Source organism: Pantherophis guttatus, chromosome 8 (assembly GCF_059756535.1).
Source record: "Pantherophis guttatus breed Tessera chromosome 8, ASM5975653v1, whole genome shotgun sequence".
Taxonomy (NCBI): domain Eukaryota; kingdom Metazoa; phylum Chordata; class Lepidosauria; order Squamata; family Colubridae; genus Pantherophis; species Pantherophis guttatus.
This window is the reverse complement of record NC_142070.1, coordinates 8963901-9540616: the sequence shown is the minus strand read 5'-3', so window position 1 is coordinate 9540616 and position 576716 is coordinate 8963901. Positions and strand designations below refer to the sequence as shown.

The 576716-nt window shown below is 44.8% G+C and overlaps 2 protein-coding genes across 2 annotated transcripts; both read right to left on the bottom strand.

The window, feature by feature from the left end:
* Positions 1-62353: 62353 nt before the first annotated feature.
* ANXA3 (annexin A3) lies at positions 62354-101910 on the bottom strand. The gene is made up of 13 exons (XM_060687009.2): positions 101788-101910; positions 97216-97253; positions 89855-89942; positions 88413-88507; positions 87292-87405; positions 85691-85781; positions 79694-79773; positions 78176-78232; positions 77576-77669; positions 75272-75367; positions 73203-73261; positions 70012-70134; positions 62354-67601 (listed from the first exon to the last, which is right to left on the bottom strand). The coding sequence occupies exons 2-13, from the start codon at positions 97228-97230 to the stop codon at positions 67542-67544; spliced, it is 972 nt and encodes a 323-aa protein (XP_060542992.1). The 5' UTR covers positions 97231-97253; positions 101788-101910; the 3' UTR covers positions 62354-67541.
* An 11559-nt stretch (positions 101911-113469) lies between these two features.
* FRAS1 (Fraser extracellular matrix complex subunit 1) lies at positions 113470-560889 on the bottom strand. The gene is made up of 73 exons (XM_060687010.2): positions 560280-560889; positions 530287-530318; positions 404518-404625; positions 401282-401374; positions 399017-399176; positions 391329-391462; positions 384940-385023; positions 382783-382884; positions 382505-382696; positions 376339-376428; positions 372318-372465; positions 369453-369596; positions 366890-367024; positions 351024-351167; positions 348316-348456; positions 341805-341945; positions 339306-339479; positions 333621-333761; positions 320476-320619; positions 308922-309077; positions 302201-302347; positions 295849-295995; positions 289692-289832; positions 287338-287481; positions 286164-286304; positions 283547-283808; positions 282269-282353; positions 278492-278818; positions 255963-256113; positions 241315-241493; positions 235967-236083; positions 235123-235237; positions 233026-233163; positions 228335-228367; positions 225534-225665; positions 220321-220446; positions 217028-217275; positions 212801-212952; positions 208699-208864; positions 206551-206683; positions 205589-205779; positions 203634-203787; positions 202010-202273; positions 199035-199223; positions 196894-197013; positions 194559-194738; positions 192630-192754; positions 192380-192520; positions 188295-188522; positions 186183-186296; positions 180283-180433; positions 177522-177681; positions 173114-173276; positions 171549-171795; positions 168606-168950; positions 166152-166312; positions 162750-162897; positions 161703-161908; positions 159488-159644; positions 157537-157737; positions 151699-151886; positions 149457-149732; positions 146121-146353; positions 139881-140041; positions 138227-138441; positions 133764-133914; positions 133409-133516; positions 132405-132564; positions 130343-130459; positions 124707-124873; positions 119522-119727; positions 117823-117969; positions 113470-114185 (listed from the first exon to the last, which is right to left on the bottom strand). The coding sequence occupies exons 1-73, from the start codon at positions 560335-560337 to the stop codon at positions 113583-113585; spliced, it is 11982 nt and encodes a 3993-aa protein (XP_060542993.2). The 5' UTR covers positions 560338-560889; the 3' UTR covers positions 113470-113582.
* Positions 560890-576716: the final 15827 nt, after the last annotated feature.

Sequence of the window (576716 nt, the reverse complement as noted above, 5' to 3'; positions counted from 1 at the left end):
TTCACTTAACTGTGGCAAGAAAGGGCGTAAAATGGGACAAAATTCACTTAACAAATTCTCCCTTGGGAACAGAAATTTTAGGCTCAATTGTGGTCGTAAGTCAAGGACTACCTGTATAGTAATTAATAGCGTCCTGTAGCATCGTCCAACCATTGTCGTTTCAACAGAGTTTTAAGAAGGACAGAGTTTATATGGCTTCCAAGATGACTAGATGATGCCAGAAGATGCTATATGATGCTATAAAGGAGGGATATCAAACTCAAGGCCCGGAGGCCAGATCCGGACCCGGACTGCAGGGTGCTTAGATCTGGCCCGTGAGGCCGCCCTGGAAACAGTGAAGGACTGGCCCGTGGTACCTCTGCCAACGAAAACAGAGCTCGCGGCCCTCTCAAGCTCTGTTTTCTCTGGCAGAGGGTTGCAGGAGGCTGTCCCAACCGAAAATGGAACTTGGGAACCAGTGGTGGGCATGGCAGGGGAAGGATACTGTAAAATCTCCATTCCCACCCCACTCCAGGGGAAGGTTACTGCAAAATCCCCATTTCCTCCCGATCAGCTGGGACTTGGGAGGCAGAGAATAGATGGGGGTGGGGCCAGTCAGAATTTTTACTACCGGTTCTCCCAACTACTCAAAATTTCCGCTACCAGTTCTTCAGAACTGGTCAGAACCTGCTGAAACCCACCTCTGTTGGGAGCCCATTTTCTCTGGCAGAGTGCCCGGGCCACCATAGGCGCCCCTGACACAAGTGGCATCGAGCTGGCCACGCCCACCCTGGCCACGCCAACTCCAGGTCCCCGAGTTCAAACACAACCCCAATGCGGCCCTCAATGAAATCGAGTTTGACACCCCTGCTATAAAGCATAATTAAGGAAATGGGCAGAAAGATAATGTCCTCTCTTTGTTTTAACTGTATTTACCATACAGCCCCCAACAGATCAACCTTGAGGGCCCTCAACAGCTGAAAGGTTGCCCTGCTTCTGCCGTGCACAGAGAGGACTGAACTGTACCCATAAACTGATTTAACTTGCAATTTTCACACGATTTCTAGCTTTACACAGCAGCCTTGGCCAAAGGCCACCTGAGAATTTCTTCTTACTTAGCCCATTAACTTCCTGATTGTCTCCTTAGAAACAATAAACAGAATAGGTGAATTGTGTAAACACCTGGGCATTCCAGGTCCCCGTACATCTTGCTAAAACAGGTCTCTGCCAATTAGTGAGAGCGTGTGAACCGAGAGTTTTGTGCAATTGCTGTGGGGCTTTTTAAAATCAGAACGAAGAGTCAGAACTGGGAGAGTTGCATTATTATTATTAATCTGTGGGAACTCAAAATGTTGGAAAGTGATAACATCAAGAATGCTGGTTACTTAATGCGGAAACTAAACCTTTGGAAAGAACCTTCCTTCCTTCCTTCCTTCCTTCCTTCCTTCCTTCCTTCCTTCCTTCCTTCCTTCTTGAAGTTACAGTTACAGTAACAGAGTTGTAAGGGACCTTGGAGGTCATCTAGTCCAACCCCCTGCCCACGCACCTTCATGCTCCTTCCACCTAAAGGCATTAACAAGAAAAGCAATATCATTGGAGAGTGGGGAAAAAAGGACAGGAGTTTGCCAGATACCTGTATGCTGTACTTGAGGTCAAAATGTTTTAGCTAAATAATTCAACCTATTTCCAATTCAGCAGATAGAGTGGCTTAACTAAATTACACATAGACATTTATAGCTGCCCAGAGTCACCCTGTAGGGGAGATGGGTGGCATAAATTAATTAATAAAGAAAAATAAAATATACAGACAACTCCAAACACAGCTTTTTGGCATCTCTTATCTGTTTCATTTCTTCCATCCTTGACTCATGCAAGTACTTTCATTTTTGGAGTCACTCAGAGTTGTATTTTATGCCTAAAATGGAACTAGAACTCTCAGCCTTCTGGTGATGTGTCCAATGTCAGCCAACCAGCTTTCATATCTAAAATGGAACTAGAACTGTCAGTCTCTTGGTGATTGGCCCAACATCAACTAATCAATTTTCATGGCTAAAATAGGACTAGAACTCTCAGTCTCCTGGTGATTGGCCCAACATTAACCAACCAACTTTCATGACTAAGTGGGACTAGAACTCATGGTCTCCCAGTTTCTAGCCTGGTGCCTTACCCACTAGACCCAGCTGGCTCTCAAGTCTATGATTTACCATATTTTTCGGACTATAAGATGCACATTTTTGTATCCCAAAAGAGGGTGAAAATGTCTGTGCGTCTTACAGACCGAATATTGCCAAAGCCCCACCCACCTGCCAGTGGTTTTTTGGCTTCCGTTTTTGGGCCTTTTTCATCCCGTTTTTGAGGCTTTTTTGGGTCCATTTTTTAGGCTTTTTTTGGCCCGTTTTGGGGCTTTTTCAGCCAGTTTTTAAGGCTATTTTTGGCCAGTTTTTGAGGCTTTTTTCAGCCCACTTTCTAGGCTTTTTTTGGCCCATTTTGTAGGCTTTTTGGCCCCATTTTTAAGGTTTTTATTCAGCCCCATTCTCAAGGCTTTTTTTGGCCCATTTTCCAGGATTTTTTCAGCCTGTTTTTGAGGCTTTTTGCCCCCATTTTTGAGGGGTTCTTTTGGCCTGTTTTTGAGGGGGTTTTTTGGCCCATTTTCAAGGCTTTTTCAGAAAAACAGGCCAAAAAAAGCCTCGAAAATGGGCTGAAAAAAGCCTCGAAAATAGACCAATAATTGGTTTAGTGGGGGCCAAAAGCCCTGCTAAGCAGGTGTATACAAAAGTATGAAGGCTATTGCTTAAAAGTATTGTAAGCCGCCCTGAGTCTCCAGAGAAGGGCGGCATATAAATCAAACTAATAAATAAATAAATAAATAATAAATAAATAAATAAATAGCCCCAAAAATGGGACAAAAAAGGCTCAAAAACAGGCCAAAAAAGGGCCAAAAAAGGGGCTGGAAAAAGGGCTGAAAATGGGGCGCATAGAGGCCAAAACCTTTTGTTGTTGTTGTTGCTTTCCTCTTCTAAATTTTGGTGCGTCTTATAGTCAAAGAAATATGGTATATACATTCAGAATGTGGCATTCCACTTCTAAAGTCATTTTGGAACCAATACATTGCTGGTATGCTGGAACATATTACTGACTAAACTGCAGGATTCAAATGATGAGAAAAACATTCAGGCTAAAGCAAAGAGGCCAATAAATCATTTTTGCTGCTTCTGATAAGTTGGGAAGGAAGAGACAGGGAGATAAAACAAAAGAACGACGAGTCTTATTGGCAGGCCCCTGCAATTAACAGTAAGTGTTAGAATCTGTTGTATAACAAGTCTTAATGAGCTTCCTAATGATACGGTCTTAATAACTAAGCAAAGAAGTTATATTTATTTTAGCAGTTGCTACTTAAGGCTTTGTTAAATACAACTCTGAGAATTTATCCTTAGGCAAATTGAAGTGGGTAAAAACTACAATAGCATCTATTCTAGGCTCTACCATTAGAACCCCATCTCTCTGGTTAGTGATGTCTGACCATAAAAACAGAGACATTAATAAATATAAATAGTTGTTGAGTTATGGAAACTGGGGGAACATGAATTCTAATCCCATTTAGTCATAAAAGCAGGTTGGTTGATGTTGAGCCAATCACCAGGAGACTGAGAGTTCTAATCCCACCTTACGCATGAAAGCCAGTTGGTTGACATTGGGCCAATCACCAGGTGATTGAGAGTTCTAATCCCACTTTAGGCATGAAAGCCAGTTGGTTGACGGTGGGCCAATCACCAGGAGATTGAGAATTCTAATCCCACTTTAGGCATGAAAGCCAGTTGGTTGACATTGGGCCAATCACCAGGAGACTGAGAGTTCTAATCCCACTTTAGGCATGAAAACTGGCTGTGTGACTTTGGGCCAGTCACTCTCCCTCTCAGCCCAACTCCCCTCACAGGGTAGTTGTTATGGGAAAACTAGGAGGAAAATGTCTTCACCGCCTTGAGTTATTTGTAAAAATAACAATGGTTGGATAAAATAAATAAAACCGTCACATTATCTTATTCTGTTTCCTCTTTTGACAGGCCAAGCAATCCCTTGAGTTCATTGCCTTCCCTGGTTATCTTCTCTTGGGACAGCCTCTCAGATGTTTGGCGTCTTTCTGTCAGGGAATAGTGTAGCAACTGTCCAAATGAATTGAAAAACACTGACACAAAGTTGTAGTTTTATATAAATAAATATATTTTACATTTACATTTACAGCAGACAAGATAGTCAGGGACACAGGAATATCATGAGGTAAATTCAAACAGCATAACACAAAAGAAAAAAGGCGGGAAAAGAGGGATACAGACAAATCTCCAAGTGCCTCAACAACTCTCTAAACAAATGCAAACGACCAGCTGTCTGCAAGAAGTATAAATCCTTCCATTCCCCACCATCCAGTCAGAGCTGAAAAACCTCTTGGATGAGAAGTGAAACATCTTCAACGAAAAACCAAAAAAAGTCCAGTTGCCTCCTGAAAAAGCACCTTTGGGACAACCATGATCCCGATGACTGAGAATCTCCATAGACTTTGTGTTGCTTCTCCTGTGGGAGAAGCACTGGCTGCCAACCTGCTTCTGGATATTATTCAGATATGATTCATCACAGAGTCAGCCAAATGTTCAGACTGGATTTGGCATTTTTGTCTACCTATCAAGTCCTTCCTAAGAATTGGGGATAGGCAGACGTGGATGTTTGATGGTGTCGCAGATATCGTCGCAGGATGTCAGCAGTTCTGAGTTGTTGTTATTTATGAAATGTATTTGCTGCCCATCTCATTTCAAAGCAACAATTCAAGGTGCTGGTTATCACTTTACATGGCTTGGAGCAGGGGTGGGTGAAATCCAGCAGGTTCTGACAGGTTCTGGAGAACTGGTAGCGGAAATTTTGAGTAGTTCAGAGATCGGGAAGAAATGGGGATTTTGCAGTATCCTTCCCCTGCCACACCCACCAAGCCACACCCACCAAGCAATGCCATGCCACGCCCACCAAGCCACACCCACAGAACCGGTAGTAAAAAAATTTGAAACCCACCACTGGTGTATACACTTACAACGACAATAAGTTGTTGTTATTGTTGTTGTTGTTGTTGTTGTTGTTGTTGTTGTTGTTGTTATTATTATTATTATTATTATTATTATTATTATTATTATTATTATTATTATTATTAAAAAGGGCCTTTTCAGTGGTGGCACCTTCTTTATAGAACATCATTCAACTCGAGGTACGGCTGGCCCAAAGACTGTTGTTCTTCTGAACGGCCCTAAAACATGGTTTGTCAGCGGGCCTGGGGACCTCAAATGGAGATGGAATCAATCAAGTGGCTGATTTGATTATAATGTTACTGCCCCGGGTGGGAGGAGGAGTGGGGTTCTTATAGGTTTTTATTACATGATGGATTTTTAAAACATTGTAAGCCGCCTGGAGTCACCTACGTGTAAGTTGGGTGGCTGTACAAATTGGTTTAATAAATAAATAAATGTCCAGGCCTCAACCCAGATACCAGGCCTATGATCTGAAACATTTTTTAAAAGTCAGATAATCTATGTGTGAAGAGAGAAACAAGCTCACACGGCTGTGAACATCAATGTTTTTGATCTGATGAGCATGAAGTGAGCACATCATGGACAGGGCCAGTGACAAAATTCTCACTCGCCAATTAATTTTTTTTTTTTTGCAGGAGGCGCGTTTCCAAATAAAGTATTGCGCGGCAGCTATCCGCTCTTTCTCGTTTTCTAAGAGCTACCCATTAAGGCATTATCAGAAATAAATATACCGTTGGAGGTTAGCACTTTATTTTGCAGTACTTCAAAAAAAAAAAAAAAAAGGAGAAGCACTCCTTAAAAGCTGAAAGCTGGCAACTGATGGATGCCAAGGGAAATATTTATATACTCTGTTCAGATCTTCATACTAATGGATCTAATTTGAGAGCAGAAGCCACTTGCATCCTCTTCTTGTGTCGTCTAATCTATAGTTTTTAATCACTTGAAAAGGCCCTTGAACTACTCCATAGCAATAGCAAACTACTATACAGGGAGGGAGTCCTCGACTTACGACCACGATGGAGCCCAAAATTTCTGATGCTACGCAAGACAGTTGTTAAGTGGGTTTTGCTCCGTTTTACAACCTTTCTTGCCACAGTTGTTAAGTGTATCCCTGCAGTTGTTAATCTAGCAATATGTTTCTTTTTAAGTGAATCCGTCTTCCCCATTGAGTTTGCTTGTCAGAGGATCACCAAAGGAGATCACGTGATCCCTGGACACAGCAGCTGTCATAAATACATGCCAGTTGCCAAGCATCTGGATTTTAAACATGCGACCACAGGGTTGCTGCAATGGCCATTAAGTGTGAAAAATGGCTATAAGTCACTTTTTTCAATGCTGTTGTAACTTGGAACAGTCACGAAACAAATGGTTAGAATAGAATAGAATAGAGTAGAGTAGAGTAGAGTAGAGTAGAGTAGAGTAGAGTAGAGTAGAGTAGAATAGAATAGAATAGAATAGAATAGAATAGAATAGAATAGAATAGAATAGAATAGAATAGAATAGAATAGAATAGAATAGAATAGAATAGAACAGAACAGAACAGAACAGAACAACAGAACAGAACAGAATAGAATTCTTTATTGGGCAAGTGTGATTGGCCACACAAGGAATTTGTCCTTGGTGCATACACTCTTAGTGTACATAATAGTAGTTAATTTGACAGTGTTGTGGGAATTAGTTGTGTAGCACAGTGATGGCATTCGAGAAAAAACTGTTGTGTTCTTGTGTGCAGTGTCCTATAGCCTCGTTTTGAGGGTAGGAGTTGAAACAACTTATGTTCAGGATGCAAGGGGTCTGTAGATATTTTCACAGCCCTCTTTTTGACTCGCAGTATACAGGTCCTCAATGGAAGGCAGGTTGGTAGCCATTATTTTTTTTCAGTTCTAATTATCCTCTGAAGTCTGTGTCTGTCTTGTTGGGTTGCAGAACCAAACTCTGTAACAATCTAGATTTCAGTTTTGACTGGGAATAGACTTCGAGAGTAAATGTAGCTTTCTAAACTCTTTTGACGGTAACACCCGAGTTAAACATTTTTTCAAAAACTCATTTACTCTTAAGATGTGACCTTGAAGTTGAACAATTTCATGTAACCAAAATTTAAAAAAAATATTATATGTACATATGTTTCATTTTTAGCTTGCTCATGTGCAAATCTTTGACCTTGACTTCTGTTTGGTTTAATTCATTATCTGGAATTAGCATTGAATGTTGTTTACACCCCAATAAATATCCATCAGATAGCAAATACCAAGAAAAATCCTTGAATATTTACTCAAAATATCTCAACCGCATTCAATCAGATTTACTTTCTAGTAAGTGAAAACTGCAGTTTTCCCTGGCCATTGACCTATTCCTTTAAAAAAATAACCTTACATCATGAAAAGATTCTCCGATATCTTGTTCCCATAGCAGGGTATTAATAGCATGCAAAAATTAATTTCTCTTTCCTTTCTAAATGCTGGTTGGGGTGACCTTTTCACCTAAATCATTTGGATTCTTCTTGAATTCTTAATCTCCAATTTCTATTCGTAGCCTACATTTATTTATTAAATTTATATTATGCCTGTCTCATTGTTACAGCAACATTACCGGAATACGGGTATCCTTAACTTACAACAGTTCGTTTAGTGACCAAAGTTACAACGGCATTGAAAAAAAGTTAATTATAACCATTTTTCACACCAACATCTGTTGCGGCATCCCCATGCTCACATGCAGTGGTGGGATTCAAATAATTTAACAACCGGTTCTCTGCCCTAATGACCAGCTGGGTGGGCGTGGCCAGGGGGTGTGACAGGCAGCACTCGGCCTCCTGCACCCCCCTGGGAGCTAAAATGGGCCACGGGAGAGGGGGGGTGCAGCGCCACCCCCGCGCCCTATTTTGGGACTAGTAGGCCCCCCTGCAATCTCCTGGGAGCAAAAACAGGCTGCGGGGGGACTCCTGGAAGGGGCGGGGTGGGGAGGGGCAAAGCCAGCCTACAATTTAACAACCGGTTCGCCCAAACTGGCCCAAACCGGCTGAATCCCACCACTGGTTGCATGATCAAAATTCAGACACTTGGCAACTGGTTCGTATTTATGATGGTTGCAGTGTCCCAGGGTTGTGTGATTAACTTTTGCAAACCTTTGACAAGCAAAGTCAGTGAGGAAGCCAGATTCACTTAACCACCGTATTACTTTAGGGGGGGGGGTTCCCATGGCAGGAACGGCCGAATACAGCCAAAAAGCTTACTTTCGGAATTTTATATCTAGCCACAGAATCTACAAAATTCATCCACAAGGAAAACATCATCTGAATTCAATTTTGTATTGATAAAGTTGCTTTTTAACTTCTTAGAGCCCACCAATATTCACAAATCAATATGCCAATTTTAAAGACTACTCTGAATCAGCGGTAGAATGCACTTATCTTCACTACTGGTTCAGGAGTGTGAGCGCATGTGCCTCTTCTGCGCATGCGCAGAGGGTCAAAAACAGGATGTAATGACATCCTGGCGGGTGGGCAGAGCCTCCCACCACTGGTGCTACCACTTCGCGTAAGCCGGATAGAACCGGTCAGATTTCACCACTGCTCTGAACGTTGCATACAATTTTGTAAGCATTAGATGCCCTTCATAAACGACTTATTTTCCTGACTCAGCTAAGGCTCCAGATTTCACAGACCCAAAAAAATCATCGTCTCTTGATCTGTAATTTAGGGATGGAGATCCAAATTTAAAAGGACTATGTATTTCATAGAATGATGAATTAGTGATATTTAAATGCTGTACGTAAGCACATCAGCAAGTGTCCAGTTCTGGTCATCATTATGCAAGAAAGATGTTGAGACCCTGTAAACAGTGCGGTTGTGGTCCACTAGCAGCCTGCAGAGCTGGCAATGGAGTCGGACAGTGAGGAGGCTGGGGAGGACAATGGGCCAGTCTTGGAGTCAGGGAAAGGCCCGGATGAGGGTTCTGCGTCAGAGGCAGAGATGGGGCCAGGGCCATCTGGGAGCGATGCGCAGACTCCGGAGCCTCCAGAGGCAGATAGCAGAGAGGTAGAGGAACAGGAGGAGCCTGTTCCTAGTGCACGCATGCGAAGAGCTGCCAGAAGCCAAGAGCAGCTAAAGCAAAAAGGACGACTCGGGAGTAAGGCCAGGAGATGATTGGCCCCTCCCATAAGGCTTAAAAGAGCAGCAACAGCTCTTGGGCTCTTTGTAGGAAAGCAATGTTGCTACATTTATTTCTTGTTGGCACCTCTTGTTTCTGAATTTTGTGGGGCTTTGCCAAGAAAATCCTTTGGCAGGGTGCCAAAGAAGACGGTTTGTGATAAGGCCGAAGTACTTTTTCTGAAACACTTTGTTTTGGAATTAATTTGGACTAAGCTGAGAATGAAGTAATTCTCAGCTGTTCTAATCAGTTTAGGACTGATTGTGTCTGGTAATAACTACTTGGGCCTAGGTCACAACAAGTGCAGAGAAGAGCAACAAAGATGGTAAGAGTTCTGGAGGCTAAACCATAGCATAAGGGACCTAGTTATGTTTAGCCTAATGAAGAGAAGGCTCAGGGGACACATGATAGCCATCTTCCAATATTTGAAGGTCTGCCACAGAGAAGAGGGGGTCAACCTATTCTCTAAAGTACCTAAAGACAGGACAAGTAATAGCAGAGGGAAGCTTACCAAGGAGAGAATCAACCTAGAATCAAAGAGAAATTTCCCGACAATGAGAACAATTAACCAATGGACTGGCTTGCCTTCAGAAGTTGTGGGTGCTCTATCACTGGGAGTTTTCAAGAAAAGATTGGACAACCATTTGTCTGGGATGGTATAAGGAACCTTGGTTAGGAGGTTGGACTAGAAGACCTCCAAGGTCCCTTATAGCCCTATGATTCTAAATAATTCTTTGTGCATTCTTATGAAAGCATCAGCTGGCCTGTGGTTGTGGCTTAAGCAATACCCTTTCATTAGCCACAAAGAAAGTGCAAAAGCAGAAGTCCTTTTTCCTCTTTCCCGACCAGCATCTTGCAGTCAGCTAAGTGGTTTCAAATATTATTATTCTTCTGTACTGGAACCCAACCCTTTCCAGGCCTCATAATCTGGGGTATCTGTCAGTTGTCACCATGACATGGCGAGAGGGGGAATACCCATGGTCTGAAAATAGCACCCTGAAAAATTTAAATTGTGGCCAAGGAGAGCTGTTAATCAGAAAGCGGGAAGAAACAGTTCCACTTTAAGAGGCATGAAACTTTCCAAAATATGAGTCTCGGTTTACTTTTACAGCTAAAATTACATTTTACGGCTGCTATGTTCCATAACCCTCTAACCCCCACCTACACTTTGAGTTCAGCTTTTTAACACATGCTGGGCGAGGAACAAAATGCAAAAGGTCATGATATTTTCACTTAAGGATTGCAAAGGATTCACAATTGTGAGGACATCGGTAGAAAGTTTGGTCAGTTGCATGTCTTTGTAGTGCCCACCCGAGCTGGTTCACACATATTAAGCAGTGGTGGGTTGCTCCCGGCTCAGTCCGGTTCTATAGAACCGGTAGTAAAACTGGCAGGAGGCTCCGCCCACCCGCCACGACTTCATCATCGTTGATCTGTGCATTTGTAGAACCTTTTGCACATGTGCACGCATGCTCCCACTACAAACTGGTAGTAAAGGTAAGTAGAACCTACCCCCTATGTCAGTGTTTCCCAAACTTGGCTATTTTAAGATGCATGGACTTCAATTCCCAGAATTCCCCAACCAGTATGCCTGATTGAGGAATTCTGGGAGTTGAAGTCCATACATCTTCAAAGGGTCAAGTTTGGGAAACACTGCCCTATGTTAAATGTGAATTTGTGTAAGAAATGGGCCATTTAAAGCCTGTTGAAGGGCTGACAACATGTCTCCAGATGACTATGGAATTACTGGCTGACTTGGGCAGTCACTGTAGAAGAAGAATAGGTAGAGATGGAGAATGGGGTTAAATGTGTTATTAGCTTAGAGTTCTTACATTGCTACAAATGATCTAAATCCAATCCCCCCTTGAATCTATTGACCCTTATCTAGTGACAATTTAGTGATAACCATTAGTTGATTAGATTCTTATAAAGTAAAGGTAAAGGTTCCTCTCGCACATATGTGGTAGTCGTTCCCGACTCTAGGGGACGGTGCTCATCTCTGTTTCAAAGCCAAAGAGCCAGTGCTGTCCAAAGACATCTCCATGGTCATGTGGCTGGCATGACTAAGTTACCTTCCCACCAAAGGTGGTCCCTATTTTTCTACTTGCATTATATACACGCTTTCGAACTGCTAGGTTGACAGAAGCTGGGACAAGCTCACCCCGTTATGAGGCACTAGGGTTTCGAACTGCTGAACTGCTGACCTTTCGATCGACAAGCTCAGCGTCTTAGCCACTGAGTCACCGTGTCCCTTTAGATTCTTATATATAGGCTTAAATAAATTTTCTGTGCTGCAATTTAATGTATGGTCCTGACCCTTTGTGCCTGACAGTCACCCTTTCTCAGTTCAACAGATCCCAGAATTGTTTTGGGGAAACGAAAATGTAAACAAATAATAAAATATGAAATGATACAATGACAATTTCTTGGCTATTTCTTTGTTGTCAGAGACTCTCCCCTCTCAATGTTATTGTCAACACTGAAGCTGTCCTGACTGAAGCCATTTTGTCAGTTTCAGTGTTGCCACACTGGAGCTGAAAGTCAAGGAAGGGGGATTTGAGATAGAGGGATTTTTGTAGCCAAAACAAAATACTTTCTCTTGGGAACCAAGGACATTCTCACACCTGGTCAGAAGAAGGCAGAGTGATGCCACTCAGGTGTCAGACTGCACAGTGATTGGACCAGGTGACTGATTGTTTTGAGAAAGTAGAAAAACTTTTACTTTTAACATGGTGAAAACCACAGGAGTTTTCAGAGTCGGTTTTCCCCAGATATGTGCCAATATGATATTTCTAATAGAAGTAATCTTTGAAGAATTCAATTGCCTCGGAGACTTGCTCGCAATGGATTAATTACTTGGAACCCTGACAGTTATATGAATAAGCAAAAGTATAAACAATATGGAGATGAAACAGCGTACGGGGCGGGGGGGGGTTCAAAAACTTTCTGTCAAGTTTCCGAAAGATGCCCTAATTAATTCATGAGCCATGATCCAAACTTCAAAGGAAATACAGTCATTTATTAGGAGCAACATTCCGGCAATACTCGGATGCAGTTAGGACTGATCCCACGTAGATTTACGTTCCTGTATGACCCTGTCTCTCCCCTCCTCTCTGGCCATGTCATAAATCACATTCTCCAATTAACCACTTTGGCTGGCTGTGAAACCTAACACCCTCCTTCTGATTGCAGTCAGGAAGAATGTATGGAATTCACTTCAGTTCTCCCTCCCTCCTGCTCATGGCAACTTGAAAGCTTTGCAAGTTGACACTTTCCACATGGTGCTTAAAAAACAAACTGAACCTGAACATCAGCAAGACCAAGGAGATGGTATTGAACTTCCAGAGGAAGAGAGAGGAACTTGCCCCACTTTACATTGAGGGGGGCTGTATAGAGACAGTTTCCTCCTTTAAATTCCTGGGAGTCCATCTCAGCGAAGACCTCACCTGGAAAAACAACTCGATCCAGGTGGCCAGAAAGGCTCAACAGAGACTCCATTTCCTTAGGGTCTGGCGTAAAAACAGGGTGGAATAATAACTGATGACCTTCTTTTACCGGTCCACAATAGAAAGCGTCCTCATTTATTGCATCACGGTATGGCATGGTCACCTCCTGTCTTGACTACTGCAACGCTCTTTACCTAGGGCTGCCCTTGAAAACCACTCGAAGACTTCAGCTGGTGCAGAATGCGGCCGCGCAGGTTGTGATGGGAGCGTCCCGACACTTCCATGTTACACCCCTCCTGCGCGACTTGCATTGGTTACCGGTTGCCCTTCGGGTGAGGTTCAAGGTGCTGGTTATTACCTACAAAGTTCTGCATGGCCTAGGCCCGGGATATTTGTTGGACCCCCTGCAGCCAGCAACAATTCCCAATTGCCCGGTGCATTCCCACAGACAGGGCCTCCTCAGGGTGCCTTCGGCCAGACAGTGTCGGCTGGCGACCCCCAGGGGGAGAGCTTTCTCTGTGGGCGCACCCACCCTCTGGAACCAGCTCCCTTTGGAGCTCCGGATGGCCCCTGACCTTCGCTCGTTCCGCCGTGAGTTGAAGACCTGGTTGTTCCGCAGCCTGGACTGATGGGGGGGGGGTTTAATGAATTTTAAATCGTTTAAATTGGGATTTTAATTTTATATTGGCTTTTATGAGGAATTGTGCATTTTACCGTTGTGAGCTGCCCTGAGTCCTCGGAGATAGGGCGGCATATTTTATTTTATTTTTTATTGTTTTATTGTTTGGCTGTGCACCGCCCTGAGTCCTTCGGGAGTAGGGCAGTATAGAAATCAAATAAAATAAATACAATAAAATAAAATATTAATTGCAATAAATAAATAAATAAATAAATAAATAAATAAATAAATAAATAAATAAATAAATAAATAAATAAATAAATAAATAAATAAATGGCATATTGGTCTGACAGCCGCGGATAGAAAAACATTACAGAGGGTGGTGAGTACAGCACAAAACATTGTGGGTTGTCCACTGATATCACTAGATGAGATTGCTAGGGCTCGTTGCCTTAGAAGAGTGAGGAAATTTCTCAGGGACGACTCTCACCCTGGTCACCACTCCTTTACCCTCCTACCATCAGGAAGGAGATATAGAAGTATAGCCAGCCGTATAAACAGGCTGAAGATCAGTTTTTACCCGTGGGCTGTCAGACTCCTGAATGAGAAATAACATCCTAACTACGTAGTATGATGGACTTGCAGGGCCGGTGCAATGTGTAACATGTTCACACTGGTGCAATAGGACTGAGTTGTTTTGTTAATATGATTTATTGGGTTAGGGATTTTCTGTCTTCACTGTGAGTTGTATTGTGTTTGTGGGAGTGGAGTGCACTGAAGGAGCCCAACCAATCTCGTTGTACATATGTTGTGCACTGACAATAAAGATTTGAACTGGATTTGAACTGAATTGAATTAAGCAAAAGTATAAAAACAGACCAATATCCAACATTGTCAAATCTAGTTTTTTTGTGTGTGAGAAGACAAGCAAAGCTAGGGGGTAGAATTAAACGAGATATTTGGTCAGAGTACTTTCATTGCCACAAGAGATCCAAGTTCAATCTCCCTTGAATTCTGTTGACCCTTATCTAGCACCAATTTAGTGGTGGCCGTTGGTTCAGCAGATTCTTGTGTAAAGGTTTGAATAAATCTTCCATGCTACAACTTTACGAATGACCCTGATTCTTTGCATCTAACAATTTTGCTCCTTCCAAATGGTCTACTGACCATTAAGTACAGTAAAAATTGCAAAGAGCCTGAGCATTGCAGATCTCCACAGTTGAAGGAGAAAAGAAAATTTCTATGGTATCTGTCAAATTGCGTAGTGTATAGAGTTATCCTTTATGTAATCATTACTCAAATGAAACTTCAGTGGCTTTGAGGGGTTTCTCCTCTCCTGCCCCATTTCTTTCACTTCATCCTATTTTCTGGCCTGCATCCCGTTCAGGCCCCCAAATTTTCTATCTTATTCCGAACAGTTCTTGACTCACAGTTACCACCTAATTGTCTCCCACTGTGGTGGTGAAACCAGAATATGCAGCGCTTACTGGAAACGGTGCTCAGAAAACCGAAATCCACATGAAAAAAAAAAAGGTTTGGTTTTGGAATCAAATGTCTTGACAGTAACTACTTAGAAGCCTAGCTGAACACAGAGGAGTAGGATAAACTATGGAATTCCACTTACTTAAACCATAGTAGTCCAGATGGATCTTTCACTGAGGAAATATCAAAATAATCCTTAGGGGGGGGAAAAGCAAATTTCCTTTATAAAAGGAGAAACACTGCTTGGGTTGCATTCTACCCAGTGGTGGGATTGAAATGATTTAACAACCGGTTCTCTGCCCTAATGACTGGCTGGGTGGGTGTGGGCATGGGCGTGGCCATGGTGGGCGTGGCCAGGGGGTGTGACAGGCAGCACTCGGCCCCCTGCACCCCCCTGGGAGCAAAAACGGGCCGTGGGGGGGATACACAGCCGCCTGATGCCCCTTTTTAGGCCTAGTAGGCCTAAAAAGGCCTAGGAGGCCCTGCAACCTCCTGGGAGCGAAAATGGGCCGCAGGGGGCCGCGCTGCTCCGCCGCTCCCCCGTGCCCCATTTTGGATCTAGGAGGGCTCCCTGCACTTACCTGGGAGCCAAAATGGGGCGCATTGGAACTCCTGGAAGGGATGGGGAAGGGTGGGGCCAGCCAGCAATTTAACTACCGGTTCGCCTGAACTGGTCCGAACCGGATGAATCCCACCACTGATTCTACCAAAGAAAAAAAAGAGAGAAGTCCAAATTTTACTTCCCTACAAGTCTCTGGACTTGTTTCAGGTGGTCAGTGATGAAGGGGGGACATCTTTAGGATTCTCTACCTATCTTCCATCCTGGAAACCGAAAGGTAAACTAAAAAACTCTAGTCCTTGGTTCAGTAAGAGCAGGGTTTCCCAACCTTGTCAACTTTAAGACAGAATTCTGGGAGTTGAAGTCCATGTGTCTTAAAGTTGTCAAGTTTGGGAAACACCGAGTTAGAGGAACAAGCCTTTTTATTGGCCCGTTCAATCTCAAAGTTCTGGACATGCTTGTTATGGACCATATCATCTTTTGCCCCCTGCAAAATGTTATTGAATTTCAAAAGAATATAAAGTACAGGTAGTCCTCCACTTACAACCACAATTGAGCCAAAAATGTATGTTGTTAAGCGAGAAATTTGTTAAGTGAGTTTGCCCCATTTTGCGAATTTTCTCCCTACATTTGTTAAGTGAATCACAGCAGTCCTTAGTAACATGGTTGTTAAGTGAATCTGGTTCCCCCACTGAGTTTGCTTGTCAGAAGGTCTCAAAATCACCTGAACCCCCCCCAAGACACTGCAACCGTCACAAATGTGAGTCAGTTGTCAAGCATCTGAATGCAAATCACATGACCATAGGGATGCCACAACAGTCATAAGTGTGAAAAATGGTTATCGGTCCGTCACAAAATGGGAGGTGCAGACAAGAAGGGGAAAATAAACTATAGAAGAGAGTAACTTCTGACTTTCTCCAGCACAAATGCAAGTATGCAACACAATGATCTTTTGAACCAGAGTAAAACATAAAACACAGCACTTCTGTAGTCATAAACACTCCTAGTGCGTGAACATTCGCTTCACTCGCATCCGCAGAAGCTTCTGCGCATGCGCAAATCGCCAATGACAACATCCAGGCAGTGGGCAGGGCCTCCCGCCAGTTTTCCTACCAGTTCTTGCGAACCGGTCTGAACCGGGGGCAACCGACCACTGCGGCACACTCATGCACGGATGGTGCGCACACTCTCACATTTCTGATGCTGGGCGAACCGGTTGCTACAGTATGTGAATCCCACCCCTGGCCTTAATTCCTGCAAAGTTTGAAAGCCAGGGCCAGAAGATATTTCAACTAGAACTAGAGAACTAGGACTAGAAGGGACTAGAACAGGGATGGCTAACCTTTTTGCCATCATGTGCCAAAAGCGTGGGGGGTGGGGTTCACACGTGCACGTGCTCATACCCATAAATGTGCCCCCCTCTTTTGGCACGCAATGACATGATGAGCCCAGTAGGCCTGTTTTTTGCTCTCCCCAGGTTCCAGAGGCTTTCTAGGAGCCTGGGGAGGGCGAAAACTGCCTTCCCCACCCCACCCACCGGAGGCCCTCCAGAGGCCAGAAACAGCCTGTTTCCTGACCTTCGGTGGGCCCAGAAGGCCTGAAAATCAGCTGGCTGGTGCATGCATGCGCACTGCAGCTGAGGTAGGGCAACGCTCGTGTGCCCACCAATATGGCTCCACGTGCCACCTGTGGCACACGTGCCATAGGTTCGCCATCACGGGACTAGAAGATATTTCAATGAAGCCTTCCTGATTTCCCTCCAACAACGTGAGCAGCCTGCAATTGTTGGGGTATGCTCCTATTTCACATTTCTGTGGGGCCACGACTACTTTACACCCATTTTGCTTTTATCACTTTGGATTCAACCCAAAAAGACTCGAAGCAAGCATTATTACGGTAATAAGCCCGGTAGATTTGCAGCAAAGGTATCACAAGTATCTCCTTCCCACCCGCCCCCCCTTGGAATGGACACGGGCTTTTTTCTTCCAAGCAAGTTCCTTTGTGCTTTTTTTTTTTTTTTTTGGCACACTTGTGAGAGGTTGCTAGGAAACAATGACAGCCCATTTGCCATTGAGTCCAAATCCTGCTTTCCTCCCCTAATCTCCCCCTCGCCCCTCCCCCTGGCACCTCTTTCTCTTCTGCTGTCCATTCTACTTTTTTCTCATGAAATCCTTCATTTCTTTACCGTGCCTTAATGCAAAAAGGCCTTGACTAACTGCTGGAGGAAGAAACAAACTAGCAAACATAAAAATCCCCAGATTATCCCTCCTCTTTTTGGAACTTGCAACATAAACATTCACTGCAATGTAGAAAGTTAGCGCCAGAGATGGTATTCAGCCGTTTCAGCCTGGTTCGAAACGGTAGCAGAAATTGCGGGTGGGCCTGCCCCTCCCCGGCCCCCACCGCCCCCTCCCTCTCTGCCCCAGCTCTATGCTGTCCCAGTTAGGCACATTTTTGAGGCTGGGCGCATGTGCCGAAGGCGCACTCGCGAGCAAAGCGCATGCACTGAGGTGGCATGGAAGGCCAGACACATGCTCGGAGGTGGCGTATGCAAGCAAACCGAAAAATATGGTGCGCACACTCACATTTTCGGTGCTAGATGAACCGGTAGGTAAATTATGTGAATCCCACTTCTGGTTAGCACCCACCCCTCTCCTAGAAGAATGAAATATTTTAAGAAATATTTCAAAAGCAGAATATTATATTTCCCTGGATGAGAAATGGAGAAACACGCTCTTGGAAATCAGCCCCCACCTTTCTTAATAGCCCTCAGCAGATGTCAGCACTTAAGAGATAAAGAGATAAATAGCTCTGTTCATAAGCAAATTCCCCACAGCAAGGTCTGAACAAAGGTAGGATTAGCCCTCAGCCACAATAGGAATTGCCCAACAAGCCCCTTCATTGCATCAGCCAAACTTCAACCAAGCTTAGCTCAGACAAGCTCTTAGGATTTGTACATGGCACCATGAGAGTTTGAAAACAACCAATAGAATACACGTTCCTGCACAGGAACAGCAAGTTCAAGTGCAAAGCCCAGAGAAGGTATAAAAACCCCTCACTCTCAACTCCATGTGGCCCGAATTGCATGTGCTTGATAGTTCTGCTTCATCAATAAATGGACCCTCTTTCCAATGAGCTTCCAGCCTCCATTTTGTCTCCAGTGCCTTTCTCCTGGCTTGGAACTGAACCAGATGGATATTTCTTCCAACAGTAGCATTCAATCCAGATGTGTAAAAAGATATGAAGAGGAAAAAAAAAAACCAAGAGTCAGAGAAATTACAGTTGGGTGGGAAAATCCTCTCCAGAACTGGTTTGTGTTTATCAATAATCTCCGATCCTTAAATCGGTGTTTTTTCAAACTTGGCAATGTCAGCATCCGTGGACTTCAATTCCCAGAATTTCCCAGCCTGACCGTAAAGAATTCTGGGAATTGAAGTCCACGGATCCTGACATTGCCAAGTTTGAAAGACACTGCACTAAATAAAACTGACCTGATATCAGTTCTGAAAGGCAGTTTATGTGTTGGTCGTGATTGCACAGCATTTCTAGGCTGTAGATTTATGTTTGTTTCCTCTATATCCGTTTATGTGTCACATCAATCACAAATTTGGCTTTCTCCAATAAATTCTCACTGGAGGTGAAGCAAACCTATTTGTTTTACAGTTCAGGAAGAGGTGGAAAACATATTGATTTTTGTCAGGCCTTTTACAGTAATGGTACTTTTTGTCCTTCTTGTATTTATGGTTGTTTTTACAGATACAATTACGGTACGTTGTAGGGTATGCAGAGTTGTTAAGGACATTCCAAATAAATGAATATGCACTTATAACCTGTTTCTCCGAAAATAAGACCCAACTGGAAAATAAGCCCTAGCATGATTTTCCAGGATGCTTGTAATATAATCCCTACCCCCAAAATAATATAATTATATTTAAAAATTTGATAGGCAGAATTTTGTTTTAGTAAGGAGATATTAAAATGGTTTGTATAAAGATCAAGAGCCTTGGTAGTACAGTGGTCTAAGGCACCCTGTTATTAAGACCAGCTGCCTGCAATTACTGCAGGTTCGAATCTCGCCAAGGCTCAAGGTTGACTCAGCCTTCCATCCTTTCTAAGGTAGGTAAATTGAGGACCCAGTTTGTGGGGGCAATAAGCTGACTATACAAAGTTGTATATTTATACAAATATACAAAAGAATGAAGGCTACTGCTTAGCGCATTGTAAGCCGCCCTGAGTCTCTGGAGAAGGGCGGCATATAAATCAAATTTTAAAAAAAAAGAAAAAAAAGATCAAGATAGAAGAAAGTTCCTTTTTTGGAGGAAGAAGAAGAAGAAGAAGAAGAAGAAGAAGAAGAAGAAGAAGAAGAAGAAGAAGAAGAAGAAGAAGAAGAAGAAGAAGAAGAAGAAGAAGAAGAAGAAGAAGAAGAAGAAGAAGAAGAAGAAGAAGAAGAAGAAGAACTGAAAATAACACCGAGATGTCACAGGGATGGGCGACAGATGTACTAAATGTTTGTTTGTTTTTATAAAAAATAATAATAAGTTATATATACAAAAAAAAAAAAGGCTCGGAGGCCAGATCCAGCCAGCAGGATACTTAGATCTGTCTCGCGGGCAGTGCTGACATTCAAAAATTTTCCCTACCGTGGGCGTGGCTTGGTGGGAGATCATCTCAATGTCACTCATGGCCATGGCCACTCAGTCACATGATTCCCCCCTCACCAAGCCACACCCACAGAACCCAGAAAAAATGGGTGTATGAGCACCAGAAGAGCTCATAGTGAATGCTGTGGCAGAGAGAATCGGAACTTTTCTCCCTCCATTCACAGCGGAGCGGCTGCTCCCTTTATGGTCCCCCACTGCCCCCCTCCCTCCCGGGGGATCAAAGTACCTTAAAGGGACAGCCTGCAGCAGCTTCGCTATGAATGGAGGGAGAAAAGTTCAGATTCTCTCTGTTGCAGCATTTAATGTTGAATGGGTCAAGCGGCCAGAAGGGGTGAGTGGCGACTGGGTGGGCATGGGAGGGGCCAACCAGGGGTGGTTTTTACCAGTTCAGTGAACCAATTCAAATCATCCCTACCGGTTCGCCTGAACCGGTCTTAACCAAATTTCACCCCTGCCTGCGAGCCCACCCTGGAAACAGCGAAGGACTGGCTGTGGTGTTTCTGCCAGCGAAAACAGAGCTCGCAAGGGCCATACATGTATTCACTGGCAGGGGGTTGCAGGAGGCCGTCGTAGCCGAAAACGGAGCTTGGGAGCCCGTTTTTGCCGGCAGAGTGCTCAGGCCGCCACAGGCGCCCCCGACATGAGGGACGTCAAGCTGGCCACCCCCCAACTTGGCCACGCCCACCCCCAGTCCCTCGAGGTCAAACACAACCCTGATGAGGCCCTCAATGAAATCGAGTTTGTCACCCCTGGCCTAAAGGGATCTCTTTCCTAAAGAAAATTCTCTCCCTTGCGAATCTAAAAGCGTGCAGCAAAACAGCTGCCAACATGAAAATGTTCTCTCTGGGTCTACAAATAACTGAGTCCTCTTCTCCACCCACACCAAGTTCATCGTGCCCCTTGGGGTCAGGACACAGCGTTCCCGTGACTAGCCCAGAACCAGCAATGGCTCAAAATTGCACTGAGCATTTGTCCATGCCTGTCAATGCTTTGAGTGGCAAATTCTCTCTTCTACTACATGCTTGTGAGGTTGTTATCCTCTCACCTCTCAACCCATTAGTTTTTCTTGAAGCTATATTGAAGTTTAAATAGTACAGGTAGTCCTTGGCTTATGACCACAACTGAGTCCAAAATATCTGTTGTTAAGCAAGGCAGTTGTCAGCTTAGCTTTGTCCCATTTGCCAGAGTTGTTAAGCGAATCAATCAGCTGTTAAGTGAATCATGTGATTGGTCAATGAAAAGAAAGACGAGGGGGTGAGATAATAGCAGTCTTCCAATTTCTCAGGGGCTGCCGCAAAGAAGAGGGAGTCAAGCTATTCTCCAAAGCACCTAAAGGCAGGACAAGAAGCAATGGGTGGAAACTAATCAAGGAGAGAAGCAACCTAGAATAGAATAACAGAGTTGGAAAGGACCTTGGAGGTCTTCTAGACTAACCCCTGATTAGGCAGGAAACCCTACACCACTTCAGACAAATGGTTGTCCAATCTCTTTTTAAAAACTTCCAGTGTTGGAGCATTTACAACTTCTGGAGGCAAGTCGTTCCACTGATTAATTGTTCTAACTGTGAGGAAATTTCTCCTTATTTCCAGGTTGAATCTCTTATTGTTCCTTTTCCATCCATTATTCCTTGTCTGACCTTTGGGTGCCTTGGAAAATAGCTTGACTCTCTCTTCTCTGTGGCAGCCCCTCAAATATTGGAAGACTGCTATCATGTCTCCCCTGGTCCTTCTCTTCACTAGACTAGCCATGCCCAGTTCCTGTAACCGTTCTTCATATGTTTTAACCTCCAGTCCCCTAAAAATCATCTTTGTTGCTCTTCTCTGCACTCTTTCTAGAGTCTCCACATCTTTCTTACATCGTGGCGACCAAAACTGGATGCGGTATTCCAAGTGTGGCCTTAGCAAGGCATCTTAAAGTGGTATTAACACTTCACGTGATCTATTAGTTATCTATAGTGGAATTAAGGTTTCAGGGGGGGAGTTAGTAGTCTGAGGATAAGTAGGTTAATCTAGTTTATGATTGTTAAATGAAACACCTTGTATTTTGCTCTGGGAAGTCTGGGGGGAGAGGGGGGATGAGGGGAGGGAAAGGTTGGGGGGAATAGGGGAGGGAAGAAAATTTTTGTTTTTTGTAAAACTTTTTAATTAAAAAAAAAACCACTTCACGTGATCTTGATTCTGTTTATCAGGAGTGAAATCTACTTACCTTCCCTACCGGTTTGGAAGTGAGCATCACATGCGCGCTTGGACCCTCTACGCAAGCGCAAAGCCTTTTGCACATGCACAGGGGGTCAAAAACAGGTTAGTTCCTGGTTAAAACCAGGAAGTAACAATGTCCAGGTGGGTGGGTGGAGTCTTGTGCTGTTGCCGCTACCGGTTCTCCAAATCACACGCCGCCGCAGCCAAACCTATCCGAACCGGTAGCATTTCACCCCTGCTGTTTATGCCACCTAGAACTGTGTTGGCTTTTTTGGCAGCTGCAGCACACTTCTGGCTCATATTTAAATGATTCTCCACCAGGACTCCAAGATCCCTCTCACAATTACTACTATTGAGCAAGGTACCACTTATACTGTACCTGTGCATTTGGTTTTTCTTGCCTGAATGCAGAACCTTTTTACTAGAAATAAGGAGTGATTTCCTGACAGTGAGAACAATGAATCAGTGGAATAGCCTGCCTTCAGAAGTTGTGAATGCTCCAACACGGGAAGTTTTTGTTGTCTGAAATGGTATAGGGCAGGGGTGGGTTCTAAATTTTTTTACTACCGGTTCTGTGGGCGTGGCTTATTTTGTGGGTGTGGCTTGGAGGTCATGTGACTAGGTGGGCGTGGCTAGCTGGTCAGAGTCATTTCTGGAAGGTCCTCGCACTTACGACCAGTCCGCGCACTTACGACCCGACTCATTTGTTTGCTTTTAACACTGATCAGCTGTAGGACGGCCCTTTGAAGCCCCGTGGCAAGAGTTTAAACAGTTTTTTTCCCTCTAGTCATCAGCTGGGACTCAGGAGGCAGCAATAGATTGGGGGTGGGACCAAATAAAAGGTAAGAATAACATGGGTGGGTGGGAGGGTGGGAGGGCGGGGGGGAGAACCGGTTCGGTGATGTCATATCGTCACCACTACCGGCTCGGCCGAACCGGACCGAACCGGGAGGAACCCACCATTGGTATAGGGCCATGATGGTGACCCTACGGCACGTATGCCAGAGGTGGCACCCAGAGCCCTCTCTGCTGGCACGCGCGCCATCACCCCAAGTCAGATCTCCGTGGCGTTTCTTTCATGAGCTTCTGTTTCCCTGCAAACAACGAAACAGAAGCTCATGAAAGAAAAAGATCTTACCTCTTGCCGCGCTGCCGGTGTTGGGATGCCCCACCTCCTGCCGGCCAGCTGGCCAAAGGGGACAAGAAAGTTTCTGCAGGCTCTAATATTGGAGGTTACAGAGGTTAACTGGGGTGGGAGAGACATCTATATTCCATTAGGAATATAATTCAAGAGCCGTACAGAAATAACAGTTTCCATGAATAGTGCTACTCCATGAATTAACATCCTCCAAAAATATTCATTCTGTAAAGTTGCTTTTGCTGGTGGGAATAGCTCTGTGAATGTTCTCCTCCTAGACCATAAGACCGGCTCAATTTTGCTGCTAGGATTCCAGGAGGTCATTTCACCATTTTTTCATGCAGTGTGGACAGAAGGAAAAACCAAGTTTGTTACACTAAGCAAAATTGCCATTAGGCATAACTATTTCCATTTTGATGTTTTGCCCTCTCAATTCCCGGCAAATCGATGGAGAAGAAATGAAGGTAGTGACAGATTTTATTTTCCTGGGCTCCAAGATCACCGCAGATGGGGACTGCAGGCAAGAAATTAAAAGACGCTTGCTCCTGGGGAGGAAAGCTATGGCAAATCTAGACAGCATTCTAAAAAGCAGAGACATCACCCTGCCAACAAAAGTGAGTATAGTTAAGGCTATGGTGTTCCCAGTTGCAATGTATGGCTGTGAAAGTTGGACCGTAAGGAAGGCTGAGCGCCAAAGAATGGAGGCCTTTGAACTCTGGTGCTGGAGAAGACTCCTGTGAGTCCCTTGGACTGCAAGGCGATCAAACCGGTCGGTCCTAGAGGAGATCAACCCTGACTGCTCTTTAGAAGGCCAGATCCTGAAGATGAAACTCAAATACTTTGGCCACCCAATGAGAAGGAAGGACTCACTGGAGAAGAGCCTAATGCTGAGAAAGATTGAGGGCAAAAGAAGAAGGGGACAGCAGAGGACAAGGTGACTGGATGGAGTCACTGAGGCAGTCGGCGTGAGATTAAGTGGTCTCCGGGGGATGGCAGAGGACAGGAAGGCCTGGAGAAATACTGTCCATGGGCGTGTGGAGACTCCTGTGAGGGGCGGGATGGGGTGGGCAGGGCCAGCCAGTCCTTGCAACTATCGGTTCGGTGAACAAGATGTAAAATTAGCATCCGGTTCACCCAAACTGGTCCGAACCAGCTGAATCCTACACCTGGACCCATCCAAACCATCGATCAACAGCAGAATCGACCCTCATCTCACCAGCTGAATTCCGCTCCTCATGGCAACCAGGCAGAAGTCACAAAGTCAGTTCACAAAGCACCGGTGTACGTTAACTGAAAATGTATATATAAACTGTGGGTTTTTTTTTAAAAAAAAGTCACAAAGTCACAAGACCAGAGTCAGTCTTGTGATTCAACCAGCCTTGTGACTCAGTCAGTCTGGTGATTCGACGAGTCACGAGACCAAACGAGCAGCCAGGACCTATAAAAACAAGACTTTTCCCTCCAAACTCCACTGAAGATGTTGCCTAGTTTCAGGGGTGGGTTCTAATTTTTTTTACTACCGGTTCTGTGGGCGTGGCTTATTTTGTGGACGTGGCTTGGAGGTCATGTGACTGGGTGGGCATGGCTATGTGTGTAGGGACTACTCAGAGGGCTGAAAAAAGTCATTTCTGACAGGTCCTCGCACTTTTGACTGGTCCTCACATTTATGACCATCCTCACATTTATGCCCGTGCAGCATTCTTAACAACCATGTCACTCATTTCACAACTGCTTCTCTTCACCATGGTGATAAGATAGGGCAAAAAACGTAAAATGTGAGGACAGTCATAAGTTCGAGGACTGGTCAAAAGTGCGAGGACCAGTCAAAAATAACTTGTTCAGCCCTCTGAGTAGTCCATATGCACGAAAGGACTACCCAGAGGGCTGAAAAAAGTCATTTCTGACAGGTCCTCGCACTTTTGACCGGTCTTCGCACTTATGACTAGTCATCATTTATGCCCATTGCAGCATTCTTAACAACCATGTCACTCATTTCACAACTGCTTCTCTTCACCATGGTGATAAGATAGGGCAAAAACGTAAAATGTGAGGACAGTCGTAAGTTCGAGGACTGGTCAAAGTGCGAGGACCAGTCAAAAATAACTTTTTCAGCCCTCTGAGTAGTCCATATGCATAAAAGGGTACAGCAATAGAGAGAGGTGAAGGAAGGGAAGGGAAATTAGAGTAGGACTAGGAGTGAGGGTAAGAGAGGGAGGAAGAGAGGAGGAGAAGGAGAAAGGAAGAGGAAGTAGGAAGGAGAAGAAGAGGGGGGGAAGAGAAAGTAAGAAGGAAAGGAAAGAGAGAGGTGATAGGTTTGAGGAGAAAGATTGCTGTACAATAAAAAAGATGAAAGGGAAGAAAGCCAACCCCAAACAAATATAAAGATATTAAGATAAAGAATGAATTGTTAAACTTTAAAGAATAAAAGAGAACAAATATGAATAAATAGCAATAATTAGAAACACACATACAAACATACAATGTATTTTCTTTGAACAGAGTATTTGGCCGGTTCACAAATTTAAACAGTGTTTAGTCATTTCAATTAAATTTACAATTTCTATATTTCCTTTTTGCCATATTTATTCCTCATCTATTTTTTTAAAAAAATCAATATTACCCTTCATCCTCATCTCTAATCTTAATCAAATTCAATTTTTTCCTTCTATTCTATATTATACCCCTTCCCATTGTCATCTATTTTTATATCCATCCTCACATATTATGTAATATTACAGTTGTTTAATACAAATTCAACATTTTAATATAAATCAATTAGTTATATAACTATCTTTTTTGTATATTAATCAATATGAACATGAATACTCCAATTATTTCCATGCAATCCAATTTCTTACAAATCAATTAATTATATTTACCAATAATAATAAACCAAATAATTTCCCCCATATATTCCTCCAAACCACAAGTTAACCATTTCTGCTTTCAACACAATATACAATTAATAGTATCTCAATTATTACAATTCCCTAGTTAAATAGAGCTTTTTTTCTTTCTTTTGTTCTTTTGTTTCTTGAACTCTCCTCTTTTGCCCTAAATTTCCCATTGTTTGCAGTTTTGCACCTACCTTTTTTGGTGAGGAAAAAGAAAAATAAATCTCTCTCTGCCTCATTTTGTCACGTTGCAGCAAAGACCCTGCTTTACTTTCAGTTTCGTTTTTTCAGCATAGCTAGGGGGAAAAAAATATGCTCCAGCACTCTTTGCTGAGCCCTGCGCAAAACAGCTGAGAGCAAATCAGCTGAGAGTCAGGAGGCCGATCTAATCAACTTGTGCTAATTAACCTATGGTGAAGCTGAAAGGGGCTGTTTTTTCTATTTTTGCAGGCACCGGTCTACTCATTTGTTTTCTTTTAACACTGAACAGCCGTAGGGCGGCCCTTTGAAGCCGCGCGGCAAGAGTTTAAACAGTTTTTTTCCCCTCTAGCTATCAGCTGGGATGCAGGAGGCAGCATAGATTGGGAGTGGGTGGGATAAGCGAACTGAGACAGGGCCGGAACCGGTTCGGGGGCGTGGCCAGCCAATCTTATTACCGGTTCTCCGAACTATTTAAATTCTTTACTACCGGTTCTTGAGAACCGGTGTGAACCGTAACGAAACGTCCGGGAGCCGAGGAGATCTCTGCCCAGGCCTGTTTTTGGGTTTTTCTTCTTCTTTCATCGACCGTACAAAGATGCCGTAAGTACACCAAGTTTAGGGCTGCTGGAAAATAAACACACATACACGCACATCAGCAGAGTCTTTGTTCGCCTTGTGTTTACTTCAAAAGCAACAATTACACTTTGTTCCTGGGTTGTAAAGGCACATTGTAACTGTCCACCCACCAAAGAGCTCTGAGGCTGCTAATCCTCCGAGTGTGAACATAACACCGTGGGAGTGGAAATGGAAAGCAGACCGAAAGATACAGAAAGGAGTACGTAAAAGACACAGGTGCAGGTAAATCGTCTGTATTCTTTCATTAGCAACTGTTTGCTAATTAGAGCTGAAAACTGGCTCAACAAGAAGCACAAAAGGGATTTTTACGGTACAAGTAATTCTCGACTTACACTTCATTTAGTGACCATTCAAAGTTACCACAGCAATGAAAAAAAGGGAGTTGTGTACATTTTTCACACAACGACTGTTGCAGCATCCCCACAGTCATGTGATCAAAATTCAGATGCTTGGCAACCGACTCATATTTACGACGGTTGCAATGTGTCAGGGTCATGTGATCCCCTTTTGCGACCTTCTGATATGTAAATTCCATGGAAAAACCAGATTCATTTAACAACCGGGTTAGTTACTTAACAACTGCAGTGATTCGCTTAACAACGGTGGCAGGAAAGGTCGTAAAATGGGGCAAAACTCACTTAACAAATGACTCATTTAGTAACAGAAGTGTTGGGCTCGATGGCGGTCGTACCTGCCCCAGATCCCTCCTGGCATTTGTCTCCATAGGACGTGGCTCTCTGTGGTAGAATGTAGTCTGGATTCCCAGGAGAGCCAAGAGACAGCAAAGTTTAGGTCAGGGCGATCAACCGTGGCAATTTTAAAACTTGTGGACTTCAACTCCCAGAATTCCTCAGCCAGCATGGCAGCATGGCTGGCTGAGGAATTCTGGGAGTTGAAGTCGATAGGTCTTAAAGTTACCAAGGTTGGATATTCCTGGTTAAGATAGTTTCGTTGGGAGGAAGAGAGTAAAGGCAACTACTCCTCCCTAAAAGATTTTTGTTACCACTTTTCCCCGAAAATAAGACCCTGTCTTATATTTTTTTGAACCCCATAATAAGCACTTGGCCTTATTTTCGGGCAGGTCTTATTATTTTGGGGCGCATGGAGCAAGACGGGGATCCTCTTGCCGTCTTACCTGATTTCCAGTTCTGTCTCCCTAACCCTAACCAGACGAAATGGCGGGGACCAGCTGCACATACATTTAAATATTTTCCAGAGGGCTTGTTTTCGGGGGAGGTCTTATTTTTCAGGGGAGGGCTTATTCCGGGGAGATTTTATTTTCGGGAAAACACGGTATCACACTACAAAAAAAGATGTTGAGACCTTGGAAAAAGTTCAGAGAAGAGCAACTAAGATGATCAGAGGCCTGGAGCAGTGGTGGGTTCCTCCCGGTTCGGTCTGGTTCAGCCGAGCTGGTAGCAGTGACGATATGACGTCACCGAACCGGTTCTCCCCCCCGCCCTCCCACCTCCCCACCCACCCACGTTCTTCTTACCTTTTATTTGGTCCCAGCCCCAATCTATTGCTGCCTCCTGAGTCCCAGCTGATGACTAGAGGGAAAAAAACTGTTTAAACTCTTGCCGCGGGGCTTCAAAGGGCCGTCCTACAGCTGATCAGTGTTAAAAGCAAACAAATGAGTCGGGTGGTAAGTGCGAGGACTGGTCGTAAGTGCAAGGACCTTCCAGAAATGACTCTGACCAGCTAGCCACGCCCACCTAGTCACATGACCTCCAAGCCACACCCACAAAATAAGCCACGCCCACAGAACCGGTAGTAAAAACATTTAGAACCCACCCCTGGCCTGGAGATTAAAACATATGAAGAACGGCTGCAGGATCTGGGTTTGGCTAGTCTAAAGAAAAGAAGAATTAGGGGTGACATAATAGCAGTATTCCAGTATTTGAAGGGGCTGCCACAAAGAAGAGGGGGTCAAATTATTCTCCAAAGCACCAGAGGGCAGGACAAGAAACAATGGATGGAAACTAATCAAGGAGAGAAGCAACCTGGAATGAAGGAGAAACTTCCTAACAGGGAGGACAATTAACCAGTGGAACAGCTTGCCACCAGAAATTGTAGACGCTCCATCACTGGAGGTTTTTAAGAAGAGACTAGACAGTCGCTTATCTGAAATGGTATTGGTTCTCCTGCTTCAGCAGTGGGCTGGACTAGAAGACCTCCAAGGTCCCTTCCAGCTCTATTCTATTGCAAGAGTATATCTTTCACGATGCAAGTAGTTCATTTGGCAAGATTTCCGCCTGTAGATGAGGAACAATAAAGGAAACTGCTGAGCTTAGTAATTCTACGTGTCTTTCTTGGGTTTTAGAGCCTGACACGCTCTTCCTACAACGCCCCACTCTGAATGTCCCTGCTTACCACAGCTCTGATTTCACCAGCCTTGAATTCACCCCTGCACCAAATACATTTTCCACCCTGCTCTTTCTGCGTGAAGATTCCCACCTCTGCATTTCGCAAAGCCCTTCCTCATCGACGACACGCGGGGAGCAACTTACTTCACCCATCCCTGGCTTCCTCTTTCGAGCTGCCCTTACCAAGAGGAGCCCATGCCAATCGCCAAGATTTAATTATCCAGAGGCAGCTAGCCAGAAACTTTCATAATTGGAAAAACAATTGCAGAGCGGGAACCATCCACTCCAAGTAGATTGACTTTGCCTGCTGAGTCAGCAAAAGGCGGTGTCAAAAGATGACGCAATGTTTTTTTTTCCCCGCTGTTTTCCCTTTTTGCACAAGCAGGGATTTGGGTAGTAAGTTTCTTCTGCTTTCTGGAACAGAACTTGTTCCGAAATCATCGGGGTGGCTTTCTGAGCCAAGAGTCCTAAAGGATTCGGAAAAAAATAAGAGAAACAAAAGGCTTAAAGAGATCGGTTGCAACCGGTTCTCTGCCTGCTTGCTGGGTGGGTGTGGCCATGGTTGGTGTGGCCTACTCGGCCTCCTGCACCATGGAGGGGGGGTTTAGCCCTCCCCAGGCTCCGGAGGCTTTCCTCGAACCTCTGGGAGGGCGAAAACGGCCTCCCCCAGGCTCCAGAGGCCCTCCGGAGGTCGGAAATGGGCCCATTTCTGGACTTCTGGAATTTACGTACGCCCATTTTTTGCCCTCCCAGAGCCTCCACACAGGCCCTGCATTTACCTGGCATCCAAAATGGGCTGTGTGGAGAGTCCTGGGACGGGAGGGGCAGGGAGCGGGGTCAGCCAGTCCTTGCAACTACTGGTTCAGCGAACCAGATTAAAATTAAAATCCGGTTTGCCTGAATTGGTCCAAACCAGCTGAATCCCAGCCCTGGTTGCTTCTCTGTTGTAACCCCACATGTGAATTCTCTACATCGGTGTACAACCACCTAGCAACCGTTCACACAGACAGAGACACATTTCTTGGGTTTTTTTTAGCAAAGAATAAATCTCCAGAGTGTTATAGAAAGCTTTCCTCCAATGACCAATTACTGAGAAGCAATGGCAACATTCTCCTTTGTTCTCTGCATGTTGCGTGGACTCTTTGAGCCATCTGGGCAAGTCATTGCAAAACAAGGAATTCCCTTTACAGGGGGAAAGGAATGGGGTGGTGGAAAGCAGGACAAGAAGCAATGGATGGAAACTAATCTGGGAGAGAAGCAACCTAGGAGGAATTTTCTGACAGTTAGAACAATTAACTAGTGGAACAATTGGCCTCCAGAAGTTGTGAATGCTCCAACACTGGACGTTTTTAGGAAGAGATTGGACAACCATTTGTCTGAAATGGGATAGGGTCTTCTGTCTGAGGAGGGGGGTTGGATTGGAGGGCCTCCAAGCAGGGGTGCTATCCAGCAGATTCTGACAGGTTCTGGAGAACCAATAGCAGAAATTTTGAGTAGAACCGGCAAATGCCACCTCTGGCTGGCCCCAGAATGGGGTGGGAATGGAGATTTTGCAATATCCTTCCCCCAGGAGTGGGGAGGGAATGGGGATTTTGCACTATCCTTCCCCTGGAGTGGGGTGGGAATGGAGATTTTGCAGAATCCTTCCCCAGGTATGGGATGGGAATGGAGATTTTGCAGAATCCTTCCCCTGGAGTGGGGTGGGAATGGAGACTTTGCAGAATCCTTCCCCTGGCGTGGGGTGGGAATGGAGACTTTGCAGAATCCTTCCCCTGGAGTGGGGTGGGAATGGAGATTTTGCAGTATCCTTCTCCTACCATGCCCACCAAGCCACACCCACCAAGCCGCACCAAGCCCACCAAGTCACGCCCACAGAACCAGTAGTAAAAAAAAATTGAATTCCACCACTGCTTCCAAGGTCCCTTCAAACTCTGTTATTCTGAAGTGTGCAAAAGAAGCCAAAAAATCAGCTTTTTGTGCAGGTACTAATGCTATTCAGTAGGTCCCTGTAAGGTCTTCTAGTCCAAACTAAGGAGAAATTTCCTAATGGTGAGAACAATCAACCAATGCAATAGCTTGCCTTCAGAAGTTGTGGTTGCTCCATCACTGGAAGCTGTTAAGAAGAGACTGCACAGCCACTTGTCCAGAACGATATAGGGCCTTCACTTGAGCAGGGGGTTGGAGCAGAGGACATCCTAGGTCCAGAGGTGGGTTTCACATAATTTTGCCACCGGTTCGCCACACACTGAAAATGTGAGCGGGCATGTGTGCACGCTGACTTTGCTTGCACATGCGCCTTCCACACATCCGTGCAGAATTCTGTGCATGGGCTTTGCTCACATGCGTGGCTTGCACTCATGCACACGGCCTAGAAAATGTGGCTAAATAAGACAGGGTGAGTCGGCAGGGGCATAGCGCTATGGTGGGTCGGCAGGTCGCCTCTACCAGTTCTCCTGAACCAGTCTGAACCGGCTGAATACCACCGTTGCCTAGGTCCCTTCCAACACATTCATTCATTCATTCATTCATTCATTCATTCATTCATTCATTCATTCATTCGGCTTAACATATGTTTTAACATATTTTTAATTTTTAATTGGTCTGTTATCTTAAACTGGGGCCAAATTAATATACATCCTTTTAATTGTTTTTTAATGTTTGTATTGTATGTTTTTATCTGGCTGTACACCGCCCTGAGTCCCTCGGGAGAAGGTGCGGTATATAAATTCGAAATAAAATAAAATAAAAATAAAAAAATTATTTATTTATTTATTTATTTTATTTATTTATTTATTTATTTATTTATTTATTTATTTATTTGTTCGATTTATATGCCGCCCTTTTCCAGAGACTCAGGGCGGCTTACAATGCGTTAAGCAATAGCCTTCATACTTTTGCATATACCTGCTTAGTAGGGCTTTCGCCCCACCCCACCAAGCGGTGTTCTTTTATTTTTTATACAAAGTCAGCTTATTGCCCCCACAATCCGGGTCCTCATTTTACCTACCTCGAAAGGATGGAAGGCTGAGTCAACCTTGAGCCTGGTGAGATATGAACTTGCAGTAATTGCAGGCAGCTGGTGTTACTTAGTGCTTTAGTCTGCTGCGCCACCAAGGCTCTATATTATTCAGTGTTTTGTTTTGTTTTTAATTAATTTATTTGCCGCCCTTCTCTGGGGACTCAGGGCGGCTTACAATGCGTTAAGCAATAGCCTTCATACTTTTGTATATTTATACAAAGTCAGCTTATTGCCCCCACAAACTGGGTCCTCAATTTACCTCCCTTAGAAAGGATGGAAGGCTGAGTCAACCTTGAGCCTGGTGAGCCTTTGTTCTTTCACAGGAAGTAAGGATTGCTGATTGCAAAAGTTCCAGCATCTTTCTCATAGGTCATTTATGTCCAGCTTTGGGTGTAGGTTTCCCGTGGGTAGCCATTCATTTGGAGTGAATGCAATAATTTACCTAATGGTTATATCTTTTAATAGGTTCATCGATAGTATGAACATTGTATGTCCATTGCTTGCAGCTAAGTCATTCTAACAATTTCCTTGCATGTATCAACCTGTATTCAAATATCTACTGCGGAAGTTATAGCCCAGGTTTCTGCATGAGAGGTTAGTGATTCATGTCTTGATTAGTTGTTGGTGTTTGTGGATACATTCTGTTTGTCTTCCATCTCTTGGTCTTATATGGTGTGGGTCCGATTGATGTGCTTCCTGCCCCCTTTGGAGACCCTTGAGCAGTGTGCATTGTAGCAATGCAGTTATGACAGGGGTGTCAAACTCAATTTCATTGAGGGCCAGATCAGGGTTGTGTTTGACCTCAGATGGGCATGAGGGTGTAGCTAGCGGGCATGACCAGCTCAAGGTCACTCGTGTCAGGGGTGACTGTGGTGGCCCGAGCAGTCTGCCAGCAAAAACGGGCTCCCGAACTCCATTTTGGGCTGCGACGGCCTCCTGCAACCCTCTGTCAGTGAAAACAGAGCTGAGGAAGGCTGCCTGCGGTCCTCGCAAGCTCCATTTTCAGCTGCGACGGCCTCTTGAAACCTTCCGCCAGCAAAAACTGAGCTCTCTTGGAACCCTCTGCCAGCAAAAATAGGTTGCAGGAGACTGTTGCAGCTGAAAATGGAGCTTGCAAATTCCATTTTCACTTTCCAGGGCAGCCCCATGGGCCAAATCTAAGAATCCTGCGGGCCTTGAGTTTGACACCCCTGAGCTAAATTACTAAATCATGATCAATATAATAAGTGTCAGAGCTTCCCCAACTTGATCCTTTAGATAAGAAAGACCCCGGAGTCCATTTGGATTGAAAGGTATACTTTACTAAAAGCCAAGTGGAATACAATATAGCAAAGCCGGAACTGACGTTCGCGCGCCAAAGTTTCCCAATTAACTTTCCCCATCCAGTTCCTCTCTTCTGCCGGTCCCTTATTGTCCAATTATATTTGAATAAATTGTGAACGGTCTCTTCAATAGCGGGCTGGTTGTTGAGCCATTACATTCCTTTCCCAGGGTTTTGACCTTAAGATGGTGTCTCTGGAAGGTAGGATAAAACTGTAGCTTTCCCCTCCCCCGCCCAGTTCATCTCCCGTATGATGGCAGTTCTGACAATATGATTCTTTTCAGGCTGGAAATATTACAGAAATGTTAGAAGACAACATTTTGAATGGGGTTGGGTGCTTATTGTTTTCATACAATAGGATGCCAAAATAGTGCCAGTCACAAGGATTTTCCTTGTTGCACGACTATCTTCTGTCAAGCAGGTTATATAGGATTTTGAAAGCCTGATGAAACTTGATGATCTAATTCGTCCAACTGTCAGACCACAACGTCATGAGTGACTGAGGCCACAAAAACCTCAGGATCAAAACTTTTTCAACCCTCTTTCAAATAAAAACAACAAGATAATCTCCAAGTCCTAACTGTAAATTGAAACATGGGTGATTTCTTGTAAAGGAGGAAGGAAATTGCCAGAGTAGGAAATGGTGTTGTCAGCTTGACAGATCTGAAAGTGTCATGAAATAACGACGAAATTTTCACATACTTCTTCAGTGATTCTGAGCACGCTTGTTGCCAAGAATTTAAACCCCTGGAGCAGCGCTGACAAATGAGATTGGCTCAGTCAGTCTACTATTAGTGGACAAGGTTCAGTGGAGTTGTAAAATCCCCAAGAAGCGCAGAGACTATAAATTCTGATGTCTGTCCATTTTGGTCTACTGGTGAAGACACCAGGCTAGAAAGTAGGAGACCGTGAGTTCAAGTTCCACCTTACCCATGAAAGCCAGTTGGTTGACATTGGGCCAATCACCAGGATACAGAGAGTTCTCATCCCACCTTAGCCATGAAAGTTGGTTGGCTGACACTGGGGCAATCCCCAGGCGATGGAGAGTTCTAGAAGCCTTGGTGGTGCAGCGGGCTAAAGTGCTGTTAAGTAGCACTTAGCTGCCAGCTGCCTGCAATTACTGCGAGTTCAACTATCACCAGGCTCAAGGTTGACTCAGCCTTCCATCCTTTCGAGGTAGGTAAAATGAGGACCCGGATTGTGGGGGCAATAAGCTGACTTTGTATAAAAAAGAACACCGCCCTACTAAGCAGGTATATACAAAAGTATGAAGGCTATTGCTTAATGCATTGTAAGCTGCCCTGAGTCTCCGGAGAAGGGCGGCATATAAATCGAACCAATAAATAAATAAATAAATAAATAAATAAATAAATAAATAAATACTCCCACCTTAGTCATGAAAGTTGGTTGGTTGACATTGGGCCAATCACCAGGCGATTGAGAGTTCTAGTCCCACCTTAGTCATGAAAGCCGATTGGTTAACACTGGGCCAATCACCAGGAGATGGAGAGTTCTAGTCCCACCTTAGTCATGAAAGCCAGTTGGTTGACACTGGGCCAATCACCAGGAGATGGAGAGTTCTAGTCCCACCTTAGCCATGATTTTATACCAATTCTGAGAGAAATCTAAATTCTCTCACTCTACATTATTTCCCCTCATATTCTGGCTTCCCTCCTGCTATTTACCCCTCCACCCTTTTTAAATGCTGCATTTAATTTTTTTATGTTTTCAAGTAGACTTAATTCAGTTTATTCACTTAAGTACAAACTAGCCAATGGATCTACCATTAAATATTCAGGATTAGAAAACTCTGTAATTTTAATTCAGAGGAAGGGAGGGAGGGAGGGAAGGAGGGGAGGGGAGGGGAGGGGAGGGGAGGGAGGGGAGGGGAGGGAGGAAGGAAGGAAGGAAGGAAGGAAGGAAGGAAGGAAGGAAGGAAGGAAGGAAGGAAGGAAGGAAGGAAGGAAGGAAGGAATTTCCCTAACTGTGAAGGTAGTATGGCTTCACTTAACAACTGCAGCTTTGCTTTACAACTGTGGTGTTCACTTTAGAACCATGGCATTCATTTAATGACCACTGCAGAAAGGTTCATTAAATTGGTAACTTGATGATCCGCTTAACGACCGGCATGACTTATGGTTGTAATTCCAGGCTCAATTACGGCCATAAACTGAGGCCACCTGCATTTTCCTGGGCCTGCTACTAAAGCATCGTCTTATTCCTCATAAATGTTGACTAAACCGCAGATGATAGCACTTCAAATAAAACCCACTGTGATTAGCCACGTTTGGCTAGCCACAATGACGGGGATCGTGTGACACGCCAAGCAACGAACCAATCACACACCGTGGCACGATGAGTAAAACCTATCTTTTGTGTTCTGCAGCTGCAACGAAACCTCTACTATTCTTGAAGTTACTTTAAGGAGAACAAGATCATTTTTTTTAAAAAAAAATCCTTTTAAAGCCCCCCCCCCCGGGTTTCCTCTCTGCCCTTTTAATGAGGCGACTCGAGACCCATTTTTGCAAAAGTCTTTAAGAACCTTCTATTTTGTTCTTCTGCTGCTGCTGCTTGTGGTGGATTTCTCTGGAGCACAAAAGGAGAAAAACAGCTTTGGAGTTTGCTATGAAACCGGTCGTGCTTTGCCAGCTAATTTTGAGCTAGGTTGCCGACGAATGCTGATTCTTTTTTTTTCTTTCTTTCTTTCTCTCTCTCTTTTTTTGACAACGCAAACTCCCTCCCGGAGCATCTTCCAGAGAAGGGAGTTAGTTGGTCCCTCAATTCCCAGCTCAGATCAGTAATAAGCTCTAAATCCTGAGCCTCTGGAGAGAACATTACAGAAGCTCAAAATGGTAGTTTAGAGCAGTAACTTAGCAGCCAAAGAGTCCTTCTAGAGATGTTTTTGAGGGAGGGATAATGGAATGCTTAGAAAAAAAACTGGAGGAATTGAGGATTTTGTCGTTGTTATTCACTCACTAAGTTGTGTCCGACTCTTTGCAACTCCATGGACCATAGTATGCTATGTCCCCCTTTATCCTCCACTCAGCGGTGGGTTTCACATTATGTTACTACCAGTTTGCATACGTGCTTCGTGCACACACATGCCCGGTTCGCGAATGCGCCTTCCTTCCACACATGCGCCTAGCCTTCCACGCATGTGCTTTGCTCGTGCACGCGCCTTCCCTGCATGCACCCGCCCTAAAAAACAGGCCTAAATAGGATGGCATAGTGCCGGGGCGGGGGAGGGGCGGGGGGGCTGGGGGCGGGCCCACCTGCGATTTCCACTACCGGTTCGGGCGAACCTGTCTGAACCAGCTGAATATCACCTCTGCCTCCACCTCTGTCTCCCCAGGTTTGCCCATTTGTCAGAAATGGTGTAGGGTCTCCTGCTTGGGTGGGGGGTTGGACTAGATGACCTACAAGGTCCCTTCCAACTCTAATCTAATCTTCATTGCATCAATGAGCCTATTTAACCCTCTCATCCTCTGCCGTCCCCTTCTCCTTTTTTTTTTGCTTTCAATCTTTCCTCATTTGGTGGCCAAAGGACAGGTAGTCCTCGACTTATGAGCGCAATTGAGCCCAACATTTCTGTTGCTAAGTGAGACATTTGTTTAGTGCCCCATGTTATGACCTTCCTGTTAAGTGAACCACTGCAGTTGATAAGTTAGTAACCTGGCCCTGGGAATGGACATTAACGACTGGGAAACCTTGACCTCCAATCGTTTTAGCTTGGAGGCTAAAGACGCAGCATGGCCTTCTCCAATTCGAAGAGACATTTGTTCGGCAGGCAGAGGAAAAGAGGCAGTCCCGGAACCAGCAAAATCCGGGGGCTGGGCAGGGGACAGAATGTATCTGCCCTCAGTGTGGAAGGGATTGCCACTCTCGAATTGGCCTGTTTAGTCACACCAGATGCTGTTTTAGGACCTCTTTCCAGGGCACGATACCATAGCCTTTCGAGACTGAAGGATGCCAATGGTTCTTAAATGAATCTGGCTTCCCCATTGACTTTGCGAGTCAGAAGGTCGCAAAAGGGGATCACATGACCTTGGGACACAGCAACGTCATAAGTACGAACCAGTTGCCCACAGTCTGAATTTTGATCACGTGGTCATGGGAAGACTTCAATGTTCACAACTGTGAAAATCGGTCAAAAACCACTTTTTTCATTGTAACTTTGAGCGGTCACTAAATGAACTGCTGTAAAGTGAGGACTACCTGCGTTTGAGCTTCAGCTTCAGTATCTGTCCTTCCAAAGAACATTAGACCTCTTCAGCAGCAATCCAGGTTATAGCCCCTCTGCGGGCATGCCAGCTATCGCTCCAGCCCAGCTCCACCGTGCATGCACGCCCACCTTCCGCCGGCCAATTGGTCTTCGGGTCTCTGCTGTGCATATGCAGGGGGAGGGATGCATGCACAGGGGCGGGTCACATGTATGGGGGCGGGGCGCATGCATGGGGGTGCAGGTTGGTGCAGGAGGCTTTCCAGGCCCAAAATGAGGCACGGGGGCCTCACTGTTATAGCCCAATCACCGCCTTCCCCACATTGTGAAAGAAAAAAATATACATAAGTAGCTCTTGACCTATGTCTGCAATTGGGACCAGAACTTCTGTTGCTAAGCAACGATTTTACGACCTTTGTTGTCATGATGGTTAAGTGAACCATCATGTACCATCACAAACCACACTGAAGGGCACAATGGAATGTATCCAAGTTAAGGAAAGTTGCTATCAACTGTGGTTAACAAGCCACCATGGCTAGATTCGCATGACACTCTATGTACCCAACCCAAACGAATTATATGATAGTTAGGGCAGTGTTTCCCAACTTTAGGCATAGGAAACCATGCTGGCTGGAGTATTCTGGGAGTTGAAGTCCAGGCATCCTAAAATGGCTAAGATTGGGAAACAGTGGCTTAAAGTCATATACAAAATTGGTTTATGGATTTATTGCCCTCAGGTGATGATAATAATAGAGTAGAGTAGAGTAGAGTAGAGTAGAGTAGAGTAGAGTAGAGTAGAGTAGAGTAGAGTAGAGTAGAGTTGAGTTGACTGGAGTGGAGTGGAGTGGAGTGGAGTGGAGTGGAGTGGAGTGGAATGAAATGGAATATAGGGAATGGAGAATAGAATAGAATAGAACAGAATAGAACAGAACACAACACAACACAACACAACACAACACAACACAATACAATACAATACAATACAATACAATACAATTTTTTATCGGCCAAGTGTGATTGGACACACAAGGAATTTATCACCGGTGCATAAACTCTCAGTGTACATACAAACAACAAAGTGATGGGTCATATAGCATAGATCATAGTTACAAACATTAATCATAAGATACAACAAGTGATAAATCGTAGATACCAATTGTCAGATTAGTCATGAACTGGCAGAGACATAGGAACAAGGTCAGCCAATGAATAGGCATAGCAACTAAGTCAGCCAATTGGGAGCTGAGGCAGACTGGAGCCAGGGCGTCTTTTAGTCTGCAGCTTCTGATTCTCTGCAGAGAATGGAAACTGAAACTAAGCAGTATGTGCATGCTGATCTGTTCTGCTGAAATGAAACTAACTGTTCTCTCCTGCCTTGTGTTGTAACTGCTACTACATTGAAGAAGAATCTATATTGATATTGTAAATACTTCATCTGTTATTATGTATATAAAGAAGTGAATGAATCCAGCTGAATCAGTTATCTGTGCGTGCTTCTGGATTTGATTTTTGCAACAAACTCTGACATCAATAGGAAAGATGAGAAAATGAGAAAGAAGCAGAAAGGATTGTAAAACAAGAGCAGTCAATCTTTCTCACAGTCATGCTGTAATTTGTCTTCCATTTCAATCCAGCTTTTTTCTTTTCCGATTGTAGCTTTTCAAAACCACGAGTTTTGGCACTTGAAGCTTGGGCTGGGGAGATCAGGTGTCTCCTTCTAAGCCCTCCTTTTATGGTGTGGCTGTTTTGATCTGCAGCGAGTTAACAAAATAACACCGCAGGAAATGAACACGAAGGCCTGTTTTTCACATTCTATTAAACTGGACATGATTGTCTCCCAAAGCCGTTTTGATGAATTTCCTTTCTTTCTTTCTTTCTTTCTTTTTTCTATCTCCCACGATACTTTCCATCGACTGAACACAAACGGATCCGAGAGCTTTCCTGTTATCTGTGGGCTAAGCTGGAAAGGTTACTGATGTGGCCTTATCACAGGGATGCCAAACCTAGGAAAAAAGCAGAACGCAGAGGACTTAATGGACCGGCTTTGTTTTTCTCCAACCTTTTGTGAATTCTGGCAGTCTGGATTTCTTCTGGCCTCCCGAGAGCTCAGTGGCTTTGAAACATCAAACCAGAAAGTGGGTCTGAGTTAATACAGCCCAGGGAAGAGTTTTTTGAGTGATCTCCAAAGGCTGCAGAATATTGCATTTTCGTGCCAACCTTCAAGGCTTCGGGCCATCTGCGTAAATCATTTTGAAATATGCTGTGAATGAAAAAAATCTTCTTCGCCTTTTTAAGTCTAATGAAGAGAAAGACGAGGGGTGACATGATAGCGGACTCCCAATATTTGAGAGGCTGTCAAAGAGAAGAGGCGGCGGGTGGGAGGTCAACCTATTCTCCAAAAGCCTGAGGGCAAGACAAGAAATAACAGATGTAAAACGTATCAAAGACAGAGAGCCAATCTAGAAAAAAGGGAGAAATGTTCTGACAATGAAAACAATTAACCAGTGGAATGGCATCACTGGAGGTTTTTAAGAAGAGACTGGTCAGCCATTTTGTCCCGAATGGTATAAGGTCTTGTGGGAAGCCGTCTCCCCCCAAGAGAATAAAATATTTTGCGGAATATTAATAGAGGCAGAATATTATATTTCCCCAAAGGAGAAATGGAGAAAAATCTTAACAAAAGCAGAAAGCAGCCCCAGTCTTCCCCCCCATGGCCTCAAGCAGAAGCCTCAATTCTGGAGAGATGGATATTTTGTACCGATTAAGAAATACTGGGCCAATCTATTCATAAACAAAACGCCTTCAGCCAACAGCTCCCACAGAAGGCTGGAGCTGATGGGATTAAGAATTTACATTCCCCCACCCAAATTCTAAGGCCAGGGCATGACCTTTTAGGACATAATAAGATTTACCCACCATCATTAGAATAGCAAAAGACATAAGACTCACTACATTGCACAACCCCCCTGGAGCATCTCAATCACCAAACCCCAGAACTCTATAAAAATCCATCCACTCACTCAGCCATTTTGTCAGCCACCCCAGAAACATTGCTGCTGTCACTGAAGTTTCTGGAAACCAAAGAAACTTTCTTTCCTTGCAGTTATCCTCCATTTTATTTCCAGCACCTTTCTCCTGGTTTGGAACCGGACCGGATTTTTCTTCCCACAGTCACCTGCTTGAACAGGGGGTTGACTGGAAGACCTCTAAGGTTCCTTCCAACTCTGTTATTCTGTTATCAAAAAGTCACTGGGGAGGCCTGAACTTCATAAAATCCCAAAGTGTACAAATCTCAAGTAAGGGAAATTATCTTTTCTTCCACTTTCCATTTCTTTTATCCTTTATTTTATGCTCTTTAAAAAATAGCAGTTCTGCTTAAGATCACAGGACAGTTCGGCCTTCGACATCTAGTGGTTTTCAGTTGTTTTGGGCTTCATCTTACTAAGTATACTGTCTGAACTTTTAGAAACTATGTAAAAGACACTGTATCTGCCTCCCTGCCTTCTTTTTTAGATTTTTAAAAACCAGCTTTTATTATTTTTATTTTTTAGTAAAGTGGATAGTGTAGATAATAAGATTTACCCACCACCATTAGAATAGCAAAAGACACAAGGCTCACTACATTGCACAACGCCCCTGGAGCATCTCAATCACCGGGGCAAAAAAAAATGTTGAGACTCTGGAAAGAATGCAGGGAAGAGCAACAAAGATGATTAGGGGTCTGAAGGCTGAAACATATGAAGAACGGTTGCAGGAACTGGGTATGTCTAGTCTAGTGAAAAGAAGGGCTACCAGTGGTCCAATATTTGAGGGGCTACCACAAAGGAGAGGAAGTCATTTTCCAAAAAGCACCATAAGGCAAAACAAGAAACAATGGATGGAAACTAACCAAGGAGAGAAGCAACCTACAACTAAGGAGCAATTTCCTAACAGTAAGAACAACCCACCAGTAGAATGACTTGTCTCCAGAAGTTATGGGTGCTCCAACACTGGAGGTTTCCAAGAAGATACTGTATAGCCATTTATCTAGAATTGTACAGGGTCTCCTGCTTGGGCAGGGTATTGGACCAGAAGACCTCCAAGACCCCAATCAATGATCATGTTAGCTGATGGTCCCAAAGGTGCTTTTTCAAGAGGCAACTGGACTTTCTGTTTTTTCTTTGAAGACGTTTCGCTTCTCACCCAAGAGAAGCTTCTTCAACTCTCAAGAAGCTTCTTGGATGAGAAGCGAAACGTCTTCCAAAAAAACCCCCCCAGAAAGCCCAGTTGCCTCTTGGGACAACCATGACCTAGATGACTGAGAATCTCCACAGACATGTTGGCTGTGTCAGCACTTCAACCTGCATTTACTCTAGTGCTGACATAAGAAGGAGAAGCGAAGGCATCTGGAAAGGGACATTTGACTTTTCACCTACTTATTTTCTCTGGAGATAATATCCCCTAGGAGATGGGATGGGAGGGGGGAAATTCCTTTGAGCTGGAGTAGATTAGGGGTAGAATGACTTGGAAGATGGCCAATGAGTGCAGGGGAGTGGGAAACAGAAAGGGAGGGTTTTGGGGCTGGATGTCAGTGTTCGCTTCATTTGGAGTCGGGTTAGAATGTCGTCCTTAATAAATAGGAGTTTTTCTTCAAAGACTTTGTTTGAAATGCAATTTATTTGAGACGACCTCGAAACTTGACAGGCTGATTGTTGGAGACATTAACGCTGACCCATTTGTGATGGAGCAAAAAGCAGCCCTTCCATCAGAAGGAATCGGCTAGAAAGAAAAGCGTCCCTAAAGAAGAATGTCAGGAGATTCTTCTGGGGGCGGGAGTGGGGGAGCACTAGAAAACAGGGCAGCAGTTGGAGATTCAGTGCGAATTCAGAAAATTCTGCAGTGGCATCTTAAGTGCTCTCTAAAAGACAACGCAAGGGGATAATGGTTGTGTGGGCATCCTTGACGTGGCCCAGATTCTTAGATGACTGCAAGAGGGATGGAAGGAGGGAGGAAAGCAGCAGGCAACACAAACAATTATTTTCCTCCCTGCTTGCAAAGATGGCAATTCTCAAGCGGAGTGTCGTTGTTCAGCCTCAAATGCACAAGTGGTTTTTTGGGGGGGGAATCAGAAATGGCTAGTTATCTTCTAACTCCGCCTACAGAACTAAGATGTAACATGTAACACCTCTTCTACGCGAGCTGCATTGGCTTCCGGTGGCCTTCCGAGTGTGCTTCAATGTGTTGGTTCTTACCTTTAAAGTGCTCCATGGCTTAGGACCTGAGTACTACGAGACCACCTGCTGCAACCAATAACCTCCCACCAACCAACACGCTCTCACAGAGTAGGCCTACTTATAGTTCCATCATTAAAACAACGTCGTCTAGTAGTTCCAAGGGAGAGAGCCTTCTCGGTGGGGGCACCTACTCTTTGGAACAAAATACCCCCTGGAATACGAATAATCCCAGATCTTCGTACTTTCTGATGTGCCCTGAAGACCTTTCTGTTTCAACAAGCAGAGCTAGCGTAAACATCTAAATTCTATGCCAAGGTCTTAGCAGATACACCAAGTTGACTCAATTTATTATTTACTGTTTATTTAAAAAAAAATTATTATATGTATATGAAATCTTATTCTGTTCACCGCCCTGAGTCCTTCGGGAGAAGGGCGGTATAGAAATTCAATAAATAAATAAATAAATAAGATCATCATTCATGCATACAGAACAAGATCACCATTCATGCATACATAGTGTGAATATTTTTAATCAAGTTCTCTACTCTATCCTATGCTGGCCTACCTTACCCTCTATTAAAGAGGTGGGTTTCATATAATTTTACCACCGGTTCGCCATGCACTGAAAATGTGAGCGCGAAAATGTGAGCTTTGCTCGTGCATGCAGCTTGCACGCATATGTGCGGCTTAGAAAACGTGGCTAAATAAGACAGCATAGCGCCAGGGCGGATGAGCGGGCCCACCCATAGGTCACCACTACTGGTTCGCTTGAACCAGTCCGAACCGGCTGAATACCACCTCTGCCTCTATTCCTTCTGCTCCTCTTTCCTACATTCCTCGACTTACGACCACGAGCCCAACATTTCTGTTGCTAAACGAGACAATTGCTCAGTGAGTTTTTGCTCCATTTTACAGCCTTTTTTTTTTGGGCCACAAGTGTTAAGGGAATCACTGCAGCTGTTAAGTTAGCAACACTGGCTTCCCCATCGACGAGGCGTGTCAGAAAGTCGCAAAAAAGGGATCACGTGACCCCAAGACACTGCGATTATTATAAGTACATGCTGGGTGTGCCAAGCGTGCTAATTTTTATCATGTGACCCTGGGGGTGCTGCAACAGTCGTAAATGTGAACAACTAAATGAACGGTTGTAAGTCGAGGACTAGCTGAACTTTTAAAAAAATAAGCCGAGTCCATTCCACCTTGCTTTTTTCTTCTCCTTCCTACTTTCTTTCCTTCCAATTTGAACTGTGTACACTGTTGCGCTTTCCTCTCGTTCTGACATGATCCAAGATATATAAAAGCTGTTCGACTTTGTCCCCTATTATTTTGAATGGAAGTCAGGTGACTGGCAGGGTCTGGAAACACAAACAATAGAGACAGGATAAGAATCAGCAGTAAGGGCAGCCAATATTATAATGGTATAGTTTTCAGATTTTCTTCCAATCCAGTTAGAAGGGGAAAGGAGCAAATGAGAAAAGACTGAAGTATAATTTCCTTACCTATAACCGTGATGGCGCACCTATGACAGCTGCTCTTCTGGTTTCCGGCATGCATATGCGCAGTGGTCAGCTGGTCGTCATGGGTGCCAGAGCTCCAGAAAACAGCCTGAAAAATGGCCTGAAAAATGGCCCCAAAATAGGCTGTTTTCCAGGTCATTTTCAGGCCTTTTTTGGGGCCGTTTTTCAGGTCGTTTTCAGGACATTTTGGGGCTGTTTTTTGCCTGAAAAATGGCCTGAAAACAGCCCAAAAAAATGACCCGGAAAACGGCCTGAAAACAGCCTGAAAAATGGCCTGAAAAATGGCCCCAAAACAGGCTGTTTTCCAGGTCATTTTCAACCTTTTTTTGGGCCGTTTTTCAGGTCTTTTTCAGGACATTTTTGGGCTGTTTTTTGCCTGAAAAATGGCCTGAAAACAGCCCAAAAAATGACCTGGAAAACGGCCTGAAAACAGCCTGAAAAATGGCCCCAAAACAGGCTGTTTTCCACGTCATTTTCAGGCCTTTTTTGGGCTGTTTTTCAGGTCGTTTTCAGGACATTTTTGAACTGTTTTTTGCCTGAAAAATGGCCTGAAAACAGCCCCAAAAATGACCTGGAAAACGGCCTGAAAACAGCCTGAAAAATGGCCTGAAAGTGCCCAAAAAGTGGCCCAAAACTAGGTATGAAAAATGGTCTGAAAACAGCCCCAAAAATGACTTGGAAAACAGCCTGAAAACAGCCTGAAAAATGGCCTGAAAACGGCCAAAAAATGGCCCAAAATCAGGCATGCATGCACTGTCCAGCTGGTCTTCGGGTTTCCTGTGCTTCGGCACGCACACATGCACACACATGTATGCACGTTCTGGTTTGGGCAATCGGTGCTGAAAAGGTTCGCCATCACTGACCTATAAGAAACTGAAAGGAGAATTCATATAGATGGGGAAGACCTTGAGATTGTGAAAAGTGTGGCGATCAGAGGAGCAATCTACAGGGATGTTCGTAAGGCAGGTGAATAGCAATAGCATTTAGACTTATATACCGCTTTACAGTGCTCTCTCTAAGCAGTTTACAGAGTCAGCCTCTTGCCCCCAACAATCTGGGTCCTCATTTTATCGACCTTGGAAGGATGGAAGGCTGAATCAACCTTGAGCCGGAGAGACCTGAATTGCCAAACTCCTGGCAGTCAGCAGTCAGCAGAAGCAGCCTGCAGTACTGCATTCTAACCACTGCGCCACTGTGGCTCTGAAGGTCCAAAAAAGACAAGATTTCACGGCATTGGCAAAACTGACCGTTTTAATTAAAGAGAAGAACCTATTTAGTGTTGTGTCTACTTGAAAAACCCGTTTCAGATTGTTTGTTGTTTATTCAATGTGTATGTCCTTATCTCATTGTTATAGAAACTCAGTTTGGGGTCAAAATTGAAAAAAAAATGAAACTTTGATTTTAGGTTTGGATGATGGGGAGATCAGCAGTTAAAGACACTGAGTTTGTCCACTGGAAAGCGGGCACCCCAAGTTCGAGACCCGAGCACCCCATGACAGGGTGAGCTCCCGTTATTTGCTCCAGCTCCTGCCCACTGAGCAGTTCGAAAGCATGCAAATGCAAGTAGATATATAGGTACCACTTTGGTGGGAAAGTAACAGCGTTCTGTGTGCCTTTGGCACATAGACATGCTGGCCACATGACCACGGAAGCTCCTTCAGACAATGCTGGCTCCCTCGGACAAGAAACAGTGATGAGCAACATGCCCTAGAGTCAAATATGACTGGACAGGAGAAATATTATCTTTACATTTACTTTTACCTTTTGGGTGTCTAGAATGAAATTGTTGTTATATGAATTGGCTTGAAACAGTGTCCCTACCAGAAGTGGTATTCAGCCGGTTCGGACCGGTTCATCCGAACCGGTAGCGTAAATCACAGGTGGGTCCGCCCATTTGCCCTTCCGCCCTGGCGCTATTTAGGCACATTTTGAAGCCGTGCACATGGGTGCAAGTACATGTGTAGAAGGCCGCGTGCATGCGCAGAGGTGGCCTGTGTGAGTGAAGTGTGCGCGCGTGTGCTCACATTTGCAAACTGGTAAGGAAAGTAACTGAATACCACCTCTGGTCCCTACCCTCCTATCCTTCAGCAGAAGTCTGAAGACCTGCCTCTGCTTGTTGGCCTGGGGTCCAAATATGGGAGTTCCATGCTGAAGATGGCTGCCAGATTTACGGCAGGCCCCACCTCTTCCTCCAATGCTCTCTGCTCTCCACCCATCCATCTTTTGTTATCATACCGGTGTCTTCCCGTTGTTTTCTTTTTCATTGTTTGTTTTATTGTTCTGTTATCTTACTTCTTTTCTGTTTACACTCTTTTCAGTTCTTCCATTTTATTGTTATAAGCCGTCCAGTGTAGCCTCATGGAGAGATAGGCAGAAAATGAGCCACGGTGGCGCAGTGGTTAGAGTGCAGTACTGCAGACTACTTCTGCTACCTGCCGGCTGCCTGCAATTTGGCAGTTCGAATCTCACCAGGCTCAAGGTTGACTCAGCCTTCCATCCTTCTGAGCAGGGATGAAATGCTTCCAGCTCTATCTGGCTCACGGGAGCCAGTAACACCAGCAGTGGGCAGTTCGGAGAGCCGGTAGCACTGGCGGCGGGAGGCTCTGCTCCCCCTCAAACCAGGACATCGTCACATCCCGGTTTTGACCATCTGCGCATGCACAGATGACGTTGCACACACATCAGCAAGCCGGTAGGAAAGGTAAGTACATTTCACCCCTGCTTCTGAGGTCGGTAAAAATGAGGACCCAGATTGTTGGGGGCAGTATGCTGACTCTGTAAACCGCTTAGAGAGAGCTGTAAAAGCACTATGAAGCGGTATATAAGTCTAAGTGCTATTGCTAATATTGGACCAGTGTGATAGATCCTAACTCATCCATTTTTTTAAACTGCATCACCCACGCACCCCATATTTAAAGGATCAGGGTCTTTGATTGCACGGAAATGGGTATCATTCTGACTTGTTTGAAAATTGCCCCCCCCTCCCATCTCTGGTTTGTAAAGCATTTGAAGGAGAATGAATTTTCTGTTTCAACGTTGATCCATAATTCCATTTTTTTCCGTAACCCTGTGCTCATCACAAACCAGTGAAAGAGATTAGAGAACAAAGACCCAAAGAAGAACAAAACACACACACACACACACACACACACACATCGAGGATGTGCTAAGTCAAGAGAGCAAGATGATTTTCGATGAGACGCAAAGACAAAATTGTGCTTTAGGGTGGAATCTGTGGTGAGGTTTGTGCTAAAATGTGCATTAGTTCCAGCTCATTTTCTTTGCCAAAAAAACCCTCCCAGTTTCATCATGTTTTTTTTTTCCTTTTCCTTTTCCTTTAAATATTCCTACTCTGATGGGCTATTTGGAGAACTCTTGTTTAGTTTTATGATCCCATGCTGTTTTTTTTTTCCTTTGCTGCGTAATCTTTTGGACAGGAACGGTATTGTTTTCCTGATTCTCTGAAAGTTGCTCTAGGAAAACATTTGGCTGAAGAGCAGGATTTTAAACAGTTGAAAATACCAATCGATGTGCAGGAAGCCAAGGGATCAGACACTAAGCTAAATACAGTAGTGGCCAAAATTGTGGGAACTTTATGGGGAAAGTGTATTTTCTAAAACTAGCTAATAACACCACTTTTTTTGTAGTAGTAGTAGTACCATAAAATTATATACCAATGGAGAGAAAATTTAATCAAGAATGTAATGCAATAACTTTTACGAAGGATTTGCTATTGGAATAGCAGTTACAGTATAAAGAAGACAAGTGAATCACGTAGAAAAAATGAGATATACAAAAATGATCACCATAGAAAAGACGAGATATACAAAAATTATCACCATGTCAGTTAATACTTAGTTGGGTAATCTTTAGCCAATCTTTCGCCTACTGGTTCTCCAGAACTGGTCAGAACCTGCTGAAACCCACCTCTGAAATGTCCCCATTCTCGTTCCTCGCTCCTCCTTCCTCCTTTGTCCTCCTTCCGCCTTCCTCTCTCTCTTCTCCCTTCTCCCTTCTTCTCCCCTTTTCTCCCTTCTCCCTTTTCTTCCTCCTTCTCCTTCTCCTCGTTCCTCGCTTCTCCTTCCTCCTTTCTCCTCCTTCCTCTCTCCCTTCTCCCTTCTCCCCTTTTCTCCCTTCTCCCTTTTCTGCCTCCTTTTCCTCCTCCTCCTTCTCACTCCTCGCTCCTCACTCCTCCTTTCTCCTCCTTCCTCCTTCCTCTCTCTCTTCTCCCTTCTCCCTTCTTCTCCCCTTTTCTCCTTTCTCCCTTTTCTTCCTCCTTCTCCTTCTCCTCGTTCCTCGCTTCTCCTTCCTCCTTTCTCCTCCTTCCTCTCTCCCTTCTCCCTTCTCCCCTTTTCTCCCTTCTCCCTTTTCTGCCTCCTTTTCCTCCTCCTCCTTCTCGCTCCTCGCTCCTCACTCCTCCTTTCTCCTCCTTCCTCCTTCCTCTCTCTCTTCTCCCTTCTCCCTTCTTCTCCCCTTTTCTCCTTTCTCCCTTTTCTTCCTCCTTCTCCTTCTCCTCGTTCCTCGCTTCTCCTTCCTCCTTTCTCCTCCTTCCTCTCTCCCTTCTCCCTTCTCCCCTTTTCTCCCTTCTCCCTTTTCTGCCTCCTTTTCCTCCTCCTCCTTCTCACTCCTCGCTCCTCACTCCTCCTTTCTCCTCCTTCCTCCTTCCTCTCTCTCTTCTCCCTTCTCCCTTCTTCTCCCCTTTTCTCCTTTCTCCCTTTTCTTCCTCCTTCTCCTTCTCCTCGTTCCTCGCTTCTCCTTCCTCCTTTCTCCTCCTTCCTCTCTCCCTTCTCCCTTCTCCCCTTTTCTCCCTTCTCCCTTTTCTGCCTCCTTTTCCTCCTCCTCCTTCTCGCTCCTCGCTCCTCACTCCTCCTTTCTCCTCCTTCCTCCTTCCTCTCTCTCTTCTCCCTTCTTCTCCCCTTTTCTCCTTTCTCCCTTTTCTTCCTCCTTCTCCTTCTCCTCGTTCCTCGCTTCTCCTTCCTCCTTTCTCCTCCTTCCTCTCTCCCTTCTCCCTTCTCCCCTTTTCTCCCTTCTCCCTTTTCTGCCTCCTTTTCCTCCTCCTCCTTCTCGCTCCTCGCTCCTCACTCCTCCTTTCTCCTCCTTCCTCCTTCCTCTCTCTCTTCTCCCTTCTCCCTTCTTCTCCCCTTTTCTCCTTTCTCCCTTTTCTTCCTCCTTCTCCTTCTCCTCGTTCCTCGCTTCTCCTTCCTCCTTTCTCCTCCTTCCTCTCTCCCTTCTCCCCTCTCCCCTTTTCTCCCTTCTCCCTTTTCTGCCTCCTTTTCCTCCTTCTCCTCCTTCTCACTCCTCACTCCTCCTTTCTCCTCCTTCCTCCTTCCTCTCTCCCTTCTCCTTTTTCTTCCTCCTCCAACTCCTCCTCCTTCTCCTCCAACTATGAAACTGAAAAAAACACTTGAAGAGTTAAATTTGCTGTGTCCTCAAGATTATTGTTTTTTCCCTTCTGTCTTTTGGAAGTTCGCAGAAAAAGTGCCCCAACCACCCATTGGCAGATGAATAATGGGAACTGAGAGCAAAAACAGGCAAAAGCGAGAGCTAGGCAGACCACAGAAAGGAAAAACACAGGAAGCTGAGATGTGACGGGCCAATAAGATCAAGAAACCCACAGTTGTTTGCCTCAAAAGTTTGTAAATGGCCCTGAGTCATTTCAGCGTGAGGTTCCTTTCCTTGGAACCACCTCTGCCTCCTGAACCCGGGTAGTAGAGAAGGAAAAAAAACAACAACATTCCCTAACAGAAAATTATGGGGAAATCCTTGGGAAAAACACAAGGGGAGGGCTGATCATTTGAAACCGAGTGTGAGAGTGTTGAAACTGTAATGGCTCCGGCTGCAATGTTTCATTTTTTAAAAAAAAAATAATGAAAATTTATCTCTCCATTTAAAATTATTTTTAAAAACAATGAAAATGTGAAATATCAGTTGCATACGTTTCAAAGGTGTCTATTGGGGAAGGGGGGTGTTAGGTTTATGCACATTCACAGACACACATAGATATGTATAAATATAATGTTGCTAGTGTGTGTGTATACATATATAAATATACACATATATATGTATATGGAGAGAGAGAGAGATGCTAGATATAGATTAAATAGCTACATAGCTAGATAGATTATAGATAGATGATAGATAGATAGATAGATAGATAGATAGATAGATAGATAGATAGATAGATAGATAGATGATAGGTAGATAGGTAGGTAGGTAGGTAGGTAGGTAGAGATAGATGAGAGATAGATAGATAGATAGATAGATAGATAGATAGATAGATAGATAGATAGATAGATAGATAGATAGATATAGATGAGAGAGAGCAACAGAGAGAGAGAGACAGAGAGAGCAGAGAGGAAGAGAGAGAGAGACACACAGAGACAGAGAGACAGACAGAGAGACAGAGAGAGAGAGAGACAGAGACACAGAGAGACACAGAGAGACACACAGAGAGAGAGAGACAGAGAGACAGAGACAGAGAGAGGGAGACAGAGACAGAGAGAGACAGAGAGAGAGAGAGAGAGAGAGACAGAGGCAGAGAGAGGGAGACACAGACAGATAGAGAGACAGACAGACAAAGAGAGAGACAGACAGAAAGAAAGAGAGGCAGAGAGAGAGATAGAGAGATAGAGAGACAGAGAGAGGGAGATAGAGACAGAGACAGAGAGAGAGAGAGACAGAGAGAGAGACAGAGAAAGAGAGACAGAGAGACAGAGAGAGGGAGACAGAGAAAGAGAGACAGAGAGAGAGGGAGAGAGAGACATATAGAGAGAGAGACAGAGAGAGAGGGAGAGAGAGAGAGACAGAGAGACAGAGACAGAGAGAGAGGGAGACAGAGACAGAGAGAGACAGAGAGAGAGAGAGACAGAGACAGAGGCAGAGAGAGGGAGACACAGACAGATAGAGAGACAGACAGACAAAGAGAGAGACAGACAGAAAGAAAGAGAGGCAGAGAGAGAGATAGAGAGATAGAGCGACAGAGAGAGGGAGATAGAGACAGAGACAGAGAGAGAGAGAGACAGAGAGAGAGACAGAGAGAGAGACAGAGAAAGAGAGACAGAGAGACAGAGAGAGGGAGACAGAGAAAGAGAGACAGAGAGAGAGGGAGAGAGAAAGAGACAGAGAGAGAGGGAGAGAGAAAGAGACACAGAGAGAGAGACAGAGAGAGAGGGAGAGACAGAAAGATACAGAGAGAGAGAGAGAGAGAGATACAGAGAGAGAGAGAGAGAGAGAGAGAGAGAGAGAGAGAGAGAGAGAGAGAGAGAGAGAGAGAGAGAGAGAAGGAAAGTGTCCCAAGGTTATGTGATCACCTTTTGCGACCAGGTCTAAGCACCCTGTGGGCCAGATTTGGCCCACGGGCCTTGATTTTGACACCCCTGCTGCAGATGTTTCCAGGTGTATTTATCCATATGCTGGAGAAGGAAATTGCTGACAATCTGCAGCGCCTAAGACTGTGTTTCTGCTGGCACAGCAATTGATCAATGTAATTCTCATCAATCACTCTAACTAAAGAGCTTTCTGAAAGATTTTATGAAATCCATTTTTAGGGCAAGAGGGGGGAAGGAAGCGCCCACATCCCGGCCTGTGTTCAAAAATCCATAAAATGATGTTTTCTGCAGATTGAGTTAAGAATTATGGCTCTACCAGGAATCTCAACAGTCATGAAAACAAAAGATACATGGGTCTTCCGTCCACTTAAGCCAACAATGGTTAGTTGTGGAGTTGCTCTTCCTGTTTACGATGGCCTGATTCAAAGAAGAAAACTCAGCATTGCTGGACGAGGGTCAGGAGTGGGGGAGTTCCTGTGATGCCATCTGACCAGCATTTTCACTCAACCTGGGTAAGGTAAAGGTAAAGGTTCCCCTCACACACATGTGCTAGTCGTTCCCGACTCTAGGGGGCGGTGCTCATCTCTGTTTCAAAGCCGAAGAGCCAGTGCTGTCCAAAGACGTCTCCGTGGTCATGTGGCCGGCATGACTCAACGCCTACTGGCATTTTTTACGTGCTTTCGAACTGCTAGGTTGGCAGAAGTTGGGACAAGTCACGGGAGCTCACCCCGTTACGCGGCACTAGGGATTTGAACTGCTGAACTGCTGGCCTTTCTATCTAGGGCCTGGATAGCTCTGCAGACAAAGGCACTGTAATTTAACACCAGCTGTCTGCAATTAAAGTAAGTTCAAATCCCACCAGGCTCAAGGTTGACTCAGCCTTCCATCCTTTCAAAGGTAGGTAAAATGAGGACCCAGTTTGTGGGGGCAATAAGCTGACTTTGTAAAAATATACAAAAGGATGAAGGCTATTGCTTAACGTATTGTAAGCCGCCCTGAGTCTCCGGAGAAGGGCGGCATATAAATCAAATTAAAAAAACAACAACAACAAGTTCAGTGTCTTAGCCACTGAGCCACCACATCCCCGTAATGTAACCCCTTAACGTGGGTAGAGCAGTCCTAATGGAAATAGCACCGTCCCTGAGATGGGCAAAGCTGCGGTGCTTCTGCCAGCAAAAACGGAGCTCACAATGGCCGTGCGTGGCCCTCCTGACCACGGAGAGAGATAGAGATAGAGATAAAGACAGATGATGATGATAGATGATAGATAGATGATAGATAGATAGATAGATAGACAGATAGATGATAGATAGATAGATAGATAGATGATAGAGATGAGATAGAGATAGATAGATGAGAGATAGAGATGAGATAGAGATAGATAGATGAGAGATAGAGATGAGAGATAGAGATGAGAGATAGATGATAGAGATGAGATAGAGATAGATAGATGAGAGATAGAGATGAGATAGAGATAGATAGATGATAGATAGAGATGAGAGATAGATGATAGATAGATAGATAGATGATAGATAGATAGATAGATAGATAGATTGATAGATGATAGACAGATAGACAAATAGAGATGAGATATAGATAGATAGATGATAGAGATGAGATAGAGATAGATAGATGATAGAGATGAGATAGAGATTGTTAGATGATAGATAGATAGATGATAGATAGATAGATGATAGATAGATGATAGATAGATAGAGATGAGATAGAGATAGATAGATGAGAGATAGAGATGAGAGATAGATGATAGATAGATAGATAGATAGATAGATAGATAGATAGAGATGATAGATAGATGATAGATAGATAGATAGATAGATGAGACAGATAGAGATGAGATATAGATAGATAGATGATAGAGATGAGATAGAGATAGATGATAGAGATGAGATAGAGATTGTTAGATAATAGATAGATAGATGATCGATAGATAGATGATAGATAGATAGATAGATAGATAGATAGATAGATAGATAGATAGATAGATAGAAGAGAGAGAGACAAATTCAGCATCTGCCCCCCATTCCAGCATATATGCATGAACATGTCTTACATTCACTTTTTAAAAACTTTAAAATAGAAAGTTGGTTAAGGACATTTGTTTTAAATAAGCCAAGCTTCTGGATTTTACATGCACACACGTTTTTCTTTTTGAACAAAGAAAAGAAATACCAATTGTTTTTTTGGGGGGGGGCAGAGGATTGTTTTTATTTTTTATTTAAAGTGACAAGGCTCCGTGGCTTCCTTTTTCCCATTTCACTTCAGGATTAAAAGCCAGGAGAAGGGCAATTCATCCTCTCTACTGGAAAGCAAAGAGCCACGTGGACTCTCCATCTCCCCTTCTCCCCCCGCAACCCCCACAAGACCCTAAAAGTAGAAACCCAGCTTGTTGCAGCTGGAAGCCGGAAGAAACCGTGGAATTTCTGGCTGGCGGAGTGAGTGTCTGGAACAGTTGAGCAAACTCAGTAGCTAGAGGATAAATTTTGGAAAGAATAGAGCAGTGTTTGTCTGTGTTTCTTAACCTTGAAGATGTAACAGTAACAGTAACAGAGTTGGAAGGGACCTTGGAGGTCATCTAGTCCAACCCCCTGCTCGGTGCTCACGCAGGAGACCTGTACTAGGGATTTGAACCGCCGAACTGCCGACCTTTCTGATCGACAAGCTCCATGCCTTAGCCACTTGAGCCACCTATTTGGTTCAACTCCCAGAATTCCCCAGCCAACCTTGTTTACAGAAACTTTACACAACTACCCCAGGCCATCACTATATTGTATGTATTTTATCCTCGTAGGTGTTCCAGGAGAACCACTGAACACTGAGCGCTGAAAAGAGCCTTGGTGGCGCAGCAGAATAAAGCGCTGTTAAGTAGCACTAGCTGCCTGCAATTACTGTGAGTTCAAATCTCACCAGGCTCAAGGTTGACTCAGCCTTCCATCCTTCCGAGGTAGGTAAAATGAGGACCTGGATTGTGGGGGCAATAAACTGACTTTGTATAAAATAGAACACCGCTTAGGGGGCCCCGAAAGCCTTACTAAGCAGGTTTATACAAAAGTATGAAGGCTGTTGCTTAACGCATTGTAAGCCGCCCTGAGTCTCCGGAGAAAGGCGGCATAGAAATCGAACCAATAAATAAATAAATAAATAAATATTCAATCTGATGTACATCCTGTGTGGAAGATCATATCAGATTAGACAGATTAACAGAGTTCGTCTAATCCAACCCCCTTCCCACCCAAGCAGGAGACCCTACACCATTTCTGACAGATGGCCGTCCAGTCTCTTCTTGAAAGCCTCCAGTGATGAAGCTCCCACAACTTCTGAAGGCAACTTCTGTTCCGTGGGTTGATTGTTCTCCCTGTCAGAAAATGTCTCCTTATTTCCAGGTTGAATCTCTCCTTGATCAGTTTCCACCCATTATTGCTTGTCTGGCCTTCAGGTGTCTTGGAAAATAGCTTGACCCCTCTCCTCCTCTCTGTGGCAGCTCCCCAAATATTGGAATACTGCTTATCCTCTCTCCCCTGGTCTTCTCTTCACTAGACTAGCCCAGTTCCTGCAACCATTCATCGTATGTTTTAGCCTCCAGTCCCCTCATCATCCTGGTTGCTCTTCTCTGCATTCTTTCTAGAGTCTCAACATCTTTTTTTATAGTGTGGTGACCAAAACTGGATGCAGTATTCTATATATCAGAAAGCATGCTGGGAATTCTGGGAGTTGAAGTCCGGACATCTTAAAGTTGCCAAGGTTGAAAAACACTCTTATTAGAATATGCTTATTATATCCTCCTCTTTCCCAGATCTTAAACAGCTAAGAAAAATCATTCAACTTTCATGCACATCTGCTGGTGCATTCCAGTCATTTCAGCTTTGCGTAGCTGCGACCAGACCAGGCTGCCACAGTGCAGAATGGGAACAAATGTATTGACGCCAGGCCTCTCGGTAACCCTGAGTGGGTGGAACGGCAAATGTAGATTCTCTACCCCTGGCATGAAAAAAACCTCTTCTTTGTGTGTCAATTGCATCAGCTAATTTTGAAGAAAGCCAAGGGACTTTGGAGAGAAAAAGAAAGATGAAGAAAGAGAAAGAAAGAAAGAAAGAAAGAAAGAAAGAAAGAAAGAAAGAAAGAAAGAAAGAAAGAAAGAAAGAAAGAAAGAAAGAAAGAGAGAAAGCGAGAAAGAAAGGAAAAAGAAAAGGAAAGAAAGAAGAAAGAAAGAGAAAGAGAAAGAAAGAAAAAAAGAGAAAGAAAGAAAAAGAAAGGAAGGAAGGAAAGAAAGAAGGAAGGAAGGAAAGAAAGAAAAAGAAAGAAAGAAAGAAGAAAGAAGAAAGAAAGAAAAGAGAAGAGGAGGAGGAGAATGGAAAGAGAGAGAAACAAAGGAAGAAATGAAAGAAGGAAGGAAGGAAAGAAAGAAAAAGAAAGAAAGAAAGAAAGAAAGAAAGAAAGAAAGAAAGAAAGGAGGAGGAGATGGAAAAGGAGGAGGAGAATGGAAAGAGTGAGAAACAAAGGAAGGAAGGAAGGAAGGAAAGAGCTAGAAAGAGAATGAGGAAGAAAGAAAGAGAAAGGAAGAAAGAGAAAGAAAAAGGAAGGAAGAAAAGAAAGAAAGAAAAAAGGAAGGAAGGAAAGAAAAAGAAAGAAAGAAAGAAAAGAAAAGAAAGAAAAGAGGAGAAGAGGAGGAGAATGGAAAGAGAGAGAAACAAAGGAAGGAATGAAAGAAGGAAGGAAGGAAAGAGAAAGAAAGAAAGAAAGAAAGAAAGAAAGAAAGAAAGAAAGAAAGAAAGAAAGAAAGAAAGAAAGGAGGAGGAGATGGAAAAGGAGGAGGAGGAGAATGGAAAGAGAGAGAAACAAAGAAAGGAAGGAAGGAAGGGAAAGAAAGCTAGAAAGTGAATAAGGAAGAAAGAAAGAAGAAAGAGAGAGAGAGAGAGATACTGTAGGAGAGATGAAGGAAGGAAGGAAGGAAGGAAGGAAGGAAGGAAGGAAGGAAGGAAGGAAGGAAGGAGAAAGCTTCTCCCCTTTCTTCCTATTGGCCAGTTTTGGTGGACTGAAGGGCTGTATTTTCAGGGACACACACACACACAGAGCACAATCAGTCCGTCAGTTCTTCCTGTCCCTGCTGTGGTTGCTGGCACAGCACATAGAAGCCGAGCGGTCCTTTTCTCTTCTTCTGTGGCCGGCGGAGGCTTTCGGAGGCCTTTCTCGGGCGGGGGCTGCTGGCACGAGGTTGCCCAGGCCACAGATGAAGCTACATTCTCCCAGCCCTAAACTACGACCGAGACTCTGCTAACCTTTCCCGTCCTCGACCACAACACCCTTGGCCTCTCTTTGTGACCAGAGGCCTGCACTCCATCGTTGGGGCTTCGATTCCTCGTACTCAGCTGACTCTTCCCTTTCCTGGCCTTTGGCATTTTGCTGCAGTGCCTTGCAAAGGTCACAGTGATGACTGAACAATTTGCAAACGATCAAGTTCCACGCAAATTAGGGCAGATTTTTTTTTTTTCCGGCTTTCCTAAATTGAGCAGAGAACAGGAATCCTTTGTGGGAAAACCAGGGAGGATCCGGCTGTCAACAGGAGAACAGCTGGCTTACTTGCCGATGCAAAGAACTTAGGATCTGGAGCAGTGGTGAAATCCAAATTTTTTTTACTACCGGTTCTGTGGGCGTGGCTTGGTGGACGTGGTATAGCTTGGTGGGTGTGGCAAGGGAAGGATACTGCAAAATCTCCATTCCCACCCCACGCCTGGGGGAAGGATACTGCAAAATCTCCATTCCCACCTCACGCTTGGGGGAAGGATACTGCAAAATCCCCATTCCCACCCCATTCCTGGGGGAAGGATACTGCAAAATCTCCATTCCTACCCCACTCCAGGGGAAGGATACTGCAAAATCCCCATTCCCTCTCCACTCCTGGGGGAAGGATATTGCAAAAAGTCCATTCCCACCCCACTGTGGAGCCAGCCAGAGGTGGTATTTGCCGGTTCTCCGAACCACTCAAAATTTCCGCTACCGGTTCTCCAGAACCTGTCAGAACCTGCTTTGATTTCACCCCTGATCTGGAGGATGTTATCATGCAATGGCAGGTTTGCGTTCCCCGGGCAGACACCATCAGTTTTTAATCTGACAAACAGGCCATGACTTCGGGCATGGATATAATCCCAACTGTTACGTTGCACCAACTGGTGAGATGTTGGTTCCGTCAAATCTGTCAAACGTCAGAGAAATCAGGAGATTCGGGCAGTTCAAATGAGTGTAAAGATGTATTGCAAGTTTAAGTTCTCTACAAGAATCTGACCAACTAACGGGAAAAGCAAATTGGCGGGAGAGAAGAATCAAATAAATTCAAGGTGGGCTGGACTTAGATCTCCTGTGGGCACACAGGGATTCATGACTGATGACGCATTTGACCCCTCTCTCAGAGCTCAGCCTGGTCAACTCCTCCAAAATCCTCTTGGGTGATTCTATGGGCCAGGTTGTCTCCCCACATCTTCCGATCTCGCGCTGCTTCTTTGAGTTTTTCTATGCTCTGGCTGGTGTCAGCTTTGATGGTATCCAGCCTCCGTGTTCTTCGGTGGCCTGGTTTCCTTTAACCGCCAACTCTTCCAAACATAATTTGTCAGCTGCCACCTCACGCTTGCATTTCACTAGCGCTCGGTGCCAGAACTCTAGGGAGGGAGACTGGTTGGGAGGTGGGGAGGTCTCAAGGGAAACGAAAAGTATCTCCCTGAGAAGCCGCTTCAAGGTCAACCATCTGGGAACGGAACACAGCTGCACAGCAACCTACACCTGAAGTGACCATTCTCAAAACATCTTCTTTGAATTTGATTGGACATGAGGGGAAGCACCTAAGAGAAGGGAAAGTTAGACTTGGGGATTTTGGCGTACGATTTTCAGTTCCGGCTTTGCATTATTGTAATTCACTTGACTTCTAGCAAACTATACCTTTCTCAACAAATGGAGCCAAGGATCATTTTTTTTACTTAAGAGATTCAAGCTGAGGCAGGTCTGACATAATTGCTTTTTCCAGTGAAAATTCTCCCTCATGACATAGCCAAAGTGATCCTATCTTTCTTGCACATTAATAAAAGTTGGGATCTTTACATAAGACGCAGTAACCCTAGAATATTTGTGGCTCAGGATTGAACTGTGGGCGTTCCTGGTATTCTCCAAGCTTGGTTTTTTTTTCTTGTAGACCTTTCATTGCCAAACTAGGTTACATCATCAGTGCTAATAGATGCAGTCAATGCCATGCTGCCACTGAACAGAACTTTTAAGAGTTGGAAGGGACCTGGTAGGTCATCTAGTCCAACCCCCCATGGCCCAAGCAGGAGACCCTACCCCATTTCTGACAAATGGCAGTCCAATCTCTCCTTGAAAGCTTCCAGTGATGAAGCTCCCACAACCTCCGAAGGCAACTTCTGTTCCATGGGTTGATTGCTCTCATTGTCAGAAAATTAGGTTGAATCTCTTCTTGATCAGTTTCCAGCCATTATTCCTTGTCTGGCCTTCGGGTGCTTTGGAAAATAGCTTGACCCCCCCACCCTCCTCTCTGTGGCAGCCCCTCAAATATTGGAAGACTGCTATCATGTCTGCCCTGGTCCTTCTCTTCACTAGACTAGCCATGCCCAGTTCCCTGCAACCGTTCTTCATATGTTTTAGTCTCCAGTCCCCTCATCATCCTGGTTGCTCTCCTCTGCACTCTTTCTAGAGCAGTGAACACCCTCCTGGACGCCCTGCACATGCGAGCATGACCCCCTGTGCTCCCCCCACCCGCCACGCATGCGCACATGATGCTACCCACTTCCCCCCCCCATTTTGGGCCTAGTAGGCCTTCCTGCAGCCTCCTGGGACCAAAAACGGGCCACGGGGGGGGGGCACGCCTCACCCCCGTGCTCCCCTCCAACCCCACGTATGTGACCCCCACCCCCCCACAAGTGTGCACAACCCTCCGTGCATGCATGCGCGTCTCCCGCATGCGCCCCGCCACCCGCACATGCGCAGCAGAGACCCAAAAATTAGCTGGCTGGTGGGAGGCGTATGTGCATGCATGGTGGAGCTGAGCTGGGCTAATGTGGATAAAAGAAAGGAAGCATACAGAGTCGGATATATGAGCTCTAAAGGACCCTCTCTATTCACTTATTATAAGGGGAAGACGTGCTTAGATACATGAACTTTGAGAGAACCTCTCTATTCACATTATTATAAGATAGAAAAGTGCTTGTTGGAAATTACATTAACAAACAGTTAAACCTCATTAAGTGGTAATATATCTTCTGATGAGACCTAGATGTCACGAAAGGACAGCCATATGGAAAACATCTGAGTGACCTCACTGTGAATGACACAAAGACCTATATGTTACAAAGAGTTACTTAATCCAATAAATTTACCCAAGGACAGCAGTAACTCTCCCATTAACAACTACAAGCACTTAAGGAAAGTTGTGTGGCTAATATAATTTTATAAACTAAAATTAATGGTTTAAGTAATTAGATGAACATATTATCCAATGTATGTAACCATACTGGGAAAATCGGATGTATGATCTCATGTTAACCATATATGGAAAATGTATGAGCTCACTGAATCCTTTGTCTTAGAAATGTATAAAACCAGTTGTATCAGAGTTCTCTCCTTGTTCAAAGCATCAGGTACAAAACTGGCTCTGAACCCTGCGCAATAAAACTGTCTCTGGCTGACCCAGGAATGTTGTTTGGTCTCATCATTCCACAACAGGGCGATGGCTTGCATGCCCGCAGAGAGGGCTCTGCATACCAGCTGTGGCATAGGTTTGCCATCACGGTTCTAGAGTCTCAACATCTTTTCTTTAGTGTGGTGACCAAAACCGGATGCTGTACTCTAGGTGTGGTCTTACTAAGGCTTTATAGAGTGGTATTAGTACCTCCCTTGATCTTGATTGTATCCCTCCGTTAACGCAGTTTAGGATTGCATTGGCTTTTTTGGCTGCTGCCACACATTCCTGGCTCATATTTAACTGGCTGTCCACTAAGACTCCAAGATCCCTCTCTGACAGTGGTGGGATTCAACCAGTTCGCACCTATTCGGGAGAACCGGTTGTTAACTTTCTAAGCAGTTTGGAGAAGAGATCTTATTTTGTTTTTTTCCCCACTTTACAGGGCTAATCCTGTAAGGAAGGCAGGAAGGAAACATTCTGGTGGTGTTTCTAGCCTAATCTTTATTGCCCTGCTTACAGAAACTGCCTCTCCGGTTAACCCTTATTACATTGTAACAGCTAAGGCGAAGCGCCCATTGACATGAGTGACGTTGAGTTGGCTACGCCCACACGGTCACATGACCACCGAGCCACGCCTACCCAGCTGGTCATTAGGGCAGAGAACCGGTTGTTAAAATTATTTGAATCCCACCACTGCTCTCAGAGTTATGGTTTAAAAAAAACAGGCACAAGGGTGGCCATGGTGCTGCAATGGAAGCTCTGCAGTTTTATTAGCATCACATCCAAAAACAAGGAGTTCCTATTGTATGATTGTGGTTGTCGTGTTGATTTTTTTTTGACTTTGCAGAAACCTCTATGACTTTATCCATATATTTACCTTGGCATCGTCGTTTTTCTGTCCTGTTACTTTTGCATGTTTTTCCCCCCTAATGTTTTAGTTATTGCAAGCCACCCAGAGTTGGTGGGAGCTGGGCAGCATCTAGCCTTGGTGGTGCAGCAGACTAAAGCACTGTTAAGTAACACCAGCTGCCTGCAATTACTGCGAGTTCAAATCTCACCAGGCTCAAGGTTGACTCAGCCTTCCATCCTTTCGAAGTAGGTAAAATGAGGACCCGGTTTGTGGGGGCAATAAGCTGACTTTGTATAAAAAAGAACACCGCTTGGGGGGTCCGAAAGTCCTACTAAGCAGGTATATACAAAAGTATGAAGGCTGTTGCTTAACGCATTGTAAGCCGCCCTGAGTCTCTGGAGAAAGGGCAGCATATAAATCGAACCAATAAATAAATAAATAAATCTAAATTAATAAATTACTATTATTTTCAGACACCGGGTGAGGGGAGCATGTTTCTCAAACGAAAGCACCCCTTCTGAACCAAAAATCAAAATAATCCTTGGGATCCTTAGGGCAGAGCACTTGATGATGTTACCTAGTTGGGTAATGAAATGCTCAGAGAACACTAAGGCCCCCACGTCAGCCTTGAGCTGCAAATATTCTATCAAAATAAGCCTGGTGGTGTTTTTTTTTTTTTTAAGACCACATTTGATCCAAAGCTGAATCCCAAAACCAGATTTCTTTCTGGTTTTTGGCTACCGCGAACTAACACAAGCTCCCCTCCCAAACCAGAAATAACGGAAACAAAACAACTTTGATCCTCTACTTTATGTATGCATGCTGCCACCTTCTGGTATTATACAGAAAAAGAAGAAATTCCCTCCCAAAATAAATTCATTTTATATTAGCAGCAAGTGGGACGGGGGGGGGGGGGGAGGAATCCCTTTGCTGCCGAAGTGACCCATTTCAGGGAAGTCGGAAAGCAAGAAAAAACAAACAAACCAACAACTATATATTTAAAAAGGTAAAACAGGACTTTGTGAAATTGTAAGAAAAGACCTTCTTACGTCTGTGCTTGGCATTCACAATTCTAACCCAGCTGCTGCAACTACAAGAAGCAAGAAAATGCAAATTTTTTTTAATCCAGGGGGAGAAAAAAAGAGAAGTTTAGCTGAACCAGCTGCAATTTCTTCTCTTTTCACGTTTCCGGGAGAGGATGAGGAAGAAGAATTTAGCGGTGGTGCTTTCCAGAAGGAGGCGGAGAGGCAGGAATTACCAGAAACCTGTCCAGGAAGCCCTCGACTTAGGAACACAACCGAGCCCCGAATTTCCATTGCTAAACAAAGCAGTTGTAAAGTCCACTTTATGACCTGCCACGGTTATTAAGCGAACCACGAGGTCGTTAAGCCAATCTGGCATCCTTCCGTTGACTTTGCTTTTCAGAAGCTCCCTAAGGAAGTTTGCGAATGATAATTTCAGGACCTCAGGATGTGGCAACCATTACGAAGGCCTGCAGGTTGCCGAGCCCCCCCAATTTTGATCACGTGACTCTGAGGATGCTGCCACAGTCGTAAGTATGAGAACTGGGCATAAGTCACTTTTTTTCCAGTGCCGTAGTAACTTTGAACAGTCATTAAACGAATGGGTGTAAGTGGAAGACTCCCTGTATAAGATTTATCTAATGAACAGACTGTCTGCCCCAAATTCTTCAAAATGAGTAGGTATAAGTAATAAGCTTCTGCAAAACTCTAAATTTGTGGTCCTGAAACTTTTGGTTGGGCTTCGTTTATGACAAAAGCAATTGCAAACCGGGAGTTTTATGGAGAGTAAGGAACCTTCCACATGACCTTGGTGAACCTGAAGGCCAGACAAGGAATAAAGGATGGAAAGTGATCAAGGAGAGATTCAACCTAGAAATAAGGAGGAATTTTCTGACAGTGGGAACAATCAAACAATGGAACAGAAGTTGCCTTCAGGAGTTGTGGGAGCTTCATCACTGGAGGCTTTCAAGAAGAAATTAGACTGCCATTTGTCAGAAATGGTGTGTAGGGTCTCTTTCTTGGGTGGGGGGTTGGACTAGATGACCTGCAAGGTCCCTTCCAACTCTGTTATTCTGTTAACCTTATAGGTAGTCTTCAGTTAGAAACCCTTTAGAGTTGCAATGGACCTCCCCATAGCTACAGTACATACAACCCTTTTCCTAAGTTAGGTCCCTTCCAGTTGTATTCTGATTAAGGTTGTAAATCAAGGACTACCTGTACTTCCCATATATGCCATAGATGTGAAGCACAGGAATTAGCGGTGTTCTCCTGCCTGAGAAGCTGCTCCATTTATGACCGTGGATCTTCTGCTAGTCATTATTAAGATTGGAAGGAATGAGCAACAGACCTTGTTCCTCTGTGGAGGGATGCACAGATCTGTGCACAATCATGCAAAGAAGGCAGCCCCCTCATTTCTTCATCTTTCTTTGACCTGACCATACCTGCCCACATTTTCCAAGTAAGAGTCTCTATACAGGTAGTCCTATACCATTCATTTAGTGACCGTTCAAAGTTACAACGGCACTGAAAAAAGTGACTTACGATGGTTTTTCACACGACCGTTGCAGCCTCCCCATGGTCACGTGATCAAAATTTGGGGGATTGGCAACTGGTTTGTATTTATCACGGTTGCAGTGTCCCGAGATCATGTGATCATTTTTTGTGACCTTTTGACAAGCCACGTCAATGGGGAAGCCAGATTTACTTAACAACTGTGTTATTAAGAATGACAGCAATTCACTTAATAACTGTGGCAAGAAGTTCACAAAATGGGACAAAACTCACTTAAGAAACAGAATAACAGAGTTGGAAGGGACCTTGGAGGTCAACCCCCTGCATAAGCAGGAGACCCTATACCAGTGATGGCTAACCTTTTTGCCATCGCGTGCCAAAAGCTGGGGGAGTGCGGGGTGGTCACACGGGCACATGCCCGCACCCATAATTCTATATGCCCTACCTCCACCACGCATGGGTGTGCAACCCCCACATGCTCCCCCCGCTTTTGGCATGTGATGGCACAGTGGGCCCGGTAGGCCCGTTTTTTGCCTTCCCCAGGCTCCAGAGGCTTTCTAGGAGTCTGGGGAGGGCAAAAACAGCCTTCCCCACCACTCCGGAGGCCGGAAAACACTTCCGGTGGGCCCAGAAGACCCAAAGCGCATGCGTGCTGGAGCTGAGCTAAGGCAATGCTCGTGTGCCCACCAATATGGCTTGGCGTGCCACCTGTGGCATGCGTGCCATAGGTTCGCCATCACGGCCCTATACCATTCTGGACAAATGGCTGCCCAATCTCTTCTTAAAAACTTCCAGTGTTGGAGCACCCACAATTTCTGGAGGCAAGTCGTTCCACTGATTAATTGTCCTCGCTATCAAGAAATTTCCCCTTAGTTCTAGATTGGTCCTTTTCTCGATTAGTTTCCATCCAATGAAATGTCTCGCTTAGCAACAGAAATTTTGGGTCAGCTGTGGTTGTAAGCCGAGGATCGAAAAATACGTTCTCCTGCGCTTGCTTCTACTAGTTTTTATTCCATTCCAGGCCACAAGATTTGCTTTCACATTTCATTTCAAAGAAGAATCCGAGAGGCCTTTCCCGTGGTCAGCAGATTGTGCTCGTTTTGATGATCAAAGGGAGGCGTGGGCTGTCTCCATTGCAGCTTTTATCTTCCCTGCAGTCTGCAGCCAAGCTGACTCCTCACTCTCTTGTTCAATCCCAGGAAAGGATGTCATGAGAAAAACCCCATCGGCTGGCCTGCCCCAGTAGAAAGGACAGCTTGCCAAGGGAATTGTCAGAGTGATAAAAAGATGAGTCAGTGAAAGCCACATCAGCCGCAGCCCATCGTTTGCCTCTTCCCACAACCGAGTCAGTTCAAAGCAACCAAGAGAAATCCTCAAACGTTCCGAGAATAAGATAGCAATTAACAGACACCTCTAAAAGGGAAGAACAATTCAACCCAAGCAACTTTCAACACCGCATTAATTTAACCCAGAGATCCCATAGACCAGGGGCGCCAAGACAAACTCAAGACCTGGGGGCTGGATCCGGCCCATGGGGCCGCCCTGGAAACCAGGACTGGCTCGCAGTGTCTCTGCTAGAGAACGGATCTCAGGAGGGCTGCTTGCAGCCCTCCCGAGCTCCGTTTTCGCAGTCAGAGGGTTGCAGGAGGCCATCGCAGCCTAAAACGGAGCTTGCAAGGGCCGCGGGAGGCACTCCCGAGCTCCGTTTTCACTGGCATAGGGTTGCAGGAGGCCATCACAGCCTAAAACGGAGCTTGCAAGGGCCGCAGGAGGCACTCCCGAGCTCCGTTTTCGCTGGCAGAGGGTTGCAGGAAGCTGCCACAGCTGAAAACAGAGCTTGGGAGACCTTTTTCATTGGGCAAGTCCTCGGGCAACCACAGGCGCCCCCAACGCGAGAGGCATGCCCAAAATCCGTGTTCGCTGGCAGAGGGTTGCAGGAGGCCATCACAGCCTAAAACGGAGCTTGCAAGGGCCGCGGGAGGCACTCCCGAGCTCCGTTTTCACTGGCAGAGGGTTGCAGGAGGCCATCACAGCTGAAAACAGAGCTTGCAAGGGCCGCAGGAGGCACTCCCGAGCTCCGTTTTCGCTGGCAGAGGGTTGCAGGAAGCTGCCACAGCTGAAAACAGAGCTTGGGAGACCGTTTTCATTGGGCGAGCCCTCGGGCAACCACAGGCGCCCCTGACATCGAACTGGTCATGCCCATCCTGGCCTCGCCCACTCCAGCCCCCCAAGGCGAAACATAATCCTGATGTGGCCCTCAATGAAATCGAGTTTGACATCCCTGCCATAGACCAAAACTAGGACCTCCTCTATACAGCCAAAACGAGGGCATCAATGGCTTATCTTCAGCATGAACATGTGCTTTGTGTTCATATCAAGTGTATCATGGGTTAGTGTCTTTTTCAAGTGTTGGCCATCATCACAACTTCTTTACGTTATGGTTTCAATAAAATAACATGGCAAACATGGCTGAAATTTGGCAATATTAGCACTGATATCATGCCTATTCTACCGTCTTTGGAAAGGTTTTGGCTATTCTTATTATTTGTTTTACAAGGCAAATTTTTAAGAGTTTAATTTTGGGTCCTCTAAGGCTGGGGGTTCCAACCATAGCAACTTTTAAGACTTGTGGACTTCAACTCCCAGAATTCCTCAGTTAGACATGCTGGCTGAGGAATGTTGGGAGTTGAAGTCCACAAGGTTAGAGACCCCTGTTCTAAGAGTAAGAGAAATGGGCTGTTGATGCTATTTTAGCAAGTCTCTTTTGAGATTTGATTCCACAAAAGGTCTTTCCAGAGATTGCAGAGAAGACAAACCTAGAACTGGACTGCAGCTTTAAAGCAGCTACATCAATGCAGCTGCTTTAAAGAGTTGTTGGCAGGTTCTAGATTCATGTTCCTGTGTGGTCCATAGCACTTTTCCAAGTTATTTCTTAAACAACCGTGTGTGCTTTACATCTCCGTTCCTAAGGCACTTCAGGTCTGGAATACAAATAAATCATTTGAGGTAGCTGTGCGTTGCATGCAAGATACAGGAACCCCTTTTGTAAAGCTGGACAGCAAAAACAACGCAAGAGCAGTTCAAGAGTAGCACAAGAAAAGCCAAGTTGAAGACACAATTGTTCCTAGACAGTCGCTGGACATGCACAAAACACTGTGTTGTATCTTAACTGCATCCAGATTCCAATTTTGCAGGATCGGTTAACTTCTGGCAGACTATTGGCCTGTGAGTACAGATTTCACCCCAAATCCACAGTGTATGATGAAATCAGTGTCATCCAGTACCTGAAGATACTGTGTGTGATAAACATCTGTCTATTATGATACCTAATTAAAAAATAATTGAAAGGAGGAGTGGCAAGTCGCACCCTTGCTTAAATATATCTAAAAAGCTCTATAAACTGGTGAAAGCAACGGGGAAACTAGAGCTGTCATCCAGAGTCGGCGTCCTCAGTCGTCCCCACCGCAAATCTTGAGCAAGGTGCGTCGATAATCCCCAGAACTATCTGACTGTAATAAAAAGAGGAAGAGTAATATTATTTTCAAATCGCTTACAGCCCACTTCCACAATTACACAGACAAGCCTCATTTTCCTCGCCTTTGAGATGGGGATTTATTGCAGACTTCTTAAAAGCACTCCGGTTTTTATTTTAGTAGTTTTAGGTTGCTTGTTTCCACCACCACCTCGCCTCCCTCTGGTTATTTAAAATTTGATTTCCAATTTGGAACAAGCACCGATCCATGGAGCACCTGTCCAATTTCAATGAAATTTTCAAACCTACCGAGGGTTGAACCTGTTTCCTAAGAATACCAGTCACAGGGGTGAAAACAGAAGCCGCCTGAAATTACATCGGTGGCTAACCCAAATCAATATTTCAGAAGTGCTCCCAAATGTTTTTGTGCTCTCTCTGTCCCTACTGTTGTGGCCTGTCAGCGGCCTGTGCAGCTGGTAGCTGATTCCGACAGCGAGGAGGCTGGTGTGGTGCTGCGCCAGCAGCCTGTGCAGCTGGCACTCCAGTCAGACAATGAGGAGGCTGGAGAAGATGTGGTGCCAGAGGCGGGGATTTAGCCAGGGCCTTCAGAACCTCCAGAAGCTTCCATAAGTGAAGAGGAAGAAGAGGAGAAGTCTCTTCTCGATGCACGGGCGCGCAGGCAAAAGGCAGGAATGGCTCCTCAGGAGGAGGTCTCCTCGAGAGTAAGGCTTGGGGCTAATTGGCCACTCCCTTAGCCTATTTAAGGAAGGACAACGACTGAGGCAATTTGCAGGGAACAACTTCGTTCACTCTCCTTCGCGACCTGATCTTAGTTCTCTTTTCAGTTTCCTGCAAATTGCTACTGGGCTTTCTGCCAACCATAGTAAGATTACGATTATTTATTCTTTGGATTCTTGTAGGCTGTTAAGAAAGTTAATTAACAGCCTTTGTTTAAAAAGGACTGATTTAATTTAGTAAACTAAGGTTTGTACAGACTTTGTGTGTGCTGCGTTCTTTGGGATCGTAGCTGGGGCAGAACACCTACTGACACTAACTTTCTCTGTCCCTACTGACACTAACTTTGTGTCTGCCTTACGCAACTCCATAGCACACAGCATTGTGGAAAAGCTATCACAAAATCCTTCTGTGTAACAGGAATTCTGAAATCTGTAGCAGTTTGTTTGTTTTATCATTCTCCGAACATTCACCCATGCAGTGAAGGGAGAAAGAGAGAGAGACAGAGACGGAGAGAGAATTTATCATTTGTCAACCGATATCACAAAATCTCTCCGTGCAGAACTCAGAAAATCCTTTTTCATTTTGAGAGACATCCGCAATGATCAGTTCCAACTAGGCCCGCTGAACACATTTGCAGCCCTCCTATCGCGTTAAGCCCTAATGCAGTTTGCTTCGTCGCGGCTTCGTTTGCCGCGTGAGCTTTGTTCCCTGGGATTTTTAAACACGGGAGCAAACCAGAGCTTAGCGAAATAAACCTGCTTTCACAGCATGTGAACGAGCTTCATTGGCGCTAACACACAAAGCTAGTCTCCCCGGTAACGTGGATTAACAAATCAGGGGGTGCAGGCCACATTAGGGAAGCAGAAGGGAGTGGTTTGTCCCTGTGCTACACGGAAGCAGCCATCATTTCGGTGCGACTGCACGGAATTATCGGCGTGCTGAAAATGGTGGCCACTTCTGGGAGGACAGCCACATGGGTGGGGAGTAGGCCCAAGCCTGCGTGGACCCTGTGGAACAGGATGGGGGGGTGGATGTAGAAAGACAGGGTGCTACAGCACCCCTGTGGTCACTCATAAGGGTGAATGTTGGCGGGCGGGCAGCACCAGTTGTAAATTCGAAACGGGGTCATATTTGGCTTTGGGTGTGTGTGTCTGTCATAACTTTGAAGCAGTGGTGAAATCCACATTTTTTTACTACCGGTTCTGTGGGTGTGGCTTGGTGGGCGTGGCAGGGAAAGGATACTGCAAAATCTCCATTCCCACCAGGGGTGGGTTCTAAAATTTTTTACTACCGGTTCTGTGGGCGTGGCTTATTTTGTGGGCGTGGCTTGATGGTCATGTGACAATTATTTAGGATTTAGCAGAGGTACTGGTCTACCAGGCTTTTAACTGCTTGCAGAGCTGTACCAATCTACCCATTTATTTTTGCAGGCACTGATCTACTCATTTGTTTTCTTTTAACACTGATCAGCTGTAGGACGGCCCTTTGAAGCCCCACGGCAAGAGTTTAAACAGTTTTTTCAGTCTAGCCATCAGCTGGGACTCAGGAGGCAGCAATAGATTGTGGGTGGGGCCAAATAAAAGGTAAGAATAACACCCGCCACCATCGCTACCAGATCGGGCGATCCGGTCTGAACTGGGAGCATTTCACCCCTGACCTACGCCTAGGAATTTAGAGAGTCCCTGAAAACATGAACTGAAAGTACTCACACTAATAGCAGAATGCAGAGACTCTCCGAAGAGGTTCTTGTATTCCTGTCGAATATCCAGAAGATCGATTTCTGATCTGGATACTAGAATTCTGCTCAATGTGATTTCATCAGTTCCAGGTCCCTGTAAACAAAGGAGGGGGGGGGGAAAAAGCCTCATTAACGAGGAGTTTTTAAACTCTGTTTTCAGAAACGCAAAAGCGCACATATTTTTATACCAGAGACCCAAACCGCTTTAAATATTCAAAACATGAGCAGGTCATTTTTTAAAACTCAAAAGATTTATGGCATTTGATCTTGATCCCTAATAAGCGATCAAGAAAATGTGGTTTAGATCAGGAGTCTCCAACCTTAGCAACTTTAAGCCTGGCGGACTTCAACTCCCAGAATTCCCCAGCCAGCAAAGCAAAGCTGGCTGGGGAATTCTGGGAGTTGAAGTCCGCCAGGCTTAAAGTTGCCAAGACCCCTGGTTTAGATAATATCTAAGTATTTATGCCTGGTTTTATCTACAATGATCCAAAGCTGCTTACCGTAGCTGCTGGACTACAACTTGGTCATTAAGCGAAGCGGTTGCTGAGTAAAATCCTGACTGTGCTTACAAACTCTTACTTCAGCTTTCCTTCGCTTTACAGACTCGCAAAGATCATAAATCTGAGATGGGCTGCAAAGTTATTTTTTTCATGACTGTTGTAATTGCAAAGGTCACTGTACAAAACAGTCACTAAATGAGGACTAGCTGTATTAACATATGATAGACACATAAGCTGACCGGGGCTCTATTTATATGCTGAGCTGACCCTGATGATTGAATAAAATTATTTTCTGGATTTGTACAATCCATTCGATCCAGTGATCTAAAAAACTATGATTTAATGGTGACCAAGTTAACATATTGTCCAAATGTATTGATTAACAGATCAGGTTAAATACAGGGTCTAATCCCATGATGGCGAACCTATGGCATGCATGCCACAGGTGGCACGTGGAGCCATATCTGTGGGCACACGAGCGTTGCCCTAGCTCAGCTCTAGGTGCATGCGCGCGCCGGCCAGCTGATTTTTAGGCCTTCCAGGCCCACCGGAAGTCGGGAAATGGGCCGTTTCTGGCCTCCAGAGGGCCTCCGGGGGGGGAGGTTGTTTTTGCCCTCCCCAGGCTCCTAGAAAGATTCTGGAGCCTAGGGAGGGCGAAAAATGGGCCTACCGGTCCCACCATGCCATCGCGTGCCAAAAGTGGGGGGAATACAGGGTAGGTCATGTGCGCATGCATGGGGGGCTGGGCGCATTGAATTATGGGTGTGGGCACGCAGACATTTGACCTCCCCTGCGCTCCCCCCGCTTTTGGCACGTGACGGCAAAAAGGTTAGCCATCACTGATCTAATCCATCCATTCTCATTTTCTTCATTCTTATTATTGTCCTCTTACATCAACAGGAATGGAGGCTAAAGTAACTTCACGAACCTAACGATGCTCTACTAATGGTGCAAAACACATATTTTTGCACCATTTGTGAAAGAACACCATGATATGTGTGACATTATTGTGGCTTCTACCAAATGCTGAAGCATTCAAGCAGGCTTTTTCCCAGGAATCCTACACTTCGCTTGGCTTTGCGTACCAACCTTGTCCTCCTGCCTGCCTAATCCTGAGAAGGTCTCCGGAAATATGGACATGTAACGTACATAAAAGGTTTGGAAGGGACCTTGGAGATCTTCTAATCCAACCCTCTGCTCAAGCAGAAGACCTTATATCCGTGATAGTGAACCTCTGGCACGCATGCCACAGGTGGCACACAAAGCCATATTGGTGGGCACGTGAGCGAGCGTTGGCCTAGCTCAGCTCCAGCGTGCGCATTTTTGGCCTTCCGGAAGTTGGGAAACAGGCCATTTCTGGCCTCCAGAGGACTTCCGGTGGGGGGAGGCTGTTTTCACCCTCCCCAGGCTCCAAGAAAAACCCTGGAGCCTGGGGAGGGCGAAAAACAGACCTACTGGGCCCATCATGCAATCGCATGCCAAAAGTGGGGGGTTCACGTGCTCATGCACAGGGGGGGCAGGGCACATTGAATTATGGGTGTGGGCACGCACGCACGCAACCACACACCCCCACGCTCCCCCTGCTTTTGACACGCAACAACAAAAAGTTTAGCCATCACTGCCCTATATTATTCTAGAAACAAAAGGCTATCAGGTCTCTTTCTGAAAACCTCCAGAGATGACGCACCACAACTTCTGGAAGCAAGTCGTTCCACTGATCAATTGTTCTCACTATCAAGAAAGTTCTCCTTAGTTCTAGGTTGCTCTAGTTCTAGTTCTAGTTCTAGTTCTAGTTCTAGGTGTCTCTTTAACAAGCTTCCATCCATTATTTCTGCCTTCAGGGGCTCTGGAGAATAAGAGGATGCCCTCTTCTTTGTGGCAGCCCCTCAAGTACTAGAAGACTGCCATCATATCACCCCCTAGTTCTTCTCTTCGTTAAACTAGGCATACCTAGTACCCTTCACTGTTCATCATATGGCTTAGCCTCCAGACTCCTTATCGTCTTCGTTGCTCTTCTCTGCACTCTTTCGAGAACACCTCATGATCCCCAGTCAAAGCAACAACCCTCTGCATTTACATGGTGATTTATCCAGCGGTGAAATCCGAACCGGTTTGTTACTGGTTCGCTGGCCACACATGCGTGCTATGTGCGCACGCATGTGCAGTACGTGCCAAAAGGAAGCTTGGTAATTAGAACAGCGAGGGGCGGGGGGAAGGAATCAGCTGTGCCGCGCGATTTAGCTTCGCTAGAAAGCAGGATTTCCTGCTTTCTAGCAAAGCTAAACCGCGCGGCACAGCTGATTGTCGGAAATACCGGTTCGGAGGAGTTAGAAAAAACTACCAGTTCAAACGAACTGGTAGCTAACTACCAGTTAGCTCGAACCGGTAGCTTTTTCTAGTTTTTATCATTACCGGTTCGCCCAACCTGGAGCAAACCGGTAGCATTTCACTCCTGGATTTCAGGGTTTAGTGAAGCAGATGGCTGTAGTTTGTTGGGAGAACAGCCAATTTGCAGAACAATCCTCCATCACCCTTACCTAGATAGAAACCTTTCTTGAAATTGTAAATAATTGCCAGCTAATAATGCAGGCACCAACCAGCAACGTGGTTGGTGGTTCTGAATGACCTCACTTTGGGCAAAACAACCTTATAACAGTCTTACCTTTATGGCTCTGTTCAGTTTTTCAGCAAAGAAGGCAGGTGTATTATTTACACACTTCACTATAAAAAGAGAGGAAAAACATAATTGAACATAAGCCTTTTATACTGTCTGGCTATATATTTTGCACAGGATTGGAATACAAAGCAGAAAAATATCCTGTTAAATTATTGAAGCGTTTGCAAATCATCTCACGGATTAAATGCATGAACAAGAAGTGGGAAGTACATTAACAATTAAATCCGTAAATAAATAAAATAGTAACCTGAGGGCTCGTACTTGATTACCATCATTTACACGGTTTCCTTATTACAACCCTCTTGTGCATCATTTTTATATTTACATTTGGGCAGATGTGGTTTGGGCAGATTGTCATCCCATAAAGAGCAAACGCATCGATCAAAACGTAATCGACTGTCCCCTTTTTGGAAATTACATTTTGGAGCGGGGCGAGGGTAGAAATGTATCCTTCTCTTTGGCTGCTGTACATGGTTTAAGATTAAATCTGCAGTCTGCTTTTCCACCATAAACCGTTCAAAATAAGAGCTAGCAAGGGCAAAATGTTTCTAAAGAGACCTCAAGAGGAAGGTTGGAAATCTATTTTGTGTTACGAAATTCCCAATTTTGGGGGCAAACCAAGGGCTTTGCAGGAATAGGGAAAGTAGCATTCACCTTTTCCATGGTATTTACTGTGTTTCCCCAAAAATAAGACCGGGTCTTATATTAATTTTTGCTCCAAAAGATGCATTAGGGCTTATTTTCTGGTTAGGTCTTATTTGGGGGGAAATACGGTACTAAATGCATCCATTTGGCTGACAATCTTAACTGGGATTTATTTTGGGGGTAGGGCTTATATTACGAGCATCGTGAAAAAACATGCTAGGGCTTATTTTCTGGTTGGGTCTTATTTTTGGGGAAATACAGTACTAAATGCATCCATCTGGCTGACAATCTTAACTGGGACTTATTTTGGGGGTAGGGCTTATATTACGAGCATCGTGAAAAAACATGCTAGGGCTTATTTTCTGGTTGGGTCTTATTTTTGGGGAAATACGGTACTAAATGCATCCATCTGGCTGACAATCTTAACTGGGACTTATTTTGGGGGTAGGGCTTATATTACGAGCATCGTGAAAAAACATGCTAGGGCTTATTTTCTGGTTGGGTCTTATTTTTGGGGAAATATGGTACTAAATGCATCCATCTGGCTGACAATCTTAACTGGGATTTATTTTGGGGGTAGGGCTTATATTACGAGCATCGTGAAAAAACATGCTAGGGCTTATTTTCTGGTTGGGTCTTATTTTTGGGGAAATACGGTACTAAATGCATCCATCTGGCTGACAATCTTAACTGGGACTTATTTTGGAGGTAGGGCTTATATTACGAGCATCGTGAAAAAACATGCTAGGGCTTATTTTCTGGTCGGGTCTTATTTTCAGAGAAACAGATTATATACAGCCCCAGATGCCTAAACATCCCAAAACCAAGACTTTTTAAAAGGAGTCTAAATTCAAAATGTCCTAATGAATTTCAGGCTTGTAACTGCATCATTTCCTACACTTTGCCGTTCTTTAAAAGCGAATTAAAGCAGAGTTCCCAACTTTTCCGGCTTTGTGGGCTGGCGGGTATGTGTGTGTGTGGAATGCTTCCATGTGAATAGTGAGCCAGTGTGTACGTGCATACTGCTCCATTTGCACGAGCAGTGATCACACACGCCCGCTGCTCGTGCAAATGGAGCATGTGCACACTTGCACGCCCATTACTTCCATAAGTGGGGATGTGAGCGCTCACTCGCAGCCTACTTCTGTGGCCCGGTTCTGAAAGGCTTAAGACCCAGTATATGGCGCCACGGCCAGGAAGTTGAGTATCCCTGAATTAGGGAACCAACTTATCCTCCTAAGCCAGGGCTGACAAACATACAGCCCACCGGCCGGATGTGTCACATGCTGGCCACACCCATGCCCAGTTTAGCGAAGAGGGGAAAAGTCCCAATACATCACATGATGCTGCCGTGACGACATGAGTTTGACACCGCACACACTCGCGAGATCATCGCCCGTTTCCCTTACCTACGGCCAAAAGCAGTTCGGCAAAATCGCCCGATGTTTCGTTAAGCACAGTCTCCTCCATCTGGTGTCCACTAAGTTTTTTGTACTCCTGAAATGCTTTAAGAAAGGACAAAGGAGAACAATGTCAAGGAGGCGTAAACTGCACGTACTTTAAGATGCCTGAACAAAAAGCCTGGAGCACTTTTACTTCTCCGTCTACAAACCATCGCTCTTTTACAATATATAATCTGTAACAGCCCGAAATCCTATTTTCTATGCTTTTTTTTTTTTAGAGTTTCTAGTCTGTCTTGCTTAGGATTTTTTAAAAAAGCAAACATCCCTAACAAAAAAAAACCTTCCTGCACTCAAATACAGGCAGCCCTTGACTTACAACCCATTCATTTAGTGACTGTTCGAATGAGATGCTTTTTCAGCCTCATTCCTCATCTGGGCTCAGAGGTCTCTTATCTGACCTGTCACTCTTTCTCCTCTTCCTCCAAGTTTTTCTCACAGCCCATTACAGCAACTGGGATTGTGCTCTCACCTCTATCAGTATATCTAATAACAATTGCACTTAGACTTATATACCGCTTCACAGTGCTTCACAGCCCTCTCTAAGGGGTTTTACTGAGTCAGCCTATTGCTCCCAACAATCTGGGTCCTCATTTTACCCACCTCAGATGGATGGAAGGCTGAGTCGACCTTGAGCTGGTCAGGATCGAACTCCTGGCAGTGGGCAGAGTCAACCTGCAATATTGCATTCTAACCACTGCGCCACCACGGCTCGTCCGATGTTTGATAGTGTTAACCAACCAGCATGACTATAATTCTAGCCTCAGGTTTTTTTTTTTTCTAATTTTATTTATATGCCGCCCTTCTCCGGAGACTCAGGGTGGCTTACAATGCGTTAAGCAATAGCCTTCATACTTTTGTATATTTATACAAAGTCAGCTTATTGCCCCCACAAACTGGGTCCTCAATTTACCTACCTTAGAAAGGATGGAAGGCTGAGTCAACCTTGAGCCTGGTGAGATTCGAACTTACAGTAATTGCAGACAGCTGGTGTTAATCACAATGCTATCAGTCTACTGAGCCACCAGGCCCAGTTATGGTCATAAGTTGAGGACTACCTATATTAATCAACCATGGTTAATTTTCATGCAGCTGTTGATAAAAATAGGATTGCCAACATGTTTGCCATCGTCCAATGACGAATATGGCACAAGAAGAAAAAGAAGAAGAAGGTTAATTTGAGCCACGGTGGCGCAGTGGTTAGAATGCAGTACTGCAGGCTACTTCTGCTGACTGCCAGCTGCCAGCAGTTTGGCAGTTCGAGTCTCACCAGCTCAAGGTTGACTCAGCCTTCCATCCTACTGAAGTGGGTAAAATGAGGACCCAGATTGTTGGGGTCAAAAGGCTGACTCTCTAAACCACTTAGAGTGGGCTATAAAACACTGTGAAGCGGTATATAAATCTAAGTGCTATTGCTATTGCTATTCCAGCCTCCCTGTATTGGGCTTCCTAATCCATGATCCTCAGTCAATATAATACATCTGAAGAAAATTGCACAAGAAAAAGTTAATAATATAAGGTAAAAGTTCCCCTCGCACATATGTGCTAGTCATTCCTGACTCTAGGGGGTGGTGCTCATCTCCATTTCAAAGCCAAAAAGCCAGCCCTGTCTTAAGACGTCTCCGTGGTCATGTGGCCGGCATGACTCAATGCCAAAGGTGCACGGAACGCTGTTACCTTCCCACCAAAGGTGGTCCCTATTTTTCTACTTGCATTTTTTACATGCTTTCGAACTGCTAGGTTGACAGAAGCTGGGACAAGTAATGGGAGCTCACTCCATTACGGAGTACTAGGGATTCAAATCCCTGAACTGCCGACCTTTCGATCGACAAGCTCAGCGTCTTAGCCACTGAGCCACCGCATCCCTTTTGTTAATAATATATATGGCCTAAATACCTAGCTTGATTCATTTGAGCAAACCTGGCCATATATCCAAACTGAAAATATTATGGTTTTTTTTTTCCTGGCATAACAAATAAGGCAATAGCAATAGCACTTAAGACTTATATACTGCTTCACAACCCTCTCTTAAGCGGCTTACGGAGTCAGCACATTAACCCCAACAATCTGGGTCCTCCGTTTTACCGACCTCGGAAAGATGGAAGGCTGAGTCCATCTTGAGTCGGTCAGGATCGAACTGCTGGCAGTGGAATGCAGAGTCATACTGCATTCTAATCACTGCGTCACCCTGGCTAATTATGCGAGAACAGCTAATCGGTTTTATTTTACTGTATAAGACAATCCGTTTCTTACTGAGTTTGAGTTGAGCGACGCTGCTGGAGCTCAGAATCTCGATGAATTTGGTCTCATCCGTTCCCAATCTCTTTTCACCGGCACCGTACAGGAGCTAGAAAACAGGAATTGAAGGAGCATAAGACGGCTGATCTTTTGCTATCCCCCTGTTATATTTCAAATAAGGTACTCTGGGCAATTATTACACCGATTATTTACACTAGGCTTTTTCGAGATAGTCAGATTAAATCCCGCTGCTAAAACTCTTCGTTTGGTAGACAAGCCAACTTGTGTTTTTTGGGGGGAAAACGGTCGGAAGTCGCAAGCATCAATTTTGCTTCTATTTCAGTTCACACCAGATTCCTTCACGATTTAGAGAGGCACAATTTAGAGAGGCACAAACAAACCTCATCCAAAATTTAAAAGCCTAAGTAGGTAAAATTTTTGAGGGACTTATCCATGATCTAAAAATAAAGAAGGTTATTCTAATCCTGACCAAAAAAAAGGTAACATTTTATGCAAGTTTTAAATACAGGAAGTCCTCTATTTATGACCACAATTCAACCCAAAATTCCTGTTGCTAAGTGAGACATACGTTAAGTAAATTTTGTCTGTGATTACCTGTGCATCTCTCTTTGCTACCTCTTCATGGGCCTCCGGATTTTCATCTCTTTTGGCCTGTGATAGTATTGAAAAGAAGAAGAAAAACATGAGCCCAAAATGAGTACACAAATTAGAATAGAATAGAATAGAATAACAGAGTTGGAAGGGACCTTGGAGGTCTTCTAGTCCAACCCCCTGCTTAGGCAGGAAACCCTACACCACTTCAGACAAATGGTTAAAATAGAATAGAATAGAATAGAATTCTTTATTGGCCAAGTGTGATTGGACACACAAGGAATTTGTCTTGGTGCATACGCTCTCGGTGTACATAAAAGAAAAGATACATTTGTCAAGAATAGTAAGGTACAACACTTAATGATAGTCATAGGGAAACAGTCAATATAAACCGTAAGGATACCAGCAACAAGATTACAGTCATACAGTCATAAATGGGAGGAGATGGGTGATAGGAACAATGAGAAGATTAGTAGTAATGCAGACTTAGTAACTAGTTTGACAGTGTTGAGGGAATTATTTGTTAGCAGAGTGACGGCATTCGGGAAAAAAACGGTTCTTGTGTCTAGTTGTTCTGGTGTGCAGTGCTCTATAGTGTCGTTTTAAGGGGACTCCTAGGAGTGGCGGGGTGGGGTGGACGGGGCCAGACAGGAGCGGGATTTGGAGGTTCTCCGAACTGCACAGAATCTTAGCTAGAGGTTTTCCCGAACCCCTGCGAACCCCCAGCAGCCCACCCCCTGGTTCAATTAATTCATTTGTGAATAGCTGCACCACACATCAGGGCCTTTGTTAGGATACGGTTTGAGCCTAACAAGTTGTCCAGGCAATATATGTGTTCTGTGACTTTAATATGAATATGTATTGAGTGACTTTAAAGTTTTACTGCTGATTCATTGTAATGCTGAGTCATGCTGTAATTAGATAATCACTGGTTGTGAATGTATTTAAGAAAGTACTGTAACGTATTCAGTTGATGATATGTTACCATTGTGTGAGGAGTTGCTATCATTGTGCTATCATCGGTTGGATGGATCTGCTACCATCGTGGTTTGTGAACCAGAGTGAACTTGTTATTCTAACCAACTACTGTTTGTGTGGTAAGATGATTTTTGTATCACTGGACTGATTTAACTGGCAAAGACTTGGATTGATTTAAAGACTATGAGATTGTTTTTTTCCCTATAAAGTAAATTTTTGATAAACCAGTTTGCACATCTCTTATTCATTGCTCTCAGCAACGTTTCTCTGTGCTCTACACTCTGCTGGTTGGTAACACAACAACAATATCCTTAACATTGGTTATGGGCCCAGAGCGAACAAGAACTAACTAGGATTGTTAAGAGCTAAACTGAGAGTTAATGTGAATATATCACAAACTGTGTTTGTGATATACAATCCAAGTAAAGATGGCACTAGAAAAAGCAGCAAATTTTTCCATGATCCTTAACAGCCTTCCAATAACATACGTCACACAAGGCAACCATGAGGTCATTTACACAAATCTGGTAAAATTTTCCTTACATCCAGCAAGGCCAAGAGGGTTCTTTTGAAGTCCCCTGACGTGTCCCAGCCGACATCCTCACTCATAATGGACCTATAAACTGGAACCAAAACCAACAGAGTTAGTGACGCTCGTCCAGATGGGAAAAAGGTAACAAACACTCCATCTGAATGCCTAAATCAGAGGTGGGCAAATATGGCCCCTTTACGACCTGTGGACTTCAACTCCCAGAATTCCTGAGCCAGCTTGGCTGTCTCAGGAATTCTGGGAGTTGAAGTCCACAGGTTGTAAAAGGGCCACAGTTGCCCACCCCTGGCCTAAGTAGATTATATACAGTCAATACAGATAGTCCTCGACTTACAACAGTTCATGCCGTCGAAGATACAACAGTACTGAAAGAAGGAAAGAGGAGAATGGAAAAAAAAAGAAAGGTTTTTCGTCCTCTTTTCTTTTCTTTCTTTCAGTAAGGCCAAAGAATTTGACATAATACAATAAATTTTGTAAATAAAAATGGCGACCGTTCACAAAAATTACTCAGCACAAATAGAAACACACATCATTTCCATAGCAAGGAAGATAAAGCAGGAATGGTTAAATTGATTATTTTATTTAAAGAGGAATATATGTTCTTATTTGAGTATCACTTCTGGAATTTGTGCTTGTGAAGAAAAATGTTGATCTTGGTTTTGTTGATTAGAAAGATTTGGTGTTATAGAAATGGCTATATTATATATTAATGTGCAAAAGCAAGAAGTTGAGGCTGGGGTGTGTTTATTTTGTATTGTGTTAAGAAGAGTTGGACGTCAATGCCCCCTTTTCTTTCTTTTTTCTCTTCCCCCTTGTATCTCACACACCCTTTCTCCCATTCCCTTTCGCTCCCTTAATTTCCCATTTTCTTTTCTTCTTTATATTTGACACAATTAAAATAAAAATGATAAAGTGAAAAAAGTGACTGGTGACCGTTTTTCATACTTACAACCAGCATCCCCATGGACGCATGATCAAAATCCAGACGCTTGGCAACTGACTCATATTTATGACGGTTGCAGAGTCCCTGTTGTGGCCCGTCAGTGGCCTGTGCGGCTGGTGGCTGATTCGGACAGCGAGGAGGCTGGTGTGGTGCTGCGCCAGCAGCCTGTGCAGCTGGCACTGGAGTCGGACAATGAGGAGGCTGGAGAAGATGTGGTGCCAGAGGCAGAGATTCAGCCAGGGCCTTCAGAACCTCCAGAAGTTCCCTTAAGTGAAGAGGACGAAGAGGAGGAGCCTCTTCTCAATGCACGGGCGTGCAGAGCTGCCAAAAGGCAGGAGTGGCTCCCCAGGAGGAGGTCTCCTCAAGAGTAAGGCTTGGGGCTAATTGGCCACTCCCCTAGCCTATTTAAGGAGGAACGCCGACTGAAGCAATTTGCAGGGAACAACTTCGTTCACTCTCCTTTGTGCCTTGATCTTAGTTCTCTGCAAATTGCTTCTGGACTTTCTGCCAACAATAGTACGATTAAGATTATTTATTCTTTGGATTCTTGCAGGCTGTTAAGAAAGTTAATTAACAACCTTTGTTTGAAAAACTGATTTTATTTTAGTAAACTAAGGTTTGTACAGACTTTGTGTGTGCCGCGTTCTTTGGGGTCCGTAGCTGGGGCAGAACAGTCCCAGAGTAACGTGATCACTTTTTTGGGGGAGCGAACTTCTGACAAGCAAAATCAGTGGGGAATCCGGATTCACTCAACAACATGCTAATAACTTAACAAAAGCAGAGATTCACTTAACAGCTGTGGCTTGAAAGGTCGTAAAATGGGGCGCAACTCACTGAACAGCCGCCTCGCTTAGCCACAGGAAATTTGGGGTTCAATTGTGGTCATAAGTCAAAGTCTATCTGCAAACATTATCCATAACCTTTATCTGAATAACGCCAAAGAAACCCAGGTACACAATTTCTGAGACAGCCCTCTTGCGATGAAAGTTGTACATCCATTACAACGAAGAAACTGACTCTTATCTGCAAAGCTTATATAAGCACAGATTGCAGGGAATAATCCTGTCGGTTATCTTGTTCCGTTGCTAAAGAGCTGATAGAAGGTTTATCTGTGGTTTATTTTGCGTAGCCTCTACAGGGCAAGTCTTTTTTTTTTAAAAAAAAATGCTGTTTAAGCCGGAGGAGAAATTGATAAGCTAGATAAATAAGGTCTCATCCGAATGCATGATTTTCATTTGTTCTAGCCAACCTATGGGAAAAAGCAGTGGAGCGGTAATCCAAATTACGTGTCACGCTTAGGGGCACCATAAGGTTTTTCTGATCCAACTAGTCCTTGATTTACGACCACCACTGAACCCAAATATGTTGGACTCCAACTTCTGTCATTCCCAGCAAACACAACCAATAACAATGAAAGAGCTTTGGGGGAGGACATCTTTAAATTACAACAGAAACTCAAAAGAATGATCAAGGTTGGCATCCCATGAAAATATGAGAAGCAACTAAGAAGGCCTCAGAACTTTTGAAAGATAGCAATAGTCTCACAATTTCTGTGTCAGCCATTTGGTTGTCTGGATATGGGGGGGGGGTCCTGACTTCGCCTAATAGCTTCTTTTCTTAGAGCATACCAAGTTTTTACAGGATAACGAAGTTGGAAGGGACTTTGGAGGGCTTCTAATCTAACCCCCTGCTCAACCAGGAGACCCTATTATTATTTCAGCCTTCCATCTGTCCGAGGTTGCAGTATTGCAGGCTGACTCTGCCCACTGCCAGCAGTTCGATTCTCCCCGGTTCAAGGTTGACTCAGCCTTCCATCCTTCCGAGGTGGGTAAAATGAGGACCCAGATTGTTGGGGGCAAGAGGCTGACTCTGTAAAACCGCTTAGAGAGGGCTGTAAAAGCACTGTCAAGCGGTATGTAAGTCTAAGCGCTATTGCTATTTGACGAACTTTCTGGGTGCAGTCGTTAAGCGAACCACTGCAGTTAAGTTAGTAACATGGTTGTAAAGTGAATATGGCTTCCCCGTTGACTTTGCGTGTTAGAAGGTCGCAAAAGGGGATCACATGACTGAAACTGTCATAAATATGAACCACTTGCCAAGCGTCTGAATTTTGATCATGTGACCATGGAGATGCTGCAAAGGCCGTAAGATGCTTTGGAAGAATAGGTTGACCCCCCCCCCTTCCTTGTGGTAGCCCCTCCAAGATCCCTCTGTTATTGAGCCAAATTTCACCTAGTTTTACCCATTTGGTGTTTCATAAGCCTTTCCTTACGTGGTGACTTCTAAACATGTTTAGAACTCTGAGCCAGCATATTTATGAGCTAAAACTCTGAGCCAGCATATTTATGAGCTAAACATGTTTAGAACTCTGAGCCAGCAGTGTGCAACGGCAGCCAAAAAAAGCCAATGCAATCCTAAACTGCATTAACAAAGTGATATAATCAAGATCAAGGGAGATACTAATACCACTCTATAAAGCCTTAGTAAAACCACACCTAGAATACTGCATCCAGTTTTGGTCACCACACTATAAAAAAAGATGTTGAGACTCTAGAAAGTGCAGAGAAGAGCAACAAAGATGATTAGGGGACTGGAGGCTAAAACATATGAAGAACGGTTGCAGGAGCTGGGCATGGCTAGTCTAGTGAAGAGAAGGACCAGGGGAGACATGATAACAGTCTTCCAGTATTTGAGGGGCTGCCACAGAGAGGAGGGGGTCAAGCTATTTTCCAAAGCACCCGAAGGCCAGACAAGGAATAATGGATGGAAACTGATCAAGGAGAGATTCAACCTAGAAATAAGGAGAAATTTTCTAACAGTGAGAACAATCAACCCATGAGACAGAAGTTGCCTTCGGAAGTTGTGGGAGCTTCATCACTGGAGGCTTTCAAGAAGAGACTGGACTGCCATCTGTCAGAAATGGTGTAGGGTCTCCTGCTTGGGGTGGGGGGGGGTGAGGTTGGACTAGATGACGTACAAGGTCCCTTCCAACTCTGTTAATCTAATCTAACTATAATTCTCAGAATTGTCAGGCTGCCCTTGACCATAGAGTCCATCCCTCCATCCATCCCTCCATCCATCTATCCATCCATCCATTTTTGATAGCTGTCCATCTCAATCAACGACCGTGGGCAGCTTGCAGTTCCGAAATTCTGGAATTCTGGGAACTGACGTCTCAAGACCCCCGAAGAGCAGCCAATTGCTAGGACCTCATCAAACTGTGAACCTGCCTTCCTTCTCTCGCAATATCAGCAAATTTACTGACCACCAGTCCATTGTGACTCAATCAATTTGTTCTCTGGTCCAGGTTTATTTGCTTGGCTCAGTTTAGGCTACAATGCAGCGAAGCAGGACCGTCTGATTTTAATTCCCACCGGTGGGCTTTCTACACCCTCACCAAGAGAAGAGACATCCATCTTCCAGATATTAATCAATGCCACGGCTCTGAAAGAATGACACCAGCTCCAGCTATAGGCTTGGCTGCATTCAATTTTCAATCCATCTTGGTCAGCCTCTCTGCAGTTCAGCAATTCATCAAGCGGCAGGTTCTTTGGCTAGTGCCACTTATCAAACTAAAAGCTAGAAGGGACACGGGCCATGATCTTCTAGCTAATACTAACTCAATAGGGTCTGTCTTAATGATGGGGAGGCCCTCCTCCCAGTGTGGCCTTCTGCGCAAAACCTTTTAGACCAGAAAGGCACGAATTTCTTCAGGCACAGACATGGGACGCCAAGACAGGAATTACGATTCCAAATGTAAAAAAAGGTTTCTAAAACTTCTAAAGGGTAAGAGGGTGCTTTAGGTAAAGGTAAAGGTTCCCCTTGCACATATGTGCTAGTCGTTCCCGACTCTAGGGGGCGGTGCTCATCTCCGTTTCAAAGCCGAAGAGCCAGCGCTGTCTGAAGACGTCTCCGTGGTCATGTGACCGGCATGACTCAACGCCAAAAGCGCACGGAACGCTGTTACCTTCCCACCAAAGGTGGTCCCTATTTTTCTACTTGCATTTTTTTACGTGCTTTCGAACTGCTAGGTTGGCAGAAGCTGGGACAAGTCACGGGAGCTCACCCCGTTACGCGGCAATAGGGATTCGAACTGCTGAACTGCCGACCTTTCGATCGACAAGCTCAGCGTCTTAGCCACTGAGCCACCGCATCCCTAAGAGGGTACTTTAAAGCTCAACAAAATGAACATACCCATTTTGTCCCCGAAGAGTTGGTTTGGTGTAGAGATTAAGGCACCAGGCTAGAAAGGGGGTCAATTTATTTTCCAAAGCACCAGAAGGCAGGACAAGAAGCAATGGGTGGAAACTAATCAAGGAGAAAAGCAACCTAGAACTAAGGAGAAATTTCCTGACAGTGAGAACAATTCATCAGTGGAACAACTTGCCTGCAGAAATTGTGAATGCTCCAACACTGGAAGTTTTTAAGAAGTTGTTGGATAACCATTTGTCTGAAGTGGTGTAGGGTTTCCTGCCTAAGCAGGGGGTTGGATTAGAAGACCTCCAAGTCCTTTCCAACTAACAGTGAGGACAATTAACCAATGGAATAGCTTGCCTTCAGACGTTCTAGGTGCTCCATCACTAGAAGGTTTTAAGAAGAAATTGGAAAGCCACCTATCTGAAATGGTATATGGTCTCCTGCCCAAGCAGGGGGGTGGACTAGAAGACCTCCAAGGTCCCTTCCAGCTCTATTGTGATTGAAAATTCCCCCACTGACTTTGCTTGTCAGAAGCCGTCTGGGAAGATCCAAAATGGTGGATCACATGACCTTGGGACAGTGCAAACATGCCAATTGCCAAGCGGCTTATATGTTGATCGTATGACCCTAAGGATGCTGGTACCATCATGAGTGTGAAAACTGGTCATAAGTCACTTTTTCCAGCGCCGTTGTAACTTTGAACGGTCACAAACAAATAGTTGCAAATAGAGGACTATCTGTAATACAGGATCCCTCCGTGAGCCATTTTCCATTCCAGACAGGGTAGCCTACAGAGAAATGATAAGGCAAATACCTGGCAGGTATCTTATTCAGCCAAGGTAGTTCTTACTTGTATAATACACCTGAGATGTCTCTCTGATTTGCTTGGTGGTTCGGGACGCCACGATCTCAATCAACGCCGTCTCATTCGTTCCCACGCCCTGGCAAGAATCGCAACAAAAAAGATGCTCAATTTTTCCATTCAAGATTTATCTAGGTTTAATTGCCTCCGGACATCGGGGAAGGTGCCACAAGACGATTAGACATCTCCCCACGAGATAAATGACCCCAAAGAGATCATTTCAACGCTAAAACATTCGTTCCGGCAGAAGAAAAAACCGGCTGACCTCATCTCAAGGCCAGTGTTTTGTAAACAGATTTCAGCACGATGGCGCTCCATGAGTGAACGGTTTTTTATTGAAATCGCTGAAAGTCAACCGTGCCTGGGTGATTAATGTAGGCGCCCGACAAATTGTTGGTTAATGGTGTGAACTAACAAGAGTTGGGGTAGATGAAAGAGCATCGATCAATTCATTCATCAATGCGTAACTGCTGGCTAAAAGTAAGGGGTTTTAAAATGGAGCTGCCCTCGGGAGGAATGAGATGGGGACACTGATGGCCCTGCAAGGAGACAGCTACATTATCAAAAACATGGGCAGTGTGTATGTGTATGTGTATATTATTTATTTATTTATTATATTTCTATACCGCCTTTCTCCCGTAGGACTCAAGGCGGTGTACAGTCAAGAAAAATATAGACACACAAACATTATAAAATTGCTAATTAAAATTATTACTTAGTTTGGTCAATTAAATAAAACCCAGAATTAGATCACATTTAAAAAATCATTCACATGTTCATATGTTTAGCCCCGTCTGTTGGAACATCAGGGTCTTGAGGGCACGGCGGAAAACACGGAGATCAGGGATATTCCGTATCTCTGGGGGCAGTTCATTCCAAAGGGTTGGAGCCCTCACAGAGAAGGCCCTCCCCCTGGGAGTCGCCAGTCGACATAATATTAGGGCTGAAGCACTCTATAATGCCTTGGTAAGGCCACACTTGGACTACTGCATCCAGTTTTGGTCACCACGATGTAAAAAAGATGTGGAGACTCTAGAAAGAGTGCAGGGAAGAGCAACAAAGATGATGAGGGGAGTGGAGGCTAAAACATATGAAGAACGGTTGCAGGAATCGGGTATGTCTAGTTTAATGGAAGAAGGAGTAGGAGGTGACATGTCTATGGAGATTCTCGGTCATCCAAATCATGATTGTCCCAACGGTGCTTTGTGTTTTTTTCAAGAGGCAAATGGACTTTCTGGTTTTTCTTGGAAGATGTTTCGCTTCTCTTCCAAGAAGCTTTTTCAGCTCTAAAGAGAAGCTCTGAAGATGCTTCATCCAAGAGCTGAAGAAGTTGCTTGGATGAGAAGCAAAACGTCTTCGAAGAAAAACCAGAAAGTCTGGGGGGGGGAGGACTTTAGGGGTGACATGATACCTTTTTTCCTCTTCCAGAAAATTTTATTAAAGTGCAATTATATTAAAGCGCATTCACAGAAGGGTAGAGAGCGACGGAAAATCGTATTTTCCTCAAAGCAGAATCAAATAAAACATGTGTCAGGATGAGTTAGGTTTAGGGGTTAGCATTAAGAGGAAGGCCACCCTTTCTGACTTACTCTGACGGTTCGGTTAATTTGTTCCGCGTCAAATTCTGCTGGGGGAGTGACCAGGTTAACCAGGACGCGCCCAAAATCACCTGAGGTATCTTCCTTCAAAGCATCTTTCAGCTCCTGTAAAAAGAAAATAAAACAGGGCCACGAATAATTCTCATGGTCAAAAATCCTGAGCAGCTTCAGCAATAATTTCTAATCCAGCAGTTTCTCCAGCTAATCACGATTGGGGGGGTGGGTGGTCGTAAATATTTTAGCCCATCACGTATGGAGGGCATCCGTTTAAGGAATGTCGTAGGGCAAGTCCTGGTAGAATCTCAGTTTTACTGCTTTGAGGAAGTGTATCTTGTCAAAACTATTTCCTTTAATTTAGTTCTCAGTGAGAAATTGAAAGCCTTGGCTGGGCTGTTGTCAAAGGATTTGAACATTCATTTTGACTGGATTTTTCTTCCTTTTCTTCCCTTCTTTAGAGTGGAGCGGGAAATCCCTTCTCCAAGAGAACTCCACTAATTACTCCTTCAGAAATACAATATTTTTATCCTGTTTTTAATGACTTTATAAGTAACTCAAGATAGAGAACATATATCATACTCTTTTCTCCTCATCTTTTTCCCACAACAACAACAACAACCCTGTGAGGGGAATTGGGCTGAGAGATAGTTACAGTCACCCAGCCAGCTTTCATGACTAAGGAGGAACTAGAACTCACAGCTACCTGATGATTGAGCCAAAGTCACCCAGCTAGCTGTCATGCCAAAGGCGGGACTAGAATTCACCATCGCCTGGTGATTGGGCCAAAGTCACTCAGCTAGCTGACATTCCAAAGGCGGGACTAGAATTCACCATCGCCTGGTGATTGGGCCAAAATCACCCAGCTAGTTTTCGTGCCAAAGGTCAGGACTAGAATTCACCATCATTGATGACTGGCCCAAAGCCACCCAGCCAGCTTTCATGCCTAAGACGGTACTACAACTCACAGTGCCTAATTTCCAGGCCAGCATCTCAACCACTGCATCAAACTGGCTCTTCCATGCTATTTGCCATGAAGAATCAGTAGCTGGAGATAGTGGAGCCTCTCACCTCCTAACGCTCCCCCCCCCTTCACAATATTTCCCAAGGATGCATACCTTTCCAGTGTAAGATTTATACTCTGCAGCTATCAGCTGCCGTTGAGCGTTTGATCTTCCTGTCAGGATCTCAATCACTGTTGTTTCATCCGTGCCTAAAAGCAAAATTAAGAAGGGAGTCATCAGCTCAGAAAGAGGAAGGATCTTGACTCTTGGAGTAAAACGTGTTAAAACTTTAGTGATGGGCAACCTCTATCCCAGTGATGTCTAACCTTTTTGCCTTTTGCGTGCCAGGAGGGGGGGTGGGGGGGGCATGCCCACACCCATAATTCTATGCGGCCCACTCCCACTCATGCACGTGTAAACCCTGCCCCACTCCCCCCGCTCCTAGCACGCGATGGCCCAGTAGGCCCGTTTTTCTCTCTCACCTGGCTCCAGAGCCTTTCTAGGAGTCTGGGGAGGGCGAAAACGACCTTCCCCAACACACACCCTGGGGGCCAGTAACAGCCCATTTGCCAGCTTCCGGTGGGACCGGAAGGCCCATTTTTTGCTGTCCCCAGCCTCCAGAGCCTCTCTAGGAGTATGGGGAGGGCGAAAACGGCCTTCCCCACCACCTCCCGAGGCCCTCCGGAGGCAGGAAACAGCCTGTTTCCCCACTTCTGGTGAGCCCAGAAGCCCCAAAAATCAGGAGCAGAGCTCGCATGCCCACCGATATGGCTACAGCTCTGTCCCATTCTCAAGTGTTATTTATAATAAAGGTTTCATTGACTACTGTGGGGAAGGGTCTCAGTCTTAAAAACAGAGGACTCACATCATTTGCATAACCTTACTACCCAACCTCGTTCTACAGGGTAAAAAAGAGGATATAAATTCATCTTGTGCCTTTAACTTTGGATTTTACGGTTAAGCAATTTTGGTTTTGTTGACAGATAGTCGTTGACTTATGACCACAATCGAGCCCAAATTTTCTGTTGCTAAGCGAGATCGTTGTTAAGCGAGTTTCGCCCCATTTTACGACTTTTCTTGCCACATTTGTTAAGTGAATCGCTACAGTTGTTAAATTACTAACCCGGTTGTTAAGTGAATCTGGCTTCCCCATTGACTTAATTAATCAGAAGATTGCAAAAGGGGATCACATGACCCTGGAATACTGCAAAAGTCATAAATGTGAATCAGCTATCAAGCTTCCGTCCTGGAAATAGCGAAGAACTGGTCCACGGTGTCTCTGCCAGGAAAACGCGGCCCTCCCAAGCTCTGTTTTTGCTGGCAGTGGGTTGCAGGAGGCCGTCGCAGCCAAAAATGGAGCCTGTTTTCTCTAGCAGAGCGCTTGGGCCACAGGCGCCCCCGACATGAGTGATGTCAAGCTGGCCACGCCTACCCTGGCCCCGCCCCCGCCCTCCGAGGTCAAACGCACCCCTGATGCGGCCCTCAATGAAATTGAGTTTGACACCCCGGCTCTAAGGAAACTGTCTGCCTTTCCCCAGAGAAAACAGGATGCTTACCAAGTCCTTCCATTGCTTTTTTAAGTGCCTCTGCATCTTTGGAAGCATTGAATCCTGGGAAATCCTGAATCGTTCCTCTAGAACCAACCTGGAAGAAAAACGATGCTGCTCAATGACACAGGTATCAACTCTGAAGCTAACCGGACTGAGGCCATCTTGGAGTCATCAGTGCTGCCACAGTGGTGCTGAGGGTTAGGGAGGGGGGAATAGAGGTAGCTGGGGTTTTGTAGCCAAAACAAAATAGTTTCTCCTGAGAACCAAGGACATTCCCACAGGTGGCTGAAGAGAGGAGGAGTGAAATCTCCAAGCAACCGGAAAGCACTTTGATTGGACCATGTGACTAATTGTTTGGGAAAGGGGGAAAAGCTTTTAATTAGATGAAAACCACGGGAACCTTTAGAGCCGGTTTTCACCAGTCTGTGCCAATTGGATAGATCCAATAAACTTGTTCTTTGAGGAAACTGCTTGCCTCAGAGTTCTGTTTGCTATGGGTGTATTACTCAGAACCCTAGCCCTAGCCCTTTTGTGGTTCTGCGGTGATTCCAGGCTACTTCCACACTTGATCCTTCCACCCTATTAACTTTTTCCCGACAGGTATAGTGATAAAGGTGTTGGACCAGGAATGATGAAATCTAGGTTCAGACTTGACCCTAAGCCATGGACAGACTTAGGTTTGTCCCCCTCTCTCAGCCCACAGAGACAAGCCAGGAAAAGAGGTTAAAAAAAATAAATAAACTGTATTCTTGAGTGAAGTGCTGCTTTGTTGACAACTTGAGAATCAAAGTAAGAATGAGAAAACGGTAAATCAGATCCATTCTCGTCTATATGTTTCTTTTTTTTTTTTTACATCAAGGTAACCTTTATGAAAAGATACCAGTGCAATCGAATCAGTGGTGGGATTCAATTTTTTTTACTACCGGTTCTGTGGGTGTGGCTTGGTGGGCGTGGCATGGCTTGGTGGGCGTGGCTTGGCGGGCGTGGCAGGGGAAGGTAAAATCTCCATTCCCTCCCCACTCCGGGGGAAGGATACTGCAAAATCCCCATTTCCTCCCGATCAGCTGGGACTCGGGAGGCAGAGAATAGATGGGGGTGAGGCCAGTCAGAATTTTTACTACCGGTTCTCCGAACTACTCAAAATTTCCGCTCCCGGTTCTCCAGAACTGGTCAGAACCTGCTGAAACCCACCTCTGAATCAAATACATAAAAGCATGTCACCTTTAAAAAATGTGTAGGAAAATTGACATAGGACGCTAAGACAAGAGGCACTCAAATGTTGCAATATAAAGTCATTTTTCAGAGTCATCGCAAAGCTGATTTATTCATGCCAAGGAAAAGAAATGTGCTAACAAAAGAAAATGCTTGGGTTTTCGCTGATAGCATCTGTTGATAGCACATAAGAGGATGTAATTCAGGTAGGTGTGGAGAAAGAATGAAAGAAACAGCAAGCATTTGATATGATCTCAGCCTTTCAGGAATGCTGACTTGATTCTTCTATTCAAATAAATTAAAATGAACCTACATGACACACACTAAAGAAACCACAACTCGGAAGAATAAAAGTTATAAATACAAGTAGTCCTCGATGTACGGCCACAATTGAGGCCCAACCTGTCTGTTGCCAAGCGAGGCAGTTGTTAAATGAATTTTTGCCTCATTTTATGACCTTTCTTGCTCCGTTGTTAAGTGAATCACTGCAGCGATTAAATTAGCCACACAGTTGTTAAATGAATCTGGCTTCCCCGTTGACTTTGCTCATCAAGAAGGTCACCAAAAGGGGATCAGGTGATCCCCGGGGACGCTGCAACCGTCATAAGTGTAAGTCAAGTTTCCCAGGCACCCGAATTTTGATCACGTGACCATCGGGGACGTTGCAATGGTCGTAAGTGTGAGAAATGGTCATAAGTCCCTTTTTTCAACGCTGTTGTGACTTCACTGTGAACTGTTGTAAACCGAAGACTACCTGTACAGGTAAACTTCAATTTACCCCGTTTTGAAGCTTGGACTGTGGCGACTCGCTTTACGTCCATCATAACTTATGGTCATAACTCAAGGACTACGTGTATTCACGAAATGAACGAACTCCCCCCCCTCCTCGCTCTGCACTGCAGTGTGGATTTTGCAAACGGAGACAAAACCAACCAGCGTAACAGCAAATTCTATTTATTTATTTTTTTAAATCAGGGGAGGAATTCAGCTGAAGGTCCACTCACTTGTGAATCAAGGAAGTTCAGCAATAATTAGATTTTCCTCCAATAAGCCGAGAGCCTCTCTCAACAAACTGCATTTTTCACATTTTGTGGAGTTTTTGTTTTTTCGGTTTTGTTTTTTTTTTGCAACGGAGCAAAATTGTCTCGGCTTCTCAGTTCCCCCCCGAGGTCTGTATTTAGGACGTGCGGGACAAGTTGTTGGCGTGAGAAATTGCATCCCACTGCAGAACACGTTTCCTGGCTTCTGCAATTTTTTTTGCTACAACCTGCTTACATAAAATGAAGGGCTTTGAGCATGAATGCAACTGGGGCAGATCAGGGAGAATGGGTCTCCCCAATTCGAGACTCCCCCCCCCCTTGATATTATAAGACCCCCCCCTCTTGATATTATACGAATTTCTTACCTGGTAAATGTGAATTTATCCAGGGGGTGGGCTTCAAAATTTTTAGCAAGGTGTTCTCTGCCTGGTTGCTGGGTGGGCATGGCCATGGTGGGCGTGGCCTAGTCAGCCTCCTGCACCATGGGGGGGTGGTTTTGCCTCCCCGGGCTCCGGAGACTTTTCTCGAGCCTCCGGGAGGGTGAAAATGGCCTCCCCAGGCTCTGGAGGCCCTCTGGAGGCCAGAAACAGAACTTCCAGTTGGCCCGTTTTTCACCCTCCCCGAGCCTCCATGCGCGCCCTGCACCCAAAACGGGCCGCGTGGTGGGGGCTCCTGGGAGGGGAGGAGAGGGGTGGATTGGTCCATCCAGGAGTGATTTGGGGGTTCTCCGAACTGCACAGAATCTTAGCTAGAGGTTCTCCCGAACCCCCGCAAATCCCCATCAGCCCATCCCTGAATTTATCCCCTTTTTCAGTGTAAATGAAAAGTTTTTTTAAAATAAATGAAAGATGGGCTAAAATTCCTTTGAGTATTTCTTGTAAGATAAATATAATTAAGATGAACTTGGCTTCAAGGTTATTTCCTATTTTGACAGGCCTTACTCTCTGCTCGTTGTGTTATTTTCATGAGCTTTACGGGATATTGGAAACATTTTGGAGGCCTCTCCCCTGAGTTTACATAAATGCCATCTTTAATCTTTTATTGCTTTTATGTTTAGGGCTGGAGATGGGGGGGGGATTGCTGCGCGTATCGTTGGTGACGGTTAGTTTCGATCTGCTTTCAGATGGCACCGTAATTGTTATAAATTCTATATTCTACGTAAGCCGCCGAGAGTCATTCTGACTGCGTGGGGCAGAACTGAGATGAATAAATCATTCAATGCATTTTAGCAAGGGTATCCTGCAACCTTCCAATACGAGCATTGTAATTATCCGCTGGGAAAGATGGATTTCACAGTCTACACTTTTCAGGCTTATTTCTGGCATTTATCATATTTATAACTTACCTGGAATCAGCCCTAAACCTTTGTAGAACAGAACGGAACGGAACAGAACGGTGGGAAGGGCAGTAACAAGGACAGGATAGGGGAGGGGAGAGAGGGAGGGGGAGGGGAGGGAAGGGGAGGGAAGGAAGAGGAGAGGAGAATAAAGAGGGGAGGGGAGAGAGGGAGGGAGGGGAAGAGGAGAGGAAGCGAATAGAGAGGAGAGGAGAGGAGAATAGAGTGGAGTGGAGTGGGGAGAGGAGAAGAGAAGAGAAGAGAAGAGAAGAGAAGAGAAGAGAAGAGAAGAGAAGAGAAGAGAAGAGAAGAGAAGAGAAGAGAAGAGAAGAGAAGAGAAGAGAAGAGAAGAGAAGTTAAGTTTAACCTTGGGAATTTTAAGAGGGGTAGACTTCTACTCCCATGGCTGGGGAGTTCTGGGAGTTGAAGTCCACCCCTCTTAAAGTTCCCAAGGTTGAGGAACATTAAAGTAGGGGATGATTAAGGAGGCAAGAATTCCACAGACTTAAATAAGGAGTTTCAGCCCAAGAATTAGGGGTAAAATGCAAAATCTTGCAAACTTCAATAAGCACCCCACCCAGTCTGGACTGAGTTCATCAAGGTGGAATCTCTTTCGAAACTTTTGAATCGCTTCTTTTTTGGGCGTTGTGCAACTCGGGACTGAGCTGGTGCTCATTAAATAAGGAAGTAGTAAACGCCACCATCCCAGTAGCTTTTGACGTCTAGAGCATCTTAAGGTGGTTTGCCACAAAAAGAGCAATAAATACAGGCAGTCCTTTTTAAAGCTACAATTGCAACCACGATTTCCACTGCTAAGCAAGGGATTTGTTAAGTGAGGCATCCCTGATTTTATGACCTTTTTGGCCACCGTTGTTAAGTGAATCATCTGATTTCCTCCATCTATTCCCCCATCGATTTTGCTTGTCAGTAGCCAGCCGGGAAAAATCACAAGTGGCAATCACATGACTCTGGGACTTTACAACTGTTGTAAATGATTGCTAAGCTCCTGAATTTTGATCATGCATCAGTTGTAAGTGCGAGGACTGGTTCTCAGTCACTTTCTTCAGAGCCCTTGTAACCAGAGGTGGGTTTCAGCAGGTTCTAACCCAGTGTTTCTCAACCTTGGTAGCTTGAAGATGGACGGACTTCAACTCCCAGAATCCCCCAGCCAGCAGCGCTGGCTGGGGGATTCTGGGAGTTGAAGTCCACCCATCTTCAAGCTTCCAAGGTTGAGAAACACTGTTCTAACCAGTTCTGGCGAACCGGTAGAAGAAATTTTGAATAGTTCAAAGAACCGGTAAATACCACCTTTGACTGGCCCCGCCCCCATCTATTCTCTGCCTCCCGAGTCCCAGCTGATTGGGAGGAAGTGGGGATTTTGCAGTAACCTTCCCCTGGAGTGGGGAGGAAATAGAGATTTTACAGTATCCTTCCCTTGCCATCCCATCAAGCCACGCCCACACAGCCATGCCACGCCCACCAAGTCACACCCACGGAACTGGTAGTAAAAATTTTTGAAACCCACCACTGCTTCTAACTTTGAATGGCCACTAAATGAATATCATGTCTCCCCGAAAATAAGACCGGGTCTTATATTAATTTTTGCTCCAAAAGACGCATTAGGGTTTATTTTCTGGTTAGGTCTTATTTTGGGGAAGATATGGTACTAAATGTTTCCATCTGGCTGACAATCTTAACTGGGGTTTATTTTGGGGGTAGGGCTTATATTACGAGCATCCTGAAAAATCAGGATGCTAGGGTTTATTTTCCGGTTGGGTCTTATTTTTGGGGAAACAGGGTAGTTGTAAGTCGAGAACTACCGTGTTTCCCTGAAAATAAGACCCTGTCTTATATTTTTTGAACCCCGAAATAAGCGCTTGGCCTTATTTTTGGGGAGGTCTTATTATTTTGGGGTGCATGGAGGAAACCAGAGGAAATGGCGGGGACTGGTTGTGCATGCATTTAAATATTTTCAGGGAGGGCTTATTTTTAGAGCATACACTCAAAAGCCCGATTGGACTTATTTTGGGGGAAACAGTGTATGCGTACATCACAAGAGATATAAAACAGTGGAAAGCTACAATAGTGCAACTATGTTCAGTCATTTATCAGTCAGGAATAAAGCAGATACCTGGGACGGACGATTTTTGGTTATCCCAGAAAGAGAAACAAAGGTAGCTAATGCAACTGTAATTATTCTGCTTTTGCTGAATTTATGCTTCTGGGTGCCAGGATAATTTGGCCGATTTTGTAATTAATCTCAGCCAATTTTGTAATTAATATGCATCTTGACTTGGGGATTTTTTTAAAAAATAATCCATTTATATTCAGTCCCAGGCTGCAAAATGTCTACATTTGCTCTCTCAGTCCTACATTTCAGTTTGTCAATATTTACTTAGCAAGAGTTTGAACCGGAATTTGCCATAAAGTCAAGACTGTTGTGACTCTGAACCATACACTAGGCACACCCTCCGTGGTTTTTTTTTTTTTTTAAAGCTTATTTTGTTTCTTCATCATCCTGAAGCAAAAATGCTAGTTTGGCAGCTTCGTGGACTGATCTGCATTTCCCCCACCGCCTCACACTGTGGGAAACGATTCATTTGCACAATTATTTGAAACTGCAGAGTAGAAGAAAGTGGATCCACAGCAATATGGATGAAAAAAATAAAGGTGTTATTTCAGCAAAAATCATGTATCTAATGCAGGGGTCTCCGACTTTAAGACTTGTGGACTTCAACTCCCAGAATTCCTCAGCCAGCCACCTCTCTAAGAGAGACATTCCTCTCCCAACATATAGTTTTAATGCTGGGTTTTTTTTTTCTACACAAGGCTAAGGAGAGAATAGAATAGAATAGAATAGAATAGAATAGAATAGAATAGAATAGAATAGAATAGAATAGAATAGAATAGAATAGAATAGAAAATATGGAATGGAATGGAATTTATTTTATTTATTTTATTTATTTATTTTATTTCTATACCGCCCTTCTCCCGAAGGACTCAGGGCGGTGTACAGCCTGATTAAAAACACAAAGACAGAAAAAATTTAAAAATAATTAAAATTATTAAATAATTGGCTCAATTATGAAACCCCCAAATTTAAAATTCCATATTTAAAACCAATTAAAATCTTTACATTGATAGCCCGACCTGGCGGAACAACAAGGTTTTGAGGGCACAGCGAAATACACGGAAAATGGAATGGAGTGGAGTGGAGTGGAGTGGAGTGGATAGAATAGAATAGAATAGAATAGAATAGAATAGAATAGAATAGAATAGAATAGAATAGAATAGAATAGAATAGAATAGAATTCTTTATTGGCCAAGTGTGATTGGACACACAAGGAATTTGTCTTTGGTGCATACGCTCTCAGTGTACATAAAAGAAAAGATACGTTCATCAAGAATCATAAGGTACAACACTTAATGATAGTCATAGGGTACAAATAAGTAATCAGGAAACAATATCAATATACATTTTAAGTAAAGAAGCAGCAAAATTACAGTCATACAGTCATAAATGGAATGGAATGGAATGGAATGGAATAGAATAGAATAGAATAGAATAGAATAGAATAGAATAGAATAGAATAGAATAGAATAGAATAGAATAGAATAGAATAGAATAGAATAGAATAGAATAGAATAGAATAGGTCTTCTGGTCCAACCCCCTGCTCAAGCAGATACATTAGATTAAGGATGTCTCCAAACTTGGCAACTTTAAGACTTGATCCGTTTAGCCTAAAGAAATAAATCTGAAAAAAATAATTTGACTTACCCAAGTAGAAATCATGATTATCTGTTTTCACGAAGGTGCTGCAAAAAAACAATAAATCGGGTTATTAAACAAGGATGAATTCAATTGTGTGCCATGCAGGGAACAAAGGGACACTAACCCCCACCATCAAATGGCTGTTTATCCTCTGATTGAACATATTTTTTAAAAGAAAAAAGTTGGTGGCTATTTCTCGGGATCATTGATCCCACTGAAAACCTATTCCTATTATTATTAGTATTAGTATTAGTATTTTATTATTATCTCTTTTATCACCAGGGCCTGGTGGCTCAGCAGACTGATAGCATTGTGATTAACACCAGCTGTCTGCAATTACTGTAAGTTCGAATCTCCCCAGGCTCAAGGTTGACTCAGCCTTCCATCCTTTCTAAGGTAGGTAAATTGAGGACCCAGTTTGTGGGGGCAATAAGCTGACTTTGTATAAATATACAAAGGGATGAAGGCTATTGCTTAACGCATTGTAAGACACCCTGAGTCTCCGGAGAAGGGCGGCATATAAATCATTTAAAAAAAAAAAAATTCATTAAACATGAAACTTAGTCAACTGAACATTCAGAAATGCATCACAAATACCATTGACTGGTGCTAATGGTCGATACGGGTTGCTGCCAGCATCCTAGGTATCAACCAAATACCTTCTTAAGATATACGATGTTCCAAGTAGCAGAGTTTTTTGCAGTTCCGCTGGTGTTATTGCAGGAAGCTGCAATTTGTTGAGCTATCTTATAAAATTCCTATTCTTATTATTTCCCCCAAAATTCACTTGGAGCCTTCCTTGACATGACATCAGCTAATGATATGAGTTCTGATTCTGTAATAAAATGTTTACTATTGTTAAAAAAAAAAAAAAAAAAGAGGGAAGTTTTATGTGGCTGTTCTCTGTTGCCTCTAAGTCTAGCAATCCTTTCCTCTCCAAATTTGTTATTTTATTGCTTCCTATCTGAGGTGTAACTGCAAAACATATCCAAGATTAAAGAACAGCAGTTTTCATTTGCATTTGGATCAGCAGACACTGGAAAACAACTTTAGCAGCCTCTGAAAATAGTGTTGTGATTGTTTTTCTCTGCAAATCCTCCTTTTGCAGATCCTGTTACACACAGCAAACTCCATTCATAAGTTTACCCCTTGAACAGAGTGAGTCTGTTCTACTCTTCCTTTGGCAGATAGTAAGCCTTGGGAATGGAGTTCCTCAGTTCCCACTTAAAGGAAATTTCTTACTCAGAAGAAACTATGCTTTGAGGAGTTGTCTGAACTCACCCAGGAAAGCAGGAAGGGAATTTTGACTCGAAAAAAGGTTGTCCGATTGGACCAAGCAGACAAAAGAGTCCAGTTCAGAGTTGGTCTCCATCTTCCTAATTTGTTGGATTTTAATCACCAGGAATGCAAATGGGAGTAAAGCAATTTCATCGAATGGTGATTCTGCCTGCTTTGGATCATGTATAGAAATAAGGAAGACCGGCAAGCAGAATTCTTTTTCCTTAGCCCTTCTTTTCCTCCGAGATGGAATTTATTTTCTATCTTCATGGATTTCTTAATAAACGTTCTTCTCAGGTTTTGTATTTGAAAAGAGGAAGGCCAGGTTTAAGGAGTATATGCAAGGGAGGCAGTAAAGAGCTCAACTCAGGATTTACTCCTAAATTGGATTGAGCATCCTTCAACCGGTTCTCTCTGTTTTGAAATTCAAGGGTCCAAGAATTGGGGAACCCATAAAAGTCTCTGTTGGTTCAGATTAGCACTATCTACTGGGAAATGGGGGAGGGAAGTTGTGGATTTTAAAATTTGTTTGTTTGTTTATATCCTGCCTTTATTTTTTATAAATAACTCAAGGGGGAGAATATACCCAATACTGGTTCCTCCTCCTATTTTACCCCCCAACACCGTGATGTGGGTTTGACTCAGAGAGGAATTGGCCCTTAGGCTTTCATGCCTAAGGCAGGACTAGAACTCCCAGTCACACGGTGATCGGCTGAGAGTCACCCAGTTGGCTTTCATGCCTAAGGCGGGACTAGAATTCCCAGTCTCCCGGTGATTGGCCCAGAGTCACCCACTTGGCTTTCATGCCTAAGGCGGGACTAGAACTCCCAGTCTCCCGGTGATTGGCCCAGAGTCACCCACTTGGCTTTCATGCCTAAGGCGGGACTAGAACTCCCAGTATCCCGGTGATTGGCCCAGAGTCACCCACTTGGCTTTCATGCCTAAGGCGGGACTAGAATTCCCAGTCTCCCGGTGATTGGCCCAGAGTCACCCACTTGGCTTTCATGCCTAAGGCGGGACTAGAATTCCCAGTCTCCCGGTGATTGGCCCAGAGTCACCCACTTGGCTTTCATGCCTAAGGCGGACGTAAAACTCATCATCACTTTGTTTCTAGTCTGGTGCCTTAACCATTAGACCAAACTGTCCCTAAATGCTGTAGAACTATATTTCCCATCTTCCTGCACTAGAAAAGATAGTTTATCAATCAATTTCTGGAGACCAGAAATTTTTCAGCCCTGTTCTGTAGAGGGCCACGTCTCCTTGGTCTCATCCAGATGGCCTGCACCCTTGTCACCCCACCATGGCATTTGACTTTTTAAAATAACAGTTGTTGTTGTTGTTGTTGTTGTTGTTGTAGTTGTTGTTGTTGTTGTTGTTATTATTGTTATTGTTATTATTATTATTATTATTATTTCAAAAACTAGCTTCAGAAGTTGGCCGGAGTAAAAGATTGCTGCATCCGCTGAAACTTAAGAGGATCATGAATAGCTGCATCAGGTGAGTCTCGGCTGATGAGACGTGGAAAGGGGACCTCCCAGATTAAGAATTTGAAAAGTAAATAGATTCAGAAGAAAGCAAAAACAAACCACATTCATAGTTGCCAAAGAAAACTTAATGTGCCAACAAAGTCTGACTCACATAAAGAAAACTTTGGTTAGTAATTCGATCATGGGAAAAACGAGCAGGCAAGGAAAGCGACCAGGTTGTGAGAGTAACAGTTCGATCCCGATTTTGTTTGTTTGTTTCTGTTTTAAAGAAACATTTTAACTGAAACATAAATTGCTTGATGGGAAGATGGGGAGCCTACGTGCTATTCTCTAAAGAACCTAATTGCACATCCCTATCAAGGACTACAGACACAAACATTCTAGCAACATGGGATGAGATCCGGTCAGTGCTTGAAAAGGACACCACCAGGAAATCACATCCCAGAAGAAACGGTACCAAATCATTAGTAGACTGTTGCAGAAAGAAAAAAACAAACTTCTCATAGACTTTGCAGATAGATTGAGTCAAAATCTGAAAGAGAGAGAGAGAAGGAGGGAGTAAGAGAGAGGGAGAGAGGAAGGGAGGGAGGGGGAGAGAGAGAGAGACCCATGCATTTAGCTGGCAGATGTTCAGGGCCAGTTGGAGACAGGCGGTGACTCTATTTAATTGAGAGACAAAAAGGGAAGGAAGGAAGGAAGGAAGGAAGGAAGGAAGGAAGGAAGGAAGGAAGGAAGGAAGGAAGGACAGACAGACCCATGCACTCAGCTGGCAGCTATCCAGGTCCAATTGGAGACAGGCGGTGACTCTATTTAATTGAGAGACAAAAAGGGAAGGAAGGAAGGAAGGAAGGAAGGAAGGAAGGAAGGAAGGAAGGAAGGAAGGAAGGACGGACAGATCCATGCACTCAGCTGGAAGCTATCCAGGTCCAATTGGAGACAGGCGGTGACTCTATTTAATTGAGAGACAAAAAGGGAAGGAAGGAAGGAAGGAGGGAGGGAGGGACAGAGGGAGAGACAGGGAGGAAGACCCATGCACTCAGCTGGCAGCTGTCCAGGGCCAGTTGGAGACAGGTGGTGACACTATTTGAGAGAGAGAAAAAGGGAAGGAAGGAAGGAAAAAAAAAAGAGAGAGAGAGACAGACAGACAGAGAGGGAGTGAGACCCATGCACTCAGCTGGCAGCTACCCAGGTCCAATTGGAGACAGGCGGTGACTCTAATTAATTGAGAAAGAGAAAGTGAAGGAAAGAGAGAGAGAGACAGAGAGAGAAGAAGAAGAAAGAAGGGGGAAAGAAAAGAGAAAAGAAAGAAAAGAAAGAATTTCGGTTTCTTTTCTTCCTCTTTGTAAGGGGGTGGGGTGGGGGAGAGATGTCCAGGAAAGGAGCAGGGCAGCGCGCAACAGAGAAGGCGCAATCGGGGCAGGGCGCGCGTTCTCTGTTGCGCAAAGAAGAAGCTGGAACGAGGCGCTCCGTCCTCCACCTTGGACAGATCCTCCCCCTCTCTCCCTGGGGGTGGTGGGACCCCATCTAGCTACCCTCTCGGATCTCCCAAGAGATTGGGGAGAAGCTGCAGGCGCCGAGGCCACCGGAGACGGGAGTCCTCCTGATCCCAGGCTGGGCGCAAAGAGCAAGGGGTGAGTTGGGTCTGGGGTGGGAAGGTTAGGAGGAGGAGAGGGGTGGGAAGCTTGCAAGAGCGGATGGCCAGGAAAGCGACCCCCATCCCTCCCGTCCGACTCCCGGGCTTTGCAGGCGTCCTACCCCCCCCCCCCCATCCAAGTCTCGGGGTGCAGGGAAGAAATCGAGGGGAGAAACTTACCCGAAGCAACAGTCCCGTACTGTGAACTTGCGAAGGGGAAGAGTAGCTACGCCTGGCGCAGCGCTTGGGAAAAGTAGTGGTGCTTCGTTCCCGCCCTGCGCTGGCTCCACCTGCCCGGAGGTGAGGAGGAGGAGGAGGAAGAGAAGGAGGAGGAAAGGGGGGGCTGGACAACCTTGACCAGCAGCAGGACTGCACTTCTTCCGATAGGGGGCGCCTTTTTGGCTTTTCTTTCCTTGTCCGGCATCGGCCCACTAACAGGCACCCAGTCTGATGGCAGGAGAGGAGTAATTTTTTTTTATAAAAACTTTATTAAACTTTTATGACATTAAAAACATAAAAAATTATTTCACTCAACAACAGCTAATTGTGGTGTTTTTCTTGGGACAATAATTCATGCATTAGTTACCAAAATTAAATTGTGCGTATTTACATTCTTATTTTATCTATGACTTGGACTTAATAATGATCTATCTTCAATCTAGCTCTGTTCTATCCAGTTATACCACTGTTCCCACATTTTGTAAAATATCGATGTCTCTTCATCTTTTAAACTCAGCGTTAATTTATTTATTTATTTTATTTATTAATTTTATTTCTATACCGCCCTTCTTCCGAAGGACTCAGGGCGGTGTACAGCCTGATTAAAAGCACAAAGACAGACAAAATTTTAAAAAATTAAAATTATTAAATAATAGGCCCAATTTATAAAACCCCAAATTTAAAATCCCATTTAAAACCAATTAAAATCTTTACAATGATAGCCCAGCCTGGAGGAACAACAAGGTTTTGAGGGCACAACGAAATACACAGCGAAAATTTGTCCATTTCTGCACAATTCATGATCTTTTGTATGACCAGTTTCTCTGCGGGTGTACATGTGAGTGTTGGCAATCCTGGCAGCGGTTAATATGTGTAGTACTAGATATTTTGTGCCCTTCACATACATATACATACATACATACATACATACATACATACATACATACATACATACATATCTATATATATATCTTTGAAGATCCCCAATAGGGGATCCCCAATCATTAATAATTTCCTGTAGCCAATCTTTAATTTTTGGCCGGAGAGTTTTTGAAGGACCACCAAGCAGGTTGCATCTTCTTTAGAAGCAAGATGGGGGAGTTTTAACAGCATAACAGAGTCGGGAAGGGTCCTTGGAGGTTCTCTAGTCCAACCCTCTGGTCAAGCAGGAAATCCTATACCATTTCAGACCAATGGCCGTCCAATCTCTTCTTTCAAAACTTTCAGTGTTGGATCAGCCACAACTTCTGGAGGCCAAGTCTGTTCCGGGGGGTCTTTGTGAGAAAGGGGAAGGAAACGGGTGCCTTTGTCCCAAGCATGGTGATTCGAAAGAGCTTGGAAGCTAGTTGTTAATATTTGGATGGGAGACCACAAGGAAGTCCACGAATTACAGGCTAATCGGTACACTACGAATTGTAGGATTTATATACATCAATTCGGTAAATTTCTTTCAAACCTCTTGAGATCATAATTCTTCCCTGGAAAAAATGCTTTGGAGCTCTGTAAAACTCAAGAGCCTGGGAAAACTATCCAAACAATTTTGGGCCTTGTGGGGGATTTTTTTTGGTGTTTATTTTTAAAAATAAAGTTGCATTTGAGCAATTGGAAAAAAAAAAACTATATGGCGTTTGACAAACCGTTCGTGTTAACTGTTGCTGCTTCGCAAGAGTGACACCGGGACAGTGTAAATGCAAATAGATGCAGAGATCCTTTTCCAGTGGGGTTTTGAGCAAGCAACTGTCTGAGAGGGAGTTAAATAGTCAGGAGATCATGTAATTTACAGCAGTGGTGAAATCCAAAATTTTTATACTACCGGTTCTGTGGGTGTGGCTTGGTGGGCGTGGTATGGCTTGGTGAGCGTGGCAGGGGAAGGATACTACAAAATCTCCATTCCCTTCCCACTCCTGGGGGAAGGATATTGCAAAATCCCCATTCCTTCCCCACGCCTGGGGAAAGGATATTGCAAAATCCCCATTCCTTCCCCACGCCTGGGGAAAGGATATTGCAAAATCTCCATTCCCACCCCACTCCAGGGGAAGGATAATGCAAAATCTCCATTCCCTCCCCACTCCTGGGGGAAGGATATTGCAAAATCTCCATTCCCACCCCACTCTGGGGCCAGTCAGAGGTGGTATTTGCCGAACTGCTCAAAATTTCCGCTACCGGTTCTCCAGTACTTGTCAGAACCTGCTGGATTTCACCCCTGATTAACACCCTAGAAAAGCTATGTTGATTTGTGGGCCGTCCAATCAAATGGAGAACGAACCATGGGACCCCAAAGGGGTTTCAGGAAATCCTTACCTTGCAGGCTCATCATGGCCTTTGAAGGGGACAATGGTCCACGGACAACTATATGGATGGATCAAATAATGAAGATGGATCAAATAACGAAGAGATAACAGTCTACCTCAATGCGAGGTCTAGACTACTACAATGAGCTCTATGTGGGACTGCCCTTGCAAAGGATCCAAGAGCTTCAGTAGGTTCAAAATTCAATGGCTCCACATGGTTTTGTGCAAGTCTAGATTTGCACACACGTTCCCACTCTCTTGCGCGAGCTGCATTGATTGCCAATTTACTTCCAGGTAAATTCCAATTCAAGGGATCACCTTTAAAACCCTTTCATGACTTTAGGCCAAGTTATTTGAAGGACCATCTTACCTGACCTGCCAGATTCGGGAGACGGGGGATGTTACGGGTCATCCCCATGAAAGAAGTCTATCTAGATCAGGGGTCTCCAACCTTGGCAACTTTAAGCCTGCAGGACTTCAACTTCCAGAATCCAAAGCTGGCTGGGGGTTCTGGGAGTTGAAGTCCTACAGGCTTAAAGTTGCCAAGGTTGGAGACCCCTGATCTAGAGGGATCAAGAAGGGCCTTCTCGGTGGTGGCTTTCACCCAATGGGACATCATCCCAGCAGAGGTAAGATTGGGCCCCACCTCAATACTGTTCCAAAAGGCCCTGAAGATACGTTGTTTTGCCTGCAGACCTGCAGATCCCAGATTGATACGCAGCCCATCAAATGACTTGATTGAATGTTGTCACCAAGGAAGAGGGTGTATTGGGTTTTATATTCGGGGTTTACTTTCTGTAAGCTGTTCAGTGTCACTGTGAGTTGGCCTATAAATGTAGTAAGCTGGTAAGTAAGTAACCCTCTTTATATTAAGTGTGTTAAGTATAATCTTAACATGATCGTTTTTCTCACGTGTATTCCTAAAAGGCATGGGACAGTCTCACACCAATTTAGATTCCCTTCTCTTATCATAGTCAATGGGCAGGCGAGCTCCTATCACACATTTCCCTCTCCATCTAGATAAACCCCGTTTAAGGTAACTAAGGCACGGATTGGGATTGTGCAGAAAAGTGCTTTTTCAAAAGGCAACTGGAGGTCGTTATATGAAACGACGCTATAGAGCACTTCACACAGAACAACTAGACACAAGGACAGTTTTTCCCCGAACGCCATCACTCTGCTAACAAATAATTCCCTCAACACTGTCAAACTATTTACTAAGTCTGCATTACTATTAATCTTCACATCGTTCCTATCACTCATCTCCTCCCACTTATGTCTGTATGACTGTAAACTTGTTGCTGGTATCCTTAAGATTTATATTGACTGTTTCTCTATGACTATCATTAAGTGTTGTACCTTATGATTCTTGACAAATGTATTTTTTCTTTTATGTATACTGAGAGCGTATACACCAAGACAAATTCACACTTGGCCAATAAAGAATTCTATTCTATTCTATTCTATTCTATTCTATTCTATTCTATTCTATTCTATTCTATTCTATTCTATTCTATTCTATTCTATTCTATTCTATTCTATTCTATTCTATTCTTTTTTCCTTGAAGACGTTTCACTTCTCATCCAAGAAGTGAAGAAACTTCTTGGATGAGAAGAGAGACGTCTTCAAGGAAAAAATCTACCTCTAGTTCAGGGGTGAAATCCAGCAGGTTCTATCAGGTTCTGGAGAACCGGTAGCGGAAATTTTGAGTAGTTCTGAGAACCGGCAAATACCACCTCTGTCTGGCCCCCGAGTGGGGTGGGAATGGAGATTTTGCAAGATCCTTCCCCCAGGAGGAGAGGGAATGGAGATTTTGCAGTATCCTTCCCGTGGAGTGGGATGGGAATGGAGATTTTGCAATATCCTTCTCCTGCCACGCCCACAGAACCAGTAGGGAAAAATTTTGGATTTCACGCCTGCTCCAGTTGCCTTTTGAAAAAGCACCTTTGGGACAACCATGACTTGGATCACGGAGTATCTCCATAGATATGTAAGCAGGGAAAGGATCAGAAGATCACACAACACAGTTAGGCAACCGCAACCTTTCTCACAAAGGGGAAGCCATGCCACTAAACCTTAGACTGGTCAGGATGGTGTGAAGCCAACTCAAGGATCTTCTTAATGTCCCCTGCCCTATTAGCAAAACCAATTCCGGACGCAACCTACCATTTCCACCCTCCACCCCCCATTAACAGCATTCAAAATTGTTAATGTCTTCTTCTACATTTTGTTAAAGCAGGGGTGTCAAACTCGATTTCATTGAGGGCCACATCAGGGTTGTTTGACCTCGGGGGCTGGGGGCGTGGCCAGCTCGACGTCACTCATCAAGGCTCCGTTTTTGGCCCGACGGCCTCCTCTGCCAGTGAAAACAGAACTCGGGGCTGTAAGCCGCCCACCCAGGTTCCATTTTTGCTGGCAGAGGGCTGCAGGAGGCCGTCGTGGCTGAAAATGGAGTCCGGGTGAGCCGCGCATGGCCCTCCCAAGCTCCGTTTTCACTGGCAGAGGTACCATGGGACAGTCCTTTTTTTTTTTTTTTTTAAATTTGACTTATATGCCGCCCTTCTCCGGAGACTCAGGGTGGCTTACAATGTGCTCAGCAATAGCCTTCATCCTTTTGTATATTTATACAAAGTCAGCTTATTGCCCCCACAAACTGGGTCCTCAATTTACCTACCTTAGAAAGGATGGAAGGCTGAGTCAACCTTGAGCCTTGGCGAGATTCAAACCTGCAGTAATTGCAGGCAGCTGGTGTTAATAACCAGCTTAATAACAGGGTGCCTTAGACCACTGTACTACCAAGGCTGTTTGCTGTTTCCAGGGTGGGCCTGTGGGCTGGATCCAGTGCCTGGGCCTTGAATTTGACACGTCTGTGTTAAAGGGTACCAAGGTTCAACCTTTAGAACAGCTTTTTGAAAAGGAATATATAAAAAAAGAAAGAAATCCTGCAGGCTGAAGGCAGCTTTTATTAAAAAGTTAACGAAAGGTGGTTTATTAGCAAAGACAACAACAGAAAGGCATCATGGGAATAACAAGTAGACTGATGCTCTGAAATACAGAACATTACTGAGGTTCGAGGAAACATGGTGGACAGCACCAGATGAAGTCACTTTGGGGCACCAGAAGAGCTTTCTGGAAGGACAGTGTGCCATGAAAAACAAGAGGACAATTAAAATCTATCCAGAGAAGGCAGATTTCCTTGTCTGCCGTGTCAGCAGTAACATTTATAATAAATGCCTTCAGGCAGCATAGGAGACAGCGGAGGTGCTCCCGTGTCTTGCTGTTACAACACTGTCATATTTATTTATTTATTTTTTTACAAATGCCAACCTACGTGACACTAATGTTGTACCTTTCAGGTAGGCTCCTCAAAATTTCCCAGTGACCAGGCAGGCCAATCTCATTCATGGAGCGCGTTGGCCGTTTGGGGATAATATTTTGGCACAAACAATTGTCCAGAATGACAACAACGCAATGCCTCTGTGTACATTGTATTTTCATCCTGCAATATTACCACGGAGAACGGCAGGGGCATCTCCTAACCTCAGGAAGCTCCTGTGGAGAGACTGTGACTTCTTCAAGATCATCCATGGGCTTCGTGGAGAAGCAAGATCTCCAGTGGTGGGCTTCACATTTTGTTGCTACCCGGCCTTCCACGCATGTGCCCATCCTCAAAACCGGGCCTAAATAGGACGGCATAGAGCCGGGGCGGGGAGGGGGGCAGGCCCACCCATGATCTCTACTGCCGGTTTCCCCAAACCGGCTGAATACCACCTCTGAAGATCTCCAAAGCTGGTCCCATCAGCGTTTGGATTTTCCAGAGCCAAATCTAGGCATTTAATGTGGGCACAACAACTTTTGATACCCACCGAGCTTTGGCACCCAAAGGGGTCATTCTCATATATCACAAGGACGGATGGATTCCCTGAGCTGAACAACAGCACTCTGCGAACACAAACCAGGGTAAATATTCATATTCCGTAGGAAACTCTGGTTTGTGGTTTATTATCCCAGATTTTTCTTTCCTGTCACAGAAAGCTTGGGTGGGGGTGGGGGGGTTTCTATGAAGATTCACACCAGGTCAATTGTTTTCCAATTCATTTCCGTGGAGGTCCCACACCACCGTTAAGTTCCCACCTACACCACATCATACTTACATGCCTCTGTGTGTGCTATCTTACAAAAAAGTCTTTGAAAATGAAGATGTGGGCTTATTCAGTTTCAGTTGTGCACAGACCAACAAAAACTTCTGAAGTGGAGGAATATTCTAAACAAACGGGTGGGCAACTAATTTTCCCAAGAGGCTACTGGAACTGTTGTGGAAGATTGAACTGATAGGGCCGGGAAGGAGCATGGGCTTGCACTCATATCTGTTAGATTTGGGGGAATAAAAAAGAAATAGCAGTTTCCTTTAAAATAAAAGCAATCCACGCGGACCAGAAAAGGACAAGAATAATCATAGGACTGCATGTGGCTTGGAAACCATAAAATGCTCAGCTCTGTTCTACTAGTAGAAATTCCAGTTGTTGGATTTAACACTTAGTGACTGTAGGGAAGAAATTCCTGCTTCTACTCAAATTACCAGCACCCACTTAGATAGTCCTCGACTTAACAACAGTTCGCTTCAAAGTTATGCCACCATTGAAAAAAGTGACTTAGCACCGTTTTTTTCACACTTAACGACCATTGCAGCATTCCCATGGTCGTGTGATCAAAATTCAGACCCTTGGCCACTGGCTCTTATTTATGATGGTTGCAGTTTCCCACTGGGATCATGGGATCCCCTTCTGAGAAGCCAAGTCAACAGGGAAGCCGGATTTGCATAACCACCGGGTCGCTAACTTGACAAACTGGAGTGGCTCGCCTAACGACCGTGGCGAGGAAGCTCACAAAATGGAGCACACAATTCTCTTAACGAATGTCTCACTCAGCGGCAGAAAGGTTGGGCTCAATTGTGATCGCAAGTCGAGGACTGCCTGTAATAAGGTGGTGAAGAAGAAGGAAAAGGAGGAGGAGGAGGAGAGGAAGAAGAAGAAGAGGAAGAAGAAGAAAGGGAGGGGGAGGAGAAGAAGAAGGAGGAGGAGGAGGAGGAGGAGGAGAAGAAGAAGAAGAAAAGAAAGGGAGGGGAGGGGAGGAGGAGGAGGAGAAGGAGAAGAAGAAAAGAAAGGGAGGGGAGAAGGAGAAGGAGGAGAAGAAGAAGAAAAGAAAGGGAGGGGAGGGGAGGAGGAGGAGGAGAAGAAGAAGAAGAAGAAGAAAAGAAAGGGAGAGGAGGGGAGGGGAGGAGGAGGAGAAGGAGAAGGAGAAGGAGAAAAGAAAGGGAGGAGAAGGAGAAGGAGAAGAAGGAGAAGGAGAAGGAGAAGGAGAAGGAGAAGGAGAAGGAGAAGGAGAAGGAGAAGAAGAAGAAGTTGAGTTCTGTCCCTTTAGGTCCTAAAGTTTAGGATGTTTTCCTCTTATGATACAATGGCTTGTCATGTCAGTGTAGGCCCAGGAAGAAATTTAACATGATTCTCCTCCACTTGGTGTCCTGCATTAATAAACATGTATGCAAGCCGCACGGGGCAGCTCAAGAGACACCATTAGTGTTATGAGAAAGCAAGTCAAATGAACCTTAATCTTGTTTTGATGTACATGGTGAGTCGGTTGTTTTTCCATCAGGTGATTGCAAAGTTCCTGCTGCCTTCTCCAGTTTGGTACCTAATAAATTCAAATTCGCTGGTAAACAGAACGCAAGGTAAAAAAAAATCTCGCACTCTGAGAAGACATTAAATTATAAGGAAAACCAGTTTATCGCATGTCAGGCTGTTTTTGGCATGTGGAACCAGGTTTACAAGTATCTCCACATGCTTTCAAAATTAAGATTCATTTTACCCTGAACCAGCTTTGGTAAGTAATTTGGAGAATGTGGCTTTTGGGAGTTAGGAGCTTGTGAATTATTCAGACATTTGCATAATCAACGTGATGTACCAAAATCCAGGACCAACTGGCTTAAATCAAGTGTTTATGCTAGGGAACTTGGCAACTTTAAGTCCTGTGGACTTCAGCTCCCAGAATTCCCTAGCCAATTCCCCATGCTGGCTGGGGAATTCTGGTAATTGAAGTCCAGAGGTCTTAAAGTTGCCAAGGTTGGACATTCTTGCTTTATGAAGTCTACTGAATTAGATTTCTACACAGAACATGAGTTACTTGCTGCTTTACACCACACTACAGTGTTTCCCCGAAAATAAGACCCTGTCTTATATTTTTTTGAACCCTGAAATAAGCGCTTGGCCTTATTGCCATGCAACTCAAAAGCCCAATTGGGCTTACTATCAGAATATGTCTTATGTTGGGGGAAGGTTTCTGAATTAAATTATGCTGATACACAGAAGGATTCCTAGTTAGCATTAGAAACTAACTTTAGCAACAATTTTGGCACAGGTGATTTTCTGTTCCAAAGTACTGCCTATTTTCTAAAAGAATATTTTTTTTAAAAAAATCTGCATTTAGGACAAAAAAAAAGGGGGGGGGAATCATTATAGCAGATATTTCAAAATAAGGTGGAACAACAATGGACAATGTGAGAAAAATAATGGCGCTCTTATTTCTTAGGTTAGGTTGCCCCTTTATAGAGATTTAAGGTGTGCCCTTGAAAACTGAACTACAAAAAGTTTCTTACAACCCAAAAAAATGGCTCATTCTCAATTATTCCTGCTTGGCAGAATGAGCTGGCGGTTTGTCACCTGGAGATAAGAACATTATAAAAACTTCTTCAAGGTACTTTGCTGAAGAAATGCCAATGGCATGGGGATAGAGAGTCATGTTCAGCTTTTCAGATTGCCAAATTACTTCAAATTAACTCTTTGTCCAATTTGTAAGAAATATCCAAGAACATTATGATCCTATATCCGTGATGGTGAACCTATGGCACGCGTGCCACAGGTGACATGTGGAGCCGTATCAGTGGGCACGCGAGCATTGCCCTAGCTCAGCTGCAGCGCACATAAGCACGCAGGCCAACTGATTTTTTGGGCCTTCCGGGCACACCGGAAGTTGGCAAACGGGCCGTTTCCAGCCTTCAGAGGGCCTTCAGGGGGGTGGGGAAGGCCGTTTTCACTCCTAGAAAGCCTCTGGAGCCTGGGGAGGGCGGAAAATAGGCCTACTGGGCTCACCGGGCCATCGCGTGCCAAAAACAGGGGGAGCATCGGGGGGGGGTCACGTGTGCATGCGCGGGGGTGGGGGAGCTCATTGAATTGTGGGTGTGGGCACGCACGCAACTCCCCCATGCTCCCCCCACTTTTGGCACGCGGCAGCAAAAAGGTTAGCCATCACTGCGCTATATCACTATGGTGGGGAACCTATGGCATGCGTGACGGAAGTGGCACACAGAACCATCTCTGTCGGCACGCGCACCGTCGCTAGCTGCTCTTCCAGGTTCCATCGTGTGCATGCGTACCGGACAGCTGCTCTCTTCTGGGTTCCCGCGAAGACCAGCTGTCCGCCGCGCATGCATGCACTGGAACCTGGAAGAGAACAGCTGGCTGGGGCACATGGCGCTCTGGGGCGCGCGCTCCAATTTCGGCACTTGGTGCCCAAAAGGCTAGCCATCACTGCTATATCAGAATTTCCTAAGCTTTATGGCAGGGGTCCCCATCCCCTGGTCCATGGCCCACTCCCGGGCTGCAACCGTTTCGAAACTGGGCCATAGGAGAAATGGGCAAGTGTGTGCGTGAAGCTTCGCTCCCGTGAAGGAGCTCCATGCAGCTGTGCGTGCGTGTCTGCCACTCACACAAACACACCCTGCACCAGGCTGCCAAGTTAGAAAGGTTGGGGACCGCTGCTTTAGGGGGTAACTTAGGAGATCTCAATGGATCTACTTGGAAAAAGTTTGGGGCACCCCAGCTGCTCTACGGCCAATTTGGTGTCCATGCAAAGGTGACTTCTGTAGGGACCAGATCATCTGTGACAAGTGATGCATCAGCATCACTCAACATCCAGGGATAATTAATACACTTTTTTGAGCTGCCATGGCTGTTATCCGATAGTAAACCAAGCCAATATCCAATAGTAATACATATTACAGTTGCACTTCCTAGCAGGGTTGGTAGTGAAACCTCTGCAGGAACACAGACAAGCTTGGAGAACATCAAGAACCCATATTGGTATCATCTCAACAACTGCTTCTAGGGATCTGTTGGTCCACCGAAATTACATGAGTCTGATAGAGAGACCCTCTGTTGTCCTCAAGGCATCTGGGTTTCAAAGGGAAGCCATTATTTCATCCTTCCATCTGGAGAAACCGGTGTGAAAGTCTTCCCACAGAAGTAAGTTAATACAAAACGGTCAAACCAAGGCATCATTGGAAGTGCCAATCCTTCATCCGTCAGCTGAATTGGGGGAAATCCAGGGGCATCTTGCTGTCCCATACATAATTTCCATATTGTGCTTCTTCTACCTCCGAAGTAGACACGAGCAAGGCATCTTTGTTTTTCGTTTTTTGTTTTGTTTTGATTCAACCAGTTCTGCAAAGAGAAGTCAACAGGCCAACAAGAGAAGAGGTCTTGTGGGAACCGTAGCGAGATTGGAGGTGCGTGGCCGTGGCCGTGGCCCCCTCCAAGGTGGCTTTTATAGGAGATGAGTTACGGTCCTTCTTCTCCTTGGGTGGTTTGGCTTTCCTTGAGGTAGCTCCTTGGTAGAGTGGAAGCATGCAAAGATACCTTGCTTGATCATTGCTTAAGCCAGGGGGGGCTCCAACCTTGGCAACTTGGTGGACTTCAATTCCCAGAATTCCTCAGCCATGGAAGTTGAAGGAGGGGTGGGCTGCTGGGGGTTCGCAGGGGTTCAGGAGAACCTCTAGCTAAGATTCTGTGCAGTTCGGAGAACCTCCAAATCCCATTCCTGGCTGCCCCCTCCCCGGAGTCCCCACGCGACCCGTTTTGGATGCAGGTAAGTGCAGGGCGCACGGAGGCTCGGGGAGGGTGAAAAATGGGCCTACTGGAAGTTCTTGAAGGCCAGAGATGGGCCCTTTTCCGGCCTCCAGAGGGCCTCTGGAGCCTGGGGAGGCCATTTTCGCCCTCCCAGAAGCTCGAGGAAGGCTTCCGGAGCCCGGGGAGGGCAAAAACGCACCCCCGCCATGGTGCAGGAGGCCAACTAGGCCACGCCCACCATGGGCACGACTACCCAGCAACCGGGCAGAGAACCCCTTGCTAAATTTTTTGAAGCACACCCCTGAGTTGAAGTCCACAAATTTTAAAGCCGTCACGTTTGGAGACCTCTGGCTTAAGCAAACAAAATGCAAAGATTTTGTTCTTCCCTTTTCCTCACATGACTACTATAAAAATACCAGAACGAGGTGGGGGTGGGGGGAAGAATTTTTTAGAAAAAATTATAGAAGGTTTCTCCTCTTCCCCTCATTTTTTTTTTTTTTTACAATTTATATATATATATATATATAAAGACATTTCTTCCCCCTTTCCCAAAGGCGCAGGCCATTAAACTTCGGTCCCGTCGTGTAAATTGTTATGAACTTTCACTTCCAGGTTCATCTGCTTGACCCTCGTTCCCCTAACCTTATAGGCACCTTCGTTTTCACAGAGGAGGTTGAGGTTCTTCACCGTGCAGTATTGTCCGCTGACGTTCTTCTCCAGGCCCTCGGCGTACCGCTTGGCTGCCTCGACTTTCGTGTTGAGAGGGTACTGCTCTGCGATCTCTTTGGCCGCTTTCTTCTTCTTCTTCTTCCGGTGCTTCCGACACTTCCTGGTGACAAAGCAGATGGACAAGAGGACGAGGACGAGAAGCAGGACGGCCGCAAAGCCGCTGCCAATGGAAGCTCCGGTCTGAGAGAGAGAGGCCACGGTGACGGCTTCCTGTTGCTCCAGGCTGAGAGACTTCATGTTAGTGCCATTCTTCATTTGGTCTCCCTCGTTGTCGTAAATCAAGGAGTCATCCAGAACAGGGACACCTTTGTGGTCCACAAGGTCTCGGCGGCCGCGCTTCGGATGATGTACCACAGAACGTGGCATCCGGGACCCCCCAATCATCTCGGGACCGATGACGTAGATCACTTGAAGATACCACTGGTGCCCGGCTTCCACCTGACCAAAAAGAAAGAACAAGCGTCACATTCAGAAGATGTGATTTCAATATCTCTTTTAAGGTACAGAGGGAGATTTCGGCTTACAGTAGTGGCCAAAATTGTGGAAACCTTTTGGGAAAAGTGTATTTTCTAAAACTAGCTAATAACACCACTTTTTTTTTGAGTAGTACCATAAAATTAGATATCAATGGAAAGATAATTGAATCAAGAATGTAATGCAATAACTTTTAGGAAGGATTTGCTATTAGAATAGCAGTTACCGTATAAAGAAGAAAAGTGAAACACGTAGAAAAAAACGAGATATACAAAAATTATCACCATAGAAAAAACAAGATACATAAAAATTATCACCATGTCAGTTAATACTTAGTTGGGTAACCTTTAGCATGAATGAAGGCCTTACAACGTCTTCCCATGGAGTGAACCAAGTCTTTGAGTTCTGCAACTGTTATCATGTGAAACCAAGATTGAAAGATGGCTTCAATTAACTGGGTTTTATTGCTGGGTCGCTTCTGACTAACAAGTTTCTTTAGTCGGCTCCATAGATTTTCAATTGGGTGAAGGTCTGGGCTATTCCCAGGCCATTCCAGCAGTGGAATAGGATTATCTTGAAACTCCAAAAAAAGTGGTGTTATTAGCCATCAAACCTCAAAAATACACTTTTCCCAAAAGGTTTCCATAATTTTGGCCACTACTGTACAACACTTCATTTAGCGAGCATTCAAAGTTACAACGGCACTGAAAAAAGTGATATGACCATTTTTCACCCTTATGACCATCCCGCTTGGCAATTGACTTGTGTTTATGACGGTTGCGGCATCCCGGGGTCATGTGATCACATTTTACGATCTTCTGACAAGCAAAGTCAATGGGGAAGCCAGATTCACTTAACAACCGGGTTAACTCGCTTATCAACTGCCGTGATGCACTTAACAACGGTGGCAAGAAAGGTCGTAAGAAACGGGGGCAGAACTCACTTCACAACCGCCTCACTTAACAACAGAAATTTGGGGCTCAATTGTGATCGTTAAGTAGAGGACTCCCTGTATGAGGTAAGATGGGCAGCAAATAAGTCTAAATAAATAAATGAAACGAAAGAACAATAACCGTCTTCTCCTTGAAAATAAGACTTGTACTTTCTCAGAAAGTTCCACCTTTGGAGTGTCTGTGGAGATTCTCAGTCATCCAGTCACGGTTGTTTCAAAGGTGCTTTTTTTTCAAAAGACAGCTGGGCTTTTGTTTTTTCTGTGAGGGAAACATTTTGCTTCTCATCAGGGGTGAAATCTACTTACCTTCCCTACCGGTTTGGGAGTGCGCGTGCTGAGTGTGCCATTTTGGGCCCTGTGCACATGTACAAAGCCTTCTGGAGGGTAAAAAATAGGTCACTAACGATGTTCGGGCGGGCGGGTGGGCGGAGCCTGATGCTGCCGCCGCTACCAGTTCTCCGAACCACCCGCCGCTACAGGTTCGCCCGAACCAATAGCATTTCACCCCTGCTTCTCATCCAAGAAGTTTCTTCAGTTCTGACCGAATGAAACCAATCACTCAGAACTGAGGAAGCTTCTTGGATGAGAAGCGAAACGCCTTCCTCAAGGGAAAAAACAAAAGTCCAGCTGCCTTTTGAAAAAAAGCACTTTTGAGACCCCATTTGGGGTGCTGTAGCAAAAGAAAGACCCTGTTTCTGGGCCCCACTCTATGTGCTACCACAGTGGAGCCCACAGATCTGTGGCATCTCCTGCTCATGTTAGTGCCGGATGGTACTGAGGCGGCCATATTTTAAGAGCTTTAAGTTCCAGCTTTAAGAGTTGGAACTAAGCCAACTATTTCCATTAAAACCTTTTTTGTTACTGTGCAAATCTAATTTCACAGTTATGGTTCTTCTCACTCCTGAACTGGATAAATTATTAATATTTATTACAGATATTATAGGCATCATCATTCTCCAATCCATATTTCCAAGGGGGTTTACAAAAAAAAAGAGAACAGAATGATTAAAGAATCATTAAAGAAACAAGAAATCAAAAACGACCACAGCTTCATATGAGATTACATTCCTAAAGGTTTGGGAAAAGGAAGCCTTTGATGAAACGATAACAAGGAAACCTCACGTGAGAGATTTTAAGATATAGGGAATTACAGTAGTGGCCAAAATTGTGGAAACCTTTTGGGAAAAGTGTATTTTCTAAAACTAGCTAATAACCCCACTTTTTTTTTTTTTTTGGAGTAGTACCATATATAAAATTATATATCAATGGAAAGATAATTTAATCAAGAATGTGAAGCCTCTGGGTGAGATCATCCGTGGTTTTGGGGTGCAGTGCCATCTGTACGCTGACGACACCCAGCTGTACATCTCCACCCCAGACCACCCCAATGATGCCCTTGAAGTGATGTCCCAGTGTGTGGAGGCCGTGCAGTCTGGATGGGGAGGAACAGGCTCCGACTCAACCCCTCCAAGACTGAATGGCTGTGGTTGCCGGCGTCCCGATATAGCCAGCTGGTGCCATCGCTGGCTATTGGGGGCGAGACATTGGCCCCCACGGAGAGGGCGCGTAACTTGGCTGTCCTCCTGGATGCACGGCTGTCTTTAGAAGAGCATATGACGGCCGTGGCCAGGGGGGCTTTCTATTAGGTTCGCCTGATACGCCTGATAAACCAAACATCTTGGTTTACGTAGGTAGAACCTGGCTAAAGAGAAAGACACATAAAACCTACGAAAAAGAAAGAAAAACAAATATATATATATATATATATATATATATATACACATATGTAGGTCTTTGGTTATTCGGGTTTTCTCCCGCGTAAAATTGGAAGTGCTCCTAGAAGCACGAAGCCGAAAACACCAGCCTGAAGATGACGAATGAGACTTCGTCGAAACGTCGCCAAGATACTTCCAATTTTACGCGGGAGAAAACCCGAATAACCAAAGACCTACATACAAACACCCGCGAAAACCTCAGAAAACATATGTTCACTATGATTGTAGTTATCAACCATCTTTATTTTTAATACATACATTCGTAGTCTTTCTACCTCTTTGTCTCTAACCACTCATAAAATCTATTCCATATCTGGTAATATTCTGTGTCTTCTTTATCTTTTATTTTTAAGGTTAGACCGTCCATTTCATCACAATCTAAATTTTTTTGAACTACATCCTCATCTGGTGGGGTGCTCTCATTTTTCCAGTATTTTGCAAATATAACATTTGCTGCTGTCAATATGGGCAAAACTAAATATGTGGTAGAGCTGAAGAAGCTTCTTGGATGAGAAGCGAAACGTCTTCAAAGAAACACCAGAAAGTTCAGTTGCCTCTTTAAAAACCTACCTTTGGGACAACTGTGACCTGGGTGACTGAGAATCTTCACAGACATCCAACTGTGAATTTATGCAAAGGGACATCAACATTTTCTCCAAGATAGGATGAACACCATTCTCCCTCAGCCGAAAAGCCACCTCATCAGCCTGTCTCATTCCATAAAGATGAGAGCTCAGGGCAACACCCCAAATATTTCTCTTTCCCCCTTAGGTCAGCGATGAAGAAGACAGCATTCCACCGTTCTCCTGAGACAACAACCCCGAGAATTTCAATCAGGCTTTCCAACGCATGAATTAATTTGTATGCCACGTACCTTATACAGGGCGTCCACTTTCATGACGAAACCATCCACTCCTGGCAAGTTGCTGACCTGGTGGAAATCGGCCAACTCGGATGCAAAATAGGCATCGAAAGGGACGTCGTGAAAGTATTTGTCAGTCACTTCTGGTTGACTCCGGTCCTGCGGGTTAAAAGAATTGAGGACAAGGTGAGGATGATGACAAAGCTATCAGGATACCGATGCACTCGACAAACGCTTTCAAACCAATGATGTCCAGAGAGATGTTAGAACTGGAACTCGCAGAATTCCCGGGAATTCTGAGATTTGCAATCCTAACACATCACCGCAGATGGGGACTGCAGCCAAGGAATTAAAAGATGCTTGCTCCTGGGGAGGAAAGCTATGGCAAAGCTAGACAGCGCACTAAAAAGCAGAAACATCACCCTGCCAACAAAAGTGCGTATAGTCAAGGCTATGGTTTTCCCAGTTGCACTGTAGGACTGTGAAAGTTGGACCATAAGGAAGGCAGAGCGCCAAAGAATTGAGACCTTTGAACTATGGTGATGGAGAAGACTCCTGCGAGTCCCTTGGACTGCTTTCATTAGGGCATCGGTCGGAACCCTGACATAACTAGACATTAGATAGATTCACTGTATGAATGGGTGTTTTAAATTAATTAATTGATTTCATTAATTAGCACATACCGTATATTACATTCTGGTAAGTTATCAAGTTATTAACTATTACAGGAAAACAGTTCCTTACTCCCATCATGTACAGGTAGTGCTCGACTTAACGACCACAATTGGGACCAGAATTTCTGTTGCTAAGCAAGCTGGCTGCTAAGTGAGTCACTCCCAATTTTAAAAACTTTCGTTGCCACGGTTGTTTTCCCGTGGACTTTGCTTTTTTTTTTTTAATTATTATTATTTATTTAGTTTTATATGCCGCCCTTCTCCGGAGACTCAGGGCGGCTTACAATGCGTTATTGGAAGCTGTCTGGGAAAGTCTCCAATGGCAAACCCATGATGCTGAATTCATCGTAAACCCATGCCCCTTGTCAAACACCTGAATATCGATCACGTGTTTTTTATTTTTATTTTATTTTATTTTATTTTGAATTTGTATACCGCCCTTCTCCCTGAGGACTCAGGGCGGTGAACAGCCAAGTAAAAACATCAAATACAAATATTAAAATACAGTTAAAATATATATATATAAATTTGGCCCCATTAATTAAAACGATAAATAAAACAATTAAAAACACTTAAAAAGAATTAGGCCAGCCCGGCTTGTTGGAAAAGGAAGGTTTTACGGGCACGGCGGAAGGCACTGAGGTCTTGGATTCTCCTTATCTCTGGGGGCAACTGATTCCAGAGGGAAGGTGCACCCACAGAGAAGGCCCTCCCCCTGGGGGTCACCAGCCTGCACTGTTTGGCTGATGGCACCCCGAGGAGGCCCTCTCTGTGGGAGTGCACGGGTTGATGGGAGGTCGTCGGTGGCAGCAGGCGGTCTCGAAGATAGCTAGGCCCTATGCCATGGAGCGCTTTAAAGGTGATAACCAACACCTTGAAGCGCACCCGGAAGACCACCGGGAGCCAGTGCAGCTCACGCAGGAGAGGTGTTACATGGGAGCGTATTTTCTTGAACGGCCCCTAAATGGATGGCTATACGTTGAAATTCCCCCCCAGTCAAAGTTTTATCTTATGGAGACAGGAGTTGTGCTATGTACCAGCAGCAGGAATCTGTGCTTCAGGTGCTTGCTAGGCTGGATGCAGCCGTACTGGGGCCCTTCGTTATATATTGTGCCCGTTGGGTCGAAGAACGGGACGTAGCCATCCTTCCCTGTGCAGAGGTAGACTTTTTCCAGCTGCAGTTTGTAGGCGGAATTGAGGTTTTGCTCCGGGTTCCACATCACTCGGCCGTACAGGATTTGACCTGAGTTAAAAACAAAAAAAAAAACAACATTTGAGATCAGGCAGATGCAACAAATGTCCAACAGAATCACAAGAGTTGGAAGGGGCATTGGAGGTCTTCTAGTCCAACCCTCTGCTCAAGCAGAAGACTCTATACTAGTTTTGGGGAACGTATGGAATGTGTGCTGGAAGTGGCACGTGAAACCATCCCGCGAGGAATGCGTGGCCTCACTGGCTCCTCTTCCGCATTCCTGTGCGCACATATGTGCATCAGTCAGCTGGCCGTCACGTGCGCAGTGAAACCCAGAAGAGTGGCATTCCATCGCGCATGTGCAGGCCGGCACCCGAACTTCCGGGTTTATGTCGCGCGCATGCATGATGGCCAGCTGTTCGTCGGGCGCGTGGCTGTGTTGGAAACGAACATTCAGGTGCCGGCTCGTGCATGCGCGATGGACTGCTGCTCTTCTGGGTATCGCCGCTCCCACACACATGAAGGCCAGGGGGCTGCGCATTCCTTGTGGGATGGCTTCACGTGCCATTTCCAGCACACAGGCCGGCACGCGGTGACATAAAAGGTTAGCCATCACTGCCCTACACTATTTTAGACAAATGGTTGTTCAATCTCTTCTTTAAAAACCTCCAGTATTGGAGCACAATTTCTGGAGTCAAGTTGTTCCACTGATTAATTGTTTTCACTGTCAGGAAATTTCTCCTCAGTTCTAGGTTGCTTCTCTCCGTGACTAGTTTCCACCTGTTGCTTCTTGTCCTGCCTTCAGGTGCTTTGGAGAATAGCTTGATCCCCTCTTTTCTTTTATGGCAGTCCCTCAAATATTGGAACATTGCTGTCATGTCATCCCTGGTCCTTCTTTTCATTAAACTAGACATACCCAATTCCTGCAACTGTGCAATTCCTGCACCAAAAGGACAAATATCCAGAGAAGGGCGTTGTCAGGCTTGGAAGCCATCTTTTTCATTGGGCCTTCAGGCCTGCCACATTTCCTACAGTGGGAAACTGGGAGGGGGGATTGTATGGAGCATGGATGATATATAGTCATAATAACATTCTTTTCTCAGAGAGTCAAGGACATCTTGCCCTGCATCTGGAGGATTGGAACTAGGAGGCCTCTCCAGTTGGGACGGTGCTTTGATTGGGCCATGTGGATGCTGGGCAAGGACTAGGACTTTCTGTTGGGTGGGGAAAACCTGGAAGCTTTCAGATTCGGGTTTTCCCAAATGTGCCAATATGACATCTCTAATAAAATGGAACTTTGAGGAACTTCAAGCCTCGGAGTCTTCTTTCATTGGGGGTGTTACTTGGAACCATGACAGGCATTTGAGTCCCGATTCTAGCAAGAAAATGGCTGCATTGCTCAAAGGAAGAGGAGAGCTGAATTCAAAATTTGGCATTATGATAGAAGATGTTGGACAACGAGAAGATGCCTCGAACCTGTGCCGTGCCAAACTTTCCCAGCTGACTCCCTCATCTTATGTTGCCAATCTCCCAGTTCAGCTTGGAATCCTGGGACTTCTATGATAATATCAACTTAACTTCCTGAACATTTAATGAGTTATTGAAGCAAGGTTTGAATGAAAAGAGGCAGAGTGGAAGCTCAGCTGAAGCATTCCTGGGCATAATCACAACCCAACGTTTAATACAGACATATTTTTACCCCATCCTGCTTTATAGCGCATATATACATACATTAAGCATACATTAATATATTAAGCATGCATTAAATATCACCCTGTCCTGCTTCATGGGATATATATGCATATGATTAACATATATACATATATTAACATAAATACATATATTCCAATATTAAATATCTATTACACATTACCCTCGTGCATTGCAGGGAGTTTACTTATACAGCTTCCTGCAAAACAGACGGCTAAGCAAGAAATTCTAGGAACCAGCCAGTGAGATGGGTGGCATACAAATTTAATAATATATAAAAAAAAACCCTATAGTTTAATAAAATGAACACCATATAAATAGGGTCCTTCTAAAATCTCCTGGTATACTTCTCATGTTTGAAGAGGAACAGGACACCATGTTCTAAAAATGCCAACTATACAGTAGTGGCCAAAATTGTGGAAACTTTTTGGGAAAAGGTGTTTTTGGAGTAATACAATAAAATTATATATCAATGGAAAGATAATTGAATCAAGAATGTAATGCAATAACTTTTATGAAGGATTTGCTATTAGAATAGCAGTTACAGTACAAAGAAGAAAAGTAAAACATGTAGAAAAAACGAGATATACAAAAATTATCACCATAAAAAAACGAGAGATACAAAAATTATCACCATGTCAGTTAATACTTAGTTGGGTAACCTTTAGCATGAATTAGGGCCTTACAACGTCTTCCCATGGAGTGAACCAAGTCTTTTAGTTCTGTAGCTGTTATCATGTGAAACCAAGATTGAAGGACTGCTTCTATTAACTGGGTTTTATTGCTGGGTCGCTTCTGACTAACAAGTTTCTTTAGTCGGCTCCATAGATTTTCAACTGGGTTAAGGTCTGGACTATTCCCAGGCCATTTCAGCAGTGGAATAGGATTATCTTGAAACTCCAAAAAAAGTGGTGTTATTATCCATCAAACCTCAAAAATACACTTTTCCCAAATGGTTTCTACAATTTTGACCACTACTGTATACAAGCTGGGGACTGCGAATGCTGGGAGCTCCCATGCATTCTGTTAAGATTTTAAATGAGCCCAGTGGACTGCTAGCTATATACAGGTAAATCCTTGACTTACAACCATTCATTTAGTGATCGTTTGAAGTTACAAGAGCCCAAAATAAAAGTGATGTCAGGTTTCGATGTCATCTCAAATAAATCGCACTCCCAAACAATTAATCTTTGCTGAAATATTCCATTTATTGAGTACGACAGATCTGGCCCCGACTTCGTTGTAGCCGATACTAACCCTCTGACCCCCCAAACCCTTCCCTTTCCGTTCCCCAATTCTCATCTTCTCATTGGCCATCTTCCAAGTCAGTCTCCCCAGCTTCTGACCTCACCCCACAGGAATGTTCCCCCCTCCCATCCCATCTCCTAGGGGATATTATCTACAGAGAAAATAAGTAGGTGAAAAGTCAAGCCTCGTCTCCTCCTTTTTATGGCAGCATCAGAATGCTGACAAGTGACTTATGACTGTCCCAAAGGTGCTTTTTTCAAGAGGCAACTGGACTTTCTGCTTTTTCTTTGAAGATGTTTCGCTTCTCATCCAAGAAGCTTCCTCAGCTCTGACTGGATGGCGGGGAACCAAAGGATTTATATTCAGGGGACTCCGAGGACACAGACAAACCTCCAAGTGGCCTCAATGACTCTCTAAAAAGGATGCAAATGACCAGCTGTCTGGAAGGAGTATAAATCCTTCCATTCCCCACCATTCAGTCAGAGCTGAAGAAGCTTCTCGGATGAGAAGCGAAACGTCTTCAAAGGAAAAAAAAAAACCCCAGAAAGTCCAGTGGCCTCTTGAAAAAGCACCTTTGGGACAACCATGACCTGGTTGACTTGAGAATCTCCATAGGACTTGTGACTAGTTTTCACACATAACAACTGCTTGCAGCATCTCCATGGTCACGTGACCAAAATTTGAAGGTTTGGCAGTTGCAATGACAGTTGCATAGTCCCAGGGTCATGTGATCACCTTCTGTAACCTTCCCAGTGGCTTCCGACAAACAAAGTCAATGGGGAAGGGGAGGGAAGAGCTGTACAACCTCATAATTCACTTAACAACGGCAGTGATTCGCTTAACAACTGGGCCAAAAAGATCATAAAAGGGGGCCAAGCTCACGTTATCAACTGTCTCGCTTAGCAAAAGAAATTTTGGGCTCAGTTGTGATCGTAAGTCGAGGACTACCTGCGTATCTTCGATCTTTTGGTGAACTAACTGGGCCCAGAGAAATATCCTCTTGTTTACCTTTCTTGGCTTTTCAAATGCCACTGAAGGGGAACAGCCTTGCTGACTTCTCCATTACGTCAGGATTACGCCACACCTTCCTGATGTCTGTTTTGCTATAGCAATAGCGCTTAGACTTATTTACCGCTTCACAGCTCTCTCTAAGCGGTTTTACAGTGTCAGCCTATCGCCCTCAACAATCTGGCTCCTCAAGGACAGAAGGCAGAGTCAACCTTGAGCCGGTCAGGATCGAACTGCCGGCAGTCGGCAGAGTTAGTCTGCAATATTGCCTTTTAAGCACTGTGCAACCCCGGCTCTTCAGAAATTGAAGAGTTATGCCCGTCCAATCAGCTGCCGTTTCACTTATTCTGCAATTCAATCTAGTTTATTTTCCCACAGAACGTTTCTGTGACCTTCCCTGACGTTTTCCTTGCCGTTGTTGTGGTCCGCCAGCAGCCTACGGAGCTGGCAGCAGAGTCGGACAGTGAGGAGGCTGGGGAGGACCATGGGCCAGTTCTGGAGTCTGGGGAAGGCTCGGATGAGGGCTCTGTGTCGGAGGCAGAGAAACGGCCATCTGGAAGTTATGTGCGGACTCCGGAGCCTCAGCGAGGCAGAGGAACAGGGGGAGCCTGTTCCCACTGTGTGTGTGCGCAGAACTGCCAGAAGGCAAGAACAGTTAAAACAAAAGGGACGACTCGGGAGTAAGGCCTGGAGATGATTGGCCCCTCCCATAAGACTTAAAAGAGGAGCAAAGGCACGTGGCCCTTTGCAGGAAGCAACGTTGTTAATTCTGTGCAGTTTACAGTCGGAAGCTCTGTTTGATTCTGGACTCCCTGTGGCTTTGCCAATTAGGTCTTTGGCAGCGTGTCAAGGGAGGTAAAGGTGGGTGATTATCAGCCTTATCGCGAAGGACTCTTTACAACTATTTGGGACTCATCTGTGAATGAACAGAATTCACAGCTGTTGAAATAAAAGAGGTTTTTGGGACTACTTGTGTGTTTTACTGACTCAGGAAGCCTAGGTCAGAACAGCCGTTCCCTTGAAGAGCTCTATGCCCCGTCCAAATCTCAAAACACAAATCATACCTTTGGAAAAAGCTCCCTTGTAGTCCATCTCGGCCATCGACATCTCAGTTTTAGTTGGGTCCATGAGAAAAACTTTTTCATTATTGCAGAGCTGAAACTCCGTGTTCAGGGAATACACGACGGGAACCGGGCGGTTAGTCTGCTGAAAGGCAATTGGGATCAAAAATCTATATGGGGAAGAAAGGGAATAGAGAAATAAGGTCACAGGAAGTAATAATGCCAGGAATATTTGTTTATTTCCTAACTTTTTCTTTGAGATATATATATATAGGGACGCAGTGGCTCAGTGGCTAAGATGCTGAGGTTGTCACTCGAAAGGTCAGCAGTTCGACCTTTCGGTCAAAAGGTCGGCGGTTCGAATCCCTAGTGCCACGTAACGGGGTGAGCTCCTGTTACTTGCTCCAGCTTCTGCCCACCTAGCAGTTCGAAAGCACGTAAAAAATGCAAGTAGAAAAATAGGGTCCACCTTTGGTGGGAAGGGAACAGCGTTCCGTGCGCCTTTGGCATTTAGACATGACCACGGAGATGTCTTCGGACAGCGCTAGCTCTTCAGCTTTGAAACGGAGATGAGCACCTCCCGTTAGAGTGGGGAATGACTAGCACATATGTGCGAGGGAAACCTTTACCTTTACCTTATATATATTGCATTATCTAAATCAGAGGTGTCAAACTGGATTTCTTCAAGGGTTGGATCAGCATTGTAGTTCTCCAGCAGGGGGCGGGGAGCTGAGATGGGACAGGCGCCTTCTTGTAGCAACCTGCTGGCCAAAATGGAGTACATGGAGGCCCCTGTATGGCCCGTTTTCAGCCTGAACGGCCTCCAACAGCACTTTGCTGGCCAAATTAGGGCACGCGGAGGCCTTCTAGGCCGATCCTTTGATATTTTGGCTGGCAGAGGCATTGCGGACCGGTCCTTTGATATTTCCATGCCGGCCCAATGGGCCAGATTTAAGCACCCTGTGGGCCGCATCCAGCCTGCGGGACTTGAGTTTGACATCCCTGATCCAAATGTTATCCTCTCTGGGTTTTTCCCTCCAGGAACAGCCCCGGGGGTGGGGGGAAATCAGCTGTTCAGCCAAGTTCTCAACAATTAAGAAAACCTTAGCTGTCAAGAGAAGTCAAATCTTATATCTCCTAGCAAACCAACCATTGTCTCATTTGAGAAGGATTGAGAAGAGGGTGATCGGTCCAGAATTATCATCAAGTAGGGTTCATGTCTAACCTGGTTATTAAATGGTTATCTAGGTTCGCAAAATACAGTAGACCACAATCTAAGCAAAATGGCTTGAGTTTGTACAACGACAACACCATCCTCATCATCTTTATTATTTATTATTCCCGCTGCTGCAGGTTCTGCTTTTCGGATCGACGAATGACGTCTTGCACGATCAAACGTGTAGCCCGACACATTGAGTTTTGCACAACGCACCATCCCAGAAACCTTCCAGGTCTTCTCCTAACCTAGTTATTAGCTAGGACAAAGATAACTAAGCAGCAGTGCAGTGAAGCTCATGGGTGGATCTCAAAGCATTTTGTTTCTATTCAAGTAATGCTGACATTTCAAAATACCTTCAGGAATGACCGGAGGACATCTAGAAGTGTTGGTTGTTTTTTTTTAATCAGTGCAGATTATCTTTTGTCCTACTGGGACAAAACTTTGGACTTGCTAATACATTAAATCAGATTAATCTAGAAGGAGATTAACGCTTCAAAGCCAAGGAAACAGGGTTCCAGTTTCCCAACCTAGCTCCTTTCAGCTCCTCCAGGGTAGGCGACTAGCATCCTCGTCACTTTGAAGGTTGTCATGTAAGCACATACCAGGTAGTCCTCGACTTATAACCAAAACTGAGCTCAAAAATGCTGTTGTTAAGCGAGGCAGTTAAGGGCCCCATTTTACAACCGTTCTCGGCACAGTCGTTCAGTGAATCACTGCAGTTGTTAAATCAGTAACACGGCTGTGATAATGAATCTGGCTTCCCCAATGACTCAATTGTGGTTCTAAGTCGAGGATTAGCTATACCAAGGGTATCAAACTCAAGGCCCGGGGGCCCTACGGGGTGCTTAGATCTGGCCCATGGGGCCGCCCTGGAAACAGCAAAGAACCGGCCCGTGGTGCCTCTGCCAGCAAAAACGCAGGGGATAGGCGTGGCTACCTTGACATCACTCCAGGGGTGGGTTCTACTTACGTTTACTACCGGTTTGCAACAGGACCGCATGCGCAGAAGCTTTCTGGTCAGTGGGCGGAGGTCCAGGTCAGTGGGCGGAGTCTCCCGCCGGTTTTACTACCGGTTCTTGCGAACCGGTCTCAACCGAGGGCAACCCACCACTGCATCACTCATGTTGGGGGCGCCTGTGGCGGCCCGAGCGCTCTGCCAGCGAAAACGGACTCCCAAGCTCTGTTTTCACTGGCAGAGGGTTGCAGGAGGCCATCGCAGCCGAAAACAGAGCTTGGGAACCCGTTTTCGCTGGCAGAATGCTTGGGCCGCCACAGGCGCCCCCGACATGAGTGATGTCAAGGTGGCCACGCCCCCCCCAAGCTCCCCCCTCCGAGGTCGAACACAACCCTGATGCGGCCCTCAGTGAAATCAAGTCTCAGAATCCTCAGGCGCAACAAAGACAAACCACCAAGAACAACGTTGGAATGTAATGCTGGTTTAATCTTGTCCGTCCCGAAAACGCTGCAGTCGTAACGATGTAAAATTGGCGCTCCATGCATACGGCATGTAGCGCTTAAATCCATCCCGCGCCCGCCAGCTGTGAGGCGGAGCCCGGAACAACGCCCCGCCAGTGGTGAATCAGCAGGCTGGAAACGGGCGGGGCGGTGATAGGAGCCAGCTGCTGCATGTCAGAAACTTCCCAAGCAAAAGCTACCCGACCCTGTGAAACCCTAGCCCCGACGCTTCCACCCCCCCCCCCCACCGAAGCGCCTCTGTACATCCCCCCCACGTGTAAATGTGCGCGTGTCCCGGCCGAAACTAGGAAGCGTGTCGGAGGGGCGGGCGCAGCCCCATGCTATCCCACGCCCGTGTTGCCGCGCGGACGAGCAGAGCCAGGTGAGTTGTCGAGTGGTTCGGCGCCCAGCGGGAGGATAGGGCATCAAGTTTGACACCCCTGAGCTGTACTCTTTTGCCTGGTTGAAGACGAAGCATCACTTTGTCCTCGTGATAAAGATTCCACGAGGTGGCACAGTGGTTAGAGTGCAGTACTGCAGCTACTTCAGCTGACTGCTAGTTCAGCAGGTCAGCAGATCAAATCTCACCGGCTCAAGGTTGACTCAGCCTTCCATCCTTCTGAGGTGGGTAAAATGAGGACCCAGATTGTTGGGGGCAATATGCTAATGCTAATGCAATATGCTAATATGCAATATGCTATATGCTAACTTTGTAAACCGCTTAGAGAGGGCTGTAAAGCAGTATAAAGCGGTATAGAAGACTAAACAATAATAATAATAATAAAAGGTAGGAGTGAAGGAACAACCGCTACTCTTTGATCCTTACGCCTTCAAAGCATTAACACAGGGGCCGGGGGGGGGGGAGAATCTGTGTTGGTGACAGAAGAAAGAATGTGGGAAGGGAACGTGAAGACATGTGGTGGCTGAACTAATCACAACTTGGCCCAGGGACCAGCTATCAAGATTGGAATGTTTAGCTTTTAGCTTCAGGAACAGTAGCTTAACCTCCCTTGGTGAACTGCCCTTAGGGTCTGGGCTATTCCCAGGCCATTCCAGCAGTGGAATATGATTATCTTGGAACTCCAAAAAAAATAAGTGGTGTTATTAGCCATCAAACCTCAAAAATACACTTTTCCCACAAGGTTTCCACAATTTTGGCTGCTGCTGTATTCGGCTTCTGTGAGACACTGTTGGCATCTCAAGGACACACCGAGCAGATGTCCCGGCGTGGCTGGCTGGTTCCCATAACAAAATGAACAGAAGTGATTGGTGGACATAATGGACTGTGAGTGGCCCATAGGGAAAAGGGGGAATGAACTATGCTTGCTTTTGCGCAGGAAACCCAGAGCTGGTTTTGCTTCTTCCGTGCCAACGTGGTTTATTCAGTAAAGTTTTGTACTCTTGGTGTACCTGGGGTTCCTTTTTCTGGATTCCCCAACTGGGCAGTTGACATGAGCCCAAGGGAGGGGTCAAGCACATCATGAGTTTGGAGTCCCTTCCCTAAGTCCAGCTTTCCTTGAATTCCTTTGAATCTTATCTACTGCCAATTAGCCTTAACCGTTAGTAGTTCAGATTCTTGTTTAGAGGTGGCATGGAATAAACCAGTACTTATTTGAACAACCCTGGTTCCTGATTTCTTACCGTTCGATATATTTGCATCCTATTTGAAGCCCAGCACAAAAGAAAGAGATGGCATAGGAGCAAATTATCTGAAGAAACATCTTACCCGAATGGGATTGGCCTGATCTGACAGAAGTAACATGCTGGGGACCCTGTCAGTCAAGGAGTTTTGGTTGGCAGGGTCTAGAACAGAGGTGTCAAACTCAATTTCATTGAGGGCCGCATCAGGGTTGTGTTTGACTGTGGGGGGCTGGGGTGGGCGTGGCAGAGGTGGGTGTGGCCATGGTGGGCATGGCCAGCTCGACGTCACTCGTGTCGGGGGCACCTGTGGTGGCCAAAAGCTAAGGCAGGACTTCCCTCAGACCCTCCCTCCTTCTCATTATAATCTCCCTCCCTCCTTCCTTCCTTCCTTCCTTCCCTCCCTCCCTCCCTCTTCATTCTCCTTTCTTCTTCCTTCCTTCCTTCCTTCCTTCCTTCCTTCCTTCCTTCCTTCCCTCCCTCTTCATTCTCCTTTCTTCTTCTTTCCCCTCCTTCCTTCTTTTTCCTTCCTTGCTCTCTTCCCATCTTTGTCTTTGTCCTTCCTCTTTCCCCTTTGCCTTTCCTGTCCCTTCTTGAATGCTCAAATTTCTCCTTTTGTTTTGTGTTTAGTTTGTTTCGCTGGTCCTCTGCCAGAGGAAAACAGAGCCCAGGGGAAGAGGGGCTTCACACAGTCCTCCCAAGCTCCGTTTTCGCCGTCAGAGGCACAGTGGGCCGATCCTTCTCTGTTTCCAGGACAGCCCCAAGGGCCAGATTTAAGTACCCCGTGGGCAGGATCCAGCCCGCGGGCCTTAGAAGATCTTTACAGGATCACAAGCATGTATTGTTTTGTGCCTTAGAAGACCTTTACAGGATCACAAGCATGTATTGTTTTAAATTCTTCCTGCTTACATTCCATCAGTCATGTATAATTGTCTGGACATCGATGTCTTCTCTCACGCACATCCTCTTACAATTCCTCCGGAAAATAGCCCTCCACCTGATGATTGTTAATATTTCAACCTCCTCATCACGTAAACTCCTCAGATGTTCCCCTACTATTGTGTCTCTAATTGTCCCCATCTGTATTCTCCTTGTTGACTTTAAGCTTACTTATGCGCAAGAAATGCACGCAAACCTGTACCGAGATACCGTAGGGGAAGACGATGTAGCAAGCTGCTAAACTTCTCCCAATTGCAGAATTTCAAGCAAAGTATTATAGCCTTTGGCCCTTTCTGCGTGTGCTGAAAATTTCCTCTCCTTTTTTTTTGGTGGTTTTTAAATAGTGACGCTTATCTTCAGGCATGAAACTACGTAAGCATTTACTTACTTTTCTGGAGCATGAGCCGTACAGGGTAAGGGCTTATCTCCTGGGTCAACCCAAGATTGTGTGGGTTGGACCGTACATGGTATTAAGGAGATGGTGTATTCTCCGGAATAATCTTTCCTGAAAGCAGAGATAAAGTACCGCCGTTAGTGCATTGAACTGCAAGCGTTTCCCCAATTGTGGATATTTTTTCAAAAGGCAAGTGGGTTTTTTTTTTCCCTTGAAGAGGTTTCGCTTCTTATCCAAGAAGCTTCTTCGGATTCTGACTGAATGGTGAGGAACTTCAGTCAGAACTGAAGAAGCCTCTTGGATGAGAAGCGAAACCTCTTCAAGGAAAAACAAAGAAAGTCCAGTTGCCTTTTGAAAAAGCACCTTTGGGACAACCACAACTCGGATGACTGAGAATCTCCATAGACATTGATGAGCCGAGGTGGCGCAGTGGTTAGAGTGCTGTACTGCAGCTACTTCAGCTGACTGCTAGTTCAGCAGATCAGCGGATCAAATCTCACCGGCTCAAGGTTGACTCAGCCTTCCATCCTTCCGAGGTGGGCAAAATGAGGACCCAGATTGTTGGGGGCAATATGCTATTTAGTATACTGTCTTTGGTGTAAGCCGCCCAGAGTCCTCGGAGAGTGGGCAGCATAGAAATATGACGAATAAATTTAGTTCCTTGTGGTTAGTTGATCACGAGATGTGTGGAAGATGAACCAAAAAAAAAAAACACCACAACACACAGACAGAAAGTAGGCTTATGAATTAAAGACGGAGATATAGATAGTCCTTCACTTATAATACAGTTCATTTAGTGACCGTTCGAAGTTACAACGGCACTGCAAAGAGTGACTTTATGAGCCTTTTTCACACTTACGATCAATGCAGCCTCCCTAGAATTACATGATGCGCTTGATAATTTATTCTTGCGCTTCCTGCTCCCACCTCCGCCCATCTTTTTAATTTCATATTATTATGTTAATTCTTTAAAAATAATATTTTAAATTTAATGTAATATTATTTGAATTATTATTATAAAGCAATGTTTATTGCTTTACTGTAGGTAGTCCGCGATTTACGACCACAATTGAGCCCGAAATTTCTGTTGTTAAGTGAGACATTTGTTAAATAAATAAATAAATAACTTTATTGTCATTGTACGTATATACACAGTATACCCATACAACGAAATTCACTTAACACCCAAAGACCAGGTCCAACACACATAACAATCCCCAAACACACAAGTGAATGTGACCTCCTTTTACGACTTTTCTTGCCGGAGTTGTTAAGTGAATCGCTGCAGTTGTTAACATGAGTAACACAGTTGTTAAGTGAATCTGGCTTCCCCCATTGACTTAGCTTGTCAGAAGGTTGCAAAAGTTGATCACGTGACCCTGGGACACGGCAAACCGTCATAAATATGAGTCAGAATGCCAAGCATCTGACTTTTGATCATTATGACCATGGAGAGGCCACAACGGTCTTAAGTATGAAAAACAGTGATAAGTCACATTTTTCACTGCTGTTGTAACTTCCAACAGTCACTAAGTGAACTGTCGTAAGTCGAGGACTACCTGTATCTAAAGCTACCAGCATCATGGATCCCACCAACTGCCCTAATTCCATAACTGTCCACTCTGTCTCAGCAATAAGAGGGAGTTTAAGTCTTGCGTCTTCTTTGAAGAGACTGGTCCATGCAGTGATTCATTTAACAACTGTGGCAAGAAAGGACATAAAATGGGGCAAAATTCACTGAACGAATATTTGACTTAGCAACAGAGGTTTGGGGCTCAATTATGGTCGTATGTCAAGGACTCTATCTATCTATCTACCTATCTATCTATCTATCTTCTATCTGCCTGTCCATCCATCCATCCACTCATCCATCCATCTTTCTATCCACCCACCCACCCATCTTTCCATCCATCCATCTCTCCATCTTTCCATCCATCCATCTTTCCATCTCTCCATCTTTCCATCCACCCATCCATCCATCCAGTCTCCTTGGACCATGATAGCAACTTTGGTAGCAACTTCAAAACCAATGCATCTCAAAAGTTCTCCTTCATACCTGCTGTAGGAGCTGGTTGCTCTCCAGAGTTGATAAGGAGAGTCAAAGGTCTGTCCACTCCACAAGAGCTGTAGGTCAAATTCCATCCCTCCCAGGTGGTCAGGGGTCATGATAAAAGACTTGGCGTTTGGCAGAGTGTGGTGTTCCATCACAAAATGCCCTGTGCGGACGGGAATAAGCAGATTCACTACCATAATATTTCTTCTTTTTTTTTTAATTTATAAACTTTATTAAAACAGATATAAAACACATAAAACACATATGACAAAAACATAAAAATACATTATACAATAAACAATTATAAGTAATCAATCATTTGAAGCATTTGTTTCGTAATGGTCTTTCAAGTAATACAGTTAATTGCTGTACAGGGAATACAGGGAAAAAAGGCAATAAGAAACTATTAAGTTAAGATGTAAGAGAATAAGCATAACCATAATATTTCTTTGTGGGGGAAGAGCAAATGGCGTTGAAGAAGGGGAGGGAGAGCTGCCACTAAGGCAACAATCAGATAAAAGTGGCCTGAGCCCTGGCCAAGAAATTAAGTTTCTTGTTTTGGGGAGAAGGGCAGCTATACAAATTTGAGAAATAAATAGATAAAATTCATCTGAGTAAATGTCTTAGGCAAGCCCTCTATAGTTCACACAAAGGGAGGGAGGCAGGAAGCACATTCAGACTTGCAAAATTATGTTACTAAAGGTTTACAATTAAACTAACACCGACCAACAATGGCATTGGTTTCTTAATCTGCCTTCCAGGCCTGATAGTGCAGAGAATCTCCATTCCCTCCCCACTCCAGGGGAAGGTTACTGCAAAATCCCCATTTCCTCCCAATCAGCTGGGACTCGGGAGGCAGAGAATAGATGGGGACAGGGCCAGTCAGAGTCGGTGTTTACTGGTTCTCCAAACTACTCAAAATTTCCGCTACCGGTTCTCCAGAACTGGTCAGAACCTGCTGAAACCCACCTCTGCTTGGTTAGTTGCAGAATGCAAGAATGACTCACCTCTGAACTTGGCGTGAGTTTTGAACTCAATGACCAGCCGACCATCATCTCGGATGTAAATCCTGATTATCTGCAGTTTGGCCGAAAGGACGCTGTCCGTCTGTATACCTGAAGGAGAGAGAGAGAGAGAGAGAGAGAGTGCCAACAGTCTGGGCTTCCTCAACGAAGTATCAATCAATGTGGATAAGTCATCACATCGCCCCGTTCCCTCGGTTGGAGTCCACTTCCAGTAGGAGGCAACCAAAGAAGTTCTCAAGAAGCCACTTGGCCAAGCTGAGGGAAACTTAGCATCTCAGGGGTGCTACAGTTCACCCTTTCACCCCGTGTCATGGAAAAAATAAAACTAACCCCCTACCTGTTCTCCAGAGAATGGTGTCATAGAAGAAGGAAAACTCCATCTCCGTGTGATGCTCCAGAGAGGCCCAGCCTCTGGGTGCGGTTACGTAAACGTAGGAGACGTAAAGTGGGACATGGACTGTCAAGAACGATTGAGCAGAATCCCGAACCTGTCATCACAGAAGGAAAAAGTACTGTACGATGTTTACATACCATCTGGCCTTTTTGTATAACAGAGGGACTAATCTGGTCATGCCCCTCCATCCAGCCCATAAGGGCCCCTGCTTTAAAATTTAGGCTTTACTATCTCTAGCCTTCAATTCCATAATTTGCTTTTAAATCTTGGACACGGAGATGCCTTGGACACAGAGATGGATGACGTATAAATAATAATAACAATAGCAATAACATAAAATGATAAGAAAGAAAAAAAGAAAGAGGAGAGAGAGAGAGAGAGAGAGAGAGAGAGAGAGAAAGAAAGAAAGAAAAGAGAAAGAAAAGAGAAAGAAAGAAAGAAAGAAAAGAGAAAGAAAGAAAGAAAGAAGGGAGGAGAGAGGGAAGGAAGGAAAGAAAGGGGGAGGGAGGGGGGAGGACAGAAGGAAGAAAGGAAGGAAAGAAAGAAAGAGAGAGAGAGAAAGGAAGGGAGGGAGGGAGGAAGGAAGGAAAGAAAGAAAGAAAGAAAAAAGAAAGAAAGAAAGAAAGAAAGGAGGGAGGAGGGAGGAGAGAGGAGAGAGGGAGGGAAGGAAAGTAAGAAAGGGGGAGGGAGGGGGAGGACAGAAGGAAGGAAGAAAGGAAGGAAAGAGAGAAAGAGAGAAAGAGAGAAAGGAAGGGAGGGAGGGAGGAAGGAAGGAAGGAAAGAAAGGGGAGGGAGGGGGAGGACAGAAGGAAGGAAGAAAGGAAGGAAGGAAAGAAAGAGAGAGAGAGAGAAAGGGAGGGAGGGAGGGAGGAAGGAAGGAAGGAAGGAAGGAAAGAAAGAAAGAAAGAAAGAAAGAAAGAAAGAAAGAAGAAAGAAAGAAAGAAAGAAAGAAGAAAGAAAGGAGGGAGGAGAGAGGGAGGGAAGGAAGGAAAGAAAGAAAGAAAGAAAGGGGAGGGTGGGGGAGGACAGAAGGAAGGAAGAAAGGAAAGAAAGAAAGAAAGAGAGAGAGAGAAAGGAAGGAAGGAAGGAAGGCAGACAGACTTTATTTTTTTTCTCATTCACACAATCGCCAAACTATTTCTTTCCCTGTTCAGGAGAGGGAAATTTAGAAGCAATAAAAGAAGATGAAAATCTTATCGTTTTACTTAATTGCTGATTAATAATAAGTATGCATGACCAGGCCCTCTTATCTTTCCCTGGTAGCAGATGATAATGATTATGATCATAATTAGGGCGCTGCGTAAAGAGGTTTTTTCAGAGCTATTAATATTTCAGGGAAATCTGGGTCCTTCATCCCCTGAATAACACAGAAGCCTTTTTCTGCATTCTGCTAAAATTGGAGCCATGCTTGGGGGCTGCACACATATATCCCAGATCTCCGTACTTTCCGTCGGGCACTGAAGACCTTCCTGTTTCACCAAGCCGGGCTGGCATAAATTTTCAAATTGTCTAAATTTTACACTGATGATCTTAACTGATGAGCCAAATTGGTTTAATTATTTTAAATTGTTTTTATTTCACATTATATGTATGTTATTCTGACTGTTCACCGCCCTGAGTCCTTCGGGAGAAGGGCGGTATAAAAATTAAATAAATAATAATAATAATAATATAGTACTAGCACTTAGACTTATATACTGCTTCACAGTGCTTTCCAGCCCTCTCTGAGCAGTTTACAGAGTCAGTTTATTGCCCCCAACAATCTGGGTCCTCATTTTACCGACCTTGGAAGGATGGAAGGCTGGGTCAACCTTGAGCCGGTCGGGATCGAACTGCTGGCGGTCGGCAGAGTCAGCCTGCAACACTGCATTCTAACCCCTGTGCCACCACAGCTCTTACCCCTGAATGCCCCCCTGAACAGAAAGGGAGGTCAACCTCCATTCAATTAAGGCCAGATTCTTCACACACAGGGCAGCCTCTGATCATGCACAGACTTCTAATGGGTGAACCAGACAGTGGAGTCAGGGAAGGCCTGGTGCAGATGGACTTCGAGATGACGGCCATCCTTTGGCCACTTCCTCCCCTGTTTTATTTATTTAGTTATAAAATTTCATGGCTGCCCGTCTTACCATAAGGTAACTCCTGGCCTGCTTACAGAAATTTTAAAAAAACAACCATCTACATTAAAACCTGGATAAATTAAAACCAGAAATTAAAATCAAGGACATGTGAGGAGGGCGGGAGCGCAGTGAGGGGGAGATGGCATCTGTTCATTGGTGGGATCCTTCCGGTTTAACAACCGATTCGGTGATCGTGTGCTTTGCGCAAGTGCGCAGTTCAACAACAAATCACCTTCCGCGTTAGTGCTAGGGAATTAAAACAGCTGAGGCATGGCAATCCGCTCTGCCCCGCTAATCAGCTGCGAAGATAAATGTAAGTGAAGTGCAGGGATGGGCTGGTGGGCAGAGCTGATCGTCGGAGCTACCTATTCGCCCGAACCGGTAGAATCCCACCCCTGGATCTGTTATTACTCAATCAGCCACCTCCATTGCGCTGTTCCCCCACTGGGGTGGACTGATGGAGCTAGGTCTTTAAGCCCGTAGGAAAAGAGAGGAGGGTTGGGGCCGACCTCATAATGTGCAGGTGGGGGCCAAGATGTTCCAGAGGGAAGAAGCAACAGCAGAGAAGGTTCTCTTCCTGGACCCCGCCAACCAGAATCGTCAGGTTGATGGGGCCCGTAGTATGCCTCCTCTGACAGCACGGGTGGGAATGGGTCAATCCCAGTGGGGTGGGACGGTCCCTCAAATAACCTGGACCGGGGCCATGAAGGGTTTTCAAGGCGATCACCAATGCCTTTAGCTGTGGTTTTAGCAGGGGTGTCAAACTCAAGGCCTGCGGGGTGCTTAGATCTGGCCCGTGGGGCCGCCCTGGAAACAGCGAAGGACCGGCCCACAGTGCCTCTGCCAGCGAAAATGGAGCTTGGGAGGGCTGCATGTGGCCCTCCCAGATTCCGTTTTCAGCTGCGGCGGCCTCCTGCAGCTCCGTTTTCACTGGCAGAGGGTTGCAGGAGGCTGTCGCAGCTGAAAACGGAGCTCGGGAGCCCATTTTCATTGGCAGAGCACTCAGACCACCGCAGGCGCCCCTGACACGAGTGATGTCGAGCTGGCCACGTCCACCTTGGCCACGTCAACCCCAGCCCCCCAAGGTCAAACACAACCCTGATGCAGCCCTCAATGAAATTGAGTTTGACACCCCTGCTCTTACGCATTTAGGAGAATCCATGGTCTTTAATCCCTTGATTAGAGTTGGGATGATGGAGGTGATGGAGCTCTATTCCCTAGAGAAAGGGTAGTCAATGAGCGATTTCTAAATTTTGTGCAATTCCCTCCCTGGATGGCAATCTCGACCTGCCTTTGCCATTATTAAAGAGGGCATCTCCAGCTGTAGGGAGTATAGAGCAGGGGTTCTCAACTCCCAACTCCGTCGCACGTTAGGAACCGGGCCACATAAGCCACGGACAAGTGAACAAAGTTCCATTTGCCTGTGTGAAACCATCTCTCCCCACCCCTTCTGCCACCTGCAGCGCCTGCCAGTCTGTGGAGCCAGAAAGGTATAGAGGAATTGCTTTGAAAGAGAGGGAAGATTCATTGCGAAGGCCATGATCAGATAAGGCTTGAGTCCAGACAGCTCCACCCTTCCAAAATGACATGAAGATGAACGAGAAAGGAAGGGAATTACAATCAGACTTGCAAGATTCCGTTACTAGGGCTGTTCTAGTTAAAGTAGCTTTAGGTCTACATGGTGTCTGTTTCTTGGTCTGATCTGATTTCTAAGGCTCCAATGAAGTTTTTCAGGGACAGCAATGGCTTCATGGACAGGAATGGGATAATTTTACTGTTTGCAAAGTTGCTTCTGTTTCTAATATGCTAGAGTTATAGAATATATAGAATAACAGAGTTGAAAGGGGCCTTGGAAATCTTCTAGTTGAACCCCCTGCTTAGGCATTTCAGACAATCTCTTCTTAACAACTTCCAGTGTTGGAGCATTCACAACTTTTGGAGGTAAGTTGTTCCACTGATTAATTGTTCTAACTGTTAGCAAATTTCTCCTTAGTTCTAGGTTGCTTCTCTCCTTGATTAGTTTCCACCCATTGCTTCTTGTCCTGCCCTCAGGTGCTTTGGAGAACAGTTTGACTCCCTCCTCTTTGTGGCAGCCCCTGAGATATTGGAACACTGCTATCATGTCACCCCTAGTCCTTACTTTCATTAAAGTAGACCTACCCAATTCCAGCGACCGTCCTTTATATGTTTTAACCTCCAGTCACGTTCTATGATACTTCAGGTGAATTTACAATAGGAACCAACATGCCAGTGTCATTTCTGTGTATCCCGTATAAAAAGCATTACCTGGAAGTCTGCAGTGACGGATCCTCCACAGACATCAATTAACTCTGTCATGTCATAGTATGCGTCAAATGTCCAAATGCAGCTCTTCAGGTTCAAGTGTTTGTAGAACTGGATAGTCTTTGGTTCTCTCACGCTGGGATCAAACTGGTACGGCCGGTCATATCCAGGGCCCAGAACGATATTATTGTACGTCACTTCATCTAGAAATCCAGCTTCTGGGTTGGAAGTAAAGAAATGCAGAGCAAAATTTCAATAATACTTTAGCTACGCTGAACCTAGAATTCCTGGGATATATAACAGAACTTGGAGGTTCTCTAGTCCAACCTTCAGCTCAAGCAGGAAACCCTATACCAGCGATCTCCAACCTTGGCAACTTTATGACTTGTGGACTTCAACTCCCAAAATTCCTCAGCCAGTGCATGCTGGATGAGGAATTCTGGGACTTGAAGTCCACAGGTCGTAAGGTTGCCAAGGTTGGAGACCCCTGCCCTATACCATTCCTGACAAATGGTTATCCAACATCCTCTTTAAAACTTCCAGTGTTGGAGCATTCACAACTTCTGGAGGCAAGTTGTTCCACTGATTCATTGTCCTCACTGTCAAGAAATTTCTCCTTAGTTCTACATTGATTTTCTCCTTGATTAGTTTCCATCCATTGCTTCTTGTCCTGCCTTCACATGCTTTGGAGAATAGGTTGACTCCCTTTTCACTGTGGTAACCCTTAGATATTGGAACACTTCTATCATGTCACCCCTAGTCCTTCTTTTCACTAGACATACATATGTTTTAACCTCCAGTACCCTAATCATGGGGACGCAGTGGCTCAGCAGCTAAGACGCTGAGCTTGTCGATCGAAAGGTTGGCAGGTCAGCGGTTCAAATCCCTAGTGCCGCATAACGGGGTGAGGTCCTGTTACTTGTCCCAGCTTCTGCCAACCTAGCAGTTTGAAAGCACGTAAAAAAAGCAAGTAGAAAAATAGAGACCACCTTTGGTGGGAAAGTAACAGCGTTCCGTGTACCTTTGGCGTTTAGTCATGCCGGCCACATGACCACGGAGACGTCTTCGGACAGCGCTGGCTCTTCGGCTTTGAAACGGAGATGAGCACCGCCCCCTAGAGTCGAGAACGACTAGCACATATGTGCGAGGGGAACCTTTACCTTTTATCCTAATTGTCTTTGTTGCTCTTCTCTGCACTCTTTCTAGAGTCTCAACATCTTTTTTATTATGGTGACCAAAATTGGATGCAATATTCCAAGCGTGGTCTTACTAAGGCATTATATAAAGTGATGGTAACAGCAAAGTAACAAAATATTGAGGATTTTGACAGCTCTGTGACAAATAAACAAGCGAGCAGCAGCTGTTTCCAGACCCAGATCTAAACTGATCATTGGACACACAGAATATTAGAGCATCTAATTTTACAGAACGTTGCAGCTGTTGATTGACTAACTGCTATTTCTCTTTTATTGCTCTTGGTGTATTATTACCAAGCTCCAAGTAATTAGATAGGCTATCTTACAGTCATTTAACAATGACAGGTGGGACAAGGAAGAACACTGCAGGGTTTTTAAAATAAAAATAAAAATGCACTCAAATGTACCAGTTTCTTCTGCAAGACCAGGATTATACACTGTTTTGAAGACGAACGTCTTACCCGAGATGCCTTTAAGATCTTGGATGCTGACTATATTGGAACAGACGTGTTGGTGCCTATAAATGGATTCTGACAATAGGAAATGCAAGTTGTGCAGAGGTCTGGTGGAAATCAGGGGGAGCATCCCATCCTGGTGTGGAATTTGCACCGAGATGTGGATTCTGGAACAACACAGGAAGGCAGAAATGTGACGGTTATGCTGGATAAGGTCCACACACTGAAAGAATATTGAGGTTACAATAGTGGCCAAAATTGTGGCAACCTTTTGGGAAAAGTGTATTTTCTAAAACTAGCTAATAACGCCACTTTTGGGGGGCAGTAGTACCATAAAATTATATATCAATGGAAAGGTAATAAAGAATGTAATGCAATAACTTTTATGAAGGATTTGCTATTAGAATAGCAGTTACAATATAAAGAAGAAAATTGAAACATGTAGAAAAAAATGAGATATAAAAAAATTATCCCCATGTCAGGTAATACTTAGTTGGGTAACCTTTAGCATGAATTATGGCCTTACAACGTCTTCCCATGGAGTGGACCAAGCCTTTTAGTTCTGCTGCTGTTATCATGTGAAAGCAAGATGGAATGATGGCTTTGATTAACTGGGTTTTATTGCTGGGTCGCTTCTGACTAACAAGTTTCTTTAGTCGGCTCCATAGATTTTCAATTAGGTTAAAGTCTGGGCTGTTCCCAGGCCATTCCAGCAGTGGAATATGAAACTCTCCCCTCCCAAATAAAGTGGAGTTATTAGCCATCAAACCTCAAAAATACACTTTTCCCACAAGGTTTGCACAATTTTGGCCACTCCTGTAGACATATTAAACTCTAATCAATGGTGCTATTCAACAGGTAACTTTTATTTATTTATTATTTATTAATTTTATTTCTATACCGCCCTTCTCCCGAAGGACTCAGGGCGGTGTACAGCCTAATTAAAAACACAAAGACAGACAGTATTTAAAATTGATTAAAATTATTAAATAGTAGGCCTAATTTATAAAACCCCAAATTTAAAACCCCAATTTAAAACCAATTAAAATCATTATATTGATAGCCCAGCCTGGCGGAATAACATGGTTTTGAGGGCACAGCGAAATACACGGAGATCAGAGATTTTGCGAATTTCTGGGGGGAGTTCATTCCAAAGGCTGGGTGTCACCAGCCGACGTAATTTGGCTGATGGCACCCTGAGGAGACCCTCTCTGTGGGAGCGGACTGGCCGGTGGGAGGCTACTGGTGGCAGAAGATGGTCTCGAAGGTACCCAGGTCCAATGCCATGGAGCGCTTTAAAGGTGGTAACCAACACCTTGAATTGCACCTGGAAGACCACTGGGAGCCAGTGCAGCTCGCGCAGGAGGGGTGTTATGTGGGCGCAACGAGTTGCGTCCATAACCACCCGCACAGCTGCATTCTGGACCAGCTGGACCCTCCGGGTGCTTTTCAAGGGGAGCCCCATGTAGAGAGCATTGCAGTAGTCCAGTCGGGAGGTGAACTTTTGAAGTGGGCTTTCTTGTTTTTTTTTTTTCCTTGAAGACGTTTCGCTTCTCATCCAAGAGGCTTCTTCAGTTCTGGCTGAATGGTGCGGGATGGAATGATTTATATCCTTTGCAGTCATTAGCACTCTGAAGTTTGGTAGTTAGCTGCAATTGAGGCCACTTAACAGAGTGCAAATGGGTCTGGGGTCTTCTAGGTATTGCTAAAAGGAGTGTGTTATATACAGGAGATAGGTGGTGTTGTATATAGGTAGTCCTCAACTTACGACCACAAGTGAGCCCCAAATTTATGTTGCTAAGTGAGAAATTTGTTAAGTGTGTTTTGCCCCATTTTTCTTCACGTAATATTTGTTAAGTGAATCGCTGCAGTTGTTAACTTAGTAACACAGTTGTTCAATGAATTTGGTTTCCTCCATTGACTTTGCTTGTCAGAAGGTCGCAAAAGGGGATCGTAGGACCCCAGGACACTGCAACCGTCATAAATATGAGTTGGTTGCCAAGCATCCGAATATAAATCACGTGACCCTGGGGATGCTGAAACAGTCATAAAGTGAAAAATGGTCGTCAGTCACTTTTTTCGGTCCCGTTGTAACTTCGAATGGTCACTAAGCAAACTGTTGTAAGCTGTAATAGGTGATCATGGACAACCAACAGGCTGACTGAGAATCCCAAAGAACTAAGGCAGTGACGGCTAACCTTTTCGGCACTGAGTGCCAAAACTGGAGCGTGCATGCATAATAGAATAGAATAGAATAGAATAGAGTAGGGTAGGGTAGGGTAGGGTAGGTAGGGTGGGGAAGGGTAGGGTAGAGTAGGGTAGGGTTGGTAGGGTAGGGTAGGGTTGGGTTGGATAGGGTAGGGTAGGGTAGAGTAGAATAGGTTAGGGTAGGGTAGGGTAGGGTAGGGTAGAGTAGAAAAGGGTAGGGTAGGGTAGGGTAGGGTAGAGTAGAATAGGGTAGGGTAGGGTAGGGTAGAGTAGAATAGGGTAGGGTAGGGTAGGGTAGGGTAGAGTAGAGTAGAGTAGAGTAGAGTAGAGTAGAGTAGAGTAGAGTAGAGTAGAGTAGAGTAGAATAGAATAGAATAGAATAGAATAGAATAGAATAGAATAGAATAGAATAGAATAGAACAGAACAGAACAGAATATCTGAGTTGGAAGGGACCTTGGAGGTCATCTAGTCCAACCCCCTGCTTAGGCAGGAAACCCTACACCACTTCAGACAAATGGTTATCCAACATCTTCCTAAAAACTTCCAGTGTTGGGGCATTCACAACTTCTGGAGGCAAGTTGTTCCACTGATGAATTGTTCTAACTGTCAGGAAATTTCTCCTTAGTTCCAAGTTGCTTCTCTCCTTGATTAGTTTCCACCCGTTGTTTCTTGTCCTGCCCTCTGTGGGCACGAGCACCATTGCCAGCTGCTCTTCCAGGTCCTTTCGCGCGTATGTGCGCCAGACAGCTGGTCCAGTGTGCATGTGCACCAGCAAACTGCTTTCTTCCGGGTTCCAGCGGCCGCATGAGAGAAGCTGGCCTGTGCGCTGGACCAGCTTTCCGCTGCGCACACGCACGATGGAACCTGGAGAAGCAGCTGGCAACAGCACACATGCCCACAGAGAGGGCTCTTCTGGCACACGAACAAAAGGCAACTGAATTTAAGAGTGAACTGAATCTGTTTCATCCCCATTCAAATCATTGCAGATTGTGTTTTCCTCCTTTACACAATTTGGAACAACACATACATTCTTCAAGATGCCGGTAAAAGAAACCCCATATTTAGATAAATATTTCCTCTGCATTTTTCCCCCTATAAAATGAGAGAGAACTGGAGAAGAAGGGAGACCTGAGGAAATTTTTAATACAGCAAACTTAAGGAAGGGAAGATTGAAAATAATATCTAGAGGGATTTTCGATTTGCCGTTTTATGATCCTTGGAAAAAAAAAAATCTGACAGGTTAAGTGTGTTTAATGTAACACATTAATCAAATCTTTTTTTTTTCCTCTGACATTTGTTTCAACATTTTATCACCTCAGATATTCTGCTTTCCCTCTCTTTTTTTTCTCCCTTAGCTAAAACGATTTAAGCAGCATCGTTCCATTATTGGACTGATTGGTTAATGCTAAGAAGAAGAAAAAAGAGGAAACAATTGGAAACGGATAACATATTTCTTATTTTGATCTTTCCTGCATTAATATATTTGCAAAAAAAAAAAAAATGTAGAAGTGTCACTTCTGTAATAAATAGTAATTTGTTATTGGTTCAGTGTCTTTCCCCATAATTGTCTACAATACAAAGTCGGGGTTTATTCCTGACTAACGAAAGTTATAAACACAGGTAGTTCTTGACTTAGAATCATTAGTTTAGTAACCATTTGAAGTTACAATGGCACTGAAACAATAGACTTACAACCAGTCTTTGCGCTTACAACTCAGTGGTGAGTTTCAACATTTTTTACTATCGGTTCTGTGGGTGTGGCTTGGTGGGCCTGGCATGGCTTGGTGGGCATGGCAGGGGAAGGATACTGCAAAATCCCCATTTCCTCCCCATCAGCTGGGACTTGGGAGGCAGAGAATGGATGGGGGTGGGGCCAGTCAGAGTTTTTACTACCGGTTCTCTGAACTACTCAAAATTTCCGCTACCGGTTCTCCAGAACTGGTCAGAACCTGCTGAAACCCACCTCTGTTACAACTGTTGGCCTACACCTTTAATTGCCTTGCTTAGCCACCAAGATTCTAGCCCCAATTGTGGTTCTAAATTGAGAATTATCTGTAAGGAAGGCCTGTGTAAACTTTTATCAAAACAAGGACCTCTGATTCTCATAACTTATATCATAACAGCTCCCACCTATAAATCAAAGTTTGTTCTTGGCTTGTGATCCTGGCTTGTTAGAGAGATATCTAAGTAAGGAACTTGGTCTGAATAAAATGTTAAAGGATCTACAAATAGCCCCATGAGTCTGCTACTACCGTGTTTCCCCGAAAATACGACCTAACCTGAAAGTACATCCTGGCTTGATTTTTACATGTGTGTTGTGGCTCCGATCACCGAGCCTGTGTTATCAGCAGGAGAGGACTCCGGGAGTGAAGGAGAGGAATTGGCAAGGCTTCCTTCTCCAGGACCCTCCTCTCTGGCAATGCCTCTGGTGTCCTCCGAAGGCCAAGAGATAGGCCCGGGGCCAAGCACTTCCATGCAGCCGCAGATGGACAGTAATGATGATGATGATGATGATGAGTCTTGGCTGGACCCTCGACAGCGTCACAGAGATAAGCGCGCGCAGCAGAGGAAGAGGCGTGCCAGGGATTAGACTGAGTCACCGGACCACACCCCACAAGGTATAAAAGGGGGTGTGGTGGCCATTCAAGCTCTGTGACGAGCAAAAACTGATATTGAACAAACCTCTCTGCATTGCTGGACTTTTTGATATTCTCTTATCTCTTGTGTGTTGGCTTTGAAAAACACTCCCTTCGTAAGTAAAAGACTCTTGGCAGCCAGCCACTGGGTTGCTGCCAATTCTGCTCTTAGAGAAACCTTTGTCGGCTGGTTTATTTCACTATTGACTGTCTGTGGGGGTGCGTGTGTGAGACGGGGACAGAACAATGTGTGCCCAATATAAGCCCTACCCCCAAAGTAAGCCCTAATGAAGACTCCGCCCACTCCAGGTTGCACGGGTAAAAATTAAGCTAGGATGGGGAGGGGGTGTGTGGAGCTGCAGTACTACTTACCTTCGGACAGTTGCAACCAGGCCTTGCACACCCCAACTCCTGCCTTGCCGCCCCATTTCTTCTGCAGCTGACAAGGCTTTCCTGAAGGTCTCTGCAGCCGGCTGCAGAGGCCTTCAGGAAAACCTTGCCGGCCGCAAAAGTTCCTGAAGGCCGCTGACAGCGAAAAGGAGGCCGGGGGTGACGCCCACAAGTGAAGTGAGTCAGTGGATGACATCCCCCCCCTGAAAATAAGACCTGTTGTGGCTCCGTTATCTGAGCCTGTGTCATCGGCAGGAGAGGACTCCGAGAGTGAAGGAGAGGAGTTGGCAAGGCCTCCCTCTCTAGGACCCTCCTCTCTGGCAATGCCTTCGGTGTCCGCCGAAGGGCAAGAGATAGGGCCGGGGCCAAGCATGTCCACGCAGCCACAGATGAACAGTGATGAGGGTAATGAGTCTTGGCTGGATCCACGCCAGAGTCGCAGAGATAAGCGCGCGCAACAGAAGAAAAGGCATGTCCGAGATTAGGCTGAGTCACTGGACCACACCCCACAGGCTATAAAAGGGAGCATGGTGGCCAGTCAAACCTTGTGATGAACAAAGCTGAAAGCTTCCACACCATTCTGCATTGCCGGACTTTTGGCTATAGACTTTGCTGGATTATCTCTGACTTGATTGACTCCGTAATTATTGAGCTGTTTCTTTTGATGTATCAGAAGTGGGGAGAAGTTATCTCTCCTCTTTGTAAATAATAAACTCTTGGCAGGCAGCCACTAGGTTGTTGCCAAGTTCCGTTATCATAAGGAAAAGGATTTTGCCGGCTGATTTGATCTTTAACTCTTGAACGTCTGTTGGTGTGTGTGCGTGTGGTTGGGGACAGAACAAGACCTGGTGCCTTTTTTGGTGGGAAAAATATAAGACAGGGTCTTATTTTCAGGGAAACATGGTATCGAACAAATAATTAAGTTATGCAGGATAACGGAGCTAACCAACCCTTTATCCCTGAAAAGCCAGATTTTACGAGAATAGTAGCTCTGTGTTTCTTGCTTTTTACCTGTTAGGATGTTCCTTATGTTTTACATCCAGGTATTTCAAAGTGGCAATGAAAGATTGAGCCTGGAACCCCCGGGCTGTGCCAGCCACCACAGGGGTATGGCAGATGGCGCTGTCGGTCCCAATGGTGACTATATTACTCCGTAGGGGAGTGCCCACGTGGCCGACTTTATCCACGGCTTTGGTCACGCACCGTACGTGGAATCTCCGGCTGAAGTAAATGCTGTCCAGCACCTGAGAGGAAGAGGAGGAAGAAAAGAGAGAGGGGGGAAAGGAAGATGGAGGATGCTGAATCCTGACTAGGTGGCACAGTGGCTAAGACACTGAGCTTGTCGATCAGAAAGGTCGGCAGTTCGGCGGTTCAAATCCCTAATACAGGTCTCCTGCGTGAGCAGGGGGTTGGACTAGATGACCTCCAAGGTCCCTTCCAACTCTGTTACTGTGATTACTGTGAATGGGTATGAGCCAGACAATAGCCCTCAGGAATCTTTCCTGTTATGATTATCGTACATTGTCTTTTTGTTTGCTGACATTAAATGAATCACAGCCTTACCACCTTTTTTTGGGGGGGGGGGGCGAGGTCATTAAGTGAATCACCGCAGTCATTCAGCAAACCCAGCTTTCCCCCATTGACTTTACTTGTCAGAAGCCAGCTGGGAAGTTCATAAATGGTGAGGTCACTTTGGGATGTTGCATAATATCTGCCTGACACTCCTTATTATTATTTTCCCACAACCACAATCCTGTGAGGTGGGTTGGATTGAGAAAGCGTGACTGGCCTAAAGTCACCCAGCTGCCTTTCATGTCTAAGGGAGACTAGAACTCACAGTCTCCTGAAGATTGGCCCAAAGATCAAGGAGAGAAGCAACTTAGAACTAAGGAGAAATTTCCTGACAGTGAGAACAATCAACCAGTAGAACCACTTGCCTCCAGAAGTTGTGAATGCTCCAACATTGGAAGTTTTTTATTTTTATTATTATTATTATTATTAATTTAATTTGTATCCCGCCCTGCTCCCAGAAGGGACTCAGGGCGGTGAACAGCCAAAATTAAAATACATACAATACAAAAGTTAAGATAATTAAAAGAGATTAAATCAATTGGCCTCCCAATTTAAAACCCCAAGTCTATAAAACTTAAAAATCCCATTAAAAACCATTTAGGCTAGGCCGGCTTGCTGGAATAAATAAGTCTTCAGGGCCTTACGGAAGGTCCGGAGGTCCGGGATCAGTCGTATTCCGTGAGGAAGCTCATTCCAGAGGGTGGGTGCCCCCACAGAGAAAGCTCTCCCCCCTGGGGGCCGCCAGCCGACATTGCTTGACCGATGGCACCCTGAGGAGGCCTTCTCTGTGAGAGCGTATTGGCCGGTGGGAGGTTATCGGTAGCAGCAGGCGGTCTTGTAGGTACCCTGGCCCTAAGACATGGAGCACTTTAAAGGTGAGAACCAACACCTTAAAGCGCACCCGGAAGACCACCGGGAGCCAATGCAGCTCGCGCAGGAGAGGTGTTACATGGGAGCGCCACGTCGCTCCCATAATCACCCGCGCGGCCGCATTCTGGACCAGTTGGAGCCTCCAGGTGCTCCTCAAGGGGAGCCTTAAAGTTTTAAAGAAGATGTTGGATAACCACTTGTCTGAAGTGGTGTAGGGTTTCCTGCCTAAGCAGGGGGTTGGACTAGAAGACCTCCAAGGTCCCTTCCAGTTCTATTCTATTCTATTCTATTCTATTCTATTCTGTTCTGTTCTGTTCTGTTCTGTTCTGTTCTGTTCTGTTCTGTTCTGTTCTGTTTCTACATAGAGCAAGTCAGTTAATATGATAGACTAGAAGGAGTTGCTGTTTTTGTTTTTTTTAGATCACTCTGTAATTGGACATTGGCAATTTGAAAGGGGCATGAAAGCAGAACCTGCCCAGGACAGGTTACAAAATAAAATTGGAAAACAACAGAAAAAAAAGGGAAGTGGCAAAATAGATGCACAGGAAGGAAGTGGCATTGGCAAAACTGACAAAGAATTTGCAATTATTTCAATGATGTGCCCTTGGGATTACTGATTAGAAAGAGAATGGATTGTTTCTCACCGGAGAAGGCATGCAGAATTTCATTCATTTCTTGATGTTTAGCTACTTCTAATTCACCGTATAACTCCTAATTTATTTGGTGGCATTTAAACTTGCAGAATGTCATCGTAACCTGTATTCAAAAGTGAACCAACCAAATTCAAGCCCCCTTATCAGGGGTGAGCTGCTGGAGGTTCACAGGGGTTCGGGAGAACCTCTAGCTAAGATTTTGTGCAGTTCTGAGAACCCCCAAATCACACTCCTGGCTGGCCCCGCCCATCCTGCCCCGCCTTCCCAGGAATCCCTATGCGGCCCGTTTTGGATGCAGGTAAATGCAGGACGTGTGTGGAGGCTCGGAGAGGGTGAAAAAAGGGCCAACTGGAAGTTTGGGAAGGCCTTCCAGAGGGCCTTCGGAGCCTGGGGAGGCCGTTTTCGCCTTTCCAGAGGCTTGAGGAAAGCTTCCGGAGCCCGGGGAGGGCAAAAACGCCACCCCCACCATGGTGCAGGAAACCAACTAGGCCACACCCACCATGGCCACACCCACTCAGCAACTGGGCAGAGAACCCCTTGCTAAAATTTTTGAAGCCCACCCCTGCCCCTTATCCTTCTGATGATATTGATTTTAATTGATATGTTTTAAATTATGGGCCAAATTCTATTTAATTAGTTTTAAATAATTATTTTAACTTTTGTACAAATGTTTTTATTTTGGCTGTTCACCGCCCTGAGTCCGAAAGGAGAAGGGTGGTATACAAATTTAATAAATAAAATAAAAAATAAAAAATAAATAAATAAATAAATAAATAAATAAATAAATAAATAAATAAATGATAAGTGCTCAGCACAATTCTCTATACCAGGAATGTCAAACTCAATTTTATTGAGGGCCGCATCAGGATTGTGTTTGACCTCGGGGGGCCAAGTGGGCGAGGCAGGGGTGGGCATGGGCAGGATGGGTGTGGCCTGCTCGACATCCTGAGCCCTCTGCCAGCAAAAACAGAGCCTGTGCATGGCTCGTCTGGGCTCCGTTTTCGGCTACAACGTCCTCCTGCAGCCCTCCCGAGCTCCCTTTTCACTGGCAGAGGGCTGCAGGAGGCCGTCACAGCTGAAAACGGAGCCCGGGAGGGCCGCACACAGCCCTCCCAAGCTCTGTTTTTACTGGCAGAGGCACCATGAGGCAGTCCTTCACTGTTTCCGGGGCAGCCCCGGGGGCCAGATTAAGCACTCCGCGGGCCAGATCTTACCACAGGCCTTGAGTTTGACACCCCTGCTCTATACCTACCATGTGATTGACACTGGTGAAGGGGGTATTGTCCGTAATGGTTTCAAAAGGGGATCTGGCTCCGTTTCCATCGGTGGGGGTAGCCACTTCCCAGCTGAACTGTATGGAGGACTGGTTGATCCCAGCCTCACCGCATCGCTCCTTCATCACCGAGTACTTGGGGAAGTGAGAATCGCAAGGGGTAACACAGACCAAGGGGTAGCCTGGAGATGGCGACTTCTTAGCTCCCGTTGTGGTTTCTTCTTCAACGTGGTCGTACTCCGACAGCGTAACCACCTGCAGGGACAACGAAGGCAGAGCAACAAAGATGATTAGGGGCCTGGAGGCTAAAACACATAAAGAACAGTTGCAGGAACTGGGTATGTCTAGTTTAATGAAAAGAAGGACTAGGGGAGACATGCTAGCAGTCTTCCAATATCTCAGGGGCTGCCACAAAGAAGAGGGAGTCAAGCTATTCTCCAAAGCACCTGAGGGCAGGACAAGAAGCAACGGGTGGAAACTAATAAAGGAGAGAAGCAACCTAGAACTAAGGAGACATTTCCTCACAGTGAGAACAATCAGTCAGTGGAACAACTTGCCTCCAGACGTTGTAGGTGCTCCAACACTGGAAATTTTAAGAAGAGATTGGACAACCATTTGTCTGAAATGGTGTAGGGCAGTGATGATTAACCTTTTTGGTGCCGAGTGCCCAAAGCGCGCGAGCATACGCGCAAATGCATATTCGCATGCCTGAACCCCCAAGATGCAATGTGAGCAGCCCCCCCACCTGTGCATGCGCCCTGCCCTCCCACACCCCGTTTTGGCTTCCAAGTTGGTGCAGAAGGCTTTCCAGGCCTAAAACAGGGTGCAGGGGGGCCCCCGTGCTTTGTTTTGGGCCTGGAAAACCTCCTGCACCAACCTGCACCCCCCCATGCATGCGCCCCACCCCACTGTGCATGCACACCTGCATCCCGTAATTTACATCCCCAATCATGCCCCTGTTTCCCCCCTCCCTCCAGGGTGTGTCATCAATCACATTCGCCAATGGGGCAATTTCACGGGTTGTAGAGATCACTCGCCTCCAGCCGCTGTAAGTACCCCTAGGATACAGCCTTGAGAAAGATAAGTGTGGAATGTGCATCTGTGATTGGCTGCTGTGCCATTTCATCAGTTTCCTATCCCCCCCCTTCCCTATAGCAACTCAAGAGCAGGGCCAGGGATGTTTTGCGAGTTAGCAGAAGTGCAGTAAGGTGGGGACTACCTGTGGTGTTTTGATACCTCCGTGGTGGGTGCATCGAAATGTGGAAATGGACACAGACTTTCCACAGAATAGTAATTCCCACAGTTCAATTCCCACATTTTAGCTTGGGTCAATACGGGCAGTACAAATAGAGAGCAGTGACTCTCAACCTTAAGTCCATACTTCTTAAAGTTGTCAAGGCTGTGAAAGACTAGTACGGGGCCTTGAGAGATGCCACCATTTTAGAAGATGTGAAGGATTATAATTCTCAGCCTTCCACCCCACCGCTGTCTGGCACTTCAGGAGAATTATGGTTCAATAATATCTGAACGCCACCTGTCCTCACTCCTGATTTAAGGTTTTAGAGGTGAATTCAGATCATTCTAAATTAACGTTGTGTAAAACAAATGGAATTAAACAACCTAACGCCAAGGACCAAGGCCTAGTTACCAGCCCATTGCCTGTATACCAGGGGTGTTTTACTTACAGAGATTTTTTTCTTGATTTACAGAGCAAAAATTATGACAAATCCTTACAAACTGCTGGATGAAACCCTATTTATCATCTGCATGCACAGGCCGGTCTTTATTTATTTAATTTGGTGCCTTTAAATCAATCCTGGTGACGGCTTGGATGAGTCCCTGCAGTTTTCATGGCAAGATTTTTCAGAAGTGCCATTGCTTCCTTCCCAGGCTGAAGAGAGGGACTGGCTCAAAATCACCCAGCTGGGTTTCATGGCTAAGGCAGAGCTAGAACTCACGGTCTCCTGGTGATTGGCTCAGAGTCACCCAGCCGGCTTTCATGCCTAAAGCAGGATTAGAGGATTAGGGTTCACCGTCTCTTTTAGATTAGTCCAAAGTCAACAAGGTTGTTTCACGCCTAATGCTAGAACTCACAGGCACCTTGTTTCTAGTCTGCTGCCATGACCATTATATCACATATCTATGACAGATTTGGGTCACTCCATAAAAAAAGCACCTTAGAATCAACTCTTAGCTCATAATTCGAGTTAATGTTTCTTACTATAGGAGGAGCTGGTAAAATGAGGCTTCCGGCTGCTTCTTGGTCCAAAATGGTCACAATTGTGGTGGTGAGGTCCCCCAAAACAGCTTCAATGGGATCATCTGGACCCAAGACCAGAGAAAAGGATTCGTGCCACTCCCGGTCTTCATTGGACATGATCTCCACTTTAAAGAAAACGTGATCCACACCTGCAGGAAAGAACATAAATGTAAGCAAGTTACCGTTCGACAGGACTTTAAATGCACCCATGGGGAATCATTCTATCTATCTATCTATCTATCTATCTATCTATCTATCTATCTATCCATCCATCCATCCATCCATCCATCCATCATCCATCCAATCTATCTATCCATCTATTCTCTATCCATCCATCCAATCTATCTATCCATCTATCTATCCATCTATCATCCATCCATCCAATCTATCTATTCTCTATCCATCCATCCATCGAATCTATCTATCTATCCATCTATCATCCATCCATCCATCCATCCATCCATCCATCCATCGAATCTATTTATCCATCTATTCTCTATCCATCCATCGAATCTATCTATCCGTCTATCTATCCATCTATCATCCATCCATCCATCCAATCTATCTATTCTCTATCCATCCATCCATCCAATCTATCTATCTATCTATCCATCTATCTATCCATCTTCATCCATCCATCCATCCATCCATCCATCCATCCATCCAATCTATCTATCTTTCTTTCTATCTTTCAAATTTATATGGCTGTCCACTCACTCTCAGTGTCTCTGGGCAGTTTCCAAAAATAAAATAAAATAAAAACCCAGTATACAACAATGAAAACAATAATCCCTCACCCCATCCCTCTGGCAAAAGCAATCAGTCAAAGAAGCCACTTGATGGGCTCCATCCCACTCAGGGTTCCCTTTGCCATGGTTCCTTGGCAAAACCTGGGGCTTTGCGAAAGAGTGTCAAAGTGGGGGCCGGTCTAATATCGGGGGAGGGAGGGAGCCACCATGGAGAAGGCCCGTCTTCTGGGTCTCACCAAATATACCTCCTTAGAAGAGGGAACCTGAAATATTCCCTGCCTCCCTGCTCTGGTGGGTTGGGTGGATGCAACCAGGGAAAGATGCTGCTTCAGATAAGCTGGTCAGAAAACCATATAACAGAATAACAGAGTTGGAAGGACGTTGGAGATCTTATAGTCTGATCGCCAGTACAAGCAGGAAATCCTATACCATTCCAGACAAATGCAAATGCTTGTCCAACATCTTCTTAAAAACTTCCAATGTTGGAGCATTCACAACTTCTGGAGGCAAGTTGTTCCACTGGTTAATTATTCTGACTGTCAGGAAATTTCTCCTTAGTTCTAAGTTGCTTCTCTCCTTGATTAGTTTTCATCCATTGCTTCTCATCCTGCCTTCAGGTGCTTTGGAGAATAGCTTGACTCCCTCTTCTTTGTGGTAGCCTCTCAAATATTGGCACACTGCTGTCATGTCTCCCCTAGTCCTTTTTTTCATTCTAGATATTCCCAATTTCTGCAACCGTTCTTCATATATTTTAACCTCCAGTCCCCTAATCACCTTTGTTGCTCTTCTCTGCACTCTTTCTAGAGTCTCAACATCTTTTTTACATCGTGGCGACCAAAACTGGATGCAGTATTTCAAGTGTGGTCTTAGCAAGGCATTATAAAGTGGTATTAACACTTCACGTGATTTTGATTCTATCCCTCTATTAACGCAGCCATGTACGGCTTTAAAGGTGACAACCAGCATCTTGAATTGGACCCAGAAGCAAATTGGCAGCCAGTTCAGCTCCCGCAAGAGAGGTAACACATGTGCACACCTGGGCAAGCACAAAACCATGTGGACTGCAGCATTCTGCACCAACTGGAGCCTCTGAATATTTTTCAAGGGCAGCCCCATGTACAGTGCATTGCAATAGTCAAGACAGGAGGTAATTAGGGTTAAGGCTGTTCCCACTAAAACATTCCTCCTTAAACTTGGCATTATCCCGATGAATTCTAGGGATTCAAGATCCCAGAGTCCCAATACATCTGGAGATGCTTGGTTGGGGAAGACTCCACTAACCCCTTGTGATAAAAGCAAACACAGTTTTATTATTATATTATTATATTATATATTTCTATACTGCCTTTCTCCCTATACCGGACTCAAGGCGGTGTACAGTCAAGAAAAATATAGACACACAAACATCATAAAATTGCTAATTAAAATTATTACTTAGTTTGGTCAATTAAATAAAACCCAGAATTAGATAACATTTTAAAAAATCATTCACATGTTCGTATGTTTAGCCCCGCCTGTTGGAACATCAGAGTTTTGAGGGCATGGCGGAAAGCACGGAGATCAGGGATATTCCGTATCTCCGGGGGCAGTTCATTCCAAAGGGTTGGAGCCCTCACAGAGAAGGCCCTCCCCCTGGGAGTCGCCAGTCGACATAATTTGACTGACGGTACCCTGAGGAGACCCTCCCTGTGAGAACGAACTGGTCGGTGGGAGGCTATTGGTGGCAAAAGACGGTCTCGTAGGTACCCAGGTCCTAAGCCATGGAGCGCTTTAAAGGTGATAACTAACACCTTGAATCGCACCCGGAAGACCACCGGGATCCAGTGCAGCTTGCGTAGGAGAGGTGTTACATGGGCACAACGAGCTGCGCCCATAATCACCCGCGCGGCTACGTTCTGGACCAGTTGGAGCCTCCGGGTGCTTTTCAAGGGGAGCCCCATGTAGAGAGCATTACAGTAGTCCATACGGGAGGTAACTAGGGCATGAGTGACTGTGCGCACTCATCATTTATCCCCACATCATCATTTCTCCTTTTTTTAATATACCACGCAACCTGACTGACTGCCTGGCAGGTTTACTAACTGATGCCATTAAAGGATTAATGGTGCCTGTCCGACTTTAATAAAAACCCACGATCCAAATATACTGCTGGTGTTCCTGCTTTGCAGGCATGATTTTTTTTGGGGGGGGGGTTCTTCCTCGTGAGAGCAGAGTCGCTGATCTTGCTGGATTTTGGGTAGGACCTACCAGGATTGTGATGGACAGCTAGTTCAGAAAAAGAGATAGCAAAACTTGCTCCCTGGAAAAAAAAAAACATAGGAGAACAGAAGTTGTAGGTAGCCGGAAAGCTGGAAGGAGAGGAACCGTGGAGGAAGTGAACCAAGGAACTAAGAAACAGGTAATGAGGGGCCTGCATGGATAAATGATGAGCTGGAGAGCAGATATCCTTTCTATCAATTGCTGTAGGGGTGGGATTCAGCCGGTTCGGACCAGTTCGGGCGAACCAGATGCTAATTTTATACCTGGTTCGCCGAACCGGTAGTTGAAAGGACTGGCTGGCTCTGCCCACCCTGCCCCACCCCTCCCAGGAGTCTCCACGCGGCCTGTTCTGGATGCCAAGTAAGTGCAGGGCCCACTTGGAGGCTCTGGGAGGATGAAAAACGGGCCTACCGGAAGTCCGGAAACAGGCCCGTTTCTGGCCTCCAGAGGGCCTCCGGAGCCCAGGGGAGGCCGGTTTTGGCCTTCCAGAGGCTCAAGGAAAGCCTCCAGAGCCTGGGGAGGGCGAAAACGACCTCCCCGCTGTGATGCAGGAGGCTGAGTAGGCCATGCTCACCATGGCCACGCCCACCCAGCAACCAGGCAGAGAACCGGTTGCTAAAATTTTTGAATCCCACCCCTGAACTGCTGGAAAGAACATTCATCCAGACTTCCTTGAATGAGCTTGAGTGCCAAGAATTAGGGGACAAAAATACAGAACCCTGAGGTCCTCTTTTCTTATGAGGGAGTCCCTGAAAAGGTTTTGAACAAGAGTGTCCAACCTGGAGTAACTTTAAGACTTAACAAAGTAACAGAGATGGAAGGGACCTTGGATGTCTTCTAGTCCAATTCTCTGCTCAAGCAGGAGACTCTATATAATTCCTGACAAATGGCTGTCCAATCTCTTCTTAAACAGTGTTGGAGCATCCACAACTTCTGGAGGCCAGTTGTTCCACTGATTCATTGTTCTAACTGTCAGAAAATTTCTCCTTAGTTCTAAGTTGCTTCTCTCCTTGATTAGTTTCCATCCATGGCTTCTTGTCCTGCCCTCAGGTGCTTTGGAGAATAGTTTGACTCCCTCTTCTTTGTGGCAATCCCTGAGATATCGGAACACTGCTATCATGTCACCCCTGGTCCTTCTTTTCATCTAGACAACGTGATGTCTGTTTGTTTGGAGATATAAAAGACAAGTTTAAATTTTGCAGACAGCTATTAGGGTCTCTTATCTGTGTCTTAAAGGAACTCCGGGGTTATTCTAGTTGCGGTGAAGACTTAGTGGAAGTCCCGCTGATTTCCCCAAGCGAGAGGTCGGCATCCCATTAATTTTTTCATTGAAATGAATGGGAATTTACTGCACTTCTTCTCTTCTCTTCTTGCTCCCGTGCGTTCTGCAGGGATTTCAGGAAAGATGTGGAAAGCCAAACCTTTGTACCAAGGAAACAGATGGGGAAGATTTAGAAGCCGTAAGATTGCTACGGTCTTAAGGGGCAGCGAGAAGGATTAGCTTCACGTATTGGCACAAAGCAATCGGCTAAATTTCTGTGCCTTTGCTTAAAAGGGCAGAAGGATTTTTAATTCTTTTTCTGGATTTAGGAGTTTGATTGTTGCATCGACAGATCCACCAGGGGGCAGAGGCGATAAACACCACAGGCAAACCAACATCTTCATAGTCCTCGACTTACAACCATTCGTTTAGTGTCCGTCAAAGTTACAACAGCACTGAAAAAATGTAACCGAGCACCGTTTTTCGCATTGATGACCGTCGCGGCATCCTCATGGTCAGGTGATCAAAATTCGGTTGCTCGGCAACTGTCGTGTATTTATGACTGTTGCAAAGTCCCAGGGTCATGTGATCATTTGTAAACTTCCCAGCTGGCTTCTGTTGAGCAAAGCCAACAGGGGAAGCCGGATTCACTTAACAACCACATGATTCACTTAACAACTGCAGCGCTTCGCTTAGTGACACAGCGAAAAGGTTATAAAATGAGGCACGACTCACTGAATACCCGCCTCGCTTAGCAACGGAAATTTGAGGCTCCTTTTTGGTTGCAGGTTGAGAACTTTCCTGTATTATAAATCTGACAGAGTCCAATTCATATCCAATCCATATATAAGAAAACTAAGATCATGGCATCCGGCCCTCTCAATTCCTGGCAAATAGATGGAGGAAAAATGGAGGTAGTGACAGATTTTATTTTCCTGGGCTCCAAGATCACCGCAGATGGGGACTGCAGCCAAGAAATGAAAAGATGCTTCCTCCTGGGGAGGAGAGCTATGGCAAAGCTAGACAGCATTCTAAAAAGCAGAGACATCACCCTGCCATCAAAAGTGTGTATAGTCAAGGCTGTGGTTTTCCCAGTTGCAATGTATGGCTGTGAAAGTTGGACCATAAGGAAGGCTGAGGGCCAAAGAATGGAGGCCTTTGAACGATGGTGCTGGAGCAGTCTCCTGCGAGTCCCTTGGACTGCAAGGTGATCAAACCGGTCAGTCCTAGAGGAGATCAACGCTGACTGCTCTTTAGAAGGCCAGATCCTGAAGAGGAAACTCAAATACTTTGGCTACCCAATGAGAAGGAAGGACTCACCGGAGAAGATCCTAATGCTGGGAAAGATTGAGGGCAAAAGAAGAAGGGGACGGCAGAGAATGAGGTGGCTGGATGGAGTCACTGAAACAGTCGGAGTGAGCTTAAATGGACTCCGAGGGATGGTAGAGGACAGGAAGGCCTGGAGGAACGTTATCCTTGGGGTCGCGATGGATCGGACACGATTTCGCAACTAACAACAACAAATATTACCAGGGCTAAACTTGAGAACTCGGCTCTTTGGGTAATAATCGATTCCAGATTGAGCTGAGCCATCCCGGGTGCTGCAGCGAACTTTCGAGGTCCTGTTTTGATCTCCTCTCCGGATGACTTTGACATTTAAGAAGCCAACGCCTTCTGGCCCAGGAGGTTCACGAACCTGGTACCCGGCTTCTTCAAACTCGATGGTGGGAGCTGGAATTAGGGAGGAAGCCGAAGGGGGAAAAAAAAAAAGACCTTGGTCAGGTTTCAGACATGAGGAACATTTTAGCTCAGGGGTCCCCAACTCATGGGCCGTGGCCAAGTACCAGGACGTGGCCCGTTTGAAACCAGGCTGCACAAGCAGCGTGCAAATGTGCACAGCTCCACTTGTGTGAGGGCAGGGACGAGGGGAGCTGTGTGCACTGTGTGTGCAGAACCATCCCCTCTCCCCCCGCCCCCCCACCACCGGTCCGTGAAGCCAGAAAGGATGGGGACCACTGTTTTCGAGCCTCGGTGGCGCAGTGGTTAGAGTGCAGTACTGCAGGCTACTTCTCTGCTGATCACCCACTGCCAGTAGTTTGGAGGATCGAATCTCAGCAGGCTCAAGGTTGACTCAGCCTTCCATCCTTCCGAGGTGGGTCAAATGAGGAGCCAGATTGTTGGGCGGGGGGGCAATAGGCTGACTCTGTAAAACTGCTTAGAGAGGGCTGGAAAGCACCGTGAAGCGGTATATAAGTCTAAGTGCTATTGCTATTGCTAACTCATCTTGCAGTCCAACAAGATGGTATCTGAAATAACTCAGATTTATTTATTTATTTATTTTTATTAGTGCCAATGATCAATGCCAAGAAACAAAGCACTACCCTAAACTTTTGAGACTACTCGCTTCAGCAGAAACTTTTTAAAGACCCTTAACTAAAATTTAACAGACTCTGCCAAGTAAGGAGGAGTTTATTGACTGATCCTTTTCCTGATGATTATTTTTTTAAAAAAAATTGTACTCCAAGTGGCTCAAGGCCCAAGATTTTTTATTTTTTTTTATTTTTTTTGCTTTAATTTATATGCCGCCCTTCTCCGGAGACTCAGGGCGGCTTACAATGCGTTAAGCAATAGCCTTCATCCTTTTTGTCTATTTATACAAAGTCAGCTTATTGCCCCCACAATCTGGGTCCTCATTTTACCTACCTTTGAAAGGATGGAAGGCTGAGTCAACCTTGAGCCTGGTGAGATTTGAACTTGCAATAATTGCAAGCAGCAGATGTTAATAACGGTGCTTTAGTCCACTGTACTACAGGCTCTTTCAGATTATTGGAGATGTTTTAAAAATAAATCAGTTAAGCACAGACAGGACACAAAGACTAACGCAGGTATGGAGAAAAGTTAGCTGAGCAATTGTACGGAGTGACGGAGATTCAGGAGAGGAGGGAAAAAAAGTTGTTCTTTATGTAATGTTAACAACAATTTATTCAGTTATGGAATTTGAATGAGTGAGTGAGTGAGCGGATGGATGGATGGATGAATGTGCTGGAAGGGACTTTGGAGGTCTTCTAGTCCAGCTCCCTGCTCAAGCAGGAGAACCTCTGCTATTTCAGATAAGTGACTGTCTAGACTGATTTGATTCTGATTTGAATCTATTTGATTCTGTAAGACGAGGTGATGACTTCAAAAGGCAATTAGGCAAAGGATAAGGCATCAACAGGTATTGGGCGTAACTGGGCATAATAACTAAATAGATGCCCATATTCAACTACCTTTTCAATATCACATATGGGTAGTCCTCGACTTATGACTGGCCACTTAATGGCCATTCAAAGTTACAACAGGCTCTCCAGGGCTGATATTCACTTACGTTCGCTACCGGTTCGCAAATGTGAGCGCGCACACCACCGAGACTCATAATAATCAACCGATTGTAATAAAACTCAGATGAATACGTATTTGAATACAAGCCCATCCTTCTTACCATCTTCGTCGTTGGAAATAACTACAGTAGCCATATTGCTTTTCCCAATGGTAGCCCCACTCCAGTGGCTGCCTTGGGGTTCACTCAGATATACCCGGAATCTCTCCTCCGGTTCAAAGGCAGAGTCGTCGTTTATAATAATAGTGCAATTCTTTACCTAAAGTCAAAGATATCATCAGTAAGGATTGGGAGGCAATCCGCACAATTCATTCATTTATAAAGCAATTTATAAAGCAAGATATGCAATTCTATGCAGGTAGTTCTCGAATTACGACCACAATTGAGCCCACAATTTATGTTGCTTCAGTGCGAAATTTGTTAAGTGAATTTTGCCCCATTTTACGACGTCCCTTCTCATGTTTGTCAAGTGAATCGCCGCAGTTGTTAAATTAGTAACGCCGTTGTTAACTGAATCTGGTTTCCCCATCGTCGTTGCTTGTCAGAAAGTCGCAAAAGGGGATCACAGGACCCCGCCGGGACACTGCAACCGTCATAAATATGAGTCAGTTGCCAAGCCATCCAAATATAAAGCATGTGCAATGGTCGTAAGTGTGAACAATTGCCATACGTCGCTTTTTTTCAAAGTTGTAAACTTTGAATGGTCGCTAAATGAACTATTGTAAGTCGAGGATTATCTGTATATTTAATTAAAGTTCCTTTCCACTTTGAGATAGGAAACATGTACCCTAAACTCTAGAACAGTGATGGCTAACCTTTTCCGGACCGAATGCCCAAAGTGCACGCGCGAGTGAAGGCACACACACGCCCAAATCCCCAAAATGCAATGTGTGCGTGCACCTGAGCCCCCCCAAATGCAATGCACACGAGGGCCCCGTGCATGCACCCCACGCCCCATGCGTGTGTGCATGGCTACCCGCATGGCCCCCGTCCCCCACACATGCTTGCATGCCCCCTGCATGCCCCCTGCGCATGTGTGGTAGACACCCAAAGACCAGCTGGCTGGCAGGAGGTGCAGACGCATGCACAGCAGAGCTGAACTGGGGCGACTGCTCGCGTGCCATCAGAGAGGGCGCTGCATGCCACCTCTGGCACACATGCCATAGGTTCGCCATCACGGCTCTAGAACATCCTTTAGATCAGAGGTCCCCAACCTTTCGGACCTCAGGGACCCCTAAATTCATACTTTTAAATCCCGTGGACCACTAATACGATCTGCCTAATGACCGGCTGGGTGGGCATGGCTAGGTGGTCATGGGACTGGGCGGGCATTGTCAACTCGATGTCACTCACGTCAAGGGACGCCTTGCCGGCCTCTACTCACCCCTCTCCTGTCAGCCACTCCTCACCTGGGGCTCCTTAGGGCCCCAACAGGAAGCAGTTGTTGAAGTTAAGCAGCCACCACAAGAAAGAGTTGGCAAAACAGCTCAGTTCAATTTGGATCTGGCCGAGAAGGAGGCTCAGCAGAAGCACCTCACTGAGGACTAGGAGCTTAGGCTTTCCAAGCAGAGGGAAGACTGGCAGGAGTGCAAGACCAGGGACTGGCGCCTGGAGGCTCACCGGGCTGAGATGGTCAGTCAGTTCTAGGCCATGATGCAGTCCCACTGGAACGAGGCTCTCTGGCTCTTCGCCACCAGCGGTACTTCCCTCCAGCCCAAAGCCCTGCACCAGGAGGCTGAAGCAGACCCCGAGTCGGAATTTTTGCCCCCCTCCATCCCACACAAAAAGACCCCGAAGGGGGAGACTCTCTGCAGCCACACAAATGTTCATTGCAGGTATCCGGCCCAGGGGCCGTAGCTTGAGGACCCCTGATTTAGTGCAATATAAAAAAATGCAAATAATAATTTTTCTGTGGACCACCCAAGTTTTCTCACGGACCACCAGTTGGTGACCGCTGCTTTAGAGGATAAAACTGCAAATAAATCTTCCAACCATCTCTCCCCCCCACCAGGGAACTAACCCCCAGCTCTGCCAATGTTCATGACTCAGCCCTGCATACCTTCCCAAATTGTGCTTCAGCCCCCAGTCCATCTGCCTTAGACCAAGAAAATAAAATAGCATTTAAGTTGAGTCATAACCCACGTTCTGGCAGTCTTTCCATTTCGTATGTTTCTTCGTCCAAAAATGTTTTCCTCGCCACAAGTGACAAATTGCAGCAGTTTTGAAACTGGGCCAAGGGCTTTGAGTTGATGGGCTCTCTCTCTCTCTCTCCCCGTCATGTTAAGTCCTCAGTTCTCTGCCAGCTGTATTCACTCACCTTCTCCCCTTTCAAAAATGTGATCCGTGATTCTTCAGCATTTCTCCTTTCCTCAAAATCCTCCATGACTCTTGCGGTCTGACTCTGGGTATGGCACCTGACTGAAGATTCGTAGCTTAAGTCTCCAGAACGGATAACAGGAATGTGTAGGACATGGTCCTTCTCTTTCACGGAGTAGACATCTTTACTGAACTTCATGTTTGGAACTGTAAAGGAGGAGGAGGAGGAGGAAGACAGAGGAAAGGTAGAGAAGGGGAAAGAGAAAGGGAGGAGAAGGAGAAAGAAGAAGAGGAGGAGGAGGAAGAAGAAGATGATGGAGGGGGAGGAGAAAAGAAGAAGAAGAAGAAGAAGAAGAAGAAGAAGAAGAAGAAGAAGAAGAAGAAGAAGAAGAAGAAGAAGAAGAAGAAGAAGAAGAAGAAGAAGAAGAAGGAGGAGGAGGAACAAGGAGGAGGAGGAGGAGGAGGAGGAGGAGGAGGAGGAGCAGAAGGAGAAGAAGATGAAACAAGGAGGAAGAGAAGAAGGACAATTTAGTGATAGTCAAGGTTACTAATATGCTATCAAATCGTACTAGGAAACAAATAAAAACAATATAAATTGAAAGATACAAGCGACATGATTATAATAATAAGTGGGAAGAGATAGATACTAGTAAGGAAGAGAAGAATATTAATACAGTCTTAGTAAATCATTTGACAGGGTTGAGGGAATTAGTTTTTTAGTAGAGTGATGGTGTTTGGGAGAAAACTGTCCTTGTGTCTAGTTGTTCTGGTGTGCAGTGCTCTATAGCGTCATTTTGAGGGTAGGAGTTGAAACAATTTATGTCCAGGATGCGAGGGGTCTGTAGATATTGTCACAGCCCTCTTTTTGACTCGTGCAGTATACAGGTCCTCAATGGAAGGCAGGTTGGTAGCCATTGTTTTTTCCTGCAGTCCTAATGATCCTCTGAAGTCTGTGTCTGTCTTGTTGGGTTGCAGAGCCAAACCAGACAGTTATGGAGGTGCAGATGACAGACTCAATAATTAGTTTGGCATTTGCTCATCTACTTACCATCCTGGAAGGTGTCATTAATGGCCACCACTGCTTGGAAAGGTTTGGCCAGCTCTGCTCCTTGAGGGGAACTCAAATAGACCACAAAGGTCTCCACCCCTTCAATCACTGGGGACTGCGCATCATCCAGAATAGTCAAGGTGCAATACTAATGGGGGAAATAAGAGAAATAAAACAGCCCATTCTGTAAACATATATATGATATTTCTTTGATTTATATAGCCTGGTTTTGTTCTGTACAATTCAAGGCGGCGTACGTAAAGCTTCTTTCTTCTATTTCTGAAAAACGACAGCCCTGCGAGGCGGGTTGGACTGATAGAGAGTCATCTACCCTGCTTCTGGGTCTAAGGGAGGATTAGAACTCAGGATGACTATTTTCAATCTATCTCTACACCAAATTGGTTCTCCATAATAAAGTCAGGCTTAACCCCTAGTCCCGTAATGGGGAACCTATGGCACGCGGCCAACTGATTTTCGGGCCTTCCGGACCCACCGGAAGTCAGGAAACGGGCTGTTTCCGGCCTCCGGGAGGTGGGGAAGGCCATTTTTGCCCTCCCCAGGCTCCTAGAAAGCTTCTGGAGCCTGGGGAGGGTGAAAAATGGGCCTATTGGACCCACCGTGCCATCATGTGCCAAAAGTGGGGGGAGCGTGGGCGGGTCGCGTGCACATGCACGGGGGAGCGGGGCGCACAGAATTATGGGTGTGGGCATGCACGCGCGTGACCCCCCCGCGCTCCCCCCGCTTTTGGCACGCAACAGCAAAAAGGTTAGCCATGGCTACCCTAGTCCCTTCCAGGATATATTCACATTGTTTCCTTTGCAGTCATTATGCTTTCATAATACCATAGAATAACAGAGTTGGGAGGGACCTGGGAGGTCTTCTAGTCCAACGCTCTGCTTGACCAGGTGGCGCAGTGGTTAGAGTGCAGTACTGCAGGATACTTCTGATGACTGTTGGCTGCCTGCAATTTGGCAGTTCGAATCTCACCAGGCTCACGGTTGACTCAGCCGTCCATCCTTCCGAGGTGGGTAAAATGAGGACCCAGATTGTTGGGGGCAATAGGCTGACTCTGTAAACTGCTTAGAGAGGGCTGCAAAGCATTGTATTGCTATTGCTATACCATTCCAGACAAATGGTTGTCCAATCTCTTCTTAAAAACCTCCAGTGTTGGAGCACCCACAACTTCTGGAGGTATCTTTAAGTCTACAGCTGCTGGATTTGTGGCTGGTTTCTCATCCAAGGCCCAACATGAACCTTGGTAGTACAGTGGTCTAAGGCATACTGTTATTAAGACCAGCTGCCTGCAATTACTGCAGGTTCGAATCTCGCCAAGGCTCAAGGTTGACTCAGCCTTCCATCCTTTCTAAGGTAGGTGAAATGAGGACCCAGTTTGTGGGGGCAATAAGCTGACTTTGTATAAATATACAAAAGTATGAAGGTTATTGCTTAACGCATTGTAAGCTGCCCTGAGTCTCCGGAGAAGGGCGGCATATAATTCAAAAAAAAAAAAAAAAAAAAACAAACTCTGCCTAATTTTGAGATCAGGGGTGAAATTCAGCCGGTTCGATCGAAATCCAGATCGCACGATCCGGTAGGGCCGATTGTGCGAAACCCCGCCCACCCGTGAGGACATCATGCCGTCCCTTTTTTGCGATGATTTTCAGCCTTTGCGCATGTGCAGAAGGCTTTCTGCATACGTGGACAATGGCGCGAGTGAGCGAAGTGAGCGTGCGCCCGGCGCACACACATTTGCAAACCGGTAGGGAAGGTAAGTTAATTTCACCCCTCTTTGAGATCCTCCAATGACACCCAGTTGCCACCAACTCTAATGGCCCCACTAATAAAAAAAAAACAAAAAACCCTACCCACTCTGTATTAAAATATATGCGAGACAGTGAGGAAGAGAAAGAGAGAGAAAGGAAGACAAAGCATTTTTAGAATACAGCGGCTGAATTTTGATGACATGACTCTGGGGATGCTGCAATGGTCGTTAGTGTGAAAAGCCGTTGTAAATCACTTTTTTCAATGCCGTTGTAACTTCGGTCACTAAACGAATTGCTGTAAGTAGAGGAGCCACCTGCATCTTTGTTTTATTAACCGGTGTCAGCTTTCATTTATAAATCCCTGCTTTCCTTAGAGGCAGAGGTGGGTTTCGGCAGGTTCTGACCAGTTCTGGAGAACTGGTAGTGGAAATTTTGAGTCGTTTGGAGAACCGGTAAATACCACCTCTGACTGGCCCCGCCCCCATCTATTCTCTGCCTCCCGAGTCCCAGCTGATCGGAAGGAAATGGGGATTTTGCAGTAACCTTCCCCTGGATTGGGGAGGGAATGGAGATTTTACAGTATCCTTCCCCTGCCACGCCCACCAAGCCATGCCACGCCCACCAAGCCACACCCACAGAACCGGTAGTAAAAAAATTTGAAACCCACCACTGCTCAGAGAGTGAAGGAACAGCCAACGCCATTAGATTTTGTGTTTCTCAACCTTGACAGCTAAGTGTGGACTTCAACTCCCAGAATTCCCCTGCGGAGGGGGAAGGGATTAAACTTGCCAAGATCGAAAAACATTGCATGAATTGGATTGCAGCATCCATTTGTATGCATTTCTTAACGAAATACCTCTGTATTTGGCCCTTAGCTTTTTAATTCTGATCTACATAATAACTGCTGAGCTGATAGGTCTCAAGAGGGGGTTCATTGGAGGAGGGGGATGCGAAACTAGTCCATTTCACTATCATCGTCTTGGACAGCTCCCAACAACTATTGGCTGATGGTTACCATTTCCTTTCCCAAGTAAGGTTTACCAGAATAATTTGGAATGGTATCAGAGTACATCAAAACACATTTCAAGAGGTCTAATAAAACAAAGAGGTTTATTTGACAGTCCTAAATTTGTCCAGGTTTTTGCCATGTGATCTAGGCTTGTGCAAAAATGTTCAACCTTAAAGGTAAAGATAAAAGTTCCCCTCGTACATATGTGCTATTCGTTCCCGACTCTAGGGGGCGGTGTTCATCTCCGTTTCAAAGCCGAAGAGCCAGTGCTGTCCGAAGATGTCTCCGTGGTCATGTGGCCGGCATGACTCAACGCCAAAGGCACACGGAACACTGTTACCTTCCCACCAAAGGTGGTCCCTATTTTTCTACTTGCATTGTTTTTACGTGCTTTCGAACTGCTAGGTTGGCAGAAGCTGGGACAAGTAACGGGAGCTCAACCCGTTACGCCGCACTAGGGATTCGAACCGCTGAACTGCCGACCTTTCGATCGACAAGCTCAGCATCTTAGCCACTGAATCACCGCATCCCTCATGTTCAACCTAGGAACAGGCTATTCTGAAGAATGATGTGCTCTGAAGACTAATCCTTCCATTATGATTACGGGAGGGAGAAAAAAAATAGCCATACCTCTTCAGTTCTCCCTGGATGAAATTCAACCTTCTTGGAACTGGGAATGTAATCAAATCCCGGAGTAGCAGATGGCGGATCTGATGTCCGAGTGGCGCACCAGACCGAAGTAGGAATGGAGAGATCAGACCCGTGCCTCGTAATTGGGATTTCGATAATCCCTATAGCAGGGAGGGAAGGGAGGATTTGAAAGCAATTAATTTCAAATGGAAACACAGACGATTACCGCTGCGCGTACCCCATTTCCAAAAGACACTGCAGTCCTCACGTCTATGTGGTTTAAGGAAAACGATTCTGAAGAACATCGTTATGGAAGGGAACCAAACTGAATAGCTATTGTAAATTGCCCAGAGTCACTTAGGTGAGATAGATGGATGGTGTAAAAATAGAGGCCCCTTTGTTGAACTGGAAATATACAAATGGATGTTTCTGTGCACGGAATTCACTGGTCTTTCTTGTAGATGCAATAGTTGCCAAATATATCGCTCTAAGGCAGGGGTGAAATGCTCCCGGTTTGGACCGGATCGCCCGATCCGGTAGCGATGGCAGCAGGTGGTTCGGAGAACCGATAGCAAAAATCCCTGCGCCCCCCCCCACCATGCTCAGCTGAGTCACAGGATCATCAGAGGCTTTTTTTTTTTTACTTTTAAAAGCATTTTTTCTACAACCTCTTCCGACCAAAAAATGCTTTTAAAAGTAAAAAAAAAAAAAGCCTCTGATGATCGCGCGGCTCAGCTGGGATCGTCAGAGGCTTTTCAAAGCATTTTTTTCTGCAATCTCTTGGCTGAAGAGGTAGTAAAAAAAAATGCTTTGAAAAGTCTCTGACGATCCCAGCTGAGTTGCCTGATCGCCAGAGGCTTTTCAAAGCATTAGAAAAAATGCTTTGAAAAGATAAAAAAAAAAGAGCTGGCCACGCCCACCCAGTCACATTACCCCACCACCACCAAGCCACACCCACAGAACCGGTAGTAACACATTTTACATTTCACCCCTGCTCTAAGGGTAATACAGATAGTCCTCGACTTATAACCAGTCATTTAGAGACCATTCCAATGAACCTACAACCTGGGTTTAAAGTTCCGATGGTCTCACACCCAACACACATACATACACACACACACAAGATCATGTGACTGCACTTCGAGTGCTTGGCAACCCTGCAGCATTTACGGCCATTTGCAGCATCCCATAGTCACATGACCCCACATTTTTGCCAAAAACCGGCATTGATTTCTGTTTTAAGTAAGTGGCTTAAGTGGTTTTTGTCAAGGGAATCAGGAGCTAAGGCGATTCAAATGAATACAGGTTCATTGCATGCTAACAGTCTCTACAAGAAACTGAACTACTAACCGTCAAAAGAAAATTGGCGGTAGATAAGATTCAACGGAATTCAAGGTGAGTTGGATTTAGATCTTTTGTGAGTGCAAATGGACTCAAGACTGATAACTTGTTTGACCCCTCCCTCAGGTTCAGCCTGGCCATCTCCTACATGGCCAATTTTGCCCCTTTTTCCACAGTTGTTAAGCGTATCAGTGGAGCTGTTAAATAAATCATGTGGTTGTTAAGCAAATCCGGTTTCCTTTGCTTGTCGGAAGCCATCAGAGAAGGTTACAAATAGTGGCTGCTCAACCCCAGGACAAGGCAACTGTCAGAAGTACATGCCAGTTGTCAAGCGCCCAAATTTTGATCACATGACCTCTGGGATGCAGCAATGGTCATAAGTGTGAAAACTGGTCGTGTCACTTTTTTCAGAGGCGTTCTAACTTCGAACAGATGGTTGGAAGCTAAGGACTTTGTGTATGCCTATTTTGTGCATTAAACATAAAGGGGATGAGGGAAGACCCCACCCCCCACCTCTCCTAGGATAATGAAATAATTTAGGAAATATTAAAAAGAACATTTCCCTGGGTGATAAAAGAAGAAACATGTTTTAAAGACAGAAAGCAGCTCCCTGCCCCCAGCAGATATTTGGTGCCCATTAAGAAAGACTGGGCCAGCCTATCTACAAGACAAAAGACCTCCAGCTCCAGGGTGATGGGATTAAGACATGACCCTCCAGGACATAATAGGATTAACCTATCTAGCAGCAGAGCACAATCACCTGGGGACATTGCATCACCCAGCAAACTTCAACCAAACCTGGGACTCAGACAACCTACGAAGTTAGCTATGACTCCTACAGCAGCCAATAGAATACATGTTCTTGCACAGGAACAGGAAACTCATGTTCAAAGCCCCCAAAAAAGGTATAAAAACCCCTCACTCTCAACTCCATGTGGTCAGCTGCCCAGGACCACCCATGTGCTTCTGCTTCACCATTAAACCATCTTTCCAATCAGCCTCCATGTTTCCAGTGTCTTTCTCATGGCGTGGAACTGAACCAGGTGGATCGTTCTTCCAACAGGGATAATAATACAGCATGCGGCAAGAGAGAAATAATTCCCATAATTATACCTGCTTCTTCGCTAACACTAAAAGCCGCACTTCCGAGCGATACAGTAGAAGCATCGTTGGGACCGTCGATCGTAACTTTAGCGGACGTGATGCTCCCAAGCCGAGCGTTCTCGGATACATCGGTCAGAGCAATTTCAAATTCTTCCTCCTCTTCGTACTCGCTGTCATCAACCAGCTTCACGTCGCAAGTTGTCATTGTGACACCGGGCCCCAAGATGACTCGGTTCTCGTTGGACATTCCCCGGGATTTAAAGTCTGAACCGGACTCCAGGGCATACATGCTGCTGCCTTGGGCACTTTGAGAGACGGTGTAGCAAATGGCAGAAACAATGCTGCTAGAATCTCCTACAATATATTGCAGAGAAAAAGATTATTTTCCAGAATTCAAAATGATTGTTATCAACAAACATACTGTATTTTTCGGAGTATAAAATGCACTTTTTCCATCCTTAAAAGAGGGTGAAAATTTGGGTGTGTCTTATATACCAAATGTAGCCCACCCACCCTCCGGCTCCCACCCTTTGGCCTCTGCCTCTCAGCAATTTGCTTCCTTGCAACAAACAGCAAACAGCCTGTTTCAGTTTCAGCACAGCCTGATTATTTATTTATTTATTTGTTCAACTTGTATGCCGCCTTTCTCCGAAGATTCAAGGCGGTTTGAGATTAGCACAAACAGCTGATTGTCGGTTGGATCGGCCTCCTGACCATCAGCTGTTTCAGGCTGCAGGGATTGCCATTGCCTATTGCCGCCTATGCACGTCCCATTTTCAGCCTCCGCTGTTTGCTGCAAGGAGGCAAATTGCTGGGAGGCAGAGGCAGATTTTTTTTTTCTTGTTTTCCTCCCCCAAAAAAGTAGGTGTGTCTTATAGTCCGGAGCGTCTTATACTCTGAAAAATATGGTACTTCTTGCAGGGATTCTTTTGCTAAAATGCAATGTTTTTATTTTGAAAGGGATAGTTATTTTATCCGGATCATGGGTATGTTGACAGGAAGCAGATAATTTGGCCTAAAATCAGTTTTTAATGAATTTTCTTTCTACTTTTTATTTGCGTATTGCTATTTAGCTGGGTTTGATATAATACAGGTAGTCCTCAACTTACAACAGTTCCTTTAGTGACTATTCAAAGTCACAATGCCACTGCAAAAAGTGACTTTTGACTGTTGCAGCAACCTCATAGTCATATGACCAAAATTCAGACGTTTGGCAACTGACTCATATTTATGTGTAAGTCTTCTTTCCATTGGGTGATTATGGAATGTCCATGGGCTACTTTCGATAAAGACGCCACCCGTTGGTGCATTCAGTAAGATAAGCAGTTGAGTTAGAAAAGCACTGAAAAAAAGTGACCAATGACCGTTTTTCGTACAGCATCCCCCAGGGTTACGTGATTAAAATTTGGATGCTTGGCAACCGATTTATATTTATGACGGTTGCAGCATAAAGTGGCTACATAGAAAGTGAGTACAATCTTGTGCTATCTTAATGGAAAAACAGTGTTAGGAAATAATTGCTTGATCCTGTATTAGGTGCATTTATTTACTTCTGTTAAGGACAGCGAATGCTGGGTGCTTTCCTATGTAAGATCAAGGTAGAGGAAAGGATTCAGGAACCAAAATAACTACCATATTTTTCGGACTATAAAACGCACCTAAATTTAGAAGAGGAAAACAACAAAAAAAAGTTTTTGGCCTACCTTTTTTCGGGCCTTTTCCAGACTTTTTTCGGCCTGCTTCCGGGGCTTTTTTTTTTTTGGCCCATTTTTGAGGCTTTTTTGGGCTTGTTTTGGGGGCTTTTTTTGGCCCATTTTTGAGGCTTTTTTGGCCTGTTTTGGAGGCTTTTTTCGGTCAGTTTTCGAGGCTTTTGGGGGTGTTTTTGCGGCTTTTTGCGGCCCATTTTTGCGGCTTTTTGGAACCCATTTTCAAGGGTTTTTTGGCCCATTTTCGAGGCTTTTTTCAGCCCGTTTTTTAGCCTTTTTTCAGAAAAAATGAACCGAAAAAAGACTTAAAAATGGGCTGAAAAATGCCCCGAGAACAGGCCAAAAAAAGCCTCCAAAACGGGCCCCAGCAATATTCGGTCTATAAGACGCACAGACCTTTTCGCCCCCTTTTGGGAGACATAAAAGTGTGTCTTATAGTCCGAAAAATACGATAAGCATGTTGAGTCTGTACAGGTAGTCCTTGACTTACAACAGTTTTGTTTGGTGACCGTTCAAAATTACAACAGTACTGGAAAAAGCGACCTCACCATTTTTTACACTTACGACCACTTGCAGCATCCCCATGGTCATGTGATCAAAATTCAGACACTTGGCAAATGACCCATGTTTATGACCCTGGCAGTGTCCCGGGGGTCATGTGATCACCTTTTGCGACGTTCTGATAAATTTCTGCAAAGTTCTGATAAGAGCCTTGGTGGCACAGCAGACTAAAGTCCTGTTAAGTAGCAGCATCTGCCTGCAATTACTGCAAGTTCAAATCTCACCAGGCTCAAGGTTGACTCAGCCTTCCATCCTTTCGAGGTAGGTAAAATGAGGAGCCGGTTTGTGGGGGCAATAAGATGACTTTGTATAAAAAAGAACACCGGTTAGGTATATACAAAAGTATGAAGGCTATTGCTTAATGCATTGTAAGCCACCCTGAGTCTCCGGAGAAGGGCGGCATATAAATCGAACCAATAAATAAATAAATAAATAAATAAAGTCAATGGGGAAGCCAGATTCACTTAACAACCAAGTTTCTAGCTTAACAACTGCCGCGCTTCATTTAACAACCACGACAAGCAAAGTCATAAAATGGGGCTAAAACTCACTTAACCTCGCTTAACAGTGGAAATTTTGGGCTCAACTGGGGTCGTAAGTCGAGGACTACCTGTAGCCTGAATTAAACGCGATTGCATTCTATGGGTGGAGTTAAAAGCTAACTTGTTCCTGTATGTCAACCAACCTTTCCTTTCGATGGGGACAGAGAGGATGCCGGCACTCTCACTGGTATGGTAGACCTTCTTGTCAAACTGCAGGGTGGGCTCATCTTCTACATCATTAATGAAGACTTGGGTCACAGTGATGTTGCCCAGCAAGGCATACGCTGGCATACTCAACTCAACGGTGAAGCTCTCTACGCCCTCAAAGATGCCGTCATCATGGATAACAATGGTGCAAGTTTTGAGGTCTTCCCATTCATCGAACTGCACCTACATGGGTTGACAAGTAACAGCAGGTGGAAACAGTCAACGAATACTCCGTCTTTACTAGGACTGGCAGATTTGATCTGGATTCACCACTATTCATGATGAGCTTCAGGTTAGAGTCTGTGGAGATTCTCAGTCATCCAAGGTCATGGTTGTCCCAAAGGTGCTTTTTCAAGAGGCCACTGGACTTTCTGGTTTTTTTTTTGAAGACGTTTCGCTTCTCATCCAAGAAGCTTCTTCAGCTCTGACTGGATGGCAGGGAATGGAAGGGTTTCAACAATTTCAACAGTTCCAAGAAGGCTTCACACCCATTTGCACTGCTCAGGTGACCTTGAGGACACAGATAAACCTCCAGGTGGCCTCAAAGACTTGCTAAAGAGATGCAAATGACCAGCTGCCTGCAAGGAGTATAAATCCATTCCATTTCCCACCATCCAGTCAGAGCTGAAGAACCGTGACCTGGATGACTGAGACTTCAACTCCCAGAATTCCATGGCTGGCTGAAGAGTCTTAAAGTTGCCAAGTTTGGAGACCCCTGCCCTAAACAATCAGAATCTTCATCAATGATCTTTAGTGATGGTTGTTGCCTTCACATCACTTCCTGACCATGCTAGGAGGTAGTTTGGCTCATTCTTCCTTAAAGTGAAACAGTCTTTCAAGTCCTTTGGTTCTAGAACTTCTACTGGGCTATACACAGGGGTGGGGCTGCTGGGGGTTCGCAAGGGTTTGGGAGAACCTCTAGATAAGATTCTGTGCAGTTCGGAGAACCCCCAAATCCCACTCCTGGCTGGCTCTGCCCAGGGGTGGGTTCTACTTACCTTTACTACTGGTTCGCAGTGGGGCCGTGTGCGTGTGCTTGCTTCGCTTGTGCGCGCTCTCTCTCTTCTGCGCATGCGGGGTCGGTGGGCGGGGCCTCCCGCCGGTTTTACTACCGATTCTATAGAACCGGTGCTAACAGGGGGCAACCCACCACTGGCCCTGCCCCCCCCCTCCCATGAGTCCCCACGCAGCCCATTTTGGATGCAGATAAATGCAGGGTGCGTGTGGAAGCTTGGGGAGGGCAAAAACAGGCCTATTGGAAGTTCAGGAAGGCCAGAAATGGGACCGTTTCCAGCCTCCAGAAGGCCTCCGGAGCCTGGGGAGGCCATTTTTACCCTCCTGGAGGCTCAAGAAAAGCCTCTGGAGCCTGGGGAGGGCAAAAATGCACACACACCCCGCTGTGGTATAGGAGACCAACTAGGCCATGCCCACCCAGCAACCAGGCAGAGAATTTTTGAAGCCCACCCCTGGCTATATAGTATAATGAATTTCCTGCACTCACCTGGCTAGCGTATTCAAGATAATCCTGTTCCCCTGGTTGAGAACTTGAACTAGAGGTGGCCGTTCCTTGTTCTGTACGGCACAGGACAATAGCGTATTGTTTGAGGTTTCCTGTCCTCCTCACAGTCACACTGATGGAACCGGCCTTTTCACTGATGTTGTAGCTGGAAAGAAAGACGGACAGAATGGGTTTCCTTCAGATCACAGAGTGGGAGCAACCCAGAGTTTGTGAATCAGGGAAGAATGCATTGAAATGAGTCCTCCTCAGTTCAGTATTTATGTTTGACTTACAGTAGTGGCCAAAATTGTGGAAACCTTTTGGGAAAGTGTATTTTTGAAGTCTGATGGCTAATAACACCACTTTTTTTTTTTATTTTCAAGATAATCCTATTCCACTGCTGGAATGGCCTGGGAATAGCCCAGACCTTAACCCAATTAAAAATCTATGGAGTCGACTAAAGAAACTTGTTAGCAACCCAGCAATGAAACCCAGTTAATAGAAGCAATCCTTCAATCTTGATTTCACATTATAACAGCGGCAGAATAAAAGACTTGGTTCACGCCATGGAGAGATGTTGTAAGGCTATAATTCAGCTAAAGGTTACCCAACTAAGTATTAACTGACGTAATATTTTTTGTATATCTTGTTTTTTCTATGGTGATAATTTTTGTATATCTCATTTTTTCTACATGTTTTTTTCTTCTTTATACTGTAACTGCTATTCTAATAGCAAATCCTTCATAAAAGTTATTGCATTACATTCTTCATTAAATTATCTTTTCATTGATATATAATGTTATGGCATTACTCCAAAAAAAAAGTGGTGTTATCAGCTAGTTTTAGAAAATACACTTTTCCCAAAAGGTTTCCACAATTTTGGCCACTACTGTATATTAGGAGGTTTATATCATGTGTTCTTTCAGTCTATCGTTCCCAGTAGCAAATTAAAAAGTTAACTTGCAATTTATAACGACTTAATTAACTTCAATGTGCTTACTTTCTCTTCTTTTATTGAAAATGTGAAATCTCCCTTCATTGGGGACAATTCAGTCTAATCAAATTCGTTTAATTCAACTCCAGAAGAAGAAAGAAAAGGAAAGAAACAAGAGCAACAAATACAACTTGGCAAAAGCCCAGATATACCAAGCAGGTTAAATAAAGCCTCTTGGAGTAGATTATCAACAAATCACACATAAATATACCAGCTGAAGTAAAAACGAATGGAAAAAATGCTTCATTCAACATATGAATGTCCAACCCTCTTCTTCATCCATGGTCCGCTTGCATGGTCCCACTCGTTGTGCCCACGTGACACCCCTCCTGCGCGAGCTGCACTGGCTCCCAGTGGTCTTCCGGGTGCGATTCAAGGTGTTGGTTACCACCTTTAAAGCGCTCCATGGCATAGGACCCGGGTACCTTCGAGACCGACTTCTGCCACCAATAGCCTCCCACCGGCCAGTTCGCTCCCACAGAGAGGGTCTCCTCTGGGTGCCATCGGCCAAGTTATGTCGGCTGGCGACACCCAGGGGGAGGGCCTTCTCTGTGGGAGCCCCAACCCTGTGGAATGAACTGCCCCTGGAAATACGTAAGATCTCCGACCTCTGGGTGTTTCGCTGCGCATTGAAGACCCTGTTGTTCCGCCAGGCCGGGCTATCAACATAATAATTTTAATTTGGGGTATTTTAAATTTCTGGGATTTTAATTGGAGCCTAATCATTTAATGATTTTAAATTCTAATCACTGTTTTGTTTTGTGTTTTTAAATAGGCTGTACACCGCCCTGAGTCCTTCGGGAGAAGGGCGGTATAGAAATAAAATAATAATAATAATAATAATAATAATAATAATAATAATAATAATAATTATTATTATTATTATTATTATTATTATTATTATTATTATTATTATTATTATTATTATTATTATTTATTGGTTAATCTTTAGTGAGATTCACAGCCTTTGAGGCTGGTTAATAGCTCAGCAGCTCGAGTCCTAACCAAGGACCTAGGAACTGTTAAGGTAACGTCGGAGGATGTAAGCTGTTCCGAGTAAGGTGGTTTTTTGTAGAGTCAAAATGTTCAAGTCCGGCAAATTTAGAATTTCTAAATAGCGGGGTAACCCTTTGGGTATTGCTCCGAGGGCTCCAATTACAATCGGGACAACACACGATTTCTTTTTCCACAGTCGCTCAACTTCAATTTGTAAGTCCCGGTACTTTGTGATTTTTTCTTGCTGCTTATCTTCAATTCGTGAATTATTATTATTATTATTATTATTATTATTATTATTATTATTATTATTATTATTATTATTATTATTATTATTATTATTATTATTATTATTATTATTATTATTATTTCTCTTGTCCTGCATAAGATGTTTGCAGTTCCTTGTCACTTTCTTGTCTAATTTAATGAAAAGAAGGACTAGGGGTGACATTATAGTAATATTCCAATATCTAAGGATCTGCCACAAAGAAGAGGGGGTCAACCTATTCTCCTGAAGGTAGGACAAGAAGCAATGGATGGAAAGTAATCAAGGAGAGAAGCAACCTCGAACTAAGGAGAAATTTCCTGACAGAAAAGAGAACAATTAATCAGTGGAACGGCTTGCCTTCAGAAGTTATGGGTGCTCCAACAGTGGAAATTTTTAAGAAGAGATTGGACAGCCATTTATCTGAAATGGTGTAGGGTCTCCTGCTTGAGAAGGGGGTTGGGCTATAAGACCTCCAAGGTCCCTTCCAACTATGTTATTCTGTTATTTCCAGCATCTTTGCCTTCTAGCAACAGCATAAAACATATTCTGTCACATGATATTCCAGAATTTTTTATTTCACTTCAAGGTGATTTTTTTTCATATGTGTTTATTTAACGCTCCCACAGAGAGGGGCTCCTCGGGGTGCCATCGGTCAAACAATGTCAACTGGCGGCCCCCAGAGGAAGAGCTTTCTCTGTGGGAGCACCTGCCCTGTGGAATGAGCTCCCCCGGAGATACGGATGATTCCGGATTTACGTACTTTCTGCCGGGCCCTCAAGACTTTTTTATTTCAACAAGCCGGGCTGGCCTAACTTTTCCAATTGGTTAATTTTAATCTGAATTTTAATGGGGTATTTAAATTGTTGGGCCAAATTGTTTAATATTTTTTAAATTGCTTTTAAATTTTTGTATTTTATGTTTTTTACCTTTGGCTGTTCACCGCCCTGAATCCTTCGGGAGAAGGGCGGTATATAAACTTAAATTAAAAAAATATATATTAGTTTTTCTGAAATAAGGTACATTAAAGCCACCATCCGTTAAGAAAGAAGGAACTTGCTAGCTGCTGACAGTAAACATGCTATGCAGTGGTGGGATTCAAATAATTTAACAACCGGTTCGGCCAGGGTCAGGTTGGCTGTTGTGGGAGGTGTGGCCCATCCCCATCCTCCATGTGGGGACAAACATGTGGGACAAACCTCTCGTGATGGCCAATCTGACCCTGGGTGAACCAGTTGTTAAATTACCCTTCCCCCCGCCTGCTATCAAAGTGGATCCTGGGTGCTGAGCTGCAATGCAGAAATGAGCAATGGAGCAGACAGCGTGAGGGAAGGAGGAGGAGCAGGGAGAAGAAAGAGAGAAACGGCCTCCTCCTTCCCTCGCGCCGGCCGCTCCGTTGCCCATTTCTCCATTGCACCGCAGCGCAGCGCCCAGGATACACTTTGATAGCGGGGTAGGGGCAGAGGTGAAATCTAAAATTTGTTACTACCAGTTCTGTGGGCATGGCTTGGTGGTGGTGGGGGTAATGTGACTGGGTGGGCGTGGCCAACATTTTTTTTTTAACTTTTAAAAGCATTTTTTCTACAACTTTAAGAGGTTGCAGAAAAAAATGCTTTTAGATGCCTCTGACAATCAGGCAACTCAACTGGGATTGCCAGAGGCTTTTAAAGGCATTTTTTTTTTCTACAACCTCTTCGGCCGAAAAGGTTGCAGAAAAAAATGCTTTTAGAAGCCTCTGACGATTTCAGCTGAGCCGCGCGATCATCAGAGGGTTTTTTTTTTTTTACTTTTAAAAGCATTTATTCGGCTGAAGAGGTTGTAGAAAAAAATGCTTTTAAAAGTTAAAGAAAACCAGCCTCTGATGATTGCACGGCTCAGCTGGGCATGGGAGTGGGCGCAGGAATTTTTGCTACCGGTTCTCCGAACCACCCGCCACCATCACTACCGGATCAGGCGATCCGGTCTGAACCGGGAACATTTCACCCCTGTGTGTGTGTGTGGGGGGGGGGTAATTTAACAACCGGTTCAGTTGAACCGGTGTGAACCAGCTGAATCCCACCACTGTTGCTATGCCATGGTAACAGTAACAATTCCGTCAAATGGCTGAATAATTACATTCCTGCATTGTATTAAGAAAAAGCTGGTAAGTGGGGTACCTCGTATGTTGAAAGCTGATAACGGACCACTGAATATGGAAGATATTATCAGCGACAATGCTGGGTTTGCTGTCCTTCACCAGAAACTGAAAACTATCCTCTGTCCTTTGAATATTCTCTTCATGTAGCACATACTGGATCAATCCCAAATTCACGTCCTCTGTTAGATAAAGACTTCAACAAATTAATCCAGGAATTAAAGACCTTTTTTTATTTTTTTTACATTCCTTTGCAAACCACGATAATAGCCTCCGTGCTAATCTAATTTCTGGATGCGGAACAATCCCTGTTGCTCAAAAACGATTTCGCCGTATCTCAGCCTATCAGTGCAACATTTTATAAAATGATCCATGCTGGGAAACACTATTCATTTCAGCTAGAGCCCAATGGAGCCTCAACTGAAGATGACCAAATAAATAAGGTTCTTGGGGGTTGCAGCATTCAATGAAATTGCTTATGACTTAAGCAATCAACCCATAAAAACAAACTTTATTTTGTGCATCATTAGGAAAGGGAATATCAAACTGACCATATTGTAATTATTTTCTAAGGATCTATCTGGCTACCCTCAGAATACTGGTCATTCAAAAAAGATACTTTAGAACTTTAGAAGAAGAAAGAAAAAAAAAACAGGTAGAGAGCATCAGACTGGAATGCAATCAGCTAGAAAAGCAAGTACTGGGATTAGAGAAGAATTGTGTAAACTAAACCTTGATATGGAAAGGAAATGTTTCTTATTTTCTCTGAATCTGGGATTCAGAGCCTTGGTAGTACAGCCTTGGTAGTACAGGGGTTTAAGGCACCCTGTTATTAAGCTGGTTATTAAGACCAGCTGCCTGCAATTACTGCAGGGTTCGAATCTCGCCAAGGCTCAAGGTTGACTCAGCCTTCCATCCTTTCTAAGGTAGGTGAAATGAGGACCCAGTTTGTGGGGGCAATAAGCTGACTTTGTATAAATATACAAAAGGATGAAGGCTATTGCTGAGCACATTGTAAGCCGCCCTGAGTCTTCGGAGAAGGGCGGCATATAAATCAAAATTAAAAAAAAAAAAAATTATAGATTTATAGTTAATCTCATGGGATCGAATGGTTAGCATTAAGCCATAGTCTCTGCATGCCAGGTCAATCCAAAAATCCGGGCAGACGGGGTGGGGGTGAGTGACAGGTGGGCGGGGGAAGGGCCAGCCAGAGGTGGTATTTGCCGGTTCGGCGAACCAGTTAATGTTTCCGTTACCGTTTCGCCCGAACCGGTCCAAACCGGCGTAATACCACCTCTGTACAAGATCCCCTCCAACTGTGGCTTGGTCCAGCCATTATGGTTAAATAAACCATGGCTCACTGATGGAGTGGGAATACAATCAGTGATAGCAACCAACTTGAGCGCAAAACACCAAGATGGCTCTTCGGATGTCTTCCCTGATCGTTTATGTCCTCGAAGAGGTTTCGCTTCTCATCCAAGAAGCTTCTTCAGTTCTGAATCTTCTCGGAAGAAGCTTCTTGGCGGAGAAGCGAAGCACTTTCAAAGGAAAAACCAAGAAAGTCCAGTTGCCTTTTGGGAAAAAAAGCACCTTTGGGACAACCGCAACCTGGATGAGTGAGAATCTCCATAGACGTTTTCCCTGATTGTCAGATTCAGAGTTCTGCTTTGCTATTTTTCCCCAGGTGGGTTTGTTGCCAACAAAATTGGTGGGTCACGTTCAATCTTCTCTGTATTATCCAGGTTCATTCAGCATCTCCTTCCATTCCTCCAAGAGAAAAGGACTACACTCCGAGGTAGGCTGCTGCCGGTTCGGACTGGTTCAGGTGAACCGGTAGTTCCGACCACCGGCTGGGCCCGCCCACCCACCCCTGTTGTGACCTAAGCTTACTGAGTCATTACAAGACACAATTAGTCCCAAACAAACCTATTTTATTGTAACAGCTGAGAATTACGTTCATTTCCAGCTGAGTCCCAATTAGTTGCAAAACAAATCCTTCGGAAGAAGTCCTTTGGGATAATCACCAACCTTTATCTTTTTTGACACCCTGCCAAAGGCCTTACTTGGCAAAGCCCCACGAAGTTCAGAAACAAACAAGAGATGCCGACTGGAAACAGAGTTAGCAACGTGGCTTTCCTGCAAAAAGGCCCAAGTGCCTTTGTTTCTCTTTTAAGTCTTATGGGAAGGCCCAATTATCTCCTGGCCTTACTCCCGAGTCGTCCCTTTTGCTTTAGCTGCTCTTGCCTTCTGGCAGCTCTGCGCATGCGTGCACTAGGAACAGGTTTCTCCTGTTACTCTGCCTCTCTGCTGTCTAACTCTGGAGGCTCCGGAGTCTGCACATAACTCCCAGATGGCCCTGGCCCCATCTCTGCCTCCGACACAGAGCCCTCATCTGGGCCTTCCCCAAAATTCCAGGACTGGCCCATTGTCCTCCCCAGCCTCCTCACTGTCCGACTCTGCTGCCAGCTCTGCAGGCTGCTGGCGGACCACACCAGCCCCAGCGCTATCCTATCCTATATATCTCACTCTCTGGTTCACTTGCTCTGCCCACGCAGCCCAGCTGATTTCCACGCCTTGCCCGCTCTACTCACCACGGCTGCCTGAGAAGGTATGCTGAAAGCTGCACGCAGGAAATTGCCATGTGTTTGTAGCCACACGCAAGCACTTTTTCGGTTCTGCACTAGGCGAACCGGTTGTTAAATTATGTGAAGGCCACCTCTGACTACACTCAGTAAGAGTAAGAAAATACGACACCAAAGAGCAAATGCCAACATGGCTTATACCTTGCGTAAAGGTAGTCACCATCGTTCCTGGCTGCAATTTCTTCTCCACGTAACCATATTTGGGGCCCGTTGTTATTTCATAGATCAGGAGGTTGTCTTCTGTATCAGGGTCCATAGTCAACAGCTCCTTCTTAGTGATGAGGTTTTTTGGCTAGATGGAAGACCAGAAACAGTGAAGAAGAGTTTGTAAACCCTGAGATTTAAAAATGAAATCCTACTAACATATTTCTTCCCCATCTGGTACCTCATACATGTTTTGGATTACAAGTACCATAATCCCTAGTCGAGTGATGGCTAACCTTTTTGCCGTCATGTGCCAAAAGCGGGGGGAGCGCCAGGGAGGATCGAGCGTGCATGTGCCCACACCTATAATGCACACCACGCCCCCCGTACATGCGCGCATGACCCCCCCCACACGCTTCCCCTGCGCATGCACATGCGACACCCCGCAGCCCGTTTTGGGCCTGGCAGGCCTCCCTGAAGCTTCCTGGGACCAAAAATGGGCTGGGGGGGCGCATGCACACAAAGCCCCCGCCCGCCCTCGTGCGTGCGTATGAGATCCCACGCATGCGCGCATGTCTCCCACATGCGTCCTGCCCCGGAGCCAGAGATGTGAAAATCAGCTGTCCGGCAGGAGGCACGCACACATGCACGGTGGAGTTGAGCTGGGCGATGGCTCGCGTGCCCGCAGAGAGGGCTCTGCGTACCACCTGTGGCATGCGTGACATAGGTTCGCCATCACGGCCCTAGCCCATGTAAACTCTGGAAACTCAAACACAAGGGGCTTGCTCTGTACAGGTAGTTCTCAACTCTTACAACAGTTTGTTTAGTGATCATTTGAAGTTACAACGGCACTGAAAAAACTGACTTCACACTTGTTCACACTTATGACCATTGCAGCATCCCCATGGTCATGTGATCAAAATTCAAATGCTTGGCAACTGTTCATAGTTATAATGACTGCGGTGTCCCGGGGTCATGTGATCCCCTTTTGCAACCTTCTGACAAGCGAAGTCACTGGGGAACCAGATTCACTTAACAACTGTGTTACTAAGTTAACAACTGTAATAATTCATTCATTCATTCATTCATTCATTCATTCATTTATTTATTTATTTATTTATTTATTTATTTATTTGTTTGTTTATTATTCAAACTTCTATACCGCCCTTCTCCTTTCGGACTCAGGGCGGTGAACAGCCAAAATAAAAACATTTATACATAACATGACAATTAAAAATAGATTTAAAATAATTAATAAATTTGGCCCATAATTTAAAACTTGTCAATTTAAAATCAGTATCAAAATTTTAAAACCAACCCTAAAATCAAGACAGACCGGCTAACTGAAAAAAGTAAGTTTTTAGGGCCCGACAAAAAATGCAGAGGTCGGAGATCACTCGTATCTCTGGGGGTAGATTGTTCCAAAGGGTAGGTGCCACCACAGAGAAGGCTCTCCTCCTGGGGGTCGCCAGCCGGCATTGTCTGGCTGACAGCACCCTGAGGAGGCCCTCTCTGTGGGAGCGAACCGGCCGGTGGGAGGCTATTGGTGGCAGAAGGCGGTCCCGTAAGTACTTAACAACACAAGGAATTTGTCTCCGGTGCATAAGGTCTCAGTGTACGCACAAGCAATAAGTGATCAATCGCGATCATAGTCATCGTAAAAATACATTCAGCATCAATCATAAGATACAACATTGAGTGATAGCCATAGGATGCTAAATAAGCAATCAACATAAATCATACTGGAATACTAAGTACCCAATATAAATCGTAAGATACAAGCAACAAAGTTATAGTCATAAGAACATAAGGAGATAAGTAATAGGAAAGATGAGAATAATCATAGAATACAGCCTTACTAGATATTGTAGTTTGACAGTGTTGTGGGAATTAGTTGTTTAGCAGAGAGATGGAATGAGGGGGAAAAGATTTCACCTTTTAAACACTATATATCATCTTCTTTTAAGGACGCCATAATCCCTTGCGGGGTGGAGTCTGGGCAACTGAATGGAGCTAGCAGAGTGTTTAATGGCCGGATGCCCTTCCTGTCACCAATGCGGAGTTTTGTTCAGCAGACATATTCTCAGTGTGCCCAGAGAGAGAAATATCTGCCTCTACCTGGGATCGAAGTCACGACCTCCTGATTGTGAGGCGAGAGCTCCACCTCTAGGCCACAGCACCACTCTTTTAAACACTATATATCTGAATAGAATAGAGTAGAACAAAACGGAACAAAACAGAACAGAATAACAGAGTTGGAAGGGAGCTTGGAGGTCTTCTAGTCCAACCCCCTGCTTAGGAAGGAAGCACTATACCAGTGATGGCGAACCTTTTTGGCAACGAGTGCCGAAAAGGGAACGCTTCACGCGCACCGGGCCAGCAAGTCTTCCGGTTACTGCTGCACATGTGCATGTGCCGATCAGCTGGCTGGCACGCATGCTCACGCCAGGAAACGGAAGACCAGCTCTTCCGGTTTCTGGCACTGCCATATGCAGAAAAGTCAGCTGAGTGTTGCATGTGCATGCGCGCCAGAAACCCGGAAGAGGAACGGGCGATGCCGCGCGTGCCAGGCGATATGGCTCTCTGTGCCACTTTGGCTACGCGTGCCATAGGTACGCCATCACGGCACTATACCATTTCAGACAAATGGTTGTCCAACCTCTTCTTAAAAATTTCCAGTGTTGCAGCATTTGCAACTTCTGGAGGCAAGTCGTTCCACTGTTTTCTCCAAGACATCAGGATTACGTCTTTCATGGTATCCTCACAACAACCTGGTGGGGTAGGTTGGCCTAAGAGAGAATAACTGGGTGAAGGCCACCCATGAGCTTCCCTGGCCTAGGCTGGGTTTGAACCTCAATCACCCTTGTTCTACAATAACCCCTTCATCCTTGAACCACCCTGGCTCTCTTCAACTTTTTCAGATCTTCTGGCGTTATGCTATTGCCTATATCCGTGATGGTGAACCTATGGCATGTGTGTCACAGGTGGCATGCGTAGCCATATCAGTGGGCACGCGAGCTCAGCTCTTGCGAGCATGTTGCGTGCCGGCCAGCTGATTTTCAGGCCTTCTGGGCCCACCAGAAGTAGGGAAACAGGCTTTTTCCTGCCTCCGGAGGGCCTGGTTGGGGGGGCAGGAGAGGCCCGTTTTTCTTTCTCACCTGGCTCCAGGGTCTCTCTAGGAATCTCTGGAGACTGGGGACAGCAAAAAACGTCACTTCCTGTCCAATTGGAAGTTGGGAAATGGGCTGTTTCTGGCCGCCGGAGGGCCTCTATGGGGGTGGGGAAGGCTGTTTTTGCCCTCCCCAGACTCATAGAAAGGATCTTGAGCCAGGTGAGACAGAAAAAAGGCCTACTGGACCATCGCGTGCCAGGAGCGGGGGGGGAGCGTGGTCGCGTGCGCATGTGCGGGGGCGGGGCGCATAGAATTATGGGTGTGGCACACACGCGTGCGAACCCCCCGCCCCCCACTCCTGGCACGCGATGGCAAAAAGGTTAGCCATCACTGGCCTATATTCTCCTAAATCTGGGTCCTTGATGCAAAACCTTTTGATAGATGAGCCAAGTCATGAGCCACAGTGGCGCAGTGGTTAGAGTGCGGTACTGCAGGCTACTTCTGCTGCCTGCCGGCTGCCTGCAATTTGGCAGTTCGAATCTCACCGGCTCAAAGTTGACTCAGCCTTCCATCCTTCCGAGGTCGCTCAAATGAGGACCCAGATTGTTGGGGGCAATAGGCTGACTCTGTCAACCTGCTTAGAGAAGGCTAGTATAAAGCACTGTGAAGCGGTATAGAAGTCTTCAGTGCTATTGCTATTTGCTAGATACCGAAGCAGCGGTTCCCAAGGCAGGCTTCAGACCTTCCCGAATGCAATCTGTGCAAAAGTCTTTAAAAGTCACTTGCATCCTCATTTGTCACTCTTCCCGCTGTTGAAATGTGTGTTGTGTCTGAGCACCCTACTCAGCTGGCAATTAAAATCTGTTTCCATTTCTCGGCCTCTTCACTGGGTGATGGAAGCACCACTTGATTAATCACAGCAATTAATCCATCAGAGCTCCCCACTTAAGGAATGCAAATGCTATTAGCCAGGAATAAGACATCACGGGCCCGCAGCCTATGGAACGAGAGCATCGGGTGAGGAAGAACAGCAGTGTTATTAGGAACTTTGGCCTTACAGCTTAAAATGGATTGCTTAGCTTCGCCACAACTGCTGATGTAACAAACAGCCAAGGTCTATTCCATTCATCACAGCAGCTGGCAGCAGTGAGAGGGAGGGGCACTCTCCCAAAACATACACCATTCAGTCTTTTGCTTGGAGAACTTCACTCAATCTTTTTTTTTATGTGTGTGGTCAATTGTAGCCAGGAATATTTAGCTATGCTGTTGTCCCAGAGCAGTGATGACAAAACCTTCAACCTTTGCACGTCAAATATTCAGAAAATGCTTAAATTGACTTTGGAGGGGTCCCTGGTGCTCTCTGAGCTTGCTTCTTTTTGTTTTATTACCCAACCTAGGTAATATCTAGATGTTACCTACCGTATTTTTTGGAGTATAAGATGCACCTTAGTTTTTGGGGAGGAAAATAAGAAAAAAGCTGATTGGCGGGTGGATCGGCCTCCCGGAATACCCCCAATCAGCTGTTCCCAGAGGTGAATTTTAGCAACAGGTTCGTTGGTTGTGAGCTCTGTGCCTTGCTTTTTTTTTTTCTGCCTCTGAAACTCCTGAAACTCTGTTTCAGAAAAAACTTTTTTTCCTGCCTCTGAAAGCCTCCGAAACAGAGCTTCAGAAAAAAAAGCCTCTGAAGCTCTGTTTGGGGGCTTTTTTTCTGAAGGACTATCTGTACTCCGTTCAATCTCCTTTCTTTGGTATTGGTATATAGATTAACCTCTTCCGATCTGTTGATTAGTGTGTCGTTCTCCAGATTTGTTAGCATAGCTTGGTTAGAACCTTTACTGATTCTTCTTTTGTTGCTTGCCATATTATTTTAGATAAAAGCCTTTCAGAGGCTTTTTTTCTGAAGCTTCTTTCAGAGGCTTTTTTTAGCCTCTGAAATCTCCGTTTGCGAGGCTGGGTGGGACTACATTCAGAGTATAAGATGCGGCCAGATTTTCACCCTCTTTTTTGGGGGAAAAAGGTGCATCTTATACTCTGAAAAATACGGTAGTTGGGTAATGAAACGTCTGCAAGAATACGAGCATGTCCCGTTTTCGCCAAAATTTGCTTTTGCTGAAAATGGGACACATGAAGGGTTTGGGAGGCCTGCAGAGTGTTCCTGGGGGCTGGGCTGGACAAAAACAGGATGCGTGGGGGGTTTGGGAGGCCGAAAACGGGCCCATTTTTCACAAAAATGGACCTGGTTTTTTGCAAAAATAGGACGTGCAGAGGGTTTGGGAGGCCTGCAGAGTGCTCCTGGGGACCAGGGAAGGCAAAAACAGGACGTGTGGGGGTTTGGGGAGGCCAAAAACAGGCCCGCTTTTCACAAAAACAGGCAGCACAGAGAGTTTGGGAGGCCTGCAGAGTGCTCCTGGGGGCCGGGAAGGGCAAAAACCGGACGCACGGAGGCCAAAAACTTTTTTTTTCTTGTTTTCCTCTTCGAAATCTAGGTGCGTCTTATACTCCGGTGCGTCTGATAGTCTGAAAAATACGGTAATTCATGTGTAAATCATGTCTTACGATAGAATGCATTGTGTAAAACTCACCATTGTGGTTTAATGATAAAACCATAATTTAAACAATTCATGCTTTAGATGAGTAAGGGGTCTGCCAGAAACATCCACAGTTGCACAGAATCAAAAATGGTATTTCTTTCTGGTTCTTCATCTTCCTATTTTATTTTATTTTTTTGCAAGTTAAAAAGGACAGAGTTGCCTAATTTTGAAACAAATCAGACATAAAAGCTCACCTTGCCATTCATATATTCCAACCACTGAAGTCCTAAATTAGTGACAACTCTTGGAGTCCCGTCATCCACAGGGAGAATTTCTATTCTAAACCACTGGGGTACAGCAGTCACAATCTGAAAAAAATATATATATATTCAGAACATTTGTTTCTGCAACGGTACGGAATCTAACATACTGGACAAATTGCCCTTCTGTTCTTTTGTGTCCCTATGTCAAGTCACTCAAAACAATATTTCAAAATATACAAAATGGGTTTTCACTTCTCTTAAGCTATTTAACATGTCAGGCAGCTCCTTAAAGAAAATACGAATCCTATGTGCAATTTTATCAGGCCCAAAACCCAAGAGAAACATGCCGTGATTCTTTCAAACAGATTTCCTTTTTTAAAAAAATATTTTTAAATTGAGTATTTTACATTTTAAAACCAAACACATAAAAAAGAGACAAACAAAAAACAAAAACACACACACATCAGACGTTAAAATACAATACTAACAACAGAGATATACAATTTTACAACTTTCCTACAATGTCAGTTTGGTCTAATGGTTAATGGCATAAGGTTAGAAGCCAGGAGATGGTGAGTTCTAATCTTGTTTTAGGCATGAAAGCTGGCTTGGATGTCTTTGGGCCAGTTACTCTCTCTCAGTCCAACCCACCTCATAGGATTGTTGTGGGAAAAATAGGAGAAGGAGGAAGGAGTATTAGCTATGTTCGTCATCTTGAGTTCTTTATAAAAGTAATAAAGGCAAGAAAATAGGGTAGGGTAGTATACAGCAGAGCAGAACAGAAGAATGGATAGATGTGAGAAGAAAAGAGAATAATAGATATATGTACAGCAGAGCAGAACAAAATAGAACAGAACAAAACAGAACAGGAGAATATTGCCAGACTAAAATTTTAAATTTCTGGGCATTTATATCTCGAAGGACCTCTCATGGACTATGAATGCCAACATGCTTGTGAAGAAGGCACAGAAGAGGCTGTACTTCCTGAGAATGCTCAGGAAGATAAATCTATCTCAGCATCTACTTCTGTCCTACACACCATTGAGAGTGTCCGGACATATGGCATTCTTGCATGGTATGGGAGCAGCTCTGTAGCGGACAAAAAATGCTCTACAGAGAATAATTAAAACTGCCCAGAATATCATCGGACTCCAGCTACCAGCCCTGGATGACATCTTTGAATCTCGCTGTTTGAGGAAGTTGCACAACATTCTCAGAGACTCTCCGCATCCTGCTTACAATCTTTTTGGACTGTTGCCTTCTGGCAGAACAATTAAAACTCGGACCTCACGTTTTCTGAATAGTTTTTATCCCAGAGCTATAGTTGCACTCAACGATGAACTAAAGGGCCACCATCAGTGAGCTGTTGGACAGCATTACTTGGTCTGTTGTGTGGATGTTTGGGTGGTTTAGAGGTGGGGAATTTGTGGTGAGTGGGGTGGGGGTGTGTTTGGGGATTGTTATGTGTGTTGGACCTGGTCTTTGGGTGTTAAGTGAATTTTGTAGTATGGTTATACTGTGTATACACGTACAATGACAATAAAGTTATTATTTTTATTAAAGCACTCTGCCATCTACACAAGCATATTCTCAGAAAACTATTAGGGAAGGGGCTGTCTTCACTCTTTCTCTCACCCAAACTAATTGAACTGAGCTGCCTTTTATTCCTCTAGAATTCCACCTCCACTTTCTCTCCTGGGAACCCAGATTAGTAAATCCCATCACATATTTACAGCTATAAAAGACTGAGCCACAGTAATTTACTACAAGAGCTGGCTATGACCTCTCCTTGGTCTCTTTTCCACTGCTCTTCCATGTCAGGGAGCAAAAGCCTTAATTGACTTGTTAGCTTTCTGCACCCAAGGGCTAGATAGAGAAAACTGAGGTTGGATTTCTTGGCCTACTATCCGAACGGCCATCACAAGCGGTGAGAAATTGTACCATGTATGTGAAAGTCAAATTCTGAGGTGGAGACCTTTGGCTATCCCACTGTTTCTAACTTTTGTATTTATGTATTTTATTTTGTGCCTGTTCACCGCCCTGAGCCCTTCGGGAGTAGGGTGGTATATAAATTTAATAAAACAAACAAACAAACAAACTGACCTCTTTCCCCTCCTTTGCCACCACAAAAAAGGGATTGGTTCCATCGGACACCGTGAACGTGAAACGGTCTTCTAAAAAATTGCTCCCGTCGTGACTGTAACTGATTCGGTTCTGGAAGACGTCCTCCATGGAGAAGGCATGGGCCTGTTGGTAATGATGGCCATCATGGGTGCGCTCCAGCTGGCCATGGCGTGGGGACTGCACAATGCTAAAGGTAACAGACTTGGCCTGCATACAGAACAAAATGTGTGAGGAGAATAGCAATAGCAATAGCACTTAGACTTATATACCGCATCATATTGCTTTTACAGCCCTAAGCGGTTTACAGAGTCAGCATATTGCCTCCAACCATCTGGGTCCTCATTTTACTCACCTCGGAAGGATGGAAGACTGAGTCAACCTTGAGCCGGTGAGATTTGAACTGCTGAACTGCAGCTAGCAGTTAGCTGAAGTAACCTGCAGTACTGCACTCTAACCACTGCGCCACCTCGGCTCCCATCGCATTATGATCAGTGGTGGGATTCAGCAAGTTAGGGCGAACCGGTAGTTAAATTGCTGGGTAGACCCTCCCCTCCACACCCCACCCCTTCCAGGAGTCTCCACGTGTCCCATTTTGGTGCCCAGGTAAGTGCAGGGAGGCCTACTAGGCCCAAAATGGGGCGGCACGTTTCCCCCCCCAGGTCCGTTTTTGCTCCCAGGGGGGTGCAGAAGGCCGAGTGCTGCCTGTCACATCCCCTGGCCACGCCCACCATGGCCATGCCTACCCAGCCGGTCATTAGGGCAGAGAATTGATTGTTAAATTATTTGAATCCCACCACTGATTATGATGGTTAGTTCACAGATGGATAAAGATTCAGGAGATGGTCTAGTAAACTGACAGCTCTAAGGTTCTCCACAGTCTGCAAAGAGGCCCACCTGACCATTTCACTGGAAAGCAATTCTTCTAGAAACTTCTACACCAGGGGTGTCAAACTCGCAGCCCATGGGCCAGATATGTCATGTGATGACTCCATGACGACATGAGTTTAATACCCCTGTTCTACACTACGATGATTCAGGGCATCAATTCATTCTGTCTGAGAAATAATACAGTTGCTGAATTAATTCTGTGACTGTAACTGCATCCTTTCTGGCTCAATAAATCTTGTTAATGAAGACTCTGCGAGAAACTTATTCTGCAAAACTGTATGTAATGGGATAGGCTAGCCTTTAGCTCAACGTAATATGTAAATGTGACCATCAAGGGACGGTTAAAACAAACTCGACTTACAACCATTCGTTTAGTGATCGTTCAAAGTTACAAAGGCATTCAAAACGGTGACTTATGATCAATTTTTACACTTATGACTGTTGCAGCATCCCCGTGGTCACGTGATCAAAATTTGGATGCTTGGCAGTTGGCATATATTTAGGACGGTTGCAGTGTCCTAGGGTTGTGTAATCACTTTTTGTGATTGTACGACAAGCAAAGTCTATGGGGAAGCCAGATTCACTTAACAACCATGTTACTAACTTAACAATTGCAGCGATTCATTAAACAACGGTGGCAAGAAAGGAGGTCAAATGGGGCAAAACTCACTTAACTGTCTCGCTTAGCAACAGGTGGTCATAAGTTGAAGACTACCTATAATTCCTGCCAAAGAATCAGAACAAAGAGATCTAATCCTTAAATCCGTCTCAAGAAACCATATACAGTAGTGGCCAAAATTGTGGAAACCTTTTGGGAAAGGTGTATTTTTGAGGTTTGATGGCTAATAACACCACTTTTTTTTGGAGTTTCAAGATAATCCTATTCCACTGCTGGAATGGCCTGGGAATAGCCCAGACTTTAACCCAATTGAAAATCTATGGAGCCGACTAAAGAAACTTCTTAGTCAGAAGCGACCCAGAAATAAAACCCAGTTAATAGAAGCCATCCTTCAATCTTGGTTTCACATTAGAACAGCTGCAGAACTGAAAGACTTGGTTCACTCCATGGGAAGACGTTGTAAGGCCGTCATTCATGCTAAAGGTTACCCAACGAAGTATTAACTGACATGGTGATGATTTTTGTATATCTCATTTTTTCTACGTGTTTCACTTTTTACACAATGTTGTAACCGCTATTCTAATAGCAAATCCTTCGTAAAAGTTATTGCATTACATTTTTGATTAAATTATCTTTCCGTTGGTATATAATTTTATGGTACTACTCAAAAAAAAAAAGTGGTGTTATTAGCTAGTTTTAGAAAATACACTTTTCCCAAAAGGTTTCCACAATTTTGGCCACTGCTGTAATCTTAAGATGTCACGGAATCACTGCTGTCACTGCTTCTCTGCAGACAAAACCTAGATCTCATCGCATCCAGTTCTCCGTAGCCTCCAGTAAGCCTTTCGTTTTTCATGCACGAGGAATTTATGAAACTCAACACTTGAGGAAGGGCAGTTGCTGCCTCAGATGTCTCCGAATAAGAATTTGATAATTTCATGGAAGGTCTATTAGTTCTGCCAACTAAACAGAACCTCCTTGCCCAGAGGTAGCATATCTCAGAATATTAGATCAGCAGAGAGAAAGTGTTCATTTATTCATCAATGTATCTTGTTTATCCTGATTTTCAAGACGGTTTACGACGATAACAAAATTGCAGAAAAACAATATAGCCACAGCGTAGTGATGAGCATTGGGATGGCCTGGGTTGTAGTCCACCCTCAGCCATGGAAGGACCACGGGTGTTCTGTCCCAGCTACGGACCCCAAAGAACACAGCATACACAAAGTTTGTACAAAACTTAATTTACTAAAATAATTCAGTCTTTTTCAAAACAAAGGCTGTTAATAAACTTTCTTAACAGCCTACAAGAAACCAAAGATAAAGTAATCACAATCTTACTAAGGTTGGCAGGAAGCCCAGAAGCAATTTGCAGAGAATCCAGACGCGAAGGAGAGTGAACTAAAGTTGTTCCTTACAAATTGCTTCAGTCTGCATTCCTTCTTAAATAGGCTAAGGGCCAATTAGGCCCAAGCCTTACTCTCGAAGAGACCTCCTCCTGAGGAGCCACTCCTGCCTTTTGGCTGCTCTGCGCGCCCGTGAATCAAGAAGAGGCTCCTCCTCTTCGTCCTCTTCACTTAAAGGAGCTTCTGGAGGTTCTGAAGGCCCTGGCTGAATCCCTGCCTCTGGCACCACATCTTCTCCAACCTCCTCACTGTCTGACTCGAGTGCCAGCTGCACAGGCTGCTGGCGCAACACCACACCAGCCTCCTCACTGTCAGAATCAGCTACAATCCACACAGGCTGCTGACGGGCCACAACAATGGGTGACTTTGGGTCAACCCAAAGTATCTCATATTTTTCTTGGTGCCAAAAATAGAAAGGTGGACATGGAGGGCCCAACCCTCCCCCATGAACTTTGCCTCATGTTCCTGACCAAAAAAGCAGAATACAGGTAGTCCTCAACTTACAACAGTTCATTTAGTGACCGTTCAAAGTTACAACGGCCCCAAAAAGAGTGACTTTGTGACCCTTTTTCATGCTTACGACCACTGCAGCTTCCCTATGGTCACGTGATCAAAATTCAGATGCTTGGCCGATATATTGGTTGATATTTATGATGTTGCCGTGTCCTGGGGTCATGTGATCCCCTTTTGCGACCTTTTGACAAGCAAAATCAATGGGAAAGCCAGATTCACTTCACAACTGGGTTACTAATTTATCATCTGCAGGGATTCCCGTAACAAGTGTGGCAAAAAAGGTCATAAAGTGGGGCAAAACTCACTTAACACATGTCTCACTTAACGACATAAATTCTGGGCTCAGTTGTGGTCGTAAGACGAGCACTACTTATACAGAGCATGTACACAGGGCTCCATATGATTGTCTACTTCTTGAGCAAGGGTGGACAATTATGGCCCCTTTATCACTTGTGGACTTCAACTCCCAGAATTCCTGAGCCAAGCATGATTGACTCAGGAATTCTGGGAGTTGAAGTCCATAAAGGCCTCATAGTTGCCCATCCCTGTTCTAGAGGAACATACCATTGGATGGAAACTATAATTTCCTTCTAAAGTCCTTCACGGAAGAAGAACCCAAAGAGAACTCCTTCCTTCACCTCTGTGTCAGCGTCGGTGGCTTTGAGATCAAATTCCGTGATGGTTTTCCTCACTCCTTCCTGCACAGTCGTGCCCGCGGCCTGCACCACCGGCAAAGAATCGTCAACCGGGTTAATGGTGATTTCGAAATTCTGGGTCACCTATGGGCAGAAAGAAAGGGACCCTGAACAAAGCTATTCTTGTGGGATGTTGCCTTTCCACAGACAAAAAAGAACCATTTTGGGGGGAAACCAACGGAAATGGACTGACCTCCTGACGGCCATCTGAAACGGTGAACGTGAATGCATCAGCGTGTTCTTCAGCCTCGCTTGTATGGATGTACTGGAGGCTGTGGGAGATAAGGTCTTCTTGTTGGAAGGAACTAATCCTTCTGCCTAGAAAACAGTAGCAGAAGAATCCACGTTTGTGCTCTCAAATTTCAAGCGTTTCTTCCAGCTCAAAGAATTCCGTCCCCGGAACCTTCAAAACTTGCTTTCAGAAATTCTCCCCTTGCAACACAAACACCTTTCGGATGCTTTCAAATGTATCTGGCAGCCTTTTTCAGGGTTACTCCTGGTTCGGACCGGATCGCCCGATCCGGGTAGCGATGGAGGCAGATGGTTCGGAGAACCGGTAGTAAAAATCCCTGCTTCCCCCCATGCCCAGCTGAGCCGCACAATCATCAGAGGCTTTTCTTTTTACTTTTAAAAGTAAAAAAAAGCCTCTGATGATTGCGGGGCTTAGCTGGGATTGTCAAAGGCTTTTAAAAGCATTTTTTCTACAACCTCTTCAGAGGCATTTAAAAGGAAAAAAAGCCTTTTTTTTTCTTTTAAATGCCTCTGACGATCCAAGCGGAGTTGCCTGATCGGCAGAGACATTTAAAAGAAAAAAAAAGCCTCTGCCGATCAGGCAACTCAGCTGGGATTGTCAGAGCCTTTTGAAAGCATTTTATTACAACCTCTTCGCTGAAGAGATTGTAGAAAAAATAGTTTTAAAAGTAAGTAAAAATTAAAAAATTGGCCACGCCCAACCAGTCACATACCCCCCCCACACACACACACCAAGCCATGCCCACAGAACTGGTAGTAACGAATTTTAGATTTCACCACTGGCCTTATTTATCCCTTCCTTTATTAATACCGCCAGACTTTAAAAAGGGACACGCCAGGCATCCTAACGTCTTCTTCTTCTTTTTTTTTTGATATTTATTTTATTGAAAAGACAGTGCCATGTCAGGATAACAATGCAAATAAAGTACAAGCAGAGAGAGATCAATGATAAATAACATGCATGCTAATAACTATAACTGTACTATGTTAACAGTAATTGCAACAATACAACCAAAAAAAAAAATCCAAAAAGAAAATAAAACTTCAACTACGTTTCTACTTACATTAGCTCATTTACAAATTTCTCCATATCATATCCATAGTTTTATATATCTTTGTTGTCCTGACATTCATAAACTTCCCTCTCATTTCTGCCTCTTGTCTCTATCCAGTCATAAAATGTATTCCATCTCCTGTAATATTTCGAGTCTTCTTTATCTTTAATTTTTAAAGTTAATCTGTCCATTTCTGCACAATCCCGAATTTTCCTAATTATATCATCATCCGGTGGGATATTCACATTTTTCCAATATTTAGCATATGTAATTCTAGTTGCGGTCAATATATGTAACACTAAGTAGATGGTTGAACTCTGGTGCTGGAGAAGACTCCTGGGAGTCCCTTGGACTGCAAGGCGATCCAACCGGTCAGTCCTAGAGGAGATCAACCCTGACTGCTCTTTAGAAGGCCAGATCCTGAAGATGAAACTCAAATACTTTGGCCACCTAATGAGAAGGAAGGACTCCCTGGAGAAGAGCCTAATGCTGGGAAAGATTAAGGGCAAAAGAAGAATGGGACGACAGAGAAGGAGGTGGCTGGATGGAGTCACTGAGGCAGTCGGCGTGAGCTTAAATGGACTCCAGAGGATGGTAGAGGACAGGAAGGCCTGGAGGAACATTGTCCATGGGGTTGCGATGGGTTAGACAACTTCGCAACTAACAACAACAAAGTAGATGGTTGCTTTGTACAGTGGGACCTAACTTCTATCGCTAAATAAATCAGCACGATTCCCTGGGTAATTCCCCACGGATTCCACAAAATAGGAGTCTTTGTTCTCACTTCGCTCCTAAACTAGTAAATATTTGCAAACCTGGTAATGTTGCGTGTTCCAAGTGTCCCAGCTGGGGCTGTTTAATAATCCTGTAGAGGAGATCGCTGGATTCTCCACCCTCCTTCTTGGCTGACAGCTCCAAAGGGGTGATTTTCCTCACCGAGTTTTCGTCCAGGGTTAGCCCGGTGTTGACAGTGATGGACAAAGGAAATTGATCCCCTGGGGGGAAAGTGGAAATAAGAGGAAACATACAGAGTCAGATCCTAGATCCATCTTCTTTGTCACATGGTGGACAAGTGGACGGATTCAGGAACTTCACAAGTGTCAACAGGAGGATCAAAACCCATTTCAATATTTGCTGTCTATGATTCAGGAAGTAGTATTTATAACAGGAAAAACAGAGTTGGAAAGGAGGTCTCCTACCCAACATCCTGCTCAATCAGGAGATGCTATGCCATTTCAGACCAATAGTTGTCCAATCTCTTCTTGAAAACCTCCAGTGATGGAGCACCTACAACTTCTGGACGCAAGTTGTTCTACTGGTTAATTGTTCTCACTGTTAGTTCTAGGCTGCTTCTCTCCTTGATTCGTTTCCATCCATTGCTTCTTGTCCTGCTTTCGGGTGTTTTGGAGACTAGGTTGACCCCCTCTTCTTTTGGTAGCCACTGATGGCCCAACCCTCTGTGAACTTTGGAGAATATTTTAAAACCATCCACCTGGCTACCGCTCCTACAACAATTAGCAGTGAATTTCATAGTTTAGAATAGAATAAGAGAGTTGGAAGGGACCTTGGAGGTCTTCTAGTCCAACCCCCTGCTCAGGCAGGAATCCCTTTATACCATTTCAGACAAATGGTCCACTTAATGACCATAGTGTTTGTTTAACAACCTTGGGTGTTATTTTATGATTGCAGCAGTTGCTTAACAATGAAATGGGGTCGTTCATGTGTTTGACTCAATTTGTGACCATCATGACCTACGACTGTGAAGGTCAGGAAGGATCAGTGGTGGGTTCCTCCCGGTTCGGCCTGCTTCCACTGAGCCAGTAGCGGTGACGATTGAAGGAGAAAGGGGAACATGTAAAGAGACAACACTTTCAAACCCCCCCACCCGCCCAGCAAACATTTATTAAACCTGGTTTAAGTACTCTTGACTATGTCCAGGGGCGGGATCGAAAAATTTTAGCAACCGCTTCTCTGCCTGGTTGCTGGGTGAGCGTGACCATGGGGCCCTGGCCTACTCAGCCTCTTGCACCATGGCGGAGGGGGGGGGGCATTTTCACCCTCCCCAGGCTCCGGAGGCTTTTCTTGAGCCTCCAGGAGGGTGAAAACGGCCTCCCCCGGGCTCTGGAGGCCGGAAACGGGCCCATTTCCAGACTTCCAGAACTTCCGGAAGGCCCATTTTTCGTCCTCCCAGAGCCTCCACGCGGGCCCTGCACTTACCTGGCATCCAAAACAGGCTGGGTTGGGACTCCTGGGAGAGGCGGGGCAGGGTGGGCCAGGGTCAGCCAGTCCTTGCAACTACCAGTTTGGCGAACCAGGTGTAAAATTAGCATCCAAACTGGCTGAATCCCACCCCTGACTGTGTACAATGTTGCATTTTTAACCAGTGCCAATTACAGGACAGTCCTGATTACATTGCTTAACGCATTGTAAGCTGCCCTGAGTCTCCAGAGAAGGGCAGAATATAGATCAAATTTTAAAAAAAGAAAGAAAGAAAAAAAGAAAAGAAAAGAAAAAAAAAACAGTTTCTCTCTGCTGCTACAAAGCTAAACTCAATGTTTTACTTTACAAGCATAATTTAAAGAGACCTTTTTCAGGTGAAAAATAATCAAGAGAGCAAACGTAATTGTGTACCAATGTTTGTATTAAAAGCATTTTTCAAAAAAATAATTGGGACACATTTTTTTTGCTAGAGAATCGATTTTAGGTGACTAATTTAACCACTTAATTAAGTTCTAATTTTCAAATAACATAGTTTCTAAATGTGATCCATTTTTCAGGAAAGCCAGAACAAGGGTGGACTTCTAGTGACTCCTCATTTAACACCTCAGAGGAAATTCCCCTGAAATATAAACCTAATCAGTAGAATTCTATGACAAATTATGTTGTGGTGAACCGTGAATTGTAATATCGGAATATCAATCTGTACCGTTCAGGACGCAGAAGCGAAGATTCTCAACAGTAATTCTCATTCTCAAACCTCTATTATTCCAGTGCTAATAATGTGCAGCCCCTAAATTGTTTTCCTAATTGATTCTAACCACCCTACTTCACAGCTGCAGGCTTTTCCAGAATTTCCTTGATTCTAGCTAATTAAAGCCCTCCACTGTCTTGCTAAAGAAAGGCAAATCTGTGACAAGATTGTTGGCTTACCTGTTACGTTAATTGAAAATGCCAAGTCTGCCATTCTGTTTCCCTCTCCATCTGTCACATCAAAAACAAAAAAGAATGTCCCAACTGGTTCTTCTTTCTCGTGGCTGTATTCGACTTGTCCTGTTAATAGGAAGTCAGAAGGGGGGAAAAAATAGAATACTTAGAACATCTGCAAGGGTTCCGACAGATGCCCTAATTAAACCATGAGCCTTGAGCCAAGCTTCAAAAGAAATCCAGTCATTTATTGGGAGCTTCATGTCGCCACGTTCCAAGTGAAGCCAACTCTGACCCCACGTAGTTTACGACCCAATCTTGACCCTGTTTCCCCGCTTCCTCCAGGGTGTGTCATCAGTCACATTCAGCAACAGAGCCATTTCGCGAGTTGTAGAGATCACTCCTCTCCGGCCGCTGTGGGTAACCCTGGGAGACAGCCTTAAGAGAGAGATATCTGGAATGTGCTTTTGTTTTTGGCTGCCGTGCTGCTTTGCTGTTTTCCCATCCCCCTTGCCTATGGCAACTCAAGAGCAGGCCAGGGATGCTTTGTGAGTTGACATTCGGCTCCCCGCATTTCCTAAAGGCGACCTGTACATCAAGCTATCAAAATGGGAATTTCACTGCGCACGGCTAGACTACCGGGCTACCGAATGTCAAATGAGGGCATAGAGATGGATCAAGCCAAAGTACAAGCTGTCCTAGGCTGGCAGCCCCCTCGCACCCGCAGACAGCTACAAAGCTTCCTAGGGTTCGCAAATTTCTACAGGCAATTCATCCTCTCCTTCGCGAAAATTGTCAAACCCATGACAGAACTCCTAAAGACAGGGGGCCCAGGGATGAAACCCCGCCCGGGACAACCCCTACAGTGGGACCTAACCTGCCAAAAAGCATTTGAAACACTAAAAAAACTGTTTGCAAAGGAACTGGAGGGCAGCCCTTCCTGACCATCAGAGACCGAAGCAAAGAGGGATGAGTATTGCAACAATGATGCAACAATTGTGCTAATTGTGTTTTGCTGAAGTATGTAACCAAGTTCTCTGTGAGATGATAAACTTATCCAGAGATGCTGACACTGATTGTTCTGCCCCAGCTACGGGTCCCAAGAAGTGTAGCACACACACACACAGCTCAAAAACTCCGTTTAATACAAACAGACCCCTTTCAAAATGCAGGCTTTAACCACAAATGTCCTTATCAGCCTGCTATGAATTACAGAGATTAAACAAAGTCCGATAAGGGTTGGCAATCAGCCCAGAAATCAAGTTGTAACAAAAAAACTCACTCTCAAAATGCTCTGCGTAGGACCAAGCGTTGTTTCCAGCAACATTTGCCAGCTGTGTGCGAACTTAAATAGGCTAAGGGAGTGGCCAATTAGCTCCAAGCCTTACTCTCGAGGAGACCTCCTCCTGAGTAGCCACTCCTGCCTTTTGGCAGCCCTGCGTGCTCGAGCATTGAGAAGAGGCTCCTCCACTTCATTCTCTTCATTTGAAGGAGCCTCTGTAGGTTCTGAAGGCCCTGGCTGAGTCTCTGCCTCTGGCACCACATCCTCTTCAGCCTCCTCGCTGTCCGACGCGAGTGCCGGCTGCACAGGCTGCTGGCGCGACACCATACCAGCCTCCTCATCGTCGGGATCAGCCACAATCTGCGCAGGCCGCTGGCGGGCCACAACACTGATGGGCTCTGGAGCTCCGCTGAACTTTTCTTTTGATGCTATCTTTCTACAAATCTATTTGGCTATTTAACGCATTCCTATCTTGCAGATAATTCAACCTATTCTTTCTTTGTCCCATGGACTGTTGTCCTCATGGGAATGATCAACAAACAGGGGATAGTTGAGTGAAACATTAATTCTGTTAGTTTTGAGATCCCTGCTTATCATTTCTCAAAACCTCCAGTATTGGATCACCCACAACTTCTAGAGCCAAGCCATTCCACACTGATTAATAATTCTATTAGGAAATTTCTCCTTAGTTCTAGGTTGCTTCTCTCCTAGATTAGTTTCCATCCATTGCTTTGTGTCGTGCCTTCAGGTGCCTTGGTTGACCCCCTCTTCTTTGTGGCAACCCCCTAGATATTGGAACATTGCTATCAAGTCACCCCTTCTTTTCATTGAACTAGACATACCCAATTTCTGAAAAGCATCTTACCTTTGTTTATATCTGCCTGGGTGAAGCTTTTGGCTGGTCCCCGTGCAGAGATTTGCATCAAAGAATCTCTTCTATGCAGGTGTAACAACCCATAAATTGGGTCCTTCTTCATGATGTATTTGATAGACAGGTCATCTGAATCAGGATCGGTGGCTCTTAAATGCTGGTTTGTAATGACTGCCACGGACCCTATAGAGTGGAAACGAACAGACGCAAACAACATTAAATGTCTTGCTTAATTATTCTGGGAATGACAGCTTGCTTGCTTGCTTGCTTGCTGATTGATTGATTAATTAATTGATTTCCTTCAAGTCAGTGTCAACTCCTGGGGTTTGCCTGGATTAATCCCTGTAATTACCTTGACAATATTTTAGAAGTAGATACCATATGGTGGGACCTAGGGGTGAAATCTACTTACCTTCCCAACCGGTTCGGAAGTGCACACACCACGCGTGCTTGCTTTGCTTGCGCACATCGTGTGCTCACGCAGAACCCTCTGTGCATGCGCAAACCCTTCTGCGCATGCACAGAGGGTAAAAAAACAGGTTACTTCCTGGTTAAAACCAGGGTGGGCGGAGCCTCGCGCTGCCATCACTACCTGTTCTCCGAACCACCGGCCACCATGGCTACAACAGGGAGCATTTCACCCCTAGTGGGACCAGACTTTGTTATTTCCCTCCCACAAAATCAGAGATAAATGAGAACTCCATTCTCACACACGTTTGGGAATATTTGTTCTCCAAACCAGAGAGATTGTCTGATATGACCCCCATCTCGGCCCCCATTAAAAGAGCCGAGGTGGCGCAGTGGTTAGAGTGCTGTACTGCAGCTACTTCAGCTGACTGCTAGTTCAGCAGATCAGCGGATCAAATCTCACGAGGCTCAAGGTTGACTCAGCCTTCCATCCTTCCGAGGTGGGTAAAATGAGGTCCCAGATTGTTAGGGGGCAATATGCTATTTAGTATACTGTCTTTGGTGTAAGCCACCCAGAGTCCTCGGAGAGTGGGAGGCTTAGAAATATGATGAATAAAAATAAAAATAAAATAAAATCTACCAACTTCTAGCCAGGTTTTTGTTCAACTCGGTTAGAGGAAAGGCTTCCAATTCAATTTTGCTTGCCTGTTGTTGTTTTTTCCTCACGGGGTCTTCTGAAATCACAGCCTCACTAAGCTTCTCTGTAACACTTATTTGACACTTAGTTGAAGGAAGACTTCTTTTGAGGCTTCTCAGTGCAAATGTTAATACCGAAGCTTAGAAAAAAATCAATACCCCCCTCCAATTTGGATAGCCTGTGCAAAATGATCTTTTGCAAGCAACCAGATAGATTCCCTCTCCCCCCCCCCCCGAAATACAATTCAATAAATATGTGGATCAGATGCCTGTGGACAAAGGAAAGACACTAGAAATGCATTTGCTTCTTTCTGGAGACGAAAAGGATAAAAGCTGATTTTTAAATCACATACGTTGGATGCTCTAAGGCTGTGATGGTGAACTTATGGCACGCGTGCCCGAAGTGGCATGTGGAGCCATGTCGCCTGGCATGCCAGCTGTCACCCCAGCCCAGCTCAGCTCCACCGCGCATGCGTACACGCCTCCCACTGGCCAGCTGGTCTTCGGGTCTCTGTTGGGTATGCGCGGGGGGGGGCAAGGCGCATGAGGGAGATGCGTGCGTGCATGTGCGGGGCGCATAAGTGGGGGGATGCTTGCATTGCATTTTTGGGGTTTGCACGAATACCCCCTCCCTGCACCCCGTTTTGGGCCTGGAAAGCACCAACTTGGAAGCCAAAACGGGGTGTGGGGGCACCGCACAAGGCTCCCCGTGCCTGGAAAGCCTCCTGCACCAACCTGGAAGCCAAAATAGGGCGCGGAGAGGCCGGGGCCCATGTGCAGGGGACGCATGCACACGGGCGGGGGGGCATGCACATGGGGTGGGGTGCTCACATTGCATTTTGTGGGTCCGGCCAAATGTGCATGTGGGCACTCAGCCCCAAAAAGGTTAACCATTACTGCTCTAAGGCCATGTGGCTAGGGAATTCTGGGAGTTGAAGTTCACAAATCTTAAAATTGCCAAGGTTGAGCAACATTGCTCCAGGAACAGTATTCAGTGACAAGGCAGTCTTAATTAGAAATAATGTATATCAATTGGTTGAAGTCCTCTATCCTCGACTATCGATTAATTTCAATTATTTATAGTCTCTGAGAGTTCCCTGATGACTGTTCTGACCTCGGCTGCCTTAAAATGCAGGAAGCAGAGTCTTGGTCCCGGCAAAAACCTCTTTTATTTACACGACTGTGAATTCCTTTCACAGCAAGGCCTGTCCAAACAGTTTTTCAAAGGAATATTTATCAACACAAACCTTATCTTGCTTGGCAAGCTGCCACGTAACTAGTTTCCAAACGCAGTACAAGGCAAAATTTGGCACAGAGTCTCTCAGAGTCACGGAACGAATGAACTGTTTCCTGCAAAAGCCACTCCCCGTTCGCTCCTCTTTTGTTTCTTATGGGAGGGGCCAATCACCTCCAAGCTTTACTCCTAAGTCGACCCTGCTTTCTTAGTTGTTCTTGTCTTCTGGCAGCTCTGAACATTGCGCACACTGGGAACAGGCTCCAGCTGTTCTTCTGCCTCACTGCTGCCTAGCGCCCTCTCTGCCTCCGACATAGATCCCTCGTCCGAGCTTTCCCCAGCCCCCAGGACTGGCCCATGTTCCTCCCCAACCTCCTCACTTTCCGACTGTGCTGCCAGCTCTGCTGGCCGCCAGCGGGCCACAACACTGACTTCCATAGAAACAATACCACACTGAATGCATCTGAGATCTCCAGATGGTGGGGACAATTTAGAACGATATGGGTGGGCTTCCAAATGTGTTGACCAAGAAATATAAAAGCTGAAGGCCTGGCAGGAATCTTCAGGAAATTTGGCTACACAGGAATTTTAATAAGGGGACTTCAGAAAATCATATTCAGAATGGATTTACCAGCAGGGAGTTGTAGGCCTCTGTTCACGACCAATGTGGGAAGGTCCATCCTTGGTGAGGCTACCGCAAACTCCACTTTCCCTGTCTCAATGTGGAGGCCGTCTGAGAGTGAAAATTGGAACTCGTCCCTTTGGGCTACCAAACTGTTCAATTTATAAACAATCAGTTCCTCCAGGACATCCTGGTAGGTGAAAGTGGATCCCTCCGAGAGAGCTTGTCCATTCTCCAGAGAATGCTGAGGAGATTCCCTTCTGTACAGGTATCCTGAGAGTAAGCCAAGAATTATGAGTTAGTTTCTCACAGATCGTTTTCTCTCTATTGCATTAATATCTTGATTCGACTTCTAACATACTTATTCTTCACGGTATCTTTTACGAGCGTTTAGAACCCTTCGCCACAAAATAAGGACAATATCAGTATGCACAACTGTAGGTAGTCCTTGACTTACAACAGTTCATTTAGTGACCGTTCAAAATTACAACAGCATTGAAAAAAAGTGACTTAAGAGCATTTTTCACACTGATGACCGTTGTAGCATCTCCCTGGTCATGTGATCAAAATTCAAAATGCTTGGCAACTCGTTTATTATTTATGATGGTTGCATGTCCCGGGGTCATGGGATCCCCCTTTGTGATCTTCTGGCAATCAAAGTCAATGGGGAAGCCAGTTTCACAATAATCACGTTATGAGCTCTGGTGGCGCAGTGGTTAGAATGCAGTACTGCAGGCTACTTCTGCTGCCTGCCATTTGGCAGTTCGAATCTCACCAGGCTCAAGGTTGACTCAGCCTTCCATTCCTTCCGAGGTCGGTAAAATGAGGATCCAGATTGTTAGGGGGCAACATGCTGACTCTGTAAACCGCTTAAGAGAGAGCTAAGTAAAGCACTGTGAAGCAGACTTATATAAAGTCTAAGTGCTATTGCTACCATGTTTCCCTGAAAATAAGCCCTCCCTCGAAAATAATAATAATAATAATAATAATAATAATAATAATAATAATAATAATAATAATAATTTTATATACCGCCCATTCTCCCTAAGGACTCAGGGCGGTGTACAGCCAGAATTAAAATACAAATATACAAACATACCATATCTAGTTAAAATTAATTAAAATCATTAAATAGTTTGGCCGAATTTTAAAACCCAAAATTAAAACCCAATTTAAAATCATAAACCCTCCACGAAAATATTTAACCGCCATGCACAGCCGGTCCCCGCCATTTCCTCTGGTTAGGGTTAGGGAGACAGAGCTGGAAATCAGGTAAGACGGCAAGAGGAACCCCATCTTGCTCCACGCGCCCCAAAATAATAAGACCTCCTCGAAAATAAGGCCAAGCGCTTATTTTGGGGTTCAAAAAAATATAAAACGAGGTCTTATTTTCGGGGAAACACGGTATTAACTTAACGACTGTAAGAAAGGTCATAAAATGAGGCAAAACTCATTGAAGAAATGTCTCACTTAGCAACATAAATTTTGGACTCAATTTTGGTCGTAAGTCAAGGGCTGTCTGGATCTTTTGCTATAATACATACTGTATAAAAAAACCCACAAATGGGAGATTTCTATATAAATCTAATTGCTAATGCTATTTCTTCAACATTACTACAATAATATGTCTCACCGTGAATGGGTACCTTGGTTACCATGAAAACCAGAAGGTCATTCGGAGTATCCAAGTCCCTCAGCCTCAAGGAGGAATTCCGAATCACTACTGCCGTGTTTTCACGCACGCTGATAGGGCTCACCTTTACCTGAGGTGGCTCATCATTCAGGCGCTACAAGGACAGAAGGGAAATCACGGGGAGAAAAATTAAGTTCAACAACCGGCTCTTGAAATGGGAAAGGAAAGGCCACGAGAAGCTACGAAATCTAGAAATAAGATGATGGAAATATAAGAGTCATATGGCTTTAGAGCAACATTCATAATCATTTTAAATACATTTTGAATGGAAATCTAACTGAAAGCATTTCAAACATCAAGGTATTTCATGAAATAACCAGAAACCTGAATGTGTATTTTATTGTTTATTATTATTGTTTATTGGCCGCCCTTTTCCGGAGACTCAGGGCAGCTTACAATGCATTAAGCAATAGCCTTCATACTTTTGTATATACCTGCTTAGTAGAGCTTTCGCCCCCCCCCCCCAAGCGGTGTTCTTTTTTTATACAAAGTCAGCTTATTGCCCCCACAAACTGGGTCCTCATTTTACCTCCCTCGAAAGGATGGAAGGCTGAGTCAACCTTGAGCCTGGTGAGATTTGAACTTGCAGTAATTGCAGGCAGCTGGTGTTACTTATCAGTGCTTTAGTCTGCTGTGCCACCAAGGCTCATTTTCCTGGTAGACATTGTGTATTTGCATTAATCAGGGGTGGGCTTCAAAAATTTTAGCAAGGGGTTCTCTGCCCGTTGCTGGGTGGGTGTGGCCATGGTGGGTGTGGCCTAGTCAGCTTCTTGCACCATGCCGGGAGGCAGCGTTTTTGCCCTCCCTGGGCTCCGGAGGCTTTCCTCGAGCCTCCAGGAGGGTGAAAACGGCCTCCCAGGCTAAGGAGGCCCTCATTTCTGGCCTTCCCAAACTTCCGGTAGGCCCATTTTTTCCCCTCCCTGAGCCTCCGCACATGCCCTGCGCTTACCTGCATCCAAAATGGGCTGCGTGGGGACTCCTGGGAGGGGAAGGGAGGGATGGGCGGGGCCAGCCAGGAGTGGGATTTGGGGGTTCTCTGAACTGCACAGAATCTTAGCTAGAGGGTCTCCCGAATCCCTGTGAACCCCCAGCAGCCCATCCCTGGCATTAATGTGTACAAAAACTATGACTACTACGGGTTAATGTGGTTGTGTATGGTATGTATGTATAGGTGCGTGCGTGCATATGTGTATAGATAGACAGACAGAAAGACAGACAGACAGTATGTGCGTGAGAGAGAGAGGGAGGGAGAGAGAGAAAGAGGGAGAGAGAGGGAGGGAATGTTTGTGTGAGAGAGAGTGGGAGGGAGGGAAAGAGAGAGGGAGGGAGGGAGTGTGTATGTGAGAGAGAGGGGGGAGACAGGGAAAGAGAGAGTGAGAGAATGTGTGTGTGACAGAGAGAGGGGGGGAGGGAGGGAAAGAGAGAAAGAGTGAGAGAATGTGTATGTGTGAGAGGGGGGGAGGGAGGAAAAGAGAAAGAGTGAGAGAATGTGTATGTGAGAGAGAGAGGGGGAGAGGGAGGGAAAGAGAGAAAGAGTGAGAGAATTTGTGTGTGTGAGAGAGAGAGAGAGGGAAGGAAAGAGAGAAAGAAAGAGTGAGAGTGAGAAAATGTGGGGGGGAGGGGGGAGAGGGAGAGGGAGGGACACTTGATTCACATTGAGTCGTGATGTGATTTGCTGAGTTTAACTTACTGACTTCTTGACAATTAATCAACCTCAATAACAATTGTGGTTTGTGCTTTGAACTGACCTTGAAATTGTGGTTTGTGCTTTGAACTGAGTCCTTTTTGCCTTGCTCAACAAACAAAGCATAGTTTAGCAATTTGCTTGAACCCAGAGACTATTTCTGCTATCACAACAGTTTTACAAACAAAAACGACACGGTGAATTCAATTACCTTAATGGTAATGTTGACACTGCTGATTTCTGATTGGCTGAAGCCATCACTGATATAAAAACCAAAGCTGTCCATCGATGGCTCAATACTTTCATGGACATTCTGAAAATAATAAATACGGTTCTCCAACACATCTTGAAGTGAGAAAGAAAAATCAGAACTTTCGGCGTTTCCAAAACCGAGGCGTCTGCCTGCAAGGAGAGTGGTATTTATATGGAAAGCGTGTTTTTTTTCCCCCTCTTTTAAAAATTAATTTTGATTTTTTTTCTTAAAGCAGGAAATATAACTTGATTCTTTGTTGAGTTTTTGCACATATAGCAAATCAAGAATTTTATGATTTATCACATTTGTTTGCCGCCCATCTCACTTTGATTTTATTAAGCTTATCATGATGTCGAACACAAATAAAAATAATAGGAAAAGGGGGAAGGGATAGAAATGGGAAAGAAAAGTGTAGCGCCGTGATGGGCAATCTGTCAAGTTTCCGAAAGATGCCCTAATTAATTCATCAGCCATGATCCAAACTTCAAAGGAAATATATTCACTTATTAGGAGCAACATTCCGGCAATACTGGGATGCAGTTAGGACTGATCCCATGTAGATTTACATTCCCCTATGACCCTGTCTCTCCCCTCCTCTCTGGCCATGTCATAAATCACATTCTCCAATTAACCATTTTGGCTGGCTGTGAAACCTGACACCCTCCTTCTAATTGCGGTCAGAAAGAATGTATGGAATTCACTTCAGTTCTCCCTCCCTCCTGCTCATGGCAACTTGAAAGCTTTGCAAGTTGACACAATCTATGGCACGCGTGCCAGAAGTGACACACAGAGCCTTCTCTGTGGGCATGCATGCTGTTGCCAGCTGCACTTCCGGGTTCCGTCCTGCGCATGTGACCAGTCACTCTCTTCCGGGTTCTGTCGCGTGCATGCATGCTGGCCAGCTGATCTTCACACCTTACCTGTCCTGGTGTTTTCAATGTACCCATATTTTGGAGGACTTGTGATTTTTACAACCAAGCCTTCTTCAGCAAGGCCACCTTCCAGGCGAAGGGTGTTGTGAGGGTGGAGTGGTGTCCGTCCCCCTTCTTCTACCTGGACACAAAAACAACTTTCTGCTCTATCTGGAAATTTGATTTTGAGCATTACTTACCAAAAAACCCTTCTATTTTACCCCCACCCCCACCCCCCACATCGCTTAATATTTGTGATTTGAAATACTTTGTATGGGGTCATCCCTGTAATATATAATAACAATAGCACTTAAGATTTATATAATGCTTCACAGTGCTTTATAGCCCTCTCTAAGCAGTCAGCCTATTGCCCCCAACAATCTGGGTCCTCATTTTACTGACCTCAGAAGGACGGAAGGCTGAGTCAACCTTGAGCCCGGTGAGATTTGAACTGGCAAATTGCAGGCAGCCGGCAGGCAGCAGAAGTAGCCTGCAGTACCGCACTCTAACCACTGCGCCACCGTGGTGCATAAAGTGTGGTAAATAATAATTTCTATCCCCCAAACTTCATCATGATTCTAAAACCAAAGAAGTTATTTCATTTGACCTCGTGCATGGCTCTAGTTAAGAGGCAGATTCTATTGGCATGAAGCGTGTCTGACGTTATCCTACTGGTATCTATTATTACCTGAAGAAGTATGGACTTCAACTCCCAGAATCCCCCAACCAGCACTGAGGTACAAACAGTACAACAAACCACAACTGACATATTAAACATGAAGTTTCCCTTGTATGACACAGCCAATCTAAACACTCCTGACAGCCATAAGATTCCTAATCAGGGTTGGGATTCAGCCAGTTCAGACCAGTTTAGGCGAACCGGATGCTAGTTTTACATCTGGTTTGCCGAACCGGTACTTGCAAGGACTGGCTGGCCCTGCCCACCCCCATCCCACCCATCCCAGGTGGGGCGTGGTCCATTTTGGATGTCAGGTAAGTGCAGTGCCTGCGCAGAGGCTCCGGGAGGGTGAAAAATGGGCCTCCTGGAACTTCTAGAAGTCTGGAAACAGGTCCATTTCAGGCCTCCAGAGCCTGGGAGAGGCCGTTTTTGCCCTCCCAGAGGCTCGAAGAAAGCTTCCAGAGCTTGGGGAGGCAGGAGGCTGAGTAGGCCACGCCCACCATGTCCATGCCCCCCCCCCGCAACCAGGCAGAGAACCGGTTGCTAAAATTTTTAAATCCCATCCCTGTCCCTAACCGATATTTTTCCAACATGAGGACTATTTAAAACAAAAGAATACGAGTAGTGTTTTAATTATTTCTTTTCTGGGGGAGAAAAAATGTGTCTTGGTGACTAAATGCATGGTTTAATGAAAAAAATATTCCAGGCTTTTCTGGAATGAAAAGTTTCCAGGGATGAAAACTTGTGGCCCTGAAGAACTACAACTCTTAGTAATCCAATATCAGTCATCTGGCTGGCACCAGATGGGAATTAATAGTTTTCTCTGCTCTGAGTTCAGGAGTATCTGTGGGGCAGGGTCAAAAAATAAGATGGTACTCACAAACCCTGCCTATTTTTACATGAATCATGTAAGACAAGTAGAAAAAGGGCCTATTTCAGTCCCTTGGGCATGGCTGCCATATTGACTTTTTTGCCTTTCCCTTTCCCAATTTTTTTTTTTTTAAATAGATATGATTTCCTTAATGACTGTGGCAAGAATGGTCATAAAATGGGGCAAAACCTTTTATTTCAGCAAGCCGGCCTGGCCTGAATAGGTTTTATGGGTTAGTTTTTTAATTGTATAGCTAGGGGTTTTAAATTGGGAGGCCGATTAATTTAATTTATTTTTAATTATCTTAACTTTTATATTGTATGTTATTTTAATTCTCCGCTGTTCACCGCCCTGAGTCCCTTCGGGGAGAAGGGCGGGATATAAATTCAATAAATAATAATAATAATAATAATAATAATAATAATAATAATAATAATAATAATAATAATAATAATAATAATAATAATAATAATAATAATAATAATAAAACCCACTTAACAACTGCCTTGCTTAGCAATGGAAATTCTGGGCTCCATTGTGGGCCGTAAATCAAGGACTACAATGTTCCACATAATTCAACATTGAATCTCACGGGTTGCTGACATACCGTAATTTGGTCAGAAAAAGTAACAACCGGAGGCACACTTTGGGCTGCTGTGATAGTAACGGTGAACATCTGGCTATCGAGCTGGTTGTTGTCCGCATCGAACACAGAGAAGTAGAAGACATCGGTGATTGGCTGATCGAAAACAGTTTCAAGCTCGGTGAAATATCTGCAGGATAAAAAAAAAAAAAGGAAGATATTGAGCTGGGGCGGTAGGTAGGTAGGGACACCAAAGTGTGCCATCGACAAACAATTTAATCTCCTCTAATTGCATCTTGTTTGCCTTGGGGAATAAACTCACCTGCTTGCATTTTCGTGTTACTGGGAGGAATGTTAATAGCTATGGGGGGAAAAAATAGTTAACAAGGGAGGCTACATTTTATTTCTAACTTTTTTAATCAATCCGCTGCCCTTTCAATCTGCCAGATGGAAGTTGTTGACAATGCAGGATGGGGAACGTTAATAGCAACGCAACCGGGGGGGGGGGGGGAAAGGGAGCCACGTGGAGAAAGCTGATTCATGCATTGACACGAAATTAAAAGTCGGGGCGAGATGAAAGAAATGTCACTGGGATGGATCCAAACAGTGAAGCAGAGATTTGCAGAGTGTTGTGGGCCGCCAGCAGAGCTGGCGGCAGACTCGGACAATGAAAAGGTTGGGGAAGAACATGGGCCAGTCCTGTAGTCTGGGGAAGGCTCTGATGAGTGCTCTGCTTCAGAGGCAGAGATGGAGCCACAACCATCTGACAGTTAACAGCTACCTTCGGAATCAGAGATAAGTGGGACAGAAGAACAGCTGGAGCCTGTTCCTGAAATCTGAACTGATTTACTACCGGTTTGCTGGCTGCAGACAGCATCCAAACAGAGAACCGATAGTAAAAAAATGCTTAAAAAGTAAAAAAAAAAAAAAAAAAAGTTCCGACGATCGCGTGCCACAGCTGTGATCATTGGAACCTTTTTTTTAAAACCTTTTTAAAGCATTTTTTACTACCGGTTCCAATGATCATGTGTCGCTCAGCTGATCTTCAGAACTTTTTTTTTTTTTACTTTTTTTACTACCGGTTCGGCAAACCAATAGCATTTTTTACTACCAGTTCAGGCGAACCAGACCGAACTGTTAGCATTTCACCCCTGGACTAAAGGCACAAAGGGATGCTGAATGGCCCCTCCCATAGGAAATAAATAGGAGCAAAAGGGGAGTTGTGTTCGCAGGAGACAATTAGTTTGTTTGTTAGTGTGAAGATCTGCTTATCTGAGTTCGTGCCTCACAGAGACTCCTTGCAAAGTATTTCATTGTACAGCATTGCTATCGGCCTGGCAACTATCCAAGGACTGATAAGGTCTGTGGTTGCAATTCACCCTTGAAAGACTGTTTGCCGGGACTTTGCTGGATGTTGAATGCTAGAAATTCACCTTAGCCAAATAAAAAGGGTTTTTTTTCGGGACAAGGAGTCTGTTTTGTGATTTGGCGAAGCCTAGGTCAGAACACAGAAAATGAAGAAAAAGCCATAATGGAGGTTCTGAGAGATATATTCAACTGCAGGAAAAATGGATTCCTGGCTCATTTCCTGAAGGTCAGCCACATTACTAGGTCTGGATGAAAACTCATTGTTCTTGCTAAACACACATCCCTCGGATAAAAACAAATAAAAATGTCCCAATCACAAACGGTCCTTTCTTTGTGCCCCCAAAGACACCCAATATAACGGTGTCATTGCTGTGTATTCACGGAGAAACGGTACCTGAGCAAATAGGATCTACCTTGTTTCCCCGAAAATACGTCCTACCCCGAAAATAAGCCCTAGCTTGATTTTTACACGCATGCCCAATATAAACCCTACTCCCAAAATAAGCCCTAATTAAGACCCTGCCCACTCCAGGGTATACGGGTAAAAATTAAGCTAGGATGGGAATGTGGGGGTGGAGGTACCCTACTACTTACCTTCGGACAATTGCAATCAGGCCTTGCACACCCCGATACCTGCCTTGTCAGCCTATTTCTTCTGCAGCCAGCAATGCCGGCAATACTTTCCTGAAGGCCTCTGCAGCTGATAACAGCGCTCCACATCTGGAGCTCTGTTATCGTCTGCAGAGCCCTTCAGGAAAACCTTGCTGGCCGCAGAAGAAGTTCCTGAAGGCCTCTGACAAAGAAAAGGAGGCTGGGGGCGATGCACGCAAGTGAGGTGAGTCAGTGGATGGCATCCCCCAAAATAAGACCTGGTGCTTTTTTTTTGGTGGCAAAAAAATATATAAGACAGGGTCTTATTTTCAGGGAAACACGGGTAGTAGGCGATGGGGCCTTGAGGATTGATGGAGAATCTCATGGCCACCAAACAGGAAAGCCCCCATTCCTTCTTATAACATAAATCATAGGTGTTACATCCGGACGGCAAGCACGACGGCCAATAGAGCAGCCGATTGGTCCGTGTGCCAGCAGGCAGCCAGCGGGAAATTGGTGGCTCCTGATTGGCCCAGCTTCTGACAGCTGAGTATAAAAGAGCTGTCAGTGCCTCAAACGCTGCTCGCTCTCCATGGTAGTTAGCTAACTAGAGCGAGTCACTGTTAGTTGTTATTGTTAGCCAATAAACATGTTGTGAAGTGTTTATCCTGCCTCGCCTCCCTTCTTTAGCCTTTGTTCCGTGAATAGAACAATAGTGTTCTGTATTTAGTGTTCAGCTGTATTTGTTCAGGCTAGAACCCAGAAGAGTGTAAGTTCTAGTTTTCCTTAGGTATTGAAAGGCCGTTGGGTTACTTTTAGTCAATCTCCAGAAGACTGTGAGCTCTAGTCTTGCCTTAGGCGTGAAAGTCAGCAAGGCCAATCACCAGGAGACTGTGGGTTCTAGTCCCTTCCTGAGGCATGAAAACCAAATGGGTAATTTTGGGCTAATCTCCAGGAGACCAAATTCTAGTTCTGCCTGAGGCATGAAAGCTGGCTGGGTGACTTTGGGCCAACCACCAGGCGTCTGTGAATTCTAGTCCCCTCTTAAGCATGAAAAGACGGCTGGATGACTTTGGGCCAGTCGTTCTCTCTCAGACCCATTCCACCTCACAGGGGTGTTGTTGTGGGGAAAATAGGAAGAAGATGGAGCATTAGGTCTGCTCGCTGCCTTGAGTTATTTATAAAAGTAATAAAGGCAGGCTAAAAAAAAAAATATTGAATCACTCACATTGGAAGTCCATGCCTTTCATGTAGATCCGTGCTTTCCTGTTCTTTATGAAGGTCACTGATTTCAATTATTTTTTGGGGGGTGGAAAAAAACCTACATTTGCCTCTAGCATTAAATGATACATCAGAGAATCTCAGAAGAAGAATAGCTTGGGGGAAAACTGGAACCTTTTCATATCTCTGCCTAATCTTTTTTTTTTTCCAGTCCTTAAGGTCAGGACTCTTAAGAAAAAATTTCTTAAGAACTGATGTCTTTTCTTTCAGGAAAATATTTTTTTCCCCCATTTCTATAGTTGTTGCTTCTCAGTTTCATTCGTTCCAACCTTCACACACACCCTGGCAGAATATCCAATAAAACCCTGGTTTGAGACCTGCATATTTTAATTGCCAACTCACAAACTATTCAAGAGAAAGTGCTAGGCAGGGGTGGGCTGCTACGGGTTCGGGAGAACCTGTAGCTAACGTTATGGCCAGTTCAGAGAACCTCCAAATCCCACCCCTGGCTGGCCCCGCTCACCCTGCCCCTCCCCTCTCAGGAGTCTCCTCGCGGACTATTTTGGATGCGAGATAAGTGCAGGGCCCGCGTTGAGGTTCAGGGAGGGGGGGGAAAGGGCCTCCCGGAAGTTCCTGGCCTCTGGAGCCCGGGGAAGGCAGTTTTTGCCCTCCCAGAGGCTCGAGGAAAGCCTTCGGAGCCTTCGGAAGGCAAAAATGCACATACACCCCGCCACCGTGGTGCAGGAGGCCGACTAGGCCACGCCCACCAAGGCCATGCCCACCCAGCAACCGGCCAGAGAACCCGTTGCTGAAATTTTTGAAGCCCACCCCTGGTGCTAGGGCTGTTTCTGAAGAAGTCTACACATCATACACAGGGAAACAAGCCTTGTGACGTTCATAACAAGAAAACTGGAGAAAATTCTTGGGCGCAGCTGCAAACATTTACCTGATTGTTTGATGGTTAATGTCTTCCATTGTGAAATTATAAACCTCCGAAGACTCATCCGATTGCCGTCCAAAGGCTGTCCGCATAAGACTGCCATACATCGGAAGAGAAATTAGCTGAATCCTTATCTCAGAATCTGGGGAATTGTTATCCTAAGGGCAGAAGTGAGATTAAGAAAAAAAAACAGTTATATCCATTAAGATAATCATTGAACAAAATATGAAGGATGCAGAGGGTTTTTTTTGGTCACCACATTACAAAAAAAGATGTTGAGACTCTGGAAAAAATGCAAAGAAGAGCAACTAAGATGATTAAAGGCCTGGAGACTAGAACATATGAAGAACGGTTGCAGGATTTGGGTCTGGCTAGTCTAAAGAAAAGAAGGACTAGGGGGGACAGGATAGCAGTATTCCAGTATTTGAGGGGCTGCCACAAAGAAGAGGGGGTCAACTTAGAAAGCAGGACAAGAAACAATGGATGGAAACTAATTAAGGAGAGAAGCAACCTGGAATTAAGGAAAAAATTCCTAACAGTGAGGAAAATTAACCAGTGAAACAGCTTACCACCAGAAGTTGTGCGTGCTTCATCACTGGAGGTTTTTAAGAAGGGACTGGACAGTTACTTGTCCATAATGGTATAGGGCCGTGATGGCGAACCTATGGCACGCGTACCACAGGTGGCACATGGAGCCATATTGGTGGGCACGCAAGCGTTGCCCTGGCTCAGCTCCAGCATATATGTGTGCACTGGCCAGCTGATTTTTGGGCCTTTTGAGCCCACCGGAAGTCGGCGAAGGGCTGTTTCCGGCTTCTGGAGGGCCTGCAGGGAGGTGGGGAAGGCTGTTTTCACCCTCCCCAGGCTCCTAGAAAGTCTCTGGAGCCTGGGGAGGACAAAAAACGGGCCTACCAGGCTCATGCCATCACATGCCAAAAGCAGGGGGGAGCATGGGGGGGGTCACACACACACATACGTGCGGGGGGCAGAACCAGTTCGGTAACATCATATCGTCACCGTTACCGGCTCAGGAGAACCAGGCCGAACCGGGAGAAACCCACCACTGGTGGTTACCCCTTAACAGCTACTACTAGCATGATTTATAACCATAATTTTTTGCTCAGTTATGGTTATAAGGACCTGCAAGGTACATAAATTGAAAACAAACTTGTTTCTATGATGTTATTCTGTACTATTCTTTTTAAATTCTGTTGCACTGATTTTAAAGTTAAAGAAGAAGAAAAATATGCAAAGTATGATATATTGCAATTCTAATTCAATAAAACGCTTTTTAATCAGTTGAGTCAATGGATTAATTGGCCTGGTGAGTCAATTGATTGACTCAATCAATCAATCAATTTTTTTTTGCCAATTAATACATTGATTTAAAAAGCATTCAATTAATTAAGAGAGGTACATCCAATTAGTTAAGATTTTTTTAAAAAAACTGCTGATTATTTTGATTTCAGCAATGTGTTTATTGGCCGCCTTTAATTGAGTACAAATATATCGAATCATTTAAAAAAAGGTATCAATTAAGCAAAAAGGTTCTTCAAAACTGCTGATGACTCCAGTATGAAAACATTACAAAATAAAACAAACCTACGGTGGTAGCTCATTCATCAATAATCATTCAAGCATAAATATCACAAAATCAATTGTAGCAGTAAAGGTTACGCTTATACAAGATGTTATTCGAAATCAAGTCAACCCTTAAGAAACGCTCAAGTCTCCATTTACGCTAATATGGCTGCGATCTTTAGAAGGGGAAAAAATATACATAAATAATGTCAGGCGTTTAAGAATCAGGACCAAATCTGAAGTTCCAGTCAAGCTGATTTATTGCTCGTGCCTATAAACACGAATCTAGTCAACTAACCGTCAGTATTACATTGGTGCTAGATAGGAGTTAATAGAATTCAAAAGAAATTGGATTTAGACCGCTTGTGAGACCATAGTGACTCTAAACAGGTAATTCTGTTGTGTCCTGTCAGCCGCAAGCCCCTCCAGCAGCCAAATCAGAAGAGGAGGAGGCATGGGAGTCAGAGTCAACATCAAGGCAACCTGGGAGCTCCGAGGGGAAAGAGGGAATGGAGCTGGCAGAGAGAGAGAGAGACAGAGGCGGAGTCTGGGCCGTCCGTCAGCCCTCAGATGGAGAGTCAACAGCCCCCAGGTCTGGAGGTGGCTGATGAGGAAGGGGAGGAACAGCTGGGTCCAGTGCCTGATGTGCGGAAGCGCAAAAGGCAGAGGAGAGGAGAGCAGTGGAAATCTATGGGCCAGTCCTTGGGATGGAAGAGCCACCGCTGCAGTGGTGGGTTGCCCCTGGTTCGCACCGGTTCTATAGAACTGGTAGTAAAACCGGCGGGAGGCTCCGCCCACCAATCCCGACATCATCAAAATGCTTCTGCGCATGTGCAGAAGCTTCTGCGCTTGTGCAGAAGAGCACGGGCACACGCGAGCACAACTGAGTGCGTGCGCGCGGCCCCACTGCGAACCAGTAGTAAAGCAGTGGTGGATTCCTCCCGGTTCCGCCCAGTTCCGCCGAACCGGTAGCGTTGATGATATGACGTCACCGAACCGGTTCTGCCCCCCCACGCCCACAGAACCGGTAGTAAAAATTTTTAGAACCCACCCCTGTAGTAAAGGTAAGTAGAACCCACCCCTGCACCGCTGATAGCGAAACCCCACCCTAGGTCTGAAGATAAAAGGCAGGGGGCGGAGATGAATAGATGTGGAAGACAACTACTCATCTCCCTGCCGGACAGACTTGTTAGACTGCGTTGAGAGAGAAGCTTTTTGCCTGGGCTGCTGGCGCTCCTACTAAAGGAATTGTTAATTGTACAGAGGGGTTTGTCGTGTTTGGGGAGCTGGGTCAGAACAAGTTCTCAACATACAACGATTCTTTTAGTAACTGTTCAAATAGACAACAGTACTGAAAAAAACTGACTTATGACAGTTTTTCACACTTACAACCACTGTAGCATCCCCATGGTCATGTGATCAAAGTTTAGATGCTTGGCCAACTGGGATGTATTTACGACGGTTGCAATGTCCCGGGTTTTGCGACCTTCTCACAAGCGAATGGGGAAGCCAGATTCCCTTAAGAACCGTGTTACTAACTTAACAACTGGAGCGATCCACTTATTTATTTATTTGTTGAATTTATATCACCGCCTATTCGCCCATAGCGACTCAAGGTGGCTTACAGAATATAAAACCTCATTTAAAACAATAAAACTAATTAAAAAAAATCAAATAAGTTAATATAATAAAATCAAATCAACCCCCACCATACCCCCCCCAGCTCCATTTTTGCTGGCAGAGGGCTGCAGGAGGCCATTGCAGCCAAAAACTGGGAGGGCTGTCATGTCTGTCATGTGTTGTGTGATTAAGGAGTTTTTAGTATATGCTGACTTCTGTTTTATGGATGTACTCTGTTACTCTCCTGCCTGTCTGACTTACAGAGTAGCTGTTACAATCCTTACGCTGTATGTTGTAGATAACACTTGTTTTTACTTCTTGAGCTATCGGGCAGGGGTGAAATCTACTTGCTTTCCCTACCGGTTCAGAAGTGCACGCACCGCCCGCATCACGTGAGCGCACAGATCCTCTGTGCATGCGCAGAGGGTAAAAAACAGGTTACTTCCTGATTAAAACCAGGAAGTAACAACAACCGGGCGGGTAGGCGGAGCCTCGCACTGCCATCGCTACTGGTTCTCTGAACCACCACCCGCCATTGCTACCAGTTCGGCCGAACCGGTCCGAACCGGTAGCATCTCACCCTTGCTATCGGTTCTTTTAGTTAATTTATAAAGTTTCAGAGTGCTTTAGTTGGTTTGTGTGCTACGGTGATGCTGTGTGATTCAAATAGTCTGTTGGTTCTTTCTGAGATATTTTTGATGTATGGTAGTATCTTTTTCATAGCTCTGTTGGTTGTGCTATAGTGCGTTGTGACGTCAGGCACTTTTTGATAATGATTATTTTGGAGTAGTACCATATAATTATATACCAATGGAAAGATAATTTAATCAAGAATGTAATGTAACAAAGTTTGTTCAACTATCTGTATTCTATGAAAAGTTATAGCCAAATAACCAGAAAAAGGAAGCACAACTTGCTTAGGTTGATATCAGGTAGCTTTCCTTCATCTGATTGGATTTCACCCCTGCCATATACTATACTTGAGGGATATATATACTTGAGGGATATATAAAAAAAAGATTAAATGCTTACAATATAAGCGAAGTGGGATCGAGTGATGATCACAGAGTTTTTACCAGCCACAGTGATACTCAGCGAGCAGCTAGGATCCAACCTTGGCCCGTTAATGTCCACTGGAGTTATTTTCACTTTGAGCAAAACGACGTCTTTGGTACTGCCATCAGTGACTGAAATTTCCATGCTGTCTTCTCCCGAGGATGAGCCATCGTGAAGATAATGCAAGACGTTCCTGGTGATTTCCTCATAGGTGAAGCTATCACCTTCCCAGAAAGACATGGTAAAAATCAGAATTTTCTCCTTAACATAACAATGAAGATTTCTCTTACTCCTCTACGTAAATCCAGAAACGTGCTTTGGTCTAACTACAGACCTCTCTGTGAATTTACCATATTGACTCTGAATGAAATAAGGAAGCACCAATTTTGTTCAAAGTTGGAATAATACAGTAGCTACAGAAAAGATTTTCCTTGGTTATCCAGAAGTTCGGCTTTAATGGCTAACAATTGAGAAGATTCTCGCTTCATTCATGAAAGCCAGCTGGGTGATTTTGGGTCAATCACCAGGAGACCATGAATTCTAGTCCCACCTTAAGCATGAAAGCCGGCTGGGTGATTTTGGGGCAATCATCAGGAGACTGTGAATTCTAGCCTGCCTTACGCACGAAAGCTGGCTGGGTGATTTTGGGGCAATCACCAGGAGACTGTGAATTCTAGTCCTGTCTTAAACATGAAAGGCAGCTAGGTGATTTTGGGACAATCACCAGGAGATTGTGAATTCTAGTCCCGCCTTAAACATGAAAGGCAGCTAGGTGACTTTGGGTCAATCAGCAGGAGACTGTGAATTCTAGTCCCGCCTTAAGCACGAAAGCCGGCTGGGTGATTTTGGAGCAATCACCAGGAGACTGTGAATTCTAGTCCCGCCTTAAGCACGAAAGCCGGCTGGGAGATTTTGGGGCAATCACCAGGAGACTGTGAATTCTAGTCCCACCTTAAGCATGAAAGCCGGCTGGGAGATTTTGGAGCAATCACCAGGAGACTGTGAATTCTAGTCCCACCTTAAGCACGAAAGCCGGCTGGGAGATTTTGGAGCAATCACCAGGAGACTGTGAATTCTAGTCCCGCCTTAAGCAGGAAAGCCGGCTGGGAGATTTTGGGGCAATCATCAGGAGACTGTGAATTCTAGTCCCGCCTTAAGCACGAAAGCCGGCTGGGAGATTTTGGGGCAATCATCAGGAGACTGTGAATTCTAGTCCCACCTTAAGCGCGAAAGCCGGCTGGGAGATTTTGGAGCAATCATCAGGAGACTGTGAATTCTAGTCCCGCCTTAAGCGCGAAAGCCGGCTGGGAGATTTTGGAGCAATCATCAGGAGACTGTGAATTCTAGTCCCGCCTTAAGCATGAAAGCCGGCTGGGTGATTTTGGAGCAATCACCAGGAGACTGTGAATTCTAGTCCCGCCTTAAGCACGAAAGCCGGCTGGGTGACTTTGGGTCAATCACCAGGAGACTGTGAATTCTAGTCCCACCTTAAGCACGAAAGCCGGCTGGGTGACTTTGGGTCAATCACCAGGAGACTGTGAATTCTAGTTACTAAGACGGGACTAGAAAAGCTAGCTGGCTGGCCTTGGTTTAGTCACTCTCTCTCAGCCCAACCCACCTCACAAGATTGTTATTATAAGGAAAATAGGAGGAAGGAGTATGCAAATTCAAATTGCTGGTTGTTATCTTTAAAGCCACATCAATCAGATGGCTCAACCCACGTTTCACCATTCTTTTCTTACATCAACCCAGTACCTCAGGATTGGAAGAGTTTTAATATTCTTGAGTGAAGGAATGGAATGGAATGATCCAGTGGTGAAATTCAATTTTTTTTACTACTAGTTCTGTGGGCGTGGCTTGGTGGGCGTGGCAGGGGAAGGATACTGCAAAATCCCCATTCCCACCCCACTCTGGGACTAGCCAGAGGTGGTATTTGCCGGTTCTCCAATCTACTCAAAATTTCTGTTACCGGTTCTCCAGAACCTGTCAGAACCTGCTGGATTTTACCCCTGGAATGATAATAGGTTTTACCCATGTCAGTTGGAAATTATGGAAGCTGAAATCTAGGTTTTAGATTTTAAATCTAAATTCGATCCTCTAAGTACCATATATCTGGAGATCTTCAAGTTGGGGAAAGTTGAGTGATTTTTAACACCATTCCATCACTCACTACATAAATAAAACATTTGCAAGTAAGTACAAGTAGGACTTACTTAATGGACACTCTGTTTAGCAACCATTACAACAGTGCTGGAAAAGTAACTTTACAACTAGTCCCCACATTTATGGTGGCTGCAGAATCCTACCGTCCTGTGATTGCCCTTTGCATGCTTTGCAACAGCCTTCTGATAAACAGAATCCATGGAAAAGCCAACATTAAAATCACAAGTCATGGTCACGTGATGTCTCACTTAATGACCTGTGGTGACTCACTTAAGGTCAAGACGGACTGGCACTTTTATCTATACTCTGCTTCGCTCGCAGCTTGACAAAATGAGGGAGGGGATGAAATGGAATGCAAGGGTGGGAGGAATAGCATCCGAGCATGGTCGGTTCCTGGGAGACACTGCTCTCCCCCTCAAGGACACCCCGAACAGATGTACCAGAGTGGCCGGCTGGTTCCCATAACAAAATGAACAGAAGTGATTGATGGATGTAATGGTCTGTGGGTGGCCCATAGGGAAATGGGGGGTGGGGGGTGAACTATGCTTGCTTTTGCGCGGGGAGGCCCAGAGCTGGTTTCACTTCTTCTGTGCCAATGTGGTTTATTCAGTAAAGTTTATACTCTTACTAAAATAATGTCCCAGGAGTTTCTTTTTCTGGATTCTCCAACTGGACAGCTGACACTTAACAGAAATAAACCTATTACGGTCAGCTGATGCTTACGACCATGGCACTTTGTGACAGAACTTGCTGTTCCTCATTGTGGTCATTAAGCAAGGACTACCAGCAGAGGTGGTATTCAGCCGGTTCGTACCGGTTCGGGAGAACTGGTAGCGGAGATTGCGGGTGGGCCCACCTACCTGCCCCGGCTCTATGCCATTCTATTTAGGGACGTTTTCGAGGCTGGGCGCATGTGTGGAAGGCGCGCACTAAGTGAGCATGTGCGTGCAGAGCAAACTGATGGTAAGTATAATGGAAACCCACTGCTGACTACTGGTAAGCATTCGTGTTGCACTTCAGTGGATTTTTGCTTCTTCTTAACGGGCGTGTCTTTTGACCTAAAAGGTCACAGACAAAACAGTACGAGAAACTTCCCCCAAACTTACCTGTTGCCATGTAGACTGGGAATCCGGAACCGTGTCTGAGAAGAGCTCCGTGGTGAGGAGGTTCTACCACTTCAAAGAAGAGATCCTCAGCAGCAATGGGCCCGTCACTCAGTGTCAGCTTTATTCCTTAACCATCCAAATATAGAGGAGGAGGAAGCAAAATATATTTAGATGTTTATCCTCTGATCTCCAAGGGAACTGCAATTTGTAAGCAGGTGAGGAGAGCGTGGGTAGGGGAGTCGGTGATATTTCGGGTATTTAAAAACACATTTAAAAACTTGGGTCATAACGTTGATCAAAACGTCTGGTATGCTTTTGAGCAATAACAGTACAGGTAGTCCTCAATTTACGACCAATCATTTAGTGACTTTGGAGTTATGACAGATCCCCCAAAAGGTGTTAAGCCCCGGGGAAATCAGGAGATTCAGGCAGTTCAAATGAGAATAATGATTTATTGTAACCTTAAGCTCTCTGCAAGAATCTGAACTACTGACAGTCAAGGGGAATGAGCGGGAGATAAGAAAGGCATAAAAGGTGGGCTGGACTTAGATCACTTGCAGGCACGTAGGGAATCGTGACTGATGATGCATTTGACTCTTCCCTCAGGCTCAGCCTGGTCATCTCCTATCATACATACCACCTGCTTCCAAAATCCAACAGCTGCCTACCCACTGCCCACAATCATGTGACATTTCAGGTACTTAGAAACTAGCTCATATGTTGTGACTCCGACTCGGGAGTCTGTCCTCATGGAGGAAGAGGACTCAGAAGATGAGGGGGAGGAACTGACAAGGCCTCCCTCTCCAGGACCCTCCTCTCTGGCAATGCCTCAGGTTCCATCCGAAGGCCAGGAGGAATAGCCTGAGATGGGCCAGGAGGAAGGCATTTCGGAGCACCCATTGATAGAGAGTGATAATGATGAATCCTGGCTTGATCCCAGGCAGCGTCGGAGAGAGAAGCGTGCGCAGCAAAGGAAGAGGCGTGGGAGGGCCAGGGATTGAGCTGAGTCACTGAGCCACACCCCACAAGGGATAAAAGGGGGCGTGATTGCTCGGCAGGCTTTGTGACGGACAAAAGTTTAAACTCTCAAGAGTCACATCGTGAATCCTGCACTTCGGCTCAGATATATTTTGGACTAAACTCTTGTGGATAATTTGTCGCTCTGGAAACGGACTGCAGATAAGGCCTCTCCTGCTTTTTGGGAGTACCAATTGGACTGGGCAGGCATTTTACAGTTAGCTGCCAGAACTCTCGTCTGCCAGGAATTCTGGTCTGCTTATACAATAAATTATTGGCAGGCGTGTTTGATATTGCATTTGTCTGTGTGAGGACGGGGGACAGAACATCATATTTCTGGCTCTTTGTAACCTCCCACAGTCACCTGACTGCCATTCATGATGGTTTTTACGACTGGCATTTACTTCTGGTTTTAGCAAATCAGGGGTTTATTTAACAACCGCAATGTTTGCTTAAAGACTACCACCAAAAACAACAGGTTGCAAAATTGGATCAGTCATGGGGGTAGTCCACTTTGCAATCATCTTGACTTAAGACCATAATGGGAATGTATCATTACGGTCATTAAGTGGAGGACTACCTGTAGAAGGGCGGATTTCCTAATAATAGAGTAACAGAGTTGGAAGGGACCTTGGAGGACTTCTAGTCCAACCCCCTGCTCAAGCAGGAGAGCCTATACCCGTGATGGCGAACCTATGGCACGCGTGCCACAGGTGGCATGCAGAGCCAAATCTACGGGCACGCAAGCATTGCCCTAGCTGAACTCCAGCGTGCATGCACGCGCTAGCCAGCTGATTTTCGGGCCTTCTGGGCCCACTGGAAGTCGGGAAAGGGGCTGTTTCCAGCCACCGGAGGGGCTCCGGGGGTGGGGAGGTGGGGAAGGTCGTTTTCACCCTTCCCAGGCTCCTAGAAAGCCTCTGGAGCCTGGGGAGGGCTAAAAACAGGCCTACCGGGCCCACCATGCCATCGTATGCCAAAAGCGGGGGGAGTGCGGAGGGGTCACATGCGCATGTGCAGGGTGCATTGAATTATGGGTATGGGCACATGCGCGCACAACCCACCCACCCCCCACTCTCCCCCTGCTTTTGGCACGCGACGGCAAAAAGGCTAGCCATCACTGGCCTATACATTCCAGACAAATGGTTGTCCAATCCCTTCTTAAAAACCTCCAGAGCCCCCACAACTTCTGGACTCGTTCCACTGATTAATTGTTCTAACTGTCAGGAAATTTCTCCTTATTTTTAGGTTGGTCTTATCCTTGGTTTGTTTCCATCCACTGTTTTTTGTCCTGCCTTCAGATGCTTTGGAGAACAGTTGGCCCTATCTTCTTTGTGGCAGCCCCTTACATATTGGAACACTGCTCTCATGTCACCCCTAGTCCTTCTTTACATTAAACTAAACAAACCCAATTCCTGCAACCATTCTTTGTATGTTTTAGCCTCCAGTCCCCTCATCATCCTTGTTGCTCTTCTCTGCACTCTTTCTAGAGTCTGAACATCTCAGAGGAAAAACCTCTTAGCACAGTGATGGCTAACCTTTTTGCCATCGCATTCCAGGAGAGGGGGGGCGGAGGAGGGTCGCGCGCACATGTGCCCACGTGCATGCGCATGCAACCCACCCCACCCCCACCCACTCCTGACACATGATGGCCTGGTAGGCCCATTTTTCTTTCTTACCTGGTTCCAGATCCTCTCTATTTATCTGGGAAGGGCGAAAACAGCCTTTCTCATTCTCTCGGAGGCTCTCCAAAGGCCTGAAATGGCCCATTTCCCAACTCCCAGTGCAACAGGCAGTGACATTTTTTGCTGTCCCCAGCTTCCAGAGCCTCTTCAGGAGTCTCTGGAGGCTGGGGACAGCAAAAAACATCACTTCCTGTCCCACCGGGAGTTGGGAAATGGGCCCTTTCAGCCTCCGTAGGACCTCCAAGGGAGTGGGAAAGGCTGTTTTCACCCTTCCCAGATAAATAGAGAGGATCTGGAACCAGGTAAGAAAGAAAAACGGGCCTTCCCCACCCACCCACCCCGGCCCTCCAGAGGCAGAAAACAGCCTGTTTCCCTACTTCTGGTGGGCCCAGAAGGCCCGAAAATCAGCTGGCCGGCGCACGCATGCGCCCCAGAGCTGAGCTGGCGTGCCCACTAATATGGCTCCGCGTGCCACCTGTGGCACACGTGCCATAGGTTCGCCATCACGGCCTTAGCATATTGCTGCAATTAATTGATTGGTTGGTTTTGAACAGTCTGAATGAACCAATCAGAGCACAGCTTCCTGGCTCTGAGTTTCCCGCACTTTCCAACGGTCAGTTGAGGAGCATATAAGTAGCAGCAGCAGATCACTTGCTTAGATGCTGACCAGATGATGAAGCAGAGATGCCGAGCAGATGAGGAAGAGACCACTTCACTCACACACGCAGCAGATTGCTGAGAGCTGATTACTTCTCCTCCCTCTCCTCACTCCGAGACCAGATGGGACTTTTTTTTTTAATTTGATTTATATGCCGCCCTTCTCCGGAGACTCAGGGCGGCTTACAGTGCGTTAAGCAATAGCCTTCATACTTTTGTATATTTTATACAAAGTCAGCTTATTGCCCCCACAAACTGGGTCCTCATTTCACCTACCTTAGAAAGGATGGAAGGCTGAGTCAACCTTGAGCCTTGGCGAGATTCGAACCAGCAGAAATTGCAGGCAGCTGTGTTAATAACAGGGTGCATTAAACCACTGTACTATCAAGGCTCCAGGACTTTGATGAGAACATGCTGAAGTCACTACAAAGAGCTGAGTCACTGCCTTGCTCCTGAGAAGACTGACAAAGAACCGAGAGCCTCCCATGCTTGGGAAGAAGATAAGAGCTAATGGACTTTGCTGAGAGGAGAATCTTGTAGGCCGTTGATGCCTTCTTGTAGGTTTTGTTTTTATGTGTTTTTATTAAAGTAATTTTTCAAGACTTCTCTGTCAACTTTCATGCTTCAGTGCGTTTGTGTGCGTATTGGGCCATGGTCCATTCGAACCCAGAACCCCTCCTTCACAGAACATTTATATATATATAAAGTAAAGGTAAAGGTTCCCCTTGCACATATGTGCTAGTCGTTCCCGACTCTAGGGGGGCGGTGTTCATCTCCGTTTCAAAGCCGAAGACCCAGCGCTGTCCGAAGATGTCTCTGTGGTCATATGGCTGGCATAGTCATATGACTAAACACCAAAGGCGCACGGAACGCTGTTACCTTCCCATCAAAAGTGGTCCCTATTTTTCTACTTGCATTTTTTACGTGCTTTCAAACTGCTAAGCTGGCAGAAGCTGGGACAAGTATAAGGGATAAGGAGCCTTGGTAGTGCAGTGGTCTAAAGCACCCTGTCATTAAGACCAGCTGCCTGCAATTACTGCAGGTTCAAATCTCGCCAGGCTCAAGGTTGACTCAGCCTTCCATCCTTTTTAAGGTAGGTAAATTGAGGACCCAGTTGTGGGGGCAATAAGCTGACTTTGTATAAATATATAAAAGGATGAAGGCTATTGCTTAGCACATTGTAAGCCGCCCTGAGTCTCCGGAGAAGGGCGGCATATAAATCAAATTAAATAAATAAATAAATAAATAAAAAAGTAACAGGAGCTCACCCCATTATGCAGCATTAGGGATTCGAACCGCTGAACTGCCAACTTTTAAATTGGCAAGCTCAGCGTCTTAGCCACTAAGCTACCGCGTCCCTTTATATATAGTGGTGCCCAAACCGGATGATAATGAACATCACTATTCAAAATCATTATATAAACATGTGAAGTTGGATTCATTGATCGAATATTCCCTTGGGAAACCAAAGAGGGTTGCATTGGTTGATATATTTCTGTTTAAATATGACCTTCCTGTGTCAGCCTAAAATAAAAACTACCTTAGGTAAGAACTAGATCACCCATTATACTTCCACATGATTCAAATTCACAAAGATCCCATGCAGAGTTATGTCTCCAGGTGGATTTCTTCAATTACGTTTCATGTCTTCCTCTCTTCGCCGATGTCCACAGCAAAGTGGGTTCCCAGACCCTTTTTTATCAATGTTTAATTCCTCTACTGAACATTCGGTTCCTGGACTGGTGCCAAGTAATTTATGGGAAGTCCCCTAATTGAACTGCTACCGTTTATGAATTATAAATATAGCGTAGTGGGTACCTGAAGCCCATTGATGAACTAGTCTTTTTTTCCCCTTACCAATAGCAGCTCTGCCTCCTTGGCTGACCTCGAGCACCGGAGCAGTAATCTGGAACAATGGAGGCTCTACATCAGTGGAAAGTAAGTGGATGGTAAACGCCATCTCGGGACTTATATGCTCTCCATCCGACACTGAAAGAAATGACTGGAGTGAGTATGTTGCATAAAAGAATCAGGCTTAAAGTTATTCCTTCCTTATATGGATGGGAAAGATTGGCTGAACTCTAAAAAGTTGCTGTTGTGGCCTGTCGGCTGCCGGCCCCTGTGGCAACCGAATCAGAGGAGGCGGCGGAGTGGGAGTCGGGGACAGCATCAAGGTAATCTGACAGCTCCGAGGGGGAAGAGGGAATGGAGCTGTCAGAGATAGAGACAGAGGCGGAGCCTGGGCCATCCATTGGCCCCCAAGTGGAGAGTCAACAGCCCCCAGGTCCAGAGGTGGCTGATGCGGAAGAGGAGGAACAGCTGGGTCCCGTGTCTGACCCACGGATGCGCAGAAGGAAGAGGAGAGGAGAACAGCGGGACTCTATGGGCCGGTTCTCGGGACGGAAGAGCCACTGCTGCTAGCTAAGCCCCACTCTAGCTCTGGGAATAAAAGGCAGGGGACAAAGACGAATAGGTGTGGCAGACAACTATTCGTCTCCCTGTCGGTCAGCCACTGATAGTCTGAACTTCTGAATCCTGTCTGGAACTGTATCAGAAGTCTTTCTTGGAATCTGCAGCTCTGAGAGCCGAGTGCGCCTTCGGAGTGTGTGTATGCATGTCTCCGCTGCTGGAAAAAGAGCGGGCGCACCTTCCATAACTTCCGTTACGTGTGTGGTGAGTGAGAGAGACTCCTGGTGTGTTAGAGCCATTTGAGGGGGAAAGGGAGCGAGCTTTGCTTTCCACAGACACTTAAAGAGACTTCGTTAGCCTGCTGAGAGAGACTTTTTGCTGGGGTTGCTGACGCTCCTAATAAAGGGAACGTTTAGTTAAAAAACCACCATGCTTGTCATGTTTGGGAACCTGGAAAGAACAGTTGGGCTTCACTGATAAAGCCTCAGTGTCAGCCTTCCCAGGTAAACCAGACAGGAAACACGGTAAGGTGAACTAATTCTACTTTATTGTTAAGGCTATATCCAGAGGTGGTATTCAGCCGGTTCGCTCCAGTTCTGGTGAACTAGCAGCGGTGATCGCGGGTGGGCCTGCCCACTCCCCCGGCTCCAAGTCATGCTATTTAGGAACATTTTGGAGGCCGGGTGCATGCACGGAAGGTGCACGAGCGAGAAAATCGTATGCGCGGACGGCTGGGTGCATATGCAGGCAGTGGGCGCGCGCAAAGCGAGCAGGCGTGCACGGGGAGAACCAGTGGTAAGGGTAAGTGAAACCCACCCCCGGCTATATGAACAAAATCTTGCAAGTCTGAAAGTACAGATCTCCCACCGTCACTTTTTACCGCCTGATAAGTTAAGATGGGTCTTTTCTAAGTTTCTTTCTCTGCCTCTTATTCAGTTGCAAGCTCCTTCCCTATGTAGCTGATCCTTCTTCTACTTCCTTCTTGCAAGGCCATTCTCATATTTCATTATACCCAATAACATTAAAGGAGTTCTAGGCAAGACCACCCATAGCAAAATTTCCAGGTTTAGCGACTAGGTTGTAGTCCTGCCTTAGTATGAAAGGTGACTTTAGGCCAATCACCAGGAGATAGTGAGTTCTAGTTCCACTTTAGGCATGAAAGGCAGCTAAGTGACTTTGGGTTATTCACCAGGAGATGGTGAGTTCTAGTTCCACTTTAGGCATGAAAGGCAGCTGAGTGACTTTGGGCCAATCACCAGGAAATGGTGAGTTCTAGTTCCACTTTAGGCATAAAAGGCAGCTGGGTGACTTTGGGTTAATCACCAGGAGATGGTGAGTTCTAGTTCCACTTTAGGCATGAAAGGCAGCTGAGTGACTTTGGGCCAATCACCAGGAAATGGTGAGTTCTAGTTCCACTTTAGGCATAAAAGGCAGCTGGGTGACTTTGGGTTAATCACCAGGAGATGGTGAGTTCTAGTTCCACTTTAGGCATGAAAGGCAGCTAGGTGACTTTGGGTTAATCACCAGAAGATGGTGAGTTCTAGTTCCACTTTAGGCATGAAAGGCAGCTGAGTGACTTTAGGCCAATCACCAGGAAATGGTGAGTTCTAGTTCCACTTTAGGCATAAAAGGCAGCTGGGTGACTTTGGGTTAATCACCAGGAGATGGTGAGTTCTAATTCCACTTTAGGCATGAAAGGCAGCTAGGTGACTTTGGGTTAATCACCAGAAGATGGTGAGTTCTAGTTCCACTTTAGGCATGAAAGGCAGCTGAGTGACTTTGGGCCAATCACCAGGACATGGTGAGTTCTAGTTCCACTTTAGGCATAAAAGGCAGCTGGGTGACTTTGGGTTATTCACCAGGAGATGGTGAGTTCTAGTCCCGCCTTAGGCACAACTGGGTAACTTTGGGCCATTCACTCTCTTTCAGCAAAATTCACCCCTCTTATTTTATGGGGAAAATAAAAAGAGGAAAGAACACTGGGTATGTTAGTGGCCTTGAATAATTTATAAAAATAATAAAGGTGGGATAAAAAATAAATTTAATGTTATCTAGTTGGGTAATGAGGTATCTGCGAGCAAATAACCAAGCTTAGAGAGCATCAAGGACTTCGCAGTGTTTGATCTATCACCAAGCCTCCTATTTCAACACTACATTTTATGTTTATTAGGTGGTCCCGGAGTCTTCAAAATAAATAAAACGAAGTATAAATACACACTTTGAGTGATGTGCAACCAATATCCACATACCTGTAAAACGAAAGTTAATCGATTCTGGAAGACCTAGAGGAGATAAAAAGATTAGGAAAACACAATTGTTTGCAGCATGGAGAATCATACAAAATAAAACGAAATTGATTCACTACACAGGTATGATGTCACAAAGAATTTTTGGAAGGGAAAAGACACAAGCCCAATTTCCAGTATTTGGAAATGCTGACTTCATTCTCAGTGGATGTGAGACCACCGTTTTTTAAGATATTGTATTTATCGGAGTATAAGATGCACCTTTTTCCCCCAAAAAAGAGGGTGAAAATCTGGGTGCGTTTTATACTCCGAATCAGTGGTGAAATGTAAAATTTGTTACTACTGGTTCTGTGGGCGTGGTTTGGGGTGGGTAATATGACTGAATGGGTGTGGCCAATTTTTTTTTTTTTAACTTTTAAAACCATTTTTTCTACAACCTCTTCGGCTGAAGAGGTTGTAAAAAAATGCTTTTAAAGCCTCTGACGATCCCAGCTGACAGGGAATTCTGGGACTTGAAATCCACAAGCTTTAAAGGTCCCAAGTTTGGAGACGCCTGTATTAGAGGAAGGTGAAACATTTGGATTGTCATAAAAAGGCAGTCAATTAACACAGGTAGTCCTCGACTTACAACAGTTCATTTAGCGACCGTTCAAAGTTACAACGGAAACTGAAAAATGCGACTTACAACCATTTTTCACACTGCCATTGCGGCATCCCCGTGGCCACGTGATCAAAATTCGGATACTTGGCATCCGACTCATATATAACCTGTTTCCCTGAAAATAAGACCCAACCGGAAAATAAGCCCTAGCATGATTTTGCAGGATGCTCGTAATACCCCCAAAATAAGCCCCAGTTAAGATCGTCAGCAGACGGAGGTGTTTAGTACTGTATTTCCCCCCAAATAAGACCTAACCGGAAAATAAGCCATAATGTGTCTTTTGGAGCAAAAATTAATATAAGACCCGGTCTTATTTTGGGGAAAACATGGTATATATGACCATTACAGTGTCCCCGGGGTCATGTGATCCCATTTTGCGATCTTCTGACGAACAAAGTCAATGGGGAAGCCAGATTCTCTTAACAACCATGTTACTAATGCGCAGTGATGCGCTTAACAACAGTGGGAAGAAAGATGGTAAAAGGGGGCAAACTTCACTTCACAAATGTCTCACTTAACAACATAAAAATTGGGACTCAATTGTTGTAACTCGAGGACTACCTGTAGTTCTCGAAATGAGTTTTGTACTGGAGAATGCGGCTTATTGGATGCTTCTGATGAAATAAACCTGACTACAAGTTCCTCAACTTATGACCGCAATGAATTTCCACCTTAAGCAAGGCGGTTGTTGAGCTCATCCTATTTCCATGACTTTTTTTTTTTTTGCCACCATTGATAAACTGCAGTTTGATTCACTGCAGTTGTTAAGCAAATCAGGCAGTCATTAAGCAAATCTGGCTTCCCCCATTGACTTTGCTTGCCAGAAGATGGCTGGGTTGGATCACGAATGGTGATCACACAAGACTCTGCGACACTGCAACTGTTGTGACTATATGCTGGTTGCCAAGTGCCCAAATATGATCATGTGGCCGAAGAGGTGGTAAAAAAAATGCTTTGAAAAGTCTCTGACGATCCCAGCTGAGTTCCTTGATCGGCAGAGAGGCTTTTCAAAGCATTAGAAAAAAATGCTTTGAAAAGTTTTTTTAAAAAAAGTTGGCCACGCCCACCCAGTCACATTACCACCACCACCACCAAGCCACGCCCACAAAACCAGTAGTAACAGATTTTACATTTCACCCCTGCCCTATAGCCATGTTGGCGAGCGAGCTATGCAGCGCCCTCTCTGATGGCAAACGAGCCCTCACCCCAGTTCAGCTCTGCTGCTTATGCCTCCCACTGGCCAGCTGGTCTTCAGGTCTCTGCCGTACATGTGGGGGATGCATGTAGGGGGCGCATGTAGGGGACACGCACACATACACAGGGCGCCATGCACGGGGGCGGGGCACCCGCGCATTGCATTTTGGGGGTTTGGGCACACACTTTGGGCACTTGGTCCGGAAAAGGTTAACCATTACTGCCCTATACCATTTCAGAAAAATGGTTGTCCAATCTCTTCTTAAAAACTTCCAGTGTTGGAGCATTTACAACTTCTGAAAGCAAGTTATTTCACTGGTTGATTGCTCTCACAGTTAAAAAAAACTTCTCCTGAGTTCTAGGTTGCTTCCCTCCTTGGTTAGTTTTCATCCATTGTTTCCTATCTCGCCTTTTGGTGCAAGAAGTGTTACGGCATTTAGTCTTAAGTTATAGAATGCTAAAAATGTTAGCCTTAGGGTAGAAACGTCATTTAGATTCATTTTTCAGGGATGCTTGGTGAATGCAGATCACGATGCTTCTGTTGACCCCCTCTGTTTGGTAGCAAAGGTAATGCCAAGTCCAATATCCTGAAATTTAGGACTCCACAAAAGGAAAGAATGAAGAATAGTTAAAACACCAGCATCTTCGTGACGTGGCAATCCATTCTAGTTTGTTAGGGGACTATTAATTCCATCTTGCAGTGCAACCCACTCATAATTTTCCTGTTCTGTCTAATATATGGCCCTCAGTGATTTGTGGGGCCCAGTGTGTTTCATAACGAAATTTTACAGCAATTATACCACTAATCATCAGATTAGTATCAGTTCATGAATTAACATCAGCTCATGAAATTCCCCGGGCTCCTATCAAATTGCTTGCACCATTAGGCATTGCTTAGATGTTACACCTTATATGCGTTACAACAGTGGTGGGTTCCTCCCGGTTTGGTCCGGTTCGGCCGAGCCGGTAGCGGTGACCATATGACGTCACCGAACCGATTCTCCCCCCCTGCCCCCCCACCCCCCCCACCCACGTTATTCTTACCTTTTATTTGGTCCCACCCCCAATCTATTGCTGCCTCCTGAGTCCCAGCTGATGACTAGAGGGAAAAAAAACTGTTTAAACTCTTGCCACGGGGCTTCAAAGGGCCGCCCTACAGCTGATCAGTGTTAAAAGCAAACAAATGAGTCAGGTCGTAAGTGCGAGGACTGGTCGTAAGTGCGAGGACCTTCCAGAAATGACTCTGACCAGCTAGCCACGCCCACCTAGTCACACGACCTCCAAGCCACACCCACAAAATAAGCCACGCCCACAGAACCGGTAGTAAAAAAAATTAGAACCCACCCCTGCCTTACAGTCCAAGAAGCTGCTATTTCTACATCTGCAAAAGGAAGAAACATACAAAGCCAACTTCCAATAGGAACTTGCGTGTCTTACCTGCTGTGTTTAGCCTGCCAGCGCCGAAACACAGGGCGCTTAATCCATCAAAATGAATGAGAACTGTACTGAAACGAGCTGCCAAAAAGCTGAAAGCCGGGCATTTTTCAAAAGTACTCCTTTTTTTTTCTTTCATATTTTAAAGAAGTATTTTATGTCAGCCTTTGCTATAAACAGGCCTAAGGTACTTAAAAAGAGTTTTTTTCCCCGTTGTTAAAATTGTTTTTAAATAAGATCCCCAAAGATCCTGAAGCTTGGACCAGAGCTGCATTTTATCTCCCGTCTTCCTGTTGTGACCTAGGCTTAATGATTTTTAAGACGTCATAGATCCTTACTAGGCATTTGACCTAGCATTCTTCCATGTGCTTCATTGGTTTTCTTATGGCTGGGATCTTAGACCCTTCAAATATTGTTAAAATCTATTGCTCAACCTTCCCACCATTGTCTAGATCAGGGATGTCAAACTCAATTTCATTGAGGGCCTCATCAGGGCTGTGGTTGACCTTGGGGGGCCGGGTGGGTGTGGCCACTTGACGCCACTCACTGGGTGTAGCTGACTGGGTGGGTGTGGCCACCTTGATACCACTCCCCAAACTGCTGGCATGTTTCCTCTTTGCACTGGGTAGACCGGGCCGAAGCCACGCTTCTTTGCATGCGCACCTGCCAGGAGGGGATAGACCGGGATGAAATCCAACAGGTTCTGACAAGTCCTGGACAACCGGTAGCAGAAATTTTGAGTAGTTTGGAGAACCGGCAAATACCACCTCTGGCTGGCCCCAGAGTGGGGTGGGAATGGAGATTTTGCAATATTCTCCCCCCAGGAGTGGGGAGGGAATGGGGATTTTGCTGTATCCTTCCCCTGGAGTGGGAGAGAATGGTGATTTTGCAATATCCTTCCCCCAGGAGTGGAGAGGGAATGGAGATTTTGCAGTATCCTTCCCCTGGGGTGAGATGGGAATGGAGATTTTGCAATATCCTTCCCCCAGTAATGGGGAAGGAATGGAGATTTTGCAGTATCCTGCCCCTGCCATGCCACCAAGCCACACCTTACAAGCCATGCCCACAGAACCGGTAGTAAAAAAATTTGGATTTCACCACTGGGGTAGGCTGGGACAAAGCGATGTGGGATGGCCCCTTACATTTTTCAGGACGGCCCCATGGGTCAGATCCGACCACATCGCAGGCCGAATCTGCCCCACGGGCCTAGTGTTTGAGACCCCTGGTCTAGATCCATGTTTCTCAACCTCAAAAGATGTGTGGCTTTCAACTCCCAGAATTCCCCAACCAGCCTGTTGACCTCCACTCATCTTCAAGTTGCCGAGAAACACTTTTTAAAGAGAAAGTTAGGGAGTTATGGAAGGGAATCTATGAATGAGTGCTAGTCAGCAGGTTAAATTCTTACCAGCAAAGGAGAATTCCATGAGCTCCTTAATATGGGATGCAGCACTAGGTGGATGATAGACAATTTTGCCATTGTTGATGTCCGTTTGGGTAAAAGCGGCTACCGGGAAGAATGGTTTGTCCCTGTGTTCCACCATGCCTGTTACAATGGAAAGAGAGTTTATTTATTTCTTACCTAATCTCTGTTCTGACCTAGGCTTCCTTAGAAATTAAACAGCACAAACTTAGTCCCAGCAAACCTCTTTAATTCATACAGAGGAAGGTTATCAACACCCACCTATCTCACGTGGAACGCTGCCAAAGAGCTAATTTTCAGATGCAAGGCAAGGCCAAACTTGGCACAGAGTCACAAACAGAAGTTTCAAATCTTGAATCGTTTGAACTAATTGCTTCCTGCAAAAACACACGTCCCATTCACTTCTCTTTTATGTCTTATGGGAGGGGCCAATCGTCTCCAAGCCTTACTCCCAAGTCGACCCTGTTTCCTTAATTGTTTCTGTCTCCTGGCAGCTCTGCGCATGCGCGGACTGGGAACAGGCGCACACTGTTCTTCTGCCTCGCTCATGTCAGACTCTGGAGGCAGCAAAGAACTAGCAGATGGCCTTGGCTTCCTCTCTGCCTCCGACTCAGAGCCTTCGTCTGAGCCTTCCCCAGACTCCAGGACTGGCCCATGTTCCTCCCCAACTTCCTCACTGTCCGAATCTACTGCCAGCTCTGCTGGCCACTGGTGGGCCACAACTATTTCAATAGACTATAAACAATTTACAATTGTTAGGTAAGTAAATACAGTAATCAAATATTATATATGAATTCTAACAAATGTGCTTTCTGTAAGACTGCAGTTATGTTCTTCCAATGTGCTGCTGATGTGTCCACAACTTCACAGTGGCTTTGTCCAGAATACTTAAAACTACATTTGCTTAATAATTGTTGAACCTTCAACCAGCCATTCCATCTCGCTTAACATTTGTTGATAAATGAGGCTGGCTAGTTTCTGATTAACCAGTCAAATTTCTATGGACTTCATATGAGGCTAATCAAAACTCAAGGCTTGCGGTGCTCATGGTCACTGAAATCTCTATTACGGAGCTTGTAAATATGAGTCTTTGGAACTTGTAAAGTTTGCTTCAAATACGATGCGATTAATATGCCCTGCCATTCTTTCCCAATTCAGATTTTAATCCCAGCCATAGCATTCTCTTCCATTCATCATCTGACATTCAATAGTTCTGCAGAACCCACCTATAGTCCTCCATTCACCATTCTGAGAAGTGCAAAAAGGAGGTATGTGAATTCAAATTTGTGCTCTATTTCCCAGTTTTGAAGGGTAACCATTTTGCTTAATCCGAGCCTCTCTGATTAAGATGGAGGCAGACGTTTAGCAATAGCAATAATACTTACATACCGCTTCATCGTGCTTTACAGCCCTCTCTACGAAGTTTACAAAATCAGCATATTGCCTCCAACAATCCGGGTCCTCATTTTACTGGCCTCGGAAGGATGGAAGGCTGAGTCAACCTTGAGCCGGTCAGAATCGAACTGCTGGTAGCGGCAGAGTTAGCCTGCAATGCTGCATTCTAACCTAGCAATAGCACTTAGACTTATATTTTGTATTGGTATGTTTTTTATCCTTGGCTGTGCACCGCCCTGAGTCCAATAGGAGAAGGGCGGTATATAAATTGAATAAATAATAATAATAATAATATATACCACTTCATAGTGCTTTACAGCACTCTCTGAGTTGTTTACAGAGGCACCATATTGCTCCCAACAATTTCGGGCCTCATTTTACTGACCTCGGAAGGATGGAAGGCTGAGTCAACCTTGAGCCGGTCAAAATCGAACTGCTGGCAATCGGCAGAGTCAGCCTGCCATACTGCATTCTAACCACTGCGCCACCCCACCTCCTTCGACACTTCAGCTTTGACCAAGGAAAATTCAATGATTTCCCAAGAACATGTTAATTTATAAATACTTAATTTATAAATACTTTCAGTATCCTTCAACCGATCCTCCCAGCTGCCTGATTGCCAGCCTACCAGTTTCAGTTATAAAAAGAATCACATAAGAAAAAAAATTATATATGAAATGATCTTGCCTTGATTTGGAGGCAAGGGGACAGTCACGTTGTACGTGATTTCTTCACTTGGAGTTTGTGAGTTGACGAAGGACAGTTGATGGGGTTGAATAGGTGTCACACGATCTTCTAGTGCCTGAAAGATAGATATTTAGATAAGATAAATATGTACTTATACACCATCTTGACTTTTTTGACTATCTTCGCCCTATAGATGACGCTGGTCCATTTCAATCGCACTTGTGTCGGAAGCACCGAGGCCCTTACAGCAGGGGTGAAATGCTCCCGGTTCGACTGAACTGGTAGCGATGGTTCTCCGGTGGTTCTGAGAACCGGTAGCGAAGGCAGAGCAAGGCTCTGACCACCCGCCCGGTCTTCGTTACATCCTGGTTTTAACCAGGAAGTAACCTGTTTTTACCCTCTGCGCAGGCACAGAAGGGTTTGCGCATATGCAGAGGGTCCCCACGCACGTACGTGGCTTGTGCACTTCCGAACCGGTTGGGAAGGTAAGTAGATTTCACCCTTGCCTTCCAGGTTGAAAGGGTCAGAAGGTGAGATCACTGTTGCCTGGGGGATGCACAGTAGGGCCCATCTTTCATGTCCCTGGCAGGAACTGGAGCGAAGGATGGGAGCTCACCCCTCCCTACAGCAGTACTTGGGTCTCAAACGTGAGTTTGCTGCTTGTCAACCCAGCGTCCAAACCACGCGAGCTACGATGCTCCTCAGCTGGTCCATTAAATATACAAAGCTTGTATATACACGAAGTTTGTATAATTCTCTAATAAAAGCATATAGTGCAGCTCTGTTATCAGTGACCCCCAATAAAGAAACATGCATTCTTGGAGAAATATAATTCTGGACTTACCGTCATGTGAAAAGAAGACCTGGAGGAGGACACAGGTGACGCCAGGTGTGGTGGTAAGATGGCAATGTTGAACAGGTGGGTCTCAAGATGGGTCTGTGGAAAGCCTGCACCAGAGACCTGCAAATATGACATTACACAAAGGAAACAGAGGCAGTGAGAATGTATGCATCATGACAGTGCATGTTCCTAGTGCAGTTATGCAGATTATTATGCCACGGTGGCCCAGATCTAAGTACCCCATGGGCCAGATCCACACTCTGGGCCTCGAGTTTGATACCGCTGTGTTAGACCAATAAAATTATAACATCTATGACAGGAACTATTTTATTATAGAGGTGAGATGAAAATTTGATGTTCTGCTGCTCCAAATAAATACATAGATAACAAGACAAAAATAATGTTGGCCCTGTCTTTTTTGATATAATTCTTTAAATAATTCGCTTTCTTCTGAAATGTGTGCAATTGATTAAATCAACTCCGCAATATCAGATATCTTAATATGCCGGAGGAGTTGTGACTTCAATTAGGATTAATTTGGAAGTATTTTTAGAACTGAAGCAAAAGGAAAATATTTCCCTTCCCCCCCCCTCCTCGAAACAAAGATTTCGTTTTAAAAGCGCTTAAAAAAAGAAAAACCACAGTGAGAAATATAGCTGGGGAAACCTTATTGTGTAGATTGCTGGCATAATGATATTATGAATCAGAATTAGATGCAAATAAATTATACAAGACAATAATTATGGAATCAATCTTTATATATATCCAATTTTGAAGCTGTAAACTATAAAAATTTCCCACAGAAATCAGAAATATTAAGAAAAAACGCTGCCTATTTATATGATCTTTTATTTTATTTTATTTTTTTAATTTGATTTATATGCCGCCCTTCTCCGGAGACTCAGGGCGGCTTACAATGCGTTAAGCAATAGCCTTCATACTTTTGTATATTTATACAAAGTCAGCTTATTGCCCCCACAAACTGGGTCCTCAATTTACCTACCTTAGAAAGGATGGAAGGCTGAGTCAACCTTGAGCCTGGTAAGATTCGAACCTGCAGTAATTGCAGGCAGCTGTGTTAATAACAGGGTGCTTTAAACTACTGTACCACCAAGGCTCTGTTTATTGTACATTTGTACACAAAAAGAACAGAACTGAAAAGTAAATAAATAAAATTTCCTTCAAATTACACATTGTGTCAAACAAACTTGCTAGAATCATCCCGTGTACATTTGACTGAGATTTTAAGGTATTTCTAAAGCTCTTTTAATCTAGCACGTAAACTACTAAAACATATACATATTTTCATCCCCGTTTTTCCTTCTTGGACATTGCCAAAAATCAGAAAACTAAGGTAAACCTCAGCATTACTGATTCATTACTAATTACTTGACATTACTAATTTATGACTATTACTAATTATGATTGGTTTTATAATATTGTGGTATTGGTTTTTAGAAGATTTATTTCTGATAGCATATCGGAATTCAAGAATTATCGTGCCTGTGGCGGCCCGAGAGCTCTGCCAGCAAAAACAGGCTCCTGAGTTCCGTTTTCGGCTGTGACAGCCTCCTGCAACCCTCTGCCAGTGAAAACAAGAGGCAGACCAGTCCTTCACTGTTTCCAGGGTAGCCCCATGGGCCAAATCTAAGAACCCCGCGGGCCGGCTCCAGCACCCGGCCCTTGAGTTTGAAACCCCTGGTATAAACCACCCATAAACCATCCTCTGGAGTATGTGGCTACAATAAATGTAATACATGACCAATAAATAAATAAACACCACCGTAATGCCTTATCAGAATGCATCCTACAACCCACACACGTCCCACAGCAGATACGCGGCTATGCCGATAGAAGAATTGGTAGAAGATTTCAGAAGGGCTTCCCCAAGGGACAACAGAGAAATCAATAAATGGCAACACGGAGACACCATCCTCTTACGCGATGTGAAAGAAATGTAGCACGGAATATTTCCTCCCTCAAAAAAGAAGCAAGAGATCTCAACCTATAGAGTTTCCTAGACCGTTGTCAAGATTCGGTCAAGAGGACCCTTGGGGGAAAGGGAAAGTAAAGTAAATGACAGATCTGTAACTGAGCTTGGGGAAGATCTATTCTGCGAGCGGTCGCTGGAAACGCAGTTCCCAGAATATTAATTTTTAAAAAATCATCCATCTGCATTTTCTCAGCAGTCACTAGCTATTCATCTGCGGCCTGACAGATAGGTTATTGTTTTGTGATACACACAGCTTCACTCTAACTCCCTACACACACACACATACATACACACCAAGAGCCTTGATAGTACAGTGGTCTAAGCACCCTGTTATTAACACAGCTGCCTGCAATTACTGCTGGTTCGACTCTCTCCAAGGCTCAAGGTTGACTCAGCCTTCCATCCTTTCTAAGGTAGGTAAATTGAGGACCCAGTTGTGGGGGCAATAAGATGACTTTGTATAAATATACAAAAGTATGAAGGCTATTGCTTAACGCATTGTAAGCCGCCCTGAGTCTCCGGAGAAGGGCGGCATATAAATCAAATTAAAAAAAAAAAAAAAAAAGAACACACACAAAAGTTTAACTGCATAATTATTTCCACAGTCGCAATATGGTTCTTCAGAAAAGCCCAAACTTGCAACCTTCTCTTCCATCGTGCTACAAACTGAAAAATGCATACAGGACAATCACAAGTCCAAGATCTTAAGAGTAGCCCAGAATTGGGATTCTTTATCTGAGGAACAAAATGAGGAAACTGAGGAACAAAAATGTCACAAGAATATTGTAAAGTATAAGGCTATATCCCGCTCCTTTTATTAATTGACTGTAGAAATTACAGGTAGTCCTCGACTTACAACAGTTCGTTTAATGACCGTTCAAAGTTACAACGGCACTGGGGGGGGGAAAGACATAGGATCGGGTCTTTTTACAACCATTTGCAGCATGCCTGTGGTCATGTGTCCAACATTTGGGGGCTTGGTAACTGGCAATGGTTGCAAGATCCCGGGGTCATGTGATCTCCTTTTGTAACCTGTCACCGTTGTTAAGCGAATCACTGCAATTGTTAAATTAGTAAACACGGCTGTTTAGTGAATCTGGCTTCCCCACTGAAGCCAGATTCACTAAACAGTCGTGTTTACTAATTTAACAACTGCAGTGATTCGCTTAACAACGGTGACAATCCTAAAATGGGGCAAAACTCACTTAACAACTGCCTTGCTTAACAGCAATATATTTGGGCTCAGTTGCGGTTGTAAGTTGAGGATTACCTGTACAGCTGCGCACAGCTTTTCTCCAACTCTCTACACAGACACGCATAAACAAAAGTTTAAGTATGTAATTATTTTCCCAGTCGCAAGATAGTTCTTCAGGAAAGCCCAAACTGCAACCTTCCCTTCCATCATGCTGCGAACTGAAAAAAAATGCACACCGCAACGCAGCTATTAATTTTAAAAGGATCTGGCTCAACATCTAGCTCTTCTATATTAGCTCTTTATTATCTATGCTAATTACCTCAGAAATTACCTTAATTGCCCCCTCAGTGCCAGAATGACAGGGAAAGCAAACATACAACATGCTGGAGGTACAAGCCAGATTAAACTTTCTGAGAAAAGAGGATGTTTCTGAGGAGACAAACCCAATTTTTGCACTTTTATGGGTTCCTGTCATGTTGTGCTGTTTCTGAGGGCGACTTCTACACAAAAAAGAAATCTCAGCAGTTCTGCAGTTAACAGAGCAACAGAATAACAGAGTTGGAAGGGATCTTGGAGGTCTTCTAGTCCAACCCCCTGCTCAAGAAGGAAACCCTACATCACTTCAGACAAATGGTTGTCCAAACTCTTATTAAAAATCTCCAGTGATGGAGCGAGCACCCACAACTTCTGGAGGCAAGTCTGAGTAATTGTTCTGCAGTAACTGTCAGGAAAGTTCTCCTTAGTTCTAGGTTGCTTCTCTCCTTGATTAGTTTCCACCCATTGCTTCTTGCTCTACCCTCAGATGCTTTGGAAAATAGGTTGACCTATTTCTTCTTTATAGCAGCCCTTCAAATATTGAAATATTGCTGTCATGTCACCCCTGGTCCTTTTCATTAAACTAGACCAGGGGTGTCAAACTCAATTTCATTGAGGGCTGGATCAGGGTTGTCTTTGACCTGGGGGGGCATGGCCAGGGTAGGCATGGCCAGCTCGACATCACTTAATGTTGGGGACGCCTATGGTGGCCTGAGCGCCCTGCCAGAGAAAACAGGCTCCTGAGCTCCATTTTTGGCTGCGACTGCCTCCTGCAACCCTCTGCCAGTGAAAACGGAGCTTGGGAGGGCCGGGAGGGCTCTGTTTCCACTGGCAGAGGCACCACAGGCCAGTCCTTCACTGTTTTCAGGGTGGCCCTGAGGGTCTGATCCAGGGGTGAAATCCAGCAGGCTCTGACAGGTTCTGAAGAACCGGTAGCGGAAATTTTGAGCAGTTCGGAAAACCAGCAAATACCACCTCTGGCTGGCCCCAGAGTGGGGCGGGAATGGAGATTTTGCAATATCCTTCCCCCAGGAGTGGGGAGGGAATGGAGATTTTGCAATATCCTTCCCCCAGGAGCGGGGTGGGAATAGAGAATTTGCCGTATCCTTCCCCTGCTACGTCACCAAGCCATACCCACCAACCCACACCATGCCCACCAAGCCACGCTCATAGAACCAGTAGTAAAAAAAATTGGATTTCACCACTGGTCAGATCTAAGCACCCTAGGAGAGGAAGTAGAAAAGGGAAGGAGAGGAGGAACGAGGAAAGTAGAAAGAAACAGAAGAGGAGAGAGAAGGGAAGAAAAGGAAAGGTTGTATTAAAATAAAGGAAGGAGATGGTAGAAGAGCAGACCCGAACAACTAAATAGCCAATGGAAGTTAAAAAAGAAGATGAATGAATAATGATTAATGATGGACAAAAGACTGTACATTTGAATACGTTGATAAAAAATAAAAAACTTTTTTAAAAAAAGATCTAAGCACCCTGAGGGCCACATCTGGCCCCGGGGCCTTGGGTTTGACACCCCTGAAGTAGACATACCCAATTCCTGGGCTGAGCTCCAAACTTCGCAATTTGGTTGCAAATGTTTCATCACCATTCAAGGAGACATCATCAGTGTGCATTGAATTGTACCCAATTTCTGCAACCGTTCTTCCTATGTTTTAGCCTCCAATCCCCTCATCATCTTTGTTGCTCTTCTCTGCGCTCTCTTTCTAGAGTCTCAACGTCTTTTTAACATCGTGGCGATCAGAACTGGATGCAGTACTCTCGGTGTGGTCTTACTAAGGCATTATAAAATAAGACCAAATTAAAGCACTTGTTACACTTAACGATGGTGTAACGTACCTGGAAGCGGAATGAGTCACTCTCCGTCTCGGCTCCAGAGTGCCTGTACCAAATGACACCTTCGTTGATGTCCTGTTGGGTGAACGTGGTTGTTGGGGTGGCTCTACCTCCATTGGCCAAAGGCTGCCATCCTAATCCAGAATCATCGGCGGGCATGGGAACCAGAAACACCACTTCACCTAGGAAAGCGCAGAGCAAAAGTCAGGAGGACACTTTGAGGAGGTGAAAGTTAGGAGTTTTCAAAATGTTGATACTTTGACGGACCGCTAAAATTATGACTTTGTGATGTGAAGGATCCTAATAGCAATAGCAATAGCACTTAGACTTATAGTAGTGGCCAAAATTGTGGAAACCTTTTGGGAAAAGTGTATTTTTGAGGTTTGATGGCTAATAACACTTTTTTTTAGAGTTTCAAGATAATCCTATTCCACTGCTGGAATGGCCTGGGAATAGCCCATACCTTAATTGAAAATCTATGGAGCCGACTAAACAAACTTGTTAGTCAGAAGCGACCCAGCAATAAAACCCAGTTAATAGAAGCTATCATTCAATCTTGGTTTCACATAACAGCTGCAGAACTAAAAGACTTGGTTCACTCTATGGGAAGAGGTTGTAAGGCCGTAATTCATGCTAAAGTTTACCCAACTAAGTATTAACTGACATGGTGATAATTTTTGTATATCTCGTTTTTTTTCTATGGTGACCATTTTTATATATCTCATTTTTTTCTATGTGTTTCCCTTTTCTTCTTTATGCTGTAACTGCTATTCTAATAGCAAATCCTTCATAAAAGCTATTGCATTACATTCTTGATTAAATTATCTTTCCATTGATATATAGTTGTGAATCTTCAACCCCAGATTTTCCAAAATAAGAAGAATGTCCTGTTTCAAAGAAGTCACCTTTCCCTGGTAGCATCTACCATGAGTAAGGTGGCTGTCAGCCTCCATGGGTCATTTTTTGTTTCCTTATTTAGTTTTTTCTCTCAATATCTTCCACTGCAAATCTCCCAGAAGAAGAATCCGATGCATCTTAGAAGCTTTATAAAACCCGAACGTTTTTAAGAGACATTTGGACCGCTCTCCACAGTCATTCGGATCAAAATAGCAGTCATAGTGAGCTTCAGTATTCATGTCGCGAGGGGGGTGGGGGGGAAGAGGAAAGGGGGGGGAATGTTTGTATTTTTTATAAAACTTTTCAATAAAAAAAAAAAAAGTATTCATGTTGCTGCCTCCAGAAATCCTCTGGGCTAAAATGGGATTCCTGCTTTTAATCTGTTTTGACACCGGAGTTACAGATTCTATTACCCTGACAGTCTGGATATGACTGTTTTGTCTCTATGATTTGTGCTCTTGACAAATCAGTTCCCGGAGGGGGCTTAATACCGAACGCCTGAATTATGTAAAACGCATACATCTCAATTAAATAACCTCACACACCAAAGTTTTCTGGCAGATAACGGATAACTCTTCTTCCTCTTTATGTTTCTCTCCAACTCTCATTCATGCAGCAGCCACTAAACTGCGCTTTGAGAGTATCAAGAAACATCGAGTCTGAGCAATAAATATTTAGAGGGTTGGTTCCAGGCAATTACGAACCCCAACAGGAGAACCTCAAGTTATAGTCAAGACATCTTGGAAACTGATGAAGGAGCTTCAATTATTCCTAGCTTCAATTATTGATTCAATTATTGGAGGTGGACCCTTTGAGAGCTGCATGCAATGAAATTTCATTTTAATGTACAGGTATGCCGATTACTGTACATCAGGGGTGAAATCCACTTACCTTCGCTACCGATTTGCAAATATGAGCACGCGCACCTCCTCCACGGATGCACAGACCCTTCTGCGAATGCGCTGAGGGTCAGAAACGGGACGTGATGACGTCCGGGCGGGTAGGCGGAACCTCCCACCGCCGGCGCTACCAGTTCGCCCGAGCCAGATAGAACTGGCTGCATTTCACCTCTGGTGTACATTCAAAGTGACAATAAAGTTATTGTTCTGTTCTGTTTTGTTCTGTTGTTCTGTTCTATTATTAACATTATTATTATTATTATTATTATTATTTACATATTATGAATTACATTCATTAAGATGGAATTTCTTGGACTTGTTTGAACCTCTTTTTCCCACAACGATTCCAGATAAGTCTAGTATTGCAATAGATGTAGTCCTTACAACCATTCATTAAATGACCATTCAAAGTTCTCGAACGGTTATTCTCTTATGCAAAGGACTGAGTGGCATACAATTTTACAGCGACAGTTCATTGTAATTCATTTATTTAATGATCTATCTCTTCATTTTTTTACCTATTAAGAATATGTGTATCTATCACCAGACCTTCAAAAAATTTAATATAGAAGCATAATTCTCTTCCTCTTCATGGCATTCTTAGAACAGGCATGGGAGGTAAAATGGGTGAAATTTATTGACTAGTTCATATTTACCTACTGAGCATTTGCTATATAACGCTAGGTTTCATGTAGATAACAGGCAAAGTTGCTGGAGTTAGGTATGTCTAGTTTAATGAAAAGAAGGACCAGGGGAGACATGATAGCAGTGTTCCAATATCTCAGGGGTTGCCACAAAGAAGAGGGAGTCAAGCTATTTTCCAAAGCACCTGAGGGCAGGACAAGAAGCAATGAATGGGAACTATTGTATTTTTCAGACTATTAGAGGCACTTGACTATAAGACGCACCTAAATTTAGAAGAGAAAAACAACAAATAAAGTTTTTGGCCTCCCTTTTTTCGGGCCTTTTTTCAGCCCTTTTCCAGGTTCTTTTTCGGCCTGTTTCTGTAGCTTTTTTTGGCCCATTTGGGGAGCTTTTTGCAGCCCATTTTTGTGGCTTTTTTCGGCCTGTTTTTTCAGCTTTTTTCAGACCATTTTCGAGGCTTTTTGGGGCCATTTTTGAGGCTTTTTGGGGGGCCTGTTTTTTAGGCTTTTTGGCCCTTTTAAAGACTCTTTTGGCCCATTTTTGAGGTTTTTTTCGGCATGAAAAAAGCCTAAAAAATGACCCAGGAAAGGCCTCAAAATGGGCCAAAAAAAGCCCCCCAAAACGGGCCAAGAAAAGCCTTAAAAGTGGGCCAAAAAAGGTCTGAAAAAGGCCGAAAGAAGGCCCAAAAACAGGACATGCGGAGGCCAAAAAATGACTGGCAGGTGGGCAAGGCTTTGGCAATATTCGGTCTATAAGACACACAGACATTTTTGCCCCCTTTTGGGAGACAAAAAAGTGTGTCTTATAGTCTGAAAAATACGGTAATCAAGGAGAGAAGCAACCTAGAACTAAGGAGAAATTCCCTGACAGTTAGAACAATTAATCAGTGGAACTGCTTGCCTCCAGAAATTGTGACGGTTTTATAAGATGAGATTGGACAACCACTTGTCTGAAATGGTACAAGGTCTCCTGCTTGAGACAGGGATGGAATAGAAGACCTCCAAGAGCCTTTCCAATTTTGTTATTCTCTTAAAAAGTAAGTAGAAGGCAATTAAAAGCACACGAGCTAAAACATGGCAGCCCAACTAATCAAGGAGAGACGCAACCTAAAACTAAGGAGAAATTTCCTGACAATTAGAACAATTCATCAGTTGAACGACTTTCCTCCAACATTGGAAGTTTTCAAGAAGAGATTGGACAACCATTTGTCTGAAATAGTATAGTTTTTCCTGCCTGAGCAGGAGTTGGACTAGAAGACCTCTAAAGTCCCTTCCAACTCTCTTATTCATTGATTCAATGAATCAGCACTGATCATAAATAATAACCCAATCATAAATAATAACCCAAGCAAGCTCACTATTGGGCCTGGCTATTAAAAAGGACTTGCTGAGGGACGCCTGACATAGCAATTCAGAGTTGTCCTATCTCTTCTTTGTGTTTCTGGAACGTGTGAAGAAAGTAACTAGGGACAAGAAGTTACTTTTCCACAGAAATTCTTGTAGAAAATATGAAACAGAAGTAAGGAACTTCTCCTCTGCCCAGGCCACACAGCTGATGCTGTAGTTGTCAGAGTTCCAAATAATACACCCATAGCAAACAGAACTGCTGCACTGGCTCCCGGTGGTCTTCCGGGTGCGCTTCAAGGTTTTGGTTACCACCTTTAGAGCGCTCCATGGCATCGGACTGGGGTATTTACGAGACTGCCTTCTGCTACCAATAGCCTCTCACTGACCAGTACGCTCCCATAGAGAGGGGCTTCTCAGGGTGCCGTCGGCCCCCAGGGGGAGAGCCTTCTCTGTGGGGGCACCTACCATCTGGAACGAGCTCCCCCCGGAGATACGGAGGATCCCGGATCTGTGCACGTTTCGTCGTGCTCTCAAAACATTTTTATTTCAGCAGGCTGGCCTGGCCTAACTCTCCCTTTTAAATTTTAAATTGTTTAATTTGTTTTACAAATTGGGTGTTTTAAATTTGTTTTCGGCCAAAATATTTAATAATTTTAATGGACTTTTAATGTTTGTATTATCTGTATTTTATCTTGGCTGTTCACCGCCCTGAGTCCTCCGGGAGTAGGGCGGTATAGAAATTTGATAGATAGATAGATAGATAGATAAATAAATAAATAAATAAATAAATAAATAAATAAATAAATAAACAAACAAACAAACAAACAAACAAACAAACAAACAAACAAACAAACAAACAAACTCAGAGGCAAGCAGTTTCCTCAAAGAACAGTTTTATTGGATGTACCATATTGGCACAGACTGGTGAAAACCGACTCTAAAGCTTCCCGTGGTTTTCACCTAATTAAAAGTAAAGTTTTTTCCCCCTTTCCCAAACAATCAGTCACATGGTCCAATCAAAGTGCTTTCCGATTGCTTGGAAACTTTCAGCCACCTGTGGGAACGTCCTTGGTTCTCAGAGGAAACTATTTTGTTTTGGCTACAAAACCCCAGCTATCTCTATTCCCCCCTCCCTATCCCTCAGGACCACTGTGGCAGCTCTGAAGCCTCCAAGATGGCCTCAGCCAGGCCAGCTTCAGAGTTGACAGTCGTAGTATCTGTACTTAAATCACAATCCCCTTTTACACACTGCAGCAACTGTACAGCTCAGCTTCCCGCGGTCTTCCTAGCTTTTTTATAAGCCTAGAATGGATCTCCTGGGAATGGCCCAGTCATTCAGTCTTCATTCTCTTCCTTGACTGAGGCTGTTAAAACAGTCTGGAGCCTGATCTTAGCATTAAGTGGGATCCTGGATGCAATTGTTTCCCTTCTGGCAATGCTTTATGAGAATCTGCCGGTGCTATTTCCAATGATCTGCCCAACTTCTGTGCTTTAAAGCTGATTTGAGACTGACAATCTGTAAGCTGCTTCGAAGCAATCTTTGGTTTATGTGGATCATTCCATCATCTGCCTTACAGAAGAGCAAGAGGCAATTCTTTCTCTCTATGGGAAGGATTCCGGTGCACAGAGAACTACAGCCACCCATGCATCTATTTTTAAGATTACCTATTAACATCAGACCAACAATCAGTGGTGGGTTTCAAAAATTTTTACTACCGGTTCTGTGGGTGTGGCTTGGTGGGTGTGGCATGGCCTGGTGGGCGTGGCAGGGGAAGGATATTGTAAAATCTCCATTTCCTCCTGATCATGGCTTAGGGCCGGGGTATTTACGAGACCGCCTTCTGCCACCAATAGCCTCCCACTGGCCAGCACGCTTGCACAGAGTGGGCCTCCTCAGGGTGCCGTCCGCCAAACAATGTCGGCTGGCGACCCCCAGGGGGAGAGCCTTCTCTGTGGCGGCGCCCACCCTCTGGAACAACCTCCCCCCAGAGATACGTACAATAACAGACCTCCGGATTTTTTGTCGGGCCCTGAAAACCTATTTATTTCAACTAGCTGGGCTGGCTTGAGTTAAATTTTAAATTGATTTTAAATTGGGTTGTTTTAATTTACGGCCAAAATATTTAATTATTTTAAACTGCTTTTAAATTTTGTATGTTCTGTTTTTTACTTTGTCTGTTCACCGCCCTGAGTCCTATTGGAGAAGGGCGGTATAGAAATGGAAACAAATAAATAAATAAATAAAAAATAAATCAGCTGGGACTTGGGAGGCAGAGAATAGATGGGGGCGGGGCCAGTCAGAATTTTTGCTACCGGTTCTCCGAACTACTCAAAATTTCCGCTACCGGTTCTCCAGAACTGGTCAGAACCTGCTGAAACCCACCTCCGCCAACAATCAAGAAGTAAACAATACCCCAATCAAGGAACTGTCAAACAAGTTAACAGTAAACAGTCCAATCAAAGACCCACACCAATAGGACAAGCCTCTAGAACAGGGGTGTTAAACTTGCGGCCCGTGGGCCAGATGCGTCAGGTGCTGGCTCCGCCCCTGCCCAGTTTAGCGAAGGGAGGAAAAGTCCCGATACGTCACATGACCTCGCCATGACGACGCAACTTTGACACTCCTGCTCTAGTACAAGGGTGTCAAACTCAAGGTCCAGGGGACAGATCCGACCCGTGGGATACTTAAATCTGGCTTGTGGGGCTGCCCTAGAAACAGCGAAGGACCAGCCCACAGTGCCTTTGCAAGTAAAAATGGAACTCGGGAGGGCCACCCGCGGCTCTCCTGAGCTCCGTTTTCGCTGGCAGAGGGTTGCAGGAGGCCGTCACAGCCAAAAACGGAGCTCAGGAGCCCGTTTTCACTGGCAGAGTGCTCGGGCCATCATAGGCACCCCCGACAGGAGTGATGTCGAGCTGGCCACACCCACCCTGGCCCCCAGAGGTCAAACACAACCCTGATGTGGCCCTTAATGAAATTGAGTTTGAAACCCCTGCTCTAGAATATAAATAGAGAACAAAACCCACTCCCTACTACCACTGATGACGTTACCTAGTTTGGTTATGAAATGTCTGCAAGAAAACAACCAAGCTCAGAGAGCACCAAGGATGCCTCAGAATACTATTTCATGAGTGTGCACGCTCTGAGGCGGGCTTAAAAAATTGTACTGTGCATTGTAGATCATTTCCAGGGTTGCAAAAATGAGCAGGATATCCTCATGTTTCCCTCCTCTTTATTTTTGTTTTATTCTACTTTATTTTTTAAATTTTTTTAATGGAGTTTAGTCATAACAAAATTTCCCTCAAATAAACTGCAGCTCTTTTTGTCATCAGTAGGGGGAGCAAGAGCACTAAAGTAGTGTATAGCTCCCTCTATATGGTTTGGTTCTGCAACCCAACAATACAGACACAGACTTCAGAGGATAATTAGAACTGCAGAAAAAACAATGGCTACCAACCTGCCTTCCATTGAGGACCTGTATACTGCACGAGTCAAAAAGAGGGCTGTGAAAATATCTACAGACCCCTCGCATCCTGGACATAAACTATTTTAACTCCTACCCTCAAAACGACGCTATAGGGCACTGCACACCAGAACTACTAGATACAGGAAGTTTTTTCCCGAATGCCATCACTCTGCTAAACAAATAATTCCCTCAACACTGTTAAACCATTTACTAAGTCTGCACTACTATTAATCTTCTCATTGTTCCCATCACCCATCTCCTTCCCCTTATGACTGTAACTTTGTTGCTTGTATCCTTACGATTTATATTGATATTGTTTCCTGATTGCTTATTTGTACCCTATGACTATCATTAAGTGTTGTACCTTACAATTCTTGATGAACGTATCTTTTCTTTTTATGTACACTGAGAGCATATGCACCAAAGACAAATTCCTTGTGTGTCCAATCACACTTGGCCAATAAAGAATTCTATTCTGTTCTGTTCTGTTCTGTTCTGTTCTATTCTATTCTATTCTATTCTATTCTATTCTATTCTATTCTATTCTATTCTATTCTAATCCTATTTTCTATTCTAATCCTATTTTCTATTCTATTTTCTATTTTCTATTTTCTATTTTCTATTTTCTATTCTATTCTATTCTATTCTATTCTATTCTATTCTATTCTATTCTATTCTATTCTATTCTATTCTCTAGTGATAAAGAAAAGCACCGCTTTTTAAAAAAAACAAAACAAGAAAAGGTTAAGAAATAAGTCACCAGACCAAGAGGTTGAGAATTTAAGACATTTTTTGGTTCCTTTAGCTCATCTTCCTAAACAAGCAAGTAAACAAACAAGATCCAGAAATGTCTCACCCATCTAAAAGATTCTGGGGCATACAGAAAAGGAAGTTAAGCGCCATAATCTGTAGTTTTTCACACCCTTGCTTTACTGAGTTTGTGTAGGTCCAAGGATATTCTCGTTAATAAAAATCATCGAGGAGGGTTACGCTGTGCTTTCTTGCATGCCAACTTCAATTTTCCTTTAATTGGATTCCTTTAATTAAAGGACTCTTTTAGATAAGATAAGCTAGCTTGCCAAAAAGGTATCCATTGACAACCATCAGCCTAGTCTTAGCATCTAAAAAAAGGCAAATTAAACAACCCTAGGAGATGTCACATTTCTAGGATTCCCTCCAGGTACATGTTTGATTCCTTTAAATGAGGTTAATTTTGGTTCTCCCACAGAGACTTTCTGTCTCTAACTGCTGGGGATGATGAAGGTTGTGTGGCCACTATATAAACAATACTGGTTCGGAAAGGTTACCCTGTTCAGTCGTAACGTTTCCAGACTGATCTTGGGCAAATCTTACTTTACAAAATTCTTAAAAAGACTATGATGTCCATATATGTATATATATGAATGGGTGTGTAGCAGAGGTGGGTTGCCTTCGGTTCGGACTGGTTCACAAGAACCGGTAGTAAAACCAGTGGGAGGCCCCACCCACCGGCCTGGATGTCATCATCAATGATCTGTGCATGGGTAGAAGCAAGGTGTGTGATCATGCATGCGATCCCGTTGTAAACCGGTAGTAAAGGTAAGTAGAACCCACCCCTGGTGTATTGGTATTAATTAGTAACACAGCTGTTAATTGAATCTGGTTTCTCCTTTGACATGACATGAGATGAGATATAAGATGAGATATGAGATATATTTGAGATGAGAGGAGATATAAGATGAGATGAGATGAGATGAGATGAGATAAGATGAGGTAAAGTAAGGTATGTTCTAGTCGGGAGAATGAAGTAGGAACTGAGGCGAGACGGCGTTAAAAGGAAACCCTTTTATTGGGAACAATAGCTAACAGGCAACTAGAACAAACTAGAATGGCAACACAACAACTTTCAGTCACGGCTGCTATTTATATAGCAGCTGTCGAAAGGAGCAGCCAATAGCGCCTGCTTATTTCTCCCGCCGGCTGAGCTGTCAAGTCTCAGCCAATGGGAGGCGCTTCCATGTTGCCAGCTAGTGACACGTCTGCGTCTGCAACAAGGTAAGATAGCCTTTATTGTCATGTTTTACTGTGAGCACACTGGCACAGATTAAAAATGAAATTCCGTTGCCTGCTCTCAAAAAGAAAATATATATCTACCCATACACAAAGATAACAGACATACAGTATACACATGCTATATATATACAGTACACATGCTATATACATATACTTGCATACATACACCTTCTGCCAACCTAGCAGTTCGAAAGCACGTAAAAAATGCAAGTAAAAAAATAGGGACCACCTTTGGCTTTTCAGTTTTGAAATGGAGATGAGCATACATACATACATGTACCTGTGTGTGTACATACATACATACATACATACATATATGCAAGTTTTGGTGTATTCGGGTCTTTTCCCGTGTAAGACTGAGAGTATCTTGGCGACCTTTCGACGAGGTCTCACTCGTCATCTTCAGGCTGGTGTCTTCGGCTTCGTGCTTGTGCTTGTGTGAGGAAAAAGCATGAAGCCGAAGACACCAGCCTGAAGATGACGAGTGAGACCTCGTCGAAACGTCGCCAAGATACTCTCAACCTTACACGGGAAAAGACCCAAATACACCAAAACTTGCATACCTCCCATATTGGGTGCTTCGACAGAAAAACACTTAATCTCTCCCCTGGCTCATCTGATAAAGGGAGGAGAACTTGTGTCTCAGAGGTTAATACAACTGCCTAATATGCAGGCAGCCCAAGTTCGAATCCTAGTAAGGAAATGGCTAGCTGATGAGAGCTAAATAGCTTGAAATAGATCTATACTAGTCTCCCTTTATTTCTTTATCAGCAAATATAAATTTGATACACACACACACACTTATGCACGCCCCTTACAGACCTCTTAGGAAGGGGGTGAGGTCACCAGTAGACAGGTTAAGGTTAAACCTTTGGGGGTTTGGGGAAGAAACCACAGAGTCAGGTAGTGCATTTCAGTTTGGAACGGTTTACCTTGAGTTTGTATCTATTATTTGCTCGGGTATTGTTGTGGTTGAAGCTGAAGTAGTCATTGACAGGAAGGACATTGTGGCAGACAATTTTATGAGCTACGCTTAGGTCAGACCGAATTCTGGGAGTTAAAAGTCCCCAGATCTCAAAGTTGCCAAGATTGAGAAATGACTGCTATAGGTCATTAAAATCAGAATTCACTCAGAAAATATTTGGAGTATGAAGTATCACCAAACCTTTTATTGATTCTGTTATATTTTTTTTGATGCGTTAACTGGTGATGGCTCATCTTTATTTTGTTTGATTTGCGTATTAAGGAATGTTTTATTGTGCTGCTTTGCACCGTGAGTTTGATTTTTATTTATTACATCCTCAAACTCTTTATTGGATGGTTTACGGAGGTATCAAAAAATGCTAAAAGTCTGCTCTATTGCAGTGGCTATAAATAGGGCCAATTAATAAAGAAGTTGGGGCATTTTACTTTAGCACCCAACATCTACCACTCTCAACTCAAATGAGGTAGGCAAAGATACAAAAAAGAAAAAACTATTGATGGATTTAATTGCCCTTGTCTAAAGACTTCGAAATATCTTCTGGGTATTGAGCGAGCCTGAAAATGAGAGAAATAGATACGGAAGATTACCCAGAAACATTTCGGCTTTCTGTGCTTCCCTAATGTTGATTTAATTTTAGGTCTAGAGAGACCGTATTATACAAATATCAATTTCTGGTAATTTCTAAGATGAGGGGAGTGAGGTGACTTATTTTCTCCCATCCTGAAGGAATAATTTCTGGTTTTTGTCATCAGTTTGGTGCTGAATAGATCTTTGAGAAGATACCACCAGAGAAATTATACCTTCAGAAAGAAGAAAAGGTACGAGTAATCCCTGCAGATTTTACTATACGGGGTAGTACTCATCTCCGTTTCAAGGCCACTAAGCTGTCCAAAGACATTTCTGTGGTCATGGCCAGCATGATGTAATGGAGCACTTTTACCGTCCCATCCTGAAGTGGTACCTATTTATCGACTTGCATTTGCGGGCTTTCAAACTGCTAGGTTGGCAGGAGCTGAGGCGAGGAAGGGAGCTCACCCCATCACACGGAGCTCGGGTCTCTAACCCGAGCTTCTGACTTTAAGCCCAATATCTTAACCACTGAGCCACCAAGCTCCCCCTGCAAGTAATGAGAATTCTCTGAAAATAAAATACAGGTATTCCTTGACTGATAACCATTCGATAAGTTACAGTGGCACTGAAAAAAAAATGACTTACAACCAGTCTTTCCACTTACAACCGCTGCAACCTCCTCAGAGGCACATGATCAAAATTTGGGTGCTTGGCAACCAGCAGGTATTTAAGACAATCACAGCACCCTGGGTGTCATGTGATCATCGTTTGGGACCTTCCCAGCGAGTTTCAAACAAGCAAAATCAACAGGGAAAGCCAGATTCGCTGAACAACTTAAATGATTCACTTAACAACTGCAGTGATCTGCAGTAAAAAAAAAATAGGTTGTAAAATGAGGCACAGCTCACTTATCTTGTTTCAGCATAGAAATTTCTGGTTCCAACTATGGTCTTAAGTCAAGGATAACCTGTGTCTTGTCATCTACATCAGGGGTGTCAAACTCAAGGCCCAGGGGCCAGATCCGGCCCACGGGGTGCTTAGATCTGGCCCACAGGGCTACCCTGGAAACAGCTCGCAGCTCGGGACTCCATTTTCGCTGGTAGAGCGCTCGGGCCACCAAAGGTGCCCCTGACACGAGTGACGTCGAACTGGCCACACCCACCCCAGCCACACCCATCCTAGCCCCCTGAGGCCAAACACAACCTTGATGCGGCCCTCAATGAAATCGAGTTTGACACCCCTGGTCTGCATTAATCTCTCTAACGCAAATTAATAAGCAGAGCGACCGCCGTCATCACCCCCTCTTGACAATACCAAAGATGTTTTCAATAACACCCTTTTTAAAGCACCCTTCCCTGCACACTCTGCATTCAAAAAGTATTTTATCAGCTACAAACAAATATACATCAAACACCGAAGTGCTTAGCTTGTATGGAATACCATTACGTCTAATGCTTGTTTTTCTAGGCCATTTCCTTGGAACTGTAAACTCTGGTCACGTAAGGTTCGTTTGTTTTTCTTAAATCTGGAAGAGTTCTTTGCGACTTAAGTGAAAAACGTGCAGAAGAAATGTTCCTTTCCAAGGCACATAGCGATACAAGGGCACGCATACGTTTGTATATAGGGAGGGACTTTCTATCATTATAATTATAGGCAATATAGTCTTTCCAGATTACCTTTCTATAAACTGCTATGGACTCTCAGCAGCTCACAGAATGGTGACCTATTCTCAAATCCAGCTTGAGGCCGTCATTAAGCTGGGCTTGTGAAAAGCTTTCAAAATCCTCTACCAAATTTTAAGGAAATTTGGCTTGGACGATTTCTCTGATTCTATGAAACCTTCCCCCAGAGATTCATGTAATTTCAACCCTAATGACGTTCAGAAAAATCTTGGGAAACTTGTTGGTTCTGCCAGTGCTTGGGACAGGATGGTTGCAGAGTTCCCATTGTTTTGTTTTGTTTTAATTGTTAGTATGCTGTCTTCTATCAGTTGTCCCTCTATTCTTTCTTTCAGCTATAAATTGTCCAGAGGAGACAATTATTAAGGAGCTGGGCAACCTTGAAACTGAATTAAATAAATACATGTAAGTCAGCGGTGGGTTTCTAATATTCTTACCACCAGTTTGCCACGTGCACGCTCGCTGCGTGCGCCTTCCGCGCATGTGCCCGCCTTCCGTGCATGCGCTTTGCTCGCTTGCGCGCCTTCCGCACATTCACCCATCCTAGAAAACGTGCCGAAATAGGATGAAATAAAGCCAAGGCGGGTGGGCGCCCCCCCCGCAATCTCCGCTACCAGTTCGCACGAACTGGCACGAACCGGCTGAATACCGCCTCTGATGTAATTTCCTTCTTCAAGCTCAGTAAAAACAGGAAGAACAATGGGAGGATTTTTCTGCTCAATCGCAGCATCAAAAGGCAAATCTTGAACTGGACCCATGAACTCCAAATTCCATAATTGGAATTTAAAAACCTTCCGCCGCGCCTTAAAGACCTTACTATTTCACCAGGCCGGCCTGGCCTAATTTTCCCCCTCTTTTATAAAAGATTTTTAAAATTTTAAATATCTTTTAGTATTTATATATTCAATTTTAAATTGGTTTTAAAAGTGTGGGGTTTTAAATTTGTTGGGGCCAAAATTATTTAATTTGATTTTATTCTATTTTTTAAATTTTGTATTGTATGTGTTTTTATTGTTTGGCTGTGCACCGCCCTGAGTCCTTCGGGAGTAGGGCGGTATAGAAATCTAATAAATAAATAAATAAATAAATAAATAATTCCTTTCCAAAAATTATACAATTGAAACACTGCAATTGGTGAGATTTTGACATGTTACACAAGGTCTCAAGATGATGCCACCAGAATTGAGTTTGAACAACCTAGTCAGAGTTTAGAATCTGGGAGTGGGGGATCTGTAAATTAGGCTGACAGCGTCTGATCACATAAGAGGCAATGAGATGGAAAAGTTATGGCATATAGCAGGGGTGTCAAACACAAGGCCCACGGGCCGAATCCGGCCTGTGAGGTGCTTAGATCTGGCCTGCGGGACCTCCCTGGGTCCGTTTTCACTGGCAGAGGGCTAGCAAAACAAGCTAAAAACAAAACAAAAGGAGAAATGTTTCCCCTTTTGCATATGAGCATGCAAGAAGAGACAGGAAAGGAGAAAGGGAAAGAGGGAAGATAAAGAAAAAGAAGGGAAGATTGGAATAGAGCAAGGAAGGAAAAATAAGGAAAGAGGGGAAGGAAGAAGAAAGGAGAATGAAGAGGGAAGGGAAGGGAAGGGAAGGGAGGGAGGGAGGGAGGGAGGGAGGGAGGGAGGGAGGGAGGAAGGAAGGAAGGAAGGATGGATGGATATAATGAGAGTGAGGGAGGGTCTGAGGGAAGTCCTCCCTTAGCACTTGGCCACCACAGGTGCCCCCAACACAAGTGACATTGAGGTGGCCATGCCCACCCCAGCCACATCCACCACGGCCCCCCGAGGTCAAACACAACCCTGATGTGGCCCTCAATGAAATCGAGTTTGACACCCCTGGCATATAGCATCTTTCTCTTATGCAAAGGATTGAGTGGCATACAATTTTAGAGGGATGGTTCAATGTAACTCATTACTTTAATTATCTATCGCTTTTTTTTTAACCTATTAAGGGTATATGTATATATCCAGAGGTGGGATTCACTTACCTTCCCTAACGATTCGCTAATGTGACCAAATTTACTCAAAATTTCCGCTACCAGTTCTCCAGAACTGGTCAGAACCTGCTGAACACAACCTCTGGTTCCATACCTCCCAACTTACCATACTGCGGCTTGTCCCTGATTGTATAGATGATCGCAGAATCACTGGCCCCGAACATCTCGGCTTGCAGATTTCTTTTGGTGATTTGCAACATGCCTCCCTCTGGGACCCAGACGGTAGAGCTGATAACCAGGCGGGGAATGCCGTTGCTCTGCAAAGATCGAAAATGAATAAAGTCGTTAAATTGAAGCGATGAATGAGAGGCGAGGTTGGAAGATAAGAATAGCCCGAGTCTTTTGAGTATTTGTGGAACAGACCTTAAGGTGACATCTTGAAACAAGGCACAGGCTGAATTTCCAAAGGGATGGCAATTTATACCATCACCCAGAGACCAATTGAATGCTCTACGGTGGCATTGGTTTCTACGAACTTGTCAGGCGCAAGAAATCAGAAGGCAGGATAAAACAAGCACTATAATTTTATTTTACGTTACGCTCTGTGGGAACTCTCCCCCCCCTCCCCCGGAGAATGAAACATTTTGGGGAATATTAAAAGAGACAGAATCTTATATTTCCCCAAAGGAGAACAAAGGCAGAAAGCAGCCCCAACAGCCTCCAGCAGATGCCTGAAGTCTTTAGAGATGGATATTTTGTGCCCATTAAGAAATCCGGGGCCAATTATATTCATGAACAAAACATCTTCCGCTCCAGATGATGGGATTAAGAAGGACAAGACATGGCCTTTAGGACATAATACGACCATGATGGCGAACCTATGCCACGCATGGTGTGTGTGTATTTGCGCGCGCATTGCATTATGGGTGCGCTCATGCGCGCACTTTCGGCACTCGGTGATGAAACGGTTAGCCATCACTGTAATAGGATTAACCCACCACCAATCAAATAATAAAAGCACACAAAGCAAACCTCAAAATTACAAAATGCTTTTAAAGCAGGGTTGTCAAACTCGATTTCACTGAGGGCCGCATCAGAGTTGTGTTTGACCTTCGGGAGCACTTGTGTCGGGGGCACCTGTGGTGGCCCGAGCACTCTGCCAGTGAAAACGGTGCTCCATTTTCACTGGCAGAGGCACCATGGGCTGGTCTTTCGCTGTTTCCAGGGCGGCGCCGTAAGTCAGATCTAAGCACCCTGAGGGTCAGATCAGGCCCCTAGGCCTTGAGTTTAGACACCCCTGCTGTAAACTGTATAAAAATCCTTGCACTCATCAAGCTAATTTGTCAGCTGTCCCAGAACTGCATGCTTTTGTTGGTTCCGCTCATCAATAAACCTTCTTTCCAATCAGCCTCCCATTTTATTTCCAGCGTCTTTCTCTCGGTTTGGAACTGGACCTGATTTTTGTTACTACAACCCATTCCCCACGGAATGGGACAACTTGCCACAACCAACTGCGGCCAACTCACCACGGTCAACTCGCCACAGGACAATTCGCCATGCCCAACTCGCTGGGGGGCAACTTGCTGCAGGGCTATTTAATTTAATTAAATTTAATTTAATTATTTAAAAAAATATTAAAAAATTAAAAATTAAAAAAAATATTTTAATTTTTGCAATTCACATTTCATTCTGTCCCTCTTTTTGCATCCTTTCTTTCCACTATTTCTTTGATATTAGTATAAATCTTGTCTTGCAATGAGTTGTCCTCTGGCAAGTTGGTTTGGAGAGGTGCCCTGCAGTGAATTGGCCAAGGCATGTTGGCCGTGGAGAGTTGGCTGTGGCGAATTGTCATAGATCCCATTCCCAAGGCACCTTTGTCAGCACTCCAAACTACATTCGTTCCAGTGCTGACATAAGGAGGAGAAGAGGGGGCAGCTGGCAAGAGGACGCTTGACTTTTCACCCACTTATTTTCCCTGAAGATAATATCCCCTAGGAGATGGGATGGGAGGGGGGACATTCCTGGGAGCTGAAGTAGTAGATATGGGGAGTGTGATTTTGAAGATGGCCAATGAGACCGAGAGAATTGGGGAATGGAAAGGGAAGGTTTGGGGTCAGGAAGTCAGTGTTGGCTACGACAAAGTCGGGGGACAGATTGTCGTGCTTAATAAATGAAAGATTTCATCAAAGACTATTTGTTTGGAAATGCAATTTATTTGAGACGACACCGAAACCTGACAGCACCATTATTCTTCAAAGATCTAACTCAAATGAATGCAGGAGGAGACGCCCACCTTCTCTGTCACCTTCTATTGCTGGTCAGCTCTTGATCTTCTGAGGATCCAGTTCAAGTAATAAAAAGGCCATTTTGGGTCTCTTAGAGTCCAGCAATCTTTGAAAATATCCCAAAGATGTTTTTTCAAAAGACAACTGGACTTTCTTTTCTTTTTTTCTTTTCTTTTCATTTCTTTCTTTTTTTTTTTTTGCTTGAAGATGTTTTGCTTCTCATCCAGAAGCTTCTTCAGTTCTCCAGAAGGGAAAAACAAAAAAAGTCCAGTTGCCTTTTGAAAAAGCATCTTTGGGACAACCATGACCTGGATGACGGAGACTCTCCAGATACTTTGAAAACATCTATATTCCATCATTACGTTGTCAAAGATGGACAGCTAGTGGTTCAGAGTTGAACTCTGTACTTTTGTGACTTATTCAATCAAATTAAGCAAACTGGCTTAGCTGTGGACTCAGTTAAGCTGTCCATGAGATTTTCCAATAGCTCCTTGTGAAAGGTAACCAGAGCAAAGAGGCTATTTTAAGTTACAACTCAGTGGAAATCTGCAAAAAACACGGATGCAGATTAAATCCATTAAACCCCTGTCCTTGATCATTATTATTATAATTAATTTTGCTGTGCTTCTAATTGCTAAGGAATCCTAACGAGCTCATCGGGAACATTTCTGGATGCTCTTTAAGGCTTGGGATGGTAGGTCAATGAGCTCATTAAAGTAGATTGTTTTACTCAGTAGAAAATAGGGAACCTATTCAGAAATCCATCGTGCTTAAAAGCAACCTTGTACAATAGAGTTACCTTATTGTATTAAGGGAGAAATCAGAGAGAGTTGAAATATTTTGAACAATCAAGGAAACTTTTATAGGAGAAGACCAGGCAGATCCGGGGTGATGGTGGGATTAAATGTGTCACCAGTTTAGAGTCCTTACATTGCCACAAACAATTCAAGTCCAGCCCCCCTTAAATTCCATTGACTTATCTGGTGCCAATTCAGATTTGAATGTTAGTTGACTAACATTCAAATCTAATTCATAGTTAGTTGACTATATATAGATCCTTATATATAGGGTTGAGCGATAAATCCTTCTGAATTGCAACGTAATGCTGGACATTAATCTCGTTTAACCCTACCTCCTAGCTCTTCCTGCTCTTTTTTTTTACATATTCCTAAGTATATGCATTTTTTTAAAAAGGGGAATGCCTTAGACTTCACAATGTTTTTCTTCTAGACTTATCTACACCTCATTGCTTGAAAAGGTCACAGTCTATGTTTTTTCAGTACCTGTCTGTAATCAAATATATATCCTGTTATTTCTTTTACAATATATTTTCGGGGTGTTTGGAAACAAAATTGCTAGAGGGGTTCCATTTCAAGGTTAAGCTGAGCTACTTCCCCAGTTCTTACGAGCTAAAATTCCCCTAAAACAGGGGTGAAATGCTCCCGGTTCAGACCGGCTCGGGCGAGTAGGTAGCGATGGCAGCAGGCAGTTTGGAGAACCGGTAGCAAAAATCCCTGCCCCCGCCTCTCATGCCCAGCTGAGCCGCGTGATCATCAAAGGCTTTTTTTCTTTTAAATGGCTCTGACGATCCCAGCTGAGTTGCCTGATTGGCAGAGGGTTTTTTAAAAACCCTCTGACGATCAGACAACTCAGCTAGGATCGTCAGAGCCTTTTGAAAGCATCTTTTTACATGGTTTTACATGTAAAAAATGGTTTTAAAAGTAAAAAAAAAAAAAAATGGCCACGCCCACCCAGTCACATTACCCCACCACCACCATCGCCCACAGAACCGGTAGTAACAAATTTTAGATTTCAGCACTGCCCTAAAAGCATAATTTTTCCATAGTTCAAAAAACAACAATAACCTTTTCTGCAATTTTTTTAAATTTATTTATTTTTATATGCCGCCCTTCTCCGGAGACTCAGGGTGGCTTATTTTATACAAAGTCAGCTTATTGCCCCCACAAACTGGGTCCTCATTTTACCCACCTTAGAAAGGATGGAAGGTTGAGTCGACCTTGAGCCTGGTGAGAATTGAACTCGCAGTAATTGCAGGCAGCTGGATGTTAAATGCTGCCTTAGTAGGAGGCATTAGCCTCCTACGCCACTCAGGCTCCTAACATGTGAGATCAACAGCAATTAAAAAACGATGAAATAAAAAGGAATAGGCTGCTTAAATCAGTTGCCCAGCAATCTGGGAATAATGGACGAGTTTGCTTTTCAGAAACAACTGAGTAACATAACATACAGAGCATGGTGGAAGAGAAAATGTTGCGAGAAAACCACACGCAGATATGTTGCTTAAATAATATTTATTCGGAGAGAATAGGAAATACAGGTAGTCCTGGATTTATGACCACAATTGAGCCCCCAAATTTCCATTGCTTAGCAAGACAATAGTTAACAGCAATAGCAATTAAAATTACATATCACCCCATAGTGTTTTTACAGTACTCTCTCAGCAGTTTACAAATGTGAGTATATTGCCCCCAACTATCCGGGTCCTCATTTTACTGACCTCGGAAGCAGTGGTGAAATTTAAAATTTGTTACTACTGGTACTGTGGGCGTGGCTTGGTAGGGGGGGTAATGTGACAATGTGGCATGGCCAACATTTTTTTTTACTTTTAAAAGCATTTTTTCTACAATCTTAAGAGGTTGCAGAAAAAAATGCTTTTAAAAGCCTCTGACGATCCCAGCTGAGCTTGTCAGAGGCTTTTTTTTTTTACTTTTAAAAGCATTTTTTTTGGCCGAAGAGGTTGTAGAAAAAATGCTTTTAAAAGTAAAGAAAAAGCCTTTGCTGATTGCGCGGCTCAGCTGGGCATGGGGTGTGGGCAGGGATTTTTGCTACCGGTTTTCCAAACCACCCGCTGCTACCGCTACTGGATCGGGCGATCCGGTCCGAACCAGGAGCATTTCACCCCTGCTCGGAAGGATGCAAAACTGAGTCAACTTTGAGCATGTCAGGATCGAATTCCAGGCTGTGGACCGATTTTGCCTGCAATACTGCATTCTAAGCACTGTGCTAGTAGGGCTCTTAAGTGAGTTTTGCCCCATTTTACAACTGTTCTTGCCACAGTTGTTAAGTGAATCACTACAGTTGTTAAGATTGAAATTTTTTTACTACCGGTTCTGTGGACGTGGCTTATTTTGTGGGTGTGGCTTGGAGGTCATGTGACTAGGTGGGCGTGGCTAGCTGGTCAGAGTCATTTCTGGAAGGTTCTCACACTTACGACCAGTCCTCGCACTTACCACCCGACTCATTTGTTTGCTTTTAACACTGATCAGCTGTAGGACGGCCCTTTGAAGCCCCGCGGCAAGAGTTTAAACAGTTTTTTTCCCTCTAGTCATCAGCTGGGACTCAGGAGGCAACAATAGATTGGGGGTGGGACCAAATAAAAGGTAAGAATAACGTAGGTGGGGGAGGGGGTGGGAGGGCGGGGGGGGGAGAACCAGTTCGGTGACGTCATATCGTCACCGCTACCGGCTCGGCTGAACCGGACTGAACCGGGAGGAACGTACCACTGAATAGGACTGGGTGTTTTGTTAATATGATTTATTGGGTTAGGGATTTCTTTTGTCTTCACTGTGAGTTGTATTGTGTTGGTGAGGGTGTACTGAGGGAGTTCAACCACTCTCATTGTACATATGTTGTGCATTGACAATAAAGATTTGAATTTGAATTTCCAGTTAGGTCTTATTTTCGGGAAAACATGATATGCTTTTATTACCCATGTAATGGAATCTTTAGTGAAGGACAGGAGTTCTCTGAATAAATGCTCACAAATCTATTGGAAGAATCTCTATTCAGATCGTAAAAAAAAATAAAATAAAATCAAGAACCCTCGATTCACCCAGGAAAAACAAAGCCACATTAATCAAAAATTAAATGCTAAGACAAGAGTTTTTCTAATGACAAATTTAATAGAATTCCCATTGTTTTAAATGAGATGGGAAATCTTGATGTATCAAAATGGGGACTGACCTGAAGGAAAGATTGTTTATTTCCTCAATGAATATCTGTAAAAAGCTTGGATTAATTCAGATGGATGCTGGATTTCACCAGTGCAATCTTTTTTTAAAAAAATGGTTTTATGGTGACGCAGAGGGAACACCAGGAGTCTCATTAAACCATCGTCATACTGTATGAGAAAAACCCAATTTAGAAGTCAATGGGACCTATAGCTGACATTCTTGCACAGTGTGAAGAAAAAAAAATAACAAGGGAGTGAATTATTCTCTTTCTGCTTCTTAACACTCGATAGTCCAAAATTTGGGGACAACCAAATACAGACAAAAAGAAAAGGTTTGTAAATGACACGTCCATTTGAAGAACTAGTTAGAGAAAGGGAGTTTTTTTTTCAAAATTTAGGCTCAATAAATCAGTGGCTCTCGGAACTGAAAAGAGTATTTTTGAAATGCTAAGCCAGTGATGGTGAACCTATGGCACGTGTGCCAGAGATGGCATGCAGTCAGTGGTGGGATTCAGCCAGTTCGCACCACTTCGGGAGAACTGGCTGTTACCTTTCTGAACAGTTTGGCAAACTGGTTGTTGGAAGAAATCATTAGGATTGTTAAATTACTTGAATCCCACCACTGCATGCAGTGTCCTCTCTGTGGGCACACAAGCCGTCGCCCCAGCTCAGCTCCGCCACACATGTGCCTGCCTCCCACGGTGAGACACTTTGCTACTTAATTACACGATAGTCTTTCTGCAGTTTGCTTATGTACAGGGGCACATCCTCTAAGTAAGGCCCAATTCAAATCCAATTTCCAATTGAAATAGTTTGGTTCTCCTCAGTGCTGATATTCAGCTGGGTATATCCGGTTTGGGCAAACTGGTAGCAGCGGCTGCAGGAGGCTCTGCCCACCTGCTCGGACATCATCACGTCCCATTTATTGACGTTTTTGATGCTCTGTGTATGTGCAGAAGGCCCGTGCATGCGTGGAGGTGGCACGCACTCACATTTGCGAACCAATAGCGAAGGTAAGTGAATATCACCCCTGGTTCTCCTGCTTGAGTAGGGCGCTGGAGTAGAAGATCTCCAAAGTCACTTCCAGCTCTATTCTATTCTATTCTATTCTATTCTATTCTATTCTATTCTATTCTATTCTATTCTATTCTATTCTATTCTATTCTATTCTATTCTATTCTATTCTATTCTATTCTATTCTATTCTATTTCTATTTCTATTTCTATTTCTATTTCTTTTTCTATTCTACCGTGTTTTCCCGAAAATAAGAGCCTGTCTTATATTTTTTTTGAACCTCAAAATAAGTGCTTGGCCTTATTTTTGGGGATGTCTTATTATTTTGGGGCGCTCCTCTTGCCGTCTTATCTAATTTCCAGCTCTGTCTCCCTAACCCTAACCAGAGGAAATGGGGGGGAACGGCTGTGCATGCGTTTAAATATTTTCGGGGAGGTCTTATTTTTGGGGGGAGGCTTATTTTTGGGGGGAGGCTTATTTTAGCGCATGCACTCAAAAGCCAGATTGGGCTTATTATCAGGGGATGTCTTATTTTAGGGGAATCAGGGTATATTCTATATTCTATACTACACTACTCTATTTTCTATTCTATCCTATCCTATCCTATCCTATCCTATCCTATCCTATCCTATCCTATCCTATCCTATCCTATCCCATCCTATCCTATCCCACCGTGTTCCCCATCCCATTTCAAGCCCCAAAGGCCTTGGTGGTTTACAGAACAAAATTTTATTAATGCTATTCTATCTACAACAGGCTTAAGCAGAGCAATACAAGTATGAGTTAAAGGATGTCCCACTTTTCAAGCAAGGATACATTTACTTCACACTAGAGTGTCCTCAGAAAAATTCCAAGCTGGTAGTTGCCTAACTCCAACTAAAAGTGAAAGCTGCAGGGGGGTATCTGTCAATTTAAAGAGTAATATCCCTACCACAGCATCAGTTTTCAGCTGAGAATAATAATATTCATGCAGCTCAGTTAAAGCGACCATCACTGAACTGTAAAAGAACCAAGTGACCACTAGATGGCCACAGAGAGAGACAAAAAAAAATGCTAGTTCTTTTCCGCCACCTAGGGGTTGTTCAGAATGTCACAGGTCAGATAGGACAACCTTATCTAAAAAACCCACATTTTTTGATGACAGTCCTATCTAAAAATGCTAGAGAATTCCTGGAAGCCTGGCACTCTGACAAATTGGCTAACAATAGACACAAACAACATTTACATACTGGGCAAAAGAGACAATCAGCAAAAGGGAAGAAAAAGGGAAGAAAAAGACCAAAACATCCTCTTACCAATAATCAACACTAAGATGAACATAAATTAACACCAAGAATAACATCAGGCCAACAATCAAGAAGTAAACCATCTCCCAATCAAGGAATTGCCAAACAAGCCAACAATAAACAGCCCCACCAAAGAACCTCCAAGACCATTCTCACCAACATTGACAGGGCAACAGAGGTGGTATTCAGCCGGTTCGCACGAGTTCAGGTGAACTGGTAGCGGCGATCACGGGACCCGTCCACCCACCCCAGCTCCAAGTCGTGCTATTTAGGCACGTTTTTGAGGCCAGGAGCATGCGCGGAAGGCCGGGCACATGTATGGACAGCATGCGCATGGCGAACCAGTAGTAAAAGTAAGTGAAACCCACCCCTACAGGGCAAGCCACTGGAATATAAACTGAGAGCAAATCCCACTTCCTACTAACACTGATGATGTTATCTAGTTTGGTAATGAAATGTCTGCAAGAAAACAACCAAGCTCAGAGAGCACCAAGGAACTCTCAAAAACCACTTTATCAAATGTGCAAAATGGACTCTAGTTCACAGTCATTTACACGGGCATTTAAAACAAGGGTTGGCCATCCACATGTACAACTCAGCTACATATCTGGAGCTCTTCGTGTAACCAAGATCACACTGCCACAACTTGACAGCCCTGTACGATTTTCACCAGAACAATTTGGATCTGGTTGTTGTGGGCCGCCAGCAGCCTGCAGAGCTGGGGAGGAACATGGGCCACTCCTGGAGTCTGGGGAACACCCGGATGAGGGCTCTGTGTCAGAGGCAGAGATGAGGCCACGGCCATCTGGGAGTGATGTGCGGACTCCGGAGCCTCCAGAGTCGGACAGCAGACAGGCAGAGGAACAGGAGGAGCCTGTTCCTAATGCACGCATGCGCAGAGCTGCCAGAAGGCAAGAGCAGCTAAAGCAAAAGGGACGACTCAGGAGTAAGGCCAGGAGATGATTGGCCCCTCCCATAAGGCTTAAAAGAGAAACAAAGGCACTTGGGCTTTTTGCAGGAAAGCAATGTTGCTAATTCTGTTTCTAGTCAGCATCTCTTGTTTGTTTCTGAACTCCGTGGGGCTTTGCCAAGTAAGACCTTTGGCAGGGTGTCAAAGAAGATAAAGGTTGGTGATTATCCTGAAGGACTTGTTTTGCAACTAATTGGGACTCAGTTGGGAATGAACGTAATTCTCAGCTGTTACAATAAAATAGGTTTGTTTGGGACTAATTGTGTATTGTAATGACTCAGTAAGCCTAGATCACAACACTGTTTTTTTATTAAATAAACCCTAAATGTGGTGTTTTGAGTCTCATAGAAGCAAAGAGAGAAAATCTGGGAATGGAAGAGAGCTTCCAACTTGGATCTTTTTCCCAAGAAACTGAGCAGACGGTTGGACTAGAACAGAAAAGAAAACAAATTATTTTTTTCAATTGTTTTTTTGAATTGCAAAATTTATTTTATTTATTTATTTTATTTTTATTTTTATTTGATTTATATGCCGCCCTTCTCCGGAGACTCAGGGCCGCGTACAGTGCGTTAAGCAATAGCCTTCATACTTTTGTATATTTATACAAAGTCAGCTTATTGCCCCCACAAACTGGGTCCTCATTTAACCTACCTTAGAAAGGATGGAAGGCTGAGTCAACCTTGAGCCTTGGAGAGATTCGAACCAGCAGTAAATTGCAGGCAGCTGTGTTAATAACAGGGTGCTTTAAACCACTGTAGTACCAAGGCTCTTGGTATGAGATTTTTGATCCCTAGCATACATGAATGGGTGCCCCCCCCCAAAAAAATCTGGATAAATCTACTTCGTGCAATAGCAGGGGTGGGATTCAGCCAGTTCAGACCGGTTTGGGCGTACCGGTAGCTCCAACAATCAGCTGGGAGCGAACCAGTTCGCTCTGATGATCAGGTGGCCCCCTCCCACCCTCCCCTGCATGCTTTACTTACCTTTATCATCTTAGCTGATTCGCGCAGCAAAGTGTATTGCTGCGTCTCAGCTGTGTTAGTCCCCAGAAGTAACGCGGAAGTTTAGTTTTGTCAATGCACATCAGGCGCAGGTGTGCACGAAGTGCAGCGCACAGGTGAAACACACAATCACCAAACTGGTTGTTAAACCAGCAGGATTCCACCACTGTGCAATAGGAATAGGATGCACCACAATGCTGCCAATTACTTCGCATGTCTTTATTTGAGTTATTTGAGGATTAATCTTGAAGTTAATCAATGCTGGTTATCGATGGCTGGATGGGACGTGTTTTGGTTCTTTTTTGTTCCCTTTTTGGCTTGTCGATTGTCTCTTTTGAATGGTATGTACATATTGCTTATGTCTTTATTTCTCTCAGGCGTATGAGGACTTAAAAGAACACTCTTATTTTTCCTCCTTTCGCATACAACATTTTGAACAGTAGATATACCCCAGACATTTACACTTTAAAAAAACCACACCGTTCATTTTAACACAGATTTATAATCCAATCTAAAAGTGCACTCAGGAATGGCTCAGAAAAAGGTTCATTTGAACACTTTTATTATTAGTTCAAGGAGATATCAAAGTGAAGTGCCAATTTGAATTAAAGTACTTCTACCAAATTAATTCAACTTCTGTTTTTCTTTATTTGCAACAAAAAGCAGAAAGTTTATATTTATCTATGTATCTATTTATGAAGTAGATTTATCCAGATTTTGGGGGTGGGGGTGGGGAGAAACCATTCAGATTTGCCAAGGATCAAAAATCTCATTCTGCAATTCGAAGAAACAATTGAAAAAATAATTTGTTCCTTTTTGGTCAACCCCCTAGGATATTTTCTTAAAACGGTAGAGAAATCATTTTTTTAAAAAAAAAAATCTTTCTAGAGGGAAATCTTTCAAATAACATTCAGAAGAACAAAAGAACAAAGTTGAACCAGCTGGAATCAAGATTCAAACAGAATCTACTGCTGGATAAAGAAACAAAAATGAAGACAATTCATTATCAAGTATATCATTTGGAAGTGAATGAATCTTAGAAGAAGATGGATTTTCTTAAGCAGAAGTATTTCGAGAAAAATAATGAGCCACACAAATTGTTGGCCTATCAACTATGCGTTTGTTTTTTTAAAAAAAAATTAAACCACCCAATATTCAAAGCTTTCACAATAGTTCACAATAAAACACATTAAAATGCCAAAAAAATAAATAAATACAACTATCACTTCAGATTGGGACAGAAAGAATTATATTTCAGCTTCGGAAGAGATGATAAATCAGTTTGTTAAATAGTATTCTCAACTGGAAAACAGATGCCAAGTTTGTAAAAGATTATAGAGTATTTGGATACAACACTAAATTTACAGCTCAGCAAAAGGAATTGCTTAACGAGCCAATTACAGAAGATGAAATGAAGGAAACAAAATTGCATAAATTCCCAGAACCAGTATTTTGCAAAAGACTGTTAAGATTTTCCAAGAAATTTCCATGGGACTATTAATTCAAGAGAGCCTTGGTAGTACAGGGGTTTAAGGCACCCTGTTATTAAGCTGGTTATTAAGACCAGCTGCCTGCAATTACTGAAGGGTTCGAATCTCGCCAAGGCTCAAGGTTGACTCAGCCTTCCATCCTTTCTAAGGTAGGTAAATTGAGGACCCAGTTTGTGGGGGCAATAAGCTGACTTTGTATAAATATACAAAAGGATGAAGGCTATTGCTGAGCACATTGTAAGCCGCCCTGAGTCTTCGGAGAAGGGCAGCATATAAATCAAATAAAATAAAAAAAAATCAGGTAATGAATAAGATACAATGATGGCAAATAGTTCCTTCCTGGTGGCATAGTGCTTTCAAAATTTGACTTTATAAGGAAAATAATTCAACCTGTTCGGAGTCTTATAAGCCTATCATCTTCTTGAACACCCAGTAAATCACAGATAGTCCTCAATTTACAACCACAATCTGTTGCTAAGCGAGACAGTTGTGAAGTTGCGTTTTGCCCCATCTGTATGACTTTTCTTGCCACAGTTGTTAAGCGAATCACTCTAATTGCCAAATTAGTAACACGACTGTTCAGTGAATCTGGCTTCCCCCATTGACTTTGCTTGTCAGAAGGTTGCAAAAGGGGATTGCACGACCCCGGGACATTGCAACTGTCATAAATATGACTCAGTTGCCAAGTGTCTGAATTTTGATCATGTGATAATGGGGAAATGCTACAACGGCCGTCTGGAAAATGGTCGTCCAGTCAGGTTTTTCAGTGCTGTTATAACTTTGAACGGCTGCTAAACGAACTGTTGTAAGTCGTGGTACAAGTTTTTCATGGCTACTCTTGCGGAGGTTAAACATAGATAGTCCTCGGCTTATGTCCATTTGGTCAGCGACCACTCAACACTATGGCAGTGCTGGAAAAGTGAACGTAAGAACAGTCCCTTGAAGTTCCAGCCATCATGGCAATCCTGTGGTCACTTGATCATATCTGGTCTGTTGTAGCACCGCCTACCCACACATGCTCCTCCCCACACGCCCACCCAGAGCATCCCTGACCACTTGCTCTCTATATCACATGCTGGGGGATCCTGCTGACCTGTCAACACACTCACAGCCCCCATCAACATGCCTGCACTCCATAGCACCCCCAGTGGTGGATTCCTCCCGGTTCGGCCGAGCCGGTAGCGGTGATGATATGACATCACCGAACCGGTTCTGCCCCCCCCCGCCCCCCCCCCCGCGTTATTCTTACCTTTTATTTGGCCCCTACCCCCAATCTAGTGCTGCCTCCTGAGTCCCAGCTGATAGGCTAGAAGGAAAAAAACTGTTTAAACTCTTGCCGCAGGGCTTCAAAGGGCCGCCCTACAGCTGATCAGTGTTAAAAGGCAGTGTGCTGGTAGACCGGTGCCTCCAAAAATAAATGAGTAGACTGTACACCTCTGCAAGTAGTTAAAAGCCTGGTAGACCAGTACCTCTGCTAAATCCTAAAGAATTGTCACATGACCATCAAGCCACACCCACAAAGTAAGCCATGCCCACAGAACCGGTAGTAAAAAAATTTAGAACCCACCCCTGAGCACCCCTCTATTTCCTCGGTGGTATCCCCCCCTTTTCCTGACCCCTTCTCCACACACTCATTCGCTGACCTGCTTCCCTGGGATTCCCGCCTCTTCCCACTTAACCACAGACAGGGGTTAGAGCAGGACCGCAAGGATTGCTATCGCTAAAAGATGTGGTCGCGTGAGTCTCACTTTACGACTACCCTGCTTAGTGACAGAAATGCTAATTCCAATTGTTGTTGGAAGCTGAGAACTCTCTGTCATTTAGCGTACTGAATTTTTTTTAGCTAACGTTCAGCTGACCTAATTGCTAAATACCACTTTATAATGTCTTGGTTAAGATCACAATTGGAATATTGCATCCAGTTTGGTCATCACATTATAAGAAAAAGATGTGGAGACTCTGGAAAGAGTGCAGAGAAGAGCAACAAAGATGATTAGGAGGATGGAGGCTGAAACATATAAAGAACGGTTGCAGGAACTGGGCATGGCTAGTCTAGTGAAGAGAAGGACTATATGATAGCAGCCTTCCAATATCTCAGCGGGTGCCGCCAAGAAGAGGGAGTCAAGCTATTCTCCAAAGCACCTGAGGGCAGGACAAGAAGCGATGGGTGGAAACTAATCAAGGAGAGAAGCAACCTAGAACTGAGGAGAAATTTCCTGACAGTGAGAACAATTAATCAGTGGAACAACTTGCCACCAGAAGTTGTGAATGCTCCAACACTGGAAGTTTTTAAGAATATGTTGGATAACCATTTGTCTGAAGTGGTGTAGGGTTTCCTGCCTAAGCAGGGGGTTGGACTAGATGACCTCCAAGGTCCCTTCCAACTCTGATATTCTGTTAGGAGTTTCAAAAGACCTATAAATAGCTTATTAAAACTGTGGGATAAATGTAAAAGAAATATAAGCCCAAGTTTCAATGTCTCTTGCTCAAACATTATTTTCATGAAAGGTAACGTGGTAAAGATTGATTGGCAGGGATAATGATTCCTATAGACTGCAAGATTTAACGTTTAATCAAACAAAGATGAAATCTTTTGAGACTCCCCGCTAGGGATGGTCTGAAACACCTCATTACTTTCAATATCTTCAAATAAGTAGCTGAGTAGTTCAAAAGGAGCTAAAAAACGTTAAGATGGCAAATGGAGAGGTTTTATCATATTTTAAAACCTTATAAAACAAAACTCAGAACATCTGCTAGGGCTCTTACCTAATTGCTATTAAAATCCAATTCAAAAACCGAAGGAGAGAAGGGCTGCAGGATTAAAGGAATGCAGAATCGAAATAGGATAATTAATGTGTAAGTATGACACTATCAATGACAGATAAATAACTAATTCTCCACAAGGTGATGCGAAGGTCTTGTCAATGTTGACTATGCTACACTATTATGCGTATGATTAAGAATCATGGCTATCATTTATGAATAACAGCTCCCATTGTTATAGTACAGATTTAAAGTCTAAACTTGGCGACTTTAAGACTTGTGGACTTCAACTCCCAGAATTCACGTTGTCAGGATTCGGTGTCGTCTCAAATAAACTGCATTTCAAACAAATAGTCCTTGATCAAAATCTTTCATTTATTAGGCACAACAATCGAAACTCCGACTCAGTTGCAGCCAACACTGACTTCCTGGTCCAAACCCTCCCTTTCCTTTCCCCACTGCTTTGCGCCTCATTGGCCATCTTCCAAGTCACTCTGTTGTTATCTACTACTTCAGCTCAAAGGAATTTCCACCCTCCCAACCCATCTCCTAGGGGATAGAATCTCCAGGGAAAATAAGTCGGTGAAAAGTCAAGCGTCCTCTTGCCAGATGCCCCCCACCTTCTCCTTCTTATGTCAGCACTGGAGTGAATGCAGCTTGGAGTGCTGACACACATAGTTGAAGTCCAAAAGTCTTAAAGGTGTGAGGTTTGGAGACCCTTGCTCTAGCAAATTCACAAATTCGCCTGTTGTACAAATCCAGCCACCTTAGCAGATGTGTTAAACCAAGATAAATTCAACAGTAATCCTCCCACAAGCCCCACAAGAAAACAAAGCAGGGAAGATGGGAGATTTGAGCCCATGTGGACCCATGGAAGTTCGTGCATAAAATGCCAAATCCAAATTAGTGTTTTCTAATCATGGCATCCAGGCCAAGATGAGATTTCCAGAGTTCAATCAATCAATCAGAATAGAGCTGGAAGAGACCTTGGAGGTCTTCTAGTCCAGCCCCCTGCTCAAGCAGGAGACCCTACCATTTTAGACAAGTGGCTGTCCAGTCTCTTCTTAAAAACCTCCAGTGATGAAGCAGCCACAATTTCTGAAGACAAGCCATTTTACTGGTTAATTGTTCTAACTCTTAGGAAAGTTCTCCTTAGTTCTAGGTTGCGTCTCTTGATTAGTTTCCATCCACTGTTTCTTGTCTTGCCTTCTGGTGCTTTGGAAAATAAATTGAGCCCCTCCTCTTTGTGGCAGCCTCTCAAATACTGGAATAATGCTATCAGCGCTGTCCGAAGACATCTCCGTGGTCATGTGGTCAGCATGACTAAACGCCAAAGGCGCACGGAACGCTGTTACCTTCCCACCAAAGGTGGTCTCTATTTTTCTAGTTGCATTTTTTACGTGCTTTTGAACTGCTAGGTTGGCAGAAGTAACGGGAGCTCACCCCGTTACGCCGCACTAGGGATTCGAACCGTTGAACTGCCGACCTTTCGATCGACAAGCTCAGCGTCTTAGCCGCTGAGCCACCGCGTCCCTAGATGCATTCTCTAGACTAGCCAAACCCAAATCCTGCAGCTGTTCTTCGTATGTTTTAGTCTCTGGGCCTTTAATTATCTTAGTTGCTCTTTTCTGCACTTTTTCCAAAGTTTGTCCTATGAGTGACTCACACTTCTATAGACGCATAGACACATCCGTTGCAAGACAATATATCTGTGTCATAAAATTCTGGGATGCATCTGCTCCTCTTAATGGACGTCTTAATCAAAGCCCTCAATTGTTTATACCCCTTTGTGTTAATTTTATCACTCTGCGCATTCATCACTCAACTGTGGTAGCTGAAAAGTATGTGCTTCACTCATCTCCCATTCACGTGTAATAACACTATTATTTCCAGGAAGCCTGATAGAATTAACATCTTTTTCTGTTGACATTATTATTTTCCAGGTCACCTCTGTTTCTCTCCCCCTCCCCCTCATTTTTTAGGAGAAGGATAACTCATTCTTGTTCTACAGGTAGTCCTCAACTTACGACCACAATTGAGCTCAAAATTGATGTTGCTAAGTGAAAAATCTGCTAACTGAATTTTGCTCCATTTTCTTTTTAATTTTTAAAAAGTTTTTTATTAATCATTCAAAATTAAAAACATCGGACCTAGATATGACATCACTGGTTCTAAATATCTTCCAACACTTTAAACTACTGTATTTTTCGGAGTATAAGACGCACCGGACTATAAGACGCACCTATCTTTTTTGGTGAGGAAAAGAAGAAAAAGAAATCTCCCTCTGCCTCTGAGCAATTTTGCCTCTTTGCAGCAAACAGCAAACAGCCTGCTTTACTTTCATTTTCGTTTTCAGCATAGCTTGATTAGCACAACGGGGAAAAAAGAATCTGCTCCAGCAATTTACCTCTTTACAGCAAGCAGCAGAGTCCTGGCAAAACAGCTGAGAGCAAAGAGAGGCCGATCCAATCAACTTGTGCTAATTAGGCTGTGCTGAAGCTGAAAGGAGCTGTTTTTCCTTGCTGTTTGCTTGGAAGGAGGTAACTGTTGGGAGGCAGAGGCCAAAAGGTGGGGGCCAGTGGGTGGGCGGAGCTACATTCGGTGTATAAGACGCACCTAAATTTTCACCCCCTTTTAGGGGGAAAAAAGGTGCGTCTTATACTCCGAAAAATACGGTAATACAAATTATGTTAAAGTTAATATTATAATACAATTCTTTAACCTTATACAATTTTGCTCCATTTTATTGCCATAATTGTTAAGCGAATCACTGCAGTTATAAAGTTAGTAGCACGGTTGTTAAGTGAATCTGGCTTCCCCACTGGCTTTGCTCGCAATAAAGTCACAAAAGGGGATCACGGGGCCCCGGGACAATGCAACCGTCATAAATACGAGTCCGTTGCCAAGCATCCGAATTTGGAGCACGCGACCATGGGGATGCTGCAATGGTCACAAGTGCGAAAAACGGTCAAAAGTGCCGTTGTAACTTCAAACGGTCACTAAATGAACTGCTGTAAGTCGAGGACTACCTGTATTCTGCCATTAATACTACTACATATATTTATACTTTTCATTGGCTAATTAGGTTAATGTAGCTGTTGAGGAATTAGCAGAGCAACCCTAGAGTAGCAAGGGTGTGCACATGAAAGCGACTGAGAGCAGTTGCAAATAATCACAGTCAACACACAGATACCCTGAGTTGTGTTTACTTTTAGGAAATAGTAATAAGGCACAGTCCAATAAACAGTCCAGGTCATACACAGATAAAGCAGTAGATAGTAAAACAATAGTCCAGGGATATTCCAATTACTAAGTCTTCTTACCAGTCGTTGTAGTCATACACAATAAACAGTTGCAAACAGTAGCAAACACAGCAAAAAGCAGTAACGATTAGTAACGTTCAGCAAAGAGTAGCAGAGAGCAGTAAAAAGAAACTAACCATGTTTCAAGCTCTCTCTTAAGGACATTGGCTACAGAGCTAACCAATCAGGAAACAGTATGATGCAATACAGCAGTGTTTCCCAAACTTTTGACATATGTGTACCCCTTCTATAATTTTCGTAACTCTGAGTACCCCTCATAAAAAATATATGCTTTAACTCTAACCGTTAGATAACACTGCAATTCTCCGGCGTTTAAACAGCTCCGCGGCTCAACATCAACTGTTAATGTTCCCGCAGTTTAAGAATGGATGAACCCGAGCTGCGTGAAGGATGCGCAGAAGTTCCCGCCATAATGAGTTGCGATACGATGTACGATGGTCCCAGTTCCCGTGTAAAAACTGCGATACGCGCCTATTTCTTTCCTTGTTCTGTGGGCGCAGCTAAGAACGGTGCAGTGGATATTCTCACGTGATCCCCACCAAACTCCGGTGCAACGCGTACCCCCACCAAACTCTTCCCGTACCCCTGGGGGTACGGGTACCACACTTTGGGAAACACTGCAATTCAGCAATACAGCCTTAAAGCTATATTGAGGTTTTATATATTGCCAACCCAACAAGTTAGGTAACTATCATTTCCTAACAGTAACATTCTTAAAATTAAAAGGAGGAAGCCAGAATGGGTCGTCCTGATAGGATATTTTCTGAGTGCATGGACATTTTTGTCGCTTTTAATTCACATGATTTTCTCACTTCCATCTCCCTACAAATTACAGTCTGGTGAAAAAACGAAAAACACTTTGAGGGAGAAACCCCTGGAGGCAGAATGATTGTAGCCAGCAAATTTCTGGAAAGGGAAGATGGTTTAAAGCCGCATGAACATTTCCTTTGAAGTGAGTCCTTTAAATGACTTCTAAGTAAGTAAGTATAACACTGTGTACAAGGTCTATGATGTGGATTGGAATGTACAACTGTTACATTATTTTTATTTATCTGTATGTAACCCACCTTTATCGTTTTTACAAATAACTCAAGGTGGCAACCATATCCAATACTCCTTCAACCTATTTTCCCCAGAGCAACAGCTGTGTGAGGTAAACTGGGCTGAGAGAAAGTCACCCAGCTGGCTTTCATGGCTAAGGCGGGACTAGAACTCACAGTCTCCTAGTGATTGGTCCAAAGTCACTCAGCTGGCTTTCATGGCTAAGGCGGGACTAGAACTCACCGTCTCCTAGTGATTGGCCCAAAGTCACCCAACTGACTTTCATGGCCAAGGTGGGACTAGAACTCACAGTCTCCTGGTGATTGGCCCAAAGTCACCCAATTGACTTTCATGCTCAAGGCAGGACTAGAACTCATCGTCTCCTGGTGATTGGTTCAAAGTCACCCAACTGACTTTCATGGCCAAGGTGGGACTAGAACTCACAGTCTCCTAGTGATTGACCCAAAGTCACCCAGCTGGCTTTCATGGCTAAGGCGGGACTAGAACTCACCGTCTCCTAGTGATTGACCCAAAGTCACCCAGCTGGCTTTCATGGCCAAGGTGGGACTAGAACTCACTGTCTCCTAGTGATTGGCCCAAAGTCACCCAGTTGGCTTTCATGGCCAAGGCGGGACTAGAACTAACCGTCTCCTAGTGATTGGCCCAAAGTCACCCAGCTGGCTTTAATGGCTAAGGCAGGACTAGAACTCACAGTCTCCGAGTGATTGGTCCAAAGTCACCCAGTTGGCTTTCATCGCTAAGGCGGGACTAGAACTCACCATCTCCTAGTGATTGGTCCAAAGTCACCCAGCTGGCTTTCATGGCTAAGGCGGGACTAGAACTCACCGTCTCCTAGTGATTGGCCCAAAGTCACCCAGTTGGCTTTCATGGCTAAGGCGGGACTAGAACTCACCATCTCCTAGTGATTGGCCCAAAGTCACCCAGTTGGCTTTCATGGCTAAGGCAGGACTAGAACTCACCGTCTCCTAGTGATTGGTCCAAAGTCACCCAGCTGGCTTTCATGGCTAAGGCAGGACTAGAACTCACCATCTCCTAGTGATTGGTCCAAAGTCACCCAGCTGGCTTTCATGGCTAAGGCGGGACTAGAACTCACCGTCTCCTAGTGATTGGCCCAAAGTCACCCAGTTGGCTTTCATGGCTAAGGCAGGACTAGAACTCACCATCTCCTAGTGATTGGTCCAAAGTCACCCAGCTGGCTTTCATGGCCAAGGCGGGACTAGAACTAACCGTCTCCTAGTGATTGGCCCAAAGTCACCCAGTTGGCTTTAATGGCTAAGGCAGGACTAGAACTCACAGTCTCCGAGTGATTGGTCCAAAGTCACCCAGTTGGCTTTCATGGCTAAGGCGGGACTAGAACTCACCATCTCCTAGTGATTGGTCCAAAGTCACCCAGCTGGCTTTCATGGCTAAGGCGGGACTAGAACTCACCGTCTCCTAGTGATTGGCCCAAAGTCACCCAGTTGGCTTTCATGGCTAAGGCGGGACTAGAACTCACCATCTCCTAGTGATTGGCCCAAAGTCACCCAGTTGGCTTTCATGGCTAAGGCAGGACTAGAACTCACCGTCTCCTAGTGATTGGTCCAAAGTCACCCAGCTGGCTTTCATGGCTAAGGCAGGACTAGAACTCACCATCTCCTAGTGATTGGTCCAAAGTCACCCAGCTGGCTTTCATGGCTAAGGCGGGACTAGAACTCACCATCTCCTAGTGATTGGTCCAAAGTCACCCAGCTGGCTTTCATGGCTAAGGCGGGACTAGAACTCACAGTCTCCTAGTGATTAGTGATGGTTGTAGCCTGGTGCTTAACCACTAGACCAAATTGATCCCAAGCCATGTAAGTTTCTAGACTTATAACCAGTACCTTGACACACGAGAAGAAACAGCAGCCTACGTAGCCCTTATTATACAAAGATAACATGGCAGTAACAGTTCTGCCCATGAACATATGAGCAACCACAACTTAACTTATTTATTTCCCACCCTCATTATTTTTATACACAACTTAAGGTAGCAAACGTATCCAATATTCCTTCTTTCTCCTACTTTCCCGACGGCAACAACTCTGTGAGGAGAGTTGGGCTGAGTGTAACCAGTTCAAAGTCACCCAGCTGGTTTTCATGGCTAAGGCGGGACTAGAACTCTCAGTCTCCTGGTGATTGGCCCGAAGTGACTCAGCTGGCTTTCATGTCTAAGGCGGGACTAGAACTCAGGGTCTTCGGGTGATTGGCCCAAAGTCACCCAATTGGTTTTCATGTCTAGAATTCACGTCTTCCGTTTTCTAGCTTGGTGCCTCAATCACTAGACCAGTGATAGCTAATCTTTTTGGTGCTGAGTGCCCAAAGCGCAAGCATGCGCAAATGCGTACGTGAAACTCCAAAATTCAATGTGAGCGCCCCCACGCATGCTCCCCACTCCCCCTCACCCATTTTTCGCTTCCAGGTTGGTGCAGGAGGCTTTCCAGGCCAAAATGGAGCGCAAATGCATGTGTGAAACCCCAAAATGCAATGGAAGCAACCCCGTGCATGCGCCCCACCCCCCTCGCCCTGTTTTGGCTTCTAGGTTGGTGCAGGAGGCCTTCCAGGCCCAAAACGCGGACCCACAAAATGCAATGTGAGCGCTCCCCGTGCATTCACCACCCCCCGCATGCATGTGCACATCTCTGCATGCGCCCCGCCCCTAGCAAGGAAGAGACCCAAAGACCAGCTGGCCGTCAGGAGGTGCGCACGCATCCGCGATGGAGCTGGGCTGGGGCAACGGCTGGCATGTCTGCAGAGAGGGCTTGTTCTGTCCCCGTCTCACACACGCACACAAACAGACAGCCGGGGGTTAAATAAACTGGCAGACAACCAATTCTTCCGATAAGAAGCTTGGCAGCAACCCAGTAGCTGCTTGCCAAGAACTTTACTCATAAACAAGATACACACAGTTCAAGAATTGTCCAGTTCGTAAAATAAATCCAAGGCCGATAATGTTGTTTCCAAAGATGCAATGTGACTCGATAGTAGTTAGTTTTGTCCGTCACAGAGTCTGAATGGCCACCTCACCCCCTTTTATACCCTGTGGGGTGTGGTCCAGTGACTCAGCTTAATCTCTGTCACGCCTTTTCTTCTGTTGCACGCGCTTATCTCTGCGACGCTGCCGAGGATCCAACCAAGACTCATTTCCCTCATCACTGTCCACCTGTGGCTGCGTGGACGTGCTTGGCCCCAGCCCTACCTCTTGTCCTTCGGCGGACACCGAAGGCATTGCCAGAGAGGAGGGTCCTGGAGAGGGAGGCCTTGCCAACTCCTCTCCTTCACTCTTGGAGTCCTCTCCTGCCGATGACACAGGCTCAGGTAATGGAGCCACAACAGGGCTCTGCGTGCCACCTGTGGCACGCATGCCATAGGTTCACCATCATGGCACTAGACCAAACTGCCTCTATTAGCTCCAGCATGACCAACAGTCAAGGATTATGGCCATTACCCTCCCAACGCTGTTGGGCACCAAATTATTATTAACTATTGCTGGCACAACTTCAGAGGTCTTACCTTTAGATCAATCTTGATGCGGAAGAGTATATTCTGAAAGTGGTACCCATCGCTGACTTGCAGAACCGCCGTGTCTTCCAAACTGTTGGATCCGTCATGAATATAATGCACGAATCCTCCTGAAAGTTCACCGAGGCTGAACACATGCAGAGTCAAAGGGCCGTTTCCTGAAAGCTTGACCAATTGCCCATGTTTTGGAGGGTCTAAAATGGTCACCGTCACATCTTGAGGATTATCCCTATCCTGGATATCAAGCAAGTGGCTGGTGATGGTTCCAGCATCCCCTTTGCTAACCAAGAGGACTTCGTTCTTGAAGACATAAGGAGCCTGAAATAGAATAACAACAACAACAAAAATCAACTCCTGAGTGGCTGGTACAGGTAGTCCTCAATTTACAGTAAATCACTTAGTGACCGTTAAAAGTTATAATGGATCCCCCCAAAAATCAGTATTTAAGACCTGGTTTCAAAATTCCGCTGGCATTTTGGGCACTTGGAAATGTGTGATGGCATCTATTGTGATTTGCAGCACCCCGCAATCACATGACTGTGATTTATGGGGGTTTTTTTTGTGGCAAACCAGTTTTCAGTAACAAAAAGGCTCTTACTGCCAAAGAGTTTGCTTAACGAATGCAGCGTCCACTTAACCACCATGGTTTTAGTTTAATGACCACCTCGTTCGCTTAATGACTGCCATATTAGCTGAAGGACGCTGCAAAAAAAAAACATTGTAAAATCGAGTCAGTCACATGGATGACTCAACTTACAACCATCATGACATATAGTGGAAATTCTGGAATCTATTAGGGTCGTACGTCGAGGATCATCTGTATTCTCTGTTTCAGAACACAGAGTTTTTAATTTTTTTAAAAAAAGATGCTCTAGAATTGACTACTTGGGCACAACGATGCAATTTTTCTTGAGAGCGGTACAGAAGTCATTTTTTTTCAGGAATGTTTTTCAATTCTGTATTTTCGCCTACATAAAATATCAAATCCCGGTTGTTCAGATATGACTTCCTCAGCTTGGTAAAATGGAACACATGTATGTGCACCTGGGTGTTTCCTCCGGTGAGACCAGTCTATCGGGGTAACCTGGTCTATCCAAATATGGGATGGAACATACTGCTTCTGCTTTCGCCTTTCAGCCCCAATCCAGGAGCCTTTGCAGGTCATCGCTTTGGCGACAAACTATTTTTGTGTTGAATTTATATTTTACCAACAAAGAAATAAAGGGAGACTAGTATAGATCTATTTCAAGCTACAGTAGTGGCCAAAATTGTGGAAACATTTGGGGAAAAGTGTGTTGTAGTCTGCCAGCAGCCTGTGGAGCTGGCAGTGGAGTCGGACAGTGAGGAGTCTGGGGAGGAACATGGGTCACTCCTGGAGTCTGGGGAAGGCCCGGATAAGAGATGGGGCCAGGGCCATCGGAATGATGTGCGGACTCCGGAGACCCCAGAGTCGGACAGCAGAGAGGCAGAGGAACAGGAGGAGCCTGTTCCTAGTGCACGCATGCGCAGAGCTGCCAGAAGGCAAGAACAGCTAAAGCAAAAGGGACGACTCGGGAGTAAGGCCAGGATATGATTGGCCCCTCCCATAAGGCTTAAAAGAGAAACAAAGGCACTTGGGCCTTTTGCAAGAAAACAAGGTTGCTAACTTTGTTTCCAGTCGGCATCTCTTGTTTGTTTCTGAACTTTGTGGGGCTTTGCCAAGTAAGGCCTTTGGCAGGGTGTCAAAGAAGATAAAGGTTGGTGATTATCCCGAAGGACTTCTTCCGAAGGACTTGTTTTGCAACTAATTGGGATTCAGCTGGGAATGAATGTAATTCTCAGCTGTTCCAATAAAAAAAGGTTTTTTTTGGGACTAATTGTGTCGTGTGATGACTCAGTAAACCTAGGTCACAACAAAGTGTATTTTCTAAAACTCGCTAATAATATCAGATTTTTTGGGAGTAGTACTTTTGGAGTAGTTTTAGAGTAGCATTCCACTTTGAGAATTTTGTCTGGGTTCTGCTAAAGCTGACTTAAAAAAAAAACAAAACCTTAAATAAGGCTTGAGGAACTAAATGTGTTGAAATCTAAGAGCTAGCAAATGACCTCATTCGGTGAAATGAATAAGTGTTTCTTCCCACAGGCTTTTCAGAAAGACTGAGTCAGCTTCTTCAGATAGGCACTGAGGGTTATCAGGTCATACTGTAGTTTATGAATCTTCCTTTAAGCTTTCCAGAGTTTTAAGACAACGTGTGGGCAGATTACAGAGACATGGTGGTCAAGTTACCATTTGGGAGATAAAAGTACCTCAACAAGGCATCTCTAAACCCAAGAAGATGAATTCATCCAGATTATACTAGGAAGGTTGTCTAGATGGACTGGTTTGTCTACGGAGATTCTCAATCATCCAGGTCAATGTTGTCCCAAATCTGCTTTTTCAAGAAGCAACTGAATCAGGGGTGGGTTCTAAATTTTTTTACTACCGGTTCTGTGGGCGTGGCTTATTTTGTGGGTGTGGCTTGGAGGTCCTGTGACTAGGTGGGCGTGGCTAGCTGGTCAGTCATTTCTGGAAGGTCCTCGCACTTACGACCAGTCCTCGCACTTACGACCCAGCTCATTTGTTTGCTTTTAACACTGATCAGCTGTAGGGCGGCCCTTTGAAGCCCCGCGGCAAGAGTTTAAACAGTTTTTTTCCCCTCTAGTCATCAGCTGGGACTCAGGAGGCAGCAATAGATTGGGGGTGGGACCAAATAAAAGGTAAGAATAACGTGGGTGGGTGGGAGGGCGGGGGGGGGAGAACTGGTTCGGTGACATCATATCGTCACCGCTACTGGCTCGGCTGAACCGGACCGAACCGGGAGGAACCCACCACTGAACTGGACTTTTTTGTTTTTCTTTGAAGACGTTTCGCTTCTCATCCAAGAAGCTTCTTCAGCTCTGACTGGACGGTGAGGAACGGAAGGATTTATATTCAAGGGACTCTGAGGAAAGAGACAAACCTCCAAGTGGTCTCAACGACTCTCCAAAAAGAGAGCTGTCTGCAAGGAGTATAAATCCTTCCATTCCCCACCATCCCAGTCAGAGCTGAAGAAGCTTCTTGGATAAGAAGCGAAACGTCTTCAAAGAAAAACAAACATTGTCTGGAATGGTATAGCGGCGTCTCCTGTTTGGTTGGACTAGAAGACCTCCAAGGCCCCTTCCAACTCTGTTATACCGTTCTTACTAAATAATAACAGAAAATTGGTTTGGTTTCGGATTTATTGGTGAACTTTACCTTGCCCTTTGTAAACTGTGGCTTATGGCTTAATAAGATGCCCAAATCCTGCTATTCGTAGCTTCCAAAAAATGAACAGCCTGAGCTTAGGTGCTCATGACTTAATCAGAGATGCGATGCAGTGTGCTCTAGAGTTGCTGCTCCTGAAGAGGATCCAGAAAGTGCCATTGGTGCAAAATAACTGTGGCCTAATGGTTGGCAATGACCTTGCCAAGCACAAATTACACCTGTGCCCAGAGCTTCACAGTGATTGCTGAATTAGATTGCAGCTAATTCCAGATGGGATTTGATGCACTGGTTTTGACCATAAAGCTCTCTCTCTATATATATATATATCGCATTTTTGCTTTAAATGTATGTCAATATGGGACATCGATCAAACAAGTAAGAAATTCATATATTTCCATCTCACCCGTTACGGGGAATCTTACACACAAGCAGAGAAATACTGCCAATATATGTATTTTCCCCTCCAGCCTATTCAAAAATATAAATCAACCCATCCTCTACCTTACCTGTGTTGAAACAGCTTGAACAGTGAACATTACTGGCTCAGATGTGGATTCTTGATAGCTGAGCGTCAGGAAAAACTGGCCATTCCTAGACGAAACCCCAATATGGTATTATATTGCTATAAATGTAATTAATTACTATGTAGATACCTGTGTTTCCCCAAAAATAAGACCCTGTCTTATATTTTTTTTGAACCCCGAAATAAGCGCTTGGCCTTATTTTCGAGGAGGTCTTATTATTTTGGGGCGCATGGAGCAAGATGGGGCTCCTCTTGCCGTCTTACCTGATTTCCAGCTCTGCATTTAAATATTTTCGGGGAGGGCTTATTTTCAGGGGGAGGTTTATTTTAGCGCATGCACTCAAAAGCCCGATTGGGCTTATTATCAGGGGAGGTCTTATTTTTGGGGAAACAGGGTAGGTACACATTTTCATTCAACCAGAAGAGTAGCAATTGTACATTTTTCTGGGGTTTCAAGCAGAAGTGGGTTTCACACACACGCACACACACACGCTAGCTTCACGGGCACCTTCCGTGCATGCGCCTGGGAATGAGTCAGCAGGATCTTTGGCTGTTATCCCTTTAAGAGCCTGTGTAATAAGAGAAGGCCCTGCTAGAATGGTTTCTGTTTGTCGAGTTTCTTTCCTGCTGTTTGTATAATACTCCTATATTCCTATTGTAGATTCTACTCCTATATTCCTACTTAGATAAAAACCACTATTTGATACAAACCACTGTTGGCTGTACTCCTGGGTTGATACCAGTGGTGGGATTCAAATTTTTTTACGACCAGTTCTGTGGGTGTGGCTTGGTGGGCGTGGCGTGGCTTGGTGGGCATGGCAGAGGAAGGATACTGCAAAATCTCCATTCCTACCCTGCTCCAGGGGAAGAATACTATAGAATCTCCATTCCCACCCCATTCCAGGGGAAGGATACTATAAAATCTCCATTCCCTCCCCACCCTACTAATCTGCTTTCCAGCTCTGTTCTCCTGTGAAGGGCAACAAAAGAAGACCCAGCCAATCAGCTGGGACTCGATCAGCTGGGACTCGGGAGGCAGCCAATAGATCAGGGGCCAGTCAGAGGTGGTATTTGCTGGTTCTCCGAACTATTCAAAATTTCTGCTACCGGTTTGACAGAACCGGCTGAATACCACCTCTGGTTGATACACGTGGTAGACTTGTGCACACTCTGACAGAAGGTATTACATTCGGTAGAGGGACCTTCTCCCATTCTCCTCATATTCTCCTCATACAGAAGATGGAAAGCACCACCAAATCACCTGGATTTCATTTTGTCATGGACAAAGAAAACGCGCTGTTCCTTCACGTCTTCCCAGGTGAAATGGTCCTGTTCACTTTCTTTCCCTTCAGCCAGGACTAACAGCCTGCCATTGGTGGGAAGGGCTGCCGTGCGAAAGAGAAGGCCTTCTCCGTAGCTCTCTAGGTTCTCTACTTCCATCAAGGAACCATCTAGTAGTTTCAGCCCACCAATTCCTACCAAGAGGAGGCTCTTGGCCTTGAACCCAGGAGCAGGCCCAGAAGCTAAAACAAAAGAAAGAAACAAAATCCATCAAAATTCACTCTTTTATTAATTATTCTTGCACAACACTCTTTCCGTAACATATAAAGTCACTGAACTTTGCGCATTAGAATAGGAATAGGAATAGGAATAGGAATAGGAATAGGAATAGAATAGAATAGAATAGAATAGAATAGAATAGAATAGAATAGAATAGAATAGAATAGAATAGAATAGAATAGAATAGAATGAAATTAGGATAGGATAGGATAGGATAGGATAGGATAGGATAGGATAGAATAGAATAGAATAGAATAGAATAGAATAGAATAGAATAGAATAGAATAGAATAGAATAGAATAGAATAGAATGAAATTAGGGAAGAATGAAATTAGGATAGGATAGGATAGGATAGGATAGGATAGGATAGGATAGGATAGGATAGGATAGGATAGGATAGGATAGGATAGACAAAGTTGGAAGGGACCTTGGAGGTCTTCTAGTCCAACCCCCTGTTTAGGCAGGGAACCCTACACCACTTCAGACAAATGGTTAGCCAATCTCTTCTTAAAAACTTCCAGTGTTGGAGCATTCACAACTTCTGGAGATAAGTCGTTCCACTGATTGATTGTTCTAACTGTCAGGAAATTTCTTCTCAGTTCTAAGTTGCTTTTCTCCTTATTTTTTAACTTTTAACCCTTATTTTTATAACTTTGTATTACAGATAGTCTTTGATTTACAACCATTCGTTTAGCGACTGTTTTGAAGTTACAACGGTAGAGTTACTCATGACTGGTCCTTGCATTTGCAGGAAGTCCTCGACGTACGACCACAACGGAGCCCCAAAATCTCTGCTGCTAAGCAAGACAGTTTGTTCAGTGAGTTTTGCCCCATTTTACAACCTTTCTTGCCACAGTTGTTAAGCAAATCAATGGCGTTATTAAGTTAGTAACACGGTCGTTAAGTCAATCTGTCTTCCCCATTGGCTTTGCTTGTCAGAAGGTCGCAAACACATGACCACGGGACACTGCCCCGTCATAAATATGAACCAGTTGCCAAGCATTTTAATTTTGATCACGTGGCCATGGGGATGCTACAACATTCATAAGTGTGAAACATGATCATAAGTCACTTTTTTCAGTGCCGTTGTAACTTTGAACCAATGGTGAAATCCAAATTTTTTTACTACCGATTCTGTGGGTGTGGTTTGGTGGGCATGGCAGGGGAAGGATACTGCAAAATCCCCATTCCCTCCCCACTCCTGGGGGAAGGATACTGCAAAATCCCCATTCCCTCCCCACTCCTGGGGGAAGGCTATTGCAAAATCTCCATTCCCACCCCACTCTGGGGCAGCCAGAGGTGGTATTTGCCAGTTCTCTGAACTACTGAAAATTTCCACTGTCGGTTCTCCGAACTGCTCAAAATTTCGGCTACCAGTTCTCCAGAACCTGTGAGAACCTGCTGGATTTCACCCCTGCTTTGAACGGTCACTAAATGAAGTGTTGTAAATCAAGGACTATCTGTAGGTGGAAAAGAGGATAGCCAAAATCTCAAGAAGAAATTTCTAGCAATTTAAAAATAGCCAGAATGCTTCAGGAGAAATGAGGAAAAAAGAGAGAGAGACATAAAACCAATATTAGTGAACATCCTCCTTTATTAGATCGATAATGTACTGTAAAGATATATTCTGTTTAAAATGCTTTATGGTCTTAAATTCTCAGAGCTGTAGTTTGCAGGGCGGCAGAAAATTTCCTCTAAAATTTGTCCCCAGTGTGACACACGGAGTAATATAACCTCAGGTTTCTTCAAACTGACAATACTCAACCTAATAAATCATCACGTGGTTAGAGGCACTTCAGCGAATGTTAGTGCGTGCACCCAGTCACCATGGATTACAAATCATGGTTTATATCTTAGTGTACTGTATGTATGCAAGCTTGATGATTTATTCCAGGGGTCTCCAAACTTGGCCCCTTCAAGCCTCGTGGACTTCAACTCCCAGAATTCCCTAGCTAGCCATGCTGGCTAGGGAATTCTGGGAGTTGAAGTCCACAAGTCTTAAAGTGGCCAAGTTTAGAGAGGTCGATTCAACAAACCATGGTTGAGACAAACTGTAGTTCAGTGTGTCTGTGGAGATTCTCAGTCATCCGGGTCATGGTTGTCCCAAAGGTGCTTTTTCAAGAGGCAACTGGACTTTCTTTGTTTTTCTTTGAAGAGGTTTCGCTTCTCACCCGAGAAGCTTCTTCAGCTCTGTAGTTCAGTGTGCGGTGTGAACCAATTTTCATCCTTGTAAAATCACTGTTTGGTTTTTTTAATCTTAAGCACGAGAAATTAGGGCTGAATCAGATTATTCTGTAATGGCTAGAGGGGGAACTCACATTTGCACTGCCGATTTCGGGGGTCGTTGTAGACGCCACGCCCACAGTCAGCCACACAAAGGCCTTTCTGAAGGAATGTAGTGGAATTACAAACTCGGCATCTGGTGGAACCGTCACACTCCAAGCATCCCTCGGGACAAGCTAGCATGAAAGGAAAAGCAAGATGCTATGATAGGCATTTTAAACCGAGAAAACAAGGCCACTCTTATGTAACTCCTTTATTGATAGTCAAGGAAAGTTAACTCGGAACACGTCTGCCTTTGACATCAGCCATGCGGTGGGTTGAAATCTGACAGCCAATTTAAAAAGCCGCCGCATTTTACTTGGACTCAAATTTCAATAATGTGAGGCGAACGAACATTCAGTCACTCCTGCCCTGGTTGCCTCACGTCTGGACTACTGCAATGGGTTCTACATGGGCTTACCCTTGAAGAGGTTAGATTAGATCAGTGATGGCTAAACTTTTTGCCATCATGTGCCAGGAGAGGGGAGGGGCAGGGGGGTCGTGCGCGCAAGTGCCCACGCCCATAATTCTATGCGCCCCACCCCCCTCGCTCCTCCCACACGATGGCCCAGTAGGCCCGTTTTTCTCTCTCACCTGGCTCCAGAGCCTCTCTAGGAGTCTAGGGAAGGCGAAAATGGCCTTCCCCACCCCCCCGGAGGACCTCCGGTGGCCAGAAACAGCCCATTTGCCAACGTCTGGTGAGACTTGTGCTATAGGTTTGCCATCACGGGATTGGATTAGATTAGATTAGATTAGATTAGATTAGATTAGATTAGATTAGATTAGATTAGATTAGATTAGATTAGATTAGATTAGATTAGATTAACAGAGTTGGAAGGGACCTTGTAGGTCATCTAGTCCAACTGGTCGTCAGCAGCAGCCCACCACCACTGCTTTAAACCCTTAAACCAGACCTGGGGTCCTGATGCAGGCATCCCGTATTGAAGATGCTTAGTGGATTTCTACCAAAAAGGTTTTTTCCTTCCAACATGTTCTGCAAATTATTATTTTTTTTAAAGGTTCTGTTTAAATGAAGCATGATCGCTTGAATAATGAATTTCTCCCAATGGGTGAAATCTTTGGTGTGATTTCCTTTTGCACTTTTTAAAATTTACTCAGATTGCTCTGTGCATCGAGCGTGTTTAACTTTGAACGTGTTCATTCATTTACCTAGGCATATCTGCCCTCCGTGGTCCCCGTAGTACCGCTTTCCACAAGACAAGACGCACTGGGAATCCAGGAGCAGGAAAGGAGCCTGGCAGCGCACACATTTCCGCGGCCCGTCACACTGGAGGCAGTGGTCATCAACACATCCTGCAAAGCCCCGTAAGAAACTCAGAAAGGAGTGTTTCCCGATTTACATAGGATGCAGCGATTCATTCCCTGCCTTTTATCACCCCCTAAGAACCAGGATAGCAAACAGAGTGAGATACTAGATCAGGGATCAGCAACCTGCGGCTCTGGAGCCGCATGTGGCTCTTTCACCCCTATGCTGCGGCTCCCTGTCACTCAAAATATGCATCACACAATTTATTGAGTTTTCAATCCCCGGTAGGCCAACCATGGATAAATCCAAGAAAAGAAAAGTTTCTGAAGAAAACAGAACATTTAATTCAACTACATTTGCTAGTTTTGTGGCCGCTTAAGAAAGTCAGGCCCGGGAAAGGTTTTGTGGCTCCCGGTGTTTTCTTTTCTGTGGGAAACGGGTCCAAATGGCTCTTTCAGTGTTTAAGGTTGCAGACCCCTTTACTGGATGGAGAAAAGGTAAAGATAAGCTCAACTCCTGAGGACGGCAACCATGAAGGTTTCTTAGCAGCATTATGGAAGTCAACTGACACTCTGTTTTCAACAGGTTTCAATTTCCAGTATCTCCCATTCAAATCCCAGTCAACGCCAGTGCCATTCTTTGTCTCAGTCCCATTACAATTTTCCTTTGGGCTCACTAATTCTGAGAGTCTTGGTGTTCTCTGAGCTTGGTTGTTGAATCAAGCTCAGAGAGCACCAAGGACTCCAGAGTTCAATCCATACCAGAGATAGGATTCACATACTGTAGCAACTGGTTCGCCCAGCACCGGAAATGTGACCGTGCGCGAGCACCGGAACATGCGTGCGGCATCACAAAACATGGCAATTCGCTTGTGCGCCACATCACACGCTTCGTCTGCACATGTGTGCGGCGTCAAAAACACAGCAATATAGGACGGGATTGTGCCCAGTCCCACCCACAGATCGCCACTACTGGTCGTCTGAATCAGTCCGAACCGGCTGAATACCACCTCTGACCCATATGTACATTCTCTTCTATAGGAATCACTTATTCCAGGCTTACCTAGCTTCCAAGATTCTCCCTGTTGGCATGTTCCATGGCAGAACCTACTGCCTTCTTATGCTACCCTGTTTCCCCCCAAATAAGACATCCCCTAATAAGCCCAATCAAGCTTTTGAGTGCATAGCAATAAGGCCAAGAGCTTATTTCAGGGTTCAAAAAAATATAAGGCAGGGTCTTATTTTCGGGGGAACACGGTATATATATCATCCATGGCATCTTTCCCAGGCCTGTGTCTCTCAGATATATTAGGACTACCGCTTCAAGAAATTCCATCTAATATGTTGGATGGGAATATTTGGAATTGTCCTAATACATCTGGAGCAGTGGTGAAATGTAAAATTTGTTACTACTGGTTCTGTGGACATGGCTTGGAGGGGGGGTAATGTGACTGGCTGGGCGTGGCCAACTTTTTTTTTTTTTACTTTTAAAAGCATTTTTTCTACAACCTCTTTGGCCGAAGAGGTTGTAGAAAAAAATGCTTTTAAAAGCCTCTGATGATCCCAGCTGAGCCGCGTAATCATCAGAGGCTTTTTTTTTTTTAACTTTTAAAAGCATTTTTTTGGCTGAAGAGGTTGTAGGAAAAAAATGCTTTCAAAAGTAAAAAAAAAAAAAGCCTCTGATGATCGTGCGGCCCAGCTAGGCATGGGGGGGGGGGGCAGGGATTTTTGCTACCGGTTCTCGGAACCACCCGCCGCCATCACTACCGGATCGCGCAATCCGGTCCGAACCGGGAGCATTTCACCCCTGATCTGGAGGGAGGTAGATTTGGGAAAGTTGGTTCTCTGGTTTATGTTTATAAATTAGAAGTGGAAGGCAAATAATAGTTTAGGTCAGGAGTGGGATTCAGCCGGCTCGTACAGGTTCGGATGAACCGGATGCTAATTTTACATCTGGTTCGCCGAACCGGTAGTTACAAGGACTGGCTGGCCCCTCCCACTCCACCCCGCCCCTCCCAGGAGTCTCCAAATGGCCGGTTTTGGATGCCAGGTAAGTGCATAAGTCATTTTTTTTCAATGCAGTTGTAACTTCAAACGGTCACTAAACGAAATGTTGTACATCGAGGACTACCTGTAGTGGATTTGTTTTTGTTTTTTTTTAAAAAAAAACAGCCACTATTTGTTGTGATTTCCGAACTACGCCCCCTCAAAGTGATCACACAAAATGGTACCTTAAGTGCCAGTACATCAAGACTTACTTTGACATGTTTCAGATTCCCTAAAAAATGCCGGCAGACAATGCTCGACGCAAGCTCCTTGCTGGAGAAAATATCCCTCCATGCACTGCAGGCAATCCGTACGGTTTGGACCGTGGCAAACGTTGCAGCTCCAGTCACACTCTGGAATTAAGATTAGATTAGATTAGAATTCTTTATTGGCCAAGTATGATCGGACACCCAAGGAATTTGTATTTGGCGCCTATGCTCTCAGCGTACGTAAAAAGACAAGATACATTGGTCAAGAATCATAAGGTACAACACTTAATGATAGTCATAGGGTAGAAATAAGCAATCGAATCATACTAGGAAACAATCCATATAAATCGTAAGGATACCAGCAACAAAGTTACAGTCGTACAGTCGTAAGTGGGAGGAGATGGGTGATAGGAACGATGAGAAGATTCATAGTAATTGTTGTGGCCCCTCCCTCTGAGCCTGTCCCATCAGAGGAAGAAAGCTCCGAGCGTGAGGAAGAGGAGTCAGCCAGGCCTCCCTCTCCAGGCCCCTCCCCTCTGGCACTGTCTCAGGTGCCGGCCGAGGGAGAGGAGATTAGCAGGGAGACAGGTGGCTCGGATGAGAGCGAGGGAGAGACATCATTCCTGGATGCACGCCTCCGAAGGCGTGATAAACGATTGCAGCAGCTCAGGAGGCGTGCTAGGGATTAGAACTGAGTCACTGGACCACACCCCAGAGACTATATAATAGAGGGTGGTGGCCAGCGATCCCTGTGACGAACAAAAGTAAACCTTGGATAGTCACTAAAGCCTTGTCCGGAAACTGCTGAGAGGAATATTATTCTGATTTGGACTTTTGTACGCTAAGTATCTTATCTTTCTGTTTTGTGGAAATAAATGCACTTGGCAGACGGTGTGTAAATCGCTGCCAAGTTGGAGATAAAGACCTGGGTGTGTGCCAAAGTGTTTCCTTAACCCTCGGCTGGCTGTGTTTGTGTGTGTGTGTGGACGGGGACAGATCAGTAATTCTAATGCAGGCTTAGTGAATAGTTTGACAGTGTTGAGGGAATTATTTGTTTAGCAGAGCGATGGCATTTGGGAAAAAACTGTTCTTGTGTCTAGTTCAGTGGTGGGCGAACTAGTAGCAGTTGCGGTGGGAGGCTCCACCCACCCGCCCGGATGACATCAAATACACGCGAGCGCACGAGCGAACCAGTAGGAAACGTAAGTGAAATCCACCACTGGTGTAGTTGTTCTGGTGTGCAATGCTCTATAGCAGGGGTCTCCAATCTTGGCAACTTTAAGCCTGGTGGACTTCAACTCCCAGAATTCCACAGCCAGCTTTGCTGGCTGTGGAATTCTGGGAGTTGAAGTCCTCCAGGCTTAAAGTTGCCAAGGTTGGAGACCCCTGCTCTATAGCGACTTAAATATTTTCACAGCCCTCTTTTTGACTCGTGCAGTATACAGGTCCTCAATGGAAGGCAGGTTGGTAGTTTATTAAGACAATAAAAGAGAGCAGTTCCTCACAGAGCCACCATGGAGCTCCCTTTATACCTCCCCAATTTCATCCGTCACGCTAGTACCGTCTGCAGAACGCACCGAAGGGCAAAGGAAGAACGGCAAAACAGAATGTAAGACCCGGAGAAGAAACGCCAAAAAGAGACGGTCTTAAAATAACACAAATTCTTCCCTGGAGCTCCACGTTTTTCCCAATTATCTTAACCTAATCGCGGCTGCTCATTTTTTTCCAGCCGTCCAGATGAACGAGACCGCGATATCCGTCCTCCCGAGTGGCTAGAGTGCTGATCGGCCCACGTCAGCCTCCCAGGGAAGCCATCAATCTTTTCTCTCTCAATGACCGAGGGGCCTGTGGGATTTCTCCACAAACAGCGGCTAATTAAGCAGGCCAGATTGACAAGGAAGGTGACATTGGCTCTCGGCAGTTCAAACACCGTTTTCAGAAAAGAAATGTTTAGATTAGATTAACAGAGTTGGAAGGGACCTTTTAGGTCATCTAGTCCAACCCCCCTGCCTAAGCAGGAGACCCTACACCATTTCCGACAAATGGCAGTCCAATTCTTCTTGAAGGCCTCCAGTGATGAAGCTACCCAACTTCCGAAGGCAACTTCTGTTCCATTGGTTGATTGTTCCCACTGTCAGAAAATTTCTCCTCATTTCTAGGTTGAAATGTGGCGAAGTGGATCGTCGGAAGACCCCCCAAGTTTCATCTTCCTCTCGCTTTCCACATCAGGGGGGGAAAAAAGGAATTGTTTGCAGAGAAGGGTACCGTAGAGAAGAGAATCAAACTGTGATCAGGCTGACTTGACATTTATGTCTCACTAATTCAATGGATTTGGGGATCTGTGAAGTAGGCATGACACCGATGGTGACTGTTCAGGAAGCCGAAGTGATGAGACAAGAGATAAGCAAATAGAAATGGACAGGTGGTTAAGAATTTTATTTTTTTAAGGAAAGTCTGTTCAAATAGAATCCACCTCCAAAGTCATCTGTGGTCTACTACAACTCCACTTTCTGTAGCCTCCAGAGCAATGTTTCTGAATCTTGGCATTTTTAAGAGGTGTGAACTTCAACTCCCAGAATTCCCTGGCCAGGAGTGGGGGGGGGGAGGTGAAGGAGAAGAGGAGGAGAAGGAGAAGAGGAGGAGAAGGAGAAGGAGAAGGAGAGGAGGAAGAGAAGGAGGAGGAGGAGAGGAGGAGGAGGAGGAGGAGAAGGAGGAGGAGAAGGAGGAGGAGAAGAAGGAGAGGCGGAGGAGGAGAAGGAGAAGAGGAGAAGGAGAGGAGGAGGAAGAGGAGGAGGAGGAGATGGTGATGGTTTTTAGAGCTTTTTGGAAGACAACTCTTCCAAAAATTATCTCTCTGATAAGGAGCTGTAATAAGCAGAAGTGCAGAGACGTTCTTTGGATCTCTCTGCCAAATTCTCAGCATTTCACCTAGGACAGCTTATCTCCGCCCCTGCGATAACCATATGGAACCATTCAACCCTATTATTTTAACATCTCGTTAAATATTGCTATCAGGATAAAAACAATCCAATGCACTTTCTCTCGATGCAAAAGATGGGGATTTGTTTGACATTAAAGCAGAAGAAGGTTGCCTGTGTGGATTCTCAATCATCCAGGTTGTGGTTGTCCCCAAAGCTGCTTTTCAAGTGGACTTCCTTGGTTTTCTTTTTTCCCCCTTGAAAACATTTCGCTTCTCATCCAAGAAGCTTCTTCAGTTCTGGAGAAGAAGGTTTCTGGATGGTGAATTTAGATAAAAGCAAAAATAAGGGGTTACTGGGATTTGTGTCAGAGGTGGGTTTCAGCAGGTTCTGACCAGTTCTGGAGAACCGGTAGTGAAAATTTTGAGTAGTTTGGTGAACCGGTAAATACCACCTCTGACTGGCCCCGCCCCCATCTATTCTCTGCCTCCCAAATCCCAGATGATCGGGAGGAAATGGGGATTTTGCAGTAACCTTCCCCTGGAGTGGGGAGGGAATGGAGATTTTACAGCACCCTTCCCCTGGAGTGGGGAAGGAATGGAGATTTTACAGTATCCTTCCCCTGGAGTGGGAATGGGGATTTTACAGTATCCTTCCCTTGGAATGGGGAGGAAATGGAGATTTTACAGTATCCTTCCCTTGCTACGCCCACCAAGCCACGGCCACCAAGCCACGCCCATAGAACCGGTAGTAAAAAAATTTGAATCCCACCATTGATTTGTGCATAGATCAATTTTCAACCCCTTGGCCTTGTTTTCCGTCTTCCACCGACGACAATGAATTCTAGATTCCATTTTGTTCCAACAATATTCATTTCCAGAGCTAGCAAATTCATGAATAAAGAGGCCCTTATTAATCAGAGGTTCTGCCCCTTATTTTCATCGTGTCTCAATCTTGACCTTGATGGTTAAAAAAAGGAATAAGATCAGTCGTCTCAGGGTAGCTAATTATGAGATAAGTCACTAAAGAAGATGGAAAAGAATTTCCCTTGGATAATATATTTATAATGCAATTTTGTTCGGGTCAGAAAAGAGCAAGCCCTCAATCTTCTGTTGATAGTGGATTTTCTTTCTTGGAACATGACACCAGGAGCTGGCTGGCTCTCTTGGTGGGTGGATCTTCAAAGACCTCTACTGAAGGACACTTGCAACATTTCCAGCAAATATTTGAAACCAGTTGAGCTTTAATCTATACAACCAGTTAACCCAGCTGGGTGTGGTGGTGAAGGTGCTGCCCTAGAAACCAGGAGACAGTGAGTTCTAGTTCTGGCTTAGGCATGAAATCCAGTTGGGTGACTTTGGGTCAATCACCAGGAGACAGTGAATTCTAGTCCTGTCTTAGGCATGAAAGCCAGCTGGCTAAGTTTGGGCCAATGACCAGGAGACAATGAGTTCTAGTCCCACTTAGGCATGAAAGCCGATTGGTTGATTCTGGGTCAATTACCAAAAGAATGTGAATTCTAATTCCGCCAATCACACGCTCTAACCCAACTCACCGCACAGGTTTTCGTTATGGAGGAAAAGAGGAGGAGGAGGAAGGAATATAATGTATGTTCACTGCCTTGAGTTACTTATAAAAGTGAGATAGAAATCTAATAAATAAATGAACCAATGTTGAGAGGAGGGAGAGGGAAGGGAGAGGAGAGGGAGGGGAGACGGAGTGGGAGAGGAGAGGGGAGAGGGAGGGGAAAGGGAGAAGAGGTAGAGGAGAGGAGAGGAGAGGAGAGGGAGGGGAGAGGGAGAGGAGAGGAGACGGAGAGGGAGGGCAGAGTGGAGGGGAGAGGGAGAGGAGGGGAGAGGGAGAGGAGGAGAGGGAGAAGAGGTGAGAGGAGAGGAGAGGGAGGTGAGAGGGAGAGGAGAGGGATGGTGAGAGGAGAGGAGAGGGAGAGGAGGGGAGGGGGGAGGGAGAGGAGAAGAGAGGAGGGAGGGGAGGAGAGGAGAGGAGGGAGAGGAGGGAGAGGAGAGGGAGAGGAGAGGAGAGACAGAGGAGAGGAGAGGAGGTAATTGAGGGATTTACAAATTTAAACTCATTCATCATTCAACTAACCACTGAGCAGAGCAAACCCTTGGCCAGAATTTACCCATGGCAGAAAGCATGTGTGGGTGTGAGTTGTCATGACTTATAATTGAGCCTAAAATCTATGTTTCTAAGCAACACAGTTGTTAAGTGAGTTTTGCCCCTTTTTTCGACCTTTCTTGCGACAGTTGTTAAGTGAAGCACTGCAGACATTAAGTTAGTAACACAGTTATTAAGTCAATCTGGCTTCCCTCGTTGACTTTGTTTGTCAGAAGGTCACAAGAGAGGATCACGTGACACCCCCGGGACATTGCAACTGTCGTAAAAAGTTGCCATGCATCTAAATTTTGGTCATGTGACCCATAAACGGTCCTTAAGTGTGCAAAATGCTCACAAATCACTTTCGTCGGTGCCATTGTAACTTCGAACGGTCACTACACTGTTGCAAATCGAGGACTACCCGTACATGGGTACGCACGGGCGTCTGCAGAGTGGGAGACAGGACTGAAGAGAAAAGGCTTCAATATGGCAGGTGAGAGAAACAGGTAGGGAAGAGACCACAGAGGTGGGTTCATGCAGACCATTAAAACTTGGCTGACCATTACAGCAAAAATAGGGAGGAGTATGTTGAGATTAACAGTAAAAATGAAATGTATAAATTGGATTTAACAATAGAAATAAAGAATTTACAGCCAAAAATAAAAATGATTATGTTGGGAACAGTAAAAATGAAACAATAGTGTCGGGATTAATAGTAATGTAATAAAGATGATTATATTGGGAGTAATAGTTAAAATATTTTCTAAATGTTTACAATAACTGTAATGATTTATATTTTTGAAATATATCCATCTAAGCAAAAAGGAAGAGAAAAATGGAATGATGTTTGGTTAGGATTTAAGATTTAAGTAGCGGTTTTTGGGATAAGGGCATAGTTAAATTGATAAAATTTAGAGAAATAACTGAGTAAAATATTAAGTTGTGTAATTGGAAGTTAAGATTTGTTAGTGATTTGTACTAATTTGTGACTGTATCAATGCTTCGTTTTGGAAAAGATATGTTTTATGTTTGTGTTTTTAAAAAATAAAAAAACTTTTTTTAAAAAAAACACTTGGCTGAGCATTGTTACTAAGACTCAAGATGAACATTTTTGGAATTTCCTTCACCTTTGCAAGTCCTGGTAGATACGTCAAGGAAATACTGCGATGGACATTTATCATACTGGCACTCTCCAAATAGTAACACCTTTGATGGATCTTTGCAAGAAGTACAGTGGGATCTCGAATCACAGCTCAGACACGAGTCACTGCAAGCTGGAGAGAAAGATAAAAAAACATCGAGACCGATCAGATTTCACATTAAGAGCCGAAGCTATAAGAGTTCAAAATTACAAAATCTGCATTTCAAAGGACACTTCAGAAGTCTTTCTACGGGGGGACAAGTCGCAATACAGAGAGGATTTAAAAAAAAACAAACCCAGAGCTACATCATATATAAAACACTTCGGATAAGTCAAAAAACGATAAGAAGCAGAGGTGCGCTATTTCTATAAAGCCAAGTTTTTCTTTTTTTAAAAAAAAAAAGTTTTTATTAGTTAAAGATTACGAACAAACATAGATACAACAATACAACATACAAAACAAATAAACATAAATCAAGTCTTACAACTTCCTTTTTAAAGCCAAGTTTTTCATTTCGTCATCAACCAGCATAGCGTGGGGGACAATCCTGGACCAAAAGTTAACGTAGCTTTTAATTTCATTCATGAAGCAGTGAATTTGATTACCTTCCTGTGTAATAATAATACAATTCTTCTTTGGGTACATGAAAAATGAAACGCTGGCAACTTTAAGATATGTGGACTTCAACTCCCAGAATTCCTCAGCCAGCCATGCTGAGGAATTCTGGGAGTTGAAGTCCACAAGTCTTAAAAGTTGCCAAGGTTGGGAAACCTTAGTACAGGGGTATCAAACTCGATTTCATTGAGGGCCACATCAGGTTGTGTTTGACCTTGGGGGGGCCAGGGTCGGCATGGCCAGGGTGCACATGGCCAGCTCGACTTCACTCGTGTCGGGGCGCCTGTGGTGGCCCGAATGCTCTGTCAGTGAAAACAGGCTTCCAAGCTTCGTTTTTGGCTGCCAGGGCCTCCTGCAACCTGCTGCCAGTGAATACGGAGCTCGGGAGGGCCGCACACAGCCCTCCCGAGCTCCGTTTTCACTGGCAGAGGCACTGTGGGGCGGTCCTTCGCTGTTTCAAGGGCAGCCCCACGGACCAGATCTAAGCACCTTGTGGGCCGGATTCAGCCCCCGGGGCCTTACGTTTAACACACTCCTAGTATAATCTAGGACAGGAGTCTGCAACCTTAAACACTCCCGTTTCCCACAGAAAAGAAAACATCGGGAGCCACAAAACCCTTTCCGTGCTGGCTATTTCTTGAGCAGCCACAAAACTAGCATATGTAGTTGAATTGAATGTTCTGTTTTCTTCTGAAACTTTTCTTGGATTTATCCATGGTGGGCCTGCCGGGGGTTGAAAACCTCAATAAATCACATGCTGGTAGGTGTCGTACATTGGCAGTTTGATGTGTTTTTTGAGTGACAGGGAGCCGCAGCAGAGGGGTGAAAGAGCCACATGCGGCTCCAGAGCCACAAGTTGCTGATCCCTGACCTAGGAGACATCCTAACAGGGGAAATATCCATACTGATGATACCAAACTCCAACAAATGACCTCACCCAACAGTTTTACGTAAATGTGAAATAGAGAGTTGGATGCGCCCAACTCTCAAGCACCACATAAGTGAGGGGCCGTAGTTGTGGTTTCTCCCCTCCTTAATTGGAACACAGTCCTCAACGCTGACTGGAACAGACTACTGAGGAATGAGGTGAACCACTGCTCCAGATTTCTTCCTGACATGCTAGATTTGCATCTACAAGTGAAGACTGACAGAGGGCCACATTTGAACATAAACACCTAAAGAGTTGATTTGAAGCAATGGAGATCCGAGTGTAGGAGTTGACCAGGCTGAGCCTGAGGGAGGGGTCAAATGCATCATCAGTCTTGAGTCATTCGGGAGTATAGTAAGATCCTGTTAAATTCCTCTCTACCCATACATGGATACATTCCTGATCTCTTAAGATGCCGATTAAAGTCAAGAAATCCACCAATCTTGACAGTGCGTAAGTTAATGGCCGATCATCAGAACACCACACAAAAGTGGATGGAGGCGTGGAATAGCTGTTCCCCCCAAGATGTCTCCGAGCATATCAGTCCTAGTAGTATACCTCCAGGATTTAGCCTACCCCGACACATATGGGTGACATATAATAGAATTAGAACAACTCATGGGGTGTGTGCTGACTCCCTGTATAAATGGGGAAAGACACCTTCAGCACAATGTGATTGCGGGGCCCCTCGACAGACTATCCAGCATATAGTGAGAGAATGCCCTAACAGAAGGTATCCAGGAGATTCTAGGGACTTCCTCTGCATAACAATGGCAGCTACTGACTGGACATTAAACTTTGAAATGTTATTTCTGTTTTCCTTTTAGGTTTTCTTACTGCTTTTTTATTGTTTTAATTGTTTTTAACCTGTAAAAATGAAGTGTTTTAATACTGTGTGTGACCAAACATATGCTAAATAAAATAAATAAGTCTTGAGTCCCTTTGTGCCCACAAGAGTTCTAAGTCCAACCCACCCAGTGGTGGGTTCCTCCCGGTTAGGCCTGGTTCTCCTGAGCCGGTAGCAGTGACGATATGACGTCACCGAACCGGTTCTGCCCCCCCATGGACCCCCACCCTCCTGCGTTATTCTTACTTTTTATTTGGCCCCACCCCCAATCTATTGCTGCCTCCTGAGTCCCAGCTGATGACTAGAGGGAAAAAAACTGTTTAAACTCTTGCCGCCGGGCTTCAAAGGGCCGTCCTACAGCTGATCAGTGTTAAAAGAAATCAAATGAGTAGACCAGTGCCTGCAAAAATACATGAGTAGATCAGTGCCTGCAAAAATAAATGGGTAGACCAGTGCCTGCAAAAATAAATGGGTAGATAGGTACAGCTCTGCAAGCAGTTAAAAGCCTGATAGATCAGTACCTCTGCTAAATCCTAAAGAATTGTCACATGACCATCAAGCCATGCCCACAAATAAGCCACGCCCACAGAACCGGTAGTAAAAAAAATTTAGAACCCACCCCTGAACCCACCACACATTATTTTGACTCTTATCAACTGCCAATTTGCTTTGGCTCTTAGTAGTTCAGATTTCTGTAGAGAGCTTAAGCTTGCAATAAATTATTATACCTATTTAAACTTTCTGATTTCCCTGACATCTGACACTCAAAAATCTATAGCAGATAGAGCCCTGCAACACTTTAACAGAGTCCCAAAGGTGCTTTTTCAAGAGGCCACTGGATTTTTTGGTTTTTCTTTGGAGACATTTCTCGCTTCTTATCCAGGAAGCTTCTTCAGCTTCAAAGAAAAACAGACAGTCCAGTGGCCTCTTGATAAAGCACCTTTGGGGCAGCCATGATCTGGATGACTGAGAATCTCCGTAGACACATTCCCCAAACTTGACAACTCTTGTTCTGACCTAGGCCTCCCAAGATCATGATGCAGACTCCTCGTCCTGATAAAAGCTCTTTTATTTAGGTTAAAGGGAATTCCTCTCCAGCAAAGTCCCGGCAAACAGTCTTTCATGAGATTGCACAACTACAGACCTTTATCAGGCTTGGAGAGTTGCCTAGCCGATATCTTCCAAATGCTACGCTGGAGCAACAATTACTTGGCAATAAGTCAGGAACAGATCTTCACCCTAATGAATTGAACTAATTGTCTCCTGCAAACTCCCCTCCCCTTTCGCTCCTCTTTATTCCCTATGGGAGGGGTCATTCACCATCCACCTGTGGCTTTACTCCTGAGTCAACCCTTGATCCTTTGCTGTTCCCTTCTCCTGGCAACTCTGTGCATGCCCACATTGGGAACAGGCTCCAGCTGTTCTTCTGCCCCACTGATATCCGACTCCGAAGGCAGCTGATAACTGTCTGACGGCCCTGGCCCCATCTCTGCCTCCGACGCAGAGCACTCATCAGAGCCTTCCCCAGACTCCAGGATTGGCCCATGTTCCTCCCCAACTTCCTCACTGTTTGAGTCTGCTACCTGAGTCCGCTGGCCACTGGCGGGCCACAAGAACTCTAAAACGTTGACCGCCTTCTACCGCATAGTTCCCAGCGACCGATAAGATCCCACAGAGTTGGTCTCCTCCGGGTCCCATCAGCTAAACAATGTCGGCTGGCGGGCCCGTGGGGGAGGGCCTTCTCTGTGGCTGCCCCAGCTCTCTGGAACCAGTTACCTCCTGAGGTCCAGACCATCCCCACTCTATTGGCCTTCCGAAAAGCAGTGAAGACCTGGCTTTTCCGGCAGGCCTGGGGCCGTTGATCTCGCTTTGTGATCTGACGAGATCCGGCCATGAATGATGTGAATGGGTTTTAATGTTTTTAATTTTTAAGTGTTTTTATAGTGATTTTTTGAGTGTATTGTGAGCCGCCCTGGGTCTTCGGGGAGGGGCAGCATATAAATTGAATAAATAAATAAATAAATAAATAAATAAGTGTGGACCTCAACTCCCAGAATTCCCCAGCCAGCCATGGCTAGGTGGGGAATTCTGGTAGTTAGCATCCACACTTCTTAGACTGGTTGAGAAACACGGCTTTAACAATTAACAGGATAGATCAAACAAGAATGAACATATCAACTCTTTTGAGTTAGATCACAGTCAGAAGCTAAACCAAGTTCTTCTCCCCTAACTTTCTTCCTTTAAGGACACACAATTCCACGCCACCTGCCCACTTCTCTCATTCCAATCCATCCTATAATATCGCTTGAATCTAATTTTCTATGCTATAGCATCTCATTCACTTTATCAATTCCAGAGAGTGTCACAAGGCTTAATTAATTAACAACTGTAACGTTAAGAAGATATGTGGATTAGCAGAGCAAAGAAACAGCTAATAATGAGCTGTATTGCCATTTACCAACTTCAAATATATCAGTGACATATTATTCAAAACGGCGGCGTAAAAGCAATATAAAATGTACAATGTAAGCTACTTAGATTTGTTCTGGGGGTGCCCGTTTACTAGAACCGCTTGATATAAAAGTTCGGGATTCATTGCAAGCTTTTTTGCCGCAGTCTCTTTTAATTGTATCTTTCTCAGCCTATTGTACAATGTACTACATTAAAGATCTTGATTCATGCCCACATCTTAATTTTAGTTGGATTTTTCTCCTTTCTGTTCCGTGGAAGTCAAGGTAACGACAATTGAACACGTCCCAAACATGGAAATGTCCTAGAGAAATCGTAATGCAATTTGCTCGGTTTGAATTAATGCATTGTGTGAACTTGGCCGTTGTAGCTTCTGAGCCAAAAATGTATAGCTTAGCGCCATGTTTCTAAACCTTCGCAGCTTTAAGATTTGTGGACTTCAACTCCCAGAATGTGCTGGCTGGGGAATTCTGGGAGTTGAAGTCCACACGTCTTAAAGTTGCCAAGGTTGGGAAGCACAGGCTTAGTGCTCTGACACAGTGCCAATCATTGTAAGAATAAGAATAAGAATAAGAATAAGAATAAGAATAAGAATAAGAATAAGAATAAGAATAAGAATAAGAATAAGAATAAGAATAAGAATAAGAATAAGAATAAGAATAAGAATAATTTTATTTCTATACTGCCCTTCTCCCGAAGGACTCAGGGCGGTGTACAGCCTATTTAAAAACACAAGACAAACATCAGTTTAAAATAATTAAAATTATTAGATGAATTCGGCTCAATTTAAAAACCCCAGAAATTTAAAATTGTATCTAGCAAGCCATGTCTTTAGCAGAATGCACAAATCAGGATGCACAAATATCACACAGACACGCAGCAAATGACCCTATAATTTACAGATAGTCCTCAATTTGCAATCATTTATTTCGTAATCATTCACAGCAGTGGTGAAATCCTCCGTCGGTCGCCACTGGTTCGATTCCTGCGCATATGCAGTGCATGACAGATGCATGCTGCACATGTACCATACATGCCGGACGCATGCTGCACATGTGCATGTACAGTGCATACCAGATGCGCGCTGTGCACGCATGCACAATCCACACCAAACACGCGCTTTTGGATTTCCTGGAGTTTTTTTTTTTTTTACTTTTTAAAGCTACCGGAACCGGTAGTTAAAAATGCTTAAAAAGTTTTTAAAAAAAAAAAAAGTTCCAAAGATCAGCTGTGCAACACGGCGATCAATGGAACATTTTTTTTAAAAAAAACTTTTTAAAGCATTTTTTTACTACCAGTTTGGCGAACTGGTAGCGTTTTTTTTTACTACCAGTTCAGGTGAACCGGCCCGAACCGGTAGCATTTCACCCCTGATTCACAGCGAGTTGGCCATGGTAAGTTGTCCTTAGACAGACACCTCTCCAGACTTCTTTAAAACATTCTCCCAAATAAAACGGAGAAACTGAGGCACCACGTACGTTTGCAGTGAAGGTTGTCATCCTGATAGAATCCCAGGGAACAGGCCGAGAGGCACGAGCCAGCGTGAGAAAGGACGAGGCTGGCGTCACAGGAAGTGCAGGAAAATGGGCCTTCTCCTGTACAGGTTTTACAGGAAGGATGGCACTCTGGAAGGGAAGGAGGAGACAAAGGCATTTAAACGCAGACTCTCAAACTCCCTGCATAGGTAACAAGAAATGTGTTGGACACGGAAATGAATGTTCGAATCTCCGCCCAGCCACGAAATCGCGAGATCTTCTTCTTTAAACTATCCTCACATAATTCTTGCAAATATAATACTGTATATATGGTTAGGAGCAGTGCTTGCTAGAAAACTGAGCATATTTAATAAAAAATATTTTGGCAAGGAATAGAAGGTACAGCAACTTGGCTGAATCCGAAGAGAATAATATGAATGATGAATGTCGGTAGTCCTCAACTTACGGCCACAATGGAGCCCGACATTTCTGTTGCTAAGTGAGACATTTCTTAAGTTGAGTTTTGCCCCATCTTACGACCTTTCTTGCCACCGTTGTTCAGTGAATCACTGCAGTTGTTAAACAAGTAACACGGTTGTTAAGTGAATCTGGTTTCCCCCTTGACTTCGCTTTTCAGGTCGCGAAATGTGATCGCATGGCCCCTGGGACCCTGCAAATTATCGTAAATATGAGTGAGTGTCAAGCATCCCAGTGTTAATCATGTGAGCATGGGGCAACAGTCATAAATGTGAAAAATGATGATAAGTCACTTTTTTCAGTGTCATTGTAACTGAAAGCTAACTGCTCTTATGTCGATGACTGCCTGTACCATACTTGGTTGCTCTTTTGTAAATATTTGTTAATATTTACAAAATGTGAGGGGTGTACTCACTTCTGTGACATACTGTATGAGTCCAGGTAGTCCTCGACTCACAACAGTTTGTTTAGTGACCGTTCGAAGTTACGACGGCACTGACAAAAGTGACTTATATGACCATTTTTCACACTTACAACTGTTGCAGCTTCCCCATGATCATGTGATCCAAATTCAGATGCATGGCCACTGACTCATATTTATGACGGTTGCAGTGTCCCCAAAGTCGTGTGATCCCCTTTTGCAACCTTCTGACAAGCAGAGTGAATGGGGGAAGCCAGATTCACTTAACAACCTTGTGACTAATTTAACAATCGCAGTGATTCACTTAACAATGGTGGCAAAATAATTTGTAAAACGGTGCAATATTGTGTATTTATTGTTGTAAACTGTCTTAGAGTTGCTGTGAACAAATAGGCAGCTGTATAAATTTTCTGGATGGATGGATGGATGGATCAAAAACTGTCTCAGTAATAGAAATTTTGGACTCTATTGTGGTCATAGGTCAAGGACTATGTCAGATAGTCCTTGACTGGACTGGTGTTATCTGGATAGTCCAGATAACACCCCCAAGAAAGAAAACTCCAAGGTTTGAATTTCCTCAAAGCTACATTTTATTAGAGATGTCATATTGGCACATCTGGGAAAACCCGAATCTAAAAGTTTCCAGATTTTTCCCACCCAAAGAAAAGTTCAAGTCCCTGCCCAACACCCACAAGTCCATCACATGGTCCAATCGAACCACCATCCCAATTGGAGATGCCTCCCAGGTCCAGCCTCCCAGGAGCAAGGCAAGACGGCCTTGACTTTCTGAGAAAGGAATGTTATTATGCAGGGGTGGGTTCTAAATTTTTTTACTACCAGTTCTGTGGGCGTGGCTTATTTTGTGGGTGTGGCTTGGAGGTCATGTGACTAGGTGGGCATGGCTAGCTAGTCAGAGTCATTTCTGGAAGGTCCTCGCACTTATGACCAGTCCTCGCACTTACGACCGACTCATTTGTTTGCTTTTAACACTGATCAGCTGTAGGACGGCCCTTTGAAGTCCCGCGGCAAGAGTTTAAACAGTTTTTTTCCCTCTAGTCATCAGCTGGGACTCAGGAGGCAGCAATAGATTGGGGGTGGGACCAAATAAAAGGTTAGAATAATGTGGGGTGGGGGGTGGGAGGGCGGGGGGTTGGGAGGGGGGAGAACTGGTTCGGTGACGTCATATTGTCACCGCTACCGGCTCGGCCGAACCGGACCAAACCGGGAGGAACCCACCACTGTTATTATGACTAGACATCACCCCTGCTCCATACAATTCCCCCCTCCAATCTTCCCACAGCAGTAAATGTGGCAGGCCTGAAGGCCCAATACAAAAGATGGCTTCCAGGCCTGACAGACTATCGGGCTCCAGCTACCAGCCCTGGACGACATCTTCACATCTTGCTGTTTGAGAAAGTTGCATAACATTCTCAGGGACTCTTCCCATCCTGCTTACAATCTTATTGGACTGTTACCTTCTGGCAGAAGATACAGAACAATTAAAACTAGGACCACACGTTTTCTGAACAGTTTTTATCCCAGAGCTATAATTGCACTCAACAATGAACTAAAGGGCCACCATCAGTGAGCTGTTGGACAGCATTACTTGGTCTGTTGTGTGGATGCTTGGGTGGTTTAGGGGTGGGGAATTTGTGATTGTAGGTGGTGTTTGGAGATTGTTATGTGTATTGGACCTGGTCTTTGAGTGTTAAGTGAATTTCATTGTATAGGTATACTGTGTATATACATACAATGACAATAAAGTTATTATTATTATTATTATCTGTGCATCTCTGTGCCATTATCTTGCTCCCTTACAAGGTAGAACACAAAATGTATCAACAATAACAATTATTGTGATTACAGAACGGGCAGCCACTCTGTCTGGCTCTGCTTTTGTTCTCTTTTAACATTACCTTGGGTTAATTGGATGATTATTAATTACAGTTTTACCCAAAACATTATAAATGTAGTTTGTGCCCAATCCGTGATTAGAATGTCTCAATTCACTCTATCATCTCTGCTGGCAGTGAGAATAGAAACAGAGGAAAAGATAATGGCAGCTTTCGGATTCTCAATTATCTTCCTTTAAAACGCTGCCAAGTTTCCCAGGTGCGTGCTTGGATCCTGCTTGAATTAAGGCATGTTTATCTATTTACTTATTTTTATCCTACTTTTCTTATTTTTAGAAATAACTCAAGGCAGTGAAAATGCTTAATGATCCTTCCTCCTATTATACGGGTAGTCCTCGAGTTACGATGGTAATGGCACACCACAATTAGGATTGTAAAACGTGAGAGTTATAAAGAGTAACCGACCTGATTTTATAACCTTTTTTTTTTTTTTGCAGCGTTCGTGAAGCAAACATGGCAGTCGTAAAGCAAAGGCTGCAGTCATTAAATGAACTTAGTGGTCGCTATGGGGCAGGCAGTGTTTGCTGGAAACCGGAAATAAATTTCCAGACAAAATGTTATAAATTATAGTCGTGTGGCCCGCAGGATGCTGCAAGCAACCATAAATGTGATCTGGGAGAGGGGGGGGAGGTGACGTCCAAACTTCAAATCCGTGTTGTAAGTAGGGGAGGGCTTGTTGTCGTAACTTCGAACAGTTGCTAAGTGGCCGGTTGTAAGTTGAGGACAACCTGTTGAGAACTACCCATCACTCCGATGCAACCATTTATACATGGAAGGAGTGATCTTCAGCCTAAATTTTTCCAGTTTCACTCCCTCTAGCTCTGTTGCAACTACGGGATCCAGAATTCCCAGGCAACATGGCTGTCAGGGTGGCAATTAATCCCATTCTGCCTTTGGGTAATTGCACCTTGATTTAGAGAATGGATCGTGACCTCCCCTTGAAGTATACTTTAAGAAAATAAACCCAAAGATATATTTTCTAAGAAAAACTCATTTATTTGTTATAAAGAAAATAAAACATCTTACTAGCTAATTAATTACATCTTGGCAAAGCTTTCCCGGCCGCCTCTCCTGGCCGGAGAACAAAGGAAGTTAGAAGAAAGAAAGAATGTGGACATGCGCAGTAGTTTAGAGATAAGAACTAGGCAAGCTATGGTAAGTCTGAAAATCCAAAAATAAGAGCTCATCTGGTAAATACAAAAACGCAGTGACAATGGCCCAAGAATAGACATTCTGTGGGCTGCAGCCCCCAATGCATTTGGAGGCTTGCAGGACTCAGTTCGTGGCTGGAACTGTTCAACTGGACTTCATTGAATGGGTTAATAGGAAGGCAAAGGATGCAAACTGTCAGTGGACATGCTGAGAGATAAGAGGAAGTCTTGGAAGAAGAAAGTCACCTCTTTATCTTTATTTATTTGTATCCCGCCTTTATTGTTTTTATAAATAACTCAAGGCAACAAACATATCCGACATACCTTCCCCCTCCTATTTTCCCCACAACAACAACCCTGTGAGGTGAATTGGACTGAGAGAGAGGGACTGGCCCAAAGTCACCCAGCTGGCTTTCATGCCTAAGGCAGGACTAGAACATAAATGGTACTCAGCATGTACCACGCACACACACCCACAAATGGCCCGGAGTTAATAAGCCACACGACAAAACTCTTTGATGATAAAGCTGGCAGCAACCTAGTGGCTAGCTGCCAATTCAGACTTTACTCACACAAAACAAAGATTAGACTGCAGCATTCCGATAAAACAGGCAGCGTGTCAATAATACAAGGATTAATCCAAATGCAGTCCGATAAAGCAGGCAAAGTCCAGTAACGCAGAGATCATGGAGTATTTCCAGTTGTTGCTCGTCACAAACTGAACCGGCCACCAAAGCCACATTTATACCCTGTGGGGTGTGGTCCAGTGACTCAGCTAATCTCTGGCACGCCTTCCCCTCTGCTGTGCATGCTTCTCCCTGCGCCTCTGTCGAGGGTCCAGCCAGCACTTATCTTCCTCATCGCTGTCCACCTGTGTCTGCGGGGACGTGCTTGGCTCTGAGCCTATCGTTTGGCCTTCGGTGTCCTCCGGAGGCATTGCCAGAGAGGAGGGTCCTGGAGAGGGAGGCCTTGCCAACTCCTCTCCCTCACTCTCAGAGTCTGCATCTGTCGATAGCCCAGGCTCAGGCAACGGAGCCACAACAAATACTACCTCTCCCCCATCTATTCTCTGCCTCTCAGCTGATCGGGAGGGAATGGAGATTTTACAGTATCTTTCCCCTGTCACGCCCACCAAGACATGCCCACCAAGCCACCCCCACAGATTCGGTACTAAAAAAATTTGAATCCCACCACTGGACTAGAACTCATTGCAATCTAGTGATTGGCTCAGTCACCCAGCTGGCTTTTATGATTAAGGTGGGACTAGACTCACTGCTTCCCAGTGATTGGCCCAAAGTCATCTGGCTGTCATGCCAAAGGCGGGACTAGAACTCATTGTTTCCTGGTGATTGGCCCAAAGTCACTTGACTTTTCATGCCTAAGGTGAGACTAGAACTCACTACCTGCTGGTGGTGATTGGCCCAAAGCAGTGGTGAAATGTAAAATTTGTTGTTACCGGTTCTGTGGGCGTGGTTTGGGGGGGGGGGGTCACGTGACTGGGTGGGCATGGCCAACTCTTTTTTTTTTACTTTTTTAAAGCAATTTTTTACTACCGATTCGCCGGAACAGATAGTAAAAAAAATGCTTTAAAAAAGTAACAAAAAAGATTGCACGGCACAGCTGATTGACAATTGACAATCATGATTGACAATCAGCTGTGCCGCATGATCCTCAGAACTTTTTTTTACTTTTTTAAAGCATTTTTTTACTACCGATTCGCCCGAACCAGTAGTTTTTATCACTACCAGTTTGCCTGAACCGGAGCGAACCAATAGCATTTCATCTCTGGCCCAAAGTCACCTGGCTTTCATGCCTAAGGCGGGACTATAACTCACTGCTTCCTGTTTTCCAGGCTGGTGCCTTTACCACTAGACTCACTTATATTCCTGGAATATAATAAAGACAGTATACCCAGTATATGTTTCTACTTGAATTATTATCTGAGGGCCAAGTTGGGTAAAGCTGTTCCAATCGCTTCATTTTACAGTTGATATTTTCTCATTTCTCAAGAGAATTTGCTCATCTTTTTGTGATATATAAAAATAATATTCGTAATTGTTTTGAAAATATATAAATATAATATTTAACCCTTGATAATACTTTCTACCTTACTGTGTGAATCCTACTTTATTAAGGATTTATCCAGTAATGGAAACCGTCCGCCATCCTCTGCAGCGATTGAGAAACGGATGCAATAAACCAAACGCCACATCGTAAATGACTAACAAATTAATATTATCGAACACCTGGCCCATCCAGATGTTGATGGCCTCTCCTCCACTCCTCCTTCCCAGCCATCGATATTAATATCAATTACGGCCGTCGCTATCAAATGCATTGGAAGAACATCAGGTGATGTGGGGGAGGAATCGTAGCAATTAGACGCAGCACCGATAGACAAAAATCATCCGGGACAGCTTTAAAATAGCATTTACATAAACATCTATTCATCGTGATGATTAGATATGCTATCCAGAGGGTGGATGGTTCTGGATATCGGTCACTTGAGAACTTGTGGATGTCTTTCTATCTAGCTTCTGAAAGTCTCTTGAAATTCCACAGACTTAGACAGGCTTTTGATCTGACCTACCGCAGCAATATTTTTTTAATGTCCCTATGAATAATCTTATCATTAAGGCTTCGTGCCAGCAGGTGCCACAGGTTTAAAAAAAAAATTAATTTATCTAATGGGGAAATTAATTGGCACGTCCAATCTGTTGACATCTGCTAGGGCCCCCTGTTTTTTCTCAGGCGTTACTCACTCTGACACTCTCCTCCGAGTTGGTAAAATCCCACGGGGCAGTCTGGCACGCAGCGGTCCTTCAGGAGTAGGTGATGGATGTCACGGCACCTGAGACAGGTGCTTCCTCTGTCGGTGTGGAGATCTGCCACGCACAATTCACAAAGCGGATGGCAACCTGGTTCATAGAGGACAGGAAGTTTGGTACAGTTCATAACAAGCCAGCTTTCTGATTGGTCAAAACAGAATCATCAAGGTGTAACTGTGACCTTTCTTTCTTTCTTTCTTTCTCTTTCTCTCCTTCCTTCCTTCTTTCTCTTTCTTCCTTCTTTCCTTTCCCTCCTTCCTTTCTCTTTCTCCTTCCTTCCTTTCTCCCTTCTCTCTCTTTCTCTTCTTTCTTCTTTCCTTTCCTTCCTTCCTTTCTCTCCTCCCTCCCTTTCTTCCTCCCTTCCTTTTTTCCTTCTCTCTCTTTCTTTCTTCTTTCCTTTCCTTAACTTCCTTTTGCTCTCCTTCCTTCCTTCCTCCTTCCTTTCTTCCTCCTTCCTTTCTTTTTTCCTTTCCCTCCTTCCTTTCTCCCTTCTCTCTCTCTCTTTCTCTTCTTTCTTTCTTCTTTCATGGCTAAGGCAGGACTTGAACTCGCAACCTCCTGCTTTGTAGGCAAGTGCCTTAACCACCAGACCAAACTAGCTCTCAGTATATGAGAAAATAACATTGAATAACTTTTAATAATAAGTTTTTTAAAAAAGAGACGCCAGTGGAAAAATTAGCCTATTTGTGCAAGATTGATCAATTAAGCTAATCTATACATTTATTTATGATTGATTGATTGACCTGGTGCCATTAAATTGATGTTATCTCTTCATGAGCACAGAGATAGATTTTCTTGATGACGATCTGTCCCTAACTTGGTCCTTCAAGCCTTACAATTCTCTGATGCATTAATTAATTGGCCAATTAATTAATTAACTAATCTTGCAAAAAACAAAACAAAACACTACTCATCATTGGGTTATTAGAGTAACCCCAAATCATTGGACTACGGTGTTGGTTCTTTCATTTAGTTGGTACACAGAATGTTAGCAACTGTCACTACAGATGGTTCTTAACTTGCGACTACAGGGAGTCCTGGACTTACGACCAACATTGAGCGCAAAATTCCTGTTGGTAAGGCAAACGTTTGTTAAGTGAGTTTTTCCCCATTTTACGACCTTTCTTGCCACCATAGTTAAGTGAATCGCTGCAGTTGTTAAGTGAGTAAAATGGTTGTTAAGTGAATCCGGCTTCCCCGTTGACTTTGCTTGTCAGAAGGTCATAAAAGGGGATCACGTGACCTCGGGACACTGCCACCATCATAAATATGAGACAGTTGCCCAGCATCTATAATTTGATCACATGACTATGGGGATGCTGTAAGTGTGAAAACTGGTCCCAAGTCACTTTTTTCAGTGCCGTTATAACTTCAAACAGTCACTAAATGGACCGTTGTAAATCAAGAACCACCTGTATTATTATTGTTTGCTGTCGCTTTATGGTAATTGCCAATTTGCAAAGCAAGTTAAAGCAGCACCTACAAACTGAAAAATGCAGCCGAAAACTAAACACATAGGGGGGGAAAAAAACAACAAGAAAAAGGAATAAAATATTAATCTGAAATAAAATATTAATAAAAACGAAAGCCCGAGACGTCCCATCGGAGAACTACAAAAGGAATTAAAATATTTACATCTCAGAGGCATGTTCACAAATTGTCCTGGCCCAGGGACTGCCACAATAACCAGCTGTTCAAGATTTTCCTACGTGACAGCAAGGTTGGGTCAGTGGTGAAATCCAAATTTTTTTACTACCAGTTCTGTGGGCGTGGCTTGGTGGGTGTGGCAAGGGAAGGATACTACAAAATCTCCATTCCCTCTCCACTCCAGAGGAAGGATATTGCAAAATCTCTATTCCCACCTCACTCTGGGGCTAGTCAGAGGTGGTATTTGCCGGTTCTCCAAACTACTCAAAATTTCCACGACCGGTTCTCCAAACTACTCAAAATTTCTGCTACCGGTTCTCCGAACTACTCAAAATTTCCACTACCAGTTCTCCAAACTACTCAAAATTTCCACTACCGGTTCTCCATACTACTCAAAATTTCCACTACCAGTTCTCCAAACTACTCAAAATTTCCACTACCAGTTCTCCAAACTACTCAAAATTTCCACTACCGGTTCTCCATACTACTCAAAATTTCTACTACCGGTTCTCCGAACTACTCAAAATTTCCACTACCAGTTCTCCAAACTACTCAAAATTTCCACTACCGGTTCTCCGAACTACTCAAAATTTCTGCTAACGGTTCTCCAGAACCTGTCAGAACCTGATGGATTTCACCCCTGGGTTGGGTTCACATGGACTTTGGGCAGAGCTGCAGGTCCAGAGGGACAGCTCTTTTTACTGACCTGCATCCTAAAGGAAATGGGAGTCTACTCATAAATAAGATAACAATTGGAAGGGGTCACTGAGTCAATGAGAGCAACTATCGCCTAGTGGTTAAAGCACCAGGCTACAAACGGATGCTAATTTTACATTTGGTTCGCCGAACCGATAGTTGCAAGGACTGGATGGCTCTGTCCACCCCGCCCCTCCCAGAAGTCTCCACGCGGCCCGGTTTGGATGCCAGGTAAGTGCAGCTCCCACACAGAGGCTTGGGGGAGGGTGGTGAAAAACAGGCCTCCCGGAAGTTCCAGAAGACCTCTGAAGGAAGGGCCTCCGGAGGAAGGGCCTCCGGAGCCTGGGGAAAGCCGTTTTCACCCTCCCACAGGCTCTAGGAGCCTCCAGAGCCTGGGGAGGGTGAAAAACGGGCCTCCTGGAAGTTCCAGAAGTCCAGAAACGGGCCCTAGTCCTACCTTAGGCACAAAAACCAGCTGGGAGAGTTTGGGCCAATCACCAGGAGACTTGTGAGTTCTAGTCTCACCTTACGCAGAATCTCTCACATCCTGGACATAAACAATTTCAACTTCTTCCCTCAAGACAATGCTATGGGGTATTGCATGCCAAACCAACTAGCCACAAGGACAAGTCCTTCCCCCATGCCATCACTCTGCTAAACAACTAATTCTCACAACACTCTCTTACGCCCTGGATTATCAAACCACCTAGTAGGACTGTATTACTATTATCCTTCTCATCTTTCCTGCTACCTTTTTCCTTGGTTTCTAATGACTGTACTTAGAAAGGAGACTATTTGTACCTCAAGGTTGACATGAGGGGTCCTTGGTGCCCTCTGAGCTTGCTTGTTTTCTTCCAGATGTTTCATTACCAAACTAGATAACATCATCAGTGCTAATAATGAAACGTCTGGAAGAAAACAAGCAAGCTATACTACTATAACTTTGCGGTTTGTATTTCATGATCTGTGTTGATTGCTTTTATTTAATATCCTATTATGATTCATGTTGATTGCTTATTTAGTATCCTAGGACTATCACTGACTGTTGTTTCTTATGATTTGTGATGATTATATTTTATGATTGTGATCAGGATTTATCACTTGTTGACTGTATGTACACCAAAAGGTTATGCAATTGAGACAAATTCCTTCTGTGTCCAATCACACTTGGCCAATAAAGAATTCTATTCTATTCTATTCTATTCTATTCTATTCTATTCTATTCTGTTCTGTTCTGTTCTGTTCTGTTCTGTTCTGTTCTGTTCTGTTCTGTTCTATTCATGTTCTATTCCATATTTATTTATTTATTTATTTATTTATTTATTTATTTGTTTGTTTGTTTGTTTGTTTGTTTATGTATTTATTTATTTATTTATTTCATGTATTTATATGCCGCCCTTCTCCAGAAGGACTCAGGGCGGCGAACACAAGTTAAAAACATGTACAACAAAATCCCATTTTAAACCAAATTAACTAATAAATAATAAATAATAAAACCCAGAATCAGAGTCAGCCTATTTGCTTGAACAGCCAAGTCTTCTATTCTATTCATATTCTATTTTATGCTGTTCCATTTTAATTTTCTATTCTATATTCTATTCTAATCTAATTTTCTACTATATTCTATCCAGGGATGGGCTTCATAAATTTTAGCAAGGGGTTCTCTGCCCGGTTGCTGGGTCGGCATGGCCATGGTGGGCGTGGCCTAGTCAGCCTCCTGCACCACGGCGGGCAGGGGGGAGGTTGCCCTCCCTGGGCTCCGGAGGCTTTCCTTGAGCCTCCGGGTGGGCGAAAATGGCCTCCCCAGGCACCGGAGGCCCTCTGGAGGCCAGAAACGGGCTGAACGTCCAGTAGGCCCGTTTTCTGCCCTCCCTGAGCCTTCCCGCGCACCCTACACTTACCTGCATCCAAAACGGGCCACATGGGGACTCCTGGGAAGGGAAGGGTGGGTAGGGCCAGCCAGGAGTGGGATTTGGGGGTTCTCCGAACTGCGCAGAATCTTAGCTAGAGGATCTCCCAAATCCCTTCGAACCCCCAGCAGCCTACCCCTGATTCTATCCTAATTTTCTATTCTATTCTATATCGTATTCTATTCTAATTTTCTATTCTATTCTATATTGTATTCTATTCTAATTTTCTATTCTATTCTATATTGTATTCTATTCTAATTTTCTATTCTATTCTATTCTATTCCACGCCACCCCACGCCACGCCATTCCTGAATGCAATTCTATCACCTCTCCCATCAGGCTGTGTTTCAGTGAATCAAATCCTTCCCTGCTTCCTTCTCTAACAAGCGTAAGGAAATAGTTCGCCGGGAGAGTGATAGCAAAATTTTCCCTTTGCCCGAGGCATTTCACCGATTGGAACTACCCTTCAAAACATGACAGTTGCCCAACAGGGGCCCGAATATTAGCATCGCAGACTCAACATTGCAAGGACCGAGTTAGCTCTCACCTCCAATCCCCTGCTCAATAAAGGAAGTCAATTTAAAGCATCCTGACAGATGGGGTTGTCCAGCTTCGGCTTCAACGCATCTTCCTTTAGTAATTGCTTGTACTGACAACTTTTTCAAGGGTGTTAAAAGGAACTTCGTACAGAAGAAGGCCAAGGCCTGTTCTGTATCACGCACGATGTAGGACATGGAAGAATGATTTTACTTTGTAAGAAACCACGTTTTCCGTTTGAAGGGGAGGGGGGAAACTTCTTAATAAATCCTGTAGAAGAGCTATTACTTGACTCTATAGGAGGGGTGTCAAACTCAAGGCCCGGGGGCCAGATCTGACTCAGTGCTTAGATCTGCCCCGCGGGGCTACCCTGGAAACAGCGAAGGACCGGACCTGCAGTGCCTCTGGCAGCGAAAAACGGAGCTTGGGAGGGCCGCATGTGGTTCTCCCAAGCTCCATTTTCACTGGCAGAGGGTTGCAGGAGGCGGTCAAAGCCGAAAACGGAGCTCACGAGATCCGCCTACGGTTCTCCCATGGTCCATTTTCACTGGCAGAGGGTTGCAGGAGGCGGTCACAGCCGAAAATGGAGCTCACGAGATCCGCCTGCGATTCTCCCATGGTCCATTTTCGCTGGCAGAGGGTTGCAGGAGGCCGTCGCAGCCGAAAACGGAGCTCAGTAGCCTTTTTTCACTGGCAGAGCGCTCGGGTCCCCACAAGTGGCTCTGACACAAGTGCCGTTGAGCTGGCTGCACCCAACCCGGCCGCCCCGAGGTCAAATACAACCCTGATGCGGCCCTCACTGCAATCGAGTTTGACACCCCTGGTCTACAGTACCCAAAAGTCCGAAGGAATCTGGCAGCATCTTCATGAGAGTGTATGCACCAAGACAACTTCCTTGTGTGTCCAATCACACTTGGCCAATAAAGAATTCTATTCTATTCTATTCTATTCTATTCTATTCTATTCTATTCTATTCTATTCTATTCTATTCTATTCTATTCTATTCTATATGTTTTAGCCTCCAGTCCCCTAATCATCTTTGTTGCTCTTCTCTGTACTCTTTCTAGGGTCTCAACATCTTTTTTACATCGTGGTATTTACTTATAAAGATCTGTTTTCACACACACACACTGCATACAATAGAGACGAAGGCATGCCAGTTGGATCTCCTGCATCTGTCCCACATAATTTGTAATTTGCAATTTGCAAAAAGTAATTTGCAAAAAGCAGCTTTACTTAGAACAGCTTACATTCTGCAACAATAACCTTTTATATTAAAAACACCTGGCTATCCCAGGTCCTTGGGAAGAACTCAGTTAGATGGACAAAAATAACAAATCCCTTCTAAACATCTGGCTGCCTACAGCCAACCAAAATTCCTGAAGCTTGTATGCTGCCCAAATCTCAACGACTCTTGAGAAACTCACAACAAATTACAGATAGTCCTCGACTTGCGACCACCATTGAGCCCCCGCCAAATTTCTGTTGCTAAGCGAGACATCTGTTAAGTGAGTTTTGCCCCATTGTGCCAGCTTTCTTGCCACCGTTGTTAAGTCAATCACTGCGGTTGTTAGATTAGTAACACGGTCGTTAAGTGAAACCGGCTTGATTTTGCTGGTCAGAAGGTCGCAAAAGGGAATCACATGACCCCGGAACACTGCAACGGTCATAAACATGAGTCAATTTCCATGCGTCTTAATTTTGATCACGTGTACTATGAAGATACTGGACTATGAGGTCCTACGTGTGAAAATGGTCATAAGCCACTTTTCAGTGCCGATGTAACATTGAACGGTCACTAAAGGAACTGTTGTAAGTCGAGGACTAGCTGTAAAATGTTTTTAAAGATCAAAAAGCGATGATGAAGTGGTGCTATTGTATCTCCAGTACTGTTACTAACTGTTGAACATGGTTGTCTGGCAACAGTGAAAATGAATGAAATGAAAAAACAATGGCTACCAACCTGCCTTCCATTGAGGACCTGCATACTGCACGAGTCAAAAAGAGGGCTGTGAAAATATTTACAGATCCCTCACATCTTGGACATAAACTGTTTCAACTCCTACCCTCAAAACGACGCTATAAAGCACTGCACACCAGAACAACTAGACACAAGGACAGTTTTTTCCCTGAACGCCATCACTCTGCTAAACAAATCATTCCCTCAACACTGTCAAACTAGTTACTAAGTCTGCACTACTATTAATCTTCTCATCGTTCCCACCACCCATCTCCTCCCACTTATGACTGTATGACTGTAACCTTTTTGCTGGTATCCTTAAGATTTATATTGACTGTTTCCAAATATGATTGATTGCTTATTTGTACCCTATGGCTATCATTAAGTATTGTACCTTATGATTCTTGACGAATGTATCTTTTCTTTTATGTACACTGAGAGCGTATGCACCAGTGGTGGGTGTCAAAATGTTTTACTACCGGTTCTGTGGGGGTGGCTTGGTGGGCATGGCATGGCTTGGTGGGCGTGGTAGAGGAAGGATAATGTAAAATCTCCATTCCCTCCCCAATCCAGGGGAAGGTTACTGCAAAATCCCCATTTCCTCCTGATCAGCTGGGACTCGGGAGGCAGAGAACAGATGTGGGCAGACTTTTCAGTACTGGTTCTCCGAATTAGTCAAAATTTCCGCTACCGGTTCTCCAGAACTGGTCAGAACCTGCTGAAACCCACCTCTGGTATGCACCAAAGACAAATTCCTTGTGTATCCAATCATACTTGGCCAATAAAGAATTCAGTTCATTTTCATTTCATTTTCATTTTATTTAATTTGTATACCACCCTACTCCCGAAGGACTCAGGGCGGTGAACAGGCACAGAATAAAACTCATAGAATATAAAAATTAAGAGCAGAAGTAAAATCGAATTAAATCAATTTAGCCCAAGACAAATTTAAAACCCCAGGTTAAGAACAAATTAAAATTTACATTAAAATTTACATTAAAAAAGAATGGGAAAGGTTAGGCCAGACCAGCCTGGTGAAATAAAAAGGTCTTAAGAGCGCGGCGGAAGATGCATAGATCCGGGATCCTCCGTATCTCCAGGGGGAGCTCGTTCCAGATAGTAGGTGCCCCCACAGAGAAGGCTTTCCCCCTGGGGGCCGCCAGCCGACATTGTTTGGCCGACGGCACCCGGAGGAGTTCCTCTCTGTGAGAGCGTACCGGCCGGTGGGAGGCCGTTTGCGGCAGCAGGCGGTCCCATAAATAACCAGGCCCTAAGCCATGGTTCAGCCATGGTTCAGCCATGGTTCAGTTCAGTTCAGTTCAGTTCAGTTCAGTTCAGTTCTGTTCTGTTCTGTTCTGTTCTGTTCTAATTCTAATTCTAAACATGCCCAAGACTCACCTACCACCACCAAGAACGGAATTTATTACTAGGGGAAGACTGACAGTTGCTACTTTCAGCAGCCCATTAGCCAAGGGCTCCTGACCGTCTCCTGAACCAAGATGGTTCAAAAGATTTTACGGGGAAAATAGGTTTCACAAAAAGTCTTTTGTATGCAGTGCACGCGAAGGGATATTGGACACCAAATGCATCCTCATTACGGTGAGTCAGAAAATTACCAGGGAAATGACGGCAGTCTGGAGGAAGAGGCACAATACTGCTGTCCAAATACGCTGTTTTGATGTCTCCTTTGTGGCTAGAACTTAACCCTTCTATCCTTTTTGTCCCAAAGGTGCTTTTTTTTCAAGAGGCACCTGGACTTTCTGGTTTTTCTTTGAAGACGTTTCGCTTCTCCTGCAAGAAGCTTCTTCAGCTCTGACTGGATTAGAGAGGAATGGAAGGATTTGTACTCCTTGCAGACAGCTGGACATTTGCATCCTTTTAGCCAGTCATTAAGGTCACCTAGAGATTTATCTGTGTCATCAGCAGTGGTGGGTTCCTCCCGGTTCGGCCGAGCCGGTAGCGGTGACGATATGAAAATTTCCACTACCGGTTCTCCGAACTACTCAAAATTTCTGCTACCAGTTCTCCAGAACCTGCTGGATTTCACCCCTGCCTTTAACTACCGAAGCCCCCTGGGTGATATTTCTAGTTCTCGACTTATGATCACCATTGAGCCCCAAATTTCTGTCGTCAAGCGAGACAGTTGTTAAGTGAACTTTGTCCCATTTTACGACCTTTCCTGCCATTGTGATTAAGTGAATCATTGCATTTGTTAAGTTAATAACACGGTTATTAAGTGAATCTGACTTCCCCAACGAGTTTGTGGTTGGAAGGCCGCAAAAGGGGAATCACATGATCCCAAGACGCTGCACTTGTCATAAATTAGGATCAGCTACGAAGCGTCTGAATTTTGATCATGTGACCATGCGGATGCTGCCATGGTTGTAAGTGTGAAACAATGGCCATCAGTCCCATTCTCAGTGACTTTGAAAGGTCACTGGACAAAGTGTTTTAAGTTGAGCACTACCTGTAAATTAGGTGAGTGAAACTGACTAGGAAAGACACGTAAAAACTGACAATCCAGTTTATATGTGGCTCACTGCTCAACAATACAAGAACATTTCAAAGCAGCTTCTCTCTGCATTTGCCAAACTGTTACAACAGCGAATCTGGATTCTCAAAATGGGAAAGAAAGAAGAAAAAAAATCACAGGGGGAGAAAAGAAAGGTAGAAATAATTCTTTCAGACAAACCTCACAGGATTACTGACAATGTAAAACTCCGCTATATTACCTCAAAGTAGAAGTGGCTGCAGAGAAAAGGACTCAACTAATTATATAATGCCTTTCAAAAGACCTTATTTTGGGCCTGTTATTCTTCCCAAAGATAGCACTATTTTTCTATTACTCCCTTCCTGCCAATTAAATTGACTTACGCCGTTACCCACTCTGAAAGATAATAATTGGTGTAGCTCCTCACAATTAAAATGTTTTTCGCTTTCCTTTTTTGCCAGTGGCTTTCTGGCTGCAATTAATCTGAAGTTGGCAAACTTAACGTTCTCATCTATAGGTACAAAAAAAAAGAAGAAGAAGTTTCTTTGAAGAAGCAATCTCCAATGTTTGCCTCCAGGGTTGGAAAGGAAAATTCTGTATTAAACAAGCATCAATGACAGACTGAGTGACAGTTATAAAAATACATTAGAAACTGAAATTTCCTCATACAGGAGCGTTAACATTCAGTACAGTAGTATTTACGTCAACTTCCTACTCAACCCATCCTGTGGATATTTTTCCCTTCCCAGACAATATGATTCGGCATGAATATTTTCAAAGTTTTATTTCAAAACATTTGGAGAAGCTCTTGGTTCAGGAAAATTGATACATGTATTATAACAGGGGTGTCAAACTCGATTTCATTGAAGGCCGCATCAGGCGTATAGTTAACCTCGAGGGACCTGTGTGGGTGTGGCCAAGGTGGGCGTGACCAGCTCGACATTGCTCATGGCCAGGGGCGCCTGTGGAGGCCCAGGTGGGGCTGGGGGGGGATCCATATTATAATATCTGAAGTTGTACGAAGTTTATATGATAGTTACTTGCTGCCAAATCATTAATCATACTTAAAGAGAGATTGACAGGACAACTTTCAAAAGGTGTTCAAACACTAAGACAGGGGTGTTAAACTCAAGGATCGGGAACGAGATCCGGCCCACAGAATGCTTGGATCTGGCCCGCGGGGCCGCCCTGGAAACAGCAAAGGACCGGCCCGTGATGCCTCTGCCAGTGAAAATGGAGCTCGGGACGCAATGTGTGCAGTTTAGATCTGCCATGGCTAAACACTGCAATTACTACATTCCAGTAAATTAGGAGTAACCAAAAGCAAACACCAGAACATTTTAAATTGCAAAAATGCCGGGAAGTAGGTGGAAATGTGATTCAGATCACATAAAGGAAATGTGTTGAAGATGGTTTTGGTTCATGGCCAGCATATCTCTTTTGGTTAAAGAGAGCTCAAAGCACACAACTAAATACTCCATGCACCTAAATACTCCATGTTGCATTCATCCAGCCAACTCCTCCCCAATCTGGTTTCCTTCCTTCCCTGACTGGGAAGATTGGAGCTGCAACTCCAACCAACATAGGAAGCACCAGCTTGGAGAAGGCTGTTCTTTTAGCAATAGCTGTTGTGACCTAGGCTTCCTGAGTCATTAAAACACACGAGTAGTCCCAAAAACCTCTTTTATTGCAACAGCTGTGAATTACGTTCATTCACAGCTGAGTTCCAATTAGTTGGAAGAAGTCCTTCGGGATAGTCACCAACCTTTATCTCGCTTGACACTCTGCCAAAGACCTACTTGGCAAAGCCACACGGAGTCCAGAATCAGAGAGAGATCTGGCTCCTCATTTTACCCACCTCGGAAGGATGGAAGGCTGAGTCAACCTTGAGCCTGGGAAATGCCATCAGGGAATGCCAGGCAACAGCCAATGCCAAGAAAACAAACACCCATTTGTGAACCGGTAGCAACCCATCATTGCCCAGGATCTATAGCAGTCTGTCACCATAATGTAGCAAAACACAAGCAAGCATTACAGTGGCAGCCGGCAGCCCAGGATACAAATCTGCATTTTGGCTCAAACGCAGCCATAAACAAAGCAGCAACTTCCCACGAATTCCATTCAGAATGAAGACAGAATTGCATTATTCGTGAACTCCTCGGGAGAGTGGAAAGGCAGGGTTACAAATGTGGCAGAGCCAAATAATAAATTGTGCCGCGAGCGGTTTAATCTTTCTCGTGCACTTACCCGCACAGTATCCTACCAGATTGAGGTATTGCTCTCTCTTGCAGGGAGTTCTGCATCTTCCGTTGAGGAAAGAGGCGTGGGGGTGACAAGCTGTGCATTCATCATCCTCAGCCCCGCTGCACGTCTTGCAAGAAGGATGGCAGGCTGGGAGAGACAGAGAGCGGGAGAAAGTAAGAGGAAGAAAGAAGTCGGCGACAGAAGCCAATCGCTTTGATCAAAAGCAACATTCTGACTTTGTAGGCTCCAGAACTTGGCTAAAAATGCATGCTTGGGTATTTGTCACAAATTTATTTATTTTTTTAAAAGAGATGTTTCCTTTAGCTCAAGGATCTCCAAACTTGGCAACTTTAAGACCTGTGGACTTCAACTCCCAGAATTCCTCAGGTAAACCATGTGTCAACTTAATTCCTTTGAAGATTCTGTCTCCTTGGAGATGGGAGGAGGGGGGACATTCCTGTGATCTGACGGAGATGGGATGAGGAGAGTGGCTTGGAAGATAGCCAATGAGACGCAGAGAATTGGGGATCGGAAAGGGAGGGCTTGGGGGGCAAAGGTCAGTGCTGACCGCGAAAGAGCCAGGGACAGATCACTATGCTCAATAAAGAGAAAATTTCCTCAAAGATCGGCAGTCTGGAAATTCATTTATTTTGAGATAGCATCGAAACCTGACACCATGCTGGCTGGGGAATTCTGGGAGTTGGAAGTCCACAAAATCTTAAAGTTGCCAAGATTGGAGAAACCTGCATTAGTTGGGTCTAGGACAACTTGCTGTGACCAATTTGCCATGGCCAACTCACCATGGCCAACTTGCCATGATCAACTCGCCCTGGCTGGCTCGCCACAGGAGAACTGACTGCAGGACAATTCAACACTGTATTAATTGCTTCATTCAGGTACTTTTATTATCGGGGACCACGTTTTCGTCAAAATTATTGTAACTCTTGTATTTCTGGGTTGACTTTCTTTTATTATTATTGGCCAGGGTTCCGTCGAAATTAATTCAACTTTTGTGTTGGTTGAATTGTCCTACGGCAACACAACGAGTTGTCCCTGGCCTTAGTTGGATCATTGCTGAGAATATGGCTATGTGAATGTTTGGTTGTCCCAAAGGTGCTTTCTCAAGAAGCCACTGGACTTTCTGTTTTTTCTTTGAAGACATTTCACTTCTCATCCAAGAAACTTCTTCAGCTCTGACTGGATGGTGGGGAACGGAAGGATTTATACAAAGAACGCAAATGGTCAGTTATCTGCAAGGAGTATAAACCCTTCCATTTCCTATCATCCAGGCCAGAGGTGGGTTTCAGCAGGTTCTGACCAGTTCTGGAGAACCCGTAGCAGACATTTTGAGTAGTATGGAGAACCGGTAAATACTGTACCACCTCTGACTGGCCCCGCCCCCATCTATTCTCTGCCTCCGCAGTCCCAGCTGATAGGGAGGAAATGGGGACTTTGCAGTAACCTTCCCCTGGAAGGGGGTGGGAATGGAAATTTTATAGTATCCTTTCCCTGCCAGGCCCACCAAGCCACGCCCACCAAGCCACGCCACGCCCACCAAGCCATGCTCACAGAACCGGTAGTAAAAAAATTGACTCCCACCACAGATCCAGTCAGAGCTGAAGAAGCTTCTTGGGTGAGAAGCGAAATGTCTTCAAAGAAAAAAATCCAGTTGCCTCTTAATAAAAAGCACCTTGACCTGGGATGGCTGAGAATCTCCAGAGACAGGTTCAGTTCTCACAAATCTATCTTTAAAAAATAATAATAATAACTATCTTTGAAGATGTTTCCCTTAGTTGGGAATTTTCTACAACGGAGCTCGGGATACAAACGCAATCTATCAACGCTAATTACACTTCATGCTTGAAGACAACAGAGGCTCTGTGTGTAAAAAAGAGGGACTGTGCACGCCTGGAAAAGCAATCTCAATGCAGATTGTATTTTGGGTTGTTATTGTTTTGTGCTCCCAGGGGTTGTGCAGCAGGACAAATAACAAAAGGGACAAAGCAGGCCAACCTTTATTCATCCCAGGAGGGGAGAAGAAATCAGATTCATTTTTGAAAATGAATTAGATCGTCTGGGCTAAATGGAGCCAAAATACCTCCTTTCTCATGCATTGCTTTGAATTGTTCCTTCACTGTTGCATGATCTCATGATCAGGAATTGATCAGGAATTGTGCTCTGCCAGGAATTATTTTCCTTACGCCTTTGAATAATATCTGAATATTTTATTAAAAATCCAGCCCATGGAAATTTAACTCTGCGAAACGAGGGGTAAAAAGGAAAGCGGATTTGGCTAGATCAGGGATGTCAGACTCCATTTCATTTTTTTTTTTGAAAATATTTTTTATTGTTTTTTCCAAACATAAACATAAAATAAATCTTTTAAGAACTAAGTCTTGATCCAGTCATAGATAGGTACAATCGCTTACATTCCTTTAACAAGCTCTATTCCCAATTTCCCTGTTACATCTTTTAAAATTAAAAATCAAAACTCAAATTTTTAACACAAATTCTAACCTCTTCTTCTAAACCAGTCTATTCTATCACCAAAACCTTAATTTCCAAATAAACTCTACTCATTTTTTATATCCAATTATCAATCAGGACCTGTTGGCTCAGCAGACTGATAGCATTGTGATTAACACCAGCTGTCTGCAATTACTGTAAGTTCAAATCTCACCAGGCTCAAGCTTGACTCAGCCTTCCATCCTTTCTAAGGTAGGTAAATTGAGGACCCAGTTTGTGGGGGCAATAAGCTGACTTTGTATAAATATACAAAAGTATGAAGGCTATTGCTTAACGCCTTGTAAGCCGCCCTGAGTCTCTGGAGAAGGGCGGCATATAAATCAAATTTAAAAAAAAATCAAAATTCTATCTAACTTAATTCCCTCCCTTACATCTTTTAACATAAAAATCAAAGACACAAATTTTAAAAATTTTAAAAATATTCTAACATCTTGATCTAATTTCATTGAGCGCCGCATCAGGATTGTGTTTGACCTTCGGGGGAGGAGGGGGCGTGGCCAGGGGCGTGGCCATCTTGACATCACTCATGTCGGGGGCACCTGTGGTGGGCAGAAAGCTCTGCCAGCGAAAACGGGCTCCCGAGCTCCGTTTTCAGCTGTAAGAGCCTCCTGCAATCCTCTGCCAGCAAAAACGGGGCTCGTCCCTCCCGAGCTCCGTTTTCACTGGTAGAGGCATCGCAGGCTGGGCCTTTGCTGTTTTCCCCCATGGCGGCTCCACAGGCAGATCTAAGCACCTCGCAGGGTAGATTCAGCCCGCGGGCCTTGAGTTTCACACCCCTAAGCTAGACCTAGTAAACTACAGACCTGGGCCCTAATTACGGGCAGTCCTCGACTTACGAACACAACTGCGCCCAAAATTTGCATTGCTAAGCGAGACCGTTGTTAAGCGAGTTGTGCCCCATTTTACGTCCCTTAATTAATGAATCAGGAATTGCCGTAATTAAATGAATCGTTGCGGTCATTAAATCGCTAACATGCTTGTAAGTGACTCTGTCTTCCCTGCTTGTCAGAAGGCCGCAAAAGGGGATCACGTAACCCTGGGACATTATAACCGTCATAAATATGAACCTGTTGCTAAGTGTCTTGATCTTGGTCACCTGACCACAAGGACGCTGCAACGGTCATCAGTGTGAAAAACGGTCATCGGCGCCGTCGTCACGGCTTCCAACGGTCACTAAATGAATGGTTTCAAGTCGAGAACTGCCTGTGTCTGAGGGCGGCCGTAGGAAAAATAGCTGTTAATAATTCCATCCTGTTCTTCCTGCTACAAATTGAAATATAACCATCTGCTGAAAACATATGGGCTCAGTTCTTTTCCACCCGCAAGAGAGAGTTGTTGTCTAAATTAACTCCTATGCGGCTAGTTAAAAAACCAGCTCTAATAAAACCTTGCTTTCCCGTTTCTTTGCAACACTTCCTTCCTCCATAAACCTTTCTTTTAATTTTTATTTTTTAGAGTCTACGTCCAACTCTAAATGGAAAAAAAAAAACAGTAATACAAATATACAGGCACGGAAAAGATTTGTTTCGCCTGTCGACTGGGCAAAAATATTTTTTTTTTCTCAACTGCCCCCACTTTCCCCCTGCCCCACCTCTCCCCCCCGCCCCCCAGAACAACAGCAGACTCCGGCAAGCACTTTCCATTAACAAAATGAAAAAAAACCCCAACCCAAAACCCCAGAGCTCTCTTATCTCTTCAGCTACACGCCAGCCAGGCATTCCTTCTTACCTACAAACTCAGCTCAAAATGAAATGGGGGAGTGGGGGGGTTAAAGTTTGCATTAGTCATAGCTTTGAAGTTTTCAAAAAGTTCCTGTAAAGCAAAGTTCCGGGTTCTCGCCAGGGGTGAAATTCAATTTTTTTCCCTACTGGTTCTGTGGGCGTGGCTTGGTGGGCGTGGCAGAGGAAGGATACTGCAAAATCTCCATTCCCACCCCACTCCAGGGGAAGGATACTGCAAAATCTCCATTCCCATCCCACCCCTGGGGGAAGGATATTGCAAAATCTCCATTCCCACCCCACTCCTGGGGAAGGATACTGCAAAATCCCCATTCCCTCCCCACTCCAGGAGAAGGATACTGCAAAATCTCCATTCCCTCCCCACTCCTGGGGGAAGGGTATTGCAAAATCTCCATTCCCACCCCACTCTGGGGCCAGCCAGAGGTGGAATTTGCCAGTTCTCCGAACTACCCAAAATTTCCGCTACCAGTTCTCCAGAACCTGTCAGAACTGCTGAATTTCAGCCCTGCCCCCACCCCTTCCCAGCTGTCTTTGCTTTTTACTTTTAAAGAAGATAAAAACAGGTACAGGATAAACCTATGGCTCGCCTGACTCATTGTGGAATCTCTTTTGTTATCGAGCAAAATTTCAGGGGCTGTTTCAGTGCCATCGGACATGTGTCTACATGTTGGTTCCCGATTCATTTCTTGGAATCACCAATTATTCTGTTGATGGTGAAAGTGATCTACCTCTTTTTCTGCACAAATGGCATTTGTGGACAAGCATAATTATTCATATTCTAATGGAGTAAAAGCTGGGCACTCTACGCCATATAAATCTGTGTTAGATATTTAATTTAAAAATAAATCCAATGGGCTTTAATAAGAAAAAACCTTGGGAACATCTGCATAGGCTTCTTAAGGTATATCCTGCTAGCACGTTATGATCTTAACTAGGATATACATGAAGTCCTGGACTTACAACCACAATCAGCCCCAAAATTTTCTGCACTTACCCACTGCAGTGATTCACTTAACGACTGCGGCAAGAAAGGTGGTAAAATGGGGGAAACTCACTTAACAAATGTTTCACTTAACAACACAAATTTTGGGAGCAATTCAATTTGAGTAGTTTGGAGAACCGGTAATAATAATAATAATAATAATAATAATAATAATAATAATAATAATAATAATAATAATAATAATAATAATAATAATAATAATAATAATAATTTTATTTCTATACCGCCCTTCTCCCGAAGGACTCAGGGCGGTGTACAGCCTATTTAAAAACACAAAACAAAACAACACTTAAAAATTAAAATAATTAAATAGATTAGGCTCAAATTAAAATCCCAGAAATTTAAAATACCCCAATTTAAAATAATTATGTTGATAGCCCATCCTGGCGGAACAACAGGGTCTTCAGTGCGCAGCGAAACACCCGGAGGTCGGAGATCTTACGTATAAATACCACCTCTGCCTGGTCCCGCCCCCAATCTATTCGCTGCCTCCCAGCTGATCGGTTAGAAGGAAAAAAAATCAGGGCTCACTTGACGAAGAAGAGAAGAAAAAAAAACAAGACACCATCGCTTTAAATTGAGAAGCCAAGAAGCCTCCCAACTGATCGGCTAGAACCGATCCGCTCCTTGTAAACCGCTCGGTGGTGGTAGATTGGCAATTGAGGCCAAGCTGCCTGAAAGCGGTTTCCAATGCTCTCAGTGGTGACAGAGTGGCAAAAAACTGTTTAAACTCTTGTCGTGGCACTTCAAAGGGCCTCCCTTCAGCTGATCAGCAGTAAAAGGCGGTATACCAGTACTCTCCAAAAACAAATGGGTAGACCGGTACGGCTCTGCAAGCAGTTAAAAGCCTGGTAGACCAATACCTCTGCTAAATCCTAAAGAATTGCTTGTCACATGACCATCAAACCACTCCCACAAAATAAGCCACGCCCACAGAACCGGTAGTAAAAAAAATTAGAACCCACTCCTGGAGCATTTTGATCTGTCCCCGTCCACACACACACACAAACACAGCCAGCCGAGGGTTAAGGAAACACTTTGGCACACACACAGGTCTTTATCTCCAACTTGGCAGCGATTTACACACCGTCTGCCAAGTGCGTTTATTTCCACAAAACAGAAAGATAAGATACTTAGCGTACTAAAGTCCAATCAGAATAATATTCCTCTCAGCAGTTTCCGGACGAGGCTTTAGTGACTATCCAAGGTTTACTTTTGTTCGTCACAAGGATCGCTGGCCACCACCCTCTATTATATAGTCTCTGGGGTGTGGTCCAGTGACTCAGTTCTAATCCCTAGCACGCCTCCTGAGCTGCTGCAGTCGTTTATCACGCCTTCGGAGGCGTGCGTCCAGGAATGATGTCTCTCCCTCGCTCTCATCCGAGCCACCTGTCTCCCTGCTAATCTCCTCTCCCTCGGCCGGCACCTGAGACAGTGCCAGAGGGGAGGGGCCTGGAGAGGGAGGCCTTGCTGACTCCTCTTCCTCATGCTCGGAGCTTTCTTCCTCCGATGGGACAGGCTCAGAGGGCGGGGCCACAACACATTTATAGTTGTAACTCAAGGACTACCTATAATTAGGGCCCAGCTCGGTAGCCAAATCCCAGTGAGATTTAAATCCAATTTCCTTTTTAACCACTTGTTTCACAGAGTTAAATTTCCATCCTTGGATTTCAATAAAATATTCAAGTGTTTAAATTTCTGTTGCTAAGAGAGACATTTGTTAAGTGAGTTCCCCCCCCCCTCTATTTTACGGCCTTTCTTGCCACAGTTGTTAAATGAATCGCTACAGTGGTTAAGTTAGGAACACCGTTGTTAAGTGAATCTGGCTTCTCTGTTGATTTTGTTTGTCAGAAGGTTGCCAAAACTGATCACATGACCCCAGGACACTGTAACCGTCATAAATATGAGTCAGTTGCCAAGGGTCTGAATTTTGATCATGTCACCATGGGGATGCTGCAACAGTGTGAAAAACATTCATAAGACACTTTTTTCAGTGCTGTTGTAACTTCAAACGGTCACTAAATGAATGGCTGTAAACCGAGGACAACATGTATTGCTGTTCCAAAGGGATAGCTTTGTAGATCCAAAAGCATGGACTATGATATAGAATTGCTGCGTCATAAGTCTATCTTGCAGAATTTTGGCTGATTCTTGATAGGAGACAAAGCCAAAAGAGAAATGCAATTCAGCATTTCAGCCTGACTGGTCGCTGAAGAAGAAGATGCTAATCGCAAAATCAGGCCATGTGTGATATCTTAGTTTGGCTAAGCAAAACTAGTTTAGAGTCACTTCAAATTCTCCGTCACAAAGACCTGAAATATTTTGTTGTCAAGGAATAAAGTCCCAGGGCACAGAAGAAAGCAAACTGAGCAGTGGTGAAATGTAAAATTCGTTACTACCAGTTCTATTGGCGTGGCTTGGTGGGGGGTAATGTGACTGGGTGGGCGTGGTCAACTTTTTTTAAAAAAAAACTTTTAAAAGCATTTTTTCTACAACCTCTTTGGCCGAAGAGGATGCAGAAAAAAATGCTTTGAAAAGCCTCTGACGATCCCAGCTGAGCCGTGCGATCATCAGAGGCTTTTTTTTTTTACTTTTAAAAGCATTTTTTCGGCCAAAGAGGTTGTAGAAAAAATGCTTTTAAAAGTTAAAAATAAAAGCCTCTGATGATCCCGTGGCTCAGCTGGGCATTGGGGAGGGGGCCCGCAGGGATTTTTGCTACCGGTTCTCTGAATCACCCGTTGCCATCGCTACTGGATCAGGTGATCCGGTCCGAACCGGGAGCATTTCACCCCTGAAACTGAGGCTTGAACAGGGGTTACTTCAGAGAAAATAGATCTAAAGATCAAATGGCTAAGCAAATTTGTAGTTTTATAAGATCGGTTTATCTGGGCGAAACAGAAAAGGAAATACAGCTAAGTGAGCAACAGCCAAAAATCTATCAACACCGTTTCCGTGGAGACTACAAATCAGGCCATCTCAGCTCTATTCAGAGGTGGCCTTGATTTCAAGTGCCTCAGATGAGAGAAGCGAGAATGAGTGATCTATATTATTTATAAATAAATAGACAATATGTTGGAGTATTTTTAAAATATCTTATGCTTCTGAATCATCATTAAGAGACTTCTGTTCTTATTCCAAGCTGTAAGCTTTTTAATATGGATAATAAGCACCGCTCCACATTGTGTCTTCTCTCTCTATAATTCCACATTTAAGTTACAGTCCTGTTTAGAGATTGAATATACTCAATAAAATAACCCTTAAGGCCAATGATGGCGAATCTTTTTGTCACCGAGTGCTGAAATGGGACCACGTGCGGGAGAGCACCGGAAAACCGGAAGAGCAGCTCCCTGGTGTGAATATGCGTGCCAGGAGGCTGAGTTTCCAGTTTCCGGCGTGTGCATGCGCTCCGGTCACCTGGTCTTCCAGTTTCTGTCACACATGCGCACGTGAAGACCAGCTGGTTGGCGCATATGTGCGTGCCGGAAACTGGAAGCTCAGCTTCCCAGCGCGCGCTTGTGTGCCAGGAAGCTACTCTTCCACTTTCCAGCACTCCTGCATGCACAAACACTAGCTGGCTAGAACCCAGAAGAGCAACGGGCGACGGCTGGCGTGCCCGGAGAGATGGCTCTGCGTGCCACTTCCGGCATGCGTACCCTAGATTCACCATCACAGCTTTAGGCTGAAAGATAGTGGGGAAAAAGCATTGCAAATCTGAACCATTTGGAATTTAAAACACTTGTCTTTTAAGTCTGAAATCTCTGCATAATATTGGGGGTAGCCCACCTTTAAATACCCAACAAATATTTCGTGTTTGCAAGTACTGCTTCCATCCTCAAAACAGATCGTTTTGGATTTGAGATGGTCTAAATTCAAAACATTATGCCCAATCCATATATACCTTATTTAAAGGGAAAGATATTGCTGAAGGACAGGTCTGGTTGCGCTTAAAGTAAAGACATAAAGTCTATAATATTCATGTATTTAAATCATATTGTCTGCCGAGGAACAGTGGTGTTTATTTCTTGGATTAAAATGTTAATAGTATTTTACATATTTTGATCATTGCCCATACAGGTGGTTCTCACCTTACCACCATGGTTCATTTAGTGACCGTTCAGTGTTACAGCAGCATTGAAAAAAGTGACCGATGACCATTTTTCACCCTTATGACCATTGCAGCATCCCCACGATCATGGGATTAAAATTCAGATACTTGGCAACTGACCCATATTTATGACGGTTGCAGTGTCCCGGGGACACGTATGACCTTTTGCGAACTTCTGACGAGCAAAGTCAACAATTAATCAGTGGAAGACTGGAGGTTTTTAAGAAGAGGTTGGACAATCATTTGTCTGAAATGGTATAAGGCTATCAAAGCACCTGAAGGGCAGGACAAGAAGCAATGGGTGGAAACTAATCAAGGAGAGAAGCAACTCAGAACTAAGGAGAAATTTCCTGACAGTTAGAACAATGATCAGTGGAACAACTTGCCTCCAGAAGTTGTGAATGCTCCAACACTGGAAGTTTTTAAGAAGAGGTTGGATAACCATTTGTCTGAAGTGGTGTAGGGTTCCCTGCCTAAACAAGGGGTTGGACTAGACCACCTTCAAGGTCCCACCCTACTCTGCTCTGCTCTGCTCTGCTCTGCTCTGCTCTGCTCTGCTCTGCTCTGCTCTGCTGTGCTCTGGTATTCTATTCTATTCTATTCTATTCTATTCTATTCTATTCTATTCTATTCTATTCTATTCTATTCTATTCTATTCTATTCTATTCTATTCTACCTGCTTGAGGGGGGGGTGGATTAGAAGACCTCTAAGGTCCCTTCCAACTCTGTTATTCTATTCTATTCTATTCTATTCTATTCTATTCTATTCTATTCTATTCTATTCTATTCTATTCTATTCTATTCTATTCTATTCTACCTGCTTGAGGGGGGGTGGTTGGACTAGAAGGCCTCCAAGGTGCCTTCCAACTCTGTTATTCTGGAAAATAGTGACATCTACCACCTAAATGTATATATATCATAGTCATCTTTGGTAAGCATGAAGCATGAACACATTTACATACGGAGACCTTTCTATGCGCGTTATCACTCATGGACAGAAATGCCTCAGAGACCATTTAAAAACAAAGGGAGAAACATGCTCATTGCTGGCAAGGTAATTCTTTCCTCAAAGTCCCATTATTCGAATACGGGTCTTTGTTGCTAACTCTCTTCTGCCATCTGTTATTTACTCGTTTTCCGGAGCCTGTGCATATTTCTTTGTCAGCAACACAAATCATTTTTAAGAAGCCAGCAGTAAAAGATGAGTCAGAAAAAGAAAAAAGAAGAAAAATAAAGCCAAATCCATAGGTGGTTAATACCTTCGCTATCAAACTGTCACAAAAGAGCAGGTAAGAGTTCTACCAAGGGGAGAAGGGAGAAGTAAGGGAGCCCCAAACCGCACCACTTCTTTCAGCTATGAAATCTCTGGTTTAAAATTAAGTCACTGGTTCAAAATTAAATTGCAAATAAAAGAAGACGACAATAAGAATAGAGAAAATATCTTAAAATAGAGATAAGAATAAAATGGCAGTTGATAAGATGAGTATGAGAATAACTAGGCTTAATGTTATTATTGTATTTGTATTAGAAGATACGTTATGAAGGAAATGGAGAATTACACAAGGTATAATTGTTTAATGTACTGTATATAATTTGTGGAAGGATGTTGCACAGAAATATTTGTTTTCAAGACGACACACTGTTTAAGGAGAGATGGATTGTTTATATATGTTCTTAATGGAAAACAAATAAAAAACATTAAAAAAATTAAGTTGTATCATGTTTTTCGGAGTATAAGACGTAGCTTAGTTTTTGGGGAGGAAAATAGGGGAAAATAATTTCTGCTTACCAGATATTCATCTGGCTAGCATCCTTAGCTTGGTCAGCTTCAGCATATTAGTTCGCTCGCTGGTTTTGAGGTTGGGGCTGGTTGGGACTAAAAAAGAGCTTCTAAAGCATAGCTGATCGTCGGATGGAGCAGCAATTAGAAAAGCAGGCAAAGCACGGAAGATCGCTTCGCTCGTGTTGGGGCTGAAAAACAGCTTCAAAAGCACAGCTGAGCTCCAGTGACTAAAGCAGGCAAAGCACGGAAGGGATAAGAGAAGGCAGCAGCTATTCCTGGTAGCCATTTTGGGCACCACGCGTGGGGTTACATTCGGAGTATAAGACGCACCCAAATTTTCAGCCTCTTTTAGGAGGGGAAAAAAGTGTGTCTTATACTTTGAAAAATACGGTAAATTGAAGATGGAACCTGGAGTCAGTGTTAGACACTCCTGGCATTCGATGGTAACCCAGTGAAGAAAACATCCTGCAGCCAAGAAGGCTCCACACACATTTGCACTGCTCAGGTGACCCTGAGGACACAGACAAACATCTAAGTGGCCTCAACGACTCTCTAAAAAGGATGCAAATGACAAGCTGTTTGCAAGGAGTATAAATCCTTCCATTCCCCACTATCCAGTCAGAGCTGAAGAAGCTTCTTGGATGAGAAGTGAAAGGTCTTCAAAGAAAAATAAGAAAGTCCAGTTATCTCTTGAAAAAAATGCACCTTTGGGATGGGCAGCAAATTAATTTTCAAATAAAATAATAAAATAAAATAAAATAAAATAAAATAAAATAAAATAAAATAAAATAAAATAAAATAAAATAAAATAAAATAAAATAAAATAAAATAATAAAATAAAATAAAATAAAATAAAATAAAATAAAATAAAATAAAGGTACCCCTTTTTCTGAGTCAAACAAAATGGAATGTCTTTCCTATCTCTTTCATAAAAGAGGAAGAGTTCTGGAGTCCTCTTTTTGTGTCATTTTGACAGATGAACATAGTTACCACCTCGTCAGGAGTCCGACATGACTATGAATGCTTTTATTGGTTCTAAGTCGAGGACCATCTGTAGCTACGAAGGAGAAAGATCTCTTGTTATACAGGTAGTCCTCAACTTATGATCACAATCGAGCTCAAAATTTATGTCGCTAAGTGAGAAATGTGTTGAGTGCCCCGTTTTACGACTTTTCTTGCCACATTTGTTAAGTGAATCACTGCAGTTGTTCAATGAGTAACCCGGTTGTTAAGTGAATCTGGGCTTCCCCATTGTCAGAAGGTGGCAAAAGGGGATCCCCATGACCCCCCCGGAACATTGCAAATGTCATAAATGTGAGACAGTTGTCAAGCATCTGAATGTCTTTATTCTCTTCCCTCCGCACTCTCAGTTCCCAGCAGTTAATAGGCAGCTAATCCACTCTCCTAGCGCAAAGTTTTCAAGCACTTTCGTTTCTGGCTTTCACTTTCAAAGCCCTAGCAAAGACGCCATCTTCTGCCTCCGCTCAAGATTCAAATTGAAACGAAGTAACTTTGGAGTTAAGCTCTGTATTTTTAAGGCTTGTTCTCTTGTTTTCCGCTCTGCCTGCGCTTGGAATCAATCAAACTCACTTTTTAAAAGCAGGATCGGATCGCGGCTTCTCGCTCTGCTTTTGCAGAGTCGTCCTGGCTCCGGAGCTGCTTGGCGGGCTGACTGGGGAGCTCTCACCCTCCAAGCCTCTGGAAATGATCCAGAGGACTTTCGGGGGGCTCTACTCTCGCCCACCGGCTCTCCTCTCCTTCTTTTCCCGAAGGAGAGTTTTTCAGCCGCTAGACAGCCGATTTATGCTGTCAAATCGGCTTTTACAGAGATGCAGGGCTGGCGGTCATAAATGACCGTCCACGGAGCCTGCGGTGCCAACAGGAAGGGTCACTTCCTGTCACTTTGAATGGTCACTAAGTGAACTGTTGTAAGTCGAGGATTGCCTGTACTCTTTGATTCTACTGCCCAGGAGTTCCGCTCTGGACACTCACCATAGCAATGGCTTTCTTGAGGATACCATCCTTCTGGACACACAGAGATACACCGGCCTTCATGAAAGACTTGAGGTGAGGCACAAATGGTGCAGTTCTCGGGAGACCCTCCGGTGCAAGAAAGGCAGGAAGAGTGGCACGCTGCAGCGGGAAAAAGAGAAAAGCGAGTCGATCAATAAAACTATAGAGTTTTTCAAAGATGGCGGGACTTGTGGATAGAACAGTGTTTCTCAACCTTGGCCACTTTAAGAAGTGTGGACTTCAACTCCCAGAATTCCCCAGCCATGTATAGAACTCTGGGAGTTGAAGTCCACATCTCTTGAAGTAGCTACGCTTGAGAAACACCAGGGTAAAAGTCCCGGGGCCACATATTTGCAGAAGAAAGTAATACACACAATCGTCTAAACCAGGGGTCTGCAACCTTAAACACTGAAAGAGCCATTTGGACCCGTTTCCCACAGAAAAGAAAACACCGGGAGCCACAAAACCCTTCCCGTGCCTGACTATTTCTTGAGTGGCCACAAAACTAGCATATGTAGTTGAATTAAACGTTCTGTTTTCTTCAGAAACTTTTATTTTCTTGGATTTATCCATGGTTGGCCTACCGGGGGTTGAAAAGCTCAATAAATCGTGTGCCTGCGGGTGTCGCACATTGGCAGTGTGACACACATTTTGAGTGACAGGGAGCCGCAGCAGAGGGGTGAAAGAGCCACATGTGGCTCCAGAGCCACAGGTTGCTGACCCCTAGTCTAAACCAGGGGTCCCCGACTTCCAGTCCATGGACCGACACTGGGCCGCAGCATGTTAGAAACCAGGCCGCACAAACAAATGAAGCCCCATCCACAGGATGAAGGTAGCACATAAAACCATGCCCCTTCAGTACGTGTGTCATGCCCCCGTCGGAGCCTGAATCTGCGGAGGAAGACAAGCCAGAGCTGGAGTTGACAGAAATCGAGAGGGCGGCTTCATTGGCTTTGGAGGAATGTGGGGAGGAGCAGGCCAAGTCAGTCCAGGGCCTCTCAAGATTAGGATGGCTTGTTAGCAGGGAGGAACAGGGGCAGGATGACCGAGAGAGGGCAAGCAATGGACATGAGGAGCAACAGAGCTCAGGCAATGAGCAAGGACCGCCCACTCCTGATCCCCGAGCACGGAGAGTGGAGAGAAGGCAGGAACAGTGCAGGCTGACCCAGTTGGAAGCGGCTGACCTAAACAAATGCCACTCCAAAGAGAGCAGAAGTCCAAGAGGGAAGCTCCGTCATACCATTAGACCCAGAGTCTAAAGTTAATTAGAGCATCTGTACTACCAAAGTTACTTTTTTAAAATTGTATTTTCTCGGACTATTTTTTAATCATGAGAATTGCTGCAGGGGATTTTGCCACATATTCCACACAGTCTGGTAACAGTTTTTCCTGAAGTGCCAATCGTCTTTTTTTTTATATATACTGCAGATTTCCTCCCCCCCCATCCCCAAATGCCCGAGGGCTCGAGCCTCAGGAGAGCAACCTTGAACGAAAAAAAGAATGAGTGATGATGTAAAAGAATGGCTCTCCAGGAGGGAAGGGATGCAACTCCAGAGGAGTAAGAGGCAACTCACTCCAGATATCATGTGGGAGAGATATCACGTGATATCTCTAATAGTTCCCAGAGTATATGGTAGATGCAGATAGCAAAGTCTTCAGTCTTGCAATATTTTATCTATAGGCATGAAACAATAAAGAACTCAGCTTGGAAGAATCACCATGTCAATAGTGAGCAAATATGAAATCCACATTAGAACACAGTCTTATTGTACCCAGGGGTTGGCCCACATCCATCCATCCATCCATCCCCCCCCCCTCCATCCATCCATCCATTCTCTATCCATCATATTTCCCTCCATCCATCCATCTAGCTATTTCTCTCTCTCCATTCATCCATCTAGCTATCCAATCATCTGTCTATCCATTCTATCTATCCATCCATCCATCAATCATCTCTCCATCCATCCATCTAGCTATCCAATCATCTGTCTATCCATTCTATCTATCCATCCATCCATCAATCATCTCTCCATCCATCCATCTAGCTATCCAATCATCTGTCTATCCAATCTATCTATCCATCATCTATCTATCTATCTATCTATCTATCTATCTATCTATCTATCTATCTATCCATCCATCCATCCATCCATCCATATCTGTCTGTCTATTATCCATCAATCTATCTATCCATCCATCCATCTAACTTTCCAATCATGTCTATCCATTCTATCTATCTGTCTGTCTGTCTGTCTGTCTGTCTGTCTGTCTGTCTGTCTATCACCTTTCTCTGCATCCATTCATCCATCCTCCACATGGCTTATTACATATGTTGATGTGCAAGATTAGTTTTCCATTTTGAGATGGGGACTTAATCATAATATCTCTGTTAATCCTATCAGAAGTCACTCGTTTACTACCAGTACTGACAGAAAGAGCGGGAGTGGCATGGTGGTCTAATGGTGAAGACGCTCGCCTCTCACTCGGAAGGTTGAGAGTTCAATCCTAGGCAGTGGCAGATGTTTCTCTCTCAGGGCGCAAAGAAAAAAATATCTGCTGTGAACTCCACGTGGTGTCAGGAAGGGCATCCGGCCAGTAAATGCTCAGGTCCATCCAGTCACCCTGACTCTTCCCTGAATTAAGGGATTAACAGGGCTGTAAAAAGGGAATTTTACTGAGTTCTAGTCTTGCTGTAGGCACAAAGCCAGCTGGGCGATCTTGGGCCAGTCCCTCTCTCTCAGCCCTAGGAAACAGGCAATGGCAAACCACTTCTGAAAACCTTGCTAAGGAAACTGCGGGGATTTATCCAGGCAGTTGCCAGGAGACAAGGCTGACTTGAAGGCACTTAATAAATAAATAAATAAACTTGACAGAAGGCATGGAGGAGTTCACTGTTGTAATTTGCCCATTTTCAAACCAATTTCAACTGTCTGATTTTTGGGACAGGGAGTGTCTCAAGCTGCCAAAGAGGCTATAAAGAATCAGAGGCTGAAAAGCTATCTTTAGGAGAGCTTTACTTGATTTCTGAATTTCCTGCTTCAAGCAGAAGTTTGAATTATTTGGTCTTCGGACTCTCCTGCTGTCTATACGAACTGCGATATGCTAGTGTCAGCAGCCCCCCCCTCTCGTTCCAAATTCCCCCAATCTATATCATAAGCAAATTTTGTTGCTTCGTGGTACATATTCTGGGTACAAATGCTGAACTGGTGCTTTTATGAGAGGAGGCGATGTGGTATTGTTAACCCAAAATAAAAACCCCTTGAGCACAACAAAAAGAGTTCAGAATTACCTTTGAACGGGGATTTTCTTCCAATAAATGTCAGGACAATCTAAATCACTTGACAAAACCACTTTTTATTAGCCCATCACTCGAAGGCAGTTTATTGGTCTGCTCAGGGATGCGTTTTGCAGATGTGGAAGTTATCCAGATCTTGCAGAATTCTATCTTTCAAGGGGATTTGTACTAAGGCTGCTTCAGATCTGGAGCTCAGGGAGATGTGTGTGTTTTGTGTATATGTGGAGAGATGGGGGGAGAGGGAGAGGGAGAGGGAGAGGGAGAGGGAGGGAAAGGGAGGGAGGGAGGGAGGGAGGGAGGGAGAGAGAGAGAGAGAGAGAGAGAGAGAGAGAGAGAGAGAGAGAGAGAGAGAGAGATGACCTCTCTTTCTGGCATTGTCTAAAAAAGGTGTCATTTGCAGCTTAACTTTAGGAACATCTAGACCAATGTTTCTCAACCTTGGTAGCTTGAAGATGGGTGGACTTCAACTCCACCCATCTTCAAGCTACCAAGGTTGAGAAACACTGGTCTACACTGAAAACTCTACAGAATATTTCCTCTTCACAGGAATGTATTGAATGATTGTTAATTGGAGAGGGGGAATGTTTCCCCCCAACCAACTATTCTTCATTCTCCTTATCAGAAGAGTAACCCACCTCTAACTGTCATCAGCCTTCAGACTACCTCAGTGTCAATCCTGAAGTTGGCTGAACTGTGGCCATTTTCTTTTGGTAGTTTTCTCTAGGGAGGCTTCTCTTCTCACGGCTTCAGGGCTGGCACAGCCTGGAGCGAAGGGGGCCAGGGATTTTTTTTTTGGGTGGGGGGGGTAGAGATAGCTGGGGTGTTGTAGCCTAAATAAAATTCTTTGCCCTGGGAACCAAGGACATTGGTGCTGGTGTTCGAGAGGTGGAGACTGAGGTTACCTAGCAACTGGACTTTCTTTCTTTCTTTCTTTCTTTCTTTCTTTCTTTCTTTCTTTCTTTCTTTCTTTCTTTCTTTCTTTCTTTCTTTCTTTCTTTCTTTCTTTCTTTCCAATGCGTTAAGCAATAGCCTTCATACTTTTGTATATTTTATACAAAGTCAGCTTATTGCCCCCACAAACCAGGTCCTCATTTTACCCACCTTAGAAAGGATGGAAGGCTGAGTCAACCTTGAGCCTGGTGAGAATTGAACTCGCAGTAATTGCAGGCAGCTGGATGTTAAATGCTGCCTTAGTAGGAGGCATTAGCCTCCTACGTCACTCAGGCTCCTATGCTGGGAGTATGCTGATTGGGCCATGTGACTGGAGACTCGGGGGGGGCGGTGACAAAGTTTTACTTTTAATTGGGTGTAAAACCGGCGGGGACTTAGAGCCGTTTTTTCACCAGGAACGTGCTAACTTGGTATGTCCCAATAAAATGTTCTTTGAGGAATTTGCCTGGCTCAGAGTTCTTACTGAATGGGATGTATTACTTGGAACCCTGACACTCAGGTCTAACATGGGTAAGGCCAAGAACACATTTATGTTTTAGGCAGCCTTCTTTCGGCACCAAAAAAAGTCTCAAATTTGCTCTCAATCAACCACAAAACCACGTTTTTCTTTGCAGTAGGAGGCCCCAAGACACGCAGAGGAATTCAATCTCAGCTTCTCCATCTTAAACGACTTTAACCTCACCCTTCTCACAATTTGAATTTCTCTTTTTCAATATCAGTATCATCATGAGCCACAGTGGTGGCGCAGTGGTTAGAGTGCAGTACTGCAGGCTACTTCTGCTGACTGCTGGCTGCCTGCAATTTGGAAGCTCAAATCTCACCAGGCTCAAGGTTGACTCAGCCTTCCATCCTTCCACTGGTGGGATTCAAAAATTTTTACTATCGGTTCTGTGGGCGTGGCGTGGCGTGGCTTGGTGGGCGTGACAGGAGAAGGATTCTGCAAAATCTCCATTTCCACCCCACTCCAGGGGGGAGGATACTATAAAATCTCCATTCCCACCCTACTCCAGGGGAAAGATACTGTAAAATCACCATTCCCTCCCCACCCCGTTAACTTGCTTTCCAGCTCTGTTCTCCTGTGTACGGCAACAAAAGAAGACCCAGCCAATCAACTGGGTCTCTGATCAGCTGGGACTCGGGAGGCAGCGAATAGATCAGGGACGGGGCCAATCAGAGGTGGAATTTGCCGGAACTACTCAAAATTTCCGCTACCGGTTCACCAGAACCGCTCAGAACCGGCGGAATACCACCTCTGCATCCTTCCGAGATGGGTAAAATGAGGAGCCAGATTGTTGGGGGCAATAGGCTGACTCTGCAAACTGCTTAGAGAGGGCTGTAAAAGCACTGTAAAGCGATATATACATCTGATTGCTATTGCTAAGTGCTATCAGCTTGGGAGAGAACAGATCTTCGCTCACCTTGGCAAATCCCGTCTTCATTACTGTAGAACTGGGCTCTGCACTGAGGCAAGCAGGCGCCGACGGGCCTCTCCTCAAGGCTCAGGTATGGTTGAAGCTTCTCCTCTGGGTTCGTGCATCGCGTACAGTGTGAATGTTCTGGGCCAACACATGCCCTGCAGGATGAATGGCAACCTACAGAAGAAGAGTCGGGAATGTTGTGATCCAGGCCCGAGTAGTTAGTATTAAAGGCAAACATTCAAAAACAAACAGACTTTATTAGAACAGCTGAGAATTAACTCATTCTCAGCGTAGTCCAAACTAAATTAAAGCACATTCTTCAAAACACCATTCCTCAGTTTATCACCGACCTTGGGATAATTAGGCAAACTGCCAAAAGGCTTTTCTTGGCAAAAGTTCAGAAGCAGAAGACGCTGACGAGAAATGAATACAGTGAAACAAGAAGCAATTCTCTCAACGTTGTTTTCCGGCAAAGAGGCCAAGAGCCGTTGCTGGTCTTTTAAGCCTTAAGGGAGGGGCCAATCATCTCTTGGCCCTACTCCCGAGTCGTCCTCCCTGCTTTACCTGCTTCTGCCTTCTGGCAGCTCTTCTTATGCGTGCACTAGGAACAGGCTCCTCCTGTTCCTCTGCCTCTCTACTGTCAGCCTGTGGAGGCTCCGAAGTCCGCACATCACTCCCCGATGGCCCTGGCCCCATCTCTGCCTCCGACGCAGAGCCCTCATCCGGGCCTTCCCCAGCCTCCAGGACTGGCCCATGTTCTTCCTCAGCCTCATCGCTGTCCGACTCCGCTGCCAGCTCCGCAGGCTGCTGGCGGACCACAACAGGGAAACCAAACCGGACAGGTACAGACTCCAACGGATAATTACAACTGCAGAAAGAACAACTGCAACCAGCCTGCCTCCCACACAAGACCTGTCTATTTGGCGAGTCGGAAAAAGGGCCGAGAAACCCAAACGGTGCTTTTTGTCAGGAGGCAATTAGGCTTTCTTGTTTTTTTTTTCTTTTGAAGAAGTTTCGCTTCTCCTCCAGGAAGCTTCTTCAGCTCTGACAGGATAGTGGGGAATGGAAGGATTGATGGTGTGGGAGTAGGAATGGATTTCCAGAGGGGGAAAAAAATGCAGACAACAGGAGCCATTTGCACCACTCGGGTGATCCTGAACACACAGATAAAACCTCCAAGTGCTTCTTAAAGGATGCAAATGACCAGCTGTCTGCAAGGAAGATAAATCCTTCCAATTCCCCACCATCCTGTCAGAGCTGAAGAAGCTTCTTGAATGAGAAGTGAAACATCTTCAAAAGAAAAAAGAAGAAAGTCCAGTTGCCTCCTAAAAAAGCACCTTTGGGACAACCATGACTTGGATGACTGAGAATCTCTACAGACTTTTAGCTATACAATTTGGGATGAACAACTTTTGAATGGTGTGGGAGTAGGAATGGATTTCCAGAGGGAAAAAATTGCAGACTACAGGAACCATTAGCACTACTCAGATGACCCTGAGGGCACAGATAAACCTCCAAGTGGCCTCAACGATTCTCTAAAAGGATGCAAATGACCAGCTGTCTGCAAGGAAGATAAATCCTTCCCTTCCCCAACATCCTGTCAGAGCTGACGAAGCTTCTTGGAGGAGAAGCGAAACATCTTCAAAAGAAAAAACAAGAAAGTCCAGTTGCCTCCTGAAAAAAGCACCTTTGGGACAACCAGGACCTGGATGACTCAGAATCTCTACAGACTGAGGGCTGAGAAAATATCTGCAGACCTCCTCACATCCTGAACAAAAACTGTTTCAACTCCTCCCCTCAGGATGGCGCTATAGGGCATTGCAGACCAAAACAACTAGAATAAAGACAGGTTTCTCCCCACCTTAGGCCATTGATCTGCTGAACCCCAGGAGAATCTTTCTAAGACATTATTTCAGTTCAACTGGAAATGTGGCTTATGTCGAGCTCAGTCTCTGCTTGACAGTGCATATGGGAGGTGGAAAGGAGGTCGCGGGAATGCAAGCTCAAGGTACCTGGAGGCCGAATGGAGAAGACTCTTCACAGGGTGTGGTGATGGTGGCACCGGGTGTTAGGCGGACGGCTGCGCCAGGGAAAGGATCAACGACAAATGGAGGCAAACGGAGGAGTTAGCGGCGACGGCGGATGATGACGTCATGGGCCGATGTGGGATGTTTGGCAGCCCATTTGAATGCCTCACTGAGCTGAGACTAGATCAGCTGTTCACTGTGGGTGGGACGGGCGGGGCCTGTGCGGACCTATGAAAGGCGCTGAGAGGCGGTTTGCCTCGGAGCTAACTAGCAGCACCAATAAACCATTTGCCAACTCCAGTTTCAGCGTTGATTGTTTGGGGCTGTCGAGGTTTGTCTAGGAGCGCTAAGAGCTTATCTGAAAAATTCTCAGGAGTAATGAAAAACTTTCCAAACATTGAAATCGCAGGAGAGAGTGAATGGGAGAGATTTTATCTTGTTGGCCTATAAAAGACGGGGACATATGGCTTACCTTTACAGAGGTTGTGGTGCTGATAAAAGCCCTCTCCACAAGCGAGGAGACACCGGCCCTGGTAGAAGGCCTGGGGGAAGGAGCAGGAGGTACACTGAGTGGGCAAAGGTCCTGTGCAGCCGGTGCAGGAACTGTGGCAAACTGGGAATGAAGAGAGAAAGAAAATGTCAATCAAACCTTTCACGATTTGGATCTTAGAATAACACAACAGCAGAGTAACAGAATTGGGAGGTCTTCTATTGTTAGAGACCTCACCCACTCACTCCACAGCCTGTTTCTGTTGCTCCCTTCCTCCCTTCTGGGAGGAAATTTCGAAGTAACCTGTTTAATAAATGAAAAAATTAAATAAGATCTATCCTGAAAATAAGCCCTAGCATGATTTTTTTTACGTGTGTGCCAGGGGTGGGTTCTAAATGTTTTTACTACCGGTTCTGTGGGCGTGGCTTATTTTGTGGGTGCGGCTTGGAGGTCATGTGACTAGGTGGGCGTGGCTAGCTGGTCAGAGTCAATTCTGGAAGGTCCTCGCACTTACGACCAGTCCTCGCACTTACGACCCAACTCATTTGTTTGCTTTTAATACTGATCAGCTGTAGGGCAGCCCTTTGAAGCCCCGCGGCAAGAGTTTAAACAGCTTTTTTCCCTCTAGTCATCAGCTGGGACTCAGGAGGCAGCAATAGATTTGGGGTGGGACCAAATAAAAGGTAAGAATAACGTGGGGGGGTGGGAGGGCGAGGAGAACCGGTTCGGTGACGTCATATCGTCACAGCTACCGGCTCAGCTGAACCGGACCGAACCGGGAGGAACCCACCACTGGTGTGTGCCTAATATAAGCTCTACACCACCACCCCCAACACCACCAAATAAGTCCTACTTATGAGCCTGTGTAGCCAGCCAGCCACCCATACTGTCTGGTCAACTGTGTTGCCGCAATCGCGAGGCAAGGCAGGTGTCGGGACGTGAATGGCTGAATGGCACTGGCAAACTACGCAGCCTCCTGCCCCACTGCAAGCAAGCAGAAGTGGGCCTCCTGTACATGGGGGTGGAAGGTAGGAAAGTAAGACACCCCCCCGAAAATAAGCCCTGGTGTTTATTTTGGGGCCCAAAAGAAAATAAGACCCGGTCTTATTTTTGGCGAAACATGGGTATTTCGAGCAGGGCCGCCAGATTCTGTAACAGTTTTGCCATCCGTCTGGTAAACTCGTTAGATTCGTTTTTCTCGCCATGGACAAGTATACATCCTAACTGGGCTCCGTTGTTTCTCCGTGTCATATAATATATGTGGGTATATATATTATATGACACGGCAAGCAATAGCTTCCCAAGCAATAGCAATTATACAGTGCTTACAGCCCCTCTCTAAGCAGTTTACAGAGTCACCCTATTTGCCCCCAACAATCTGGCTCCTCATTTTTATTGAGCTTGGAAGGAGGAAGACTGTGTCAACCTTAAGCCGGTCAGGATCGAACTGCTGGAGTGGGCAGAGTCATCGTTAGGATATGGTATAAGCCTAACAAGTTGTCCAGGCAATATATGTGTGCTATAACTTTAAATGTATTCTGTAACTCTAAGATGTAATTCTGAGTAATTGTACTGCTGAGTCATTGTAATGACTAATGACTGCTGACTGAATGCTGACTGCAATTATCATAATTGTACTGTTGAGTCATTGCACTCCTGACTTCACTTATCTTAAGTGGATAATTACTAGTGTAAACTATATATAAGAAGGAAGCCGAGCTATAGTCATTGTTGGACCTGCTCTCATCATTGCTTGACTTGCTGCTTGACTGGAACTGTTGATTGGAACTGCTCTCATCATGTATGAAGGAGTTCTCATCATGGATGGATATGCTACCATCGTGATTTGTTACCAGTGTTGAATTGCTGTTTATTACCAACTGCTGTTTGTCTGGTAAGAAGATATCTGTAACTTCGGATTGATTTGAATGGCTAAAGACTTGGATTGACTAAAAGACTATGCAACTGTTTTTCACTACAGAATAAAAGCTTTGTTAAATCAGTTTGTATGTATTGTATTCATTGCTCTCAGTACCGTTTTTCTGTGCACTTACTCTGCTGGTTGGTTAACACAACAATATCCTTAACAGTCAGTCTGCAATACTGCATTCTAACCAATGTGCCACTATGGCTGCCTGCCTTCCTTCCTTCCTTCCTTCCTTCCTTCCTTCCTTCCTTCCTTCCTTCCTTCACAAGCAGTAGCACTTAGCCTTATATACTGCTCCACAGTGCTTACAGCCCCTTTCTACGCAGTTTTACAGAGTCACCCTATTTGCCCCCAACAATCTGGCTCCTCATTTTTACTGACCTCAGAAGGATGGAAGGCTGTGTCAACCTCAAGCTGGTCAGGATCGAACTGCTGGCGGTGGGCAGAGTCAGCCTACAATACTGCGTTCTAACCACTGCGCCACCACGGCTCTTGCGTATGGATTGGCTCCTCCAAAAACCTCCCTCCTACCTCGATTCCTGCACCCAAGTGCTATTTAACCAGATAATATGAAGGAAGACTCTTATTTAGAGATGGAGCCCTGTTCAGCTCATCAGTATTCCAGGAAGACTACAGCAGCTGATTTAAGCAAAGGATCTATTCGTTATGCAAAACAGCAACACTAAACAGCAAGCCGGCTTGTTTTTAAATAAAATTCTTCTACTCCCTGACCACTTAATACCAGCGTTGATTTCAATGAAGCTAAAAGCATCGATCATGTAGTGTTTTCACACAACCAAGCATGAAGCTATTACCTGCACACATACACGTACGGTGCATACGAACGCACATACCTATACAGGTAGTCCTCGACTTGCGACCGCAACTGAGCCCAAAAAATCTGTCGCTAAGTGAAACACTTTTTAAAGTGGGCTTTGTCCCATTTTACGGCCTGGCTTGCTTCACAGTTGTTAAGTGAATCGCCACAATGGTTAGGTTAGCAACACGGTTGTTAAGTGAATCTGGCTTCCTCCATTGAGTTTGCGTGTCAGAAGTTCACAAAAGGGGAAATCACATGACCCTGAGCCAACTGTCTCACTTAACAACAGAAATGTTGAGTTCAACCATAGTCATAGGTCGAGGATATTTTCAAATATAGATAATCGTAGATGCTTATTGATCCAAAATAACTTTTTAAGGTTGTTAAGGATATTGTTGTATCCTCTGCTACCATCTGCTAACATATCATTCTGCCAACCAGCAGAGTGTAGAGCACAGAGAAACGTTGCTGAGAGCAATGAATAAGAGATGTGCAAACTGGTTTATCAAAAGTTTACTTTATAGTGAAAAAACAATCTCATAGTCTTTAAATCAATCCAAGCCTTTGCCAGTTAAATCAGTCCAGTGATACAAAATCTTCTTACCACACAAACAGTAGTTGGTTAGAATAACAAACTCACTCTGGTTCACAAACAACAATGGTAGCAGATCCATCCAATCGATGATAGCACAATGATTGCAACTCCACACACAATGGTAGCTTATCATCAACTGAATATGTTACAGTACCTTTCTTAAATACGTTCACAACCAGTGATTATATAATTACAGCATGATTTAGCATTACAATGAATCAGCAGTAAAACTTTAAAGTCACACAATACATATTCATATTAAAGTCACAGAACACATATATTGCCTGGACAACTTGTTAGGCTCAAACCATATCCTAACAAAGGTTCTCCACCAAGGAGGTTCAATGAATTAGTTAGAAATTGAAATTTCTCCGAGTTTCTCCGGAGAAACAGACGTTCTCTTAAGAATGTCTGAAGGGTTACAGTTGCTTCCTATCAGCGACAGGCCAAGTAGTCCTCGATTTACGAAGTCCGTTATTAACCAGGTCATCATGTGACTGACCCATTTTTCATTTTGGGAGGGGGGGGCAGTGTTAAGCAAACTATCATGGTCTTTCAAAGAATCCTCTTGGACATTAATCGAACACAGCAGTCGTTAAGGAAACCCATTGTCCCCCAGGGGGGTATTTTTGCCAGAAACCGGAAGTCATCACTAGTTTACAGCAAAAAAAAATAGTAAATTCTGGTCACATGACCGTCGGACGGGCAGCTGTTGGAATCCTGATCGTAAGCAACAAAGAGGATTAGGGGACTGGAGGCTAAAACATATGAAGAACGGTTGCAGGAACTAGGTATGTCTAGTTTAATGAAAAGAAAGACTAGGGGAGACACGATAGCAGTGTTCCCATATCTCAGGGGCTGCCACAAAGAAGAGGGAGTCAAGCTATTCTCCAAAGCCCCTGAGGGCAGGACAAGAAGCAATGGGTGGAAACTAACCAAGGAGAGAAGCAACTTAGAACTAAGGAGAAATTTCCTGACAATTAGAACGATTAGTCAGTGGAACAACTTGCCTCCAGAAGTTGTGGATGCTCCAACACTGGATGTTTTTAAGAAGATGTTGGATAACCATTTGTCTGAAGTGGTGTAAGGTTTCCTGCCTAAGCAGAGGGTTGGACTAGAAGACCTCCAAGGTCCCTTCCAACTCTGTTATTCTATTGTCTATTGCCCATCTCTTTAATATTGCACAAACTACATTTTGAGGGGATGTCTGTCGTAACTTTAAATAGTCACTAAGAGATTGGTCGTAAGTTGAGGACTACATGTAAGCGTGGCTGGGTAACTGTATGCAAGTGTGGGATCCTTAACCAGAGATTGCCAGAGGAGCTGCAACGAGTAAGAACTGAAGATGAGCAATAACTGGAAGAAACAAAAGTACGCATATAGACTGGGTGAAACCAGGCTTAATAGCAGTAACTGTGAGAGGGATCTTGGAATCTTAGTGGACAACCAATTAAACATGAGCCAACAGTGTGCAGCAGCAGCAGCCAAAAAAGCCAATGCAATCGTAAATTGCATTAACAGAGGGATACAATCAAGATCAAGAAAGGTACTAATACCACTCTATAAAGTCCTAGTAAGACCATACCTAGAATACTGCATCTAGTTTTGGTCACCACACTATAAAAAAGATGTTGAGAGTCTAGAAAAAGTGCAGAAAAGAGCAACCAGGATGATGAGGAGACAGGAGGCTAAAACATGTGATGAACAGTTGCAGGAACTATAGGCATGGCTAGTCTAGTGAAGAGAAGGACCAGGGGAGACATGATAGCAGTCTTCCAATATTTGAAGGGCTGCCACAGAGAGGAGAGGGTCAAGCCATTTGCCAAAGCACCTGAAGGCCAGACAAGGAATAATGGATGGAAACTGATCAAGGAGAGATTCAACCTAGAAATAAGGAGGAATTTTCTGACAGTGAGAACAATCAACCAGTGGAACAGAAGTTGCCTTCAGAAGTTGTGGGAGCTTCACCACTGGAAGCTTTCAAGAAGAGACTGGACTGCCATTTATCAGAAATGGTGTAGGGCAGTGATGGCTAACCTTTTTGCCACCGTGTGCCAGGAAGGGGTGGGGGAGGTTCATGCGCGCACATGCCCACATCCATAATCCTATGCGCCCCGCCCCACCTGTGTGACCCCCCCCTCCCGCTCCTGGCACGTGATGGCCCAGTATGCCCGTTTTTCTTTCTCACCTGGCTCCAGATCCTCTCTATGCATCTGGGGAGGGCGAAAACAGCCTTCCCCACCCCCTTGGAGGCCCTCTGGAGGCCCGAAATGGCCCATTTCCCAACTTCCGGTTGGGCTGGAAGTGACGTTTTTTGCTGTCCCCAGCCTCTAGAGACTCCTAGAGAGGCTCCGGCTGCTCTGTCCCTGTCCCACACACGCACCCCCACAGACGGCCTGGAGTTCATAAGCCACACGACAAAATCTTTGAAGATAAAGCTGGCAGCAACCCAGTGGCTAGCTGCCAATTCAGACTTTACTCACACAAAACAAAGATTAGACTGCAAGCATTCTGATAAAGCAGGCAAAGTTTCAACAATACAAGGATTAGTCCAAACGCAGTCCGACAAGGCAGGCAGAAGTCCAGTAACGCAGAGATCGTGGATTATTTCTAGTTTTTGCTCGTCACCGGCCACCCCACCCACATTTATACCCTGTGGGGTGTGGTCCAGTGACTCAACTAATCTCTGGCACGCCTTCCCCTCTGCTGCGCACGCTTCTCCCTGCGCCACTGCCGAGGATCCAGCCAGCACTTATCTACTTCGTCGCTGTCCACCTGTGGCTGCGGGGATGTGCTTGGCTCTGGGCCTATCTCTTGGCCTTCAGTGTCCTCCGGAGGCATTGCCAGAGAGGAAGGTCCTGGAGAGGGAGGCCTTGCCAACTCCTCTCCCTCACTCTCAGAGTCTGCATCTGTCGATAGCCCAGGCTCAGGCAACGGAGCCACAACACCGGCATGCGCACCAGAGCTGAGCTGGCGTTCCAGGCAACATGGCTACACATGCCATCTGATAGGTTTGCCATCAAGGGTGTAGGGTCTCCTGCTTGGGGGGGGCGGGGGGTTGGACTACAAGGTCCCTTCCAACTCCGTTACTCTGTTAAACAAAAGTTCAATACTCCAAAACCTATTTACAAAGAATTCCCAAGACTCTTACCTCTACATTTGCGGGAACCATCCGCGTAGTAGCCATGGGGACATTCCGACAGGCAGTTGCCATCCAGCAAAACTCGGCCTGAAGCACAGGACAAGCATCTCAGCCGGTCCAGGTAACACCTGTCACAACCTTCCTGGCAAGCTGGCAAAGAGGAGAATCCGATTAGACATAGGTAGCCCTCGGCTTAAAAGCAGTTCATTTAGGGACTGTCCCGAGTTACAACAGCACTGAGAAAAGTGACTTATGCCCATTTTTCACAATGGTGACCGTTGCAGTGTCCTTGTGGTCATGTGTTCAACATCCAGACTGGTTCATATTTAGACGGTTGTAGCATCTCAGAGTCACATGGTCCCCTTTTTTGCGACTTTCTGACAAGCAGAGTCAATGGGGAAAAGCCAGATTCACTTAACAACCATGTTTCTAACTTGACAACTGCAATGAAAGGACATAAAATGGGGCAAAACTCACTTAAATACTGATCTCACTTAACAACACAAATTTTGGGCGCAACTGTGGTCGTAAGCCAAGGACTACTTATAATTAGGTCCCAGGTCGGTAGCTTACTAGGCCTAGCCAAATCTCAGTGAGATTTAAATCCAATTTCTTTTTTACCACTCGTTTTGCAGAGTTCAATTTCCAAGCCTGGAAATGTATGCCCATGCCTGATCATGGGATTAAAATTCAGACAGTTGGAAACGGGCTCCTATTTATGACGGTCGCTGTGTCCCGGGGTCACGCAATCCCCTTTTGCGACCTTCTGATGAGCAAAGTCAATGGTTGGAAGGCAGATTCACTTAACAACCGTGTTACTAACCGAACAACTGCAGCGATGTACTTAACAAGGTCGTGAAACGGGACACACTGTCTCGCTCAGCAACAGAAATATTGGGCTCACTTGTGATCGTAAGCTGAGGACTTACCTGTACTAAGGTAAAGGTAAAGTTTCCCCTCGCACATGTGCTAGTCGTTCCCGACTCTAGGGGGCGGTGCTCATCTCCGTTTCAAAGCCGAAGAGCCAGCGCTGTCCGAAGACGTCTCCGTGGTCATGTGGCCGCCATGACTCAACGCCAAAGGCGCACGGAACGCTGTTACCTTCCCACCAAAGGTGGCCCCCTATTTTTTTCTTCTTGCATTTTTTAACGTGCTTTCAAACTGCTAGGTTGGCAGAAGCCGGGACAAGTAACGGGAGCTCACCCCGTTACGCGGCACTAGGGATTCGAACCGCTGAACTGCCAACCTTTCTATCGGCAAGCTCAGCGTCTTAGCCACTGAGCCACCGCGTCCCTACCTGTACTAGGTAATGGTAAAACGCCGGGGGGGGGGGAATTAATTTATCCTTTCATGAATGCTGTATGAGGATGAGTCCCCCCCCCCAATGGTTCTGTCTCTTATTAAAATTCCCCAAGAGGGCTTGAAAAAGGAGTGGCGTTTTAACACCAAATATTTACGCTAGCAGGTGTGGCCCTCTTCTGCTGATAAACCCACCCTTAACTCCGGATAATGTTGTGTTTGCCGTCTGGTTAAACAAAGTTTTCCCTCAGAAGGGTGACTATGAATTTAAAGGAATGCCTGACCCTGAGGCAAACAGAGAAGTGGGCGAGTTTGTTGTGAAGAGATCGGAGATGGTATGAAAATCTCTTCCCCAAAAAAAGGGTAGTTTCATACATTTTGTGCGTTTGTTGTTGTCTCTCTCCCACAGGCACTCACCTGCGCGCCTACAGGTAGTCCTCGACTTACAACAGTTCGTTTAGTGACCGCCCAAAGTGACAACCGCACTGAAAATGTGACATGTTATTATGACCGTCGCACTTTCACACTTATGACCTTCGCAGCATCCTGATGGACATGTGATCAAAACTCACGTGCTGGGCAACTGCTTCATAGTTATGACCGTTGCTGTGTCCTGAGGTCATGTGATCCCCCCCTTTTTTTGCGAACTTCTGACAAACAAAGTCAATGGGGAAGCAAAATTCACTGAACAACAGTGCTAACTAATTTAACAACTGCAGTTATTCACTGAACAGCTGTGGCAAGAAAGGACATAAAATGAGCCAAAATTCACTTAACAACGGTCTTGCTTAGCAACGGAAATTGAGGGGGCTCAACTGTAGTCGCAAGTCGAGGACTACCCATACAATGTCTTCCTTCTGGACAGTGTAAGTGAGCACGATACAGGTCCTTGACTTATGACTGGTTGCTTAGAGACCGTTCAAAGTCACGACCTGCTTGAAACAGGGGACTTATGACCCGGATCCGGGTCTCACTTAACAACAGGACTCAATTGCGGTCGTAAGTCGAGGACTACCCTGTACTCCAATGGTGGGTTTCACATATTCTTACCACCGATTCGCTCACACGCGCATGTCTTCCGCGCATGAACTTTGCTCGCAAGCACACCTTTCACACATGCGCCCGGCCTCGAAAATGTGGCTAAATAGGATGGCATTACGTCCGTCTGGGCAGGGCCACCTGCAGTTGCCGCAACAGATTCGCCCGAACCGGTCCAAACCGGATGAATACCACCTCTGCTGTACTCTCACCAGCAATGAAGGATGGGGGGTGGGGGAAAGCTTCCACACACACACACACACACACACACCTGATGATCCCCCTCCAACCCTGATACGGGGTAAACAGCTGCACGGATCTCAACAGCTGTCCTTGCTAAAAAGTGAATTAAAGACACGGCACGGCGGGGTGGCTGTTACCTCTGCAAACTCCATCCGTAACGTAGAACCGCTGCCCGCAATTAGCCACGCAGGTGCCTTCCAGTAACGCGAGAGACGGGTCTCGGCAGGTGGAGCAGTTGTTTGCAGTCGGACCCCGGCACGTAGCGCAGGATTCGTGACAAGCTGGAGGCAAAGGGAAACATTTCCAAGTCAATTAGAGCAGCTCCTTTACTGTACTCAGCAGGCATCAATTCTTCTTAATGCTCAAAGAAGACCACCTAGCTAGATAAAAGGGGGAGAGGAGAGGAAAACAAAAAGAAGGGAGTTTCAGGTCTGGAAAAGGCATCATGAAAAGAAGGAGGAGGGGGTGACAGGATAGCAGCGTTCCAGTATCTTAGGGGCGGCCACAAAGAAGAGGGAGTCAAGCTATTCTCCAAAGCACCTGAAGGCAGGACAAGAAGCCATGGATGGAAACTAACCAAGGAGAGAAGCAACTTAGAACTCAGGAGAAATTTCCTGACAGGTAGAACAATGAATCAGTGGAACGACTTGCCTCCAGAAGTTGTGAATGCTCCATCACTGGAAGTTTTTAAGATGATGTTGGATAACCATTCGTCTGAAGTGGTGTGGGGTTTCCTGTCTGGGCAGGGGGTTGGACTACTGGAAGATGGGTTGGGGAGTGGGTGGGCGTAGTATTGGTTCTTCTATTGTGGTTTTATTTCGGTAAACTGCTTGGAGTCACAATGAGTGAGATGGGAGGGAGGGAGGGAGGGAGGGAGGAAAGAAGGAAGGAAGGAAGGAAAGAAGGAAGGAAGGAAGGAAAGAAAGAAGGAAGGAAGGAAGGAAGGAAGGAAGGAAGGAAGGAAGGAAGGAAGGAAGGAAGGAAGGAAGGAAGGAAGGAAGGAAGGAAGGAAGGAAGGAAGGAAGGAAAACCATAGCTGTGCTTACAATCCTACAGCTTTGCTTTGCTTTACACAGACTTGCAAAACTTGTAAACACAGGCAGTTAAAAAGTTACTTTCTTATCATCATCGTAATTGCAGACTGTCACTAAGCAAGTCAGTTGCTAAATGAGGCCGATGTGTATAGGTCCGTGGAAATGGTGCTGTTAAATAAATTAGTTTTGCATCATGGAAGGGAATGGAGAAGGCGAAGGTGAAGGAGGAGAAGGAGAAGGAGAAGGGAGGGAGGAAGGAAGGAGAAGAGAGTGGGGGAGGGAGGGAGAGAGAGGAAGGAAGGAAGGAAGGAAGGAAGGAAGGAAGGAAGGAAGGAAGGAAGGAAGGAAGGAAGGAAGGAAGGAAGGAAGGAAGGAAGGAAGGAAAACCACAGCTGTGCTAACAATCCTACAGCTTTGCTTTCCTTACCGACTTGCAAAACTTGTAAACACAGGCAGTTGAAAAGTTACTTTCTCATCATCATCGTAATTGCAGACTGTCACTAAGCAAGTCAGTTGCTAAATGAGGCCTACCTGTATAGCTCCGTGGAAATGATGCTGTTAAATAAATTAGTTTTGCATCATGGAAGGGAGGGAGGAGGAGGAGAAGTAAGGAAAGAAGGGAGGGAGGGAAGCAAGGAAGGAAGGAGAAGAGAGGGAGAGAGGGAAAGGAAGGAAGGAAGGAAGGAAGGAAGGAAGGAAGGAAGGAAGGAAGGAAGGAAGGAAAGAAGGAAGGAAGGAAGGAAGGAAGGAAGGAAGGAAGGAAGGAAGGAAGGAAGGAAGGAAGGAAGGAAGGAAGGAAGGAAGGAAAACCATAGCTGTGCTTACAATCCTACAGCTTTGCTTTGCTTTACACAGACTTGCAAAACTTGTAAACACAGGCAGTTAAAAAGTTACTTTCTTATCATCATCGTAATTGCAGACTGTCACTAAGCAAGTCAGTTGCTAAATGAGGCCGATGTGTATAGGTCCGTGGAAATGGTGCTGTTAAATAAATTAGTTTTGCATCATGGAAGGGAATGGAGAAGGCGAAGGTGAAGGAGGAGAAGGAGAAGGAGAAGGGAGGGAGGAAGGAAGGAGAAGAGAGTGGGGGAGGGAGAGAGAGGAAGGAAGGAAGGAAGGAAGGAAGGAAGGAAGGAAGGAAGGAAGGAAGGAAGGAAGGAAGGAAAACCACAGCTGTGCTAACAATCCTACAGCTTTGCTTTTCTTACCGACTTGCAAAACTTGTAAACACAGGCAGTTGAAATGTTACTTTCTCATCATCATCTTAATTGCAGACTGTCACTAAGCAAGTCGGTTGCTAAATGAGGCCTATCCGTATAGCACCGTGGAAATGATGCTGTTAAATAAATTAGTTTTGCATCATGGAAGGGAGGGAGGAGGAGGAGAAGTAAGGAAAGAAGGGAGGGAGGGAGGGAAGCAAGGAAGGAAGGAGAAGAGAGGGAGGGAGAGGAAGGAAGGAAGGAAGGAAGGAAGGAAGGAAGGAAGGAGGGAGGGAGGGAGGGAGGGAGGGATAGGAAGGAAGGAAGGAAGGAAGGAAGGAAGGAAGGAAGGAAGGAAGGAAGGAAGGAAGGAAGGAAGGAAGATCTTTTCATTTTCTGTCCCTATGTAGAGCACAGGCATTGTGCATTTTTAATGTCCTCTTGACTACACACATGATAAAAACACGCCTGGTTTTTAAAAATAGGTTGATGGGCCAACCAAATATCACCTGGCCCAAATCCATCCGCTGGCACTCAGGCCCAGGAGGGATGAAGAGTGACTCTGTATATACCAAAAGGGCCAAGGGATAGTTTTGTATTTCCTGGAAAGGTTAATACAGTATCTCCTCCTGAATGTCACTCCATGAAATAAAGGGAAGAGCACAGATTGGAGGCCGTATTTAGAAAGCAGTGGGGGAGTCACCGAGAACAGGGAAATTTTATTTATGGCGCTTGTAATGATCGTGGCATGTTAAGTCCTGTGCTGCCAGAATTTACATCAGAGCTTTTTTTTAGCTATTGTTGGTTTTGTTTTTTTTAAAAAATAATCATACCCGTGCTCATCCAAATGTTCTAAACTTTATTTTTAATTCCCACAGGCAGGCACGTATCAGCTTGCCAGGGAGCCAAAAATCTAATCCTGACTTGGGTGTGAGGGATGTGTACCCACCGATATAAATTCGTAAGACTAGGGAGGAAAACCCCAAATTTGTAATTTATAACCAAGATCCGTCATTTAGTAGTTTTACCTTCTGGCTAGTCTTTAACAATAAACTGTGAAAGGAGGGTCAAAGTGGAACATCGCTCCAGTTGCAATTCTGCACAACTTATCATTTTATAGTCTTGTGTGTGTGTTTGTGTGTGTGTGTGAAATCTTGCTTCTTTTATTAAAGCTAAGCAGATTTCAGCCCAGGCAACGTCTGAAATTGAGAGGCCTCCAGGGTGATCTTTACACAAGTTGCAAAACAAGAGAGAAAAAAGATAGGAAGATCAGCCAGAGAAGACACACCGAATGTCTCCGATGAAATACTTCAACGCTTTAAAAGCAGGATTTCTTCGCAGAAGTGGTGATTAAGCCAGGGTTGCAAACCAGGAAAGCTATTAACTTCCTGCACCATCTAGGTTCGGCTATATTTCTAAGTGCGTTTATTTATTTGCTTTGCAGAAAGAAATATTTTTTAAAAAGGGAGGGGAAAAAAAAAAGCAAAACGTACGCAGAAGAAACCAAGGAAATCCAATAACCAACTTAACAAAAGCCAACAGAGAAATAAAACCACAAAGAAGGCAGAAACTATGGATGCGTAGCGTAAAACGCATATCAATCAAACGTCAAACAAGTTTTCTAAATCTGCATTAATGGGCGTAAATGAAGTTTGTTTGTTTTGAACTTGCAAAATGTCATAAAGTCGATGCCTAAGGAGAACGTACCCAGTTATTATTTTTTCTATAGATAAAGGAGGCTGATTTTTTTAAAAAAAATTGATTTCATGGTTTATTTATTTGGAAAATGTATATAGCCGCCCATCTTACAAACATTACAGGTAGTCCTTGACTTACGACCCACAATGGATCCCAAAATTTCCATCGCTAAGCGAGACAGTTGTTAAGTGAGTTTTGTCCCATTTTACGACCTTTCTTGCCACCGTTGTTAAGTGACTCACGGCAGTTGTTAAGTTAGCAACACGGTTGTTAAGTGAATCTGGCTTCCCCGTTGACTTTGCTTGTCAGAAGGTCGCAAAAGGGGATGGCTGCAACCGTCATAAATGGGAACCAATTGCCAACCGCTTGAATTTTGATCACGTGACCATGGGTTGCTACAACGGTCGTATGAGCCGAGGTGGCGCAGTGGTTAGAGTGCTGTACTGCAGCCACTTCAGCTGACTGCTAGTTCAGCAGATCAGCAGATCAAATCTTACTGGCTCAAGGTTGACTCAGCCTTCCATCCTTCCGAGGTGGGTAAAATGAGGACCCAGATTGTTGGGGGCAATATGCTATTTAGTATACTGTCTTTGGTGTAAGACGCCCAGAGTCCTCGGAGAGTGGGCGGCATAGAAATATGACTAATAAATAAAATAAATAATAATTATAAGCAACGGTCATATGTCGCATTTTTCAATGCCGTTGTAACTTTGAACGGTCACTAAATGAACTGCTGTTAAGTCGAGGACTACCTGTATACTCGTGGTTTGAAAAAGGGTTTGCAGCCATTTAGGGGACTCGACCCCCTGATGGTGAACCAGTGGCATGCGTGCCAGAGATGGCACCCAGAGCCCTCTCAACTGGGACGCGCGCCGTCGCCCCAGGTCAGATCTCCACGGCGTTTCTTTCGTGAACTTCCGTCTCGGTGCAAACGACGAAACAGAAGCTCACGAAAGAAAAAGATCTTACCTCTTGCCACGCTGCCGGTGTTGGGATGCCCCGCTGTCCAGCTGGTCTTCGGGTCTCGGCTGCGCATGTCCGTGCAGGCGCACGTTTGTGCATCTCCACGCATGCACATATTCGCACATGTTTAGTTTGGGCATAACCGCACACCAGTGGTGAAATTCATATTTTTTTTTACTACCGGTTCTGTGGGCATGGTGTGCCTTGGTGGGCGTGGCAGGGGAAGGATACTGCAAAATCCCCATTCTCACCCCACTCCAGGGGAAGGATACTGCAAAATCCCCGTTCCCACCCCACTCCAGGGGAAGGATACTGCAAAATCCCCATTCCCACCCCACTCCAGGGGAAGGATACTGCAAAATCCCCATTCCCACCCCACTCCAGGGGAAGGATACTGCAAAATCCCCATTCCCTCCCCACTCCAGGGGAAGGATATTGCAAAATCCCCATTCCTTCCCCACTCCAGGGAAAGAATACTGCAAAATCCCCATTCCCACCCCACGCCAGGGGAAGGATACTGCAAAATCCCCATTCCCACCCCACTCTGAGGCCAGCCAGGGGTGGCATTTGCCAGTTCTCTGAACTACTCAAAATTTCTGCTACCGGTTCGTCAGAACCTGTCAGAACCTGCTGGATTTCACCCCTGGTGCACACACGCCGTTTGGGCAGTCGGCGTCTAAAAGGTTCGCCATCTCTGCCCTACCCTGTTAAGAGCCCTGCCGAAGTGGTGCGTCTCCTTCTGTCACCCAATTCTAAGAAGCGAAGTTTTCTCTGCGTCCGAACCCCAACGCTGAAGTCACCCGTGGACTTCATGAATAATAATGGAGCGGTTAATGTTCCCTACAAATCTCCAATTTCCCCTTTTTTAATTAATTCACAGTTCCTCTAAAAGAAATATCTGTCAAGGAAGAAAGAACCATAGCAAATTGGTTTGCACAATCATCTTCATTTTAGAAGGAAGCCTGTGGGAACACAGGGAGAGGGAGGGTGGGGAGAGAGAAAAAGAGCTGAAGAAAACTCCACGAAGTATCTTCGGGTCATGGAAAAAAAGAATCTCCTTTTACAAGAGGAAACTTGTAATTGTAACTCAGGCATGTCCTTTCCCCTTTCTATTTGTCCATCGACTGATTTAATCCAAGCCTCAGTGGGTCCTTCTATCTATCTCAGTTCTGAACAGCAAGAACACTGGAGTCTACAATCCTCCCATCCCACAGAGATGAAACTCCTGGAGGACCAGAAATGCAGCCACTGAAGGGGATTCTGGGAGTTGCCTTCAAACGGCCTCTCCGAAAACAATTAGAGAAAGAAATTAAAACACTGCATCTGTTTCGTCACATGACGCAGCCCTTAAATACCTTCAGCTACCTATAAATACCCTATTTTTATATATTTTTAAAAGATATATTTCAAAATGTATATTTTGGTTGGCTGGTTGATATAAATGAATGAATGAATGAATGAATGAATGAATGAATGATAGATAGATAGATAGATAGATAGATAGATAGATAGATAGATAGATAGATAGACAGACAGACAGACAGACAGACAGAGATAAATAAATGGATGGGTGGATGGATGGATGGATGGATAGATGGATAGATAAGATAGAAAGATAGACAGATAGAAAGACAGATAGACAGAGATAAATAAATGAATGGATGGATGGATGGATGAATAGATAGATAGACAGAGATAAATAAATGGATGGATGGATGGATGGATGGATAGATAGACAGACAGAGATAAATAAATGGATGGATGGATGGATGGATGGATGGATGGATAGACAGACAGACATAAATAGACAGACAGATAAATAAATGGATGGATGGATGATAGATAGATAGATAGATAGATAGATAGATAGACTGATAGATAGATAGATAGATAGATGATAGATAGATAGAGAGAGATAAATAAATGGATGGATGGATGGACGGACGGACGGACGGACGGACAGACAGACAGACAGAGATAAATAAATGGATGGATGGATGGATGGATGGACAGATAGATAGATAGATAGATAGATAGATAGATAGATAGATAGATAGATAGATAGATAGATAGATAGATAGATGCCACTATTCTCAACTAGCAATTGAGACCGGAGGCTACGCATAAAATGTTTCTTTGAAAAATGTTCTAAATCAAGAGAGAGAAGAATTCGGGTGAACATCTGTGAATGAGTATCAGCATTTTGGAATAAACTGACTTGAGTTTTGATTCTCGACAGGTTAACTGTAGCAATAATGGAATTATTCTTTCACTCATCTAAATTAAATTTGATGAATTGAAAAATGATAGAGCTCACTGGGAGCAGACTTTTGCTGAAAGGATGGGAAACCCACGGGAGGGAGGGGGAAGGGAAGGGGAGGAAAGGGAAGGGAAGGGAAGGAAAGGAAAAAGTTGAGAGGGAGGAAGGGAGGAAGGAAGGAAGATGAGAAAAGGGAGGAAGGGAAAGAAGATGGATGGATGGAAAGAAGGAAGGAAGGAAGGAAGGAAGGAAGGAAGGAAGGAAGGAAGGAAGGAAGGAAGGAAGGAAGGAAGGAAGGAAGGAAGGAAGGAAAAAGTTGGACTGGAAAATTGATACCTGAGTTTGAAGTTGAACATATGATTTTTGCATCGTTATTTTACGTTATTTGAATATCTTTTCTAGCAGCAAAGTGCAGGTATATTTTAACAGAAACCAATGGAAATAGCAAAGCGGTAAATCACCACGCCTTGTACATATTCATGTGGAAAGCCGGGTTGCCTGTAATATCCCTTCCTGTTTCCATTGTGTGTGGGGGGGGTGTCTCTGGAGTTTTGATTACATACTGAAATGCGGTCGAATGTCTCTTCGTTGGATCGTAATTAATTAATTATTTCCCAGAATTGCAGATTTCTTCAAGAGTACGTGGGCGCTGGGTCAATTAGCTTTTGTTTCCCTGCAACATCAGAGGGTTGGGCGGGACTTCCCGCTAGTTTGATCTGCTGCTGTGCTATTTGTGCCTTAAGTCACAGAGCAGAACTCGGGGTAGGGAAAGGGGAACGCATGAGTTATGAGCCCTTTCTGAAAGGCGCTGCTTTCTGGTTGCTTTTCTGTTGCTGTGATGGAAAGGGCAGCCAAGCAGAATTCAGCAAGCTGCTGGAACTCCCCGGAGAAAAGATCAGAGGAAAAATTCCCACGCATACAAATATGGATGCAAGGAGCTGAAAAATCAGCAATAAAATAAACGCTGTTGCTGTTTCCCACTGTAGGATGACTGGAGGGAGGCTGTTGTGGCCCGCCAGCGGCCAGCGGAGCTGGGGGCAGACTCAGACAGTGAGGAGGTTGGGCCAGTCCTGAAGTCTGGGGAAGGCTCTGATGAGTGCTCTGCGTCGGAGGCAGAGAGGGGGCCAGGGCCGTCCAACAGTTTTCAGCTGCCTTCAGAGTCGGATATCAGTGGGGCAGAAGAACACCTGGGGCCTGTTCCCGATGCGCGCATGCACAGAGCTGCCAGGAGAAGAGAATAGCTAAGGAACAAGGGCCGACTCGGGAGTAAAGGCACAGGTGGACGGTGAATGGTCCCTCCCATAGGGAATAAAGAAGAGCGAAAGGGGAGGGGCGTTTGCAGGAGACACACTAGTTCAATTCATTAGGGTGAAGATCTGTTCCTGACTTCTTGCCAAGGAATTGCTGCTCTATTGCTATATAGCCGTGATGGCGAACCTATGGCACGGGTGCCACAGGTGGCACGTGGAGCCATATTGGTGGGCATGCCAGTGTTGCCCTAGCTCAGCTCCAGCGTGCATGCGCGGACCAGCCAACTGATTTTCAGGCCTTCGGGTCCCACCGGAAGTCAGGAAACTGGCTGTTTCCAGCCTCCGGAAGGCCTCCGGGGGGGGGGGGGGGGATGGGGAAGGCTGTTTTTGCCCTCCCCAGACTCCTAGAAAGCCTCTGGAGCCTGGGGAGGGGGAAAAATGGGCCTACCGGGCCCACCGTGCCATCACGTGCCAAAAGCAGGAGGAATGTGGGCGGGTCACGTGTGCATGCGTGGGAGGGCGGGGCGCATTGAATTATGGATGTGGGCACGCGCACCCGCGACCCCCCCATGCTCCCCACGCTTTTGGCACGCGACGGCAAAAAGGTTAACCATCACTGCTATATAGCAATATTCGTATACCAATATATTCCTATATCGGCCTGGCAGCTCTCCAAGCCTGATAAAGGTCTGTAGTTGTGAAATCTCATGAAAGACTGTTTGCCGGGACTTTCCTGGAGAGGAATTCCCTTTAACCGAAATAAAAGAGATTTTATCGGGACGAGGAGTGTGCTTCATGCTCTTGGGAAGCGTAGGTCAGAACAGAGGCATGTATTACACCAGGGGTGTCAAACTCAAGGCCCGGGGGCCGGATACGGCCCAGAGGATGCTTAGATCTGTCCTGCGGGGCTGCCCTGAAAACAGCAAAGGACCAGCCCGCGGTGCCTCTTCCAGTAAAAATGGCGTTCGGGGGGGGGGGGGCTGCGTGTGGCCCTCCTGAGCTCCGTTTTCGCTGGCAGAGGGTTGCAGGAGGCTGTGGCAGCTGAAAACGGAGCCCATTTTTGCTGGCAGAGCGCTTGGGCCACCACAGGTGTCCCCAACACGAGTGATGTCGAGCTGGTGACGCCTACCCTGACCAAGCCCAACCCGGCTCCCCAAGGTCAAACACAACCCTGATGTGGCCCTCAATGAAATTGAGTTTGACACCCCTGTGTTACACTGCAAAGAGGAGCAAGAAGAAAACAACACAGGAGTAAGGAGTAAAAGACCACAACACATATGGACGTATATACGGAGAGAACCCAAGACATACGGCCGTGTATATGGATAGTCCTCTCGACTTACGACCGTAATGGAGCCTGCCTGTCATGTATGTCACAACAGTCGTAAACTGGGTAAACCCGGGTGACCAACCTGATTTAACGAACATTTTTGTGGCGGTGGTTAAGGGAACCGTTGTTTCACCACGCACCGCTTTTGCCAACATCCAGATGTAACTTCCTGGTTTGGGTGAAACGGTTGTAAAATACGAGGATGCTGCAAGCAGTTGTAAATGGAGGTTCTTGGCCAAGTGCCCAAGGTAGACTTGTGTGACTGCAGGAGAGATGGTGCAGCCGTTGGAATGTGGAGACCAGGTCGTAAGTACCCACAACGGGGAGGTCCGTTGTAACTTTGAACAGCTGCTAAGCAACCGGTTTTAAATCAAGGACTACCTGCAGCCTAATCAAAGATTCCTTCTTTTTAATATATGGAAACTGAACTGTACATATATGAGCTACAGACGTCTCAAATCCTGGACATAAACTGTTTTGACTCCTCCCCTCAGCAGGGGCATTGCAGGCCAAAATAACTACCGTATTTTTCGGACTATAAGACGCACCTACCTTTTTTGGTGAGGAAAACAAGAAAAAGAAATCTGCCTCCCAGCAATTTTGCCTAGTTGCAGCAAACAGCAAACAGCCTGCTTTACTTTCATTTTCGTTTTCAGCATAGCTTGATTAGCACAAGAAAAAAATAATCTGCTCCAGCAATTTACCTCCTTGCAGCAAGCAGCAGAGGCCTGCGCAAAACAGCTGAAAGGCAAAACAGCTGAGAGTCAGGAGGCCGATCCAATCAACTTGTGCTAATTAGGCTGTGCTGAAGCTGAAACGAGCTGTTTCTTCTTGCTGCTTGCTGCAAGGAGGTAACTGCTGGGAGGCAGAGGCCAAAGGGTGGGGGCCGGTGGGTGGGCGGGGCTACATTTGGTGTATAAGACGCACCTAAATTACGGCTGCTCTTCCAGGTTCCGGAACTCCCGCGCCCATCAAGACCAGTTGGCCAGTGTGCTGGAACCTGGAAGAGCAACGGGCGACGGCTCGCGTGCCCGGAGATATGGCTCTGTGTGCTACTTCCGGCACACGTGCCATAGGTTCGCCATCACAGCAGTCTATTCTAATTTTCTATTCTATTTTCTCATCTATTCTATTCTGCTCTGCTCCATTCCATTCTATATTTCCCTTCAGGTTACTTTTGTTCGGTGCACAAATGCCAAGCTGGCATCTGGTCTTCTGGCTTTGCATCGTGAAGGTTAATTCGTGCATCATGCAAATTGCCACCGAAGCGGCAGATGGAATCCTTGTTCTCATTTTCTAAGTGCTTCGGATACTTGACATTACGGTTTGAAAGGCAGTGAAATAAATGCTTCCTAAAAGGGAAGCTTCCCGAACGAAAGGAGATTCCTAGATAAAGCCTGGCCAGTTTTGCTAGACAGCTGTCCTACAGATGCTCGCTTCTCGGTGAATCCTAACTTCTCAATCAGCCCTCCTTAACTGCCTCTGTGGCTGATTATAGTCTTTAAGGAGACACTAAGAGGAACTGATTTGGCAGAAGGACAGCCTGTGTCTCACTCTTTCTACAGTGAACATTTAGTACGTCTGGGCACTCCTGCGTGAGCTGCATTGGCTCCCAGTGGTCTTCCGGGTGCGATTCAAGGTGTTGATTAACATCTTTAAAGCGCTCCATGGCTTAGGACCCGGGTACTTACGGGACCGCCTTCTGCTACCGACAGCCTCCCACCGGCCAATATGCTCCCACACGGCGGGGCTCCTCGGGGTGCCGTTGGTCAGACAATGTCAATTGGCGACCCCCCCCGGGGGAGAGCCTTCTCAGTGGGGGGTCCTGCCCTCTGGAACGAGCTGCCCCCGGAGGTACGGAGGATCCCGGACTTGCGTACCTTCCGCCGTGCCCTGAAGACTTTGTTATTCCAGCAAGCCGGGCTAGCCTAATTTTAACGGTTTTAAATTTTAAATTGGATTTTAATGGGATGTTTTTAATTATGGGCCAAAGTATTTAACCTGGTTTTAAATTGTTTTTAATTTTTATATTTATGTATTTGATCTTGGCTGTTCGCCGCCCTGAGTCCTTCGGGAGAAGGGTGGTATATAAATATAATTAAATAAATAAATATCTCGGAGGACCTCTCATGGACTACGAATGCTAACATGCTTGTGAAGAAGGCACAGAAGAGGCCATACTTCCTGAGAATGCTCAGGAAGATAAATCTATCTCAGCCTCTACTTCTGTCCTACTATCGCAGCACCATTGAGAGTGTCCTGACATACGGCATTCTTGCATGGTATGGGAGCAGCTCTGTAGCGGACAAAAAAGCTCTACAGAGAATCATTAAAACTGCCCAGAATATCATCGGGCTCCAGCTACCAGCCCTGGACGACATCTTCGAATCTCGCTGTTTGAGAAAGTTGCATAACATTCTCAAGACACTCTTCCCATCCTGCTTACAATCTTTTTGGACTGTTGCCTTCTGGCAGAAGATACAGAACAATTAAAACTAGGACTACACGTTTTCTGAATAGTTTTTATCCCAGAGCTATAATTGCACTCAACAATGAACTAAAGGGCCACCATCAGTGAGCTGTTGGACAGCATTACTTGGTCTGTTGTGTGGATGTTTGGGTGGTTTAGGGGTGGGGAATTGTGGTGGGTGGGGGTGTGTTTGGGGATTGTTATGTGTGTTGGACCTGGTCTTTGGGGGTTAAGTGAATTTCGTTGTATGGGTATACTGTGTATACACGTACAATGACAATAAAGTTAGTTAGTTAGTTAGTTAGTTAGTTAGTTAGTTAGTTAGTTAGTAATCAACTTGAAAATGTTGAGGTAGAAGTGTACCACTTGTAAAAGCAGCAGGAAGCCACAAAAATATTCAACACAGAATTGCAGAAGTCATGCAAGTCCCTAGCTCGATCTTATAGGTCAGTGATGGCTAACCTTTTTGCCATCACGTGCCAAGAGGGGTATGTGTGGGGGATCACACACGAGCATGCCCACACCCATAATTCTATGCACCCTGCCCCCGTGCATGTGCGTGCGACCCTCCCCCGCTCCTGGCACGTGATGGCCCCGTAGGCCCGTTTTTCTCCCTCACCTGGCTCCAGAGCCTGTCTAAGGGTCTGGGGAGGGCGAAAACGGCCTTCCCCACCCACCCACCCCCGAAGGCCAGAAACGGCCCGTTTGCCAACTTCCAGTGGGACCAGAAGGCTCTGGAGGCTGGGGACAGCAAAAAACGGGCCTTCCGGTCCCACCAGAAGTTGGCAAACGGGTCATTTCTGGCCACTAGAGGGCCTCCGAGGGTGGGTGGGGAAGGTCGTTTTCGCCCTCCCCAGACTCCTAGAAAGGCTTTGGAGCCAGGTGAGAGAGAAAACGGGCCTACCCCACCACCCCCTGATGCCCTCCAGAAGCAGGAAACAACCTGTTTCCTTACTTTGGTGGGCCCAGAAGGCCTGAAAATTAGCTGGCCGGCGCACGCATGCGTGCCAGAGCTGAGCTTGTGTGTCCACTGATATGACTACGCATGACACCTGTGGCACGTGTGCCATAGGTTCGTCATCACAGTTATAGGTAGTTCTCAACTTACAATCTTTCATTTATCCCAAAGGTGCTTTTTCAGGAGGCAACTGGACTTTCTTGTTTTTTCTTTTGAAGACGTTTCACTTCTCATCCGAGGAGCTTCTTCAGCTCTGACTGGATGGTGGGGAATGGAAGGATTTATCTTCCTTGCAGACAGCTGGTCATTTGCATCCTTTTAGAGAATCATTGAGGCCACTTGGAGGTTTATCTGTGTCCTCAGGGTCACCTGAGTGGTGCTCCTGGTTCCTGTAGTCTGCAATTTTTCCCCCTCTGGAAATCCATTCCTACTCCCACACCATTCAAAGGGTCCTCATCCCAAATTGTATAGCTAAAAGTCTGTACATAAATTTTGATGAATTTGGGGGTGAATTTGGAATAATTTAAAGGATACACCTTTAAAGAAACCAAGGGATTGATCTGGATAATTTTCCTTTATTGGATTTACAAAGGACACTTGTTAAAGTTTTTGGGGAAAAAAAATTTTTTTTGAGAAGGGACAAAGGAAAAATAAAAAGAAATCAATTTCTAATATATTTGAAGGATTAAAGATCAAGATTGTAAAAAGGGAAGGGAATATAAAGTTGTTTTATTTCATCAAGTTTAAAATAGATTGTATTGTAATCTCTTAACAAGTTCTTAATGGATTTTTGGTATCAGGACTGAACAATGATGAGGCCTTAAGGATTTATTTATAGACAGGATATGGGAAGATTATTTATTGTATTTTAGGAGAAGGTGTTAAGTTACTAAAATTGATACTTGTGATGAAGGAGGAAATCATTTCTTTATATTTCTTTTTTTAACATATTCCTATTTTTTTCTACTTTCCTTGCTTTTTTTCTTGTTCCTTTTTGCCCTTTCTATTTTTTTTTCTTTTATTCATTTGCTTAGTTTGCATTGCTTTTTATCTTTCGAACTGCAATGTTTCATAAAATTATTACTAAAAAGGGAGCTGACAAACATGGGACGATATCACGCACAATATTAAAATGAGCAAATCTGAATTTGACTTGACTTGCCTGTTTTCTGTCTCCACTCCCTTCGTGTCCAGGTTTAAGCCGCTGGTTCTTTTTAATCTCCCCCTCCTCTCACCTTAGCCCTTGCCAAAACCCATTTTGACATTCCTAGGATGCCAGAAGCCTCCAGTGAAAATGAGTTATGTCCGTTCAAGCTTTTGCAAGCTTTTTGCAAACTCAGGCCGAAAGAATTTGAGTCACTCCAGCGAAAGGCCATGGCGAGTCCACTGTTTGAATGCAAGGAGACCGAATCTAATCTTTTAGCAAGGTTGATAAAATGGCTGGTGCGAAATGAAATGATGAACGGTGGGGTCTCTGACACCTACCCACCTACACTCTCTTTTTCTCGTGGCTGGTTTTTAGCAGCACTAGATAGCTTTGGAATAATTTTGAGGAGCCTGGCACCGACTTGATCTGGGTTTCAAAAGTTTCTTTCCTTTGATGGAAATCAGTTTAGTACTAATTAACTTTTTTTTCCTCCCATCTAAATTAACTATTTCATTTTCTTTTCATCCCCTCAGGACGCTGCTACAGGGCACGGCATGCCAAAACAACTCAAGACAGAGAGGTTTTTTTTCCCTTGTGCCATTACTCTACTGAAATGCTAATTCTCACAGTATTGTTTTATGTCTAAGTTTTACCCATGAAGTATGGCGGTATTCTCATCTGTTCCACTACCTTCTCTTATTGGAATCATTATTATGATTATTATTATTATTTTGATATTATTATTATTATTATTATTATTATTATTATTATTATTATTATTATTATTATTATTACTGTTGTTTTGCATGTACACTGAGAGCTTATGCACTGGAGACAAATTCCTTGTGTGTCTATCACACTTGGCCAATAAATTATTCTACTTCTATTTCTATTTCTATTTCTATTTCTATTATTTCTATTTCTATTATTTCTATTTCTATTATTTCTATTTCTATTTCTATTTCTATTTCTATTTCTATTTCTATTTCTATTCCTGTCCTGTCCTGTCCTGTCCTGTCCTGTCCTGTCCTGTCCTTACTCTGTTCTACTCTACTCTACTCTACCCTACCCTACCTTACCCTACCGTACCCTACCCCACCCCACCCCACTCCATTCTACACTATTTTATTCTATTCTAGCTAAAGAGAATTTAGGGGAAGGTAGAGATGAGATCAGTCCGGTCTGTCCTAGAGGAGATCAACCCTGACTGCTCTTTAGAAAGCCAGATCCTGAAGATGAAACTCAAATAGTTTGGCCACCTAATGAGAAGGAAGGACTCACTGGAGAAGAGCCTAATGCTGGGAAAGATTGAGGGCAAAAGAAGAATGGGACGACAGAGAATGAGGTGGCTGGATGGAGTCACTGAAGCAGTCCGTGGGAGCTTAAATGGTCTTCGGGGAATGATAGAGAACAGGAAGGCCTGAAGGAACGTTGTCCATGGGGTCACAAAGGGTTGGACACAACTTCTCAAATAACAATAAGAGATGAGATAGGCTGGTTCTATTAACCACTTTATGTCAAGCCAAATATGGGAGCTCCATCGCTGAGTATTGTATGAAGAATTTACTAAGGAAGCATGTGGACTTCTGCATTATCTTTTCTTAAAATTTCATTGTTATTCAACCTCTCCTTGACCTCATTTTTCCGTTCAGAGATGGGTAGAGTTCAGATTACCTAACGCAGGTATTTCTTACCTGTGCATTGGAGAGGTCCCGGGAAAAATCCTTCCCCACATGATGTCACGCATTGGGCATCTTTCAAATGCAGCGAAGCTTGGCAGGAAGTACATCCAAATTTATTAGTGCAAGTCGAGCACAACTCTTTACAAGCTGCCCGAGGTGGAGAAGAAAACAAAACAAAAAGAGAAGATTGTAAAAAAAACTGAGTCGGATTTGATATTCTCTTGAGTCAGATGTTTGGGATCCATGATGCAGCTTTCCACTTGCTGATCAGGGATTTCAAACATCCCCCAAGTATTAGCACCAGTAAAAAAGAAAAAAGTGTATCTTGAAGTGTACAGCACACTGGCTTATGACTGCAATAAACACTGACTTGATTTCACTGAAATCAGACAATTGGTTATTGTTGCCATTCCATCAGGCTTTTGTGAGGATTAAACCTCCTGATTATGCTGTTTTGTTTTAAATATTTTATTTTGGGAATTTAATATTCTTTTTTACAGATCAACAGAAGGGACCTTGTAGGTCATCTAGTCCAACCCCCCGTCCAAGCAGGAGACCCTACCCCATTTCTGACAAACAGCAGCCCAATCTCTTCTTGAAAGATTCCAACGATGAAGCTCCCACAACTTCCAAAGACAAGCTGTTCCATTGGTTGATTGCTCATCCTATCATCAAATTTCTCCTTATTTCTAGGTTGAATCTCTCCTTGGTCAGTTTCCATCCATTATTCCTTGTCTGACCTTCAGGTGCTTTGGAAAATAGCTTGATCCCCTCCTCTCTGTGGCAGCCCCCCAAGTATTGGAACACTGCTATCATGTCTCCCAGGTCCTTCTCTTCCCTAGACTAGCCATGCCCAGTTCCTGTAACCGTTCTTCATGTGTTTTAGTCTCCAGTCCCCTAATCATCCTGGTTGCCCTCCTCTGCACTTTTTCTAGAGTCTCAATGTATTGCTATCTTCTCAATCAGTGGTGAGATTCCAAATCTTTTCGTACCGATTCTATGCGCGCACAGCAGGGGTGGGTTCTAAATTTTTTTACTACCGGTTCTGTGGGCGTGGCTTATTTTGTCGGTGTGGCTTGGAGGTCATGTGACTAGGTGGGCGTGGCTAGCTGGTCAGTCATTTCTGGAAGGTCCTCGCACTTACGACCAGTCCTCGCACTTACGACCCGACTCATTTGTTTGCTTTTAACACTGATCAGCTGTAGGACGGCCCTTTGAAGCCCCGCGGCAAGAGTTTAAACAGTTTTTTTCCCTCTAGTCATCAGCTGGGACTCAGGAGGCAGCAATAGATTGGGGGTGGGACCAAATAAAAGGTAAGAATAACGTGGGGGGGTGGGAGGGCGGGGGGGAGAACTGGTTCGGTGACATCATATCGTCACCGCTACCGGCTCGGCTGAACCGGACCAAACTGGGAGGAACCACCACTGGCGCACAGTACTCAAAGAGGTAATGCCGGGATATTTGCAGGATCACCTCCTACCGGCCTCCCACCGCCCAGTGCGCTCACATAGGGCTGCCCTCCTCCGGGTCCCCTCGGCCAGACAGTGTCGGCTGGCGGTCCCCAGGATGAGGGCGTTCTCTGTGGTCACACCAACCCGCTGGAATGGGTTGCCCATCGGGCTCCGGATGGCCCCCGACCTCCGCACCAACCTAAAGACATGGCTCTTTCAGCAACTTCCCTGATCTGCCGTGGATTTTAACTTGGGGGTTGGGGATTTTAAATTTTAACTTGGGGGTTGGGGATTTTAATATTATTTAATCTTTATCTATTGTCGGGTTGTTTTATTGTTGTGAGCCGCCCCGAGTCCTACGGGAGAAGGGCGGCATATAAATCTGTCAAATAAATAAATAAATAAAGACCACCCTCAGTGTCAGCACTGGTGAGCTGAGCTGTTGTTTAGTTCAGCTGAGGCGCAGCAATCCGCTCTGCCGCGCGAATCAGCTGAGGTAAAAAAACAAGGGAATATAGGGCAGGGAAGCGCGGGGAAAGGGCAGGGCCAGCCAGAGGTGGTATTTATTTTTTTTTAATTTTGATTTATATGCCTCCCTTCTCCGGAGACTCAGGGCGGCTTACAATGCGCTAAGCAATAGCCTTCATCCTTTTGTATATTTATACAAAGTCAGCTTATTGCCCCCACAAACTGGGTCCTCAATTTACCTACCTTAGAAAGGATGGAAGGCTGAGTCAACCTTGAGCCTTGGCGAGATTCGAACCTGCAGTAATTGGAGGCAGCTGGTCTTAATAACCAGCTTAATAACAGGGTGCCTTAAACCAGTGTACTACCAAGGCTCTAGTACTTCTCCGAACTACTCAAAATTTCCGCTACCCAAGCCAGCTGAATACCACCTCTGTTCTCTATGTATGGCTATTTTTATTGTTTTGAACTGCCTTGGGGGAACTCCCTTAGGAGGAGAAACAGAGCAATGAAAGGGTATTTTAGTAAGACACAAATCTTCAGAATGATTTTATCTCCTTTTAACACCCACAAGCCACGGGCGTCTTCTGAAACGTCTCAGCATCACCTACAGAGCAAGAAGCTTCAATATCACAAAGAAAGCTGGAGGCTAATCTTACCTACGCAAAGGCCAGCATCTGGATAGAAGCCAACCCCACAGCTGTCAACGCAACGGCCGTTCAGGAGAAACTTGGTGGACTCTCGGCAGGCATCGCAACGATCAAACGCCTGGGCACAGGTCAAGCAATCAGGGTGGCAGCGACCTATCATTGGAAATGAAACAACTTCATTTGGGGTGAGGAAGTGCAGGATGGACTCACCCGCTCAGTGAGAAGGATGCCTTTGCTGCATGGCAAGGAAAAAAAAAGGGACAAGCAAGCCTCTTCTCCACCAGATTACAGCCTCCCTTGGAATTGATGGTGATCATATGATGATTATGGTAGGAGACGTGGTGGCTCAGTGGCTAAGACGCTGAGCTTGTCGATCGAAAGGTCGGCAGTTCAGTGGTTCGAATCCCCAGTGCCGCGTAACGGGGTGAGCTCCCATTACTTGTCCCAGCTTCTGCCAACCTAGCAGTTTGAAAGTACATAAAAAATGCAAGTAGAAAAATAGGGACCACCTTTGGTGGGAAGGGAACAGCGTTCCGTGTTGCCTTTGGCATTGAGTCATGACGGTCACATGACCACAGAGACGTCTTCAGACAGCGCTGGCCCTTCGGCTTTGAAACAGAGATGAGCACCGCCCCCTAGAGTCAGGAATGACTAGCATTTATGTGTGAGGGGAACATTTACCTTTTATGATGAGTATGATCATGATTTATCACTTGTTGCTTATATGTACACTAAGAGCTTTTGCACCGGAGACAAATTCCTTGTGTGTCCAATCAATAATTGTCAATAAAGAATTCTGTTCTGTTCTAGTCTAGTCTAGTCTAGTCTAGTCTAGTCTAGTCTAGTCTAGTCTAGTCTAGTCTAGTCTAGTCTAGTCTACTCTACTCTACTCTACTCTAGTCTAGTCTAGTCTACTCTAGTCTCGTCTCGTCTAGTCTAGATTTGTAACCCAGGGTTGACATGAGGGGTCCTTGGTGCTCTCTGAGCTTGCTTCTTTTCTTGCAGATGTTTCATTACCCAAACTAGGTAACATCATCAGTGCTAATCCTAGCACTACACTGATGAGATTACTTAGTTTGAGTAATGAAATGTTTGCAAGTGTAGGAAGTTAGCAACCACCCCTCTCCTAGAAAAATGAAATATTCTAGGAAATATTAAAAAGGCAGAATATTGTATTTTCCCTAAAGGAGAAACATGTTTCTAAAGACATAAATTCAGAGCCTCAGCCAGCTCCCTGTCCGCCTCCCCAGCAGATATTTTGGTGCCAACCTATCTACAAGACTAAGGCTGGGCCAGTTTATCTACAAAACAAAAGACATGGCCCTCAGGATATGATAGGATTAGCCCTCACTCAAGATCCAAACCAGGAAAAAGCCATTAAGCCATAATAGGAATTGCCCAAAGCTCCTTCATTACATCATCACCCAGCAAGATTCAACCAAGCCTGGGAATCTCACAACCAATCAGAGTACATTCCTTACACAGGAATAGGAAGCTCCAAGGCGGGGCCCAAGAGAGGGTATAAATCTCTCTCCCTCTCTCACTCATGTGCTCCTTTTGCCCAGGACCTCAAACCACCCTGAGTCTCCGGAGAAAGGTGGCATATAAATTGAATTAAAAAAATAAATAAATAATAAATGTGGTCCTGTCCACCATTAAACCATCTTTCCAAGCAGTCTCTATCTTTCTGGTGTCTTTCTCCCCACTTGGAACTTAACCCAGATGGCCATTTCTTCCAACACAAGAAAACAAGCAAGCTCGAAGAGAACTAATGACCCCTTACTTATAGAAACAATACAGTAAAAGAAGTGTCAGGCCCAATCCCCAGTGATAACCTAGGGAGATCCACCGAAATCCCGTTCTTTATTAGCTTACACTTAATAGACAGAATCTTGCCAGACTAAAGTTATAACCTTCAAAAGTAACAGACATACTCTGAGAGATTTCAGGGTGTGGCTACTCAGAACATTTTTCTCACCCCACCATCCAATTCAGGACTGTGTAGCCTCTTGTCTTGGGCCCCTTTCTGGAATAGGCTGCCTCCTTCCTGGGAAGCCACAGTACTACCGTGTTCCCCCCCAAAATAAGACTCTGTCTTATATATATTTTTGCCACCAAAAAAGGCACCAGGTCTTATTTTCGGGGGGTGGGGAATGTCATCCACTGACTCACCTCACTTGCATGTGTCATCTCCGCCCTCCTTTTCACTGTCAGAGGCCTTCAGGAAGTTCTTCTGCGGCCGGCAAGGCTTCTGTAGCTGATAACAGAGCTCCGGATCAATCCGATGCTCCGTTATCAGCTGCAGAGGCCTTCAGGAAAGCCTTGCCAGCCTTGCCAGCTACAGAAGAAATGGGCCGGCAAGGCAGGTGTCGGGATGTGCGAGGTCTGGCTGCAACTGTCCGAAGGTAAGTAGTAGAGCAGCTCTAACCCCCCCCCCCAGCTTAATTTTTACCTGTGTACCCTGGAGTGGGCAGAGTGTTAATTAGGGCTTATTTTAGGAGTAGGACTTATATTGGGCACACATGTAAAAATCAAGCCAGGATTTACTTTCGGGATAGATCGTATTTTCGGGAAAACACGGTACTGTCGATATTCCCCCCACTTCTCCATCATCTTTACATTCCATCACAAGAACTGGATTACATCTCCTTGAAGTCAAAGCCTGAGCTCTGGGATCCTCCTGGACGAGTCTCTTTAAATTTTCTTGGCTGAGGAATTCTGGGAGTTGAAGTCCACAGGTCTTAAAAGTTGCCAAAGTTGGACACGCCTGCTTTAAACCAAATGCTTTAAAAGGTAAAGACCCTCTTCCAAGTTAAGAGAATAAACAGGTTACAACCGGACATCTCAAACGCAAAACCACTCTTTTGCAAATACCTGGCTTGCATTGAGGGCAACACTCTCCGTGAACGGCAACAGCCACACTTCCTGGGGGACACGTCAGACAAGACCGAGAATAGCAGTTTACTTTGGAGTGCAAACATTCGCATTCACGGCACAAGCCTTCCTTCCATTTTTCACCACTCTGCATGAGAAAAAACAGAAAAAAACGTTTAGCTAAGGGAGTCAGCATTGTCCGAAGACATTTTCCGTGGTCATGGGGCCAGCATGGCTATATGCCAAGGCGCATGGAACACTGTTACTTTCCCACCAAAGTGGTGCCTATTTATCTACTCACATTTGCATGCTTTCGAACTGCTAGGTGGGCAGGAGCTGCGGCAAGGAACTGGAGCTCACCCTGTCGTGCAGCGCTTGGGTCTCGAACCCGGGCTGTCAGCTTTCCAGCTAACAAACTCAGTGTCTTTAACCACTGAGCCATCCCAGCTCCATTTCAGAGCACAACACAATTTTTCTCAGCACAGCCAAGCTGATTTCCTTCTGCCTAACGTGAGGCTTGAAATACCGCAAGGAGAATTGCTGTATTTCCACAGTGTCTCCATCCATTAAGCTTCTCCTGTTCCCAGCTCAACATAAAGATCTCGTGAGGCCTTTTGGAGCTGTGGAACCTCTTCGAAAGGCAAGGTCGCAGCTATCTACAAAGAATGGCAACACGCACAACACAATTGTGTCACGACCTTGGACAGATCACGATGGCAAACACTGGCTACTCGAAACTCAAAAAAAGTGTTGTCTCAGCAACCCTCAGAAACTTTCTAAGAGCTTCTAGGGAACTCATTCCATCTCCTAAAGGACAATCAGACATTGATTGACAGCTACTGACGTGTGGGATAACTACATGAGAAGAAACAACAAAAGAGAATATTTGCAATTCGGGATTGAACTGCAAATATGAACTGCAGAGCCTGGATAGCTCAGCAGACTAATGCATTGTAATTTAACTCCAGCTGTCTGCAATTAGTAAGTTCGAATCTCGCCAAGGCTCAAGGTTGACTCAGCCTTCCATCCTTTCTAAGGGAGGTAAATTGAGGACCCAGTTTGTGGGGGCAATAAGCTGACTTTGGAAAAATATACAAAAGTATGAAGGCTATTGCTTAACGCATTGTAAGCCGCCCTGAGTCTCCGGAGAAGGGCGGCATATAAATCAATTAAAAAAAAAAAAAAAAACTATGGGGTTTTTGGCGCTCTCTGAGCTTGGTTGTTTCCTTGAAGACGTTTCATTACCAAACTAGGTAACATCATCAGTGCTAGCATGAAGTTGCCATCAAAACCTATGCATCTTAAAGAACCAGGGCAGTCATGGAGGAATGAGCATCAACACGCCAGGTAACCATTCATCTTTCTTTGGCTGTGCTAACCCAAGATGTTTAGCTTAAACTGATCTGTTTTCAATGCAGTCTTACGCTGCATCAATAGAGGGATAATATCAGGGTCATGTGAAGTTCTAGTAGTACCACTTTATACTGCAATGGTAAGACCACACTTGGAATACTACCTAGAGTTCTGGTCACCACAATAACAAAAAAAAAAAAAAAAGATGTTGAGACTCTAGAAAGAGTGCAGAGAAGAGCAATGTCAGCACTCCAAACTACATTCGTTCCAGTGCTGACATAAGGAGGAGAAGAGGGGGCAGCTGGCAAGAGGACGCTTGACTTTTCACCTACTTATTTTCCTTGAAGATAATATCCCCTAGGAGATGGGATGGGAGGGGGGACATTCCTGGGAGCTGAAGTAGTAGATATGGGGAGAGTGATTTGGAAGATGGCCAATGAGACGGAGAGAATTGGGGAACGAAAAGGGAAGATTTGGGGTCAGGAAGTCAGTGTTGGCTACGATATGATCGGGGACAGATTGTCGTGCTGAATAAATGAAAGATTTCATCAAAGACTATTTGTTTGGAAAATGCAATTTATTTTGAGACGACACTGAAACCTGACAAGCAACAAAGATGATTAGGGGACTGAAGGCTAAAACATATGAAGAACGGTTGCTGGAATTAGGTATGTGTAGTCTAACAACAAAAAAAGGGATGTGGTGGCTAAGACACTGAGCTTGTCGATCAGAAGGTCGGCAGTTCAGCGGTTCGAATCCCTAGTGCCGCGTAACGGGGTGAGCTCCCGTTACTTGTCCCAGCTTCTGCCAACCTAGCAGTTCGAAAGCACGTAAAAAAAATGCAAGTAAAAAAATAGGGACCACCTTTGGTGGGAAGGGAACAACGTTCCGTGTGCCTTTGGCGTTTAGTCATGCCGGCCACATGACCACGGAGACGTCTTCGGACAGCGCTGGCTCTTCGGCTTTGAAACGGAGATGAGCACCGCCCTCTAGAGTCAGGAACGACTAGCACAGATGCGCGAGGGGAACCTTTACCTTTAGTCTAACAAAGAGAAGGACTAGGGGTGACAGGATAGCAGTCTTTCAATATTTGAGGGGCTGTCACAGGGACGTCTGGGAAGAATGGCTTGCCTTTAGAAGTTATGGGTGCCCCATGACTGGAGGTTTTGAAGAAGAGACTGGATAGCCATTTGTCCGTAATGGTACAGGGTCTCTTGCTTGAGCAGGGGGTTGGGCTAGAAGACCTCCCAGGTCCCTTCCAACTCTGTTATTCTATTTTTTACAGCAGCTGAACCATGAACTAAGTAAATAAGTTGGAGTTGCACAATGTACCAAAGCACAAAAAAAAAAAAATGTAAGCATGATTAATATGAAACAAACTGAGCCTCTTATGTGAATCCTTCACAGTCCTGGCTACATACAGGTAGTCCTCAATTTGCAACAACAATTGAGCCCAAAACTTCTGTTGCTAAGTGAGACATTTCTCGAGTGAGTTTTAACCCCATTTTACTGTGACTTTTCTTGCCACAGTTGTTGAGTGAATCACTGGAGTTGTCAGATTAATAACATGGTTGTTAAGTGAATCTGGCTACCCCATTGACTTAAAGGTCGTAAAATGCGATCACATGACCCCAGAATACTGCAAACTACAATCTTGTAGTACAAATGTTTACATTTGCAAGATGTCAGTGTCAGGGTTCCAAGTAACACCCCCAACGAAATCAAACTCCGAGGCTTGAAGTTCCTCAAAGCTAACTTTTATTAGAGATGTCATATTGGCACATCTGGGAAAACCCGAATCTGAGAGCTTCCAGGTTTTCCACACCCAAAAGAAAATTCAAGTCCTTGCCCTTCACTCACATGTCCACCATACGGCCAATCAGGTACCCTCCGTAACAGAAGATACCTCCTCATTCTTCTCAGTACAGCTGCAGGGCCCAAGGGCCTTGTCTTTCTATAAAGAATTTTATTGTGACTACATATCTTCTTCTCTCTATGCAATCCCACCCTCCCAATTTCCCACCGTAGGATTGTGGCAGGCCTGAAGGCACAGAGGTAGAAATATGGCCTCCAGGTCTGACAGTCAGTGGCCAAAGGCGAACAAGGTCCAGGCAGAAGAACATCATAATGGCTTCAAAATCTAAGGGACTGTTTTAGACAAAACTCAACAGCACTTCGTGCGGCCGTTGATAAAAATAGGATCGCCAACATAATCGCCAATGTCCGATGACAGATATGGCACAAGAAGAAGTGGCCCCTGACCAGAGGTGGGTTTCAGCAGGTTCTGACCAGTTCTGGAGAACCGGTAGCGGAAATTTTGAGTAGTTCGGAGAACCGGTAGTAAAAATTCTGACTGGCCCCTCCCCCATCTATTCTCTGCCTCCCAGCTGATTGGGAGGAAATGGGAATTTTGCAGTATCCTTCCCCTGGAGTGGGGTGGGAATGGACATTTTAAGGTATCCTTCCCTTGCCATGCCCAAGCCACACCCACCAGGCCATGCCACGGCCACCAAGCCACACCCACAGAACCAGTAGTAAAAAAAGTTTGAAACCCACCACTGCCACTGACCAATATGTATTCCGTGCTTCCATGCTACTGAATATGTTTTTTTCTAGCCAACATCTACCTTGGCAACTCTACTATTTGCTAAATCAGCGAGTTACTTACGTCTTTGGTAGAGTCTTTGTAAACACAGGGACCCCCTCTTGAAATGCATTCAGGGCAACACTTGCCTGGTAAATGAGATAATTCTTCACCCTGCAGAGAAATTGAGAATTACAATAAGATACCTAGAATCAGCTCTTTTTTTTTTTTTTTTTTTAAATGATGCCGAGAGAAGAGATAGGCAAGCTGGCCATTTTTTCCCTCCGGAACACAGTCTTTAAAATCCTCTTTTATCAGTCTCATTCCATCACTGTTCCCTTCCAAAAAGATAAGTATCGTTGTAGCTCTACAAAGACCGCACAAAAAACTCTCCTTGAAATGCCACAACGCTGACAACTAGGTCAACTCATGGGAGAAAGTGGAGAATCCAGTTTCATGGATTGAATTGTATCTGCTGGAAGTTACAATTTCTTTGTCTAACCTCCCGGAATACGGCTGATCCCGGATCTCCGCACTTTCCGTAAGGCCCTGAAGACGTTTTTATTTCAGCAAGCCGGGCTGGCCTGAATAGGTTTTATGGGTTAGTTTTTTAATTGTATAGCTTGGGGTTTTAAATTGGGAGGCCGATTAATTTAATTTATTTTTAGTTATTTTTTTTATTTTTTTTAAATTTGATTTATATGCCGCCCTTCTCCGAAGACTCAGGGCGGCTTACAATGCGCTCAGCAATAGCCTTCATCCTTTTGTATATTTATACAAAGTCAGCTTATTGCCCCCACAAACTGGGTCCTCATTTCACCTACCTTAGAAAGGATGGAAGGCTGAGTCAACCTTGAGCCTTGGCGAGATTCGAACCTTGCAGTAATTGCAGGCAGCTGGTCTTAATAAGCTTAATAACAGGGTGCCTTAAACCCCTGTACTACCAAGGCTCTTAACTTTTATATTGTATGTTATTTTAATTTTCAGCTGTTCACCACCCTGAGTCCCTTCGGGGAGAAGGGCGGGATATAAATTCAATCAATCAATCAATCAATCAATCAATCAATCAATCAATCAACCTCTTTTCCGCTGGACAATCTCCTTCCATTAAATACTCTAGGGCAGGGTGTCAAACTCTTATTTCATTGCAGGCCACATCAGAGTTGTGTTAGACCGCAGGGGGCTGGGACGGGCGTGGCCAGCTTGACGACATTCCTGTCGGGGGCGCCCGAGCGCTCTGCCAGCGAAAATGGGCCCCCGAGCTCCGTTTTTGGCTGCCACAGCCTCCTGCAACCCTCCGCCAGTGAAAACGGAGCTCGGGAGAGCCGCATGTGGCTCTGTTTTCACTGGCAGAGGGTTACAGGAGGTCGTGGCAGCCGAAAACCGAGTTCGGGAGCCTGTTTTCATTGGCAGATGCATCATGGGTCTGTCCTTCGCTGTTTCCAGGGCCAGATCTAAGTACCCTGTGGGCCGGATCCAGCTACTTTGACCTTGAGTTTGTCACCCCTGCTCTAGAGCAGTGGCCTCCAAACTTTTGGGCACCAGGGACCGGAGAGAGGTTTTTCCACAGACTGCACAGGGCATGGTTTCACTTGCTGCTTACATCCCGCGGATGGGCTTCACTGGTTTACATGGCCTGGTTTCTGGCATGTCATGGCCCGGTGCTGGTCCACGGACCAGGGGTTGCGGACTCCTGCTGTAGGGTGCCAAACACAGCACCTGTATCTTTGATTGGCACAACCTTACCATGAACCTTCCATAAAGGTTCAAGATCTGCTCCCATCATGTACATCTGGCGTGGACCTGATAAGAATCCATGTCCAATCAGAAGTAACAGTAACTCCCACAGCAATTGTTATTATTGTTAATTTAATATTTTTTTTTAAATTTCTGTACCTCTCACTTCTCTGACTGTGCTATGCCTCCTGCAGCTGGGAAGTTATACTATAGAACAGTGATGGCTAACCTTTTTGCCATCGCGTGCCAGGAAGGGGGGGGGGTTGGGGGAAGTTCGCATGCGTGTATGCCCACACCCATAATTCTATGTGCCCCGCCCCACCCCTGCTTCTAGCACGCGATGGCCCAGTAGGCCTGTTTTTCTTTCTCACCTGGCTCCAGATCTTCTCTATGCATCTGGGGAGGGCGAAAACAGCCTTTCCCACCCCCTCAGAGGTCCTCCGGAGGCCCAAAAGGGCCCGTTTTCCAACTTTTGGTTAGACAGGAAGTGACTTTTTTGCTGTCCCCAGCCTCCAGAGTCTCCTAGAGAGGCTGAGAGCTGAGCCGGTGTGCCAGGCAACATGGTTCCGCGTGCCACCTGTGGCACGCGTGCCATAGGTTCGCCATCACGGCTATAGAATCTGAGTTAGGTCCTCAAGTCTCAGTCTTTTGCCATAGAAGTCCTTGTAGATTAGTTTCCAAGATTCTCCCAATTCCTCATCTTACAAAGTTCAGACTTCCACGAAGGGTTAGGACGGGGAAGAACAGAACAGAACAATAGAGTTGGAATAGAGGTCATCCAGTCCAACCCCCTGCTCAAGCAGGAAACCCTATATCACTTCTGACAAGTGGTTGTCCGGTCTCTTCCTAAAAGCCTCCAGTGATGGAGTACCTAAACCTTCTGAAAGCAAGCTTTGATTGTTCTCACTGTCAGAAAATTTCTCCTTAGTTCTAGGTTGCTTCTCTCCTTGATTAGTTTCCATCCATTGCTTCTTGTCCTACCGTCAGGTGCTTTGGAGAATAGCTTGACTCCCTCTTCTTTGTGGCAGCCCCTGAGATATTGGAACATTGCTACCATGTCACCCCTAGTCCTTCTTTTCACTAGACTAAGATAAAGGTAAAGGTTCCCCTCGCACATATGGGCTACTCGTTCCCGACTCTAGGGGGCGGTGCTCATCTCTGTTTCAAAGCCAAAGAGCCAGCACTGTCCAAAGACGTCTCCGTGGTCATGTGGCCAGCATGACTAAACGCCAAAGGCGCACAGAATGCTGTTACCTTCCCACCAAAGGTGGTCCCTATTTTTCTACTTGCATTTTTTAGGTGCTTTTGAACTGCTAGGTTGGCAGAAGCTGGGACAAGTAATGGGAGCTCACCCCATTACGCGGCACTAGGGATTCGAACCGCTGAACTGCCGACCTTACAATCGACAAGCTCAGGGTCTTAGCCACTGAGCCAACACGTCCCTCTTTTTCACTAGACTAGACATACCTAATTCCTGCTACCATTCTTCATATATTTTAGCCTCCAGGCCCCCAATCATTTTTGTTGCTCTTCTCTGCATTCTTTCCAAAGTCTCAACATCTTTTATTTTTATAACGGAGTGATCAAAACAGCATACAGGCTATAAAGCAGTGATTTGTCTCAATGGAAAGGCCTAGAAAGAAATGCTACAGGAGCCAGTCCTTTACCTGGGCAGTCCCCGGCTCTCCTGCTTCATTTAAATTCATGGCAGGTCCCCAGTTTGATCTTTCTGTACTGGTTTCATTGCTCAAGTCAAGAAGAGATCCCGATCTTTTCTTGCCTCATGAAAGGGTCACAATCTGTCTTGAACAAGCTTGAGATCAAGCAAACGGACAGAAAATTGCTTTTTCTACAAGACTCGAACAAGGAATTGGTTCATAATTGAAGGTTTTACAAGGCAGGGCGGTGATGTCACAACAGCATTGGAAGGGGATGGATTGGGGTTCTTTAACGCTTTCAAGGAGTCAGGGGACATGGCCTCCTAGATTCTGTCAGAGACATAACACACTCCTTCTGAACAAGGTTCAAATTGTCCTACCGCAAACATAGACCTAGAAGACTCTAAGGCTGGGAGAGATAGAAGGAAAGAGAAGAAGGTGGCGCCATGGTGGCACACTGGTTAGATTGCAGTACTGCAGGCGACTTCTGCTGACTGCCGGCTGACTGCAATCTGGCAGTTCGAATCTCACCAGGCCCAAGGTTGACTCAGCTTTCCATCCTTCTGAGGTGAGTCAAATGAGGACCCAAATTGTTGGGGACAATAGGCTGATTCTGTAAACCGCTTAGAGAGGGCTGTTGTTCTGCCCCAGCTACAGACCCCAAAGAACGCAGCACACACAAAGTCCGTTCAAACCTTAATTTACTGAATAAACCAGTCTTCTACAACAACAGCTGTTAATTAATTGCATTAACAGCCACCAAGAATTCAAAGAATAATAACTGAAAACTTATTATGGTTGGCAGAATGCCCAGAAGCAATTTGCAGGAAGCAAAGATAAGATAAGCAAGACAAGACACGAAGGTATGTGAACTAAGTTGTTCCCTGCAAATTGCTTCAGTCGGCATTCCTCCTTAAATAGGCTAAGGGAGTGGCCAATTAGCCCCAAGCCTTACTCTCAAGGAGACCTCCTCCTAAAGAGCCACTCCTGCCTTTTGGCAGCTCTGTGCGCCCGTGCATCGAGAAGAGGCTCCTCCTCTTTGTCCTCTTCACTTAAGGGAGCTTCTGGAGGTTCTGAAGGCCCTGGCTGAATCCCCGCCTCTGGCACCACATCTTCTACAGCCTCCTCATTGTCCGACTCGAGTGCCAACTGCACAGGCTGCTGGCGCAGCACCACACCAGCCTCCTCGCTGTCTGAATCAGCTACTAGCTGCACAGGCCGCGTAAGGGCCACAACAGCTGTAAAGCACTGTGAAGCGGTATATAAGTCTAAGGGCTATTGCTATTGTTATGGACTCAGAGACAGTGGTGATGGATGCAACATTGGAAGATCTGTAGGACCAGGCTGGGGATAGATCAACCTGGAGAAAATCTATTGGATCATTAAGAGTCAATACTGGACCTGATGGCACATAATCAATTACAGGTAGTTCTCGACTGTTCGTTTAGCGACTGTTTGAACTTATAACGGTACTGAAAAAATAATTGAGGGGCTGACACAAAGAAGAGGGGGGTCAACCTATTCTCCAAAGTACCTGAAGGCAGGACAAGAAGCAATGGATGGAAACTAATCAAGGAGAGAAGCAACCTAGAACTGAGGAGAAATTTCCTAACAGTGAGAACAATTAACTGGTGGAACAGATTGTCGAGACTGGACAGCCACCTATCTGAAATGGTATAGGGCTGTGATGGCTAACCTTTTTGCCGTCACGTACCAAAAGCGGAGGGAGTGCAGGGGGATCACACACGTGCATGCCCACACCCATAATTCAACGCCCCCCAGCACCCCGTGCATGTGCGTGCGACCCCCCTCCCCGCACTCCCCCCACTTTTGGCACATGACGGCAAAAAGGTTACTGGTGGGCCCGGTAGGCCTTTTTTTCGCCCTCCCCAGGCTCCAGAGGCTTTCTTGGAGCCTGGGAAGGGTGAAAATGGCTTCCCTCACCCCCCTGGAGGCCAGAAACGGCCTGTTTCCCAATTTCTGGTGGGTCCGGAAGGCCCGAAAATCAGCTGGCTGGCACATGCATGCGCGCTGGAGCTGAGCTAGGGCAACACTCATGTGCCCACAGATATGGCTCTGCGTGCCACTTGTGGCACATGTGCCTGTTGTGGCCCCGCCCTCTGAGCCTATCTCATTGGAGGAAGAAGGCTCCGAACATGAGGGAGAGGAGTCAGCCAGGCCTCCCTCTCCAGGCCCCTCCCCTCTAGCACTGTCTCAGGTGCCAGCCGAGGGAGAGGAGATTAGCCAGGAGCCAGGTGTCTCGGATGAGAGCGAGGAAGGAGAGCCGTCGTTCCTGGATGCACGCCAACGAAGGCGTGATAAACGGTTGCAGCAGTTAAGGAGGCGTGCTAGGGATTATAACTGAGTCACTGGACCACACCCCAGAGACTATATAAGAGAGGGTGGTGGCTGGTAAAACTCTGTGACGAACAAAAACTAACTCTGGCTAGTCACTTGAACAATGCCTGAAGCTGCCGAAGGGATATTGTTTTGCTGGACTATTTGCAATGCGTATGTAATTTTATGTTATCTGTTGAAGTAAAGCTCTTGGCAGACGGTGCTTATATTGTTGCCAAGTTTGAGATAACGACCTGTGTGCGTGCCAAGTGCTTTCTTAACCCTCGGCTGGCTGTGTTTGTGTGTGTGTGGAGACGGGGACAGATCAGTGCCATAGGTTCGCCATCACGGGTATAGGGTCTCCTGCTTGAACATGGGGGTGGACCAGAAGACCTCCAAAATCTGAAAACCAATGATTTCAGCATCTGATGTTTTCAGGTGCTTGAATAAAAAAAGGCCACTTAAAAAAAATCTTCTGAATAAGTGAAACGTAAGACATAACTGGGGAAATTCTTTACCTGGCCACAGTCCACTCTGGCACACTTGGCCTTCCGACAAGCAACCCGTCCTCCATCACAGGTACAGAAGTTACAGTCCGTATCATGCCACATGTCACTGTGGTATTTGAGGGTGCCGTTGTGTACACAGTTGCCCTCGGAAAGGACACACTCTTCACAACATTTCCCAGGGCGCCGCACTTTGTTCTCCTCCTGGGAGGATACAAGTGGAAGATTGAGGACATGAGAAAGGGGGCAAATTTCCCAGAAAATCTCCAAGTTTTAAGCGTAGGAATTACCTGCCGACAATTCAGTGGGAGGCAGCTCTTTGTAAAGCACCTGGATTCCCCTGTATCACATACGCAGGTGGTGCAAGCATCCTTCTTCCACTCTTCACCATGCTACATAAGAAAGAAAATTATTATTATTATTATTATTATTATTATTATTATTATTATTATTATTATTATTATTATTATTATTATTATTATTATTTTGCAAAAAGTTTTTTATTTTTTAAACAAAAACAACATAAGAAAGAGAATTACTTTAATGATGTCTAGTTCTCGACTTACAACCATTCGTTTATAGTGACCGCTTTGGAGTTAAAACTGAAAAAGACTTTTGACCGTTTTTCACACGTACGACCGTTGCAGCATCCCCACAGTCACATGATCAAAATTTGGGTGCTTGACAACAGGCTCATATTTATGATGGTTACAATGTCCTGGGGTCATGTGATCCACTTTTGCGACATTCTAATGAACAAGGTCAATGGGGAAGCCAGATTCACTTAACAACCATGTATGTATGTATGTATGTATATATGTATGTATGTATGTATGTATATATGTATGTATGTATGCATGCCTCTATCTATCTATCTATCTATCTATCTATCTATCATCTATCTATCTATCTATCTATCTTTCCATCTATCTATCTGTCTATCTATCTATCTATCTATCTATCTATCTATCTATCTATCTATCTATCTTTCCATCTCTCTATCTATCTATCTATCTATCTATCTATCTATCTATCTATCTATCATCTATATCTATTGATCTATTGATCTATTGATCTATTGATCTATTGATCTATTTATCTATCTCTATCTATCTATCTATCTATTTATCTATTTATCTATTTATCTATCTATCTATCTATCTATCTATCTATCTATCTATCTATCTATCTATCTATCTATCTATCTATCTATCTATCTATCTTAGTACAGGGGTGTCAAACTCAATTTCATTGAGGGCTGCATCAGGGTTGTGTTTGACCTCGGGGGGCCGGGGTGGGCGTGGCCAGCTTGACATCACTTGTGTTGGGGGTGCCTGTGGCCCGAGCGCTCTGCCAGCAAAAACAGAGTCCCAAGCTCCATTTTTGGCTGCGACGGCGTCCTGCAACCCTCTGCCAGCGAAAATGGAGCTCGGGACGGCCACACATGGCCCTCTCGATCTCTGTTTTCTCTGGCAGAGGCATGGCGGGCCAGTCCTTCGCCGTTTCCAGGGCCAGATCTAAGCATCCTGTGGGCCAGATCCAGCCCCGGGCCTTGAGTTTGACACCCCTGATGTAGTCAGTCAGTCAGTCAGTCAGTCAGTCAGTCAGTCAGTCAGTCAGCCAGTCCGTCCGTCCATCCGTCCATCCATCCAATGTATCTATCTCATTTATCTATCTATCTATCTATCTATCTATCTATCTATCTATCTATCTATCTATCTATCTAATCTATCTCTGCTTGCAGTTCAGCAGTTCAAATCTCACCAGGCTCAAGATTGACTCAGCCTTCCATCCTTCTGAGGTGGGTAAAATGAGGAACCAGATTGTTGGGGGGCAATAGGCTGACTCTGTAAACCGCTTAGAGAGGGCTGGAAAGCATTGTAAAGCAGTATATAAGTCTAAGTGCTATTGCTATTTCTGTCTGTCTGTCTTGTCTATTTGTTTATTATGAAATTTATTTGCCGCCCATCCCGTATCCAACGACTGTTACTAACTTAGCAATCGCAGTGAATCACTTAACAATTGTGGCAAGAAACCTCGTAAAATGGGGCCAAACTCACTTCACAACTGTCTTGCTTAGAAACTGGAAATTTGGCACTCGACTGTGGTCGTAACTCAAGGACTGCTTGTATTCTTTTTGTTCTGACTGCCGATGCCCACCAGAAGTCACGGTTAGAGTGCTAGTCAAATGCACACTCTCAGCCAGGAAGCAAATCCTGGGTAAAATCCCTTTACTCCACCGTCTTATCTGCACAGGTGATAGGCCCCATTCAGTCTTGCCAGAACATACCTTACTTCTTCTGATCCCTTTCAACTCATCGGGCTTTCCAAGAAGAAAGTACAGTCAATTGTTTGTTTTTAAAAAGTTAAAATTTCAAGTCGAGGGTGAGGGAGAAAGAAAAATGCACATCCAATTCGTCCTTGTGGCATTTTATCTGAAGGTTTACCTGGTATAATGCCCCAGAGGCAAAGCAGGGTTTTCGAGCACATTCTGGACAACATTTTCCAGCTGGTACGACGAGACTTTCATCCTAATCATTGGCAGAGGGAAAGGGAAAAAAAAGCAAATAAAATAGAGGTAAGACGCCAAAAGGCCAAAGGGTTGCATGGAGATTCGAAATCGTCTTATATCTCGTGCCCACTGAAGAAAAAGTTCTGTTTTTATTTAATAAATAGCTGATAACCTGGCGTTGCCCGGGTATTTATTTATCCCAATCCTGTATTAGACAGGAAGAGCAATTTCACTCTGAGCCCTGATTTCAGCAAGAATTAAATTAGTTAAAAATGTTTTCCCTGTGCCCCCAGAATCATGAAGTAAAATGATGCCATCTTGTTGTTGTGCTAGCTGATCCATGGTCCTCAAGAAAAATCAAAGCCTTGTTGAAAATGTCCGGACCAAACGTAATTTCTAATGTTGGATTTTCCCCCTTACCAGAGGGAGCCCCCTTGTGGAGTACTGTGAAGCCGTTACCATGGCAACTCCACTGTGCTGCACAGTAGAAGCCATTTTAATGCAGTACAGTAGAAGCCATTTTAAGGCACAACAGACTGTATCTTAACAGAACACACATCCCTGAGGGGTGTTAGGGGTGCCTTACCCCCACAGTATTTGTTTCCAGAGAGTAAGGCATCTGTGTACCAAGTTTGGTTGAAATTGTTTGAGGCATTCCAGAGTTATGCTGGAACATACACACACACAGAACAATTTATATATATATAGATAACTCTATATCCCACCAATCTCCGAATGAGTCATAAAACTGCAGAGGCTAGGCAAAAAAGAACAATTAATTGAAACTTCCATGGTATGATTGAAACAAAAAAATCACTAAAATTTTAAAATTAATGATCACTTATAACATAACAATACAAAGTAAAAAAACGACCTTTAGAATCTTTCAACCAGTTCAACATTCTATGAATTATGGATTGCCCTTGAGTTACAACCATTCATTTAGTGATGGTTCTAAATTTCAATGGCACTGAAAAAAGTGACTTATGATCATTTTTCACACCCATAACTACGGCAGCATTCCCCATGGTCATGTGATTCAGGGGTGAAATGCAGCAGGTTCTGACAGGTTCTGGAGAACCGGTAGTGGAAATTTTGAGTAGTTTGGAGAAACAGCAAATACCACCCCTGACAGGTCCCAGAGTGGGGTGGGAATGGAGATTTTGCAGTATCCTTCCCCTGGAGTGGGGTGGAAATGGAGATTTTGCAGTATCCTTCCCCTGCCACGCCCACCAAGCCACGCCCACCAAGCCACACCCACAGAACCGGTAGTAAAATGATTTGGATTCACCACTGATGTGATTAAAATTCAGATGCTTGGCAACTGACTCGTATTTATGACGGTTGCAGTGTCCTGGAGTCATGAGATCCCCTTTTGCGACCTTCTGACAAGCAAAGTCGATGGGGAAGTCAGATTCACTTAACAACCGTGTTACTCACTTAGCAAGTTACTGATGCCCTGAACAACTGTGGCAAGAGTGGGTCGTAAAATGGGGCAAAACTCACTTAGCAACTGTTTCGCTTGGGAACAGAAATCTGGGGCTCAATTATAGTCGTAAATCAAGGACTACCTGTATGCATTCTTAGTGAGGAAGAAGAATAGAAACGCGTTCAGAGAAAATTTCACCCTCCGCAACTTCCAGCCTTTGCAGATAATCTGTGGCTGCCAGAAAGGAGACTGGGAAGAATGATGGACAGGGTGACAAAGCTCATACTTAAAAAGAGAAAAATTCAAACGAAGCAAATGAAGCTTATTTGATGTCCTTCACACCTTAAGATTAAACCCAGCTGGAGATTCTATCAAAGAACACAGGAAGAGAAATTGCTCGAAGATTGCTAGAAGGGTTTTGTCCTCTCCCCAAGACTCATCTTACGGCTCAGACAGTGAATAAGAGAAGAAGAGGGATGTCATATTTGCCAAAACCTAACAATTACCCTGTCTTTTTTAACACAGTAGGAGGACATTTGTTTGACATAATACTTAGTCCACGATGGCCTCAAATCAAAAAGATTCTGAAAGCCCCTTTTCCCACTAACAAATTGTACTGAAATTGCAGAGTATCATACCCATACCAACAAAACTCTGAGGCAGGTAGATTCCTCAAAGAATAATTTTATTGAATATGTCATTGTTAGGAAATGATTATTACCTAACTTGTTGGGTTGGCAATATATAAACCCTCAATATAGCTTTAAGATTGCTGTATTGCATCATACTGTGTCCTGATTGGTTAGCTCTGTAGCCAATCTCCTTAAGAGGGAGCTAGAAATATGGTTTGTTTCTCTTTGCTGTTTTTGCTCTCTAATATCGCTGTATGCTACTATTTGCAAATCCAGAAGAACTGTTTATTGTGAATGACTACGACGACTGGTAAGAAGACTTTGTTATTGGATTATCCCTGGACTTTCGTTTTGCTATCTCTTGCTTTATATGTGTATGACCTGGACTGTGCCTTACTATTTCCTAAAAGTAAACACAACTCAGTGTATCTGTGTGTTGGCTGTGTTTATTCGTAACTACTGTCAAATCGCTTTCATGTGCACACCCTTGCTACTCAAGGGTTACTCTGCGAATTCCTTAACAGTCATATTGGCACAGGCTGGTGAAAACCGACTCTGATTATTCCCATTTTCAGCCTCCGCATGCCCCATTTTCCGCCCATTCCGAGCATTGGAGGGGGGGGGAAATGGGGCGCACAGAGGCCGAAAACAGGGCGCGCTGAGGCGGCAATAGGCTATGACAATCCCTGCAGCCTGAAACAGCTGATTGTCAGGAGGCAAATCCAACCAACAATCAGCTGCTAGTGCTAATCAGGCTGTGCTGAAACTGAAACGGGCTGTTTGCTGTTTGCTGCAAGGAGGCAAATTGCCGGGAGGTAGAGGCACAGGCAGATTTTTTTCCCCCTAGTTTTCCTCCCCAAAAGCTAGGTGTGTATATATACACACACCCTCTTCAAGAAGGGCTTCGTATTTGTAATGTGACTCCTGCTGGCTCTTTAAATTCAGGATGGAAGAGTGAAGGGAGACCATTGCAAGAGAGAAATTGTTTACTGCCTGAAGTTGATGATCCGTGTTGTTTGGCCTCCTGCTGCTATGCACCATGTTCCTCCTTAGTAACCCGAATGACTAGTCATCCGTTTAGGGAGCTCCATTCCTCTTAATGTGGAATAAAAGGAATGCCCATAAGATAAGACACTCTTTTGATAGTAAAAGAACTGTGTGGCTTCAGAGATGGGTGATTGTAGGAGAGGGAGTGGCAAAGAGAAGAGAGCACTAGATAAGAGCTAATGGAATTCAAGAGAGCTTGTGAGTACGTTAAGTGAGTCTAGGCTGATTCCTCTCTTGACTCCACCACCCAGGCTCTGTCTGTCTTTCTCCTACAGAGGTAGATTTTTCTAGTGATTTCCCAACTCTACTCCACAATCAATAATGGAACAACTCCTGTCCATGAGAAGAGTTAGAACAAAAGAGGTTCACTCTCTTTTTTGCGAGGACACGGTATTCCTAAATACGTCGTAAGGTCAAATCAGAAGTATGTTCCATTCTCTGGTTTACTTGTCCTAAATATTTAAAGCCTATTAAGCACACACAATCACACACACACACACACACATACACACACACACACTACTACATGTGATAAAGCTTTAACTCTCTTACTTAATTAAGAGGTAAAGCAAAAGAGGACATCAATATTAAACTTAACTGGGAAAGGGAGTAAAGAGAAACGCAGCATCAATATTTTATTGGAATAACAGAATCTAGCAATTTGGTCACTGATTACAAGCAGAGTGACTTATAAACACTCGGCAATTCATTAAAATGCAATTATGCGCTAAGAGCAAATTAAGGCTGCAGTAAAGGCTTGATTTAATGAACCATTAGCGGGGGGGATGTCTTGTTTTCCCACAGGTCCGTTAAATCCAAATGTATGTCATTTGGGTTAATTTACCTTATTTTACCTCGTTTGCATCATGATATCATGGCACCGTTGCTGCAAGTGGCGTAAGCAGTGCCATGTCCTTTACATGAGTTAAATGTGGGTAACATGAATATGCAAAAGGAAATGAGGTACATTAAGAGAAGCGTCTGGACTATTTTGGATATAACAGACTGAAACGACTCGTTCGGGAACATAATTATCTGAGCTCCATTAATCGGGGGCTCTTACAGTCAAAAGTTCCAGGGTGATTCTACAGGTAGTCCTCGACTTACAACAGTTCATTTAGTGACGGTTCGAAGCAGGGGTGAAATCCAGCAGGTTCTGGAGAACCGGTAGTGGAAATTTTGAGTAGTTCGGAGAACCGGCAAATGCCACCTCAGGCTGGCCCCAGAATGGGTTGGGAATGAAGATTTTGCAGTATCCTTCCCCTGGAGTGGGGTGGGAATGGAGATTTTGCAGTATCCTTCCCCTGGAGTGGGGTGGGAATGGAGATTTTGCAGTATCCTTCCCCTGGAGTGAGGTGGGAATGGGGATTTTGCAGTATCCTTCCCCTGGAGTGGGTGGGAATGGAGATTTTGCAGTATCTTTCCCCTGGAGTGGGGTGGGAATGGAGATTTTGAAGTATCCTTCCCCTGGAGTGGGGTGGGAATGGAGATTTTGCAGTATCCTTCCCCTGGAGTGGGGTGGGAATGGGGATTTTGCAGTATCCTTCCCCTAACTCACTTAACAACTGCAGCGATCCACTTAGCCACTCTGGCAAGAAAGAGTCGTAAAAATGGGGCAAAGCTCACTTAACAAATGTCCCACTTCGCAACAGAAACGTTGGACTCAATTGTGGACGTAAGTCGAGGACTACCTGTATTTATAGATTGTTGGCATTTTCTGTTGGCTTAGAATGCAAGGTTTTCTGGAGAAAAACTCTGATGCTGGAACCATGGTAGGAAACGCAAGAAGAGGAAAACCAACAGTTAGGAGGTTGGGATCATTTATAGTGACAATGGATGCCCGTTTGGAAGAAGTGAAAATGAAATGAAATGAAAAACCAGGTTAGGGACAAATTGCCATAAAGAAAATTTATCTAGTTAAGTGGGAGTTAAGCGCTGACCTCAACTTGATGGCACATAATCAATCAAGATGCAATATGTGGGTATGTTCCTGTGAGGGAGTAAAGACAGGATTGCTTTCTATATTTGGGGAAAGCAGCCATAGCCAGGTAAAAATACTTCCCACCCCCACTTCTTGAAAACTCAGCATAGCTCAAAGTACTGTAAAAGTTTACAGCTCCAGAAACTTGAGAGGAGGAGGAGGAAGAGGAGGAGGAGGAAAGAGGAGGGGGGCGGGGAGGAGAGGGGAAGGGGGGAGAAGAGGGGAGGAGGGAAGAGAGAAGCGAGAAGCGAGAAGCGAGTAGGAGAAGGAGGAGGAGGAGGAGGAGGAGGAGGGGGAAGGGGAGGGGAAGGGCAGATGTAGAGGGGGAAAAGAGGGGAAGGAGGAGGAGAAGGGGAAGGGGTAGAGAGGGAGAAGAGGGGAGAGGAGGAGGAGGGGGAAGGGAAGAGGGAAGAAGGAGGGAAGAGGAGGGGAGGAGAAGGAAGAGGAGGGGGAGGGGAGAGGGGGAGGAGGGGAGAGGGAAAGGAGGAGAGAGGAGGGAAGAAAGGAGGGAAGAGGAGAGGGATGGGGAGGAGAGGGGGGAGAAGAGGAGAGGAGGAGGGAGGGAGGAGGGGAAGGAAGAGGAGGGAGGAGAAGGAGGAGGAGGAGAGGAAGTGGAAGTGGAAGGGTAGAGGCAGAGAAGAGGGTAGAGGAGAGGAGGAGGAAAAGAAAAGGAGGGGAAGGGGACAAGAAGGAGAGCGGTAGAGAGGGAGAAGAGGGGGGGAGAAGGAGGAGAAGGGGAAGAGGAAGGGAGAGAATAGAGGGGGAGAAGAGGAGGAGGAAGAGGAGGAGCTGGAAATCTGTAATGTATGACCATTACAGGCAAGCAAGAAAGCTATGAGTCAATTGCCAGGATCACAAGCCACGAAATCGTATTTCTATGGCAATGCAACTGAGCAGCTGAGTATCCTAATGACGTCGTCAAGCCAAATCAGAGCGAGGGAAGTACTTCCTCCCCTCCTAGGGAATGCAGCTGTTCAAACAGAGGAATTCTTTGGCCAAGAAGAAGAGGGGAGCCCCCTCCCTCCTTTTATTGCGTCTCTCCATAACTGCAACGTAGAGGAAACGGGAAATAGGGCCAGGTCTATAATCCCGTTTTAATTTATATTTTCGGGAAGGCCAATCTTTTGTCAGGCAGCAGTTTCTCACGAGAGGATGCATCGATAAATCATCTAATTACAGCTTTAAAAAAAGGAATAAAATGCAAAGAAGTTGACAGCATGCATAATAGATCTTACCGCATTACAGAATGCAGGTGGACAAAAAATGGTGAAACACCGCAGAGAGCCATCCCGACAGACGCATTTGGCACACGGGCTCAGCCGCCATTCCTTCTTGTTCGGGATTATTTCGCCGTCGAAAGAACAGGAGTCTAAAAGACAATAAAGACAGCCAAATTGGGTCTAGGTTTGAGGTACATGTATATTGAGGCTTCAGCTGGTGCAGAATGCGGCCGCGCAGGTAGTGATGGGAGTGTCCCGACACTCTCATGTTACACCCCTCCTGCGGGACCTGCAATGGCTACCGGTTGCCCTCCGGGTGAGATTCAAGGTGCTGGTAATCACCTATAAAGCCCTAGATGGCTTAGGCCGGGGGTATTTGGTGGACCATCTGCGGCCAGCGACAGCTCCCCATCGCCCGGTGCGTTCCCACAGGGAGGGCCTCCTTGGGGTGCCGTCGGCCAGACAATGTCGGTTGGCAACCCCTAGGGAGCGGGCCTTCTCTGTGGGCGCATCTACCCTGTGGAATCAGCTTCCCCTGGGGCTCCAGGTGGCCCCTGACCTTCGCTCTTTCCGCCGTGGCCTTAAAACATGGTTATTCCGCCTGGCCGGCTTGGACTGAAGGGGTTTTAGAGGGGATTTTAATGGTTTTTATAGTTTTATTGGGTATTTTTTTAAAAAATGAACTTTGTGTGTTTTATTGTTGTGAGCCGCCCTGAGTCCTTTCGGAGATAGGGCGGCATATAAGTCCAAATAATAAATAAATAAATATTACAAAGACATATAACAGATAACAGAATAACAGAGTTGGAAGGGGCCTTGGAGATCTTCTAGACCCGTGATGGCGAATCTATGGCACGCGTGCCAGAGGTAGCACGCAACGCCCTCTCTGTGGGCACGCGAGCCGTCGCCCCAGCTCAGTTCTGCCATCCATGCGCGCGTGCCTCCCACCAGCCAGCTGGTCTTTGGGTCTCTGTTGTGCATGCGTAGGGGGAGGGGCATATGTGGGGGTCGCATGTGCATGTGTGGGAGGTGTGGGGGGGGTCACGTGAACATGCACAGGGTGGCGGGGCACATGAAGGGGGCACACATGTACAGGAGTGGGGCACATGGGGTGGCAGGATGCATGTGGGGGTAATGCGCACATTTCATTTGGGGGATTCAGGCGCGTGCTTTGGGCACTCGGTCCAGGAAACGTTAGCCATCACTGTTCTAGACCAACCTCTATACCAGGGGTGTCAAAGTCAAGGCCGGGGGGCCGGATCCGGCCAACAGGATGTTTAGATCTGGCCCGTGGGGCCGCCCTGGAAACGGTGAAGGACTGGCCCGCGGTACCCCTGGCGGTGAAAACGGAGCTCGGGAAGTCCGCACACGGGTCCTTCCGAGCTCTGTTTTCACTGACAGGGGATTGCAGGAGGCAGTCGCAACCAAAAATGGAGCCCGGGAGCTGTTCTGACCTAGCCTTCCCAAGAGCATGAAGCAGACTCCTCATCCGGATCAAATCTCTTTTATTTAGGTTAAACGGAAATTCCTCTCCAGCAAAGTCCCAACAAACCTTCCGCCGTGAATTAAAAACTTGGCTTTTCAAATCCCTTGACCTGGACTGATGGGGTTTTAAGGGTTAAATTTTAATTTTTTTAGATTTTAGATTTTATTTTGTATTGTGGCTTGTGTTTTTATTATTGTGAGCCGCCCTGAGTCCATTGGGAGATAGGGCGGCATATAAGCCGAATAAAATAAATAAATAAATTAAATAAATAAATAAATTAAATAAATAAACAGTCTTTCCTGAGATTGCACAACTACAGACCTTTATCAGGCTTGGAGAGTTGCCAAGCCGATATCTTCCAAACGCTACACTGGAGCAACAATTCCTTGGCAAGAAGTCAGGAACAGATCTTCACCCTAATGAATTGAACTAATTGTCTCCTGCAAACTCCCCTCCCCTTTCGCTCCTCTTTATTCCATATGGGAGGGGCCATTCACCATCCACCTGTGTCTTTTCTCCCGAGTCGGCCCTTGTTCCTTAGCTGTTCCCTTCTCCTGGCAGCTCTGCGCATGCGCGCATCGGGAACTCTTCTGTCCCCGTCCCACATATGCACCCTCACAGACGGCCCGGAGTTAATAAGCCACACGACAAAGTCTTTGAAGATAAAGCTGGCAGCAACCCAGTGACTAGCTGCCAATTCAGACTTTACTCACACAAAACAAAGATTAGACTGCAAGCATTCTGATAAAGCAGGCAAAGTTTCAGCAATACAACGATTAGTCCAAATGCAGTCCAACAAGGCAGGCAGAAGTCCAGTAACGCAGAGATCATGGATTATTTCTAGTTTTTGCTCGTCACAAACTGAACCGGCCACCACACCCACATTTATACCCTGTGGGGTGTGGTCCAGTGACTCAGCTAATCTCTGGCACGCCTTCCCCTCTGCTGCGCACGCTTCTCCCTGCGCCGCTGTCGAGGATCCAGCCAGCATTTATCTCCTTCATCGCTGTCCACCTGTGGCTGTGGGGACATGCTTGGCTCTGGGCCTATCTCTTGGCCTTCGGTGTCCTCCGTAGGCATTGCCAGAGAGGATGGTCCTGGAGAGGGAGGCCTTGCCAATTCCTCTTCCTCACTCTCAGAGTCTGCATCTGTCTATAGCCCAGGCTCAGGCAACGGAGCCACAACAGGAACAGGCTCCAGCTGTTCTTCTGCCCCACTGATATCCCGCTTCGAAGGCAGCTGATAACTGTTGGATGGCCCTGGCCCCATCTCTGCCTCCGATGCAGAGCACTCATCAGAGCCTTCCCCAGACTCCAGGACTGGCCCATGTTCCTCTCCAACCTCCTCACTGTCTGAGTCTGCCACCGGCTCCGCTGTCCGCTGGGGGGCCACAACAGGAGCCCATTTTTGCTGGCAGAGTGCTCAGGCCGCCACAGGCGCCCGATATGAGTGACGTCAAGCTGGCCACATCCACCCTGGCCACACCCACTCCAGCTCCCCCCCCCTACCCGAGGTCAAACACAGCCCTGATGAGGCCCTCAATGAAACCAAGTTTGACACCCCTTTTTTATACCATTTTAGACAATGGTGTCAGGTTTCAATGTCATCTCAAATAAATTGCACTCCCAAACAATTAATCTTTGCTGAAATATTCCATTTATTGAGTACGACAGATCTGGCCCCGACTTCGTCGTAGCCGATACTAACTTTCTGACCCCCAAACCCTTTCCTTTCCGTTCCCCAATTCTCATCTTCTCATTGGCCATCTTCCAAGTCAGTCTCCCCAGCTTCTGACCTCACCCCACAGGAATGTTCCCCCCCCATCCCATCTACTAGGGGATATTATCTACAGAGAAAATAAATAGGTGAAAAGTCAAGCCTCATCTTTTTATGGCAGCATCAGAATGCTGACAAATGGCTGTCCAACCTCTTCTTAAAAACCTCCAGTGATGGAGCACCCACAACTTCTAAAGGCACCGGTTAATTGTCCTCATTGTTTCTCCTTAGTTCCAGGTTGCTTCTCTCCTTGGTTAGTTTCCATCCATTGCTTCTTGATTTGCCTTCTGGTGCTTTGGAGAATAGCTTGACTCCCTCTTCTTTGGGGCAGCCCCTCAAATATTGGAACACTGCTATCATGTCACCCCTGGTCAGGGGTGAAATGTAAAATTTGTTACTACCGGTTCTGTGGGCGTGGCTTGGTGGGGGGGGTGTAATGTGACTGGGTGGGCGTGGCCAACTTTTGGTTTTTTTTTAACTTTTCAAAGCATTTTTTCTAACGCTTTGAAAAGCCTCTGCCGATCAGGCAACTCGGCTGGGATCGTCAGAGACTTTTCAAAGCATTTTTTCTACCACCTCTTCGGCCAAGAGGTTGCAGAAAAAAATGCTTTGAAAAGCCTCTGATGATCCCAGCTGAGCCGCGCGATCATCAGAGGCTTTTGTTTTTTTTTACTTTTAAAAGCATTTTTTCGTCGGAAGAGATGGTAGAAAAAATGCTTTTAAAAGTTAAAAAAACCAAAAAAAAGCCTCTGATGATTGTGCAGCTCAGCTGGGCAGGGGTGGGAGGGCAAGGATTTTTGCTACCGGTTCTCCGAACCACCCGCCGCCATCACTACCGGATCGGGCGATCTGGTCCAAACCGGGAGCATTTCACCCCTGCCCCTGGTCCTTCTTTTCACTAAACAAGACAAACCCAATTCCTGAAACTGCTTTAGCCACCAGTCCCCTAATCATCTTTATTGTTCTTTTCTGCATTCTTTCCAGAGTCTCTACATCTTTTTTTAATAATATGATGACCAAAATTGGATGCTTTATTCTAAGTGTTGTCTTACCAAGGCTTTATAAAGCAGTATTAATATTTCATGTGCAATACCCAGTCAAGCATTTCAACAATATTTTTGCAGTCCCTCTAAGAAAAGAATGTACTTCTGGGGCATGTAATGGTACAAGCCAGGGGTGGGTTCTAAATTTTTTTTACTACCGGTTCTGTGGGCGTGGCTTATTTTGTGGGCGTGGCTTGATGGTCATGACAATTCTTTAGGATTTAGCAGAGGTACTGGTCTACCAGGCTTTTAACTGCTTGCAGAGCTGTACCGGTCTACTCATTTGTTTTTGGAGGCACTGGTCTACTCATTTATTTTTGCAGGCACTGGTCTACTCATTTATTTTTGCAGGCACTGGTCTACTCATTTATTTTTGCAGGCACTGGTCTACTCATTTATTTATGCAGGCACTGGTCTACTCATTTATTTTTGCAGGCACTGGTCTACTCATTTGTTTTTGGAGGCACTGGTCTACCCATTTATTTTTGCAGGCACTGATCTATTCATTTGTTTTTGGAGGCACCGGTCTACCAGCACACTGCCTTTTAACACTGATCAGCTGTAGGGCGGCCCTTTGAAGCCCCGCAGCAAGAGTTTAAACAGTTTTTTTCATTATAGCCCATCAGCTGGGATTCAGGAGACAGCAATAGATTGGGGGTCGGGCCAAATAAAAGGTAAGAATAATGGGCGGGGCGGGGGGGCAGAACTGGTTCGATGACGTCATATCGTTACCGCTACCGGCTTGGCAGAACCGGGAGGAACCAGGAGGAACCCACCACTGGTACAAGCGTAAAAACGCTCCGGCTTAAGCACACGTGTGCAACGTTATTATGCAAGAATCAACGGTTGGAGTTTGCATCATCAAATAAAGATGAATATTTCATCACTTTGGAAGAATCATGCTTAGGAACAGATGTCCATGCTTTTCTGCCAAAATTGCAGTAGTAAATATAACGCAAAGGAGTATTGGCTTTGCCCACAATTTTGAGGAATGTTGGTTTCCATCACATTCCGACATTTGGCAACCGACTCCTATTTGTGACCGTTGCAGTGTCCCAGGGTCGTATGATCGCCTTTTCCAAACTTCTGTCCACAGGATTGTCTGGGTCGCTACCCATCCTCTTCACCACCTGTTTTCCTTGTTACCTTCTGGGAGGGGGCTCCGGGTATCCGAAGCAGAACATCCAGATTCAGCCACAGTTTTGTTCCATATACGGTAGCGTCAATTCTCAAGTTTCCTCCTTCCAATACGTATTCAAAATGGACAGTGATTAATAAGTATATGTGATGTGATGAGGTATGGTATGGTGTGGTGTATGTGTGTGTAGTGTATCATGTGTATATGTGTGTAATGTAAGTGTACAGGTAGATACATATTTTCTTTTGAGAGCAGGCAACAGAATTTCATTTTTAATGTGTGCCACTGTGCTCACAGTAAAAAAATGACAATAAAGGCTCTCTTCTCTTCTCTTCTCTTCTCTTCTCTTCTCTTCTCTTCTCTTCACTTCTCTTCTCTTCTCTTCTTCTCTTCTCTCCTCCATTCCATTCCATTCTCAATAGCTTCTCTTCTCTTCTCTTCTCTTCTCTCTTCTCTTCTCCTCTCCTCTCTCCTTTTCTCCTCTCCTCCATTCCATTCCATTCTCAATAGATTCTCTCCTCTCCTCTCCTCTCCTCTCCTCTCCTCTCCTCTCCTCTCCTCTCCTCCATTCCATTCTCAATAGATTCTCTTCTCTTCTCTTCTCTTCTCTTCTCTTCTCTTCTCTTCTCTTCTCTTCTCTTCTCTTCTCTTCTCTTCTCTTCTCTTCTCTTCTCCTCTCCTCTCCTCTCCTCTCCTCTCCTCTCCTCTCCTCTCCTCTCCTCTCCTCCATTCATTCTCAATAGATTCTCTTCTCTTCTCTTCCCCTTCTCTCTTTCTCTCCCCTTCCCATCCCATCCCATCTCATTTTTTCTTACCTTACCTCATCTTATATCTCATCTCATGTCAAAGAAGCCAGATTCACTTAACAACTGTATTATTAATTTAACACCTGCAGTGATTCACTTAACAACGGTGGCAAGAAAGATCGTAAAATGGGGCAAAATTCAATCAACAAATGTCTCACTTCACAACAGAAATTTTCAGCTCAGTTGCGGCCGTTAAGCCGAGGACTACCGGTGGTCCTTGACTTACGGCCACAACTGAGCCCAAAATTTACGTTGCTAAGTGAGACAGTTACGCGAGTTTCACCCCGTTTTATGACTTTTCTTGCCAAGGTTAAGCGAATCGAATGTCCCATGGATTTTGCCTGTCAGAAGCGCACACGACCCCAGGACTCCATCATAAATATGGGTCAGTTGCCAAGCTTCTGAATTTTGATTGCATGCCCGTGGTGAAGTTGCAACGGCCGTTAACTTTGAATGGTCACTAAGAGAACTGTTCTAAGTCAAGGACTACCTGTATATGCATATAACAAATAACTAACACGGTTAGAATTTGCAAATGCTGAGCTAGCAACACTGCTTAACTTTCCAGGTGGTAATGCAGGAGAAGGAGTGGAAGATCCTGGGGGTGGAGTTAAAAGGGGGATCAGCCTAGAATCCCTACATAGCCACAAGTAGATTAAACCAACCCTCCCTTGATTTCAGTTGACCCTTATCTAATGTTCTGTCCCCGTCCCACATGCACACACACCAACAGACGTCCAAGAGTTAAAAACCAAACCAGCCGACAAAATCCTTTTCCTTATGATAACGGAACTTGGCAGCAACCTAGTGGCTGCCTGCCAAGAGTTTATTACTCACGAAGAGATAACGTCTCTCCGCTTCTGGTACATCAAAGTAAAATGTTCAATAATTACACAGTAAATCAAGTCCAAATATAATCCAGCAAAGCCTATAGCAAAAGTCCGGCAATGCAGAATGGCGTGGAAGCTTTCAGCTTTGTTCGTCACAAGGCTTGACTGGCCACCACGCTCCTTTTTATACTCTGTGGGGTGTGGTCCAGTGACTCAGCCTAATCTTGGGCACATCTTTTCTTCTGTTGCGTGCGCTTATCTCTGTGACGCTGTCGAGGATCCAGCCAAGACTCATTACCCTCATCACTGTCCATCTGTGGCTGCGTGGACGTGCTTGGCCCCGGCCCTATCTCTTGCCCTTCGGCGGACACTGAAGGCATTGCCAAAGAGGAGGGTCCTGGAGAGGGAGGCCTTGCCAACTCCTCTCCTTCACTCTTGGAGTTCTCTCCTGCCGATGACACAGGCTCAGGTAACGGAGCCACAACATCTAACTCCAAACAGGTGCTAACAGCTAGTTGAAAAAAAATCCCTGTGCATAGGGTTTTTTAGCAATAAATCAGTTTAACTGGACCTTCAGGTGTGGACCCTGGTCTCTCAGGAACGACAGATAAAACAATTTCTCACCTCTTCTGCTTACACATTTGGGACAGCATTCTCCTGGACCAACATGTTCCACTTCGTTGTCCTCGCAAGAAAGAGCAGAGCAGCGTTGGGGGGCACAAGTGACCTCTCCGTTAGCACAAGAGCAAGTCCTGCATCCCGAACTGGCCCATTCAGCATTAGGCTTCAAGGAAAGAGCAGAAGAAAAAGAAATGAGCACGAAATGTACAGGGGGAAAAAAAGCCACATATGTTTTATTTGATGGCTGCCAAGAAAACCACATCCCACATTTGTAATGTTGGCATTTGCTGTAATCTTTCTCTTTCTTTCTTTCTTTCTTTCTTTCTTTCTTTCTTTCTTTCTTTCTTTCTTTCTTTCTTTCTTTCTTTCTTCTGTCCTTCCTTCCTATCTATCTATCTATCTATCTGGTATCTATCTTTTATCTTTACCTATCTACCTATTTCCCTACCTGTCTGCCTGCCTGCCTGCCTCCCTACCTACATCTAATCCATCCATCCATCCATCCATCCATCCATCCATCCATCCATCCATCCATCCTATGTATGTATGTATGTATGTATGTATGTATCCATCCATCCATCCATCCATCCATCCTATGTATGTATGTATGTATGTATGTATGTATGCATCCATCCATCCATCCATCCATCCATCCATCCATCCATCCATCCATCTATCTGCTATCTAACTATCTATTATCTTTACCTATCTACCTATTTCCCTGCCTTCCTGCCTCCCTCCCTCCCTACATCTAATCCATCCATCCATCCATCCATCCATCCATCCATCTATCTATCTGCTATCTAACTATCTATTATCTTTACCTATCTATCTATTTCCCTGCCTTCCTCCCTCCCTCCCTCCATCTAATCCATCCATCATTCATCCATCCATCCATCGTATGTATGTATGTATCAAATATTGTTGAATATATATATATATTATATTAATTATAATATATTAATTATAATTATAATCCATCCTATGTATGTATGTATGTATGTATCCATCCATCCATCCATCCTATGTATGTATGTATGTATGTATGTATGTATGTATCCATCCATCCATCCATCCATCCATCCATCCACCTATCTGCTATCTAACTATCTATTATCTTTACCTATCTACCTATTTCCCTGCCTTCCTGCCTCCCTCCCTCCCTACATCTAATCCATCCATCCATCCATCCATCCATCCATCCATCTATCTATCTGCTATCTAACTATCTATTATCTTTACCTATCTACCTATTTCCCTGCCTTCCTGCCTCCCTCCCTCCCTACATCTAATCCATCCATCGTCCATCCATCCATCCTATGTATGTATGTATGTATGTATGTATGTATGTATGTATGTATCCATCCATCCATCCATCCATCCTATGTATGTATGTATGTATGTATGTATGTATCCATCCATCCATCCATCCATCCATCTATCTGCTATCTAACTATCTATTATCTTTACCTATCTATTTCCCTGCCTTCCTGCCTCCCTCCCTCCCTACATCTAATCCATCCATCGTTCATCCATCCATCCATCGTATGTATGTATGTATGTATGTATGTATGTATGTATGTATGTATGTATCAAATATTGTTGAATATATATATATATATTATATTAATTATATATATTTTTCCCATGGGAAAATTGTGTAGATAATTGGCCCAGGGCAGCCCTATGGGCCAGATCTCAGCACCCTGTGGACCAGATCCATCCCCCGGGCCTTCAGATTGACAGTTTCAGTTGTCAAAGAGCCTGGTGGCGCAGTGGACTAAGTGCTGTTAAAGTAGCACTTAGTTGCCAGCTGCCTGCAATTACTGCAAGTTCGAATCTCACCGGGCTCAAGGTTGACTCAGCCTTCCATCCTTTCGAGCTAGGTAAAATGAGGACCCGGATTGTGGGGGCAATAAGTTGACTTTGTATAAAAAAGAACACCGCTTGTGGGGGTGGCAAAAGCCCTACTAAGCAGGTATATATAAAAGTATGAAGGCTATTGCTTAACGCATTGTAAGCCGCCCTGAGTCTCCGGAGAAGGGCGACATATAAATCAAACCAATAAATAAACAAACAAACAAACAAACAAACAAACAAACAAACAAACAAACATCTAATGACTATGAAAGAGCCTAGCAACCAACTTCTTCTTGCACAGAACATGGTCCCAACATGGTCCGTCATGACTTTGTTTGTGGAATCTACGCAAGTTCCCATCTGGGACACAGCAGGTTAAAGAAAACACCAGAAATGTATAGTACTTACTTCTCTGAGTTGTCCTTCGTACTCACAAAACCCTTCCGTTCGTTCAGCACACTCAGGGCAGCAAGAGTTGGGTGATATTTGAAGTATTTCCTCCTGAACAGATAAATATTGTGCAAATACCAATCACGCACTCTCGACCAGCGGTTCTTTGTGTTTGTATTGCTATTAATTTCTTTTTTGAAAAGAAATAAAGACCGATATTACTGCTCTTCAAAATGGACCCTCCTGTAGTTCCTCGCCACCTTCTGAAACTTCAACAGGTTCTATTTCTTTTATTTAAAGCAGAACAATTAAAGATGCAACGTGTAAAATCAGAAATGCCTAACGGGAAGTAGTGAAAAGCTTCTCTGGAGCCTCAAATATTCCAATTGGAAGGTAGTAAAAGGCCTGAAAGGATAAACCGTGTTTTTTTCCTGGCAATGGAAAACCAATGAAGAAAGCACCTTATTTTTACTGGAGGCTATTATCGTAGGAATATTACGGTATAAAGAAGGAGATTCTTCCTCCAGATCTAAGGTTACAACATCCTGATCCTCTACAACAGGGGTCCCCAACCCCTGGTCTGTGGCCCACAGCATGCCAGAAACCTGGTTGCACAAATAAGCAATCCCCATCCACGGGATACTGGCAGCACGTGGAACCACGCCCCTTCCCAGTCCACGGAAAAACCTCTCTCCGTGGAACCGGGCCTCGGTTCGGACTGGTTCTACAGAACCGTTAGTAAAACTGGCAGGAGGCTCCGCCCACCGACCCCGACGTCATCAGGAAGCTTCTGCGCAGAAGCAAGAGCACGCACGCGGCCCTGTTGCAAACTGGTAGTAAAGGTAAGTAGAACCCACCCCTGAACCAGTCCCTGGTGCCCAAATGGTAGTGGGCCACTGCCCTACAAGCCTGAAAAGTGGAAAAGAAGCGCAACTACATGTCACATCCAGACAGTGCACCTACCCTGTTTCCCCGAAAATAAGAGCTAACCGGAAAATAAGTCCTAGCATGATTTTTCAGGATGCTCGTAATATAAGCCCTACCCTCAAAATAAGCCCCAGTTAAGATTGTCAGCCAGGTGGATGCATTTAGTGCCGTATTTCCCCCAAAATAAGTCCTAACCAGAAAATAAGCCCTAATGCGTCTTTTGGAGTAAAAATTAATATAAGACCCGGTCTTATTTTCGGGAAAACACAGAACATGCTGGTTAATTCATACTGAACAGCTCTACCTGGAACCTTTCAGACGTGCTAGAAGGGCATGTGCCAGCATTGCCAACTAGCATGACTGATAATTTCTTTTTTAAAAAAATTTGGAGATAACTTTATGTCAAGTTTCGAGGTCGTCTCAAATAAATTGCATTTCAAACAAAGTCTTTGATGAAAAACTTCCATTTATTAAGCACGACATTCTAACTCCGACTCCATGGTAGCCAACACTGACTTCCTGACCCCAAACCCTCCTTTTCCTTTCCCCACTCCTCTGCACTCATTGGCCATCTTCCAAGTCACTCTACCCCTAATCTACTGCTCCAGCTCAAAGGAATTTCCCCCCTCCCATCCATCTCCTAGGGAATATTATCTCCAGGGAAAATAAGTAGGTGAAAAGTCAAACGTCCCTTTCCAGACGCCTCCGCTTCTCCTTCTTATGTCAGCACTAGAGTAAATGCAGCTAGAAGTGCTGACACTTTAAACCTGCACGTATCCACCGAGTGTAACAATTGCTACCTAGTAGAATGTTCCATATACCATATTCCAAAGAAAAATCTGAAGCCCACAAGCCAATCTTACTTTCTATAATACATAGAAAGTGAACTTTTGCAAAGTACAGGTATGCAAGTTGCAGGATTTCACACAGGTATGAGGCTTAGATTTATTTCAAAGAGTGCAAAATACCCTGTGGTCTGAGAACAATTAACCAGTGGAACGGCTTACTTCCAGAAGTTGTGGGTGCTCCATCATGGGAGAAGATACTGGGCAGCCATTTGTCTGGAATGGCATAGGATCTCTTGCTTGAGCAGGGGGTTGGACTAGAAGACCTCCAAGGTCCCTTCCAGCTCTTATTTTCTATTCTTTATATCACTCACGCCACTCGCGTGGAACCCCTCTCCCCCGGTCCACAAAGATGGAAACATTGGGGAACTCTGTATTATACAGCCTATCCATCACAACTCTCCAACTCTTATCCCATTAATTCCTGCGCCTAAATCAGAAGAACACTGTTTCATATGACGGATTAATGTATTTTTCAAACTATAAGACACACTTTTTTGTTTCCCAAAAGGGGGTGAAAATGTCTGTGCGTCTTATAGACCGAATATTGCTGAAGCCCTGCCCACCCACCGTCTGTTTTTTGGCCTCCGCAGGCCCCGTTTTCGGGCCTTTCTTCAGCCCATTTTTTTAGGCTTTTTCGGCCCATTTTTTAGGCTTGGGGCTAATTGGCCACTCCCCTAGCCTATTTAAGGAAGGATGACGATTGATGCAATTTGCAAGAAACAACTTCGTTCATATTCCTTCGTGTCTTGATTCCAGAACGTTTGATCGGCTCTTGCTTCTCTCTTGTCAGTTTTCCTGCAAATTGCTTCTGGGCATTCTGCCAACCACAGTAAGATTACGGTTATTTGAAATACTGTGCCTGAGAATTGAGTTATTATTCTTTGGATTCTTGTCGGCTGTTAATGAAGTTAAATTAACAGCTCTTGTTCAGAAAAGACTGATTTAAACTGTATTTGCGTTTGAAAAACTACTAAGAAAGCTCATTAGTAGTCCTTAATTAGTAAACTAAGGTTTGTACAGACTTTGTGTGTGCTGCGTTCTTTGGGGTCCGTAGCTGGGGCAGAACACCGAATTTGGAGACCGCCACCCTGGAGTTTCAATCTGGGATCTTTTCTAGCCCTCCTTGGAGGCTGAACCTGCAACCATTGGCATCTCAAGCAGAAGCTCTTCTCCTGAGCTTAGCGACAATGACTCAACCACAGAGCCTCCCACTCAGGGAAGGTATGTATTCACTTATCTTCACTACGGGTTCGCAAATGTGAGTGTGTTTGAATGCACCATCCTCCGTGCATGGGTAGGACCTTCTGCGCATGTGCAGAGTGTCAAAAACGAGACGTGATTACGTCCAGGAGGGTGGGCAGAGCCTCCCGCCGTCACCACTACCGGTTTGCCCGAACCGGATAGAACCAGATAGAATACTACCACTGCTCCCACTCATTCAGTTCCCACCCGGATGTCCCTTGTCCTGTCTTCTCTTACCTTCTCAAAGTTGCAGCGAGGGTCTCTGCACGCCACAGCTTCGCATAGGACAACGTCACCATGGCAACCACACTCTTGGCACGAGTCCGGCTTCCAAACGGTGTTATTCTGCAAACAAAACCATAATCCCCGAATTAAAATTCTAATTTTTAAAAAAAAGAAAAGAAAAAGAGTTCACAGTTTACGGGACAGCGGGAAAAGGTTCCCGATGATTTGAAAGGGGTTTTGTGCGTTACCGAGGCAGACTTGGCAACTGGGATTTGTCGACTCCGTGCTGATTAATACCCACAGCTGTAATAAGTCCAAAGCTATTCATGTCATACTTTCAAAAACATGTAATCAAAAGACTCAGGTCCGCCATGAAAAGCAATCAATTTGAGCTGCAAAGTAATTGATCCACCTAAGCTCAGTAGCTACAATCTGATTAGAGTTTCTCTTCCACGGAGTTCAGGTTTCTATAAACAGATTCAGGCTGGGACTTTAATGACTTCCAAAGGAGCATTTGATGCCTCCATTCATATTAAAATTAATGTCCTGGAAAAATTACCTGGGGTGTCAAACAGCTTCTGTGTTATGTTCTGTGTTATGCAAAGAGGGCTAAAAAGGATTAAGAGTTTGCTGGCGATAAAAGAGGAGCGGTACACAGGAAAGAAAGATCCTGGCACGCAGCGGCCAAGGGAAACAATACCTTGGAAGTTTTTTGGTTTTAAAAAAAAAAGCTAACCTAAGTAGGAAGAACCAGTATTTGGGGTGGTTGAAAATCTGTATATTTAGGAAAGGAAAAGGAAGGGGAGGGGAGGGGAGGGGAGGGGAGGAAAAGGAAGGGAATGAGGGAAGGGGAGGGGAGGAGAGGGAAGTGGAGGGAAAGGAAGGGAACGAGGGAAGGGAAGGGGAGAGCAGGAGGGGAGGGGAGGGGAAGAGAGGGAAGGGAGGGAGGAGAGGGGAAGGGATGGGAGGAGAGGAGAGAAGAGGAGGGGAGGGAGGGAAGGAGAGAGGGGAGGAAAGGATGGGGAGGAGAGGAGAGGAGAGGAAAGGGGAGGGAAGAGAAGAGAAGAGAAGGGAAGGGAAGGGGAGGGGAGGAAGGAAGGAAGGAAGGAAGGAAGGAAGGAAGGAAGGAAGGAAGGAAGGAGGGAGGGAGGGAGGGAGGGAGGGAGGGAAGGAAGGAAGGAAGGAAGGAAGGAAGGAAGGAAGGAAGGAAGGAAGGAGGGAGGGAGGGAGGGAGGGAGGGAGGGAAGGAAGGAAGGAAGGAAGGAAGGAAGGAAGGAAGGAGGGAAGGAAGGAAGGAAGGAAGGAAGGAAGGAAGGAAGGAAGGAAGGAAAAGGTTCTCAACACAAATCATGATGGGCAACACCTTTCAAAGAATGGTTTCTACAGCATCCCTCGGCCCATATAAACCATAAAACACTAGTCCATAGATGGAGGCTAAACTAAAATTGCTGGTAGAATTAGGCTGAATGATCCGAGCTACTTATACCTTGTACGGAAGATGACTAATATTTAAGACGGTCGTTCCAAAGATGCTTTTCAAAAATGGCCTTTGTTTTTTTTTCCCTTGAAGACTGAAGAAGCTTCTTGGATGAGAAGCGAAACGTCTTCAAGGGAAAAAAACAAAAACAAAGAAAAGGCCAGTAGTTTCCTTTTGAAAATGGATGATTGAGAATCTCCATAGACATTTATGCTGTATCCTAACGTGCAACCCCTAATACACCACCGTACATTTGAGAAGTATCGGGGAAGGAGTACGCCAACTGCTTCTCCTAAACGCACTTTCCTTCCCATTTCTCCTCTCGTATCTACAGCTTTCTGAATTTCTCGGCACACGGATATCTGTGCAAAACCACTTGGTATTCAACCAGGGAGCTGTTGAGCGAATGCTTAATCTGGAACAGAGAAACAGCAGATGGACAAGATTTCAGCTCACCGTTTTTCGGCTCTAAACAGCTCTTCCTACTCAGACCTTCTTGAACCTGACCAGAGTTGTTCCGAGAGCGACTTCATATCTTCAATAAAAAACTACCTGCCTGTTCCTCCCTTCCCTTGACTTCCATGTATACCTCTTAAGTGAATGGTTTGAGGAGAGAGAGGTGAGGGAGGGAGGGAGGAAGGAAGGAAGAAAAAAGAAGAGAGGGAATGAGAGAGGGGGGAGGGAGGAGGGAGGAGGAAGGAAGGAAGGAAGGAAGGAAGGAAGGAAGGAAGGAAGGAAGGAAGGAAGGAAGGGGAAAGAGGAGGGAGGGAGGAGCTGCGGAATCATCAGAGGCTTTTTTAAATTATTTTTAAAAGCATTTTTTCTACAACCTCTTCGGCCGAAAAAATACTTTTAAAAGTTTAAAAAAAAAAAAGCCTTAGATGATCGTGCAGCTCAGCTGGGATCGTCAGAGGCTTTTAAAAGCATTTTTTTTCCTACAACCTCTTCAGCCGAAGAGGTTGTATAAAAAAAAGATGCTTTTAAAAGCCTCTGACGATCCTAGCTGAGTTGCCTGATCGTCAGAGGCTTTCAAAAGCATTTTTTTTACAACCTGTTCGGCCGAAGAGGTTGTAGAAAAAATGTTTTTAAAAGAAAAAAAAAAGCCTCTGACGATGAGGCAACTCGGCTGGGATCGTCAGAGGCTTTTAAAAGCATTTTTTAACAACTTCTTTGGCCGAAGAGTTTATAGAAAAAAATGGTTTTAAAAGTTATAAAAAGAAAAAAGTTGGCCACATTACCCCACCACCACCAAGCCACGCCCACAGAACCGGTAGTAACAAATTTCACCCCTATTCTCCATCCCTACCCTAGAGTTGCTTGGCAATATGCCAATAACCCCTCTCATGTGGGACCTATTACATGTCAAAAAAGGGTTTTACAAGGCACACCCCCAACAGAGGTGGGATTCACTTCCCTTCCATACCAGTTCGCAAATGCAAGCGCGCAACCACCTTCCGCGCATGCTCGGCCTCCTGCGCATGCTATTTGCATGGGCGCGTGCCTTCCACTCATGCACACGGCCTTGAAAATGTGGCTAAATAGGACGTCATCACGTCTGGGCAGGTGGGCGGAGCCTACCTCATTCACCGCTACCAGTTTGCCCGAACCGGACAGAACCGGTTGAATCCCACCACTGACCCCCGATGGTATTATACGATCTAATCCAGCTCCATGCCCGGCATAACTTTGGGGTATATCAATATGCAGCTTTCAAAACGGGTCACCGCTTCCCGGCAGAGAACATCTCGCCCTCCCGTACCAACCTGCAGCGAATCTTAAACTTAAATACAGCCAGAGAACCACATAAATTTGCAGCCCTGGAGTTCAAGTCATAAATGTTCCCGGGGAGAGGTTTCATATATATATATATATATATAATGAAATATATATTTCATATATATCATATATATATATGTGTTTGTGTGTGTGTGTGTGTATATATATATATATATATATATATATATATATATATATATATATATATATATATATATATATATATATATATATATATATATATATATATATATATATATATATATATATATATATATATATATATATATATTTTCCAATAACATAACTAGCCTTCGGTATGGATGGAGTAGCTGCACTAACAGAGGATAAGCTGAGAAAAACTGTCTCGCTGGGTTCTGATTTACGACTCCGGTGCAAAATCAATTCGGGCCAAGTTATATATGTGTCAGGCTAACTCCCGTGCTGCGTTTAATCTGATTTCTGAGCTTTAAACAAAAGAAGGGGGAGAGAAAGACGATGGAAACACGAAAGATGTGGGACACCGTGAACGTTTTGGGCCTTGGCATATCTGCCCTCCTCATTAGAAGATTGGTATTGATTTTGTTTTAAATCCTGGGATTAAAAAAAGCCTAATTTTGGCTGTTGATGTCACTTCTGTTCTTGCTCATCCCAGCGATAAAGAAAACCTGGAACAAGGAATGAAAGGTAGTCCTCTACCTACGACTGGTTACTTAGCGAACGTTCAACGTTACACACACACACAAACACACACACACAATCATATGAACGCATTTTGGGTCCTCAGCTATTGGCCTGCATCCCATAGTCATGTGACCACAATCGGCGACATTTTTGCTGGGGGAAAAATGGATTTAATTCTGGTTTCCAACAAAAAAAAACCAAAAAACACGCCACCCCACATCAAACAATGCATTTGTTTAACGACCGCCTTGTTCACTTTATGACCTCCACAAAAAGGTCATAGTATTAATCGTGTGGTGATTTGCCTTAGGACTGCCACCAATTTACAACCAGAATTGCTGGCTCCATTACGGTCGTAAATTGAGGAAGAAAAAAGCATAATATCCATTCAGAATTCTGTGTGATTCTGTATCTTGCAGGCTGCTTCAAGATGACTGTGAAGGGAAAATCCGCTTCGAACAGAACAGAGGTGGGGAATTATAGCTCCATTATGACTTGTGGACTTCAACTCCCAGAATTCCTGAGCCAGGAATTCTGGGAGTTGAAGTCCACAAGTCATAAAGGGGCCATAGTAAGCTTGGATCAGCGCTGGCGGCTGACGTCTGGCAGGCCACACAACATCTACCGTGTTTCCCCGAAAATAAGACCCTGTCTTATAATTTTTTTTGAACCCAGAAATAAGTGCTTGGCCTTATTGCCATGTACTCAAAAGCCCAATTGGGCTTATTATCAGGGGATGTCTTATTTTGGGGGAAACAGGGTATTACAGAGGTGGTATTCACTTACCTTTGCTACCGTTTCGCAAATGTGAGTGCGCACCTTCCGCGCATGTGCAGAGCGTCAAAAACGGGACGTGATGACATCCGGGCAGGTGGGCGGAGCCTCCCTCAGCCGCCGCTACCAGTTTACCCGAACCGGATAGTACCAGTTGAATACCACCACTGATCTATTAGTACTTTAAAAGTAAAGAGGCAGGCAATTCAAAAAGACTTAAATGGCTTAAGCAGTGGGACGAAAAGAAAACTACAAGGTGGAATTTAAGCAGAGGAATGCTTCTACATCCGGATGTGAAAAATGAAAGGCAAAAGTACAGGAAATGGGAGGGCTAGCTTGGCAGCTAATGGGTATTTTAATAGACCACAAGTCAAACCGGAACCAACTCTCAGCCTTTTGAGGTTGACCAGGGGGTCTCCAAACTTGACAACTTTAAGACTTGTGGACTTCACAGTCAAACCGGAGCCAAGTGTCAGCCTTATGAGGTAGACCAAGGATCTTCAAACTTGACAATTTAAGACCTGTAGACCAGTGGTGAAATCCAAATTCTTTTACTACCGGTTCTGTGGGTGTGGTGTGGCTTGGTGGGCGTGGCAAGGGAAGGATACTGCAAAATCTCCATTCCCTCCCCACTCCTGGGGGAAGGATATTGCAAAATCTTCATTCCCTCCCCACTCCTGGGGGAAGGATATTGCAAAATCTTCATTCCCACCCCACTCCTGGGGGAAGGATATTGCAAAATCCCTCTTCCCTCCCCACTCCTGGGGGAAGGATATTGCAAAATCTTCATTCCCACCCCACTCCTGGGGGAAGGATATTGCAAAATCCCCATTCCCTCCCAACTCCTGGGGGAAGGATATTGCAAAATCTTCATTCCCACCCCACTCCTGGGGGAAGGATATTGCAAAATCCCCACTCCCTCCCCACTCCTGGGGGAAGAATATTGCAAAATCTTCATTACCACCCCACTCTGGCGCCAGCCAGAGATGGTATTTGCCGGTTCTCTGAACTACTCAAAATTTCCGCTACCGGTTCTCCAGAACCTGTCAGAACCTGCTGGATTTCACCCCTGCTGTAGACCTCAACTCCCAGAATCAAACCAGACCCGACTGTCAGCCTTATGAGGCAGACCAGGGGTCTCCAAATGTGACAAGACTTCTGGGCTTCAAATCCCAGAATTCACATGACCTCGAGGCACTGCAGCAACCGTCATAAATATGAGTCAGTTGCCAAGCATCTGAATTTTGATTGCATGAGCACGCGGGATGCTGCAACAGGGGTTACGTGTGAAAAAATGGTCCTAAGTCACTTTTTTCAGTGGCGTTGTAACTTCAAATGGTCATTCAATGAACTGTTGTAAGTCGAGGATTACCTGTATACGAGCTCTCAGCCACGAGAAGAGGCTATCATACATGATGTGTTGACTTCTGGATGTCAGAGATGCCTTAGATCAGGGGTGTCAAACTCAAGGTGCCAGGGGCCGGATCCGGCCTGTAGGGGTGCTTAGATCTGGCCCATGGGGGCTGCCCTGGAAACAGCGACGGAGTGGCCCACAGTACCTCTGCCAGTAAAAACAGAGCTCAGGAAGCCTGTGTGCAGCTCTCCCAAGGTCTGTTTTTGCTGGCTGAGGGTTGCAGGAAGCCGTTGCAGCCAGAAATGGAGCTCGGGAGCCCATTTTCACTGGCCGAGCGCTCGCGACACCAACACGAGTGACATCGAGCTGGCCACGCCCCCTTGGCCTCAATCCCGCCACCACGATCAAACATAACCCTGATGAAATCAAATTTAACACAAATTTAACAGAAGGTTGGACTAGATAACTTCTAAGATCCATTCCAACTCTCTGTGGTTCTATTATCCTACAGATTATTGGAGTCTTGCCAAAGATGCCAGATCTTGGCAGGTGCTTACATCTCTAAGCAAGACTGCACGCTCAGTTCCTCGAACGCAGATTGCCGAAGGCTCGAGAACCCTTTTCACTCGGTAAATCTACTTCCTGCAAACATAATTTTGAAGGTTCAAAGAGAGAAAAAGGGGAAAGGGAGCCTGCAAGATTGAAGTCAGCTCGGGAAAGCGAGTATTAGATTCTGGATCATCATGGGTTTCAAAGCCAAGACCCAATGCAATAAGGAATCGGGGAAAAATAAATGATTCAGGCACGTGCTTGGCCTGGGACAAGACCAAAATGCAGTAATGCTTTTGCAAGCCGCAGGCTGCTCTTCACTCACATTTTAGCACTCTCCAGGGCCTCCCAAAATTGTGCTGGAAAAACACTGAATATTGGCCATGCGATTTGGGGTTTTAAAAAAAAATGAAAATGAAAATGGTTGCGTTAAGCTTCTGCTAGGCTTAGCACACCTATTTTGGATTATGTCTCCCAAATGGTCCAATAATCATCTAAAAGAGCAAAGAGCTTTAGCTTCCTTTCTCCCCGGCGATCTCTTTCTATCAATAAGCTCAAACAAGAGCCAAGACAAGAGCCTTGGTGGCGCAGCAGACTAAAGCGCTATTAAGTAACACCAGTTGCCTGCAATTACTGCAAGTTCAAATCTCACCAGGCTCAAGGGTGACTCAGCCTTCCATCCTTCCGAGGTAGGTAAAATGAGGACCCGGTTTGTGGGGGCAATAAGCTGACTTTGTATAAAAAAGAACACCGCTGGGGGGGGGGCAAAAGCCCTACTAAGCAGGTATATACAAAAGTATGAAGGCTATTGCTTAACGCATTGTAAGATGCCCTGAGTCTCCGGAAAAGGGCGGCATATAAATCAAACCAATCAATCAATCAATCAATCAATCAATCAATCAATCAATCAATAAACAAGCTATCCAAGGAAAGGTAGCCAGATGAGATTTTGGGCATTCAAATGCAGAAAGGGACTCTCTGTGGCCAACTCACCACAGCTAACTCACCTTGGCCAACTTGCTGTGAGTTAACTCACCAGGGGACAATTTAACAATCCAATGTAATGATTTAAAATAATTTATAAAAGTTACTTTAATTTTGGGCATCCGCGTTTCATTTTGTCTCTCCTTTTTCATCCTTTCTTTAGTGGTCCTGTTCCACCATTTCTTTGATATTAGTGTAACTCTTCTCTTGCAACGAGTTGGCCGTGGTGAATTGTCCCAAAGTAACTCGGTCGCAGCGACTTGGCTACAGTGAATTGGCATAGACCCGTGATGGCGAACCTATGGCACGCGTGCCACAGGTGGCACGTGGAGCCATATTAGTGGGCACGCCAGCTCAGCTCTGGGGCACATGCGTGTGCCAGCCAGCTGATTTTCGGGCCTTCTGGGCCCACCAGAAGTGGGGAAACAGGCTGTTTTCTGCCTCTGGAGGGCCTGGGGGGTGGGGAGGCCCGTTTTTCTTTCTTACCTGGTTCTAGATCCTCTCTGTGCATCTGAGAAGGGCAAAAACAGCCTTTCCCACTCCCTTGGAGGCCCTACGGAGGCTGAAAGGGCCCATTTCCCGACTCCCGGTGGGACAGGAAGTGACTTTTTTCCTGTCCTCGGCTTCCAGAGACTCCTAAAGAGGCTCCTAGAGAGACTCCTAGAGAGGGTCTGGAGGCTGGGGACAGCAAAAAATGTCACTTCCTGTCCTTTTGTCTGTGATGGTCTGAGGTTTCCTGCCCCGGGCAATGGTTGCACCAAAAGATCTCCAAGGTTGGAGATCCCTGCTACATGCTATTGAACCTTTCCATGGGGTAGAGTGTTTTGATGAAATTATCCTGGAATGAGAAGAAGGTGGGGGAAGAGGGAAGGGAGAGGGAGGAGGGGAGAGAGAGGAGGGAGGGAGGGAGGGGAAGAAGGAAGAAAGGAAGAGGAGGAGGAGGAAGGAGGAGGAGGAGGAGGAGGAGGAGGAAGAGGAGGAAGAGGAGGAGGAGGAGGAGGAGGAGGAGGAGGAGGAGGAGGAGGAGAAGAAGAAGAAGAAGAAGAAGAAGAAGAAGAAGAAGAAGAAGAAGAAGAAGAAGAAGAAGAAGAAGAAGAAGAAGAAGAAGAAGAAGAAGAAGAAGAAGAAGAAGAAGAAGAAGAAGAAGAAGAATCTCCAACAATCCCTGCTTTTCTATGATCCTATTAAATCACAAGAGGAATCTCAGAAGGGAATGTCTTCCTTGGAACCTTTCCAGGAGCAGATCTTTTGGCACCATTCAGAGGATCTCCTGCCCTCCTTAAGAAACTGCTGGAGAACTTCTCTGCCTTGGAAGAAATCCAAAAAAACCGCCTACTCCGTTCCTCCACCCACCAAAACCAGGAGAGCATTCTGAAAAGCCTAGCAATCCTAAGAGTCTTTGAGCAGGAGAATGTCTAAAATGATAACGATGGCTTCTTTATACAAAGAGAGCAGAGCATGACTCATTCCTTCCGGACATGTAAAGCATGCATTGCAACAGCTGTTTCAGTCTCCAACTTATCTCCCTTTTATTGGGCTTTAGGAGAGCATTCACCCAATGCTTAACGTGTAACAAGAGACAAAACCTTGGGAAATGCGTGGAAATGAATGTAGGACATCTGTTCCAGTGTGTCTCTTTCTTTATACATTGACACAGCGAGCATGGATTTGGGCAAACTCTGGGTGAAGGACAGGGAGACTGGGGGTTGCGGGAGGTTGGGCATAATTTATCAACTCAAAAACAACAACTACAACTATAGTCCAGTGATGGCGAACCTTTTCCAGACCGAGTGGCCAAAGTGCATGTGCATGAACCCCCCAAATGCAATGCCTCCTGCACGCACCCCGTGTTCTGTCCCCAACCACACGCACACACACCAACAGACGTTCAAGAGTTAAAGACCAAACCAGCCGGCAAAATCCTTTTCCTTATGATAACGGAACTTGGCAACAACCTAGTGGCTGCCTGTCAAGAGTTTATTATTTACAAAGAGGAGAGATAACTTCTCCCCACTTCTGGTACATCAAAAGAAACAGCTCAATAATTACGGAGTCAATCAAGTCCAGAGATAATCCAGCAAAGTCTATAGCAAAAGTCTGGCAATGCAGAATGGCGTGGAAGCTTTCAGTTTTGTTTGTCACAAGGTTTGACTGGCCACCATGCTCCCTTTTATATCCTGTGGGATGTGGTCCAGTGACGCTGCCTAATCTCGGGCACGCCTTTTCTTCTGTGGAGCGCGTTTATCTCTGCGACGCTGGCGTAGATCCAGCCAAGACTCATTACCCTCATCACTGTCCATCTGTGACTGTGTGGACGTACTTGGCCCCGGCCCTATCTCTTGCCCTTCAGCGGTCACCGAAGGCATTGCCAGAGAGGAGGGTCCTGGAGAGGGAGGCCTTGCCAACTCCTCTCCTTCACTCTCGGAGTCCTCTCCTGACGATGACACAGGCTCGGATATCGGAGCCACAACAACCCGCCCCGCGCATGCGCTGCCCCCCCCCAGCTGGCTCACGTGCCCACAGAGAGGGCGCTGTGTGCCATCTGTGGCATGCGTGCCATAGGTTCACCATCACGGATATAGTCCAAAAGGCATGGGGGAAAGAAACAAGAAGGCAATAATGAATGCAAATGAAGAATTTCTCTTCTGGAGCATGAGACCACGTTTATGAATTTGGGGTTATGTAGCTCACAGTCGACTGATCTGTATGTAACAGGTGCTTTTCAGCTGCTGAAAGAAATTTGAGTGTCTTGTTTGTCATCACGGAAAACAGTTAATGTTGCAGCAAGAATTACTCTGGCAAAGACTAAATCCTGGTTATTGCAGAGTGAAATAGATCAGCAATCGTGTTCCTGAGCCGCCTCTGGGGCAGCACTTGTTATCAATTTGAAAATAGGAAGCTTAAATCTAAAACGCTCCAGTGCCACTCAAAGACTGTCAGTCAAATAAAAATGAAAAGAGGTAGTCCTTGACTTACGACCACAACTGAGCCTGAAATTTCTGTTGCTGAGCGAGTTAAGTGAATTTTGGCCCATTTTTACAACCTTTCTTGCCACAGGGGATAAGGGAATCCCTGCAGTTCTTCAGTTAGTAACACAGTTGTAAAATGAATTTGGATTCCTCATTGACTTTGCTTGTCCGAAGGTCGCAAAGGGGCAAAATCACATGACCCCAGGGACAATGCAACCGTCGTTAAGTATGGGTCAGTTGAGTCGTGCGGTGGCCTAGAAGTGGCGCTCTCGCCTCACAATGAGGAGGCTGTGAGTTCGATCCTAGGTAGAGGGAGATAGTTCTCTCTCAAGGCACAATGAGAATATATCTGCTGAACAAAGCTCCTCATTGGTGACAGGAAGGGCATCTGGCCACTAAATACTCAGTTCCATTCAGTTGCCCAGACTCCACCCACAAGGGATTATGGCAGGGGTGAAATCCAGCAGGTTCTGACAGGTTCTGGAGAACTGGTAGCAGAAATTTTGAGTAGGTCGGAGAACCGGCAAATACCACCTCTGACTGGCCCAAGTGGGGTGGGAATGGAGATTTTGCAGTATCCTTCCCCTGCCGCGCCCACCAAGCCACACCCACAGAACCGGTAGTCAAAAAATTTGGATTTCACCATTGGATTATGGGTGATTAAAAGAAGAAGATAAGTATAACTGTTCTGCCCCAGCTCTGGATTCCCGAGGATATAGACACACACCAACAGTCCTTATCAAATTTATTAAGTAGTAAGAATAAACCAAAGTCCGGCAAAGGTTTGCAACCAGCCCAGATAGCAAAATAAGACTTTTCCAAAAATGCTTTGATGATAATTACAAGATGTTTCTAGCAAGAAACTTACTAACCACGTGTGACTTAAATAGGCTAAGGGAGTGCCAATTATCCTCAAGCCTTACTCTCGAGGAGATCTCCTCCTCCTGAGTAGCCACTCCTGCCTTTTGTTAGCCCTGCGTGCTCGAGCATTGAGGAGAGGCTCCTCCACTTCGCTCTCTCCACTTGAAGGCGCCTCTGGAGGTTCTGAAGGCCCTGGCTGTGTCTCTGCCTCTGGCACCACATCCTCTTCAGCCTCCTCGCTGTCCGATGCGAGCGCCGGCTGCGCAGGCTGCTGGCGCGACACCACACCAGCCTCCTCGTCGTCGGGATCAGCCACAATCCGCGCAGGCCGCTGGCAGGCCACAACAATAAGTCAGTTGCCAAGCATCTGAATTTGGCATGAAAAGCGGTCTCAAGTCACTTTTTTCAGTGCCGTTGCAACCTGGAACAGTCGCTAAATGAATGGTCGTAAGTCAAGGATATTAACGGTGATTCCGTAAATGTCTTGGGCTTGCACCCACAATGCTTTCACCTCTCTTACTTAGCAGCTCGACATGACAACTGTGCTTGAGTCACCAAAGTTTGTGTAAGCGGAAATTAATTGTGTTCCAATCTATCTGGAGGGGGACCAGTTTGTGAAAGGCTGATCTAATCGGATCATAAATTAAATATTGCCACACATTTATATTTTAAACACCCTGCAAGATGGAGTTGGAAAACAGCAAGACGCCTTTCAGTAGATGGCTGCATGAGCAGCTCCTAACATGTTTACTCACACAAATGGCATTTAAACAGCACTGCTGTGGCTTGGAAGGAAGCACACCCAAAGCTGGCAACTTATTATTATTATTATTATTATTATTATTATTATTGTAAATAATTTTTATTGTAGTTTTTCTTTTCCAAAACTCTAATCCATATTCAAACAGTCAATGTCATTTTTATATACTTTGGATTAACAATTCATATAAAATCTATATTAAATGCATATATACATGCTCAGCTTCCTTATAAATATTACCTATTTTTGTTTCTGTTGTCTATCCACCTATACCATTTTTCCCAAACCGCATATTCCGAATCCTCTTTTTCTTTTAATTCTAAAGTTAGTTTATTCATTTCGGCACATTCAAATATTTTTTGAATAATCAATCCCTCTGGTGGTAAGTTATGTTCTTTCCAATATTGCGCAAACACAATTCTTGCTGCTGTTAGTAAATGCAGGATCAGATATCTTATTTTTTTTTATCAAATTTGGTTTTTAATATTCCCAGGAGAAATGTTTCCGGATTTAACTCAATTTGGCAATTTATTAAATCTTGTAGCCAATCTTGTATTAGCAATTTATTATTATTATTAACACTGACTAGCCTATTGTTTTCAAGGCTTTCCTCTATTCCTGCTCTGCAGCCATCAGAGAGACCTTAACCAATCCTGGTAAATCAGCTGTCTGATCAGAATTTGGATACAGATTGTCCTCGACTTACATCCATTTGTTTAGCGACCGTTCAAAATTACAACAGCACTGAAAAAAAAGTGACTTATGGCCCTTTTTTACACTTATGACAATTGTAGCATCCTCATGGTCCGTAATCAAAATTCAGACGCTTGGCAACAGACTCATATTTATGACGATTGCAGTGTCCCAGGGTCATGTGGTCACCTTTTGCGACCTTCTGACAAACAAAGTCAATGGGGAAGCCAGATTCACTTAACAACTGTGTTTTTGATTGGGTTGGGTTGGGTTGGGCTGGGTTGGGTTGGGTTGGGTTGGGGTTGGGTTGGAGTTAGGTTGAGTTGGAGTTGAGTTGGAGTTGGGTTGGGTTGGGTTTGGGTTGGGTTGGGGTTGGGTTGGAGTGGGGTTGGGTTGGGTTGGGGTTGGGTTGGAGTTAGGTTGGGTTGGGTTGGAGTTGGGTTGGGTTGGGTTGGGTTGGAGTTGGGTTGGGTTGGGGTTGGGTTGGGTTGGGGTTGGGTTGGATTTATATTTTATTAGTTTAGTTTAGTTTAATTTTATTTTATTATGAAATTTATTTGCCCCTCATCACTTATATAACGACTGTTATTAACTGAACAACTAGAGTGATTCATTTAACAACTACTACAAGGAATGACATAAACTGGGGCAAAACTCACTTAACTGTCTTGCTTAGCAACAGAAATGTTGGGTTCAACTGCGGTCGTGAGCAGAGGACTACCTCTAACCTTTAAGATTCGATAGTGTTTTACACACAATTCCAAAAAGATGCTATTATACAATTTTCTGGCCTGGTAAAATGTGTAGTGCCATCTCTGAAAAGATGTTTGTGCTAATAAAGGTTCCCTCAGTATATTAAGCGACATCACAGTAACAAAATAAAAAGAATTGGAAGGGACCTTGGAGGTCTTTTAGTCCAACCCCCATCAGAATTCAGGATACCAGAGTTGGAAGGGACCTTGGAGGTCTTCTAGTCCAACCCCCTGCTCAAGCAGGAGACCCTATCCCATTTCAGACATTCCGGTTGTGGGCCACAGCCCAGGTTGGGGGATCCCCACTGTAGATACAAGCAACACCTGAGCACTGACAACTACACTAAGCAGTGAATGACACAACTCCATTTCAGGCAGGGTCAACGTGTGCAACTCAATTACTTTGCTTTGAAATATATAGGGCTGTGATGGCAAAACTGTGGCACGCACGCCCTCGCCAGCTGCTCTTCTAGTCTTCGCGGCTGCCAGAGCACCAGAAAATGGACTGAAAATGGCCCAAAAAACGGCCTGGAAACGGCCTGGAAAACGGCCAAAAAACTGGCCATTTTGCGGGCCGTTTTCAGGCTGTTTTTCAGCCGTTTTCTGGCACTCTGGCACCTGCGAAAAATGGCCTGAAAACGGCCCAGAAAACGGCCAAAAAACTAGCCAAAAAACAGGCAGTTTTCTGGCTGTTTTGGGGCCATTTTGAGGCCATTTTCTGGCACTCTGGCAGCTGCGAAAAATGGCCTGAAAACGGCCCAGAAAACGGCCGTTTTGAGGCCCTTTTCTGGCGCTCCGGCACCTGTGAAAAATGGCCTGAAAACGGCCAAAAAACTAGCCAAAAACCAGGCAGCTTTCTGGCTGTTTTTTGGGCCGTTTTGAGGCCATTTTCTGGTGCTCCGGCACCTGCGAAAAATGGCCTGAAAATGGCCTGGAAAATGGCCTGAAAATGGCCCAAAAAAGGCCTGAAAACAGCCCAGAAAACGGCCGTTTTGAGGCCCTTTTCTGGCGCTCCGGCACCTGTGAAAAATGGCCTGAAAACGGCCAAAAAACTAGCCAAAAAACAGGCAGCTTTCTGGCTGTTTTGGGGGCCATTTTGAGGCCATTTTCTGGCGCTCCAGCACCTGCGAAAAATGGCCTGAAAATGGCCTGGAAAATGGCCTGAAAATGGCCCGAAAAATGGCCTGAAAACGGACCAAAAAACCATCAAAAATGCCCCAAAAACAGGCATGCACCTGCCGGCCAGCTGGTCTTCGGGTTTCCGGTGCTCTGGTGCACGCACGTGCACACATGTTCCGGTTTGGGCACTTGATGCCGAAAATGTTCACCATCACTGATATAGGGATATAACTGTTGCAGCTCTCTGCACATTTCCATCAACTGCTCGGCTCACCTAGCAGTTACAGAGAACAGCCAGGGAAAAGATGCAGCTGTTTTAAAGAGCCGCAAGCAGGTCTGACTGTCGGTAGTGCTTTCAAACTCTTTTCTCCATTTGTGGCCGAAGCGCAGCACAGCCCTAACAGTCTCCTCTATAATATGACCCTCCATCTTTGATCGCTGTCTGCTAAAGTTTCTGTCAACAGAAGAGCCTCATCCATATTTAACATGGAAACACAAACGCTTAGTAGGGGGAAAAGGCCTTGTGAGAATAGGCCTTGCTGAAACACAGAGATGTTTGAGGGGGAAAACGCAGAGAATGCAACTTGAGAAGGAAGAAATAAAAGGTAATAATTTAGAAAAAGGCAAGGTAAACCAAAATCTAACACGGTGTTTCTCAACCATGGCGACGTGAAGGTGTCTGGACTTCAACTCCCAGAATTCCCCAGCCAGCAATGCTGGCTGGGGAATTCTGGGAGTTGAAGTCCAGACACCTTCACATCAGGGGTGAAATCCAGCAGGTTCTCACAGGTTCTGGAGAACCGGTAGCAGAAATTTTGAATAGTTTGGAGAACCAGCAAATGCCACCTCTGGCTGGCCCCAGAGTGAGGTGGGAATGGAGATTTTGCAGTATCCTTCCCCTGGAGTGGGGTGGAATTGGAGATTTTGCAGGATCCTTCTCCCAGGAGTGGGGAGGGAATGGGGATTTTGCAGTATCCTTCCCCCAGGAGTGGGGAGGGAATGGAGATTTTGCAATATCCTTCCCCCAGGAGTGGGGTGGGAATGGGGATTTTGCAGTATCCTTCCCCTGCCACGCCCACCGAGCCACGCCCACAGAACCGGTAGTAAAAAAAAAATGGATTTCACCACTGCTTCACATCGCCATAGTTGAAAAACACTGATCTAATGTTTTCTCATAGGGACCATTACTCTGCCAATAGCACTCATAACATCTCACATTCCAGCATGCTGGAATTCTGGGAGTTGAGGTCCATCCATCTTAAAGTTCCTAAAGTTTAGAAACACTGTGCTGGATGAATGTCGACATGCGCCATACTCAAATGATAGTTACCATGTTTCCCCGAAATTAAGACCCTGTCTTATATTTTTTTTGAACCCCCAAAAAAGTGCTTGGCCTTATTTTAGGGAAGGTCTTATTATTTTGGGGCTCCTCTTGCCATCTTACCTGATTTCCAGCTCTGCGTTTAAATATTTTCAGGGAGGGCTTATTTTCGGGGGAGGCTTATTTTAGTGCATGCACTCAAAAGCCCGACTGGGCTTATTATCAGAGGAGGTCTTATTTTCGGGGAAACAGAGTAGTTGCCAGCAAGACTGGGAATGACATATTGATGAAGTACTTAGCCGCATTATTCGCTTCAGGATTCAATGACACACAGGTATTCCGGGAGATTGTGCCTGCCTCATCTTTCGCGCTGCAAGAATTGGCAACCAAATTCTCCTCCAATTTTTTGGGGTCAGAAATCATTGAAGAACAACTGATATCAGAAACAGGACTGGCTTTGTCAGAAAGAAAAGCAAAACACACAGCCATGATTGATTGATTGACTGACTGACTGACTGACTGACTGACTGACTGACTGACTGATTGATTGTTTATTTATTTATTTATTTATTTATTTTATTAAATTTATTAAATGATGTTACCCCCTCAGATTTTACCAGAAGCCGAGCTAGCAAAATTAACTAGTTTAACGAGAGAAAAGAATACATCTAATTTTATTTCTACAAGTAGTCCTTAGCTCACGACCACAATTGAGTCCAAAATTTCTGTTGCTAAGCGAGACAATTGTTAAGGGAATATTACCCCCCTTTACGACCTTCCTTGCCACAGTTGTTAAGTGAGTAACATGGTTGTTAAGTGAATCTGGCTTCCCCATTAACTTTGCTTGTCGGAAGGTCACAAAAGGAGATCCCATGACCCAGTGGCACACTGCAACCGTCATAAGTACGAGTCCGTTGCCAAGCGTCTTGAATTTTGATCATGTGACCATAAGGATGCTGCAACGTTTGTAAGTGTGAAAAATGGTCATAAGTCACTTTTTCCAGTGCCATTGTAACTTCCAATTGCTCGCTAAACAAATGGTTGTAAATCAAGGACCATTTCTAGACTTTGTTCTTGAATCAGAAAAAAATGAAATTATGACTGGTTTTGCTAATTATTATATTAGTTCATGGTTATAAAATTGGTAAGTATTTATAAACCATGAAGAAATAAAATATTGAGGCTGTAACTGTATTTTGTATTTTACCACTTCCCCAAAATTGGAAGTCAATGCTTCTTTCCACCCCGTTCCCCGTCATCCTACACCTTTCTTCTCCCTTCCTTTCCCTACTATCTTTATTTTCATTTGTGTTTTATACTATGATCAATCTCAATAAAAATTTATATTAAAAAGCAGAGATTTTACCAGGAGCCTCGACCCGCTGTCTGCCTGGGGAAAGAGGATTGTCAGGTTAATAATATAGCATTCCGGGTTTTTTTTTTTGCAGTTTCATTCCAATTAACTGACAGTATTGGGCAGGCAGCAAGATTAGCCGAGGCCAAAGGAGACACAGAAAATCACAGAAGAGTGCAAAAACACAAGCTGGGGAAATTGTAGAGAATTCAGATCAAAGGCCTTTCAGAAGGAGAAAACTTTAATTCTTTTTTGCTTTCAAGAAATTCGGGCCAAGACCAGCAACGCCGCATGAATATAAAGATCCTTGACTTATGACCACAGTTGAGTCCAAAATTTCCGTTGCGAAGCCAGACAGTTGGTAAGTGAATTTTGTCCCGCTTTACGACCTTCCTTGCCACTGTTGTTAAGTGAATCATTGCAGTTGCTAAGTTAGTAACACTTTGGTTAAGTGAATCTGGCTTCCCCATTGACTTTGTTAGGTCACAACAGGGGAATCCATGACTCCAGGACACTGCAACCGTCATAAATGTGAGTCAGTTTGTCAAGTATCCAAATATAAATCACGTCACTATGGGGACGCTGCAATGGTCATATATGTGAAAAATGGTCATAAGTCACTTTTTTCAGTGCCGTTGTAACTTCAAACAGTCACTAAGCGAATTTTGCCAATGTTGATCACTGGACCGTGAACAGCCAAAGATAAAACACATACAATATAAAGTTTAAAAAACAATTTAAAACATATTAAACAATTAATTGGCCCATACTAATTAAAGCACCCCATTTTTAAAAGCAAATTAAAATTAAGCAATTAAAAAGAGTTAGGCCAGCCCAGCTTGTTGGAATAAAAAAGTCTTGAGGGCACGGCGGAAAGTGCGTAAATCCGGGATCCTCCGTATCTCCAGGGGGAGCTCGTTGCAAAGGGTAGGTGCCCCCACAGAGAAGGCTCTCCCCCTGGGGGCTGCCAGTCGACACTGTTTGACCAACAGCACCCTGAGGAGCCCTTCTCTATGTGAGCATACTGGCCGGTGAGAGGCTACCGGTAGCAGAAGGCGGTCTCGTAGGTATCCAGGTCCTAAGCCATGGAGCGCTCTAAAAATGGTAACCAATACCTTGAAGCGCACCCGGAAGACTACCGGGAGCCAGTGCAGCTCACGCAGGAGAGGTGTTACATGGGAGCGCCATGTCGCTCCCATAACCACCCGTGCGGCCGCATTCTGGACCAGTTGGAGCCTCCGGGTGCTCCTCAAGGGGAGCCCCATGTAGAGAGCATTGCAGTAGTCCAGGCGGGAGACCAGGTCTTATATTAATTTTTCCTCCGAAAGACGAATTAGGGCTTATTTTCTGGTTAGGTCTATTTTGGGGGGATTACGGTATTAAATGCATCCATCTGGCTGACAATCTTAACTGGGGCTTATTTTGGACGTAGGGCTTATATTACGAGCATCCTGAAAAAAATCATGCTAGGACTTATTTTCCGGTTGGGTCTTATTTTCGGGGAAACAGGGTAAATGAGGACTACCTGTAAAAGCAACACTGGTTACGTTTTTTTAAAAAATCGAATTTCCTTGATTTGCCTAAATGGGCCAAGCACAGAATTATGTTCCCTATTATGTTTTTTTCCCCACTTTTAACACACAGAGTTGGCATAAAACAAAGGGAGCCTTTATTAAGACCTTTTAAAATAAGGGGAGGTTAATTGTCGAAGATAATGACACTGTTAGAAAAACACTGAAAATACATTCCTGAAAGTTTCCTTCTCCAACTAGATCAACATCAAAGACTTTCTTTAAAATATAAAAAGAGCAAGAGGAAAGTCAATTATTTCAGCCAGAAAGCACAGGGCACCGAAGGTTTAGTGCCAATACAAAATGAGGCCACGATGGCAAATGTAATAAATTTTGAAAGAAAGAAGGAATGGGGCTATTTTTTCTAGAAATGCATAAGCCTAAATCCCATTTAGAAAACTATTTACGCATATTTTTTTCCTTTTCTCTGTGCGCTTCGGATCTCTCCTCTAATGAGTAATAAGGATTTTTATGTTTCTTCATGATTATCGCGCATTAAATCCAAGAGCTTCACGTCCTCAGCCAGGAGGAAGAAGGTATCAAAAGCAAAGAAAGGTTGAATGTCTCTTCCTTCATCAGCTCTTAACTTAGGAAAATCAGAAAACATCACATTTTGATACAGACCAGATGGAAAAGCCAGAAAAGCAACAGGGGATATATCTAAGCGGGCGGGATTTTATTTATTTTCACAGTATTTATAGCTTAGTCAATTCCTAGTAGACTCGGAGTGGAATGCAAGGTCAAATGAAAACATTTAGGAAAAAGTATACAAAATTAAAATCATATCATCCCCCAAAAGAAATGAAATAACGTCACAGGCACCAGAAAAAAAATCTACACAAACTAAGTTAAGGGCCCACAAATTTCTCCCTTTGTTTCTGACAGGATTCCTGCCTTAAAAAAAAAAAACCCTTAAAATAAAAGGAATGGGAACCTGGACACAGCTCCCATTGTATCACTTTTGTTTCCGGAAATGTGTCTGAGTCCCGTAGATACTCTTGGGAAATTTAATGGTTGGTGGTTAGTGGGAATTCTGGGTTGTCTTAGATCCTTGATGGCGAATCTATGTGGGCATGCGCGCCGTCGCCAGCTGCTTTTCCGGGTTCTGTTGGCGCATACGCGCTGGTCCGGCGCACATCTGCACGGCAGCCAGCTGCTGTCTTCTGGGCACGCATGCACCGGGAAGTGCAGCTGGCTGCTATGTATATAATAATAATAATAATAATAATAATAATAATAATAATAATAATAATAATAATAATAATAATAATAATAATAATAATAATAATAATGTACCAGGACTTGCAAATTGAAGTTGAGCGACTGTGGAAAAAGAAATCGTGTGTTGTCCCGATTGTAATTGGAGCCCTCGGAGCAATACCCAAAGGGCTACCCCGCTATTTAGAAATTCTAAATTTGCCGGACTTGAACATTTTGACTCTTCAAAAAACCACCTTACTCGGAGCAGCTTACATCCTCCGACGATACCTTAACAGTTCCTAGGTCCTTGGTTAGGACTCGAGCTGCTGAGCTATTAACCAGCCTCAAAGGCTGTGAATCTCACTAAAGATTAACCAATAATAATAATAATAACTACAACATTTATTGTCACTGCACAACGTATGTACAATGAGATTGATGGAGCTCCCTCAGCACACCCTCCCCCAACTCAATACAACTCACAGTGGAAACAGAAAATCCGTAACCCAATAAATCATATTAACAAACACCCAGTCCAGGGGTGAAAGCCAGCAGGTTCTGACAGGTTCTGGAGAACCGGTAGTGGAAATTTTGAGCAGTTTGGAGAACCGGCAAATACCACCTCTGGCTGGCCCCAGAGTGGAGTGGGAATGGAGATTTTGCAGTATCCTTCCCCTGAAGTGGGTGAGAATGGAGATTTTGCAGTATCCTTTCCCTGCCACCAAGTCACACCACACTCACAGAACCGGTAGGAAAAAAATTTGGATTTCACCACTGACCCGATCCTATTACACCAGTTTGAACATGTTACACATTGCGCCGGCCCTGCAAGTCCATCATACTACGTAGTTATGATGTTATTTCACATTTAGGAGTCTGCGCACCGGCCAGCTGCTCTCTTCCGGATTCCGGTGCTCCGGTGCATGCACACGCACTCCAGTTTCGGCACTTGGTGCCGAAAAGGCTACCCATTACTGTCTCACATCCTTTACTTCCCTAACGTGATAGGGAATTTTCTATGAGGTAAAGTGACCTGGCAGATTGCTTTCAACAATTTGCTTTGAAGATACAACCACAGTTGAAACAAGAATTTCCTTTGTTAAGCAAGGTAAGTGAGTTGTGCCTGATTTTATAGCCTTCTTTGCGTGGTTGTTAAGGGAAACAAGCAGTTAAATGAAGCGAATCTGGTTTCCTGCAATGGCTTTGTTTCTCAGAAATGGGCAATCACAGCCAGTTGCCAAGTGCCCAAATTTTGATCTTGGGGAAGGAATGTTTGCAAGGGTCGTACGTTCAGTGATGTTGTAATCATCACTAAATTTATTTATTTATTTATTAGTTCGATTTATATGCCGCCCTTTTCCAGAGACTCAGGGCGGCTTACAATGCATTAAGCAATAGCCTTCATACTTTTGTATATACCAGTTTAGTAGGGCTTTCGGCCCCCCCAAGCTGTGTTCTTTTTTATACAAAGTCAGCTTATTGCCCCCACAATCCGGGTCCTCATTTTACCTACCTCGAAAGGATGGAAGGCTGAGTCAACCTTGAGCCTGGTGAGATTTGAACTTGCAGTAATTGCAGGCAGCTGGCAGCTAAGTGCTACTTTAACAGCACTTAGTCCACTGCGCCACCAAGGCTCCACCTCCTCCAACCAAATGAATGGCTGTAAGCAGGGGTGGGTTCTATTTACCTTTCCTACCAGTTCGCAGCGGGGCCGCGCACTCTTCTGCACATGTGCAGAAGCGATTTGATGATGTCGGGTTCGGTGGGCGGAGCCTCCCGCCAGTTTTACTACCAGTTCTATAGAACCGGTGCAAATCGGGGGCAACCCACCACTGGCTGTAAGTCGAGGACTACCTGTAGTGGTGGAGTGAGACCTTTTAAGACAGGGGTATCAAAATCAAGGCCCGCGGGGTGCTTAAATCTGGCCCACCGGGCTGGCCTGGAAATATCAAAGGACTGGCCTGTGGTGCCTATGCTGGCCAAAATGGGCTAAGGGGGCGGGGGGAATGTGTGGCTCCCACACAACCCGTTTTCGGCCTCTCCAGACTCTAGCAGCACTCTGCTGGCCAAAAATGGGCCCCACAAGGCCCCCATGAGGCCTGTTTTTGGCCGGCAGTGCTACTGGAGGCTGGGGAGGCCGAAAACGGGCCTTGTGGGGCCTACACACGGCCTGTTTTTAATAATAATAATAATAATAATAATAATAATAATAATAATAATAATAATAATAATAATAATAATAATAATAATAATAATTTTATTTCTATACCGCCCTTCTCCCGAAGGACTCAGGGCGGTGTACAGCCAATTTAAAAACACAAGACACAACCTTTGGCCGGCAAGGTGCTGTAGGAGCCATCCGTCCCATCTTCCCCCCACCCCACTCCCTTTCCGTCCCGTGGAGAACTACAATGCTGATCCGGCCCTCGAAGAAATCCAGTTTGACACCCCTGTTTTAAGACATCAGTTCTTTTTGTCTTTTTTTGAGCCTCTGAATTTCAGCTCCATGCCGCATTCTGGAGAAAAATCAGATCCCTGAGGCTTCCATGTCTGTCATTGCGAATGTCTTGTCATCATTACTGGATTCTTCTCCCTGAAATGAAGGGACTTTGTTCTTTCATTGGATTCCTGCCTAGCATGGAGAAGAAGGCTCTTCGCTTTCGGTGGAGACAGATGCTGAACAGGAACTGGCATACGTAAGAAACTTTGACAAATTAATGTTGATAGAAGGGGACGAATAAATCACACAAAAGATAATCGCTAAATAAATCTGCGAGAACATGTCGTCTAATTCCCCAGCATTGTGAGGAAGCGAGGAGCACGTCGCAGGGGAGAAGACCAGGACGAGGAATTAGTGTACTATAACTATCCCGATTGCCTCCGAGCAAGACGGTACTTGAGAGAAGCGGTTCTCAATCAGGAGGGTGAAAGCCTCCCCGGGAATCCTGTCTTTTTCAGCAGGGGGGCTCACGGAGAAGACATCTCAAGACATCTCAAAAGCTTGCTTAGGCAATGACAAGCTCAGGGTGGAGGCAAGAACAAGACAGGGACATGTCCCTCTTTTCTTTCATTCTGAATGCTTGGTCTTCTGTAGCTCTCATTTGTCTCTCTCTTTCTGTCTCTCTCTCTCCTTGTCTCCTTCTCCTTCTCCCATCTTCCTCTCCCTCCCTCCCTCCCCCTCTTTACATCTCTCCCTCCCCCACTTTCCTTTCTCTCCCTCCTTCCCTTCCTTCCTCTTCCTCCTCTCCCACCTTCCTCTCTCCCTTCCTTCTCTCCCTTCCTCTCTACCCCTCTCTCTCCCATCTTCCTTTCCCTCCTTCCCTTCTTTCCTCACTCCCTCTCCCTTTCTCTCCCCCCTCTCCCTTCTTTCCTCTCTCCCTTCCTCTCTACCCCTCTCCCTCTCCCACCTTCCTCTCTCCCTTCCTCTCTACCCCTCTCCCACCTTCTTCCCTCCTTCCCTTCTTTCCTCTCCCTCTCTCTCTACCCCTCTCCCTCCTTCCTTTCTTTCTCTTCTCCCTTCCTTCCTCTCTCCCTTCCTCTCTACCCTTCTCCCTCTCCCACCTTCCTTTCCCTCCTTCCCTTCTTTCCTCTCTCTCTCTCCCCCTTCCTTCCTCTCCCCCCTCCCTTTTTTCTCTCTCCCTTCCTCTCTCTCCCCCTCCCTCCTTCCTTTCTTTTCCTCCTTCCCTTTCTTCCTCTCTCCCTTCCTCTCTCACCTTTCATTCTCTCCCTGTCTTCCTTCCTCTTTCTACCCCCTCCCTCTCCCACTTTCCTTCTTGCTCCCTCGCTCTTTCCTCCCTCCCTCCCTTCCTCTCCGCCTTCACATCCTTCATCATTGCCACATGAATGTATGCTTCCCCAAGCTTGTCATGTATGTATCTTAGAAAAGTGCTTGCTGAACCGGTAGTCCTCAACTTACAACCATTCATTTAATGACCATTCAAAGTTACAACAGCACTGAAAAAAAAAACCTGACTTATGACCGGTTTTCACACGATCATTGCAGCATCCCCATGGTCATGTGACTTGGCAACAGGCATGTATTTATGACGACTGCCGTGTTCTGGGATCATGCGATCTCCATTTGCAACCTTCCCAGCTGCCTTTCCCCAAGTAAAGTCAATGGGGGAAGCTGGATTCCCTCAAAGACTGCAAAGAACTCTGTTCTCATCCCAAAAGCTTCTTTTTTTTTGAAAAAAAAATATTTTTAAACAAAACACAAAACAACCATCATCCATTACAATTACAGAAAGTGTGTCGATCGGTTACAAATCTTTTGTGCTTAATCCCATATTCATCATTTACAAGTTATCTAGTTTCTCATATTCATCAATTTGTTATATCTCTTTATTATTCTCATTTGTCATTTATTTAACAATAGCATTTTCATCCCATCAACAAAAAAACCTTTTCAAATATTATATTGTTAGATTTATTTTAATATTTCATATTTCATTTCCATGCCTTATTATCTAGCTATTGATAAAATAAATCCCATATCATTATTATTATTATTATTATTATTATTATTATTATTATTATTATTATTATTATTATTATTATTTATTGGTTAATCTTTAGTGAGATTCACAGCCTTTGAGGCTGGTTAATAGCTCAGCAGCTCGAGTCCTAACCAAGGACCTAGGAACTGTTAAGGTATCGTCGGAGGATGTAAGCTGTTCCGAGTAAGGTGGTTTTTTGTAGAGTCAAAATGTTCAAGTCCGGCAAATTTAGAATTTCTAAATAGCGGGGTAGCCCTTTGGGTATTGCTCCGAGGGCTTATTACTATTATTATTATTATTATTATTATTATTATTATTATTATTATTATTATTATTATTATTATTATTATTGGTTCGATTTATATGCTGCCCTTTTCCGGAGACTCAGGGCGGCTTACAATGCGTTAAGCAATAGCCTTCATACTTTTGTATATACCTGCTTAGTAGGGCTTTTGGCCCACCCTAAGCAGTGCTCTTTTTTATACAAAGTCAGCTTATTGCCCCCACAATCCGGGTCCTCATTTTACCTACCTCGGAAGGATGGAAGGCTGAGTCAACCTTGAGCCTGGTGAGATTTGAACTTGCAGTAATCGCAGGCAGCTGGTGCTACTTAACAGCACTTTAGTCTGCTGCGCCACCAAGGCTCTTATATATTTTTACTCGAAAACAACACTTTTTGACTTCACTTTCAACTCAGCACTCTTACGTGCAAGATTAATAAAAATAGTTCTCTTGTTCTACAGCAGGCAAAAAGTCCATTGCCGGAATCCAACGGAGTCATTAATCTTCACCAACAAAGTCTTCATTACTAAATGAAAATGATTAGCAAAGTCAGCCGCAAACAGAATTTTGCAAGTTGCTTGAAGGGTTGTGGGGTTTTTTTTCTTGGTAGTGTTTCAAAAGCCACTTCCTCTTCCTCTCCCTCTCCCCCCCCCATTCCCTCCTAACTACAAGTAGTCCTAGACTTACAACAGTTCATTTAGTGACCGTTCAAAGTTACAATGGCGCTTATGAAAAGGGACTTATGACCATTTTTCACACTTACGACCATTTCAGCCAGTGGTGAAATCCAAATTTTTTTTGCTACCGGTTCTGTGGGCGTGGCTTGGTGGTTGTAGTGTGGCTTGTTGGCCATGGCTTGTTGGCCGTGGCAGGGGAAGGATGCTGCAAAATCCCCATTCCCTCCCCATTCCTGGGGGAAGGATATTGCAAAATCCCCATTCCCTCCCCACTCCTGGGGAAGGATACTGCAAAATCCCCATTCCCTCCCCATTCCTGGGGGAAGGATATTGCAAAATTTCCATTCCCTCCCCACTCCTGGGGGAAGGATACTGCAAAATCCCCATTCCCTCCCCACTCCTGGGGGAAGGATATTGCAAAATCCCCATTCCCACCCTACTCTGGGGCCAGCCAGAGGTGACCTTTGCCGGTTCTCCGAACTACTCAAAATTTCCCCTACCAGTTCTCCAGAACCTCTCGGAACATGCTGGATTTCACACCCGATTCCAGCATTCCCGTGGCCACATGATCAAAATTCAGGTGCTTGGCAACTGGTTCATATTTATGATGGTTACAGTGAACTCCTTATGCGCCCTTCTAACAAGCAAAGTCAATGGGGAAACCAGATTCACTTAACAACCAGGTTACTAACTTAACAAATGCAGTGATTCGCTTGACAATGGTGGCAAGAAAGGTCGTAAAATGGTCGGCAAACTCACTTAACAAATGTTTCACTTAGCAACGGAAATTTTGGGCTCCATTGTGGTCGTAAGTCGAGGACTACCTGTACTTCAGTCCCAGGTTGCCATTACGCTTCTGAACCAGCAAACCTTTGACCAGCATTGTCTGGTCTGCCAACTGCAGCCTTTCCTGGACCGGAAGGTGCTAAAGATTATATTACGCCTTCAACAATTCCCAATTAAACCACGATACACTTGAAGACAATCCACAAGTTGCAGCTGGCACAGAATCCATGTTTGATGACTGGTAAGGTAGAACCAATGAAGGGGGCACGATAGTTCAGCGGTTAACGATGCTAAGTTTGTCAGCTGGAAAGCTGACCAGCTCAGGTTTGAGACCCTGTCTCTGAGAGATAGGGTGAGCTCCCGTTACTTTCTCCAGCTCCTGCCCTCCTAACAGTTCAAAAACATGCAAATGCAAGTAGATAAATAGGTACCACTTCAGCGGGGAAGTAACAGCATTCCGTGCACCTTTGACATATAGCCATGCTGGCCACCCGACCACGGAAATTGTCTTTGGACAATGCTGGCTCCCTCGGCCAAGAAACAGATGAGCAACGTGCCCTAAAGTCGGATACCTTTTTAACAACCAATTATATAAAGCCACATTTATCCTTTGGAAGTGATAGAGGTGGCTAGTAGGTTTTTGGCCCTAATTAAAATGCTGGTTATTTCCTAAAGAGCCCTATATGGCCCAGTATTAGGTGATCATGTTGTTGCCTTCTCCAAATTAGTCTACTGTTCTCTTATCTTATTGAGAGAGGTAGCTACTTCCACATAAATCAAGAAGGGTGTCAGACAGAAGAAAGACCTTATCAACTCTGGTGTCATGGCCTGCCAGCTGCCAGCGGAGCTGGTGGCAGACTCGGACAATGAGGAGGTTGGGGAGGAACTTGGGCCAGTTCTGGAGTCTGGGGAAGGCTCTGATGGATGCTCTGTATTGGATGCAGAGAAAGAGCCAGGGCAGTCTGACATTTCCCAGCTGCCTTTGGAGGCTGATATGAGTGAGGAGGAAGAACAGCTGGGGCCTGTTCCAGATGCACGTATGCGCAGAGCAGTTAGGAGAGGTGAACAACGAAGGACAAGGAGTCGACTCGGGAAGCAAGGCACACGTGGACACTGAATGGCCCGTCCCTGGCGGGAAAGGGAAGTGGTGATTGTAGGAGACAACAGTTCGGGTTTCTGAAGATTTGGTTCATCGTGTTTCCTGCCTCAGAGATTGCTTGCCAGAACTTAATTTGTAGCTTTGCGGCTGGGAATTTATGGCCTGGAAATTATCGCAAGGAACTGATAAAGTCTGTCACTGCAGTTAACTCTTTGAAGGACTCTTGCCTGGACTTTTCCGTGTGTGAATGCCATTAATTCACAGGAGATAAATAAAGAGGGGTTTTGGGGGACAAGGAGACTGTTTCTTGTTTCTGCTAAGGCTGGGTCAGAACATATGGTGCCAACTCTACAGAAGCCAATAGAGCAGTCTTTCTCGACCTCAGCCAAAAATGTTTAGATATCAACTCCTAAATATTCAACTTCTCCTTTAAAGCAGGCCCTCAAGGCCTAATGGCGGCCATCTTGTCTTCATTTCTTCGGCTTATTTGCCAAGACTGCGGTTGAGATAATAAATAGCATCTCTTGTTTCATTTCAGGGGTTGGAAGTTCGTGCAGTATTGTTTTATAAAACTTTACGGGGAGGGCCACAGCGAGCAAATACTCTTGATCTCCTTTGCAATCTCCCTGGGCCGTAATTAAAAAGAGATTAACGCTGATCGATAAGTTTAATTTGAGTTCACAGAGTCTCAAGGCTGCTCCGGTTCAGGAGAAAGAGGGAGGAAGAACGAAGAAGGCAGCAATGCAGAAACAAGATGCTTAACAAAGCATTATTATTAATCCTGCAAGCGTAATATTGGGTCTTTTTATATACCATAGCTGATAACCCAGCGTTGCCCGGTATTTATTTATCCCAATCCTGTATTAGGCAGGAAGAGCAACTTCACTCTGAGCCCTGATTTTGGCGAAAAATTAAATTAGTTTAAAATGTTTTCCCTGTGCCCCCAGAAGTGTCAAGTAAAATGATACCACCTTGTAATTTTGCTAGCTGATCCATGATAATTTGGTATGCTTTTTTCCCATCTTGATTTAGAAGTGGCTTCTTGTCCGCGATATATGCACTAAGCTGTTCGACGTAGTTCTTTTCTCGTATGTAATCTGCGGGAACTACGCCGTGTCAGTCTCGTAGTGGTGCAGGCAGGCCGAGTTGCAGTAATGTTTTATTTATCACGGCCATATATTTGTCCTCAAGAATAATCAAAGCCTTGTTGAAAATGTCCAGACCAAACGTAATTTCCCCCTTACCAAAGGGAGCCCCCCTGTGGAGTACTGTAAAGCCATTACCATGGCAATTCCACTGTGCTGTACAGTAGAAGCCATTTTAAGGCAGTACAGTAGAAGCTATCTTAAGGCACAACAGGTTGTATCTTAACAGAACACACACACACCCCAAGGGGTATTAGGGGTGTCTTACCCCCACAGTATTTCTTTCCAGACAGTAAGTTATCGGTGTACCAAGTTTGGTTGAAATTGCTCGAGGTGTTCCAGAGTTATGCTGGAACATACACACACACAGCCATTTATATATAGAGAGAGATTTTACATACAATAAAGGTAGTACTGGACTTCAATTGAGCCGGAAATTTTTGTTGCTAAGCAAGATAGGTGTTAAGTAAGTTTTGCCCCCATTTTAGAAACTTTCTTGCTATGGTTGTTAAGGTAATATCATGGTTGTTAAATGAATCCTATTGACTTTGTCAGAAGATTGCAGGAAGGAATCGCGTTGACCCTGGGACCCTGCGATCATCATAAATATGAATCAGGTGCCCAGCACCTGAATTTTGATCACTGGGGATGTTGTGAGTGTGAAAGAAGGTCATAAATCCCGTTTTTCAGTGGCATTGTAACTTCGAACAGTCACTAAATGAACTATCGTAAGTCAAGGACTACCTGTATTCTTATATTATACCATGCCTGAATGGAAGATTTGACTTGAAACTATTAATACATAAAAGTCGCTTTATTGGGGATATGGGTGGTATATAAATTTAATTAATAAATAAACAAATAAATAATAGCATTAGTCTCTGTGGGGAAACCGGGGGGGGGGGGAAAGTGACAACATATTCGTTGCAACATTGCAGCTCAAATTCCTCCCTTAACGTAAATACGGGTGTGCAATATTGCCAACACAACTGCAAAAGAACGATTATGTTATTTATGACCGTTGCAGCCTCCTGGGGTCATGTGATCGTCATCTGCAACCTTCCCAGGGGAAGCCAGATTCACTTAATGGCCGTGTGATTTAATTTGTAATTACAGTGATTTACTTAACAACCATGGCAAAAAAAAAAGCGTATAAAATCAGGTGTGAGTCACTTAACAACTGTCTTGCTTAGCCATGAAAATCCTGATCCCAATTCTGGTTGTAAGTTGAGGACTGCTACCTGTAACAGCAATAGGACTTAGACTTATATACCGCTTTACAGCCCTCTCTAAGCATTTTACAGAGTCAGCCTATTGTCCCCAACAATTTGAGTCCTCAATCATGTATAGCCAATCTCATTATCTTGCCTATAATGATCCGTATCTCTCAAGATTTACTCCAATATAATTCAAATTGCAAAGCTATGGATGACCCATGAAAAACCCAATAAATGTATGTATGTATGTATGCATGCATCAGGGGTGGGTTCTACTTTTGTTTACTACTGGTTCTGTGAGCGTGGCTTATTTTGTGGGCGTGGCTTGATGGTCATGTGACAATTCTTTAGGATTTAGCAGAGGTACTGGTCTACCAGGCTTTTAACTGCTTGCAGAGCTGTACCGGTCTACTCATTTGTTTTTGGAGGCACCATTCTACTCATTCGTTTTTGGAGGCACCGGTCAAGCCATTTGTTTTTGGAGGCACCGGTCTACTCATTCATTTTTGGAGGCACCGGTCTACCACCACACTGCCTTTTAACACTGATCAGCCGTAGGGCGGCCCTTTGAAGCCCCACGGCAAGAGTTTAAACAGTTTTTTTCCTTCTAGCCGATCAGCTGGGACTCGGGAGGCAGCAATAGATTGGGAGTGGGGCCAAATAAAAGGTAAGAATAACGCGGGGAAGGGGGGCGGGAGGGCCCAGCTCCTGAACAAAGAAAACCCGTTCGATGACGTCATATCGTCACCGCTACCGACTCTGCCGAACCGGGCCGAACCGGGAGGAACCCACCACTGGCATGCATATATGTATGCATACGTGTATATATGTATAGGTATACCTCGATTTATAACAGTTCATTGATTGACCGTTTGAAGTCACAACGACACTGAAAAAAAGCAACTTATGACCATTTTTCACAGTCATGACCTTTACAGCATCCCCATAATCATGTGATCAAAATTCAGAAGCTTGCCAACCGGTTCATATTTATGACCGCTGCTGTGCCCCCATGGTCATGTGATCTGCCTTTTGCGACCAGCTCACAAGCAAAGTCAATGGGGGAAACCAGATTCACTGAACAATCAGGCTACTAACTTATCAACTGCAGTGATTCACTTAACAACTTGGGCAAGAAAGGTCGTAAAATGGGGCAAAAACTCATTTAACAAATGTCTCACTTAACATAAATGTTGGTACTCCATTGTGACCGTAAGTCGATGACTACTTGTGTAAGTCCCCACAAACAAACTGAGTCAAGTTTCTGTATATGGACTTGAGAGAGCACGTCCCAAAGGTGCTTTTTGAAGAGGCCGCTGGACTTTCTGGTTTTTCTTTGAAGACATTTCGCTTCTCATCCAAGAAGCTTCATTAGCTCTGACTGGATGGTGGGGAATGGAAAGATTTATACTCCTTGCAGACAGCTGGTCATTTGCATTCTTTGAATGAATCCTTCCATTCCCCCACCATCCAGTTAGAGCTGAAGAAGCTTCTTGGATGAGAAGGAAAACATCTTCAAAGAAAAACCAGAAAGTCCAGTTGCCTCTTGAAAAAGCACCTTTGGGACAACCATGACCTGGATGACTGAGAATCTCCATAGACTTGAGACAGCAGTTGGGAGCAGGGTAGTCTATGCAGAGCACAGAGGACAACCGAGAAAAAGCGTGAAAATAAGATGCAAATACAGACAGATTTTCTGACTCCATATTCACATCTGTGTGTAGATAAGCTTACAGCCCAAATTATCCATCCCATAATACTTCATGGCGATGTAAATTGCCCGAAGTTTGAACCTTCGGAGAAACTGATTTAGGCATAGTCCAATTAGATCAAGTTGCTGAAGCTGAAATCATAGTAATCAGGACAATGGACAGCTCCTATTGACTGACAAACTCATATTTCCGCTATAGACCGATACAGCAGAGATCTGAAGTCATTGGAGGCCTTAAAAATTCATTCGCCTCAGCCCTCAAGAGCATCCAAATGAGGTTGGTTGGTTTCTTGCTTGATTTTTGCATCCGTGGGGTGCTCCAAGAGTAAAGATGAAGGTGCATTTTAAAGCCGTCTTCTGAGCCAGTTGCGGAAAATAGGGTGAGTTGGGAAATCTTGAGAAGAAGAATTGTGGGTTCTCCTGGATTGCAAAGCCTATAGCTGGTTATTTCCTGATCCTTCCTCAAAATATTACAGTAGGAAACCCTGGAGTTGGAACCCATGGCACGGTCTTTCTAACAGCTGAAAGGACTAGCTGCTACGTAGTGAATCTTCACTTCACCCGATCATAAATATCCGTAGCAATTCACAATTGTCTCAGAATGATGACATGTGCATCACGGTATTATCATATGCATAAATAAATAAATGAAACGCAAAGATCAGCTGGCTGGCGCACGCATGCGTGGTTTTGGGGCGTTTTTGGCCATTTTACAGGCCGTTTTTAGGGTGTTTTTTGGGCCGTATTCAGGGTGCTTTTTCGGGCCAAAAATGGTCCGAAAAACAACCTGAAAACAGCCCAAGAAACAGCCTGAAAACTGTCTGGAAAAGGCCCTGAAAACAGCCTATTTTTTGGCTGGTTTGGGGGCCGTTTTCAAGCTGTTTTCCGGTGCTCCGGCACCCACGAAGACCAGCGCCGGAAATCAGAGAAGCAGCTGGTGACAGCGCACATCCCCACAGAGAGGACTCTACGTGCCCCCTTTGGCACACATTCCATAGATTCGCCATCACGGTTATAGAGCATTGCACACCAGAACAACTAGACACAAGGACAGTTTTTCCCAGCATGCCATCATTCTGCTAAACAACAAATTCCCACAACACTGTCAAACTATTTACTAAGACTGTAGTACTATTCTTCTTCTCATCCTTCCTATTACCTGTCTCCTTTATGACTATAACTTTGTTGCTTGTGTCTTTACGATTTATATTCCTTTACTTAGTTTCCTAGTATGGCTGTTGTTGATTACTTATTTAGTATCCTATGACTATCACTACGTGTTGTATGATTCATGATGAATGTATTTTTATGATGATTGTGATCATGATTTATCGCTTATATCTTTTATGTACACTGAGAGCTTATGCGCCAAAGACAAATTCCTTGTGTGTCCAATCACACTTGGCCAATAAAGAATTCTATAAGGCAATTTTGTACTTACATCAGAACAACTGATTCAACTGAACAACAAATACAAATAGGTAATTGACATCGGGTGGGATTCAGCCGGTTCGGATCGGTTCGGGCGAACTGGATGTTAATTTTAAGCTGGTTCGCCAAACCGGTTGTTGTAAGGACTGGCTGACCCCACCCAACCTGATTCTCCCCTCCCACGAGTCTCCACGCAGCCCGTTTTGGATGACAGGTAAGTGCAGGGGCTGCGCAGAGGCTCTGGGAGGGCGAAAAATGGGCCTACTGGAAGTTCCAGAAAGAGGCCCATTTCTGGCCTCTGGAGGGTCTCCGGAGCCCAGCGGAGGCCATTTTCGCCCTCCCGGAGGCTCAAAAAAGCCTCCGGAGCCTGGGAAGGGCAAAAAACGGTCCCACCGGAAGTCAGAAAATGGGCCCGCTTTTGGCCTCCAGAGGGCCTCCAGAGCCCGGGGGTGACTGTTTTCACCCTCCCAGAGGCTCGAAAAAAGCCTCTGGAATCTGGGGATGGCTAAAATACCCCCCCCCAGCCCGTGGTGAAGGAGACAGATTATGCCACACCCATCATGGCCACATCCACCCAGCAACCAGGCAGAGAACCGGTTGCTAAAATTTCTGAATCCTACCCCTGATTGACATGATGGCACGAAGATGACATGACACCATGACGCAAAGGTAATCATTTGCCTGTTTTCATCACAGATGCTCCTGAATTGAGCAGTCAAGAGAGAGTCGAAAGGCAGCTGTATCCAAAGACTCCAGAAATCAGTCAGCTTTTAGTCAATTCTTTTTCCTCCCTTTAAATTTTAACCAGCAAAGAGGCCATCTATCTTCCCGCTCAAAAGACTCCAACTCTTCCCTAATCAACACCCTTTGCACCAAGTTCTTAGAAGCCTTCCCAATTTTTTTCATCCGATTTAAATTATAAATACGGTAGGCTGAGAAATTTATTAAAAGGAAGGCTTGGAGGGAGCAGGTTAATCACATTATGATTAATTGATTAAATTTAAACGTAATTATATCTCAACGTGGGAGGCTTTGGACTTGGCCCCACCGACTTCATGGAATATGACCCTGGCAGAAAGCCAAATGAACCTGTCATCCAGGCTGCCCTGGATTAGAGACTTTAAAAACTTGAATAATTCATAACCAAGGTAGCGTCTCCTACTTGGTTCTTTCTGAAGGGAAGAAGACGGCAGGTAGTTTCTTAACGTTCTCGGTTGCTACCTTTCGCACACATCTATATTCTTTCTTCTGCTAATTAGTTTAACACAATAAAAATCGAACTAATCGTTGCCCTAGTGCAGTGATGGCTAACCTTTTTTTTCCTCAGGTGCCGAAAGCGCGAGCAAGCAATAGTGGGTGCCCACACCCAAAATGCAATGCCCCCCTGCACGCCCTGCCCCCCCACGTGTGCACATGTGACCCCCCCGTGCTCCCCTACTCCCCCGTGCATGCACGCATGACTCCGTGCCCCGCCCCCGTGGTCTGTTTTCGGCCTAGCAGGCCTCCCTGAAGCCTCCGGGGGCCGTAAACAGTCCATTTCCAGACTGTAGGCCTGTTTTTCACCCTCCCCAGGCTCCGGAGGATTTTCTGGAGCCTCCGGGAGGGTGAAAACAGCCTTCCCTAGCCCTCTGGAGGCTCTCCAGTGGCTGGAAAAAGCCCATTTCCGGACTTCCAGAAGGCCCATTTTTTGCCCTCCCAGAGCCTCCGCACGAACCCTGTACTTACCTGGCATCCAAAACGGGCCACGTGGAGACTCCTGAGAGGGGAGGGCTGGTATGGGCGGGGCCAGCTGAAAATCAGCTGGCCAGCAGGAGGCGCACGTGCATGCACGGTGGAGCTGACCTAGGGCAACAGCTCACATGCCTGAAAATATGGCTCCGCGTGCCACCTGTGGCACGTGTGCCATAGGTTCACCATCACAGCCCTAGTGAGACCGCATTTGGAATATCGCGTCCAGTTCTGGTCACCGCTATACAAACAAAATGCAGAAAGCTTAGAAAGAACGCAGAGAATGATGATAAGGGGTCTGGAGGCTAAATCATATGAGGAATAGTTAAAGGAACTAGGTATGTTTAGCTAACAAAGAGAAGGCTCAGGGGAGACATGATAGCATCTTCCCATTCTTGAAGGGCTGTCACAGAGAAGAGGGAGTAGATTTATTCCCCATAGCACCAGGGGTGGGTTCTAAAATTTTTTACTACCGGTTCTGTGGACGTGGCTTATTTTGTGGGCGTGGCTTGATGGTCATGTGACAATTCTTTAGGATTTAGCAGAGGTACTGGTCTACCAGGCTTTTAACTGCTTGCAGAGCTATACCGATCTACTCATTTGTTCTTGGAGGCACCAGTCTACCACCACACGGCCTTTTAACACTGATCAGCTGTAGGGCGGCCCTTTGAAGCCCCGCAGCAAGAGTTTAAACAGTTTTTTTCCTTCTAGCCGATCAGCTGGGACTCAGGAGGCAGCAATAGATTGGGGGTGGGGCCAAATAAAAGGTAAGAATAACAGGGGGGCGGGAGGGCCCAGCTTCTGAACAAAGAGAAACGGTTCGGTGATGTCATATCGTCATGGCTACCGGCTCCACCGAACCGGGCTGAACCGGGAGGAACCCACCACTGCATAGCACCAAGAGGTCAAACTCCACCCCGCAAGGGATTATGTGGTTGTTAAAAGGAGAATAATGATAATTCCAACATAGTTTATATTCAACGTGTAGAATAACCATTTGTTCTTTATTTAAATAAGAATTCTTTTAAAAAACCCGTTGGTATTTTTGACATACATACATTGACAGGTCAACATCTTTGACTGGTTGATTATTTCTGCAATTTGCTATATGTTGTAAAACAAATGGAGACGACATAATGACTATGCTCTTTACAGTAAGCAGTTAAAATGTGTGTGAATAAATGTAAATAGTAAGAAAGGATCACTTCGAAGTAGCTGTAGGGAAAAGTGATATGTATATAAATGTTGTGTGTTTGTGTCTTGTTTTTAATGTTTTCAAAAGAAAAAACTTTTAATACAGTAAGCAGCCCAAATGGATGAAAATGCGGGGGTGGGGGAGAACCAGGACAGGAAGGAGAAAAAGGCGAGAAACCAATTTCTGAACAATGATGGAAAAAGAGGGAAAGGTGAGGACGAGTAGCGTAGAATGTCTTATTTCAATCTGCATTCCTTCCCATTTTCATAAGGTAGCCGAAAGCAATTGAGGCAGCACGCAGTGATGGGAATAGATCGTTACTGTCTTGAAATGAACAAACCTGACCGATTCGTATGAAAATCACATTTCCGCGTATCCGCAATTGCTTTGATGAAAAGGGGGAAGAGAGGTTTGTTTGGATGTTGTCGAAGTCTCAAAAAAGTAGGAAGGAAAGTCTTGTAAGGTTCAGCAGGACAAACTTTTGGGGAAAATGTCTTCAACCATCGAAGTATAAACGCTATCAAATAGAAACTTGATTTAGTTTTTCTTTAAATAAATGAGTGTTGTTGGGGATTTCATGAAATTTAAAAAAAGAACGTTTTATGAAAACATTATAGCAGGGATGAAATCCAGCAGGTTCTGACAGATTCTAGAGAACCGGTAGCAGAAATTTTGAGCAGTTTGGAGAACCGGTAGCAGAAATTTTGACTAGTTTGGAGAACCGGCAAATATCACCTCTGGCTGGCCCTAGAGTGGGGAGGGAATGGGGATTTTGCAATATCCTTCCCCCAGGAGTGGGGAGGGAATGGGGATTTTGCAGTATCCTTCCCCTAAGAGTGGGGTAGGAATGGAGGTTTTGCAGTATCCTTCCCCTGCTACGCCCACCAAGCCACGCCCACAGAACCGGTAGTAAAAAAATTTGGATTTCACCACTGCATTATAGGCAGTGAATAATGAATATTAGAAAAAGTTAAAAACAGAAGTTACAGAGCTTCTCCTTCTGAAAATGTATAGGATCCTAAACCTAGAAATAAGACAGAAAAATGCTTCCTTTCTTGTGTTCCTCTTGGCCGACGTAAACCAGCAGAGGCTGAGGAGGGAATGGGACAACTTGCCATAGCCAACACACCCAAGGCCAATTCACCACGAGACAATTGGGACGCTTTTAACGATTCTATTTAATTATTTAAAATAAACAAAAAATACTTTATTATTTAATAAATAATTTTTTATTAAATTTATTAAATTTATTAAATCTTTTATTAAAATTATTTTAATTTTGGTTAGTCACATTTCATTCTGTCCCTCCCTTTACATCCTTTCTTTGATGGTTGTATTCCACCATTTCTTTGATAGTAGCGTAACTCTTGTCCTGGAGCAAGTTGACCTGTGGTGAGTTGGCCATGATGAGTTGGTTGTGATAACTTGCCCGTGGTGAGTTGGCTATGGCTAGTTTGCTGTGGCGAGTTGGTTGTGATGACCATTGCAAGTTGGTTGTGATGAGTTGGTTGTGGTGAGTTGGCTATGATGAGTTGGCCATGGCAAGTTGGTTGTGATGAGTTGACTGTTGCGAGTTGACCATTGCGAGTTGGCTGTGGTGAGTTGGCCGTGGAGAGTTGGTGTTGTGGCTCCGTTACCTGAGCCTGTGTTATCGGCAGGAGAGGACTCCGAGAGTGAAGGAGAGGAGATGGCAAGGCCTCCCTCTCCACGACCCTCCTCTCTGGCAATGCCTTCGGTGTCCGCCGAAGGTCAAGAGATAGGGCCGGGGCCAAGCACGTCCACGTAGCCACAGGTGGACAATAATGAGGGAGATGAGTCTTGGCTGGATCCTCGGCATCATCGCAGAGATAAGCATGCACAACAGAAGAAGAGGCGTGCCAAGGATTAGGCTGAGTCACTGGACCACACCCCACAGGGTATAAAAGAGCGTGTGGTGGCCGGTTCAGCTGTGTGACAAGCAAAAAACAGATATCGGACGACCTTCTTTGTATTTACTGGACTTTGTTGATTATTATGTATTGGCTTTGTTCCCAGACGAAGGAAGAAACTTCCCCCTCATGAGTAAAGAATACCTGGCAGCCAGCCACTGGTTTGCTGCCAATTCTGATACCAGATAAAACTGTTGTCGGCTGAGTTCTTTAGCTGTTGCCTGTCTGTGGGGGTGCGTGTGTGAGACGGGGACAGAAGAGTTGGTTGTGATGAGTTGGCCATGGTGAATTGGCCGTGGCGAAATGTCATAGACCCGGCTGAGGATGGCATGGTAAAACTGCCTTCTCACCCTAACCCTGGTCTCTGAGCTACTCGGGGTGGCCGACTCTTCAAAGGGAGAAAGAAACGGCATCCAGAAACAAATGGTAAATTGGGAAACTTTTCATCAGGGCTGCTGCCCTCAAGTCAACTGAAGCCGGACTCTTAAAACAGTGGCCGAAAATGTAATCCAAACCAATGGGGAAATAAAGAAAGCCAGCCTGCTTAAATGAAAATAACTCTGGGCATCTACTTTGCAAAAACCAAGGAGAACTTTCCGCAAATGTCCCGATTAATATTTGATAGAAGGATTACATTGTCAGCCCGTTCTGCTTAAAGGAAATCACTCTGGTCATTTCCCTGGTGTCCCTTCTCTCTTTTCACATACTCACACGAACACTTATCCCTGGATTGTGCTGCCCAACCCTCCATTTCTTTGCCTGTTTTGGAAATTGGGGTGAGGGAGAGGAGAGATGGGAGACGAATGCCCATCGTACTGTACAATTTTATTTGAAAAGCAAGGAGGTAATGCTTGCCAACGAAGGAACCACAAACGCCAAAAGTTATTCAATTCTGGGTCTTGACTTCTTTCCAGAAATCATAGTATTATAAAAAAAAAAAATCCTCAGGGCTACAAAAAAAACTAGATGGATTTAAAATAAGAACCCACAGGAACAAGTTTCCAGAGCTGATGTTTATACTGGGAGTCCTCAAATTACAACCGTTCCTTCAGTGATCGTCCAAAGTTACAACGGCAATGATAAAAGTGACTTATGACTTGTTTTTCACACTTACGGCCATTGCAGCATTCACGGGACCGAAAATTGGATGTTTGGCAATTGACTCATATTGTCGATGCTCCATCTCTAGAGGCTTTTAAGAAGGGATTGGACAGCCACTTGACTGAAATGATATAGGTTCTCCTGCCTGAGCAAAGGGTTGGAGTAGAAGACCTTTGTGATGACCCGGGACAAAGCACGAAGGCCACACAGCCATCTTAGAGTTCAAACTCCCCTTTAATGCGCCAAATTTCCCCACACGCTCCCACGTTCTTGGCAAGTCCCAGAGTAAAGTGTGAGCACACACATACAGCAGCCTCTGGCTGTGCCCAGTCCAGCAAAACAAAGCAACAGGGAAATGAGTCCACGAAGCAAGGAACAAACAATGAGTCCACGAAGCAAGGAAGAAGCAAGCAGTTCTGCAAACTCCAAATGTCTTCAATGGCACACAAAACTCTACAAATTCAGCGTTTGTTCCCCACAAATGTCCTCCCCACAGCGTGTCCTTAAATCTCAGTCCCCAGGTGTGCCTTGTATAGAAGGGTGGGGTGCCCTCCTCCTGAGTCATTGGGTCAGCTTGCACTGTTCCTGCCTTCTCTCCTCTCTCCATGTTCGGGAATCAGGAGGGGACAGTCCTTGCTCATCGCCTGAGCTCCGTCGCTCCTCATTTCTACTGCTTGCCCTCTCTCGGTCATCCTGCCCCTGTTTCTCCTGCTAACAAGCCGTCCCAATCCTGAGGGGCCCTGGGCTGCCTCAACTTGCTCCTCCCCACATTCCTCCAAAGCCAACGAAGCAGCCCCCTCGATCTCTGTCGGCTCCATTCCGGCTGGTCCTCCTCTGCAGATTCAGGCTCCAATGGGGGCATGACAACCTCCAAGGTCCCTTCCAACTTTGTTATTTGTTACATACAGCCCCATTTCAAAGTTACAGCCACTTCACCACGGGTGGTATTCACTTACCTCCATTACCGGTTCGCAAATGTGAGTGCACGTGCCACTTCCACGCATGCGCAGGGCCTTTTGCACATGCGCAGAGCATCAAAAAAGGGATGTGATGACATCCGGGCGGGTGGGCAAAGCCTCCCGCAGCCGCCGCTACCAGTTCGTCTAAACCGGATAGAACCAGCTGAATATCACCACTGCACTACACCATTCTAGCGGCCATTTGCCCTCATGACTGGCCGCAGAGATGCTGCAGCACTTCCCCTAAATTTCTCCCCTGATTCATAAAAGAAATATGAGTAGCCTGGCTTCTTGCTCTCCTGTTGAAATTTTACAGCACCCGAAAAGAATAAGTTGGAAGCTTTTCCTTTTTTTTTTTTTAAACTCCACCACCCCCTGAATCATCTATCTGACAGAATAGTTTATTTCAATTTGAAAAGCTGAATTCTACTGAATTTACGGTTGTAAAATGAAATGCAAATAGGAATGAGGAAAGAATACCATTTCCTATCAGCATAAATTGTCAAATGATAGGAGACTGCATTCCCCATTCAACTCACAACACACACCCCAGGGTTCTCCGTTGACAAAATTCATCAGCCACAAAAATGCAACGAAGCCGTTTCAAACGCCAAACGCATAACAAGAATCGGAGCGGAGGGGGAAAAAAAGAGAGGAAAAATAAAATGTTTAACTAACTTCCAGGAACAGATCAGATGTTCATGGAGGCCACGTGCTCTTCGAGTCTTTCAACGGAAGTGTTTTTATTTCAGCTCGTTTTACTCCGCTGTTCTAGGGATCCTATCTGTCAAATTTTTAAAGAGTTCGCAGCCCGTGGAAAAAGAGCATCCAAGCGCTGCTTTATGGTTGCACTCCCAGTGATTCGAGCGGAAGAAGGAAAATCCTGAAAACAAAACCTGCAGGGAACGGAAAATATACTTTCTGAGATCGCCACAGGTGTCGTTTCAATGTGGATTCCGAAAGAGGCGTAAATGAACACAGCCTAAGGCGTTTTTTTCAGCAGAGTTTCTTGTCTTGAGATCGAGGGCTCCATGAAGCCCCAGGAGGCATCTCTAAAAACTTTTCTTTTCCTAGTGTCAATTCTGCCAAGCCTGCTATTGTCCAGGATGCCTATCAGAAGTGCTTTGCAGCCAGGGAATCCCTGCGGATTTTGCTCTGCTAGTCATTGCTGATTATAGGAAGGCAATGCTCTTCTCTGTTTCAAGGCCATTGAGCACTGTCCAAAGACACTTCTGAGATTATGTGGCCAGCATCAGATGGCATATTCTGCCGGTTTACACTGGTTCAGGCGAACTGGTAGCGGCGATCGCATGTGAGTTTGTCCACCCACCCACCCCGGCTCCAAGTCATGCTATTTAGACACTTCTGAGATTATGTGGCCAGCATCAGATGGCGTATTCTGCCGGTTTACACTGGTTCAGGCGAACTGGTAGCGGCGATCGCATGTGAGCCTGCCCACCCACCCACCGCGGCTCCAAGTCATGCTATTTAGGCACGTTTTCGAAGCTGGGTGCCTGCGTGGAAGGTACGCGAGCAAGCAAAATGCATGCATGGAAGGCCAGGTGCACGCACGTACAGCACGCGCGCAAAGCGTGCATGAGCACATGGCGGACCTGTGGTAAAAGTAAGTGAAACCCACCACTAGCCAGCATCAGGGGTGGGTTCTATTTACCTTTACTGCCAGTTTGCATCGCACATGCGCGCACGCAGAAGTTTCTGCACATGTGCAGATCAACTATGATGACGTCTGGGTCAGTGGGCGGAGCCTCCCGGCGGTTTTATTACCGGTTCTTGCGAACCGGTCCGAACCAGAGGCAACCCACCACTGGCCAGCATATCATATGGAGCGCTGTTATCTTGCACCTGAAGTGGTACCTATTTATCTACTTGCATTCCCTGATAGGTTGGCAGGAGCTGGGGTGAGGACGGGAGCTCACACCATCACGTGGCACTCAGGTCTCGAACTTGGGCTGCTGGCTTTCCATCTGACAAGCCCAGCGTCTTGACCACTGAGCCACCACAACGTCCATAATGGGTCAATTCTCTTGGACCCATAAGTAATGAACTGGTAGAATATTGAGAAGATGCCGGGGGCATTCTCTGGGGGGCACAGCCAACCAGAAAGTCCTCAGTGCTCTGAGGTTGGTTGCTTTCTTGCAGACATTTCATTAGCCAACTATGCAACATCATCAGTGCTAGTATTCTACCAACCAGAAAGCTCCATTTACTACAAAAAAACCCCTGGGATTTCTCCATACCACCCTTCTATGCTGTGGTAACGCAGCATAGAATAGAAATTATTATTTACCACACTACGTGCCACGGTTGCGCAGTGGTTAGAGTGCAGTACTGCAGGCTACTTCTGCTGCCTGCCGGCTGCCTGCAATTTGGCAGTTCAAATCTCACCAGGCTCAAGATTGGCTCAGCCTTCCATCCTTCCGAGGTGGATAAAATGAGGACCCAGATTGTTGGAGGCAATAGACTGACTCTGTAAACCGCTTAGAGAGGGCTGTAAAAGCACTGTAAAGTGATATATAAATCTAAGTGCTGTTGCTATTGCTACGGATGCTTTCAAACTCCCAGCATACCTTTCTAATTTTTTTCTGACCACCAAAAATATTTTTCAAACCAAGCTGCTTCTACACAATACCGGCAGTCCTCGACTTACGGCCATAATGGAGCCCAAAATATCCGTTGTTAAGTGAGACATTTGTTAAAGTGAGTTTTGCCCATTTTATGGCTTTTCTGGCCACAGTTGTTAAGTGAATCAATGCAGTTAATGGTTGTGAAGTGAACCTGGTTTCCCCATTGACTTTGCTTGTCAGAAGGTCGCGAAAGGGGAAACACCGGACACTGCAACGGTCATAAATGTGAACGGTTTGGCAAGCATCCGGATTATGATCCCATGATTATAGAGATGCTACAAAAGTCGTATAGAGGGATGCGGTGGCTCAGTGGCTAAGACGCTGAGCTTGTCAATTGAAAGTTTGGCAGTTCAGCGGTTCGAATCCCTAGTGCCGCGTAACGGGGTGAGCTCCCATTACTTGTCCCAGCTTCTGCCAACCTAGCAGTTCGAAAGCACGTAAAAAATAAATGCAAGTAGAAAAATAGGGACCACCTTTGGTGGGAAGGTAACAGTGTTCCGTGTGCCTTTGGCGTTTAGTCATGCCGGCCACATGACCACGGAGACATCTTCGGACAGCGCTGGCTCTTCGGCTCCGAAACGGAGATGAGCATCGCCCCCTAGAGTTGGGAACGACTAGCACATACGTGTGAGGGGAATCTTTACCTTTTACAAAAGTCATCACTGTGAAAGACGGTCGTAAGTCACTTTTTTCCAGTGCTGTTGTAACTTTGAATGGTCACTAAATGAACTGTTGTAAGTCGAGGACCACCTGTATTTTATTTCCCAAAGATAGTTTCTGAGCTCTGTGGCGGGGCAGGACATTCTTATAAACAAAGATTAACACCTGAGCCTGGTGTTTGGCTTTGCAGTTTCCTCTCACTGTCTTTTTGAATGAAATCAAATCTAAAAATAATTCTAACAGTCAGCGGGACAAGAAACCAGATAGGTGCCAAGGGTGACATCATTACATTGTTGTCACGAGGTGCCAACACTTGAGATGAGAGATCTGTCAAATCCACAAAACACCCACAAGGTCAACAAACCTCTTTCGTACTGTCTGTTTGATTTACAGCTTATGCATCTGCCTGGATAAGAAGCAGATTTCTTGGTGTTTTATCATGAAAATAATAAATTATTGTTATTCCCCAGCATCTTGCATTCAGTGCTATGTTTCCTCTGATCCTGCAAGTGATGTACAGCAGGGGTGAAATGTTCCCGGTTCGGACCGGATCGTCCGATCCGGTAGCGATGGTGGTGGGTGGTTCGGAGAACCAGTAGCAAAAATTCCTGCCCCCCCCCTCCATTGCCCAGCTGAGCCACGCAATCATCAGAGGCTTTTTTTTTAAGTTTTAAAAGCATTTTTTCTACAAACTCTTTGGTTGCTTTTAAAAGTAAAAAAAAAAAACTGGTCCAGAATGCAGCCACGCGGGTGATTATAGGGGCGACACGGCACACCTATGTAACACTTCTCCTGCGCAAGCTGCACTAGCTCCCGGTGGTCTTCCGGGTGCGATTCAAGGTGTTGGTTACCACCTTTAAAGCGCTCCATGGCTTAGGACCTGGGTACCTACGAGACCGCCTTCTGCCACCGATAGCCTCCCACCAGCCAATACACTCCCACAGAGAGGGACTCCTCAGGGTGCCGTCGGCCAAACAATGTCGACTGGCGACACCCAGGGGGAGGGCCTTCTCTGTGGGGGCACCTGCCCTCTGGAATGAACTGCCCCCGGACATACGCAAGATCCCCGATTTACGTACCTTTCGCCATGCCCTTAAGACTTTTTAGTTTCAACAGGCCAGGCTGGCTTAGAAAATGAATTTTAACCAGGTGTTTGTAGTTTTTAACATAAGGGCCAAATTTTTTATCTATTTTTAATTGTTTTTAAATTTTATGGGTATATGTTTGTTTTAATATGGCTGTACACCGCCCTGAGTCCTTCGGGAGAAGGGCGGTATAAATATTTAATAAATAAATAAATAATAAAAAATAAAGTTCTTGACCTCTTCCACCCACTGAGGAATAAAATATACTTTCTGTAAAATATGTCATGGATGCACATTTTCTGGGTCTGGTTTCAAATTAGGAAGAAAGTTGCTTTCATCGATATATTAAGAGTTGATAAAATAATATTTCCTATGCTCAAACAGTGCTGGGAGGGGATATTATTTTCTCCCTTTTTCCTCACGTGAACAGGAAACATATAAAAATCTGTTTGACCGTATCATACTTTTCGGATTATAAAATGCACTTCCCCCCCTCCCCCAAAAATGAGTGAAAATTGTGGTGCGTCTTATACACCGAATATTGAGGAGGCCCCCACCCTTCGGCCATTTTTGGCCTCCGGGCATCACATTTTCAGCCTCCACATGCTCTGTTTTAGACCCATTCCAGGCTGCGTGGATTGCCACAGCACATCGCCGCTGATCGCCGCCTCCGTGCGTCACATTTTTTGGCCCCCGCGTGTTGTGTTTTCAGCTTCTGCATGCCCCATTTTTGGCCTCCGTGCGTCGCTTTTTCGGTCAGTTCCAGGTGGTGGGGATCGGCAGCAGCGGTCATCCCCACCGCCTGGAACCGCCTGGAACCAGCCAAAAATGCAACACACAGAAGCCAAAAACGGGGCATGCGGAGGCTAAAAAAGCGATGTTTGGAGGCCAAAAACACAACGTACGGAGGTGGCAATGTGCTGTGGTGATTCCCACAGCCTGGAACAGGTCTAAAATGGAGCGTGCGAAGGCCAAAAACGTGACGTGCGGAGGCGGCAATGGTCTCTGGCAACCCCTGTAGCCTGGAACAGCTGATTGGCTTTATTCCAGGAGGCCGATCTAACCACCAATCAGCTTTTTGTGCTAAATCAGACTGTGACAACGTGCTGAAACTGACCAGGCTGTTTGTTGCAAGGATGCTAGCCAGATGAATACCGATGGACGCTGGTAGGCAGAGGTAGATTTATTTTTTTTTCTTATCAATCTCCTGGTCATTGGGCCAAAGTCACCCAGCCGGTTCCTATGACTAAGGTGGGACTAGAACTCACAGTCTCCTGGTGATTGGCCCAAAGTCCAAGGCACCCTGTTATTAAGCTGGTTATTAAGACCAGCTGTCTGCAATTAAAGTAAGATCGAATCTCGCCAGGCTCAAGGTTGACTCAGCCTTCCATCCTTTCTAAGGTAGGTAAATTGAGGACCCAGTTTGTGGGGGCAATAAGCTGACTTTGTATAAATATACAAAAGAATGAAGGCTATTGCTTAGCGCATTGTAAGACGCCCTGAGTCTCTGGAGAAGGGCAGCATATAAATCAAAAAAAAAAAAAGTCACCCAGCTGGTTCCTATGACTAAGGTAGGACTAGAACTCACACTCTCCTCATTCCTAGGCCAGCACCTTAACCGATAAACCAAACTGGTTCTAGAAAAGCCATCTAGATTTTCCTCCAAATTCAACCGCTTTTGAGTTTATTCGATGTTTGATTTTAACCATTTACATTCTACTTTTTCATATACAGTTAGGCACTTTGAATGTCTTCTGGGAAGAAGGTGGGATGCACTCCAGGCAGGATGACCCCATCGTTCTCACCGCGCACCACCGCGGAGAGATAAGCAACTCCAACCATCATCATTCAGAAGGACACACCATCAACTATTTTATGGAAATGATTTCAGAAGGCAGATGCCTCTGTGTTTTTCTCTGCCAGATAACAGAATGAAAAAAAAACATAATTCCCAGAGCCATAACAAGTCTGAATTTATCACTTCACTGTGTAGATTCATTGTCAGAACTGCACACATTTAGTCGTTCCCAAAGTAACACCTGCAAAAACAGTTGAGGTCATCTCTGAAAAGCCCCCTCATTTTTTGCATTCACGGTGATCCAACAGAGTCTTGTGGTTGAGAACAGAACATGTTGAGTGAAAAGGATTTTGTTCCTAAGTAAAACGCCCTCCTCTCACAGTGGCAATCTTTCTAACTGCTTTGTAGCCAGGGGTAAATAAGCTTCCATGACCCCTGTTAGAGTTTGCAGCTGTCCAACCAGCACACAAGTACCGTATTTTTCGGAGTGTAAGACCCACTTTTTCCCCCTTAAAAGAGGGTGAAAATTTGGGGGCGTCTTATACACCAAATGTAGCTCCGCCCACTGGCCGGCCTCCACCCTTTCATTTTCATTTCATTTTCATTTTATTAGATTTATATATCGCCCTACTCCCAAAGGACTCAGGGCAGTGAACAGCCAGAAAGATAAAACACAGAGACGACAAAATTTAAAAGACAATATAAAAACGCATTAAATAATTTGATCCAAAACAATTTAAAACACCTCTAATGTTTTAAAACCAATTTTAAAAGTTACAATTAAAAGGGAAGTTAGGCCAGGCCAGCCTGTTGAAATAAATAGATCTTGAGGGCACGGCGGAAGGTGCGTAAATTCGGGATCCAACGTATCTCCGGGGGGAGCTCATTCCAGATAACAGGTGCCCCCACAGAGAAGGCTCTCCCCCTGGGGGCCGTCAGTCGACACTGTTTGGCCGATGGCACCCTGAGGAGCCCCTCTCTATGTGAGCGTACTGGCCGGTGAGAGGCTACTGGTGGCAGAAGGCGGTCCCGTAAGTACACGGCGGTCCCGTAAGTGCTGAAAAACAGCACTTTTCAGCTTCAGCTTCAGCACAGCCTGATTAGCACAAGCAGCTGATTGTCGGTTTCAGATTTTTACCACTGGTTTGCCCCATGTGCGTGCCTTCCGCGCATGCGCCCGGGCTCGAAAACGTGGCTAAATAGGACGGCATAGCGCCAGGGCGATCTCTGCTACCAATTCGCCCAAACCGATACAAACCAGCTGAATACCACCACTATGTAGCATGAAGAAACAGGAAGTATTTTGCATCTGTACCTTGACTTGAAACATCTGATCATGGAAACATGCTACAAGAATGCACAGGGTTAACTGTGAGCTTCTGAGAGGCCACCACTAGAGGTTGAGAAGGAGCATTGTCTTGGGATATTCATAAACATTTCAATTTTGCAGGCAGGGAACCACCAGCTCTGTAATTCAAAGCCACAGCTGTGGGGTGGGGTGGAAATGGAAGGAAGGCAAGAAGAACAGATTGCAAATGGTCAAGGAATCTGAACATGGTGTGCATTCGGGAATGACCCAGGATTGCTGAGTAAAGAAGGCAGAATGGTGGTAGAAAAAAGGCAGAGGTCATTGGGAGGCTGGAAAGACTGGGAAACGGAATGAAAAGACTGAAACCCAGCAAACAGAATAGGGGTCAGATTCGGGGGATTCTTTCAGCAAAATTGCAGAGCCCTCTGTGATGGAGCTGGGTGTTTCCAAAATGGGATGGATGGATGGATGGATGGATGGATGGATGGATGGATGGAAGTTAGATAGATAGGTAGGTAGGCAGGCAGATAAGTAAAGATGATAGATAGATAGCTGATAGATAGATAGATAGATAGATAGATAGATAGATAGATAGATAGATAGATAGATAGATACCCTGTTTCCCCCAAAATAAGACACCCCCTGATAATAAGCCCAATCAGGCTTTTGAGTGCATGGCAATAAGGCCAAGCGATTATTTCAGGGTTCAAAAAAATATAAGACAGGGTCTTATTTTCGGGGAAACACGGTAGATAGATAGAAAGATACCATGGGTGGGTGGGTGGATGGATTAGATGTACGTAGGCAGGCAGGCAGGCAGGCAGGCAAATAGGTAGATATGTAGATAGATAGATAGATAGATAGATAGAGAGAGAGAGAGAGAGAGAGAGAGAGAGAGAGAGAGAGAGATAGATAGATAGATAGATAGATAGATAGATAATATTATGGGTGGGTGGGTGGGTGGATGGATGGATTAGATGTAAGTAGGTAGGCAGGCAGGCAAATGGATAGATAGCTAAAGATAATAGATAGCTAGATAGCTGATAGATAGATAGATAGATAGATAGATAGATAGATAGATAGATAGATAGATAGAGAGATAGAGAGAGAGAGAGAGAGAGATAGATAGATAGATAGATAGATAGATAGATAGATAGATAGAGAGAGAGAGAGAGAGATAGATAGAGAGAGAGAGAGAGAGATAGATAGATAGATAGATAGATAGATAGATAGATAGCTGATAGATAGATAGATAGATAGATAGATAGATAGATAGAGATAGATAGATAGATAGATAGATAGATAGATAGATAGATAGATAGATAGATAGATAGATAGATAGATAGATAGATAGATAGATAGATAATATTATGGGTGGGTGGGTGGGTGGATGGATGGATTAGATGTAAGTAGGTAGGCAGGCAGGCAAATGGATAGATAGCTAAAGATAATAGATAGCTAGATAGCTGATAGATAGATAGATAGATAGATAGAGAGAGAGAGAGAGAGAGAGAGAGAGATAGATAGATAGATAGATAGATAGATAGATAGATAGATAGATAGAGAGATAGAGAGAGAGAGAGAGAGAGAGAGAGAGAGAGATAGATAGATAGATAGATAGATAGATAGATAGATAGATAGATAGATAATATTATGGGTGGGTGGGTGGGTGGATGGATGGATTAGATGTAAGTAGGTAGGCAGGCAGGCAAATGGATAGATAGCTAAAGATAATAGATAGCTAGATAGCTGATAGATAGATAGATAGATAGATAGATAGATAGATAGATAGATAGATAGATAGATAGATAGAGATAGATAGATAGATAGATAGATAGATAGATAGATAGATAGATAGATAGATAATATTATGGGTGGGTGGGTGGGTGGATGGATGGATTAGATGTAAGTAGGTAGGCAGGCAGGCAAATGGATAGATAGCTAAAGATAATAGATAGCTAGATAGCTGATAGATAGATAGATAGATAGATAGATAGATAGATAGATAGATAGATAGAGATAGATAGATCGATAGATAGATAGATAGATAGATAGATAGATAGATAGATAGATAATATTATGGGTGGGTGGGTGGGTGGATGGATGGATTAGATGTAAGTAGGTAGGCAGGCAGGCAAATGGATAGATAGCTAAAGATAATAGATAGCTAGATAGCTGATAGATAGATAGATAGATAGATAGATAGATAGATAGATAGATAGATAGATAGAGATAGATAGATAGATAGATAGATAGATAGATAGATAGATAGATAGATAGATAGATAGATAGATAGATAGATAGATAGATAATATTATGGGTGGGTGGGTGGGTGGATGGATGGATTAGATGTAAGTAGGTAGGCAGGCAGGCAAATGGATAGATAGCTAAAGATAATAGATAGCTAGATAGCTGATAGATAGATAGATAGATAGATAGATAGATAGATAGATAGATAGATAGATAGATAGATAGATAGATAGATAGAGATAGATAGATAGATAGATAGATAGAGATAGATAGATAGATAGATAGATAGATAGATAGATAGATAGATAGATAGATAGATATAGACAGACAGACAGGCTGGCTGACTGACTGACTGACTGACTGACTTCTTTACTTATAGTATCTGAACAAATGGCCATTTTTTGTCATCCATAACGCCCCAAGAAGTAATATTATGGGAGTTTCTAGGAACTTTAAATGGTAGCCCACTTCTGTCACAATCAGATAGGAAGAGGTGTTAGCTGAGGTGACAGGCTAAGCACAGAATCCCATCAACTGCCAGGTCTGGCAGCTCCAAGTGAGTGAATGGATGAAGAAACTTAGAAGAGAACGACACATTCACCCTTTTCCCCCTTCTCTGTTTCATATTTTAAGCTCCTTGATTTCAAAGTACATCGGTTCCAAATTCTGGTGCCCAAGGGGAGGGGGGGGGGAAATCACAGAATAGCTTTATTCTTACGGGGAATAATGGGAGTTGCAGACCATGTCTGGAGCGGCCATGGTTGGAGAAGAGAGCTCAAACTAAGTTTTTTATCAGCTTATTCAATTGACTTTGAAACCGCTCCCAAGGACTTTCGCTACCAGGGCATTATGGGTGATCTGGCTGCAGTCTCTAAAATAGTATTTCTCAGCCTTGGCCATTTTAAAATGTGTGGACTTCAACTCCCAGAATTCCCCCAATTCTGGGTGTTGAGGGCCACACATTTTAAAGTTGTTCAAGGTTGGGAAACACTGCTCTAAAAGCTTAAAAGGTAAAGGTTCCCCTCGCACATATGTGCTAGTCGTTCCCGACTCTAGGGGGCGGTGCTCATCTCCGTTTCAAAGCCAAAGAGCCAGTGCTGTCCGAAGATGTCTCCGTGGTCATGTGGCCGGCATGACTAAACGCCAAAGGTGCACGGAACGCTGTTACCTTCCCACCAAAGATGGGCCCTATTTTTCTACTTGCATTTTTTACGTGCTTTCGAACTGCTAGGTTGGCAGAAGCTGGGACAAGTAACGGGAGCTCACCCCGTTACGTGGCACTAGGGATTCGAACCGCTGAACTGCCGACCTTTCGATCGACAAGCTCAGTGTTTTAGCCACTGAGCCACCGCGTCCCCTAAAAGCTTAAGACACTAAAAATTAAAAGCACTTGTCTTCTAGAAGGCCCTTACCCAGCCAACCTTCTGTTTCTTTTAAATAAACCCTGATAAACTAATATGAGTTCTCAATGTGAACTCCATAAACAATGCAGCGCTTGTGAAACTCAACAATTCTTCCCACGACACCAAGGTTTCTCCACCTAGGATGATTAACCTAGTCACATTTTCCAAGGATGGAAAATAGATCTTATATAGGTAGTCCTCGACTTACAACAGTTCGTTTAGTGGCCATTCACAGTTACAACGGGCCTGAAAATGAGACTTGTGAGCATTTTTCACACTTATGACCGTTGCAGCATGGTTTACATTCAGATAATTGACAACCAATTCATATTTATATGTTGCAGAATCCTGGAATCATGTGATCCCCGTTTTGCAAGCAGATGGGAACTGATCAAGGAGAGATTCAACCTAGACAGTGAGGACAATCAACCGATGGAATAGAAGTTGCCTTCAGAAGTTGTGGAAGCTTCATCATTGGAAGCTTTCAAGAGGAGACTGGACTGCCATCTGTCAGAAATGGTGTAGGGTCCCCTACTTAAAAAGGGGGATTGGACTAGCGAGAAATATTTCGAAATGTGGCAAGAAATGTGTCGTAAAATGGGGCAAAACCCACTTAACAAATGTCTTGCTTAGCAACCTACATTGGAGGCTCAATTGTGGTGGGAGGTTGAGGATTACCTGTACCCTTTTCCCTCCCGACAGATCCAACGGCAATCTGACACTAAAATCAAAACTGACAATTGGGTGCCAAATAGCAAGACTCACTTGCTGACCTCAACAGGCCTTACTCCTCAGAATATATAGAGAGAGCAACAAAGATGATTAGGGGACTGGAGGCTAAAACATAGGAAGAACGGTTGCAGGAACTGGGTATGTCTAGTTTAACGAAAAGAAGGACTAGGGGAGACATGATAGCAGTGTTCCAATATCTCAGGGGTTGCCACAAAGAAGAGGGAGTCAAGCTATTCTCCAAAGCACCTGAGGGCAGGACAAGAAGCAATGGATGGAACCTAGAACGAAGGAGAAATTTCCTGACAGTGAGAGCAATTGATCAGTGGAACAACTTGCCTCCAGAAGTTGTGAATGCTCCAACACTGGAAGTTTTAAAGAAGATGTTGAATAACCATTTGTCTGAAGTGTTGTGGTTTCCTGCCTAAGCAGGGGGTTGGACTAGAAGACCTCCAAGGTCCCTTCAAACTATTCTATTCTATTCTATTCTATTCTAGTCTATTCTAGTCTAGTCTAGTCTAGTCTAGTCTAGTCTAGTCTAGTCTAGTCTAGTCTATTTTCTATTCTATTCCATTCCATTCCATTCCATTCCATTCCATTCAATATATTCTATTCTATTCTATTCTATTCTATTCTATTCTATTCTATTCTATTTTCTATTCCATTCCATTCCATTCAATATATTCTATTCTATTCTATTCTATTCTATTCTATTCTATTCTATTCTATTCTATTCTATTTTCTATTCCATTCCATTCCATTCCATTCAATATATTCTATTCTATTATATTATATTCTATTCTATTCTATTCTATTTTCCATTCCATTCCATTCAATATATTCTATTCTATTCTATTCTATTCTATTCTATTCTATTCTATTTTCTATTCCATTCCATTCCATATATTCTATTCTATTCTATTCTATTCTATTCTATTCTATTCTATTCTATTCTATTCTATTCTATTCTATTCTATTGGATACAGGTTAAGAGTTGTGAGACTACCTATCTAGAGTTGCAATCCAGAACCATCCAACATTGGATCAAAGAGGTGGAAGAAACGACCGCAATCAATGAGTCCATCTTGACGGGCAATGCAGGAGTTAAAATTAAAGCATCCTTAACAAATGCCTACCCAGCAGAGCCCAAAACCCAATGAGCCTGTCAACCATCCTTGTCAGTTACCTTCCTGAAGAAACCAATTAACCCTAGGAAATTGATTCCACCGTTGAGCTGCTCTTCCTGTTAAAGAAGACAAACTACTAACACAAGTCATTCAGTGTCATCCTTTAAAGAGGTACCGCAAACACAGATGGATGGGAGACGCGATACCTGTCAGTTCGACAGACTTTAGCAAAACAGTTCAGTTTAGATGTGTATGTCTACTGTATGGAGATTCTCAGTCATCCAGGACATGGTTGTCCCAAAGGTGTTTTTTCAAGAAGCAACTGGACTTTCTGGTTTTTTTTCTTTGAAGACATTTTGCTTCTCATCTAAGAAGCTTCTTCAGCTCTGACTGGATGGTGGAGAATGGAAGGCTTTATACTGGTCATTTGCAGCTGGTCATTTGCATTTTTTAGAGAGTTGTTGAGGCCACTTGGAGGCTTATCTGTGTCCTCAGGGTCACCTGAGTAGTGCAAATGGGTGTGGGGGCCTTCTTGGGACTGCTGAAAGGACTGTGTTGCAGACTGGAGACAGACAATGTCGTATCCTTCTCCCTCTGTTGAGAGAGGGCTGTTCAATTTTGATTTCAAAATTGGAAAAAAATTGACAGATAAACTTCCAAGTGGCCTCAACGACTCTCTCAAAGAATGCAAATAACCAGCTGTCTGCAAGGAGTATAAATCCTTCCATTCCCCACCATCCAGTCAGAGATGAAGAAGCTTCTCAGATGAGAAGCGAAACATCTTCAAAAAAAAAATTACCTCTTGAAAGAACATGGTTTGGGACCACCATGACCTGGATGACTGAGAATCTCCATATAGACATTAATAACTTGTGGACTTTACTCCCAGAATCCCTCAGCCAACATGGCCGGCTGAGGAATACTGGGTGTTATAGTCCACAAGTCATAAAGTCCCCCATGGTTGGAGACCTCTGGTCAATATCACCTAGCTGGGTCATGAAATGTCTGCAAGAAAACAACCAAACTCGGACCGCACAGTTCAACCCTCTGCTACAAATATTCTTGTTCTGACCTAGGCTCCCTTAAAAAGCAGGAAGCAGGAATGGGTCCTGGCAAAACCTCTTTTATTTACACAACTGTGAATTCCTTTCATTCACAGTCAGCAAGGTTTGTCCAAACAGTTTTTCAAAGGAATATTTCTCAACACACCTTATCTCGCTTGGCAAACTGCCACGTAACTTGTTTCCAACCGTAGTACAAGGCAAAACTTGGCACAGAGTCTCTTAGAGTCATGAACAGAACTTTTCACTCTTGAAAGGACCGAATGAATGGTTTCCTTCAAAAGCTCCCTCCCCGTTCGCTCCTCTTTTGTTTCCTATGGGAGGGGCCAATCATCTCCAGTGTGTGGCTTTACTCCCAAGTCGACCCTGCTTTCTGAGTTGTTCTTGTCTTCTGGCAGCTCTGTGCATGCGTGCACTGGGAACAGGCCCCAGCTGTTCCTCTGCCTCACTGTTGTCTAACTCCCTCTCTGCCTCCGACGCAGAGCCCTCGTCCCCAGGCCCCAGGACTGGCCCATGTTCCTCCCCAGCCTCCTCACCGCCTGACTCTGTTGTCAGCTTTGCTGGCCGCCGGCGGGCCAGAACAATTCTCTTCTACTGGGATATTGCAGAAAATCTAACTATCAGGCTGGTTGGGTTCAGAATGCAGAAATGTAGGAAAGCGTCAACTTGTTCTTTGCTTCAGGGAAATAAATTTGTCTCCTGACAAGTCTATTTATATTTCTTGAAAAGGCTAGAAATCACACCTCGGTGGGTATTCAAATATTCTAAACGGAAAAAGGGAAGGAGAACAAGTCCATTTTGGGTGTTTCTAAAATAGATACCGCCTATGGACCTCTGACAAATAGCCTCCTTCATCTATCCAGGGCTCCACAAATACTTGATAGCATCACCCAATAATGTAACTATATTTGAACCAGTGTCAGGATACATGGAAGGGAGAGGTTGGGTATTTTTATTATTAACAGATAAAATGTAGGAGGATTAGCTCTTGAAATCTGACTTCAGTTAAATGCCGGGCCCTGTCTATTTTAAGGGTAGCATCTCTATCTCACACCCCTTTTTCTAACCCACTGGTTCATCGGAGATGACTCTAGAATATTTTTTTAAAAAACACCCATATAAATAAAATGAAGCTTCAATCTAAGAGTTAAACTGAGAGGAAGAGTTCCATCAAGGCCCATGACAGGCATTTTGCCGGTTTGTGGTAAAAGAAAAGGGTACATTATTAATATTTCCAATAAATAAATAAATGATTCATTTCTTCGCTGGCTTTAAAACCGGACTAGATCCGCTTGGCTTAAGTTAAGGCATGTAGATCTCACTTCGATTTTAGAAGAAAACTAAGGGACGTTTGATGATGACAGTAATGAATTGATGACAGCAATCAGACCAATTCTGGTCGCCACAATATAAAATAGATATTAAGACTCTGGAAAGAAAGCAGAGAAGGGCAACAAAGATGATTAGTGAACTGGAAGCTAAAACAGACGAAGAATGGTTGCAAGAATTGGGTATGCTTAGTTTAAGGACTATGGGTGACATGATAGCAATATTCAATATTTGAGGGGCTGCCACAAAAAAGAGGAGGTCAACCTATTTTCCAAAGCACCAGAAGACAAGACAAGACAAGAAACAATAGATGAATACTCATCAAGGAGAGAAGCAACCTAGAACTGAGGAGAAATTTCCTAACAGGGAGAACAATTAATCAGTGGAACTTCTCTTGCCTTCAAAAGTTGTGGGTGCTCCATCACTGGAAGTTTTTAAGAAGAGACTGGACCGCCATTTGTCTGAAATGGTATAGGGTCTCCTGCCTGAGCAGGGGGTTGGACTAGAAGACCTCCAAGGCCCCTTCCAACGCCGTCATTCCATTCTGTTCCTCAAATAAGTAGTTGAAAAAAAGATTCCAAGGAATGGTATATTTATAATTCCAACATGTCAGGAGGCCATAATTATCCATCCAAGGTGTCACCAAGCTTTGTAATCACATGGCACACAGTCTTTAAATTCCTTGACAAGTATGTGAGAGTCATTTATTTGTGTTGCTGAAGGGGGATGACAGCCAAAGAGACCACAAAAATCACCCAACGTACTGCTGCAGTATTAAAGATTCTACCTATTTCTCTAGATCCAAACCTTGAGAAGATGCTTCTTTATATTACAATAAGTTACCTATTTCTCTGAGCAGCGAGATGGACATGTAGGATATTACGGAAACGGGTCGCTTCGTTGAGACAACGCTAGAGACTTAAAACCACGGAAACCTCCCAGTGGTCCTCAGATTAATTTGATGCAGCCCCCTCAACTTATTGTTAAAAAGTTTCATGTTTAATGAATAAAAGAGATAATAATAAGTGTAATATTAATACTAATGTTTGCTTATGTATAATTCCCCTTAACTATCTCCGATGTATCACAAAATCTTCCCCTTATAACATGCAGTCACATTGCTTGTTAACAGATCTGTGAGTTGATCATAGGTGTGTGTTAGTTAGTTAGTTAGTTAGTTAGTTAGCTAGTTAGTTGTTTGTTTGTTTGTTTGTTTGTTTGTTTGTTTGTTTGTCATATTTCTATGCCGCCCACTCTCCGAGGACTCTGGGCAGCTTACACCAAAGACAGTATACTAAATAGCATATTGCCCCCAACAATCTGGGTCCTCATTTTACCCACCTCGGAAGGATGGAAGGCTGAGTCAACCTTGAGCAGGTGAGATTTGATCCGCTGATCTGCTGAACTAGCAGTCAGCTGAAGTAGCTGCAGTACTGCACTCTAACCACTGTGCCACCTCGGCTTTAACACATACATATATATTTACCCACACATGCCTGTGCATATATGCAGTTTGCCAGAATCCCAAAAGCCAATCCATCTGACACGAATGCCTTGAATTTTCTGTTTGCTTGAAAGGGGGGGAAAAAAGAGACCAGATAACAGGTTCCTGATTGGGAAGAGCTAAGACAGACTAACATCCCCACCCCACTGGTTACATTCCAGGCAGTTAAAAAGAAATACCACACAGCCATTCCAAAAAAAAAAAAGAAGAAGAAGAAGAAGAAAGAAAGAAAAATACGCTCCCGTCAAAAGAAACAGCAGTTTGCTTCTATAAACAGAAAGGGAACGAAGAGAAAAGATTTTGTTTAATATAGTCTAATGCAACACTTCACAATCTCAAACAGCTTTAAGATACGTGGACTTCAAGTCCCACAATTCCCCAGTCGGGAAGAAGGCTGAGGAATTCTGGATTTGAAGTCCACATATCTTAAAGTGGTGGTTTAACACTACATGGGGCTCCCCTTGAAGAGCACTCGGAGGCTCCAACTGGTCCAGAATGCGGCCGCGTGGGTGGTTATGGGCGCAACTCGTTGTGCCCACGTGACACCACTCCTGCGCGAGCTGCACTGGCTCCCAGTGGTCTTCCGGGTGCGATTCAAGGTGTTGGTTACCACCTTTAAAGCGCTCCATGGCATAGGACCGGGGTACCTTCGAGACCGTCTTCTGACACCAATAGCCTCCCACCGGCCAGTCCGCTCCCACAGAGAGGGTCTCCTCAGGGTGCCATCGGCCAAGTTATGTCGGCGGACGACACCCAGGGGGAGGGCCTTCTCTGTGGGAGCCCCAGCCCTGTGGAATGAACTGCCCCCGGAAATACGTAAGATCTCCGACCTCCGGGTGTTTTGCTGCGCACTGAAGACCCTGTTGTTCCGCCAGGCCGGGCTATCAATATAATAATTTTAAATTGGGGTATTTTAAATTTCTGGGGTTTTAAATTGAGCCAAATCTATTTAATCATTTTAAATTTTTAATCGTTGTTTTGTCCTGTGTTTTTAAATAGGCTGTACACCGCCCTGAGTCCTTCGGGAGAAGGGCGGTATAGAAATAAAATTATTATTATTATTATTATTATTATTATTATTATTATTATTATTATTATTATTATTATTATTATTAATGGCAAAAATCCAAAGTCACGTATTATTTGGACACCAAGCCACGCATGCCCATTTTAACTGCAAGACATCAGATGTGGCATTTCTTAAAGAAAAGAAAATAGTGGAATAATAACACTTCTTCTTCTTCTTCTTGTGCCATATCCGTCATCGGACATTGGCAATCATGTTGGGATCCTATTTTTATCAACGGCCGCACGAAAAATTGCTGCTGAGTTTTGTCCAAACCAGTCCCTTAGATTTTGAAGCCATGATGTTCTTCTTTTGCCTGGACCTCATTTGCCTTCAATCTTTCCCTGGAGGATTAAGTGAAGTATGCCGTATTTTTCCGGGTGTCGAATCACATGTCTGAAATAGTCTAACCTTCGCTTTTTTGTGGTTTTGATGATTTCCCTTGGCTTTCCCAGGCAGCTTATCACCTCCTCATTTCTGATTTTGTCAACCCAGCTTATAGGTAACAGCCGCCTGTAAATCCAAATCTCAAATGCTTCCAGTCTTTTCAAATGGCTTTCTGTCAGAGACCCAACTCTCCACTCCATAGAGCAGGATAGAAAAGATGTAACATCTGACAAGCCTGGTTTTCAATCTTAGGTTTATATCGTGACTGCAGAAGACCTTTTTCATTTTGAAAAATGCTGTTCGAGCTTTCTCTATCCTTGTCTTTACTTACCAAGTGTTATTGTTGCAAGTAAAAATGGCAGTCGGCAGCTGATCTTGACTAGCCTCACAAAGCTAACCAGGATTAGACCTGTTCTGTACCTAGATGGGACTACCAGATCCCATTCCCAGGACTAAACTGGGAAACTGAAAAATATCCCAGAATAAAGCATTGCCAAACCAGAAGTGGTATTCAGCTGGTTCAGACAGGTTTGCCCGAACCGGCAGCAGAAATCTGGCTCTATGCCATCCTATTTAGGCATGTTTGAGGCCAGGCGCATGCATGGATGGTGCGTGCTCACATTTGTGAACCGGTAGGGACAGTAAATGAATACCACCCCTGTGCCAAACCAATCCCATATTATGCCCAACAAGCCATATTAACACTCCACCCCAAAAAATAAAAAAATGCTTGGCCAATTCTTGAAAACATAAATGTTTTCCTTTCTAGAAGAAGCCAACGTACATTGTGTTAGCACAACCCCTTTCCACCTCACGTCGTTGTTGGCTGTATATGTAAGTTCTCAATTTACGATCGTTATGGAGCTTGCCTATTACGGTTGTTAAGTTGTGACAGTCATAAAGTGGATCACTCTTGTGACCACCCTGATTTCACAAATTTTTTTTTTTGCAGGTCATTAAACAAACCTGCAGTCGTTAAGTAAATGACAAGGTCATAAGGTGAACTTCATGGTTTACTATGGGGTATTTTTGCCCAAAATGGAAATGGCAACAGCAATAGTACTTAGACTTATACACCGCTTCATACGGTTTTAAAATGCACTATGTATTTGCTGTCAAATAAATGCTGGTGTCAAGTTTCACAGCATTTAGTCAGCACTAGAGTAAATGCAGGTTGAAGTGCTGACATCTGGTTTTTGGTAATAACATCATAAATTGCGATAACCGTATTTTTGGGACTATAAGACGCACTTTTTGTCTCCCAAAAGGGGGTGAAAATGTCTGTGCGTCTTAATAGACCGAATATTGCTGAAGCCCCACCCACCCGCCGACCATTTTTTGGCCTCTGCACACCTCGTTTTCGGGCCTTTTCTGGCCTTTTTCAGACCTTTTTTTCAGCCCATTTTTGAGGCTTTTTTCAGACCGTTTTCAGAGCTTTTTCTGCCCATTTTTGGGGCTTTTTTTGTCCTGTTTTGAAGCTTTTTTCGGCTTTTTTGGGCCCATTTTGAGGCTTTTTGACGCATTTTTGAAGCTTTTTTCGGCCTGTTTTTGAGGCTTTTTTCGGCCCGTTTTTTCCAAAAGAAATGGGATGAAAAAAGCATCAAAAACCGGCCAAAAAAAGCCTCAAAAACAGGCCAAAAAAAGGACCGAAAATGGGATGCGCAAAGGCCAAAAACTTTTTTTGTTGTTTTCCTCTTCTAAATTTAGATGTGTCTTATAGCTGAAATTGGATATAAAGGCCGAACTATTGATGAGCACCCAACATGCAGCCACATGACAGGAGCCGGCCATCAAAACTTCAGACCCAGGTTGTAAGTTACTTTTGAAGTTCAGTGTAACTTTGAAGGATTGCTAAGCGACCAGTCATAATTCAAGGCTATCTGTATTTTGACCATATCACCAAACCAAACCAAGAATTTGCTTGCCCTGGGCTAAAGGGTCAGGAGACCAAACAAAGGCTATTCTTTCAGTTTATCTCTGGTCCCAGTCCTGAAACAAAAGAGTTAGTGTATGACACCAGGGAAATAATCAAAAAAATGTACAAAGATATTTCAAAGCAGAAATGTGAAAAACATGAAAAAGGACATTTTCTCATACACGGTGGGCTTCTAAGAAAGCTAAGAAATGTTGAATGCTAATTCACAGAACGATGTGAAGGATTTTAAAAGATAAATATTGTAAAGAGACCAAAACCTTTTTGAATTTTTAACTGAGACTTACAGATAATGAATTGGAAAAGACACATGGCAAATTGATTTTCTACATGCTCGCTGCACAAGACTATTGTGTGTGCAACAATGAAAGAACAATGACATTCCCACAGTGGAGGAATAGATTGTGAAAATGTGAGAATTTGCTGACATGGTAAAGTTGACCTGTTTGGTCAGAGGGGGGGAAAAAAACAACAAAAACTTTTCTGAAGGACTAGAAACCTTATATAAGGACTTTTTGCTGAAACAAGAAAACATGATATGATTTATGGTTTGAAGATTAAAAAAAAGATGTGGATTAAGCGAGAGGCTGAAGGGATTTGTATAATATCTAAGAAGGATTGTTAAGATTGTACTTATTTTATTCTAATTAAACCTAGAAGCCATTACATTTCATAACTTTGCTTTTTTTTTCTTTTTCTTTCTTTCTACTTTTTCTTTTACTTTACGTAAAATTCTCTATAAACGTAAATAAAAATAAATTGAAGAGGGGAGGTTTTATCTGGTATTTTATATCACAGATGCTCTCAGGAGAATACAATGTAAAGAAAGCACAAGCATAGTGTTTCTGGACCTCAACCCTGAGTCTCCGTAGAGGGGCGGCATATAAATTTAATTAATAAATAAATAAAATAAAATAAAATAAAATAAATAAAATAAATAAATAAATAAATAATTAAATAAGATGTGTGAACTCCCAGAATTCTCCAGCCAGATACAGACACACACACACTTCATCTGCTGGATTTTTTCCCTCTGTTGCCACTTCTGAAAGGATGCTGTATTTCATGCCTTTGGCTTCTACTGAAGATACGTCAATACAAGTCATCCCTGATGGTTCTTCTTTTTAAAAATAAGAATACTTCCATCATCTGCTAATTGCACCAGGCATTCTGCACAAAAACTAGTGCAGACTTCACAATGCAAACTGGTTCTGCCGGGCGGGGACCCTCCAAAAATCTTTTAGCACCCCTGCAATCTTTTGATCAAGCTCTTTGGATTCCATATACCAGATTTCAACAGACAATAAGCGGATCATTCATCTCTTTCAACATGCTGTTGTACCCCACTCAAGGAGATGAATTGGCGAGCTGCTTCAAAGCTCACTGGAGGTAATAGGATTCCTCCTCTTGATGGGAGGAGAGCTTTGAATCAGGGCCAGAGAGAAAACAAAAATGCTCATTGAGATCATCTAAGTTTAAACCAATGCTGGTTTTCCTACCTTCAAGGAATTCAGAGCAACTTAACGAGTTTCCAGGATATCTATTTTGGCACCAATCAACTTATACTGTATACCTTCAGATGATTCTTGGCATGGTGTCAAACTCGATTTCATCGAGGGCCGCATCAGGGTTGTGTTTGACCTCGGGGGGTAAAGTTGGGCATGGCCAGCTTGACGTCACTCATGTCGGGGGCACCTGTGGTGGCCAAGTGCTAAGGCAGCAGTGGTGGATTTCAAAATTTTTTGCTACCGGTACTGTGGGTGTGGCTTGGTGGGCGTGGCATGGCTTGGTGGGCATGGCTTGGTGGGTGTGGGAGGGGAAGGATACTGTAAAATCTCCATTCCCACCCCACTCCAGAGGAAGGATACTGTAAAATCTCCATTCCCACCCCACTCCAGGGGAAGGTTACTGCAAAATCCCCATTTCTTCCTGATCAGCTGGGACTTGGGAGGCAGAGAATAGATGGGGGCGGGGCCAGTCAGAATTTTTAGTACCGGTTCTCTGAACTACTCAAAATTTCCGCTACCGGTTCTCCAGAACTGGTCAAAACCTTCTGAAACCCACCTTTATAAGTCAGGATTTCCCTCAGACCCTCCCTCCCTCTCATTATAATCTATCTCCTTCCTTCCTTCCTTCCTTCCTTCCTTCCTTCCTTCCTTCCTTCCTTCCTTCCTTCCTTCCTTCCTTCCCTCCCTCCCTCCCTCCCTCCCTCCCTCCCTCTTCCTTCTCCTTTCTTCTTCCTTCCCCTCTTTCTTTCTTTTTTCCTTCCTTGCTCTTCCCATCCTTCCTTTTTCTTTTTCTTTTTCTTTCCTGTTTCCCTTTTTCCTTTCCTGTCCCTTCTTGCGTGCTCGGATGCAAAAGGGGAAACATTTCTCCTTTTGTTTTGTTTTGCTTTTCGTTTGTTTTGCTAGCCCTCTCTCTCTCTCTCTCTCTCTCTCTCTCTCTCTCTCTCTCTCTCTCTCTCTCTCTCTCTCTCTCTCTCTCTCTCTCTCATCCATGTGCTCTTTTGCCCAGGACCTCAAACCATGTGGTCCTGTCCACCACTAAAAACCATCTTTCCAAGCAGCCTCCATGTTTCCAGTGTCTTTCTCCCCACTTGGAACTGAACCCAGAAGGATATTTCTTCCAACACTGTCTAATCAATTAAATATACCAGTGGTGCATCGCTTCTTTCAAATATTTAGGGATTCGTGTTACTAAAATAATAATAATGTGCTTGAAAATAATCTTATTCCCGTTTGGGAAAACATAAAAAGAAGCATCATGTAAGAAATACTTGAATATAACGGGTCCGAACTGCAGCTGTTAAAATTAAATTTCTGATTCCAAGTCAACATCTGAAATTTCAGGGGGGAAAACTTTTTATGAATATAGCAGGAAAAAATGTGTTAATGCTAAAAGGTTGAGGGCAGTGGTGGGATTCAGCCGGTTCTGTCCGGTTCGAGTGAACCGGTAGCACTGACTGCGGAAGGCCCCCGGCCACCTGCCCGGACGTAATGCCGTCCTATTTAGCCACATTTTGGAGGCTTTGCGCATGTGAAGAAGGTGAACGCACGCACGCTCACATTTGCGAACCGGTAGGTGACTCCCACCTCTGGGACCACCCCTCCAACCTATCTCTGCCTATTAGCAATTCTCTTCTTGATCCTCAACCAGAGGTGGGATTCACTTATCTTCCCTACTGGTTCGCAAATGTGAGCGAGCACGTGTTCACCTTCCTCGCATGGTCCTCGCATGTTCGGCCTTTCATGCATGCTCTTTGCTCACGCGCACGCACCTCCCGTGCATGTGCACAGCCTCCAAAACGTGCCTAAATAGGATGGCATTATATCCAGGCGGGTGGCCCAGGCCTACTGCAGTCGGTGCTACCAGTTCACTCAAACCGGACAGAACCAGCTGAATCCCACCACTGCCCTCAACCTTTTAGCATTAACACATTTTTTTTCTGCTATATTCATAGGATGGCATTACGTCCGGGCAGGTGGCCAGGGGCTTTCCGCAGTCGGCACTACCGGTTCGATAGAACCGGACAGAACCGGCTGAATCCCACTACTGAGTGGTCCCATCTTTAAAACTACCTTATCCAGCAACATATTTCATATATCCATTCATATCAGAAGACAAACCAAAGCAATGGATTCAGACGGGAGACATACCAAAGTTAGCTAGTCACCTAAATCACATACTTTTTTTTAAAAAAAAAAATTGATTTATATGCTGCCCTTCTCCGGAGACTCAGGGCGGCTTACAATGCGTTAAGCAATAGCCTTCATCCTTTTGTATATTTATACAAAGTCAGCTTATTGCTCACACAAACTGGGTCCTCAATTTACCTACCTTAGAAAGGATGGAAGGCTGAGTCAACCTAGAGCCTGGCGAGTTTCAAACCTGCAGTAATTGCAGGCAGCTGGTCTTAATAACAGGGTGCTTTAGACCACTGTACTACCAAAGCTCTTATTCTTTTTCCAAAGGATCTTATAAAAGTTAGTAATATATAGGGCATATGGTCGTTACTAAAGCTATTAAACCGTTTCAGGCTTGAAGGAAAAGTAAGTCCAGAATTGATAGAGAACATCTCCCTCTTAAGCCCCTAAGTGATACATCCTGACATTTATGACACATCTAGGACAATTTAATTCAAGCTACGAAGCCAATGCAGTTTATGAAGAATAAAAGATTTTTATAAGAACAATTTGTTATGCCGTAAGGTATACTGAAGGCCACCGGCTATTTTGATTAACTGGTTTCAATTTAAAAATACCAATAAAGGAGAATATTTGGAACTCGGGGTTGAAATGAGAAGTCCTTGGTGCTCTCTGAGCTTGGTGGTTTTCTTGCAAACGTTTCATGACCCAAACATCATCGGTGCCTTGATGATGTTACCTAGTTTGGGTCATGAAATGTCCCAACAACCAAGCTTGGAGAGCACCAAGGACTCCTCAACTTAAATGTTTTTAAGGACTGTATTTTATGATTATGATCATGATTTATCATTTATTGCATGTATGTACACCAGGGGTGTCAAACTCACAGGATCACGGCGGCATCATGTGACATATTGGGACTGTTTTTCCCCTTTGCTAAACCAGTTGTGGGTGTGGCCAGCGCGTGATGGATCTGGCCCATGGGCCGGGAGTTTGACAGCCCTGATGTACACTGAGAGCTTATTCATTGGAGACAAATTCTTTGTGTGTCTAATCACACTAGAATAGAATAAAGAATTCTATTCTATTCTATTCTATTCTATTCTATTCTATTCTATTCTATTCTATTCTATTCTACTCTACCCTACCCTACCCTACCCTACCCTACTCTACCCTACCCTACCCTACCCTACCCTACCCTATTCTATTCTATTCTATTCTACCCTACCCTACCCTACCCTACCCTATTCTACTCTACCCTACCCTACCCTACCCTACCCTACCCTACCCTACCCTACCCTACCCTACCCTACCCTACCCTACCCTACCCTACCCTACCCTAGTGATAAATGGTGAGGGAAATAACAACAGCAAAATACCTCTGCATCTTACTATATTTACTACTACCCTGTTTTCCCCAAAATAAGACATCCCCTGATAATAAGCCCAATCGGGCTTTTGAGTGCATGGCAATAAGGCCAAGTGCTTATTTCAGGGCTCAAAAAAATATAAGACAGTGTCTTATTTTCTGGAAAGCACAATATAATTATATAACTTAGCACGCATGGACATGCTTTTGTCCTGATACTCATCATTTGGTACTCAATGCACAAGCTACAACTTGTCAGTATCAGCTGCCTTGGGACATTATTCCTTATGGGGAAAATTTGTTTGGTACTCATAGTTTTTGGTATTCATCGCACCTCTCAGAACCAATTAATGATGAATGTCGAGGTACAACTGTACAGTACAGTATAGTATTAATATCATATCATATTGTGTAGTTTAGTATACAGTATAGTACAATATAGTAGTATAGTACAGTATGGTACTAATAACATTATAGATCAGTGATACCTAACCTTTTCTAGATCAAGTGCCCAAAGCTCGCAGGCATCCGAACCCTCAAAATGCAATGTGCGTGCTGCCCCCACGTATGCGTGCAGGTCCCGCCACGCACATGTGCATGCACCCCACCCGCACATTCCCCTTACGTATGCATGTACACCCCTCCGCATGCATCCTGTTCCCCGCGCATGCGCAGTAGAGATCCGAAGACCAGCTGGCTGGTGGGAGGCGTGCGCCCGAATCCCCAAAATGCAATGCACGCACTCCACATACAGCCCCGTGTATGCGCCCCACCCCCACGCATGTGCATGCACCCCACGCACATTCCCTCCCATGCATGCACACACACCCCCTGCACGCGCCCCTACCCTGCACATGCACATGCGACCTCCCACGCCTCACTCCCTGCGCATGCGCAGCGGAGTTGAACTGGGGTGACGGCTCTCATGCCCACAGAGAGGGGCTACATGCCACCTCTGCCACGTGTGCCATAGGTTCTCCATCAGTTATAGATATTTATTTCCACAAATTTTCATTTCTAATGATGCTCTGCTTACTTGCTTTTCTCTCCCAAAGCAAGTGGCAAAAGTTAAGGGGTTTCATTTACCTAGGGGACTTTTCCAGCCTGGAAGGAATCTGGCCAGGGTCCAGGACAATTAACACAGATACATGGCTGCATCCATTTCACCATGGGCCTCCCGCCACAGTTGACCCATCGTGGGCATTTATCCTCGGCCAGTCCTCAGCCTCCGCTCCTCTCCTGCCAATGGTCTGCCAACACTTGTCCCCAGCCAATCCACAGCACAGGATGGGTAGCCTTACATCCCTGGTTCTGGACCCAGCCTTAAAATATTGCACCATCCATCTTTTATCGTTGGCCTCTTCTCTCCAGGTGCTGGCGGTGTGGCCTGATCCAAAAGGGCTGCCTTTTTGAAGAGAAACCCAGCTTACTTTCTAAGTCAGTTTGAAAAATGTGAAAGAAGAAATCAAGGATGGCTATGAAACAAACTGCCTCAAGGAAATATCACTATTCAATAAGATTTGCTCTGGTACAGAAACAGGCTGGGAGCCAGAAAAATCAGCAGGAAAACTCTTTCACAAAGGATAAAAGTTGCCTCTACGACATGGGCAGCATAGAAGTTTAGAAATAGATGGATGGATGGATGATAGATGGATGGACGGACAGACGGACAGACAGATATAGATAGATGAGATAATGACAAATGAGATAGACAGACAGATGACAGATAGATAATGACAAATGAGAGATAGAGATAGATAGATAGATAGATAGATAGATAGATAGATAGATAGATAGACAGACAGACAGACAGACAGACAGATGACAGATAGATAATGATAAATGAGAGATAGACAGGTGATAGTTGATAGATAGATAGATAGATAGATAGATAGATAGATAGATAGATAGATAGATAGATAGATAGATAGATATAGATAGGGCACTCCCCAGGGCACTCTCATAAATTCAATTCTGTGCATCTCTTCCACAGGACTTGTTGGATGCTTATCCTACGGTTGGGTAGGTAATATATAGAAAACTATGTTCTGTAACTTTAACTGCTACAAGATGACTAATTGGCTGTGCTAAGCAGACATAAAAGAAGGCAGGAAGTTCATTCACTTCTTCTCCTGCTATTAGAAGGTTGAACTGCTGAAAGGAACCGTGTCTGTGTTACTGAAGAGAACTGGAATTGTAAGCAAACTATGTTTTTGTGTTGAACTGTGATTATTTGAAGAAGTGTTATCTTTGTTTTGAGAAGCCAAGTTTGTTCTACTACAAGTAAAGACTGTTTATTTTTCTTTAAACGTTCAGAGTCTGTGAGTATCTGTGTGTTTTTGCTAAGCAACATATCTATTCGCTGTCTGGTCCGTTGCACCACTTTGCAGAGGGCAGTTTTACCCTCAACAGGACTATTTTTCCCCCGGGATTTCATAACTTTCCAATCGGATGAATATCACAGTCTTAGCAGAAATGAATTTTTATTGGTAAAACTTTCTATACGACCTGGAAGGATCCTGTTCAGGTTTTCTCACATCAAATGCTCACACGAAGGTAGGGACCAAATAGCAGCAGAGTTATCTGATTGCACTTGGATTACAGGCATGGGCTTTAATTGTTCCGAAGTTGTATTAATTTGTATATTGCCTCATCATGGACAGTGGTTTAAATGCCTGGAGACTAAACCATATGAAGAACGGTTGCAGGATTTGGGTTTGTTCAGTCTAGAGAAAAGAAGGACTGGGGGGCGGGGGGACACGATAGCAGTGTTCCAGTATTTGAGGGGCTGCCACAAAGAGGAGGGGGTCAAATTATTCTCCAAAGCACCAGAAGACAGGACAAGAAACGATGGATGGAAACCAATCAAGGAGAGAAGGAACCTGGAATTAAGGAGAAAGGTCCTAACAAGGAGGACAATTAACTGTATTTGGCCCCCTCGGAGAGGGCTTGCAATCTGGGAGTCCTCCTGGATACGCAGCTGTCCTTGGAGGAACATCTGAAGGCTGTAGCCAGGGGGACTTTTTGTCAGGTTCGCCTGATCCGCCAGTTGCGGCCCTTTCTTGATCGGGATTCCCTGTGCACAGTCACTCACGTCCTCGTCCACGCCCTGGACTACTGCAACGCTCTCTACATGGGGCTCCCCTTGAAGGGCACCCGGAGGCTCCAACTGGTCCAGAATGCGGCCGCGCGGGTAGTTACATGCTGCATGGCGCTCCCATGTAACACCGCTCCTGCGTGAGCTGCACTGGCTCCCAGTGGTCTTCTGGGTACGCTTCAAGGTGTTGGTTATCACCTTTAAAGCGCTCCATGGCATAGGACCTAGATATCTTCGAGACCGCCTGCTGCTACCGACGGCCTCCCATCGACCTGTGTGCTCCCACAGAGAGGGCCTCCTCGGGGTGCCATCAGCCAAACAATGTAGGCTGGTGACCCCCAGGGGGAGGGCCTTCTCTGTGGGGGCACCTACCCTCTGGAACCAGCTGCCCTCAGAGATAAGGAGAATCCAAGACCTCGGTGCCTTCCGCCGTGCCCTTAAAACTTTCTTTTTTCAGCAAGCCGGGCTGGCCTAACACTTTTTTTAAAATGTTTTTCATTGTTTTGTCATTGCTTTTAATTATGGGGCCAAATATATATATATATATATATATATCTTTTTAATTGTATTTTAATGTTTGTAGTTTATGTTTTTACTTTGGCTGTACACTGCCCTGAGTCCTCAGGGAGAAGGGCGGTATATAAATTTGATATAAAATTTTAAAAAAAATAAAATAAACTACTGGAACAGCTTGCCTTCAGAAGTTGTGGAGAGAAGAGAAAGAGAAAGAGAAAGAGGAAAGAGAAAGAGGAAAGAGAAAGAGAAAAGAAGAGAAGAGAAGAGAAGAGAAGAGAACAATCACTTTATTGTCACTTTGAATGTACGCTAATCGGCATAGATTAAAATGAAATTTCGTTGTGTACAGCTCTCAAAGAGTCACCACCTCCAATATGCACGACATAAACATGACAAAATAAATCAATAAATGCTTCATCACTGGAGGTTTTTAAGAAGGAACTGGACAGTCACTTGTCTGAAATGGTTTAGGGCCTCCTGCCTGAGCAGGGGGCTGGACTAGAAGACCTCCAAGGTCCCTTCCAGCTCTATTCCGATTGAAACCTTGTTCTTTTTTTACATTCCTAACCTCATCCTCCTAAAAACAATGCCCTTGACTTACAACCGTTCATTTAGTGACCATTCAAAGTTACAGCTGGACTGAAAAAAAGTAACTTACAACCCAGTGGTGAAATCCAATTCTTTTTACTGCCAGTTTTGTGGGCGTGGCTTGGTGGGCATGGTATGGCTTGGTGGGCGTGGCAGGGGAAGGATACTGCAAAATCTCCATTCCCACCCCACTCTGGGGCCAGCCAGAGAATGGTATCTGCCGGTTCTCCGAACAACTCAAAATTTCCGCTACCGGTTCTCCAGAACCTGTCAGAACCTGCTGGATTTCACCCCTGCTTACAACCAGTCCTCATACTTACAACCGTTGTAGCAGCCCCACAGTCACATGATCAAACATCGACACTTGGCAACCAGCCTACATTAACAATGACAACATCCTTGGGTCCCGTGATCACCATTTGCAACTTTCCCAGCCAGCAAAGTCATTGAGGGAAGCTGGATTCGCTTAACAACCGTGTGATTCACTTAACGACTACAGCGATTTGATAGCAACCATGGCAAAAAGGCCACACAAGTGGGAGCAATTGACTTTAACCACCGCCTTGCTTAGCAACGGAAATTCTGGCCCCACCCATGTTCGTAAGTCGAGGACAGAAATAAACAGCCGGAGAACCCTTGCAGCCTGTTCATTCCCATCTAAAATTTGTTCAGGAATTCCTTCATGCTTGAACAAAATTCTTTCTACGTGACTAGCGTGCCTCACCCTTCCTCACTCTCGTAAAGCCCACTACTACCTAAATTGCCAACAACAGCACGCAAGATTTTGCTCATAAACACCTCTGTTTATTCAAATCCGCTCCTCGAATTTTTATCACCCTCACAGTAAGCCCATGTTGTTGTTTACGCCATACAACGCAGTTTAGGCCGACATAACTCAACTGAAATATAAAAACTGAAAGAGTATGAAATATATGGATTGGAAAGCGAACAATAAAACACACCACCAGAAGCCATTTCGAAAGAGTATTTCAACCTCCGCTGTTTTGTTGTCTAGGGATTGCCTCTTACAAAACAGGCTACTTTGCTCTTTTCAGTTTGGACTCCCAATCTCGGTCAAATAGTGTGTTCTGTGTGATGGATGACAAATATGTTGGAACCGGTTTTGGGGGGTTGGGGGGAGAGAAGGAAAATGTTCCTTCTAGGTCAAGTGTTTGTCAACGTTGGTGACATGAAGATGTGTGGACTTCAATTCCCAGAATTCCCTGAGGAATTCTGGGAGTTGAAGGCCACACAACCTCATGTGACCAACATTGAAAAACACACTGTTCTAGACTATTCTATACCATAGAGAGAAAACTGTCACGTGCAGCGATTAGGTCAACAATGTTGTCAATGACAGCAAAATGGTGGACTCAACTGGCCATCAAGAACTCCATCTCTTAATAGGCCTCACAATCAAAGGGGGGGAAAGATTGCAGAACCTGGATCTTCTGATCATGTCTTCAGCCTGACTAGGTGGCTCAGTGGCTAAGACACTGAACTTGTCGATCAGAAAGGTCGGCAGTTCGGCGGTTCGAATCCCTAGTATAGGTCTCCTGCATGAGCAGGGGGTTGGACTAGATGACCTCCAAGGTCCCTTCCAACTCTGTTACTGTTAGAAGTTGTGTGGATGCTCCATCACTGGAGGCTTTAAAAAAAAAAAAGAGACTGGACAACCATTTGTCTGAAATGATATAGGGCCGTGATGGCGAACCTATGGCACGCGTGCCATATCAGAGGACACGCAAGCTCAGCTGATTTTCGGGCCTTCTGGGCCCACTGGAAGTAAGGAAACAGGCTGTTTCCTGCCTCCGGAGGGCCTTGGGGGCTGGTGGGGGAGGCCTGTTTTTCTCTCTCCTCAGGCTCCAGAGCCTTTCTAGGAGCTTGGGGAGGGCAAAAATGGCCTTCCCCAATCCCCCCCAGAGGCCCTCCAGAGGCAGAAATGGGCCGTTTGCCAACTTCCGACCAAAAGTTGACAAATGGCCCATTTCCTGCCTCCAGAGGCCCTCCGGGGGTGGGGAAGGCCATTTTTGCCCTCCCCAAGCTCCTAGAAAGACTCTGGAGCTTGGAGAGAGAGAAAAATGGGCCATCGCGTGCCAGGAGGGGGGGGAGGGGGGTCGCGCACGCATGCGTGGGGGCAGGGCACATACGCAACCTCCCCCCCGCTCCTGGCACAGAATGGCAAAAAGGTTCACCATCACTGGTATAGGGTCTCCTGATCAAGCAGAGGGTTGGACTAGAAGACCTCTAAGGCCTCCTTTCCAACTCTGTTATTTTATGTTCTTATCTTGATATCGTTGGCCTGAAATGCACATTTCAGATAAAAAACAAAATTCTGAAGGTACTGACTGGGAAGTAAATCTCATAAAACTGAGCGTGTCTTATTTCTGAAGAGGCAACTTACAATATACGATGAACAATTGAAGGAACTGGGTATGTCTAGTCTAACAAAGAGAAGGACTAGGAGTGATATGATCGCAATCTTCCAATGGGTTGAGGGGCTGTTGAATCCAGGGGTGAAATCCAGCAGGTTCTGACAGGTTCTGGAGAACCAGTAGTGGAAATTTTGAGTAGTTTGGAGAACCGGCAAATACTATCTCTGGCTGGCCCCAGAGTTGGGTGGGAATGGAGATTTTGCAATATCCTTCCCTCAGGAGTGGGGAGGTAATGGGGATTTTGCACTATCCTTCCCCTGGCGCGGGGTGGAATTGAGATTTTGCAGTATCCTTCCCCTGCCACGTCCACCAAGCCACGCCCACAGAATCCATAGTAAAAAAAATTGGATTTCACCACTGTTTGAATCCCTAGTACAGATCTCCTGTGTGAGCAGGGGTTGGACTAGATGACCTCCAAGGTCCCTTCCAACTCTGTTGCTGTTAAAGAAGTAACAGGTGGAAGTCCCAACGGTGCTTTTTCAGGAGGCAACTGGACATTCATGTTTTTTTTCTTTTGAAGACGTTTCGCTTCTCATCCCAGAAGCTTCTTCAGCTCTGATAGGATAGCGGGGAATGGAAGGACCCACTATCCTGTCAGAGCTGAAGAAGCTTCTTGGATGAGAAGCGAAATGTCTTCAAAAGAAAAAAAAAAAAAGAAAGTCCAGTTGCCTCCTGAAAAAGCACCTTTGGGACAACCACGACCTGAATGACTGAGAATCTCTCCAGACTAACAGGTGGAAGATCCTTAAAAAGAGATCCAACCTAGAACTAAGCAGAAAATTCCTGACAGTGGGAGCAATTAATCCGTGCAACAGCTTGCTTTCAGAAATTGTGGGTGGTCCATCATTGGAGATTTTTAAGAAGAGATTGGACAGCCATTTGTCCAAAATGGTATAGGACAGGGGTCTGCAACCCGCGGCTCTGGAGCCGCATGCGGCTCTTTCATCCCTCTGCTGCGGCTCCCTGTCGCTCAAAATATGCGTCACAACCACCAATGTGCGACAGCCGCCGGCACGTGATTTATTGAACTTTTCGGCCCATCTTTTTTGGGGGGGGAGTTCAAAATGTTTTTGTTGCATGCAGAAATAAAAATGTGTTTTTCTCTGTAGCAGGTCATTGATTTCATAAATGCAACACACTATAGTTTTTTTTTTTATACATAGCATAAAGGTAAAAAGTGATATATGCAGTGTTGTCTTCATTTCAGATGTCAAAAGGGTTTTGTGGCTCCCGGAGTTTTCTTTTCTGTGGGAAACGGGTCCAAATGGCTCTTTGAGTGTTTAAGGTTGCTGACCCGTGGTATAGGGTCTCCTGCTTGAGCAGGGGGTTACTCTAGAACAGGGGTCTGCAACCTTAAACACTCAAAGAGCCATTTGGACCCATTTCCCACAGAAAAGAAAACACCGGGAGCCACAAAACCCTTCCTGTGCCTGACTATTTCTTGAGCGGCCACAAAACTAGCATATGTAGTTGAATTAAACGTTCTGTTTTCTTTTGAAACTTTTCTTTTCTTGGATTTATCCATGGTTGGCCTACTGGGGGTTGAAAAGCTCAATAAATCGCATGACGGCAGGTGTCGCACATTGGTGGTTGTGACGCATATTTTAACTGACAGGGAACCGCAGCAAAGGGGTGAAAGAGCCACATGCGGCTCCAGAGCCACAGATTGCTGACCCCTGGACTAGAAGACCTCCAAGGTCCCTTCGAACTATCTTTTACATTCTAATATTAGCTTCCATTTTGTTTTCAAAGAATAGCACTTTGCTAAACTACAAGACCGTGTATCTCAAGCCAAGCTTTTACCCTGTTAAGGAGAACCTGAGCACAATCACTCCCCCGCCAACCAAGTAATTTCAATCTCTCACGGCTGCGGCGATTTGTTTCATCCTATAAAATTTCCCTGTTGTCTGCATTTAGTTTCACAGAATCTGAGGGAATTACTTTCGCCGTATCAAATACTTCTAGGTGTGGATTTGCTGACAAAGAAGAATCAGGAACAGACTAGCCAAAAGAGATTATTTTCAATTCAGGCTATGTGGCAGTTTTAAATGGTAGGTCTTTTTATTTTTTTCCTGATCCTTAAATTTCCCTAAGTGAAAATATAGCTTTGAATGATTTAGGTTTTTATAAAAAGCTTGACTAAGGAAAATCCAACATAGACCTGGACTTCAGGAGTGCCGCAGGCCATCTCTATCTCTATAAAATTTCCAACCTGTTGGGAACAATTTAGTACAATGAAGGAAACTGGAAGGATGTTAAACCTGGTTCTATAGAACTTCGCTGGCTACTTTTCTCATTTTGTCCGGTCTTGTATATAAGTTGAAACCCACACTCCAGATGCAATGTCAGATGGTATTCACTCTGCAATACAAGTAGTTACAACCACAATTGAGCCCAAAATTTCCAAAGGCTAATTTGTTTTAATCATCGTTTGTTGAATAAGCAATCATGGGGATACATTCAAGACCAAGTGAGGTACTAATACCTCACTATAAAGCCTTAGTAAGACCACATATAGAGTACTGCATCCAGTTTTGGTCACCACACTATAAAATATATGTTGAGAGTCTAGAAAAAGTGCGGAGAAGAGCAACCAAGATGATTAGGGGACTGGAGGCTAAAACATACGATGAACGGTTGCAGGTACTCGGTATGGCTAGTCTAGTGAAGAGAAGGACCAGGAGAGACATGATAAGCAGTGTTCCAATATTTGAGGGGTTGCCACAGAGAGGAGGGGGTCACCTGAAGGCCAGACAAGGAATAATGGATGGAAAACTGATCAAGGAGAGATTCAACCTAGAAGTAAGGAGAAATTTTCTGTCAGTGAGAACTATCAACCCATGGAACAAAAGTTGCCTTCAGAAGTAGTGGGAGCTTCATCACTGGAGGCTTTCAAGAAGAGATTGGACTGCCATTTGTCAAAAATGGTGTAGGATCTCCTGCTTGGGCGGGGGGTTGGACTAGATGACCTACAAGATCCCTTCCAACTCTGTTAATCTGTATCTGTATCTGTTTGGAAGGGCTATGTATTAAGCCTTTAAAAACCACACCAATGATCTGCACAACGTAACAAAAAAATCAAATAAACCAGTTCAATGTTCAGTAATAATGTGAAAGTCCTCCCTGAGATTGGTTTATGAAGGCAATTCACACACCATACATCCTCACACACACCACACACACACCAATTATTTTGTACAAATCACAATGTAAAATGTAAGCCAAAACAAAGCAAACATAAAGTGTGAAAACAGTGTTTATTTCTACATAATCCAGTTGTGTTTTATCAACAACTCCTTAATACCGTAGGGGAATGGATTTCAATGTACTTTGTATTAAGAAATCTAAAGTTACCTTCTGCCTTTCTAGTGGCATTCAGAAACAGAACTTTTGAACTATATTCATATGCGACGTGATTTGCTGGTCTTTAGCCAGCATTGCTATCTGATTTCTCCTCAGTGAAGAATTAACAGTGTTTATTTTCAACTTTAAGGCCAGCATTCTTTCTTTTCCATCCGAATGCTGGGCCAGCTCCCCAGATGAGACCCTTTTTTCCCCTAATAAAGTTAATTTTAACTACCTCTAAACATTTACAGAAAAGTCGGCGGCAGGCTAAGAAAGAACCCCTGGAATCTTCTCCAAATAAGACATTGTCATTTTTTTCTTTCTCCTGAACCACAAATGCTATTGATCTTGCAGCATGTTTCTCTAGATTTAGAAGAGAGAGGGAGAGAAGGAAATTTTGTGAATGCCGTTTCTTCCTTTCGGGCAGGAAGAAGAAAGAAAAACAATAGCTTGCTTCCTCTATTTATCACATTACAACCATGTGAATAGCACCATATTGATCCATTCGCATGCTTTGCTACTCATCTCTCTTATCGTTCAGACAACACTTTGCCTCTATTTGATCCCGCTAATCAATTTCCCATGGCCTTCTCAGTAGACATTCATTGCTCTTACCTTTAAAACTGTCCATCGTCCTCACCTGTTCTACTCGGTCTTATTTTTCACTGACCTCTTGCCAACTACGGCAAACTTTGGCCTACTGGCAAGGGTGTTGTGGCCCATTCGGACAGTGAGGAGGTTGGGGAGGAACATGGGCCAGTCCTGGAGTCTGGGGCAGGCTCTGTTGAGGGCTCTGCGTCAGAGGCAGAGAGGGGGCCAGAGCCGTATGCCAGTTATCAACTGCCTTCGGAGTCAGACATCAGTGAGGCAGAGGAACAGCTGGAGCCTGTTCCCAGTGTGTACATGCGCAGAGTTGCCAGACGAAGGGAACAGCTAAAGAACAAGGGTCAACTTGGGAGTAAGGCCACAGGTGGACGATGAATGACCCCTCCCAGAGGGAATAAAAGAGGAGCGAAAGGGGAGTGGAGTTTGCAGGAGACAATTAGTTCCCTTAATTGGTTCATGACTCCTTGCCAAGTTTTGAAGATATCGGGCCTGGCAGCTCTCCAAGCCAGATAAAGTCTGTGACTGTAAATCCTCTCTTGAAAGACTTTGCTGGATGTGAACGAGAAAAATTCACAGTAACTTAATAAAAAGGGTTTTTTGTCGGGACAAGGAGTCTGCTTCATGCTCTTGAGAAGCCTAGGTCAGAACAAAGGGAAATATTTCAGTCTATTTCTCGCCCTTTGAGTTTAAATTGGCAATGGGCAACTCACAGCCTGGGGCCCATCTGCAATCTCTCCCCCACCTATCTGAAGTTTCCAGACCTTACCAAAGGTCTGCCAAAGACATTGATAGCTGAACAGCCACCTATCTGAAATGGTAGAGAGTCCCCTGCTTGACTAGAAGACCTCCAAGGTCCCTTCAAGGTTCAGAATAGACCTCCAAGCTCTATTCTGATTGAGTTCAGCAGCAAAAGAGATGGTTTGGGATAGTTCTTTTAATTCTTTGGGGCTTTTGGGGCAGTTCCCTCAGGAGGATGTTATGAGCCTGAGTGGCGTAGGAGGCTAATGCCTCCTACTAAGGCACCATTTAACATCCAGCTGCCTGCAATTACTGCGAGTTCAATTCTCACCAGGTTCAAGGTCGACTCAGCCTTCCATCCTTTCTAAGGTGGGTAAAATGAGGACCCAGTTTGTGGGGGCAATAAGCTGACTTTGTATAAAATATACAAAAGTATGAAGGCTATTGCTTAACGCATTGTAAGCCGCCCTGAGTCTCCGGAGAAGGGCGGCATATAAAAATAAATAAATAAATAAATAAATAAAAATCTCCAAAACTTCTCCAGAAGTTTTCGTCCTTTCCTAGCCAGTGAAAGCATCATTTTGCTCCCTGCAGACTTCAAAATCCAAAATGGCTGCCTTCAGTAGTCAGTCGAGCACAAAAATAGGATAGAGCCATTCTAAAATATGTGACCTTCAGGTTTAAAAAAAAAATGGTGCTACTTCAGTTCTGGAATATTTACCTCCAGTTGAGTGACATTTGCTGATTAGGGCAAGCTTGGGTGATTGATGGATGGATGGATGGATGGATGGATGGATGAGTTCAAAAGTCTTACTTTTGAAACCAAGGCTGGGCAAAGTTTTGGAGGATGGAGATTGGGCTCACGGGCCGGGGGGGGGTAGTGAGAAAACTTGGATGGGCCGGATCAGACCTCCAGGTTTTCAATTATTTCCCCAGAAGCTTGGAATGGAGCTTCGATTTGGGGTGGGAATTGTTTTAAAACAATAGAAGAGGATATTTGCATCTTAGGGTTGAACAGGTCCGTAGTGCTCCCTAAAACATTGGGTAATGTTTCATTACCCAACTAGATAACATCATCAATGCTAGGAGGATGAGAAGGAGGGGAAAGAACGAGGAGGAGGAGGGGAAGAAGGAGAAGGAGGAGGAGGAGGAGGAGAAGAAGGAGAAGAAGGAGAGGAAGAAAAAGTAGAAGTAGAAGTAGAAGTAGAAGTAGAAGTAGAAGAAGAAGAAGAAGAAGAAGAAGAAGAAGAAGAAGAAGAAGAAGAAGAAGAAGAAGAAGAAGAAGAAGAAGAAGAATCTGGAAAAACTAGATAGATTAGATGAGAGAGAGAGAATGGATGGGTGTGGGTGGATGGACGGACGGACAGACAGACAGACGAGAGAAATAGAAGTAACAGAAATAAAAAAAGGAATGAAAGTAACATATCTCAAAAAACTAAGCACAACCCCAAGATGCCCACCTTTTCAGAAACCATTTCCTTCCTACTCAAATATTCAAAGTCTTTTTAAAATATTTAAGCTTCAAGCAAAACTAAACTCCCTCCGGCTTTGGCATTTCTGAAACACACATGCAAAGCTTTCCTTTTACAAGCCACTTCAAAGGGGCAGCTCCTGCCAGCCAGGCCAAAGGAAGGAAAACAGACACCATCCCAGGTGGCTCTGCCAAGCAAGTCCTGCCCCCCAAAGGACCATCCTAAATGCGAAAGGCCTGGCAAGGGTATAATTTCCCTAGCTTCCATCAGGGGATGCTAAGACTAAAATTAATAGGCAGGTTAAGAACCAGCATAATTAAAAACTACAGTGCAGGTGTGTAACTGGAAGGCTGCAGGGTTCAGTTGATTTAATTAACTCTTATTATCCAAAACTCCAAAATGTGGTGATTTGTTTTAATAACTAACTCCAAGCCAGACTTATGGTGCAGCAGGGAGCAAATGGATAGGGAGCTTCACCAATAAACTTCCTTGCAAAGCATCTTTAGATATATGGCAAAGGGCCCATCAATCAAAACTGCTCAACCCCTAAAATCTATGGGGAGAGGAGAGGAAAACTCTAGCAATCGGTAGGTGTTAATATTAATAATGTTATGTTGTGCGGGAATGACCCTTCTCGGGGTTAACGGTTTCACTCTCCCCAATTTCATCAGTCTTATTACTTCTGGATATTATATCTGGTGTTATAACAGAATAACAGAGTTGGAAGGGAACTTGGAGGTCTTCTAGTCCAACCCCTGCTCAGGCATGAAACTCTACACCAGTGTTGCCGAACCTTTTCAGCACCAGGTGCCAAAACGGGAGCGCACACATGTGCGCAGGGGAGTGCTGGAAACCGGAAGAGCGCATCAGGAAGCTGAGTTTCCTGTTTCTGGTGTGCGCATGGGCACCAGTCACCTGGTTTTCTGGTTTCTGGCACGCATGCGCACACAAAGACCAGCTGGCCGGCGCACATGTGCACGCCAGAAACTAGAAGCTCAGCTTCCCAGTGCGCGCATGTGCACCACAGAGCTCCTCTTCCGGTGCTTCTGTGTGCGCGAAGACCAGTTGGCCAGCATGCACTGGAATCCGTAAGAGTAACAGGTGACAGCTGGCGTGCCCGGAGAGATGGATCTGCGTGCCACTTCCAGCACACCTGCCATAGGTTCGCCATCGCGGCCCTACACCATTTCAAACATAAGGGTGCCCAATCTCTTCTTAAAAACTTCAAGTGTTGAAGCATTTACAGCTTCTAGAGGCAAGTCGTTTCACTGATTAATTGTTCTAACTTTCAGGAAATTTCTCCTTAGTTCTAGGCTGCTTCTCTCCTTGATTATTAGTTCCATCCAGTTATGTGTTGATAAGGAAGGAGAATCACATTCCCTCAAAGTTATATTTAAGGGTTTGGGGTGTTTTACAACATACTTATAGAAATAAGACTTCAATGTACTAAAACAGAGTGATCATATCTTTCCTGCAAAACTCCATATGACCAGTAGATGACAGCAAAGAGAGATTTCCCGTACCTCACTGCCACCATCTCATGCTTGCTTGAGTTTCTGCAGTCGAGATATGTCGGAGCCCTAATTAGATAAACTTCTCATTTAAAGCTTCAACATATTCTCTTGATTGTAGTCTGAAAAGAGTAAGCCCTTCTAGAATTTAAATTATTCAGCCTACAATTTCTTATTTTAGAATTCCCATTCGGAGTGTCATCTCCAGCCTCCCACAGACATCATCATTCTGTGTTGCAGATTCTAAGAATTAAAAACTATTCATTCCAGTCTCAAAAGGACTACAGGTAGTCCTCCGTTTACAACCATTTGTTTAGCGAATGTTCAAAGTTACGACGGCACTGGAAAAAGGGACTGGTGAGCAGTCCTCGCACTTATGACCGTCACAGCATCCCCACGGACACATGATCACGATTCGAGTCAGCATGTATTGACAATGATTGCCGCATCAGGTGATCATCATTCGTAACTTTCCCGGCTGACTTCTGACAAGCAAAATCAATGGAGAAAGCTGAATTCATTTAACAACTGTGTGATTCACTTAACAACCATGGCCAAAAATGTCAGAAAATCAGGCTCAATTCACCTGACAACGAGGTTGCTTAGCAATGGATATTCTATTCCCAATTGTAGGTTTAAGGCAAGGAATACCTGCACACAGATTGCCAAATGTAAGATGGATTTCATGTTGATCTCAGTTTGAAGTTTTTAGTGGTTATGGCCTAATTATTGGAGGGACCAGCTAATTATTTACCTGGCTCATTCTTTAAGTCCTAAAGTATTTCACTTGCATTTTACTAATATGGTAAGAAAACCCAAAAGCTTTGTTATCATATTGGTTCCGTAGTTTGTTCAATACAATATGATTTTTTAAAAATCCTGATTTTGTGTGAGAAATGAACCCCGCTATGACGTAGCATAATGTCCGTCTTTACCTCAAAGGGAGATAACCCTGAATTTAATATTCTTTCGTTTTTTCCCTAAAGGGAAGATTAAACAAAAACAGTTCTGCAGCCTCCATTGTTGCATTCCAAAGAACTTATTGCGATTTTCATATTTTAAAAGTAAAGGATTTAGGAGGGGGGAAAAATTCCTTTTAGCTAAATAAAGTAAGATTCAGAAGCTTCACCAAAGGGCACCCATACGTTGTTTCCAAATTTGTGTACTTGCAATATTTCTTTAAAATGTAAATTTGTCCTGATTCTCACTTCATTTTTAGCTTTGAGGTATTATTTAATGTTCTAATTTATTTTATGCATTTAAAAAAAAATAACTTGTTGCATAAGATCTTATTCACACTTGTTGGGATCAGATATATAAATAGCACAAAGGAATTAATAGTCCCTTTTTATCCCCAAAAAAGGGGGTAAAATGTTCTATAAAATGTTGGGAAAATTCTAGGACTTATGGAAACACAAAGGAATCTTGCTTTGAATGAGCATTTTTTTATTCATTTCCAATGTTCTATATACTAAAAGTAAAGGTGAAGGTTCCCCTCGCACATACGTGCTAGTCGTTCCCGACTCTAGGGGGCGGTACTCATCTCCATTTCAAAGCCGAAGAGCCAGCGCTGTCCGAAGACGTCTCCGTGGTCATGTGGCCGGCATGACTCAACGCCAAAGGTGCACGGAACGCTGTTCCTTTCACACCAAAGGTGGTCCCTATTTTTCTATCTGCATTTTTTACGTGCTTTCGAACTGCTAGGTTGGCAGAAGCCGGGACAAGTAACGGGAGCTCACTCCATTACGCGGCACTAGGGATTCGAACTGTTGAACTGCCAACCTATCGATTGACAAGCTCAGAGTCTTAGCCACTGAGCCATCGCGTCCCTTGTTCTCTAGCATTAAATTAACCCTATTATTCCATTTATTAATATTAAAATATTACTTGGACTTTAGAGAATCAAGCAGGATTTGTCTGGTTCCAAACATTATGGACACACCTCTTGTTCTTTGAGCCATTTATTCGCTAAAAAGCAGTATAGGTTGAAAAATGGATGGAGGTCCACATTTTACTGGTAATTCTTAAGATCTTAAGATGCTTGAAGGAAAATGTCAAGGGGTCTGTGACATTTATTAGTAAATCTCAAAGGTAAAGAATGCATTTCCTCAGATGCTATCAGGAGTTTCACCACAGCTAGTAAAGAAGGTTGATCATGTTATAAAAATGTAAAAGGTTCTGGGGTCAACCATTGATCTCCCAGCCTTTCCAACCATTCATAGAGACCTAGACAAGGAAGTCTATTTAGGAAAAACAACAGAGTTCTGGGACTCTTGTTTTTCACATAAAACTCTGAAATAACCCAGGCCTAACAGGCCTAATGTGGGATGCGGTGGCTCAATGGCGCAGACGCTGAGCTTGTCGATCGAAAGGTCGGCAGTTCAGCGGTTCGAATCCCTAGTGCCGCGTAACGGAGTGACCTCCCGTTACTTGTCCCAGCTTCTGCCAACCTAGCAGTTCGAAAGCACATTAAAAAAATGCGAGTAGAAAAATAGGGACCACCTTTGGTGGGAAGGTAACAGCGTTCCGTGCACCTTTGGCGTTTAGTCATGCCGGCCGCATGACCACGGAGACGTCTTCGGACAGCAATAGCTCTTCGGCTTTGAAACGGAGATGAGCACCGCCCCCTAGAGTCGGGAATGATTAGCACATATGTGCGAGGGAAACCTTTACCTTTACCTTTAAGAGGCCTAAAACATCCTTCATAGCATGCTAAATGTTTAATTTAAATGTTTAATTTAAACTTGGCGCTTTTTTTTGGGTATGTGTTTTAGCATGGTCTGCGAAGTCAACCCACTTAGTGGTTTATGGTTTAACATCATGGGTCAGTACAGGTAGTCCTCGACTTACAGCCATTCATTTAGTGACTATTTAGAGTTACGACATTACTGAAAACAGGGACTCATACAGTGGTGGGCTGCTGCTGGTTGTAACAACCGGTTCAGTCAGGACCGAAAATGTGAGCGCGAGCACAGCCTTCCATACGTGCGCCCGGCTTCAAAAACACGGCGATACAGGACAGGATAGCCCACCCGCTGGTTGCAACTATCAATTCAACCGAACTGGTCCAAACCGGGAGCAGCCCACCTCTGGACTTATGACCGCTTTTCAGATTTAAACCATCCCCATGGTTACATGGTCCAAATTCAGACGCTTGGCAGATGACTTACATTTATGACTATTGCGGTGTCACCTTTTACGACCTTCTGAACCAGCAAAGTCAACGGGGAAACAAGATTCACTCGACCGCCGTGATACTAACTTAACAACTGCAGTGATTCGCTTAACAACTGTGGTAAGAAAGGTCGAGAAATGGGGCAAAACTCACTGAACAACCGTCTTGCTTAACAACAGAAAGGTTGGGCTCAATTGTGGTTGTAAGTCTTGAGTTTTGATCCCATGATTATGGGGATGCGGCAAAGGTCATACCTGTGAAAAACAGTCATAAGCCACTTTTTTCGGTGTCGTCATAACTGTGAACCAGTAGTGAAATCCAAATTGTTTTACTACCCGTTTTGTGGGCGTCGCTTGGTGGGTGTGGCAGGGGAAGAATACTGCAAAATCCCCATTCCCACCCAACTCCAGGGGAAGGATACAGCAAAATCCCCATTCCCTCCCCACTCCTGGGGAAGGATATTGCAAAATCTCCATTCCCACCCCACTCTGGGGCCAGCCAGAGGTGGTATTTGCCAGTTCTCCGAACTACTCAAAAGTTCCGCTACCGGTTCTCCGAATTGCTCAAAAGTTCCGCTACCAGTTCTCCAGAACCTGTCAGAACCTATCAGAACTTGCTGGACTTCACCCCTGCTTTGAATTGTCACTAAATGAACTGTTACAAGTCGAGGACTACCTGTATAATGATATGAAATCGGAGGCAAGTATGTGAGTTAGGACATCTGCACATTGTCATCATCATTTCCCTTCCTGCCCAATGTCCTTACGTTGGGAGCGTCCTTGTTTCTTTCATATCTTCTACTGATTTTTTTATATCTTGCCCAATTAAGGGTTCTGCAGAGTTCAAAGTGTACACATTTGTGTAGGTCGGGCTGGTCTCGATCCATGAACTATCAATCTGATCAAATGCTTTTTTGATGCTTTTTCTTAAATGAATCATGCAGGTGGGATAGGTTTTAGAAGTATCTCTGCAAGTACGTTTGTAGGATGGGATTGTTAACAATGAGGTCAAAGGAAAGAAAAGTTGGCAAAGACAACAAATTGCCTTATTAAAAGTAACTATTTACAAACAGTTCTTGGCTGAGCATACAAATATCTTTGTGTCGTCCCCAAGCAAGAAAAGTATAGCTGATTACTGTCCATGGAGATTCTCAGCCATCCAGGTCACGATTGCCCCAAATATACTTTTTCAAGAAGCAACTAGATTTTCTGGTTTTTCTTAGAAGAGGTTTCGCTTCTCATCCGAGAAGCTTCTTCAGTTCTGATTGCATTGCTAAATGTCCATGGAGATTCTCAGTCATCCAGGTCATGGTTGTCCCAAAGGTGCTTTTTCAAGAGGCAACTCGACTTTCTAGTTTTTCTTTGAAGAGGTTTTGTTTCACATCCAAGTAGTGTTGTGGTCCGCCAGCAGCCTGCGAAGCTGGCAGCGGAGTTGGACAGCGATCAGGCTGAGGAAGAACACGGGCCAGTCCTGGAGGCTGGGGAAGGCTCGGATGAGGGCTCTGCGTCGGAGGCAGAGGTGAGGCCAGGGACATCGGGAAGTGATGTGTGGACTTCAGAGCCTCCAGAGGCTGACAGTAGAGAGGCAGAGGAACAGGAGGAGCCTGTTCCTAGTGCACGTATGAGAAGAGCTGCCAGAAGGCAGGAGCAGCTAAAGCAGAGGACAACTCAGGAGTAAGGCCAAGAGATGATTGGCCCCTCCCATAAGGCTTAAAAGACCAGCAACGGCTCTTGGCCTCTTTGCCGGAAAACAACGTTGAGAGATTGGCTTCCTGTTTCTCTGTATTTCTTTCTTGTCAGCGTCTGCTGCTTTTGAACTCTTGCCAAGAAAAGCCTTTGGCAGTTTGCCTAATTATCCCAAAGTCAGTGATAAGCTGAAGAATGGTGTTTTGAGGACTTTGCTTTAATTTAGTTTGAACTACACTGAGAATGAGTTAATTCTCAGCTGTTCTAATAAATCCTGTTTGTTTTGTCGAACTGTTTTGCGTTTAATACTAACTACTTGGGCCTAGATCACAACAAGAAGCTTCTCCAGCTCTAACTGGATGGTGAGGGATGGAAGGATTGCTCAACATGCTAAGCGTGGTTCAGCAGAAATCCTGGTTGCAAAGTTTACCCGTGGGTGCTTTGCCAGACAGTGACGTCCCCAACAAACCACAATGACACCAAAAAGATGGTTTATGGGATGATGTCGTCATGTACTGTAATGCTGTGCTTATTTGCTTACGTTCCAAATCCGTCACTAATACGGAAATCCAGTCGTTTTCATGACTACCCCATGGGCATCTCTGATGCCAGGCCTAGCAACCCATGACCTGACATTGTTTGCCAGGGGCCACTCAGACATTACCCCCAACCACCTTATCTAGCTATTATTCTTGGCTTTTGACTTTACAGGTAGCATTCTGCAGGGCACGACTCCAATTTCTCCTTGGGCCTGGTAACATTTTAGGAATCAATAGTAAATGTCAACATTCACTGAAAAAGCAGTTATTCGGCTTTAGGCTATTCTGGCAGAAATTGATTTGACAAATGTACACCTGGTTGTAAAATGCCCACCTAATTAGATCTCCCTTCAGAAATACTGAGGGTTTGATCCTTCACACATACAGTATGTTGTCTCTATTGTTTATGCCTCCGTTTGAATCAATAAGGTATCTGCAAGTATACGAAAAGAGGAATGTCCATAATTTAGACTGCAGGTCAGGAAGAATTCAAAACATACCATAGAAAAATGAGAATGTAGATCTGAGTCTAGAAACATTGCCTTTAGGGTAAGCACCACTTCTATTGAACAGAATGAAATTTATTTCTGAGTCACTATGAATTTGATTGCACTGCAACTCAAGCTCTACGTATGCTTGCCTGAAAGTAAAGCCTACTTAAGAGAGAAGAGTGCATAAATTGTGAGTTACAACAAAGAATTCTTGAAATGTTGGGTTGCAACTCATATTATCGCCAGGCATTTGAGATAGATGCAATGAGAATTGCAATTTTACCTCCCTGGAGGGGTTGCTGCAAGATGCAATTGTGATCAACTTCTCTAGATGTCTACCAAGTAGCTGGATTAAGTACCGTATTTTTCAAAGTATAAGACGCTCCAGACTATAAGACGCACCTACCTTTTTTGGTAAGGAAAACAAGAAAAAGAAATCTGCCTCTGCCGCCCAGCAATTTTGCCTCGTTGCAGCAAACAGCAAATAACCTGCTTTACTTTCATTTTCGTTTTCAGCATAGCTTGATTAGCACAAGAAAAAAAAATCTGCTCCCAGCAATTTACCTCCTTGCAGCAAGCAGCAGAGGCCTGCGCAAAACAGCTGAGAGTCGGGAGGCCGATCCGATCAACTTGTGCTAATTAGGCTGTGCTGAAGCTGAAACGAGCTGTTTCTTCTTGCTGCTTGCTGCAAGGAGGTAAACTGCTGGGAGGCAGAGGCCAAAGGGTGGGGGCCAGTGGGTGGGTGGGTTACATTCAGTGTATAAGCCGCACCTAAATTTTCACCCCCTTTTAGGGGGGGAAAAGGTGCGTTTTATACTCTGAAAAATATGGTAATAGTTAGGAAAACAAATGGTGAGGTTTGGTTATTGTAAAGAATTTAAGGGTCATGAGCATCTGTGGAGGGCAGAAAGGGAGGGCAAGTGAGGTTTCCCCAAGAAAAAAAAATCATCTGTGAACTCCATGTAGGCATCAGGAAAGGCATCCAGCCAGTAAATGCTCAGCTCCATTCAGTTGCCCCAACTCTACCCCGAATTAAGAGATTACAGGGCCATAAAAAGGGAGGGTTTTTTAATGAGGAAATATCACCTTGCAACTCCTTGAACAGAGCATTCCAGAACTTAGAGGGTAAAATAATGAATATACAACTCCAATCATTTCCACTGAATATTCTTCATTATTCAACCGGAAAACACTTGGTTCAGGAAGATGGGAGATCATTTGATCTTCATGGTACTAACTAGTGATAGAGAATGACAACATGCAAATATCATGACTCACATATTTGTTTTCTGCCCCACCCGTTCCATTCCTGCTTCTCATCCCACAAAATGTTATTTCAGCAACCAAATATGAGGCCTACAAGAAGAAACAACTCCCAGCTTCAAGTAGCTATTAGCCACAGACACAGTGAGCAAATGCCAACCGTAGAGAATCGTGTGAATCAAGACAAACATGTAGAGAGGAAATTATGCCATTTGTGCCCAAATCTGCAGAATTCCCTGGTCGGAAGATTTAAATATGGAGAAGGTCAACAAATGGAGATCAGGATAATGAACTCGGAAACAGAAGTGGGATTCAGCCGGTTCGGACTGATTCAGGTGAACCGGTTGTTAAAATTCTGTTTAGTTCGGCGAACCAGCTAATTCCACCACTGGCTGGCCCTGCCCATTTTTGGGGGCTATTTTCGGCCTGTTTTTCAGGCCGTTTTAAGTCTGTTTTTTGAGCTGTTTTGGATGTTCAGTAGTAGTAAATAAATACCGAGGGAAATTGTACCTTGTTGAGGCCTTTGAGGCAAGTGGCCGGGAGACGGGGCTGGGTGTGATGAGTGACATCGAGTTGGCCATGCCCACCCAGTCACATGCCCACCCGGCCATGCCTACCCAGCCAATCATTAGGGCAGAGAACCGGTTGTTAAATTATTTGAATCCCACCACTGCTCGGGAGCAAAACGAATGTCGTATGAATCATCTGTTTTGGCTCAAATCTCAGCCTGCAAAACTCAAAGGAAAGTGCATCTCGATCTGGTTTCAATAAACCCTTTATAGTCTTCCTTTTTTAAAATTATTTTAGATTGCCCAGCTAGTCTATACCTGTGTAAATCCTGCCAGATTAATTTGCTGCTTATTATATGATATGCTATCGCTATGATGTGTTTTGCGTTTAATAAAAAAGCCCAATGTTATTTAAATAAATAAATAAAAAAAGATAATGAGGAAGATGATAGCCCCTTTCAAAGCCTTCGAAAGGATGCTGCAGAGATGAAGGTCGGGACCCCGTTCCTTCCCATCCCACAATCCAGGATACGGAACGACGGGTATGGGTTCCGAAAAAGAGCGATTTCAACGGAATATGAGAAAAAAGCATTCTGATAGTCACAGCAGTGGAACTAATGACTGGCTTTTCCTTTCAAGCACAGGCTGGGATATCTATCTGTCAAAGAGGCCTTAATTTAGATCCCTGCACAGAGTTGGATTACTTCCCCTCAATAGCCGCATCCAACCCTATGATTTAATAAAGAAAGAAAACTTGATCAGGGCAGGGATGGCTAATTTGCCTGAGTGCCAAGGCTTCTGGAAATTCTCTAGTGTTTCTGGACTTGGCTTGGTCCTCTATAGGATGGTCACAGTTTTCCCAGCTGAAATGAGTTTCCCAGCTGGGTAATGAAACGTCTACGAGAAAACAAGCAAGCCTTGAGGGTACCGTGGACCTCACAGTTGTCCTCTTCCTCCCCCTCCTCCCTCTCGCAAACCCCACTCTCTTCTATCACTGATGCTGTTAGCTAGTTGGGCAATGAAATGTCTGCAAGAAAACAACCAAGTTCAGAGAGCACCAAGGGCTCCATAGCTGTCCTCCTCCTCCTCCCCGTCCTCTTTCTTTCCTTCCTCTTCCTCCTCCTCCTCCTCTTCTTCTCTTCTTCTTCTTCTTCTCCTTTTCCTCCTCCTCCTTCTTCCTCTTCTTCTTTGTCTTCTTCTCCTCCTCCTCCTCCTCCTCCTTCTTTCCCCTCCTCCTCCTCCTCCTCCTTTTCCTCCTCCTCCTTCTCCTCCTTCTTTCCCCTCCTCCTCCTCCTCTTCCTCCTCCTCCTTCTCCTCCTTCTTTCCCCTCCTTCTCATCCTCCTCTTCCTCCTCCTCCTCTTCTCTTCTTCTTCTTCTCCTTCTTCCTCTTCTTCTGTCTTCTTCTCCTCCTCCTCCCCCTCCTTCTTTCCCCTCCTCCTCCTCCTCCTCCTCCTCTTTCTTTCCTTCCTCTTCCTCCTCCTCCTCCTCTTCTTCTTCTTCTTCTCCTTCTCCCTCCTTCCTCTTCTTCTTTGTCTTCTTCTTCTCCTCCTCCTCCTCCCCCTCCCCCTCCTCTTTCTTTCCTTCCTCTTCCTCCTCCTCCTCTTCTTCTCTTCTTCTCTTCTTCTTCTTCTCCTTCTCCCTCCTTCCTCTTCTTCTTTGTCTTCTTCTCCTCCTCCTCCTCCTCCCCCTCCTTCTTTCCCCCCTCCCCCTCCTCCTCCTCCTCCTCCTTCTCTCCCCCTCCTTCTTTCCCCTCCTCCTCCTCCTCCTAACATTGATGATATTACCTAGTTGGGTAATGAAACATCTGCAAGAAAAAAAGCTTAAGGAGCACCACGGACCGGTTCAACCCCGAGTTACAAATATCCTCTTCTTTTGTTTTGTTTTTTTAAAAATTTGATTTATATGCCGCCCTTCTCCGGAGACTCAGGGCGGCTTACAATGTGCTCAGCAATAGCCTTCATCCTTTTGTATATTTATATAAAGTCAGCTTATTGCCCCCACAACTGGGTCCTCATTTAACCTACCTTAGAAAGGATGGAAGGCTGAGTCGACCTTGAGCCTGGTAAGATTCGAACCTGCAGTAATTGCAGGCAGCTGTGTTAATAACAGGGTGCTTTAAACCACTGTACTACCAATTCCAACCCCAAATCCAAGTTCCATTCCAAAGTCCTGGGGAAATAATTGAAAATCTGGAGGTCTGATGGGGCCCATCCAAGTTTTCTCGCTACCCCCACCCCCACATGAGCCCGATCTCCAGCCTCCAAAACTTTGCCCAGGATGGGTTTCAAAAGACAGACAGGAATCCTTTTCACCACCTCGAGTTTGAAAAGTTAAGGTGTTACGCGGATGGCAGAAAAGATAACCTAGATCGATTCCTTTCCTTGCTCTTGAATACAGATGGGTTTCCTTCCTTCTGTGCCTGAGTCCGGGGGTTGCACCGCTCGACGATTCCTGCCAATACCCCTCCTTCCTCTTTTTTGAAGTTGCAAAAGCATCTGCAGAGCAAACACCCACCACCCACCCACCCGAATTGGAAAGGTATGGAGCCAAGAGAAAACAGGACATCAAGCATGTGTGTGAAACGAGAGATGAAGAAGGGAGATGGAAACAGGAGGGGAAATACCACAGGAAAAAGAACAAAGGGAGGTTGTTGGTAAGCGAAGGAGGGCAGGTTGAAGACGCATCCCCTCCAATTTAATTCATGGGGCTTTAACAGCAAAGCTGGAGCTCTTCCCTCATTAGCAGAGGCTGCTGCCTGCCGTCCCTCCCGAGTCTTGCTGAGAGAGACTGTACTGGAATATTAAAAGCTGTCTCTCTCTCTCTCTCTCTCTCTCTCTCTCTCTCTCTCTCTCTCTCTCTCTCTCTCTCTCTCTCTCTCTCTCTTGCTATTTTCTTCATCCTCGGCACGGCTGAAATAGCAACCCATTGCATTTTCAGAAGCATCTAACAAAAAGGGGAGAAGGAGCTCTGGCAGTCTTCCCCTACTTGGAAGCCCTCCAGGGCTCTGAATTCTCAAACCCAGCCAAGACAATTGAGAAATGTGAAGTGTTAATACCACTTTGTAATGCCTTAGTAAGGCCACACTTGGAATACTGCATCCAGTTTTGGTCACCACGATATAAAAAAGATGTGGAGGCTCTAGAAAGAGTGCAGAGAAGAGCAACAAAGATGATTAGGGGACTGGAGGCTAAAACATATGAAGAACGGTTGCTGGAACTGGGTATGTCTAGTTTAATGAAGAGAAGGACTAAAGGAGACATGATAGCAGTGTTCCAGTATCTCAGGGGCTGCCACAAAGAAGAGGGAGTCAAGCTATTCTCCAAAGCACCTGAGGGCAGGACAAGAAGCAATGGGTGGAAACTAATCAAGGAGAGAAGCAACTTGGAACTAAGGAGAAATTTCCTGACAGTTAGAACAATTAATCAGTGGAACAACTTGCCTCCAGAAGTTGTGAATGCTCCAACACTGGAAGTTTTTAAGAAGAGATTGGATAACCATTTGTCTGAAGTGATGTAGGGTTTCCTGCCTAGGCAGGGGGTTGGACTAGAAGACCTCCAGGGTCCCTTCCAACTCTGTTATTCTATTCTATTCTAAACCACGTTGGAGAAGGCTCAGCCGTGTGAATGATTATGCCAGGTTGTGCGGGTAGTTCCTCAACGTACGACCACAACTGAGCCCAACATTTCCGTGGTTAGGCGAGGCATATCTTAAGCGAGTTTTGTCCCCATTTTACAACCTTTCTTACCTCGCTTGTTAAGTGAAACGCTGCCGCTGATAAGTTAGTAACGTGGTTACTTTCCCTACCAGTTCGCAAATGTGTGTGAGTACGCACGCTCCCTTAGCTCGCACACGCCCTGTCCATGCATGTACCCGGCCTTCCGTGCATGTGCTTTGCTGGCGCGTGAGCCTTCCGTGCATGCAACCGGCTTTAAAAATGTGCCTAAATAGGGTGGCATAGAGCCGGGGGGGGGGGGGCACAATTTCTGCTACCGGTTCGGGTGAACTGGTCCGAACCAGCTGAATACCACCTCTGATTAGAGTTGGTGCTGATTGCCACTGGTTCCCAAAAAGGGTAGCTACCAAGATTCATGGATTAGTAGAGGGACCTGTGGATGAAACCTTTTCAGGACTTCATAAACTACCTTTGGCAAAGACCCTAGTGACAAAATACAAGAGGTCAGCAATTTGACAAACTTAATCTCTCACTTCCTCCAGTCTCAAAGCTAATGTCTCAGAATAGAGTTGGAAGGGACCTTGGAGATCTTCTAGTCCTGTGATGGCCAACCTATGGGACCGGAAGTGGCAAACGGGCCATTTTTAGCCTCCGAAGGGCCTCTGGGGATGTGGGGAAGGCCGTTTTCGCCCTCCCCAGATTCCTAGAAAGGCTCTGGAGGCTGGGGACAGCAAAAAACAGGACTTCCGGTCCCACCGGAAGTTGGCAAATGGGCCGTTTTCGGCCTCCGGGGGGGGGAAGGCCGTTTTCACCCTCCCCAGATTCCTAGAAAGGCTCTGGAGGCTGGGGACAGCAAAAAACGGGACTTCCGGTCCCACCGGAAGTTGGCAAATGGGCTGTTTTCGGCCTCCGGGGGGGATTGGGAAGGCCATTTTCGCTCTCCCCAGACTCCTAGAAAGGCTCTCGAGGCTGGGGAGAGCAAAAAACGGGCCTACCATGCCATCGCGTGCCAGGAGCAGGGGAAGCGGGGGGGGTCACGCACACATGCATGGGGGCAGGGCGCATAGAATTATGGGTGTGTCACACACACACGGCCGCGACCCCCACCCCCCTGTTCCTGACACACAATGGCAAAAAGGTTAGCCATCACTGTTCTAGTCCAACCCCCTGCTTGGGCAGGAGACCAGACAAGTTGTCAGGCCTGGAAGCCATCTTTTGCATTAGGCCTTCAGACCTGCCACATTTACTACAGTGGGAAACTGGGAGGGGGGATGGTATGGAGTGTCAGGGTGGCAATTAATCCCATTCTGCTTTTGGGTAATTGCACCTTGATTAGAGAATGGATCGTGACCATTTCCTTGAAGTATACTTTAAGAAAATAAACCCGAAGATATATTTTCTAAGAAAAACTCATTTATTTGTTATAAAGAAAATAAAACATCTTTCTAGCTAATTAATTACATCTTGGCAAAGCTTTCCCGGCCACCTCTCCTGGCCGGAGAACAAAGAAAGATAGAAGAAAGTGAAAGAATGTGGACATGCGCAGTTAGCTTACTGATAAGAACTTGGCAAGCTACGGTAAGTCTGAAAGTTCAAAAATAAGAGCTCATCTGGTAAATACAAAAACACAAGTGACATGGAGCATGGGTGATATATAGTCATAATAACATTCCTTTCTCAGAAAATCAAGGACAATCCTTAACTCAATCACTATCATCAATTGATAAATGTTGGAAGAAATGGCCATCTGGGCTCAATTCCACGTGGGGGGAAAAAACCACTGGAAACACGGAGGCTGCTTGAAAAGATGGTTTCTAATGGTGGACAGGATCACATTCCTTTAAGATCTTGGGCGAAGAAGAAAAAAGGGCAAAGATGCTGAGAGTGCCTGAGTTTTATACCCTCTTTGGGCTTTCAAATTTGAGTTTGTATTCTGATTGGTTGCCAGACTCCCATGGGGCCATGCAGGAGCAACTCTGTCCTGAGTCCTAGGCTTGGTTGAGCCTTGCTGGGTGATGTAATCTTCCCAGGTACCATGTGATGAGATGGGTAGAGGGCTAATCCTATCATGTCCTGAGGGCCATGTCTTAATCCCATCACCCTGGAGCTGAAGGAGTGGGGGGCAGGGAGCTGCTTTGTCTTTAAAACATGTTTCTCCCTTTCTCATCCAGGGAAACGTAATATTCTGCCTTTTTAATATTTCCTAAAACATTTCATTCTTCTAGGAGAGAGGGGTGGGTGCTAACCTCCTTCAATAGTTTAAAAATAAAAGAACAATGTCTTAAAAGTAATTAAACACCATTATGCAATGTCACTTCTAAAATCTGGATAATAATTCTTAACTTACACCTAACTCCTTCAATTGTCTCCATTTACACTAATAAAAGGTGGGAAAATAACTCTGGAGCTGTAAGCCTACCTACCCTCTAGCTGTTAACAGTGGGTGTCATTACACCTTTAATTTTGTATTTCTTGTAATTCACCTCGGTTGCCTTCAATGAAACAAAAGAGATCACACAGCCCCGCTTCCAGGAAACACTGACTATATTTCATTCATAAACTTTTAAAAAGATAATGCAGCAATAGGACAGAAAATTCAAATGCCAAGGTTAAGATTAATTATTGAATTTATTGGCGGTGTGATGGCTCAGTGGTTAAGATGCTAGACTTGTCAGCTGGAAAGCTGGCAGTCCAGGTTTGAGACCCGAACATCACGTGATGGGGTGAGCTCCTTCCCCAGCTCCTTCCCATCTAGCAGTATGAAAGCATGCAAATGCACATAGATAAATAGGTACCACTTCAGTTGGAAACTAACAGCTTTCCCTGACGCCATGCTAGCCACATGACTGCGAAAATGTCTTTGGACAGTGCTGGCTCAATGGCCTTGAAACGGAGATGAGCAGCAGCACCCCTAATAGTTGGCAATGACTAGCGGAGTAAAATCCACAGGGACTCCTATTGAATTTATTACTGAAGTGCCTGCTATTAAGGGTAAATTAAGGGAGGGAAAGTTGAGAAGATGGGGCACAATTGTTCAGAGATGCCATAAAAAATAGTAACAATGATTTTAAGTGACAGGGAAACATATTTTGATTAGACAACGGGAAGAATTTCCTAAAGATTAAAATGGTTCATCAATAGAATAGATTTCAGACTTCAGATGAAAATAGATTACCCCTGTCAAAACAGTTCCATGCAAGCCTGGAAAAGATATGCAGTTGCTTTAAAAGAGTAACATTAGCCTTAATAAACTGACTCTTTAAAGCAGCTGCATCTCTCTTCCTCACATGGCTTCTCCAGGACATCTGAAAAAAGTTGTGCTGCTTTAAAGAACAGCTGCAAGGTGCACAGTTTGAAGCCTGTTATCGATGTCATGTTCACCGCACAGAACAGGGAACACAATTTTTATACACAAATATCTGGAAACCCACAAGGCAAGTAAATTTCAACTTGGAATATGAAAAGAAAGTCACATCCCCTAATCTGACCGGTCTCCTCTATGTTATGTGGGGATAGGAGCATAGTGGCTCGCAGAGTTAAGACGCTGGGTTGAAGGTTAGCAAGCCCGTGTTTGAGATCCGAGTGCTCCTGTGGGACGGGGTGAGCTCTTGTCCTTCGCTCCAGCTCCAGCTCCAACTCCAGCTCCAGATCAGGACATGAAAGAGGTCCCCAATTGGGCATCCCACAGGCTCCCCTGTGTTATGTGGGGATAGGAGCATAGTGGCTTGCAGAGTTAAGACGCTGGGTTGAAGGTTAGCAAGCCCATGTTTGAGACCCAAGTGCTCCTGTGGGACAGGGTGAGCTCTTGTCCTTCGCTCCAACTCCAGCTCCAGCTCCAGCTCCAGCTCGGGACATGAAAGAGGTCCCCAATTGGGCATCCCACAGGCTCCCCTGTGTTATGTGGGGATAGGAGCATAGCGGCTTGCAGAGTTAAGACGCTGGGTTGAAGGTTAGCAAGCCCGTGTTTGAGACCCGAGTGCTCCTGCGGGACGGGGTGAGCTCTTGTCCTTCGCTCCAGCTCCAGCTCGGGACATGAAAGAGGTCCCCAATTGGGTATCCCCCAGGCTATGGTGATTCAATGTGCTACTCCTTTCAACCTACAAGCACCCTGGTGCTTCTGACACGAGTGCGAAATGACGTAGGGATGACATCATCATCATCCTAAATTCTCAAAAATCCTGAATTGAGGGTGAAGGCCTCATGGCTACAATTAACAATCTGCCTTGATCTAAGAAGGACCTATAAGATACAACAATAAATTCTAACAAATGGAAAGCAAATTGGTTGAATGGCTCTGCTTCTCATGTCTCGGGGGAAGAATTTAGCAAAACTAACCAGATCCTGTTGTGCATGCAAATTCTGTATCCATCCATCCATCCACCCCCTTCTCTTTTTTTTCCTCCTCTCTTTCATTAGTGGCGTTAAATTTAGAATAAATGTGTCATTTTCACACCCCATCCTTCATTGCTGTAAACTGAACTACACAAAGATATAGGCAAGGATGTGCTGCTGGAGGTTTGAAGGGGTTCAGGAGAACCTCTAGCTAAGATTCTGTGCAGTTCGGAGAACCCCCGAATCCCATTCCTGGTTGGCCCCACCCAACCCTGCCCCACCTCTTCTACGACTCCCCACACGGCCCGTCTTGGATTCAGGTAAGTGTAGGGCACATGCAGAGGCTCGGGGAGGGCAAAGGAAGTTCAGGAAGGCCGGAAATGGGCCTGTTTCTTGCCTCCAGAGGGCCTCTGGAGCCTGGGGAGGCCGTTTTCGCCCTTCCAGAGGCTCAAGAAAAGCCTCCGGAGCCCGAGGAGGGCAAAAACGGCCCCTCCCTGCCATGTTGCAGGAGGCCGACTAGGCCACGCCCACCATGGCCACGCCCACCCAGCACCTTGCTAAAATTTTTGAAGCCCACCCCTGGATATAGGGGCCCGAATCTTTAACAGCCTTGTTCTTTTCTTCTTCTTTTTTTCATTACGCTGCAGATGAAAAGTCGGTCTTAATAGCATTTCTTGATTCGTCATTACTGGCTCACAGCTAATGCATTCTCTGGCTTCCTGCCAGCCATTTTGGCTTGAGGTTGATAATGGTTAACCAAAAAATTGGCACCACAGAATTTCAAGCGATATGGATTAACTATTGCTTAAAAAAAAAGAAGTCCTCTGCTAATGGAATTTCACTCCTGTTTAGGGTTCATCTGCCACCCCGATCTGCTGCCAAAGAATAAACCAATTTATTCTGAATCCGCAATGTTAGTTTCCACCAAAATCCGATTCCCTACCAATCTGTACTGATTATTAACCCACAGTCACGGAGCTGTCGATCAAGCTAGCCATGGTATACAGATGCCTGGGAAAGCAAACGACTGACTCCATTTCATTAGGTGGAAACAGGGAAAAATGGCCTTGTTTGTTTTAAGCATAACCTCCTGCCGAGCACCGAGGAAATCAGGAGATTCAGGCCGTTCAAATGAGCGTAAAGATTTATTGCGAGTTTAAGCTCTCTACAAAAATCTGACCTACTAACGGTCAAGGGAAATGAGTGGGAATTAAGAAGGCATTCAAGGTGGGCTGGACTTAGCTCTCTTGCAGGGGCGCAGGGACTCGTGACTTATGACACATTTGACCCCTCCATCGGGCTCAGCCTACACCTCAGCTTCAACAGATACCGCAAAACACAACTAAAACTTCACCAACGGAAATAGGATCACAGATTTGGATTCACAGCTGGTTTAGGTACTCAAGAGTACAGGTAATCCTCGATTTATGACCACAATTGAGCCCCAAATTTCTGTTGCTAAGCGAGACGGTTGTTACAGTGAATTTTGCCTCATTCTATGACCTTTCTTGCCACAGTTGTTGAGGGAGTCACTGCAGTTGCTTGTAACACAGTCAAACACCCACTAACTTCGCTTGTCACATGCAACCGTCATAAATATTTGAGTCAGTTTCCAAGCGTCTGAATTTTGATCACTTGACCATGGGGATACCCCATCAGTCGTAAATGTGAAAAACAGTCATGAGTCACTTTTTCCGAACGGTCACTAAATGAACTATTTTCAGTCAAGAACTATCGACTGTATATCAAAAAAAGCAAGATGTATAAAGAACTTTACAAGAGTGACACAGCGTCCTGCAAATAAGACACGATACGCAGCAGAATGTTAGTACTATCGTGGGTAATATTTGAGAATCCTCGTACCTTTTTTCATCCTTCCTGTGAGATAGGAACGGGTCAAAAGGACAGCGGTTTAATTTTTTTAAAAAACTACAGCAGCATCACACAAGATAATACTTTCTCAAAGGGTTCTGCTCAAAACTGCCACCCGGCAAAAAAAAAAAAAATGAAATAAAATTTAAACAAGAGTTTGGTGCATGGAAGTAAATGGACTAGAATCTTGATACGAGATACTGTTTGTACTTTAAAAAATCGGAGAATAGCGGTAACCGCTTGGAGGATTTTCTGTAAAATGGAATTTGGAGATGTGAGCATTTCTGTTCTTCCATCTGACCCCAACATCCAAGATCGAGATCTCTAATATTTTTATACCCTGGATATTTATGGCAGTATTTTAAAAAAATTCTCTTAGAACTAAATTGTGAAATAATGGAATGGAGGTAGTGTTGGGCTGCTGCCGGTTCAGACCGGTTCGGGCGAATCGATAATTGTGACACGGCGCTATATCGTCCTATTTAGCTGGATTTTGTAAGCCACGCGCATGCATGCAGGCGCCCACGTGAGCAAAGTGCATGCGCAGAAGGTCACCCGCATGCGCGCTCATATTTTCGGTGCTGGGGCAAACCGGTTGTTAATTCATGTGCCGCCCACCTCTGAGTGGAGGTTTGGCTAATGGCAAAATATGGAGTGAGATCCTCTTCCCACACTTAGTATTTATTTATTTGATTTTTATCCACCTCTATTACTTTACACAGGTAGTCCTTGACTTACAACATTTCCTTTAGTGACTGTTCGAAGTTACAGCATCACTGAAAAAAGTGACGTAGGACCATTTTTCACACTTAAAACCATTGCAGCATCCCCAGGGTCACGTGATCAAAATTCAGAAGCTTTGGGAACTGACTCATATTTATGACGGTTGCAGTGTCCCCGGGTTCATATGGTCGCTTTTGCAACCTTCTGACAAGAGAAAAGTTAATGGGGAAGTCCAACTCAGCTAAAAACCATTTTATTATCAACCGCAATGATTTACTTAACAACTCTGACAAACAAAGAGCAGCCAGATTCACTTAATAGCTTGTTACTAATTTAAGAACTGAACTGATTCATTTAACAACCAAGGTAAGAATGGGGCAAAACTCACTTGACAACTGTCTTACTTAGCACCAGAAATTCCGGGCTCAATGTGGTTGTAAGTCAAGGATTACCTGTATTAGATTATAAGATCCAATATGAATGTCAGGGATTTTTCCGAATTTGTGTTGAGTGCTTTCCTATATATAACTTGGATTATAAATGATAATATTTCCTTCTCTGACACCTAACACACTGGCGGAGTGCTCTAAAAATATGCTCCAGAATAACAGAATTCTGCTCCTGGAATAGTTTGCCTTATGTAAATTTAACAAACTTGCCTACATTTTTTTGTGTTTCATGATATACCATCCTCCAGCTAATTATTCTTTCTTGCATATGGCTTAAAACTTGCATTTTTCAAGAAACAGTGATCTTCAAAGGGTATGAATTGTAGAGTCCATAGTACATATCAAGATTAGGAAAAGGTAACATTTTGAAAAGGTAAATAGGAAGGCAGAGAGGAAAGAAAAGAGAAGAGTTGAGTTGAGACTTTTTTTAAAAAAAAAAATCTCCTGTATAGCATGGAATCAGGGACGCGGTGGCTCAGTGGCTGAGATGTTGAGCTTGTCGATCAAAAGGTCAGCAGTTCAGTGGTTCAAATCCCTATTGCCGCGTAATGGGGTGAGCTCCTGTTACTTGTCCCAGCTTCTGCCAACCTAGCAGTTTGAAAGCATGTAAAAAAATGCAAGTAGAAAAATAAGGACCACCTTTGGTGGGAAGGTAACAGCGTTCCGTGCGCCTTTGGTGTTGAGTCATGACGGCCACATAACCACGGAGACATCTTCGGACAGCGCTGGCTCTTTGGCTTTAAAACGGAGATGAGCACCGCCCCCTAGAGTTGGGAACGACTAGCACATATGTGCGAGGGGAACCTTTATCTTTACCTATAGCATGTAATTCAGTGCTGGTATTCAGCCGGTTCAGACTGGTTCGGACAAATCGGTAGTGGCGACCGCGGGTGGGGGTAGGCCCACCCCACCCGCCTGTCCGCCCGCCCCGGCACTATGCCATCCTATAGAGCCAGCTATGACCCCTACATAACCCCTACAACAGCCAATAGAATACATGTTCTTGCACAGGAACAGGAAGCTCAAACACAGAGCCCAGAGAGGGTATAAAAGCCACCCACTCTCAACTCCATGCAGCTGCCTAGAACCCATGTGCTTCCGCTTCATCATTAAGCCATCTTTCCAATCAGCCTCCATCTTTCCAGCGTCTTTCTCCCGGCTTGGAACTGAACCAGATGGACACTTCTTCAACAGAATTTTTTTTCGTTGAGGAAGAAGAACAAAACGTTTTGTTTCTCAACCAAGAATCTTTGAGACAACTAGGAAATGGATAATTGACAGCTTGCATTCCTATTTTGTCAAATTTTAGAACAGCACGTAGTCCCTTCCCCTCCCCTCCCCAAAATTTCTGATCCCTTAATTGCCAGTGAAAATAAGTGGGAAATTACTTACGTGTTTAGAAATGTTTAAAGTTCATTTGCTTAGATATTCAATTGACCTCAAAGTAAGGAGAGAAAGAAAGGCAGAAAATGATGTTCTAAGCTAATTAACATTCTGCTAGGTGTTAGAAAAAATATTGGATTTGGACTGATGCAAGTGCCTGGATTTAGCATATGAAGTTCTTACACTTCTCCGGGAATTTAAAAATACCACAAAAGTGAGGAGAAAGTGGCTAAGAGTCCTCAACGTATGACTGTTTGATTAATGATGACTTGGAATTATGACCGCACGGGAAAAATGAGTTATGACCAGTGGTGGGATTCAACTGGTTCGGGCCTGTTCAGGCGAAACAGTAGTTAAATTGCTGGCTGGCCCCGCCCCTCCTAGGAGTCCTGACGCGCCCTATTTTGGCTCCCAGATAAGTGCAGGGAAGCCTACTAGGCCCAAAACAGTGTGCGGGGGATGCGGTGTGCCTCCTCCTCCACGGCCCATTTTTGCTCTCAGGAGGCTTCAGGGAGGCCTCCTAGGCCCAAAAGGGGGTGTGGGAAGGCCACGCATTTTCGCTGACAGAGGGCTGCAGGAGGATGTTGCAGCCGAAAACGGAGTCTGTGAGGGCTTCATGCAGCCTCACTGAGCCCCATTTTCATTGGTAGAGAGGGCTGCAGGAGGCCATCGCAGCCGAAAACAGAGCCTGGGAGGGCTTCACGCAGCCTCACTGAGCTCCATTTTCACTGGTAGAGAGGGCTGCAGGAGGCCATCACGGCCAAAAACGAAGCCTCGATGAGTGACGTGGAGTTGGCCATGCCCACCAGGCCCCCCGAGGTCAAACACAACCCTGATGGAGCCCTCAATGAAATCGAATTTGACTGCTCAAAAGCCTTCTGCCAACACCACAATTTGAGAGCGCTCAATTCTTCGGCGCTCAGCCTTCCTTATGGTCCAATTCTCACAGCCACGCATTACTAGAGGGAAATCATAGCTTTGACTATGCAGACTTTTGTCGGCAAGGTGATATCTCTGTTTTTTAGTACGCTGTCTGTGTCAACATTGCAAACATATTGAAACATAATCTTGTCCCCAAACAGTTTAATCATATTAAAACATAACCATGTCCCTGGTTAGGGAGCAGAAAGCAGTAGTTGGCACAGAATTTACTACACATTTACTAGGGTTTACTACATTTTCAAGTTTCCAAAGAACTTGAAGCAGGGGTGAAATGCTCCCGGTTCGGACCAGATCGCCTGATCCAGCAGCGATGGCGGCGGGTGGTTCAGAGAACTGGTAGGAAAACTCCTTGGCCCCCCCATGCCTAGCTGAGCCGCGCAATCATCAGAGGCTGTTTTTTTACTTTTAAAAGCATTTTTTCCTACACCCTCTTCGGCCGAATGATTATGTTCTGGACTGCATCCCTGATATGTGATACGTATCAATACATCAAGAATTACAGATTTGTCAGAGTTCCAAGGCACCCCCCCCAACGAAATAAAGCTCTGAGGGCTGAGGTTCCTCAAAGTTCCAATTTATTAGAGATGTCATGTTGGCACATCTGGGAAAACCCGAATCTGAAAGCTTCCAGGTTTTCTCCACCCAGCTAAAAGTTCACAGCCCTGCCCCACACCCACAAGTTCATCACATTGTCCAATCAACTCTTCACACTCCACCCGATACAATCTTCAGGCAGTCTTCATCAGACGCAGGCAAAAGTCCTTGAATACGGAATGTTGTTGTGACTAACTTTCTACCGCTCCAACAACAACCCACTCCCATAATCCCCAGCTAAAATATGTGGCAGTTAAGAAGCAAAAAAGAAAATTGTCTTCCAAAACTGACAAGACTTTTGTTGTGCGCCAGCCCCTCCAGCTGCTGAATCAGAGGAGGAGGAGGAAGCGTGGGACTCAGGGTCAGCATCAAGGCAACCTGAGAGCTCTGAGGGGGAAGAGGGAATGGAGCTGGCAGAGAGAGAAACAGAGGTGGAGCCTGGGCCATCCGTAGCCCTCAGATGGAGAGTCAACAGCCCCCAGGTCTGGAGGTGGCTGATGAGGAACAGGAGGAACAGCTGGGTCCAGTGCCTGATGCACAGATGGGCAGAAAGCAGAGGAGAGGAGAGCAGTGGAAATCTATGGGCTGATCCTTGGGACAGAAGAGCCACTGCTGCTAGTGAAGCCCCACCCTAGCTCTGGGGATAAAAGGCAGGAGGCAGAGATGAATAGATGTGGCAGACAACTATTCATCTTCCGTCCGGACTTGTTAACCTGTGTTGAGAGAGAATTTTTTTGCTGGGGCTGCCGGAGCTCCTAATTAAAGGAATCTTTGAGTTCATTTCAGAAGGTTTGTTGTGTTTGGAGATCTGGGTCAGAACAACTTTTCAGGGATGAGAGCTGGCTAAAAGAATTATTATGTGACAGTAGAAGGAGAACATTTCTACTTGGTCGTCAGTTATGAAACTTCAGGATGTGTGTTTTTGCTCCCCCGCAACAAAGGGATATGGAAGAAGAATTTCGAAGATACGGTGAAATTATTTGGAGTTGCTTTGTTTACAATTTTTTCCAGACTTTTCATCCGATGGCTTTTAACGGTTGAGGTTGCATTAGAATGTCTCTTCCACAAACTTTATTCCACAAACTTTTTATCCTGTTTGAATCTTTGTCCTGTGGTTGACCTTAATTTAACACCCGGAAGACAAGTTGCTTAGCTCAGCTGGCTCTCCCTATTTCCTCTTACAAGTTGTAAGATAACAAACTTCCAGCCCTAAACCTGATCGGTTAATTATTTCCCTCTTGGTTGCAGCAGGTGCCCAGGGCATGTTAATCGCCATTAATATCTAACCTTACTTTGATGGTGCCTGATCTAAGCAATTCTGGGGATTGAGGAGGAATGAAAGGGATTCTACCATCGTTCCAGCTTTGAACTGCTCTTAACCAGAAGGAACTGTGGGGTCCTTGGTGGTCTCTGCGTTTGGTTGTTTTCAGAGGTGGGTCACAACCGGTTCACTCAGCACCAGAAATGTATGCGTGCGGCATCACAAACCACGGCAATTCGCTCGAGCGCCGTCCACGCATGCATGCGATGTCCAACAACACAGCAATTGGCTTACACGCACCGCCCGCACATGCATGCGGCATCAAAAACACAGTGATATAGGACGGGATTGTGCCCGGGCGGGTGGGCGGGGTCAGCCCACCTGCAGGTCGCTACTACCGGTTCACCCAAACTGGTCCGAACCGGCTGAATCCCACCTCTGGTTGTTTTCTTGCAGATGTTTCATTACAAGTGTTCCTTGACAGCATGAATTCGAAAGCTAGGAAAATTAAACCTCTGGTCCCGGTGACTGACCCAGATTCGATCCATAAACAAATCTTTGTGAATGGTGTATCAATGCAAACATATAAGGGAGGAGATCAGTGGTGAAATTCAGCCGGATTTATCTGAATCGCACAATCCGGCAGCAGCGGGAGGCTTCGCCCACCTGCCTGGATGTCATCACGTCCCATTTTTGACCCTCTGTGCATGTGCAAAAGGCTGTGCATGTGTGCAGAGGTGCCTGCAAGCTATGCTTGTGTGTGCACACACTCATATTTGCAAACCGGTGGTGAAGGTAAGTGAATTTCACCCCTGGAGGAGATGGTTCAACCCACATGTTGATGGCATTTCTCAAGATAGCCCATGAGGAATGCTGCAATCCAGAAGTTGGGAAAGAGATGCCACATTCTTGAGAGATAAGATAGAATAAATATGAGTTCTCCTCTATTTTTTTTTTTTTAATTTGATTTATATGCCGCTCTTCTCCGAAGACTCAGGGCGGCTTACAATGCGCTAAGCAATAGCCTTCATACTTTTGTATATTTATACAAAGTCAGCTTATTGCCCCCACAACTGGGTCCTCAATTTACCTACCTTAGAAAGGATGGAAGGCTGAGTCAACCTTGAGCCTTGGCGAGATTCGAACCCTGCAGTAATTGCAGGCAGCTGGTCTTAATAACCAGCTTAATAACAGGGTGCCTTAAACCCATGTACTACCAAGGCTCTATTGGTTCACTGTGACTTATTTTCATCTTTAAAGTCAGGGCATGTTCTAAATGCTATATCACTATGACAAAATCATAGATATCGGAAAGAAACTTGGAAGGACAAACAAAAGAAAATCAGGATTTAGTAACTTTTAGGACATCATGAGGTCTTCAGAATTTCAGTTGTCTAAAACTGTTTGAAACAACCCTACCAGTCCCAAAATTTAGTTGTTGCTGAGCATTTTTTTTTTAAAAAAGGGCACTACTTGTTATCTTTTCCAGTCTTCCTTTAAAAGGATGACACATTGATTTTTTTTCATTGAGTGTTACTATCTTGTCAAATAAAATGGAACTATTACAAGACATTCAAATTTTTGTGCCTTAATCCAGAAACCAATTCTCTTCTGATTAAAAGCCAAGATGGCTCTGAAATTACTGGAAAATCTCATTTTCCATCTCTCTCCTTCATGCCCTCAAAAGAGAAATGTTCTTGTCAGTTCTGGCAACTTTAAATTATTCTTAGCGTGATTTCCTTTGCATTGTTTAAAACATATTTTCTTCCCAAGTTCTTTCTCTTCTGAAGATCTTAACACAATATATTACAGAGTACACAGATACTCAATCCCTCCTGAAATGAAAAACATTTGCCAAAAGAAGATACCGCATTTGCATTCTTCACTGCAAAAAAAAAAAACAAGGGGAGCTTTACAAATATGAGTTCTGCCTGTATTAGTTCACCGTGACTTATTTTCATCTTTAAAGTCAGGGCATGTTCTAAATGAAATTAAGTCATCTAAAAGTATTCCTCAAGTTACAATCACAATTGAGCCCAAAATTTCCCATGTTTCTTTCGTGAGTTTCTGTTTCCCTGCAAACGACGAAACAGAAATTCGTAAAAGAAAAAGATCTCGCCTCTTGCAGCGCTGCCGGTATTGAGATGCCTGGCCTCCCGCCGGCCAGCTGGTCTTCAGGTCTCTGCTGCGCATGCGCGCTTGTCCGCGTATGTGTGTGTCGTGTCGGTGCATGCACGCATTCACGCGACCACACAACTTTCAGTTCAGACATGCGCGGGCGCGCAATTTGGGGACTCGGTGTCTAAGGGGTTCACCATCACTGGTGTTGTGGCTCCGTTACCTGAGCCTGTGTCATCGGCAGGAGAGGACTCCGAGAGTGAAGGAGAGGAGTTGGCAAGGCCTCCCTCTCTAGGACCCTCCTCTCTGGCAATGCCTTCGGTGTCCGCCGAAGGGCAAGAGATAGGGCCGGGGCCAAGCACGTCCACGCAGCCACAGGTGGACAGTGATGCCTAAAGTGGGACTAGAATTCACCAGCACCCAGTGGTTGGCCCAAAGTCACTCAGCTGGCTTTCATGACTAACTGTCACCAGGTGGTTGGTGTTGTGGCTCTGTTACCTGAGCCTGTGTCATCGGCAGGAGAGGACTCCGAGAGTGAAGGAGAGGAGTTGGCAAGGCCTCCCTCTCCAGGACCCTCCTCTCTGGCAATGCCTTCGGTGTCTGCCGAAGGGCAAGAGATAGGGCCAGGGCCAAGCACGTCCACGCAGCCACAGGTGGACAGTGGTGAGGGTAATGAGTCTTGGCTGGATCCTCGGCAGCGTCGCAGAGATAAGCGTGTGCAACAGAAGAAAAGGCGTGCCAGAGATTAGGCTGAGTCACTGGACCACACCCCACAGGGTATAAAAGGGGGTTCGGTGGCCATTCAGACTCTGTGACAGACAAAACTACTATCGAGTCACATTGCATCTTTGGAAACAACATTATCGGCCTTGGATTTCTTTTACGAACTGGACAATTCTTGACTGTGGGTATTTTGTTTATTGAGTAAAAGTTCTTGGCAAGCAGCTACTGGGTTGCTGCCAAGCGTCTTATCGGAAGAATTGGTTGTCTGCCAGTTTATTTAACCCCCGGCTGTCTGTTTGTGTGCGTGTGTGAGACGGGGACAGAACAACTGGGTTATTGTTTGCTACTCTTCTCTACTGGGGACACTAAGCTATTTCTTCTCAACGGAAAAAGATGGACTTATTTTTATGAAAGGCTAACAAAGTCAGTTGAAACTTGAAGTGTGTTTAACCCAGTGGTGAAATCCCAATTTTTTTACTACTGGTTCTGTGGGCGTGGCTTGGTAGGTGTGGTTTGGCTTGGCTTGGCTTGGCAGGCGTGGCAAGGGAAGGATACTGCAAAATCTCCATTCCCACCCCACTCCAGGGGAAGCATACTGCAAAATCTCCATTCCCACCCTACTCCAGGGGAAGGATACTGCAAAATCTCCATTCCCTCCCCACTCCTGGGGGAAGGATATTGCAAAATCTCCATCCCCATCCTACTCTGGGGCTAGCCAGAGGTGGTATTTGCCGGTTCTCTGAACTACTCAAAATTTCTGCAGCCGGTTCTCCAGAACCTGTCAGAACCTGCTGGATTTCACCCCTGGTTTAAGCATGAAGTTCTCTTCTTGGCTGCCATTCTTACATTTAGTTACAGATTCACAGGCTAAAGAGAGAGGAAGGGGGGAAGCCTTCATAAACCTAAGTGTCTTTGTTCCAAAGCCCAGCATCGCTTCAACGGGCAGACAAAACAGGGACCAGCCATTAGACTGACCTACAAGGACCTCCACCCAGCCACAAAGAACCTGCAATAACATGCTCAACCATGCAGTCAGAATTTTCTAAAAAGAGAACGAGGCACGATTAACAGCCAAAGAGTTCAGAAGAGCAGAATGCTGCAGTTTGAATAAACAGAAAAACAGACCTGGAAGGGTACCTTGGAGGTCTTCTAGTCCAACCCCCACTGCTCGAGCAGGAAAGCCAGTCCTATTGCAGACAAATGGTTGCCCAATCTCTTCTTTAAAACTCCCAATATCGGAGCACAAACAACTTCTGGAGGCAAGTTGTTCCACTGATTAATCGTTTTAACTGTCAGGAAAAATCTCCTTAGTTCTAAGTTGCTTCTCTCCTTGATTAGTTTCCATCCATTGCTTCTTGTCTTGCCCTCAGGGGCTTTGGAAAAGAAGTTGACCTATTTCTTCTTTATGGCAGCCCCTCAAATATTGGAACGCTGCTATCATGTGACCCCTTAGTCCTTCTTTTCATTAGATCAGATATTCCTGCAACCGTTCTTCATACGTTTTCACCTCCAGTCCCCTAATCATCTTTGATGCTCTTCTCTGAGTTTCAACGTCTTTATTTTTTTTAAAACATCTATAGCGATTTTTTACGTTTGCAAAAATTTGCTGTTCTTGCTCCTTCTAGTAAGTGCTCCTAGAAACCGAACACTGGTGCCCGTCAGCTATTTAGGTTTTAGTAAGATGGTTGGCTGTGTGGCTACAACAGGAAGTAGGAATAACCTAGATTATAATATAATATATAATATAATATATATAACATAACATAACATAACATAACATAACATAACATAACATAACATAACATAACATAACATAACATAACATAACATAACATAACATAACATAACATAACATAACATAACATAACATAACAATACAATACAATACAATACAATACAATACAATACAATACAATAATATATAATATAATAATATATATTATATTATATATAATATAATATAATAACCTGTCAAACTCGGATTTCATTGAGGGACGCTTCAGGGTTGTGTTTGGCCTTGAGGGGCCAGAGTGGACGTGGCCAAGGTGGGCGTGGCCAGCTTGACATCACTCATGTTGGAGGGCATCTGTGGTGAAGTACTAAGGTAGGACTTCCCTCAGACCAGCCCTCACATTATAATCTCCCTCCCTCCCTCCCTTTTTTCCTTCCCTCTTCATTCTTCATACTTACGAGACCGCCTTCTGCTACCAATAGCCTCCCACTGGCCAATACGTTCCCACAGGGAGGGACTCCTCAGGGTGCCTTCGGTCAAACAATGTCGACTGGCGACCCCCGGGGGAGAGCCTTCTCTGTGGGGGCACCTGCCCTCTGGAATGAATTGCCCCCGGAGATACGGATGACCCCTGACCTACGCGCCTTTCGCTGTGCCCTCAAGACCTTATTGTTTCAACAAGCTGGGCTGGACTAAACATGAATTTTAAATGGTTGTTTTAGTTTTTTAATATGACTGGGGCCAAATTATTTAATATATTTTTAAATTGCTTTTAAATTTTTTGTATATATGTGTTTTAATGTTGGCTGTGCACCGCCCTGAGTCTCTTGGGAGAAGCGAAAATGGAGTCGGGGGGGGCATGAGGGCCTCTTGCAGCCGTCCACCAGTGAAAACTGAACCCAGAGGGACCACACGCTGCCTAAGATCTAAGCACCTCACAAGCCGGATTCGGCCCGCGGGCCTCGGGTTTGACAGCCTTAACCTATAGAAACAGGAAGAAGGTGATACCGTAGTTAGATAAAAGAAACTTGAGTCCTACACAGAACTGTAACCAGAGAAAGCGCCTCAGGCAACACCCTCCCTAGTTCTCATGAGGATAAAGGGAAGTGGGGAAGCGCATTCAGACTTACAAGATTCTGTTACTAAACCTTGTAATAAAAGTGGTACAGGTAGTCCTCAACTTACAACAGTTCATTTAGTGATCGTTCAAAGTTACAACAGCACTGAAAAAAAGTGACTTACGACCGTTTTTCACATTTATGACTGCTGCAGCATCCCCATGGTCACGTGATCTAAATTCAAAGTTTGGCTACATATGAATAAATATTTTCATATTTATGACAGTCGTAGTGTCCCGGGATCGTGTGATCAATTTTTGCGACCTTCTGACAAGCCAAGTCAATGGGAAAGCCAGATTCACTGAACAACTGGGTTACTAACTTAACGACTGCAGTGATTCACTTAACGACTGCGGTAAGAAAGGTCGTAAAATGGGACCAAATTACTTCACCGCCTTGCTTAGCGACAGAAATTTGGGGCTCAATTTTGCTCGTTAAGTCGAGGGTGACCTGTATTAGCATGCATGAGGGGGTTCTAGGAGGGTTTAACTTGAAGGGTTGATAGCATGTCAATGCTCTTTGTTTTCATTTCTGTTTTTCTCCTATTTTCCCGTTCTGTTCTTCTTTTTTATTTTATTTTAAATTTTTGTGTAAGCCACCAGGAGTCGTGACTCACCTGGACAGTATGAAACTATAGTAAATCAATCAATAATTGATAAAAAAAGGGAACAATTACATCAATCAACCAATTAACCCTCCTTGCTCATCATGATTCTGCAGGAATTTCTCAAGAACTGTTTCAAACTTGAAAGCAATTTCTCTTTTCACAGACACCGATTATTCTGTGTCACAACAAATTCCAGCTCTTGAATCATCCTATTTGGATACTACATCCCTGATAATTAAGGTCATCTCCCTCCCTGAAACTCATCAGTGAGATCTGCAGGGAGGAATTATTATCTGTCTGGTCTTGTTTTCTTTTTAGCCATTTCAAGCTTCACCAGTTTTTTCCCAGCCTGAATAGGTCGTTGGGGAGAACTGGGAAAGTAAAAGAAAACAAGGAAAACCGACAACATGTGCACGCATCATCGCTGTGTTCAAAATCAGCAGGGCTTTCTTCAACAGAACAGAACAGAAGAGAATGGGACGCTGAAGGTCTTCTAGACCAACCTTCTGCTCTAACAGGAGAATATACCAGGGGTATCAAATTCGATTTCATTGAGGGCCGCATCAAAGTTGTGTTTGACCTCGAGAGGCCAGGGGCAGTGGTGAAATCCAGCCGGATCTATCCAGCTCGTGCAATTCAGTAGGGCCGGCACCAGGAGGCTCCGCCCACCTGCCCGGATGTCATCACATCCTGTTTTTGACGCTCTGTGCACGCTCACATTTGTGATATGGTGATATGGTAAATGCATTTCACCCCTGGCCGGGGGACATGGCCAGCTCAATGTCACTTGTTGAGGCTCTGTTTTCAGCCGCAATGGGCTCCTGCAGCCCTCTGCCAGCGAAAATGGAGCTCGGGGAGGCCACGTGGGGCCCGCTCAGGTTTCGCTTTCTGCCGTGATGGCCTCTTGCAGCCCTCGGCCAGCGAAAATGGAGCTCCGGGAGCTCCGTTTTTACTGGCAGAGGGCTGCAGGAGTCCGTCATGGCCTTAAACGGAGCCCTGGAGCGCCATACGTGGCCCTCCCGAGCTCCGTTTTCACTGGCAGAGGCACCAAGGGCCAGTCCTTCACTGTTTCCAGGGCGGTCCGGCAGCCCAGATCTAAGCCCCCCACGGGCCAGATCCAGCCCACAGCCCTTGAGTTTGACACCCCTGCTCTATACCATTCCAGACAAGTGGGTGTTCAGTGATTCTGGTATACTTAGTTTGGTGCCCTCTCATTGGGTTGGATTAAATTCCCCAAATTCCCAGCCAACGAGATCAAAAGAAGCATGGTACAGGTAGTCCTCAACTTACAACCACAATTGGGGACTGAAACCTCTCCCAATTGCAAAGTTTCAAGCAAAGCTGGATTCCCCCATTGCCTTCGCTTGTCAGAAGCCGGGTGGGAAGGTCACAAATGGCGATCCCATGTTCCTTGCATGTTGCGACCATCATAAATAAATGCTGGTTTACCAAGGGCCCAAATTCTGACCATGTGACCATGATTGGAGGCACTGAAGACCATTCATAAGTCACCTTTTTCAGTGCTCTTGTATCTTTGAACTATCATTAAATGAATGGTTGTAAGTTGAGGACTATTTGAAATATATGAATGCTATTAACCAGTGGTGGGATTCAGAAATTTTAGCAACCGGTTCTCCGCCCGGTTGCTGTGTGGGCATAGCCATGGTGGGCGTGGCCTACTCAGCCTCTTGCACCACGAGGGCGAAAATGCCGCCCCCCTGACTCCGGAGGCTTTCCTCAAGACTATGGGAGGGCGAAAATGGCCTCCCCCAGGCTTTGGAGGCCCTCCGGAGGTCGGAAACTTCCGGAACTTCCGGTAGGCCCGTTTTCACCCTCCCAGAGCCTCCATGCAAGCCCTGCATCCTGGGACGGGCAGGGTGGGGTGGGCAGGGTCAACCAGTCCTTGCAACAACCGGTTTGGCGAACCAGATTAAAATTAACATCCGGTTCTCCCACACCAGTCCGAACCGGCTGAATCCCACCCCTGCAATTAACATAGACTAGTTGTGGATCGGCTTCTTCCATTCCTGGATAAGTGAATTTCAGCAGGAGAGATGAACCTCCCTCTTCCTCCTGGACCGCAAATCAAATTATGCCTTTTTCTTGAAGCAAACCGTTCAAGCTTTCCCCCTTTCTAAAGCTCCGCCACAACTATATACGCCAGACAGATCGGAGAGGGAATCGAAACATATCAAGCTTTTGCCGGGTTTTGAATATCTCTACTCTTTCTACATAATTTATACGATGGGGGAGGGGGGTGAAATCAGCTCTCCATTATCACAGTCAGATTGCTCCAAGTTCAGGTCCGGCTCGGAGAACCGTTTCTGAATTTCTTTTATACGGTAGGTAAATTATGGAAAGGGAAAGAGGTGGCCACGTAATAAAACCCGCTGAAGTCCCCATTAACAGCGTTACTCCTCTCTGATCAATGAGATGTAACAGGTTTCTGGCAGAGAAGGTCACACAGTCTGGTTCCTTATACACATGAAATTTTTATGCTCTGCCATATTGTCAATGTTATTGTGATACATCTCAATTTCGGGAGCTTTTTTTTTTTTTTCCCCTGATACTCCACAGCAGAATCAGCGGCTTCCAGAAATGAGACGAGGGGCCTAAACGGCTAGACTGCAGGGGCGTCAACTTCGATTTCATTGAGGGCCGCATCAGGGTTATGTTTGACCTTGGGGAGGGGGCATGGTGGGCGTGGCCATCCCAACGTCATTCACGTCAGGTTCACAAGTGGTGGCCCGAGCACCCTGCCAGTGAAAACGGGCTCCTGAGCTCCGTTTTCAGCTGCGACAGCCTCCTGCAACCCTCTGCCAGCAAAAATGGAGCTCAGGGGAGCGCCGCCTGCGGCCCTCCCGAGCTCTGTTTTTGCTGGCAGGGGTGCCATGGGTTAGTTCTTCGCTGTTTCCAGGGTGGCCCTGTGGGCCACGTCTAAACAGCCCACGAGCCGAATCCAGACCCCGAACTTTGAGTTTGACACCCCTGGGCTAAAGATTCATCATGTCCCCATTGTCATCAGGTTTCCACTGTTAATTAGATCAGAGGTCCTCAACTGCATGCTGCGGCCCACTACTGGGCCATGGCCTGTTCAGAACCAGGCGGCACGAGCGGCTGGCTGGCGCACATGCGCAGCTCGACTTGCGCGAGTGGCAGGCTGGCGCACACCCGTGTGTGATCTCAACCCGCATGAATAGCAGGTTGAGCACATGCTCACACAGAGATCAACTTGTATGAGTGGCAGGCCAGTGCACGCGTACGGGCGCTGGCCCGCCATTTGCGCAAACCGATTCTCTTCACCCACCCCCTACCAGGCCGCCAAGCCGTAAATCTTTGGGACCCGCTGAACTAAATTAATAAATTGTCTGGGCTTTACGATGTGTCATTCATTCTTGCCATGGGTTTGATGTGTATAGAAATCCTGCAGTGAATTAATTAGAGAAGACATCAACTGTTGGTTTCTAGAAGACATTACAGTTCTCCAAACTGCTTGGCGTTGAGGGGCTGTCACAGAGAAGAGGGTGTCAACCTATTCTCCAAAGCACCTGAGGGCAAGACGAGAAGCAATGGGTGGAAACCCATCGAAGAGAGATCCAACATAGAACTCAGGAGAAATTTCCTGACCATGAGAGGACAATTAATCAGTGGAATGGCTTGCCTTCAGAAGTTATGGGTCCTCCATCACTGGAGGTCTATGGGGATTCTCACTCATCCAGGTCATATTGTCACCGCTACCGGCTCGGCAGAACCGGGCCGAACCGGGAGGAACCCACCACTGGTCTGTTTGAATGAGTGAATCATGTGACTGCAGGGAGGAAGGTGCTCCAGTTCACCTCATGAATGAATCTGCTTGTTTCTAGGGGGAGGGGAGAGTGGCTGTTTGATTGAGTGTACGTGGGAAGTCTTGTTAGCTGTGTGCGTGGGAAAAACCGGTTAGATGGTGTCCATCAGACTTGGAAGGCAACTCATGTAGGAGAAGGTCTTCTACTTGGCCAGGGGGTTGGATTAGAAGACCTCCTGGCCCCCTGCAATTCTGTCATTTTGTATTATTCTGTAAATTCTTTGTTATTTTTCATTTTAAATCCAAAATGCACTCAGAGACTTAAGGTAGCTTGTGTAACCCTCAAGTTTTCCCAAACGTCTCTGTGATCAGTCGAGTAAATCGTCACTATTGCCCTAATTCTGGAGCAAGCCAGGCAATTATACTTTTCTTTCTTTCTTTCTTTCTTTCTTTCTTTCTTTCTTTCTTTCTTTCTTTCTTTCTTTCTTTCTTTCTTTCTTTCTTTCTTTCTTTCTTTCTTTCTTTCTTTCTTTCCTTCCTTCCTTCCTTCCTTCCTTCCTTCCTTCCTTCCTTCCTTCCTTCCTTCTTTCTTTCTTTCTTTCTTTTCTTTCTTTCTCATCCGACCAACCATTTCCACCAACATTTAACATTTCCGGGCCTATAGAAATCCCTGCCCTGTTATTTCTTCAGGGACCTCTATAATTTCTTCTCTAACATTCGTTAATTTTTGTAAGAATCTTGACTTATTCTGATCCCGGTGTTATCCTAGGAAACCGATGTGCCAGGTGTGACGTTCGTTTCAGAAAATTCAGTGAAATTCTCTTTTCTAGCGGTGCGCCCATGGCTACCCACCCACAACCGCGGGGAAAAGAAAGATGGATGGGGCAGAAGGAAGGAAAGATGGTGGAACAGAAAAATGCAGCTGAGATGCTGATTAGGACCACAAGCAGTCCTCAACATACGACTGTAATGGAGCCTGCCGATGATGGCTGTAGAGTGTGACAGTCGTAAAACCGTTTTATTAACTGTTGAGCCACGGTGGCGCTGTGGTTAGAGTGCGGTACTGCAGGCTACTTCTGATGACTGCCAGCTGCCTGCAATTTGGCAGTTCGATTCTCACCAGGCTCAAGGTTGACTCAGCTTTCCATCCTTCCGAGGCGGGTAAAATGAGGACCCAAAATTGTTGGGGGCAATAGGCTGATTCTGTAAACCGCTTTGAAAGGGCTGGAAAGCACCAGAAAGCGGTATATAAGTCTAAATGCTATTGTTGTTGCTATTATGTTTTCTGTGGGTGGTCATTAAGCAAATGCAGCATTCATAAAAGCAAACGCAGTGGTCATTAAAAGAAGCGACGGTTTGCTATGAGCCCGGTTTTGCCAAAAACTGGAAGGGCTGGTTTTCGGCAATACAGTTAGTCCTTGACTTACAACATTTCATTTAGTGACCATTCAATGTTACAACAGCACTGAAAAAAGTGACTTACGACCGTTTTACACAGTTACAACCTTTGAAGCATCCCCATGTTCACGTGATCAAAATTTGGGCACTTGGCAACTGACTCATATTTATGACGGTGGCAGTGTCCCGGGATCATGTGACCCCCTTTTGCCACCTTCTGACCAGCAAAGTCAAATGGGGATTCACTTAACAACCATGTTACCAACTTAACAACAGTGGCAAGAAAGGTCGTAAAATGGGGCAAAACTCACTTAACAAATGTCTCATTTTGCAAAGAAATTTCAGGCTCAAATGGTGGTCGTAAGTCGAGGACTACCTAGAGAGAGATTTGGAGCTGTTCAGCTGAGTTGTAACCTTCTTCTAACATTGATTTTTTTTCCCCCTTCTGTGACTTGCTATTTGAGCTTTTTAGCCGTTTTGTTTCTTTTTATCTCTAACGCGAGGGAGTCTTAAACGAGCTCATAGAAAATTTGGCCATTCACCAACAACAGTAGTGTCACTCAAACAGCCCACGAGTTACAACTATTATTGATCCAAAAATCCCTTTCATGGCCACAGTAAGCTGCTTGCTTCTGTCCTCCTGGGCCAATTTAGGGAATCTGGAGCCATCATTACAGGCAAAACAGCTCGGGGAAACTCAGTGGATGCACATTGCTAACTTTTCCCAACGAGCCATTGTTCAAAGCCAAATGGGCTCATTTGGGGTACGACAATGCAGAAAGCAAACAGCTACGAGTATCTAGTTTAGCCAGGGGTGAAATTCAGCAGGTTTTGACAGGTTCTGGAGAACCGGTAGCGGAAATTTTGAGTAGTTCAGAGAACCGGCAAATGCCACCTCTGGCTGGCCCCAGAGTGGGATGGGAATGGGCATTTTGCAGTATCCTTCCCCTGGAGTGGGGTGGGAATGGAGATTTTGCAATATCCTTCCCCCAGGAGTGGGGAGGGAATGGGCATTTTGCAGTATCCTTCCCCTGGAGTGGGGTAGGAATGGAGATTTTGCAGTATCCTTCCCCTGCCACGCCCACCAAGCCCACCAAGCCACGCCCACAGAACCAGTAGTAAAAAAATTTGAATTCCACCACTGATTGTTTAGCTCTGAAAACCCACAAGAATCTTGGATTCTTGCAGATCAGGAGATGGCAAGAAAATTAAGAAATAATTGTCCCAAGAGTGCTTTTTTCAAGAGGCAACTGGACTTTCTTTGTTTTTCCTTGAAGACATTTCATTTCTCATCCAAGAAGCTTCTTCAGTTCTGACTGAATGGGGGAGAATTCTGAGGAATTCTGGGAGTTGAAGTCCACACATCCTAAAGTTGCTGAGGTTGAGAAACACTGCTGACTGAGGAATTCTGGGAGTTGAAGTCCACACATCCTAAAGTTGCTGAGATTAAGAAACACTACTGGCTGGGGAATTCTGGGAGTTGAAGTCCACACATCTTAAAATTACTGCGGCTGAGAAACACTGCTGGTTGAAGAATTCTGGGAGTTGAAGTCCACACATCCTAAAGTTGCTGAGGCCAAGAAACACTGCTGACTGAGGAATTCTGGGAGTTGAAGTCCACACATCCTAAAGTTGCTGAGATTAAGAAACACTGCTGACTGAGGAATTCTGGGAGTTGAAGTCCACACATCCTAAAGTTGATGAGATTAAGAAACGCTACTGGCTGGGGAATTCTGGGAGTTGAAGTCCACACATCTTAAAATTACTGAGGCCAAGAAACACTGCTGACTGAGGAATTCTGGGAGTTGAAGTCCACACATCTTAAAATTACTGAGGCTGAGAAACATTGTTGGTTGAGGGATTCTGGGAGCTGGTCCAGATATCTTAAAGTTGTTGAGGTAGAAAAAAACCCTGGTTTAGGATGACGACAACCAGGTTTTCTCATTCTCGCTCCCAACATCTTTCCCACAATAAAACAGAAGCTTTTTTTGGCAATTTGCCCTAAAGTTCCCCCTTTTGGCATCCAACAGTCCAACCACATGTAAAAACCTGATTTTTGCCTGGTGCACTAATTGTTTGCAATCAGTGCTTGTATTAGCTGGTTGTTTATTTATTGCTTCATTTAAGAAATTTCCACACCGTTCTTCATTTAAAAAAAAAAAAAGCAGCCCCAAGGAAAGATATAACTGTGCAAAAATTAAAAATACGACCCCGATAAAGCTGTAGCGTGCAGCAATTAAAAAGCAGCCGTTTATAATAATGGGGACAGATAGATCATATTTAAAAAGCCTCAGCAAATATCAAAAGGGGCTTTCCCCCGTGCCCACAGTATCTTTATTTTTTATTTATTTTTTTCAAATCTTGAGTCTTTATATGCTTCCCTGGTGGAATTAATAAAGTTAATAAAAATAAAAACCAGCTATCTAGTTTTTAATACTGGTCACAGGATCTCACATTTCCAGAGAATTTTAGCTTAAAGGGGTATTTCTCAACCTCAGCAAATTTAACGTGTGTGACGTCAACTCCCAGAATTCCCTAGCCGGCAGGGGGGGTTAGGGAATTCTGGGAGTTGAAGTCCACGCATCTTAAAATTGCTGAGGTAAAACACTGCTTTAGAGAATAAATGTATCTGTTTAGAATCTACTCAATTAGCCCAACAATCCTTTACTTTTTTTTGTAAGCTTTCCTTCTTCTCTATATAGCAACTGTTATTGTGGCCGGCCAGCAGAGCTGGCAGCAGAGTCGGGCAATGAGGAGGTTGGGGAGGAACATGGGCCAGTCCTGGGGGCTGAGGAAAGCTCGGACGAGGGATCTGCGTCAGAGGCAGAGAGGGAGGTAGACAGCAGCGAGACAGAGGAACAGCCAGGGCCTGTTCCCAGTGTGCGCATGCGCAGAGCTGCCAGAAGATAAGAACAACACAGAAAGCAAGGTCGACTTGGGAGTAAAACCACACCTTGGAGATGATTGGTCCCTCCCATAGGAAACAAAAGAGGAGCGAACGGGGAGTGGGCTTTTGCAAGAAACAATTCGTTCGCTTGGTCGTTTCAAGAGTGGAAAGTTCTGTTCGTGACTCTAAGAGACTCTGTGCCAAGTTTTGCCTTGTACTGCGGTTGGAAACAAGTTACATGACAGCTTGCCAAGTGAGATAAGGATAAATATTCCTTTGAAAAACTCTTTCGACAAGCCTTGCTGACTGTGAATGAAAGTAATTCACAGTCATGTAAATAAAAGAGGTTTTGCCGGGATCCATACCAGCTTCCTGCTTTTTAAGGGAGCCTAAGTCAGAACAACTGTATGGCGGTATTTAGAATATTTCAACAATTCTAATATTTAGACTGGATGAAGGTGAACGAGCTCTAATTAGATCTGTAAAAGATGGATAAAGCAATGGTCAGTAAGAAACCAGGATCTGGGCCTTGAGTTTACAAGTAGTCCTCAATTTACAACTGTTGGTTTAATGACAGGTCAAAAATACGAGACTTCAGAAAAAGTGACTTACAACCCATCCTCAAAACTATGGCCATTGCACCACTCCAGAGATCATGTGTGTTGTGGTCTGCCAGCAGCCTGCAGAGCTGGCAGCGGAGTCGGACAGTGAGGAGGCTGAGGAAGAACATGGGCCAATCCTGGAGTCTGGGGAAGGCTCAGACGAGGGCTCTGCGTCGGAGGCAGAGATGGGGCCAGGACCATCTGGGAGTGATGCGCGGACTCCGGAGCATCCAGAGTCGGACAGCAGAGAGGCAGAGGAACAGGAGGAGCCTGTTTCTAGTGCGCACATGCTCAGAGCTGCCAGAAGGCACAAACAGTTAAAGCAAAAGGGACAACTCGGGAGTAAGGCCTGGAGATGATTGGCTCCTCCCATAAGGCTTAAAAGAAGAACAAAGGCACACGGGCCATTTGCAGGAAAGCAACATTGTTAATTCTGTTCCCAGTCGGCATCTTTGTTTGATTCTGGACTCTGTGTGGCTTTGCCAAGTAGGTCTTTTGCAGTGTGTCAAAGGAAATAAAGGTTGGTATTATCCCGAAGAACTTCTCCTGAAGGACTTTTTGCAACTAATTGGGACTCGGCTGTGAATGAAAGTAATTCACAGCTGTTGCAATAAAAGATGTTTTTGGGACTACTCGTGTGTTTTAATGACTCAGGAAGCCTAGGTCACAACAACGTGATCACAATTCGGACACTTGGCAATAGACTTCCATTTACAATAAAGGTAGTCCTCGATTTACAACAGTTCATTTAGCGACCGTTCAAAGTTACAAAAGCCCTGAAAAAAGTTATTTATGACCATTTTTCACACTTACGACTATTACAGCACCTCCATGGTCACATGAGCAAAATTCAGATGTTTGGCAACTGACTCATATTTATGACGGTTGCAGTGTCCCAAGTTCACGTGATTCCTTTTGCGACCTTCTGACAAGCAAAGTCAACAGGAAGCCAGATTCACTTAACAACCGTGTCAGTAAGTTAGTAACTGGAGTGATTCACTTAACAACGGTGGGAAGAAAGGTTTTTAAATGGGGGAAAAATTCACTGAACAACTGTCTCTTTTAGCAACAGGAATGTTGAGCTCAATTGTATTTATAAGTTGAGGATTAGCTGTATTAAAGGATCTCACAGAGATGGGTGGGGTTGGTGGAACAGACTTCGAAGATCTATGTTCTCTTTGGGCAGATAATTATGGATAAACCATGGACCAGTGATTGGATTTGATGTAAGGTACGATTCTACCTTCCATCTATTCCTTCAAGTCCAGTGTCATCCTCGGAGCCATTAGTACTCTATCATTAAGCGGAGACCCAGGCAATCAATCACAAGGACTGAATATCCTGGTGAGGAAATGCTTGGTAGCACCTGTCCCTATGAAAGTGATTTCTTTGTTGTTCACCAAACTTAATAAACTGGAGAAAACAAGGAAGGGATCAGGACTTATCAGCCACACTTCAGCAGGCGGTGGTGACATCCTGATGTCTCATTTTGGCCCACGTTGAGCTGTGCGATATTGCAAATGCTCCCGAGCCAAAATGTGGAGGAGAGAATTATCTGCCATACAATTTATTAGAGTTGATGGAGCGTAGGCCGATCTCTCAGTAGCCTTTAAAGCACTTACGATGCTCCACAATCTATTTTTAATAGAAACAAATGCATGGAATCCGCCCCAGCGTTCCACCAAGGCATCCGGCCAAGGCAACACGCTGTAAATCAATTTTCTCTCCCTTCCCATAGGGCAGAGTTAAAGGGCCCCGCCGTGTCAAAGTTGGAAGGAGGAAGACAATTTGCGCGCCTAGAGAAGGGTAATCCCAGAACTATTTTAGAATCAAGTACAGGTAGTCCTTGATTTACAACCGTTCGTTTAGTGGCTGTTCAAAGTTACAACGGCACTGAAAAAATGCGACTTATCACCGATTTTTACACTTATGACTGTTGCAGCCTATTCATGGTCAACATTCAGGCACTTGGCAACCGGCTCATATTTACGACGATTCCTGTGTTCCAGGGTCACATGATCCCCTTTTATGACCTTCTGTCAATAGGGAAGCCAGATTCACTTAACAACCGAGTTGCTGACTCAATAACTGCAGAGATTCACTTAACAACCTGCCGAGAAAGATTGTAAAACGGAGCGAAACTCACTTAACAAATGTCTCACGTTGCAACAGAAATTTTGGACTCACTTGTGGTGGTAAATTGAAGACTACCTATGGCAACCAGGAGGTAGCCGCAGGTATTGAGGGGGCCATGTTGATCTAAAAAGAAAAATTCTAACTTATATTTATCAAACTCTTCTGCAGCACTGTTGAGACTAAACTTGGTTTCCCCAGGCATTGCAAAGGATAAACTATGCATTTATTTTTCTTCTGTGATCAATACAACGTTAATGGCTGCTTGCAGCATCCCACAATCACATAACTCTGATTTATGGCATTTTTCGCCAAAAGCCAAAGTTTATCTCCAGTTTCTTTCTTTTCTTTTAAATAAGTTTATTGTTTTATCATAAAGAATAAAATACAGAACAGTAAAACAAACAAAATGCAACACAACAAAAACATACATTCAACCCTAACAACAACAAAAATAGTGTACAAAAAAGGAGGAAAAAGTAGCCAATTAAATTTAATATTTAAGATGTAGGATCCACCCTGGCTGAGTGCTGAAAAAAACAACAACAATAAATTCTCCTCCCCTTTTAAAAATGTATGTATATACGCGTGTGTGTGTGTGTGTGTGTACATATATATACACATACACACACACATATATATACACACATATATATAATACACATACACACACACACACACACACACACACACACATATATATATACATATGCATATATACATACATACCAGTGGTGGGTTGCCCCCGGTTTGGACCGGTTCTATAGAACCGGTAGTAAAACCGGTGGGAGGCTCTGTCCACTGACCCTGACGTCATCAGAAACGATCTACGCATGCGCAGAAGCAAGGCATCACATGCGCGATCCCGTTGCGAACCGGTAGTAAAGGTAAGTAGAACCCACCCGATACATACAAACATACATACATACATGCATACATACATACATACATACATAAATATGTTTTGCTATCAAGGCACACACATATATAATACATACACACACACACATATATACATACATACATACACACACACACACACACACACACACACACACACATATATATATATATATATATATATATATATATATATATATATATATATATATAATCTTTTTCTTTTTTCATAGGCTTTTATGTGCATATTCTTTCTAGCCAGGTTCCACCTATGTAAGCTAAGTTGTTCTTCTAAGTTGTTCTATATATATATATATATATGAAAAAAGAAGAAAAAGCAGTCGACGGGAAAAGTTTGTTTCCAGTTTCTTACAAAAAAAAAAATGACGATTGTGGACAATGGTTTCACTTAACAACCATGGTGTTCACTTAATAACCGTTGGTTTGCTTAACGACTATGACGATTCAATTAACACCTGCAAAAAGTCATTAAAATCAGGACCTGCTTAACAATTGACACAACTTGCGAGCATAATTCTGGCCTTAATTACAGTTGTAAATCAAGAACTACCTATCTCCTGTCAATTATAGAGAAAAAGATTCAATACACAGCAAAGCTTTAGGGAGAGAGGAAACCTTGTTACTCCCTCAAGCAACCCCACTTTAAATTAAGACATGGCCAGTAATGGCCCAGTTTTTCTCAATTGACATGTTTTTTGTTCTGTTTAGGACTAAACCATTCCCTCCAACAGCCGCAAAGCCAGTGAGGTAATTGCACAGAATTCTCCACCTTCCTTTCTATGGTGGAACAGAACACCATATCATGCCCAACTCGTCGCGGCCAACTCACCGTGGGACAATTCAACAAATCTTCTTCTTCTGCCATGTCCGTCATTGGGCGTTGGCGATCCTATTTTTATCAACACGAAAGCCGCACGAAAAAGTGCTGTTGAGTTTTGTCCAAACCAGTCCCTTAGATTTTGAAGCCATGATCAGAACACAAAATACAAGCTGGACGGATACAACCCTCACCCTGTCAAAGACCCTGGAGTACTCATCTCAAATGATCTAAGTGCCAGAGCTGACTGTAACAGCATTGCTAAAAAAGCATTAAGAGTTGTTAACCTAATCTAATCTTGCATAGCTTCTTCTCCGGTAATATTGAACTGCAAACTAGGGCCTACAAAACTTTTGCCAGACCAATTCTTGAATACAGCTCATCTGTCTGGAACCCGCACTGCATATCGGACATTAATACAATCGAACGAGTCCAGGGATATTTCACAAGAAGAGTCCTCCACTCCTCTGCTGGCAACAGAATACCTTATGCCACCAGACTCAAAGTTTTGAGCTTAGAAAGCTTAGAACTTCACCGTCTTCGGTTTGACCTAAGCATAGTACATAAAATCATCTGCTACAATGTCCTACCTGTCAATGACTACTTCAGCTTCAACCAAAACAATACAAGAGCACACAATAGATACAAACTCATGGTAAACCGATCCAAACTAGACTGCAGAAAATACAACTTCAGCAACAGAGTGATCAATGCCTGGAATGCACTACCCAACTCTGTGGTTTCTTCCCCAAAACCCCCAAAACTTTAACCTAAGACTGTCTACTGTTGACCTCACCCCATTCCTAAGAGGTCTGTAAGGGGAGTGCATAAGCGCACCAGCGTGCCTACCGTCCCTGTCCTAATATTTTCTTTTATTCGTATCCTTTTCATGTATTTATAATTATGTTTACACTTGTATCTGTCATAAAATACATGCTTGACGAAAATAAAATAAATTAAATTAAATGATGAAGTTCTTCTTCTGCCTGAACCTCGTTTGCCTTCAATCTTTCCTTGGAGGATTGAGTGAACGATGCCGTATTTTTCCAGGTGTAGCATCACATGTCCGGAAATAGTCTAACTTTCGCTTTTTAATGGTTTTTATTTATTTATTTATTTATTTATTTAAATTTCTATACCGCCCTTCTCCAATAGGACTCAGGGCGGTGCACAGCCTAAGTAAAAACAGAGCATACAAAATTTAAAAACAGTATTAAAATAATTAAATATTTTGGCCGTAATTAAAACAACCCAATTTAAAATCAATTTAAAATTTAGCTCAAGCCAGCCCAGCTAGTTGAAATAAATAAGTTTTCAGGGCCCGACGAAAAATCCGGAGGTCTGTTATTATCCGTAACTCTGGGGGAAGGTTGTTCCAGAGGGTAGGCGCCGTCACAGAGAAGGCTCTCCCCCTGGGGGTCGCCAGCCGACATTGTCTGGCGACAATGATGACAATGATGATTTTCCTTGGCTTTCCCAGGCGGGTTATTACCTCCAAAAGTTAAATTAATTTTGACGGAACTGTGGCCAATTATAATTTTTTTAAAAAGAAAGTCAATCCAGAAATCCAAAGAGTTACAAAAATGTTGATGAAAACATGGTCGCCAATTAAATCATTATGAAACGATTTAATGAATACAGCATGGAATGGCCCTGCAGCGAGTTGACTACGGTGAGCTGGCCGTGACGAATCATCATGGACCCTTTTTATGGACTCCAATTTTCTAGGGATCTTGAAGGGCAGCTAACGCTCAATTTGTGAGGGCAATAAAACATCTTTTTTTCAAATCAAACAATGATAGAAGAAAACCTATGTCGATCACGTATTTTTAAAAGACTGTGCATGTCCTCCCTCTCTCTCTCTCTCTCTCTCTCTCTCTCTCGCTCTCTCTCTCGCTCTCTCTTTCTCACACACACAAGGAGCCTTGGTAGTACAGTGGTTTAATGCACCCTGTAATTAACACAACTGCCTGCAATTTCTGCAGGTTCGAATCTCGCCAAGGCTCAAGGTTGACTCAGCCTTCCATCCTTTCTAAGGTAGGTTAAATGAGGACCCAGTTTGTGGGGGCAATAAGCTGACTTTGTATAAATATACAAAAGTATGAAGGCTATTGCTTAACGCATTGTAAGCCGCCCTGAGTCTCCGGAGAAGGGCGGCATATAAATCAAATTAAAAAAAAAAACACACACACACAGATGAATTTGGAATTCCAATCTGCAGAAGCTGGATTAAATCCATCTTCTGCTTCCCCAGCACAGAATGCCCGAAAAGGTGACCCACATACTGTAAATTTGCACTAACAATAAGAACTCAGCTGGCATTTAATCCACTCCTTGTTATTATCTCCAGGGTGCAGAAATGTTCAAATGTGCCTTTACTCGTTCTTCAAGTACTTTACAGCTTCATTTCCCCAGAGTGGATGCATGATGCATTTTCTTAAGTACTTAGAAGCATGGCCAAACTGACAAAAAAAAAAAAATCACAACTCCTTCTTATTTTTAACGCTCAGCAACAATTTGGACTACCAAAGAAAGCTTTGAAATAATAACTGATGGGGGTCAGCTTGTCTCCTAAAGGATGACCTTTAGGTGAGTCAATCACCCCCAAAGCACAACTATCTGAGAAGTGGAAATTTTAAAAAAAGTTCGGGAAAGTTTTCAAGAGCACAAACTTGACCGGATTCAGATCCAACAGTTCCATGATGTCATAAGGGTTAAAAAACAGTTTGCTGACAATCAGATCTAAAATAACCAATTGACACCTGGCAGGAATTAAAAAAAACAATGTTCTTCCAGAAAGTCATCTTAGGTAGAGAAACTGAACTTCAGAGAATCATAGAGAAGGAATATTCTTGATCAGGGGTGTCAAACTCAATTTCATTGAGGGCCGCATCAGAGTTGTGTTTGATCTTGGCGGGGACGGGGGGGGCGTGGCCAAGGTAGACGTGGCCAGCTCAACATCACTTGTGTCAGGGGCGCCTATGGTGGCCTAAGCACTCTGCCAGAGAAAACGGGCTCCCTAACTCTGTTTTTGGCTGCGACGGCTTCCTGCAACCCTCTGCCAGCGAAAACGGAGCTCAGGAGGGCCGCGGGCTCCGTTTTCGCTGGCAGATGCACCACGGGCCGGTCCTTTGCTGTTTCCAGGCCTGCCCCGCGGACCAGATCTAAGCACCCCATCCAGCCCGCGGGCCTTGAGTTTGACACCTCTGTTCTTGATTATACAGGTACTCCTTGACTTACAACCATTCGTTTAGTGACTGTTTGAAGTTACAAAGGGACTGAAAAAAGTGACTTATGGGCAGTTTTCACACTTACGACCGTTGCAGCATCCCCACGGTCACATGATCAAAATTCAGACGCTTGGCAACTGGCATGTATTCATGACAGTTGCGATGTCCCAGGGTCATGTGATTGCCCATCTGTAACCTTCCCAGCCAGCTTCCAACAACGTAGTCAATAGGGGAAGCCAGATTTGTTTAACAACCGCCCCATTCACTTAACAACTGCAGTGATTCGCTTAACAACCACGGCAAAAAGATCTTAAAATGGTACGCAACTCCCTTAACTTGCTTAGCCATGCAACTTTTGCATTCAGTTGTTGCAAATCAAGGATTACCTGTATGCCATTCCGGACAAAATTAACCCAGTACGGATTCCATTCTGTTCAAAAGGGGGTTTGCTGCTTCTTTTTGTACGTTTTGGCTTGCAATCTAAGTTTAACGCTCTGCCGTTAAATGCAACAAAAGTAAAATTGCAATAAAATCATCTTTGCATCATAATCCCTGCCAGAGGACCCAAGCTAGGTAAAGGTAAAGGTTCCCCTCGTACATATGTGCTAGTCATTCCTGACTCTAGGGAGCGGTGCTCATCTCCATTTCAAAGCCGAAGAGCCAGCGCTGTCCGAAGACGTCTCCGTGGTCATGTGGCCGGCATGACTCAATGCCAAAGGCGCACGGAACGCTGTTCCCTTCCCACCAAAGGTGGTCCCTATTTTTCTACTTGCATTTTTTTACGTGCTTTCGAACTGCTAGGTTGGCAGAAGCTGGGACAAGCAATGGGAGCTCACCCAGTTACGCGGCACTAGGGATTCGAACCGCTGAACTGCCGACCTTTTGATCAACAAGATCAGCGTCTTAGCCACTGAGTCACCGCGTCCCTTACATAAACCCTAACGGAACCCAATTTAAGGGATATCAAAATCAGGGTATCCTGAAAGGAAACTTGCATTGTCCCTCCCCTTCCCCGACCTCGGTCTGCAATTTAGGAATAGCGTTGCCTACCCCAGCACCCTCCCCCCATCTCAGTGATCTTCTCAAAATTGTTGAAAAGGAACATCACAAAAGGACGGATAGAGAGAATCCGTCTGTTATGTGGGCACAACGACATCCAGAAATGGAACCAAGGGTAAAGTTTTTTCCACACAATAAAGCACAGCTAATTTGATTTTAGCAACAACAAGTCACAAATAACATTAAATTTGACCTACCTCAAACGATAAGCCTTGGTAGAAACATGTACCTGTGAAAGAAGAGAAACAAAATTGGGTTAGAAGGCGTAAAATCAACATGTTGAATGAGAAGTACTATATAAAAACTCGGGGAGTTAATGGCCCATCTGACAAGGCAGCCCAATTTGTCACAAACATTTCTACATCTGCTGCGTCTAAAAACAACAAACAAACTGGCACGTCCCCTCAGTTTCACTGTGTCGTTCTTCCTCTACCGGTAGTCCTCAACTTACAACCGTAATAGAGCCTGGTATTCCTGTCATGTCACGACGGACATAAAGTCGAGACACTTGTGTGACTAGAACTGATTTTATGTTCTGCCCCAGCTACAGGTTCCAAGAAGTGTGGCACACACACACAGCTCCAAAAACTCTGTTTAATACAAACAGACCCCTTTCGAAATGCAGGCTTTAACCACAAATGTCCTTATCAGCCTGCTATGAATTACAGAGATTAAACAAAGTCCGACAAGGGTTGGCAATTAGCCCAGAAACCAAGTTGTAACAAAAAACTCACTCTCAAAATGCTCTGTGTAGGACCAAACGTTGTTCCCGGCAACATTTGCCAGTTGTGTGCGAACTTAAATAGGCTAAGGGAGTGGCCAATTAGCCCCAAGCCTTACTCTCGAGGAGACCTCCTCCTGAGGAGCCACTCCTGCCTTTTGACAGCCCTGCGTGCTCGAGCATTGAGAAGAGGCTCCTCCACTTCACTCTCTTCACTTGAAGGAGCCTCTGGAGGTTCTGAAGGCCCTGGCTGAGTCTCTGCCTCTGGCACCACATCCTCTTCAGCCTCCTCGCTGTCTGACTCGAGCGCTGGCTGCACTGGCTGCTGGCGCGACACCTCACCAGCCTCCTCGTCATCGTGATCACCCACAATCCGCTCAGGCTGCTGGCGGGCCACAACATTTTATGATTTTTTTGCAGCAGTCATGAAGCAAACCTTATTGTAAGTTGTGGTTACCTAAGCATACAACCAGTGGTGGGTTTTTACCGGTTCGGCCCGGTTTGGGAGAACCGGTAGCGGAAGCAGCAGAAGGTTCCACCCACTCGCCCGGAACATCATCACGGACGCTCTGCGCATGTGCAGAAGCACCGTTCGGAAGCAAAGCACTCACAGTTCCGAACCGGTAGCGAAAGTAAGTGAAATCCACTACTGCATACAACATTACAACAAGCCGTAAAAGTGAGCTGGTGCCAACAGCTCAAAATACAATCATGTGACCACGGAAGTAGGTGCAGCTGAATTCCAAAGCTGGGTCCCAAGTAGCTTTTGGGGGATTGGGGTTCCATCGTAAGGTCAAATGGTCACTAAGCAATCAGCCATAAGCTGAGGACTACCTGTACTTAAAGTCTTCCTTGAGCCTCAAAGGTGCTTTTTCAAAAGGCAACTGGATGCTTTTTTCCTTCCTTGAGGAAGAAAAATAAGACGTTTCGCTTCTCATCCAAGAAGCTTCATTGGTTCTGGCGGGATGGTGGGGCCTATGGAAGGATTAGTTCTGACAGGATGTATCATATTTCTTTGCAGTCATCTGGTCATTTGCACTCTCTTTGAGAGCTGTTAAGGCCACTTGGGGGTTTATCTGTGTCTTCTGCGTCATCTAAATCAGGATGCAAAGAAAAGCAACTAAAATGATTAGAGGCCTGGAGACTAGAATATATGAATAACGGTTGCGGGATTTGGGTTTGGCTAGTCTAGGGAAAAGAAGGACCGGGGGGACATGATAGCAGTATGTCAGTATTTGAGAGGCTGTCACAAAGAGGAGGGAGTCAACTTATTTTCCAAAGTACCAGCAGGCAAGACAAGAAACAATGGATGGAAACTCCAGTAGTTGTGGGTGCTTCATCACTGGAGGTTTTCAAGAACAGATCAGACAGTCACTTATCTGAAATAGTATAGGGCTGTGATGGCGAACCTGTGGCACGCGGAGCCATATTGGTGGGCATGCGAGCTGAGCTCCAGTGCACCAGCTGATTTTGGGGCCTTCTGGGCCCACCAGAAGTAGGGAAACAGACTGTTTCCTGCCTCCGGAGGGCCTGGGGATGTGTGAGGAAGGCCCTTTTTGCTCTCCCCAGGCTCCAGAACCTTTCTAGGAGCTTTGGGAGGGCGAAAACGGCCTTCCCCACCCCCCCAGAGGCCAAAAAAAGCTCATTTACCAATTTCCGGTGGGACTGGAAGTCAGAAAATGGGCCATTTCCAGCCTCCAGAGGGCCTCCGTGGGAGTGGGGAAGGCCGTTTTCATCCTTCTCAGGCTCCTAGAAAGGCTCTGGAGCCTGGGGAGGGCGAAAAACAGACCTACCGGGCCTATCGTGCCAAAAGCGAGAGGAGCATGGGGGGGGTGTCATGCGCGCATGCACAGGGGTGTAGAATTATGGGTGTGGCATGCGCACGCGCAACACACAAACACCCTGCTCCCCCTGCTTTTGGCACGCGATGGCAAAAAGGTTAGCCATCACTAGTATAGGGTCTCCTAATTGAGAAGGGGGTTGGACAAGCTCTTCAAGGTCCTTCCAGTTCTATTCTGATTGACTGGTTGTGGAATCTCCTTGGAAGAAAGGGCTGTATTGTAGACAGGAGATATGTGGTGTCTTATCCCTCCCCCTCTGTTGAGGGAGGGGTGCTCAGTGTTAACATAAATGACCTTTTTTACCCCTCTTTCAAACCAGTGTCGTCCTCCTCCTCCTGGAAAAAACAGTCCAGTTGCCTTTTGAAAAAGCACCGTTGAGATAACTATGACCTGGATGACTGAGAATCTCCACAGACATTGTTCCTTGAGCCATTCTCAACTACCAAGGCCTTCATAACTATTTCCATGTAATGTTTTTGGCAACAATCTGGCCTTCATTCTGGACATCAAATCCTGGTTTAATTTGCAACTTATAATATTCTGGTGATCTCCCAAGTGCTAGCTGGCTTAGCATTTTAAAATCAACTGGCTAGATCCTTGCAAACCTAGTTTATTATACAGGACATGCATCTGGGTTGCTCCAGACTCTGGAGCTATCTTGAGGATTGGGGCATTTCCTACAACACCAGCTGGTAACCTTTTCATAACTGGATGATGCCATTGGGAGGGATGGAGCTGAAATCTAAAAAATTGTATTGGATTCTTTCTCCTGCTTTTCAGCTACATTTTTTTTTTCAAGCTCTATTGAAACGGATAAAAGAGAATATTTTAAAGAAGAGATCGGACAACCCTTTGTTTGAAATGGTACCAGGTCCCCTGTGTTGTGGTCCATCAGCAGCCTGCAGAGCTGGCAGCGGAGTCAGACAGTGAGGAGGCTGGGGAGGACAATGGGCCAGTCCTGGAGTCAGAGGAAGGCCCGGACAAGGGCTCTGCATCGGAGGCAGAGATGGGGCCAGGGCCATCTGGGAGGGAAGCACGGACTCCGGAGACTCCAGAGGCGGACAGCAGACAGGCAGAGGAACAGGAGGAGCCTGTTCCTAGTGCCCGCATGCGCAGAGCTGCCAGAAGGCAAGAGCAGCTAAAGCAAAAAGGACGACTCAGGAGTAAGGACAGGAGATGATTGGCCCCTCCCATAAGGCTTAAAAGAACAGCAACGGCTCTTGGGTTCTTTGTAGGAAAACAAAGTTGCTACATTTGTTTCTTGTCGGTGTCTCTGTGGGGCTTTGCCAAGAAAAGCCTTTGGCAGGGTGCCAAAGAAGACCAAGGTTTGTGATAAGGCCGAAGGACTTTTTCTGAAGGACTTGTTTTGGAATTAATTTGGACTAAGCCGAGAATGAAGTAATTCTCAGCTGTTTTAATAAAATATGTTTGTTTAGGACTGATTGTGTCTGGTGATAACTACTTGGGCCTAGGCCACAACACCCTACTCATGCAGGGGGTTTGACTAGAAGACCTCCAAGGTCCCCTCCAACTCTTATTATTCTGTAGCCCAGGGTTAAAATGAAGTCCTTGGTGCTCCCTGAGCTTGGTTGTTTTCTTGCAGGCATTTCATTACCCAAATTTAGGTAACGTCATCAATTCAGATCTTTTTTTAGGATTCTACTACATGTACATCACTACACATTTTTTTTGCCCATTGGGGGCATGTGATCAGCGAAGCTAAATTGTCCTTTAGTTCAATTTTGAAATGTTTCTGAATTACTGGTGCACAGGAGAAGTGGCTCATAAAACAAAGGAAGTTCTGCATCATTTTATCCAATTACCAGACCAAAAAATTGCCAGTTCTTGCAATATTGTTGTTCTCCAGGCAAGGGTAGAAGTCTTTATTTTTCCCAATATCGGCTATATATTTTCTCACATAATCAAGACCATTAATAAAATTGATGCCACATATTATGAGCCCTTCATTGCTACAGATCGTGCGTCTTCAGGGTACCTCGTAGGCACTCTTAGATGTTACAGCTTCACTACATCTTCCAAAATTTTACAAGTGAAGGTAAGAGACATCGGGGGTGGCAAGTTAAAAGCAAAGCATCTTTCATGCAGAATAAGTCACATCAGGCATTTTTACCCCCCAAATCACTGTGAGTATCCCTTACTTTTTATTATTTTTATTTTTTGCTACCTATTTCTCAAATATAAGGAGCGGGACAAGAAATCAAACTTCTTGACTTTCAAAAGAATACAAAAATGCTCTTAGAGAGACCAAAACTTCTTTGGTTACTATTGTCCCAAAGGTGCATTTAAAAGATGACATGAATTTTCTTGGGTTTTTTTTTTTCCTTGAAAACATTTTGCTTCTCATCCAAGAAGCTTCTTCAGTTCTGACTGAAAGGTGAGAAATGGAAGGATTTATATTCCTTGCAGTCATCTTGTCCTTAGCTCTCGTTGAGGCCACTTGGGGACGTATCTTTACCCTCAGGATCACGTGAATCATAGTGCAAATGGGTATGGAGCCTTCTTGGGAATGCTAAAAGGATTGTGTTGTTGACAGGAGATAGGTCGGATATGATGTCGTGGCACCATGTATCCGTTAGGATACTTTGCAGCATCTTAGAATCATAGAATCCTAGAACTGGAAGGGCCCACAGAGATCTTTTAGTCCAACCCCCAATGCTATCTCCTTTCAGAAATCCTTTCAGCAGTCCCAAAAAGGTTGCACAAAGGGGTGAAATCCAGCAGGTTCTGGAGAACCAATAGCGGAAATTTTGAGTAGTTCAGAGAACCGGCAAATACCACCTCTGGCTGGCCCCCGAGTGGGGTGAGAATGGAGATTTTGCAATATCCTTCCCCCAGGAGTGGGGTGGCTAGGGGGATTTTGCAGTATCCTTCCCCTGGAGTGGGGATGGAATGGGGATTTTGCAGTATCCTTCCCCTGCCACGCCCACCAAGCCATGCCCATCAAGCCACACCACGCCGACCAAGCCACGTCTACAGATCCGGTATTAAAAAAATTTGGATTTTACCATTGGTTGCACACCCATTTGCACTCTGATTCAGGTGACCCTGAGGGCACAGATAAGTCCCCAAGTGCAGGGGTGAAATCCAGCAGGTTCTGACAGATTCTGGAGAACCAATAGCGGAAATTTTGAGTAGTTCAGAGAACCGGTAGCAGAAATTTTGAGTAGTTCAGAGAACCGGCAAATACCACCTCTGGCTGGCCCCAGGAGTGGGGAGGGAATGGGGATTTTGCAGTATCCTTCCCCTGGAGTAGGATGGGAATGGGGATTTTGTAGTATCCTTCCCCTGCCACGCCCACCAAGCAACACCACGCCCACCAAGCCACGCCCACAGAACCGGTAGTAAAAAAAATTGATTTCACCACTGCCCAAGTGGCCTCAACGACTCTCAGAGAGAGTACTAACGACCAGATGACTGCAAAGAATATAAATCCTTCCATTCCCCACCATTCAGTCAGAACTGAAGAAGCTTCCTTGGGTGAGAAGTGAAATGTTTTCAAGGAAAAAAAAAACAAGTTGCCATTTGTAAAGTACCTTTGGGACAACCATGATCTGGATGATTGAGAATCTCCGTACTCATTTTGTTACTACTCTTGGAAAAGAAAGGTCTCAATACAGTAAAACCGTCTATGGAAACTAGATACTGGGCGTTGTTTCTTGGAAAAGACACATGTAGTCCGAAAGGTTGCAACTGTGACAGATGCTGAAAGATCCCAGGATCTGGTTCCACGTTTCCAGGAAATGAGGAAACCAAGCGAGTTTGAAGCCAAATTACAGTTGGTCTCCCAAAGGAGAAACCATCCATCCAGCACCTGACACACTATTAATAAGACTGTCAAGAAGGCAATCTTTATTATTATGGCCAAAGGCCAGAAGTCAAATAGAATATATATATATACATTCTATTTTACTTCTGGCCTATGGCCATAATAATAATTTTTATATGTATGTTTATATATTTGCTTTCTTTTGTCATAGGTTTTGTGTGTATTTTTCTCCAACCGGGTATTTTCCTACGTAACCAAGTTTGCAGCCATAGCTCAGAGAAATCACATCCACTATCCCAGGCTTCTTCAGACAGCAAGCAAGCATTTTGCTGCCTATTGGGAGACTAATATAGATCTATTTCGGACTGATTGATCCTCAACAGTTAGCCACACCCTTACCATATATTCCCTCCCCGTATATATATATTACAAACTATTCTAAAAATACGAATTCCAGGTATATTAGTAAAGAAAGAAGCAGACATCCTGCGAGCTCCGGAACTTAAAATTTTAAATTTCTGCCTTTGGCAGAGATCTCTGTAATGGTAGTTTAATACTCTGACGATGTCAGCAGATGGCTGACGAAAGCTTAGTAAAAGAAAATTTTAATTCTTTTAAAATTTTAAGTTCCAGAGCTCAAGAAAGAAGCAGACATATATATATATATGAATGAACCGGTAGCAAAGGTAAAAGGAATCCACTACTCTGCGAGTACACACACACACACACACACATTCACACATACACACACAGTGTGTTTATTTTTTCTTTCACTCAATCATGTCCTATTCTCTGAGACTGCCCAGACAAGTTTCTGCAGTTTTCTTGGCAAGGTTTTGCAGAAGTGGTTTGCCATTGCCTCCTTCATAAGGGCAAGAGAAAGTGACTGGCCCAAGGTTACCAGGTGGCTTTATGCCTAAGGCGAGACTAGAACTCACTGTCTCCCGGTTTCGAGCTTAATACCTTATCTATTCCACAGAATTGACTCTCATTGAGCTGTTTACAGAATTGATTACATTTAGATCACCCGTGGGGGGCTGCAATAAATCATGGCTTCGATTTATTGATGTATGCATGTCCATAAAGGTATATCTTGTATTTTCGTTTCTTCTTTTCATGTTTAAATCTCCTTCCTTCATAATATTATGTTTTCTTTTTCACCTTCGTGTTTTCGTCTTCGTTTTAAAAAAAGCGAAACCCTGAAAAGTTATCATCCAATAAAATAGAAAGTAATCATTATTACAAATCTCCACGAAAAACAAAAGATGAATATAATGTATGGTGTTCTCAACCTTGACAACTTTAAGAGGTCGGGACCTCAAATCCCAGAATTCCCCAGCCAGCCACGCATGGCTGGCTGGGGAATTCTGGGATTTGAAGTCCCGACCTCTTAAAGTTGTCAAGGTTGAGAAACACGGGCATAGAAACCAAAAAATGAGGAGACTTTTAGGCAGATCTGAATTCTGGTCAGTTAAAGGAGGTGGGGTGTGCCATGTTGTCTACCTGGGAATCTTGTCAGAAGCGGATGGATAAAAATCATCCAAAATACCCTCCAAACAGGCCTGAAAAGAAGCATGGGGGCTCAAACCTCTACTGAGGCCTTTCAAAAGGACAGTTGTGTTGGAATAAAAGACAGTTTCTCCAACATCCCAACGGAACAGCAGAGGCCAATGAGACTCCAGACAGGCCAAAGTCGAGGCCCATCAAAGCGTCAAAACATTAATGGAAGGAAGACAGGAAGTTGGCATCTATCCCTGAAAGTGGGGGGAAAAAACCACAAGCTGTGTGATTAGGCTCCAGACTTAAGATTGATTTACGAACCAGACACACCGTTTAAAAACATTTCTAGCGCCTTCAAACCCAGGGCTAGTTCAATAAGAGTCCTAGGGAATGGAGCTTGCTAATAGATTCTCCCACCCCCACCCCCAAGTTGACTTAAAATGGTTAACAGATTAAGAGTTGGAAGGGACCTTGGAGATCTTCTAGTCCAACCCACGCCGAAGCAGGAGACCCTACACTAGTGATGGCGAACCTTTTCGGCACCGAGTGCCCAAACTGGAACGTGTGTGCATGTGCATGCGCCAAAATGTCGGAAATCTGAAGACCAGCTGGTCTGGTTTTTTGGCCATTTTGGGGGCCGTTTTCAAGCAATTTTCTGGCCATATTTCTGATCTTTTTCAGGCCATTTTTCTAGGCGTTTTCAGGGCGTTTTTCGGGCTGTTTTCCAGGCCATTTTCAGACCATTTTTCAGGTCAAAAACAGCCCCAAAAAATGGCCTGAAAACATCCTGAAAAACGTTTTCAAGCTGCTTTAGGGGTATTTTTCGGGCCGTTTTCAGGCCAGTTTTTGGGCTGTTTACAGGCCATTTCCATGCCTTTTTTCAGGCCAAAAAGGGCCCAAAAATGGCCTGGAAACAATCCAAAAAATGGCCTGGAAATGGCCTGGAAAACAGCCCGAAAACAGCATGAAAATGGCCCCAAAAAGGCCCAGAAAAACAGCCGATTTTTTTGGCTGTTTAGGGCCTTTTTTCGGGCTGTTTTCAGACCGTTTTCCAGCACTCCGGCACCCGCGAAGACCAGCTGGTTGGAAACCAGAAGAGCAACTGGCGACAGAGAACGTGCCCAGAGAGGGGCCTGCATGTCACCTCTGGCATGCGTGCCATAGGTTCGCCATCACAGCCTACACCATTTCTGACAGATGGCAGTCCTGTCTCTCCTTGAAAGCTTCCCACAACTTCTGAAGGCAACTTCTGTTCCATGGGTTGATTGTTCCCACTGTCAGAAAAGTTCTCCTTGTTTCTAGGTTGAATCTCTCCTTGATGCAACCATTATTCCTTGTCTGGCCTTCGGGTGCCTTGGAAAATAGCTTGACCCCCTCCTCTCTATGGCAGCCTCTCAAATATTGGAACACTGCTATTATGTCTCCCCTGATCCTTCTCTTCACTAGACTAGCCATGCCGAGTTCCTGCAACCGTTCATCGTATGTTTTAGTCTCCAGTCCCCTAATTATGATCTTGAAGAATCAATTGTGTCAAACCCAAAGGAAGAAAAATTAACTATTACTCCATGCCATCTATGGAGGCCACATCCCAGAGTAGAACAGCCTTTTAATACGTCTTGGAATTGCAAAAATAGCTCTCAGAAACGTAGACCGTACTACTTCAATGATGTCCATCTTTGTAAACATACAGGTCTGGGTGCTGTAGAGAAATTGAGGTATGACCTTGGCTACCAAGATCATCTGAGATACAGAGATGAAATGTGCCGGCTCCCTTTGAATGCAAAGCATTCAGGATAGCTGAAGAGCTACACGAAGCAACCCCAGCCAGGTAGGGGGGGAAAAATAATTCTCTGCAGGACAGAGTGACTGGATCAGCACGCTCAGAAAATCTGTAAAGAGGACCTGCTTGATAAAATTCCCATTAATTTTGCCAGTTATGGATTTGTGGAAATTTTCTGCGAATATTAGAATGTTGGTTTCTGATGTTTAATAACACATTTTTCTTCAATGGCTTCATTGCAACCAGAGCGACAGACGTGGTGACACCACTATCTGCATACAAAACAGCAGGAGCCACCAATGGTATTTGCTTAAACAGGAAGGGGACGATTAGTCAATCTGATGAGTGAATTAATATACAAAGCAAAAAAAAGGAAAGGGGCTAAAATTCATCCGTGCTTCTGTGGGAACGTCTCCAGAAGGTGTCCCCAAGGGAAGTAGGAGTGGGGAAGCTGCCAGGCCTCAAGATAAAGGAGACGCCGAAGAAGGGTGGACAAAAAAGCCAGGAATCTTGTCTTAAGCGAGGTAGGTAAGAAGGAACAAAGTCATTAAAGAAACAGAGGAGAAATGTCACCTGAGCCAGACAAAAGAAGTTGGGCCTGAGCCAATGGGAAACTCCACCCCATTTCCCCGTCATCAGCTACCAAGACTTGTCGATCAACAAGGCAAGAGTAGCTGCCATCGTTGTCAATCAACAAAGCCAAGCTAACAAGGACCTTGGGGGATGAAAGGGGTCCTGAAGCCCACCCAACTCTTTGAGTCATCTTTGGATCCAGACTTGGTGGCTTCTTTCTCTTGGACTACTTGCCTGCCAACTTAGAGAAAGATATGGGTAAGTGTGGATGAGTGCGTGTAAGACTGGGTATGAGAATGTGTGTGTGTGTGAAAGAGAGAGAGGAAGGGAGGAGGGAGAGAGGAAGAGAGAGAGGGGGAGAGAAAGAGAGAATGACAGTGAGAGAGGGAGAGAGAGAGGGAGGGAGAGAAGAGGGAGAGAAAGAGAGTGACACTGAGAGTGACAGTAAGAGAGAGAGAGGGAGAGGGAGGAAGAGAGAGGGGGAGAAAGAGAGAGAGAGAGAAAGAGAGAGTGACAGTGACAGTGAGAAAGAGAGGAAGATAGAGAGGGAGGGAGGGAGATGGAGGGAGAGAGATAGAGAGAGGGAGAGGGAGGGAAGGAGAGAGAGGGAGAGAGGGAGGGGAAGGGAGAGAGGGAGAGAGAGGGAGAGAAAGAGAGTGACAGTGACAGTGACAGTGGGAGAGAGAGAGAAAGAGAGAGAGAGGGAGAGAGAGAGAGAGGGAGAGGGAGAGGGGGAGAAAGAGAGAGGGAGAGGGAGAGAGTGACAGTGACAGTGAGAGAGAAAGAGAGGGAGAGTAAATCTCCAGTGTGTTGGAAATGTAACAAGAGCTACGGAACATACCACCACCTTTGGTGGACATGTCCAGCTGCAAAGAAGTTCTGGGCTAAGATTAAAGAATGGCTAGAGAAAATAATAGAACAACCTATGAGCGGAAAACCAGAGACATTCTTATTAGGGATATTTACTGAAAAATACACCAAGGAAATAAAATATTTGATCTTACATATTATAACAGCTGCCTGTATAGTATACGCACAAAATTGGAAAAAAGAAAATATACCAACAGAAGAAGAGTTGATAAAAAAAGTCTTAGTGTGCCGAGATGGATAAATTAACAAAAGAGCTTAAAGAAAAAGAGGATACGGAATATTATATAATCTGGCACAAATGGTATAAGTGGCTGGCGAATAGGAATAATGGAGAAGAAAAATAGGGGTGAAATGTAAAAATGGAAAGAATGAATATGTCAATGTATAGAAAATATAAAGTTGAGTCTTAATAAATACACTGTAATTAAAAGAGAAGGGGACAAGAAGAAACTGGAATAATATAAAGGGATAAGGGGGAAAATGTAAATATTAGAAGAAGATCATCATGAAATAGCTGTTAAGATTAAAATTAAATTAAAATTAAAAAAAATTAAGAGAGTATATATATAAATGTTGTATGTCTTGTAATGTCATTTTATGTTATAATAATAAAAAATAAAAATTTTAATAAAAAAAAAAAGAACTGAAATTTTGGGTTTAATTGCGATCATACATACTCCCCCCAGGGGGAGAGCCTTCTCTGTGGGGGCACCCGCCCTCTGGAACGAGCTACCCCCAGGAATACGACTAATCCCGGACCTCCGGACCTTCCGTCGAGCTTTGAAGACCTTCCTATTCCAGCAAGCTGGGCTGGCTTAAAATTTTAAAAGGGTTATTTTAAGGGTAATGGGTTTTAATTTTTGGGAAGCCAATTGGATTTAATTCTGTTTTAAATTATTTTAAATTTTGTATTGTATGTATTTTAATTTGGCTGTGCACCGCCCTGAGTCCTTCGGGAGAAGGGCGGTATACAAATTTAAATAATAAATAAATAAATACATACATACATACATACATACATACATACATACATACATACATACATACATCAAGGACTCCGGTATTCTAAATTCACTGGGTCTTCCTGTATTTCAAAGAACCGATTGTGCCTTACTATTCAGTTGAAGGTGATTTGAGTGTGGCTTTTTCCCAGGGCTGTGAGTATGTGAGTGACCACAAGCCAAACTTTGCAGTGCATTTAGCAGATGTATCCAGCTGTCCAAAAGGTGTTAAGAATAGAGAGTCTGACTGAGAAGGAACAGCCCTATGGGGGAAAAACCCTTAAGTTTTTCATTTATTAATATCTGGAAGCCTCTTATGGACTTTTTGTGTAAAAATAAAAAAAAATGAACTTGTGATTTATGGCTCTGATGATTAGATGGGATAGATTATAGAACGAAGAGCAATATGATGTAGCTTTAGACAGGGAGGTTAAAACATATTGTACTTATAACTGTTATGAGGAATATTAAAAGCCTACATATATACACATATCATTTTACTTTCTTTTCTATTTTTTCTTTCTAAGTTTTGCTTTTTCTTTTCTTTCTTTTTCCTTCCTTACTTCAAATGGATTTTTATTTTATTATTTATTTTATTTTATTAGTTTGATTTATATGCCGCCGTTCTCCGGAGACTCAGGGCAGCTTACAATACATTTGTGTTGGTTTTTATCTTTTTGTTTGAAAGTTTTAATAAACATTAGACGACAAAGCGGAAACCCCCTTTTCCCCACTACCTCTACCTTGAGATCAAATCAGAATTTAGAATAACAGAGTTAGAAGGGACCTTGGAGGTCTTCTAGTCCAACCCCCTGCTTAAGACAGTAAACCCTATACCATTTCAGACAAATGGTTATCCAATCTCTTCTTAAAAACTTCCAGGGTTGGAACATTCACAACTTCTGGTTGTTCCACTGATTAATTGTTCTAACTGTCAGGAAATTTCTCCTTAGTTCTTGGTTACTTCTCTCCGTGATTAATTTCCACCTATTGCTTCTTGTCCTGCCTTGTCAGGTGCTTTGGAGAATAGCTTGACTCCCTCTTCTTTGTGGCTGCCCTTGAGATATTGGAGCACTGCTATCAAGTCTCCCCTAGTCCTTCTTTTCATTAAGCCAGACATACTCAGTTCCTGCAACTATTCTTTATATGTTTTAGCCTCCAGTCCCCTAAAAATCATCTTTGTTGCTCTTCTCTGCACTCTTTCTAGAGTCCCCACATCTTTTTTACATCGTGGCGACCAAAATTGGATGCAATATTCCAAGTGTGGCCTTACCAAGGCATTACAAAGTGGTATCAAAACTTCACGTGATCTTCATTATATTCCTGTTTATGCAGCCTAGAACTGTGTTGGCTTTTTTGGCAGCTGCAGCACACAGCTGGCTCATATTTAAAAATCAGAAGCTGATTTGAAATCAACAAAGGCTACATACAGAGAGGAAACCTCCAGGCAGTGGTGGGTTGCCCCCGGTTCGGACCGGTTCGCAAGAACTGGTAGTAAAACCAGCGGGAGACTCCACCCACCGCTCTGGATGTCGTCATAGGCTATCTGCGCATGTGCAGAAGCTTCTACACATGTGCAGAAGCTCGGCACGCGCACAATCCCATTGTAAACAGGTAGTAAAGATAAGTAGAATCCACCCCTGCCTCTGGGGGAATATTTTTCAGCTAAATGGTGAAAGACCAGATAGAAATTTATACAATGGTCCCTTTTTAAGCTAACCTGTTCCTCAAAGGAAGGTATTTTCACTTCATACGCAATCTAGTAATTCTAGCTAGAGATATCTGATATATAATTTACCTATTATATTAAGCAAATTAAAGGGTATATAGTTCTCTGGATCAAACTTACTTCCGTTTTGTTTCGGTTTGGTTTGTTTGGAAAGGGATCAAGAATGGCCCGTTTCCAGTCGACAGAAAAACGTGCTGAGCCATTAATATGTATAAATAAAGCAGCCAGCATTGAAGACTGCCAATCCTTGTTCCCCCTTAATAATTCTATAAGAGAGTAACATCTCTTCCTGGGATTTTTCCAGGTCTTAATTGTGTAATAAGGTCCTTAACCACAGATCAGGACGCAGCCAGACAGCCTCGTCTAAGATTACAAGCAAATTTATAGAAGAAGGTCACGGCATTTCCAAACAGGGTACCTCAAGCATGGTGAACGAGTTTTGGAGTATTGTGAATATCACTAAGCTGAAATGAAGTGGTTTTCCATTTGCAGGGTCCTGGGTGGTCTCTGAGCTTGCATTCATTACCCGAACTAGGTAACATCATCAATGCTAGAAGGGAGTGGGGTTTGTGTGGGGAGGAGGAAGATGAGGAGGGGGGAGGGGGAGGGGGAGGAGGGGGAGGAGGATTGTTGGGTCTCAGAGATGTTTCATTACCCATATTTTATAACACCAACAATAGCCTTGATGATATTACCTAGTCTGGTAATGAAACGTCTGCTAGAAAACAAGCAAACTCCGTAGCACTCATTTCAATCCTCAGCTACAAATATTCCCCCTTATTGGTTTTTTCCATTTGTTTCCTTTTTCCTTAATATCTCTTTGAGAAACAAAGTAGGGCAATTGTTTCTCAACCTCAGCAGCTTTTAAATGTGTGGACTTCAACTCCCAGAATTCCCCAGCCAGCACAGGGAATTCTGGGAGTTGAAGTCCACACAAACACACACATCTTGAAGCTGCCATGACGGAGAAACACTGAAGAAGGGCACAAACTCAGAATATTGCCAGTTGGTCCATTCTAATCGCCCGTTATAGTGATGTAATCACCAGGCGACAAATTCAATTCAAAATCACTCCTCAATTATGAAATGGCTCCATTTCTCACAATGGAAGAGGGGCATTATGAGGGAATTCAACCGCAGCTATCCTGCCCTGACCAGATATATTGGGATTAGATCAGGGGTGAAATCCAGCAGGTTCTGGAGAACCGGTAGCGGAAATTTTGAGTAGTTCGGCAGAAAGTTTGAGTAGTTCGGAGAACCGGCAAATACCACCTCTGGCTGGCCCCAGAGTGGGGTGGGAATGGAGATTTTGCAATATCCTTCCCCCAGGAGTGGGGAAGGATTGGGGATTTTACAGTATCCTTCCCCTGCCACGCCCACCAAGCCACACCATGCCCACCAAACCACGCCCACCAAGCCACACCACACCTACTAAGCCACGCCCACAGAACCAGTAGTAAAAATAAATTGGATTTCACCACTGGATTAGATGAACTATAATAGAAGAGCGTATGGGAACACAACTTCAAATCCAGAACCAACAAAGCAACTGATCTGACAACTCCAGCAGTTGCCAACTCCAGCAGACCCAGAATAATCTGGGTCCCTTGCATGGATTAAGAAATTGGAGGGGAGGGCGGGAACAAGATTTGAACCCAAGACATTACAGGTCATCCTCGACTTACGAATACAATTGAGCTCAAGATTTCGGTTGCTAAGTGAGACATTTGTTAAGTGAGTTGTGCCCCATCTTTCTTGCCACACTTGTGAAGTGGATCACTGCCCCTCTTAGTAACATGGTTGTAAAGTGAATCTGGCTTCCCCATTGTCTTTTCTTATCAGGTCACAAAAGGGGATTCCATAACCCCCCGAACAATGCAACCGTCATAAATATGAAGTCAGTTGCCAAGCATCTGAATTTTGATGAGTATAGGGATGTTGTAAGTGTAAAAATCAGTCATAAGTCACTTTATTCAGTGCTATTGTAACTTCGGTCACTAAATGAAGTTGTAAGTTGAGGACTGCCTGAATAATTACTGGAACTTCACCTGCCCGTGTTTATCTTAATTTCCAAACTTTTCAAGCGTGAAATAATAAACTGCAATGAATCCCAGTCCTCTCCTCTCACAACAATGGAATCACCAGCTCAGAGTCAAAATAAATTATCTTAGTAGAAATTCCCCCTTTGCAAGACCCGTTGAATAAAACTAAAAAGAGACTTACAGGTAGAATTAAGAATTACAGCTCACAAGGAGGAGATGGAAATAAGGATTTATGAGATGACTTAAAAAAACTGAAAAAAAATGATACAAATAACAAAGCAGCGGAGCGCTCTGGATTATTGCCTTATATACTGGATTTACAAAAGAGATTTGTTGGAGTTTGCTATGTTGGAAGGACAAAGGGAGCTTGATAAAGACGAAAGCAGGAATTTTGGGAGAAGAGACCAAGAAGCAGTGATGGGATTCAACCGGTTCGCACCACTTCGGCCGAACCAGGTAAATTGCTGGCTGGCCCCACCCCACCCCTTCCAGAAGTCCCCACGCACCCAGGTAAGTTCAGGGAGGCCTACTAGGCCCAAAATGGGGTGCAGGTGTGGGTGCGGCGCACCCCCCTGCGGCCCCTTTTTCTTCCAGGGGGGTGCAGGAGGCCGAGTGCTGCCTGCCACACCCACCCTGGCCAAGCCCACCCAGCCGATCATTAGGGCAGAGAACTGGTTGTTATGTCAGGTTTCGAGGTCGTCTCAAATAAATTGCATTTCAAACAAAGTCTTTGATGAAAAAAACTCCCATTTATTAAGCACGACATTCTAAGTCCGACTCTGACTTCCAACACTGACTTCCAGACCCAAAACCCTCCCTTTCCGTTCCCCACTCCCCTGCACTCATTGGCATCTTCAAAGTCACTCTACCCCTAATCTACTGCTCCAGCTCAAAGGAATTTCCCCTCTCCCACCCCATCTCCTAGGGGATATTATCTCCAGGGAAAATAAGTAGGTGAAAAGTCAAACGTCCCTTTCCAGACGCCTCCGCTTCTCCTTCTTATGTCAGCACTAGAGTAAATGCAGCTTGAAGTGCTTACATGTTAAATTATTCGAATCCCGCCACTGCCAAGAAGGTATGAAAAGGCGGATGCTAGAACTTTCTCTAAGGAATTTAAAGGCTGTTTGCAGAAAGACTACAGAATTGGTTTATTCAATCAATGTTAAAATAATGGGTTGTTATTTGGGAGATGTCCAACGGTTTCTTGATTACAAGCAGACGGTGACAGTTATTTCTGGTAATGTTTGTTTGTTTGTCGAGTGGGACTGTACTTTGATGATTTGAAGAGATAAAATGGACGTGGGGGATTTGGTTAAAAAAGGGAAAGGAAGGATACAGATTAGGTGTCAACCGTCCCCCCTGCATTAAACAGCAAAAGAAACCCCCGAGACAGCTGCTGCACACTGCTGGCTCATATTTAAATCGTTGTCCACTAGGACTTCAAGAACCCTCAGACAGTTACTACTCTTGAGCAAGGTACTACTATTTAGCATTTGGAGAAGGCAGAAGCACGAAGAAGCATCCATCTTAATCTGTGGCACATGGTCATCCAAGCACAAACCCACAAACTCACACACAGAGCATCGCTGGTGAGATTGAAATTGCTTGTATTTATTCATTGTTCTGTTCAGCAGTAACTCAATATGGTCTATCTTGTATTTGGTTCTCATTGTATGTATCCCTATTTTCCCCCGTTTCACCATATCCTGTTCTTTCAATAAAGCATCCAGATCTACGCACACAGTCTGTTTTATTGGAGGATAGCTGGGTTTAGCTGCATGTCGAGCTGCACACAGACTAACATGTAGTTAGGACAGAACACCTTCCAATCAGTGGTGGGTTTCAAATGTTTTTACTACTAGTTCTGTGGGCATGGCTTGGTGGGCATGGCACGGCTTGGTGGGCGTGGCATGGTGGACGTGGCAGGGGAAGGTTACTATAATATCTCCATGCTAGCTACAGGAGTTACTCTGTTTTGTTCTATAAGAAGGACCATCTGTAAGGAAGAGTGAAGATAGTCTATAGATAATGCTTGACTTATGACCACAATTGAGCCCAACATTTCTGCTGCTAAGCAGGACAGTTCTTAAGTGAGATTTGCTCCATTTTATGACCTTTCTTGCCACAGTTGTTAAGTGAATCACTGCAACTGTAACACAGTTGTTAAGTGAATCTGGCTTCCCCATTGACTTTGCTTGTCAGAAGGTCACAAAAGGGGATCGCATGATCCTGGTGATTGGCCCAAAATCTTCCAGTTGGCTTTCATGCCTAAGGCAGGACTAGAACTCACAATCTCCTGGTGATTGGGCCAAAGTCACTCAGTCATGTTTCCTGCCTAAGGCGGGACTAGAACTCATAATCTCCTGGTGATTGGCCCAAAGTCAGCTAGCCAGCTTTCATACCTAAGGCAGCACTAGAATTCAGTCTCCTGGTGATTGGCCCAAAATCTCCCAGTTGGGTTTCATGCCTAAGGCAACACTAGAACTCACTGTCTCCTGGTGATTGGTCCAAAAGTCACTCAGTCAGGTTTCCTACCTAAGGAGCCTGAGTGGCGTAGGAGGCTAATGCTCCTACTAAGGCAGCATTTAACATCCAGCTGCCTGCAATTACTGCGAGTTCAATTCTCACCAGGCTCAAGGTCGACTCAGCCTTCCATCCTTTCTAAGGTGGGTAAAATGAGGACCCGGTTTGTGGGGGCAATAAGCTGACTTTGTATAAAATATACAAAAGTATGAAGGCTATTGCTTAACGCATTGCAAGCCACCCTGAGTCTCCGGAGAAGGGCGGCATATAAAAATAAATAAAAATAAAAAAATAAATAAAAAAATAAAACTCACCATCTCCTGGTGATTGGCCCAAAATCAGCTAGCCAGTTTTCATGCCTAAGGCAACACTAGAACTCACTGTCTCCTGGATTTTAATCTGGTGCCCTTATCACTAGACCAAACCTTCACATATATTTTCCTGAGACATTCACGGCCTACACGGAAACAGGAAAGGATTGAGCTCATCCTAACATCACAAGACATCTACCATGCTTGTAACTACCTTCCCCAGCTAGGAATCTTCTGATGCAAGAAGTCCACCATCTGCAAATTCCAGATCCCAAACCTCCAAACGCTAACAGCATCCTTCCTTCCCCCACCCAAACAGGGCTATTGCTTTCATTATCCTTACAACGACGCCATAAAACAGAGCAGTACAATTATCCCCATATTACATGGTACCGGAAGGAGGGCGTGTGAATGAAGGCCGAGAGTAAGAGTACTGGCAGTCCTCCACTTATGACCACAACGGAGCCTGGAATTTATGTCGTTAAGTGAGACATTTGATAAGCGAGCTTTGTCCCATTTTAACAACTTTTCTTCCTGCAGTTGTTAAGTGAATCACCGCAGATGAGAAGTTGAGTAACCCGGTTGTTAAATGAACCGGGCTTCCCCCACTTACCTTGCTCGTGAGGATGTCGTGAAAGGGGGATCACATGACCTTCAGCCACTACGACGGTCATAAATATGAACCAGCTGCCAAGTCTCCGAATTTTGATTCAGGCTCACAAAGGTCGTAATGGTGCAAAACAGTCATAAGCAATGGTGAAATTCCAATTTTTTTTACTACCAATTCTAAGGGCGTGGCTTGTGGGCATGGTGTGGCGTGGCTTGGCGGGCGGGGCAGGGGAAGGATATGGCAAAATCTCCATTCCCTCCCCATTCCTGGGGGAAGAATATTGCAAAATCCCCATTCCCTACCCACTCTGGGACCAGCCAGAGGTGGTATTTGCCGGTTCTCCAAACTACTCAAAATTTCCGCTACCAGTTCTCCGGAACCTGTATGAACCTGCTGGATTTCACCCCTGGTTGTAAGTCACATTTTTCTGGGCCGTCGTTCACTCTGAACGGTCACGAAACGAGCAGTTGTTAAGTCGGGGAATATCTGTACTATTCCTGCCAATCTCTAATACCTCGATCAGCTTAAGTCAAGCTTTTTTATGTTCTGAAGGTCTTTGATTTGTAGACTCGTCGCTCCTTGCCAACATCCGGACTTCCCCAGATGGGCTGAGGCAGACAATTCCTCGGATCGAAGTGTTTCCGCGCATTTAATTGGCATTCCTTCCTGTCCTTTACAAGCAGCTTTTTTTTCCCCCTAGACCGGGATGAATAATGAATGAAAACAAAAGGAAAAGGAGGGGGGGAGGATTAAGCATGTCGCCCAATGCCCAGGAGCAAGAGGAGGAGCAGAAAGCTAATGCATACCTCCCCCAACACCCAAACAACCACTAAAAACTTTCAACTTTTCTCAAAGGCATTTTAGGCAGGTCAGTCATGCATTTACAGGCTTAACTACACAGGATATTAAACAGGACCTTGAGAGAAACAGGGAGGGGGGGACCCTTATCTCAAAGTGCAACGGTTGGCCCAATGGGCATTTTAATCCAAACTCCAGTGTTTCTGTCTTAAAATTTTATTTATTTATTATTTATTAATTCAATTTATATGCCGCCTTTCTCCGGAGACTCAGGGCGGCTTACAATGCATTTAAAAAAAAACCCATTATAAAACCATTTAAAAATTAGAACATTAAAACCCATTCACACCATTCATGGCTGGATCTTGCCAGATCGCAACAGCGAGATCAACGGCCCCAGGCCTGCCGGAAAAGCCAGGTCTTCACCGCGTTTCGGAAGGCCAATAGGGTGGGGATAGTCCGGATTTCAGGAGGTAACTGGTTCCAGAGAGCTGGGGCAGCCACAGAGAAGGCCCTCCCCTGCGGGCCCGCCAGCCGGCATTGTTTAGCTGATGGGACCCGGAGGAGACCAACTCTGTGGGAATTTACCGGTCACTGGGAGCTATGCGGTAGAAGGCGGTCTCGAAGATAATCTGGGCTTGAGCCATGTAGGGCTTTAAAGGTAATAACCAACACCTTGAATTGTGCCCGGAGACCAATAGGGAGCCAGTGTAGCTCATGGAGAATTGTTGTACCTAGGTGCACCGATAGCTCGCGCGGCTGCATTCTGAACCAACTGTAGTTTCCGAACACTTTTCAAGGGTAGCCCCAAAATATTTCGGGTTATCTAATATCTGGGGGATTAAATGAAAGGGAGGTTGTGAGAATTAGTGGTCTCAGTTACACCGGTTGTGTTTTACTACTTCTCTTTAGCACCTCTCTCCTGGAACTGTGGGAAGAGACACATTTGCACAACCAGGGAGAGAGATGTAAAAATAGGAATTTGAAAGCGCCAATTTTCAGGAGGGGCCCGCAAAGCCGCTTCAAAAGAAATAAAATTCTTCCCTGTTCCTTTGAGTCACTAAAAGCTGTGATTATATACCAGTGATGGCTAACCTTTTCCCGACCAAGTGCACGAACTCCCAAAATGCAATGCGTGCATGCGCCCCTCCCCCATGCATGCAAGCATCCCCCCGCCCATCTGCGCATGGCCCACGGCATGTCCCCTTGCCTCCCATGCATGTGCGTGCACCCTCTGCATGTGCCCCTGCCCTGCACGTGTGCACCCCCGCACATGCGCATACCCCCTGCATGCATCCTGCCCCCCCACATGTGCACCAACCCCACGCATGCACAGCACAGACCCTAAGATTAGCTGGCTGTCGGGAGGCATGTCCGCATGCACGGCAGAGCTGAACTGGGGCAATGGCTTGCCTGCTGTTGTGGCCCGTCAGCGGCCTGTGCAACTAGTAGCTGATTCCGACAGCGAGGAGGCTGTTGTGGTGCTGCGCCAGCAGCCTGTGCAGCTGGCACTCGAGTCGGACAGTGAGGAGGCTGGAGAAGATGTGGTGCCAGAGGCGGGGATTCAGCCAGGGCCTTCAGAACCTCCAGAAGCTTCCTTAAGTGAAGAGGACGAAGAGGAGGAGCCTCTTCTCAATGCACGGGCGCACAGAACTGCCAAAAGGCAGGAGTGGCTCCTCAGGAGGCGGTCTCCTCGAGAGTAAGGCTTGGGGCTAATTGGCCACTCCCTTAGCGTATTTAAGGAGGAACGCAGACTGAAGCAATTTGCAGGGAACAACTTGGTTCACATACCTTCCTGTCTTGTCTTGCTTATCTTATCAGCTTCCTGCAAATTGCTTCTGGGCATTCTGCCAACCATAGTAAACTTTCAGTATTCTTCTTTGAATTCTTGGTGGCTGTTAATGCAGTTAATTAAAAGCTTTTGTTGTAAAAAACTGATTTATTTAGTAAACTAAGGTTTGAACGGACTTTGTGTGTGCTGCATTCTTTGGGGTCCGTAGCTGGGGCAGAACACGTGCCCAGAGAGGGTGCTGCATACCACCTCTGGCACACATGTCATAGGTTCGCCATCACGGTTATATACCCTTGATCCATTTCATTTGGAGGCACCTTATTTTATATGATAAATCCTTAATTAAGGGTAATAAATTTCAACTGTGGTTGGTTTTTTACGTCTGTAGTAGTTTTAGCAATAAGTCAATTATAAATACAACTATAACTACAGGTAGTCCTCAACTTACGACCGTCATTGGGGCCAGAATTTCCATTGATATGCAAGGAGGTTGTTAAGTGAGTCATGCATGATTTTATGACCTTTTTTTTTTTTTTGCCACAGTGATTAAGTGAATCGTGTGGTTGTTGAGTGAATCTGGCTTTCCCCCATTGGTTTTCCTTGTTGGAAGTTGCCCGAGTAGGTCGCAAATGGAGATCACGGGATCCCACAGGAACCGTCGTAAGTACATGCCAGTTGCCGAGTGCCTGAATTTTGATCACGAGACCACAGGGGCACTACGACAGTCGTAAGTGTGAGGACCAGTTGTAAGTCACGCTTTTACAGTCTTGACATAACTTTCAACAATCGTTAAACAAATGGCCGTAACTCGAGGATCGCCTGTACTACTTCCACACTCCAAATCACAGGCCGCCATCTTCCAGATGAAGTTTTTTCTTCCTTTAGCTCAGCGTTGTAGATGCTGATTTGCAACTTTGGGGCAGAAAAAGGACGTTTCCCATTCTTTTCCTTCATCTGGGATTCTTCAGAAGCCCTGGACTGCAATTCCCATCATTCCCTAGCCAGCACAGCCAAAGAATTCCTGATTGATTCAACCGGAAATGCCAGGGCCAGAATTACCGTATGCAAAGCCACGGTATCATTCCTGTTTTACAGACAGGAAACTGAGGCTGGAAGGCCGTAACTAGCCAAGGCATCGCCATGACATTGTAGCTTAGTGTTGTGACCTGTTGGTCGTCGCCCCCTACAGCAGCCGAATCAGAAGAGGAAGCATGGGAGTCAAGGACAGCATCAAGGCAACCTGAGAGCTCCAAGGGGGAAGAGGGAATGGAGCTGGCAGAAGACAAAGGTGGAACCTGGGCCGTCCATCAGACCTCAGATGTAGAGTCAACAGCCCCCAGGTCTGGAGGTGGCTGATGAGGAAGAAGAACAGCTGGGTCCAGTGCCTGACACACGGATGCACAGAAGGCAGAGGAGAGGAGAGCGGTGGAAATCTATGGGCCAGTCTTTAGGATAGAAGAGCCACCTCTGCTAGCGAAGCCCCACCCTAGCTCTGGGGATAAAAGGTGTGGATAGGTGTGACAGACAACTATTCATCTCCCTGCCGGACAGACTTGTTAGCCTGCATTGAGAGAGAAACATTTTGCCGGGGCTGCCGGCGTTCCTAATAAAGGAATCTTTGAGTTAACTTCAGAGGGTTTGTCGCGTTTGGGGAACTGGGTCAGAACACGTAGGTTTCCAAAATCCCACTTTTATTACAGAGATATAAATTTATTGATGCAATTTCCTCGCTCCAAGAAGAGCTGCATTTTCCTCCAAAAAATATTTTCCATTAAGGAGAAGAAAACAAAAAAAAGCAGAAAAGAACCCTTGTCTTTTCACTGGCACCACCTAAAATACTTTCCCAAGCACTAAAAGAGCAGCTTCCTACAGGATGGGAACATTCTGGATCTTGTATACGCCATCCGTCAGTTTTCCATCCCTTCCCTAACCATCTTCGCTCCCTTATGAATATAAGGACCATAACTGGTGCTTCTTAGGAAGGGATAGCGAATGATGGCAAGAAACCGCATAAAACAACATCCTGAAAGGTGGTTTCACAACCAGAAACATCAATCCCCAAAGAACCAAGGCAGAAACAGGCAGTCCTCATTTAGCGACCGCCCCGTACAGCGACTATTCGCAGTTGCAACCATGCAAAAGTAACTTTGCGCCGGGTCCTCACGTTTACGGCCTTCCCAGGTCCATAAAGCAAAGGAAAGCTAAGTAAGATCGTAGGAACAGTTGTGGTTAGCGACCTCTTCGCTTTATAACTTAGCTGCTGGTCCCATTTGAGGTCACTCATTGAGAACTATCCTTTTGAGAGCAATTGATTTTTGTACAAAATGGCCTCAAAGTGAGGGGGAATTCTGGGATATAAGTCCATATAACTTGAAGTTGTCAGGCTAAAAAAACACAGATTTTTGCATGACCCTAATTCCAAGAGGAAAACACCCCTTAACAATCCCCCCAACTCAAGTTCTTCCACCTACTTTTGGTGCAAATGAACCAGGGGTGAAATCTACTTACCTTCCTTACCGGTTCAGAAGCGCATGCACCGCACGTCACATGTGCACACAGAGTTTCTGCGCATGCACAAAACCTGGGCATGCGCAGAAGGTAAAAAACACATTACTTCATGATTAAAACTCATTCCACCATCGCTACTGGATCGCCGAACCACTGGCCAAGTTCGTTACAGGGTCGGGCGATCCGGTCTGATCCGGGAGCATTTCACCCCTGAAATGAACCCTCTGATTTAAAGCAGGTGTCTCCAACCTGGCAACTTTTAAGACCTGTGGACTTCAACTCCCAGAATTCCTCAGGCAGCCATGAGGAATTCTGGGAGTTGAAGTCCATATATGTTGTGGCCCGTCAGCGGCCTGTGCGGATTGTAGCTGATTCTGACAGCGAGGAGGCTGGTGTGGTGCTGCGCCAGCAGCCTGTGCAGCTGGCACTCGAGTCGGACAATGAGGAGGCTGGAGAAGATGTGGTGCCAGAGGCAGGGATTCAGCCAGGGCCTTCCTAACCTCCAGAAGCTCCCATAAGTGAAGAGGAAGAAGAGGAAGAGCTTCTTCTCGATACACGGGCGCGCAGAGCTGCCAAAAGGCAGGAGTGGCTCCTCAGGAGGAGGTCTCCTCGAGAGTAAGGCTTGGGGCTAATGGGCCACTCCCTTAGCCTATTTAAGGAGGAACGCTGACTGAAGCAAGTGGTAGGGAACAACTTTAGTTCACTCTACTTCGCATCTGGATTCTCTGCAAATTGCTTCTGGGCTTCCTGCCAACCTTAGTAAGATTGTGATTACTTTATCTTTGGTTTCTTGTAGGCTGTTAAGAAAGTTTATTAACAGCCTTTGTTTTGAAAAAGACTGAGTTATTTTAGTAAATTAAGTTTTGTACAAACTTTGTATGTGCTGTATTCTTTGGGGTCCGTAGCTGGGGCAGAACAATATCTTTAAGCTGTCAGGGTATAAAAACACTGATTTTGCATGACTGAACACTTCAACTTGCTGCTCTTAAACTCCCTAGTTTCAAGAGGAAAACATCCCTTTCCAACCTCCTCACCCCAAGTTCTCTTCCACATACTTCTGGTACAAATGAACCAGCGGTGGGTTTCACATTGTTACCACCAGTTCGCTTCGCATGTGCACGCACCTTCCACATATGCGCCCAGCGTTCTGTGCATGCGCTTTGCGCGCACGCTTTCTGCGCCTGTGCCCGGCCTCAAAACCGTGCCTAAATAGGACAGCATAGAGCCAGGGCAGATAGGCCGGCCCACCCGGGATCTCCGCTACCAGTTCGCCAAAACCATACAAACCGAATGAATACTACCTCTGAAATGAATCCTCTGATCCAGGGGTGAAATCTTAGCAGGTTCTGACAGGTTCCGCAGAACCGGTAACGGAAATTTTGAGTAGTTCGGAGAACCGGCAAATACCACCTCTGGCTGACCCCAGAGTGGGGTGGGAATGGAGATTTTGCAGTATCCTTCCCCCAGAAGCGGGGAGGGAATGTGGATTTTGCAGTATCCTTCCCCTGGAGTGGGGTGGGAATGGGGATTTTGCAGTATCCTTCACCAGCCATGCCCACCAAGCCACACTACGCCCACCAAGCAACGCCCACAGAACCGGTAGTAAAAAAATTTGGATTTCACCACTGCTCTGATCTAAAGCAGGGGTCTCCAACCTGGCAGCTTTTAAGACTTGTGGAACTTCCCAACTCCCAGAATTCCTCAGGCAGCCAAGTCTTAAAAGTTGCCAAGTTTGGAGTTTCCTAATCTAAAACATGATGGGGGAATTACAGGGCCACCATCCCCAACCTTTGTCTGTGCTTTGACGGCCAACACAAGACAACTGTACCACACACACACTTGAATATGACTTGGCTGTAGAACAGGAAGCCAGTGAAAGCAGGGGTGGGTTCTAAAATTTTTTACTACCGGTTCTGTGGGTGTGGCTTATTTTGTGGGCGTGGCTTGATGGTCATGTGACAATTCTTTAGGATTTAGCAGAGGTACTGGTCTACCAGGCTTTTAACTGCTTGAAGAGCTGTACTGGTCTACTCATTTGTTTTTGGAGGCACCAGTCTACTCATTCGTTTATGGAGGCACCGGTCTACTCATTTGTTTTTGGAGGCACCGGTCTACCACCAAACTGCCTTTTAACACTGATCAGCTGTAGGGCGGCTGTTTGAAGCCCCACAAGAGTTTAAACAGCTTTTCCTTATAGCCCATCAGCTGGGACTCAGGAGGCAGCAAATAGATTTGGGGTGGCGCCAAATAAAAGGTAAGAATAACGTGGGGGGGCAGGGGGGGCAGAAACCGGTTCAGTGACGTCATATCGTCACCGCTACCTACTCGGCGGAACCAGGCGGAACCGGGAGGAACCCACCACTGAGTGAAAGGGGATTTTTTTGCATTGTCCCATGCATAAGTTCCAGGTGGATCCCTCCCCCCCCTTTGATGACAAGCCCTTCTGAAGGAGCCATCAATCTTGTTCCTCTCTGAAAATAATCCAAGGTGAGGATGGGAAATAAGTTCATTGCGCAGTAAAATCATCTGTAAGATTTATTGCGCGCTGCCATAAATTATGCAAGGTTTCCAAGAATTAATCCTCATAGACCCAAGTCCATCATGCCTCTCTCTCTCTCTCTCCCTCTCCCTCTCCCTCTCCCTTTCTCTCTCTCTCTGTCTCTCTGCCTGGATTGTGTCACTTCCAACTTCAGGAAAGAACCTAGCACAGTATTGATGTTCAACAGTGAAAGGGGTAAATTATAGAAATGCAGAGGAAATTTGTGTGTTTTGACAAGCATCTACACCTGGAGAAGGTGCCCTTAAATTTATCAGCAAAAGGATTAATCCATTCGAGATCTCTTTACAGGTAGTCCTCGACTTACAACAGTTCATTCGGTGACCATTTGAAGTCACAAGAACACTGGAAAAAAGTGATTTATGACCATTTCTCGCACTTATGACCATTGTAGCATCCCCACGGTCACATGATTTGCATTCGGATACTTGACAACTGACTCACATTTACGACAGTTGCAGTGTCCCGGGATCAGGTGATCCCCTTTTGCGACCTTCTAACAAGTCAATGGGGAAGCCAGATTCACTTAACCACCATGTTACTAATTTAACAGCTGCGGTGACTCACTTAACAAATGTGGCAAGGAAAGTCGTAAAATGAGGCGAAACTCACTTAACAAATTTCTCACTTAGCAATATAAATTCTGGGCTCAATTGTGATCGTAAATCGAGGACTACATGCTTTCTATCCAAGCCAGCAAAAGTACCCTTTGAATCTCACTTGTTTTGGTTTGTTTAAATACTGTTAATGTGAGAGACAAAGTACAGGTAAATCCTTGACTTACAATCTCAATTGAACCCAAAATTTCTGCTGTTAAGTGAGACATTTGTTAAGTGGGTTTTGCCCCATTTTATGACTTTTCTTGCCACAGTTGTTAAGTGAATTACTGCAGTTGATAAATTAGTAACCTGGTTGTTAAGTGAGTCTGGCTTCCCCACTTTGCTGCAACGGTCATAAAAAAAAATAGTCATATCACATTTTTCAGTGCTGTTGTAACTTTGAACCGTCATTAAATGAACTGCTGTAAGTCAAGGACTATCTGTATAGAAGTAGCACAAAATGAACACACACTTTTATCAATTACGTAATATACCTACAGATAAAACCTTGACTTACCACAATTGGGACTAGAATGTCTGTCACTAAGCAATGTGGTCATTAAGTAAGCCACACCCAATTCTACCTTTTTTGCCACGGTCATTAAGTGAATCATATGGTTGTAAAGCGAATCTGGGTTCCCCCACTGTTTGTCAGAAACCCCCTGGGAAAGTCTCATATGGTAACCACATGAACCCAGGACACTGCCAATATAGTAAAAAGGTATAAAAGTTTCCCCTGTCTGATCATGCCTGACTATAGGGGGCGTCACTCATCACCTTTTCTTAGCTGAGGGAGCCAGTATTGTCTGAAGACACTTCTGTGGTCATGTGGCTGGCATGACCATTCGCTGAGGCGCACGGAACGCCATTACGTTCCCACCGAAGTGGTACCTATTTATCTACTCGCATTTGCATGCTTTCGAACTGCTAGGCAGGCAGGAGCTGGAGCAAGGAACGGGAGCTCACCCTGTCACGCAGCGTTCGGGTCTCGAACTGCCAACCTTCCAGTGGACAAGCCCAGCATCTCACCCACCAGGCCACCACACCCCTCAAGTCTCGTAAAGACAATGCTGAGTGGCAAACCGTGCAAATGTTGATTGTGTGACTGCAGGAATGCCTGTGACTGTTGTTAAAATCAAGAACTGGTTGCAAGTCACTTTTTTTCAGCGCCACTGTCATTTTCCAAAACCCTTCAACAAATGGGTCGTAAGTCGAGGATTACCTGTACATTAAAAAGGCAAGCAGTCCCGGAGGAGTCGATACTGAATTCATTACCAAACCAGCGCCGTGTTTGACATTTTAATTTGGAAATCACAAACGGGTAGCACAGAAAACAATTTTGGAGTTGTTTTAACAATGCAAGATATGAAATGCTGAACTTGATATGGCTTTTGAGAGAGAAACGATCGTCCACTTTCGAAGAGAAACCTCCCAAAAGATTCGGGACCAACTTTGGATAAAGACTTCCCTGATACGATAGGTTTGCTACCTGTTTTCCACTCTACCTCAACCATCAAGTTTCTTCTGACAAAATAATACCAATCGGTGGATGGATACTTGTTCACCAAAATGATATCCTATCCTAAAGACAAGAGTTTGATTTTTGGGGAGACCATCTGGAAGTTGATGAATTCACACAAGGCTAAATTTAGAAGCTGAGCTTTGAATATTTTTTTTTTCATTTGGGAGACCCCTAAATTCAACTAGAAAGCTTGATTTGATATTAGCAAGAATGCCTAACCTGGATTAAAAAGAACAGGGATCAGTTATATCCTCACTTCAGAAGACTTCCCAGCATCAGGCAGGATCAACCATCAGGCAAAAAAAAGCAACAACCGGGAGCTTTGAAAAAGGGCAGCAAATTGTTGGCTCTGTTATGAACTTTGCAGTTTTCTAACAATGAGTCAACAGGGACTCCAAAAACCCTTGGCTGCAGGTGGGCTTGGAGTAGTTTACTCCAGCCCCGGAAGGCTGCAATGTAATTGGGCCAACCCCAATTCAACCCAAGGAGATCTTTAATTGAGGTTCTCCGCTGTTTGTGTGGCCAGTGGAAGCCATATGGAGATTCTCCAGTCATCCAGTTATCTCAAAGTGCTTTTTTTTTTCCCCAAGAAGCCACTGGACTTTCTGTTTAGTTTTTTGTTTTTTCTTTGAAGAGGTTTCGCTTCTCACCCAAGAAGCTTCTTCGGCTCTGATGAGCCTTCCATTCCCTCCAGCATTCAGTCAGAGCCGAAGAAGCTTCTTGGATGAGAAGGGAAACCTCTTCAAAGCAAAAAAAACAAACAAACAAACCACCAGAAAGTCCAGTTAGTGGCCTCTTGGAGGTGGAGGGGGGGAAAGCACCTTTGGGACAAGCTGGTGTAAAGTCGGAGTTAGCCCAACCCATCCTTGCAAACCGGTCCCTTCCATCCCACGTGCGGCAGAGGGTTTTTCCACCTGGGCCATGCCAGGTCCTCTGGTCCAGCACACCTGGGGGAGCTACCTGGTCGGAGTAAACCCGAAGCCCTCCAGGTGCAGAACTCGAACCTAAGTAGAAACCTAATAGGAGGAAACTCCTCTAAAAGACCCGAAGTTTGCTCCCCAAATCCCGGACTTTCTCGGCGCTGAAGTCAGGGGACGATGGGGAACCGGTGATCCACTCCACTCACCTTCAGCCTCGCGGATCAAGAGAGCCAAGGCGAGAAGAAGCGCTGCCGGGCAATCCATAGAGCCGAGCCCCAAAGCGGGTGGATGGAAGACGGAAGAAACCCCCGCGGGGTTTTTTCTTTTTTTTGTTTTCCCACCGGTGCCAAAACTCGCGGCGGGGTTTTTACTCGGGCACCATCCAGAAAAAGCATCAGATCTGCCCCATTCCCAGCCTTCCCTTTCAGGCTGATCGGAGGAAGCCCAAGGCAAAAGGGGGAAGAGGCCCCGGGAGAGTAGATCTCTTTTTTCGGGATCCCGCAGGAATCCGGGCTGGGCAGCGAAGAAGCGAGCGCCCAGCAGCGGCCGGTCTTCCCTTTCCTTTTGCGCCAAGCGCGGCGGCGGCGGCGGCGGCGGCTTCTTCTTCTCCAAGCGGGCGCCCGGCGCAAGTTCTTTCCTCCGCCCTGCTAAGTTGCCCACCTCCCCTCCGCTCGCGATCCCAAAAATCCCGCTCCCCCCTCCCTCCCCACCACCCCGACGGCTTTGAAGATCTCCCCCTCCCCTTCCCTTCCTTTCCTCCCCGGATCCCGCGTTTTGACGTCGCCCGCCGGCCACCCACCGAGGCTGCGGCGGATCTGCCCACCGGCGCGGCCCCCCGCCCCGGGCGAGGCTGCCTTTCTCTTTCTCTCTCTCTCTCTCTCTCCGGGCATCGCTCCAGAAGGAGGAATCCGAGGAAGGGGGGGGGGGAAAGGATCGACTCCCCGGCCGATCTCCGATCTCCTACCCCCACCCACCCACCCATGCAAGCAGAGTCCCCCGGGCTTGTGCAGCTCGCTCGGCGGGGGCACAAACTTTGCAGCGGGATCCCTCCATCCGAGCCATCCCGGCAAGCGAGCAAAAAAAAAAAAAACAACGACCCCTTATCACCCCCCCCCCACCGCCACTCTTTCCCCTTCCCCACCTTTTGCAGTTTGCAAGATCAAAGATCCGATCCGGGGGAAGATTTACAAAAAGAAATAAATAAATTATAGGCGAGAAACACGAGTGGGTGCAAATTGCAAATTGCAAAAAAAAAAAGCCAGATCGGCGAGTTTATTATTATTATTATTATTATTATTATTATTATTATTATTATTATTATTATTATTATTATTATTATTATTAGTTAATCTTTAGTGAGATTCACAGCCTTTGAGGCTGGTTAATAGCTCAGCAGCTCCAGTCCTAACCAAGGACCTAGGAACTGTTTTTTTTTATTATTATTATTATTATTATTATTATTATTAGTTAATCTTTAGTGAGATTCACAGCCTTTGAGGCTGGTTAATAGCTCAGCAGCTCCAGTCCTAACCAAGGACCTAGGAACTGAATCTAGGTCCTTGGTTAGGACTGGAGCTGCTGAGCTATTAACCATTTATTTAATAATTTAATAATATTTAAAATTATTTAATTATTTCATATTTAATAATATTATTAATTTATTATTATTTATTATTATTATTATTTAATCTTTAGTAAGATTCACAGCCTTTGAGGCTGGTCAATAGCTCAGCAGCTCCAGTCCTAACCAAGGACCTAGGAACTGTTAAAGGTTATCCTGGAAGGATGTTATTAATATTATTATTATTTCATTCCCACGCACGCCCAGCCATGCCATGCCTTCCACCGCTTCTTTCCCGGGCTTTGTGCAGCGTTTGTGGGTCCTGTGTGTGTGTGTGTGTGTGTGTGTGTGTTGCACGCTTCCCTTCCTTCCCCTCTCTCTCTCTCTTTCTCTCTCTCTCCCCCCCCCCTCACCCTTTTAACACAAGCGAGCCGCCGTGCAACCCTCCCGGGGGGAGGGAGGGGGCTCCGTTGCAAATCCTAACCCGGGAAGCACCGCTTTGCAACTATGGGGTGTTGCAGGCTTTGCAACCGGGGATTGGGGGGGGAGGGGAAGGAGAGGGACCTCGCGCCCAATGCAACCCGGGGGAAGGGATTTTTGCAAAAGGGCGCCTTTAAAAATAAAATAAAATAAAATAAAATAATAAAATAAAATTTAAAAAAAATAAAATAATAAAATAATAAAATAAAATAAAATAAAATATCTTCCCTTTGCCTCTCTGCAAACCCCCCCCCCCCATCCAATCTCTGGTTGTTTTAAAAAAAGGAGCTCCGACTTCCATCCCGGGCAGACTCGATGTTCAAAACGGCGGATCCAGAAAGGGAGGGGAAGGGGAAGGGGAGGGGGTGGGCAATGGGAGATGGGGAGGGGGAGGTTGCGATCGTGCCGGCCTTGGCTGAGATTCCGGAGAGTCACGTGGAGAAAGAGAGCGCGAGCGAGCGTGCAACCTGATCCTCCTTTTTAATATTCCATGCGTGGTGCCCGGAGTTTGATCTGCTGCGAGATCGGGTGGGATTTGGACCCCCCTCCCTCATTGAAAAGCGGGGGTGGTGGAAAGAGGGGGTGCACTAGTGTGTGTGGGGGAGGGCTGAAATGTAAGCCCACCCTGCAAGCACCCAGGAAGCTGGATGATTCTTCCCCCCACCCCCAACCCCAACCCCATTAAAACTAGCCTTTGTCACATGTGCAGAAATGGATAGACTAACGTTGAAATTGAAAGATAAGGAAGACTGGCAGTATTTCAAGATATGGGGCAGTTGGTATGAGTGGATAAACCAATGGAAAAGAAAGTGAAGTCAAAATTTAGTAAGGAATTAAAAGTAATAATTATACACCGTCTTTAAGGAAAAAAAGGGAAAATAAGTTTTTGTATATGTGTGTACTTATATACATTATATATACTTTGTTGTTTGTTGATGCTGTTGATTGTATTTTAAGGTTGTGAATGTTTTATACAATTTTATTTTATTTTTAAATCTAATAAAGTTTGTTTTTAAAACGAAAAAATAAAAATAAAACTAGCCTTTGCAGGGTCTTCCCCCTCCGCTTACTCCAAAGATGGTCAGAAAAAGAAAAAACATTCTGCGTGTTTTAATCACGCGTGTACATACAGGACTTTCCCTGCCCAGCTCCCGAAGGTTTTCCCCAACCTAAGTGCTCCCCAAATCTGTTGGCTTCAGAGTCTTATGATTCCCCGCTGAATTGACACAACGTTGCAAGTAGACATCAGAACCAGCCACAGAATACACAAAAGAGTTGGAAGGGACCTTAGAGGTCCTCTAGTCCAACCCCCTGCTCAGGTGGAAAATTTATTTATTTTATTTATTTATTTGTTCAACTTGCATGCCACCTTTCTCCGAAGACTTGATCAAGGCGGCTTACAATGCATTTAAAAACCATATATAAAACATTAAAAGTTAAACCATTCAAAACAATTAAAACTCATTCACACCATTCCATGGCCGGATCTCGCCAGATCGCAACAGCGAGATCAACGGCCCCAGGCCTGCCGGAAAAGCCAGGTCTTCACCGCTTTTCGGAAGGCCAATAGGGTGGGGATGGTCCGGACGTCAGGAGGTAACTGGTTCCAGAGAGCTGGGGCAGCCACAGAGAAGGCCCTCCCCCGTGGGCCCGCCAGCCGGCATTGTTTAGCTGACGGGACCCAGAGGAGACCAACTCTATGGGATCTTACCGGTCTCTGGGAGCTATGCGGTAGAAGGCGGTCTCGAAGATATAGATATATAGATATATATACACCATTTCAGACGAATGGCTGTCTGGATTATTACATGAAAAATAAGCCACGGGTCAAATCTTGCAGGGGCTTCCCCGTCGATTGACTTGTTTAGTGACTGCTTCGTTTACTGACCTTTTGGTGGCAGTGATGAAAAAAGTAACTTTATGACCAATCTTCATATTGACGCCTTCAGCGAGGGGATGGTAGAGCGAGTCTTTGTACAGGGAGTCCTCGACTTACAACAGTTCATTTAGTGCAGGGGTGAAATCCAGCAGGTTCTGACAGGTTCTGGAGAACCGGTAGCGGAAATTTTGAGTAGTTCGGAGAACCGGCAAATACCACCTCTGGCTGGCCCCACCGTAGAGTGGGAATGGAGATTTTTGCAATATCCTTCCCCCAGGAGTAAGGAAGGAATGGGGATTTTGCAGTATCCTTCTCCTGGAGTGGGGTGGGAATGGAGATTTCGCAGTATCCTTCCCCTGCCACACCCACCAAGCCACGCCCATAGAACCGGTGGTAAAAAAAAATTGGATTTCACCACTGATATAGTGACAGACTGAGGTTACAACTATTGAAAAAAGTGACTTACGATCATTTTTCACACTTAATGACTGTCGCAGCATCCCCGTGGCCAGATGATCAAGGAGTAGACCTCTCCGTCTCCTGGTGATTGGCCCAAAGGCACCCAGTTGGCATTCATGCCTAAGGCAGACTAGAACTCACCATCGCCTGGTGATTGTCCCAAAGTCACCCATCCAGCTGTCATGCCTAAGACGAGACTAGAACTCCCTGTCTCCTGGATATTGGCCAAAGTCACCCAGCTGACTTTCATGTCTAAAGCAGAACTAGAACTCGCCATCTCCTGGTGATTGGCCCAAAGTCACTATTCCAGCTGTCATGCTTAAGGCAGGAGTAGACCTCTCCATCTCCTAGTGATTGGCCCAGAGGCACCCAGTTGGCTTTCATGCCTAAGGCAGACTAGAACTCACCATCGCCTGGATATTGGCCAAAGTCACCCAGCTGACTTTCATGTCTAAGGCAGAACTAGAACTCGCCATCTCCTAGTGATTGGCCCAAAATCGCAGAGGAGGCTTTCCACACTAAGGCAGAACTAGAACTCACAGTCACCCACTTTCTAGACTGGTGCCTTAACCACTAGACCAGTGGTCACCAACTGGTGGTCCGCGGACCACTAGTGGTCCACAAGAAAATTTTGGTGGTCCACAGAAAAATTATTTGCATTTTGTATATTGCGCTAAATCAGGAGTCCTCAAACTACGCCCCCTAGGCCGGATATGTGCAATGAACGCTTGTGTTGCTGCAGAGAGTCTCCCCCTTCGGGTTTTTTTTCTGTGGGTCGGAGGGGGACAGAAATTCCGACTTGGGGTCTGCTTCAGCCTCCTGGTGTGGGGCTTTGGGCAAAGGCTGGAGGGAAGTACCGCTGGTGGCGAAGAGCCAGAGGGCCTCGTTCCAGTGGGACTGCCTCATGGCCTGGAACTGGCTGACCATCTCAGCCTGCTGAGCCTTCAGGTGCTGGTACCTGGCCTTGCACTCCCGCAGGTCTTCCCTCAGCTTGGAAAGCCTATGCTCCTAGTCCTCAGTGAGGTGCTTCTGCTGAGCCTCCTTCTCGGTCAGATCCAATTTGAACTGAGCCAGCTGTTTTGCCAACTCTTTCTTGTGGTGGCTGCTTAGCTCCTACAACTGCTTCCTGTTGGGGCCCTAAGGAGCCTGGGTGGGGAGGCGAGGAGTGGCTGGGAGGAGAGGGGCGATTAGAGGCCGGCAAGGCGCCCCTCAACATGAGTGACATCAAGTTGGCCACACCCACCCAGCTAGTCATTAGGCAGACCATATTAGTGGTCCACAGGATTTAAAATTAAGAATTTAGTGGTCCCTGAGGTCCGAAACCAGACTGGCTCTGCTTAATATATCCCCAGTCCATGCATTCCCCTGCTTATATAATATCTATTCATCATCACCATTTCATTCGGTATTTTGAGTTTATGCAAAAGGAACTGCACCCCCCACACACAGTGAGTTGTTCATTGTAGCTTCTTCCTAGTTTGCGATAAACTTTATCTCCCTATCTTGTGTCGTTTATATAAGATTTAATCAAATCTGAGCTTCAACTTTGACGCAGAGCCCTCGTCCGGGCCTTCCCCAGACTCCAGGACTGGCCCATGTTCCTCCCCAGCCTCTTCACTGTCGACTCCGCTGCCAGCTCCGCAGGCTGCTGGCGGACCACAACAGTAAGGTCCATGTCTTGGAGAGCGTTCCATCTTTCTAAGAAGAGAGAACCTAGGCCAGGGGTCTCCAACCTTGGCAACTTTAAGACATGTGGACTTCAACTCCCAGAATTCTGGGAGTTGAAGTCCACAAGTCTTAAAAGTTGCCAAGGTTGGAGACTATTAAGGATATTCTTGGCTCATAACTGACGTTATGGGTTATTGAGCAGAGTACCCCTTGAGTATGCACATGAAAGCGGCTGAGAGTGAATAACCACAGTTAATATACTGACATACTGAGTTGTGGTAGTGTTTTACTTTTAGAAAAAAGTAAAGCAAAGCCCAATAACAATCCAAGTCATACACAGATAAGGCGATAGTTAAAATATCAATTCAGGGATACTCCAAGTACAAAGTCTTCTTACCAGTTGTTGTCATTACACAATAAAACAGTTCTTCTTGAGTTTCAAACAGGAACACGTTCAGTATTAAAACATTCAATAAATAGTCGAAAGCAACAAGTAGCAATGATCAAACAGTGATCATGCAGAGAGAACAGGTAGAGAGTAGCAGCAAATAAACAGATAAAACGGTGTAGTGTTCTCAAGCCATGATTCAGGCTTCCCCTTAAGTACATTGGCTACAGATCTTAGCCAATCAGGATACAGGATGATGCAATACAGTCTTAAAGCAATATAATACCTTTTGACAAACGTATTGATAGTTTATATATTGCCTGACCAACTAGTTAGACAATAGCCATTTCCTAACAGAGACCCCTGATCTAGGCTATCGTTGATCCACTCTTCTCCACCCTGTCTGGGAAGCTCCGTGTTCTCCACCCTGTCTTAGTTCCACCTTCATAAATATTGTTGATCCAGTAAGCTCCACGACTTGGAGAGCGTTCCAGCTTTCTAAGAAGAAATAATCCTGACGCCTTCAGAAAATATGGTGTTGGCAAGCCTCTTCACTCATGCACAATTTATCTTAAGGTGGAGGCCCCCCCGGGTGCTATGGTAACAGAAGTAATAATTAACTTTAGGAACCTGCTCAGCTCTTGAACTTCCAAGGTACCCAGGCTTAGCTCCCAGCCCCTTTGATTCTGCCTGCCTTACAGATGTTTGCTGATGTGAGCCCCCCCCCCTCCACTGCAGAGAATTAGACCCACCCAGAGAGTTCTCTGAAAGGTGAGCTTTGTTTGCCATCTCCATTTAACTAAACAGATTAATTATTTTCCTCCTTGCTGCTATGGGGCTTTAATCATAATTTTTTTTAAAAAAAGGCACTCCTCCTATACTCCTGGCTTCATATTAAGAACGTGGTCATTAACTCTCCAGGAAAAATCCAGAAGCAAAAGGTTCATTTCTTTTTCTTTTTTTTTTTTACTTAATAGGCATCTGAGCGCTAAAGCCAGAGAAAATAGAATCGACGTCTCTGGGCCATAATGATGTCCTGGTGCTGCTTCCCTACTGCTTAATAGAAAAATAAATGTCACAGCCAACCCCGGGCATCTGTTATCAAGGCAGGAGGTACTGATCCTGTGCCAGCTTGAGCTCTTGAGATCCACTTCCAATCGAGTTAGACGAAACGAGCGCTGAAGGGTTGGGTGCGCGGTGCAGATCCCCGTTGCTTTGACGGGAAGCGGGCAAATGCATGGAAGGGTTCTCTCCGCCCGGACCGATTCATACCACCAGTTAGCTGTGCCAAGTTCCGGAGGAACCCCCTGGCGCGATGATGTCTTAAGAACATAGTCCCATTTGGCATGCCTTCCTCCATGCTCTCCGCTGCTCTGCCGTTTTTCTTTTACCGGCTTCTGTTGTTTTTTTTTAATTTTTCAAAATACAAACATTCCATCTTTCCTTAAACAGTGTGCTGTCTGGGTTCAAATATCTCTGTGCACCAGGGGTGGGTTGCTGGGGGGTTTGCAGCAATGGTGGGTTCCTCCCGGTTCGGCCCGGTTCGGCCAAGCCGGTATTGGTGACGATATGATGTCACCGATACCGGTTCTCTTTGTTCGGGAGCTGGGCCCTCCCGCCCCCCGCCCCCCCCCGTGTTATTCTTACCTTTTATTTGGCCCCACCCCCAATCTATTGCTGCCTCCCGAGTCCCAGCTGATCGGCTAGAAGGAAAAAAAACTGTTTAAACTCTTGCCGCGGGGCTTCAAAGGGCCGCCCTACAGCCTTACAGCTGATCAGTGTTAAAAGGCAGTGTGGTGGTAGACCGGTGCCTTCTAAAACGAATGAGTAGACCGGGGCCTCCAAAAACAAATGGGTAGACCAGGGCCTCCAAAAACAAATGAGTAGACTGGTACAGCTCTGCAAGCAGTTAAAAGCCTGGTAGACCAGTACCTCTGCTAAATCCTAAAGAATTGTCACATGACCATCAAGCCACGCCCACAGAACCGGTAGTAAAAAATTTTAGAACCCACCCCTGGTTCACAGGCGTTCGGGAGAACCTCTAGCTAAGATTCTGTGCAGTTCGGAGAACCCCCCCAAACAGAGATGCTTTTAGGAGCTGCAGAGAAATAATATGTATGGATTCCTGTGCACTGTATTACCATTATTGGAACTGAGTCTTAAGCACAGCGCAGCCCTACTTTTTCATTGCCCTCTGAATCAGTGGTGAAATTCAAATTTTTTTACTACTGGGTTTGTGGGCGTGGCTTGGTGGGCGTGGCTTGGTGGGCATGGTGTGGCTTGGTGGGCATGGCTTGGTGGGCATGGCAGGGGAAGGATACTGCAAAATCCCCATTCCCTCCCCACTCTGGGACCAGCCAGAGGTGGTATTTGCTGGTTCTCTGAACTATTCAAAATTTCCGCTACCGGTTCTCCAAACTACTCAAAATTTCCGCTACCGGTTCTCCAGAACCTGCTGGATTTCACCCCTGCTCTGAATGTTACCAGTTAGAGCCAGTTGGTGTGTAAGACCGCACTAATAGTTTATTTTATTGTTCTTCACCTATAGACAGAACCTTGCCAGACTAAAGTAACTATTTGCATAACTACAGATATACTGTGGATATACTAGGGAGGGACCATCTTTCTGCCAATCAAACTTTTCCAGCTCTGCTGCCTCTTTGCCCTCAGGAAAACAGGGATTCTCTCCTGGAAATCCAGACTACATTCCACAACACCAGCTGTTACAATGCTTTCTTAGAGTGACCCATTTGCAGGTATATTTGGAAACCAATCCAGATTTTGAAGGCTCTAGTCCTGGGTCCCATTTTCTGTTCTTGACAATCAAACATACAACATATCTGCAGACTTTAAACCCAAAATACCTTAAAGCAGAAAGTTTGTCCACCCAAGGATAAAGACACATACTGAGCAATGTGGTATATGCAGTACAGATAGTCCTCAATTTATGACCACAATTGAGCCCAACATGTATGTTACTAAGTGAGACATTTGTTAAGTGAGTTTGGCCTCATTTTACAACTTTTCTTGCCACATTTGTTAAGCGAATCATTGCAGTTTTTAAATTAGTAACCCAGTTGTTAAGTGAATCTGGTTTCCCCATTGACTTTGCTTGTCAGAAGGTTGCCAAAGGCAATCACATGACCCAAGGACATTGCAACCGTCATAAACGCGAGTCAGACATCAAGCATCCAAATATCAATCACATGACTATGGGGATGCTGCAACAGTCATAAGTCTGAAAAATGGCCATAAGTCACTTTTTTCAGTGACAGTCACTAGGCGAACTGTTGTAGGTTGAGGACTTACCTGTACAATGCAGTGAGACATGGACAGACATGTACATTGGAGAAACAAAACAACCACTTCACAAATGCATGGCACAACACAGGAGGACAAACCCATCAGGACAAGATTCAGTAGTCCATCTGCATTTGAAAGACAAAGGTCACTCTTTGGAAGGCAGCAAAGTCTTCGGGAGTAGGGCGGTATACAAATTCAATAAATAATAATAATAATAATAATAATAATTTATGGCTCCAGATTGGCAGGAAGGAACTCAACCATATTTCCAACGATATTTGTTGGTGGTGAACGTATTTAGTCCAATTTATCTAGTGGTTTACCCCCTTTCAGTAAGGTGCTAATTGGGAACCGATGTGCAAAATTAGTGTAGCGTGAATCCAAATGGCAATTTACATGATGAGTTGAGATGCTTTGTGCCAACCATTACTCATTAGCAACGGGCGAGGAGGTTTTCATTGCACGCAGATAAGAGACAACGGGAATAAAGAGCTGTCCCCATTTTTTATATGCCAAAAAAAAAAAAATTAAAATTAAAGATAATTAGTCCTTGGCTTGAAAAGGAGGGTATAAGACCAATTATGAGGAAAGCTGTGGATCAAGATAGATTTCCTTTCTTATGGGAGTAAATCAAAAGCTTGTTGAAACGCTTGAGTCATTAAAAGGAGGTCAAAAAAAGGTGACAACTTTTCTTACAGTTGGGATGTTCCCACGTGTGGGCAGCCTCGCTTTCTCTGATTCTGAATAAAGCTTGCCAAAGAGAAATCGATCGTTGGTTGTGCCCAATCAAGGGTTTCGTAAAAGTGCAGAGAGAGGTGGAACAGGCCCTGTCCTGGTTTAATTAAGGGCTCCAAACACTTTTGCTACGTCAAGCCGAGTTCCTTCAATTTGATATCCACTGTATATTTACCATATTTTTTTTTGGTGAGGAAAAAGAAGAAAAAGAAATCTCCCTCTGCCTCTGCCTAATTTTGCGATGTTGCAGCAAAGAGCAAACAGCCTGCTTTACTTTCATTTTCGTTTTCAACATAGCTTGATTAGCACAAGAAAAAAAATCTGCTCCAGCAATTTACCTCTTTGCAGCAAGCAGCAGAGCCCTGCAAGCAAAAACAGCTGAGAGCAAATCAGCTGAGAGTCAGGAGGCGGATCCAATCAACTTGTGCTAATTAGGCTGTGCTGAAGCTGAAAGGAGCTGTTTTTTCTTGCTGTTTGCTTGCAAGGAGGTAAACTGCTGGGAGGCAGAGGCCAAAGGGTGGGGCCAATGGGTGGGCGGGGCTACATTCGGTGTATAAGACGCACCTAAATTTTCACCCGCTTTTGGGGGGGGGGAAGGTGCGTCTTATACTCCGAAAAATACGGTATATAACTACATAAATATAGTTATGTAACTGCATATCAGACATAAATACAATTGAGAGAGTCCAGAGATATTTTACAAGAAGAGTCCTCCATTCCTCAACCCGCAATAAAATATCTTATGCCACCAGACTCCAAATTTTGGGATTAGACAACTTAGAACAATGCCGACTTCAGGCTGACCTAAGCATAGTACATAAAATTACCTGCCACAATGTCCTTCCCGTCAATGACTACTTCAGCTTCAACCACAACAATACACAAGCAAATAATAGATACAAACTCAAGATAAACCGCTCCAAACTTGATTGCAGAAAATATGACTTCAGTAACAGAGTGGTCAATGCCTGGAATGTACTACCTGACTCTGTAGTTTCTTCCCCAAACCCCCAAAAATTTAACCTTAAATTGTCTACTGGTGACCTCACCCCATTCCTAAGAGGTCTGTAAGGGGCGTGCATAAGTGCACCAGCATACATACCATCTCTGTCCTAATATTCCTTTGTACTTACTCTTTTCATGTATTCAAATTATGTTTATACTTTTACCTGTTATTTTATATACGCTTGACAAATAAACTTATGATTATGATTATGATATTTGTTGTTCAGTCGCTAAGAAAGCTAGAAAACTATAACACACAACAAAAACAGACAAAAAGAAACACATTGAAGCTTAATAACAGCTTTTCTACATCAGTATCTCTATCCTAATTAACTTCCGTATACAAATTCTACTTCTATCTATCACTACCTTAATTTACATCCTTATCTAAGTTATACTAACTTCTATTCACAGTTCGATTTCATGACAAAATATTGCTTACAGTTTAGCTTTACTCTCCAGCCAGGAATACCATCTATTCCAAATTAAATAATACTGGATGTCTTCCCTTTCCTTAATTTCCATGGATAATCTGTCCATTTCTGCACATTCATATATTTTTTTAATTATAATTTGGTCTGGGGGGGGATATCCGGTTGTTTCCAATTTTGTGCTATGACAATCCTACTTGCAGTTAATATATGTAATATGATATATTGTAAGTTCTTTTCCATTTTCCCTTCCAAAGTACCCAGAAGGAATAGTTCCTGTTTTCTTTCTATCTTTCGCCCAGTTATCTCTTCCAGCCATATTTTTATTTTCCACCAAAATTTCCTAATCTTAGGGCAGGTCCACCACATGTGGTAGAATGTCCCTTGGTTATGGCCGCACCTCCAACATTCCAGGGACCTGTTTTAGAACATCCTAGCCAATGTCGCTGGTGGCAGGTACCATCGGTAAAACATCTTGTAAAGATTCTCCTTGTAAGCAGCTGACATTGTTAGCCTGACCTGGTCTAGACCAGGATGTCTCTGCTTTTTAATATGCTGTCTAGGTTTGCCATAGCTTTCTTCCCAAGGAGCAAACGGCTTTTAATTTCATGGCTGCAGTCGCCATACTGTGTTAGTTTCTGAATGCCCACCTCGCAGCTGCCTGGTTTATATGGTGTTTTTGTTTTGCATTTTGTTGCATATGTTGTGATGCAAAAACGTGTGTAGGTGTATCATACTGCAAACAGCCTGGAGAGCTTCAGCTTTGGGGTGGCTTAACATCTTTAATAAACAAATATGCAAACCAGCAGGAGTAGATCACGGTGTTTGAACCTGGGGAAATCCACAGGCTTAAATGAAGAATAAGTGGATGTACGTTTGTGGGCTATCCTGCAGGGAGAAGCACAAAGCAGAGGTCAGATTTGGTATACACAACCTGAGTTTCACGTAAAATTTAAAAAAAATAAATCTGTTCTAGTTCCTATGACGACAAAAAAAATTGTGTTTGGAAATATGCGATCAGGCTTAGCAATACAATGGGGAGATTAGACAGGAATGGAGGATTTCATTACGGGCTTCCGTGTCCTTCATGATCTTCCCTCCCCTGAAACTCGCCCAATTAAGAATACATTATTGTTGGAATTCATTATGCAAAATCTTTTTTAAGCCGATGCATAATAGGCGAAGTGATACCTTACTTGCTCCCGTTGGCAAAAACTTCTAGGCATTTCAATTCTGCAATCGGTTTGAGAATGGCAACCCTTGTAATCCAATGCTTTTTAGAAGCAGCAGGTCAGGGTGCCCGGCTTGAAGCTGTCAGATGAATAGGCTCCTTTCTGTTAAAAAAAAAAAAAAGGAAAAAAAAAACCAGATTACAGAAAAATGCCTGGGAACCCAGAACGGGTGCGATTGCCGACTGCCCTGCTCCGACTTTGCACAGGGGAGCAGCAGTTTCCTCTTCTCATAAATGTGCAGAATTGGCAAGGCTGGAGTAGTGGAACAAAAAAGCCCTTGTCTGCGGGAAATGGCCGACACATGTCTCTCTCTGTGACTAACATGTCACTTAAGACCGGACTAGCAAGACGCTCAATGGCAGAGACGTTCGGATTTTAACAGCAACAGATGGCAAAACCCAAAGGCAGGCCCGCTTCCTTTAGAAAGGGCCAAACTCTCCTTTTGTGTGGGTGTTTTCCTTGGCACGGTGCGCGGCAATTCAAGATAAGCTCCGCGTGTGTCATGGCCATGGGCAGGCATTGTACGTGTGCTCTTTGGCTTCCGAAGGAGACAGACTGAGCCCTGAGCAGTAGCAGACGGTCTTTGGAACGGTGCTTCAAATAGATGGCCCCAGGATGTTTGATCTGGCAGCGTCAAATCAGCATTCCTGGCTTGTTCGGCTGCTGTAGAGCTACGGATCCTGTTAGCGGGGAGATAAGAAGTCCTTTTGATCTCGGGGAAAATGGAGGTGGAGGGAGACAAGGAAGGTTTTGATTTGGATTGACCCGAACGAGTGAATCCATCAGGTTGCTCAACATCCTAACTCCGTTGTACTAGTGGAGAAGAGCAGAAAAATTGTTCTGTATTTCCTGACCTGGTCTAGACCAGTGGTGGCGAACCTGTTCAGCACCAAGTGCCGAAAAGGGAGCACTTTCCGCGCATGTGCCTCGCACGCACACGTGCGCTCATCTAGGCTAAGACCAGGAATAGGAGTTGCCCAGGGGCATGTGCGCGCCGCAGAATGTACTTGCGGTTTCTTCAGGTTTCTTCTTCTTTACTGCGGTTTCTTCTTCTTTACTGCCAGCAAGTCTTCAGATTACTGCCGTGCATGCACATGCACCAGTCAGCTGGCGAGAGCGCACCGGAAAATGTACTTCTGGCTTCTGGCATGCACATGCGCACTGGCTGGCAAGTCTTCACGTTACTGCCACACAAGTGCACACGCCGATCAGCTGGCCAGTGCACATGTTCATGCCAGAAAATGGAAGACCAGCTCTGACGCAAGCACAAAGGCTAGCTGATCGTTGCGTGCGCATGCGTGCCAGAAACCCATAAGAAGAATGGGCACCACCGCACATGCCAGGCGACATGGTTCCGCGTGCCACTTTGGGCACGCGTGTCATAGGTTTGCCATCACGGGTCTAGACCAATCTTTGCCAGTTCAAGACAGGCGGACTTCCAACTCCCAAAATTCCCAAGCCAGTCATGCTGATTGGGGAATTATGGGAGTTGAAATCCACTGGTCTTACAGGGGTTATGGTTGAAAAACATTGGTGTAGACCAGGCCTGTCAAACTGGCGGCTTGCGGGCCAGATATGGCCCGTGCAGGCCACATCTACCCCAGCTCCACAAAGGCAAAAAAACATCGCGATACGCCACAATACGGCCTGCAATGCAAGCAGGTTTGACCCCCCTGGTGTGGACCAGTGGTGAGTTGCCTCCAGTTCAGAGTGGTTCGCAAAAACCAGTAGTAAAACTGGCAGGAGGCCCCGCCCACCACCCCAGATGTCGTCATCAGCGATCTGCGCATGTGCAGAAGCAAGGCGCACGATCCCGTTGCGAACCTGTTGTGGCCCTCCAGCGGCCTGCACAAATTGTAGCTGATTCCGACAATGAGGAGGCTGGTGTGGTGCTGCGCCAGCAGCCTGTGCAACTGGCGCTCGAGTCGGACAGTTGAGGAGGCTGGAGAAGATGTGGTGCCAGAGGCAGGGATTCAGTCAGGGCCTTCAGAACCTCCAGAAGCTCCTTTAAGTGAAGAGGATGAAGAGGAGGAGCCTCTTCTCGACGCACGGGTACGGCCAAAAGGCAGGAGTGGTTCCTCAGGAGGAGGTCTCCTTGAGAGTAAGGCTTGGGATTAATTGGCCACTCCCTTAGCCTATTTAAGAAAGAACGCCGCTTGCAACAAGCTGTAGAGAACAACTTTAGTTCACTCTCTTTCTTGTCTGCAAAACTGTTTCTGGGCTTTCTGCCAACTCTAGTAAGACTGTGATTTCCTTATCTTAGAATTCTGGTAGGCTGTTAAGACAGTTCATTAACAGCCTTTTGAATGATAAAGACTAAGTTATTTTGAGTAAATAAGCTTTGTATAGAGTTTCTTTGGGGTCCGTAGCTGGGGCAGAACAGAACCAGTGGTAAAGGTAAGTAGAACCCACCTCTGGTGTGGACGCAATCTAGACCACATCAGCCATACTGTAGAACAGGGGTCTCCAACCCACGGGCTACAGTCCACTACTGGGCTGTGAGCTCTTCAGAACCGGGCCACGGAAGTGGTAGGAGAGCACATGCAACTATGCATCCTATCCCCGCTTGCACAAGCAGTGGGTGAGCACACACATACATTCTCCATTTGCGGTAACGATAGGGACCCATGCCAGTGCGAGATGCACTGGCTCCCGGTGGTCTTCCAGGTGCACTTCAAGGTATTGGTTACCATCTTTAGAGCGCTCCATGGCTCAGGGCCTGGTTATTTACAAGACCGCCTTCTGCCACCGGTAGCCTCTCACCGGACAGTACACTCCCACAGAGAGGGGCTTCTCAGGGTGCCGTCGGCCAAACAGTGTCGACTGGCAGCCCCCAGGGGGAGAGCCTTCTCTGTGGGGGCACCTGCCTTTTGGAACGAGCTCCCCCAGAGATACGGAGGATCCCGGATTTGCGCACTTTCCGCCGTGCCCTCAAGACCTTTTTATTCCAGCAAGCGGGGCTGGCCTAACCCTTTTTAATTGCTTAATTTTAATTCGAATCTGTTCTTTAAAAAAGGGGTGTTTTAATTAGTGGGCCAAATCTATTTAATATGTTTTTTAACTGTTTTTTAAATTTTATATTATATTTGTTTTATTTATGGCTGTTCACCGCCCTAAGTCCTTTGGGAGTAGGGCGGTATATAAATTTAATAAAAGATAAAGATAAAGATCATTTGTGCAAATGGAGCTGCGCGTGCGCACCGCAGTTGCTGGCCACTCAAGCGGAACCATCCCCTCTACCCCCTCCTGCCAGTCCGCAAAGCCAGAAAGGTTGTAGAACAAGTTTAATGTAGTAATGAAAGTGACCAGGATTGAAATCAAGATGCTGTCAGTTCTGTTCCTGGCTCGGGCCCAAAACCACCTGGGTGTCTTCTGTCTCAGTCCTAGGGTGAAGATAATGGCAAGCCAGTTCCAAAAAAAAAGCGCAGAGACTTGTCCAGGCAGTTGCCAGGAGTTAGGACTGACTTGACGGCATCAAAAAAAAAACAAAAACCCCTACAGA

Coding starts and splice junctions, on each gene's coding strand:
- ANXA3 (XM_060687009.2), bottom strand. Junction 79,774..85,690: donor ATCTCAGGTGTATTATACAA/GTAAGAACTACC, acceptor TTTTGGTTCCAG/TTTATAGGTCCATTATGAGT. Junction 75,368..77,575: donor CGTCGCTCAACTCAAACTCA/GTAAGAAACGGA, acceptor CCTTTCTTAAAG/CATTTCAGGAGTACAAAAAA.
- FRAS1 (XM_060687010.2), bottom strand. CDS start 560,337: ATGGATTGCCCGGCAGCGCTTCTTCTCGCCTTGGCTCTCTTGATCCGC. Junction 235,238..235,966: donor GGTCTTCTTTTCACATGACG/GTAAGTCCAGAA, acceptor TCTATCTTTCAG/GCACTAGAAGATCGTGTGAC. Junction 212,953..217,027: donor GATCCCACTTCGCTTATATT/GTAAGCATTTAA, acceptor TTCTGCCCTTAG/GATAACAATTCCCCAGATTC.